We start from the raw sequence: 532,490 nt of genomic DNA on the forward strand, positions 1-532,490 counted from the left end.
CCGCTGAGAGGTCTAACAGGACCAGAACAGAGGAGCAACCCCTGTCCCGAGCCCTCCAGAGATCATCAACCAACGCGACCAATGCCGTTTCCGTGCTGTGCCCAGACCTGAAACCTGAGTGGAACGGATCTAGATAAGATGTTTCCTCCAGGAATTGTGGAAACTGTCGTGTGACCACACTCTCAACAACCTTCGCCATAAAGCGAAGGTTGGAGACAGGACGATAGTTGGCCAATATTGCCGGATCCGGGGACGGCTTCTTGAGGAGAGGCCTCACCACCGCCTCTTTCAAGGCAGCAGGGAAGTAACCCTCACTCAAAGAAGCGTTGATAACACCCTGGAGCCAGCCTCGTGTAACCTCCCGGGAAGCCAGTACCAACCAGGAGGGATATGGGTCCAATAAACATGTGGCCGTACTAAGTCTCCCCAAAATCCTGTCCACATCATCGGGAGTCACAGCATCAAACTCCTCCCAGATAACATTCTCAAGACTATTCCTCGTCACCCTGCCCTGATCTACCCAGTCAGAGTCCAAATCCCCCCGGATCTGAGCGATTTTGTCATACATGTATTGTCCGAAATCCTCCGCCCTGCCTTCCAGGGGATCCTCCCGCACTCCCGGATGGAGCAGGGAGCGGGTCACCCTAAACAGGGCGGCCGGATGATTCCCTGATGACGCAATAGAGGCGGAAAAGTAATTAAACTTTGCCGTCTTTATCGCCACTAGGTAGTCCTTAATATGCGACCTTACCAGTATTCGATCAGATTCAGCGAGACTGGCCCTCCAACCGCTCTCCAGGCGTCTTTTCCGGCGCTTCATTTCCCTCAGCTCCTCAGTAAACCAAGGAGCTGCGCGGGATCGGCACCAGGTCAGAGGCCGCAAAGGCACGACTCGGTCCAAGGCCCCACCAGCCGCCTGATCCCAGGCAGCTACCAGGTCCTCGGCCGAGTCATGTGCTAGATCCTCAGGAAATGGCCCAAGCTCCATCTGGAACCTCTCAGGATCCATCAAGCGCCTGGGGCAGACCCATCTTATTGGCTCCGCCTCCCTGTGGTGGGGTGTAGCGGTTCGAATGTCCAGGCGAAGGAGCGAGTGATCTGACCATGACAAGGGTTCCATGTCTATATCCCCTATAATAAGATCACTCAACCACTGGCCAGAGACAAAAATCAAGTCCAGAGTGTGTCCCCCCCTGTGGGTGGGGCCATGAACTAGCTGGGTCAGGTCCATGGCCATCATGGAAACCATGAACTCCCGAGCCATCTCAGACGTTTCACCGATGGACGGCAAGTTGAAATCACCCATGACCATAAGCCTGGGTGTATCAACTGCCACCATGGCTATCATGTCGAGGAGCTCGGGCAGGGCCGTTGCTGCACGGCAGGGAGTCAGGTACGCAAGCAACAAGCCCATCTGAACCCCATGACCCCATCTCACAAAGAGGGACTCACATCCGGCAATCTGTGGCACAGTGGTCTCCCTCGGACCAAGACCTTCATTAATAATAACCGCCACCCCCCGCCCCTCCCCTGGGCCCTCGGCTGATGGAATGCTCTGAAGCCTGGTGGGCACATCTCAACCAGAGGGACCCCTCCCTCCGGGCCCAACCAGGTCTCCGTAATACACTTCACCTGTTTGGTTTATCTTCTGGCAGTTCCAGTAGTCAGAAGAAGCCTCCACACATACAAATGCCTTACCAGGGGTGTAATTAGTATCTGAAAAGCATTGCAACAAGTTTTAATGAGCCAATGGAATTCGGTCAGCAAATGAGCTGTGGGAAGCCACCATCACCCTCCTAGAAGAATAAAATATTTTGAGGAATATTAAAAAGGTAGAATATTATATTTCCCTAATGAGAAATGGAGAAACATGGTTTTTAGAGAAAGGGAGCAGAATCACTCTTAATAGCTCCCTCCCCCAGCAGATATTTTGTGCCCATTAAGAAAGACTGGGCCAGCCTATCTACAAAACAAAAGACCGTCAGCTCCAGGATGATGGGATTATCCTTCAGGACAATGCCATTAAACCACAATAGGAATTGCCCAACACCCTTTCAGAACATAAGCCCTTCACCTAAGAAGAACATCACCCTCAGAAACTTCAACCAAAGTTAGCTCAGACAAACACCTAGGATTCGTACTTTGCCTATAGAGCCATCTATGACCCCTACGTAACCTCTACATGGCCCCGTGGGAGTCTGACAACAGCCAATAGAATACACATTCTTTCAGAGGAACAGGAAGCTCAAGTGCAAAGCCCAAGAGAAGGTATAAAAAAAACACCCTCTCTCAACTCCATGTGGTCAGATGGCCAGAACCCATGTGGTTCTGTTCATCATTAAACCTTCTTTCCAATCACCCTCCATGTTTCCAGTGTCTTTCCCCCAGCTTGGAACTGAACCAGATGGATATTTCTCCTGACAGGGGAAATAATAAACTCATGAAATCCAAATGCTTTTGTTTTGTTACTTTAACATTTGGATGGAGGTTGATTAATGTCCTTCTAAACATAAATGTCACACATTCATAACAGAATTGACTGCTTTGGAACCAACAACATAAGTATAGTACATGTGTACTGTCTATTGTTTGCATCAGGCAAAGATAAAAAGCAGGAAGAAAGTAATTTGAGGAAAGGCATTACTTTCTTAAGTAATTTTCAACTAAAGCAACATTTTGAGATTAATTTAGAGGATTTTGTTTGAATAGAACTTCTTGAAACCTTAAACAATAATGGCATGATTTCCGAGAAAAAGTGCTAAAACTTTAACTGAGAAAATTTAGTAATGTGTATCCGGGATGTGTGAATCTGATGAAATATGTCCTTTTCACCCAGTGATTAAAGAGACATACTTAAAACTTTGCATCTTCTGTAATTATCATCACAATTTGTTCATATTCCTCAAAAATAGAATTAAAAAAAGCCTAAAAAGCTCACCTCTCTGCTAGAGAATGTTTCTTTTTTTAAAAAAAGTTTCTTAGTGCTCTTCCCTTTTCTACATTAAAATAGAAATTCATAATCTAACAATTCACAAGTATTACTCCTGTCATTCATATGAAGAAAAGGGGAGATGGATTTTTAAAAATGTTCCAAGGAATTCTGTTTGCATATCAGAAAAATTAATCTCTATACAAAAATGTGAGAGCCTGTAATTCAGAAAGCGAAGAATTAGGACAGCTCAGCAGAGAATAATTTTCTACCCAGTTAATTTAATTGCATAAATCATTCCTTTGTTAGCAATAAAGAGATATAATTAAAATGAGATTGCTTCTCTTTCCTATTCTCTGGAAACTAAAGAAATTGATCATGGGGCACACATTCCTAGATATCACTCTGCAATTACATGTACATTTTTAGAATGGTTACTTTATTTTGTGTTTATGTTACAGAGAACTGTAATTAGTTGTAGAACTTCGGTATGATCTTAAACAAACAATTTATTAAATGCCCAGGAATACAAAGCTTGCAAATAGACCTATATATCCTTTGGACAGGCAATGCTGTGATTTTAAGGAGCAAGACAGAAAGTTTCACTGGTAGGTGTCATAAAATCCCGGATCTGCACACTTTCCGCCGTGCTCTTAAGACCCACCTATTCCAGCAAGCCGGCCTGGCCTAATTTTCTCCCCTTTCTTTTAAATTTTTAAACTGAAATTTTAATTTGTTTTAAATTATTGGGATTTTTAATTGTCTTGGGTTAAATTATTTAATTTGGTTTTAAATTGTTTCTAACTTTTGTATTTCTGTATTTTATTCTGTGCCTCTTCACTGCCCTGAGTCCTTCGGGAGTAGGGCGGTATACAAATTTAATAAAACATAAAACATAAAACATAAGAAATGTAAGATAACCCATAATGGTTACAGAAATGTAGTCTAGAGTAGGGGTCCCCAACTAGGCCGGGCAAGCAGTGGGCGAACATGCATATGCAGCTCCACTTGAACAAGTGTCAAGTGTTCATGCTCACACGTGAAGCTCTATTTGCACAAGCAGTGGGTGCTTGAGCGCGTGAATGAAGCTCTATTTGCACAAACTATGGGTACGCACACCCCACTATTTGTGCAAATAGAGCTGCATGTTTTTTTACATGTGCCCACTGCTCACATGGAACCATTCCCTCTCCCACCCACCCCCAGCCAGGCTGTCAAGCTGAAAAGGTTGGGGACCGCTGGTCTAAGATGTATGGACAGTAAATTAGAAAAAACTTGGTTTTCTGGTTTTGTGTAGGGTAACAAAGCTACTATAGGCCCAAAGGTGAAAAAAGATTGAGATACCAACAATGGAGTGGAGTGATACCAACAATGGATTGTGAAGATGGCCGAATTTGTAGAAATAGCAAAAGCGATAAAACAGCAAAACTGTTTGATAAAAGAATAAGTATTTTCATTAAAGACTGGAAAAGTACAATGGACTTTTTGCTAAAAATGGGGAAACCAACCTTAGCACCAAACCAAGCCCAACACCACCCACCTGGCTTAAAAGAGAAGACCCTGAAATGGACCAGTGGAGACTAAAGACTCTCTTCAGTGCCTCAGAAGACAGTTGGAAAGACTATGGGGGGAAGGGCAGAAACTCATTGTAAGGTTTTCTTTCTTGCCTCATTTATATTGTAATCAGCTAAATGAATTCATGGAGGGATGGCATTTGGGAGTGGTTAGCACAGCAAGTCTTCAGACTTCTGTCTGGAGGGAGGGAGAATTATCAAGAATGTTTGTACTACTTGTCTTGTAGGAGTAATTGCATACCCACACCATTCAGAACCACACTAAGGCTATCCCCTTCACCTGTCTCCACATAAAGCTTCCTTCCCCTAGGCTCACTCTGTGGCACTAAGACCCATGCAGTCATACCTCCCTGCCAATTCCATGGGGGAGGGGGCAAGCCCCCTCAGGCAAATCCCTCACTGAAGAGGTAACAGAAAAGAGATTTCCAAACCCCAAGCCCTGATTAGGACTCACAAATAATGCTGCCAAGTTACTCAGTAAGGCAGAATATGTTGCACTGGTGGTCTCATTAGTAGGAGTCCCAAGGCTCATTGTGTGCAATTTCAAAAATATTAATAGCCTGGCTTGCACACTGGTTAACCTCAATTTGACCTCACAAACCCTGGATGTACTAAACTAAGAGCTAAGGCAGGTTCAGGAAGGAACCCTTGGAAATGGGCAGCATTTGATTATCTACTAAGGCACAATCATGGCTGCAAAGAATTTTGGGACATGTGCTTGCTTCAACCTGACTGAAAGCTCACAGAAAGTGACATCAAACAGCTAAAAAGAATTGGCACAGAAAATTGGATACTGTAAATTTCTTTTCTAGCTGCTAGACCTTCATGGGTTGAAAGCTCTCCTTTTGGGGGCCACTGCCTTGCCCCAATAGCCTACAAAATCACCTCCCATCTCAACAGACTGTTAGCCTCTGCCTCTATATTGCTTGCTTGCTTCGGCTGCCATTGTAACGGGGGGAGGAGGGAGCTGTTTCGGTATTTGGGAAGTAGGAAGCGAGTTGGTGGAGATGTCGTAAAAGGGAGTGAATTGGAGAAAGTTTTCCTCAGCGCTTTCTCTGTAGCTGGAAGACGTGCTGATAACCAGTCAAGGTCAACCGTCTTGGCATACCAGAAGAATGGAGCAATCTGAAGCTGCGCCCCACATGACACCTTGGGGGGATGTGGATTGGATAATCCTGACTGGACCCTTGGGGGGAGAGTTTTGGGGATGCTTTCTATATGTGATTTTCGCGCCTATTGCCTCAGACCTTGCTTTTCTTTGGTTGCATTCAGTTCATACTCAGTAAAAGTACCTTTCTCTATGAAAATGCCATTTGTGTGGAAAATGTCTACCCACTACTCCTCATGAAAGACATGCTAGCCCACCTGGCCAAGGGGAAGATTTTTACTAAACTAGACTTACGGGAGGTTTATTACAGAGTCCGGATTAAGGAAGGTGACGAATGAAAAACTGCTTTCAATTGCCCATTGTTTCCAGTTTAGGATGCTCCCTTTTGGATTACAAGGGACACAGACATCCAAGTAAGGATGCCAGCCAAATATCCCTCATGATGTGCCAGGTATACAGGAAGTACAGAGGCCATTCTGATAGTGTGTAGGTTGGGCAATATATGTAAATATATACACTAGTGGCCAAAATTGTGGAAACCTTTTGGGAAAAGTGTATTTTCTAAACTAGCTAATAATGCCACTTTTTTTTGGAGTAGTACCATATAATTATATATCAATGGAAAGATAATTTAATCAAGAATGTAATGCAATAACTTTTATGAAGAATTTGCTATTAGAATAGCAGTTATAGTATAAAGAAGAAAAGTGAAACACATAGAAAAAATGAGATACATAAAAATTATCACCATAGAAAAAATGAGACATACAAAAAAATATCATGTCAGTTAATGCTTAGTTGGGTAACCTTTAGCATGAATTATGGCCTTACAATGTCTTCCCATGGAGTGAACCAAGTCTTTTAGTTCTGCAACTGTTATAATGTGAAACCAAGATTGAATGATTGCTTCTATTAATTGGGTTTTATTGCTGGGTCGCTTCTGACCAACAAGTTTCTTTAGTCAGCTCCATAGATTTTCAATTGGGTTAAGGTCTGGGCTTCCCAGGCCATTCCAGCACTGGAATATGATCATATTGAAACTCCAAAAAAAGATGGTATTATTAGCCATCAAACCTCAAAAATACATTTTTCCCAAAAGGTTTCCATAATTTTTGGCCACTACTGTATAGCCCAAATGGAGGGAATTGTGGAAACCCCTTCTCCTAGAAGAATGAAATATGTTGGAGAATATTAAAAGAGGCAGAATATTATATCAAAGGAGAAATGGAGAAACATGATCTTAGAGGCAAAAAGCAGTCCCTGCATAGTAAAACAGCCTCCAGCAAAATCTTTAGAGATGGTGATTTTATGCCCATTAAGGAAGACTGGGCCAGCCTATTCACAAACAAAACACCTTTACCACCAAGTGATGGGATTAAGGACAGGACATGATTTTAACACCATTCATTGAGAAAAGTGGAAACAATACTGATCCATTAAGAAAGGCAGGCTAGAGGCAATAGATAACAGGATAAAATCATTTACACATGGCTGACAAGATTAGGACCAAGGAAGCTGATAATTAAGACCCATTATGAGCCTTTGCGAAACAAGTAAGACAGTGGTGGGATTCAAATTTTTTTACTACCAGTTCTGTGGACATGACTTGGTGAGTGTGGCTTGGTGATCATGTGACTGGGTGGGCATGGCTTGGTGGTCATATGACTGGGTGGGCGTGGCCAACTCCACATTACTCACGTCAAGGGGCATCTTGCCTCACCCCGCTTGCCTGGCCTCCTGAGCTCTTCTGGTCTTTGTCTATTAATTTGTCTACTACTACAGTGTCCTGTTGATTATCTAATGCCTGCCTGTTGTTATGGATCTGGAACTCCCACAGATGCTTAGCTCTATTATTCTCCATGATCTTCTGTGGAAACTCCTTTTTCCTGGGATTATGCAGCTGCCTTTCTTCCCCAGAAAAAGCCCTATTTTGTTTAAAGAATTGCAGACAAATGCATCCTTGTCCACCATAGCAAAGCACAGTCCTACGCTTATAATTTTTCTGCTTTTTCAGACAGGTGGACGCACTTCTAAACAAAACACTGGCTGCAGATAGCTCTCTTTTTCACATTGCAGGAAAGTTCAGAAATGGCTCAGTGAGTTAACAACTGACTGGCTGATTTTGGGTCAGTCATTCCCGCTCTCAGCCCAGCCTACCTCACAGGACTGTGGTGGGGAAAATAGGAGGAGGAGGAGGGATATTTGGAATGTTTGCTGCTTTGAATTACTTATAAAAATAATGATGGAATATAAATAAAGAAATAAATGATTTTTCTGGAGGATGGTGTTTTGCTCTGTGGCAAGTCAGCCATTTTTTAAAAAAATTAAACACATTTTGAAGAATATATAAATACAGATGGAGTAGATAAATTGCCAAGCAACTAATGAGGTATGTACAGGCCTACATTGGCCCTCTGGGTGGTACAAATGAGGACTGCAGGCCTCAGATCTATATGCTCAGATAGAGCATATAGATTAGTCATTAAATCACCATTCTCTGTCTTCTTTTTTAATACTGCAAATCCACCCTTCTTAAAGGACCCTTTTTGAAAATTCAGAGAGCCTATCAAAATAGTCAACATGAACAGTTTGTAAGAAAGGTTATCATATGAGCTTATTTAAATAATTGAAAAATACAGTACAAAGTAACTGTGTGGAAACAGGATCCAATATTTTTATTTTCATAAAGCATTGTCGCCAAAAATAGTTGTTTTCAATTCTAAGGTACTTCTAACATACTACCATTAATACCTTTTGCTCTCAGTCACAAGTGAATACTTCCAAAAGTTTCCAAGAGCTTAATTCCTACACTTAAAATGTATAGTGTCACTAGGAGTTGGCATATAATCCATTCCAACATCACAAATGTGCAGGGCTTTCTCCTCAAAAGTCCCTCATATTATTTTCTAATCTATTAAAAAAATTAATCTTCCCTTCCCCCTCACCATTCCCCCCTCCCTTTCCCACCTACCCTAGGGCCAAAACCCAGGTGACCACCCTACTTGCCAGGCTGTTGTAAGAGTTTGCCAGGCCGGTAGCCCCTGCGGAGGAGGCAGTTGAAGTGGCGTCCTAGGGCCAGCAACAGCTCTTCAGATCCAGCAACGCCCTGTGATACTTGCTGATGGTTTCCTGGCACTTCTTCTCCTTGTAGCACTTAGTTCCTTAGCTTTTGAAATCCAGCACTCTCGGATCAGCTGGTTGGGCTCAGCAGCTGGAGAAGCGGCACTAGATTTCAAAAGCCAAGGAGCTCCACGACAAGGAGAAGTGCCGGGAAGCCATTCCCAGCACTTCTGGGAGGAGAGCATTCAAGAGCCTGGGAGGAGAGCATTCAGCTGACATTCAGAGGCAAGCAGGAAACTGCGGGAAATGGGGGGGAGGGGCAGCAGCCTGCCTCCCAGACAGCATGTGCAAGTGGGAACTGGGAGGAAATGGTAGGGGCCAGAAGTCTGCCTCCTGGAGAACGCAGGCAAGTGGGAAACGGTGGGAAATGGTGGAAACCAGTGGCCTGCCTCCCGGACAGCGTGGGCAAGTGGGAAACAGTGGGAAATGGCAGGGGCCAGTGGCTTGCCTCCTGGACAGTGTGGCAAGCAGGAAATGGCGCGGGCCAGCAGCCTGCCTCCCGGACAGCACAGTACTGCCCCCCCCCAGGCTCCAGCTTGCCTGCCTTGCTTTTCCACTGTGGCTGCATCCAACACAGCACTGGGAAGCTGCATGGCTGTGCTTAGCTGGGAGAACAAATTCCCCAAGGATTTCTTTGCCTACCTGATTTCCAGCTCCGTTGCATTTCTCAGGAATTTCAGGCAAAGAAAACTTTGTGAGACCAAAAAAAAATTCACTCAATCAATTCCAACTTTGTGAAAACTTTTTCTTTCACAAGAAGTTGGAATTGATTGATTGAACTTTTCTTTTAGGCCCACAAACTTTTGTACAGCTTCCCAGCCAGGAGGGAGAGCGTTCTCCCAGCCAACATGGCCATGCAGCTTCCCAGCCAGGGGGGTCGAAGAATGAAATACTTTGAGAAATATTAAAAAAGGCAGGATATTATATTTTCCCAAAGGGACAAATGGAGAAACATGCTCTTAAGGGAGACAGAAACCAGCCCCAGTCTCCCTGCCCCCAAGCAGAAACTGTGGAGGCCAGCTTTTAGAAATGCAGATTTGATAATCCATTCAAGACAGAATATTTTGAAACTTTTTGGCAGAATGGTAGGGTTAGAAAGCAGCCCCTCTCCCAAGATTCAACATAGGAGAAAAGTCATTAGCCACAATAGGAATTGCCCAACACCCTTTCAGAACACAAGCCCTTTCATTGCACACCAGAGCAGTCCAAACTTCAAAGTCACAGAAACCTTGGAGCTCAGATAAACAGTAAGCCAGAGGTTGACCAGATTAGCTCAGACAAACACCTAGGATTTGCATTTCCTCTTTTGCCTATTGTTCTGTCCCCATTACATATTAGTCTGTGTGCAGCACAACATGCAGCTAAACCTACCTATCCTCCAATAAAACAGACCATCTGCGTAGATCTGAGTTGAAATAACAGGATATGGTGAAACTGGGGAAAATAGGGAAACATACAATGAGAATCAAATACAAGACGGACAGTATTAAGTTACTGCTGAGCATAACAATTAATAAATACAAGCAATTTAAATTTCACCAATGATGCTCCGTGTGTGGGATGTGGGTTTGTCCTTGAATGACCATGTTCCACAGATTAAGATGGATTCTTCTTTATGCTTCTGCCTTCTCCAAATGCTAAAGAAAATGGAGTCTGACTTCCCAGCATGCACTTGGTTTGAGAGTGTGGACTGATGGGTAAAATGGATTGGGTCAGTTTCAAACAATATACTTGGTATTTTGTTTCTCCAGCCACTAGATGGGGCTAGAGCACAACAACAGTATATAAAGATTGTATATTGGAGCATATTTGTCCCTCTGGCCACTAGATGGGGCTAGAGTATATAAAAGTTATATGCTGGGACATGACACCTATAGAGCCACGCATGACCCCTACATAACCCCATAGGAAAATTGACAACAGCCAATAGAATCTTAAAGGACATGTTCTTGCACAGGAACAAGAAGCTCAAATACAAAGCCCAAAGAAGATATACAAACCCACCCACTCTCAACTTCATTTTGTCAGCTGCCCAGAATCACATGTGGTTGGTGGTTCTGCTTCATCAATAAACCTGTCTTTCCAATCAGCATCCATGTTTCCAGTGTCCTCTTTCCAGCTTGGAACTGAACCAGATGGATATTTCTTCCAACAGTACTAAGTGGAAAATGATATTTTTCTGATTAACAAGCAGAATTTTAAAAGCAAATTTTCCTTCAAAACTGTTTACCTCTCAGGAAAACAAAAAGAAGCACATGCCAAATGCAAGCCAAAAGTAAAGGAGGAATATATTATTTATTCATCTACTTAAATAAGAAGTATCTAAAGCAGGAAAACATCCCTTTGAGCAATTTAGACCATTTCTCCATAGAGAAATGCTCCATAAGCATTTAAAGGTGCCCCCTAAAGGACACTAGTGAAATTGCAGGAATACCTAAATGAATTATCTGTTCGCACTTAACCTTAGAAAACTAAAGTTTGAGCATATAATTTCAGGAAAGCAAACTGGTAACAAGAGAGGAGGACTATCACCATCTCTTGATAGCAACCAAGGTGGTTTTAAAGCACTCCAATGTAATATTACTGGTAATGAATAATCAAAATTAGATTTTGTATTAGAATACTGGAAAGTAGCCAATGCCAACCAATTTTTAAAGAGGGATCCAGAAGGTATGCAACAATTATAGATCAATTAATTCAACATCTGTTCCAGGTAAGACTGACTGAAAACATTACTAAAGATAGCATTATAAATAACTCTTGATGAACCATAAATCAACATGGTTTTATAACAGTAAATTGTGTAATTAACAGTTAAGAGTTTTTTGAGAATGTCAGAAATAATGTAGATTGTTAAACTGTTTATAAAGATTTTCTATTTTTTAAAAAAAATCTTCAAAAATTTCTGCTCAAACTTGATCCCTTATGGAATAGAAAAAGAAAATTTCTGGACTGATGAATAGCTAAAGGAGCAGTTAGGGAGTCTGGGGTTTGATAGGGTGGGGTTTGCAATGAATGGGGGCAGCCAGTAAGTTTGGACATGAAACTGCATTAGGTCCTTTATTTCTCATTTAATTCATAAATTAATATCTTAATTCTGAAATTAAGAGATGAGCAAAGAGAAATAAAATTTGCTAAGATACATAAAAGGGGGCAGTAAAACCTCCATCCTGGGCAATACAGCAACTTGCAAATAGAGTCAGCATAAATTGATAGACATGAGGACAAATTAATATAAGCTTCATATATACATGTGAGACCTGTGTTGACTGACTGGGAAAGAGAATTTGAAAATGATTAACTCAGAGAGATATATTGACAATTAAGAAAAGGGAGTCTATTATACTATAGTTCATTAGACAGGAGAAGTCAAACAAAACTACCTATATTGTATTACCTTACAATAAATAAGTGGGACCCCACTTAGGATACTGTTTTTATTTATTTTTTATTTATTTATTATTTATTAGATTTTTATACCGTCCTTTTCCTACTGGACTCAGGGCGGTGAACAGCCAAGAATAAAAACATCACATGCAAAATTTAAGATTAATTTTAAAAGAATTAAACAAGTTTTGGCTCAATATAAAATTTAAAACACCCCAACTAAAATCAATTTATAATTAAAAATATCTAAAAATATCTAAGGGGGGGGGGTCAAGCCAGCCCAGCTTGATGAAATAAAAAAGTTTTAAGGGCACGGAGAAAAGCACGGAGATCTGGGATCCTACGTATCTCCGGGGGCAGGTTGTTCTAAAGGACAGGTGCTGCCACAGAGAAGGCCCTCCCCCTGGGGGTCGCCAGCCGACATTGCCTGGCCGACGGCACCCTGAGGAGTCCCTCTTTGTGGGAGCGTACTGGCCAGTGGGAGGCTATCGGTGGCAGAAGGTGGTCCCGTAAGTACCCAGGCCCTAAGCCATGGAGCGCTTTAAAGGTGGTAACCAACATGTTGAAGCGCACCTGGAAGACCACCGGGAGCTAATGCAGCTTGCGCAGGAGAGGTGTCACATGGGAGCACCCCATCGCTCCCATAATCCCCCGTGCGGCCGCATTCTGCACCAGTTGGAGCCTCCGGGTACTCCTCAAGGGGAGCCCCATATAGAGAGCATTACAGTAGTCCAGGCGAGAAGTGACGAGTGCCTGAGTGACCGTGCGTAAGGAGTCCCGATCCACAAAGGGACGCAACTGGCAAATCAGGCGAACCTGATAAAAAGCCCTCCTGGCCATGGCCGTCATATGCTCTTCTAAAGACAGCTGTGCATCCAGGAGAACACCCAAGTTGCGAGCCCTCTCCATGGTGGCCAGTAACTCGCCCCCAATAGCCAGCGATGGCACCAGCTGGCTATATCAGGACGCCAGAAGCCACAGCCACTCGGTCTTGGAAGGGTTGAGTTGGAGCCTATTTCTCCCCATCCAGACCCGCACAGCCTCCAGGCACCGGGACATCACTTCAAGGGCATCGTTGGGATGGCCTGGGGTGAAGATATACAGCTGAGTGTCATCAGCGTACTGATGGAACTCCACCCCAAAGCCACGGATGATCTCACCCAGCGGCTTCACATAAATGTTGAACAGAAGGGGCGAGAGGACCGACCCCTGAGGCACCCCACAAACAAGGCGCCTCGGGGTCGATCTCTGCCCCCCTGCCAACACCGACTGCGACCGGTCGGAGAGATAGGAGGAGAACCACCGCAGGACGGTGCCCCCCACTCCCAACCCCTCCAACCGGCGCAGCATGATACCATGGTCGATGGTATCAAAAGCCGCTGAGAGATCTAACAGGACTAGGATAGAGGAACAACCCCTATCCCGAGCCCTCCAGAGATCATCCACCAATGCGACCAATGCCGTTTCCGTGCTGTGCCCAGGCCTGAAGCCAGACTGGAGCAGATCTAGATAGACAGCTTCATCCAGGTACCACGGAAGTTGTCGCACCACCACACTCTCAACAACCTTCACCACAAAGCAAAGGTTGGAGACTGGACGGTAATTAGCCAAAACAGCCGGATCCAAGGAAGGCTTCTTGAGGAGGGGCCTCACCACCGCCTCTTTCAAGGCGGAAGGCAAGACACCCTCACTCAGAGAAGCGTTAATAATCCCCTGGAGCCAGCCTTGCGTAACCTCCCGGGAGGCCAGCACCAACTAGGAGGGACACGGGTCCAATAAGCATGTGGTCGCGTTCAGCCGTCCCAGAATCCTGTCCACGTCCTCGGGAGCCACAGGGTCAAACTCCTCCCAAATGACATTCTCAAGACCTGCCTCCATCATCCCGCCTATACCTACCCAGTCAGAGACCAAGCCTTCCCGAATCTGAGTGATTTTATCGTGCAGATACTACACAAAATCCTCAGCCCAACCCTGCAAGGGATCCTCCCGCGCTCCCAGATGGAGAAGAGAACGGGTCACCCTAAACAGGGCGGCTGGACGGTTATCTGCAGATGCGATAAGAGCGGAAAAATAGTTACATTTTGCCACTTTTATCGCCACTAGGTAGGTCTTAATATGAGACCTCACCAGTGTTTGGTCAGATTCGGAACGGCTGGTCCTCCAACCGCTCTCCAGGCGTCTTTTCTGGCGCTTCATCTCCCTCAGCTCCTCGGAGAACCAAGGAGCCAGGTAAACTTGGTGACGGATCAGAGGCCGCAAAGGCACAACTCGGTCTAAAGTGCCAGCAGCCGCCCTGTCCCAGGTGGCCACCAGCTCTTCAGCAGAGCCATGAGTCAGAGCCTCATGAAATGGCCCAAGCTCCATCTGGAACCTATCAGGATCCATCAGGCACCTGGGGTGGAACCACCTAGTCTGTTCTGCTTTCCTGCGGCAGGGTGTGGCGGTTAGAAAGTCAAGCCTAAGAAGGGAATGATCTGACCATGACAAGGGCTCAGTCACTATCTCCCCTATCTCAAGATCATTCATCCACTGACCAGAGACAAAAATCAAGTCCAGAGTGTGTCCTCCCGTGTGAGTGGGTCCATGAATTAATTGGGTCAGACCCATGGCTGTCATGGAAGCCATGAACTCCCGGGCCACCTCAGATGCTTCGCCGACAGATGGCAAGTTGCCACTTCAAAAAAATGATATTAAACAGTGAGGCCAAGGACAGCGAAGTAAATAGGTTACTGCATCAGCCAGTAAAAAGTTTTGACGCTGTAATTCTGTTGTCAAGGCTGAAGTGAACCTAACTGAAGCCATCTTGGAGGCTTCAGGATTGCCACACAGCAGTGGGAAGGGGGAAATAGTTAGATGGGGTTTTGTAGCCAAAACAACAAAGTTTTCCTGTGGGAACCAAGGACATTCTCACAGGTGGCTGGCCAGAGAAGGAGTAAGTAACCCAGCAACCAGCCAGCACCTGGATTGGACAGTGACTTGGGGGGAAAGGGACCAGTGACTTGGGGGGAAAGGGAAAACTTTCACTTTTAATTAGATGAAAGCCATGGGAAATCTTAGAGTTGTCTCTCACCAATTTGTGCCTATATGATGTATCCAATAAACCAGGGGTTCCCAACCTTTTGGACCTCAGGGACTACCAAGTTCATAATTTTAAATCCTGTGGACCACTAATACGAATCCAGCGCACCGCTTGCTGAAGCGCCTGGACTCCCAGTGACGGGATGGGGTCCTTCAGGCACTCTCCCTCCTCTCCCTCCCCTCTCTCCCACTCTTTCTCTCTCATCTCTCTCTCTCCTCCACTCTGTCTCTCTCTCTCATTCTGATTCTCTCGTTCTGATTCTCTTTCATTCTCTCTCTGATTCTCTTTCATTCTGTCTCTCATTCTCTCGCTCACTCTCTCTGATTCTCTCTGTCTTTCTCTCTCTCTCATTCTTCCTCTTTCATTCTCCCTCTTTCTCTCTTTCATTCTCTGTCTCTTTCTCTTTCTCTCTCTGTCTCATTCTGATTCTCTCTCTCTCATTCTCTCTTTCATTCTCTCTCTGATTCTCTCTCTCTCTGATTCTCTTTCTCTCTCTCATCTCATGGACCAGCCAGTGTCTTGGGGCTGAGAAGAAGTCAAGCATCTCCCTGAGAGACCGAGGTGTGCGAGCACCAACAAGGGCCGAAAGAAGTGCGGGAGCAAAGCACTACTTGAACTTGCACGGCATCAGCATTCCGCCTTAGTATATTTGCGCCAGCTGGTGGCACAAAGCAGCCCTCATCTCCTGCTGCAGGAGCAGTAAAGAGCAGCCGGATTTTGCTTTCCATTGCAGACGCCAGATCGGCCCCCTGCAAGCTCTCATCTCTAAAGGAGCCTGGCTGCGTTGCTTCAATGATCCGGATGCCGCACTACAGCAGAGAGAAGAAGCTGGATTTTGCTCTCCATTGCGGACGCCAGATCGGCCCCCTGCAAACTCTCATCTCTCGAGGAGCGCTCCCTGAAGTGGTGTGGGAAACTTTGGTTGGGCTCCTTGAGAGACGAGAGCTTTCAAGGGGGCCAATCTGGCGTCCGCAATGGAGAGCAAAATCCGGCTGCTCCCTGGACCAGACGCCATTTACCGCTCCGAGTCCCAAGTGGCAGGAAACGAGGGCTGCCTTGCTCTGCAAATATACCAAGGCGGAATCCTGATGCCGCACTACAGCAGAGAGAAGCCAGATTTTGATCTCCATTGCAGACACCAGATCGGCCCTCTGAAAACTCTCATCTCTTGAGGAGCCCACCAAAGTTTCCAACGCAGCTTCAGGGAGCACTCCTCGAGAGACGAGAGCTTGCAGGGGGCCGATCTGGCATCCACAATGGAGAGCAAAATCTGGATTCTTCTCTCTGCTGTAGTGGGGCATCAGGATTACACCTCGGTATATTTGTGGCACAAGGCAGCCCTCGTTTCCTGCCTAAAAACGGCCTGAAAATGGCCCAAAACAGCTGGCTGCAAGAGGAAGAGAAGCCGGGTGAGCCAGACCCAGACGTGTCCCGGGTCCCCTTGTCCCAGAAGCAGCAACTTCACATTCTTCCCCTCTCTGCTAGCCCCCTTCTTCGCATGGGATTGCCCAGAAATGGAGAGGGAGAAGGGGACGGCGTTTCTGTGTGCTCCCATTTCTGTGTGGCACTCACCCCTCAATGCTAGCGACTGCCACTGCCCCCTTCTCCCTCTCCATCTTCGCTGCTGGGCGAGCTACCAGAGGGAAGAGTGAGAGGTTGCTGTTTCTGGGATGAGGGGACCCAGGAAGCATCTGGGTCCAGCTTACCCAGCTCCTCTTCCTCTTGCAGCTAGCTTTGTCAGTCTAGCTTGACACAGTCTCTCTCTCTCTCCCTCTCCCTATCTCTCTCTCTCTCTCTCACTCTCTCTCTCTCTCTCACACACACACAGATTGGATCTTTCTTTCCTCCTGCCCCCCCCACCAAAGACCCTGGTGGATTCCCTCCCCAACCCTGCCTGTCCCATACAGGTACCACCCACACAAGTGATGTAGAGTTGGCCATGCCCACTCAGTCACAGGTCCCACCCAGCCACACCTACCCAGCCAGTCATTAGGGCAGAGAACCGGTTGTTAAAAAATTTGGAGCCCACCACTGACTATAGATAGGGTGAGCACAAAGATGAAAAGAAGGTCTGGGGTGACATGATAACAGTGTTCCAATATTAGAGGGGCTGCCACAAAGAAGAAGGGGTCAACCTATTTTCCAAAGCACCAGAACGCAAGACAAGAAACAATGGATGAAAAATAATCAAGGAGAGAAGCAACTTAGAAGGAGAAATTTCCTGACAATGAGAACAATTAACCAGTGGAACAGCTTCCCTTCAGAAGTTCTGGGTGCTCCATCACTGGAGGCTTTTAAGAAGAGAATTGGCAGCCACTTCTCTGGAATGGTCTAAGCAGGGGATTGGACTAGAAGACCTCCAAGGCCCCTCCAACTCTGTTGTTCTGTTAATGAATAAGAACTGTGTTACAGGTAAGACAAATCAAGAAATTAAGCTAAACAAGGATAAAAGGCTATGGATTTTGGAAAAAGCAGATTAGGACTAAACAAATGGATCATACCAGGTCCAAAAAAGAGTGGCAGAAAAAAGGTTGACTCCCTCACTCTGCCTCAACTAATATATAAAACTTGAGATACTAAAATCAGAGCAGCATTTGTCTAAAGCCAATATGTACAAAGTGGAGGAAGCCTTGTGGTTATTCAAGACACTGCAAAGCCAATTATCCATTGAATCTCCAAATTACATTCTTATCTCTTCAAAGCAATTCAAAGACCCAAATCTGATCGGAGACTTAAAAATGAAGATTCATAAAAGATTCTGTTGAAACCATCTTTGACTATTCACACATCTGAGGCTTTGCACAGCCCTAATTTTTGGAAAGATGCTCTACCAAGACTAGGTGGATTGGCTGAAATTGGATGCCACATCTTCTGCTGCCATTGGGTGTTTTGGACTGCAGAAACCGATGGTTGGATATGTTAGCCAACTGTGACCTTGTCTTCTACACTTTTCCCAGTGTGGTCTGCTACCTTGTACTGGCTCTGCCAACCCTGCCTTGATTCTAAAGTCAAGCAGACTCTAGCAGGCAACAGGAACATAGCCACTTTTCCCCACTCATTATATGTTGCACTTTATGGTTTAAAATCAACTTCTGATTCCATCCCTAGAGAAAATCTCTGGTGCAGTTATTTCATTGATCCACAGAGATTACTTTGCTTAATTTGAATGTTGCACAAAAAAGTTATACAAGCTAAGGAATTTAAATGTGGTAGTGTCTCAGTTCAAGAGGTAAAATAGGGTTGCATTCTGGCCCTCTTCAATATTTTTGAGATTTGATGGCACTTTAACTAAAAAAGAATTTAAGCTCTTAAATTTAACAAAAACATAGCTGGGTTCTTCTATGCTGAAGTAGCCATTCCCTCTTAAATTAAATTAAAGAATAAAACTTGCCATTTATTAAACCTTATTTTTTATCTTGGTATTTTGTTAGAGACATATATACTATAAATGAATATCATATTGCAGTTGCAAGAGAACAGAAGTAGTATTGTTGTTTGGATTGCTGTTGAGCTACATGGACATAACCTTGAATTGCTTCATGACTTCCTGTGAAATGGCAAATAGGTTTATTAAAATATGCTAAGGGAATCATGCTACAATATTTAAGCACAGTGAACTGATATAAGAACTTGTCTGATGACCTTTTGTGAGAAATATGTCCACATAAATTGGTTATCAGTCTGATCAGACCAGGATAACATTAAACTATATTAAGGATCTTTTATTATACCTCCACTGAACAACGACCATGTTGTTGTGCTTAGAGTATTTAAAGAGAATCCAAACTGGAGTATGTCCTTTTCTAATAGGAGCTTCCAAAATAAAGAGAATTTATCTTCAAAAATCAAAAATGCTAACCTCTACACAAACAAATATAACATTGACTATTTTTTCCTTCCCATCTGAGGGCTTGCTATTTAGTTCTGCCTCATTGTTGAGAATAACATTTGAGATCTTGAGGGATCTGGAAAAAAAGTGATCTCGGAACCCTATTTTACAGTCCAAACTTGACTCCATATACTTTGACTAAGAAAAACTTTGTTGCTGCAGGTATAAACTGAATATTTGTGTGCTGACAAAAGGAAGCGATGGCAGCTGCACTCTTTGAGGTATTTTGCATTGCTTGATCCTGAAGACAGAGGATAATACCAAGATACTTGTTAAGAGAATGTATGGACTGCAGATGTATCTGACCAACCACCTGAAAACTCTACTGAGTTAGTGAAATGATAGTGGCATCACCTGTGTCGAAGCGTGAATCAGCTTCGTTTCTCCCCTTGGGAAAGCTGTAATTAATTAGAGGTGACTGGATCTTGTCTTCCATGGTGTATACCCTCAAAGAAAGAAAACTCGAAGTATATCTAAGAAACATTTTATTATAAAAGTAAAACAAAAGTAGCTAACTACATCGTTATTGGCAGTCTTATCACACAGACGGACAAAGGAAGTAAGGAAGTTAGAAAAGAAAGAATGTAGACATGCGCAGTAGTCCAATGTCTCACAAGACCAGCCTTATCTCAGCTACAGATAAGTTCCCTGGCAAGGTTACCGTAAGTCTTAGAATGGGAGCTCAGCTGGCAAACACTTAACGCAGTGACAACCTGCTCTAACTGAGATGCCTTAGAACAGGGTTCCCCAACCTTGGCAACTTTAAGACTTGTGGACTTCAACTCCCAAAGCTTTGCTGGCTGAGGAATTCTGAGAGTTGAAGTCCACAAGTCTTAAAGTTGCTAAGGTTGGAGACCACTGCCTTAGAAATCATCATTGGAAGGTGATAATTGGACCTCTCTAAATGTGAACTAATCAAGTTTATGTAATAATTAAATAGCAGTGGCATTAAAATGTAATCCTGCCCAACATCTCATCTATGGTTAGCTTTCCATCCCTCACTTAGTACAGATATATCAAACTCAAGGCCCGCGGGTCAGATCTGGCCACTCTGGAGACAGTGAGCGGACGGACCCCACCGCCTTGGCTCTGGCCTACACCAGTCCGGCTGGGGGCTCCACCTGGGCACACACATAGGAGTTGATGAACACATGGGGGCTGGCATCGTTGGTGAAAGGGAAGCACTCAGAACACAGCCAGCCTGCAGGGATGAAGAGAGGGTGCACATGGCTTTCTCACGCGGGAGGCGGGGCAGGGACCATCCCAGTGAAAGGGAAGCACTCACAGGCTGTGGGGCCAGCAGGGCAAGACAGTCACTGGGGACACCAATAGTAGAGCCCCAGCTGCCTTGCTGCTGGCCCTGCAGCCCCTGGGCTTGGAGGGAGGGAAGAAGGAAGGAAGATGGGATTGAGAAGGGAGGCAGGGAAGGAGGGAGGGAGGAAAGGAGATGGGAATGAGGAGGGAGGCAGGGAGAAAAGGAAGGCTGCCAGACATTTGAGGTGGCGACGAGTTTGTGGGGCACCAAATTGTCCCCATGTCGAGTTAGCCGGTGTGACTTGTTCCATTCCAACCCAGCTGTCCCGAGTCAGCCACGGTCAGTGAGCAGAATAGAGCCAGCCATGCCCATCTAGTCAGACTTGCCATAGTTTTACATGCAACTGGCCCTTTTAAGACAACCATAATGCTGATGCAGCCCTCAATGAAATTGAGTTTGACACCCCTGCTTTAGTACACCAAGAACTTAGATCTTATACAAAAAAATGATTCTATAATGCAGAAATTGATTTTTATTTTTAATTTTTAAAAGCTGTTTAAAACATTTATTTTGCATAGCAAAACAAGTTTAACAAATTTGTGCTCAACATTGGGATGGTTTTATATTTCTGTAAAGTTTTAGATTTTTCTTGTGTTTAAGAAAAAATGTATTTTTTTTCTCTGCATAATGCTTAGTTTGACTCTTTGATTTGGAAATCTTGCACAAAATGTAGTTCACAGACCATTTTGGGATAAAGTGAATAGAAAATGCCTATCCTCCAGCCTTCTAATTTTGGCTTTCAAGTCATTTGTTTTTTAAACGTTAGAACATTAAGCCCACATTGCTACCAATTCAATAATTTGGTACATGTCCTAATATACAATTTTTTTTTTGGTTTGATTTATATGCCGCCCTTTTCCGGAGACTCAGGGCGGCTTACAATGCGTTAAGCAATAGCCTTCATACTTTTGTATATTTATAGTCAGCTTATTGCCCCCCCTCCCCCGTCCTCATTTTACCTACCTTAGAGAGCCTGGTGAGATTTGAACTTGCAGTAATTGCAGGCAGATGATGTTAATAACAGTGCTTTAGTCTGCTGCACCACCAGGGCAAAAACTTGTCTAGTTTTTGGAAGCTTTTTCTTATGACTCCCTTTTCAGCTAATAAGAACACTTGTGGTACAGATAGTCCTTGTTTAGCAACTTCCTTGGACATCAATCATTCAGTTACAACAGTGATTAAAAAATAATTTTCCACATTTATAACCTTTGCAGGGACTGACATATTTTTGCCATTAGTCAGTAGTCATTGTCCTGTGCCTGACCCATTTTTTATTATCCCCCCCACCCCCCAAGCAGCAGAAAAATTACTTAAGCAAGCTCTCTTGAGCTTTTTTCTGCAGCAGGGTGCTCCCCACAAAATGTGCTAACCACAAGTTAACAAGCTCACTTTCTGAGTTTATTTAATCAGAATCCATTTGCAAGCTTGCAGCTGCTGCAAGAAATTGACCAGACCCTAATCAGTTTCACACTAAAGGTTTTTTTAAAGCTCTTAAACTTCTGCAGAAGAATATGCTAGGCCAGTGATGGCTAACCTTTTCCGGACCGAGTCCCAAAGTGCACCCAAACCCCCAAAATGCAATGTATGCATGCCCCCCCCATGCAGCCCCACCGCATGCCTCCCACATGTGCGGCAGAGACCCGACGACCAGTTGGCCGGCGGGAGGCACATGTGCAACAGAGCTGAACTCTTGCATGCCCAGAGGGCGCTGTGTGGCACCTGTGGCATGCATGCCATAGGTTTGCCATCACAGTGTTAGGCAAAAAGGTGGCACCACATTTCTTTTGATATGTATTTGTCATTTGTGTTCCTTATTCTTATAATTCCTTCCTCTCCAATGAACGTAAATAAACATTTCTCTTCTTGCTAATTATCTTATGTTGAGGTGAGCATTGCAAAGGGTGGGGGAAAAGCAGTATAAAATTTGCCTTTTTCCTGGCTTCCTCATGAGTTGAATTCTATGTAATCTTCCATTTGTTCACCCATCTGTTTGGGTCTTATCTTTCTGATACTTTGAAGGAAAGACGCAGTCACCATTTTTCACTAGCAACCACTTCATCTAATAGCCAAGTTGCTGGTCCCAATTGTGGTCACTAAATGAGGATTACCTGTTTAGCCCTAGTTGCTTTTTTCTGGAAGCAAAGTTTTGGTAACTGTGATAAATATTGGAGATCAGGAAACTTGAGATTATTCCTAAAAGAGGAATTTGTTATCTTTGTTATGTAACAAAGATTCCTGAAGAATCTGCAAATTCAGAAGCCCTATCCCACACAAATCCTTTGAGCAAGCACATCACTCAGTTCTATCAGAATTTACTGAGATCCTAGGGAGAAATTGGCCACAAACTTTCATTTAGGAATCTATGGACAAGTTATATGTTGTTTTTATAGCAATTCTTATGTCTTTTCAGGTCTCTGTTCAAAGTTGGTTGAGTTGTCACAGGGCAGATTTATCTTTGTCCTGACTGGCCAAAATTAATTATATAGTCAACATTAAAAGTAAATATTTGATAGTGCAACAGTGTCACCTAGTGGGAAAATATAGGATTTCTTTTTTTAGCAAATATACCAGTACATACCAGAAAAGATGAGTGAAAAATATTATAAATATCTACAATAGCTGGCCGACACTGCAAAAAATGTGGTAATGTATTACAAATAATTCATACAAGTGAAGCATTTCTCATTTTTCATATCATTAGGCGAATCTGATCACTTCTGAATATAATTACATAATTATTACAAAATAGTTGGATTAAATCCAATTTTTCATAAGGGTATCATTCAGATCTGGATTTAACTGATAAAGGTCAATGCTATGGAAACATATCACAGGGCTGCTGTGAAGACAAATAGAAAAGAGCACTATGTACCCTACCTTGAGTTCTTTAATGCAAGATAGAATATAAAACTGACATAAACAGCTAATAACATAATCAAGTGTTTTGGATATACAGTACAGTGGAGATTCTCATTTAAAACTTTTAATGCATTTGATGCTAGATCGAAAATCAGTCTTTAAATTTAAATCTGGAACTGAGTCTTGAAAGTGCTATAAAACCAGTTTTACAATCCCATGGTTTCAAATTCTTTCCCAACTCAGAAAGTGCTATGAGAAAGGAGGGCAGACAGCAGATATGTGTCCTGGAGAAGTTGCCTTCCTACTGAAGCACCCTATCCTTCCAGGAAAGAGTAAAGGCCTGGCTATCTGGAGAACTACTGATGTATGATTGTCTTCTTACATTGCAGCCGTATTGTTCAGCTGTAAATTATCTAATCTAAAAATCACAAAGCAGGAGTCCCCACTTCAAGTAGGGTTTCAGTGATATTACTTACTTGAATAAAGGCAATTGTCTATGTATGCAATCACAAAAACATTTGAAAACAGTTATTGTTTTATCTATTACAGTACTTCATTAAAATGAGTAAAACAATTACTTTTTATGGACTTTTATTGAACATAAATCTATTAAAATGCTGAATTTGGGGTTGCTAATTAATATTAAGCTAAAGATTCCTTTAGATAAAATTAACCATTTTTATTAAAAAAAATATGCATGTTATAATCTTTATAAAGATATCACCATTAATGCATCAGAAAGAGATTATCAAATTTTTATTATGTAGAAAAATGAAACATGTAGGTTAGTGAATCTTAACTTTTATTTTTTAGCAGATTTCTAAATCACCAAATGTAAGCCCTCAATCAGAAACATGATGCCAGTGGGCACGTTGGCTCATGCAAGTCATTCAGAGGATTTTCATAGGACCCCAAATTTCAAGATTAAAAATTCCTAGCAGAGCATGGTGTGCTCACTCACTCTGCAAAAATCTTGTAGGGTTTAGTAATCTCCAGAGATTTGGCTGTTAAAATAATTGGTGCTACAGGAATTATCTACAATAGTATGCATAAGATCTCGAAATTCAAAGAATTCAATGGCCAATATTTGTTGCTGAAAATTCAAGTGATTTTTTTTTACAATGTGATTAAAAAGAACCATTCTAACAGAGAAAATGTTGGGTTAGGGTTTATAAACTTTTAAATTCACAAATCTTTATTATATGACTAAAGAAAATATGACTATTCGTAAGGTACTATTATTATCCAATGAAAGCAAATTGCATCTCTCAATTCTATTCATTTAAGAAAAAATTAACATAATGGAAAACAGAAAATAAGTCATTTGACACTTCAACAGAAATTTGTAAACTCTACAGTTCTTGCAATTAACAGGCTACTCCATATTTTTAGCTCAAGAAAATGATGTAAAATAATTAGAATTACAACATCAAAAAAGTCCAGTTAATTGAGCAATTTTGTCTTCTCTTGATGATATGTAGCTGTTCACTGTCCTGGCCAGATTTTCATGATATTTCTCCAAGCCAATCCTCAAGCTGAGGTAGATCTCCTTAAAGAGGTAGAAGATCAGCAGACATTATTTTTTATAAGAGACATGAGATCTACACACACACAAACCCTTAAGTGATGTATGTACTGGACCATGGCCTGTACTATCTCTATGATTGGCTTCTGGCAAGAGATGGGTTGCAATTCACAAAGACTGGAAAGAATGTTTTCAGAAAACGACCGGCTCAACTTATCAGGAGGGCTTTAAACTAAAATTGAGGGGGGAGTGTTACCAATCTTTAGGATCTCCAGGACCTAATTCCAAGCAAAAAACCATAGAAAGCAAGTCAAATAATGAAGAAAGGAAGGATAGGAAGGAAGACAAACACAAACAGCAAACAGGAAGCATAGGAAGCATTCCCAGTCAGACATAAAGATCTCAAGTGCCTATATACAAATGCACAAAGTCTGGGTAACAAACAGGGTGAACTTGAACTATTAAAATACGAAGGTAGATATGATATAGTTGGAATAACAGAAACTTGGTGGGGCGAAACCCATGACTAGAATATACTGATAGGATACAAACTGTTCAAGAAAACCTCAGACCCCATAAAAGAGGAGATAGAGTTGCACTGTATGTAAAGGACTACTATATTGCTACAGAAATGCATGAAACCAAAGACGAAAACCTCCTAGAATACATATGGGTCAATATAAAAGAAAAAAAGAATGACATGGCCATAGGTGTATACTATAGGCAACCCAATCAAGCAGAAAAAATAGATGTCCTTTTTGCTAACCAACTAACAAATATATGTAGGAAACACACTACAATAATAATGGAGGACTTCAATTACCCTGACATCAATTGGAAAACTAATTCTGCACCAAGTGAGAAATCAACTAAGTTCCTAACCAACCTAGCTGACAACTTTGTTGTCCAAAAGGTGGAGGAAGGAACTAGAGGGACAGCCATACTGGACTTAATTCTTAGAAACAGAGAAGATAGAGGGAAACCACAGTCATTTATGAAGATATTGAAGAGTGCTGGGGCTAAGATGGAACTTTGTGATATCCCACTGCTTACTTCCCTCCATGTAGATGTAGACGCATTAAGGACTACTCGTTGAGTACGGTTTGTCAGACAGTTACAAGTCTGTCTGGTGGTGATGCTATTTATCCCACTTTTTTCTATCTTATGAAGTAGTAGGTTGTAGTCTACTTTGTCGAATGCCTTGTTGTAGTCTAAGTATATTGTGTCCACAGTATTTCGCTGGTTTATTAATTTAGTCACTATGTTGAAGAATGAAATAAGATTGGTTTGGCATGATCTGTTTTTAACAGGCTTACTGCTACCCTGTTTTCCCAAAAATAAGACCGGATCTTATTTTCTTTTAGGCTTGAAAATAAGCAGTTGCATTTATTTTCGGGGAGGTCTTATTTTTTTGATGTGCAGGAGGCGGTGAGTATGGTCACCTCATGGCTGCTGGGCCTCTTAACCGCAGCCCGCATATCAGCAGATCCAGTGGGGGACGGGAGTTCTGTCACTCTGGGTGCCTGGAGATGTTTCTGGCACACTCTTGCCAGTCCTCACCTTGCCCACGACACCAGGCAACCTTGCAGCCAAGGGATCCTCTCTTCCGCAGCTCACCTTGTGGCTGTGGAGCAAGCAGTGAGCACAGTTTGCGCTCCGTCAGGCCTGGAGCTTGGGTGTTGCTCAGGCTGCTGCCACAATGGGGAAGAAAGCCATGTGGCTTGTTGGAATTGGCTCCCTCCCCCCCTCTACCCGGCTGCTGCTGGAGAAAAGGACGAAAAGGCAGGCAAGTGCGTGCTTACGATACAAGCAAAGCACAGCCTGTCCCTTTCAAGCAATCAAATGTTTGTGTGTGTGTGAGAGAGAATGAGAGCGAGAAAGAGAAACAGAGGAGGGGAGTAACAAGAATTGCAGGCAATGCTGTTTGAAAGGGTTTCCTCTCTGCCATTTCTCGTTCTTTCTTTCCTTCTCGCTGTCTCTCTCACACAGATACCTGGCCTCTGCATGGGCAAACCCCGCCCGGCCAACGTGAGAAATGAGGGAGAGCACCTCCTCTCCCATGTGACGCCAGCTGAGCTCAAGCCCACCCACCCCGATCCTCAGCACTTTGTGCACATTCAGCCGGCCCGGCTACTCCCCAAATCCCTACTGAGCAAACACACGAGGCGGGCGACACAAGGATTGGCACTGGGCCATGAGTCTCAGTTTGAGCAACCCGCCAACCTGGGACTGGGGGGAGAGGGACCAGCGCTGGAATTCGAAGCAATGGTGAGCTCTGTCTGTGCAGCCATGAAGCGGGATCAGTGTGGCCGGCTTTTGCCCATAGCATTGCCAGCCAGAATCAGGTCAGAGCCTCTGCCACCCGAGACCAGCAGACCAGATTCAGTGAGCCAGACGCACTGCTGCAGCCCGGGAGGAAAAGAGGGAGAGGAGCAGGGGTGAAATGCTCCCGGTTCGGACCAGATTGCCCGATCCGGTAACGATGGAGGCGGGAGGTTCGGTGAACCAGTAGCAAAAATCCCTGGCCCTCCCATGCCCAGCTGAGCCGCGCGATCATCAATGCCTTTTTTAAATTATTTTTTAAAACATTTTTTCTACAACCTCTTCGGCTGAAGAGTTTGTAGAAAAAATGGTTTTAAAGTAAAAAGAAAAAAGAAAAAAGTTGGCCAGGCTCACCCAGTCACATTACCTCACCACCACCAAGCCACGCCCACAGAACCAGTAGTAACAAATTTTAGATTTCACCACTGGAGAGGAGGCACTGCGAGAGACCATTTCTCACGTTCTTACACTCCCGGGTGGCAGCAGTGCGTTCAGCTCACCAAATCTGACCTGCTGATCTCAGCTGGCGAGGGGGAGAGAGAGATGAATGAGTGACTGAGTGTGTGCCTGTCAGTTGGCTTCCAGAGCCAGAGAGGGTAGAGATGGGAAGCAGCTAGGCTGCTGTTGCCTTTCATTGAGGCGCGAGATGGGGCTCCTCTTGCCATCTCTTCTCCCCCCCCCCCGTCACCGGGCATGACAGGACTTCCTGCCCCTCACTTAGCCACCTGCCCCCTTTATCAAGGGGGGTGGCAGGTGGGGAGGTGTGGGGTGGGGTAGAAGGAGTATTCCCAACTCCTGGACTGACTGGTTTCTTCCCAGTAATTCTTTCTCTGCCTTTCGGTGTTGGCTGTAAAAAACTAGGATTTTCTGGGCAGAAAAGTTTGCCCCACCCACCCAGGTGCCCTCGCTTCCTCCAAGCCTTTGTTTGCCTACCGGTATTTGATTTCCAGCTCCGTCGCGTTTCTCGCCATTGTGTGCAGGGAAACAAGTTTGTGGGACTACCGTAAAAAAAGTTCAATCAATCAATTCTAATTTCTCATGAGATTTTTTTTACGGTAGTCCCACAAACTTTTCTCCCTGCACACAACAGCGAGAAATGCGATGGAGCTAGCCACCCTTCAATATATGGGGTGGGTGGCTAAGTGAGGGGCAGAATGCCAGCTGTGCCTGTATGACGAAGCTTGCAGCGGTGCTGCTGTTTGTGCATGCAATGGCACAACAAGTCTTGCAGAGTCTTGCTCCAAGGAGGCAGCAGCGCGACAAGTCTCACAAAGACTCATTTCTGGTGGAGTTTGGGGGAAGAGAAAGAAAGACTTCTGCAGCTTCTGGCTGCATGCAAGGAAAGCAGCAGAAGCAGCAGAAGCCTTTCTTTCTCTCCTCCAAACTTCGCCAGAAACGAGTCTTTTGTCAGATTTGTCGTGCAACTGCCACCTCTTGGAGAAGGACACTGCAAGGCTTGTTGCACCATTGCACGCACAAACAGCAGCACCGTCGCCAGGTTCAACATACCAGCACAACGATAAAGACTCATTTTTGGCGGAGTTTGGGGGGGAGAAAGAAAGACTTCTACTGCTTCTGGTACTTTTGTTGCGTGCAGCTAAAGTTCACAAGGCAGGAAGGTGAAATGCCAAACTCAACCCATACTCACACCTTGTGTATGGGCTGCCCCCAAGTGGGGTGGAGGTAGGGAGGCCATCGGAGCCCCACACGGCCCCCGCCTGCTTCAGCTTCGCCTTCACCAGGGTGGCGGGCACTAGAAGGGCGCTGTCCTGAAGCCTCGCCACTTGGTTTGGGGCAGATGGTGGCTGGCAGGTCCAGGTGCGGTGGGTAGGCAGGCGGGTGGAGCAGAGAAGAGAAACGGCGCAGAGGAAACCCTTTCAAACCATGATCGCCGCCTGCTCCATAGCCACAAGGTAAGCTGTGGAACAGATGTCCTTCGGCTGCAAGGTTGCCTGGTGCCGTTGGTAGGGCTGGGGCTAGCAAGAGTGCGCTGGAAATATCTCCAGGACTTGGAGAGGCAGAACTCCCAGCCGTCACTGGATCAGCTGATCCACGGATCGCGGTTAAGGGACTGAACAGCTATGAGATGACCAGGGAAGGGAAGGGCTGCCTCCTGTGCTGGCCACCCCCTTTACTAGAGCTTATTTTTGGAGTAAGGCATATATTACTCCCACCCCCAAAAAATTGAGATAGGCCTTACTTTTTGAATAGGTTCTATTTTTGGGGAAACCCTGTAGTTATCACTTTACTCGTTTCTAGATGTTGGCAGATCTGTTTTTTTATTATCTTTTCCAGTATCTTCACAGGTATTGATGTTAGGATGATTGGCCTGTAGTTTCCTGGATGGTTTTTTTCCCCCTTTTTTGAAGATTGGAACCACATCAGCTGTTTTCCAATCCTCTGGTAGTTCCCCGGTGCTCCAGGATTTTTGAAAGATGTGGCACAGTGATTCTGAGATGACATCTGCCAGTTCCTTTAGAACTCTGGGATGTAATCCATCAGGTCCCAGTGATTTATATTCATCAAGGTCAGACTGATGTTCTCTTACCATTTTCTTGCTTATTTTAATTTTAATTTGTAGTCTGTCATTTACAGTAATGTTTTTGGTAGGTTGGGCTATAGTTTCGTTTTGTGTGAAGACCAATGCAAAGAATGAGTTAAGCAGCTCTACTTTCTCTCTGTTACCTGTTACTTCCTTCTCTCTTGAGTGGACTGACTGTTTTCTTGATATTTTTCTTGTTATTTCTATGTTGGAAGAAACTTTTTTTTATTATCTTTAACTTATGTTGCAAGTCTTTGTTCATTCTGAACCTAGAACCTCTTGGAATCTTAGTGGACAACCAGTTAAATATGAGCCAGAAGTGTGCGGCTGCAACCAAAAAAGCCAATGCAATCCTAAACTGCATTAACAGAGGGATACAATCAAGATCAAGTGAGGTACTAATACCACTCTATAAAGCCTTAGTAAGACCACACCTAGAATACTGCATCCAGTTTTGGTCACCACACTATGCATGGCTAGTCTAATGAAGAGAAGGATCAGGGGAGACATGATAGCAGTGTTCCAATATTTGAGAGGCTGCCACAGACAGGAAGGGTTCAAGCTATTTTCCAAGGCACCTGAAGGCCAGACAAGGAATAATGGATGGAACCTGATCAAGGAGAGATTCAGCCTAGAAATAAAGATAAATTTTCTGACAGTGAGAACAATCAACCAATGGAACAGCTTGCCTTCAGAAGTTGTGGGAGCTTCGACTTCTGGTTTGGCATCGCGGCGAGAGAGTTGGGGAAATAGCGGGCTCTGATGAGCGCCGCGAAAACCCCGGCTGCCAAACCGCCGCTGATGGGTCTTTGGACCGGAACCGTCCTGCAGAGACGGGGAAGAAAGAGGGGCACCTTGGACGACCAAGAGGAACAGGCAAGTTCCTCGGAGGTCAGAGGGAACCCTCTGTGAGTCGGCAGCGGGGGGCAGCAGCCATGGTGGCTGCCACGAAACTGGGACAACCTGATTAAGAGATGTGCAGGAGGAAAGTGGAGTGAAACGGAGCTCTTTGAAGCTGGGTGAGTGACAACCAACCCAGGCTTGTAACAACGCTTAGAGCAATACTTTTAACTATAAAACCCCTAGCCTTAAATAGCGGCTGAACAACAAAGGGGCTATGGAAAGTTTAAAATGTAACTTTAGAGAGGCAAAGACCCAATAAACAACTAACTCTTGAACAGAACTAATGGGATTAAATATCGAGACATGGTGAAAAGACTGGATATTTTAAAATTTGAACTGGATCTTAAAAAAGAAGATGATTTGATATTCTTAAAATCAAATTGAAACAACATTGCATGACTAATGGAAAATGTGGATTGTAGAGGGACACCTTCTGGCTTAAAAAGGAACATTGCAATTTGTCTTTGTTATGGAAAATTCTGAACTTTACAGATAACAGCCTTGGGATTTTGTGGAGGTTTTTTTTTCTTGTCTGCAGGCAGTTTGATTTTGGTGAAAAGAAAAGGAAATTACAATGGAACTCCTATACTTGGAACAATAATTATTTAAAAAACTGGCGCAGGAATAAAAGAAGTATCTAGCACAGGCTCAAGAGAAGGGAACTTGTTGCATTATATCTGGAATAAAAATAAGGAAAAGATTTAATATGACACATGGAGGACAAAATTTGAAGACTTTGAAAATGGAAGGAAATATATGCTAGTAGGCGAGAAAATGAAGAAATAAGGAATATACGGCTGGAAGATTAAAACAATGTGTTTAAAAATGAGACAATGTATAGGTGGATAGTAATAATAAAAAGCAGGTTTTTATAGACAAATATGGATGAATAAGAATATGAGAAAAATATGATATAGATATATAAAATTGAAATATTGATGGAAATTAGAACATAAGAGAAATTAAGCATGTTAAAAGAGATTTATAAATATATACAAAGATATGTTTTAAGTAAGAACCATGTCTACATGTTAAACTGTCCAAAAAAAAGGATATTTTTTTTAATTATTTTTTTTTTTAAGAACCGCTTAGAGCTTTATTTTGTAAAATTCACTTAGGGGGAGGAGTTCCATCCTCTTGGAGAACAGCTTTTGTTTCACTGATCCCGAAGGAAGATCAAAACTGTACCAAACCTGAAAATTTTAGGCCAATATCACTTTTGAACACTGACTATAAAGTTTTTGCCAAGATATTAGCGAATAGACTAATGCCAGTTATGCAACAAACAATTCATAATGATCAATCAGGTTTTATAAAAGGGAGGCAAATGAAATATAATGTTAGACAAATTGTAAACTTATTGGAATATTTGGAAAAAAACATTTTGGAGAGTATTTTATATAATCAATTAGAGCAATATATCAAGAACAAACAGCAGAAATAATAATTAACGGAGGCTTAACAGATGTTTTTAAAATTGAGAAAGGTACAAGGCAGGGCTGTCCTTTGTCTCCTTTGTTGTTTATTTTAACTTTAGAAGTTTTGTTGAATAAGATACGTGACTCTGATAAAATAAAAGGAATTGTAATTAGACAGCAGGATTATAGATTAAGAGCGTTTGCAGACGACCTGGTTGTTACTTTATCTCAACCTATAGAAGCGGCTCCACATATGTGATGGCTAGAGGGAAAAAAACTTTAAATTCTTGCCGCGGGGCTTCAAAGAGCTAGCTGCAAAGAGGTAAATTCCTGGAGCAAATTTTTTTCCCCCTAGCTATGCTGAAAAAGCGAAATTGAAAATAAAGAAGGGTCTTTGCTGCAACGTGACAAAATGAGGCAGAGAGATTTCTTTTTCTTTTTCCTCACCAAAAAAGGTAGGTGCAAAACTGCAAACAATGGGAAATTTAGGGCAAAAGAGAAGGTTCAAGATTTTAAAACACAAAAGAAAAAAAGCTCTATTTAACTAGGGAATTGTAATAATTGAGATACTATTAATTGTATATTGTGTTGAAAGTAGAAATGGTTAAGTTGTGGTTTGGAGGAATATATGGGGGAAATTTGTTGGTTTATTATTATTGGTAAATATAATTAATTGATTTGTAAGAAATTGGATTGCATGGAAATAATTGGAATATTCATGTTCATATTAATATACAAAAAAGATAGTTATATAACTAATTGATTTATATTAAAATGTTGAATTTGTATTAAACAACTGTATTACATAATTACATAATTAACCAATGTGAGGATGGATATAAAAATAGATGACATTGGGAAGGGGTATAATATAGAATAGAAGGGAAAAATTGAATTTGATTAAGATTAGAGATGAGGATGAAGGGTAATATTGGTTTTTTTAAAAAATAGATGAGGAATAAATATGGTAAAAAGGAAATATAGAAATTGTAAATTTAATTGAAATGACTAAACACTGTGTTGGAAGAAATATCCTTCTGGGTTCTGCTCCAAGTGGGGAAAAAGATACTGGAAACATGGAGACTGCTTGGAAAGATGGTTTAATGGTGGACAGGATCACATGGCTTGAGTTCCTGAACAGAAAAGGGGCAGATACAGTAAATCCTCGGGTTTTTATGCTCTCTCTGGCTCTGCATTTCTTGGGGCCCCGAAAGAGTATCCTGATTGGTTGTCAGACTCCCAGGGGGTGGGGGTCTTAGCTAGCCTTGCTGGCTGATGGTCACATGTGCTTCCCAGGTCACGTGTGGTGAGTTTCGGTTGCTAGATGGGGCCCATTGTGTTAGTTTCTGTTGCTATTGTGTTGCAAATGTCCTTTGACAAAGGATTGACTTTCTGCCTCTGGCCCATTAACAAAGGGTGGGCGGCAGGAAGGTGGGAGCTGCTTTGTCTGTAAAATATCCTTCTCCATTTCTCATCCAGGGAAATATAATATTCTGCCTTTTTAATATTTCCCAAAATATTTCATTCTTCTAGGAAAGGGGTGGGTGCTAACCTCCTACAACTGTTTAAATTTGTGAACCGGCCAAATACTCTGTTCGAAGAAAATACATTGTATGTTTGCATGTGTGTTTCTAATTATTGCTATTTATTCATATTTGTTCTCTTTTATTCTTTAAAGTTTAACAATTCATTCTTTATCTTAATATCTTTATATTTGTTTGGGGTTGGCTTTCTTCCCTTTCATCTTTTTTATTGTACAGCAATCTTTCTCCTCAAACCTACCACCTCTGTCTTTTCTTTCCTTCTTACTTTCTCTCCCCCCCTTCTTCTCCCTACTTCCTCTTTCTTTCTCCTTCTCCTCTCTTCCTCCCTCTCTTACCCTCATTCCTACTCTAATTTCCCTTCCCTTCCTACATCCCTCTCTATTGCTGTATCCTTTTATGCATATGGACTACTCAGAGGGCTGAAAAAGTTATTTTTGACTGGTCCTCGCACTTTTGACCAGTCCTCGAATTTACGACTGTCCTCACATTTTACGTTTTTTGCCCTATCTTATCACCACGTTGAAGAGAAGCAGTTGTGAAATGAGTGACATGGTTGTTAAGAATAAAGAACAGTTACTTATTAAAAATCCAACAGATGAAAGAATATGTAGTGCTATAAAACTTTTGAAAGACCAATTTCAAATGCTTATGGCGGAACAAGTTGCAACAAATTTACAATATGCGAAGCATAACACATTTTGTAACGCTAATAAACCGGGCAGATGGCTGGCTTACACATTGAGGAAAAAACAAAGTATACGGACTATTGATAGTATTGATATTGGAGGGAAAGAAATCTTTCAACAAAAATTAATTAAAGAAGCTTTTGTGGATTATTATACTAAATTATATGCTAAAGAGGAGGTGCAGAATGGACTTATAGAAAAATATTTAAACGATAAAAGAGTTACAAAAATTACTGATCAACAAAAGGAAAGAATGAATTATCCTATAACAGAGGAGGAGATAATAGTAGCAATTAAACAGTTAAAAACAGCCAAAGCTCCTGGCACGGATGGCTTGACTGCAGTGTATTATAAAACTTTGCAAGCTGAAATGGTGGAACAATTTAGAGATTTATTTTGCAATATTCAGCAAGGGGGTAAAATACCCCCATCATGGACAACAGCTTACATATCTTTGATACCAAAAGAACAAACCGGTCCTAAAAAACCAGAGAACTATAGACCAATATCTCTTTTGAATACAGATTATAAAATTTTTGCGAAAGTACTAGCCAACAGGTTGATGCCAGTAATTCAGAAGGTGATTCATGATGATCAAGCGGAATTTATCGAGGGCAGATATATGAAGGACAATGTAAGGCAAGTAATAGATTTATTGGAATATCTTGAGAAGAATAAACAGATCCCTGCAGTGCTGGTCTTCTTGGATGCAGAGAAGGCCTTTGACAGAGTGGATTGGAATTTTCTATTAAAGACTTTGAAAAAGATGGACTTTGGGGATCAATTTATACAGGCGATTTCGGCAATTTATCAAGAGCAAAAGGCACAGATCATTATTAATGGAAGTCTGACAACAGAGTTTAAAATTGAAAAAGGAACAAGACAGGGATGTCCGTTGTCCCCACTTTTATTTATTTTAACACTAGAAGTCTTGCTAAATACAATACGGGACTCTAATATCTTGAGAGGTATAAAGATTAGGCAAGAGGATTACAGAATAAAGGCATTTGCAGATGATCTGGTTGTTACCCTATCACAACCAATGGAATCAATAATCTTGATGAAGGACATTATACAAGACTATGGTAAAGTTTCAGGTTTTAGATTGAATCCAAAAAAGACTAAAATGATAGCTAAAAACATGACACAAGATCGTAAACATGAGCTTGAAAGGAGGGCAGGTTTTGAGACTGTACCTAAGGTAAAATATCTAGGAGTTCAGGTTGCAGAATCAAATATGAAATTGTTTCAAAATAACTATGAGGTGTTGTGGCGAGAGGTGCAGAAAGATATGGAGACTTGGAAAAAACTGCAGCTGTCTCTACTTGGAAGAATAGCAGCAGTTAAGATGAACATTTTGCCAAGATTTCTTTTCCTGTTTCAAATGATTCCGGTGCTTAAAAGTGATAAACAATTGAAAGTTTGGCAATCTGGAGTGAATAAGTTTGTCTGGAACGAGAAGAAGCCGAGAGTGAAATTGAAAATTATGCAAGATGTTCCAGAAAGAGGAGGTCTTAAACTTCCAAACCTACAGCTATATTATGATGCAGCAGCTTTAACTTTAACAAGTGATTGGTTTGGAAGGAAAAAGACTGGAATATTGAATGCAGAAAGTTTTGATCTTGAATTTGGATGGCATGCTTACTTATTTTACGACGACAAAGTAGATAAAGTATTTAAAAGTCATATACTTAGAGATTCTTTGATGAGAGTTTGGAAGAAGCACTGACTCAAATGGGATTATAAAATACCGCTATGGTTGGATCTTGGTCATACTTTGTGGAATACAAATATAATGTCACTCGGGGGGTTTTTATATAAAGAGGTTCTTTTTACAGATGCGGGCAGATGGCAGCTGAAGACATTGCAGACACTGTTGGACGAAGGGATTAATTTAACTTGGCTACAATATAATCAATTACAATTGAGATGGAAAGAGGACCAAAAAACTGGTATTATGTTGCATGAGGAAGAATTGGTTAGACATATAAGAGAGAAAGGTCCAATGCATATCAAAAGGCTTTATAATGTTTTGCTAGAAAGAGATTCAGAAACCGAATTAGTTAAAGACTGTATGATTAAGTGGGCACAGAATTTTGAAGAACCAGTGATGCTGGAAACATGGGAAAAAATTTGGGTTCAGAATGTTAAATTTACACAGTCGCAGAATTTGAGGGAAAATTTCTACAAAATGTTTTATAGATGGCATTTAGATCCCAAAAAGTTGTCATTTATGTACCCTAATGTTCAGCCAAAATGTTGGAGATGTGAATGTTTGGATGCTACGTATTATCATGTTTGGTGGACCTGTAGGAAAGTTAAGGCTTTTTGGATAAAAATTTGGTGGGTCATGCAGAATGTTTTGAAGAAAAAAATACAATTTTCTCCACAACTGTTTTTATTGGGTATAGTTAAGGGTTTTACATTCGGTGAAACAAAATTGATATTGTATATGATAACAGCAGCAAGATTGTTGATAGGTAAATACTGGAAGAATGAAGCTTTGCCCACTATCGAGGAATGGACTTTGAAGATGGCCAGTTTTGCAGAGATGGCGAAGATTTCAGCATATTTAAAAGATTGTTCACAAGAGACTTATGAATGGGAATGGAAAAAGTGGATAGAATATGTTCAGAACAAATATCAAACTAGAAAGTATCAAATAGCTTTTATTTGAAAATAATGTATTGGAAATTTTTTAATGTAATGAGGTAAAGAGAAAAATTATACAGGGGAGGGAGGGGTTCAAGTTTATATATAAGTGTGATATTAGGGTTCTTTATGAGTATGAGTATATTATAGGGAAGTCTGGGGGAAAGGGAGGGTTAGGGAGGGTGGGAAGTTTGGGGGGGGTGGGGGAGAAAAGGGGTGAAAATGTAATTGTAAAACTTTTGCAATAAAAAAAAAAAAGTGCGAGGACCTGTCAGAAATGACTTTTTTCAGCCCTCTGAGTAGTCCCTATACACAATAGCCATGGCCACCCGGTCACATGACCAGCTAGCCACGCCCACCCAGTCACATGACCTCCAAGCCACACCCACAAAATAAGCCACCCCCACAGAACTGGTAGTAAAAAATTTAGAACCCACCCCTGGTTGGGGGTCACCACAAATGAGGAACTGTATTAAAGGGTCGCGGCATTAGGAAGGTTGAGAACCACTGTATTAAAAGAAGAAGGGATAATTTATACTTGGTTTCAGTATAAACCAAGCTAGATGGAGGGAAGATCAAAAAATTGGTGTCATGCAAAATGAGGAAAACCTGGTAAAACAGATTAGAGATCAAAGTCAGATGCATATTAAAAGGTTGTATAACGCTTTATTGGAAATAGATTCAGAAACGGAATTGGTTAAGGATTGTATGATAAAATGGGCACAAAACTTTCAAGAACCAGTGATGATGGAAACATGGGAAAAGATTTGGTTAGAAATATTAAATTTACGCAAGCACAAAATTTGAGAGAGAATTTTTATAACATGTTTTATAGATGGCACTTAGATCCTAAAAAATTATCATGTATGTACTCTAATTTGCAAGCTAAATGTTGGAGATGTGAATGTGATGATGCAACCTATTATCATATATGGTGGACTTGTAAGAAAATCAAGGCATTTTGGATAAAAATTTGGTGGGTGATGCAGAACATTCTGAAAAAAAGGTTGAAATTTACTCCTCAATTGTTTCTATTGGGTATAACGACAGATTGTACAGTATTAGAGACTAAACTGATCTTGAACTTAATATCAGTAGCTAGGCTGTTGGTAGCGCAATACTGGAAGAAGGACTCTTTGCCTACTATTGAAGAGTGGACACTGAAAGTAACTAATTTAGCAGAAATGGTGAAAATTTCAGCGTATTTGAAGGACTATACACAAGAAAGATACGTATCGGAATGGAGAAGATGGATTGATTATATTCAAAATAAGTATCAGACAAGAAAATATCAAATAGCTTATGAATGAATGTTAAGTATTAGAAGTATTATGTTATCTATAGTGGAGTTAAGGTTTCGGGGGGGATTTAGTAGTCTAAGGATAGATAGGTTAATTTAGCTTATGATTGTTAACTGAAATACCTTGTATTTTGCTCTGGGAAGTCTGGGGGGGAGGGTGGGATGCGGGGAGGGAAAAGGGTGGGGGGAATATTGGGGGGGAAATCTTTTTTTCTGTAAAACTTTTCAATAATAAAAAAAAAGATAATGACAAATTTGATTAATTGAAATAAACAGTGTATAGATGGATGGAAACAATCAAAAGAGGACCATGCTGGGATTAATAGTAAAATTAACTATGATTATGCTGCGTTTAACAGCCAAAAAATGAAAATGAGTATGCTGTGTTTAACAGCCAAAAAACAAAAATGATTATGCTGGGTAGGACAGCAAAACAAAGAGGATTTTGCTGGGACTAACAGTAAAAATGAAATGGCTATGATGGGTGTAACAACAAAGAGAAAGATAATGATGCTGGGTTTAACAGTAAAAATAAAATGACTGCTGGGATTAACAGCCAAAAAATAAAAATTATTATGCTGGGTAGGACAGCTAAAATAAGGAGGAGTATGTTCAGATTAACAGTAAAAATGAAATGAATAAATTGGGTTTAATAACAGATGATAACGCTGGGTTCAACAGTAAAAATAAAATTATGCTGGAAATTATGTTTATGTTGGGAATAGTAAAAATGAAATGATTGTGTTAGGATTAATAGCAAAGTAATGAAGATGATTATATTGGGAGCAATAGTTAAAATATTTTTTAAATGCTTACAATAACTGTAATGATTTATATTGTTAAAATATATCCATCTAAGCAAAAAGAAAGAAAAATGGAATGATATTTGGTTAGGATTTAAGATTTAAGTAATGGGTTTTTGGGACAATGGCATAGTTAAATTGATAGAATTTTGGGAAATAACTGAGTAAAATATTAAGTTGTGTTAATTGAAAAATAAGATTTGTTAATGATTTGTATTAATTTGTGACCAGATCAATGCTTCGTTTTGGAAAAGATGTGTTTTTTGTTTTTGTTTTAAAAAAAAAAAAAACTTTTTTCAAAAAAAAAAAAGAAATTGTGGGAGCTTCATCACTGGAGGTTTTTGAAGAAGAGATTGGAGTGCCATTTGTCAGAAATGGTGTAGGGTCTCCTGCTTGAGCCAGGGGTTGGACTAGATGACCTACAAGATCCCTTCCAACACATCTAATCTAATCTAATCTAATCTAATCTAATCTAATCTAATCTAATCTATTTGTCATTATTAAATACAAGGAACAGACATTTGCTAAACCTATGAAACCTCTTTTATTGTTTTAAAAAATATTTGGGATGAAAGTGTTCAGAATCTCTTCTCATCCATATAACTTCTCAAGGTGAACCCTACTCAAGGTACATTTTGGCTGAGGGTTGCCAAGGAGTTTTAAGTGGCAAAATGGGTTTGTTAAGCAATTGCAGGTCATACTCCACATACTTGCTCCCTTCAAACTTTCCTAGCTACATAAAAAATGCAAAAAGAACTGTGCCTATTTATTTTATCTGTACCTCCAGGAATGCTAGTGCCACATGAAGTCTTGTGCAACACTTTTTCTATCTTTGTTCTAGAGCCATTTAAGGACTGGCTGTAGATGGATTATGAAACCTTAAAAACACCAACCATTACTATGCGGCATATCATTCTGGAGTTGATCTGTAAATGGAAAATTGTACTGTAGTTGCTCATTTCTAATAACACTGCTAACAATTTGACCAAAAATATTTTCCATTTCCATTTAAACATTTCCCACCTGAAATTATATACTTATAACCAGAATATCAGTTTCACCATAGAATTGGCTCAGAATATTTAACCATGTATATATACATATACACATATAGTATATGATAGGAATATATACATACTCTGTAGTATCAGAATTCAATAGTGCTGACTTTCTGGATAAGTTGTTGAATGATTTTTTTTATTGCTGTGCTGTTTGAATCACATTTGGGTATTATGCTATGTTAAGTGCTCAGAAAACGAATGCCCGGATAAGGCTGGCCAATGTTATTCAGATGATAGCTGGCCACTTGGAAGGATCAGCACGCTGTCTCAATGTCTGCAGGGAGCAAAGCCAAGGAATATACAGCCCTATACATAAAAGCTTTCGTGCTACAGATGACATTAGCAGGCTGGATAACATCATGCCTGAAGGAACTTTAACAAAAGCCACATCAGCAGGAATGTCTGCTGTACTCACTCACCTTCTCTTTCACCTTCTCTTTCCCAACATTGTCACTGAGCTGTTGAATGGCACCTTTGAGTTGCATTATTTCTGTGTCTGTTGCTGTCAGTTTTTCACAGACAGCTCCTCTCTTCTCTTGAAATTTATTGCAACATCTAGAAAATATTTTTACTATTTAGAAGCATCATCCACAAATCAAGATTTAATTAATCTTTTTATGCAGAAAAAAGTGGATCATATCATAAAAATTAAAAAGCTGGGATGTTATGGTTTGTTGCTTAATGGTTGAAGGCATTCCTACTAAGTTCCATTCCTTCTATGTAATTTGGGATAGGGATTTGGGAAACATCAACCAGCCCTAATTCTCAAAAGCAGACAGGACTGGAAAATGGTGCAGTTTCTTCTACTTCACTCTGTATAGTGGGGTGAAGAAAAAAAGAGAATGCCACCAAACATTTCTGCATAACAAATCCATCTTACTGATCAACTCCTTGAAGTATCAGGATAGCTTTTTAATCTCTTAGGAATGTTATCTGAATACAGCACTACCTTGTTGTAAATATTGTCATGTGTCTCTATTGATGACAAAACTGTCTAGGATCAAGCATAATTTCCCATTTTGCTTACATTCCTTTGGGATCCAAATCTCAATTTCCCAACAGACCTTGAAGTGATGGATAATGAGAAAAATGACAGTGAAATTATGGAAGATACAGGAATGGCAAAGTTTTTACTAAAGTTGTTGTCATGAAGTTATTCCACTGTTACTTTTCTCAGGGAGCTAAACGAGAGAAAAGCAGCATGAAGTTCAAACTAGAGTGAAAGTTTTGTCTTCAAGAATATACCTATTTACCAGAAAGCAATATATTTTAGTGTGTTTTCTTCAAATTGCTAATTTTGCATTGCATCAAAGGTGCTGGTAGAATAAGCAGAATTAAACAATGATCTAAATTCCAGTATTCATACTCAGTTATCGCCTGTTTCTGCAGCTCAGTATTCTCATATATCTTTTTAAGTTTGATTTCAACAGCAGCAAATTTTTCACGTTTAACTGAGACTAATCTCTTCAATGACATTTCTTCCGTCTTAGCATTCTTGAATCCACTTTTGCTATTCTCAATCTGGTCCTCTAACGTTCTGATCTGAAAAACAAGTGTTTTAAAATGCAAGTAGCAGACATGTCATTAATTAGCGAAAATACTATTTCAAATGCTATAGAGCTAAATAAATGCAACCTCTGAGTAATCCACATTTAGTAAGCAAATTTATTTTGAAAAAATGCTTTTGAAAGAGGTGTAATATTTACATAATATTCTTGCAAAGAAAAAACAATTAGAGTATATATAGATATTCCTTATTGTTTCCCCAAGGTTACAAAGACTGCTTTTCGAATGTTTGTTAGAGTTGTTCTATTATGGGTTCTTAAAGAAATATGCTATTCTGCTCATAATAGATTGGTAAATGAGCTATTTATGCAATATGAAAATTCATGCATTGTGGAATAGTATCTATTACCTTGCTAAGAGTTTTGATGAGTTGCTGCTAGTAAAACTGGGGGTCTCAGGCAAAATCTTACTCTGCTGCAATGTATCTTAAATATGATTTTGTCTTCCAATCCATTTCCCGCAGTAAATTTTTTTTTCAGTTCAGATTTAATATAAATTGAGAACAAAGGGACTAGGTAATGGGTTTCCTTTACTTCCCTCTAATTTGAAGAGGAACTTGGTAAACTTCAGCAAAGAATATGTATTTCTCCGTGTGTGTGTGTATGTTCGTGTACATGCTTACTTTGAAACAAGGAAGCAAAAAATGTCCTGTTTCCTTTATAAGCTCTCTGCTAACGCTGTGCTGAATCCACAATTTCAGACTATATTCTATTAAGAATGAGTACCTTAAAATATTTTATCAACAAGTTCGATAGATATTATATTTGAATAGCACAAACCTGGGCCAATATATTTGAAAGCTTATCCATATTTGTTCCTTGTGTTTGCATTTTTTTCCCGTAAAATTGGACCTCCTGTTGACACGATGGAAACATTTCTACCAAGTCTCTGTAAGATTCATACTTCTCAATTACTTCTTGCTTTATAATAAAAGAAATCAGAATTGAGGAGATTGGTACGGATGGAGCTGCAACATTCATAATATACCTATTGCCATATGAAACCGTCTAATCGGTCTTGTGTTCCAAATCCAAACTACTTAGGTAAAGGTAAAGGTTCCCCTCGCACATATCTGCTAGTCATTCCTGACTCTAGGGGGCGGTGCTCATCTCCGTTTCAAAGCTGAAGAGCCAGCGCTGTCCGAAGAAGTCTCCGTGGTCATGTGGCCAGCCAAAAGTGCACGGAACACTGTTACCTTCCCACCAAAGGTGGTCTCTGTTTTTCTACTTGCATCTTTTACGTGCTTTTGAACTGCTAGGTTGGCAGAAGCTGGGACAAGTAACGGGAGCTCACCCCATTACGTGGCACTAGGGATTTGAACCACTGAACTGCCGACCTTTTGATCAACAAGCTCAGTGTCTTAGCCACTGAGCCACCACATCCCTCCAAACTACTATAACTGTCAGCAATTCCTTTCTTCAATCTTTTATTTTGTCATTTAATGTTTTCTACCATGTTACAGGTTATCTTATTTTTGATATAATAAATTTTCAGATACCAAATAACATTTCACATATCAATCATTGATACTTTATAATCCTTTTTTTCAATTTGGTCAAGATAAATATCAAGGAAAAATACCAAAACATTTTTTGAGTTTTTCTCTACAGAGGTTCATTAACATTTCTGTGCTGCACAAGATATACGTCTGCCTCCAGGACAGGCCATTATTTTTCTCCATGATATAACAACTTTCTTCTCAGTTAGTGCCTTTGTTTTTCCCAGAGATACCTATCACTGGCATCCCACCTTCTAGTTCTAGCCTTGATTTTTATAGCTAGGACTCTCGACCCATTTTCCACTTTAACTGGAATTGGCTACACCCTGGCCTCAAGGAAAGATTTCACTTATTCTGTATTTCTCCCAGATCTTGTGTGCAAATTCTTCAGTCTGAGCATTATATTTGTCTTAGTTGTTTGACTTATAAATTTTGTTATTAAATCAGCTGCAAATTTGCTGCTGATCAAAAGTGGGCAAACTAGTTGGCACTATATTAGGCTCTACTGGTGCCTATCAGGGTGAAACTAACAATTGATGAAGGCAAGGACCTAAGTGTATTTCTGAACTAAAAGAAATATCTATATACCTGTCTATATTTTTACTTTTAGTCAGGACATAAGAGATCTTGGCAACAGAGAGCAGACTGCTGTGTAATCCCTGTGGCATTACTGCTGCAAACCTGTCTTTACAACAGTTCCTTCGATGAGTTTATCTGAGCTGGAAATAAATTGGTTCAAATGATGAAGAGTTAAATACTTTGGGAACCATGGTTTGGGAACAATACTAATCCTGAAGTACAACTGAGTAGCTGTGAGGACATGCATTTAAATATTTCTGTAGACACAGAAAAGCTAGAACCAAGTTGAGACAGTTGTCAAATTTTGCACTAATGATATCTTTTCACTGGCTTTCGTTATTACAAATATGTAAGATACAATCAACTGAATTAATTTTGAAAAATGCATATTCTTATAAATTTAACTTAATTTTAGGAATCCATAGAAGCTAAAGCTATGGGAGGCAAATCTGACAAATATTGATTTTATTATCAATTGTAATTACTATGATAAATTATAAAAGAAAACAAAAATTCCCTTAATATTAAGATTCACCTTGTCTTTTTTAATCTTCTGCTGTGTCTGTTTCATTCGTTCCCTGCAATTAGTGAGTTTCTCTGGAGATTCTGTAATCCTGGACTTCAGTTGCTCTTGTTCTTGTTTCAGATAACAAATTGCCATTTTCAGATCATTCTGTTTATTGAGAATACAATTTTTTAATCCTAATACTTTCAGAAGTTTAGAATCATTTGATTATAAAATAAATCTTAAGTAGCTAAATTTTCAGTGTTTGTGTATACATTTTGGAGAGAAGGAATAAGAGCCCAACGCATAGTCATTGCAGAATAATCAATAATAAATTGAAGGACTGTTAATTTCCCCATAGGAAAAAAAGCATGCATAAAATAGATAGCAAGGTATTCTTAAATATAAAGTTCTCTATTTGACCAGATTTAAGATTGCATTTTCATTGCATTGCACTCTTTTATACTTAAGTATTTTGTCAATATTTTCTCTATAAATTTAGAAGCTGAAGAGTGTTGTGGCCACAATCAATTACACTTATTTATCCTTTTACACTGAATTGCTGCAGTTTCTTGTACCTTTTTGTTAAGGGACGTGGAGATTGCAGCACACATTCTCAAATGCATAAAAGATTCTATAGAGGTTGGCCTCCAAGCTTAAATGCATTAACTATGTTTGTGCTCTTGTGCAGTTTATTGAACATAAGTGCTTATAGAGGTTGGATGACCATGTATTACAGATGCTAGTAGTGAATTTGAACAAAGAAGTGGATTAGGTAACCTGTAAGGTCAGTTGCAATATTCTATGTTGATGCTGTCAATGGTACATTTTGTCTGTAATTGTTTGATGTGCTTGCCACAGGTTTTCTTTCTTCAAGGGTTAAAGGAAGATTTGTTGTTTGATGAAAGAGAATGAGTTTGATTCTGTTCATAATTACTTTTTTTCTGTTATGTATACTAAAGAGTAATTATGATAAATTTAATTTACATTTTGGATTAATGGGATTCCTAGGGTCAGTTAGTCAGTGTGATAGAATGCAAATAGCTTTTTTTGGCAGTCACCCAGCATCAGGCTGCTAAAAAGGAAAAGAAAGCAACCCATTTCTTTCAATACTGGGATAGATGTTGAGAGAACATGATTCCTTTCCAGTGATCATTACATGGCACCAAAGAGTCAGGATATTTTGTTATGTCTTTGCTGTTATCTAGTGATCCCTGAGAATTTTGCAGCTTCAAAATTCTGCTGTTGCAATATCTAGGACTTCCAAAACTGTTCTGGATTCTGGACTGACAAAACATGCATATGGTGGGACAAGAACTCAGTCTCCAGGTTTCCAGTACCTTAACCACTGCACCAAACTGGTGTAGCATGGAACAGGCAGTAATGGAAACTGCTCTATTCAAAAACCAGTAAGTTCAGAATAAATGTAAAGTGGGAGCATTTGCAACAGTAGTCTCCTGGGAAGCAGGAGAAGAATGAAATTGTTACCATCAAGGTCAGGACAAACGTGCTGACCCTACCCCTCCCTGTCATTTCGTCATATACAGAGGATACGTGAAGCTAAGCATATTTATCTAGTAATAAGAGCCACTAAAGTTAGCTCAGAGTAAGGACATGTAATTTAATTTAATTTAATTTAATCAATATTAAGCTTTTTTGTTCTTGCCCTACACTTCTTTGTTAATATACTATGGGGGAGGGGAATGAAATGCATTTTGGTAACTAACTTACAAGACAGGGAAACCAGGCAGCATTCAGAATAACCTTGTTTCTTATTCATCTTCATGATGGGAAGAAAATATCATTTTATATTCAGAGCCAACTTCCTTTCTGATAAATACCATACTGGGTTTTTATTAAAAATTGTAGGCCAAATCTAAATGATACTGGTGGGCTTCATGAATTACTACCATTTTTAATGCAATGTAACTTGTGTTGAAAGAGTACTCTATTTCCCTATCTGGTCTGGAGCTATAGAACATGCTATTCATGATTCACAGCAATACTATAATATAGTATATATAACATCCCACATTTCTATCACAAAGAGATGCCTACATTAGAACAAATCAGATCTACCAAATTAACCTGCGACGTAAATGAAGATGACAGATTTTCCCCCAATTTTAAAAGTTATTTTCTATGAGCATTGTATTGCAGGTGTTTTTCTTGTGTTTGGTCTAGGATTGTAAATAGATTTAAATTGATTGATGGCAGATAAAATAGAACAAAAAAGGATAGATGGAAAGAAAAATTGATCTATCTCTGTCCATACAGCATTTCTGAACTGTGCATTATGCAGAGGGAGGGGTTATTTGCCAAAAGATTAAATTTCAATTCAAAGGGGGTAGTTTGTATCAAAGAAGGAGGTACATGTCAGCAAATTCTTAAACCTAATGTATATCTTCCCAAGAGTGCAAAACAACTGCATGTTCTTGATAAAAGACTAGGCTGTTCCAAAAAGTTGCAAGCTGGTATTACATGGACACCTTTACATGCTTTCAACTCTCCTTTTGCCTTTGAATCCAAACTGCTGGTTTCTGATGTATGAATCAAAGAGCTGATGTGGTTCCAATCTTCAAAAATTGAGGAAACGTGTTTTGCTTGATGCACAATGCAAATACATTGTGCCTTGAAGCTTACCTGAACCATTCTAGAGAGGACAATGTCACTTAACCAAAATGGGTGGAAACGGTTTTGATAAAGAAAACCAAAGGTGACTTAAGAGACAAATAGGGCAATGCTGGTATAACATATCTGTTTTTCCTCTCCTTCCCACCCTAAAATACCTGTTACGACAGAATCTGAAACCCAACAAAAAATGCATTTTTAAAATTTATTTAAAAATAAAACCTTGATCTGGGCAGGGGATGCCTGAACTCATACAGAAAGACTTGCATATCTCTAATGGGGAAAAAAATCTCACTTCAAAAGTGATATAAAATTTCACAGACTTGAGCACTGGGCCCTAGCTAACAAGATGCAGTTCAGTGGAGGGAAAAGTTAAGGTCCTGCACCCAGGGAGGAAAAAAAATCAAATGCACACTTATCAAAATGGGCTGTATCTGGCTCAACAGTAGTAACTATGAGAGGGATTTAGGTGTCCTTGTGGACCAACACTTAATTATGAGTCAGCAGCAACCAAAAAAGCCAATGCAGTCCTGGGCTGCATCAATAGAGGGGTAGCATCAAGATCACAAAAAGTGATAGTACCACTCTGTACTGCATTAGTGAAGCCACACTTGGAATACTGCGTCCAGTCCTGGTCTTCATGAAACAAAAAATATGCTGAGACTTTAGAAAGAATGCAGAGAACAGCAACACAGATGATAAAGGCTTTGGTGGCTAAACTGTATGATGAATGGTTAAGGGAATAAGATATGTCTAGTTTATTGAAGAGAAGGATTAGGGATGACATGATAGCTGTCTTCCAGTGCTTGAAGGGCTGTCACAAAAAAGAGGGGTTGACTTATTCTCCAAATCACCGAAGGACAGGACAAGAAGCAATGGATGTAAGATCATTAAAGAGAGATCCAAACTGGAACTAAGGAGAAATTTCTCAACAGTGAGAACAATTAACCGATGGAACAATTTGCCTCCCACAATTTTGGGCACACCATCACTAGAGGTCTTCAAGAAAAGATTGGAGAACCATTTATCTGGTATGATATAAGATCTCTTGCCATGGGCAGGGGGTTGAACTAGAAGACCTCCAAGGTCCCTTCCAGCCCTATGATTCTAAAATAAAGCATCTTTGAAATATTTTTCAAAGAATCTCACATTATACAGTATGTAAACTATTATAGTTAAGCATATGCTCTTATCAGTTTTTGAAATTAGATTCTTAAATTTACTAGTCTTTGTTTGAATGCTACTTACTAAATTTTGATTTTTTTCTGCAATTTCCATTCTTTTTTGATGGATCATTTCTTGCAAAACATTCTACAAAAAAAATTGCACGACAATTAAGAACATTTATTTGCAATGCTTATAATTTGTCCCAACCCCAGAAGATTTTAAGTGACAAATAGCAATACTCAAAATAAAAATATTGAATTATACAATCCAAACATTAAACATAAAGGATAAATATTCCCACTGAGGATCTAGGGGCCAAAAGGTTGGTAAAACAATATAGGCTTGGCTTGCTTACAGAATATTAACAAGGTATGATGTTGGAAGACAGAGTTTCAGAAAATGTGGCTGCCATGGGCATTGGAAATCTAGATGACTCAAATGAATGGATAGTTTCAACCTTGCCAAAGTGTTTGTTTTATGTTTTGTTTTATTAAATTTATATACCGCCCTACTCCCAAAGGACTCAGGGCGGTGAACAGGCACAAAATAAAATTCATAAATACAAAAGTTAGAAACATAATTAAAACCAAATTAAATAATTTAGCCCAAGACAATTAAAAATCCCAATAATTGTTGTGTAATATGTCATGATGCTACACCATATACAGCTTTAAAGATGACCATTACATTAAATGAGGCCTAGATGCTTACTGGAAACCAATCCACAATTTTAGTATAGTTTTTATTCTTCATTGTCAAGGCTGTTCCAATCTTGCCACCATATTTTCCATGTGATATCCAAAGGCAGCCCCAACCCAAAAGCACATTGCAGGAGCCCCATCAGGTTGTGACCAGGACATGAGTTACTGTGGCCATGGCACCCTAGTACAGGTAAAGCAGTAAACGATTCACAGACAAAAGCTGGAAGAAAGCTCTTCTGACCATGGCTTCCACCTGGTGCCTGAGCAGGAGCTGAGAATCCAGGACCAAGCCAGGACCACCTCTTCAACGCATGTATGTGTTTCTCAATTTACATGGCTGCCTATCTAAGGTTTATGATTCTGGGTGGCTAAAAATAATTAGAGATAACTACTGGAACCAATAGTATAGATTCAATGTTTACTGACACCCATAGGCTATATCAGGGTAGGATTTAATGTGTGCTTGTTTCTTCCCATCCAAGATTTCCATGGCATCTTGGCTTGAATCTGGTAATACATAGCTAAGTATCAACAGTATACTAATAACACTTCACCTGAACTAACAGATAATTTCTCCCAATAGTTTAATATGAGATATACATATCCTTATCAATGGATATGTGAATCAATGGATCCTGCAGTGGTGTTCCCATGCACTTGAAGACTCCCTCACAATAATCATATGGACAATCCACTGAAATAAGAGATAAACCTCACTCCCAACTCCTGAATGTGAACTAGAATTATACTATGCTTAATGTTATCAAAAGCTGCTAATAGCTCTACCAAGATCAAGAGACTCCCCACATCTAGCTCTCATGAAGGTCATCTACCAGAGGAGATAATGCATTTGTCCCATTAATGAACAACTGAAAAGGATCTAGATATTTTCATATGTTTAAGGAGAGCCTATTTTTCATTTCACCTTAGAGTACGTTCAATTTTAATAATGCATATTTTCTTCCTGTCAGATCCCTAAAAGTGATACTGCCATTCAAGTGGAGGAAAGGGGAGACTTGGATTCGATTTACTAGCATGGCCTGTGTCATCAGATATTTTACAACCTATATCCTGGGGCCAAGGAAGCCTGAGATTCCCTTTACCTGCAGGAATTTTTATGATAGCCATGTGGGTTGTCTCACTTTAAAGGGTAGTGGTAGGAATGCATGTTGGTTCGGGTTCTCAAAGGAAATAGTATAAAGAAAACATCTTCACACTTGTGTATTGGCTGAAATCTGCATTCTGACTTAAAGGGAGGGGTCCCTACTACTTTAATCCTACTGCTTTGCCTAAGGGCATTCAGATTGTGCTTTAGCTGGATGGTTTTCACTTCTGCTTAATAAAAGAATCCTTTTGAACAACTACGTTTCAAGAGTTCGTACTTTCTTAGGATGGAAGGAGAGGTGATCCTTACAGAAAGCACAATCTGCAAAATGGTCAACCCAGAGAAGCAATCTTCGCTCTCCTTGGAAGGAGAGGCGATCCTTACACTTCCATATTCTGAAGCATTTCTAGTAAGATTAAGATCAGGTTTCACATATCTCTATTAGCTGTATGGTTTATAAAGTAACCTATATGTGAATCCAGCTAACTATAGGTTATTCAACAAACCAAAGTAAGAATCTTATTTTACAATGAGACATGAGCCCAGCTACTATAAGCATATGAGCCATACAAAGGAGAATAGCTGATCCAATCCAGCTCCTCAGAAGTAGTTTATAATAGCTTTACTAGGAAATAGGGAAGAAATTACCTCAGTGTTATTTATTGTTATTCACTGTAAGTCAGACATCTCTGGTACAAAGTATAATTATAAGAATGGGAACATACAATTACAATGTAGATGTTTTCTAAATCCTTAATCATTGATGTGATATTCTAAAAATGAAGCAGGTCACAGTAGAGGTGGTCATGACGGTAATGGAGCCTGCCCATCATGGTCATAAAATGGGTCAGTCATATGACCAACAAGATTTACCAATTTTTTTGCAGCAGTCATTAAGCAAACCAATGGTTCACTAGGGGCACAGTTTTGTTGAAAACTGGAAGTAAATGCCAGGCTTTGGTAATTGTAAAATGCAATCACATGACCACAAAATGTTGCAAATGGCTATAAATGCAGTCAGGGAGAGGGGTTGCAACCATCCGTAACTTCAAATCTGGGTCCAAAGTAGCCCGATAGGTCCATCCTCACTTCCAATAGTCATTAAGCAACTTGTCACTAATCAGGGTCTACCTGTATATAGGTAAAGGTAAAGGTTCCCCTTGCACATACGTGCTAGTCATTCCCGACTCTCATCTCCATTTCTAAGCGGAAGAGCCAGTGCTATCTGATGACAATTCTGTGGCATTGTGGCTGGCATGATTAAATGCCGAAGGCACACGGAACGCTGTTACGTTTCTCACCAAGTTGGTCCCTATTTTTCTATTTGCATTGTTATGTGCTTTTGAACTGATAGGTTGGCTAGTTAAGAGGATGTGGTGGCTCAGTGGCTAAGATGCTGAGCTTGTTGATCAGAAAGATTGGCAGTTTGGCGGTTCGCATCCCTAGCACCGCATAATGAAGTGAGCTCCCATTACTTGCCCCAGCTTCTGCCAACCTAGCAGTTCGAAAGCAGGTAAAAAATGCAAGTAGAAAAATAGAGACTACCTTTGGTGGGAAATTAACAGCGTTCTGTGCGCCTTTGGCGTTTAGTCATGCCAGCCGCATGACCATGGAGACATCTTCAGACAGCGCTGGCTCTTCGGCTTTGAAACGGAGATGAGCACCGCCACCTAGAGTCGGGAACGACTAGCACATATGTGCAAGGGGAACCTTTATCTTTACCTGTATATATTTTACTACAAGTTCTCTTCAGCTGTTATATAATGGACAGCTACACAGCATAGTTTGTGGATATCACATGAACTGTAGTAAGAACACATACTGTTTTCTGCCGATATTCTTGGTTGAGTTTATGCTGTAGTTCTTGAATTTCTTGAGACAGCTCCTTGAACTCTACTTCTTGGTCTGCAGGAACAATACTGAGTATATAGAAATAGTGCTCAGTTTAGAGAAAAATGAATTTGACATATAAATTTAACATACAGAAGGTACATATTGTTTCACTTATTTAAAAAGCTGCTTATTTTTGAGGAAGCTACTTGGCAATCTTACATTCTGCAATAATATATTTAATGTAAAATTTTAGATATGTACATAAAACATCCTTCAATAGATATTTGCTTAGACAATTTCAATTTAATACATAACATTAAAAAATCTTAATGTGGAGAGGATGAAATTTAAAGATCTTGCATGAAAATAGCAGGGGAGGTTAACCAATATGATAGGCACAAAGAAACACATTGCCCCTTATCAACCCAAGCCACACCTAGGCAGGGAACTCAATAGTTATTTGCACCTAAAATGGTGACTGTAGCTCCAGAAACTTGGCCCAAGAAAAACACAATCTCATTCCTTTTTTAACTGAAATCAAATCCCTGTAATTTTGAGGCTGTATTACAGAAACTGAACCAATTTGGTTCCAATAAGTCATTGTGAGAATGTGTCCTTCCAAAAACATTTCAACCATGCTTTCCATTGGGACCCCCCCATCCCACCCCCGGCCCCTCTCTCTCTCATATACACACAAATAAGGAGCTCTTCTTTTTTCCCTATCCACTAAGAGGTATGAGCAGAACAGCAGAGGTACGCGTAATGGAAAAACCAGAGAAGAAATCTTACTTTCTCTTATTTAAGAAATAAATTTGAGAAAACATAGAAATAAATCACAGTTTCCTTCCTTTAACCATGTCCCAACCCATCCTGTCATGGAGATAACCACCACCCATTGCCACAGCAGCCTATCGCTGCCTCAGCACGCCCCATTTTTGGCCTCCACGTGCCCCATTTTTGGCCTGTTCCAGGTGGCAGGGATAGGCAGCAGCGACAATCCCCGCCAACTGGAACGGACGAAAAATGGGGCATGCAGAGGCTGAAAATGTGAAGCGCAGATAGGCGGCAGCAGTGATGGGTGGCGAGTGGCGATCCCCGCAGCCTGGAACAGCTGATAGGCGGTATTCTGGGAGGCAGATCCAACCGCCAATCAGCTGCTTGTGCTAAATCAGGCTGTGTTGAAGCTGATCAAGCAGTTTGCTGCAAGGAGGCAAATTGCTGGGAGGCAGAGGCTGAAAGGTTGGGGCCAGCAGGTAGGCGGGGCTTCAGCAATATTAGTTGTATAAGACACACAGACATTTCCACACACTTTTTTTGGGGTGGGAGCGCATCTTATACACCGAAAAATACAGTACTTCAAAAGAACTCATTAGCAGCACCTATTTTTCAACAGTCTTAAGGACTGAACATCCAGTCAATTTACAACACTCCCTGTAACATGCTATGGCAAATCTTTGATTCAAATGCCATTAACAACAGAATCCATGTGAAAAGCATGTAAGCAGAATTCAGACATGCATTCTTCAAAATATTACAAATTCTATACCAGATATAAAGTACTTCAGTCTTATGAACTAATTCTTAATAATTTTAATACTTATTCAGTAGTTATCTTACTCCATCTTTTCCAGCTTCAGTGTTGCATCCTGGATTGCCACCTGAAGTTGTTGCTCTTTCTCCATTGCTGTTTTCTTTGAAAAAGAACTTATATTACATGCAATTCAACATATAGAAAAATTGCAACTGACTATAAAAAGTGAAATTATACTGGTCAGAGTATACCCTTATTTAATACATTTATGCCTATTTACTGCCTACAAATCAGGCTATAAAAGCTCCAGGTTTTGTCTCAGTTTGAACTGACAATATTGGCTAGAGATACATGAAAGCAAGATATATGTCTCCATGATTAATTAAACTAGAGGGGAATGGGAAAGAAATGTCACTTTCTCAATAGTAGCAGATCACATCTCAAAAATCTTTTCTTGTTCTTCAGCAGGTCAGAATATTAGCAGTTGAATGTTCTTTAAACCTGAGGATAGGTGGACTTTCAGCAAAGTGATTCAACTTTTAAAGAATATTTGTGGCACAGGATTGAAATGAGGGGTCCTTGTTCTTTGAGCTTGGTTGTTTTCTTGCAGACATTTTTTTATCCAAACTAGGTAACATCATCTGTGCCAGCAGGGAGTGGGTTTGCTCTCATTTTATATTCTAGTGGCTTGCCCTGTCAGTATTGTTGGGAGTGGTCTTGGTGATTCTTTTCTTGGGCTGTTTACTGTTAGCTTGTTTGGCAGTTCCTGGAGTTGGGGTATTGCTTATTTCTTGATTGTTAGTCTAATGTTAATCTTGGTGATCTTTACTCCTCTAGGTGTTGATTCCTGGTGATGAGATGTTTTGGTCTTTTTGTTTCCTTTTTCTCATTGATTATCTCTTTTGAATGGTATATGGATAATTCCTCTAAAAAGTGGATCATTGCTTGCATACCTGACGCCTAGATAATTAATCAACAAGTGGTTATTCTAGTTATCCAATTTTTCAGTCTTAAGAAAAAACATAACTGTGGTATTACAGGCAAGATGAGACAGCAGCAGTTTTGCAATGTAACTTTTACTGCTGAGAGAAAAAGGAATGGATCCAGATTTTACTTGGCCTTTTTTCTTGCAGATTTATGTATCCTTTCATCAAAAAGCTACATAAGGCTCTTTTACTCTCTTATTTGTCTGGAAGGTTGAAGAACAAATAAAACGATAGCTCAAGATCATCAAATAAGTTTAATATTATTTAGAATTTGACAAATTCTAAAGTTTGGCTTTTTGTTGAACTGGCTGAATTTGTAAAAAGGCCAACTAGTATACATTGATTCTTTTTAAAAAAATATTATTGAAGTTTTTAGTTAACATAATAAAAATAAATAGAAATTTCACTAGAAGGAAAAAGTAATTTCATGGGCATTTTAGACAGTGGTAGCTAAGCTGTTTACTAAAGTGGTACAAAAAAAACATAACGAGTAACAGATTAACAGCTAGAAAGATAAAAATGTGAAATTAACTACACAAAAGATGCAAGAAGCTAAAGAACCTTTCCGTAATACACTACACTCAATTTGTCAGAATTATCATTTCTGAAGATCTAACAAGGAAAAAAAGTAAAAATTAATCTTACATGTACATTCTGGATTTCCAAGTAGACTTCACGCCGTGAATCACAGAAGTATAGAAAATTAAAAATACCACTCAAAAACCGAGCTGTCCTGTTTGCTTCTACCAAAAAAAAAAAAAAAAAAAAAAAAAAAATTAAAGACACCTATGGTTTAATAATTTTTTCAAAGAATTATAAAATTTAAACTCCTATCTCTTTGAGAACAAACCAACCAGGAAGAGATGACATATGGCATCTAAGGAATCCCTGAAAATGTTGAGTGTTTATTGAACTGTAAACAGAAATGCACCTTAAATGACTTCAGATGAGTTTTATTGGGAGCTGATTACATCTAAATGTAAGTCTTGTGTATATGAACAAAGGGAAGTACTGCATAATGCTGACACTCTTCTTTGGTATTCATAATGAAACATATAATTGAACTTGCAACCTTTACATTTAAAAATCCAATTCAGATTTCCATTTTTATATTTAATTTAGTACCTTAATACTTTTTAAAGAGGAAGATGGCTTGAATGGCTCTTATACAATTAAGAATCTAATTCATTATCAAACAACTGCAAAATCTCATTCTATTTATTTTGGAATTCATTTCTAAAAACAATAGTTCCCAGCTCTGAAATTGAACATGAGTGAGGCTAGGATTCTGAAAGTTTTATACAAATTTAATATTTGTTCTGATATTTTATACAAATTAGAAGCAGTTTGTCAACTCTTTCACAGTGACTAGCAATCCAATATATATCAGCAGTAACAAAAATCAAATGAACTGCTCTCAAATGTGGAAGTAAATGCTTTATTACATGAGTAAAACTGAGCACAGCTGTCATTAATTTAAAGATACAGCCTGCAAAGCTTTTCCATAGCCATATATGATTTGATTAGGGGAAATGAGGTCAGAAATTTACAGCTTTGATTTTAGATACTGATTAGACTTGAAATCATTCAAATTCCCATGTTGCATTCATTCATTATTAAACCATTACAATTTCTAAAAATGAGAAGCTCTTTCTTTCATACCATTATTAAATATGATTGAGAAATCAGACAACATAGATATAAGCAAATTGCAAGAACTTGGATTGGTTTCCAACTAGATTATGTAAAACTGTTTCCTTATCAATATACCCTTATACTAGATCCAATTCAAGAACGGCATCTACAAATTCTGTAGATTCTGGACAGTTAGAATAATGGAAATAGGGTGTTGGTCCTACCTGATACACCTGTTTTCGGTAGGGGACGAGGTACTCCAGGCATGGGTATCACTCTTGTCTTCTAGCTCTACAGACTGAGGTTAAATTGAAGAGACATCCTCTCCTGACACTCCCAGTTTCAACGAAGTCCTCATGGGGCTTTCAAATGCATCACGTGTAACAACACCCAAAGGAATCCCGGACCAGACCCACTTAGGGCAGGGCTGGAGTATCTCATCCCCTACCGAAAACGGGTGTATCAGATAGGACTAACGCCCTATCTTCTGGATAGGGGACTCGATACTCCAGGCATGGGACATACCAAAGCTGGCTGTCCAGATAGAGGGTATCTATCTGGTCCTGTTCACTGGTCGTCCTCAGAACATGATGAAGGACCCGTCTGCCAAAGGCGGCCTCTGCCAAGGTGAAGGAGTCTAGCCAATAGTGCCGGATAAATGGTGAAGGTGATGCCCAAGTAGCCGCTCTACAGATCTCTTCCACTGAAGCCTGCATCGCCTAGGCTGCCATTGTAGCAGCACTCCGGGTAGAGTGCGCTGTAATTGCCCCTGGCCTCGATAAGTTCCGAGTGTCATAAGCTCTGGTGATGGTCACCCAGAGCCACCTGCCGATCGTTGATGCTGATACCTCTACCCATTGTTGTCAGTGAAAACGACACAAAGAGTGCCTCCGTTTTACAGAAGGCCCTCATCCTCTTAATATAGATCCGCAAGGCTCTCCGGACATCCAGGGAGTGCCATTCCCTTTCTCTGGGGCAATACGGGTTGGGGCAGAGGTTCAGTAAGATCAACTCCTGGGCCTGGTGAAACCAGGAGTTGATCTTGAGTACAAAAGCAGGGTCCAGCCACAACACTGCTCGATCCGTGCGAAACATACATAAATCCACCCTCACGGAGAGCGCAGCCAGCTCCGATATTTTCTTGGCCGATGTTATGGCCACTAGAAAAATCACTTTGTATGTGAGAAAGGTTAGGTGGTTAGTCCTGAGCGGCTCGAAAGGAGCCTTGGTAAGCGCCTGCAACACTTTAGTGAGATCCCAAGTGGGGTAACGGTGAACTACAATAGGTTTTAAATTAGTGGCTCCCCACAGAAATCTCCTCACCTCCGGGCACCATATCACCGGCTCCTGCGCCCCACATGACAGGACAGAAGCCAAAGTTGCTACTTGCCTGCGAAGAGTAGCCGGGGCCAATCCTCTGTCCAGTCCGTCTTGAAGAAAATCTAACAGCTGTGGGACCAACACCTTAGTGGCCTCAATGGTCCGGTTGGTACACCACTGACTAAATCTATGCCAAGTGGCATTATAAATTTGCGCCGTGGATGGCCTCTTGGCTGCCTGAATTGTCTGTATGACCCCTGCCAAAAGTTCCACTCCGTCAGAAGTCTCTGCTCAACCGCTACATGGTCAGATGTAACCATTCTGGGTCAGGATGGTAGATGGGCCCCTGGCTGAGAGATTCTGTCAGGCGGAATTCTCCATAGGTCGGTGATCAATAGACCAGATCCGCGAACCATGGGCATCTGGGCCAATGAGGGGCTATCAGGATCAATCCGCCTTCTCTTGTAGAATCTGACTGATCACCTGTGGTATCAACGCCATAGATAGAAATGTGTATAGTAGTCCTTGGGACCAAGGGCAATGAAGGGCATTGACTCCCTCCAACCCCTGTGCTGGAAACCGGGAGAAGAATCGAGGCAGTTGGCTGTTTGCCGGAGATACAAAAAGGTCCATGATCGGATGATCGAAGCAAGCCCCGATCTCCTTGAACAATGCCGGCTGCAGGCGCCACTCAGTATGGTCTATGGTGGCCCTGATCGCCAATCTACCTGCACATTGTCTGAGCCCGAAATGTGCTCCGCCTTGATGGATACTAGGTTCTTCTCCACCCAGCGACAGAGGAGCCTCGCTTCTTCCATCAGTAGTCTGGAGTGTGTGCTGCCCTGTCTATTCACATGTGCCTTGGCAGCAACGTTGTCGGTAAGAAGCACATAGTGGCCCGCCAAATACGTCTTGAATGTCCTGAGAGCCAATCAAGCTGCCCTCAATTCTAACAACTGATGCTCTGTCATGACTCTGTCCTTGACCATGTAACTTGGGCCACTAGGTATTGACAATGGGCCCCTCAGCCCTCCAGACTGGCGTCCGTGATGACTATCTGACAGTCCTGGACCTTGAAATAGCATCCCTTTGTCAAGCGGTTGGAAACCCACCAGAGGAGGGATGTTAATACCGCTGCCAGAACCTGAATTCTGGCTGGAGACGTGCTCCGGCCCAACCTCTGAAATGGTAGTAGGAACCACTGCAGAGGGCGTGCGTGTAACCTTGCCCATGGAACTATGTTTATGAAGAAATAATCTTGCCTAGTAAGGTTGCCAGTAAGGCAAGTGGCACCACCTTGGTCGAGCGGACCTGTGTTACCAAACTCCTGATGCTCTCTAGCCTCTGTGGTGACAGAAATACCTGACAGCTCATTGTATCTATTATCGCCCCTAGATGTAACAGGCGATTCATCTGTGTGAGATGGCTCTTCCGCACATTGATGGAGAAGCCATGGGCCTGCAGACAACGCACTGTGATGCTTAAGTCTCTTTCTGACTCTGCATGAGACATCGACTGGACCAGAATGTTATCCAGGTAACTCTGTACCCGGACTGGTCTGGACCTGAACGAGGCCCCCAATGCTGCTAGACATTTTGTAAATACTCTGGGCACTGATGCTAACCCGAATGGTAATGCTCGGTACTGGAGATGTTTGCCGCTGTAGCAAAATCTCAGGTACTGCCTGTGACCCTGGATTGTGACATGTAAGTACGCCTCTGTGAGGTCGATGGAGGTCAAGAAGTCTCCCCTCTGGACATTCTCTAAGATTGATTGAAGAGAATGCATCTTGAACCTCTGATACCTCAGGTATTTGTTGAGCTCCTTCAAATTGAGAATCGGTCGCGACCCTCCCGAGGTCTTCTTGATTACAAATAACATGGAATAATACCTGTGTGCCTGCTGTTCGTCTGGGACGGTGTCCACTGCTTTTATTTCCAGCAAATGCTGAATGGCAGTCTCCATGATCCTTCTTTTGGCCGCTTCCCTTGATACAGGACAACGGATAAAATTCTATGGAGAATTCTATGGAGAGACCGGATGTTATGGTCTCACTGACCCACGTGTCTGTAGTTGTCTGCTCCCGCTGGCCCGCAAAAAGACCTAGTCGGCCACCAATGGGAGCTGTGTCCCTGGAGTCAGTGATGGCAGCGAAAGGAGCAATTGCTCCCCCCGTGAAATGGCCGCTTGTATTGGGAGTGTGGTCTGGCCCTGTCTGCGAACCCTTGTCCTGTTTGGTAGTACTGTCCTGTCTGGTAGTACTGTCCCTGGCCAAATCCCCTCTGTGACCGTTGAAAGCCTGACACCCCCCCCCATAGGGACAAAAACAAGGTCTCCAAAAAAGGTGTCGAGGAACGGTTATCAATTCTCCGTAAGAGAGTCGGCAAAACTTTTCTGTTGTCCCTGGCCTCTATCAAAATTGGATTCAAGGACATGCCAAACAATCTAGATCCCTTGAAAGGGGCAGACACCAGTCTCCATTTCCGCTTGGTGTTTGCCTGCCAGTGCTTGAGCCAACATAAGCGCCTGGTCATAACTGTGGAGGCAATGGCCCTTGCCCCAAACTTTGCTGAATTTAACGTGGCATCTGCTGTGAATTCAGCCACTGCCACTACTTTATTAAAATCCTGATGTGTTCTAACATCAGTGGCCCTTTCCTGCATTTGCTTTAGCCAAAGCAAGGATGCCCTTGTAAAGAATGATGTGGTTGTAGCTGCTTTAATCCCCCAGGCAGCAGCCTGGTGGGCTTTACAAAGTGCTAACTCTATCTTTCTTTCATCCGGTTTCAACACTTCCTCTGCCTCTCCTAGCGCCACTGATGGGGATGCTAAGGCAATCACCGGTTCATCCAGCTCCGGGACTTGAAGGAGGTTGGTGAGATCAGGTGTCATGTTGTAAAACTTCCTGTCATAAGAGGGAAAATATGGACATGTCCCTGGATAATTCCACTGTCTTTGGATCATATCCAAAAATAATTGGGGTGCCAGAATAGCCTCCGTCTCTGTGGTAGGTTTGGAAAAAAGCAACTCCGCAGGATCCTGTTCTACCAGTGCCCCTTCTGGTGAGGTGTTTGTGCTCAACATTGTTGAGTTCTTCGCCTTGAAGAGCAGGGCCTTGAACAAGTGAGGCCTGAATAACCCCTTGAAGATGGGTTGGTCAGGTATCAGGCCTTCCTCCTCTGACAATTCTTGTTCTAACTGTCCCTCTTCAATAGATAGGGAGTCATTGGTCCCTGAAGCAAGAACTTTGCGGGGACACTGGCACCCTTGGTTCCAAAAATTGATGGAATTTGCCTGTAATCGGGGCCTCTGCCCTGCCCAATGAATGCCTGTTGTGGCGGATGCCAGTCTCAAAGCCTCGTTGCATCGCCTCTGAGATCCATTTCTGTAACACTGACAGCATCAGCAGCTCAACTCTGCTGCCACCATCAGCATGAAAGAGTCCACTGTAGAAGGTCTAATCCCCCTGCTAGACTCTCCTCCCAGAGGTAATGGTGACAATGACATCGAAGGCCTGAAATCAGTAGAAGGACCTGGTTCAGCCAACAGCTCTAATGTTCACAGTCTCCATCTGTTGGGCAGGGTCAGATATTCCTCTAGTTTCTATTGTCCTCTGAGGACTAATATGTTTGGTTTCTCCGTTGCCTTAAGCCCCTTCTCTACTTGTTTCTCTAGGGCTTTCTGCAGCCATTTTTGGGCTCTCTCCTGGGCTTTAGAGGGCTTCTTGATGGCTACTGCCTTTTTGCTCCCCGTCCTAGACTTACATGATGTCTTAAGCTGCGCCTAGCTGCCCTGTGGTGGTAAGAGCCCTCACCCATCTCCATGGGTTCATCAAATGAAGCCTCAGACACCATGTTAATTTCAGTCAAGTCTCAGCCCAAAATTACAATCTCCAGATAATCACCTGAAATGTCTGGTTATCTCACCAATCCAACGAAGCTGCAAAGACTATGGTTCCACACAATGTCCTCTTGTGCTCACGGTAACCGGAATGACAGGCCGAAGAATGCTCCCTGCACTTATTGCAGGCAGATGCGATGTTGGCTTTGAAGAAAGGCACACAGGCTGCAGCCGCAGTGATCCAGCCCCGGGTCTGGTCAAAAATACCAAGTCTGGCCAGTCAAATTCGCCCGATACCCAAGCTACTCACTAAGGGCCAGCATAAAAGAATTTAAAAGCCTTAAGAGCGGTTTCGGGCCACTGACCCTTCACGCTCCGCTCTAAAATGGTGCGCAATGTTCAGGAGGCAACCTCCTATGGAGCCAATAGTAGCGCAGCTGTTCCTTCTTTTCACCTCACAGGCCTAAGCGGGATCGGACCAATGGCCCATCAGGCTGCCTTCCGAGGACTTCGACCTTCCTCAGGGCTGCAAACCAAGCCCCACTGTCAGCTGGTTACTCTGGAGGTCTCTGTGAATCGGCTCTAAGGAGCTCCAAAATGGCCACCACAGCTGTCGCCTCCTCCAACACTTCTTCGCACCCAATTTCTCAGCGGTAAAAGGCCTATGGCACTCAAGCTGCTCCACCCTTGCCACAAGGATCATGGCAGCCTTAAAATGGCAAACTACTATCAGGAGCCCCAAATTTAGCCAGGCAGCCACCGTGCAGCAAGACGCCAAAATGTGGATTAAATCTACAGTGGGCTCAAGTCTCCGCTTCCCACGCTGTCCAGCTGCTTCCAAAATGAAGGCGGGCTGCCCAAAATGGCGGCCGCTGCTCAGCAGCTCCAAACTCACCACAGTCAGGTTACCACGGCTCCCAAGCGCAAAGAAAGAAAAAACAAAAATTACAGCAGGCTCGAGCCTCGGGCTCTTCACGCTGTCCAGCCAAATATCAGCAATGTAGCTGACCAATTTCCTCCAAGTAATCCAATCTCTAACAGAGAGAAACTCCCAAGCAGTCTGAATGAGCTCAAGACTGAGTTGAAACTGGGAGCATCAGGAGAGGGCGTCCCTTCAGTTTAAACTCAGTCGGTAGAGCTAGAAGACAAGAGTGATATCCATGCCTGGATTATTGAGTCCCCTATCTGGAAAACAACTAGTTAAAAAGTTTTTTTCACACAAATTTAGATTCATATTCCAGTCTGTTCTGGCTGGAGTTACAGTCCCCTGAAAAAACAAGTCTGCAGATTTCCTTGCTCTTGACTGGCATTACTAGGTGGCAGCTGTGATGAAGAGTAGAGTTGCAGATAGTGCCACAATAACTTATGCTTGGGCCATGGTCATATTCCCTCTAGACTACTGCAACGTATTAGGTCAGGCATATCAAACACAATACCCACAAGCCAAATCTGGCCCGCGGGACCATCCTGGAAAATGTAAGGGGCCGGCCTTCATCGCTTCAGCCCGGTCTACCCAGTGCAAAGAGGAAACATCATGCCAGCGTGACTTTGGCCGATTCTACCCAATGCGAACAGAAAACATAGGGCCAGCATGGCTTCGGCCCGGTTTACCCAATGCAAAGAGGAAACATCAGACCAGCATGGCTTTGGCCCAGTCTACCCAATGCAAAGAGGAAATATCAGGCTAGTGTGGCTTTGGCCGATTCTACCCAATGCAAAGAGAAAACATCGGGCCAGCGTTGCTTCAGCCCGGTCTACCCAATGCGAAGAGGTATCATGCCAGCAGTTTGGGGAGTGGTATCAAGCTGGCCACGCCCACCCAGTTGGCCACATCCAGTAAGTGGCATCAAGCTGGCCACACCCACCCAGTCGGCCACGCCTGCCCAGCCCCTCAAAGTCAACCACAGCCCTGATGCGGTCCTCAATGAAATTGAGTTTGACACTCCTGTGTTAGGTAAAGAACTACATTTTGAAAAGTGTCCAGAAGCTGCAACTGATGCAAAATATAGGAGTTAGGTTGCAATTTGGTAGAGATGTCTGAGAAAATATGTGGTTTAGGTTGAAATATATGTTCCTAAATTTACTTCCTGGGAACAATTTAAAACATTGTTTCTTTCATAGATTCCAAATCTGTTCAGACATTAAGATATAAAAAAGAAATTCTGGTGGTTTTTGTTTTTCTGCAGGCTACAGAATGTATTTCCTTCCAATCTAAATTATGAAAATTGATAAAGATATCTATTTTATTTTTCTATATTTATTTATTTGTATACTGCCTTTATTATGCTTACAAACAACTCAAAGCAACGAACATACATAATACTTCTTTCACCTCATATTTTCCCCAACCCTGTGAGGTAGGTTGGGCTAAGAGAAAGTGACTGGTCTAAAGTCATCCAAGCTGGCTTTTATGGCTAAGGCAGAACTGAACTCAAGATCTCCTTCTTTCTAGCCTGGTGCCTTAACTACTATATCTCCCTGTAATGATCAGTAATTTTATTATTAATATTTCAGTATACATGCTTCACTTTTTTATGTGAAACAACATGTTCATTTGAATTGAAAAATATCCTACAAATAAATTCCCTATCATAAAGTTTATGAAGTCATATGGGTCAGTATTTCTTCTTAATTATTTCAAAGATTAAATGGGTAGAACTGAAGGAGAAAATACAAATGTAGTAAAATAAAATAAATTTGGAACTATTTCTTCTTACTGAAGCATAACTACTTCTTCCACATAATTGGCGTTCCTATTATAGGAGAAGGTACAGTCCTGTAAGTCAGACAGATCATGCAGTCATGCCTGCAGTTTGGCAGCGTGCTAACCTGATAAATTTCCATATGATTATACTAACCATTATTCTTGAGAAAATACTGAAATGTAAACTTAATTATAAAAAAGATAAAATAAAATCTAGTGAACCAATTTAGGGAAATAAAAATATATGACCATTTGAGCTATGAAGCATATACAATCCGGAGAAAAAAATTAATGCTTACTTGGATGTATAATGTCTGCAATCTGGAAGTCATTGACACGACAGATGGGGAAAAATCGCTCCCTGTCAAAGTTTTTACATATTCTTTAATTAGATTACTTATAATATTTACTTCACCAGTATAATTCATAATGTAATTGTTTCTTTGGTATTATATTACATAGGAAGGTAATAAAGGAAACAACTATAACCTGAGTCTTAAATGTTACAGAATAGTGCTGCAGGGGAAACTATTGTGTTTCTCCGAAAATAAGACTTGGTCTTATATATATATATATTTTTTTGCCACAAAAAAGGCACTAGGTCTTATTTTCAGAGAATGTCTTCCACTGACGCAGCGGCGACACTGACAGCCCCACCTAAGGAGCCAGCTGCTGGCCCACTTGTTCTGCGGCTGCTTGTTGCCACTTGCGCGCATCGCCCCCGGCCTCCATTTCAGTGTCAGACACCTTTCCTGAAGGCCTCATATAGCGAAACAGAGGCCGGGGCAACGCGCGGAAGCAGTGACAAGCAGCCACAGAAGTGGGCTGGCAAGGCAGGTGTCAGGATGTGCAAGGCCTGGCTGCAACTGTCCAAAGGTAAGTAGTAGGGCAGCTTCACCCCCCCACCCTAGCTTAATTTTTACTGTGTGCCTTTCTCCACGCCATGCACCCTGGAGTGGGTAGGGTTTTAACTAGGCCTTTTTTGGGGGGCAGAGCTTATATTGGGCGCACGTGTAAAAAATCAAGCTAGGGCTTATTTTCAGGAAAGGTCTTATTTTCAGGAAAACACAGTATTTTAATATTCCCTTTGCATTAGATTATTTAGCTTCATTTTTTAAAAAACTTAAAGCATAAACAGTCTAGAACTCTAGGAGAAATATGTTAATTTCATTGTAATACTGCATGACAGCTTACATGTCAAAATTATAGATTTTTTTAAAAAGTGTTAATACTTATATTTATTGAAGTCTTCTATCAATTCTCAGGTGTTTGCTTGGCAAAACTACCTTTCTAAAGCAGTACAGCACCAAAAAAATGAATCCTTTGATCAGCAAGTTCTATTAGCATACACAATTACATAATAGAAAGGCAATGCTGCACTTCAGAAGAGTTAAAGCAATCACATAATTCCAGAAATATTCATTTGGTTTAAGGAGTACCAGGGAAATGTTGCATGCTCTGAAGCACATTTTTACTTTAAAACCTAAAGCCCTAAAATATCATAATTTCACTGAACACAATATGAATTCTAGATAATTACAGAAAATTTATTACCCCAAGAAAAGAACCATCTATTCTAGTAACTATTTTAACTACACAACAACACATCCCCACATTCAAATTCATACAAACAAAACTAAGCCATAAAAAAAAAATCAAATACAAAACATGATTTCAGGATACTTACATATTAACAAATAGATTTCCTATGGGTAAAAAGCCTTCAAAAATCTGAGGATATGCTGTTTCAAATGTCACTGGCATCTAATTGGAGATAATCAATAAGGAGTAACTAATGAAATATGTATTTTTTTTCATTCAGTTCCTCTGATAATATAAAATTCATTTATAGCAAGATATCCATTTATAGAGGGGTATCAAAGTCCACATTTTCACATGACTCTGTACACCTACAATAAGCCTTAGGACTATACAGTGTTTCATTCCAGAACACTGTAATCTTACAATAATCAACTGCCATAGCTAATGATATAATCCATCTACAGAAAACATAGAACTAGAGTGCGATAATTATTCAATTTCTAGTAAATTATGACACAAATCTTCACCTAGTCAAGAGGAATTAAAAATGTCACCACATTGTCTAGATTCTTCATTTATATTTTAACTACATCTATAGATTAATTAGATATCCCTATCATTAACTGGTGAACATTCAAAGCATAGAATAAATTTAATTTAATTTAAAATAAACATTTTAAAATAAAATCTTTAAGACAAAATATTATATATAGAAACAGCATATTCTCAAAGGAACCAAACTTTGGAAAAGATTCTAGAAAAATTCTGGGAAGTTGCTACTAGTCAGGGTATATACCTGGTACCATTATACATTTACTACCACCTGTATAATATCAATCACTAATGACTCATGCAATTTATTTGCTTTCAGTTTAGTACAGGGAACCACATTTATTTTGGAAAACTAAGCCAGGCAAAACTTGTAGTTCCCTGCTTCCAAATACAATATATATATTTTATTTGCTGTCCATCTTGTGACTTAGGAGACTCTGAACTCTGTGTTTCCCCGAAAATAAGACCCGGTCTTATATATTTTTTTTTGCCACCAAAAAAGGCACCAGGTCTTATTTTCGGGGAATGTCTTCCACTGATTCACCTTGCAGCTCCGGCACGGACAGTCCCGCACAACAGGAGCCCACTGCCAGCTCACTTCTTCTGTGGCCGCTTGTCGCCGCTTGTGCATGTCGCCCCCACCCTCCGTTTCGATGTCAGATGCTTTCAAGGCCTCTGCAGCCAAGAAACGGGCTTCGGATTGATGCATGTGTCACCCCCACCCTCGTTTCACCATCACCATCCAGAGCTCTGTTATCGGCTACAGAGGCCTTTCCCGAAGGTACACAGTACGAAGGAACACAGTACTATAGGGTTAACATCATTATGAAGAGGATCATTGCTTGCCCTCTCACCTCTTTGGAAGAGCTTTATAGCTCCCACTGCCTTAAGAAAGTTCAAAACATTCTTAAAGATCCATCTCATTTTAGGCACCCTTTTTTTTTTGAACTATTTCCATCTGGCAGACGGTACAGGATAATAAAAACAAGGACAAATAGGCTGAAAAACAGCTTATATCCCAGAGCAGTAACCATATTGAATTCTACTGTATAGTGCAATATTAATGCAATATCAAGGGGTTTTCAATTCAATTGTATAGAATGTGAAGGATGTGTGTTTGTTTAATTTTTTTATGTATAATGTACACTGAAGGTGGCATTTAATTTTGTTGTACGAGGTGCAATGACAATAAAGTAAACTATAAACTATATGAAGCATAGATGCTCAAATTAATATGTTTTGCCCATCTCCACTGATTGGCAGATAAGCAGCTATTAATTTATTACAACAAACAAGAATCATGGTAGCAAACTTAAAGACCAAAGACTTAGTGTAATATCTGTCTTAAGACAATAATACATACAATAAATCTGTTAGTCTTTAAAGGCAAAGTAAAACAATATAGGGAATTACTAAGGCTCCATCTCATTCTACTTTCAATGCATTTTCCCCATGACTTAATATATTCTTACCGTGTAAAAATGTTCCACACGGATTCCATACACACTTTGTAAAACTCTCATGAAAATCATACGCAATATTTCAGGCTAAAAAGAGAAGTGCAATTTAACAAAATGAACAAACAATGCATGAATTTTATTTTACTTAGAACTTATTTAATTGCTTAACACTACCAGAGTGAGAATTCTGAAAAGTTCAAGATAAGTTCAAGGCGAGAACTTAAAATATGTTAATATATATTAACAGTGCATTTTGACATCATTCCTGGTTACAAAATTAACCCTGTGGGCAAATAAAAATATTACTAAATCTTCTTCAAGCCTAATTGTGCAGCTGTTGAAAAAAATACTTGAACTTTTACAGCAAATGTAAATATAAAATTCCACAAAAGTAATTTTAACAGACTGGAATATGCTTTCACTTAAGAGGTTGAAAATTACTTTACAACATGTCTATCAAGTCAAGATACGTATACCTTATTTTTCAGAGTATAAGACACACTTTTTTCCCTCCTAAAAGAGGCTGAAAATTTGGGTGCGTCTTATACTCCGAATGTACCATATTTTTTGGAGTATAAGATGCACCGGAGTATAAGACACACCTTAGTTTTTGGGGAGGGAAATAAGAAAAAAGCTGATTGGTGGGTGGATCGGCCTCCCGGAATACCTCCAATCAGCTGTTTCCAGAGGTGAATTTTAGCAACAGATTCCTTGGTTGTGAGCTCTGTGCCTTGCATTTTTGTCTGCCTCTGAAACTTCTAAAACTGTTTCAGAAAAAACTTTTTTTTCTGCCTCTGAAAGGCTCCAAAACAGAGCTTCAGAAAAAAAGGCTTTTTTTGTGAAGCTTCTTTCAGAGGCTTTTTTTGTGAAGCTTCTTTCAAAGGCTTTTATTCTGAAGAACTATCTGTACTCTGTTCAATCTCCTTTCTTTGGTATTGGTATGTAGATTAACCTCTTCTGATCTGTTGGTTATTGTGTCATTCTCCAGATTTGTTAACATAATTTGGTTAGAATCTTTACTGATTCTTCTTTTGTTGCTTGGTGTATTATTTTAGATAAAAGCCTTTCTGAGGCTTTTTTTCTGACACTTCTGAGGCTTCTTTCAGCCTCTGAAATCTCCGTTTGCGAGGCTGAGCGGGGCTACATTCGGAGTATAAAACACACCCAGATTTTCACCCTCTTTTTGGGTGGAAAAAGGTGTGTCTTATACTCCCAAAAATATGGTAGCTTTTTCTAAGCTTTTTTTCAGCTCTAAGGAGGCGCTAGCAAGTGAAGCGATCTATCTCCGAATCTCAGCTGTGCTTTAGCTTTTTCAGTGAAGCAATTCTCCCTGCTCCCTCCAACTCTCAGCTGTGAAGCTTTTTTTCAGCCCTAACGAGTCACTAGCGAGTGAAGAGATCTCCATGGTTTGCCTGCTTTTCTCAGTGCTTCTCTCTCCAAAGATCAGTTGTGCTTTAGAAGCTGTTTTTTATCCCCAAGCAGACTAAGGACGCTAGCCAGATGAATACCTGGTAGGCAGATTTTTTCTCCCCTATTTTCCTCCCCAAAAACTAAGCTGTGTCTTATACTACAGTGCGTCTTATATTCTGAAAAATACAGTAGCTCTGAAAAGACCCAGGTTCGAAGACATCCCTCAATATTGCAAACTCAATAGGTGACTTTAAGGCCAGGCACTCTTAGTCCAACCTACTTCATAGGATTGTTGTGAGAAATGCCATTTTAACACCAAGGAAGAAATGAGAATTCTGGTAACACTGAACGTTCTAAGGTTCAACTGTTCAGGATAAAAAGGATATATTCTAAATAACTGGTGATTGAGTAATTGCTTTCTATAATTAGAAATTAATTAGTAGAAATTAATTATTTTTAATATTCCTCCTACAGGCAGGTTCCAGGGAGCAGGCTCATTGGGCAAAAGAACAGGAAGAGCAAAAAGATGTTTGCCAATGAAGTCTGGTAAAGGAATAGAAATGAACAAGAAAAAACATTAAAGTTTTGACCATTTGAGCCAATGAAGAAAAGTAAGATCATTGGGGATGAATCTAGTCATTGTCACCCTTGTGATTCTTGGAAGGAAAAATCGATGACTCGTTAACAGCACTTCATTAATGAAGGATGAAGATTTACTACATCAAAAAAGGAGGTGGTACCAAAAAAGTGGAGAGGAAGCAATTGGCTATAAGTAGACAAAAAAAGAGCAAACACGGTAGATGGAACTGATAGTCAAACGCGAGAGATATAGAATTCTGTACCAAAAACTGAGGAAGTTTTCAAGCCTTTGTGGCAAAAACAGGTTTTGACTGTCCACAAGAAAAGACACTGCAAAAAAAATGAGATAAAACAGTAGATTCACAAAGAGCAGAGGGAATGACAAAGATAACATTGGATCCAGTAAACTAAACCTCCCTTTTCATCTCATATAATAACTCATATTGAGTTTAATGTCTGGTGGCTAGACTGCTAACTGATGAATAATGCTGTTCTCTGGCACTGTCCTCCACTGCAGGGAGCCAGGATCTATTAGACTGGTCCACCCCAGGCAACTGATGCACACCATTGGGCTTCAGAAGGAGCTTGGGGTTGTCTCAGAGCATATGCTGCTCAATCTATCTGAGGCCCAGGGGTCCATCTAGAATGAGAGGGTTGCAGAATATCTTGATTGGAGCACACCCAAATGGCCTCCCTTAACTCAGGGATCCTAGAAATTTTCCTGATTTATAGACTAGTTGAGGGAGATGAAACAGGTGAAGAGAAGCTTGAAATGCTGGAGATGATGCACTACAAATTTAGTTAGAGCCTCTATTAAGGGCTATGTTGTGGTGATAATGCAGAAATTATTTAACTCAATGGATGTCAAAAGAAATGTCATTTTTCCTTGTGACCAAAAGGCTTCTGATTCTTTAAATCCACTGACAGCTACCCCTTTTGATTGATCCATCTGAAAATAAAGGGAAATATATGGCATATGGGAAGAAGCAGGAACTGAAAGTCTTAATGGAGGGAAATATGATTTAATAATCACTGAAATTTGGTGAGATAAAATGCAAGACTAGCATGCAAGGACTGAAGGGTATAACAAATAGGCCACACATAAAAGAGCAGTGGTGCTATATGTGAAATATATGCACACATGTTTAAAGATCCAGGAATCTTGGATTCAATGGTTCAATCAAGAGCATTTGGATAAGAAAGAGAAATAAAAATGCTATTATTAGGGGTGGCGGGGTGAATTATAGAATACTAAACCAAGTTGATTTGTTAATAGATACAGATCATTCCCTCCTAAATTAGATTGCACAACATTCTTGAAGAGACATGATTAATGAGACTTCATTAATATCTGTTAACGTATCTGTTGAATCTCAAAAATTTCAGTAGTCTTTCTAGTGTTTTGTTTTTCCAGAAGATTGAAGAAACAAGACCATAAGTTTTAGCCAACAGGGCTAGTGTTTTTCTCTCATCCTACACAGCAAAAAAAAAAAAACTTCCCAAAAAAACTTGCCAATAAAACTTCAGGGATTAGTCCAGGAAGTTGCCAGGAGTCAAAAACTGACTTGAAAACACTCAAAAAACTTAAAGCCTACATGCAACGCATATACTATAGCTTTGAACTCCAATTCCACTAAATATAAAAACTCTTACCTTTACATTTGGAAATAAATCACTTTTTGAAAAAAATTTAGCCTCATTTCCACTTAATAAACAGTTGCGAATGTGTACCACAATGTCATTGTCACTGTATCTTGGAAAAGTACAATTATCCATCCTGCAAAAAATACAAATATTATGTAAATGGAAAAATAGCATAAACAAATTCTTCATGTAGCAACACTTGGCCAATCTTGCCTGAAAGACAAAAGGGACAAGTACAAAAAATGGAAAGCGGGACAGATAACTAAGGCAGAGTATCAGCAGATAGCCAGAATCTGCAAAGAAGTAAGGAAAGCATAGGTTCAGAATGAACAAAGACTTGCAAGAAAAGTCAAAGATAATTTTTAAAAAAGTTTCTTTCAACATATAAATAACAAGAAAGTCAAGGAAACAGTCAGTCCACTTAAGAGAAGATGGCAAGGAAGTAACAGGGAGCAGAGAGAAAGTAGAACTGCTTAAGCTCTTCTTTGCTTCAGTCTTCACACAAAACTATAGCCCAACCTACCAAAAACCTAACCATAAAAGACAGATTAGAAATAAAAATTAAAATAAGCAAGAAAATGGTTAAACACATATCGAATCTTGACAAATATAAATCACCGAGACCTGATGGATTACATCCGAGAGTTCTGAAGAAGCTGGCAGATGTTATCTCAGAACCATTGTATCCTATCTTTCAAAAATCCTGGAACACTGGGGAATTACCTGAAGATTGGAAAACAGCTGATGTGGTTCTCATCTTAAAAAAAAAAAAAAAAGACCCAGGAAACTATTGACCAATTAGTCTAACATCAATACCTGGGAAAATACTGGAAACAATAATCAAAAAACAAATCTGCAAACATCTAGAAACAAAGTTATAACTAAAAGTCAGCATGGGTTTGCTAAAAACCGATCATGCCAAACTAATCTTATTTCATTGTTTGACAAAGTGACTAATTTAGTAGATCAGCAAAATGTTGTGGACATACAATAGTATATTTAGACTTCAGCAAGGTGTTTGACAAAGTAGACCACAACCTACTTCTTGGAAAGCTAGAAAAATGTGGTATAGACAGCATCACCACCAGATGGATTTGTAACTAGCTAACAAACCATACTCAGTGAGTAGTCCTTAATGGTACTACATCTACAAGGAGAAAAGTAAGCAGTGGGATATCACAAAGTTTGGTCTTAGCCCCAGCACTCTTCAATATCTTCATAAATGACTTAGATGAGGGAATAGAAGGGGAACTCATCAAATTTGCAGATGATACTAAGCTGGCAGAAATAGCCAACACCCCAGAAGACAAGCTCAGAATCCAAAAAGATTTTGACAGACTTGAACAACAGGCCCTATACAACAAAATGAAATTTAATATGGAGAAAAGCAAAGTGTTACTCTTAGACAGGAAAAACAAAGGCATAAACACAGATTAAGTTAAACCTGGCTCAAAAACAGTAACTGTGAGAGGGACCTTGGAATCCTAGTGGACAATCATTTAAATATGAGCCAGTAGTGTGCAGCAGCAGCAGCCAAAAAGCTAATACAATCCTTGGTTGTATAAACAGAGGCACAGAATCAAAATCATGTGAAATATTACTGGTAGTTCCGCTTTATAAATCCTTAGTAAGGCCACACCTGGAATACTGCATCAAGTTTTGGTCACATTACAACAAAGATGTTGAGACTTTGGAAAAAGTGCAAAGAAGAGCAATATTTAAACGCCCGGAGACTAAATCATAAGTAAATAACAACAGTTACGGGGTAGGGTTATCGAAAGAAAATGTATATTTTGAGTTTACATAAAAGAGCTACTTCTTTACCTTCCATTATCCACCAAATGACCCCCTCGCAACATCTCTTAGAAGCCCTACTGCCTCTCCCGATGCCAAACGCTACCACCCCCACCCCACCCCACCCCTCCCACCACCCAAGATTCAGGAATTCTTCTAATCCCCCACCCCGCAAGCCGGGCGCTCCCAAGCAAGTTTAAGAAAATGCAGCCATCGTCTTCAAGGCATTTGAAGACGATGGAGCCCATTCGAAGCCCGAAAGCTGTTCTCTACCCTTTTCGCAAGTCACGGAAGCCTGGCCCTGCCGGAGTTGCTCTTACATGGAGGCAGCGGTCTCTTCCTGCCCCAGAGATAGCTACGCTCATGAAAACGCAGACGACGGTCGAGCGGAGGGAGGAAACTTTCAATAATCTCCCGCTACCATCGCAAACGGAATACGCCGTTCAAATTTGGCGGGAGCTCCACCCCCTCCTGTACGTAGCATTGCGTCACGGCGAAAAGGCTGGTGTATCTTTTGTCTTGGCTTTCGGCCGTTTCGTTGGTCTGACGAAGACTTCGTATTACTGGGGAATGTGGAGGGAGCTGAAAATCTCCTGTCTGCTTTTTTCTTCTTCTTAATATATACAGACTGCTTTTCTTGAAGAGCGGAGCAAGGCTAATATAGACGACTTCCACCCAGCTATATAAAGCAAGAAGGAAATCGGCATAATAACTTCCTAAAGGCAATTGCTGAGCTTTAAAAATGGAGAGCTGGAAATCTGTAATACGTCCCTCCTGCACACACACCCCTAAGTCCTCGTGTCTTCACATCCCATGCTGCTTCCTGCTTAGTTAGCAGCTTGATGGATCCCAGTGCCACCACTTCATCTGCCTCTACTCGCGTCTTCCACTTCCCCCTGCCGTTTGAAAGAGCTGACGCTCAATGTGTTGCCTTTCTGGAGATTAAAAAGGTATAAATAAAAACGAACATACTTTTAAAAAATATTAGCCCCTTTTTCTTATATTGTACAGGCAGATCACCAGACCTTTCAGCCTATTTTTTCCTCCTTGGAGGATAGATCAGTCTTGTCAGAGATTTAAAAAAAAACCCTAAAGTTTATTAGGCAAGAAAGACAAAAGAAGCTGGAAAAAAACTTACACTTTAAATATCCAAAATGCAAAACTGGAAGAGGCCACAGGATGGTGCTAATCTACAAATAAGAGAACTCTGCCCCAGTCTCTAATAATAAATAGTTTCAAATACATTAATATATGATTTCCATAAAGAAAAAAAAAATTCTGGAATAGAACCCGAAGTAGGAATTCAGCATCCAGTTTCATACATTATAAAAGGAAATTGCAGTAGAACCTTGAACATTCACGAATATCACATAGGTTCATGTCTAGACTTAGTAAAATAATATTAAAATTCCCATTAAACAGTTATTCTCTTTGTCTCAATTAATTTGACATGCCTGATTCCAGGCAAATTCAAAATTTAAGTTTCAAATTCCAGTTTCCAATTTAGCCCAATGCTTGCAGCTCTAGTTCCCAGTTTCTTCCTCTCTTTCCTGCTCCAATTCTATTTTTATTTAAAAGGATTCTAAAATGTCCTTTCATGAATAAAGAGGAAAGTTGCTCATGTTATCTGCCATGATCTCAGGACATCCCACATTTTGAGTAAGGATGGATTTCTGGATAAGGCTGACAGACTGCAATATTGTGAATGCAGGCTGATATTAACAATACTGTCCTTAAAAGCAAGAGAATCAATGGGGACTTGGGATCACCCTATAACATTCAGGAATGCCTGCATGACAAATGCTGAGATTTTATTCTTAACACATTATAAAGAACATGCAAATAGGACAACATATGCACAAGAGAAACATGATCAAAACTTTTAGTAACTATTAGATGTATGTGTGACACCCGACACCCCCATAGATGAGTATGAGACATCTTGATACTGCTTTTCAACCTAATCAATGCTCTACCTGTGAGATCAGGAACACAATACAATCCAACAATAATAAACCACCTGGTATGGGTAGTCCTCAAGGTATTTCCCTAAAGGAGCGTGTCCACTGGGGTCGCAAATCAAAACTGTTGTAAAACGAATCAGACTCATTTTTTTATATTTCCAATTGTGCTTGTTAAGCAAATCAGACAGGTTGTTAAGTAAACAAAGATTGGGTTTACGGTTTCTTTTGTACCATTAAATTACCTCTGCAATTATTAAGTAAGCAAAGAGGCCCAAGAGTTTGCAGCGATCCCCAGCTGGAGTTAATGTAGGTAAATGCGGGTCCAGCTGGATGATCAGTGAAGGGCCCTCTTTATTCATAGTATTGTAGGAAAGGAAATGTGCTTGTTTAAGGGAAGCCAATTATCCAGTTGAAAGGCAGAGAATTCCTTTGAAATAGAAACATTCACAAGAGGGGCCCCTCAGTTGTCAGAGATAGAGATATTTGTTTGAAGGTTAAAACAGATCAAAGGATGACCACATGTAATATCAACAAGAGATAATTTGAATCTATGCTTCAGTAATTTACAAGAAGAATTATGACTGTTGGCAAAGAAAATGTAAAACTTAATAATTAGGAAATGTCAATTAAATATAACAAATGTATATGATCATATGAATTGCTGAGTTAACAGAATCCTTTGTTTGAAACTGTATAAAACTGGAATCTCATATTCATTACTTTGCTCAGATCTTGAGGTAGCAATACCTATCTGAACCTTATTGCAATAATAAACTGACTCTGTCTGCCCCAAGGGATGTCTCTTAATTCCTTCCTTCCATAACAATTTTGGCACCCGGCAGTTGGAACTTTGAGAGGCAGAGACTTTTTCTACCTAGGCGTGCTGTCCTGGCGAGAAACGACCCTTTCCCAGCGAGGATTCACCAGCCGGCATTCCAGACTCCATTGAAGTCAACAGAATTCTTCGCTGGGGGATTGCCGTATGCTCGCTGGAGACGCAGCTCAGCCAAGGACCCACAAGGGGGTAGACCAGACTCAGCAATCTCCGTGGATGGCCAGAGACAACGCATGCCAGGCGAGTATACATTTAAATGGGGAAAAGAAAGGGCCTGTCTATTTTTGAGACAGAGAGGGGATCTGATCAATCTCCTAGGAGAAAAAAGTGGCACCTCTTAATTCTCCAAGTTAGGCTGTGTGGGATTGGTTAAATCAGCGCATTTCCTGACGATGACTGTGAGTTCCAGCACCCCAGGTCGCTGGTAGTGTTGTTAGAAATATGGGTGGGAAAAACAGCGTCCAGCGGACGCCGTTACAATGTATGTTAGCCCACTTTCAATCTGCCTTAGAAATATGGCGGTCCTCAGTGTGATCTTGATGAAACAGTTTTGTGTTTGGCCAGCATTGGGCGTAATGTGGCCAGAAGAAGGAACGTTAGATCCCATAATAATCTCAAAGGTGCACAGGATCATCACACAAGAGGGTCGTTGGGAACAGTTCCCATACATAGATCAGTGGCAGATCATTTAAAAGGCAAAACCCAAGTGGCTTAAAAAGTGTCAGTTGGAATGTGTGAGAGTATGTATGATGAAAGAACAAACTAAAAACACCAAACAAAAGGTTAAAACTAAGGTTTTTAGTCAGGAAGATGAGGAAGAAATAAACCGACCTCCTCCCTATTCTGGTAAGAGAAAAGAACTAATTGCAGTGTTATAAATTGACATTCTTAAAAAGCCAGAGAACTCTGAAAGAACTAAGAATAAAGAAGAAATTGTTTACTGTTCTTCCCACCCGGGGTTTAGCAGGCAGTAAAAAGGTAAAGCCTGTCTAAATGGGAAGACGCAGATAATTTGACTTGATCAATTTGGTGTGATTTCTGTTAAAAAAAAATATGATAGTATGTAAAATTGAATGGAATTGAATTGATTGTGATATGTGTGGCTGGCCAGCAAAGTGAGTAGACTTGTGCTTGAGGCTGTGGGAGATGTTTGAGATGATTGTGGTGGTTGGTTTGCATGAAGTGGGATTTTTTGTATGTGAAATTGGTTTATACAAGAAGTCTGATTGCAGTACAAATGTGAATGCCTGTGTGTTGATAATGTGAGAAATTAGAGGAATGCAGAGGGTTGTGTTGTTGAAAGGATGCTGAGAGGCGAAAGGAGATGAGAATTCTATGTAGTTTAAACATTTTTTCTCCCTGTATTTCCTTTCCCCCCCTTCCTTTGGAAGAGAGAAGCAGGAAAAGGGTGGGCTGCGGGCAGCATTTTTCTCTGCTGAATGAACATGAGAAAGGCGGGGTAAAGGGTGATATCTGATACCTGCCTTTGCAGTTTCACTGTTTTTGGCTCGGAATGCAGTTTATTTATTTGTTTGTTTGTTTGCTTGTTTGTTTGTTAGCAGCACAAGTTGCTGCCCTTTTAGGAATTGTTACAGAGATGAGTTAGAAATTACAATATGTAGTAAGAAAGAGTCAGTGGCATTCTTGTCTAAAATGTTAGATTCTGCCTGTTAAGGATTTCCAGTTTGTGTTCAAGCAGTGGCAGCTATGGCAGTGTTAATGAAGGAAAGCAGAGAGTTGACTTTTGAAGGAGCCCTAGTGCCCCTCCTCAAGTGAGGGTGATCTTGATTGAGAGTATGCTTGTTTTTGTTTGAATCCAGCTCAGTTTACAGGGAGATTTAGAAGGACGATCAGATATTGGTGCTGAGAAGGGGTTAATTTGTTTATAGATGGGAAGAGAAAGTGGTAGCAGATAAGAGAAGACATTTAGGTAAGTTGGTTTGCACAGGCTTGTGAAATCAAGCTTTGAATTTCTTTGAAGCTTGAGGCACTACTTGGAAGCCAGGATGACAGCGGTAGGAGAATTGATAAGAAGAAGGAGTTAGAGAAGGGAGAAGGTATGTGATGTGTTTTTGGTAGGTTATGGATGTTGTATAACCTTTGGACGGGGAAGGAAGAAAAGAATGTGGAAGTGGGAAGAAGTAGTGATATGGGCAGAGAAGAAAGCGTTAAAGATTACCCGATCCAAAGAAGAGAAGTGGTGTTTTTGGTTGACAGAGATCAGATTAAGTGAACAAAGCATTTGAATACACTTAATTAGTGAAGGGAGTGTTGGAAGATTTGAGAAGCTCAATATTGAAAGAGCAGGGAAATTCCCCTAAAGAAAATAAGCAGAAACTCAGGCAGAGTTTCAGCCCCCACCTTTACCAATGAGCCATTTAGAAGCTGAGACGGCCACCTTATTTTCCTGGAAACAATAAACTGATTCTAGGAGTTTTGAATTCAGGAGGGGAAAGCTCTGCCTTTCAACAATCCTTAAAGGGAAGGGCTTCTTTTTTTGCGACAGGAGTAGTAAAAAAAATCACTCCTGATAGAAAGGAGGGGTGGCGTCTCCACCTCTATCTATAAACAAGCAAGAATTAAGATAATTCTATGCAAAATTAATTTAATCTGGACCTTGGAGTTTGAAATGGGAGGGACATGAAAGAGGAAGCCTTAAAAATTTGAAACGAGCTTTAACCAAGGCTCTTGTATTAAGTTTACCAAATTTGGAAAGGCCGTTCAATCTCTTTGTAAACACAGAAAATTGAATTGCACAAGGGGTGTTGGCTCAGAAAGTAGGAAATTGACCTTTGGGGGAGCCCTTATCGTAAGCACCCCACATCAAGTCAGTCCAGATTCTAAACGAAAATGAAACAATTTTAATGCAGCAGACAGACTTGCTTTTAACTACAGATCACAATTTGAATCAAGCACAGTTCTTAGCCAACACCGGATCAATGGATCAGTTTGGATTAGAACATTATGGTGCTGAAGTAATTGGTTTACATACAAAAATAAGATCTGATTTGGAGGGACATCCCCCGGAGACAGAAGAAGCAATTCGTAACACACTAATAAATCCTGGAAACAGGGGGTTTGCCTCGAAATTAGTCTGCTCAAACCTTTGAATTGTATTCATTAAATTAAGCTCTATGGACAGGGAGCCTGGATAGCTCAGTAGACAAATGCATTGTAATTTAACACCAGCTGTTTGCAATTACTGTAAATTCGAATCTCACCAGGCTCAAGGTTGACTCAGCCTTCCATCCTTTCTAAGGTAGGTAAATTGAGGACCCAGTTTGTGGGGGCAATAAGCTGACTTTATGAAGGCTATTGCTTAATGCATTGTAACCCTTAGTCTCTGGAGATCATTTGGCAAAATATGGGTGGAGTCATTGGGGAATTCAAGCTATTGTAATGAACTTTTTAAAAAGCTATGGTTGTATTGGGATATATCCTTTAGTAAAATCAATTATAAACAAATGTTTGATTTGTAAAAAGGTGAATGAACATGCTGTCAGAAAAAAACAGATGGGTAGGAGGTACCACCAGCTTTAAGACCATTTCAATGTATTCATGTGGATTTTACAGACTTACCAAAAGTGGGGAGTGTAAAATATTTATTAGTCATAGTGGACCACCTCTGTGACTACCCCATCTTGGTTATCAGGGATGTTAAGCTCGTTCTTGTATAGTTCTTCTGTGTAATTTTGCCACCTCTTCTTAATCTCTTCTGCCTCTATTAGGTCCCTGCCATTTTGGTCTTTTATCATGCCATCTTTGCATGAAATGTTCCCTTCATATCTCTAGTCCGTCCTATTCTATTGCTTTCTTCTATTTCTTCCACTGCTCATTTAAGAAGGTATTCTTATCTCTAATAGCTATTCTCTGGAATTCTGCATTCAACTGGGTGTATCTTTCTTTTTCTTCCCTGCCTTTCACTTCCCTTATTTCCTCAGCTATTTGCAAAGCTTCCTCAATCAACCATTTTGCTTTCTTGCCTTTCTTTTTCTTTGGGTTTAGTTGCTACCTCTTATACAATGTTGCGAACCTTCATCCATAGTTCTTCAGGCACTCTGTCTATCAGATCTAATTCCTTAAATCTATTTGCACTTCTACTGTATATTCATCAGGATATGATTTCATACCTGAGTGGCCTAGTGATTTTCCCTACTTTCTTCAATTTAAACCTAAATTTTGCAATGAGAAGCTCATGATCCGAGCCATAGTCAGCTCCTGGGCTTGTTTTTACTGACTGTATAGAGCTTCTCCATCTTTGGCTGCAGAGCACATAGTCAATCTGACTTCTGTGTTGACCATCTGGTTGTTGTGACCGAGGCCCACGTAGTGATTACCAAACACAATTCAGTCCTGAACTAACTTATTTTATTAAACAGCTGAGAATCAATTCATTCTCAGCTTAGTCCAAAACAAATTCTTCATAACCAGTCCTACAGCCTTATCACCAACCTTTGATGTCTTTGGCAACCTGCCAAATGCTTTTCTTGGTAAAAACCCCACAAAGTTCAAGAGACCCTGACAAGAAGCACTGCAATCAACGTTGCTTTTCTATAAAGAACCCAACGGCTCGTTGCTGCTCTTTTAAACCTTATGGGAGTGGCCAATCATCTTCTGGCCTTACTCCTGAATTATCCTTTTTGCTTCAGCTGCTGTTTCCTTCTGGCAGCTCTTTGCATACCTGCACTAGGACCAGGCTCCTCCTGTTCCTCTGCCTCTCTGCTGTCTGCCTCTGGAGGCTCCGGAGTCCGTGCATCACTCCCGATGGCCCTGGCCCCATCTCTGCCTCTGATGCACAGCCCTCGTCCGGGCCTTCTCCTGACTCCAGGACTGGCCCATTGTCCTCTCCAGCCTCCTCACTGTCCGACTCCGCTGCCAGGTCCGCAGGCTGCTGGTGAACCACAACACTGGTGATGTCCATGTGTAGAGTCGTCTCTTGGGTTGTTGGAAAAGAGTGTTTGCTATGACCATCGTATTCTCTTAACAAAATTCTACCAGCCTGTGCCCTGCCTCATTTTGTACTCCAAGACCAATCTTGCCTGTTATTCCAGTTATTTTTTTGCTTCCCACTTTAGCATTCCAATCCCCCATGATGATAAGGACATCATTTTTTGGTGTTAATTCTAGAATGTATTGTAAGTCTTCATAGAACTGGTCAGTTTGATCCTCTTCAGCACCAGTGGTTGGGGCATAGACTTGGACTACTGTGATGTTGAAAGATTTGCCTTGGATTTGAACTGAGATCATTCTGTCATTTTGTGTTTTGTATCCCAGTACTTGTCAGATCCATGTATCTGCCATTCTTCGGTGGAAGAAGGGGGTGTCAAGTTTCCGAAAGATGCCCTAATTAATTCATGAGCCATGATCCAAACTTCAAAGGAAATATAGTGATTTATTAGGAGCACATTCCGGCAATACTCAGATGCAGTCAGGACTGACCCCACGTAGATTTACGTTCCCCTATGACCCTGTCTCTCCCCTCCTCCCTGGCCATGTCATAAATCACATTCTCCAATTAACCACTTTGGCTGGCTGTGAAACCTAACACCCTCCTTCTGATTGCGATCAGAAAAATGTATGGAATTCACTTCAGTTCTCCCTCCCTCCTGCTCATGGCAACTTGAAAGCTTTGCAAGTTGACATTCGGCTCCCTTCACTTTGAGTACAGATGTAGAGTTTAGGGATGTGACCCCCCCCCAGGCTTGTTTGGATTTTCTGCATGAAATTTGGCTATAAGGCGATCAGCCTGGATGTTTCGACTCTTTACCCAAGATGCCTCTGATACGGGGTAACCCTTCCACTTGATTAAATATTGGAGTTGCCTCCTGTGCCACCTCGAATTGAGGATTTGCTGCACCTCATAATGGGTCTGTCCCCCTATGACCACGGGGTCTGGGGGCTCATGGGGTAGTGGCCTCAGGGTCGATCCGACCATGGGTTTTAAGAGGCTACTATGGAATACCGGGTGTATCTTCCCTAGCAATCAGGGCAACTTCAATTGCACTGTGACTCGGTTGATTATCTTTACTATGGGGAATGGTCCTATAAATTTTGGTCCCAATTTCTTGCTAGGAAGTTTTAACCTCAAATATTTTGTGGAGAGGTAAACTTTCTCCCCCAATTGAAAAGGCCTTTGGGGAGCTCGATGTTTGTCTGCCTGTTTCTTATAGGTTTGTGCTGCCTTAGCTAGCGCTTTCTTGACATTCTCCCAGATTGCTTTCAGTGTCGCCATCCAATCGGTCAAGCTGACTGAGGAGGGAGGCTCTCTTGGGTACTTAGGCATTGGGACAAAGTCCATGCCACTCACTATCTTAAACGGGGTTAGCCCTGTGCTACTGTGAACAGCATTATTATATGCAACCTCAGCGAAAGACAGGAGGTCCACCCAATTGGACTGCTGATAGTTCATATAGCACCTCAGGTACTGCTCTACCATGGCATTCAGTCTCTCCGCCCCCCCCCCCCCATTGATGCTCGGGTGAAACGCTGAGCTGAGGCCTTGGGATGACCCTATGGACCGTAGGAATTCTCTCCAGAATTTTGCTGTGAACTGGACACCTCGATCGGAGATGATTCTTCTGAGTACTCCATGCAGGCGGTAGATGTGTTTCAGGAACAATTTGGACAACTGGCGGGCTGAGGGTAGCCCGCTGCAGGGTATGAAATGTGCCTGTTTGGAGAATAAGTTTATTACAGTCCAGATCACTGTGTTTCCACCACTCCTTGGTAGTTCTACTATAAAGTCCATTGCAATCTCCTCCCATGGCCTTGTCGGTTCAGCTACTGGCTGCAGCAGCCCGGGAGGTCTTCCCAGTCATTTTTTCATTGTGGCACAGATGGTACAACTTTTCACATAACTGTTTACGTCTTTTCTCATGTGGGGCCACCAAAACTGTCTTCGTACTAAGTGCAGAGTCTTTAGGAAGCCAAAATGTCCCGCTGGTTTAATATCGTGGCTTCTCTTGAGGATCAGGGTGCGTAGAGTCTCTGGGACATAGAGTTTTGTTCCCTTCCATGCTAGGTCATCCCTTTTTGTAAAGAGATGTTGGTTGTCTCAGAACCAGGGGTCCGCCGATGTTTCAGTTTTGAGTCTTGTCATTAAGTCACTTGCAGGTTAGCCTTGCTGGTCATGACGTTGCTGTCTGGTGATTACTTGACCTACTCCTTGGGCAGAGGGGATGATGGCATTCACTACCTGCTCCCGCTCACTGTTGTATTGAGGCATTTGGGAGAGGGCATCGGCCAGAAAGTTTTTCCCCCCTGGGATGTGTTTCAATTCAAAGTTGAAACGATTGAAGTATTGGGCCCACCAGACTTGCCTGGGCGACAACTTCCGTGGGGTCCTGAGGGCCTCCAGATTCTTATGGTCAGTCCAAACTTTGAACAGTTTCTGGCCTCCTTCTAGCAGGTGTTGCCAGGTCAACAGTGCCCATCTCACTGCGAACGCTTCCTTTTCCCATGCCACCCATCGTCTTTCTGTGTCAGTGAGTTTGCGGGATGTGTAGGCACAAGGATGTATATTCCCTTGGCTGTTCTTTTGGAGTAGCACGGCCCCCATTGCCACATCACTGGCATCTGCTTGGATGATGAAGGGTTGTTCGGGGTCAGGATGCTTTAAGACTGGTTCTTTTGCAAACATTTCTTTTAGTGTTTCGAATGCTTGTTGGCAGGTCAGGTCCCACTGTAGAGGTTGTCCTGGGCGGGGTTTTGTTGCTGGACTCCCTGTTTTTAGGAGGTCCGTCAGAGATTTAGCAATTCTTGCAAAAGAGGGAATGAATTGTCTGTAGAAGTTCGCGAACCCCAGGAAGCTTTGCAGTTGTCTGCGGGTGCAAGGGGGTTGCCAGTTTAGGACTGATTGTACTTTGGCTGGGTCCATTTCTATCTCCTTGTTTGACACTCGGTAACCTAAGTAGTCTAGCCGTGACTGGTGGAACTCGCATTTTGATAGTTTGACATATAGGTTCGCCCCCAGCAGTTTTTCCAGCACTTGGCAGACGAGGGGTATGTGTTCGTCTATGGTTTCCATGTAAATGAGGATGTCATCTAGATAGACAAGGACCCCCTTATAGAGGTGCTCATGCAGAACCTCATTTATCAATTGCATGATAAATTGCATGGGGCTCCCTGCAGTCCAAATGGCATCACTTTAAATTGGAAACTCTCTAGGGGGCAGTTGAATGCTGTTTTCCACTCATCTCCTTCCCTGATGCGTATCCGGTAGTAGGCTTCACGGAGGTCTAGTTTGGTGAAAACTTTCCCTTTGGCCAGGTGGGCTAGCATGTCTTTCATAAGGGGAAGGGGATATAAGTTGTGTACGCAGACAGTGTTGATACTCTAAAATCAACCACCAGGCGCATAGAGCCGTCTTTCTTCTCTTTGAAGAGGACCGGTGCCGCTACCCGTGGTTTGGCTGGCTCAATGAAACCCCTTTGTAGGTTCTTGTCTATGTAGTTCCGCATTTCTTGCATTTCACGGGGCGTCATGGCATACAATTTGGGTTTAGGTAGTTTCGCCCCAGGGATGATTTCGATGGCGCAATCTGCCTCGTGGTGGGGAGGCAGGATGTTGCACTCGGCCTCGCTGAATACTTCTGCAAGGTCCTGATATTCCTTTGGGATCTGTTCGGTCTCTGGGGTTTTGTCGGATGTGGCTGCCAGTTGTTCTGGTGTGCTCTTTTGGAGGGTTCCCTGCATGGGCGGTATTTCTGCTTGCTGGTGCGGGAGGGGTTGGGGCCCCTTTGCTATTCTCAGTCTGCGGGTACCCCCTTGCCACCAGATGGTCGGTCCCCACTTGTCTAACCACGAGAGTCCCAGTATGACTGGATCTGTCATTTTGGGGGCTATTACGAATCGAATTACTTCCCAGTGATGCGCTAGCTCTAGCCTCACTGGTTCAGTCAGGTGAGTGGCATAGGCTCCCCCCATTAGGGACCCATCAACCTGTTCGAACCGGATTGGGTGGGTCAGTCTTTTTGCTCTGATCCCCAGTTTCAGGACTGTGGTTAGGTTGATCAAGCATCTAGTGCAGCCTGAGTCTATCAGGGCTTGGGTCCCTGTTTTTGGGGCTGTGAGGCATATTGGGAAAACGAAAGAGTGGACTGGTTCCCTCACCATTGGGTCGTTTTCACCCTCGTCCTCGCTATCATAGAATTCTGGCAACTGGTCATCGTTGCCTGGTGTTCCCCTCCCTTCGGGTGGGTGGGAAGGGACCTCTTCAGCCCGGAGGGCCCTCCGGGACCTGTTGGTGGCTCGTTTGGGGCCTTGTTCCAGCTGTGCCCTGGGTGGTGGCTCTGGCCTAGGCCTTGGGGCTGGGGTTGTGCACACAGATACCATGTGGCCCTTCCCCTCACATCTGTAGCACTTCAGCAGGCTTCGAGGGAGGGCTGGTTTCAGGTCGGGTTGCTCCCTGTCTTTCGTGTCTGGTTGCTCTCTCATGTTGTTGGCGCGCAATCCACTGTCGACTTTTATTGCTACTCGGAACCACTCAGAGAGCTGGTTTCAGATGTCCAAGTAAGCGGTTACCTGGGCAATTTGATTGTCCAGGCTTGTTCTGAAAAAGTGCACTAGCAACCGCTCTGGCAAAGGGGGTAGCCTCCCAACAACTCTCCTAAATTCGTGGATGTGCTCTTTAATGGGGCGGCCCCTCTGCTTTAGATAGCTGAGCTCATCCTCTGCATACAGGTCTTCCTCTGCCTCCTCAAATCTGGCCTCTAGCAGTCGTAGGAAGTCATCTACATCTTGCAGTTGGGGGGCTCTCCTCTTGTGGAGGGCTGCTAGCCATTCCCTTGCTTCCCCCTCTAGCCCCTCTGTGATGGTATTCACCATAGCTCTGGGGGATGGGTAGAGGTGTCCATAACATTCTAGGTGGATCATAGCTGAGTCAAGGAATAGAGCTAGCTGGTCTGAGTCCCCATCAAACTTTCCTCTGAACTGGGGCAGTTCACTCAGCACTGCTCCTCTCTCCTCCTGTTGGCCTCTGTATGCTTGCATTTGATGTAACTGGCCTTCTTCCTCAGTTCTAGTTTGGAGGGAGAGAGGGGTTTGTCTGTCCTGGGCAGCCTGCCTGCTGCGTGGGAAAGACACTGGTTGTGGCTTCTTTCTGATGGGTGGAGAAGGGGGGCTGTGCTCCTGTCTGCTTCTCCTCACTTCAAGGGGATCCACTGCTCCTCCCCTCTCCTTTGGCCTGCATGATGGTCCCTCATCGGGAAGGGTGGCTTGGTCAAATTCCTTCCTTGGCTGCTTTCTGGAACTCCCCAGGGGCTTTGGAAGCCTGGCTTGTTTCCAATCCATCCTCTATTCCACTCTTTCCAGCTTGCTCAGGGGCTTCCCTTTTCAGGGCATTGGGGTGGGGAAACTTGACTTCAGCTGCCTTAGAGATTAACTCCCCCCAATACTCATCTTTTCTTGCTTCCGTCGCTGAAGCAGGCATCTCGGCTTTGATGTCCGAGGGAGGCTGCATTCCGGCTGCAATTAGGCTCTCTCCAGATAGCTCATCCCCGGCCATGGTTGCCTGATTTTCCCTCCCAGCACCCGAGACATCAGGGAGCTGTTGGCGAGTCCAGGATTCAGGAAACCTGGTAATCTTTACAGATTTTTAAAAGCTGTCCTGACTGTCTGTCAAGTTTCCAAAAGATGCCCTAATTAATTCATGAGCCACAATCCAAACTTCAAAGGAAATATAGTGATTTATTAGCAGTACCATTCCGGCAATACTCGGATGCAGTCAGGACTGACCCCATGTAGATTTACGTTCCCCTATGACCCTGTCTCTCCCCTCCCCCCTGGCCATTTCATAAATCACATTCTCCAATTAACCACTTTGGCTGGCTGTGAAACCTAACACCCTCCTTCTGATTGCGATCAGAAAAATGTATGGAATTCACTTCAGTTCTCCCTCCCTCCTGCTCATGGCAACTAGAAAGCTTTGCAAGTTGACAGGGGGTGGGATTTGGATTTGTCACATTCAGTTCTCTTTCCTATGTATCCTATTTCTTGCCTGGTCTTTTTGTATAACATTTAACCTGATTTATAACCATTGCCTGGCGCCTAAAATGCCTGGAGAATTCTCATCTCTTGGGGAATGAGAGGGGAGGGGGGCCAAGTGGATTGTAACACCGGAAGATGGCCCTGAGAAACTCTCCTTATCTGTTTCTCAGAGAGGCCGGTACAATAACATCTTCACACCTGCAGATTGGTGGGCATCCACATCAGACAGTGGAGAGGGGATCCTAATTTCCTTTATCCTGGATTGTGTGCCCTGAGGGACCTCAGAGCCTGCTTTGAATTGTGACTTGCTTTCATCCCTTTTCAATAAAAGGTTCTTTTTTGAAATGCAAAGTTTTCAAGAGTCTATACTTTCTTGAAGGGAGCAAGAGGCTGGTCCTTACATAAATCAGGCTCTGCAAAAGTAGTCAACCCAGAGAGGAATTTTTTTCCTCTTAATTTCTACTGTACCAAGGGGACCCTGCAACAATGTCCAAACAAAGCAGTGAGCAAGGGGAAGCCGAGTGCTGGGGAGAAACCTTGACAACTACCCAGCCAGACACCGGCTCCATATGTCCCATCAAGGATGATCGGCATAGGAAAGAGAGACAGCTGGGATGGAAGACCTAGGGGGTGACCCCTTACCTGCAATAGCCATAAGCCTGGGTGGAAAATGGAGCTGGAGACCATCTCCAATCAGGAAGAGCTGATCAAGGGACCACTGGCGGATGATCGATTGGAGCGGCACATCAACTGTCTCGTGATGGAAGCCCTGGAAAATCTCAATGTTCGAGGCAAACCAGGTCACCAATGAAGGAGAGCAGGTGGACCAGCAGCAAAGAAGCTTGAGCTATCACCCCTGACCCAGCCGCAGCTGACCAAGCAGCCAACCTCCTGCCATTTCACCCCAGGCAATTTTCCACAGCCAACCCAGGGGGCCACAGCTAGAAAGGAAGGCCCCACTTTGGGGGTAAAATTCGACGGAGACCCCCAAAAGTTGGGTTTTTTCCTGCCCCAAGTCCTCACCTACATGCAAGAGTACAGGTGGAATTTCACAACCCAGGGGGCACGAATGCAAGTCGTTAGCCTAGCCCTAGAAGGGGCAGCTGCCAGGTGGATGGTGAGCCTCCACAATGCTAATGCTCCAGAGCTATGAAACTTCGATCGATTCATGACAGCCTTGCGCCACTGCTTCGAAGACCCCCTCACTAATCTCAAAGCTTGCAACTGCATTAGAGTCATAAAGCAAGGCTGCCATCCTGTAGCTGAATACACTGAGGAATTCTGTGACCTGGCCAGCCGAGGCAACTAGCCAGAAGATATCCTAGTCTGCTGGTTCAAAGATAGACAACGACCTGTACATCTCCTGCCTGGCCCGCAGCATCCCTAACCACCTGCATGAATGGTACCTGGTGGCAAAGGAGGCAGATATCGACATGACCCGAAACCATTACCGCACTGGCAGGACTTGGAGAAGATCCCCACCCCAGGGGAAGCAAGAACCATTCAAACCCCAAACCACCGTGGCACCGAGGCCATCAGGTTGCTTTAAGTGTGGGAAGGAAGGGTACCGTGCAGCAGAGTACCATTCGAAAAACCCCACCAGAAAGCCTGATTGCCCATCAGGGGGGAAGCCTTCAAAAGCCAACCCCCAAGGAAAAGAAACTGCACTGAGAAGCCCAGAGGCCGTGGAGTTCCGTTCCCCTCCAAAATCAGAGGAAGGAATTCCGACACCCTGAGATGGCCTGAGCCAGTCTGAAAGTGATCCAGAGGATGACCCACTGGGAAGTGACCCAATCAAGCCACTCACCTAAGACTTTTTATCTCCAGACAAGGGAAAGGGGAGTAAGTAGCAGCATTGCTGGATTCGGGGCATACCTGATGCCTGATCAGCCCAACCCTGGTAGGGAGATTGGGAATTCTCCTAAGGAAAATGAAAACCCACATTGCTTTCTGCCAATTAGACAGGACTGTAGTGGGGGGGGGGGAAAGCCAGCTATTTTTTCCACAGAACCATTGCAAATGAAGCTGGGGGATCATAGTAAGACCGTCACATTCATCGTAGCTCCAAAAATGGAATGGCCACTAGTCTTAGGGCTCATGTGGCTACAGAAGTGGAACCCTAAAATAAACTGAAAGAGAGGAACTGTACAATTCCAGGGGCATGTAATCTTCACAAACATCCCAGAGGGAAAAGAGGAAGGAAAAGAAAACAGGGAAACGGCAATGACCGGTCACCCTGCTGAGCCCACTAGTATCCCCAAAGAATACCAGGATTTCGCCGAGGTATTTAGCAAGAAGGCGTCTGATGAACTTCCACCCCATCATGCCATGGATTGTGCCATTGAGGTCCTACCAGGGGCTAAACTTCCAAAACCGAAAATGTACTGCAGAGAACTAGAGAACTCCCCCAGAGAACTAGACAAACTCAGAACGTTTATCAACAAAAACCTAAAAAGGGGTTTCATTGAACCCACCTGACCAAAAATAGCAGCCCCAGTATTATTCTGCGAAAAGAAAGATGGCACCTTATGCTTGTGCGTGGACTACTGGAACCTGGTCAGCATGGAAAATATGTACCCACTCCCCCTTATGAAGGACATGCTGGCACACCTTTGTAAAGGAAAAATCTTTTCAAAGCTAGATTTATGAGAGGCATACTACCACATCAGAATTAGGAAAGCAGATGAGTGGAAGACTGTTTTTAACAACCCACTAAATTGGTGCTACCAATTTAAAGTACTCCCTTTCAGATTGCAGGGAGCCCTGCTGTGTTTATGTAACTAATTAATGAAGTGCTCCATGAACATTTATACAAAGGGGTCCTAGTTTACCTTGATGACATCTTAATTTACATTGAAACAAAAGCAGCACGTAAAACTAGTCTGAGTAGTCCTCACGAAACTCCAAGCCGCCAAACTCTATGCAAAACTCTCTAAATGTGAGTTCCACCAACAAAAAAATTGACTACCTGGGCTATAGAATATCCCACGAGGGAGTAGAAATGGATCCACAAAAGGTAAAAGCAATCATTGATTGGGAGCAACCCCAAAACCGCAAACAACTACAAAGCTTCCTGGGTTTCGCAAACTTCTAACATCAGTTCATTCCACCTTTTGCGAAAATCTCCCTCCCCATTATCAACTTGTTAAAAACAAAAGGGGAGGGGGGAACCTAAACCAAGGCAACCCCTTAACTGGACTATGGAATGCCAAGCAGCATTTGAAAAACTTAAACAGCTATTCTCAGCTGAACCAGTCCTAAAACACTCAGACCCAGAACAACCATTTGTCATCCAAGCAGATGCCAGCAACATGGCAGTAGGAGCAGTCCTACTCTAAAAGAATAAACATGAACAATTGCAACCGTATGAACACCCTTCCAAGAAATTGACAGAAACCGAGCAAAGATGGGTTATATGGGAGAAGGAGGCATATGCCATACAATGGGCCCTCCTCACATGGAAACATTTCCTAGAAAGGACCAAAATCCCCTTCAAAGTCTGGACTGATCATAAAAATTTAGAGGCTTTAAAAAAACCACGTAAACTCTCCCCTAAACAAGTACACTGGGTGCAATATTTTAAACATTTTAATTTTACTCTCAAGTATCTCCCAGGGAGGAAAAAACTTCCTAGCTGATGTCCTATCCAGAAAACCCTAATACAATAGCAAAAAGACTGAAATTATTAAACCTATGCTCCAAGCACCCCAGCTAGCCGCCAAAGTAATCACTTGAGCACAAGCCAAAAAACCCCCCACTTGCTGACAACTAATCGGCTGCCAAATTTAAGGAGGCACTAATTAAGGATGATTGGTTCCAAGCTCACAAAAATATTTGCTTAATTAAAGATGGCTTAGCCTGGGTCGAGAACAAACTTTACATCTTGGCAAGCTGAAGACTGGACCTCATGAAACAATGCCACGACTCCAAGATAGCTGGACATTTTGGATTTGTAAAAACCCTACATCTCATTAATAGACAATTCTGGTGGCCATCCCTTAAAAAAGACATTGAGAGCTACGTTGCTAGCTGCCCCACTTGTGCAGCTGCAAAAGGACAACAAGGAAAATCCCCAAGACTTTTACAAACTGTAGCAGACTCTTCAGTACGCTGGAGAGAGATTTCTATGGATTTTATAGTGGAGCTACCTGAAAGCATGGGAAACATGGTTATTTGGGTTGTGACAGACCTTTTTCCAAAACAGGTCCATTTTATATGTTAGAATATTCATGACTGGGAAGACATGGTAACAAGGTCAGCCAATGAATTGGCATAGCAACTAAATCAGCCAATTGGGAGCTGAGACAGACTGGAGCCAGGGTGTGTCTTAGTCTGCAGCTTCTGATTCTGTATAGAGAAATGAAACTGAAAGCACTCTGTGAACTTGTCTGCTTATCTGAGCTGAAATGAAACTGTTCTCTGCTGTTGGTATTGTGTGTGTGTGTGTGTGTATGTATGTGTGTATACATACTTGTTTATAAAGAAGTTAATGAATCCTGCTGAATCAGTTTATCTGTGTGTGGTTCTGGATTTGATTTTTGCAACAAATTCTGACAGGTTATGGGCCTAGAGCACACAGAAGACTGAAGTGTAATTAATCTGAAGGACTGTCTGTGTTAAAAAGAAACTGCAGGATGGCTGCTGTTAAATTGCCGAAGAGCTCTCTGCCTCATTTGGGACAGAAGAACTATATTATTTGGGCTGCAAAGATGGAATGTTTTCTGAAGGCTAAGGAGCTTTGGGATATTGTTATTAATCCACCACAGGCAACTGCAATTACAGCTGCAGAGCAGATAAAGCATGATAAAGCAATGGTTTATCTCATCCTGAGTTTGGAAGATGAACAGTTTCTCAATGTAGCTGATTTAAAGATTGCAAAAGAGGCCTGGCTGAAATTAAGAAATGTTCATGTGAGTGTGTCAACATGCACTATTGTACAATTATCAAGACAATTATATAGAGCCTGTTTGCAACCAGGTCAATCTGTGGAACAGCATTTTGTACGAATGCAAACATTGTTTGTGGAATTAGAACAGCGTGGATTGCAGTTTCCTGAGTCTTAGAAGGTGTAGTGTTAAACAGTCTGGAAAAAATGTGGGACATTGTTTCTGCAATATTTGAGTGCAAACCACAGCTGGAGTTGAGTTTGGAGGGTTTAAAGGTTTGTTTGACTGCTGAGGAGCAGAAATGCCATCATAGAAAGAGCCATGAGGAGGAATTCCTGAGATGGGAGCCCAAGGAGCAGAGAGGAATGGAAAATTCCATAGACTGGCTAATCTCAGAGACCCTAGCTACAAACAAGATGTCTGCAAAGAGATAAGTAGCATCAGAAGATATCAGATTACAGCCCAGCAACAGAGGTGTTGCTTTGTTTGTGGTGAAACAACACATTTAAAGAAAAAGCTGTTTGCAAAGAAAAAGTTACTTGCAAGACAAGAATTATTTGCAAGGAAAATTGTAAGATGGACAAGTTTCTGTTGCACAAGCTGGCTATTACAATAGCAGAGACAAATGGTTGATTGATAGTGGGGCAAGTCAAACAATTGTTAACAATTCTAAATTGTTTTACAAGTTGGATTCAGCTGCTGGAAATGCAGTAGCCTTGACAAATGGCCAGAAGGCTAAAATCATTGGAAGAGGCAATGTGCAAATTCCATATTTGGAAAAGAGGTTTAATGATGTACTATGTGTGCCTGAAATGGAGCATAATTTGTTGAGTGTCTTTAGTTTAGACAAGCAAGGATTTGAGACCACATTTGTAAATGGGTGGTGTCTCATAAAGAGAAATGGGAATGTATGTGTACAGGGCATAAAGCAGAATAATCTTTATGTGTTGCAGGAACAAAAGGTTCAATGTGCACAAACATTTGGAAATGTGCTACAACACTATTCTTGTGTTCATCTCTTGCACAGGAAGCTTGGCCATGCCAGCTTCAGAATTTTGCAAAAAATGCAAGAGTTTGCAGAAGGGTTAAATTTAAAGGGATGTAAGACATACTTGGACTGTGCAGTATGCAAATCATCAAAGTCCAAAGCATTCCCAGTAAGCAAGTGTAGCACAAGGCAGACAACAAGAGCTCTAAAGCTGGTACATGCAGATTTGATTGGGCCAATGCAAGCCAGTTTGGGAGGAGCAAAGTATGCACTGGTCATTGTAGATGACTACAGCAGGTTTGGGTTCTGCTATTTACTAAAGAGTAAAATAGAGATGCTACAGAAATTTAAGCAATGGGTAAGCTTTGTAGAAAGAAGGTATAAACAACAGGTATGTCAGTTGCAAACTGACAGAGGTTCAGAATTCATGTCAGCAAGTTTTCAACAATGGTTGGGACAGTTAGGTATAAAACACAGACACACAAATCTGTACACAGCTGCTGTGAATCGTGTAGTTGAGAGGTGAAATGGAGTCTTACAAACCATGAAGGACTCACTGCTAGAGGATTCTGGTCTGAGCAGGTCATATTGGGGTGAAGCCATGTTGACTGCTAATTATTTAATTAATAGGCTGTGGAGTTCCTCAATTAATGATACTCCATATGCAGTGCTATATAGGAGAAAACCATCTCTGGCACATTTAAGAGTTTTTGGAAGCAATGCATGGGTGCATATTCCACAAGCAGTTAGAAGAAAGGGACAATAAAAGGCTAGAAAGCTCAGGTTTATGGGCTATGAGCATAAAAAAGCTATCATTTTAGTGATGGGAGGAAAAGAATAGTGATTTCCAGGTCGGCTAGTTTTGCAGAGCAAAATTGGAACAGAATTGATGCAAATTTTGGGAATGATTCACTTAGTGATGGTGATTCACTTAGTGAATGGTAACTCACTTAGTGACAATGTCAGCGTTCAGGGAGAAGAAGCTGAAAAAGATATGAAGCAAGAGAGGGTTGAAACACAGGAGCAGTCAATGCCACACAAGTCAGAGCGATGGAACAAGGGGATTCCACCTGACAGGTATTCTGCTAGTAAAGTTAAAGTGTGTAATGTATGGTATGAGCCAAGAAAACACTGGTTTCACCCCATTCCAAGTAGCCACAGGACAAGAATTCAACCCCATGCCAGAGCTGCCCACTAAAGAACCTGAGATCCCCTCCCTTATGGAGTGGATAAACAACATACAAACCACATGGCCAGGGGTCAGACTACCTCTACAAGATGCTAGAGCAGCTTTTAAAGCTCAAGCAGATAAAAAACACAGTGAACCTAAACCTTTTAAGGTTGCAGACCATGTATATTTATCCAGAAAGTTCCTACAATTATTACAAGCCTCTAAGAAACTGGGACCAAAATTCATTGGCCCATTTCCCATCACCAGAATCATTATTTATTTATTTATTTATTTATTTATTTATTTATTTAATTTGATTTATATGCCGCCCTTCTCCGGAGATTCAGGGCGGCTTACAATGCGCTAAGCAATTAACCCTGTTACAGTAGAATGCTTCCTTCCTAAAACTCTTTGACAGGTTCATCCAGTGTTTCACTGCAGGCTACTCAAACCAGAAATCACTTCAAAGATCAGACCCCCTGTACCCACACCTCCAACCCCCATTATGTTGGAAGGAGAACAACATTTTGAAATTAAAGATACCCTTGACTCACACACTCATCATGGCTCCAGACAATATCTAATAGCATGGAAACACTTACCCCCCTCTCCGAAAACGAATTGGTTGCCAAAAAACATGTAAAAGCTCCCACTCTCTTAAGGAAATTCCACCTGAAATACCCTCACAAACCACCCTAATTCTTAATGTATTATATGTTTATGTCTTTCCAGGTGGATTTTCCACTTTTTCTGAGGAGGGCAATATGCCAGATCCGTGTATCTACCATTCTTCGATGGAAGAAGGGGGAGGATTTGGATTTGTCACATTTAGTTCTCTTTCCCATGTATCCTAAGTATTCTATTTCTTGCCTGGTCTTTTTGAATAACCTTTAACCTGATTTATAACCGTTGTCTGGCGCCTAAAATGCCTGGAGAATTCTCACCTCTTGGGGAATGGGGGGGGGGAAGTGGATTGCAACACAGGAAGATGGCCCTGAGAAACTCTCCTTATCTGTTTCTCAGAGAGGCCAGTACAATAACATCTTCACACCTGCGGATTGGTGGGAATCCACATCGGACAGTGGGGTGGGGTTCCTAATTTCCTTTATCCTGGATTATGTGCCCTGAGGGACCTCAGAGCCTGCTTTGAATTGTGACTTGCTTTCATCCCTTTTCAATAAAAGGTTTCTTTTGAAATACAAAGTTTTCAAGAGTCTATACTTTCTTGAAGAAGGGGAGAGGCTGGTCCTTACAGTACTGCTTTTCTTATTCTTTTATTGACTATGAAGGCTACTCCATTTCTTGGGATTTCCAGTCGGCACCGCAGACTCCATGGACGGTCTTTTAAGACCGCCAGCCCTGTGTCTTCGTAAAAGCCGCTTTGACAGCGCAAACCGGCTGTCTGGCGGCTGAAAAACTCTCGGGAAAAGGAGAGGAGAGCCGGTGGGCGAGAGTAGAGCTCCCCGAAAGCCCTCTGGAACATTTCCAGAGGCTTGGAGGGTGAGAGCTCCCCAGCCAGCCCGCCAAGAAGCTCCGGAGCCAGGACGACTCTGCGAAAGCAGAGTGAGAAGCTGCGATCTGATCCTGCTTTCAAAAGTGAGTTTGACTGATTACAAGCGCAGGCAGAGCGGAAAACAGGAGAACAAGCTTTAAAAGTACAGAGCTTAACTCTGAAGTTACTTTGTTTCAAATTGAATTTCATTGAGCTGGAGGCTGAAGATGGCGTCTTTGTTATGGTTTTGAAAGTGAAAGCCAGAAACGAAAGTGCTTGAGAGCTTTGCACTGGGAGAGTGGATTAGCTGCTTATTAACTGCTGGGAAGTGAGAGTTTGTGGAAAACCAAAGAAAAAACTATCTTGCCTGATAATTGGAAATTGGAGACTATAAATTACAAACACTTTAAAGTTGTTTAAAAGACTTTGTGGCTTTTAAAGATCTCCTTAAAAGAGGGGGGGGGGAGAAATGGCTTCTAGACAAGTGAAACCAGGAGTTGTTAAAGGAGGGGGAGGTTCTCCAGTTGTGTCAGTGGTGACACAGAAAGCACAACTTCCGGCTGATCCACAGACTCAGACTCAGATTCAAGATGCTGCACTTAATGATTTTAAAGAATTTATGAAAGAAGCCATGAATAATCAAGCAACATCAATGAGAGATGCTATGAATAATCAAGCAATAGCAATGAAAGAAGCTATGAATAATCAAGCCACAGCAATGAATAATCTAACACTACTTGTGGAAGGGAAATTAAAGAAAGTTGAGGAGGATATCAGTTCAATCAAGGAGGTGGTTGCAAAAAAACACGATGAAATAAGAGATGATATTGTTTATGCTGTATCAGGATTGTCAAACCTTGTTATCCAGCTTGATGGGAAAGTTGAAGAAATTAATGAAGCCAATTTAAATTTGGAAAGCAAAATGGGTGATGTCATGACCAAAACAGAGAAAGTGGATGATGAATTGGTAATGTTACAATACAGATCCATGGAGTTTGCTTTGAGGTTAAGAGGCCTGAAAGAAAATAGTAAAGAAAACTTAAAAGATATTTGTGCTGATGCTATGGCAGAGATAATTAAAGAAAGACCAGAAGATGTGGCAATTCAAATTGATAAAATTTACAGGGTTAATTCCAGGTTGGCAAAACAAAGACAGCTGCCAAGAGATGTGGTGGTCTATTTCACAACTAGGAGGATCAGAAATGATATTTTACAAGCTTCTTACAAGAATAAAGTTCAGGTGGCTGGGCAAGAGGTGGTGGTTTTGAAAGAGATTCCTCCAAAGATGTTGAGAAGTAGAAAAGACTTTGGCTTCCTGGTAAATGAGCTGAGAAATCAACAAGTGGCATACAGATGGGACGTTCCAATTGGTCTAATAGTGACTTATAATGGAGAAAGATACCGGTTAAACACAGTCTGGAAGGCAAAAGATTTCTATGTAAATGTTTTAAAGGCTGGATACCTACCCTCACCGGGGGGTGGGGAGGAAGAAAACGGAGATGTTACAACAAGAAAAAGATGGAAAACACATACAAACCTATGCTGAAGTTGCAGCTGGAGGAATTATTATGGAAGAAGATTTGGATCTTGGGGGCTTACCCCCAACTTTGGAACCACCTAAGAAGGGAGAGTCGAAAGTACAACGACTGACCCGATCAATTTATAAACTTCAAGAACAACAATAAAAAAGGCAACAATCTCAAGATTTATCTCAAGAAGTTCAAAAAACAGAAGCAGTGGGGGGGAGGGCCTAGGCCGAAAAGTAAGGTGGAGGAGGAGCTTCAGCTGATGCTCACAAGGCTTCAAAAGGCTAAAGATGGCAACTAAATTCCTATCTTGGAATGTCAATGGCCTAAATTCACCACAAAAAAGAAAAAGTATTTCACTACTTGAAACAATTTAACAATGACGTTATTTGCTTGCAAGAAACACATATCAGACTATCAGATCAAAAATATTTGATAAATTCAAGATTAGGTACACATTTTGTGGCATCAGCGCCAGAGAAGAAAATGGACTTGTCATATATGTAAGGAAAGCATTATCAGCTAATTTAATTGAGGCAGATGATCAAGGAAGATATATTGCAATTGAATTATTAACACAGACTGGAAAAATGCTTTTTATTGGAATATATGCCCCTAATCAGCAACAAGACAAGTTTTATAAATTTTTACATACTAAAATAATACAATGGGACTATAAATCTTTTATATTAATGGGTGATTGGAATGGAGTAATAGACACACAGAAAGATAAAAAAAGCTTATCAAAGATCTCAACACGTGCAAAACTACCTAAATCTTTTTTTGATATTATGGAAGATATAGAACTGAGAGATATTTGGAGAGAACGTAATGTGGAGGAAAAAGATTTTACTTTTTTTTCTGATAGACATCAATCCTTCTCCAGGATTGATTTTATACTAACCACAAATGATTTTATTTCCAGGGTGAAGAAGACGAAGATATGTCCAAGAACTTTAACTGATCATAGTCCGGTTTGGGTGGAATTTGAACAGGAGAGGGGAGAAAGGAGGTCTCGGAGGTTAAATGAAAACTTATTTAGATATGAAGAAAATGTGAAAGAGCTTAAAAAACAAATGAAAGAATTCTTTGTTATTAATATGAATAAGGGTACTCCTATGGAAATGGTCTGGGATGCTAGTAAGGCTTATATGAGGGTTATGTTGATACATATGAACAATAAATATAGACTAAAACAACAAAAGAAGCGTAAAGAGATAGAGGAAGAAATAAAAAAGAAAGAACAATTACTTATATCTACTCCAGGAGATAAGAAAGTAAAAGAAACAATAAATATACTACGAGGGCAATTTAATATGTTAATGGCTGATCAGATGGCAACTAGCTTACAATATGCTAAACATAATACATTTTGTAATGCCAATAAACCAGGTAGGTGGTTGGCCTACATGCTGAGGAAAAAACAGAAATCACGAGTCATTGGTAAGATAGAATATAGAGGTAAGGAAGTTTACCAACAGAATATGATTAAAAAGGCTTTTTTGGAATTTTATACAAAGTTATATGCTAGTGACTCAATACAAGGTATAGATATAGATAGATATTTAAAGGAAGGGAATATTTCAGAATTAACGTTGGAACAGAGGGAAGGATTGAATCAACCAATAACTTCTGAGGAGATCATTGCGGCAATTAAGCAGTTAAAAACAGGGAAAGCTCCAGGAACAGATGGATTAACAGCTGCTTATTATAAGAATTTACAGCTTGAAATGGTAGAACCGCTTAGAGCTCTATTTTGTAAAATTCAATTAGGGGGAGGAGTTCCACCCTCTTGGAGAACAGCTTTTGTTTCATTGATTCTGAAGGAAGATCAAAACTGTATGAAACCTGAAAATTTTAGGCCAATTTCACTTTTGAATACTGATTATAAAATTTTTGCTAAGATATTAGCGAATAGATTAATGCCAGTTATGCAACAGGCAATTCATAATGACCAATCAGGTTTTATAAAAGGGAGGCAGATGAAATATAATATTAGACAAATTATTAATTTATTGGAATATTTGGAAAAAAATAACCAGGTCCCTGCAGCGTTCATATTTTTGGATGCAGAGAAAGCATTTGATCGACTGAATTGGCAATTTTTGTTTAAGATAATAGAAAAAATGCACTTTGGGGAGTATTTTATACATTCAATTAGAGCAATATATCAGGAACAAACAGCACAAATAATAGTTAATGGAGGCCTAACAGAAACCTTTAAAATTGAGAAAGGTACAAGGCAGGGTTGTCCCTTGTCGCCATTGTTGTTTATTCTAACTTTATAAGTTTTGTTGAATAAGTTATGGGACTCTGATAAAATAAAAGGAATTGTAATTAGACAGCAGGATTATAGATTAAGAGCGTTTGCAGATGACCTGGTTGTTACTTTATCTCAACCTATAGAGGCGGCTCCCTATATGCTGGACATAATAGCTCAATACGGTAAAGTATCTGGATTTAAAATAAATCTACATAAGACAAAGATGATAACTAAAAATATGTCCATAACTCAAAGAGAAGATTTACGGAGATTAACGGGGTTTGAAATAGTTAACAAAGTTAAGTATCTAGGAGTATATATTGCAGCCTCAAACACGAAATTGTTTAAAAATAATTATGAAGCTCTTTGGCAAAAAGTACAGAAAAAAATGGAAAATTGGAAAAAGTTACAACTATCATTACTGGGAAGGATAGCAGCAATGAAAATGAATGTACTACCTAGGTTTTTATTTTTGTTTCAAATGATACCAGTGCTTAAAAAAGATGGAAATTTGATGGAATGGCAGAAAGGGGTTAATACTTTCATCTGGGGTGGGAAGAAACCAAGAGTGAAACTGAAAAATATACAGGATATACGTGAGAGAGGAGGTCTTAAAATGCCTAATTTAAGATTATATTATGAAGCAGCTGCTTTAATCACAAATCAGTGATTGGTTTAACTTAACTGAAGAAAGAATGTTAAATATAGAAGATTATGATTTGTTATATGGATGGCATGGTTATCTGTTATATGAAAAAAAAGTGGATAAAGTGTTTAAGGGTCATATACTTAGAAATGCGTTGTTGAGGGTTTGGAAAAAGTACCAATATAAACTAAACTATAAGATACCCATATGGGCAAATCCCAGACATGCAATAGAAAATATAAGTATAGAGCAAAAAACAGAGGTGATTACTTATAAAGAGCTTCTTCTTTTGGAAAGGGGTAAGTTGCAACTGAAATCTTTAGATGAATTAAAAGAAGAAGGGATAATTTATACCTGGTTTCAGTATGGTCAGCTTCAAGCTAGATGGAGGGAAGATCAAAAAATTGGTGTTATGCAAAATGAGGAAAATTTGGTGAAACAGATTAGAGATCAAAGTCAGATGCATATTAAAAGGTTGTATAATGCATTATTGGAAATAGATTCAGAAATGGAATTGGTTAAGGATTGTATGATAAAATGGGCACAAAACTTTCAGGAACCAGTGATGATGGAAACATGGGAAAAGATTTTGGTCAGAAATGTTAAATTTACGAAAGCACAAAATTTGAGAGAGAACTTTTATAAAATGTTTTATAGCTGGCACTTAGATCCTAAAAAATTATCATGTATGTACTCTAATTTGCAAGTTAAATGTTGGAGATGTGAATGTAATGATGCAACCTATTATCATATATGGTGGACCTGTAAGAAAATCAAGGCATTTTGGATAAAAATTTGGTGGGTGATGCAGAATATTCTGAAAAGAAGGTTGAAATTTACTCCTCAATTGTTCCTATTGGGTATAACAATGGACTGTACAGTATTAGAGACTAAATTGATTTTGAATCTAATATCAGCAGCTAGGCTGTTGATAGCATAATATTGGAAGAAGGACTCTTTGCCTACTATTGAAGAGTGGATACTGAAAGTAATGAACCTAGCAGAAATGGTGAAAATCTCAGCGTACTTGAAGGACTATACACAAGAAAGATATGTATCGGAATGGAGAAGATGGATTGACTATATTCAAAATAAGTATCAGACAAGAAAATATCAAATAGCTTATGAATGAACGTTAAGTGTTAGAAGTATTTTGTTATATATAGTGGAGTTAAGGTTTCGGGGTGGGGGGAGTTAGTAGTCTAAGGATAAGTAGGTTAATCTAGTTTATGATTGTTAAATGAAACACCTTGTATTTTGCTCTGGGAAGTCTGGGGGGGAGGGTGGGAGGAGGGGAGGGAAAGGATGGGGGGAATATGGGGGGGAAGAAAATTTTTGTTTTTTGTAAAACTTTTCAATTAAAAAAAAAAGAAGGCTACTCCATTTCTTATGAGGGATTCTTGCCTGCAGTAGTATACCTGGTGGTCATCTGAATTAAATTCACCCATTCCTGTCCATTTTAGTTCACTGATTCCTAAAATGTCAATTTTCAGTCTTGTCATCTCTTGTTTGACCACATCCAGCTTGCCTTAATTCATGGATCTTACATTCCAGGTTCCTATCGAGTATAGATCTTTACAGCATCGGACTTTCCTTTCACCACCAGATGTATCCACAGCTGAGTGTCCTTTCGGCTTTGGCCTAGTTTTTTGGTGCTATTAGTACTAGCCCTCTGCTCTTCCCCAATAGCATATTGGACACCTTTTGACCTGAGGGGCTCATCTTCCAGCATCATATCTTTTTCCGTTTTGGTACTGTCCATGGGGTTTTCATGGCAAAGATACTAGAGTGGGTTGCCATTTCCTTCACCAGTGGATCATGTTTTGTCAGAGCTCTCTGCTATGACCTGTCCATCTTGGGTGGCCCTGCATGGCATAGCTCATAGCTTCATTGCGCTGTGCAAGCCCCTTCATCACAACAAGGCAGTGATCCATGAAAGGGAAAGTGCCTTTATTTAGCCAAATTGGTTTTCCAGCTTCATCCCTGAGCAAAGTCCACTCTTTACACAACCTTTTTGCGTTTTTTTTTTCCTTTTTCATGCCCCACTGAAGACAGGAAACTGCCTCTTTTCATCCCAGGCATCAAGCAAGTCTTCTCCCAGGGAGCCTACTCTGACCTTCGAGCTAGAGCATCCCATGTTTCCCTTTCCGATGTAGGGATTCAATTCGGCCCTGCCGAGTCCTGGTGAATCTTGGGCTTCCTAGTGAAACCCTTGCCCCATCTCAGTTTTCAGACCAAAAAGGGTCTGGGAGGACTCTGCTCCCCTCTACAGAGTAATGACCCTTCCTCCGAGGGAATTCCACTCTCAGTTTGCAGACCAAAAAGGTGTCCGAGGGGACTCCACTGCTCCCCATAGTGAAAGGGCACCTCTTTCCCTGGCCATTTTTCTTTTCCCACCTCAGTTTTCGAACTCACTAAAGTCCTGGGAGACCTCTGCTTGCTTCTCAGAGGTAAGACCCCCCCTTTTTTAGGGCTTTGCTCAGTGACTTCCCAGCTAGTTGCCCAGTTTAACTCTCTCATTCACTTTTCCATTCCATTTTCACACACTCCTCTCTTTTCCCTAACAGAAGGTCCTGTGTTCTGGCAAATCCCCCATGCTCTCCAAACTGTTGGTCTTTCTGTGGTTAGGAAATGCACAGAGGGAGCAAGATCCAGCTGTGATTGGGAGAAGGGCCCTCTCACTCATAGGCCTACACACATTTCCCATGCTTTTCTGGGCTTTAAAAATTAAAATTTAGAGGTACTCATCTTCTTTCCAAGCAACCTTTGAGTTCAACACACAAAACCCCTTTAAAACTTTTGTTCCAAATGGCCAAGATCCGGGAAAACTCACCCACAGACTCAATGGGTCTGCTGCCAGCAAGGGAGGCTTCCCAGGTCCATTGGTCAGGTTAGCTTGGAGTCCCATCTTTGGGTGCCAAGTTGTTGGAAGAAATGTCAATCTGGGTTCAATTTCAAGTGGGAAGAAAGACACTGGAAACATGGAGACTGCTTGGAAAGATGGTTTTAATGGTGAACAGGACCACATGGTTTGAGGTCCCGGGCAAAAAAAAAGCATATGGGTGAGAGAGGGAGATAGATTTATACTCCCTCTTGGGCCTTGCCTTGGAGCTTCCTGTCCCTGTTAAGAAATGTATGTATTGGTTGTCAGACTCCCATGGGGCCATGCAGGGATAACTTTGTAAGTTGTCCCAGGCCTGGTTGAATCTTGCTGGGTGATGATGTAATGAAGGGGCTTTGGGAAATCCTATTATAGCTTAATGACTTTGTCCTGGTTTGGATCTTGAGTGAGGGCTAATCCTATCATGTCCTGAAGGCCATGTCTTTTGTGTTGTAGATAAGCTGGCCCAACCTTTGTCTTGTAGATAGGTTGGCACCAAAATATCTGCTGGGGGGACAGGGAGCTGAGGCTCTGAGTTTGTCTTTAGAAACATGTTTCTCCTTTAGGGAAAATATAATATTCTGCCTTTTTAATATTTCCTAGAATCTTTCATTTTCCTAGGAGAGGGGTGGGTGCTAACTTCTTACAGGATTTTCATGATGCAGTTGGCAGGATGAGCCCTTAGTTTTTGTCTTTCTATGAAACAGGAAGATGGTGACATATATCAATAAAAATAACATCATTGTTCAGTATGATGAAGCAAAGAATTGACAATTTGTTTTAAACTTAAACAAGTTTTATTTTTAAGTTCTCCTGTGAAACCATAAAGTTATAAAACCTGGAGTGGGGGGGAGATGAATAAAAAATAGCAATGGCTTTGAAATTGTACATTATTATTTATAACTATTGTTCATTCTTCCTAACAAGCATACCAAATGGACTTAAAGGTCATAAGTCTACTGTAGATTATAGATTTTGCAAGAAATTCATGTTTTTATATTTTTCTGGTTTTATTTAGTTTCATTATTTTTATCTATTTTTTAATGGGAAAAACCTGTTCTTTTGTTCCTCTGTTGTTTATATGAGAGAAATCTTCCCAATGGGGAAGCCAGCAGGAAGTCAGAAGTTGATTCTGGTCCTGCCACTTTTTTTATCTGTCCCTGCTCAGTAGTGCTGGCCCTTCCAGGGTACAGAACACCCACACTACTGCCCACATTTACTAGCACCTGTGCCCAGTTTGCCTGAGATTACCACCACTTAATGACCCACATAGTTCTGGGGTTATGACAACAACCAGGATTGTGAGATTACTTTATGACTACATCGCCTAGCAATGGAAATCCTGGTCCTCATTGCTGTTGTAAGATGAGGATTACCTATAATAGCTTCTAGAGCCATGAGAGCCACTCACTGCCATCATCTTAAGTGCATTTTAGCACATATTTCCACCAATGGTGGACCTGTCAAGAGGCAATGAAATTTTGGAAGAATATTCAGAAATGGCTTAATGAGATGTTGGGGCAGCGTATACAACTGCATCCTGAGGTATTTTTATTAGGGATAAGACCCGAAAATGTAAACAAAATGACATGGTACCTGTTGCTACATATAACAACAGCTGCAAGATTGGCATGGCCCCAAAACTGGAAGATGGATGTCAGCCCACCCGAACAAGTAGTAATTCAGAAAATAATGAACTGTGCAGAATCAGATCGGCTTACTATATTACTGAAAGAACGAGGGGACACAGACTATTATATATCTTGGAGTCAATGGTATAATTGGATGTCAAAGCGAGCTGCAAACTGATGTATATGATAAACATGTCACTTGGTATACATAATAGATTTTTCTTGGCTATCCTATATATGTAATGGGACAATTTTAGTTCCTTCTCGCGCTGTGATATAGACCACTATAGATTTAATGTTTGTTTGATGTATAAGACAAAATAAACAAATATAGAAATTAAGTGCATTTTAGTGGAGTACATCTTAATTTTTCAACAGGAGGGTGTTCATTAATGGTAAGAATTATATTTTGTTTGTTAACTTGGTTGTTCTTGGCTGCAGTAAAGATGAACATGTGCACTGTAACTCAAACGTGAACTGTGCTATCAGTAGTTCCCGCTAATACTCTGAATTTTTCTAAATGTGACACAATGATGGCAAAATAAGGGCAGAATTTGTTCTAAAAGGAATTATTTCCAGTTAATTCTCTTAGATCAGGGGTGTGAAACTCGATTTCATTGAGGGCCGCATCAGGGTTGTGTTTGAACTCGGGGGGTGGGGGTTTTGCTGGCAGAAGCACCATGGGCCACTCCTTCACTGTTTCCAGGGTGGCCCACAGACCAGATCCAGCCCCTGGGCCTTGAGTTTGACACCCTGTCTTAGATTATTCTTTTACTGATTGTCACTATCTGTTTCAAACTGCCAATATTGTTGGTCACTATTTCCTCAACTTTTCTCACTATAGTTGGTCACTATTTCCTCAACTTTTCTCACTATAGTTGTATCTTGGTACTAGGCACTAATTCCATGATGGCGAACCTATGGCATGTGTGTCACAGGTGGCATGCGGAGCCATTTCTGCGAGCATGCAAGACGTTGCCCTAGGTCAGCATGCGCACGCACCAGCCAGCTGATTTTCAGGTCTCTGCTGTACATGCAGAAGATGTGTGCGCATGCCCATGCCACCCCGCCCATCCCAGGAGTCTCCACGCGGCCCATTTTGGATGGCAGGTAAGTACAGGGCTTGCGCAGAGGCTCTGGGAGGGTGAAAAATGGGCCTCCCGGAAGTACCAGAAGTCCGGATAGGGGCTGTTTCCGGCCTCCAGAGGGCCTCTGGAGGGCTGGGGGAGGCCATTTTTGCCCTCCTGGAGGCTCCAGGAAAGCCTCCGGAGCCTCTGGAGCCTGGGGGAAGGTGAAAAACGGGCCTACCGGAAGTCCAGAAATGGGCCGTTTCCTGTCTCCAGAGGTTTCAGGGAGGCCTGCTGGGCCCAAAACAAGGCGCAGGAGTTGTGGAGCACAGGTGGGGCACACACTCATGCACAGGGGGTGGGGCATGTGTGTGGGGCATTGCATTATGGATGTGGGCAGATGTGTGCGCTACGGGCGTGTACGTTTTTGGCACCTGAGGAAAAAAACATTAGCCATCACTGCACTAATTGGTTCTGGGAGGTGTGATGAGTACTAAAAAAACAAGTCCCAAACCATGTGACTTACCATATAACCCTTTATTTCAGCTGGGAAGAACTTTCCATCTGTCCCTTTTCCTATGTCAGTGACCTTCCTAGCATGGCTGACTTCTTGTCTGTTCCCCACAGCTGTCCCCCTCTTCCTATAGCAACACATTGAGTACTAAACAAAGGCCAAGTACTGGAACAACATTTTCATGTCAAAATGCATTGAGTATCGAATCCAATGAGTTTTGAAGGTAACACTGTAACACTCCATATTTCAACACATGTCTTTCCACCACCCCCTGCAAACACAACCCAAAGCTGAATTCATTATAACTGGAAAATTCCCATGGAACGATTTACGCTGTTTGGCAAACACTGAAGAGTTGGGAAAATGGTACAGAAGTGTAGCTTTTTTCCCATCTGGAACATCATTCCCACCTCTACCTCTGAAATCTATCAGAGAATCTTGGCAACAAAGGAAACAGGTACATTATATTAAAATTAGTCTTTTTTTCCATGTCTTTGTTCAGTGTTCTTTCCATTCAGACATAGTTACAGCATCTGTCTGTTTACAAATATTTTATTGCAGAGAAAGTGAAATTTCTAGAGAAGTTCCAAATAATGTTATTTGTACAGGTTATATTTAGGCAGTTTACTTTGCTTCATGCTTAAGAAAATGCATTCTCATCTAGCGAAACTGACTCACATGAATAGAAGGATAACAGAAATATATGATACAGACAGAACTTTATTATCATTGACCAATAAAAATACAATCAATAAAATGATAACACAAAACTGTCCCCTAATAAGAAATATTAACAATCATTTGTGGGTGAAACTTACACATAATGTAGTAAATGTTTGCTGCTTTTAGAGAAATAAAGTCTGTTTATATGTGCAGACTTAATAGGTAAATTATTATAGGCACAAAGATGAAATCGTAATGCCAAAATTCATGTAGGTTGGGATTGGCATTAGGGGAATAGGACTTCTGTGGACTTAAAAATAAGCCCAAATTGCAGCGAACAGAACAAAAAGGCCAACCAACTTAAACCAAAGAGGCACTGAGGCATTGTTGTCTGATTGAGTAACTGGCCTGGTTCTCAAGGGTTTCAAGATCCGTTCATGCTGAGTTAGGATAGCTTTCCTGGCTCCCTCCCATTTTCCTGGTCCTTGCAAGCGATATTGATATGGAGTACACGGCCCAAAGAAAAGCTCCTGGGCCAGCTTAGGATCTGTGATAAACCAAGACCATATATTGGGCTTGACACCAATCAGAGAAGCCAGTTCATCCATATATTCTATGTAGTCCACTTGGATGGTGTGGCGTTGACTTTTCACATACCTGAAAAAGATAAGCAGGAGGAGGAATGATTAACAACTCTAAAATGCCTGGATGGCCTATACTAAAAACAATCACAAAATGCAATCTAAAAATCAAAACAGCAGAAGAACAACCAATGAAGAACAGTACAGCACAGAAAACCCAAGGTCTGGAGAAAGAGCAGGTTTTCAAGGCTCTTTTAAACATGGGAGTGGGGCCAGGTGTATCTTAGGGGAGATATTCCAGAGGACAGGGATTGCAAGCAAGAAGGTACCATATTTTTCAGAGTATAAGATGCACCTTTTTCCCCCCTAAAAGGGGGGAAAAATTTAGGTGCGTCTTATACACCGAATGTAGCCCCGCCCACCCACTGGCCCCCACCCTTTGGCTTCTGCCTCCCAGCAGTTACCTCCTTGCAAGCAAACAGCAAGAAAAAACAGCTCCTTTCAGCTTCAGCACAGCCTAATTAGCACAAGTTGATTGGATCAGCCTCCCGACTCTCAGCTGAGTTGCTCTCAGCTGTTTTGCGCAGGGCTCTGCTGCTTGCTGCAAAGAGGTAAATTGCTGGAGCAGATTTTTTTTTTCCTTGTGCTAATCAAGCTATGCTGAAAACAAAAATGAAAATAAAGCAGGCTGTTTGCTGTTTACTGCAACGAGGCAAAATTGCTCAGAGGCAGAGGCTCCGAAGCTGATTGATATGTCGGCGCCACAGGCACCCATCCTCGAACTCCACCTGGTACGAACGGGGACCCATAACTTCTGTAATATGTGCCGGCACCCATATGGGTTGACCGGGCGTATACTAGATCACCTTGCTCAAAGGTTCTGACCATACTTTCCCAGTCTGTGCGGGTTTCTGTCAAATAATCGAGGTGTATTCTGTCTAAATTTGTTCTCAGCAAGCGACCCATAAGTAATTTGGCTGGGCTCTTTCTGGTGGCTACAAAGGGAGTGATGTGTTGGTTGAACAAATACTTATCAAGTTTCTCCTGATAGTCCCCTAGACCCATTCGAGTCAACGCCTCTTTCATCATTAGCACCATTCGCTTCGCCTGCCCATTACTTTCAGGGTGAAATGGCACGACAAGGGCGTGATGTATTCCTCAGTTTACTAGGAATACCTCAAATGCTGTTGCCGTAAATTGTGGCCCATTGTCTGATACCAACACGTCCAGAAACCCATGTGTCACAAACATTTTGTTTAATACACTAACAACAGTGTCTGTCCTGGTTGACCTCATTATGGCCACCTCCAGCCATTTGGAATACACATCAAGAATAATTAGGAGGGACAACCCCTTTATCAGCCCTGCAAAACTATTCTACCCCCTGTGTACTATACGTTTCTACATGACATTGAACTATTCTACCCCCTATATACTATGCATTTCAACTAAAAGCTATCTGGTACTTCCTAGTTTGATATTTATTCTGCACATAATCTATCCATTTCTTCCACTCCCATGCATAAGTCTCTTGAGTCCGGTCTTTTAAGTATGCTGATATCTTCGCCATTTCTGCAAAACTGGCCACCTTCAAAGTCCATTCTTCAATAGTAGGCAAAACATCCCTTTTCCAATATTGACCAATCAGTAACCTAGCTGCTGTCACCATATATAATATCAATTTTGTCTCACCCCTTGAAAAATCCTTAACTATACCCAATAAGAACAATTGAGAAGAAAATTGGAGTTTTTTCTTCAAAACATTTTGCATAACCCACCAAATTTTTATCCAGAAAGCCTTCACTTCTTTGCAAGTCCACCATATATGATAATATGTAGCATCTAAACAATTACATCTCCAACATTTTGGTTGAACATTAGGATACATACACGACAATTTCTTAGGATCTAAATGCCACCTATAAAACATTTTATAAAAATTTTCCCTCAAATTCTGTGATTGTGTAAATTTAACATTCTGAACCCAAATTTTTTTCCCATGTTTCCATCATAACTGGTTCTGCAAAATTTTGCGCCCATTTTATCATACAATCTTTAACCAATTCATTTTCTGAATCTCTTTCTAACAAAATGTTATAAACCCTCTTAATATGCATTGGGCCTTTCTCTTTTATCTGTCTAACCAATTCTTCTTCATGCAACATTAAACCAGTTTTTTGATCTTCTCTCCATCTCAGTTGAAGTTGATTATACTGTAACCAAGTTAAATTAACCCCTTCTTCCAACAGTGTATTCAATGTCTTTAGTTGCCATCTGCCCCATCATTAAAAAGTACTTCTTTGTATAAACCCCCCCTGAGTGACTTTATATTTATATTTCATATAATGTGACCAAGATCCAACCACAACGGTATTTTATAATCCCATTTGAACCGGTGCTTCTTCCATACTCTCATCAAGGAGTTTCTAAGTATATGGCTATTAAATACTTTATCCACTTTATTTTCATAAAATAAATATGCATGCCAACCAAATTCAAGATCATAACTCTCTATATTCAATATTCCGGTCTTTGTCCTTCCAAACCAATCACTTGCTTGTGTCAACGCTGCTGCTTCATAATACAGTCATAGGTTTGGGAGTTTAAGACCACCCCTTTCACGAACATTTTGCATAATTTTCAGTTTGACTCTTGGCTTTTTCTCATTCCAAACAAATTTATTCACTCCTTTTTGCCATTCCATCAACTGTTTATCACTTTTAAGCACCGGAATCATTTGAAACAAAAATAAAAATCTAGGTAGGACATTCATTTTCACTGCTGCTATTCTTCCAAGTAAGGACAGCTGCAGCTTTTTCCACGTTTCCATATCCTTTTGTACTTTTCGCCACAACACCTCATAATTATTTTGGAACAATTTTATATTTGAATCTGCAACTTGAACTCCTAGATATCTCACCTTTGATACTATTTCAAAGCCTGCCTTCCTTTCAAGTTTCTTCTTTTGATCTTCTGTCATATTTTTAACTATCATTTTGGTTTTTTTCTGATTCAGTCTAAATCCTGATACCATACCATATTCTTCTATAATGTCTTTCATCTGAATTATTGATTCCATCGGCCGTGTTAGGGTAACAACCAGGTCATCTGCAAATGCCCTTGTTCTGTAATCCTCTTGCCTTATAACTATTCCATTCAAAGTGCTCGAGTCCCGTATTGTGTTCAACAAGACTTCTAGAGTTAAGATAAACAACAGCGGGGATAATGGACAACCTTGCCTTGTACCTTTTTCTATACTGAAGTTTGTAGTTAAGCTTCCATTAATAATAATTTATGCTGTTTCTCTTGATAAATTGCTGAAACCGCCTGCACGAACTGATCCCCAAAGTCCATCTTTCTTAAAGTCTTTAATAGAAAGTTCCAATTCACTCGATCAAAGGCCTTCTCCGCATCCAAAAACACCAGCACTGCAGAGATCTGTTTATTCTTCTCAAGATATTCCAATAAATCTATAATTTGCCTCACATTATCCTTCATGTATCTGTCTTCTATAAATCCTGCTTGATCATGATGAATCACCTCTTGAATAACTGGCATTAATCTGTTGGCTAATACTTTTGCAAAAATTTTATAATCTGTATTCAGAAGAGATATTGGTCTAAAATTTTCTGGTTTTGTAGAGCCTGCCTCCTCTTTCGGTATCAAAGAAACAAAAGCTGTTTTCCATGAAGAGGGTATTTTACCCCCTTGTTGTATGCTACAAAATAAGTCTTTAAGATGTTCAGTCATTTCTGCTTGTAAAGTACACTGCAGTTAAACCATCCATTCCTGGAGCTTTAGCTGTTTTCAATTGTTTAATAGCAACAATAATCTCCTCAGCTGTTATTGGTAAGCTCGTTCTTTCCTTTTGATCACTAGAAATTTTCATAACTCTCCTTTCCTCTAGATATTTACAGTTCATTTTGTATATCGTCTTTGGTATATAATTTGGTATAATAGTCTAAGAAGGCTTCTTTGATTAGTCTTTGTTGAAAAACTTCCTTCCCTCCATACTCAATACTGCCAATAGTCCGAGTACTCTGTTGTTTCCTCAGTGTGTAAGCTAGCCACCTGCCTGGTTTATTAGCGTTACAAAATGTATTATGTTTCACAAATTGTAAATTAGTTGCTGCTTGTTCCGCTGTAAGCATTTGAAATTGATCTCTCAAAAGTTTTATAATTCCTTGTAGTTTTTCATCTGTTGGATTTTTTATGAGTAACTGTTCTTTTTTCTTTATCTCTCCTTCCAATTCTAATCTTTTTCTTTGTCGATTTAATTTATGTTTAGAGTTCATATGAATTAGCACCCCCCACATATACGCCTTACTCGCATCCCAGACAATTTCAATAGGGGTACCCTTATTCAAATTCATTTCAAAAAATTCCTTCATTTGTTTTTTAAGTTCATTTACATTCTTTTCATATCTAAACAAGTTTTCATTTACTCTCCACAATCTTCTCTCATTCTTTCCCATTTCTATTTCTATCCATACCGGGCTATGGTCAGTTAAAGTCCTCGGAAATATCTTTGTTTTCTTTATTTTTAAAAGTAAATCAGCCGTAAGTAGAATAAAATCAATCCTAGAGAAGGATCTATGTCTATCTGAGAAAAAAGTAAAGTCCAATTCGTTTGGGTTATGCACTCTCCATATATCTTTCAATTCCAAATCTTCTTTCATATCAAAGAAGATCTGTGGTAGTTTAACACATGATTTTGCCAAACTCTTTTTATCTGTTTTGGGATCTATTACTCCATTCCAATCTCCCATAAGTAAGATAGATCTGTAATTCCATTGTACTATTTTAGAGTACAATATTTTATAAAAATTTTCTTGTTGCTGATTAGGAGCATAGATTCCGATCACCAAAATTGGACCATTATATGTATAAAGTTCAATTGCTATATATCTTCCACAATCATCTGCTTCTATAATTTTAGCTGGCAATCTTTTATTTATGTAAATCACTACACCATTCTTTTTCTCCGAATTTGAGGCTATAAACTGTGCTCCCAATTTAGAATTTATCAAATATTTTCCATCTTGTGTTCTAATATGAGTTTCTTGTAGACAGATAACATCATTATTAAATTGTCTCAGATAATGAAATATTTTCCTCCTTTTCTGTGGTGAGTTCAATCCATTCACATTATAAGATAAAAACTTAATTGTCATTTGTAGTTTCCTGAAGCGTTAAGAGCATTTGCTGAAGTTTCTGTTTGAGACTGGTAGTTTTCGGCTTAGCTCCTCCCTAGCTTTGGATTTTTGAGTTTTGCCATTGACTCCCTTCTTATCTTGTGGTGGCTTAGACCTCTGTTGTTGTTTCTCTATGATTTGTTTATAAGCTGCTCGAGTTATACGCTGTTCTTTAGCTTCATACGACATCAGGTCGAGATCCACTGCCACTTCTCTTGCATTTTTAGATGGTCCACCTATAGCCTCTATAGGGAGATCCAGCAACGGTTCATCTAAAAAGCCCCCTGTTGCTCCCTGAGTTTCCATTGCCTCCACCTCCATCTGTTTCCATTGCTCTTCAAGCTCTTGTTCAAATTGCTTCTCTTTCTCACCCTCCTCTATACGTAATACTGAGGATGTACGTGGAGATGTTGTGCCAGTTTTAAAAACATTGAAGTAAAATTCTTCTGCTTTTTCAACAGTATTTAATCGATATCTCTCTCCTTGATACCTCAATATTATGCCAACTGGAGCATCCCATCTAAATGGAATTTGTTGTTTCTTTAATTCAGTCACCAAAAATCCAAAATCCTTTCTATCTCTTAGCATCTTAGGCGGCAACTCTTTGTAGATCCCAATCTCCCTTCCATCCACTTGAATAGTAGAAACAAAAGACTTTTGTAAGATATCATTTCTTATTCTTCTATCTGTAAAGTAGATCACCACATCTCTAGGCAATTGCCTTTGCCTCGCCACCCAAGAATTCACTCTATAGACCTTGTCAATCCGGTAGTGGAAATTTTGAGTAGTTTGGAGAACCGGTAAATACCACTTCTGCCTGGCCCCACTCCCAATCTATTTGCTGCCTCCTGACTCCCAGCTGATCGGCTAGAAGGAAAAAATCAGGCCTCACTTGACAAAGAAGTGGGGGGGGGGGAAAGACACTGTTGCTTTAAATTGACAAGCCAAGAAGCAGCTGCTGGAAGGAGGTTTTTGCTTGCAGAAGCAAAGTGACATTCAGCAGTTCGTTTCTGGGTCAGCTGAACAACAAACTGGATTAGAGGAGGGCTTCTTATATGGTTCTATGTTTTTGAAGTTTTGGGGTTTGTGCAACATGGGCTTTGTGTTTCTAAAAAGGCTTGGGCAATTTCCATTGTGAAATATCCTGTCTAGAATGAGTTTTCTGCCTGCTTGTAAATGGAACAGAAGTTCCGGCTTCCACTTTCTATTATCTCTAAGCACTGGTAGCTGTTTTCTTCTTACAAAGTTTCCTTTATGCAGCTGGCAGGAATGTGGAATGAGTATCAGGCAGGTACCTTGTTAGCAGCTTGATTTTTCCTTGCTTTTCTTATGAGTAATATTTTATTTGGGGAAATGAAGATGGGGGAGTTTGATTCCTTCCCAGAGCAGGTTAGTGGGGTGGGGAGGGAATGGGGATTTTGAAGTAATCTTCCCCTGGGGAAGGAATGGGGATTTTGCAGTATCCTTCCCCTGTCACACCCGCCACACCACGCCCACCAAGCCGCACCCACAGAACCAGTAGTAAAAATTTTTGAAACCCACCACTGCATAAGTCCATCTTAATATGCTATTCCTGGTATGTGATGTTTTGTATACATACAAAGAAAGAAGCACTCTTGTAATCTTTGATTTTTAGGCTTGCTGTCAAACATCAGCCATAATACTAATGACTGTTTTGAACAATATATAGGTTGTATTACACGAATGGCTATTTTATATGTGAAATTATGACTGAAATATTTCTGCACCTATATTGGTTCACACTGTCAGGAAGTTTCTCCTTAGTTTTAGGTTGCTTCTCTCTTTGTTCAGTTTCCATCCATTGCTTCTAGTTTTGCCTTCTGGTGCTTTGGAAAATACATTGCCCCCCCTTCTTTCTGGCAGCCCCTTAAAAGCCTGTTGCCTATCACACCCTTGGGCAAAGCATGTGAGCCATTTCCTTCTTTCAGTGGTCCATGAAAGTGCTTCTGTAGTATGTAGATAATAAAGCTGAAAAAGGGTGAACAACATACGTCGCTGGACACACACACACCCCGAAATGGCTCCCGGCTGTCAGCAGCGGCGGCGACATTTGGACCGGCGGCTGTGGATGAAACGACGGCCGCTGGGGCGGTGCTGGGTGGAACGGCGCTACCCTGGCTGTTTCCAGACTGACTTTAGACTTTTTAACCAGGGTCGGTTATCAACTGCGGAGGGGAGGAAGGGAAGAATGCAGTCTGACCGGTTGCTGACCCCTGAAGACCAGGGACCTAAGGGGGACTAGAAGACCTTATGGAGACTGGGGGCTTGGCAAAGTTGGGTGACTGGCCTGACCCCCTGGTCTGTATCCATTTTCCCCTTTCCTGCCGTGGCCTGGTTATGGGCGTGGTTGGGGTTGTGGCCATTTGAACTGGACCTTATCTGCACCGGCATTGGACTGCATTTGGACTTATTGGACCCCTGATCTGACTATAATTGACCCCCGGTTTCCGGCTATATCATCAACCCCAGTACATTTATAATGCCTTGCTGTGAGGAGAGGTTTAAGCCTGGGTGCGGTCACCGAGGGAGTCACCTTGCTGCTATTGCCACCGAATAAGACCTGTCGATACCAGTTGCTGTGAGAGGGTGGCTTGGTCATTGCTTTTCAGGGCATCGGCCTGAGACTCCTCTCCACTGCCGTGAGAGGACAGTGGAGCCCCGGTTCTGATCCGCGCCGAAATGGTGGACTGTCTCTCCCGGACCTTTTAAATTCACCATCATTGAATCCTTAGCCTTACTCTATCTTCCCCAGGTGGACTTTTAGGGATGTATTCACCGGCTGAGCTCTTTGCCTTGCGAGACTCCCCCCTCTCGCAAGCCTGGCCTTCTACGTTATCGAAGGCCTACCTCGATGAAGGGTTTTGGAACCCAGAGAGGTGGCATGTCACAAAAAGGGGGTTGAGGGTTTTTTTATATAAAGTTTTAGCTAATTTCTTAAGGGGTTCCAGGGGTGGGGAAGGTTGGATTAGAAGTAGGGCCATGGGTATGGGGGATAACCCACTAAGGGGAGGGCCGGGTATGGCTGTGGAGCACAGCATGGAGGGTGGGGGACCCAGGGTCGAGGGGGGGGGGGTTTAAAGCTCATCCAGATAAAGTTTTTACTATCAGTACTGTGGGTGGGAGGGGTAGATATGGCGGGAGTAGAGGGCCATATCATGTTAGGGGAGCGCGCGCCCGCTGTCTTCGAGAGGTGGCGCGCTCCGGCCCCCAAAGCTCCACTCGTTCTCCAGGTTGCGCAGATCCTCAGGGCCCTGACCTTCGGCTGATGTTGTGCAATGCCAGGTCTGTAGTAAATAAAGCCCCCCTCATTTGTGATCTTGTTCAGGAGGGGGGAGCGGACCTGGCAGGTACTACGGAAACCTGGTTGGGCCAAGAGGGGAGAGTCCCTCTCGTTGAAATGTGCCCACCAGGTTTCTGCACATTCCATCGGCCGAGGTTGCAGGGTAGGGGTGGGGGGGGGGTAGCTGTTATCATTAAAGACGGTCTGAGACCGAGGGAGGCCACTGTTCCTCAGACGGCCGGCTGTGAATCCCTCCTTGTGAAATGGGATCACGGGGTTCAGATGGGTTTGCCGATCACGTACCTGGCTCCCTGCCACATGGCAGCAGCCCTGCCCGAGCTACTCAACGTCATCGCCACAGTGGCGGATGAGACCCCTAGGCTTATGGTCATGGGGGATTTCAACCTGTCATCCGTGGGTGAGACGTCTGAGATGGCTCGGGAGTTCATGGCTTCCATGACAGCCATGGACCTGACCCAGTTAATTCATGGCCCTACCCACACGGGGGGAAACACGCTGGATCTGGTTTTTGTCTCTGGACAGTGGTTGAGTGATCTTGAGATAGGGGATATAGTTACCGAGCCTTTGTCATGGTCAGATCACTCTCTCCTTCATCTTGACCTTCGAACCGCTGCACCCCACCGCAGGGAGGCGGAGCCGGTAAGATGGTTCCGCCCCAGGCGCCTGATGGAACCTGACAGGTTCCAGATGGAGCTTGGGCCATTTCCTGAGGCTCTGGCACACGTCTCAGCTGGTGACCTAGTGGCCGCCTGGGATAGGGCGGCCGCTGGAGCTCTGGATCGGGTCATGCCTTTGCGGCCTCTGACCCGGCGCCGATCTCATTTGGCTCCTTGGTTCACTGAGGAGCTGAGGGAGTTGAAGCACCGGAAAAGACGCCTAGAGAGTAGTTGGAGGGCTAGTCTTTCAGAATCGGACCGGACACTGGTAAGATCTCATATTAGGAATTACCTAGTGGCGATAAAAGCAGCGAAATGTAGCTATTTTGCTGCTCTTATTGCGTCATCAGATAACTGCCCGGCCGCCCTCTTTAGGGTGACCCACTCCCTGCTCCACCAGGAAGCGTGGGAGGACCCCTTGGAGGGTAGAGCCGAGGATTTTGTTCAGTATCTGTATGACAAAATCACTCAGATCCGGGAAGATTTGGACTCTGACTGGGTAGTCTCAGGGGAAGGGACTGGGGCAGGTCTTGAGAATGTTATCTGGGATGAGTTTGATCCTGTGACCCCTGAGGACGTGGACAGGATTCTGGGCAGACTGAACGCGACCACTTATTTATTGGACCCGTGCCCCTCCTGGTTAGTTCTGGCTTCCCGGGAGGTGATGCGAGGCTGGCTCCAGGGGATTATAAATGCTTCGTTGGGTGAGGGTGACTTCCCCGCTGCCTTGAAAGAGGCGGTGGTGAGGCCTCTCCTCAAGAAGCCTTCCCTGGACTCAGCAGTGTTGGCTAATTATCGTCCGGTCTCCAACCTTCATTTTGTGGCAAAGATGGTTGAGAGTGTGGTTGCGTGACAGCTCCCCCAGTACCTGGAGGAAACAACGTATCTGGATCCGTTCCAGTCGGGCTTCAGGCCTGGGTACAGCACGGAAACGGCATTGGTCGCGTTGGTTGATGATCTCTGGAGGGCTCGGGACAGGGGTTGCTCCTCTGTCTTGGTCCTATTAGATCTCTCAGCGGCTTTTGATACCATCGACCATGGTATCATGCTGCACCGGTTGGAAGAGTTAGGGGTGGGAGGCACTGTACTACGGTGGTTCTCCTCCTTTCTCTCCGACCGGTTGCAGTCTGTATTGGCAGGGGGGTAGAGGTCGACCCCGAGGCCCCTCATATATGGGGTGCCACAAGGGTCGGTCCTCTCGCCCCTTTTGTTCAACATTTATGTAAAGCCGCTGGGCGAGATCATCCGTGGTTTTGGGGTGAAGTACCACCAGTACGCTGATGATACTCAGCTGTACATCTCCACCCTGGACCACCCCAATGATGCCCTTGAAGTGATGTCCCGGTGTCTGGAGGCCGTGCGGATCTGGATGGGGAGGAATAGGCTCAGGCTCAACCCATCCAAGACCGAGTGGCTGTGGTTTCCGACGTCCCGATATAGTCAGCTGGTGCCATCGCTGACTATTAGGGGAGAATCACTGGCCCCCACGGAGAGGGCTCACAACTTGGGCGTCCTCCTGGATTCACGGCTGTCTTTAGAAGAGCACTTGACGGCCGTGACCGGGAGGATTTTTCATCAGGTTCGCCTGATTTGCCAGTTGCGTCCCTTTCTGGATCGGGACTCCCTACACACAGTCACTCATGCCCTCGTCACTTCCCACCTGGACTATTGTAATGCTCTCTACATGGGGCTCCCCTTGAGGAGCACCCGGAGGCTCTAACTGGTGCAGAGTGTGGCCGTGCGGGTGGTTATGGGAGCAACATGGAGCTCCTGTGTGACACCTCTCCTGCGTGAGCTGCACTGGCTCCCGGTGGTCTTCCGGGTGCGCTTCAAGGTTTTGGTTACCACCTTTAGAGCGCTCCATGGCTTAGGACCTGGTTATTTACGGGACCGCCTACTACCACAAACAGCTTCCCACCGGCCGGTATGCTCTCATAGAGAGGGGCTCCTCCGGGTGCCGTCAGCCAAGCAGTGTCGACTGGCGGCCCCCAGGGGGAGGGCCTTCTCTGTGGGGGCACCCACTATCTGGAACAAGCTCCCCCCGGAGATACGGAGGATCCCGGATCTGTGCACTTTCCGCCGTGCTCTTAAGACCCACCTATTCCAGCAATCCGGCCTGGCCTAATTTTCTCCCCTTTCTTTTAAATTTTTAAATTGAAATTTTAATTTGTTTTAAATTATTGGGATTTTTAATTGTCTTGGGCTAAATTATTTAATTTGGTTTTAAATTGTTTCTAACTTTTGTATTTCTGTATTTTATTCTGTGCCTGTTCACCGCCCTGAGTCCTTCGGGAGTAGGGCGGTATACAAATTTAATAAAACATAAACATAAAACATACGTTGAGGCTGGGTGTGACAAGGAATGGCTGGGAGCAGAGGGGCCAGGCGAGCCATCCCTTGACGTGAGTGACATTGAGTTGGCCACGCCTACCCAGTCACATGACCATCAAGCCACGCTCACTGTCACATGACCATCAAAATAAGCCACGCCCACAGAACCAGTAGTAAAAAATATTAGAATCCACCCGATACATACATACATACATATATATATACACACACATAGTATGTGTGTGTGTAGCGTATAAGTGTGTGTGTGTATATGTATATATATATATGTGTATATATATATATATATGTGTGTGTGTGTGTGTGTGTGTGTGTATATGTATGTATGTGTATATATATATATATATGTATATATATATATATATATATATATATATATATATATATATATATATGTATATATATATATATATATATATATATATATATATATATATATATATAAAAGAATATATATATTCTTTTGAGAGCAGGTAACAGAGTTTCATTTCTAATGTGTAGCAATGCATTCACAGAAAAAAGTGACAATAAAGGTTATCTTATCATATTAACCCAAATGCATTCAAAAAAGGCTTTCATTTTCGTTTTTGTGCATTTCTGTAGTGGTGTAGTGACTTCTTGCATATAATGTAACTCTACCTCCTCTTTTGTTAGGTCTGTTTCTTTTAAACAATTTATATTTTTCTAACAAGCCCAATCATGGGCTTCATCCCACAAGTCTTGGTAATGGCAACAATATCGGACTGCCCTCATGTACTAGGACTTCAAGTTCACTCTGTTTGTTCCTCATACTTTGGACATTAGTGTATAGACATCTGCGTTCTCAGAGATCCATTACAAAGAGAATGGACATGGAAAAAAATACTGGATTTCATCTAGGAATATATCTATCACTGAGCCGCAACTGCTCAGTGAGTATCAACTGACTGTTCTGAAATATAGTAAAGATTTAGTTTCTACCTCTTATGAATGTCTCTAAAAAGCTTTAGCATTGGGAAGCCTAACAGTGTCACCTGCTTAGAAAAGTCTGCAAATACATTATAGGACAGAAGATCACCTATCCAAGTTACATGTTTACCAATTATTATGCTTAAAATAAGTATTAGAATACTGAAATGCATTTCAACAATTGAAATACATACCTTTTTGCCATGGAAAACTTCTTAACAATAATATCAGATATCATCTCACTTGTTGATGGCAGCTCAGCAAGCCCTAAAAAAGTGAGGTAAAGATTAAGAGACAATACTTTAATAGAACTAAAGGAAGGAAAGTTTCTAAAGACAGGGAAATGAAAACAAAGAATTTCTGAAAACACGTTCATTCAGCTAAATTAAAACATTCTATCAAGAATGGATGGAATTATCTTTTCCTCTGTGATGTTCTATGCATAATTAAGATTGGCTGGTCAAATGGGAAGATTTCTGAAGATAGTCCATATAAGGAGGTTTCTCCAACGGCAGCTCTCATTAGATAAATATTTTAATGCCAGAAAATAAATGCCCAGTACTATCAGGGTATCCATTTCTAAGCATGGTTTGTAATTTTCTTTCTGAAAGTATAGCTGGTTTCAGTTGATGTGTTGTTCAGACTGTTATGATAATTCAGTTGGCATAATTGTTTATCATTTGGCATGTTGTGTAAACTCAAACAATTGGATTATTTCAATACAGTTCAGTTAACCATGATAAGTAGAGTGTGAACACAGTGCCCAAAATTAGTACATTAATATCCAGACAAACTTTGAAACAGTTTACCCTTAAAGACACGTGTGGCCCAGCGAGCTTGCAGTTCTGCAATGGGCATGATGGCACCCAGTGGCTGCACAAGACCAATGATTGCTAGTGTGGGTTTCTCCAGATGAGGTGAGAAGACAAACTTATATAAGGAGATCTGATTTTCAACAACTCTCATGAAGTTCCCAAGGAAAGGAAATGAGAAACTGTATCCTGTAGCAAAGATAACACAATCTATATCCTCTTCCTTGGAACCATCTTCAAAGATGGCAGCAGTATCAGTAAACTCAGTGATGTTTGATTTTATGACAATTTTCCCTGAAATAATGCAATTTGGGAGATCATCATTGATAGTTGGATGCTGGCTGTTAAGTCTGTAGGAGGAAAAACAAAATGTTGATAGTGATGCAAAGGAGCTACAGTAATATCAATAGAAACTTTGCCAAAAGCAAAATTAGAAAGGGTGATCAGAGAAAGTACAACTAGCTAATTTTTCATAGCACAACTTAGCAGAACTATTACAGGGAGACCCTATATTGTTCATAGGACAAGTCTGCCTATATAGGATTTACTCGTGGTTTGTTATTGGGTCAGCTGAATATTTCATTGACCTCTGCCATCTCATTCTCTTAACTCTTAAGTTATCTGGGAAATATATTCTGTCACTGAAGAAGTGAGCAGGGCAAGTCTTATTCAGAGGAATAATTTATTTTGCAATTTTATTTAAGAGGAGAGAGAGAAAGAGGAAAAAGCTGGAAGGGAACATACGAAGGGTCACAGACTAAAATAAAATACAAAGGTCATAAAAAGGCAATGTACTGCCATATAGAAAGATATGCTAGAATATTTAGGACTTTGGTGCAATGTCTGGAGAGTGGATGAGATTTCACCCACTATATAAGTGTGCAGCCACTCAATAAATTAAATAGCTAGCACTGTTCTCAGAATAGCCTGGGAGAGATTATATGTTACTTTACATGCTGTCCTGGGCAATTATCAAAAGATTCTGTGCCATTGATAAATTTTTCATATTATCATTAAGATGGGATATCATGGCACCATGGTGACAAGGGTTTGAAATGCTTTAATTGTTTTATTGATTTGGAGTGAGTCATGTAGGATTATTGTATAAAACAGGTGGCTATTTCAATCTTAAATAAATATTTTAAAAATCCACTTGTATAAAGTCGTAGTCCTGGAATCAGTGAGTGCTAAAATGAACACGACTGTTATTAAAACAATCACTTTAAAGCTTCTAGGACTGGTACTCTGAAAATCCAATTTTTCAATCAGAAAATGAGATTTAAAATAATTACTAGATATTTTAGTAGCTGTGAATTAAATTCTAGATAAAGAAAAAGCAATGTTTTGGCTTCAAAGACCACATAGATTACCTATTGATGTCTTGAAAGCCAGAGAGACATAGCCTCAGTCATATATTATCCACCCTCCCCATTCCAATCTTTTTAAGATTTCTGTTCCTCCAGTAACATTATTTCTAATTGCTGACTTTCCACGGCACCTTCTTGGTGCTTCAGATAATTGCAAGGGATGAGAAAGCTGTATCTGAAGTTCTGCTTCAGACTCTGGATTCCCAAAAGATGGGTTTTTATCAGAGATGTTATCCAAATATTAGGATCCAGTTATTTCAGGGCAAACAAGAGCTCACGACTCCTAGACTTTCAGAGGTTTGCAGTCCAGTCCAGAATTGTAGGTAGCTGAGGGCCTGATGATTTGGATTAGACAAACTGAAAGGAGCACTTGTCAGCCCTACAAGGTAAGCCAGACCAAAAAACAATTGCATTGTATAGGCCTAAACATACTTCCCCTCCTCCCCCTTTACATTTTTTCTTCATTCAATCATGTCTACTCCATGGAGCCTGCCTGAACAAGTTTCTGCGGGAGAAGAAAGTGACTGATCCTAGGTTACCCAGCTACATTTAGTCTAAGGTAGACTAGAATTTACAGACTCCCAGTTTCTAGCCTGATGCCTTAACCACTACACCAAACCCCGTCTTTTATACATTAGAGCGGGTGCCAACAACCCGCGGCTCTGGAGCAGCATGCGGCTCTTTCGGCCCTCTGCTGCGGCTCCCTGTCCCATCACTGGCTGGCCCCGCCCCTCGCCTTCCCCTCCCAGACACTCCTCACCTGGCCTTGGAAATCTGAGATACAGAGAGAGGGGGGAGAGAGGGAGAGAGAGAGAGAGAGACATACATACATACATACATACATACATACATACATACATACATACATATATATATATATATATATATATATATAGAGAGAGAGAGAGAGAGAGAGAGAGAGAGAGAGAGAGAGAGAACCAGAGAGGGGGGGAGGGAGAGATAGAGAGAGAGTGGGAGAGGGAACATAGAGAGGAGGAGATAGAGAGACATAGATACACACACAGAGAAAGATATATACAGAGAGAGGGAGGAGAGGGGGGAGAGGGAGAGATACAGAGAGGGGGAGAGACAGAGAGGGAGAGAGAGAGACATAGAGAGTGTCAAGTTTCCGAAAGATGCCCTAATTAATTCATGAGCCATGATCCAAACTTCAAAGGAAATATAGTGATTTATTAGGAGCACCATTCCGGCAATACTCAGATGCAGTCAGGACTGACCCCACGTAGATTTACGTTCCCCTATGACCCTGTCTCTCCCCTCCCCCCTGGCCATGTCATAAATCACATTCTCCAATTAACCACTTTGGCTGGCTGTGAAACCTAACACCCTCCTTCTGATTGCGATCAGAAAAATATATGGAATTCACTTCAGTTCTCCCTCCCTCCTGCTCATGGCAATTTGAAAGCTTTGCAAGTTGACAGAGAGATACAGAGAGAGTGCAGGAGAGAGGGAGAGAGAGACATAGATACAGAGAGAGAGAGATATACAGAAAGAGGGGGAGAGAGAGACACAGAGAGAGATACAGAGAGAGGGGGGAGAGAAAGAGAGAAAAGGGTTTTGTGGTTTCCAGTGTTTTTTAACAACCAGTTCTCTGCCCTAATGACCAGCTGGGTAGGCGTGATTACGGGGTCATGTGACTGAGTGGGAATGAGTGATGTGGAATTGGCCATGCCCACTCAGGTTTTGTGGCTCCTGGTGTTTTTTTTTTTCTCTGTGGGAAATGGGTCCAAATGGCTCTTTGAGTGTTTAACTTTGCAGACCCCTGCATTAGAGGAAATATCTGTCTGATATATTTTTGTAACTTTCCCCCCTAGTCTGGGCTTAAGCAATATTTCTTTACTCTTTACACCACCACAGAGAACGTGGGTTATTGAGGGTTCATGAAAGCATTCAGCAAATAGGCCCCTTAATGAATTATATTTTCTCAAGGGAGAGCTGAAACATCTAAGAAGCCAGCTTGTCCTCATCCATTCTCTGCCCATAACTGCTGAGCATCATACCCAGTTGGAGGTTCCTGGCCTCAGAAAAAGCTAACCTCAGAGTTGGTAAGGAAGAAAGAAAACTGATTCCCAGCTCTAAAGTATCCTGTGTAAACAGAAGAGGTAGTTAGTATCCAATAAGTTATGATAGATATTGTAGCCATCCCACTTAATTAGCGGTAAATAATGGACTGGTCAGTATTTAGTTGACATCAACGTACAGCATTTTTAGCTGTCTGCTGGAAGAAATGTGAGATACATTTTTTTTTTTAATTAAGAAGGCAAAGTAGCATATTATTATAGAATACCTGTGTTTAGGTTTCAAGCCATAATGAGAATGATCAAATCTGTTATTTAATTTGTACTGTACCAACTGATCAATCGTGGACAGGGGAAGACATTGTTTCAGGAATAAATGAGCTCGAGTACTTAATATAATGTCAAGTGGATAGCCTTTATCACCAATGCGACCTAATATCCATGCTCCTTGGCGAGTGCTGAGGTAAACCTGGACAACATAGAGAAAGACAGTATCTTAAACTAACAAATCCACTAATATTTTTTTTTACTAGTATTCTTTTTGCCATTATTAAAGTATCTGTTAGATGCCAATGTGAACAGACAGAGATGGAAAATTAAAGTAAACCTGTAAATTATCTCATTATTCTTTTATCCTGGATAAATTGTGTAGAAAAGATTTCCAATACTTTTCCTGTATTATTTTAAGTTTTACAATATCTAATCAAGAATATAAAGATGATCTAATTGAAAATAATGCAAATTTGGGTTACTTTTACTGCTTTCCTGTCTCTTTGCTAGTTATGTCTGATGATTGCCACATCAGCTACACATTAAACACTGAAGAAAACATGTGCATTTATATTTCCTGCTTTTTCCCTTAACGTTGTCTTGGTAGATTTTCCAGCCAATCAACTATTCTAATTTACATCACATACACCAAAAGTCCACATCAAATTTTTCTTCCACTAAACCAAAATGGGGAAGGGGAGGGGAGGAGTTTAAGGAAGAAGCAGAGAGGGAAAGAGGCCATTCCAAACCTAGGATATCTGATGGGAACTGGGTGTATTTTCAGTACCGGAATGGGACAATTTGCCATGACCAACTTGCCATGGTCAACTCACCGCTGCCAATTCACCGTGGCTAACTCGCCATGGCCAGCTTGCCATGGCCAACTTGGCATGGGACACATCGCTGCAGACAATTCATCATGGAACAACTCACAGGACAGTTCAATAGTTTTATATTACTTAAAATAATTTAAAAAATATTTTAATATTTGTCATTCATATTTCATTTTGTCCATCCTTTTGTATCTTTTCTTTAATGGTTCTATTTCACCATTTCTTCAATATTATGTAAATGTCAGATCTGTTATCTTCACCTTCTATGCTTTGCTGGCATTCTGCCATAAAATGCCAAGAGGGAGGAGGAGACATCCTTGATAGAAACCAGAAATGCCAAGCTAGAATAAACCAACCACCAAGGATACCTGGCCTGGGAAAAGAAGGCAAAACTGCATTGAGTGGTGCCAAACAACCAAGCGGTCCCCAAAACATCTAAATGGCCTGCTATTGGACACTGATGGACTGGTCAAAGTGGGGAGGGCCATGGAAAGGGAAAAGTGTAACTTTTGTGTGGGAATATTCAGATCTAGCCTTATTATCACTGCAATCATTTAATGTTAGTAAAAGAACCTATCACTTCAACCAAATGGAGTTGAGGGTCTTTCTTTCCTAAAGATCTGAATTGGGGTGCCTGATATTAGGTTATTTCTGAATATTCCTGTGCAAAGGTTTGTCCCACAGCATATTGTCCTGGGCACGTTGGCCATGGTGAATTGTCCTATGGCAAGTTGGCCATGGCAAGTTAGCCATGAGCCATGGCAAATTATCCATGGTGAGTTGGCTGTTGTGAGTACAGATGGAAATTGGATGGAGAAAGCTCCCTAGAAATGACAGACAAAAGAGTGCTTTGGCACAACTGAATTTATTTTTGAGGAGATGCTGAGAGTATGAAGCTCTTGGAAAAAGAGGCAGTGTCTAAAATGGGAGACGTTCTGAATGCAGCAACCATAGGTAACAACTCTATGTAGCCTGAAACAATGAAATTTAAGACATAAATGGTATTATTATAACAACACTCAGCATAGGTAAATAGCTGGGTCCATCTTTTTGCTGGGGGATTACACATTTAAAAAGTATTATTGTATGATGGCTTTTGTCTCTTCATTTCATCATTCAGTTGTGGATAATATGTCAAGGGCAGCTTCACATCAAATAGAGCTTTTCACAACTGTGCCATGAATTGTGGCCCTGTATCAGAAACAAGATGGTTGGGCAAGGTTTTACAGAAAACCTGCTTAATAAAAAAAGAGCTCTTTAAGGGGTGATGGGAAGATCATAACTTTCATGTTCTGGCTTCAGTGTGTGTGTGTGGGGGAGGATAAACACGGTTGGTAACAAGATGCAGGTAGGATGTGGGTGATTGCGGGCAAGGCTTGCAGAGATGCTAGGGAGGGAACATGGTAGGCAGGGCCGGATTTAGATGAAAAGAGGCCCTAGGCTATTCCACTTATGAGGCCCTTTCACCAGTGGTGGGATTCAATTTTTTTAACAACAGGTTCTGTGGGCGTGGCTTAGTTGGGGGTGTGGCTTGGCAATCATGTGACTGGGTGGGCTGGCTAGCTGGTCACGTGACTGTGTAGGCGTGGGTAGCTCGTCATGTGACCAGGTGGGCGTGGCTATGTGCATAGGGACTACTCAGAGGGCTGAAAAAAGTCATTTCTGACTGGGCCTCGCACTTTTGACTGGTCCTCACACTTATGACCATCCTCACATTTATGCCCGTGCAGCTTTCTTAACAACCATGTCACTCATTTCACAACTGCTTCTCTTCACCATGGTGACAAGATAGGGCAAAAACGTAAAATGTGAGGACAGTCGTAAGTTCGAGGACTGGTCAAAAGTGCGAGGACCAGTCAAAAATAACTTTTTCAGCCCTCCGAGTAGTCCATATGCACAAAAGGACTACCCAGAGGGCTGAAAAAAGTGATTTCTGACAGGTCCTCGCACTTTTGACCGGTCTTCGCACTTATGACTGGTCATCATTTATGCCCATTGTACCATTCTTAACAACCATGTCACTCATTTCACAACTGCTTCTCTTCACCATGGTGACAAGATAGGGCAAAAACGTAAAATGTGAGGACAGTCGTAAGTTCGAGGACTGGTCAAAAGTGCGAGGACCAGTCAGAAATAACTTTTTCAGCCCTCTGAATAGTCCATATGCATAAAAGGATACAGCAATAGAGAGGGATGAAGGAAGGGAAGGGAAATTAGAGTAGGAGTGAGGGTAAGAGAGGTAGGAAGAGAGGAGGAGAAGGAGAAAGGAAGAGGAAGTAGGGAGGAGAAGAAGAGGGGGAGGAAGAGAAAGTAAGAAGGAAAGAAAAGAGAGAGGTGGTAGGTTTGAGGAGAAAGATTGCTGTACAATAAAAAAGATGAAAGGGAAGAAAGCCAACCCCAAACAAATATAAAGATATTAAGATAAAGAATGAATTGTTAAACTTTAAAGAATAAAAGAGAACAAATATGAATAAATAACAATAATTAGAAACACACATACAAATATACAATGTATTTTCTTTGAACAGAGTATTTGGCTAGTTCACAAATTTAAACAGCGTTTAGTCATTTCAATTAAATTTACAATTTCTATATTTCCTTTTTGCCATATTTATTCCTCATCTATTTTTGTAAAAAACTAATATTACCCTTCATCCTCATCTCTAATCTTAATCAAATTCAATTTTTCCCTTCTATTCTATATTATACCCCTTCCCATTGTCATCTATTTTTATATCCATCCTCACATTGGTTAATTATGTAATATTAGTTGTTTAATACAAATTCAACATTTTAATATAAATCAATTAGTTATATAACTATCTTTTTTGTATATTAATCAATATGAACATGAATATTCCAATTATTTCCATGCAATCCAATTTCTTACAAATCAATTAATTATATTTACCAATAATAATAAACCAAATAATTTCCCCCATATATTCCTCCAAACCACAACTTAACCATTTCTGCTTTCAACACAATATACAATTAATAGTATCTCAATTATTACAATTCCCTAGTTAAATAGAGCTTTTTTTCTTTTGTGTTTTAAAATCTCCTCTTTTTCCCTAAATTTCCTGTTGTTTGCACCTACCTTTTTTGGTGAGGAAAAAGAAATCTGCCTGCCTAATTTTCCAACCTGCAAAGCCAACAGCCTGCTTTACTTTCTCTTTCGTTTTTCAGTATAGCTAGGGGGGGGGAAATCAGCACTCTTTGCAAGCAAGGAGCAGATCCCTGAGCAAAACAGCTGAGACAAATCAGCTGGGGGTCGGGAGCCGATCTAAGCAAGGGCTAATTAGCCTATGCTGAAGCTCCGGGGGCCAATAAAATTACAAAAAAACCACCGAACCCTTTGTTAAATTGCTGGCTCCCCCGCCCCTTGCCCACCACTATTTATTGGCAATAAATAGTGGTGCGGAGGGGCGGGGCAAGCCAGCAATTTAACAAAGGGTTCGGCTGCACCACTGGCTCTAGGGCGGCCCTTTGAAGCCCCGCGGCAAGAATTTAAACAGCTTTTTTTCCTCTAGCCATCGGAGGCAGCAATAGATGGGCAGTGGGTGGGTTAAGCGAATGGCCGGCAATCCAACAGAGCAGAGAGTGAGGGTGAGTGAAGGCATGGAAGCTGCTTTCTCCATCCTGCTCTCTTGCGTCCGGCAGCCCACGTGGATCCCAGGCAGCGGAACTCAGGCTAGGGAAGGGGTGGGCAATTGTGGCTCTTTTACAACCTGCGGCCTTCAACTCCCAGAATTCCTGAGACAGCCAAGCTGTCTCAGGAATTCTGGAAGTTGAAGTCCACAGGTTGTAAAAGAGCCACAATTGCCCACCCCTGGCTACGGTAGGCTGGCGCCGCGCGGGTGGGAGGCGAGGGGCGGACGAGCCAGCAATTCGGCTCAACCCCCTAGAACCCCCAGAATCCCACCACTGTGTAGGCCCCTCTTGATCTTGGGGCCCTAGGCTGAAGCCTAGTTAGCCTATAGGAAAATCCGGCCCTGATGGTAGGAGTTTAGTAACAGATGCAAAAATGAGTAAGCAAGTACAAGCAGTTGGAGTGGTGCATTTTCAGTGAGGCTTGTAAAGGCATCAAGAAGCCAAGGCTAGGCAGACAGGAGAGATGACAACAGATGTATTGGGAAGTAGAACAAAGGGCATGTGTATGTGCCATAGTTTACTGGAGGCTAAGAGAAGACAATTCAGTCAGTCTGTCATCAGAAAACACACAACACCTTCAAAAATGCCAAGGAAAGATCCAAAAACTTGGTCAAGAACATACTATGGTTAAAAAATGAATCAGCAATCTGGTGCAAGAATAAACAAAGTACAAAACTTCCAGCAACAGAAGGCAGTCCCTTTATGGCTTAAATCTTCTCCTCATCCAGCATGCACAAATGAAGCTTTCCTTGCTCAGTAGTTGCCAATAACAAATAATAAGGTGCATGCAGAGTCAGGGGCTTGCCACTTACTATGACAAGGTGCTTAGCAGGGTATAGGATTCTTAGGCAGGAAAGTGGATCTTCCCCACTCCTTGGCCAAAAAAAATGAATTGGACCTGGCTGAGGAGTGATAGCGCATTAGTGTTTGATTCCGTGTCTGCTGAATCTGCACTGCATCGAGCCTGACCGTGAGGCCATGAAATAACAGGAAACAGCTACCAGAGAGAAAAGTTCAACTACCACTGGAATGGCACATAGTAAAATTTCTTCATTCTCAAGAAAAGACAGGTAGAAGGCAAAGGAAAAACAAAGGTAGATCATCTACTGTATCTGAACCTTTATATAGGTGTCATTTGGTTCATATGGCTTGATCACTTAGAAAAGTACTTTCCTTTCTATCTCCAGGGTCAGCCAGGTGCTTGGGAACAAACTTTTCCAGGTTAGAAATTAGAGGATCATAAAGCAAGAAATACTCTGGCTGATAAAGGATAATTTTTTAAATTATTCACTGCATTTTGGAAATGTATACGACTGCAGATCTTCTTGCGCTGTGAGATTCCCCCCTCTCACAGATGTGGCCCTCCTCACTATCAAGGGCCCACCTCAAGGACGGGTTTTGGGACCCAGAGAGGTGGCATGTGAAAACTAGGGGATTGAGGGGTTTTCTATTGAAATTTTTAGTCAAATTTTTAAGGGGTCCCAGGGAGGGAGAGGGTCAGATTGGAATTTGGGCTGTGGGTATGGAGGATAACCCACAAGGGGGAGGGTCGGGTCTGGCAGTGAAACGCGGTGTGGGGGGTGGGGGACCCGGGGTTGAGGGGGGGGTTAGAGCTTGTCCGGATAGTTTTTTGAACATCAGTACTGTAGGTGGGAGGGGTAGATATGGCGGGAGCAGGGGGCCATATCATGTTAGGGGAGTGCGCACTCGCTGCCTACGAGCGGTGGAGTGCTCCGGCCCCCAAGGCTCTACTCGCTCCTCAGGTTGCATAGACCCTCAGGACCCAGGCCTTCGGCTGATGCTGTGCAATGCCAGGTCCGTAGTAAATAAAGCCCCCCTCATTTGTGATCTTGTTCAGGAGGTGGGTGCAGACCTGGCAGGTGTTACGGAGACCTGGTTGGGCCAGGAGGGGGAGGGTTCCCCTCGTTGAAATGTGCCCGCCAGGTTTCCAAGCATTCCATCAGCCGAGGTCACAGGTGAGGGGTGGGGGTGGGGATAGCGGTTATCATTAAAGAAGGTCTGAGACCGAGGGAGGCCACTGTTCCTCAGACGGCCGGCTGTGAATCCCTTTTTGTGAAATGGGGTCATGGGGTTCAGATGGGTTTGCTGATCACGTACCTGGCTCCCTGCCACGTGGCAACAGCCCTGCCTGAGCTACTCAACGTCATCGCTGCGGTGGCGGTTGATACCCCTAGATTTATGGTCATGGGGGATTTCAACCTGCCATCCATGGTGGACGTCTGAGATGGCTCGGGAGTTCATGGCTTCCATGACAGCTATGGACTTGACCCAATTAATTCATGGCCCTACCCACACAGGGGGAAACATACTGGATCTGTTTTTTGTCTCTGGACAGTGGTTGAGGGATCTTGAGATAGGGGATATAGTTAGCAAACCCTTGTCATGGTCAGATCACTCTCTCCTTTGTCTTGACCTTTGAACCGCTGCACCCCGCCTCAAGGAGGCAGAGCCGGTAAGATGGTTCCGCCCCAGGCACCTGATGGAACCTGACAGATTCCAGATGGAGCTTGGGCCATTTCCTGAGGCTCTGGCACACGCCTCGACTGGAGACCTGGTGGCCGCCTGGGATAGGGCGGCTGCTGGAGCTCTGGATCGGGTTGTGCCTTTGCGGCCTCTGACCCGGCGCCGATCTCAATTGGCTCCTTGGTTTACCGAGGAGCTCACGGAGTTGAAGCACCGGAAAAGACGCCTAGAGAGTAGTTGGAGGGCCAGTCTTTCTGAATCTGACCGGACACTAGTAAGATCCCACATTAGGAATTACCTAGTGGCGATAAAAACAGCAAAATGTAGCTATTTTGCTGCTCTTATTGCATCATCAGATAATCGCCCGGCCGCCCTCTTTAGGGTGATCCGCTCCCTGCTCCATCAGGAAACGCGGGAGGACCCCTTGGAGGGTAGAGCCTAGGATTTTGTTCAGTATCTGTATAACAAAATCACTCAAATTTGGGAAGATTTGGACTCCGACTGGGTAGTCTCAGGGGGAGAGACAGGGGCAGGTCTTGAGAATGTTATCTGGGATGAGTTTGATCCTGTGACCCCTGAGGAGGTGGACAGCATTCTAGGCAGACTGAACGCGACCACTTGTTTATTGGACCCGTGCCCCTCCTGGTTAGTACTGGCTTCCCGGGAAGTGACACGAGGCTGGCTCCAGGGGATTATAAATGCTTCGTTGGGTGAGGGTGACTTTCCCGCCGCCTTGACAATGCCCCTGAAGTGATGTCCCGGTGTCTGGAGGCCGTGCAGATCTGGATGGGGAGGAATAGGCTCAGGCTCAACCCATCCAAGACCAAGTGGCTGTGGTTTCCGATGTCCCGATATAGTCAGCTGGTGCCATCACTGACTATTGGGGGTGAATCGCTGGCCCCCACGGAAAGGGCTCGCAACTTGGGCATCCTCCTGGATTCACGGCTGTCTTTAGAAGAGCACTTGACGGCCGTGACCGGGAGGATTTTTCATCAGGTTTGTCTGATCCGCCAGTTGCGTCCCTTTCTGGATCGGGACTCGTTACGCACGGTCACTCATGCCCTTGTCACTTCCCGCCTGGACTAATGCAATGCTCTCTACATGGGGCTCCCCTTGAGGAGCACTCAGAGGCTCCAACTAGCGCAGAGTGCGGCCGCGCGGTGGTAATGGGAGCAACATGGCGTTCCCATGTAACATGCCTCCTGAGCGAGCTGCACTGGCTCCCGGTGGCCTTCCAGGTGCGCTTCAAGGTTTTGGTTACCACCTTTAAAGCGCTCCATGGCTCAGGACCTGGGTACTTGCAGGACCACCTACTACCACCAATAGCCTCCCACCGGCCGGTACGCTCCCATAGAGAGGGGCTCCTCCGGGTGCCATCGGCCAAACAATGCCGACTGGCGGCCCCCAGGGGGAGAGCCTTCTCTGTGGGGGCACCTACTATCTGGAACAAGCTCCCCCCAGATTGCGCACCTTCCGCCGCGCTCTAAAGACCTTATTATTTCACCAGGCGGGCCTGGCCTAATTTTCTCCCTCTTTTATAAAAGATTTTTAATTTTTAAATATCTTTTAGTATTTTATATATTCAAATTTTAAAATTGGTTTTAAATAGTTTGGGGTTTTAATTTGTCTGGGCCAAAACTATTTAATTTGATTTTAATTCTACTTTTAAATTTTGTATGTATGTGTTTTATTGTTTGGCTGTGCACTGCCCTGAGTCCTTCGGGAGTAGGGCGGTATAGAAATCAAATCAAATCAAATCAAATCAAATCAAATCAAATCAAATCAAATCAAATCAAATCAAATCAATAAATAAATAAATAAATAAATAAATAAATAAATAAATAAATAAATAAAATTTGATCTGAGAAAATAAGAATGTTTAAACAAGAACAGAATTGTGTCCAATTGAGCTGTTACAGTACTGTTTGAGCTTATGAAAAATTTTTAGTGTTCCAAAGTCTCGTGGTCAGTCTGGACTTCAAAATGATGTTCCAGACCTAGGGAATATAAACTATAGAGCCACTGTGGGTCTAGGGACTGACAGGCATGGTTAATTATTTTTTTAAAAAATTAATATTATTAAAGTTTCAATAGTAGTTTCTTCAACATATACATTTTATCTAATACAAAGCTACTGAGAGAAATTACCTGACAGTAAGAACAATTAATAAATGTAATAGCTTAATTCCTGGAGTTGTGGATGCTCCACTGCTGGAGATCTATAAGAAAAGATTGGAGAGGTGTGGCCAATGTCGCAGTGGAAAGTCGGGATCTTTAAGACCTTTTGAAGATCTGTCGATATCTCTGCAGTCCGGGGGTCTGAAGTGGCCTAAGTCATCCTGAAGGGATGATAAACAAGGGGAGCACGGACTGGTCAGCATAGGGGGATCACAAACTCCCTGGCTGAACCAGAAGATGCTGCTCAAACCGGACTGCTGAGAAAGTGGCCTTAGAAGTCGCTAGGAAGCTGTGGCGGCAGTAATGAAAGAAGATGACAAGAACGCAACGTGAGACATTGAGATGAGAGAGACTCTGATTTTTACAAAAGACTTTTCCCTTTGAATCCAACTGGAATTAAATAAGAATAGACGGGCTGAGAGTGAGGAGTGAGAGCGGGTGTGTATCCGCTTTCACATCCAGTAATCTGGTGGCAAAGAAGAGACAAAAGCCTCTTTTTTTCTTTCTTTCGTATATTTTTCTTTGTGACTGAGAAAAGAAAAGTAATTTCTTAAAAATAAGAAATTGGGACTAAATGAATTAATGATTGAATCCCATTTCTATTGAAATGGTGGAATGATGATAACTGAGAAAACGAAACTTTGAAGATTGGTTTTTTTTTAAAAAACCTACTGTGTTCTTAAAAGATAAAAAGAAACTGAAGATTGCTTTAAAAAGTTTGTTGTGTTCTTGAAAGCTAGTCTGCAGTGCCATCAAGTGGCAGAAGGGAAATGATTTTGACTTGGAATAAACGCTGACTATAGTTGACCTTGACATTTCGGTAGACTGATAAAGAAAGCAGATGTACAAGAGAGAAGACTGGATTTTGAACTTTCCTTTTGGCTTTTAATAATTTATTATTATTATTCATATAATAATATGATTGCTGATGATTGCTTTGAAGTTCCGTATTTTGATTTTTGCTGATGGATGAAAGGAACTCTATTTTGTGTTTTGTGTCTTTTATTTTTACTTATTTTTTTAGAGACCTTTTTTTTAAATGCCTTTTTTTTAAAAAAACTAGATTGACAAGAAATTGGATTAAGATTGGAAGAATCAGAAGAAAATTTTTCCTTTTTGGTTGTTTGTATTTGTATTTTTATCTTTTACTTTTGGCAGTTGAATTTCTCTCTCTTTTTTTTTTTCTCTCTGTTGGGGTATTTGGAAATTTGATTTTTGAGGGAGGTGGTTGATTGGAATTTTTGTTTTTTAATTTTTGTATCTTATATATTATTATTATTATTATTATTATTATTATTATTATTATTATTATTATTATTATTATTATTTTTACCTAATCCAACGATTGGGGAGGATTAGGCACCTGGATTATAAATATGAAGAAATTTATATCACATGCACACCCAACAGCAAGTTCCCTCATCGACAGAAACACAGAAAACTTCGGAGATGATGGAATTAAGAAAGTTTATACAGTCGCTTCATGATGACTTAAAACAGGAAGTAAAAGAAATGAAAGCCATGGTTGGGAAAAATAAAGAGAGAATCCAGAAAGTAGAAGAAAAAGTGGAAATGACAGAAAAGAAAGTTGAGAAATTAGAAGAAAAATTGGCACCAACTGAAAAGTCAATTATCCTGTTGGAGATGGAACATTCTGCGTTTTACTTAAGATTCCAAAATATAGAGGAAGAAAAAGGAAAAAAAATTACCTGAGATGATTGCTGAGATACTATCAAAAATTTTGGAACAATCCAAGGAAAAGATCTTAAATGAGATTGATGAAGTCTTCAGAGTATACACAAGATATGCAATGAGGAACCGAGAGAAGTACATGTAAGATTACGAAGAAGGCAGTGAAAACAGAGATATTACAAGCAGCAAGAAATACAGCACCGAAACACAAAGATAAAGAAATTGCGGTATTAAGAAAAATACCTAGAAGAGTTAGAGAATTTGAGGAGAGAATATCAGTTTTTAATGAAGTTCCTAATATTCAAAGGAGTGAATTTTAGATGGTTAATACCGGAAGGAATTTTAGTGACATGGCAAGAACAAAGACATAGACTTGACTCCATTTAAAAAGCAAAATTATTTTATCAACAATTTTGTGGACCATTAGAAGAAAACTTGGGAGCAATAGGAGAGACAAAGCAAAAAGAGAAAGAGAAAGATGAAAAAGTAGAGGAAGGAAGAGCCCTAAAAGAAGGAGCGCAATCCAAAGATCCAATGGAACAAAGAGAGACAATGGCGATGAAGTCAAAATCTAGTAACAAGTAAAACATGGAAGAAGAAATTAAAGCAATATCTTTAAATGTAAATGGATTGAATGCAGCGATAAAAAGAAACAGAACTTTATCTAAATTAAATAGCTTGAAGATGGACATTATATGCCTACAAGAAGTACATATTAGAAAACAACATTTACAATTATTACAATATACAAAGTTAGGAGTTCTATTTACATCATTGATACATATTAAAGAAAAATTAGAACCTAAATTACTTTTTGAGGATGAAGAAGGCAGGATTCTGATGGTGGAAATAAATATGAACTTTAAACAAATACTTTTGATAGCAATATATGCACCAAATGAAAAACAAGAATTTTATCAGAGACTACACAGAAAAATTTTAGAATTGGATTATGAATATGTATGTATAATGGGTGATTTTAATACTCTAACAAATGTGGATCTGGACTATAAAACAATGAAGACAAATAAAAAATCCAGAAGAATATTGCCGAAATCTTTTTTTACAATGATAGAAGAGTTGAGTATTCAAGATATTGGGAGACAAAAACACCTGAAAGAAAACCAATATACCTTTTATTCAAATAGACATTTATCGTGGTCAAGGATAGACATGATATGGATATCAACAGAACTTATAGATAATATACAAGAAGTAAATATTGGTTCAAATATTTGGGCGGACCATAGCCCAATGACAATAATATGGAAAGGGAAGAAGAAAAAGACAAGATGGACTTTGAATGCAACAATATTAAATGAAAAGGACTTTCAGCAATTTATGGAAAAAGAATTAGACTTTTTCTTTAAAATAAATAAGAAAGAAGATACATCATTTCAGAACGTATGGGATATGATGAAAGCCTATATTAGAAGTTTGGCAATAACGTATTTGGGAAGAAAGAATAAAAAGAAAAGGCAAAAACAGATAAGATTGGAAGAGGAGTATAAGAACCTAGAGAAAGAATTCCAAAAAGATATCCAAAACAAAAAAATTAAGAAGCTTATGAAACTGAAAAAACATGAAATAAATTTAAATGAATAGGAATCATTAGCAAACAAATTAAGAGCATCTGAACAGATTTTTTTTTGAAAATGCAAACAAACCAGGAAGGTGGTTAGCATATAAATTAAAAAAAGAGAAGGAGAAGAAAATAATAAAATATTTACAAGATGAAGAGGGGAAATTACATTATAGAAATGAAGAAAAGAAGATCGTAATTCAAAAATACTATGGAAAGTATTCCCAAGAAAAGATCTCAGAGGAAGAGATAATAAAATATTTGGAAAAATCAGATTTACCTAAAATACCAGAACAATATAAGGGAATGTTAGAAGATAGAATAACAATGATGACATTAACAGAAGCGATAAAAGGACAAAAAAATGGGAAAGCACCAGGACCAGATGGGTTACCAGCTGACCTATATATAACACTACAAGAAGGGATGAGTAATGTAATGTTGGAACTATTTAATTAATTAATAATGAAGGCAAAAATGCCAGACTCTTGGAGGGAGGCTTATGTAACACTTATACAGACCTACAATTAATACAGGAAACAGACCTACAATTAATAAAAAACTATAGACCGATTTCGTTGCTAAATGTGGATTATAAGATTTTTGCCTCAATAATGGCAAATATATTAAAAAAAAACTGTTAAATGAATTTATTCATATGGACCAAAATGGATTTTTACCTAAAAGGCAAATTAGAGACAATATGAGGATAATTTTGAATACTTTGGAATATTATGAGACACATTCAGAAAAACAAATGGCAGTGATGTTTCTAGATGCCCCAAAAAGCTTTTGACAATGTGAACTGGCAATTTATGATAGAACAACTGCAGAGAATGGACTTTGGGGATAGATTTATAAACACCATAAAAACTATTTATGATAGACTGCTAAGATAATGATGAATGGAGAAATGACAGAAAATATTAGTATTATGAAGGGCACTAGACAAAGATGTCCTCCATCACCATTACTGTTTATTCTGACCTTAGAAGTTTTAATTAGAAATATTAGGCGAAATGAAGAGATAAAAGGGATGGAAATCAAAAAAGAAGAGTATAAACTGCAAGCTTTTGCGGATTACTTAGTATTCATCTTAGGGGAACCACAAACAACAGGTCCCAAATTACTAGAACAAATAGAGAATTATGGAAAGGTGTCTGGTCTAAAAATAAATAAAGATAAAACAAAAATTCTGGTGAAAAATATTACAGAAAAACACAAAAGAGAGATAGAAGAGAATCTAGATATACAAGTGGTGAAAAAAGTTAAATACCTAGGAGTATATCTAACTTCAAGATCTGTAATGATAAAAGAGGATAATTATTATAGATTAAAACAACAAATTGAGAAAGTTGGAGAAGTGGAAGAACCTTCAATTGTCACTAATGGGAAGGATTGCAATAATAAAGATGAATATATTACCAAGATTATTATTTATATTTCAGACAGTACTGATAAAAATTGAAAATACTTATTTTCAACAGCTTAATAAGATAATAAGGAAATTTATATGGCAAGGGAAAAAAGCAAGAATAAGCATAAAAATGCTTCAGGACGAGACTACGTGGAGGATTTGGGTTACCTAACTGGGAATTGTATTAACAGGCAGCAGCATTGACTTGGTTGAAAGAATGGATTGAATTAAGAAATACAAGATTATTAACACTGGAAGGTCATGATCTACAATTGGGATGGCATGCATTTTTATGGTATGGTAGAAATAAGATACATACATACTTTCATAGACATTATATAAGGAATGCATTGCTATTGGTATGGGAGAAGGTCAGAGATAAATATTATCTGAAAATACCATTATGGTTATCAACAATGGAAGTTTTGATACATGCAAATGTTTTTAATGTTGGAAATATTGTTAGATATAAGGATTTATTAACAGATAAGGGGGATTTGAAAGGGAAACGAGAGCTGGAAGAACAGGGGATTGAGATGGATTGGTATATGTACATGCAGATACAAACAAGATATGAAAAAGATGCTAAATTATATGGTTTTCACTTAGAAAAAACAGAGTTGGATGGGATACTCATGGGAACAATGGATAAATTAATTAAAAAGATCTATAATTTTTTACTAGGCATTGAACTGGAGGAGGAGCAGATAAAGGAAACAATGATAGCCTGAGCAAAGAATTTTGGACATTCAATAGATGAGATAAATGGCAACACCTATGGGAAAGGAATTATAAATTAACAATGTCCACTGCATATAAGGAAAATCAATATAAAATGTTTTATAGATGGCATATGCCCCCTGAGAAACTGGCAAAAATATTTAAAGATAAGTCAGCTAAATGTTGGAAATGTCACCAGTTACCAGGTTCTTATTACCATATGTGGTGGACATGTCCAGAAAAAAAAAATTAGGAATACAATTAAGATATGGCTGGAAGAAATGATACAACAACGTATTGATTTAAAACCAGAACTGTTCCTACCAGAAAAAAAATACCAAAGAAAATATTTATTTGATTATACATGTAATAACGGCTGCAAGGATTGTTTATGCACAACACTGGAAAGCAGAGAGAATACCTTTGGAAGGAGAAGTAATTAAAAAAAACTTAGATTGTGCAGAAATGAATAGATTGATGATTAAAGAAAGAGAAGATTCAGAATACTTTAAGATATGGAATCAATTTTACTATTGGTTAGAAAAGAGATATAAATAAGTAAAATAATAGTTATATATAAAAATGCCATAATCAGAATATTTTGTTAGTGATGAATTGTAACTGATTAGATGAGAACGAAGACAGAAGAAATAACAAAAAGAAGAATGACTGGAGACAACACCGAGATGTCACATGGAAGGAATGACTGATGTATTAAATGTTTGTTTGTTTAAAAAAATAAAAAACTTTAAAAAAAAAGAAAAGAAAAGATTGGACAGCCATTTCTCTGGGATGTAATAAGGTCTCCTGCCTTATTTAGGGGGTTGGACTAGAAGACTTCCAAGGTCCCTTACAATGCTATGATTCTATGATTCTGAATGTCCTCTTCCCTTCAAGAATGATATTTTATTGATGCTTTGAAGGCAAGATCCTAGTAGGGCATTTATCCATGATGTGGCCAGATGCTCCATAGTACAATCATAGGCTTTATGTACATTGGGGCAATTTTTCTCAAGCACTGTCGTCTTGTGCTAATTTTCAGTGGCACCAGTTTTACCTAGTAAGTCTCAAAAATGAGAAAGAAATGAAATAGAATAATTCAGGGGTGAAATTAAAAAATTCCCCCTACCGGTTCTGTGGGTGTGGCTTATTGGGGAGAGGTCATGTGACTGGGTGGGCGTGGCCAATTCAACATCACTCACATCGAGGGGCTCTTCATCGGCCTCTCCCCTCCCAGCCACCCCTTGTCACAAATGGCAGGAAAATGGGGAGGGGAATATTCCTGCCTACCATCCTTCCCTCAGTCTGTGCTGAGATTGAGGAATGAATGACAGGCAGGAAAATCCCCTTCTCCATTTTCCTGCCTTTCACAAAAACGGCTCCATTCCAGCTGCTCCCCCCGGCCCCTCCCTCCTGGGGACTACCTTAAAGGGACAGGCTGCAGCAGCTCCATTCTTAATGGAGGGAGAAAAGTTAGCATTCTCTCTGCTGCATTTAACATTGAATTCTGTGGCAGAGAGAATGTAACTATTCTCCCTCCGTTCAGAATGGAGCTGCTGCTCCCTTTATGTCCCCTCTCAGCCCCCTCCCTCCTGGGGACTACCTTAAAGGGACAGGCTGCACCAGCTCCATTCTGAATGGAGGGAGAAAAGCAGAGGTGAAATGCTCCCGGTTCGGACCGGCTCGGGCGAGTAGGTAGCGATGGTGGCGGGCAGTTCGGAGAACCGGTAGCAAAAATCCCTTCCCCCCCCCCCAGCCTCCAGCTTGTTTACCTTCGCACGCCTGCCTTGCTTCGCTTGCTGTAATCCCTGTAATCCATTGCATCAGCAAGCAACTGAATCTCCCCTGCCTGCAATCAAGCTCATCGGTGAGCAGCTCTTTCTGTCTGTCTGCCTGCCTGTAAGTTTTTTCCCCCTTTGGGAGCTTTAAAAAAAATAGTTAATTGGGGTTTTTTTTAGTTGTTCTTTTTTTAGACCTAGCTATTTAAAGTTTAGGAAGTTTTAAATTTAGCTGCTTTTATATAAAAATAAAAATAAAATAAAATAATATTTGTGCAGCTTTCTGAGATTTTGTGTGTTTCTGTAGTGTTTCACTCTAACTACACAAACACACAAAATCTCACAAAGCTGTATGTGGCATTTTGTATATGTAAAGTGTGAAAGTTGGTTTTTTGGACTTTTTGTGGCTGTGTGAGGTTCCTGCTTGTTGCAGGGCCATTTTGCCCCTGCTTTTACATTGTGGGTGAGCCAGTTGTGTTGTGTTGTGTTGTGTTGTGTGTGTGTGTGTGTAAAGTGTGAAAGTTGGTTTTTTGGGCTTTTTGTGGCTGTGTGAGGTTCCTGCTTGTTGCAGGGGCCATTTTGGGTCTAGCACAGCTGCTTTTACATTGTGGGTGAGCCAGTTGTGTTATGTTGTGTTTTGTAGGTTAAAAAAGGGCAAAGAAGTGACATCGACTTGGCCACACCCATCTGACCAACAAGCCATGCCCACCCAGTCACCTGACCACCAAGTCCTGCCCACTAATTAAGCCACGCCCACAGAACCGGTAGCGAAAATTTTTAGATTTCACCCCTGGAGAAAAATTAGCATTCTCTCTGCTGCATTTAACATTGAATTTGTCAGCACTTCAAGCTGCCTTTACTCTAGTGCTGACATAAGAAGGAGAATCGGAGGCGTCTGGAAAGGGACGTTTGACTTTTCACCTACTTATTTTCCCTGGAGATAATATCCCCTAGGAGATGGGGTGGGAGGGTGGAAATTCCTTTGAGCTGGAGCAGTAATTAGGGGTAGAGTGACTTGGAAGATGGCCAATGAGTGCAGGGGAGTGGGGAACGGAAAGGGAGGATTTGGGGTCTGAAGTCAGTGTTGGCTGGGATGGAGTCGGAGTTAGAATGTCATGCTTAATAAATGGAAGTTTTTCTTCAAAGACTTTGTTTGAAATGCAATTTATTTGAGACGACCTCGAAACCTGACAGAATTCTGTGGAATATCAAGTGGCTGGAAGAGATGAGTGGCGACCGGCCGGGCATGGGTGGGGACAAGGAGGGGTAAATACTACCGGTTCAGCGAACTGATGCCCATAATCCCTAGCGGTTCGTTCGAACTGGTCCAAACCTGTAGGATTTCACCCGTGGAATAATGGCATTTTTCTGCTTATAGACTCATGCAATAATAGTCTCTATTAGCAAACCTAGATTAATGCCTGGAATGTGTTGATGAATTTTTGTATCTTTTGTACACTGTCTGATAGTTCCTCTTAAAACTGGCCAATTAATTCTTTTTCATTGCAGCCCGCATGCTGAGCTGAAAGTCAGCAGCATACTTCTGCACCAAAGGCTTATTTTGTCATAGGCAATAGTTTCACAGTTGCCAGTCAATGGAACATTGCAATTAAGCTGGGTATATTATAAAATTAACACAACTGTAAGATTGTAAGGAAGATGGGAAAGTAGACATAAAGCATCAAGAGACAGCAGGCAAGTCAGTGGACAAGAGGAACCTGGCAGTATTGGCTAATTATCGTCCAGTCTCCAACCTTCACTTTGTGGCAAAGGTTGTTGAGAACGTGGTTGCGCGACAGCTTCCCCAGTACCTGGATGAAACGACGTATCTAGATCCATTCCAGTCAGGCTTCAGGCCTGGGTACAGCACGGAAACGGCATTGGTCGCATTGGTGGATGATCTCTGGAGGGCTCGGGACAGGGGGTGCTCCTCTGTCCTGGTCCTGTTAGATCTCTCAGCGGCTTTTGATACCATCGACCATGGTACATGCTGCACCGGTTGGAAGAGTTGGGGGTGGGAGGCACCGTACTACGGTGGTTCTCCTCCTTTCTCTCCAACCGGTCACAGTCTGTGTTGACAGGGGGGCAGAGGTCGACCCCGAGGCCCCTTATATGTGGGGTGCCACAAGGATCGGTCCTCTCGCCCCTTTTGTTCAACATTTATGTAAAGACGCTGGGCGAGATCATCCGTGGTTTTGGGGTGGAGTACCACCAGTACGCTGACGACACCCAGCTGTACATCTCCACCCTGGACCACCCCAACGATGCCCTTGAAGTGATGTCCCGGTGTCTGGAGGCCGTACGGATCTGGATGGGGAGAAACAGGCTCAGACTCAACCCATCCAAGACCGAGTGGCTGTGGTTTCCGACGTCCCGATATAGTCAGCTGGTGCCATCGCTGACTATTGGGGGCGAATCATTGGCCCCCACGGAGAGGGCTCGCAACTTGGGTGTCCTCCTGGATTCACGGCTGTCTTTAGAAGAGCACTTGACGGCTGTGACCGGGAGGATTTTTCATCAGGTTCGCCTGATTTGCCAGTTGCGTCCCTTTCTAGATCGGGACTCCCTACACACGGTCACTCATGCCCTCGTCACCTCCCGTCTGGACTATTGTAATGCTCTCTACATGGGGCTCCCCTTGAGGAGCACTCGGAGGCTCCAACTGGCGCAGAGTGCGGCCGTGCGGGTGGTAATGGGAGCGACGTGGTGCTCCCATGTAACACCTCTCCTGCGCGAGCTGCACTGGCTCCCGGTGGTCTTCCGAGTGCGCTTCAAGGTCTTGGTTATCACCTTTAGAGCGCTCCATGGTTTAGGACCTGGTTATTTGCGGGACCGCCTGCTACGACCAATAGCCTCCCACCGACCAGTACGCTCCCATAGAGAGGGGCTCCTCCGAGTGCTGTCGGCCAAACAATGTCGACTGGCGGCCCCCAGGGGGAGAGCCTTCTCTGTGGGGGCACCTATTGTCTGGAACGAGCTCCCCCCGGAGATACGGAGGATCCCGGATCTGCGTACCTTCCATCACGCGCTCAAAACATTCTTATTTCATCAAGCTGGCCTGACCTAAGTTTTTCCCCTTTTTAAATGGAAATTTTAAATTTGATTTTAAATTATTGGGGTTTTAAATTTTCAGCCAAATTATTTAATTCATTTTACTTTATTTTAAATTTTGTATTCACATGTTTTATTCTATGGCTGTTCACCGCCCTGAGTCCTTCGGGAGTAGGACGGTATACAAATTGAAATAATAAATAAATAAAATAAATAAGAGGGAGCTTGCCGCAGCTGTACCATAGACAATCCTTTAGCCAAGTAATCCTTTGTTTCAAAACAGCTGTTCCACCACCTTTATCACATTCTACTCAATATCCTATGGATATTTTCAAAATGACTTCTTGCATGTAAAAGGTTTGATATCATCAGACATTTGAGGTATGAGATTTCACAAGGTCAGTGGACATTCACAATTTTCAGAATACTTTCCTAATTCCTTGCCCTTCATTAATATAAAACAAGACAAGTAGTTCCAACCTGTTGCGCTGTGTGGCTTATCTCCACTGCAAGGTCCACTCCTGAGTTCCCAATACCAATCACAATGACTCTTTTTCCTGTAAATGCATCAGGACTCTTGTAATCACGACTGTGTAAGTAGCGACCCTTGAAAGTGGTAATTCCTGTAAACCAAGAGTAAAATTGTTCAAATTGATGTTGTGTGCCTGTTTTCACACTGGACTTATGTGGCATTTTTCTATTAGGGTTGTATACTAGGTTAGGAGCACCAATCAATCAGTGAAAAGCTTGCCCCATTCTTCTTTTCCCCCCATATCAGTGGGCGTGTATGCCTTTTAAAGGTAAAACACAACCTCTGAGCTTTTTGTGCTAGGAATTCCATGTCATTGCTGTCTTTGCTGTTTTACTGGGGATGAGCAGGAGGTAATTCTTTAATTCTAATTGAATGTAAGAATTGCCTCTCCTTCCAACTTAAGAAAGTACGAACTCTTGAAACGTAGTTGTTCAAAAGGATTCTTTTATTAAGCAGAAGTGAAAGCCATCAGCTAAAGCACAATCTGAATACCCTTAGGCAAAGCAGTAGGCTTAAAGTGGTAGAGACCCCTCCCTTTAAGTCCAGAGTGCAGATTTTAGCCAATACACAAGTGTGAAGATGTTTTCTTTACTATTTCCTTTGAGAACCCGAACAAACATGCATTCCCACCACTACCCTTTAAAGTGAGACAACCCACATGGCTATCATATAAATTCCTGCAGGTAAAGGGAATCTCAGGCCTCCTTGGCCCCAGGATATAGGTTGTAAAATATCTGATGACACAGGCCATGCTAGTAAATCGAATCCAAGTCTCCCCCTTCCTCCACTTGAATGGCAGTATCACTTTTAGGAATCTGACATTGAAGAAGCTTTCTGATGAGAGAAATCTATAGTATGATTGTGACTTTTTCTTCTCTAAAGGGGAAAACAAAAAAGAGTGCCTTCAGATGAAGTTAGCTATTTGTTTCATGTATGATAATGAATTGATTTGTTACTTATTTATTAATTTATTCAATTTATATGGCTACCATCTCACAAGAAATGGTTCTGTTCTTCACTAAGTAACATCTTAGTACAGGAGGCAGGAAGTGAGGTGTCTAATGAAGAATTATGTTAAGATTTTTATTCTGGGGGGAAAAAATCAATCAATGTGGTTACTTAAGAATCCACACTGATTTAATGGCATATTATAAATCACTTAATTGATTATTTTATGTGAAGTACATTACATCAAATTGGAGGTTTAATTTATTCATTAATTAATTGCTGGTCATTATAATTTCTTTTGGCCACATGGGTGATAACCAGTTCAAAATTCTGGAAAATTTTTGTGAGTAATTTCCAATTTAGTTTGTACCTAGCACACTCTTAGTCAATCTTTAGATCCATAGTATGCACATATGCTATTCAGTATAATGAAAAAGAAAAAGAACAAAAAAGCATGAAGTCCTATAATAGAAGATGATTTTATGTAACAACCATTGTTAATTTTATGAAGTGGGAAAAAGCACAGGTGCAAGTGCTACACAAGCATATTTGTTAGCTAACTAATTTTGGTCTATGTTAGTTACCCACATGGAATTGCACACCAAATTTTCCTAGTTAACTTTTCCTATCTAGTTCCTCCCCAGTTCCTCCCTCTTGATAGTCCTTTATTGTCCCATTATATTCAAATAGATTGTTTTGGTAACTGTTTCTTCAATGATGGGCTGGCTGGTTAGCCATTGTATTCCCTTCCCAGGACTTTGACCATGAGATGGTGTTTCTGGAAGGCACAATGAGTAACTACCCCGTCCCAGCTGGCTCCCTCCTCTCATGTCCATGGCGGCAGACTGGCAGCTAGCAAATTAACTGTTCAGTGTATGATGGCAGTTCTGACACCATTGCTTGGCCCAGCTAGATTACACAACTAAAGTCTGGTTTCTAATCTCTCTTTTCTAGGGAAGGTGATGGAGAGAGTGGTCACATGGCAGCTTTAGAGAACCCTGGATGAGGCAGATTATCTAGACCCTCTTTAGTCAGGGTTCAAACCAGGGATTGAAACTCAGACCACATTGATCATGCATATATACATATCATGACTTCTTGTGGGTGGAGGTAGTGCATCCATCCTGTCTCTTCTTAACTTCTCAGTGGCATTTGATACAATTTATCATGGTATCCTTTTGGGCCAGTTCTAGGAATTAGAGGTGACTGGCATTGTATAGTTCTGGTTCTCCTCCTTTCTTCAGGGTCGGTTCCAGTGAGTGTTGATAGAGAACGAGAGATCCAGCTCACATCCCCTACTTTATGGAACACCTCAGGATTCTGTTCTTTCTTTCCCTTTGGTCATGTATTTGAACCTTGAACTTGCTCGTTGGATTCTGGACTTGAACCTTGGTTTAATTACCATCTGTAGACTTTGGACTGTGCCTGGATTTCAGACTTTGTTTTTGTGGACTTGTGCCTTTTCTCTTGGGCTTATTGAACCGGTGCCTAGGCTGAGCAATATCATGCTCAATAGAAATTTGCATTTGATGCAAGTAGGAACCTGGGGAATAACACTAGAGGCTTGTATAGCCACAATAAAGTCCTTAAATTCCTCGTATGTATGCACATGGGGGACTGGAACAGAAACTACAGATCAATCAGCCTAATATCAATATCCAGGAAGATACTGGAAAAGATCATCAAAAAACAGATCTGCGAACATCTAGAAACAAATAAAGTTATAACTAGAAGTCAGCACAGGTTTGTTAAAACCCAATCATGCCAATTCCGTTCTTCGACAGAGTGACCACATTAGTAAACCAGTGAAATGCTGTTAACATAGTATATTTAGATTTCAGCAAGGCATTGGACAAAGTAGACCACAGCCTACTTCTTGGTAAGCTAGAAAAAAGTGGGCTAGATAGCATCACCATTAGATGGATTTGTAACTGGCTGACAAATCGTACTCAACAAGTAGTCCTTTACGGTACTATGTCTACATAGAGGGAAGTAAGCAATGGGGTACCACAAGGTTCCCTCTTAGGCCCAGTACTCTTCAATATCTTCATAAATTACTTAGATGAGGGAATAGAAGGGGAACTTACCAAATTTGCAGATGATATTAAGATGGCAGGAATAGCTAACACCCTAGAAGATAGGCTCAAGATCCAGATGGATCTTATAAAAATAGTCCTGTTTTTTTTTTTTTATTGTAAAAGTTTTACAATTACATTTTCACCCCATTTTCACCCCCCTAACCCACCCCAAACTCCCCATCCCATCCTCCCTAACCCCCCCTAACCCTCCCCTCCCCCCCGGACTTCCATAGAGTGTACCCCATCATTATCCCCTTTATATAAAAAAAAAAACCTTGAACTTTAAACCCCCCCAACCCCCATATCATTTTTCATCTTCACATAGTTCAAATATTTCTATCTTAATGTAATATAATATTATCAATAAAAAGCTATTTGATACTTCCTAGTTTGATATTTGTTCTGCACATAATCTATCCATTTTTTCCATTCACATTCATAAGTCTCTTGTGAGCGGTCTTTTAAATATGCTGAAATCTTCGCCATCTCAGCGAAACTGGCCATCTTCAAAGTCCATTCCTCGATAGTGGGCAAAGCTTCATTCTTCCAGTATTTACCTATCAACAATCTCGCTGCTGTAATCATATACAAAATCAACTTTGTTTCATCCACTGTAAAACCCTTAGCTATACCCAATAAAAACAATTGTGGAGAAAATTGAATTTTTTTCTTCAAAACATTCTGCATAACCCACCAAATTTTTATCCAAAAAGCCTTAACTTTCTTACAGGTCCACCAAATATGAAAATATGTAGCATCTGTACAATCACACCTCCAACATTTTGGCTGAACATTAGGATACATACACAACAGTTTCTTAGGGTCTAGATGCCATCTATAAAACATTTTGTAAAAATTTTCCCTCAAATTCTGCGACTGTGTAAATTTAACATTCTGGACCCAAATTTTTTCCCATGTTTCCAACTTCACTGGTTCTTCAAAATTTTGTGCCCACTTAATCATACAGTCTTTAACTAATTCAGTTTCTGAATCCCTTTCTAGCAAAACATTATAAAGCCTTTTAATATGCATTGGACCTTTCTCTCTTATATGTCTAACCAATTCTTCCTCATGCAACATAATACCAATTTTTTGGTCCTCTTTCCATCTCAATTGTAATTGATTATATTGTAACCAAGTTAAATTAATCCCTTCGTCCAACAGTGTCTGCAAATTCTTCAGCTGCCATCTGCCCGCATCTGTAAAAAGAACCTCTTTGTATAAAAACCCCCCGAGTGACATTATATTTGTATTCCACAAAGTATGACCAAGATCCAACCATAGCGGTATTTTATAATCCCATTTGAGTCGGTGCTTCTTCCAAACTCTCATCAAGGAGTCTCTAAGTATATGACTTTTAAATATTTTATCAACTTTGTCATCATAAAATAAGTAAGCGTGCCATCCAAATTCAAGATCAAAACTTTCTGCATTCAATATTCCAGCCTTTTTACTTCCAAACCAATCACTTGTTAAAGTTAAAGCTGCTGCATCATAATATAACTGTAGGTTTGGAAGTTTAAGACCTCCTCTTTCTGGAACATCTTGCATAATTTTCAATTTCACTCTCGGCTTCTTCTCGTTCCAGACGAACTTATTCACTCCAAATTGCCAAACTTTCAATTGTTTATCACTTTTAAGCACCGGAATCATTTGAAACAAAAAAAGAAATCTTGGCAAAATATTCATCTTAACTGCTGCTATTCTTCCAAGTAGAGACAGCTGCAGTTTTTTCCAAGTCTCCATATCTTTCTGCACCTCTCGCCACAACACCTCATAATTATTTTGAAACAATTTCATGTTTGATTCTGCAACCTGAACTCCTAGATATTTTACCTTAGGTACAATCTCAAAACCTGCCCTCCTTTCAAGCTCATGTTTGCGATCTTGTGTCATGTTTTTAACTATCATTTTAGTCTTTTTTGGATTCAATCTGAAACCTGAAACTTTACCATAATCTTGTATAATGTCCTTCATCAAGATTATTGATTCCATTGGTTGTGATAGGGTAACAACCAGATCATCTGCAAATGCCTTTATTCTGTAATCCTCTTGCCTAATCTTTATACCTTTCAAGATATTAGAGTCCCGTATTGTATTTAACAAGACTTCTAGTGTTAAGATAAATAAAAGTGGGGACAACGGGCATCCCTGTCTTGTTCCTTTTTCAATTTTAAACTCTGTTGTCAAACTTCCATTAATAATAATCTGTGCCTTTTGCTCTTGATAAATTGCCGAAATCGCCTGTATAAATTGGTCCCCAAAGTCCATCTTTTTCAAAGTCTTTACTAGAAAATTCCAATCCACTCTATCAAAGGCCTTCTCTGCATCCAAAAAAACCAGCACTGCAGGGATCTGTTTATTCTTCTCAAGATATTCCAGTAAATTTATTACTTGCCTTACATTATCCTTCATATATCTGCCCTCGATAAATCCCGCTTGATCATCATGAATCACCTCTTGAATTACTGGCATCAATCTGTTGGCTAATACTTTTGCATAAATTTTATAGTCATTATTTAAAAGAGATATTGGTCTATAATTTTCCGGTTTTTTAGGACCTACATGTTCTTTTAGTATCAAAGTAATATATGCTGATTTCCATGATGGGGGTATTTTACCCCCTTGTTGTATATTGCAAAATAAGTCTCTAAGTTGTTCCACCATTTCTGCTTGTAAAGTTTTATAATACACTGCAGTCAATCCATCTGTTCCAGGAGCTTTAGCTGTTTTCAATTGTTTAATTGCTGCAATTATTTCCTCAACTGTTATAGGATAGTTCATTCTTTCTTTTTGTTGACTAGTAATTTTTGAGACTCTTTTCTCTTCTAGATATTTTTCTATAAGTCCATTCTGTATATCATCTTTGGCATATAATTTAGTATAGTATTCTACAAAGACTTCTTTAATCAATTTTTGTTGAGAAATTTCTTTCCCTCCAATATCAATACTCTCAATAGTCCGTATACTCTGCTTCTTCCTTAAGGTGTAGGCCAACCATCTTCCCGGTTTATTAGCATTACAAAACGTATTATGCTTCGCATATTGTAAATTTGTTGCAGCTTGCTCCGCCAAGAGCATTTGAAATTGATCTTTCAAAAGTTTTATAGCACCAGATATTCTTTCATCTGTTGGGTTTTTAATGAGTAGCTGTTCCTTATTCTTTATTTCTACTTCCAATTCGAGTCTTTTCTTTTGTCGATTCTGTTTATGTTTAGAGTTCATATAAATGAGTACCCCAAAAATAGTCCTGTTGTTGATTGGGAGCATAAATTCCAATCAAAAGAATTTGGCCATTTGCTGTAAACAATTCAATTGCTACAAACCTACCATCTTGGTCTGCTTCTATAACTATTTTTATAAGATGTTACATACTAAAATATTGCAATGGGACTATAGATCTATTTTAATTATGGGAGACTGGAACGGAGTAATTGATTCTAAACTAGATAAAAAGAGTTTGGCAAAGTCTAGAATTAGACTACCACAGACTTTTTTTGATATGAAAGAAGATATGGAACTAAAAGAAGTTTGGAGAATACATAACCCAAAAGAATTGGATTACACTTTCTTTTCTGATAGACATAGATCCTTTTCTAGGATTGATTTTATCCTGTTGTCAAATGATCTACTTGTTAAGACAAAAAGAACAAAGATTTTCCCAAGAACTTTGACTGACCATAGCCCTGTATGGATAGAAATTGAGATGGATAAGGTTGAGAGACGCTCTTGGAGATTAAATGAGAACTTGTTTAGATATGAAAAAAATACAATAGAACTTAAAAAGCATTTGAAAGAATTTTTTGAAACAAATTTGAACAAAGGTACCCCAATTGAAATTGTTTGGGACGCAAGTAAAGCTTATATGAGAGGGGTACTTATCTACATGAACTCTAAACATAGACTGTTCAGACAAAAGAAAAGATCTGAATTGGAAACGGAAATAAAGAACAAAGAACAGTTACTTATTAAAAACCCAACAGATGAAAGAATACGAAGTGCTATAAAACTTTTGAAAGACCAATTTCAAATGCTTATGGCGGAACAAGTTGCAACAAACTTACAATATGCGAAGCATAATACATTTTGCAACGCTAATAAACCGGGCAGATGGTTGGCTTACACATTGAGGAAAAAACAAAGTATACGGACTATTGATAGTATTGATATTGGAGGGAAAGAAATTTTTCAACAAAAATTAATTAAAGAAGCTTTTGTGGACTATTATACCAAACTATATGCCAAAGAGGAGTTGCAGAATGGACTTATAGAAAAATATTTAAATGACAAGAGAGTTACAAAAATTACTGATCAACAAAAGAAAAGAATGAACTACCCTATAACAGAGGAGGAGATAATAGCAGCAATTAAACAGTTAAAAACAGCTAAAGCTCCTGGTACGGATGGATTGACCGCAGTGTATTACAAAACTTTACAAGCTGAAATGGTGGGACAACTTAGAGATTTATTTTGCAATATTCAACAAGGGGGTAAAATACCCCCATCATGGACAACTGCTTATATATCTTTGATACCAAAAGAACAAGTTGGTCCTAAAAAACCAGAGAATTATAGACCAATATCTCTTTTGAATACAGACTATAAAATCTATGCGAAAGTATTAGCCAACAGGTTGATGCCAGTAATCCAAAAGGTGATTCATGAGGACCAAGCGGGATTTATTGAGGGTAGATATATGAAGGACAATGTAAGGCAAGTAATAGATTTATTGGAATATCTTGATAAGAATAAACAGATTCCTGCAGTGCTGGTTTTTTTGGATGCAGAGAAGGCCTTTGATAGAGTGGATTGGAATTTTCTACTAAAGACTTTAAAAAAGATGGACTTTGGGGACCAATTTATACAGGCGATTTCAGCAATTTATCAAGAGCAAAAGGCACAGATTATTATTAATGGAAGTCTGACGACAGAGTTTAAAATTGAAAAAGGAACAAGACAGGGATGTCCGTTGTCCCCACTTTTATTTATTTTAACATTGGAAGTCTTGCTAAATACAATACGGGACTCTAAAATTTTGAAAGGCATAATGATAAGGCAAGAGGATTATAGAATAAAGGCATTTGCAGATGATCTGGTTGTTACCCTATCACAACCAATGGAATCAACAATCCTGATGAAGGACATTATACAAGACTATGGTAGAGTTTCAGGTTTTAGACTGAATTCAAAAAAGACTAAAATGATAGTTAAAAATATGACACAAGATCGTAAATATGAGCTTGAAAGGAGGGCAGGTTTTGAAATTGTACCTAAGGTAAAATATCTTGGAGTTCAGGTTGCAGAATCAAACATGAAATTGTTTCAAAATAATTATGAGGTGTTGTGGCGAGAGGCTCAGAAAGACATGGAGACTTGGAAAAAGCTGCAACTGTCTTTACTTGGAAGAATAGCAGCAGTTAAGATGAACATTTTGCCAAGATTTCTGTTTTTGTTTCAAATGATTCCGGTGCTTAAAAGTGATAAACAACTGAAAGTTTGGCAGTCTGGTGTGAATAAGTTTGTCTGGAACGAGAAGAAGCCGAGAGTGAAATTGAAAATTATGCAAGATGTTCCAGAAAGAGGAGGCCTTAAACTCCCAAACCTACAGTTATATTATGATGCAGCAGCTTTAACTTTAACAAGTGATTGGTTTGGAAGTAAAAAGACTGGAATATTGAATGCAGAAAGTTTTGATCTTGAATTTGGATGGCATGCTTATTTATTTTACGACGATAAAGTAGATAAAGTATTTAAAAGTCATATACTTAGAGACTCTTTGATGAGAGTTTGGAAGAAGCACCGACTCAAATGGGATTACAAAATACCGCTATGGCTGGATCTTGGTCATACTTTGTGGAATACAAATATAATGTCACTCGGGGGGTTTTTATATAAAGAGGTTCTTTTCACAGATGCGGGCAGATGGCAGCTGAAGACATTACAGACACTGTTGGATGAAGGGTTTAATTTAACTTGGTTACAATATAATCAACTACAACTGAGATGGAAAGAGGACCAAAAAACTGGTATTATGTTGCATGAGGAAGAATTGGTTAGACATATAAGAGAGAAAGGTCCAATGCATATTAAAAGGCTTTATAATGTTTTGTTAGAAAGAGATTCAGAAACGGAATTAGTTAAAGATTGTATGATTAAGTGGGCACAGAATTTTGAAGAACCAGTGATGCTGGAAACTTGGGAAAAAATTTGGGTTCAGAATGTTAAATTTACACAGTCGCAAAACCTGAGAGAAAATTTCTATAAAATGTTTTATAGATGGCATTTAGATCCTAAAAAGTTGTCATGTATGTACCCTAATGTTCAGCCAAAATGTTGGAGATGCGAATGTTTGGATGCTACGTATTATCATGTTTGGTGGACCTGTAGGAAAGTTAAGGCTTTTTGGATAAAAATTTGGTGGGTCATGCAGAATGTTTTGAAGAAAAAAATTCAATTCTCTCCACAACTGTTTTTATTGGGTATAGTTAAGGGTTTTACATTGGGTGAAACAAAACTGATATTGTATATGATAACAGCAGCAAGATTGTTGATAGGTAAATACTGGAAGAATGAAGCTTTGCCCACTATCGAGGAATGGACTTTGAAGATGGCTAGTTTTGCAGAGATGGCGAAGATTTCAGCATATTTAAAAGATTGTTCACAAGAGACTTATGAATGGGAATGGAAAAGGTGGATAGAATATGTTCAGAACAAATACCAAACTAGAAAGTATCAAATAGCTTTTATTTGAAAATAATGTATTAGAAATATCTTAATGTAAAGAGACAAAGAGGAAAAATTATACAGGGGGAGGGATGGGTTCAAGCTTATATATCAGTGTTATTAGTTATGAGTACATAATAGGGAAGTCTGGGGGGGGAGGGTTAGGGAGGGTTAGGGAGGATGGGAAGTTTGGGGAGGGGGGGGTGGAAAAAAAAAGGGGTGAAAATGTAATTGTAAAACTTTTGCAATAAAAAAAAAAAAAGATCCAGATGGATCTTGACAGACTTGAACACTGAGCCCCATCTAACAAAATGAAATTCAACATAGAGAAAAGTAAAATCTTAGCCAAGAAAAATCAAAAGTGCACATATAGATTAGGAGAAACCAAACTTAATAGCAGTGACTGTGAGAGAGATCTTGGAGTCTTAATAGACAACCAATTAAATATGAGCCAACAGTGTGCAGCAACAGCCAAAAATGCCAATGCAATCCTAAATTGCATTAACAGAGGATTCAATCAAGATCACATGAGGTACTAATACCACTCTATAAAGCCTTAGTAAGACCACACCTAGAATACTGCATCCAGTTTTCGTCACCACGCTATAAAAAGATATTGAGACTCTAGAAAAATGCAGAGAAGAGCAACAAAAATGATTAGGGGACTGGAGGCTAAAACATATGAAAAACGGTTACAGGAACTGGGCATGGCTAGTTTACTGAAGAGAAGGACCAGAGGTGACATGACAACAGTGTTCCAATATTTGAAAGGCTGTCACAGAGAGGAGGGGGGTCAATCTATTTTCCAAAGCACCTGAAGGCCAGACAAGGAATAAAAGATGGAAACTGATCAAGGAGAGATTCAACCTAGAAATAAGGAGAAATTTTCTGACAGTGAGAGCAACCAAAACAATGGAACAGCTTGCCTTCAGAAGTTGTGGGAGCTTCATCACTGGAAGCTTTTAAGAAGAGACTGGACTGCCATCTATCAGAAATGGTGTAGGGTCTCCTGCTTGGGCAAGAAGTTGGACTAGATGACCTACAAGGTCCCTTCCAACTCTGTTATTCTGGTAAATTCTGTTACTCCAGGCTATTTGAGTAATGCTGTGGATGTCCTATCCCAATGACTGGAGGCTCTTAGGGACTAGATGTGCAAAACAGTTCTGACTTAAGCCTAGCAAGATGGAGTGCCTGTGGGTATTTGGACCTCCCTGGAGACAAGGGTATCCTGGTCTCTTGTCACATTTGGTGCAACTCTATTTGAAAAAGGAATGTCAGTCTCTTAATGATTTCAAATCATACCTGGGAAGGAGTCCAGGGGCAGATATGCACTGGTGTGGTGGCCAGTGCAGACCAAAACTGCATCAAAAACTGATGATTCCTGCTTCCCATCTGACTCTGTGGTAACATCCCATTGGCCGCTGGTAGAGAAGTCTGAGCATTTTGTTACACTGCAGACTTTAGTCTGAAAGCAGAAAGTCAGGAAAAATCAACACATGGTTATTTCTTTGCTCAGAAAAACTTTCTCCCTCTAGAAAGCTGTAGACATAATAGGATTTAGAGATGGGCTTGGGGATTACTTTCCAATAAGAAGGCAACCCTAAATTAAACCTTACGGTTAAATGCTCTTTTTTTTCAGGGGAGTCTGCTAAATAAATAGGTTAAAAGGTTAGCAAGATGGATCTTAACATTTTTGTCCTAAAATCCAAGGAGCGTGGAGTATCATATTTCTGATGGAAACATATCCTGCAGTTTGGAAATGACACAGCACAAAACTCTTTCACCACACCTGAAAAACAGGTCTCTGCATGTATCAGTTCATCTTACATAACTTAATAAGTGAACAAAATATTAAGAAAGATAGTCTCCAATAAATTTCTGGATCTCTTGCATGAGATTTACATGAAGGTGTGGGTGTGCTTTACATGCAAATTTGGTTGGAATTTTCCCTCACCTTGGCTAAGCAAGCAAGCAGGTTACACATGCAAGGGAACCACATATGTTGCTTGTACTCAGCAGCAGTGTGTGATCACCCTAACTTCCTACAATGGCTGGGAGAGAAATCTGAAGACATTTAGAATCAAAACTATGCCTAATCCTAAGTAGGACAAGAATCAGTGGATTAAAAAATTATATGGAAGTGTTTCAGTCTAGACATTAAGCAGAACTTCCTGACTTTATTTATTCAATCAATAAATATTCTACAAATGCATTATTTCTCATTTTAATACAGTAAAATGATAAATATAACCAGTGGTGGGTTGCCCCCGGTTCAGACTGGTTCACAAGAACCGGTAGTAAAACCGACGAGAGGCCCCGCCCACTGCCCCAGATGTCATCATCAGCGATCTGCGCATGCGCGATCCCGTTGTGAACCGGTAGTAAGTAGAACCCACCCCTGAATATAACCCATACAAATAAAAGTTATTTTGGGTTCTTCAATACTTTTTAAATATGGGAAGGAGTTTGAAGAGCAAAACATTTAAGATATGCTTCTCTAGTGGATCCTGAATGGAGCAATGGGTTGGACTAGATGACTTCAATGTTCATTTCCAACTCAATGATTTTATGATGTTTCTCCAACTATACAAATGGAAGGTTTAAAACAGTTCTTAAAACACTAAAATCCCACTCATATTTTAACATTGAATTGTGCTCTCACCAAGCATGCTAATTATAGGTAGTTCTCAACTTATGATCACAATTGGGATCAGAATTTCCATTGTTAGCAAGGCAGCTGTTAAGTAAATTATACCTGATTTTATGACTTTTTTTTGCCATGGTTGTTAAATGAATCATGCAGTTGTTATGAGAATCTGGTTTCCCCCTTGACGTAGCCTGTTGGAAGCCAGCTATGAAAGTCACAAATGATGACTTTAGAATACTGCCTGGATTTTGATAATGAGAATGCTGTGACGATCGTACATCACTTTTTTCAGTGCCATTGTAACTTTGAACAGTCACTAAATCAATGGTTATAAATCAAAGACTACCTGTACTAGGATGTAATCTGATTTAAGGTGTTGACAGAATAAGGATAAGCATAACTGTCTAAAACATAGGTATGTTTCACATAACCAATTTGTTAAACTCTTTTGGTGTAACTTGCTAGATACAGGAATTTTAGTCATCAGGGACAGATTGTTGCTCTCAAAAGGAAATGGGTATAGTTAACCTGAAAATTAGGCAAACTCACCAAATCTAGAATATAAGCGTAGAAAGTGTCCTTAGAGACCATCTAGTTCAACTCCTGACCAGGCTACAGCATCGCTAATTTAAACACTGCCAGTAAAGAAGAGTCCATCAGCTCCCAAGGCTATTTCTTTGTTGAACACATGTTGCCATTAGAAAATTTTTCCTGATGTCCAACTAAAATCTGCTTCTTTGCCATTTACAGTATACTTATTGTATCTTGTTTTCTGGTGCAGCTCTGAACAATTTTACTCTGTTTTCTACACAACATCTTTCAGATATTGGAAAAGAGCTACCATGTCTACTCAATCATGTCTAGGTGAAACATATCTAACACCTTCAATCATTCCTCATAGGGTTTTTTTCTTTCAGGACTGTTATCATTTTTACTTCAGTTGTCAATATCCTTCCTTCAATGCAATGCCCAAGAAACATACTTGTGCAGTCTGGCCAAAGTAAAATAGGCAGCCAAATGATTTCTTTAATCAAGACACAATGCTTTGTTAATACACCTGTAGTTTGACGCTATCAGAAAAGTAGATACGGTTTGGCATGATTTACTCTCCTGCCCAGCAATGCATTTTTTAAAAAATGCTCATAAATAATCTCTTCCAGAGTTTTGCCCAGTGTCAACACCAAATTGACTAGTGCTCACCTAGATCCTGGATTTCCCATGTTGAAGTTGAAAGAACATGTGTGCCTCTCCGATGCTCCAGAAAAAAGGGTCATATTCGTCTTACCTTGAAATGAATATATTTCAGAAGGTCAAAGTGTTTGGCATACATCCGGAAATAGTCCATTATCTTTGAGTTGTGCATGTAGTTGGGAAAATCATCTGGGATGGGGAAGTCACTGAAGCACATCATCTCTTTGGAGGTGTTGATGATCACAGATTTGTAAATACTAGCCCGGTCTTCCTCAGGATTCTCCTGCAACAAATAAAAATTTAGTTTTTATTTGTTTTTATTATATATATTATTTGAAATGCATTCCTGTTTCTCCAGTCTCTGGAAATTCAATTAAGACTTTATTGCTCATTTCCTGTGTCTGAGATGATTCTAACGGTTTAGGTTCCACAAATAAAAGTACTAGATTTCAATATAAATATATGAGCACAGAAAGAGGCATATATGTAGCTCTATGCCTAAATTCACAGTGCCCTATGTATCTGAGCCCTTTTATGCTCAGAAATCATCTGCCTATTCTGTAAACTGTAATCCATAGTGGTTTTCATGGAAAGCTGTAACTTTTTACAAAATTAGCTGCACAAAATCTATGATGCATCTTTTCCTTCTTTTCCTTCTGACTTATACATATTTCTATGATCTTCAGGATGCTTTTTGAGGCAAAACTATATTCTTTCTATTTCTAACTATGATAAATGTAGACCAAGTGGCTACATGAAACAGTGCTGAAGGTTGAGAGAATTGACAACAATCCCTTGGAAGTAAAGCTTCAAGGTTATGGAGCATTTGCACTTACCTTGAACCTCCAGAGTCCCCCAATATCATCACTACTTTCAAAGCACACAGGCTCCAGACCTTCTTCCAAGCAGCATTTGATGTTACAGAGTCCACTGGAACCAGCTCCAATAATTGCCACTCTTTTCTTCTCCATCTCCTGTTTTCCACAAGCAGATGTGTTAGGACCAGTTTATTCCTTTCTATGTATTTTATAGTAATAATACTTGGAAAAATAATCCAATATATTTGGAAATAAGAGGGAAAGGATAATTAATCCAATCAATAGTTGCCATTTCCTATCACTTTTTTAGATGGCTGCCAACCATCTGCATACCTCTCAGCCCTTGTCCTACCTAGACTCCCAATTCCTCCAATGGTTTCAGGATGATTAGCACTTCCTTAAAATAAATTAAATCATGCTGAGGCCTCCTACAAGCACCTTGACACTCTCCATCGTGGTTGAAGATCATGAAGGTTTTCTATCAAGCTGTCCCCTCCACATGATCTTGTTGCTGTTATTGTTGTTAGTTGTGAAGTCATGTCTGACCCATCGCAACCCCATGGACAACGTTCCTCCAGGCCTTCCTGTCCTCTACCATCCTCTGGAGTCTATTTAAGTTCACACCGACTGCTTCAGTGACTCCACCCAGCCACCTCATTCTCTGTCATCCCTTTCTTCTTTTGCCCTCAATCTTTCCCAGCATTAGGCTCTTCTCCAGTGAATCCTTCCTTCTCAAGCCCATGGACAACGTTCCTCCAGGCCTTCCTATCCTCTACCATCCTCTGGAGTCTATTTAAGCTCACACCGACTGTCCATTTAAGAAGGACTGGGCCAGCCTATCTACAAAACAAAAGACCTTCAGCTCCAGGGTGATGGGATTAAGACATGACCCTCCAGGACATAATAGGATTATCTAACAGCAGAGCTCACCACAATGCAAACTCACATTGCATCACCCTCCAGGCTTCAAACAAAGTTCTCAGACAAGCTACGGGGTTAGCTATGACCCCTATAACAGACAATAGAATACATGTTCTTGCACAGGAACAGGAAGATCAAGGGCAAGGACCAAGAGAAGGTATAAATAACCCTCATTCTCAACTACATGAGGTCAGCTGCCCAGAACCACCCATGTGCTTCTGCTTCATCAATAAATGGACCTCTTTCCAATCAGCCTCCAGCCTCCATTTTGTCTCCAGTACCTTTTTCCTGGCTTGGAACTGAACCAGATGGATATTTCCTTCAACAATTTGGCACCCCAGATGGGACTCCAAGCTAACCTGACCAATGGACCTGGCCCGGGTAAGCCTCCCTTGCCGGCACGGATCCATTGAGTCTGTGGGTGGATTTTTCCTGGACCTTGGCCATTTGGAACAGGGTAGCAAAGAGAGTTTTGACTGTTGAGCTCAAAAGCTGCTTGGAAAGAAGGTGAGTACCTCTAAATTTTAACTTCAAAGCCCAGAAAAGCATGGGAAATGTGTGTATGCCTTTATGTGTGAGTGAGAAAGCCGGGAACCCAATCACAGTTGGATCTTGCTCCCTCTGTGCCTTTAACAGAGTCTGGAGAGAATTGGGGGATTTGTCAGAGCACAGGACCTTCTGTAGAGAAAAGGGAGAGAGTGTATGAAAATAGAATGGAAAAGCGAATGAGAGAATTGAACTTGGGCAACCAGGTGGGAAGTCACTGAGCAAAGCCCTGTGTTAGGAGGGGCCTGTACCTTCTGAAGCAAGCAGAGGTTCTCCTGGACTCTCCTGAGTCTGAAAACTGAGAGGCAGGAAAAGCTGGTAACAGGAGGTATCTGTACTCACTGTGGGGAGCAGTGGAGTCCTCCCAGACCCATTTTTGGTCTGAAAACTGCTAGGCAGAAGAATCCCTACAGGAGGTGTTCATACTCTGATAGGGAACCAGAGTCCTCCCGGACCCTTTTTGGTGCGAAAACTGCTGGCGGGGCGGGAGTCTCATTAGGAGGCTCAGTTTGCCGGGACCTGGCAGAGCCTAATGAATCCCTACATCAGAAAGGGAAACATGGCTTACTCCCACTTTCTTCCTCTCTCTTTTCCAAGGTTGAGAATGTGGAAGAGATAGCAACTTTGGGAGCTCGCATGTTAACAATTACGAGTTTAACCCTTTCCTCACAAGAAAACTCTGACGGGAAAGATTTGAAAGGAGGCTAGATGTGCCTTCATCTTGAATAGCATCAGTGGTATGGTCGGCTGTTTGAAAGACAGAAGAATTCACTTCCAATTTGGGGCCTCAGGAAGCCACTCCGCAGCATGGAGATCAATCTGCCCCCAGTGACAGTGAAGAAGCTGGCTTAGGGAATTTAGTATAGCACTCTTGGTAATCCAGCGTCCATGATTAATTCTGTTCATATGGATTCTAAGCGCAACCTGATGTGTTTGTAGTGAGCGATGTGATTGCTGTAATTGTAGGGGAGATGCTTTACTGTCTTCCAATGAAACTTCACTATTAATACCTCTATTAATACCTCCTCCTCTTGATGCCTTATCTGGAGAAGGACTGTTTTTCCGAGTGGGCTGCCACTTTTTGGCAGGCTCTTTAACTGTTTCCCTGGGTCTTTGCTCTTTTTTCTCTTCTTTATCCTGAGTTTGGGATTTATCCAAGTCTGCTGTATGGACTTTAGTGGGGGTGCCTGTAGCCTGATGTTGTGTTTGCAGAAAAACAGCTGTATCTTTTTTCAGTGTCTCTACATCATGTTGGATGGTTATTAGTTGCTCAAATATTGAAACCACTGTTTGTGCTGTAAGAAGACATTGCTTTGCCATAAACTCTGTTGTATTCTCCCATGGTAAACTCTCCACACACTGGATTAGTTTGTTGTTAAACTTTTTAGACTTTATCTTGGTCTCCATACAGGCTGTAGCTGGATTCGTTGTTTCTGAAAACAGCTGCCTGTCATTTTTCTCCCCTCCCCCCAGATCAGGAAAGTCTAGTATCTGCTGTTTTGTCAAAACTCTTTGCCAGTCCCCTTCTAACCTCTCCAGATTGTTGGAAATAGAGGGGGACATATTTTTACTTACAAATCTCTTGTCAGCAAAGTGCTCATCAATTTTTGGTTGTTTTGCATTTTTCATTGGTGGGAGGGCTCCCGGGCTGGTGCCATGGCGCTTCTTTCTTTTCCCCATGCCTTATTAGTCCTCATCAGCCAAAACTTTGTCTGTATTATGGTCTATGCTGTTATCGTCTCCGAAAAATATTATTTAAATAAAAAGGCTCCATTGGGTATATTAAAAATTGATAAAATAAAATAAAACCAAGAGGAGCTGCTGCAAACATGCTCCAGCAGCAGCAGCAGCCCCGCCCCACAGGGTAAAAATGATCCTCTGTGAATAACAAATACACAAGAAAGCATATGCTGTATTATGGTTTCTTGTGTTCTAAAAAACAGTAACTCAGGAGAACTTGGGTAAAGGAAACTTTCAAAAGTCTAGTGACAAATGCATTATCATTTAAAGAATATTTATGAATTCCTCAAATATAGCTGTAAATTATATATTAATGCATTTATATTCAATTACCTCTTCAGGAAGCAGTAGCACGTAGCTGTCGTTGGCTAATCAAAAAGCAGATCCTTAGAATTCCAGGACCAGTGCTTAGAATGGAACATAACACACACACACACACACACACACACACACACACACACACACACACACACCCCTAGGGGAAGACAATGGCAAATATCACCATCTTTTGATAATGCTTCCAAGGTAGCCTTCAGGATTGAGCTTTGCCTTTGTATTTCCTTTTTTTAAAACAATTGAATAAGTTGAACAGTTGAATAAGAATTAAACAATTCTTATTCAACTCTTGTGCATGACTGTGCCCATTTACATATCATCACACTAATGTTCTCCTATACTCTATATAATTTTACTAAATCTACTATCTGTTATTTCCCCCTTTTTCTATTTTTGATCCAATTGTACCATTTCTCCCATATTACATAATAATTCAAATCCATCAGTCCTTTCAATTCAAGTGTCATTTTGTCCATCTCAGCGCAATCCAATACTTTTCTAATTATTAAATTTTCAGAGTGTATATTTGAGCTTCTCCAACATTGCACAAATGCCAGTCTTGCCGCCATTGCCATATGTAGAATAATATATGTTGCTGTTTTTTCATATTTCCTTTTCATTATTCCTAGAAGAAACAGTTCTGGTATATATTCTCTCTGGAAGCCTGTTACTTCCTGTATCCAACTATGTATTTTCATCCAATATTTTTTTGTTTCGGAGCATAACCACAATGTATGAAAGAAGGTACCTTGTTTTTGTTCATATTTCCAACAATTGGGGTTTAAATTTGGATATATTTTTGCCAATCTAGAAGGTGCCAAATACCAATGGTAAAACATTTTATATTGATTTTCTTTGTATTTTGCCAATCTGGTTACTTTATAATTTTTGTTCCAAATTATTTCCCAATCCTCTAATTTGATATTATGCCCAATATTTTTAGCCCACGCTATCATAGCTCCTTTTACTATGTCTTCAGCTCTGTCAAATTCTAATAAATAATTATAAATTTTGGTTATTAATTTTTCATCTGGGCCAATCAATATTTTATCTAATTGTTTTGGTAGAATTTCAATGCCATATTCATCTTTATCTTTTATATATCTTGATTTAATTGTAAGTAAGGCCACCAATCTATATTTATTCCCTGTTCTTCTAATTCTTGCCTATTTTTTAGATTCCCTTGGTTATCTAGAATTTCGCTGCATTTTGCCATTTTACTTAGGTTCAGAGTGTTAGGATGGATCGTTTCCATTGTCGAAATCCAATTAGGGATTTTCATATAATGTTTTTTCTTAATTTCTTGCCATGTTTGCACTAGAGCTTCTCGTATTTTATGTTGAAAAAAATATGAATGAGATTTGTTCTCTCTGTCCCATAGGAAGGCATGTCATCCTTTTTTTAAATCATGTCCTTCCAATGTAAGTAATCTTTTATTTCTCAAATTTATCCATTCTTTAATCCAAACTAGAGATCCTGCCTGATAATAAAGTCACCAATCTGGGAGCCCTAAGCCACCTCTGCTTCTACTGTCCTGAAGGTCTGATAGTTTTATTCTTGCTTTTTTCTTTGCCCATATAAATTTTGTTATAATTTGATTCAGTTCTATAAAAAATTTCTTATCTAATTTTATGGGAATGGTTTGGAAAAAGTATAGCAGTTTTGGAAGAATATTCATTTTAATCATTGCAATCCGACCCAGTATGGATAAATTTAATGCCCCCCATCTTTCCAAATCAATTTTAATTTGTTGCTTTACATAGTTGTCTTCTTTGATTGAAGAACACGTCGCTGTCAGCCAAATTCCTAGATATTTAATTTTTCTCACATTCTGTAATCCCAATTTTTCTTCTAATTCTCTTTCCTGTTGTGTTGTTACATTTTCCTCCTAGGAGGAACATCTCTGGTTTAAAATATATCTTTTGGAGTATAACCACCCTTTAATTTTATACCAAAATTTCCTCACCTTAGGGCACATCCACTACATGTGGTAGTATGTCCCTAGTTTGTGACCACATCTCCAACATTGGGGTGATAAATTGGGGTACATTTTTGCCAGTCTCACTGGTGCTAAATGCCACCTATAAAACATTTTATAGCTGTTTTCTTTGTATAATACTGCCATGGTCAATTTATAATTTTTCTCCCACAATGTTTCCCATTTATCCAATTCTATGGTATGTCCGAAATTCCTAGCCCAACTTATCATCGTTTCCTTTACTGTTTCTTCTTCCAATTTGTATCCTAATAGGTAATTATAGATATTTGTAATCATTTTTCTTCCCGATCCTAATATTAATTTATCTAATTCCGATTGTTTCCTGTTTATACCAAATTGTTCCTTATCTTTTTAAAATCTAGTTTTGATTTGTAAATATGGCCACCATTCCAAATTTATTCCTTGTTTTTTCAAATCTTGTATTGATTTTAATTCTCCTTTTGTGTCTAATAAACCTGCGTATCTCACCATTTTATCTAGGTCTGTGGCATTTGGATGTACCACTGCTTCCATTATAGACAACCAAACTGGGACTTTCATATAATGATTCTTTTTAATCTTTTCCCATACTTTCAGTAGTGTATCCCTTACCTTATGATGTTGAAAATAAGTGTGTGATTTATTTTTCCCATCCCATAAAAAGCCATGTCAACTGAGTTGAAGGTCATGGCCTTCTATCATTAATATCCACTTATTTCTAAGTTGTATGCAATCTTTGAGCCATATTAGGGATGCCGCTTGATAGTAAAGTTCCTATTCTGGTAAACCGAAATCTCCTTTTTTCCTACTATCTTGCTTGCAATAATTTGAATTTAATGTGCGGTTTTCCATATGAATTTCAATGTCAATTTGTTTAGTTGTTCAAAAAAATTTTTTCCCTAAAGTTATTGGTATTGTTTGAAATAAATATAGTAACTTGGGCAATATGTTCATTTTTATTGTTGAAATTCTGCCAATTAATGATATTGGTAATTTAATCCAGTTATCCAAATCTTTTCGTATTTGTAATAGGAGTTAATCGTAATTGTCCCTCTTTATGGTAGTACACTTTTCTGATAGCCAAATTCCCAAATATTTAATTTTCTTTGTTCTCGAGATTCTCAGTTCCTCCTCTAGTTGTTCATTTTGTCTGTTGTTTAAATTCTTAGTCAATATTTTAGTTTTATCTTTATTCATTTTAAATCCTGCTACTGTGCCAAACTGGTTTATGTCTTGTAGTAAAATAGGTCCAGATTCTAAAGGTTTCTCAATAATAAATGCCAGATCATCTGCGAATGCTTGGACCTTATACTCTTGTGTTTTAATTTTTAATCCCTTTATTTCCGAATTATCTCTAATTTGGGACATTAATGTCTCCACAGACAAAATGAACAACAGAGGCGACAGCGGGAAGCCCTGTCTTACTCCTTTAATTATTTCAAAACTTTCTGTTTGTTCCCCAGTGATTATTATCTGTATAGTGTATATGGCTCTAATTGTATCTATAAATTTTTCTCCAAAATTAATTCTTATTAATTGGTTTATCATAAAGTCCCAGTTTAAGTTGTCAAAAGCTTTTTGTGCCTCCAAGAAAACCACACCTACCTGTTTTTCGGGGTGAGCTTCATAATATTCTAATGCATTGATGATAATTCTTATATTGTTTTTTATATGTCTGTTGGGTAGGAATCCATTTTGGTCCGAATGTATAATTTTGTTCAGTATATTTTTAATTCTATCCGCTATTATGGCCATAAATATTTTATAGTCAGCATTTAGCAATGAGACAGAAGATAATTCTGTATCTTCTGTTGTTCACTATTGTTTTTGGGGATGAGAGTTATTAATGATTCCCTCCAGGATTCTGGTATCCTGGCCTTTTTGAGTACTTCATTAAATGTTTCTAATAGCAGTTGTTCTAACCACTCTTGAAATGTTTTATAAAATTCAGTGGGAATTCCATCTGGGCCTGGAGTCTTATTATTTTTTTGCTTTTGAATTGCTCTTCAAAAAAGGAATCTTCCCAGAATACCAGATATAACAAAAGAAATATTAAACGAGGAAATAATGAAACTGGAGATACAAAGAGCAATTTCTCCATTTATTATTATGTTTGCTTTTTGAGACGAATAAATTGCTTCAATCATTTGTTCAAATTTGTTGCCAAATTTCATTTCTCTAATTTGATTAATCATATATTTCCAATTTAAATTATCAAATGCTTTCTGCACATCCAGAAAAACAAGGGCAATTTGTTTCTCTGGATGTGCCTTGTAATACTCTAATATGTTCAATACTATTCTTGTGTTATCTCTAATTTGTCTAGAAGGGAGAAACTATTTTGGTTAGAGTGAATAATCTCATTCAGTATTCCTTTCATCCTTTCTGCTATGATAGCCATAAAGATCTTATAATCTGCATTCAGTGAAATTGGCCTGTAATTTTGAATTTGATTTGGATCGGTACCTTCTTTCATAATCACTGTGATATATGCTTCTCTCCATGAAACAGGCATTTTTGCTTCCAACAGGACCTCGTTATACAGTTCTAGAAGAATAGGTTCTAATAGTTCCCCCATGCTTTTGTAAAATTTTCCTGGTAGACCATCTGGTCCCGGGGTCTTGTTGGTTTTTTGTCTTTGGATCGCTTCTTTTAACTCTGTCAGTGTTATTTCCCTATTTAGCAGCATTCTCTTTTCTTCCTCTAAGATGGGCATCTTTTTCTCTTTTAAATAGTCATTTATTTTTTCTATCTCAGTTTCCTCCTGGTTATATAAATTGTATATGCTTTTATTGTGTCCCATAGATTCTACAAAGAAGTGGGTTGTTTATTATTTACTTTGATAAATAGCGTCAGTTCCTGGTTAATCTTTTATATGTATTCCTTCTCTTGTAGTATCTGTGGGTTTAAAGTCCATCTTCTGATTTTCTTTTTTTGACCTTTCCATATTATTCTCAAGGGGTTATGATCTGCCCAAATGTTTGGTAGAATCTCTACATTTTCTACTTCTTTAAAAGAAGAATCCTTTTTTGTATCTATTATCCCTTTGTAGTCCCCCTACTATACATATATTTTTATATCCTATTTCAATAATTTTTCCATGTATTTTTTTTGTAAAATTCCCTCTGATTTTTATTGTGAGCATATATATTAATTAATAACATTTTAACGTCCCCTATTATTAATCCCAATAATAATACTCTTCCCTTCGGATCTTCATTTATTACACTTGTTTTTATTTCTTTTCTAACATATACCACAACCCGTCTTTTTTCTTTGCCAGTGCTGCATATAAATTCCCCAACTTACTATATTCCAAATATTTCTGGTCCTGTTTTTTAATATGCACCTCTTGGAGGCATATGATATCTACCTTCTGTTTCATTAATTTCGTAAGTATTTGTTTCCTTTTTATCTGGTCATTCAATCCATTTATATTTATTGACAGTAATTTAGTTTCTTTCTCTATTTTCTTAATTATCTGCTGGTCTCTGGTTTTTGTTTGTTCTTGTAATTCTTTATGGTCTGGTACTAGTACCCCTTTCTTCATTTTGATTCCCCTTCTTTACCTTGGCTCCTTCTTCCACACCTTCGTACCCAGATTCTTGTCTCTATTCTTCTAAACTGGGTGCTTCCAATCTCTCTTTACTGCTCGAAACTTCCTCCATCCCCATCAGTTGGTCATATAATTCTTGGGCTTTATCTAGATCAGTGGTTCTCAACCTTCCTAATGCCGCGACCCTTTAATACAGTTCCTCCTGTTGTGGTGACCCCCAACCATAAAATTATTCCTAAAACCATTGAAAATATGTGTTTTCCGATGGTCTTAGGCGACCCCTGTGAAAGGGTCATTCGACCCCCAAAGGGGTCCCGACCCACAGGTTGAGAACCACTGATCTAGATCATTGATTTAAATTCGTTTGCCCTGCCAGGTTACTGACATTTCTTCTGGAATGATCCACCGAAATAGTATTTTCCTTCTGTTCAGTAAAGATGCTAAGAACCAGTAATCCTTCCTTTGTTCTCGAATCCACCTTGGGATTTGCTTCAATGTTATAATCTCTCTTTCATGGTACATCATCAGTTCATCTCTTGTGATTCTATAGATAATATCTCAAACATTCTTGTGTGCAAACCTGATGTGTATTTCCCTGGGTAGGAGGTGGCGCTTTACATAAAAAGAACTCTGTACATTTTGTCCATCTCGTTTATAATCTCTTTTTTATCTCTCTGGAAGGGCTTCCACAATCAGTCCCACCATTACCTCTCCTAGATCATCTTCTTTCATTTCTGCCACGTTTTGAAACCTCAGATAAAAAGAGGTTCAATCCATTTCAAGATGAATTAACAAGCTTTCCAAATCTTTATTTGCCGCCATCATTTTTTGGTCTATCTGCTCTAAGTTTTTTTCCAGTTGTTCAGTTTTTATTTCCACGGACCTAATTTTTCACTTATTTCTTTATATCGCCTCTTGAATTGAATCCACTTTGTTGTCTAAGTTACGCATGTCAGATTTCAATTCTCCATGTTTTTTTGTCATCTCCTGTATCATTACGAGAGTAGACTGCATCATTTGAGAGATGAAATTGGAGCTTGATTTTTCTGTGGGCAGCATTCCTTCTATTGTTCTCTGGGTTGATGGAGAAGCCATGGCCACTGTTGGTTTTGATGCTGCCTTTTTCCCTGTTCTCAATAAAAGCAATAAGCCAGAAAACTATCGTCCCATTGTTCTGTTAAGTGTCTGTTATAAACTATTTGAAAGATTGATAATTAACAGAATCGGACAGAAAATTAACGAACAAATACCGATTGAACAGGCTGGGTTTAGATCTTATCGGAGCTGTGTTGATCAGGTACTTAGTCTTACAAGCCATATTGAAAGCAGCTATCAGAATAAATTGAAAACATCTGTTGTATTTGTGGATCTCACAGCAGCATACGACACAGTATGGAGGGAGGGCCTATTAAAGAAATTCCTCCATGCTGTCCCCTGTAGGACTATGGGCTGCCTAATAAATAACATGCTTTCAGCAAGGACTTTTCAAGTCATCATGGGTGACAAAATCAGTAAGCAAAGACACCTGAATAACGGACTCCCTCAGGGCTCCGTGCTGGCTCCATCTCTATTTAATCTATACATTTCTGATATACCACCCACGATATCAAAAAAGTTCTCTTATGCTGATGACCTGGCATTAGCATATAGCCACAAGGACATCAAAGCTACAGAAGGCGTACTTACAGCCGACCTTACAACTTTGAGCACATACTTCCACCAATGGAGGTTAATCCCAAGCGTAAGTAAAACAGTTACATCATGTTTTCACCTCAACAACAAATTGGCAAAAAGAGAACTCAATGTATACCTAAATAACAAACTGCTCCCATACGAGGCAACACCAAAATACCTAGGGGTCACCTTAGACAGGACCCTGTCCTTTAAGAAACATATCCAGAATATGGCTGCCAAGGTTAACAGCAGAAATAACATCCTACAAAAGCTTTGCAGAACAACTTGGGGAGCATCAGCCCCAACTCTCCAATGTGCAGCCCTCGGGCTTTGCTACTCTGCAGCGGAATACTGTGCACCTGTATGGATAAACAGCTCACATACAGGACTTATTGATGTTCAACTTAACCATACGATGAGGCTAATTACTGGGTGCATAAAATCTACACCTAGTTACTGGTTACCAGTTCTTAGTCACATACTCCCCCCGCACTTACGACGACAAGAAGCTCTCATTCGGGAGTATAGTAAGATCCTGTTAAATTTCTCTCTACCCATACATGGATACATTCCTGATCTCTTAAGATGCCAATTAAAGTCAAGAAATCCACCAATCTTGACAGCGCGTAAGTTGATGGCCGATCATCAGAACACCACACAAAAGTGGATGGAGGCGTGGAATAGCTGTTCCCCCCAAGATGTCTCTGAGCATATCAGTCCTAGTAGTATACCTCCAGATTTAGCCTACCCCGACACATATGGGTGACATATAATAGAATTAGAACAACTCATGGGGTGTATGCTGACTCCCTATATAAATGGGGAAAGACCTTCAGCACAATGTGATTGCGGGGCCCCTCGACAGACTATCCAGCACATAGTGAAGGAATGCCCTAACAGAAGGTATCCAGGAGATTCTAGGGACTTCCTCTGCATAACAACGGCAGCTACTGACTGGATCTCCAAACTTGACATTAAACTTTGAAATGTTATTTCTGTTTTCCTTTTAGGTTTTCTTACTGCTTTTTTATTGTTTTAATTGTTTTTAACCTGTAAAAATGAAGTGTTTTAATACTGTGTGTGACCAACCATACACTAAATAAATAAATAAATCCCTGTTCTCAGTGTTGTGGTAGTGATACTTGTCATTTCTTTTAAAATTTTACTTTGTTCTCCTGAAATTTTATAAATCTTTTCCCAGATCCAAAATCCACTGTTTTTATCACTAATAATATTTTCTTTTATCTCTCCAAGTTGATTTTCCTATAATTATTTTTTTTTCTATGTCTAATGTTAGTTTGACCACTTATATATTACTTTTAACTTTCTCAGTATCTTTTCTCTTTACCTATCAATATTGTAGTGTATGATTCTTTCACGTTTTATTTATTTTATTTATCAATTCCTATTATCATTAGGTACCTACCCAAAAACTTATAAAAGTTTATAACTATAAATCAATTATAAGAGCATACAATACAATATGGTGTAATTATAAATCATTCCAAATAGATCTTCTATGATTACCAGTTGAGTTGATTTAGTTGGTTAAATTAACTTAAATATCTCTAATTTCTAATAAATATTAATTATAAATAATTCTATGTTAAATATAATACCTTCAACACAATCTAACTAACCTTAAATTACTATCTATGTCAATATTTCATTGTATATTTATAAATACGGCTTTACCACAATGATTACAGGGACAATATCATAACATCACTATTCAGAAAATATCCTATTGCCAGAATGTTGATCACAGATTATAATGTAACAGTATAACAATCTATTTGCTATTTCACTTGAAACATGCCCTCTATTTTAACTTTTTTAGTTCTTCCAAGTTTCCTCATGCTCTATTATATCTGGATTTCTCAAATTTTACAGTTTTTTTTCTCCTTTCTTCTCCTTGCCGCCCTCTCACCATCTTCTCACTGTCCCTTTCAAACGACTTTAACTTTGTATTAGCTATTTGAGTCCAGGTTGTTTCCGATGCTCCGCTTTCACTTTTTCGTTATATATCCCCGTTTTCCTCCACCAAGCACCGTTCTCAGTTTGTTTATTCACAACTCCGTCTAATCTTCTGCTCCTCTCCAGACTTCTTTCCTTGTCTCTCATGCTTTTCCTAGTCACCCAATCTCCTTTTGCCTTTGGCTTGCTCTCACTCTCCCCTTTACAGTCAGCTTTCGGTCTTCCTTTCTATTTCTCTCGATTCCTCTCTCGGCAGTTACTTAATCACGGCTCGTCTCTTTAAATTGCTGCTAGTTTCCTGCCAGAGCTCTCTCATCTTTTGCCAGATATTTTGTTTTTACTCACTTTGACAGTTCCAACCGCTACGCATATGGGAGTTTCTCGCCAGTAAAAATGGGCAGTCTGCTATTAAGTTTCCTCTTCCAATTCTATTGTGCACTGTCACAGCCTCGGATCCGCCATGTCAAAATGAGATGACAGGGCACATTTGTGCCTGGTTAAAGAGGGTTTCCCTCATTCCAGCAAGTGGTTGCACACCATCTTGCTGACCCCCTGGCTTCCCCTCTGCTTCGTGTAGCTCTCCAAGCCTTCAACATGCCTTCAAAGGGTCCCCAAGCACAAAATAAAGAGAGTCAACAACGGACCTCATTTTTCCCCCTCTGTGCTGCCCTGACAGCATCACTGGAAGTCCCTGCCTTTGTATTTCCAACTGAAGATCAATTTCCTAATTCAATTTACAACACCATAGTACTCAAGACTGCCAGAATATCCAATAGACTCCCAAACAGCACTTGCTAAATCTTTACAGGACTGATGAATTTAGCGTTCATTCAAAAATTTACCACTGGGGAAAGACACCAGACAGTAAAAGTTTGTCATCCCTCACCTCATCCCTAAAGAACCTAATGAAATAATGAATAATAAAATAGTTCTGCTATTTACTAAAGGGTAAAATAGAGATGCTACAGAAATTTAAGCAATGGGTAAGTTTCATAGAAAGGAGATATCAACAACAGGTATGTCAGCTGCAAATTGACAGAGGTTCAGAATTCATATCAGCAAATGTTCTGATTTCTATTGCTGAGCACATTGTAAGCCACCCTGAGTCTTCGGAGAAGGGCGGCATATAAATCAAATTAAAAAATAAATAAATAAATAAATAAAAATAAAAATAAAAATTTCAACAGTGATTGGGACAGTTAGGAATAAAACACAGATGCACAAATCCATACACAGCAGCTGAGAATGGCATGGTTGAGAGATGGAATGGCATGTTGCAGATGATACTCACTGTTGGAGGATTCTGGTCTAAGCAGTCATATTACTGACTGCTAATTATTTAATTAATAGGCTGTGGAGTATCTATTAATGATACTCCATATGCAGTGTTATATGGGAGAAAGCCATCTCTGGTACATTTAAGGGTGTTTGGAAGCACTGCATGGGTGTATATTCCAAAAGCTATTAGAAGAAAGGGACAACCAAAGGCTAGAAAACTAAGGTTTACAGGCTATGAACCTGGCTCAAAGGGCTATCGCTTTAGCGATGGAAGCAGCAGAATAGTGATTTCCAGATCTGCTAGCTTTGCAGAGCAACATTGGAACAGAATTAATGCCAATTTTTGGAATGATCCACTTAGTGACAGTGATCCACTTAGTGACAGTAACTCAGTGTTACTTAGTGATAGTGTCAGCATTCAGGGAGGAGAAACTGAAAAAGAACAAATAAAGGAGTCAGAAGATGACTCAGGTATGAAGCAAGAGAGGGGTAACAAGGAAGAGCAGTCAATGCCACGCAGGTCAGAGCAATGGAACAAGGGGATTCCACCTGACAGGTATTCTGCTAATAAAGTTAAAGTGTGTAATGTATGGTATGAGCCAAGGAACTATAAGGAAATATTGGCATTACCTAAAATTGAACAAGTAAAGTGGAAAGAAGCCATGGACAAGGAAAAGAAATCCATCGTGAACATAGAGTGTTCACACCTATGACTTTGCCACAGGGTTGCAAAGCCATAGGGTGCAAATCGAAGTACAAACCAACAATGAGGTCCTGACCAGACATAGCTTGTGCAGTAAGCATTCTAAGTCGCTTTACTGCTGCACCAACCCAATTGCGTTGGATGGGTATAAAAAGGAATTCTTAAGTATTTGAAGAGAACTGTGAATGTGGGTCTTCAAATACAGGTCTGGGAAGAATATTAAATTATTCAATTTTATTTCTATTCCAGTTATGAAGGGAGGAGTGTCAGAGTATGAATATTCATAGACTGGAATAGGCATAGCAACAAATCAGCCAATGGGGACTGTTTGGATAGACATGGTAACAGGTCAGCCAATGGGGACTGTTTGGAAACTGAAACATAGTATTTGTTTGTATGGGACCATAAGAGACAGTTTGGAGTCTGGGCATGTCTTACACTTGCTGAACTGTATATAAGAGTCGGTTTCGCCTCTGTAATGGGTGCCTCTCTACAATATATTAGCCTCTGTATCTCTCTACTCTGTAATGACTTGCTTCTATGAGTATTGCTTCTGTGTTCCTGATTTTGTATGCTGATTTCTGCTATATGGTATTGTATATAAAGAAGTTTCTTATATGTAAATTGAATTCTGCTGAATTGTCTGATTGTGTGTGCTGCAACAAATTCTGATAATCCAGCTCTTTTTTCTCATCTGTTTTGTCCCCATTTTGTTATAACTTGGTTATCTGTTTAATAACTATAGTACTGATGTTTTCCCTCCCTCAAACTTTGCCTGCAAACTATCTACCCATTCCCACTCCACCTCTCCATCTCTTATCTTCCAACAATGCCTTTCCTGGGAGGATCACCCACAAAGGGGGAAGGGGACCCTGTTCTCATGTCTTTCAGCCCTGCACAGATAACCCTGCAACCTGTGGAAGCAGATCACACTGATCCAGATGCTGCGTCCAGAGGAGACCATCCATTTGAGCCAGGGAATTGGGTTTGGGTCCAGCCATTCACTAGAAAGTCATTGCAGCAACCAGAATGAAGCAGAAGCTCTTACCACCAAGCCAAGCCTAATACCACCCAGCAGACATGAAAGAAAGGACCATGATGGACTAAAAGACTCTTTTCAATCCCAAGAAGACAGCTGGAAAGAATATGGGAGAGGGTGGAAATTCATTGTAAGCTTCTCTTTCTTGTCTCATTTATGTTGTAATCACTTAGATTCATGAAGGGATTGGATTTGGGAGTGGTTGGCACAGCAAGTTCTGAACATCTTGGTGGAAGGAAAATTTGTCCAGCATGTTTGTATTGCCTGTCTTGGAAAAGTAGCTACATACAGACACCCACACACGCACCCACACACCCCACTCAGAATCAGAGTGAGGCTATTCACTTCACCTATGTCCACACAAAGCTTCTCCTAGGTTGGTTTTTGCTCTGTGGCACTAAGGCCCAAGAAATCATATCTGCCTGCCAATTCCATGGGGGAAAGGACATGCCCCTCAGGCAATTCCCTCATAGAAGAGGTAACAGAAAAGAGATCTCCAAACCCCAAGCCCTGATTGTGATTCACAAATGATGTGACACCTCTCCTGCGTGAGCTGCACTGGCTCCCGGTGGTCTTCCGGGTGCGCTTCAAGGTTTTGGTTACCACCTTTAGAGCACTCCATGGCTTAGGACCCGGCTACTTACGGGACCGCCTACTACCACAAACAGCCTCCCACCGGCCAGTACGCTCTCATAGAGAGGGGCTCTTCCAGGTGCCGTCAGCCAAACAATGTCGACTGGCGGCCCCTAGGGGGAGGGCCTTCTCTGTGGGGGCACCTACTATCTGGAACGAGCTCCCCCCGGAGATACGGAGGATCCTGGATCTGTGCACTTTCCGCCGTGCTTTGAAGACACTCCTATTCCAGCAGGCCGGCCTGGCCTAATTTTTTCCCCTTCTTCTAAATTTTTAAACTCAAATTTTAATTCGTTTTAAATTATTGGGGGTTTTAAATTGTCTCAGGCAAAAATTATTTAATTGGGTTTTAATCATGTCTTAACTTTTGTATTTATGTGTTTTATTTCGTGCCTGTTCACCGCCCTGAGTCCTTCGGGAGTAGGGCGGTATACAAATTTAATAAAATGAAAATGAAAAATGAAAATGAATGTTGCTCAGTTGCCCAGTAAGGCTGAGTATGTTGCACTGGTGGTCTTATTAGAAGTCCCAGGGCAAATTGTGTGCAATTTTAAACTACTGATGGCTTGGATTGCACAATGGCTAACCTCAATTTGGCCTCAAAAATCCTGGATGCACTAAACTAAGAGCTAAGGCAGGTTCAGGAACCAACCCTTGGAAATTGGCAGCCAGTAGTTATTTAAGATAAAACCCATGGCTATGAAGAATTTTGGGACTTGTGCTTGCTTCAAACCTGACTGGAAGGTCACAAAAAGTGACATCAAACATCTGAAAATTATTGGCATAGAAAATTGGATACTGTAAATTTCTTTCCAGAACTTTTCCTCTGGCTGCTAGACCTTCATTGGTTGAAAGTTCTCCTCTTGGGAACCAAGAGATACTTTTCTGCTGCCTCCAGCAATGCCTTCCCCTTTGCATCAGAAAAATTAAAAGCACCCATTAAGTCTCCATGATCAGATCAATTCCTAATCTTGGGCCAGAAAAAGTGTGCAACCCACACTTTTATACCCCCCCCCAAAGGGGGGGGTTGATGGAAGCCACCTCTCCCAGAAGAATGAAATATTTTGGGAAATATTAAAAAAGGCAGGATAAAATATTTCCCCTAAAAGAGGGAAATTTTTCTAAAGACAGAAACCAGTTCCCTGCCCCCAGCAGATATTTGGTGCCCATTAAGAAGGACTGGGCCAGCCTAACTACAAAACAAAAGACCTTCAGCTGCAGGGTGATGGGATTAAAACATGACCCTCCAGGACATAATAGGATTATCTAACAGCAGAGCTCACCATATTGCAAACTCACATTGCATCACTCTCCAGGCTTCAACCAAACTTCTCAGACAAGCTACAGGGTTAGCTATGACCCCTACAACAGACAATAGAATTAATCACTGAAAAGCTGCCAGATTGTATCTGTATTTCCAGAAAATAATTAATTTCTTTTTCTTCAGAATCATCATGTTGGGCAAGTAAGCTTTACTTTTTTCACTTCTTATGAAAAGTATCAATATTTTATGGAAATGCATCAGGTTTCACTTCAATCAAGTGGGCAAAAAGTTTTTTGAAAGGGGTTTTAACATATAATTTATGCCACATAGTTTAGCTTCTTTCTCTTCTAGTAATTTTCAATGACTGAAAGGGTGACAAACAATACACCTGTTCGCACATGTGAAAGAGAAGAGCAGCAATTTCCTCAGGAGCAAGTTTGAAGGATCCTTTGGTCTTGGATAGGATTATCAAAATGAAAAAAAGGGAAGAGAAAAGCAATGCAGGCGTTGTTCTGAACTAAAGATAAAGCTTTTTGCCTTTTTTACTTTCTAAACCGAAAGAAATAATGGAAGAGGAGAAGGGAGGACTAACTGAGCAACCTTGCTAACAAATATTTCCACAAAGCTTCCTTTAAAATTGCTAGTTTAGCTTCTCTTCAAAAAAATCAGAAAAAAATAAGCAGCCTTGCCTCATCATCCCAAGATGGTCTCTCAAACTTTACTCTTTGTCAGCCATATTTGCTATTATTAATTAACACAAAAGAAACCTGAACTCTTTTGCTGTTTCTCTTTCATTCAAATTTATTTTGTAACCTTAGTTTAGACCAAAAAAGAAGCTTTAAGAAACAGATTGTGCTACCTGAATAAGCCTAATCCTTTAGACTGAAGGAAACAAGGACCTGAAAGACCAGTCTTTCTATTTTTCAGTCTTAACTAGCCTATTTGCACATTTTTCCAGCCCCCACTGCCACAACACACAGCAAACATATGGGAACAGGTTCATATCAACAAATTGCAACAAACCTGGAAAAGCTGCAGATGAACAGTCAACAGCAGGGGAAATGAATGTATGTATTCTCTTATTCACTTCTTGCAGTCTCTCAAAAAGTCTCTCAACTAGAGAAAGAATTTTCCCAAAGATATCATTAAGCAATTACTCCTCCCATTTTGGCAGAGGCAGGATCTGATTAGATTTTGTTGTGTTGACATTGTCAGGTATCCTTGACAAGCTATATATATATGAAGAAATAGTTGATTAATGATTATCCTTTGCATACCTGGAATGTGAATCAAAATTCTTGTTTTGAAATTCTGTAACCTCTGGAATGTGGGAAAGCTGTAAGAGCAGCACAGCAGTCCAACAGGATGTTTAAGTCGGTTGTTCAACATGGCTGCTGTTGGGAATTTAGCTGCAAAAAGTTGATACTTACATACTAGACTAATTTATGAAATACATGTATGAAATATTCATACATACATGTTAGACTAATTTATGAAATACATTATTTAATAAATATACCTCCGACAGCTGACTGTATGTTGTGCTCTCAGAAATAAACCTTACCTCTGGTTCAAGCACCTGCCTGTGCATTTTATCCCCAGCTTGGAAATGAGGCAAGATTTCTTTCTTAAGAGTATTTTGAGTTAAATCCATAAAAACAAATGCTACAGGCTTAGAGATATTAAAGTCCTTCCTGGTTTTCTTCTTATTGGAGTTCTGATATACAACAATAGACGTAGTTCTCCACTTACAACCAGGGATGGTTTCTAAAACTTTTTACTACCGGTTCTGTGGGCTTGGCTTATTTTGTGGGCATGGTTTGATGGTCATGTGACAAGCAATTCTTTAGGATTTAGCAGAGGTACTGGTCTATCAGGCTTTTAACTGCTTGCAGAGCCATACCGGTCTACCCATTTGTTTTTGGAGCATACCGGTCTACCCATTTGTTTTTGGAGTGTTCCGGTCTAACTATTTCTTTTGGAGCGCGCTGGTCTACCACCACACTGCCTTTTACCGCTGATCAGCTGTAGGGCAGCCCTTTGAAGTGCTGCGGCAAGAGTTTAAACAGTTTTCTGCTGCTCTGCCACCACCGAGAGCATCGGAAACCGCTTTCAGGCAGCTTGGCTTCAATTGCCAATCTACCACCACCGAGCTGTTTACAAGGAGTGGATCGGTTCTAGCCGATCAGTTGGGAGGCTTCTTGGTGTCTCAATTTAAAACTAAGGTGTCTTGGTTTTTTTTTTTCTTCTTTGTCAAGTGAGCCCTGATTTTTTCCTTCTAGCCAATCAGCTGGAACTCGGGAGGCAGCGAATAGATTGGGGGCCGGGCCAGGCAGAGATAGTATTTACCAGTTCTCCGAACTACTCAAAATTTCCACTACCGGTTCACAAGAACCGGGGAGAACCGATAGCAACCCACCACTGCTTACAACCATTCATTCAACAACCATTCAAAATTACTATTATGCTTGAATGAAGGGATGAATAGCAATAGCACTTAGAGCAGACTTATATACTACTTTACATTGCTTTACAGCCCTCTCTAAGCAGTTTACAGAGTCAGCATATTGCCCGCAACAATCTGGGTCCTCATTTTACCAACCTCGGAAGGATGGAAAGCAGAGTCAGCCTTGAGTCTGGTGAGATTTTGTAGGAATCTGCAGTCTGCATATGTGCAGGAATTTTCCTATCTTGGATGACAAACCTCAGATAAGGAAGGTTACTTGCACGTAAGCACCAGGAAATGACATTAGAAGATAAAGACCCTAACTCTGTAAACAAGAGGAACAGGAGGAGAGGAAGTGGGATGTGGTGTTAGATTTTAATTATAGCTAAATATTAGAAGTGCTTAAGCAAGCAGTAATGATTAACCTATAATTTAAGTTACCTGGAAGATTCTGTGAGCCAATGATATGCTGCCAAGTACGTTGTAACTTGAAAGTAACAAACTATATAATGTCACTATGTAAGGCAATAAAGTTACCACATATATTCTCAACCTTTGTGTGTGTGGTCACTCAACAAGTGGCACTTGAACAGGGACCCCTGCTTCATCCGGCAAGGATTTGGTGCACTGTCAACCCGTGTGGTATCTTCAACCTTTTAAAGGTTTCTGTAAGTACTCGTGGTTTCTTCAACCTTTTAAAGGTTTCTGTAAGTAATGGGGTCTACGTTTTCTGAGGAACAAAGGAAGCATGCTGAAGAATTAATCTATTTACTTAAGAAAAATCACACTGATGTATCACAATGCAGTCTCTTACAGCTGGTCCAGGAGATTGCGAATCAGTGTTTATGGTATCCTGAAAAGGGGTCTTTGAGATTATCTGATTGGGAAAAAATTGGGAAAGTTTTACATACTGAGCCAAGAGCTAAGGTAGAGATTTTGCATGTATGGCATTTATGTAGATATGCAGTGGAAAAATTTGGAAATACTGAACTGTCTCTTTTAACTTCTCTACCTCCATGTTACTCCAATGCTATTGTCTGTCCTTCTTCCTCCCCGGACTATCTGACTCTGCCTCCTTCAGCTCCTACTGACACAGGTCAGATTACTAAACCTTCTGACTCTGCTGTTCTATCCTCTTTTCAAAAAAAATGGTAGAATCCTGTAAACAGGATTCCTCCATGCCTGGGGCAGAACTTGCTGAATTATTGTCTGTATGTCCTGTACAATATCATCAGGGCCAGGGCTGTTACAGAATATGGCATCAGTGGTAATTTTACTAGAGGCTTGGTAGAAGGGATAAAAAATGGATATATTATGATTCCTGAGGATTGGAAGCAAGTAAACCTGGACATATTGACTTCAATGCAATATGTTGTTTGGGAAAGTGAATTTATGAGACATGCTCAGGCTGCTGCTCTGGGGAGTGGAGGAGCATACACGGTGGAACAACTCTTTGGCTCAGGTCAATTTGCTACAATTCCTGCCCAAACTGGGCTTCCCCCGGCCATCTTAACTATTGTTTCTGAATGTGCATTTCGTGCCTTTTTAAAGGTACCTCAGGCTGGGGAACCACGAGCAAATTTTTCTAATATTAGACAGGGGGCTAGTGAGCCCTATGCTAATTTTGTAGAGAGATTGTCTAAAGCTATTTGTCAACAATTTGACCATCAGGAAGCTGCAGGGGAACTTCTTCGGCAATTAGCTATTGAAAATGCCAATGCTGATTGTAAGCGAGCCTTGCAGCCCTTAAAAGCTACCAATCATTATACTTTGGCTGACATGCTGTGGGTTTGCCAGGATATTGGTTCTCAAACGTATAAAATGCACCTTTTAGCTGCTGCTATACAAAAAGGGCAACATTCTACTGGCAATTGCTTTAAATGTGGTAAACCTGGGCATTTTCAAAAGGACTGTTGCTCGATTCCTGCAGCCTCTCAAAATCGCCCTTCTAAAAAATGCCCAATTTGTAAAAAAGGATTTCATTGGGCTAATCAGTGCCGTTTTCGGTCGGGAAACTTGCCAATGGGTGTGGCACCCACCCAGAGTCAAAAGAGTGCCTTTCCCATAGTAATGTCTCCTCCCTCAGCCTTTCCTCCGCAGTCCCAGCCACAGCAGGTAGGGCTGGGCTCGATTTAATAACTCAGGAGTCTGTGGAATTTAAATTTCCCTTGGAGGTTAAATTGATTCCTTCTCAATTTAAAGGCCCTCTTCCCTCAGGTTTAGTGGGTCTTATCTTGCCTCGATCTTCAGCTCATAAAAAGGGATGCTTTGTAGTCCCTGGTGTTATTGATTCTGATTACACTGAAACTCTTTTTATTCAGGCTTGGGTGAATCTTACATACTTTTGCTCCCCTATCAAGTCCCATGTCCTGGCACAGGGGCACATGGGGATGCTGGTTTTGGTTCTACCTCTCCTTCTGTGGCTTTACTTCAGTCTGTTACTTCCTTTTGTCCTTTGTTAACTCTCTATTTGAATAAGCAACCTTTTCAAGGGTTGTTTGATACTGGAGCTGATGTTACTGTTATTTCATCTTTACAGTGGCCTGTACAATGGCCTAAGAAGTCAGTTTCTTCTTTATGGGGTGTAGGTAGGTCCATGGCAGCCTGGCAGAGTGTGTGCAATATTCAATTCTCCACAGCAGCTGGTAAGTCCTTTGCCCTGCAACCTTATATTTTGGATATTCATACTAATATTTGGGGTCGTGATTTACTTACTTTTTTAAATGTTCAATTGATTTTGGATGATGGCTCTTCCCCTTAAGTGGCTCTCTACTGCCCCCGTGTGGGTGGAGCAATGGCCTCTTTCGGTGGAAAAATTATCTGCTTTACAGCAACTAGTTCAGGAACCATTAGCTGCTGGTCATATTGAACCCTCTACTAGCCCCTGGAATACTCCTGTTTTTGTTATTAAAAAGAAAAGTGGGAAATGGAGATTATTGCACGATTTGCGGAATATCAATAAGTGTAGTCAGCCAATGGGTCCTTTGCAATGTGGTCTTCCTAATCCTAATTTAATTCCTAATTTTTATCAATTGTTGGTTGTTGATTTAAAAGATTGTTTCTTTACTATTCCGCTTCAGCCACAGGATAAATGTTACTCCCATATAACACCTCTCCTGCGTGAGCTGCACTGGTTACCAGTGGTTCTCCGGGTCCGCTTCAAGGTGCTGGTTCTCACCTATAAATCCCTACATGATTTAGGTCCGGGGTATTTGCAGGACCTTCTCCTGCCTGCCTCTCACCATCCTGTTCGCTCACATAGGGCTGCTCTCCTCAGGGTTCCAACGGCGAGCCAATGTCATCTGGCGGCGCCCAGGGGTAGGGCGTTCTCTGTGGGTGCTCCCACCCTCTAGAATGAGTTGCCTACTGAGCTCCGGATGGCTCCTGATCTCCGCTCCTTCCATTGGGACCTGAAGACTTGGCTGTTCAAGCAAATAGGCGGACTCTGATTCTGGGTTTTATTATTTATTATTTATTAGTTAATTTGGTTTAAAATGGGATTTTGTTGTACATGTTTTTAACTTGTGTTCGCCGCCCTGAATCCTTCTGGAGAAGGGTGGCATATAAATACATGAAATAAATAAATAAATAAATAAATAAATAAATAAATAAAGAAAGAAAGAAAGAAAGAAAGAAAGAAAGAAAGAAAGAAAGAAAGAAAGAAAGAAAGAAAGAAAAAGATTTGCTTTTACTGTTCCTGTTTTTAATAATAGCATGCCAACCAAACGATATCATTGGTGTGTTTTACCACAGGGTATGCTTAATTCTCCTACTTTGTGCCAGTATTTTGTGGACAATGCACTTCAGCCATTTTGTGAGAAATTTCCATTTTATTTGGTTTATCATTACATGGATGGTATCTTAATAGCTGCTCCTAATTTGATTCTATAGCCCTTCTGCAGGAATTAAAAACTATTGTTGCACAGAAGGGGTTGTTTATTGCAGATGACAAAGTTCAGAAAACTGAACCTTACCTATACTTGGGTCATAGATTACTGAAAGCTTCTTCCATTCCAGTATTGCCCGACTTAAAGGTACAAAAGTCTTATACTTTAGTTCAATGGCAAAAGTTGCTAGGCATTATTAACTGGGCTAGGCCTTTCTTCTGCATAACAACTGGTGATATGTTACCTCTATTCCAACCATTAAGGAGCACAATCCCCTGGTGATACAGTTCATTTGATGAATGATCAAAAAAGGTGCTTACAGCTCATTTTGGACAAAGTTACAATATGTTGACTGAATTGAGTCAATAGAAGCAGGACTGCGCTTAGCTATTCTTCCTACTTCTCCATTGCCTACTGGGTGTTTATATATCATTAAGAGCACATTAAGAATAGCTATTTATGAGTGGTGAATAGTGGAGTGCTACTCCACCTAGAAATATTTATCCTTACCAGTCTGCTTTAGAAGAATTGATTATAAAAGGCCGAAAGCGTGCTTTGCAACTAATTGGACAAGATTTGATAGGCATTGCCTTCACCCGTACAAAGATTTTATTTATTTATTTATTTATTAGATTTTTATACTGCCCCCTCTCCCGAAGGACTCGGGGCGGTGAACAGCCAAAGTTAAAAACATACAATATAAACAATTAAAATACGTTTAAAACAGAATTAAATCTAAAATGGCTCCCCAATTTAAAATGCCTTACCCATACCCCTATAAAAAGACGAATTTAAAATTTAAAAATTTAAAATTTCCACATTTAAAAAGGGGGAAGATTTAGGCCAGGCCAGCTTGATAAAATAGAAAGGTCTTAAGCGCGCGGCGGAAGGTGCGCAGATCCGGGATCCTACGTATCTCCGGGGGGAGCTCGTTCCAAATCGTAGGTGCCCCCACAGAGAAGGCTCTCCCCCTAGGGGCCGACAGCCGACATTGTTTGGCCGACGGCACCCGGAGGAGCCCCTCTCTATGGGAGCGTACTGGCCGGTGGGAGGCTATTGGTGGTAGCAGGCGGTCCCGTAAATAACCAGGTCCTAAGCCATGGAGCGCTTTGAAGGTGATAACCAGAACCTTGAAGCGCACTCGGAAGACCACCGGGAGCCAGTGCAGCTCGCGCTGGATTGAGCATGATCATCTTATGATGATATCTGAAAGTTATCAGATTGCCTTCTCCAATTATCTCAGAGAAGTTTTATATTCATTACCAAAAGATCCTAGAATTATGGTAACTACTACTTTAAACCTCTCTTTTTCTAATATTTTTGTACGTACACCTTTTATTGATGCTCTGACAATTTTTACAGATGGTTCACCAAAAAGAGGGGTGGTGGTCTGGCACGCTGACTCCCAATGGCATTCTAAATTCACATCACCTCAGACTTCTACTCAGCGGGCTGAATTAGCTGCTGTGATATTAGCCTTACAACTTCTCCCAATGCAACCCATTAATCTTGTAGTTGACACACAATATGTTTATTTAGCTATGCAATCTTTGCCATTTTCGTATTGTGCATTGTCATTAGATATAAATTTGCTAGCTTTGTTTTTGTCTCTTAAGCATCATTTGGAGAATCGACAATATCCCTTATATGTGGAGCATATTCGCAGTCATACTCCTTTTAACAATGCCCTTACTGAAGGTAACTGCATTGCAGATGAATCCCTTAAAGAAATTGCTTCTTTATTTTCTGATCAGGTGACAAGTCATTCATATTTTCATCAGAATGCAAAATCTTTGGCAAAACAGTTTCATATTCCTTTGGCACAGGCTCAGGATATTGTACAAGCATGTCCCTCCTGCCAACAGTCAGCCGTTCCCCAGTGGGGTCAACCCTAGGGGTACCTCTGCCAATCAAATTTGGCAAATGGATGTAACACAATTCTCCCCTTTCAAGCCATATGATAAATTGCATGTTATCATTGATACTCATTCTCATTTTCTTTGGGTTACTGCATCCCATCACAAGTGGGCTCAGGATGTCACCACTCATTGTTTAGCCACTATTTCAATCATGGGCCGCCCTGTTCAAATTAAAACTGACAATGGTCCTGCATATATGAGTAAATACTTTAGTCTTTTCTGTCAGCAATGGGAAATAACCTTAGTCCATGGCATCCCCTATAATTCTCAAGGACAAGCTATTGTGGAACATGCCCATCGAACCTTTAAGTCCTTTTTGGAGAGACAGCTGCAGCATGAGTCTGGTCCATACCATTTGCGAAAGATTCAACATTTACTATCTGTTGCTTTGTTTACTTGGAATTATTTAACTCTTGTAGATTCCTTTTCAGATGTTCCTGTTAATGTTCATTTTCGTGCAATAGAACCACTGACAAGACCACTAGTAAAGTATCGCCTTGCTCCTAATCCTGAGTGGCAGGGACCTGCTTGTCTAATTACTTGGGGATGTGGTTACGTGGCGGTTGAACTCCCCCAGACTCGCCAACCTTTGTGGATCCCTGGTCTGCACATTCGACCCTATCATGGCTTGGCATCAGGGTCTGCACAACCCAATTTCCAACTTCAAACTGACTCTCAAAACGGAGGTCCGTCTTCCAAAATATCAACGACCCTCGCCAATCACATGGGGGCAAGTGAAGACCACAACATACCAAGCTCAACAACAGTTGGCTCATGCTGACCTATCTCAGACTCCTGAAAATCTAGTTGCTGCTGTTTTTGCTATTATTACAGCTAATTCTGTCACAATTCTTTTTTGTATTCTCGTCTTCTTTTGGTTCTGTTACTGTTTTAAATGACACTCAGCCTATACAATTTAATCCTAATCTCTGGGTTCGTCATGCTCAATATATGTTTTTGGTTCACGGTACTAATGTCACCCTGTATTATGAGCCTCCTATGGCTTTTGGTCAAGTTGCTTTCATACCTGATTTAATATCTTCATCTTCCTTTATTGTTTCCCAATTGCAAACCATTCATTATTCTTGGTTGTTTTCTAAGCCACCAACGCAACTTAATTCTGTTTGTTGGCGTTATCTTTGTACTAATCAATATACTAGAGGCTTATGTTTTTGCTGTTATGCTCGCCATACTTGGCTTAACAATTGGAATGATTATGCTAAGGCTCAACGCATTTTATCGAAAGTAGGGAATTATAATTATTGTACTGACTATTATTGGCTCTGGGGAACCTTTAATTCTTCTTTGTATGGGCCTAATATTGTGCCTGAAATGTATCCTGATAATTTTCCTATTTTTAACGCTTCTGATATGACTGATACTGGATCCATTTGTGCTGGCTGGCAACTAAAGGACCCTAATATGTGGTTCTTTTTTGACAAATATGCAACCAACGTACACCCTCAGAACTATCAGTGTGCTGCTATTGGCTACTTTTCCCTACCTGTACAAATTGGCATTTCTTCATCTTCTTCACGACAACAACGTTCTCCATTAGGTCCTACATGTAATGATGAAGTTATCATTGATACACAACTGTCCTCTCTAAATACCTTTGGCCGTGCTGTGGCTGGAGCTATTACTGGAGTGATCACCTTAGGGGCTTACCCTGGAATAATAGCTCAAGAAAATAGACATTCTATCCTGGGCTTAACATGTCGCTTGGAGAAATCAATTAATGCCACTGCTGCATGATCTCCAACATGAAATTGAGGACCTGAATCAGGATGTGCTCCAGTAACGTTTTGCTATTGACTATTTGTTAGCACGACAAGGTGGTTTTTGTAAACTTGTTGGCCGTCGTGGATGTGCTGTTCATTTTCACTCTTTGAACAAAACCATTGAAGATGAACTTGCTAAACTCCAATCATATTTTCAGAATAATGTTCATGCTATTTCCTCTCCTTTTGACTGGTTGACCAATTGGCTTCCTGATTGGTCCTGGCTTAAGCAGTTGTTTTTTTATGGTGTGATTATTATTGTCATGTTAGTTGCTTGCTGTTGTTTCATTCAGTGTATTCCCTCATTAATTGCTATGTTTTGTCCTGCTGCTCTCTCTCTGCTTCCTCACCAAATGCGATATATACAAAAATCTTTGTTCCCTCAAAATCAAATAAAAAGAGAGGACATGTAGGAATCTGCAGTCTGCATATGTGCAGGAATTTTCTATCTTGGATGGCAAACCTCAGATAAGGAAGGTTACTTGCACGTAAGCACCAGGAAATGACATTAGAAGATAAAGACCCTAACTCTGTAAACAAGAGGAACAAGAGGAGAAGAAGTGGGATGTGTGTTAGATTTTAATTATAGCTAATTATTAGAAGTGCTTAAGCAAGCAGTAATGGATTAACCTATGATTTAAGTTACCTGGAAGATTCTGTGAGCCAATGATATGCTGCCAAGTACGCTGTAACTTGAAAGTAACAAACTATATAATGTCACTATGTAAGGCAATAAAGTTACCACATATAATCTTAACTTTTGTGTGTGTGGTCAGTCAACAAGATTTGAAATGCCAAATCCAACTGCTGCAACATCCCTGTAGTCACATGATCAAAATTTGCTTAGCAACTATCCTTATAAGTATAGAAGTGCTGCAATTCCCAGGCACACAGACCATGGGCTGGGAGGTGTCAAGCAGCTATGCCTAGCACCACCCATTCCCAAGAAGCCTTGCCTACTCCCTTCCTCCTGCTGCTGGAAGGCCTCCACTGATTAGGCGCCCTGGCAGGTGAAAACCCCTAACCCCTAACACATTAAAAGACCTTGGCCAGCTACTTCTCCACCATCACACTTGTGAACCCCACCACCACCACCATTGTGCCAGTTAATGAGTTTCAAATGAGTTAATTTTCAGATAATAGTTTAAATTAGAGAGAAATTAAATCATTTCTGTCTTTTCAACACAAGGTTTGAACACAGAAAATGTTAATTATATAACCTAAAAGTAATTGTTTTTAGGAACCATCCACAAAGCAAACTACTTGTTTTACAGTTGCCTTTTCAATAGATGTTTCAAGCCACATTTTGATTTTGTTTTATAAAATCAGAACTTAATATACTAATTCTGTATCTTTCTGAATGGAATTCCTTACCACAGAATCATTTTAAAAAACTGCAGTTTTCATAGACGTGATTCAAAACAGGGTTTGTGCCAACCCCTTAGTGATATCAACAAAAAGGGCCACCAATTTATACCATTTATACCACATGGAGCTAAATAAATGAAATTCAACTCTTTTACATTAAAAGTTTCTTCCATATTATAAAAACCAGATTGTTCCTTAGTTAGTCCATCTAGGAATGTGTTAGGAATTTGTGTTTAGCCACCAGATAATTCCTAATTTTTGGCAAGCCTCAGGATCTCAGAGATGGAGCATTGTTCTTGATTAGTACAATCCCCAAGATTCTATAAAAGTGAGAACATATCCTCAAAAATAAAAGGGCATATAAATATCCAAGCAGGAAGATAACTATAGTTCTTTGAAGTCAACCTAGAACCTAAAAAAAGGGACTTATGACCATTTTTCATACTTATGACCTTTCCAGCATCCCCATGAACATGTGATCAAAATTCAGATGTTTGGCAATTGGTTCATATTTATGACTGTTGCTGTGCAAATTCAATGGGAAAGCTAGATTCACTTAACAACTGGATTATTAATTTATCAACTGCAGTGATTCACTTAACAACTGAGGCAAGAAAGATCATAAAATGGAGCAAAATTCACTTAATAGAAATCTCATGTAATAGAAATTTTGGGCTCAATTGTGGTCGTAATTTGAGGACTACCTGTATCTTTTTCAGATATATATTACACAATTTAGCTAGGCCCAGTGACACAGGGACCTCCTGCCTCCTGTATTTATTTTATTTATAAATGTTTATATGTGGTATTTTCCCTTGTATGCGCTATTCATTTCTGTTCCTAAATGCACTTTATTTATATCTCAAGATTTGGCTGTAGAGATTTAATAAGGTATTTTCTCATAAAACTTCCCCATATGCAAATTACGCAGTTGCCTTATATTTCAAGATTGGCAACTATTTTATATCTTTTATTTATGTAATTTTGGAAGGAAAATACAAAGCAACGTTCTTTCTAGTTTTCCTAGACTTATTCTGAAAGCAGAACTCCTTTGTAGAATGGCTATGAATTTTCCAAACCTGCTGGCAACCATAACTATGTTTTTGAAATAGTTCAATTACTGCAAAAGCACCATGCAAAATAGGATATAAAAATAAAGATGCAAGAAGATATAATGTAATAAAATCATTGTAAAAATTAGCACTCAATAGTGCACCCTACCCCTTCATTTTTTTTCTAATTATTAACTACCGGAACTACAAAGATGTTTATACTTTGCTTTAAAATTTTACAATGGTTGCTTATATATATTTAATGTCGTTTTTTCAGGTTCATTTAAGGACCAACAAGTTTGCACTAGGGACTTATTGTGGAATGCGAATAAGTACAATTTTTGTAATTATTGTCCAAACATTTCAAAATACACTATCATTTAAAAGTCTTAAGAGTTAATCATTGTTGAATTTGAGAGTTGCTTTGGAAGAATATGTAACCTGAAAGACGGGCTATAATTCTAACAAAGAATAAAGCACTGAAAGATAAAAGGGTTTTTTAATAAGAAATTTTAAAAGTTGAACATACATATCAAATGCTACACTCTGGATTTAACACAGGAAAAGGTGGAGTTTGTACAAGAAAACAAATAAACCAAAATTTGTTTCAGACGAGATTTCCTGCAATCAGTTCACTATTATTCTTCTACGCTACTTTCTGGGAATGGATTGCTTATATCCAGTTCTGGCACTTTCAGCAGGTACATGTTTTTATGGAAAGCTCCCATCTCTTGGGCTGTCATGTTTACATTCCATACAGGGAAATCTGGAACTGCCTTTAACCAAAAGTCTTCCATGGGTTTTTTTCCAGTGAACCACCACTCCTAGGAAATGTGAAAAGTTGGACAATTGATCAGAAGGTGAGTAGAGGAAGCAAATAATTATATTTGTCTACATTGTTATTAGACAAAATAAGAATGGAAGGTTTTATGGTATTAAGGCAGGACGTAAAGTGAAATTTGGTTATAAGAGTGAAATAATACGGGGTCAGCGTGGAGGATCTCTGAAGGACCCCTGTGACTTGAGAAAGTTGCAGAGTTCAAAAAGTTCAACCGCAGAATTAACACACTTTCTACAGTTAGAGAGTTTAAGAAGTCAAACGCAGAGGTGCTATGTTAAAATGCAGAACTAACCCACATGGAGCTTCCTGTTCAGGCAATAATGGGAGGAGGGAGAGAGCCTAACACGTAGGAGGTTTATTTCACATTTCCTGTTTTTTGTTCTATAAAGATACGTGTCTTAAAGAAGGACTTTTGTTCAGAATATAAAACAGAATGCATGTCTGAACCTTTTGGCCAAAATAAAAAAGTTATTTCTGATCTCGAAACTCATCTCCGTTGATTTTCTGCAACATTTATGGTGACTGCCGGGAGATTTCGCTGTGGGCAGAAAAGACCAGCCGGTGCCCGGGCGAGGCCATCCTGCCCAACCTTCAAGGCGCCTCTGAGAGTTTTTTTCTCTGGAAGGAAGGAGATGGCCCCTCTGGGTACTCGATGGCTCCAACCGACCCAAGAACCAAAAACAAGATCAAAATAAGCTAATAGATAAATGCTGGCGGAGAAAGAAGAAAAAAAAAAAGAAGAAGAAGCCTGCAGACAAGTATAGTAAACCTACTCCTTGAAGAGTAGAAGAGGGAGCCTGATCAGCTCCCTGGGTCCGGGAAAATGTCTCTTCCTAACGGAATTGGCGTATCCTAATGAGACTCTAGAATTGTGTGGGTGGTTAAGCCATTGCAGTTCCCATTGATAACTGTGGAACGTCCTGCATCTTGGGTCAATGGCAGTGTCACCCATAGAAAATGGGTGGCAAATAGTAGTGAAACAGAACCCTGACTGACTTCACAAATGCCAAGTAGAAGTCATGCTAGTCTGTGTGGCTCGAGTGAGAGGAAATCCCAAATGTCAGGTCAGAAAGAGTCACCCTGAAAAGAAACCTATCTTAAAGACTGCAATCTATGAAGAAGAGAGACCATCCTGAAATGCCAGCTTGTGCAGCATTGCAAATACCAAGGGGACTGAGCCCCAGATACTCCAAAGCAGAAGCACTTCAGTGCATAGCTTACATCAATAGCCTCCACTCACTATGTGCCCATGCAAGTGAAAAAAAGAAAAGAAAATTTGTTGTTCCTTTTTTCCTATGAAAATCCCAAAAGCAAAACCCCAGGATTTTAGGAAATTGTGAAGCTGTGAAGTGTAGAAGGTGTCTGTAGTCTGTGTTGGGGGCAGCAGGTCCTCCCAGATTTCCGTTTATAAGAGGGGTCTGAGAATCAGTGGCAGAACTGATGTTGTGTAGCCCGGCTGAACCAAAGTATAAAACCCCACATAGAAAGGGGAAACATAGGAAGTTGCAGCTCATGTGTGGTAGATACCCCTTCAGCCTAAAGAAGAGAGAGGAAACAGATGTAGGAAAGGGGCCTTGCTGACGGATGACACAGGAAAACCAATTTGGCAAAATAAAGGTCCTTAAAAGAAAAGTGGGGTTCAAACTTGCTCATGAGAGCCCTGGCTAAGTGCAATGATATGTGAACAAAGGTCTCTATACATTTGGAACTTTAAAATTAAGCCAACACCTGCTGGGAGATCCAAGCTAGAAAGAGCTAGACAGAGCATCACCAGGGCAGAGACAATCCAGTGCTTGAGGAGATGGAACAATGGATGAAACCTTGAGTAAAAAGTGAGAAGTTCACTAAAACAATTAGAAAGAATCCCAAACTGCAAATAGATCTGACTAGTCCTTAAAAGAAAAATAATTAGAAGTTGAGAAGCCCCACCATACAGTAAGATGATTCAGATGTTGGGGCTGACCAAAAAAGATTTATGCTGTTATGTGTGGTAGGAGAAAAGAACTACTGCAGTGTTATAAAGATTCTGATAAATTACCATTCTTAAAAAGAGCCAGAGAACTCTGAAAGAACTAAGAAAAGAGAAGAAAATTGTTATTGTTCTTCCCACCTGGGGTTTAGCAGGTAATAAGAAAGAAAAGCCTGTCTAAATGGGAAGACTCAGATAATTGAATTGATTAATTTGATATGATTTCTGTAAAAAAATTAAGTGTTAAGATCTGTGCATTCCCTAATTCAACTAAAATTTAAGGCGGGAATGTCACTGCGTTTTTGTATTTACCAGATGAACTCATATTTTTGGACTGTCAAGACTTTCCGTAGCTTGCCAAGTCCTTATCTCTGATCTACTACGCATGTCCACATTCCTTCACTTTCCTTCCTAACTTTCTTTGTTCTCCTGCCAGGAGAGGTCCGGCCGCAGAGAGGTGGCCGGGATCTTTGCCAAAATGTAATTATTTAGATAGTGAGATGTTTTATTTTCTTTATAACAAATAAATGAGTTTTTCTTAGAAAAAATATCTTCGGGGTTTATTTTCTTGCAAAAGTATGCTTCAAGGGAAAAGTCTCGATCCACGTCTTTAAATCAAGGTGCGATTACCCAAAAGCAGAATGGGATTAATTAGCACTCTGACACCTGATAGCAGAGGATGGTTGATTTATGGCTTTTTCCTTGCTTGTTATTTTTGATGATAAACGCATAGGCAATTAGTTTTTAGTTACTGAGGTAAGTTAATTATTTTTGCAAATATGCCGAAAAAGAAGTAAAGCTAATACAGAATGCATTTTGCCGAAGATATCTCTGCTCTCTCTAATGAAGAAGCGAAAAGAATCTTATGAAGGCTTCAGGAGGAAGATAACGGAAGAGCTGCTTTTGAAGGTACTGTGCTGCGACCGAGGTCAGTGACGCCCCCTTCCAATTATGCATGCTCTCAAACAGTCTCCTCAGAAGCTTTTGTTTTTGAAACGCTTTGTGCAAGGCCAGAGTTTTCAAAAACGGCAAAGCATTTTTCCTCCCATGCAGAGAGAGAAATAATTCATTATTCTCCTCGCAGCTCCGATCTCTCCCTTCGTGAGCTAGCTATAAAAAGCTATAGTGATCTAATCAAAATTTTTGAACAGGAGCTATCCCAGGCAAAAATGGCTTTATCTATGCTTGAGCAAGATAAGAGAGAGTCTCGTGTTTTTAAAATCTCTGAAAACGCCATTTTGCCTTCTCCTTTGGAGCCAAAGACACACCCCCTGGTGGATTTTGTGTCAGGCAAATCAGAACAGAGAGCTGTGCACATGTCACATTTGTCACATGATCATTCCTATTCTCAAATTACAAATGCCACGTTGCAGAAAAATTACCTGAGCTGCCTAAAACTAAAGTTGCAGCACCATCTGCTGGCGAAAGTAATTCACTAGAGAAAGCTGAAATGCATTGCATCTTGAGAGAGCAATTACAATTGTTACAGAAGACTTTATCAGAGATGTCCTTAACTCACTCAGATATTCAGTCTGCAACAGGGTGGATAAAAATCAATGATTTTTTTAAAAAAATCAAAAAAATCAGATTTTTTTTATTTTAAGGATTTTTTTTATTTAAATCGGATTTTTTTGATTTTTATCAAATTTATTTTAATAAAAAACTTTTGGGGTAAAAATCTATCGTAAAATAGTTTTCTATTTAAGATACATAAATAATTTAGCTTATTCAGCATGGAATGGAGCTTAGTTATGTAGCATGAGGCTGTATATTCTGCAACACTGGGACTATCGGTGAGTCAACAGTGGGTCAAAGGAATAGCAGAGATAACAGTTGCTCTTTAAAAATTATGATTTAAATCGAGTTGATTTAAATCAAGCCTTTTTACTAGTGATTTAAATCATGATTTAAATTGTGATTTAAATCAACTCAATTTAAATCAAATCCACCCTGGTCTGCAATGCCACAAGTGTCTCCACAGGCTCAATTTTCAGCACCCCCTGGTGGTGCTGTTGTGCTTTTAGATGGAACACAACAATGCTTAATGCAGCAAAGGCAAATGACTGCGTCCCCAGCAGGTCATGTTAATATTGCAGCTCAAATGCAACAGCCTCAACCACAAATGCATGCACAAATGCCTCCAGTGGCACAACCAGGACCATTTGGTCCACAACAAGCACAGCAAATACCACAGCATACCAAATGCATGTTCCTCACCAGGCATTTTCTGTTGCTCCACTAACTGGTGAGTCAAAATTAAAAATGTCAGGACAGAATTATAAGGGCTGGGTCAGTGAGATTGGATTGTTACTTTGCAGAGAAGGTACTCACTGTATGGTTTTTAATCCTCCTGCTCAGCCATGGACTCCTGAAATAAGAGACTTAGAGACTAAAGCTTGCACAACATTATTGATGTCCATGGATACTGAACTGCAGGTTACCTTTCCGCCTGATGCAACAGCCCAACAAATTTGGGTCCAAATGGAAAATTGCTACAGGCCTGTTTCAATTGAATCTTCATGTTTGCTCATGTCTGAGTTCCATGGTTCGAGATTTAAACCTGGTGAACAAATTGGAGGACATTTGACCAAACTGAAAGGAATCAGAAGAGAATTGAGAGAAAGAGGCTATAATATTGATGATATTCAAATGATCAGCATTATTATTAACTCATTGAATTATGAATGGAAAGATGCCATTAGAAAGATTATCTAGTGCCTATTGCTCAACGCACAGTGGACAATGTATGCAGACTTTTAATTGAAGAAGAAGCACTCATGTTAGCCACTCCACATTTGAGAGGACCACCCGCATCAAGAGCTCCAGCTAGGTGCCCCTTCCGAGGAAGGATCTACGCTCCAAGGATGCCAAGATGCAACATCTGTAATTGTGTGGGATATGCCACCCGGGATTGTCCCCAACGAGTTCCAGCTCCCATCTCGTACCAGCCCAGAGGAACAGACTCCAGAGGCAGAGGCGGAGGACAAGGTCGTTGTGGTCCCAGGCATGATTCGCAAACTCCACTCGCCACATTGGCTTTAACCAATGATCCACAATCTCAACCAGAGTACAACAGACGACTCCTGTGGACTTTGGACAGTGGTGCAGCGTTGTATGTTACTTACAGAAAGAAACTTTTCACAAAGATTCACGAGCCTGAACCTGAATTACGTGAACTTTATTCTTTTTCAAATCATCCTTGTCAGGTCAAAGGAAAAGGAACTGTTTATGTTGAAGAGCTCGATGCATTCATTCCTGATGTTTATTATATACCAACAGCAACTAGTAATTTGCTTAGTCAGAGTCACTTGTCTAGAGCATTAAAGTTCCAGGTTCACCACCTTGAAAAAGCAAGTTACACAGTTAAAGATGGAGATATTGTTGCTGAAACCATGTTAATTGGTGGTGTTTGTTACTTAAAGCCAAAGCCTAAATCGCAAACACAGGCAAGTATACAAACTCCAAAAGAGGAGAGCACAGGCCCAGAGAGAGATGCTCCAGTGAGAGATCCTGTTGCTACTCCAAAGGCTCCTAAAGCCAACAAAATGAAAATAAGGAAACAGGTTGCTCAGAGCAAGCCTGAGGTTCCTCATAAAACTGTTAATGTTGAGAATTCACTAACTGGTAAACCTTTGCATTCCAGGTGTATCCATAAATGGCATAGAAGATTGGGGCATGCCAGTTTCCGTGTTCTTAGGAAGATGCCGGAGTTCGCAAAAGGTTTGGATCTAAAGGGGTGTAAGGTGTTTTTGGATTGTGCTGTCTGCAAAAAGGCCAAAGCAGCAGCCATTCCCAAATGCGCTACACGCCTGTCAACACGCATTTTTGATTTGGTTCACACTGACATAGTTGGTCCTTTTCCACCAACACTTGGTGGTAGAAAATATATATTTTTTTAAAAAAAATTGATTTATATGCCGCCCTTCTCCGGAGACTCAGGGCGGCTTACAATGCGTTAAGCAATAGCCTTCATACTTTTGCATATTTATACAAAGTCAGCTTATTGCCCCCACAAACTGGGTCCTTAATTTACCCATCTTAGAAAGGATGAAAGGCTGAGTCGATCTTGAGCCTGGTGAGAATTGAACTCGCAGTAATTGCAGGCAGCTGGATGTTAAATGCTGCCTTAGGAGGCATTAGCCTCCTACGCCACTCAGGCTCCTATATTTTCTAACAATTGTTGATAATTACTCTAGATATGGATATGGATATCCTATGAAAGAAAAATCTGAGACTTTTCAGATCTTTAAAGACTTTGCTGCTCTTGTTTCTACCCAACACCAAGTTCGCATCGCCAGAATTCAGAGTGATCGTGGTGCTGAATTCATGTCTCAGCATTTCCAGGACTGGATGCGTAAGAATGGAATTCTTCATCAGACATTGGCTCCTTACACACCGGCTCACAACGGGGTCACAGAGAGACGACAAGGGGTCCTGCAAACCATGATGCGTTGTCTCCTAGAAGACACTAACCTTAGTATGCCATACTGGGGTGAAGCTATCAAATATGCAAATTACATTGTCAACCGTACTTGGAGCAGTGTAATAAATCAGTCTCCTTTCTTCATGTTGTATGGGTACAAGCCCGACCTCAAAAACATCCATATTTTTGGTTCATATGCTATGGTGAACATTCCCTTAGCTCAAAGAAGAAAAGGAGGTCCAGCAGCAAAGAGACTGAGATTTATGGGTATTGATGATAACTCAAAATGGAGCAAATTTATTGACTCTAAACATGTAATTGTGATTTCCCAATCTGCTAATTTTGAGGAAGATGTTGACTGGTCCAAGATTCATTCCAATGATCCTGGAGTTTATTTTCCTAGAGATGATACTGCTGATGCTGCGCAGATTGATAATCAAGATTCCACTGGTTCTTCTCAACCTGATGTTCCGTCTTCGCAAGCCGCGGATGCTGACACTAGCAACGAATGTGAGGACGAGGACGAAGCAGAAGACTGGACTGTTGTTCCGAGACTTCCAAGAGGGCCACAAAGGGAATCCCTCCACAACGATATTCTTGGCAACTGACAAAAGCACCCTTGCCTTTGATTTGCAATGTTACACTTCCACCTGATAATTTCACGCAAATCAAACATCTTTCTGATTCAGAGCAAGACAAATGGTATGAGGCAATGCAGGTTGAAATGGACAGTCTAAAGAAACTTAAAGTGTTTACACCTGCAAAACCTCCAGCAAATAAAAAGGTCATTGGCACTCGATGGGTCTACAGAATCAAAAAGAAGCCAAATGGTGAGTCACTGTACAAGGCCAGACTTGTAGCTCAGGGTTTCGCTCAACGTTATCCTGAGGCCTACACAAATACCTACTCACCGACAGTCAGAACTGAGAGTGTAAAAATTGCTTTAGCAACTGCAACTATTCTTGGTTTAGAAGTTTTCCAGTTCGATGTTGACACGGCTTATCTACATGCAGACTTAGATGAAGAGATCTATGTGAGAGGTCCTCCAGGGTTCCGACAGCAAGAAGGGGATACCTGGTTTCTAAACAAGAGTCTTTATGGTCTGAAACAGTCTGGTTTAATGTGGTACTTATGTCTTACTGACAAACTAAATTCAATGGGCTTTATTAAGTCCGAAACTGATGAGTGCGTGTTCACAAAAAGATCTAACAATGCATATGAGATAATTCTTGTTTATGTTGATGATATTGTTTATATTGGTCCAAATAAGCAAATGAGTGAAATTTTTGCCAAAGCTTTGCAGAGATACTTCACATTGAAATCATTGGGTCACATTAGCACTTATTTAGGTGTTCAGATTGACAAAACACAGAAGGGGTTTAGTCTTTCACAAGAGGATAAAATTGAATAAATTTTGCATCATTGCAACATGAAGGATGCTAACACAACAAAGACACCCATGCAAACAGATTTTCACAACTTGACACATGAAGCAAGTCCTGAGTTCGAGGATCAAACACTTTATCATTCAGTTATTGGGTCACTATTGTACATTAGTAGTTGGACCAGACCTGACATTGCACTTAGTGTTGATCTCTTGTCTCGACATGTAGGTAAGGCAAAACAGTTTCATTGGTCATATGTTAAGAAATTATTGAAATACCTAAAGCACACTAAACATATGAAATTATTGTTAGAACCAATACATACTGATTATGCAGAATTATGTTGTTATGCAGATTCTGATTGGGCGAGTGATAAGAAATCACGTAAAAGTACTTCAGGTTATATGATGTTCTTAAATGGATGTCCTGTTTATTGGCAAGTGTGTAAACAGAATTTTGTTTCTTGTTCATCTACTGAAGCTGAATATGCTTGTGTTTCAGATGCATGTAATTCTCTAACATGGTTTGATGCTTTGGTCACAGATATCTGGACACGTCCAATCCGACTGATCACAGTGATGGAAGACAATGAATCGGTGGTTTATATTTCTGAATCACATTTCACAGGTTCTAGGTCCAGACACACTGACATCCGTTATCAAAACATAAAACAATTAGTGAAAAAAGGTTTTGTTAAATTGCAGTATGTATCTACACATGATCAGATTGCAGACATGCTCAACAAACCGCTTCCAGCAGCTCAACATGAGTATCTGTGTAAGAAGATGTGCCTTATTTGATGATGTACCTGATATTCGCTCAACTGGCAAAAGAAGGGGTTGTCACTGCGTTTTTGTATTTACCAGAAGAACTCATATTTTTGGACTGTCAGACTTTCCGTAGCTTGCCAAGTCCTTATCTCTGATCCACTACGCATGTCCGCATTCCTTCACTTTCCTTCCTAACTTTCTTTGTTCTCCTGCCAGGAGAGGTCCAGTCGCAGAGAGGTGGCCGGATCTTTGCCAAAATGTAATTATTTAGATAGTGAGATGTTTTATTTTCTTTATAACAAATAAATGAGTTTTTCTTAGAAAAAATATCTTCAGAGTTTATTTTCTTGCAAAAGTATGCTTCAAGGGAAAAGTCTCGATCCACGTCTTTAAATCAAGGTGCGATTACCCAAAAGCAGAATGGGATTAATTAGCACTCTGGCAAGGAATGACTAGTGTGTATGTCTAAAGTTTTGTGTACCTTCAAAGTAACTGCAACTGCCTGATCTCTAGAGATATGAATTTAAATTGTTAAAAAAGAATTGGAGGTATTGAAAGGAAGAAAAATATCTCATCCAGTTTGGTTTGGCCACCCAGACAGGATGAAGAACAAAATTCAACTTTCCTTCTTCTCTATGTTTCAAGATAAACTCGAGTTTATAAGTAAAAGTTATAAGTAAAAGTTTATAAGTAAAAGTTCATAAGTAAAAATTTATAAGTAAAAGTTTTAAGTTCACTAGCTACAATACTGATGTGTAGTTGCTATCCTTCAAACTCCCTTTCTTCTACTTCTGCAATGCCTTTCCTCACCCACAAAGGAGGGGGACCTCATTCTCATGTCTTTTAGCCCTGCAAGGTTGACTTAGATCTGTAAAAGCAGAACTAGAGAGATTGAGGAATCAACTTTTATTCAGTCATGAAGAATTATCAAAAGTGAAAGATGATTTACAAATAGGACACAAAATAAATATTGAAAATCTTAAAGATAATATGATTATGCAAGCTAAATAGCAATTAGATGATTTGCAAAATGAAATGAACAAGAAAAATTAGAAGCTATGCAATTTGAAAATGATAGCTTAATTAAAAGTAATAATAATAATAATAAAATCAGAATCAACCTACATTAGAAATAGCAAGACTAAAAGATTTACCTACAGTAATTACTATCTCTGAAGAAATGATGCTTCTGGTAAATAACCTCAAGGAAGAGATAGAAATTCTTAGACAAATTAATAGCTGAAAAATGAAAAACTTGTACAACAAGACATCAGACAAACAGAAGAGAAAACAAAAAACTCCTTTCACGTGCTGAAATAAATTTTAATCATAATTACCAAGAACTCCAAGAAAATTATACTTCTCTTTTAAAAAGTAAAAATTGGATTAGAAGAAAGCAAGGGCAAGAATAAAACTAAACTCCAGACTAGCCTCAGAACACTGTGCTTGTATTGTTCTTGCCTACCTTCCTATAAACAATAAACTAATTTTGCTCTCAAGCAAGAAAAAAGGAAGCTCTACCTTCCAACAATCCTCAAAGGGAAAGGCTTCTTTTTTCCTTCCAACAAGTCATTATAAAGACCCACAATCCTACCTGGCAGAACTTGGAACAATTGATGACCACACACCTTAATGGTGAAGAAAGAGAGAGATTAAGTAGTGCCATTGGTAAGATTTAAAACCCACAGATGGGAGAAACCTCCAGGCTATAATAGACTAACAGTGCCAAGAAGGAACCCTCCCTTTCTTCTCTTGGAGCATTGCTGGACATTCTGTTTGAGTGAAAATGCATCTCTTCTCTGTGCACAACTTATAAAAAAAGACTTTGTTTGCATCTAATTGAGACCTTTGCTTAGCCACAAAAGTGACAAAACTTGCTTTCCTTCTCCTTGTATCCTAAATTCCTTTTGAATTAATTGAGTGAAAGTATTCTGCTCAGCAGTAGAGGGACAGAAAGAGGAAAGACAGTTCTTGTGTCGGCTAAGAAGATTGCCCTGCCATAAAGGGGCCCAGGGCAGCATGTTTGAATCATCTTTGCAAGGTTTGTGCGTATGTTGTTTTAGACAAGTTGCTTCTCAGCCTAGTGAGCTCAATCTGCATTTGAAGAAAAACTGCAAAGGTGTTCTGTAAAGAAGGGAAGCCATAGGCCTGGCTGCAGTAGATGAGAGGCCTGAAGACTGAAGGAGATCAGGGTTCAGTCAAGCCCTCCCCTGAATCCTTGGTCCGAATGAAAATAGGAGGAATAATGTAGCCTTCTTAGTAGACGCAGGGGCATCTAAATCTGTAATTACAAAGCTGCTGGCTCCCTTTTCTAATGATGTAATAAATATCCAAGGGGTTAATGGCTTCATAAATGTCGCCCCATGCTGAAAAACCCTGAAATGTTCCTTAGATGGAAGGAATATAGATATGCCTGTGTGTCCAGTTTCCCTCCTGGTCGTGGTGGTGAGAAATATGGCTCAAGAGGGTCAAATCCCCATACCTGGCAGGAGTTTGAAGTACCAAAGTTGAAGATAACCCACCAGGATATGCTGCACCCCATGCTGAAATCTCTAGCAGTGCCTGTTCGTCTTAAGCAGAAAAGCTATTCACGCCACATCACAAAGGCAATACAAAGAGACAGTCAGAAACTGTTTCCTTTGAATGGGAAGACCCAGTAACAGGTCGGAAAAGGCAGTATGCTTGGACCAGGCTTCCCCAAGGATTTAAAAATTCACCTACCTGTTTGGCGAAGCCTTAGCCTCAGATCTAGAAGATTTCCAGCCTTACGAAGATGGAGATGTACTATTCCAATATGTAAATGATGTATTAATAACTGGGCAAACGAAGGAAACGTGTTGGGACAATACCAACCAACTGCTTCATCTGTTAATGAACAAGGGATATCGTGCCTCAAGGCAGAAAGCCCAGTTGGTGAAGCCCCAGGTTAAATACCTAGGTTACATTGTAAGCTAAATGATCCCTAAAAGTGATACTGCCATTCAAGTGGAGGAAGGGGGGACTTGGATTCGATTTACTAGCATGGCCTGTGTCATCAGATATTTTACAACCTATATCCTGGCGCCAAGGAAGCCTGAGATTCCCTTTACCTGCAGGAATTTATAAGATAGCCATGTGGGTTGTCTCACTTTAAAGGGTAGTGGTGGGAATGCATGTTTGTTCAGGTTCTCAAAGGAAATAGTAAAGAAAACATCTTCACACTTGTGTACTGGCTGAAATCTGCATTCTGACTTAAAGGGAGGGGTCTCTACCACTTTAATCCTACTGCTTTGCCTAAGGGCGTTCAGATTGTGCTTTAGCTGGATGGTTTTCACTTCTGCTTAATAAAAGAATCCTTTTGAACAACTACGTTTCAAGAGTTCGTACTTTCTTAAGTTGGAAGGAGAGGCGATTCTTACAGAGATCAATTGGACATGAATGGAAAGAAGCAGTTTGTCGAATTGTAGAACCAACCAATAGAAAAGAGTTACGGGGATTCTTGGGAGAAGCAAGCTATTGTAGAATATGGATTCCAAACTTTGCTTTGCTGGCTAAATCACTTTATGAAGTTATAAAGGGGGGAGAAAAAGCACCCTTTGTCTGGGATCTGGAGCAAAAATGGGCATTTGAAACCTTAAAATCAAAACTATTATAGGCCCCTGTCATGGGACTCCCTAACTTAGAGAAGCCTTTTATACAAAGAACAATACTGCCCTCGGAGTCCTAACACAACAAAGAGAAAGTTGGCAACAGCCGATCGCTTATCTATCAAAGCAGCTTGACGGTGTAGCAAAGGGCTGGCCACATTGCTTAAAAATATTAGCCGCTATTGCTCTTTTAATAAAGGAAGCTAATAAATTAACTTTTGGGCAGCCAACTACCATTTACACCAGCCATGCGATTCAAGGAGTTTTAGAGACAAAGGGCCATTTATGGCTGACAAACCCCAGAAATTACAAGCATCAAACTCTCCTCACTCAGAAATCACGAGTGATCCTGAAACAAACAAATGCTTTAACCCAGCTACTCTTTGCAAGCATCAGGTCCTGAAACTGAAACAACGTATGCAGGTCAACACAACAATCAGAGTGGAGCAGACCTTCCCAAGCCTGACTGACCAGCCTTACCAGGACTATAAGAGAAAAGGTGACAAAGGTATGCCTTGAAAATCACCTTAAGTGAGTAAATGCATTACCACTATTACTTTGATCTGTGTGATGTTCTCCACATAAAGGAATTAGATTATCTCCTTTTGAAATACTTGAAAATCATATAGGAGACCTAAGCCAGATAGGAACTAAGTGGGTGAATCAGATGGTGGGAGAATTAAATAGCAAATACAAGAAATCCAACAATATTGTGTGTCCCTTAGCCCACCATTTTTGACCACCTCTAGTTATAACATTCAAATAGTAGTAAGAAATAAATGGGAAAACATGATTGTAAAAATGAAATGAATAATAATTGGAGTAATTGTCTTTGTATTTTGAAATCTAGACAATGATAAGTTTTCCTTTTTAATCTTTTTCTAGAAATATGAATAAGTATAAACTGTGACAATTGAAATACTTTAATGGTATATGGTGGTGAAAGTAAAAAGGATTAAGCTGTAACTTGGATACCAGCTAGAAAAATTCTAAATTTAATTAGAGAAATTGTAACGATTGAAATATTCTAAAATTTATATTGTGATAAAAGTAGAAATTATTAAATTGTGATTGGAGGATTGTATGGGTAAAACACTGGAAAGGAAAAAGTTTAATGCCTAGGTGGAAGGGCCCATATACTGTGGTCATGTGTTCCCATTTGCAGTAAAAATGTTGGAATCCAAGTCTTAGATTCACTGGACTCGAGTTAAGTCCATAGTTTAGGAATATCGGGAGGCAGACCAGGACCAGGCCTGACCCCTAGTAGTATGCTTGAAGAAGCGCCCCCTATAAGTGTCCTACTGGCAATGGGCAGGCAACATACGGGGCAGAAGAGGCCTTACTGGTGTCACACTGGAATCTGACCCTTTACGTACGGCTGAAGATTTGGAATGGGAAGTCAAACATATATAGCCATAGGTACACTATCTCTTATTTTAATAAGCGTACTTGCTGTTAGTGTGATCAGTTTGATTTGCTGTATATAGTATTCTGGAATCACCTCTTCCTCAAAAAGACAGGTGCTGAATCCAAAATCATTGACTGTGACAGAGAGCAGTACGAAACTCCTGTAGATATTTATGTTGAAGAAGTCAGGGAGTGGGGTCTCTGTGGGGCTGCTCTAGCTCTAGGAATGTGGATATTGTATTAATAAATAAGGGGTGGTTCTGTGGGATACCTAAAACTAATATTGCCTTTTCCCAAGTCACATAGAACCCTAACCTTCTTCCTGATGTGGTGATTTTGTAGATTAAGGGAATTGTGATTGGATAGGTTCTGTGTAGAGGACAATTATGAGTTTTCTGTGGCTTTGGCTATTATTGGCAAAGGGCCTAATGAGTAATAACACACTGAATAGTAGTTCCCAATGTTGTGAGAATGCCCGAGTGACCCCCCTTGCTCTTAAGGAAGAATCTGGGGAACTTGAAAACCCCAAAGTACAAGGCAAGAACAGGTCACAAGGTGTGAACTCTTTGGACCAGGTCCACTCCCGCCAACGACATATCATCAATAGGTGGGGTTGGTACCCTGTGTAAGGATCGCCTCTCCTTCCAACTTAAGAAAGTACGAACTCTTGAAACGTAGTTGTTCAAAAGGATTCTTTTATTAAGCAGAAGTGAAAACCATCCAGTTAAAGCACAATCTGAATGCCCTTAGGCAAAGCAGTAGGATTAAAGTGGTAGAGACCCCTCCCTTTAGGTCAGAATGCGGATTTCAGCCAATACACAAGTGTGAAGATGTTTTCTTTACTATTTCCTTTGAGAACCTGAACACACATGCATTCCCACCACTTCCCTTTAAAGTGAGACAACCCACATGGCTATCATATAAATTCCTGCAGGTAAAGGGAATCTCAGGCTTCCTTGGCGCCAGGATATAGGTTGCAAAATATCTGATGACACAGGCCATCCAAGTCCCCCCTTCCTTCACTTGAATGGCAGTATCACTTTTAGGGATCTGACATGCTACCCTCCTTAGAAAACAAAAGGGTCCACCTGTAAAAAAAAACCAAAAACAAATATACACAAGATTTCAAGATTTCATGATAGTAGATCAACAAGGTTTGTTAGGGTATTGGGAGTGAAATTTTCTCAGTAAGATTGGAGCCCTAACGTGGTGTTTAGCGACCCATTCATTGTGTGCTGATGGTAAATGTTTCCAAGCAACTAAGTATTGGACTTTCCCTCTGTGGATCCTAGAATCAAGGATTTCCTTGATTTCAAAGTGTTGTTCACCTTCAATCATGATGGGAACAGATGGTGTAGATGCAGGTGGTCTGAGGGATGAGGTTACTTCTCGTTTGAGTAAACTGATATGGAATACTGGGTGGATCTGCCTGAGTGTCTTTGGAAGAAGTAGTTCAACTGCTACTGGATTTATGATTCTAGTGATGGGGAAAGGTCCAACGAACTTTGACCCTAGTTTCTTTGATGGTTGTAATGATTTCAAGAATTTTGTAGATAAGTATACTCTGTCTCCAATATGAAAAGGTTTGGGTTCCATCCTTTTCTTGTCAGCTTGAATCTTAAAAGCTTCTCTAGCTTCCTGTAAGGCTAATCTAACCACTGGCCATGTGTTTCGCAAATTATCCATCCACTCCTTAAGTGAGGGGATGGTGGGTTCTTCTGTGGGTAGTTCACGCATGGGGCTGAAATCCTGGCCTGTTGCTACTCTAAAAGGGGTAAAACCAGTGCTTGAATGTACAGCATTATTAAACGCAACTTCAGCAAAAGGCAAAAGTTCGGTCCAGTTATCCTGTTGAAAATTAATGAAACATCTTAAATATTGTTCTAGTACCGAGTTCAAAATTTCAGAATTGCCATTAGTACACGGATGAAAAGAGGTGCTCAACCCCTGGCCAGTACCAAGTAAGCCCAAAAACGCCCTCCAAAAGTTGGAGGTGAATTGAGCCCCTCTGTCGGATATGATCCTTTGTGGAGCACCATGAAGTTGATAAATGTGTATTAGGAATAATTTGGCTAAACTTTTAGCAGTTGGGATCTTTTGGCAGGGTATAAAATGTGCCTGTTTTGAAAATAGGTCTGTCACAACCCAAATAACAGTATTTCCCTCACTGTTTGGCAATTCCACGATGAAATCCATAGCAATCTCTCTCCAAGGCGCTGCAGGTTCAGCTACCTTCTGCAATAGACCTGGGGATTTCCCCTGGCGTCTTTTTGCTGCTGCACAAATGGGGCAGCTAGCTACATAGCTTTCTATGCCCTTTTTTAGTGATGGCCACCAAAATTGTCTTTTAATCAGGTGTAAAGTTTTCACAAACCCAAAATGTCCAGCTAATTTGGAGTCATGACACCGTACCATTAAGCATAGTCTTTGGCTTGCAGGGACATACAACTTCCCCCCCACCCAAGCCAAGTCTTCTTTCATCAGACAGCTGGATTTGTTGTTCAAAAACCATTCATCAGTGGCCAATGCTTGTTTAAAATTTTGGGTGATGTCATTGTCTGTCACTGTTTCTTGTTTTTCCTGGGATCTGGTGACTACTTTAGCGGCTAGTTGACTGTTTTGTACTATAGGTTTGATTACGTCTGACCTTGCACGAATGTATTGCGGTTTTTTGGATAGCGCATCCGCCAGAAAGTTTTCCCCCCCCGGGAGGTATTTTAGAGTAAAATCAAACCGTTTAAAGTACTGAGCCCATCGTACTTGTTTTGGGTAGAGTTTCCTTGGGGTCTTTAGGGCTTCTAGATTTTTATGATCAGTCCAGACTTCAAAAGGGGTCTTACTGCCTTCTAGGAAGTGCCGCCAGGTTAACAATGCCCAACGAACTGCATATGCCTCTTTCTCCCAAATAGCCCACCTTTGCTCAGTCTCATTCAACTTTTTGGATGTGTAAGCGCAGGGTTGTAGTTGGTCTTGCTCATTCTTCTGAAGCAGGACCGCTCCTATTGCCACATCGCTGGCATCTGCTTGTATGACAAATGGTTTCTCCATGTCCGGGTGTTTTAGAATTGGTTCTGCTGAGAACAGCCGTTTAAGTTTTTCAAATGCTGCCTGGCATTCCATAGTCCAGTTCAATGGTTGCTTTGGTTTAGGGTTGTCCTCCCCCTTTGTTTTTAAGAGCTTGGTGATGGGGAGAGCAATCTGAGCGAATGCAGGGATAAACTGGCGGTAAAAGTTAGCAAACCCCAGGAAGCTCTGTAACTGTTTACGTGTGTGTGGAGGGTCCCAATCAAGTACAGCCTGCACTTTTAGAGGATCCATCTCAACCCCCTGGTATGAAATGCGGTATCCCAAATAGTCAATTTTCTCTTGATGGAATTCACATTTGGAAAGTTTGGCATAAAGTTTGGCAGCACGGAGTTTGTTTAAAACTGCCCTGACTAGTTTTACATGTTCTGCTTTGGTCTCGGTATAGATTAAAATGTCGTCCAAATAGACCAGAACCCCCTTATATAAATGCTGATGCAGCACTTCATTTATTAACTGCATAAACACTGCAGGGGCTCCTTGTAACCCAAAGGGGAGCACCTTGAATTGGTAGCAGCCGAGGGGGGTGTTAAATGCCGTTTTCCACTCATCCCCTTCCTTAATTTTGACACGGTAGTAAGCCTCCCTTAAGTCCAGCTTTGAAAAAATTTTCCCTTTAGCGAGGTGTGCTAACATATCTTTCATAAGGGGGAGAGGATACACGTTCTGCACACTGATAGTATTAATGTTCCAGTAGTCAACGCATAAGCGTTTTGAACCATCTTTTTTCTCTCTAAACAACACTGGGGCTGCAATTTTTGGTCGGGCTGGCTCGATGAAACCCCTTGCTAGGTTTTTCTCAATGAATGTTCTCAGCTCTTCCAACTCCCTCGGTGACATGCTGTACATCTTGGGTTTAGGGAGTTTCGCGCCGGGTAAGATTTCTATTGCACAGTCAGTGGCACGGTGGGGGGGGAGCTCATCTGAGGCTTTTTCGCTAAAAACCTCAGCTAAATCCTTGTATTCTATGGGTATGCCCTCAGTTGGTGTGGCATGACCAGGCATGGCTGTTTCTCGATTCTCTGCCCCCTCAAGTCCTTTATGTGGATACTCAGCAAAAGTCACCTTCCTCTGAAATTTTATGATGCCTTGTTTCCAATTGATTTGTGGGTTCCATCTTTTTAGCCACGCAAGGCCCAGAACCAATGGCCATTCCATGCCAGGTGCCACTATAAAGGTAAGCCTTTCCTTGTGGCTTCCAATGCCTATATGTAGAGGCACGGTGGCCAGAGAAGCTGGCTCCCCTCCTGCTATTGACCCATCTAGTTGGCAGAAAGCAATGGGGGTTTTCAGCTTTCTTACGTTAATCCCTAACTTCCCTACTAAGGTTGGGCTGATCAAACAACGGGTGCACCCCGAATCCACTAGGGTGGGGATACTTATCTCCCTGTCCTGGTTTGGGATAAATAGTCTTAAGGGGAGGGTAAGCGGTTTAATTGGTTTGCTTACCAGTGGCTCATCATCTGGATCGCTTCCGAAAGAGTGTGGTTCCTCCTGTTCAGATGCCAGGGTTTCTTCCCCAAAGAGGGGAGAGGATGGGACTTCTATGGTCTCCCTGCTCCTCAGGGCAGTCTCCTTCCCACGCCGACCTGGTTTTCCAGGACCCTCCCCCGGTGGGTGGTTCCGGGCGGGTGTTTGCGAACGACACTCTGCAGCTCGGTGCCCTTCTTTTCCACACTTGAAACAGGCTGAAGATCTCGGGGAGAATGCGGTTTGTGGTTTGTGGGGCACCTGCTTCCATTGGGGTGAGGATTTCTTCCATGCTCGCCCCGCTCGATACTGGTTTCTGGCCATATCGATCTCAGCTTCTTCGGCGGTGACATACCATTCATGTAGGTCATTCGGTGCCCCTCGGGCCACGCAGGCATTGTATAGATCATCACTCAGTCCATCCTTGAAACAGCTCACCAAAATATCTTCCGGCCAGTGCACACGACACGCGAGGTCCCGGAATTCTTCAGTATACTCTGCTACTGGCTGTCGCCCCTGCCTCACCACCTTAATGCGGTCACGTGCTTTGCGATCTGCCAGTGGGTCCTCGAACCGACGTCGCAGGGCCATCATGAAATGGTCGAAATTCCGCAGTTCTGGTGCGTTGGCATTATGTAGGGTCACCATCCATCTGGCTGCGGCACCCTCTAGGGCTAGGGTCACAACTCGCACTCGGGAGCCTTGGGTTTGGAAATCACGCCCATACTCTTGCATGTAGGTGAGCACATGTGCCACAAAGAATCCTAATTGTTGCGGATTCCCATCAAACTTCACCCCAAGAGGGGGAGTTTCTCTTTCCAGCTGAGGAGCCCGGGGTTGGTTGGGAATGGGCGCCCGTGTGCGTGCTGCCTGGGGGGGAGGGTTTGCTGGGTCTTCTCCCGTAGCTGCTGCACCATCTGCTCGATAGGCGGCCTCCAGGAGGGGGGTGCCTCCCCTGGCATCATCCATGACTGCTGCCCTTTCAGTGCTCTTTGGTTGTTGTCCTGGCTCCCTTCGGATGTTAAGATTTTTCAAAGTCTCCATCACCAATTGGGTTATATGCCTCTTCAGATAGTCCTCCCTCAGGGGTGCTTCGGTCAGCCCCCCCTGGTCAGTAAGGGCTTCTAGTTCCAGTTTCCACCTCGGTTTTCGGTTGCCATGGTTGAGGGTGACTCCTCTGGTTCTCTCATCCCAGCCATCTTTCTTCCCAATGCCAATTGACCAGCGGGGCTTTTCAGGATTCTCCAGGGTTACCTCATCCTCTCCGATGGGTCGCACGAGGCAGGCATCCGACTGGGTGGCGGTTGCTGTCTCTCCCCAGCAATCGGTTTCTCCCAGCTCTCTGCTTTGTTCAGACATGGTTTGCAAGGTCCCCTCAGTAGAGCAAAGATTGCTTCTCTGGGTTGACCGTTTTGCAGATTGTGCTTTCTGTAAGGATCGCCTCTCCTTCCAACTTAAGAAAGTACGAACTCTTGAAACGTAGTTGTTCAAAAGGATTCTTTTATTAAGCAGAAGTGAAAACCATCCAGTTAAAGCACAATCTGAATGCCCTTAGGCAAAGCAGTAGGATTAAAGTGGTAGAGACCCCTCCCTTTAGGTCAGAATGCGGATTTCAGCCAATACACAAGTGTGAAGATGTTTTCTTTACTATTTCCTTTGAGAACCCGAACACACATGCATTCCCACCACTTCCCTTTAAAGTGAGACAACCCACATGGCTATCATATAAATTCCTGCAGGTAAAGGGAATCTCAGGCTTCCTTGGCGCCAGGATATAGGTTGTAAAATATCTGATGACACAGGCCATCCAAGTCCCCCCTTCCTTCACTTGAATGGCAGTATCACTTTTAGGGATCTGACACCCTGGACCTAAGCCAACCCCAAGACCTAAAGACAAGCGTCTGACAACCCCAGAACAGAGTGGGGTAGAACAAAGGGAGAATGGGCCCCTGTAACAATTGAGAAAAGGGAACTACATGTTAAGAATACTGGAATTGAGTTAAAGCCTAGTTAATCAGTCTGACCCTATCCTAAACCAAAAATGCTGGTTCTGTTTGTCTGCTGGTCCTTCATCTTATAATGCTGTTCCAGATGAGCCAGATCTTTCGGTCAGGACCAGGGCCACAATAGTCCTTGAAAAAGATATTAGATGGAGAACCAAAGTAGCAGTAGCCAAATTGCAAGGAGACTTTTATAATGCATTCAAAAGGCTGGGGATGAACCGTTCCCCATTGTTGGTCTTATAGCTGTTAGTGTGGAAATCCTAGGGTCACCCTCCTTGTGTGTAAAGTGACATCAGGAACCAGATATTCCTGTAGGATCCCTGATAGGAGATCAATGTCCATCAGAAATACACTTGACCCTAGAATGACACTTAAGGATGTAAACCTAACTAGTGGCATTTCTCCTTATGCCCACTATTATTTCAACAGAAGGTCACTTCTCAATACCACCACATGTCTCCATTAGATCCAACACAGGCTTATGTGTCCTACTTCCCTTTGGAAATGCAAGCTAACGTTATCTTTTTGAAGGCACTATTTTCAGAGATAAGCAAAAGTACCCTACACTAGAAGTCCCATTGCAGCCTCTGACAGGCATGCTAGTGGCAGGGACTTTAGGGGTCTGGACTAATGAGAAAAACCAATGAGTCCATGCATTTTCCATGAATATAGGTGTGTGTGTGTGTGTGTAGGGAAAAATGGAGTTTTCTTCATATGTGGAAAAATGTGTAATTGTGTTTACCTACAAACTGGACTGGAACATGTACATTTCCCCCAAAATAGGTGTTATCAGTGGAAAGCACACTATCTCTGTTTCCCTTATAGGGCATGTTCAAAAAGGGTGCCACTCTTGGTCCTACTATTAGCAATCCTGAAGACTGCCGTTGGAACAGGTGTAGGTGGAATGGCACACTTCATAACACAGTTCAAGCAATTGTCAGAGGAGTTCCAAGAAAGCCTGAACCAAATTGCAGGGACCTTGGTTAAGGCCCAAGAAGATGGTTTGTGTGTATTCTTGAGAGAAGACTGTTGTTTTACATGAATAAGTCAGGAGTGGTCAGAGAAATTGCCAAGGACCGGGCATTCAAAATGGGTCAGAAATTACAAACAACAAAAATGTGTTTCTCTTAGTTATCTAGGCCTGGCTGGATTAGACAGATGTTATTCCTGTTGTGAGAGGCCTGGCCTTTATTCCTTGTTCAGACAACTAGCTATGAGAGCAGTGAAAGAAATAAGAGTTGAAAAAAATGAGTTGATTTGATGGAAAGCCTTATAGACTGTAAAATGGACCCTGATCTCTTTGATGAAAATGAAGTTCTGATGCAGGAACATATGTACAACTCTCAACTGGGTAATTAGAGAAAGTGCTTCAGAGAATAAGATTTGAAAATCATATGTGTTACTTGTCTTTCCTTTGCATTACTATGTATCTTATCCTGAATTGATTATGTTATGTCAAATGTTATATGCTTACATTGTTGAATTAAGCTCTGTAATAGGCAAGACTCAATTGTAAACAAGTAAAATAGAGTCTTAAAGGGGGGGGATAAGGCAGGACGTAAAGTGAAATTTGATTATAAGAGTGAAATAATAAGGGGTCAGCGTAGAGGATCTCTGAAGGACCCCTGTGACTTGAGAAATTTGCAGAGTTCAAAAAGTTCAACCGCAGAATTAACACACTTTCTACAGTTGGAGAGTTCAAGAAGTCAAACGCAGAGGTGCTATGTTAAAATGCAGAACTAACCCACATGGAGCTTCCTGTTCAGGCAATAATGGGAGGAGAGAGAGAGCCTAACACGTAGGAGGTTTATTTCACATTTCCTGTTTTTTGTTCTATAAAGATAGGTGTCTTAAAGAAGGACTTTTGTTCAGAATGTAAAACAGAATGCATGTCTGAACCTTTTGGCCAAAATAAAAAAGCTATTTCTGATCTCGAAATTCATCTCCGTTGTTTTTCTGCAACAGTATGATATAGTATTTCATTTCCAGAGAGGAATCAATAATTAATTTATCTTCCAAAATGCTATGTACTGCACCTTATTCTAGGATATAGTCTTCCTTTTCTCCACACTAAGCGTTTCCCTCCCTCAGCTCCATTATCATGAGGTCCCTGCTCTGCATAGGAGTCAGGTGACATCATTTTTTCAAAATGCTGCCGAAATTCAGCCAGCTGCCAGTAGGTGGCTCTAGGATTCACAGGAGTATAGAGAGATGCCTTACAAAAAATATGAAACTTCACCTGCTCAATTATTGTTCACAATAATTGACAGCCAGTCAATGGATTTTAAACTTATTCTATGGGACAACCTATTCTCCAAAATACCTGCGAGCACGACAAGAAGTAACAGATGGAAACTTATCAATGAGAAAGAGAGATCCACTCAGAACTAAGGAAAATTTTCCTGGCAGTGAAAACAATCAGTGGAATGGCTTACCTTCAGAAGCTGTGGTTGCTCCAGCACTGGAGATTTTTAAGAAGAGATTGGACAACCATTTGCCTGCAATTGTATAGGTTCTCCTGCTTGAGCAGGGAGTTGGACTCGAAAACTCCCTGGGAGTTTTCCGTGGGGCAGAGAGGAAAGCCGATTGAGGGCAAAGCAACCACCGGCAGAGAAGGAAAAGGCGAGCCGGTGAGAAGAAAGAGAAGAGCAGGGAGGAGGAGGGGGAGGGCTGTGAAGACGGGAAGAGATGAGAGGTGAGTTTGCCGTGGGCCATCTGGGCGGTCTTGTTGCTGGGAGAAGCAGCGCAAACAGGAGCCACGTGGCTGAGGAGCAAGGAGCAGCGGCAGCGCAGCAGAGGCAGAGCCGACAGCGAAAGGCGGCACAACGAAGCAGATCCTGAGAGGAGCATGGACAGCAACGGGAGAGCATCGATACAAGCGGAAGCTGTTGGTGTTGGTGGAGCATTTCAGCACAGCGGATCAATGGTCCGGTGACTGAGAACAGCAACAGAACAATGTAGGAGACCAACAAGCAAGGGGGGAGTGGGGGACACTGAGAAAAGCAGGGAGAGCTGAATATCCGGTAGTGGCAGGAGAAAAACAAGTAGGAAGGGAGGATAAAAAAACAACACAGGACACAAGGCAAAACAAAAGGCAAGTAGACAGTAGCAAGTACAGAACATATAAAGGCAGAGAAGTAAGAGATAAATCAAGCCCACAAGAAAGCAGGAAGGGAAAGGATCACAAGAAGGAAGGGACAATCAAAGAACATTCCAGTACAGGCTAAGAACGATCCTCACACCTAAGCCCACTCAACACTAAAAAATGTTTAAATTGGACTGTAGGAAGTTAGCACCCACCCCTCTCCTGGAAGAGTGAAATAGTTTAGGAAATATGAAAAAGGCAGAATATTATATTTCCCTGGGAGAAGCATGTTCCCTGGGAGAAGCAGCTCCCACCTTCCTGCCCCCCACCCTTTGTTAATGGGACAGAGGCAGAAACCCAATCCTTTGTCAAAGGACATTTGCAACACAATAGCAACAGAAACTAACACAATGGGACCCATCTAGCCGAGGCTCACCACATGGCACCTGGGAAGATTGCATCAGCCAGCAAGGCCCCCACCCCCTGGGAGTCTGACAACCAATCAGGATACTCTTTCGGGGGCCCCAAGAAATGCAGAGCCAGAGAGAGCATAAAAACCCGAAGATTTACTGTATCAGCCCTTTTCTGTTCAGGAACTCAAGCCATGTGATCCTGTCCACCATTAAACCATCTTTCCAAGCAGTCTCCATGTTTCCAGTGTCTGTTTCCCCACTTGGAGCAGAACCCAGAAGGATGTTTCTTCCAACAGGACAATCTAAATGATCTGCTACCCTTAAAATTTTAAACTAGACAATTTGAACTATAGAACTTTAAATCCTTAAACTAGGCATTCTTTAAATGTTAGAACCTTAAACTTCAGCTAGACTTGAGTCCCCCAAATTTTAAATTGTAAATGATCTGTTAGAACATCTGTATCCCAAATTGGTCATTTTTCCCTTTAAAAAATCTGTGGTAAATTTTATTCGTGGCCTTTTCCCTTGCCATATAAATTTAGATGTTATTTTATTCAGCTTTTCAAAAAACGGTTTATCTATTTTAATTGGGGTGACCTGAAACAAATATAAAAATTTAGGTAATATAGTCATTTTGATGGCCGAAATTCTTCCTAGGAATGAAATGTGTAAATTTTCCCATTTTTCTAAGTCTTTCTTTGTTTGTTCTAGTAATTTATCATAATTGTTTTCTTTAATTGCTGATGTTCTTGTAGATAAACAGATTCCTAGATATTTTATTTTTTTTGTTGTTTGAATTTGTATATTATCTGTCAAATCTTTTGTTTGGATTTCCGTAAGGTTTTTAACAATTAGCTTTGATTTACTTTTATTGATTTTTAGTCCAGCCACTTCTCCAAATTCTTCTATTTTTTGGAACAAATTAGGTATAGATTCCATAGGATTTTCTGTCAAAAACACTAAGTCATCAGCAAAGGCTTGAACTTTGTATTCTTCTCTATTGATCCTTAAACCTTCAATTCCTTGGTCCTCTCTAATTTTTTTCAACAGGATTTCCAATGATAGAATATATAGTAAGGGGGAAAGTGGACAGCCTTGTCTGACTCCTTTTGTTATATTAAATTTGTCTGTTATGTCATCATTCATAATTATCCTTGCTGATTGCTTGGTATAGATTTCTGCTATAATTTTCCCAAATTTTCCCCAATTTGCATATTTTGTAGTTGTTCAATCATAAATTTCCAATTTTGGTTATCGAAGGCCTTTTGGGCGTCAAGAAAAACCAACGCTACCTGCTTCTCCGGGTGTGATTCATAATATTCTAAAGCATTAAGTATTATTCTCATGTTGTTCTTTATTTGGCGTCCTGGCAGAAATCCATTTTGGTCTGGGTGTATATATGTATTTAATACTAATTTAATCCTTTCTGCCAAGATTGCTGCAAATATTTTGTAGTTGGCATTCAATAATGAAATAGGTCTATAGTTTTGTATTAACTGGAGATCTGTGTCTTCTTTTGGAATGATTGTTATTATGGCTTCTGTCCATGAATTTGGTATTTTGGCTTTCTCCATAGCTTCATTATATAATCGCAACATATTCTCTCCCAATACTTCTTGCATTGTTTTATATATTTCTACCGGTAGCCCGTCGGGTTCCGGTGTTTTATTGTTTTTTTGCTTTTTCAGTACTTCATCTAGTTCTACTTTGGTTATTGGCCTATTGAGAGTGATTCTTTGTTCTTCTGTGATTTTTGGCATTCCTGATTTCCCTATGTACTGTTTTATTTTGTCTTCCTCTATTTTCCCCTGATTATATAGGTTCGCATAAAATTTCTTAATAATTTCTTTTTTGGCCTCTTTACTATGTTGAATTTCTCCTTTATCATCTTTCAATTGGTATATCATTCTTTTTTTCTGTTCTTTTTTCAGTTTATAGGCTAGCCATCTGCCCGTTTTATTTGCGTATTCGAAATAGTTTTGTTTCGCCATTTTTATTTTTTGGACTAGTTCTATTTGGTTTATCAAATTCAATTTATGCTTAATCATTTCCCATTCTTCTCTTATTGTTTTGTTCTGGGGCTTTTCCTGGAGTTTTTGTTCTATTTGTTTTAGGTCTTTCTCTAAATTATCTAATTGTTTTTTCTTCTCTTTATTCTTTTTCCTCATATATGCTATTACTAGACCCCTTATATATGCTTTTAAAGTATCCCAGGTGTTTTGTAAAGAGGTTTCCTCTATTTTATTTATCTGGAAGAATATTTTTACTTCCTTTTCTAACATCAAATTAAATTCTTTTTCTTTACATAATCTTAGGTTCATTGTCCATCTCTTACGTCTTCTTTCCCCTTTCCAATTTATAAATAGTGGATTGTGGTCTGCCCATTGGTTTGTGCCTATCTCAATTTTTTCTACTTCTATTTTGATATTTGGGGTCATCCATGCCATGTCCAGTCTTGACCAGGAGTTATGCGGATGGGAGTAAAAGGTGTATTGGGCCTCTTCTTCATGTGTTTCCCTCCATACGTCTGCCAAGTTTAGTTCTTCAGCCATACTAAAGAATTCTTTTGGAAGTATTTCTTTTTTCTTTTGTTTTTTCCCCCCAGTTTTGTAGTCTTTCTTTGCATTTACTATTGCATTATAATCCCCTATTACATAAATATCATCATATTCTAATTCTGCTAGTTTTATATGTAGGTCTTTAAAAAAAACCTGTAGTTTTTGGTTAGGTGCATAAATCCCTACAATTAACATTTTCCTCTTTCCTATTTCTAATTCAACCATCACCACTCTACCTTGCTCATCGGTATAGACTAGTTTAGATTGTATTTTATCTTTTACGTAAATCACTACTCCTTTTTTCTTTTTTTGGGCCAGAGATAAATATAGTTTTCCTAATTTGGGGTTTTCTAGGATTTTTTGATAATCTTTTTGAATGTGTACTTCTTGCACACATATCACATCTGCTTCTAATTTTCGTAATTTTGTGAAAATTTGATTCCTTTTCTTTGGGGCATTTAAGCCATTAATGTTTACCGAAAAGAGTTTGATCTGTTCATCCATTGCCTATTGTATCTGTCTAGAGGAACCTCTAATCACTCTGAAACTCGACCTACAAAATGAGAAATCCCAAACCTTGCAAAAAGAATATGCCCAAATTGAACATAATAATGAGCAAACAACTTCTAAAAGAGTTGACTCCTTAGAGAAAAAAGACAGGTGGAAACATGTCACTCAAAGAAAAAAACACAAACCTAGTACAAAACCCCTGTCCAAACCAAAGCTCTGAAGCAGCCCCACTGGTGCTAAGCAATCAATATCATGGACTCTCACTAGAAGAAAACATGCAGACACATAGAAAAGAAGTACCATCAAATGCCCCTAAAAAAGTAGCATCATCAAATGCTTTTCTGATAGATAGAAAAAACCCTAAACCTCCCTAGGAAAAAAAAAAGGCAAGGGTTGGTGATAGGAGATTCAATTCTCAGGGGAATAGAACCTGCCATCTGAAGACCAGTCAATCCAGAGAAGTATGTTGTCTCCCTGGAGCTAAAATCAAAGATGTGGCTGAGAACCTAACCAAAACAATAAAACCAAAAGACTACTACCCCTTTCTACTACTATTATGTACAGACGAATGACACACACAAAAAAACTTGAAAACAATATTGAATGATTATGAGCAGCTAGGCAAGAAAGTCAAGGACTTAGGTGCACAAGAATTTTTTTTTTTCATTTGTACTGCCAACGAAAGGACAACATCCAGCAAGAGAACAAATTACTCTAGAAGTGAACCACTGGCTAAAGGGTTGGTGTCGCCAAAAAAGCTTAGGATTCCTGGACCATGATCTGTACTACCTCCAAGATGGACTTTTGGCAAGGGATGCACCTCACACAGACTGGGAAGAATGTTTTCGGAAAATGAGTGGCTCAATTTATCAGGACTTTAAACTAAAATTGAGGGGGGAGGTGACCAGTCTTTAGGATCTCCAGGACCTAATTCCAAGCAAAAACCCATAGAAAGCAAGGCAAATAATGAAGTAAGGAGAGATGGGAAGGAAGACAAACTCAAATACCAAATAGGAGACATTGGACGCATACCCAGAGTCAGGCATAAAGATCTCAAGTGCCTATATACAAATGCACAAGGTCTGGGAAACAAACAGGGTGAACTTGAACTATTAATACACGAAGATAGATATGAAATAGTAAGAATAACAGAAACTTGGTGGGATGAAACCCATGACTGGAACATACTGATAGAAGAATACAAACTCTTCCAAAAAAAAAAAAACCCAAATACAAATCACCAGGACCTTATGAATTACATCCCAGAGTTCTAAAGGAACTGGCAAATGTCATCTCAGAACCATTGCACCACATCTTTCAAAATCCTGGAACATCGAGGAACTACCAGAGGACTGGAAAAAAGCTGATGTGGTTCCCATCTTCAAAAAAGGGGGGAAAAAAACAGACTTGGAAAACTACAGACCAATCAGCCTAACATCAATACCTGGGAAGATACCGGTAAAGATAATAAAAAAAACAGATCTGCCAACACCTAGAAATGAGAAAAGTAATAACTAGCAGTCAGCACAGATTTGTTAAAAACAGATCATGCCAAACCAATCTTATTTCATTCTTCAACATAGTGACTAAATTAATAGACCAGCGAAATACTGTGGACATAATATACTTAGACTTCAGCAAGGCATTCGACAAAGTAGACCACAACCTACTTCTTCATAAGCTACAAAAAGTGGGATAGTTTCACCACCAGATGGATTCACAACTGGCTGATAAACCGTACTCAACGAGTAGTCCTTAATGGGTCTAAGTCTACATGGAGAGAAGTAAGCAGTGGCTTGCCATAAAGTTCCATCTTAGGCCCAGTACTCTTCAATATCTTCATAAATAGATGAGGGAATAGAAGGGGAACTCACCACATTTTCAGATGATATTAAGCTGGCAGGAATAGCTAACACCCTAGAAGATAGGCTCAAGATCCAGATGGATCTTGACAGATTTGAATACTGGGCCCTATCTAACAAAATGAAATTCAGTGTAGAAAAAAGTAAAGTCCTACACTTAGGTAAGAAAAACCAAAAGCACACATATAAACTGGGGGAAACCAGGCTTAATAGCAGTGACTGTGAGAGGGATCTTGGAGTCTTAGTGGACAACCAGCTAAATATGAGCCAGCAGTGTGCAGCGGCAGCCAAAAAAGCCAATGCAATCCTAAATTGCATTAACAGAGGGATATAATCAAGTGAGGTACTAATACCACTCTATAAAGCCCTGGTAAGACCACACTTAGAGTACTCCATCCAGTTTTGGTCATCAACTATAAAAAAGATGTTGACTCTAGAAAAAATGCAGGGGAAAGCAACCAGGATGATTAGGGGACTGGAGACTAAAACATACAGTATGAAGAACAGTTACAGGAACTGGGCATGGCTAGTCTAGTGAAGAAAAGGACCAGGGGAGACATGATAGCAATGTTCCAATATTTGAGGGGCTGCCACAGAGAGGAGGGGGTCAAGCTATTTTCCAAAGCACTTGAAGGCCGCACCAGGAATAATGGATGGAAACTGACCAAGGAGAGATTCAACCTAGAAATGAGGAGGAACTTTCTGACAGTGAGAACAATCAACCAATGGAACAGCTTGCCTTCAGAAGTTGTGGGAGCTTCATCACTTGAGACTTTCAAGAAAAGATTGGACTGCCATTTGTCAGAAATGATGTAGGGTCTCCTGCTTGAGCAAGGGGGTTGTACTAGATGACCTATAAGGTCCTTTCCAACTCTGTTAATCTGTTAAAACCTCCAAGGTCTCTTCCAACCCTGCTATTCTATTATATCTACTTTGCTGTACATAGTTGAAATATAATCTAATTGTCAATCAAGTTTTTAAATAGGACTAATTTCCTCTTTTTAAAAAATGAATTATCTATGTCTATTCACATACACAAATATATGTAAAAATAAGACTAGATCCTTAAATTTAATATTCTGAAAGATTGTAAATGATAGGTTTATATAAAAATGTTCTATTGATCTCTGATTTGTAATCAGTTTTAAAGAAATACCTTGCTAATCTCTAGCCAGGATCTCTCCAAACGATTCCCATAGATATCACTACTGTAGAATCCCTTCTCAAGAAAGCTTTGGCTGAGTTCATCATTTCCAAGCATCAGCTGGACATAGGCCTTCAGGTGGTAAACCCTGGAATAGTACACTGGGCTTATAGAACACTGATTCATTATCTGATCCAAATTCTATTAAAAACAATGAATAGTCATGTGAGAGTGTTGGGTATGTAACCAGAGGCATAAAGATAATTTCTGAAGAAAAAATCATAAGGAGAAACAAAATAATTACTGTCTTAATATATACCCTCCCCTGAAAATAAGCTTCCCCCATCTGTCTCTCTCTCTCACACACACACAGGTCCCTCGCCCTCCTCAACCCTCCCAAGGCAGCCACATCCCTGTGAACTCCTGTGCCCCCGCCCCTTCTGCCGCCCACGGCACCGACTGTAGATCTCGAGCGCCTGCTATTGCACTATGGGGGCGGCCCACCCGCTCTCCTCTGTGCCCAGGTGCCACGTCCACATAGCTTGTGTTATTGAGCGCCCGCCACAGCAGCCCCAGCGCAGGCATTGCCGTCTCGAGGCTTCCTTGGCAGGGCGACCACTGGCGGCAGAGAGGCCTCCATGCATGGCAGACAGTCACGGAGGACTACAACAGCAGACCTGGCAAGTCCCGCAGCTGGGCGCGGGTCTCTTGGCAGGGATGGCTGAGGCACTGCAGGTGTTGCTGCTGCCTGCGGAGGCCCAAAGGCCCCCTATGGCCAAGCTTAGCCGTGGGTAAGGAGCATTGGCCATGGCTGGGCTGGCCGAGCTGTGTCTGTCAGGGCTGCCCTCGGCGTGGCTGCCTGGTGTCTCGCTGCCGGGCACCTGGAAAGAGTAAGTGGGTCCTGCAGGAGGAAGGGAGGGTGGACAAGACTCCCACAAGGCTCCCTTTCCCAGGAAGAGTCTGGCCTGGTCACCATCCAGTCTGGTGACTCCTGAGGTGGAGGGGCTTCCCGGGCTCACCGGCAGGCACTCCAGTTGGTCAGCACTCAGGGGGACCGTGGGGCAACTGGAGCAGAGAGGAACATGGGGGAAGGGGAGGCCTCCGACAACTGTCACCATATAGTGGGAAGCACACTCCTAGAACAGCGGCTGCACTGGCTGGGGTTTGGAAGCTGCAGAGGTAGAGTTTGGGGGAGAGAAAGAAAGACTTCTGCTGCTTCTGCTTTTGGCTGCATGCAAGGAAAGCAGCGGAAGCAGCAGAAGTCTTTCTTTCTCTCCCCCAAACTCTGCCTCTGCGGCTTCTAAACCCCAGCCAGGGCAGCCGCCGCTCTGGGAGTGTGCTTCCCACTCTATGGTGACAGCTGGAGCTGGAGCTGGACCCTGCAGGGAGAGTTGGCCCAGGCCGTGGCTTCTGTGCAGGTGCTGGTGGTGGGCACTGGCGGCATTGGCTACGAGCTCCTCAAGGATCTGGTGCTCATTGTCTTCGCCCACATCGACGTGGTGAGACCTGGGAGGCATGCGAGTGGGGGGTGGGGACAGGCACTCACACGGCTTGGTGCCTTCAGCCCACTCGCGTTCTACACACACACCCCGCGGGAGGGGAGGGGCTTGATGGCAGCGTGCGAAGGGAGCCTCTCCTTGCTGGACTCCCGGCTGTGAGTGCGCAGGCCACCCTGGGCCTCCTGTACCCCCGAAATAATAAGACCTCCCGATAATAAGGCCAAGCCCTTATTTTGGGGTTCAAAACAAAATAAGACCCTGTCTTATTTTTGGGAAAACATGGTAGAAAACACAATATTGATATATACTCTTATCTAATCCAACATCCACTTTGGAAGAAGACCTGTCTAGATGTTTAGTGCTGAAAATGCTTTAAATTAGGGTTGGTAGAGTGAGTTTCTGGTCAATAAAGTGGACAATAAGGAGGACAAATTCTCCAAAGTACCTGAGAGCCTGACAAGAAATAATGAATGGAAGATTATTAAAGAGAAATCCAAGCTAGAATTAAGAAGAAACTTCCTGATAGTGAGAACAATTAATCAGTGAAACTGCTTGCCTGCAGAAGTTGTGGTGGACATGGAAATTACTGGAGGATTTAAATACAGGATTGGACAACAATTTGTCCAGAATAGTATAGGGTTTCTTGATTGAGCGGGGGGTTGGACTAGAAGATCTCCACAGTCTCTTGCAATTCTGTTATTCTATGACTCTTTCAAAAGAATTAAACCAATGCAAATCAGGCATTACTCAAGGACACATTTCTGCAGAAGCTAGGTGCCTGACCCTCCTGCAGCCCAAGCCAAAATAGCCATAGATGGCAGCACTCAGCAACATGAGTAGAGATGATTGTGCCTCTTGCAGTCTGAAGCAGACAATGAAGTCACCCATGCAAAGGTCAGAGCCTGTATTAGGATTTACCTTGTGACAATAAGGGCAGTGAAGCATACTTACTTCTCTACCCTACTGTATTGGCAGATAGCTGCCTAGTAACTCTGTTTCAGGTGACCAGGTCCCTTTTGCATAAGGAGGAGCCGGGAAAGCCCTTGCAGGGCCACTGTAAGGAATATATTCAGCAAGGAATATATATGTCAGATAAAATTCCTTGGCCTTGCTTGAAGTTGGACTCTGGCTGGACAGATTCTTTGGAAGTTATTGAGACATATCTAGCCTTGTTATCTCAGGAGAGGCAAATTCAGATCCACAAATTACAGAGATTGCAAATCAGCACTTACTGGACTTCATTTTGATTTGTTGTGAAACATCCCAAGGTTGATGGTTTTATTACTTGTACAGGTTTCAGTTTTATTGTTTTTATGATCTGCTGAGGAATTGTGGTTTTAGATGGGCAAATAACAATAATAAATAATTGGGCAGATCTGGCCCTTGATCAAATCATAATCATATTGTCAAGGAAGTGTCCTAGATCATGCCCACAGGAAAAAAAAATGTGTTGGGAAAGGGCAAAATACTATTTTGAAAAGTGGAATACCAGATATAAGCTGCCTTCGTTTGGGGCTGGGGACCAGATATAGACAATATAATGAGGATATTATTTAAGAATGATTTGCAGAGCATCATTGTGTCAGGGTTAAAGGAAACCCTGAGTTGTTATGTGATCTTGGAATGAAAATGCACCATTTATGTCTCTCCAAAGATTTGTGAACTACATTAGCTAGCATTCTTCATCACTGGCCATGGTAACTGAGGCTGTTGAATGCTGGAATACAGAACATGTGTAAAACCATGCATTGGAAGTCTCATTTAACTTGCACAACACTTTAAACTGTTGTTTGACTGATCATAATTTACTCAAAAAATCACAGCAATGATAGAGTTAATGATGGCTGTGAATTATGAAGTTATACTTCAGATGTAGAAAACTAAGTCATAAAAATTATAGTTGCATAAATATCTCTCTGATAAATTGAGAGATAAAAAGGGCAAATATTTTTTAAAAGGAAAGACAGACACATCACTGAATTGAAAAATAAGAAAAAAGTCAAGGAAACAATCATTCCACTAATGGAAAAAGAAGACAAGAAGGTAATGGATAAGAAGAAGAAAGTGGAACTACTTAAAAATTCATTTTTTTGTGCAAAGAATATTTTATACAAAAGGAAAAAACAGACCAACCAATCAAAAGACAGAATAAGAATGCAAATCAAGAAAGGCAAGAAAATGGTAAGAGAACACCTATCCACAGTAGACAAATTCAAATCACCAGGCCAAGTTAGATTGTATACCAGGGTTCTAAAGGAGCTGGCAGACGTGATCTCAGAACCACTGAACTAAATCTTTCAAAGCTCCTGGAGCACGGGGGAATCACCAGCAGACTGGAGTTGTTCTGGTTCCAATCTTCAAAAATAGAAAAATGAATCCAAGAAACTACAGACTATCTGGCTGCACTTGGGAAAATGCTGGAAAAGGAATCAAGCAATGGATCTACAAACATCTAGAAACAAGCAAAGCTATTACTAAAAATCAACATGGGTTTGTTAAAAGATCATGATATTGCATTCTTTGACAAAGTGACTAAATTAATGGAAATAGGAAATACTCTGGACATTATTTACTTAAACTTCAGTAAGGCATTTGACCAAGTAGACCACAGCCTACTTCTTGATAAGATAGAAAAATGTGGGATAGACATCACTACCAAATGGATTTGCAATTGGGTGACAAACCACTCTCAACATATAATCCTCCATGGTACTACATCTAAATGGAGGGAAGCATGAAGTGGGGTACTTCAATGTTCTCTCTTAGGCCCAGTACCTTAAATGATGTTTAGATGCACAGAATGCATAAGGAAAAAAGAATGACATTGCCATAAGTGTATACTACAGGCCACGTAACAGAGCAGAAGAAATAGATAAATGTTTCACTAATCAGTTAACCAATGTATGTAGAAAACACACCGCAATAGTAATGGGAGACTTTAACTATACTGACATCAACTGGGAGACAAACTCTGCATCAAGTGGGAGATTGAACAAATTCCTGACCTAGCTGACAACTTCATCACCCAAAAGGTAGAAGAGGCAACTAGAGGGATAGCTGTACTGGATCTTATTCTTACCAAGAGAGAAGATGTGATAGAAGGAATTAAAGTTGCAGGAATTTTAGGGGAGATGACCATGTCATATTAGAATTTAGTATAAAACAGACACAAGCAACAGAACATAATAAAACCAATGGCTTAGATGTTAAAGAACTGATTTTTACAAACTCAGAGAGAACTTGGGAAGGATTCAATGAATGAAAATCTTAAAGGGGAAATCAACTCAAGAAGCTTGAGAAACTGCAAAATATGATTATAAAAGCCCAGTATAGCACAATATCACTGAAAAAGAAAAAGAAGAAATTCAAGAAAAAGCCAGGATGGTTGCACAAAGAGCTCTCAGATCAACTGAGAGAGAGGATCAGTACAAAAAAAATGGAAAGAGGGACAGAATATCAACATGGCAGAATACCAACAAATAGCCTGAACCTGCAAAGATGAAGTTAGGAAAGCTAAGCTTTGAATGAAGTAAGACTTGCAACGTATGTCAAAAACAATAAAAAAAAGTTTCTTTCAACACAGAAAAAACAAGAAAAAAATTCAAAGAAATAATTGGTCCACTAATGGAAGAAGATGGCAAAAAAGTAACAGGCAATAGAGAGAAAGCAGAATGACTTAATTCATACTTTGCATCTGTCTTCATACAAAAAGAAAACACAACTCAACTTACTAAAAACAGAACTGTAAATGACAGGAATGCAAATGAAAATATGCAAAAATAAGGTAAGAGAACACTTGTCTGCTCTAGATGGATTCAAATCATCGTGTCCCGATAGACTACATCCCAAGTTCTGATGAAACTAGCAGACATGATTTCAGAACGATTGAAATATATCTTTCAAAGTTCTTGGAGCACCAAGGAACTATCAGAGAACTGGGAAAGAGCTGATGTGGTTCCCATCTTCAAAAAAGGTAAAAAAAAAAAACAGATCCAGGAAATTACAGACCAATCATCTTGAAAGATCTTGGAAAAGATAATCAAGCAACAAATCTGTGAACACCTAGAAGCAAACAAAATTATAACAAGTAGCCAACATGGTTTGTCAAAACCAGATCATGCCAAACAAATTTTATTGCATTCCTCAACAAAGTGAATTAGTAAGTAAATTAGTGGATCAGCAAAATGCTCTGGATATGGTGTACTTAGTTTTCTGTAAAGCATTTGATGAAATAGATAACCACCTACTTAGCAAGCTAGAAAAATGTGGGTTAGATAGCATCACCACCAGATGGATTCATACTAGCTGGCAAATCATACTCAACCTGTAGTCCTCAATGGAACTACGTCCACGTGAAGAGAAGTAAGTAATGGGGTACCCCAAGGTTCCGTTTTAGGCCTAGTATTCTTCAATATCTTCATAAATGATCTAGACGAGGAAATAGAAGGGGAACTCATCAAATTTGCAGATGACACTAAACTGGCAGGAATAGCCAACACCCCAGAAGACAAGTTCAAGATCCAAAAATGATCTTGGCAGACTTGAACATTGGGCCCTATCTAACAAAATGAAATTAAACATAAATAAAAGTAAGGTTTTACAGTTAGGCAAGAAAACCCAACTTTATAGCTACAGGCTAGGTGAAACTTGGCTTAATGCCAGTAACTGTGAGAGAGATCTTGAAGTCGTAGTGGACAATCACTTACATAAGTCAACAGTGTGCGGCGGCAGCCAAAAAAGCCAATGCAATCTTAGGCTGCATTAATAGAGGGGTAGGACCAAGATTATGTGAAGTTCTAGAAATGATTTACAAATCCTTAGCAAAACCACACTTAAAAGACTGCATCCACTTCTGATTACCACAATATAAAAAATATGTTTGATGAATTGCATTTTGTTGGATAAGAGTGGGTTCAGATGATAGGCTCAAGATCCAGAAGGACATGAACACACCCTTATCTGACAAAATGCAATTCAGTGATGGGAAAAGTAAAGCCTTACACTTAGGCAAGACAAAACAAATGCATGTTCATGGCTCAGTAGCAGTAATTGTGAGAGGGACTTAGGTGAACTAGTGGACAACCACATAAGTATGAGCCAGCGTTGCCAAAAAAAACCAACCCCAAAACAATGCAGTCCTAAGATGTATCAACAGAGGGATAGTATCAAGATCACATGAAATATTAGTACAGCTTTATACTGCACTGATAAGACCATACTTGGAATACTGCATCCAGGTCTGGTCACTATGATAGAGAAAAGATGTTGAGATTCTAAAAAGAATGCAGAGAAGAGGAAGAATTAGGAGGAGCACCCGGAGGCTCCAACTGGCGCAGAGCTCGGCTGCGCAGGTGGTTATGGGAGCGACGTGGCGCTCCCATGTAACACCTCTCCTGCGCGAGATGCACTGGCTCCCGGTGGTCTTCTGAGTGCACTTCAAGGTTTTGGTTACCACCTTTCGAGCGCTCCATGGCTTAGGGCCTGGTTATTTACGCAAACGGCCTCCCACTGGCCGGTACGCTCTCACAGAGAGGGACTCCTCCGTGTGCTGTCGGCCAAACAATGTTGCCTGGCGGCCCCCAGGGGGAGAGCCTTCTCTGTGGGGGCATCTACTATCTGGAACGAGCTCCCCCCAGAGATACGGAGGATCCCGGATCTACGCACCTTCCGCCGCGCTCTCAAGACCTTTTTATTTCACCAGGCTGGTCTGGCCTAACGTCTTCCATTCTCTTTTTAATGTAAATTTTAATTTGTTCTTAATTGGGGTTTTAAATTTGTCTTGGGCTAAATTGATTTAATTCGATTTTACTTCTGCTCTTAAATTTTTGTATTCTATGTGTTTTATCTTGTGCCTGTTCACCGCCCTGAGTCCTTCGGGAGTAGGGCGGTATATAAATCAAATAAAATGTAAAAAATGAAATGAAATGAGTCTGGAGGATAATGAATGGTTAGGGAAATAGGTAAGTCTTGTCTAGCAAAAAGGATTAGGGGTGACATGATAGGTATCTTTCCATACTTGCGAAAGTATCACATAGAAGAAGAGGTCAAGGTATTCTCCAAAGTACCTAGGGACAGGACAAGGAGTAATGGATAGAAGATTATTAAAGAGAGATCCAAGCTAGAATTAAAAAGAAATTTCCTGAGAGTGAGAAAAATTAAACCTCGAGAACTTCTGGGTGCTCCATTACTGGAGATTTTCAAGAAGAGAATGACAATCATTTGTCAAGAATGAGTAGGAGGTTGGACTAGAAGACCTCTAAAGTCCATTCCAACTCTGCTATTCTTATGTTCTAAAATGAAATAGAAGATACAGACAGCAAGGAGAAGTTTATTATTATTTTCAGGAAATAAATCAAAACCCTTGTCCCCTATTCACCTTAGAATTACCTTTGAACTATAAAGTCTTTATTCCAGCAGATGTCCAATAGGAAGAGCTTTCCCAATCTTTTGATTCAGATATACCTGAATTTTTTTAGATATTATCATAATTTGGATTCTAGCACTATAGAAATAGGAGAGCCAAGTAAATAAATTAGCAGGATCACAAACCATTCCAATTCCTTCCTTAGATTGTAGAACTATTGTTGCCATAAAGGCTAAAATAGCTTATATGGTAAGGATCATAATAGATATATATTAAAATCCAATTTTGTGGGTTTTAGAAGCAGCATTAGAAATATTTTTTTAGTTATCATAAGCCAAACTTCTTGTTGCTGTTAAAATAATAATGCTTATCATTTAATATCTGCTAAAGTAAAACAAAAAAGATTTTAGATGAAATTATAAACTGATTATGAAAATATCAGAGGACTGATTTGACAGTCCACTGTTTGTGCTTGCAAGAAATTGCTAAATAAGTAAATAAATTTCTGCATACCCATCTCTGAATTCCTCACCTTTGTTATCCTGTTATGCATCTCACGGACTTTGTCAGGCCTCTCTTCTATATATTTTCTTAACAACAGAATCTCACACTCTACCAACTTACAGAATCCATGGTTAGAACAGAGTGAAGCACATGTTCTCCTCACCAACCGCCTTGCTTTTTCAAATGGTATTATGAATTTATCCCATTGCTGAAGTCTGGCAAACCTAAATGATAAACTCACACGTTAGGTAGAAGGAGAGTCAACCCTTTCCTAATGAGGTATATAGAAACATGAGTTTTCAGAATGAAAGGACATCAAGGCCAAAAATATATATCTTTATACTCTCCACTCCTTTCATAGTTTAGAAATGTACTTATTTTCTCAAAAAACAAACTAATGTTGCAAAAAGAGAAATGGATGATGGAAGTTGATAGGAATATGGTTTATAAGATTCAGAGTTAGAATTATACTATACATTGGTAACATTAGTCCCTGGAAATCCATTACAGGGTTTTTTTGTCATACAGTACAAAAAGTTCTAGCTGACCCAATTATTCATTTAATTAAATTAAGTTAAACAATTTACTATCAGATGACAAGAATTAATTAATTTGGTATGCAACAGTGTCTAGTAGATTGGAAGTGTGTAATTAATTCTTTGGCTCCTCGTGACTTAACCACAAGAAATAAGTGGGGTATAGGCAGAGAATTAATTTCCTTTCTATATCAACCCTTTACGACTCTTTCACAGAAAATCCCATTTCTGTTATAGTTTAAAATATGTTTCAATAATCATTAGTCAGGTCAGAGGAAGATTCAGATACATATATCCATAGAGAACAGTGCAGCCTCCAACAGTAACACTGAGTTCCAGTAAGCCATGGATCAACTATAAATTTCTATCTTACAACATAAAAAGGAAGAACTATCATGTCATATAATAGCATTACAAAAAATTAAAGTTACCAAATTGCCAGAGAAGAATACAAACTCAACATGATGTTGTTCTGAGACATGAGGATGCAGTTTGTTTCATTAGCGAGAATAAAATCCTGGCAGTACTTAAATGGCTTAAAACAAAATCCTGGGGGGAAGGGGGAAAAAAGTATCATTAAGCATGTATCGCTGGGTATGATTCCAGTCAAAGCTGAATATCTACAAATGTTCAATAGCACATAGAAGATAACATATATCAATATTATTAACAGTTGCATCATTTGAAGAAAAATTCAGTGGAACAACTATATTGTTCATGGAATCTAGTAATACTGTATGCATAGCAAATATCAGCAGATCTGCAATGCCTATTTGGCAATAGCTTAATATCTCTGGGCATACAGAGGTATAACAACAAGAGTAGGCCAGACATGAAAAGTCAAAGATCAAAAAAGAGAAAGAGATAAAAATGCCATGTTTTGTGAAAAAAAAAAATTATTAATGAGGCCTGACAAGTTTTCAAGATTTGCTCTTGAAAAATATCTGTCAAAATATTTGGATCTGATTAATAAAGCTTTTCTTCTCTGATATGTGGATCTTTTTGTCTTGCTTTCTGCTCCTGGATCAAGTCATGCCACGGGGTGAAAATACTGCAAGAGACTCTAATTTGCCTTGAGTGTCAAAAGAGAGAAGTTCTGCAAGGATGACTGTTAGTATCTCATACTAGTGTCTTTTTATTTTCAAAATATTTCTGATGGTAATCATGTTGGCTAATTTGTTAATGTTAAAATGAACTTTTTTGACCTTTCTATATTTGCACAAAGTCCTTAATATTAAAATAATATATAACCTTACTATTAAAGTTACATATTCAGGTGATACCTAACCTGAAATTATATTTCCTAAGCTTATCCTGTGTCTAAGAAGTAAAGCTTTCTTCAAGTCAATCTCAACTCCTGGTATATATGGATTATATGGACATGACCAAGACTTGGTCACATTACTGACTATTGGGTGGAACTGGTTAGCAGGTGGCTGTGAAGGCTAACAAATTACAATTTGGGTTCCTTAACAGATTTTTTTTCTGATTATATGTTAATGTTAACATTGATAGTGATCTACCTTCTAGGGTTATGTGGAATATTTAATAACGAAAATTACATTTAAATTTAGTGATGGTATAAGTGATTATGTAGACTTTAAAATTTTTTAGAACTCTGAACAAGAGAGTTCAGAAATTAGAGCAGATTGATAGAGCACAAAGACAGCCCCCCAAGTAGTAATTGTTAGGGTTTCGTGAAGCAGCCCACTTCATGGAATCTCCTGGGTTCTGATCCTAGAACAATCTGTTTTGGAGCACAACCTCAATTCTACATTCTCTCTTTAAGTAAGCCCACTGAAATCAGTACTGTTTAATTCTGAGTAAATATCTATAGCCATCATTCTGCGAGATAAGACTGGTCTTTTCACAGATTATTTCTTTTCAGATTTAAAAATGCTCTTCTATTGTTTGTCTTTTAATTATTGTACAGATACACCCACTGCCTTGACAACATTTTGTTGAAAGGTAGATATAATTGTTTTTAATTTGTTTTTCTTAATTGAAACATGCATTTTAGATACTGTTTAAAGGACTCTGGATTTACCAGCATAAAGTATAATGTTCAGACACCCCGAAATGAAGAGTGACTGTCCAATAATATTGTCATCTCGAAAGGTGAGATCTTCTAGGCAACTCAACACTTGCACAGAATCTTGATATCTAAGAAGAAGCAGGAGGAAACATTTCTATGCAGCTGCAAGAAGCTGGTTCCCAAAAGGGTTGTCTTGGTTTGTTGTGAAAACTTGGTAACTATGTGTGTGCCTGAGGATGACAGTAGTGTAAGCATTATATATAAACATGGACCCTCTTAACAACTTATTGTTGTTATTGGTAGGGTTTGTGCTGGGAATCAAACCAAAACACATGATATGGATGACTATATATATTTGGCAACTAAATAAATATAATATATTGGCCAAATTGTTCATTCACATATAGGTTTATTTTTCTCTATATGTATGTAATATAAGTATGTAAAAACATTCTCTTATGTATGACTTACATATGTAGTTTACATTATAGACATATTTGCATGGGTATTGAAATATTTCATGTACATTATCCACAATTTAAGCAACGTAAGAAATGTATTTCATCTTGAAGACTTATTTGGCTTGGATTAGTATGTTGGTGTTATATACCAGGAAGGGATAGCAGTAAAGCCCAAAGTGGGCAAAGCACATCCATGTAGTATGTGTGTTGTTTGCAATGCCTGGAATCACACTAAAAACACATCAAGAGTGAATACTCCTTCACTATAATGAAACATAAAACAGCTCCTATTGATGTCAGTGAAAACTATTTTGAAGTTTCACTGCAGAGTGGGAAAATTTTTTGAAAAAAGGTTGCCAAAATAGAGGCTCTCTCCTAATTTTTCCACTATGTTAAAATACTTTGATACCTGTTAAGAATTAAACCCTTGCTTTTCTTGATCTAGTGACAACCATGATTCTTTTCCTAGTTACTGAAGCTTGGAAAAAAGAAGGAGATGACTCCACCACCAGATGGATTCTCAATTGACTGACCAACCACACTCAGCAGGTAATCTTCAATGAAACTACATTGACATGGGATGAAATATGAAGTGGGGTATCTTAAGATTCTGTCTTAGGTCCAGTACTCTTCAACATCTTCATACATGATCTAGAATGATGGGATAGAAGGGGAACTCATAAAATTTGCAGATGACACGAAGCTGGAAGGAATTGCCAGAGGTGTCAAACTCAAGGTCCATTGGCCACATCTGGCCTGTGGGGTGCATAATTCTGGCCCACGGGCAGCCATGGAAATGGCGAAGGACTGACCCGTGGTGCCTCTGCCAGCGAAAATGGAGCTTGGGAGGGCTGCGCATGGTCCTCCCAGGCTCTGTTTTTGGCCTGGATGGCCTCCTGCAGCCCTCTATCAGTGAAAATGGAGCCCATGGGGGCCAAGGGGTTCAGGAGGTCATCTAAGCCAAAATCAGGGCTGGCAGAGGGCTTCAGGAGGCCATCCAGGCTGAAAATGGGGCCTAGGGCCCCTGGGTTCCGTTTTGCTGGTAGCGGGCTAGCAAAACAAACTGAAAGCAAAATAAAACAAAAGGAGAAATATTTCCCCTTTTCCATTTGAGCATCCAAGAAGGGACAGGAAAGGAGAAAGGGAAAGAAGAAAGAAAAAGAAAAAGAAGGAAAGATGAGAAAAGAGCAAGGAAGGAAAAAGAAGGATAGAGGGAAAGGAAGAAGAAAGGAGAATAAAGAGGGAAGGAGAAGGGAGGGAGGGAGGGAAGTCCTGCCTTAGCACTTGGCCACCAGTAGATGGCAAGGCTCCTTTGGAGAACAAGGGTTTGGCGCTCTCCCTGGAGCGCCTTCCTCTACTGGAGACAATTAATCCCCCCAGCCCCAGCCGGGCCGCCACTGGTGCCCCTGAGACTAGTTATGTCGAGCTAGCAACATCCACCCTGATGCGGCCCTCAATGAAATTGAGTTTGACACCCATTTTAGAAGATAGGCTCAAGACCCAGAACAATCTTGGTTTGAACACTGGGCCCTATCCAATAAGATGCAGTTCAGTGGTGAGAAAAGTAAGGTCCTGTGCTTAGGCAAGAAAAATCAAATGTGAGGGAGGAGCTGACATTGGAGCGGAACGGACGAGTCTTCCATAAGCTCTATGGAAGTTCGCCGAATTCCTTATGCCAGAGGATCCAAACGGATCTAAGCCATCCTGAAGAGATGGTGAAGAGAAAAATGCCCTGTTGTTCACAAGGAGTTCGCTAACCTCCTTGTTTGGACCAGGGAAAGCTCTCAATTCGGCAAAGAGAAAAAGATGGACATTGTGCCGTTCAAGGCTGTGGCAGCTCCAAAGAAGAGAATGAAGAAAGACTGAAAATAGAGAAAGAACAGTGTGTTGGCTGGGTGAGAAATTTTAATATTTTAGCTTCTGTCAGAAATGCCCCTTTCTAAAAAGACTGACTAACAGTGGGGCTGAAAAAGGAGGGGGTGGCTCTGTCAAACCTCTACCCCCTAAATCAGTGGTGCATAAGCTCAGAGCAGAAAGAGATCCGAAATAAGGAGTGTTGATTGTTTTGATTAATTGGACATTAAAATGTTAAAAGGAGGAAAACGGATTGGTCATCTAAGGATTTTATAAACTTTATTTTATAAACTTTATTTTATAAACTTTAGTTGGCTCCGGAATCGTAAAGGAAAAAAAAAAAAAAGGGGGGGGGGGGGAGACTACCAGACAAAGCAAGCCAAGGGAAAGGAATAGAAGAAAAACAGTGCAACAGTGACATCTCCTGGCCAAAGTAAAACTCAGAGGGAAAGTGAAAGAAAGTGGAAAAACGAAACTTGATTATGACATTGGATAGCATAAACAGTGCTGTAAGACTTTTTTAAAGACTTAGATAAGCTGTCTGCATCTGGGACTTGTTTACTGAGGAAAACACAGTGGAAAGTGGAAAGAGTATAAGCTGTAAGCACTGCAGTTTTTTGATAGGACACAGATGTACAAATGAGTATTTGGAACTGGAGAATAATAGAGACTGTTAAAAGATAAAAAAAGAACTTTATACCTCAATTTTTAACATCTTCTCCCTGGAGATTCATAAAAAATGACTGGAATAGTAAAGGAATTGGATTTACTTTTTCAAATAGCAATGGACAGGATGGAAAGAGGATTTAAAGAGGCTATGGAAAAAATAGAAAACTCCATACAAGGACTAATTAAGCGAAGATCAAATTCTGTTGGAAAATGAGGAAACAATAGAGGAAAGGAAGGAACCAACAAAAAGAAGAAGAATGAGGAAGAAGAAAAAGAGGAGATAATAACGAAAATAATAGCGATGGATGAAGAAAACTTGGGGAGAAATATATTGAGAGGGTTGGATGATATCTTGGAAAGGAAGAAAGGGGCAGGGATAGGAAGCTTTGAAACCAGGCAGTTGAAGAGGGTGGAGAGGGGAGCAATAGTTAGATCAAATATTCAGGAAATAGATATAGAATCAGAGATGTAAGGGAGGAATATGGGAGGCAGGCCAAAAAAAAGCATAGCAAATAAAACACTGAGGCAGGCAATAGACAATGGTTAGATGTTCTTTTTCTATTCTTTAGCGGTGTTTGGTTTTGCTTTCCTCCCCTCCCTTTTCTATTTAAAGCATAGCAACAATAAGGCTGAAGCAGGCAAGAAATGATGAAGGGATGATTTCCCTTTCCCTGGTGTTACTTTGAGCGGTTTTTCTCTCCCATCTCCCCGTCTTTTTATTTTATTTAGTTTTCTTTTTTCTTATGCTTTTTGTTGTTCTTTGAAATGGGATAAACTTGATTTTATAGAGGTCTGATGGTTAGATAAGAAAGATAGAAGTTAGAAAGGAAGAGAAATTAAAAGAGGGAATCCTAATGAGGAGAATTGTTAAAGAGGAGGATGTTAAGTATCATTGTGATTATATTACTATGTTATTGTACTACTGCTATTATTGTGATGAATGCTATAACAAAAATGAATATTATGACTGATGAAAACTTACTGTACTCAGACCAAACACTGTTTGATGAAAACTGGATTGAATATAAATAAAATTAATAAAACATGGAAAAAAGAGAAAAGAAAAATCAAATGTGTAGGTATAGAATAAGCAGTCCCTGGCTTAACAATAGTAACTGTGACAGGGATTTAGGTGCTCTAGTGGAGCACCACTTAATTATGAGCCAGCAATGTGCTGCAACTGCCAGGATGCATCAACAGAGTGATAGTGTTAAGACATGAGAAGTAATACACCATACTTGGAACATTGCATCTAGTTCTGGTCACCATGATACAAAAAAAGAGATCCTGGAAAGTGTGTAGAGAAGAGCAACAAACATGATAAAAGGTCTGGAGGCTAAATTATGTAATGGTTGAGAAAGCTCTATGTCTATCTTATCGAAGAAAAGGATCAGGACAGAGCTAACTATATTCCAGTACTTGAAGTGCTGTCACAAAGAAGAGGGGATTAATTTATTCTGTAAGGCATCATAGGGCAGAGCAAGAAATAATGGTGGAAGCTTGTTAAAGAGAGGTTCTACATAGAAGAAAGAACAAATTTTTTGACAGTGAGAGCAATTAATCAATGGAATAGCTTGCCTTCTGGAGTTCCAGGTGTTCCATCACTGGAGGTTTACAAAAAGAGATGGGAAAACCATTTGACTGGGATGTATAAAGCTCCTGCCATGAAAAAATGCTTTTAAAAGTAAAAAAAAAAAAAAAGTCTCTGATGATTGCGCAACTCAGCTGTGATCGTCAGAGCCTTTTAAAAGCATTTTTTACAATCTCTTTGGCTAAAGAGATTGTAGAAAAAATGCTTTTAAAAGTAAAAAAAAAATTGGCCACGCCCACCCAGTCACATTACACTCCCCCCTCCACCAAGCCACCCCCACAGAACCGGTAGTAACAAATTTTACATTTTACATTCAACCTATTCTTCAAAGCACCTGAAGGCAAGACAAGAAGTAACAGAAGGAAGTTTATCAAAGAGTGGTCCTACCAAGAATTAAGGAGAAATTTCCTGTTAATCAGTCAACTGGCTTGCCTCCAGAAGTTGTGGGTGCTCCATCACAGGAAGTATTTAAAGAGAGATTAGGACAGCCATTTCTCCAGAATGGATATAGGGTTTCCTGCAGAGGGTTAGACTAAAAGACCTTCAAGGTCCCTTCAGCTCAATTATCCTATATTCTGTAAATAGACTGCTACTTCTACTATGTCAGTCAAGTAAAAACTATGTCTTGTTGCTTGTTAAGTTATTTATAAATTACTTTTCAGAAACCCTATCATTTATTGGGAGATTATCAGTGGGAGATGGGCAAAATGCTGCCCTTACTTGGGACCAAAGCAGACAAAATTTCAAGGCCACATCAGAAGTATGTATTTGGGTTTTTTAAAATTAGGATGGACCAATGATTGTATTATTTCATTCACATGGGTTTAACCTTGATTTCTCATTGCATGAGTATCTTTTGGGCAATTGTGACTTTGGTGACTTTGAGGTGCAAAAGGCCTTGTGCACCTTTCCCACAAAACAAATCTCAATTTTGGATTTGCAGCAAGAATTATGAAGGAGAAAAGAGGGGGGGGCACATATGGTTATCTAACCAGGTCCTGCTCTAGAATTAGAAAAAGGATACTAATGCTTGAGCAGGGGGTTGGACTAGAAGATCTCTGAGATCCATTCCAACTCTGTTATTCTGTTAATATAATATTTACAGAATTCACTAGACTACAGACTCACAAACTGAATTTAAATTTATCAACTTATATGGATCCAATCTATATGGTTAATTTCTGTTTCCAGAAGTCATAGCATAGTGCTGCAAGAAATCTTGGAGGTCTTCTAGTCCAAGCCCCTGCTTAAGGAAAGAGACCTTATATTATCCTGGTCAAATGGTTGTCCAATCTTTTCTGAAAACATCCAGTGATGAGAGCACAAACAACTCTGGATAGCAAGATATTCCATTGATTAATTGTTCTCACTGTCAGGAACATTTCTCAGAAAAACAGACAAATGGTTGTCCAATCTCTTCTTTAAAATCTCCCACAACTTCTTGAAGCAAATTGTTCCATTGATTAATTATTCTCACTGTCACAAAGTTTCTCCTTAGTTCTAGGTTGATTTTCTCCTTGATTAGTTTCCATGCATTGCTTCTTGTTCTGCCTTCAGGTTCTTTGGAGAACAGGTTGACACCCTCTTCCTTGTGGCAGCCCCTTAAATATTGGAACATTGTTATGTCACTCCTAGTCTCCTTAGTTCTAGACTGGCTCTCTCTTTAACAAGCTTCTGTCCATTGCTTCTTTTTTTGTATTGTGATTCTTTTTTTGTATTATGCTGATTAGAACTGAATGCTGTATTCCAAGTGCAGACTCACCAGCGCAGTATAAAGTGTTTCTTAACGTAATCTTGATACTATCCCTCTGTTGATGCAATCTTGGACTACCTTGGCTTTATTTAATTCAGTTTAGATCCAATTATCATTAAAACCAAAACCAGCGGGCAAGCTCATGCATGAAGCTCCCTTGCTGAAGCGGCGACCAGTGCACTCATGTATGAAGCTCCCTTTGTGGGAGTAGTAGGTGCACACACCCGCCACTTGCACAAATGGAGCGTGCACACTTGCGTACACCCACCTACCACTCACAGGGAACTATCCCCTCTCCCCTCGCCAGGCTGCCAAGCCAAAAAAGGTTGGGGACCACTGGATTAGATGACCTCCAAGTTCCCATCCAACTCTGTTATTCTGAAAGCCACATTTTTTGTAAAAAAAATAAATAAACATACAACCAAGTACCTGGTGCTAAGATAAAGAGCTTTGAAAATATCATGGAGCACAGTAGCATCAAGGTTAGGCCTCTTCAGCTGCTCATATAACTCGTGTGCACGATAACCTAAAAAAAAAAAAAGCAGTCCAAAAATATCTGCCTACCTTTTGAGCCCAAGAGTTGCTGCATTAGAAACTGTCAAGCTAACTTACCCAGTTGGATGGCTAAAGGCATGTTCCCCAAACAAAGCTTCATGTAAGCCAATGATGATGCTAGTTTAGCAATTGTCAGTAACCCTCCTCCAACAACTTGAAGATGAGAACTACGTTTGATGGCCATTAACTCATACTTCATCCATTCATGTTGGCAACCCATCATTTGATAGCAGAGGGAGAAATCCATATAGGAAGAGATTATCTATGACATTACAAATAAAGGCACAAATGATTTTGGTGCCTATTAAAAACATTTTAGTAGAAAGAATCTAGTATTGGTTTAGTCAGAAACTTGCAGGACCTATCTTGATCTTTCCTCAAACTTTTTCAATTTGAAGACCAAAATTGGTAATAATAGTTCAGGAAGATCTTTGATACTAAAAATGAGAATATCTGGACTTTTCAGTGTTTTTTTGTTTCTGTAAATTCTAGTATCTTGTTAATTTGTCTTAAATGGTTGAATTTTCAAGAAAACTTAAAAACCCCACTGTCCCCACAGGAACCCACTTACAGTATGAGATTGTATTAATGGTCTTAATGTCCTTTGTCTTATATAATACATTCAGATGATAGAGCAAACAAAGCATTGAACATTAGGGAATATAACCATGGCACCTTCTTCCAATATATATTTGGATGATATCAACATTACTGCCTTTTTACTAAAGTTGTGAAGTGAGAGTTTAATTCTATTGTGGCTGCTTCTTCCTATATTTCTTTTTCTTATTTTTCTTTATACTATGTTTCTTTTTATTTAAAATTTTATTTAAAAAATAAGCTAAGACTTTTTAACTTAAGTAATAAATATATGGCAGTAAATTAATGTTAGAATGTAAGATAATGAGAAAACCAAGCATTAATTAATAGTGCAGTAACTTCATTCACAGCAAACCAGTGAAGTTACTATATGTATTTGAATTTAAACTGCTTATTTCCATTACTTACAGTAGTTTAGATAGTACCCAAGTCCTGTTTCAGTATTAAAGTCATTAATGTTCACAAGAATCCTTGCACTTGACCTCTGCATTAAAGGTATGATTTTTAATTATCATCATTGTGAATACATCAAATTGGACAGAGTACCCAAAGAACAATTAATCAAACCATGAGAGTGCTAATCCAAACAAAATTACCTACAGCATGAATTGTCAGGTATCATTTGATACCAGTTTTCTCTCTAGTATAGAGAAGGAACAAGACAAGAATGGGGATAGTCTGCAAGGACAGAAAAGAAAGCTATCTACGTATACCTGAGATTCATCTTGAGACTCTTCTGCACAGTTCACCTGCATGAGGGCTGCCAAACGGGTGAACGTTTTCCTACTTCTGGCTACATCCAGATTGAAGAGCTGCCACAGCAGGGAAAGGCAGTGACCTTGCTGGAACAGAACTGCTAGTCTCTTCTCCCTGCTGTAAAAGGAAGAGCAACAATTTACATGGCACGAAAAACATCAGATCTACACAAGCACCCCCAACTTACTGGCTGTGAGAAAACTAAAAGACCCTAAGATCCTCCTATAACTACACACAGTGAAAGCTGGCTTGGGAAAGATGCGTATCAGTCAAGTCATTTGTTCAAACCATTCCTCTGTAATGCCTATAGTGCAGGATTGCATGGCTTTCCCTTTGCTTTTCCCATGGCAACATCTGATGCATAAGCAGGGTAATGTACCATGTAAATTTGACAACAAGAATTGGGGCGTTATTGATTTCCTGAAGTGTTCCATATAATATTGGTTGATTTTTTTTTATATGATGTAGATTATAATGAATTGGAAGCTGTACTAATTCTAAGCAGACTAAGACAGAATGATTATACATCTAACAGAATAATAGAGTTGGAAGAGACCTTGGATATCTTCTAGTCCAACTTCCTGATTAAGCAGGGACCTAAACTATTTCAGACAAATGGATGTCCAATCTCATCTTTAAAAGCTCCAGCTTCTTGTCCTATCTTCAAGTGGTTTGGAGAATAGATTGAACACAGATTCATTACCTGATTATCTTTTGCAGGATCTTCTTAGAGTGTATTGTATAAAGTGTATTGATGTCAGACTGATAGGATTGTAGTTTCCTAGATCAATCCCCCCCTCTTTTTTTTGAAGAAACTATGTCAGCTCTTTCCAGTCTTCTGATGGTTCCCCTGTGCTCCAGGATCTTTGAAAGATATAGCTCAGGTGTCAGCCTCCGCCTTTTACTGCTTTGGCTGCCATGGTAGCGGGGGGAGGGGGAGCTAGCATGGGGGTGGAAGTGTGCTGGAGGAGAAGAAATGAAAGTGAATCTTAAGCTATAGTGCTGCATCTTTGAAGCTGCTATTGGATCAACGGTCGTGGCATTCCTGATTGATGACACTGCCAGACGTATGCTTCCACCTGACCCCTGGGAGACCTTTGGATTGGCTGATTTACGTTGGACAGTGGGAGGGGATGCTTTCTATCTGTAATTTTCGCGCTTTTGCCTCAGATTCTGCTTTTCCTTGGTTGCAATCACTTCAATTTTCAATAAAAGTACCTTTCTCTATAAACAATGGAATTGGGGTCATTCTTTCTTGAATTTTGAAGGAAGCATACCTGACATTAAGCAGAATCTCAGTTTCCCAGCCATCCCGGATAACTACCGAGGAAGCTGAAACCAAAAGATGTCTGATCAAGAGAGTGATCAAGATCAGATGGGGGCATCTGGCTCTACGATGACTTTACTTCAACCGGAGGGAGAAGCCACGGAGTGGATGGAAAAATTACAGTTGAGAGAAGAGCCAGAGGAAGCCAGATGGTCGAGGGGAGTAGGGAGGTTGCCGGACCTGGAGAGGACCCCCCAAGGAATAATCAGCTCCAGACCCCAAAAGGGAGAGGCTGTATGGATGCAAGAGCAAAAGGAGCGCCTCATGATTGCTCAGGCTAGGCAACTTCTCAGCGATGCCGAAGAAAGCCGTAAAAGCCATGAATCGTATGTATTCCCTGTGGGGAAGGGAGGAGACTACCCCAGGGTGGATCCAGAGGAGGCTGCTTGTGGGGGAGAGAAAGAAGAAGCTGGGGAGGGAACATCTCAGGCTTCTGGGACCCAAGCAAGGGAATCAGCAGTCCAGGGGGCCCCAGCATTGCAGGCTCCATCTCGGAGACAAAAGAACCCCAAAATTCCCTCCCTAACCGACAAGTATGGAGGAAATCCGAAGACCTTGGGGCTTTTCCTGACCCAAGTGTGGAACTACATGCAGGACTAGGGGGAGGACTACTTATCGGATGCGGCACGAGTGAGATGCATCACGAATGCCCTAGAGGGGATGGCAGCTGAATGGATGGTGGTCCTCCACAATAAGAACTCCCCCTTGCTGAGAAATTACAACCTATTCATGGGGGCTCTTAGAAGGCAGTTGAGGACCACCTAGCTGAATGGAAGGCTAGACTCCAAATGAAGGGCATCCAGCAGGGCCGGAGATCGGTGTCAGAATACACCCAAAAGTTTCGCAAGCTGGCACCTTTCATGACAGGGTGGTCAGAAGTGGCCCTACTGGAGAGCTATAAAGGTGGATTGAATGAAGACGTCTACAAAGACTGTAGAGCATGGGGGCCCCCCGAAGATCTGCAGAGCTGGTACATAGTAGCGGAGGACAGGGAGATTGATCTGACCCGAAGCCAACTCCGTGGGGGCCGCCCAAGTGATCCGTCATCCTCCCACTACCGCAAAGGGACACCAAAGACGGCCGCAGGGAAAGCAGAATTCAAACCCAAGCCGAAGCCCTTCACGTGCTTCAAATGTGGAAAGGAAGGTCACCGGGCCGCAGAATGTTTCTCCAAGCCAGTGCCAAAACCTACTGGTTCAGGGGCAAAGAAGGCTGACAAAGCGCCCGCAAAAGCCCACAAAACTGCTCTAAAAGGGGAAGTCATTAAGTTCGCTCCCCGAAACCAGGGTGAGTTGGGAACTCTGACCACCGCGGACGACAGCAGGATGGACTCCGATTCCGACTCCAATGACCTGGTGAGTCACACTGGGGGCCCCATGCTCATTCCCGTAGAAATAAGGATGCCGTCCACAGGGGCACATGCGCAGATGTTAGCCCTATTAGACTCTGCATGCACTAGGTGCATAATCAGCCCGAAAGTGGTGGAGAAGATGGGCTTGAGGCTAAAAACGTTAAAAAGGCCCATTGCTTTCTGTCAGCTAGATGGATCTAGCAGGAGGGGGCCCAGCCAGTTTTGTGACCAAACCCATTGAGATGCAATTGGGGGGTCACTTAGAGACTCTCAGCTTTATTGTGGCCCCTGGCATGGAGCGACCCCTCATACTTGGACTGCCCTGGCTCCGTAGATGGAACCCGCATGTTAACTGGAAGACGGGGGTTTTGCGCATTCACGCTAGAAAATCAGGACTAGAGAGGGAAGAACCCCCCTAGAGGACAGAGTGGAAAACGAAGTGGCGGAGATGGCAATAGACCACATTGAGGGGGAGGAGAAGATTCCAAAGGAGTATGGGATCTCTGGGAGGTTTTCAATGAAAAGGCCTCAGATGTGCTGCCCCCCCACAGAGCCACGGACTGTACCATTGAAATACTCTCCGAGGTAAAGCTCCCTAAACCAAAAATCTACCCCATGACCCCTCGAGAACTGGGGGAATTACGAAAGTTCGTTGACAAAAACCTAGAACGGAGTTTTATCCAACCAGCCAGGCCAAGGGTGGCAGCACTGGTACTGTTCCAGAAAAAGAAAGATGGCTCCTTTTGTTTGGTAGTTGATTATAGGAACCTGAACGCCATTTGCATGGAAAATGTCTACCCCCTGCCGCTCATGAAAGACATGCTAGCCCACCTAGGCAAGGGGAAAATCTTCACCAAACTTGATTTATGAGAGGCATACTACAGAGTGCGAATCAAGGGAGGGGATGAATGGAAACAGCATTTAACTGTCCACTGGGATATTTCCAGTTTCGAGTGCTCCCTTTTGGACTACAAGGAGCCCCTGCTGTGTTCATGCAATTGATCAACGAAGTGCTGCATGAGCACCTGTATAAGGGGGTGCTGGTCTATTTGGATGACATTCTTATCTACTCTGAGAACATGGACGACCATGTGAAATTGGTGAGGACTGTCCTGAAAAAACTCAGGGCTGCTGAACTGTATGCCAAGCTCTCCAAGTGCGAATTCCACCAAAGCAAAATTGACTATCTTGGATATCGCATATTGCATGAGGGAATAGAGATGGATCCTGGAAAATTCCGGGCAGTGTTGGAATGGCCGCACCACATACCCGCAAACAACTACAGAGCTTCCTGGGATTTGCTAACTTCTATAGACAGTTCATCCCCTTGTTCGCTAAAATCGCGCTACCGATAACAAATCTTCTGAAAACAAAAGGTGAAGTAAAACCGAAGCCCTCCCGGGCCCTTGAATGGACTATGGACTGTCAGGTGGCATTCGAAAAGCTGAAATGGTTGTTTGCTGCTGAACCAGTCCTTAAACATCCGGACATGGAAGAGCCTTTTGTTGTACAAGCTGACACTAGCGACGTAGCAGGAGGAGCAGTACTTCTGCAAAAGAATGCAGAAGGGAAATTACAGCCCTGTGCCTATACCTCCCGTAAATTGTCGGTGACCGAAAGGAGATGGGCCATATGGAAGAAGGAAGCCTTTTCAGTACACTGGGCAGTGTTAACATGGAGACAATTTCTTGAAGGAGCTAAGCACCCTTTTGAAGTGTGGACTGACCATAAAAACCTGGAGGCTTTGAAAACACCGCGTAAGGTGTCACCAAAGCAAGTTCGCTGGGCTCAGCACTTCAAACGCTTTGATTTCACTCTACGCTACCTTCCTGGTGGGAAGAACTTCATGGCGGATGCACTTTCCAGATTGCCTCAATACAACAGTACTAAGGAGGAAGTGGTTCGCCCGATCATCCCTTCGACCCAACTAGCGGCACCAGTGACTACCAGAGAGCAGGCGAGAGACGATCCAGCCCTATCGGGCGATTTGCTTCAGAAACTACAAGAAGCTCTGAAAACTGACGAGTGGTTTCAAACCCACTCAAATGAATGTATACTTGTATGTTTCTGCCAGTTTGAGAGCATCAGTGTTGCAGCACGCTCATGACGCCAAGGTGGTGGGACACTTTGGATTCGTCAAAACCCTACATCTTGTTAAAAGACAATTCTGGTGGCCCGCACTCAAAAAGGACATAGAGGCATATGTAGCCAGCTGCCCAGTGTGTGCCTCAGCTAAGAGACCTCCGGGGAAGGCATCTGGTCTACTTCAGAGTGTAGCCAGGCCGAATGCCCTTTGGAAAGAGATATCCATGGATTTTATTGTAGACCTGCTGGATAGTGGGGGGAGCACAGTTATATGGGAAGTAACTGATTTGTTTTCCAAACAAGTGCATTTCATCCCATCTCCTAAGATCCCTTCAGCTAAAACACTTGCAAAAATGTTTATTCAACATGTGTATAGGTTACATGGTGCTCCGAAATGTATAATCTCGGACGGGTGTGCAATTTACCTCCAAAGAGTTCCTGATGTTGATAGGCTCCGCCCAGGGGTTAAGCTCCGCCCACCATCCCCAGACAAATGGGGCTTGTGAGAGAACCAATTCTGTGTTAGAACAGTATCTGAGATGTTATATAAATTATCAGCAAGATAACTGGGTGGACTTATTGCCATTTGTGGAGGTTGCATATAATAACTCCATACATAGCAGCAGAGGCTTCACTCTGTTCAAGGTGGCTTCTGGCCAAGAGTTTGTGCCAATTCCAGAGCTACCTCAAGATAACCCACAGAACCCCTCTTTGATTGATTGGATCGAACAATAACGAAACACTTGGTGCCCGGCACATTCTTATAGAGTGGGTGACATGGTTTACCTCTCCACCAAATATTTACAAACTTTCCAAAAATCAAAAAAGCTTGGACCCAAATATGTGGGACCTTTCCCTATTACTCGAGTCATTAATCCAGTCACAGTTGAATTGGAATTGCCAAAAAATTTGTGCTGAATCCATCCCGTGTTTCATGTCAGCTTACTGAAACCGGAACATTCATCCCCTTTATGTCTGGACCAAGAACCTCCTCCTGTCCTCATTCTGATTGAAGGAGAGCAACATTTTGAGGTTAAGGAGATCTTGGATAGAGAGATTATCAAGAGATATAGAATTTTTAAGACCCTTTCTGGATGAATATACAGCTAAAACACATGAACTAATTCAGACAATGGGAACAAAGCTTGAATCCAAGCTCAATATTCTTTCAATGGAACTCCAGGAGGAAATCCAACATTTGACTGGAGATATCAAACAGGTGATGGATAGAGAGGATCTTATGGAGCACAAATTGGAGAAGACAAATGTTTTATATGAAGCTGACCTGGAGGAGAGAACAATTTTGGAATCTCAGATTAAAGAATTTCAATTAAGATTTCGAGCAATTCCTCAACAGTCAGGAGAAGATATCAGATGATCTGGTTATATTCCTACAAGACCCAAAAAATAACAGAACATTTGACAAGGACATTAAATGAATTTGGGGCTTTAGCAGGTTTTAAAATAAATTAACAGAAAACAACAACATTGATTAAGAACATGTCATCTCAGGACTGTGGTATATTGATTAAAAAAATCAGGTTTTAAGGTTCAGAAAAAGATGAAATATTTGTGGATTAGGTTGACAAATACAAATATAAAACTATTTCAAAATAATTATGTGCCTCTTTGAAATGATATTAAAAAGGACTTACAACGATGGGACAAATTACATTTATCACTATTGGGTAGAATTTCTGTGATTAAGATGAATGTCTTACCAAAGATGCTCTTCTTGTTTCAGACATTACCAATACTTGCAACTATTGTTTCAAAGTAATTCCATCTAAACAATGGCAGAGGGATATTTCCAAGTTCATATGGCAAGGGAAAAAAACCAAGAATTAGATATAAGGTATTGCAAGATGCTAAGGAAAGAGGGGGGTTGGGTTTACCAGATTTGAAATTGTATTTTGATGCATGTTGTCTGGTCTGGCTAAAAGAGTGGTGAACATCCAGAACAAGAGGCTACTTGATATAGAAGGTCATGAATTAAGGTTTGGAGGGGACGGTTATTTATGGTATGATAAAGTTAAAGTTAATGTTGATTTCAACAATCACTTTGTTTTAATAAAAACTAATAGAAAGGATTTTATTAATTATTTTTATTAAAACTAATAGAAAGGATGCAATTTGGAGAACATTTTACACAATCTATTAAGGCAATATATCAAAAACAAACAGCACAAATAATAATCAATGGTGGTTTAACAGATAATTTTAATATAGAAAAAGGAACAAGGCAAGGCTGTCCCTTGTCTCTGTTATTGTTTATTTTGACGCTGGAAATTTTATTAAATAAAATACGTGGGACTGATATAATAAAGGGAATTAGAATTAGACGGCATGAATATAAGCTATGAGCATTTGCGGATGACCTGGTGGTTACCTTAGCCCAATCGGTACAATCGATTACAGCCTTGATGGATATAATCTCCTCATATGGACAAGTATCTGGTTTTAAAATAAATACAGCTAAAACAAAGATAATAGCTAAAAACATGGACAGAAGCCAGAAAGAAGAGATAGAAAGGTTAACAGGATTTGAAATAGTTAAGAAGGTTAAATATTTAGGGGTTTATATTATGACTGCAAATACGAAATTATATCAACATAATTATGAACCGTTATGGCAAAAAATACAGAAAGAGATGGAAAATTGGAAGAAATTGCAACTGTCTTTGCTGGGTAGGATAGCCGCTGTAAAAATGAATATCTTACCAAGATTTTTATTTCTTTTTCAAATGATACCTATACTTACAAAAGATGAAAATTTGAAGGAATGGCAGAAGGGCATAAACAAGTTTGTGTGGGCAGGGAAGAAACCACGAGTTAATCAAAAGATAATGCAAGACACCCGAGAAAGAGGTGGTCTTAAAATGCCCAATTTAAGACTGTATTATGAAGCTGCTACCCTCTCAGCAATTACAGATTGGATAAATTTAACGGAGGAAGAGATACTGAATATTGAAGGATATGGTCTGGTCTACGGCTGGCATGCTTATCTATTGTATGACAAGAAAGTAGATAAGACTTTTAAAAGTCACATATTAAGAAATGCTCTACTGCGTGTCTGGAAAAAGTATAAATATAAACTAAAGGATAAGTTACCAATATGGACAGTACCCAGACACGCGATAGAGAATATAAATTTGGAGCAAAAGCAAGGTAAATTTACATATAAGGAACTCCTTTATAAGGAAGGAGTCAGATTACAATTAAAATCTATGGAGCAATTAAGAGAAGAAGGAATTATTAAGACTTGGTTTCAGTATGGTCAGCTGCAGGCCAGATGGAGAGAGGATCAAAAAACTGGTATTTTGCAGCAAGATGAGAATTTGATAAAGCAAATAAGAGATAAAGGTCAAATGCATATTAAAAGGTTGTATAATGTATTAGTGGAAATAGATTCGGAAACAGAGCTAGTCAAGGATTGTATGATAAAATGGGCACAAAACATAGGTGAACCAATAATGTTGGATACGTTATTGGAAAAGATATGGGTTAGAAATGTAAGATTCACACAAGCTCAAAACTTAAGAGAGAATTTTTACAAAATGTTTTATAGATGGCATTTAGACCCAAAAAAACTAGCCTGCATGTATCCAAATTTACAACCCAAGTGTTGGCGATGTGAGTGTGAAGATGCTACATATTTTCATATATGGTGGACATGTAAAAAAATTAAGGCTTTTTGGATAAAAATATGGTGGATTATTCAATATATTTTAAGGAAAAAAATTAAATTTACACCACAGTTTTTTTTGTTGGGAATAGTCACGGATTGTACTGTAATAGGGACTAAGTTGGTTTTGAATTTAATAACAGCTGCCAGGTTACTGGTGGCACAGTACTGGAAGAAGGAAGATCCACCTACCATTGAGGAATAGACATTAAAAGTTGTGCATCTGGCAGAGATGGCAAAAATTTCATCATATCTTAAAGATCATTCAAATGAAAGATACATATCAGAATGGAGAAGATGGATTGACTATATACAAAAAAAGTATCCAAACAAGAAGATTTATATAGCTTATGAATGAAATATTTTTAAGTAGTTTATGTTTATAGTTTTTGAGTTATAAGGAGTTAAAGATTTAGGGAGAATATGAATGCAATAATTTGTTAGCATATTTTAGGTTTATGTTTGTGAATGCTATACCCTGTGCCTGTTCTGGGAAGTCTAGGGAGGGGGGTGGGGGGGAAGGAGGGGAGGGGGAAAGGGTGGGGGGAGAAAATGTTTGTATTTCTTATAAAACTTTTCAATTAAAAAAAACAATCACTTTGTTAGATGTGCCAAACTAAGAGTTTGGAATAAATATAAAACAATGTTTTCCATGAAGTTGCCTTTTTGGGTATGCCCCCAGGAAGCTTTTTTTAAGAAAAGAAATGGTGGCAAAAGCGGATTGATGACTTATGGTAAAATAATATATTTCAATTCTGATGACCTCAAGTTGAGGAAAGAGTTAGAATTAGAAGGCCATGTTTGCCATTGGTTCATATACCAACAACTGAAAGAAAGATTTAAACTAGATAAAAAGATTTATAGGTTTGACTTTGTTAAAAATGAATTGGAAATCTTATTCTGTGATAGGAATAAACATATTATTGCTAAGGTTTATAAAATGTTATTAAAACTGAATTTGTAAAACATTGTATGATTCAGTGGGCAAGGAACTTTGGCCATAATATGATGCTTGAACAACGGGAGAATATGTGGACAAAAGGTTTAAAATTCACACTAAACTATAATTTAAAAGAAAAATTTTATAAGGTGATGTATCATTGGTATTTTACATCAGACAAGTTATCCAGAATATATAAAGGTATTTCAAATGAATGTTGGAAATGTAAATGTAAAGAAGGGAACTTTTATCATTTGTAGTGGACATGTGATAAAGCAAAGAAATATTGGAGTAGGATTCATATTCTAATACAGAAAATTCTTAAAGTGAAGATAAAGATGAAACCAGAAACTTTTCTTTTCTTAATGGAAAAAGACATGGGGGGGAAATTGGAACTCTGATCTTATATATGTTGATGGCAGCAAGACTACTGTATGCACAAAAATGGAAGGACATTTCGATTTGCACTATGGATGAATGGAGTTGATGGAGTTAGCAGAGATGGCTAAATTGACCATTTTGATCAAACAAAGAATATGAGTACTTTTGTTTCTACTTGGAAATTGCTTCTGGACTTTGTGCTTGAGGTGGGAAAAAATGAAACTTTGATTTTGGGTTTTACTGATTAGATTGATTTGTCATTATAGAAATGGCTAATTTATACTATTATGGAACAGTAAAAAGTTGAGGTTCAACCTTAATGCCTTATTCTACTGCAACAGAGGGAGTCAGAAGTCAATGTGTTTTTTCTTTTCCCCCTCTTTTCCACACTTCTCTCTTCCCCTTCCCCTCCCCTATTTTTCCTACTATTTGCTTTTGTATTTTTGTATTTTATATTATAAACTGATAAAAAAAACAGATCTGCAAACATCTAGAAACAAATACAGTTATAACTAGAAGTCAGCATTGTTAAAGTCAGATTGTTAAAAACATCATGCCAAACCAATCTTATTTCATTCTTCAACATAGTGACTAAATTAGTAGACCAGTGAAATGTTATGGACATAGTATATTTAGACTTCAGCAAGGCATTCGACAAAATAAACCGCAACCTACTTCTTGGTAAACTAGAAAAAAGTGGGCTAGATAGCATCACCACCAGATGGATTTGTAACTGGTTAACAAACCATACTCAACAAGAAGTTCTTTATGGTACTATGTCTACATCAAGGGAAGTAAGCAGTGGGGTACCACAAGGTTCCATCTTGGGCCCAATACTCTTTAATATTTTCATAAATGACTTAGATGAGGGAATAGAAGGGGAACTTACCAAATTTGCAGATAATACTAAGCTGGCAGGAATAGCCAACACCCTAGATGATAGGGTCAAGATCCAGATGGATCTCAACAGACTTGAACACTGGGCCCTATCTAACAAAATGAAATTCAATGTAGAGAAAAGTAAAGTCTTACACTTAGGCAAGAAAAAACAAAAATACATGTACAGTTTAGGTGAAACCTGGCTTAATAGCAGTAACTGTGAGAGGGATTTTTGAGTCCTAGTGGACAATCAACTGAATATGAGTCAGTAGTGTGCTGCAGCTGCCAAAAAAGCCAATGCAGTCCTAGGCTGCATTAACAGAGGACTGAATCAGGATCACATGAGGTACAGTACTAGCACCGCTTTATAAAGCCTTTGTAAGGCCACACCTAGAATACTGCATCCAGTTTGGATCACCACACTATAAAAAAGATGTTGAGATTCTCGAAAAAATAAGAGAAGAGCAACAAAGATGATTACGGGCCTGGAGGCTAAAACATCTGACAAACGGTTGTAAGAACTAGGCATGGCTAGTGAAGAAAAGGATCAGGGGTGACACGTCAGTGTTCCAATATTTGAGGGCTGTCATAGAGAGGATGGGGACAATCTATTTTCCAAAGCACCTGAAGGCCAGACAAGGAACAATGGTTGGAAACTGATCGAGGAGAGATTCAACCTAGAAATAAGGAGAATTTTTTTGACAGTAAGAACAATCAACCAGTGCAACTGCTTGCCTTTAGAAGTTCATCACTGGAGGCTTTCAAGAAGAGACTGGACAGTTACTTGTCAGAAATGGTATAGGGTCTCCTGCTTAAACAGGGGGTTGGACTAGGTGACCTACAAGGTCCCTTCTCCTGTGTCTTTTGCATATTTTAATGATTATTTTTATTTTTATTAATTATTGCTTTAGATATTTATTGTTTGATTATAGGAATTAGGTATGGCTAGTGAAAAAAGGACTAGGAGAGACATGATAGTATGGTACCAATATTTAAGGGGTTCCTACAAAGACGAGGGGGTCAACCTATTTTCCAAAGCACAGAAGGCAAGACAAGAAGCAATGGATGGAAACTAATCAAGGAGACAAGCAACCTAGAACTAAAGAAAAATTTCCTGACAACGAGAACAATCAACCAATGAAGCAGTTTGCCTTCAGAAGTTGTGAGTGCTCCATCACTGGAGCTTTTTAAGAAGAGATTGGACAGCCATTTTGTCCAAAATGGTATAGGGTCTCCTGCTTAAGAGGGGGTTGGACTAGAAGACCAAGGTCCCTTCCAACTCTGTTCTGTTCTGTTCTGGTCTAAAATGCTTCCTTCTCCCACTGCAGCCCATACACACTCAGTCTTTATAAACAGTTTGCAAGTATCCTTACCCACTGGATATTTGCCATAAAGTTTGTTTGTTCTGATGAGACAAATGTTTGGAAGTTTCCACCATAAACATGCAAAAGGCTCCTACAACAGTTATTGGGAAGCTTTTCTTCAGTAAGCTCAAAGCCTTCTTTATCAGTTTTTTTGCAGAAGTAATTTGACCCATATTGTAACAGACCTACAGACATGCAGATAGAATAAAAGAAATTGATAATTTTTTTTGTATATCTCCTTTATGATGCCTAAAAATGTGTCATAAAATCATGTTCTTGCAGCATGGCTAAATATACTTAAAACACAAGAATATATATTTAAAGCAGCCAAGAAGAAATAATGAGGCTTCTTCTGTACTAAGCACTTTTATGAAATTATTTTTGTATCCTTATATAATGTAGCAGAAGAAGACACAGCACTTTGTAGGGTATTCTACTTGCCTCTTATCTATCTCCTCTGTTTTCATGGTTGCTCCAGAGATGGGTTAGGGAGCAGAGGAAGGGAGATAAAGGATATGGCAGAATTATATCAAAGAAGCATTGTAAAAAACCAGCAAGATCAAGAGGTGTGTCATACCTTACAAATCAATCAATGAATTGTGAAAAGCTTCTGAGGCCATTTCTTTAATAAATCTAAATGTAGGGAGAGGCTGATCATTAAAAGTGGCAATGGAAGAATTTCTGTTACAGCAAATCAAGCACTGCGACATGAAGGAAGACCATATCATAAAATGACAACTGATGTAATACTGTACATTTGACTGAGCAGCTGTAGAGAATGGGATATTCTAGTGGGCTTTACTATATTCAGAGAAGTGGTAAGTATGCAAATGGCTACAGCAGACACAATCGTCTTACCTCTCCCTTCAGGCTGTACAAAATGGACACCTCAAATTGGTTAATGAGTTTATGCTTGTATTCCGAAGATCTCAAGAGGCTCTCTGCTGTATTCAGATATGTAAAGGCCTCAAATAAGAATAACAGAACAGAAAGAATTCATTTCTGCATTTTATATGGTGATCCCCAATTACCAACAATTCTCTCACCATAGGTTATAAATTCTCAAGGACAAATATTCAGATACCATAGAGGGGGTGAATCCAGGGTGCAGACATAGCATCTATTCACCATATAGAATCTGTTCACCATATAGAAAAAGATAATCTGGTAAACCAGTTCAGTTTTTTTATAGGGGGGAAGTAATTTGGGTCTTTGTTATTTTGGCAAGGCACAACAACTTGCCAGGTTTAACAGTATTTTGGTTAGCTATACCTACTCAGACAGAAAAGAGAGAACAAGCTTACTTTAAATATAAAAGTGATGAACTAAAATATGCTGATTTGCAAAGTGGCATGTTCTCCCAGCACTAAAATTTAGTATTATGATCAGTAGTGGGACTCAGCTGGTTCGCACCAGTTTGGGAGAACCGGTAGCTAACTTTCTGAGCAGTTTGGCGAACCGGCTGTTGGAAGAAATCTCCTTCCAACAGCCTTTTGTTTTTCGCACCTTATTATTTATTTATTAGTTCAATTTATATGCCACCCTTCTCCGGAGACTCAGGGCGGCTTACAATGCATTTAGAAAACCATTATAAAAACATTTAAAAATTAAAACATTAAAACCCATTCACACCATTCATGGCCGGATTTCACAAGATCACAACAGCGAGATAATGGCCCCAGACCTGCCAGAAAAGCCAGGTCTTTACCACTTTTCGGAAGGCCAATAGGGTGGGGATGGTCCGGACCTCAGGAGGTAACTGGTTCCAGAGAGCTGGGGCAGCCACAGAGAAGGCCCTCCCCTGCGGGCCCGCCAGCCGGCATTGTTTAGCTGACGGGACCCGGAGGAGACCAACTCTGTGGGATCTTACCAGTCGCTAGGAGCTATGTGGTAGAAGGCGGTCTCAAAGATAACCTGGCCCTGAGCCATATAGGGCTTTAAAGGTAATAACCAACACCTTGAATTGTGCTCGGAGACCAATAGGGAGCCAGTGCAGCTCATGGAGAATTGGTGTAATGTGTAATCTAGGTACACCCACGATAGCTCGCGCAGCTGCATTCTGGACCAACTGTAGTCTCCGAACACTTTTCAAGGGTAGCCCCATGTAGAGCGTGCTGCAATAATCTAACCGTGAGGTGACAAGGGCATGAATGACAGTGAGGAGAGCCTCCTGATCCAAGTAGGTTCGCAATTGGTCTACCAGGCGAACCTTTTTAAAGGTCCCCCTAGCCACAGCTGTCAGATGTTGCTCTAATCTTAGCTGTGAGTCTAGGAGGACACCCAAATTGCGAGCCCGTTCTGAGGGGGACAATTTCTCCCCCCCCCCGAACCAAGGATGGACAATCAACATAGTCTTTAGGAGGCAATACCCACAGCCACTCGGTCTTGTCTGGGTTAAGTCTGAGCCTGTTGACTCCCATCCAGACCCTCACAGCCTCCAGGCACCAGCACATCACATCCACTGCATCACTGAATTGATGCGGGGTAGAGATATACAGCTGGGTATCATCAGCGTATTGCTGATATCTCACCCCGTATCGTCAGATGATCTCACCCAGCGGCTTCATGTAAATGTTAAATAGGAGGGGAGAGAGGACCGAGCCCTGAGGCACCCTGCAAATGAGGGGCCTAGGGGTCGAACTCTGTCCTCTTATCAACACCGACTGTGACTGACCAGAGAGATAGGAGGAGAACCACCGTAATACGGTGCCTCCCACTCCCAACTCCCTTAGTCGTCCCAGAAGGATACCATGGTCAATGGTATTGAAAGCCGCTGAGAGGTCAAGTAGCACCAAGATGGAGGAATGACCCCCATCTCGGGCTCGCCAGACCAAAGTAGTTTCCGTGCTGTAGCCAGGCCTGAAGCCAGACTGAAAAGGGTCCAGATAATCCATTTCATCCAATGACCGCAGGAGCTGAAGTGCCACCACTTTCTCTACAACCTTTCCCACAAAGGGTAGGTTGGAGATTGGATGAAAGTTCTTTAATTCTGCTGGAGGTTTATCCTGTCAGAAAGGCAGGAAGGAGGCATTTTGGTGTGGTTCTGTGTGTTGTTTCTAGCCTAATCCTGTTTATCTTTATTGCCCTTCTTAAGTGTTTTCTGAAACTGTCTCTGTGGGTAAGCCTTGTTACATTGTAACAGCTGTTAATGGTTCTTGGCAGTACACCCAGACTTTCTATAGCCTGAACAGCTTCTCTGGAGTTTTTTTCCCCTTTGCTGGTACTTTTATTCCAGGGCTTGACTTTCTTAAAGGGGAAGGATTGTTTTAAGCCTTTTACACTGCTTTAGTGGTTCCTGGCACTGTCCTTTTGGGGTGTACTTCCAACATGGTTGAATCCCCTCCCAGCCACTCCTTGCCTCCTCCATCCCTAATCAGGCAACTCAGCTTGGATCGTCAGAGGCATTTAAGAGAAAAAAAGCCTCTGCCGATCAGGCAACTCAGCTGGGATCATTAGAGGCTTTTAAAAGCATTTTTTCTACAACCTCTGAAAAGGTTAAAAGCCTTTGACAATCCCAGCTGAGCCGCGCAATCATCAGAGGCTTTTTTTTTTTTACTTTTAAAAACATTTTTTTGGCCGAAGAGGTTGTAGAAAAAATGCTTTTTTTAAAAGCCTCTGATGATTGTGCGGCTCAGCTGGGATATCTTTGGGATATCTTGTGAGGTAAATGAGACCAGCCAGCATCTTTAAGTAGTGCAAATGGATCTAAGGATTGCTTCTCCTGGGTGGGAAAGGTAGCTTTGTCAGTTCACTGAGCACAGGAGTCTCTTCTCTATGGGGATTCTTCAGTCATTCAAGCCATGGTTGTCCCAAAGCTGCTTTTTTCAAGAGGCAACTGGACTTTCTTGGTTTCTAGAAAGTCCAGTTGCCTCTTGAAAAAGCACCTTTGGGACAGGAGTCTCTTGCATTGCTTTGGAGTGGCCAAGGCACATGATTGCTCACTGACAGTAAGATTAAAAAAAAAAGGAGGTAGCAGTGTAGAGCCTCCCTGCAATTAGTTTTAGTTTTTTCTCATGATAGTAGGCTTAGTAACATGGCACCAGGGTTGAAGTTTATTTAAATATCTGTGGCATGTACTAATTTTATTGTGATCCTGACAAGCTTGGGAGGGCAGAGACTTGAACTTGGGTCCCCTATATACTTTTTAATTTGTCTCTTTAGCTCAGCATTTTGTAGCCCAAGTATGCCCACCCACTTTCTGAAGAACTTAAATGACCACTCTGCTAAAGGGTTTCACTTTATGAGCAAGAGTTGGCTGCTGATAGTTATCGTTGCATTTTAACTATTTTAATTCCTCAAAAAGAGCCTTGGTAGTACAGTGGTCTAAAGCACCCTGTTATTAACACAGCTGCCTGCAATTACTGCAGGTTCGAATCTTATCAGGCTCAAGGTTGACTCAGCCTTCCATCCTTTCTAAGGTAGGTTAAATGAGGACCCAGTTTGTGGGGGCAATAAGCTGACTTTGTATAAATATACAAAAGTATGAAGGCTATTGCTTAATGCATTGTAAGCTGCCCTGAGTCTCCGGAGAAGGGCGGCATATAAATCAAATAAAAAAAAAAATGCTCTGGCACCCTGCCTGATTTGTAACTCTGGGTTGCAGGTATTGCTGATGAAAATGAAAGTATTTGGACAGAATAGTTTCCATGATGGCTGTGACTTCAGTGTGTAGTTCCCCATTTCTAATCTAATGATTGGTATTTAGGGCAGCTTTTTGCAAGCAAACAAGCTTTTTGTATTTGTTCAGATTTGAAGGGTATTATAACTGCTTTTCAGCTACATGGAAAAGATTACTTTAATCTGTAAATAAGTTATTTATATTCATAGAGAGCCAGTTGGGTATAGTCAGGGGTGGGATTCACCCGGTTCGCACAGGTTCGGGTGAACTGGATATTAATTTCAATCTGGTTCGCCAAACTGGTTGTTCCAAGGACTGGCTGACCCCACCCACCTCACCCCGCCCCTCCCAGGAGTCTCCACATGGCCCATTTTGGATGCCAGGTAAGTGCAGGGCGCGTGTGGAGTCTCTGAGAGGGCAAAAAATGGGCCTACCAAAAAAAGCTGCCCTAAATACCAGAAGTCTGGAAACGGTGCCCAGGGGAGGCCGTTTTCACCCCCCCAGAGGCTCGAGGAAAGCCTCCGGAGCCTGGGGAGAGTGAAAAATGGGCCTACCGGAAGTGCCAGAAGTCTGGAAACAGGCCCATTTCTGGCCTCTGGAGGACGCGTGAAGTGAACCAGTTGTTACAACTGGTGAATCCCACAATTAGGTATAGTGATTGAAGACATCAGATCCCGTTTTAGGCACAATTTGGGTGATCTTGGCTCAGTCATTTCTCCCAGCCTTAGGAAGGAAACAATGAAGAATTGCTTCTGAAAATCATTGCCAAGAAAACTGCCCAGACTAATTCAGGCAATTGCCAGGAGTCAAGACTGACTGGAAGGCATGCACTCAAGCACACATAGGATGTTTATCTTTTCTTTTTAATTAAGTGATTTTGCTTATCTGTTGCAAAATTAGTCTCCTGCCAAAAGAGCAAGGGATAAATCCTCCAGCCACTTGCCCCAGTATGGTATGGTAGGAAGTAGTGTTACAGAAAATGGCCAGGAGGTATCACTATCAATACTGTTTTACTTTCTGCTCTTTGGCCTTTTTATCACTGGAAGGACAGCATAAGTTGCGAAAGCCATATTTCTCTAGCATATTGAAATTATGGAGTGGATCCCAGGAGAGTGTCCTCTGGCAGACAGATGTGGACAATAGGTACAATCAAGCTACTACTGCAATGCAAAAGCTGGGACCTGGGGATGAGGGGGTGAACTTACAGAGAGGAAATTTGAGGTTTCCACATTTCCACTGGATAAATGCATCTGGAAATGCCTTCACAAAAATGTAGACATCTTTAAGATACCTAAATCTAGAATATCCTTCGCTGTAGGAGTAATGAAGGAGTGAGAAAAGAATGGGTTATTCTACTTACCATGTAGTTGTGGGAGAGGTTGACATAAGCAGATGCAGATTCCAACAGGTAATAAAAAGCCCGACTATAATCCCCTAGAGCCAAGTAGTGCTGAGATAACGGCACAGAAACAGACTCCACAATTTCTTTGCATTCACAGTCCTGTGAGCCGGGGGTCTCGGTCCTTTTCTTGCTCATAAAAGTAAGCAAGATTATTTCATCCATTCTTTTTAAAAATTCCAATTCTGAATTTTCAGCCCTACCAAAAAGAAAGAAGGAATTTCCATAAACTCCCATCTCTAACACACCTCACCCACACAGAAACCGAAAGATACTGAAGCCTAACAATCTTCAAAATTTTTAATTACTATATAATACCAGGTCACGTGTAATAATAAAAACAATGAACTCAGGAAGAGCCAAACTGAAACCCCTACAATGAAGGTTGGTGGGTCACCTGGAACCGACACACATTTCAAAACTAAATTCATGTGAGGCAGCAATCCTGCTAATAAATTCATATATCTGCCATTAAAGTCTAAAAGAAAGTCTTTTTTTTCCTTTTAGAACAATACTTGTACATAAACTCAGTTTGTTTCCTGGATGCCCCCCCCCCCAAAAAAAAAAGGAAAGAAAAGAGGACAGCTGAAAAAAGTGTTAAGGCTATCAGTCTGTGAAGTAGCACAATGTGTGCCAGCATAAATTTGGTCTGTCCCCACAGCCTTCCCCATTAAAACGAAAAATCAGTGGATTCATGAGAACTGAATGTGGGTCAGGCAGGGCAGTTTTTACATATGTGTAGCAGTTTCTTGTAAGACCTCCACTCCCATACAGTGCCCACAAAGTATGAGTCAGGTATTACATAAGCAGATGATAATTCCTGTGGCCCAAACTATGGGGAAAAAAACTGGTGATCAGAAGGGAAAGGTCAAAAGCAGCCAGGAAGAGTAGGGCAGATCCTAGCCTCTGTTTTGTTTTTATAGCAAAGCATCACAAGTCATGCATTTAAGAAAGAAACTTGTCCAAATAAGAAGGAAAGACACCACATTCACACTGGATCAGAGAAATACAAAGTTATATGACAATAGCTATGTGCTGGATGAGAAGAAGGCTGTATCATGAAGTCATGCTATAGAATACCTAATAAGGCATCTTCTACCTGCACTCAGAATATGTCCAAAGAAAAGAAGGGTGCAACAGAAATTGGGGTGCCACACGTTTTACAGAGGTATATAGAGAAAAGGTTGCCTACAAGCATCTAAAAAAGAGTTAGTGGACCTATACTATTATTGCTCTTAGTATTTGTCTGGCTTAGTTGCAAGGTCCACCTGTATTGCACTAGCCTAGTTTACACACTGAAACTATTAATGCATTGATGTAACAAAGGGATTTTTTTAATCAACTGGCTTTTTTGAACAAAATATTTGAACAAAAATTAAGTGACTGGTCCAAAGTCACTCAGCTGGCTTCCATACCTAATGGAGGATTAAAATCTGGCTGTCAGTTTTGGAAGACTGCTTTTGCTTCTTAACTGCCACATATTTTAGCTGGGGAAGTTGGGAAGGGGTTGTTGTTGGAGCAGTAGAAAGTTAGTCATAACAACATTCCGTATTCAAGGACTTTTGCCTGCATCTGATGAAGACTGCCTGAAGATTGTATCCAGTTGAGTGTGAAGAGTTGATTGAACAATGTGATGAACTTGAGGGTGTGGGGCAGGGCTGTGAACTGTCAGCTGAGTATGGAAAACCTGGAAGCTTTCAGATTTGGGTTTTCCCAGATGTACCAACATGACATCTCTAATAAATTGGAACTTTGAAGAGTTTTATTTCGTTGGGGGTGTTCCTTGGAACCCTGACATTGGCTTTCCCCTTCTTGTCCTCCATCGTATCTTTTACACTATATTAACTGTTAAGAGGGATATATTTGCATAAAATTTACATATGCTGTTTATGTATATAGAAGAAATTGCTAAATATTAATTCCCTAGCAACTTATTTAAAACATTTAAATCCCAGATCTTACAAATAAGAAATATGTAAGAGAGAAGTTTCTCCTCTCTCTCTTCCATTATTACTACAATGATATGAGGTCACCTCTGCTGCTCCTAGATCTATTTTATTTAAAACTATGGTGAATTATTGCCTGTTTTCCCCAAAAGATTGCCTTTAAAAAGAAGGAAACTATGGCCAGGTAGTCAAAATATCCTTAACCCTTTCAGATTTTCTCACCGGTATTCTTGACCACCATGTAGCCTGAGTTAAAAATAACTATTCTGGAAACAAAATACCCACCTACTTTCTCCTAGAAGTGCCTAAAATCCCATGAGCCCTTATGCCAGAAGAATATTTAGCAAGGATTCATGACATCAGTAGTTGTTTCCCTTGGCCAGGCAGACAGCAATACCACAGGGATGTCTTGGTCTCTCCTAGCACTTAGTGCTTAGTCACTTCCCGTATTGACTACTGCAATGCTCTCTACTTGGGGCTGCCCTTGAAGACCACTTGGAGGCTTCAGCTGGTACAGAATGCGGCCGCGCGGGTTATGATGGGAGGGTCCTAATACTCCCATGTTACACCTCTCCTGCGTGATTTGCATTTGTTGCCGGTTGCCCTCAGGTGAGATTCAAGGTGCTGGTGATTACCTATAAAGACCTTCATGGCCCCCACGGAGAGGGCTCGCAACTTGGGCGTCCTCCTGGATTCACGGCTGTCTTTAGAAGAGCACTTGACGGCCGTGACCGGGAGGATTTTTTATCAGGTCCGCCTGATTCGCCAGTTGCGTCCCTTTCTGGATCGGGACTCGTTACGCACGGTCACTCATGCCCTCGTCACCTCCCGCCTGGACTATTGTAATGCTCTCTACATGGGGCTCCCCTTGAGGAGCACCCGGAGGCTCCAACTGGCGCAGAGTGCGGCCGCGCGGGTGGTAATGGGAGCGACATGGCGCTCCCATGTAACACCTCTCCTGCGCGAGCTGCACTGGCTCCCGGTGGTCTTCCGGGTGCGCTTCAAGGTTCTGGTTACCACCTTTAAAGCGCTCCATGGCTTAGGGCCTGGTTATTTACGGGACCGCCTACTACTACCAATAGCCTCCCACCGGCCAGTACGCTCTCATAGAGAGGGACTCCTCCGGGTGCCGTCAGCCAAACAGTGTCGACTGGCGGCCCCTAGGGGGAGAGCCTTCTCTGTGGGGGCACCTACCATCTGGAATGAGCTCCCCCCGGAGATACGGAGGATCCCGGATCTGCGCTCCTTCCGCCGTGCTGTGAAGACCTTTTTATTCCATCAAGCGGGCTTGGCCTGATCTCTTCCCTTTTTAAAATATGTAAATTTTAATCTGTTTTTAAATTATTGGGGTATTTTAATTTGTCTGGGCCAAAAAGTTTAATTTGATTTTATCGGGTTTTTAAATTTTGTGTATTTATGTATTTTATTGTTGGCTGTTCACCGCCCTGAGTCCTTCGGGAGTAGGGCGGTATACAAATAAAATAAAATAAAATAAAATAAAATAAATGGCTTAGGCCCAGGATATCTGTTGGACCATCTGCAACCAGCAACAGCTCCCCATCGCCCGGTGCGTTCTCACAGGGAGGGCCTATTCAGGGTGCCGTCGGCTAGACAATGTTGGCTGGCGACCCCCAGAAGTAGAGCTTTCTCTGTGGGGGCTCCCACCCTTTGGAATCAACTTCCGCTGGGGCTCCGGTTGGCCCCTGACCTTCACACCTTCCGCCGTGAATTAAAAACATGGCTGTTCAAATTGCCCAGCCTGGACTGATGGGGTTTGGATTATTTTAATATGTTTAATATGTGTTTAATATGTATTTTAACATGTTTTATCTGGTTTGATTTTAATTGTTGTGAGTCGCCCTGATTCCTATGGAGATAGGGCGGCATACAAATCAAAATAATAATAATAATAATAATAATAATAATAATAATAATAATAATAATAAATGAGCTGTGCTATAAGGTTTGTGGAGCAGTGGTGGGTTGCCCCTGGTTCGCACCGGTTCTATAGAACTGGTAGTAAAACCGGCGGGAGGCTCCGCCCACCGACCCAATGTCATCAAAACGCTTCTGCGCTTGCGCAGAAGAGCATGTGTGCGCGGCCCCGCCGCGAACCTGTAGTATAGGTAAGTAGAACCCACCCCTGCTGTGGAGCATATTAATTATCTCCTGAAGCTTGGAGAAGTATATAGGCATTTATATTATCAATACAGTGTGTTTTGATTCAGTTAGAATGACTGTGGTAATTCTCACTACTAACTTACACTAGTATCTTCTAGAATTATCGAACCATTGCTGGTTAGATAACTGTTAAAATAATAGTAATGCAGAAAAGCTTTGTGCTATTGTGCTATTTCAAATAATTAATTTCAGTGATTGCTGGGTAATCCTACAAAGACTTTTTAAATCACTACAGTATTTGGGAAATTACCTATATCCAGTCTAGTAAGATCTGGCTGGGTGGGTGAAATATATTATGAGAAGAGCCACTATAAATTTATCAAATTTTCCTCCTCATAGTTGCAGATAGGAAAAGACAGAGTCCTGGGGGACATCACAGGGTGAGTTGCCATCAGAAAGGAATGATAAACAACATGGAACTATCATTTTAGGGCACCTTTTATTTTCAATATATCTAATTCTGCTTTATCTTCCATTTTTGGAGAAAAATAATTAGTCCAATATAAAACTTCTTGGATAAATTTCCAAGAAGAAATTTATCTTGGAAAACTATCCTTAAATAATTGGGTGTGAAATTAGTAAGAGTTTTTGTTACTAAATAATTCTATTCATATAAAATAGTTCCTTGGAGGATTAACAAAGTGCCACATAATCTCATTCCCAATATACCAGACAGTCAGGAACATAAAATTTACTCCCTTCACACCTAAAGGACTCTTGCAAGATGAAGGTTGACCGCAGGGTATCTCCTGTATGAGAACAAGTTGAAGAAAGGTAAATGCCTCATCCTAGAATACTGTAATATATGCTGTGGTTTCTTTTGAAATAATGAAGTGCATAATATTCATAGATTCAAATGAAGGATTTAGAGAATGGGGTTGAATGTTTGAATGGGGATTGTATTGCATTAATCTTTATTGGACAGAAACTAAAATAAATACAAAGATAATACATTATCTTTGTATCCAATTTGTAAGCTTTTTCATATGAGAACCTAACTCTTCCATATCTATAAAATGGAAATTCCCACATAGGTATCTAAAAGGTGTACTTTCAAATACTTAACAATCCCAGTGCAAATTGATACAGCAGTCAGCGCTATTAATATACAGGTGGTCCTTGAATTACAAACATAATAGAACCTGGCCATTATGATTGGAGGTCAGGAGGACATTAAGTACATCACATTGAGTGAGCTCCATTCTTGGCTCTTGCCAATGCATTCATTAAACAAATGAGTGGGTTGTTAAGGGCACTTGGTGTGCCTCAGATAGGGAAAACCATGCAGGCCCTGGTACAGGAACAATATCATCTGTCTCTGGCCTCCAAAGGCCTCCCCCCCAGTGAGATATCCCATATTCTGTTTCCCACCCCTTGGAGTCCCCACAGTTGCTTGTCCTCCTCCACACCCACCCCCTACACCCACCCCACTGTCACTAATCTCTCACCTCTTGAAGATCTCCAGAGCTCAGGATGTCAGGTAGGAAAGAGGACAGGCCACTCCATTGATGGGACACATGGCGGAAAAGCAGCAATCTTTTTCTGAGACCCCGAAGAACTGTTTTTCTTTCATCGCTAGATGCTAACCTTCACTCCCCCAGCAAAGGCAAATGGTGAAGCAGAGAAATCTTCCTTCCCTTCCTTCCTGTTTGCTTTCAGTCCCTGGCTAATGGTGGGGGAATGGAAGGCATGTAGGCAGTGACTAATCTATTCCCTTCCTAGGGCCTTATCTCCTTCTCCCAGTGAATGCACGCAGCCAGCAAAACTCTTCCCTTCCTGTACACTGTCCCTTTCTCCCAGCAAATGTTGTATGCATTTGGGGAGGATGTTGGGGAACTAGATAGGGAGGACGTATTGCAGCATTTCTCTGGTCAGTCATAAGTCTGAATGACCGCAGGGGTGCTGCAACATACGTAACTTCGGGACTGGGTCATAAGTACTTTTGCGGGGAGAGGGGGGGGGTTGTTGTCATAACTTTCAACAATTGCTAAGTGGCCTGTTGTAACTCGAGGGCTATCTGTAATCTTGTTTAACTCAATCAGATTAGAGCTGGAAGGGATCTTGAAGGTCTTCTAGTCCAACCCCCTGCTAAAGCAGGAGACACTATGGCTATGTTATCCATGGTAATTGACATGAATAGAGTTCCCAATAGAGCTCTGTGTTTTAAAAAATCACATCATCAATCCTTACATACATTATTCATATACCGCTATATTGGAAATAATCATATATGATATGGTTCTCTCTGTGTGAAAAGATCTATCAAGAAATGGCAAAATAAGATGACAGATGGGGAAAACATCCTTCATTTCTTTGAGTTTTGCTAAGCAAAAATAAGTGGGATACAGTAGATAGAGAATATCCCATAGAGATAAATGCCCAATCAAACTTGGCCAATAAATAATATTCCTGTGCCTATAGTGTTCTATGAATATGTTTCCCTATCGAAAATACAAAATTTTTAGGAGGCAAATATTTATTGCAAGCTCTCATCACCTTAACAAATGTTTTTAACAGATTAACAGTTGGAAAGTAGGTCTTCTAGTCCAACTCCCCTCCCAAGCAGGAGATCCTACACCACTTCTGACAAATGGCAGTCCAATCTCTTCTAGAAGGCCTCCAGTGATGAAGCTACCACAACTTCCGAAGGCAAGCTGTTCCATTGGCTGATTGTTCTACTGTCAGAAAATTTCTCCTGATTTCTAGGTTGAATCTTTCCTTGTTCAGTTTCCATCCTTTATTCCTTGTCTGGCCTTCAGATGCCTTGGAAAATAGTTTGATCACTTCACCTCTGTGAAGGTCCCTCAAATATTGGAACACTGCTATCATGTATCCCCTGGTCCTTCTCTTCATTAGACTAGCCATGCCCAGTTCCTGTAACCGTTCTTCATATGTTTTAGCCAGGAGTGAAATTTACTTACCTTCCTTACCGGTTCGGAAGTGCTCGCTATGCTTGCTCGCGCGTGTGTCACATACGCACACAGACTCTCTGTACATGTGCAAACCTTCTGTGCATGCACAGAGGGTAAAAAACACATTACTTCCTGGCTGAAACCAGGAAATAATGACACCCGGGTGGAGCCTTGCACCACCATCACTACTGGTTCTCTGAACCACCTGCCACAATCGCTACCGGATTGCCCGATCTGGTCCGAACGGGAGCATTTCACCCCTGGTTTTAGCCTCCAGTCCTCTTATCATCTTGGTTGCTCTTCTCTGCACTTTTTCTAGAGTCTCAACATATTTTTTATAGTGTGGTGACCAAAACTGGATGCAGTATTCTAGGTGTGGTCTTACTAAGGCTTTATAGGGTGGTATTAGTACCTCACTTGATCCTAATTGTGTCCCTTTGTTAATGCAATTTCAGATTGCATTGGCTTCTTTGGCTGCTGCCACACACTGCTTGCTCATATTTAACCAGTTGTGCACTAAGACTCCAAGATCTCTCTCACAGTTACTGCTATTAATCCTGGTTTCACCTAGTTCCGTGATGGCGAACCTATGGCACGCGTGCCAGAGGTAGCACCCAGAGACCTCTCTGTGGGCACATGCGCCTTCACCAGCTGCTCTTCTGGTTTCCAGTGTGCACATGTGCACTGGCCAGCTGGTCTTTGCGGGCTTTGGAGTGCTGGAAAATGGCCTGAAAACAGCCCAAAAAACGCCCAAAAAACAGGTCATTTTCCAGGCCATTTTCTGGGCCATTTTTTTGGCTGTTTTTCGGGCTGTTTTCTGGCTGCTTTTTGGCCATTTTCAGGCCATTTGGGGGGCATTTTTGGACTATTTTCAGGCCATTTTGGGGTGTTTTTTGGCCATTTTCTGGCCATTTTTTGGGAGTTTTCCAGGCTATTTTCTGGCTGTTTTGAGGGCATTTTCTGGGCTGTTTTTTAGCCATTTTGGGGCTATTTTGGGGGTGTTTTCCAGGCTGTTTCCAGGCCAATTTTGGGGAATTTTCTGGCTGGTTTTTGGCCATCTTCAAGCTGTTTTTTGGGCCTAAAATGGCCTGAAAACTGGCCTGAAAACAGCATGAAAATGGCCCGAAAAATGGCCAAAAACGGCCAAAAAACAGGAATGCATGTGCCAGCCAGCTGGTCTTTGGGTTTCTGGTGCTCCGGCACACACAAAGACCAGCTGGCCAACGTGCATGCACATGCCAGAAACCCGAAGACCAGCTGGCCTGTGCATGGATGCACACTGGCCAGCTGGCCTTTGGGTTTCTGTTGCTCCGACGCATGCACATGCATGCACATGTATGTGCATTCCGGTTTGGGCACTCGGTGCTGAAAAGGTTCGCCAGCACTGACCTAGTCTATATGTGTACTTTTGGTTTTTCTTGCCTAAGTGTAGGACTTTACTTTTCTCTACATTGAATTTCATTTTGTTAGATAGGGCCCAATGTTCAAGTCTGTTCAAGTTCTGTGGTTTTTTATACAGTACTGCTTCTTTCTTGGAAATACCTAAAAATTAATTTACAGCCCAAATGAACTGGTAGAAGAGATCCAATTTTAAACTGGAAGTAGATGACAAGTGCAGTGTCGTTTACCCTAAAGGCCCTTGGGAGATCTGAAATGGCAAAATCATGAACTTTCCAATAAATATCCACCTGTAAGCAAAAGAAAGGAACCCTGTTGGACCGCTGTGGCCCAATTGCATCATCTCTCAAAGCCAGTAACCTAGGTCTGTGATCAGTTCAGTTTTGTCTAAAACAATGAAACTATATCCTATCATCTCTATTAACATATTATTCAAAAACAATCATTTTTTTCTTTCCCTCTTCTAAACAGAAATATTTTAGGTGAGGAAATTGGGGTTAGAGATGTCACCTGGAATGTTGTATGAGAGAGGACGGATCTTTCCCTTTCTGGTTTTTAGGTGGATGCATCGTTTTGACAATTATCCACAACCTCACTATTTTTAATATTACTTATCATGCTTAAAAGATTTACCTGTAGTAAGCTGCCGTGTTTTAATTCTACTATCCTTCCATTCTATTAGTGTGTCTGAAGGAAAAAATAACACATGAAAAGATATCTTAACCCTTTGATCTAATTTCATCATTCAGGAGAGAATAACTCTGTTCTTGTACAGAAGTATAAATAAAATCACTTTACCACCACTTGATTCCATCAGAGCAGCAACACTCGGATGTCTAGCACTGAAGAAAAAAGAATAATCTGCTTTTTCTGTAAAGGAAACAAATACAATTCTAGAATAAATCCATAGGAAACTAATTCTTGATCCATAATCCATGAAAATCAAGTGTTAAACTATCATCAGCCAACAGCATATAAAAAGAACTACTGAACAACTGAAGCAAAAAGGATGGTAAAATTGGGATGATTCACTTAAAGACCACATCACTTAGCAATGGAAGTTTCCATCCCAGTTGTATTCATAAGTCAAGGACTACCTTGACTTACTTTTGAAAAACAAAAATACTAAAATGTGTACCCTAAAACAGTACCTGGCATCAGTCCTGCAAGAGCTTCCAGAAAAACTCTCTTTTTACAGAAAGTGTTTAAGTTGGGGCCAGTCAAACTTTCCATGGAAAACCACTCAAAGGAGTACCCCAATTACAGAAAAATAATGCCTCTGGGGGGTATATCTCTCAGCATGACTGAAGTGGTTGGGGCAATTCCAGTCTAGTGGTTAACCTCATGCCAAGCCATTAAGGGCTTTAAAGGTTAAAATCAGAACTTTAAATTACATTTGGAAGCTAATAGGAAGCCAAAGCAAGGTCCATAAAACAGATGTAATGTGTACCCACTGACAAACACTAATGAGCACTCAAACTGCTGCATTTTATACCAAGTGCAGCTTCCAGATGATCTTAGAAGTCCACTGATGTAAAACATTGGTATATCAGATGTTAAAAAATCAGGTCAAATGAAGATTATTTTAGCAATAACACTTGGTGGTCTAACTTTATTTCTTAATTCAGTAACTTTAACAAATTATGAAAATGTTTTAGATGTCTTTTTACTTGTAGAGTACTCTGTGATATGCTGGTTAGCAAGCTAGTTAACTGGTGGTGGTGATATGATAATTACATTAATATTGTACATCACTGTCTCAAAATCAAATTTAAAAGATATGCACAAATATTTCCTGTTTAAACTGGAGAAACATATCAAGTGGGTGCTACAAGAATCAGGCTTGTTTTCCCTATTTTTCCATGTTTTATTAATGACATGGAGAAAGATGGCAGGTAATTCATACCTAGTGCATGCTAATAACTATCAGACAATGGAGTCAGTTATTCAAAGAATTGTAGGACTCCATCTGATCTATTCACACACAGTCTAGGTAACTGTCTGGGATGCTTTAATGTGGGTTTCTGAACTGAAAAGAGAAATAGACTCAAAAGCCTAAGGGGCCCTACCAGCATTATGATTCTATAGTTAATACATTTTCATTGCCTGTCATCCAAGTGATAGACAAACAGACTTTATTAATTATATATTGGAAAAATATTCCAGGCACTTTACCAATAAAATAATTGGCTGAATTATACCAATTGCTGCTATTCTTCAACCCAACAGGACTGTATCTTTAAAAATCATATATTCACCCCACCCTTTTTTTTAAGCATCCTCTCTGCATTTTCAGATTGGAGATTCCAGGAGCTTCAGACTATGCTTGAAGGAACAATTCATGCAAGCCAGAAGCATCACAGGATTTGCTTACCAAGTAACTGCTGATAAAGAGGTTTGAATAGAAACAAAGTCTTCTTGCTATTGCTCCTTACTATTAACATGCAAGTAAATCCCCTTACTTATAAATGGCAACTTCCTTACTCATTTCAGATCCACTCAACATTCCATTAATCCCTTATGATACCTATTCTCCTGATTATATAGCTTCCTCCCATTCACCCGGTGGTGAAATTCAAAAATTTTCCCTACCGGTTCTGTGGTCATGGCTTGATAGGCATGGCTTGGTGGTCATATGACTGGGTGGGTGTGGCTTGGTGGTCATATGACTGGGTGGGCATGGCTTGGTGATCATGTGACCGAGAAAACCAACTATCACACTTTACACAAAAATAACACAAAAGCTATACAACTGACTCACACACAATGCAAAAGCAGCTGGACTTCACACAAAATGGCCCTTGCAACAAGTGGGAACCTCACAGAATCACAGAGAGCTCAAAAACAAACTATCACACTTTACACAAAAATACCAGTTCGGGCAATAGGTAGCAAAAAAATGTTTTTAAAAGTTTTCTAAAAAGTTCCAACCATTGCATGGCACAGCTGCTTGGCACAGCTGATTGTCGGAACCTTTTAAAACTTTTTTAAAGCATTTTTTTACTACCTATTGCCTGAACCGGTAGTAAACAAATGCTAAAAAAAAAAAGTAAAAAAAAAAGTTCAGATGATCAGCTGTGCCGTGCGATCATGGGAACTTCTTTTTTAACTTTTTAAAGCATTTTTTTTAACTACTGGTTGCAGCCAATCAGTAGCATTTTCACTACCGATTTGGGCGAACCGCCCTGAACTAGTACCATTTCACCCCTGCATTCACCCTCTTTGCTAGTATAGAGACAGAAAAAGTCCAAGCAGCAGAAATATTGTATTCTCATAAATCATGGATTCCCATATTAAGTGTAGACAGCTGCAGATTTATGATTTAATTGAAAAGGCTATGAGCCTGCAGATTGGCCCTTGGAGGACACAGGAGCCATTCATGCTCCTGAAAAGAGCTCTAATTTCAACAACACTGTTCAATATTAAATCAACTTTCTCACAGCAAAGGAGCTGAAAATCCTGCTTCTAGATACAGTGGAAAGTTTTATCAGTACTTATTACTTCTGGTTATTCTGATTCAAATTCTGAGCTGGAGCTCATCTATCCAGCCCTCAGGAATACCACCATCTCTGGATGGAGAGTCAGAAAGCAAGGAGACAGAGTAGTACTCTGTCACACAGAAGCATATGGCACAGGCAGAGCTACCTGCTGCTTGAACGGAATGGGACGGCTCACAGCGGCCAGGTGGGCATGGCTGGGTGGTTGAGCTGAGTTGCCATGACCAGGTAGGTGTGGATGGGTGCATGAAGCTAGCTTGACACAGCTGGCTCAATGCCGCTTACTTGATGTGGTTCCAGGTGAGTGTGGCTGGGTAGATGCAGCTGGCACTGACTTGGGTTGGCATGGAACAAGTCATACCAACTAACTTGACGTGGGGACAACTCATGCCCCACAACCTTGTCTCCCCAAACTGCCAGCAGCCAAGTATGTGTGTGCATACACACACACACACACACACACACACACACACACACACACACACCATTCCGAGTTTGGGGACTTTTATCTTCTTCTTGCTCTCCAGAGATCTGTCAACGCAGAACTTTAACTCTGCACCTCCACGTGCATCTTCCTCCTCCTCCTCCTCCTCCTCCTCCTCCTCCTCCTCCTCCTCCTCCTCCTCCTCCTCCTCCTCCTCCTCCTCCTCCTCCTTTGCCTGTTCAGCCTCCCCCCCCATCCCAGATCTCCCCTTCTACCCCCTCCTTTTCTCCAGAGATCTGTCAAGGCAGAAGTTGGACTCAGAGGAAACTGTTTCCTGCAAACTTTCTGTCATGCCCTCGTTGGAGCCTGAATTTGTGGAGGAAGACGAGCTGGAACCTGAGCCGACAGAGATTGAGGGGGTGGCTTTGTTGGCTTTGGAGGAAAATGAAGGGAAGGGCCAGTCAGACCAGGGCCTTTCAGGATTAGAACAGCTTGTAGACAGGGAGGAACAGGGGCAGGATGAACATGAGAGACAGAGCTTAGGTGAGGAGTAAGGAGTAAGGACTACCCCCTCCTGATCCAAGAGCACGGAGAATGGAGAGAAGGTGGGAACAGCACAGACTGAGCAGGCTACTTGGGAGAATAGTGCCCCGCCCATCTTCACAAGGCAAATCTGGGGAATGAGACTTAAGGAGAAGCTGTGGGGAGGGGTATTTGTCAGGAACAAATGCTGTTATTGAAGTGTTTAAGTGCCGACGTTTGAACTTTCCAAGAGTCCTTGCATTCTTTTTGGCTTTCTGGACTAATTAACTGGATCCTTTACTTTCTGAACTCCTTGATTTGCCCTGCTGGATTTATTGCTGTGCAGCCTTAGTTATACAGAGCTGGGTTGGACTATTTGCAGCCAGAGGCTGCTTGAGGTGTGTGTCGGGATTTGCCATCACTTTGCTCTGGGACTTGCCAGAAATGTGGGAACATTTGGGGAAATTCGGACCATAAAGGGGCAGTTTGAACTGCCAGCTGTCTGTGTTATCTCTGTGCCGTGCCCCAGGTCATCACACTTTCTCCTGCACACTTTCATGCACAGCACTGTCATCCTCCACCTCCTGCTTTGCTGGGAGGGACAGGGAAATGCCAATGCTCAGATGTCTGGGATTTGGAGAAGAATGTATCCTTTGGCATACTGCATGCGCATGTGCACACACACACACACCATTCCAAGCTTGGAGACTTTTATCCACGTCTGAGCTGCCAAGCTGCCAATCATGCCTGTGGTTAGGGAGAAGGACCTCTCCTTCTGTGGATAAAAGTCCCCAAACTCGGGATGGTGTGTGTGTTTGTTTGTGTGTGTATGTGTGTATGCATGCACGCATGCCCTTGGATGCAGGCAGTTTGGGGAGATGAGGATCTTGTGGGGCATCAAGTTGTCCCCATGTTGAGTTAGCCTGTATGACTTGTTCCATGCCAACCCAGCCAATACGAGTCAGTGGGGACGAGGCAGCTGCACCTACCCAACCACACTTACCCAACCACATCCACCTGGTCATACCAAGTCAGCCGCACTGAAGGAGTAATGTCGAGCTGGCTGCCCACGCAGCCAGGCCATCTAGCTGTGGTGATCCAGCTGTGACCACCCATTCACTACCACCCAGTCATGATCACCTGGCCACTGTGAGTCATCATAGACCCGGGTTGAAACCAGGGCTCATCAATTTTAGCGCTACTTGGTTGAGGTTAGAAATTCCTCTTTTTAAGGTTCCACAAATCTTTATGACAGCTCAACTTGGTGTGTGTTAGCTTCACTTTTAATCATCCTGTAACTGGCTTTGGCTATATCTACTACTTGCTATGAAGCATGACTTGAAAAAAAATAGTGCCTTGCCCTATGAATTGATCCTATTAGTAACAATGGTGTTCCCTTTGGACTCATACTGAATGTATGATTAAGGCTACAGTATAGTGTTCTTTCAAAGGATAATTTTACTTTTACCTCTCTTTCGGAAAAGTCCTTTCTTATGAGATAATGAAAATGCACCTTTCCTCTCTTGATTCTCGGCACCTGCCAAATAGATAGAGATATGAAGACTGCTTAGTTTGAGATCTCACACATAAGCAGCAGGGTTTAAAAAATATTGCTAGTTTATTACCCCCTTATGGACTTTTTGCTGAAACAAGAAAAACATGAACTTTGATGATAAAAAAGACTATGTAAAGAAGAAAATCAAGTTGTAATTTTATAGTGAGGACATAAAATATAAATATACTTGTAACTGCTGTTGATAAGCTTGGAAGCCACTTCTTTATAATCTTTCCTCTCCTTTTCCTTTTTTCCCCCTGTGCACTTTCTTTGCACTTTTTCAGTTATTACTTACTTCATTTTCCTTATTTTTTCCTTTTAAAATTTGCATTATTTTTATTTGTTTAAAAATTTATTTAATAAAAATTATATATGCAGAGATAATTTAGCAAGCCTTAGAGGACAGCTCTGATGAGATAATTGTCTATTCCCAATACATGGGCACAGATACACACTCACAAATGGAAAATACTTCTGCAGTTAAACGCTGTAAATTGAAAAGGCAAGGCAGAGTTGTAAGACGTATTTCTTAGTCTCGGGTCTGCCCACTGCTGGACTGGGTTCTCCATTGTAAATAAACAATGATGTCTATCCTATTCAAATAGGGGGAAATATAACTTTGGTATAAAACACATTAAGCAGAGAGGACTGAACCAAACCACTTGGAATCGTATCTTTTCAGCTTTGTGGTTCTGCAAATCCATTTCTGGATTCATTTGTTATTTACTTATGTCGACATCTTCCTATGTATTGTTCTTGTACTGATATTTGAGCTTTCTACAAAAGTGACTATACTTTTGTATAGTCCTCTGCTAACCTGTGAGAGTCTACTTTGGCAGTTTTCAAGGAAAGTATTTAGACTGAGAGTTGAGGTTGCTTTACCAGCACCATCAAATTAATACCTACCTTCCTGGTGGGATGCTTCCAATTTTTTTAGGGTTTCAGAAACAAGGATCACAGCAGCCTCGTTCAACACATCCTCTTTGATATTTTTAATTTTATATTCCTGTGAATAGAATTTTTGAAGCATGCCATCTACTGCATACCGATGATAAGGAATGAAATCACCTTCCCCACAACACTTGCATCGGTGAGCTAGCCACTTCAGGTAGCTGGCACATTTGAAATGCAAGGCTTTTTTCTGATTCTTAAGCCACAATTCATAAGCTGCTTCTTGCAACAATGGTGTGCAAAACTCCATGATTTTGCAATGCATCACAGCCTCTTCTAGTTTGAGCCTATTGGAAATAACCGATCCAAGATCTGAAAAATAAGGTAGTATTTGCACCATCAAAGAATGAAATCATCCCGTATAAATCTATTGTTGTATAGGAATAGCTAATGTTCTATTTCTGATTAGATTTAAGAATATGACTACAGCAGCTAATTTTCTCGTGATACTTATTCCCGTTATGTTAGTGAACACAATCTGAACATGGTGAGTGGGTACTAATATGATTTACATGTCAAGGATTTATATGAAGACAGACATATCATAAAATATTACTTGATTTTACTTGACTACTGGGTGTTCCCCTTGTTCCTATAAAAAGCAAAGTTAAGTACCAACTTGTTTAAGATTTCAACACCAATTTAACATGAAACTGATGCATAGAATGCAATAGTGTTGTTCAATCATTTCCATGTCCTTTGAGCAAACTGGTGTTTCAGAGATTTCTAGTTTTTCAATAACCAACTTACCTGATTCTTGCCTAAGTGATTTCAGTTCATTATTGCTGATGCTGAACTCTTTAGATAACATGCGCTGGGTTATATTCACTTCTTTTCTTTCACTACAACACTTAAAGATACGGGATTCCACCAGTGCTGCCAGAGTCTGGTACATCTTCCTTTTTGTCCATTCTGGGAGGATATAAAGCAGCATCTCTGTAGTGAACATCACACCAATGACAGCTGCACATTTCACCACCATCTGCTCTGAAGGATTCATATTGTCCAGTGCAGCCAGAGCAATTCCTAACGACAAAGAAAGTCAAATTGTGAAAAAAGTGGTACAGTGTCTGAACTCGTCACAGTTTCCAAATTTTATGTCTAAATCTGCAAAAGCCACATTTAGGAATAGTAAGATTACATCACATAGATTAAAAGACAATTGCAGAGATACACTATTTAGAACTGGAAGAAAGAGAATGTTAATAAAAATATAGGACGCTACCCTTTGTTACAAGGAAATTCCTAGAACAGGCTATCTAGGAGGGAGGGGTAATCTAATACTGCCTGCCTGCCTGCCCACCCATCCATCCATCCATCCATCCATCCAAGGCATAACTAGGTGATGAAAGAACTGCCCCTTTTTACATGTGTTGATTTCATATGACCATAAAAGGGTGAAGTCATAATGCCATTTTGACTTTTGTACTTTTTATAGTTTTTGCACCCCTTCCTCACAAAAGAATCCAAAACGGATTCTTCTTCTCTGTGATAACCCCTTAAGTACTAGAATATTGCTATCATAATCACCCCTAGCTCTTCTCTTTGTAGACTAGACATACCTTTTGTTGTTGTTAGTTGCGAAGTCATGTCCGACTTATCGTGATCCCATGGACAACATTCCTCCAGGCTTTCCAGGACTTTCGGTTTGGTGTCACGGCAAGACAGTCGTGGAATTAGCAGGCTCCGATGAGCTCCGCAAAAACCCGGCTGCCGAACTGCTGCCGATGGGTTTGTGGACCAGAACCGTCCTATAGGGACGGGGAAGAAAGAGAGGCACCTCGGACGACCAAGAGGAGCAGGCAAGTTCCTCGAATGTCAGAGGGAACTCTCTGTGACTCAGCAACGGGGGATGGCAGCCATGGCAGCTGCCACGAAGCTAGGACAACCGAACTAAGTATAGAGCTGGAGACAGAAGAGGAATGGAACAGAGTTTTTTGAAGCCGGGTGAGTGATAGCCAACCCAGGCGTGAAATAACAAGAGAAACATCTTTTAATTATAAGACCCCTAATGATAAATAGCGGCTAAGGAGCGTGGGGGCAAAGAAGATTTTGAAATATAGTTTTAAAGAGACGAATACCCGATAGAAAATAGATTTTTAAACAAACTATTTGGAAACCTTAAACAATTTGAGAATGGTCAAAGGATTGGAAAGAAATAAAGAGATCCCTTTTTTTCCCTTCTCTCTTTTTAAATTTCAAAAATAAATAAATAAAGAGAATGGATAATAAGCTTTAAAAAAGAAGTGATGTACAAATAAAAGGGGAAAAAAGAGGGGGAAAAAAGAAGTGGGAAGAGTTATTTAAATTTGGACTGGACTTTAAATATGATTTGGTACTTTTAAACCTAAAAGAAAAAGAGAAGCTAAATAAGACTGTTATGTAATTTAAACAAAATGGATACTTTTTAAACAACCAGAAATTGTGGATTGCAGAGAGACAGCATCTGGAGTAAAAAGGAATCTTGCAATTTGGTTTTTGTTTTGGAAAATTGTGGACATTACAGATAACATCTGTGAGAACTTGTGGGGGAGGATTTTCTTGTCTACAAGCGATTTGACTTTTGGAGAGAAAAAAATAAAAAATAAAAAGAAGGGAACATAAAGGAACTCTTATAATTGGAATAATATTAACTTAAAAGGAAAAATGGCGCAGGAATTAGAGAAGGAACAAATTGATCTAGACTTGGACAATGGAAATAAGAGAAATAATTATAATGTTGCACAGAGGACAAAAATTTGAGGATATAGAAGTTGAAATGGAGTATATACAAATGGACATGAAAATGATGATGGAAGAATAAGACATAGAGATGGAGAATAAAGAAGATAAAGACAATGTGATTAAATATGAATAAGTAACTGAACATGTGAATAGTAATAATAAAAAGGAGGTTTCTAGAGATTATATTGAGATTAACAATAACACAATGATGATTACACTGGGATTAACAGTGAATGATAAAAGAATAAAAGGTTGGAAAATATTAAGGAAAATAAAAAAGTCCAGGACTTGGATTTATAAAACTATATTGAAATTAATAAATGTGAGAAGAAATATGTTACAGATACTTAGAAATGAAATATGGATTGAAGTTAAAATATATGAGAAATAGACTATGTTAAAAGAAAATATATTAATGGATATGATGAAGCAAATTTTATTAAGATGTTGGATGAGGGCCAGTCGTTCCGAATCCGATCGAACACTAATTAGGTCTCACATTAAGACCTATTTAGTGGCGATAAAACCGGCAAAGTGTGATTACTTTTCCGCTCTTATTGCATTGGCAGATAATCGCCCAGCCGCCTTGTTTAGAGTGACCCACTCCCTCCTACATCAGGGAGCGCGGGAGGACCCCTTGCAAGGGCAGGCTGAGGATTTTGCACAGTATCTGCACGATAAAATCGCTCAGATTCGGGAAGGCCTGAATTCTGACTGGATAGATTCCGGCGGGGTGGCTGAGGCGGGTCTTGAGAATGTTATCTGGGACGAGTTCGATCCTGTGACTCCTGAGGACGTGGACAGGATTCTGGGGAGGTTAAACGCAACCACATGTTTACTGGAACCGTGTCCCTCCTGGCTGGTACTGGCTACCCGGATTATAAATGCTTCTCTGGGGGAGGGTTTCCTGCCGCCTGCCTTGAAAGAGGCGGTGGTGAGGCCCCTCCTTAAGAAGCCTTCTCTGGACCCAGCTGTTATGGCTAACTACCGTCCTGTCTCCAACTTTCGCTTTATTGTGAAGGTTGTTGAGAGTGTGGTTGCGCAACAGCTCCCGCAGTACCTGGATGAAACCATCTATCTAGACCCGTGCCAGTCCAGCTTCAGGCCTGAGTACAGCATGGAAATGGCATTGGTCGCGTTGGTTGATGATCTCTGGAGGGCTCGGGACAGGGGTTGCTCCTCTGTTCTGGTCCTATTAGATCTCTCAGCGGCTTTTGATACCATCGACCATGGTATCATGCTGCACCGGCTGGAGGGATTGGGGGTGGGAGGCACTGTATTGCGGTGGTTCTCCTATCTCTCCGACCGGTTGCAGTCTGTGTTGGCAGGGGGCAGAGGTCGACCTCGAGGCGCCTTGTTTGTGGGATGCCACAAGGGTCGGTCCTCTCGCCACTCTTGTTCAACATTTATGTGAAGCCGCTGGGTGAGATCATCCGTGGATTTGGGGTGCGGTGCCATCTGTACGCTGATGACACTCAGCTGTACATCTCCACCCCAAACCACCCCAACGATGCCCTTGAAGTGATGTCCCAGTGTCTGGAGGCCGTGCGGGTCTGGATGGGGAGGAACAGGCTTCAACTCAACCCTTCCAAGACCAAGTGGCTGTGGGTGCCGGCATCCCGATATAGCCAGCTGGTGCCATCGCTGGCTATTGGGGGCAAGTCATTGACCCCCACAGAGGGGGTTCGCAACTTGGGCGTCCTCCTGGACACACGGCTGTCTTTAGAAGAGCACATGATGGCTGTGGCCAGGGGGGCTTTTTATCAGGTTTGCCTGATACACCAGTTGCGCCCCTTTCTGAGTCGGGATTCCTTATGCACAATCACTCATGCTCTCGTCACTTCTCGCCTGGACTACTGCAACGCTCTCTACATGGGGCTCCCCTTGAGGAGGACCCGGAGGCTCCAACTGGTCTAGAATGCAGCCGCGCGGGTGATTACAGGAGCGACATGGCGCTCCCATATAACACTTCTCCTGCGCGAGCTGCACTGGATCCCGGTGGTCTTCCGGGTGCGCTTCAAGGTATTGGTTCTCACCTTTAAAGCACTCCATGGTTTAGGGCCAGGGTATTTATGAGACTGCCTTCTGCTACCGATAACCTCCCACCGGCCAATACTCTCTCACAGAGAGGGCCTCCTCAGGGTGCCGTCAGTCAAGCAATGTCGGCTGGCAGCCCCCAGGGGGAGAGCCTTCTCTGTGGGAGCACCCGCCCTCTGGAACGAGCTACCTCCCAGAATACTGCTGATCCCGGATCTCCGCACTTTCCATAAGGCCCTGAAGACGTTTTTATTTCAGCAAGCCGGCCTGGCCTGAATAGGTTTTATGGGTTAGTTTTTAATTGTATAGCTTGGGGTTTTAAATTGGGAGGCTGATTAATTTAATTTATTTTTAGTTATCTTAACTTTTATACTGTATGTTATTTTAATTTTTGGCTGTTCACTGCCCTGAGTCCCTTCGGGGAGAAGGGCGGGATATAAATTCAATAAATTAAATAAATAAATAAATAAATAAATAATAATAATAATATTTGAGGAAATTGATAGCTATAATAATTGGGATACTGTTTAAATATTTATAGAGATTACACTGGGATTAACAGTGAAAAAAATAAAGATGATTACACTGGGATTAACAGTAGCATAAAGATGATTACACTGGGATTAACAGTGGAATGATAAAAGAAAAGGTTGAATTAGATTATGTAAAAAGAAAATATATCAATGGATATAATGTATCAATTTTTATTAAGATGTTGGATGGTATTATTTGAGAAAATTGATAGCTATAATAATTGGGATATTGTTTAAATACATATAACAATTGTAATAATTTGAACATTTTTCATTTAAGCAAAAAAAGAAAATTGAAATAATATATGATTATGATTTACAAACAAAAATTACTTAATTGATGTTTATATAAATGGTATGGTTAAATAGATAGAATTTAGGGAAATAATTGGGAAACTATTAAATAGCATTATTTGAATTAAGAACTATGTTTAAATGTTAAATTGCTATATTTTTAAGATTAGTGATAAGATTTAAATTTGATAAAGTAATAATGGAATAAAGATTTAATGAGCATTACATGAAGTAATAAATAAATGTAAGGAAGTTTTAGAAATGGAAATAATTTTGGAATATAAACATGTTTGAACTGTATTGTTAATAGTGAGGATTTAGGGTAAGAATTGTGAAATGTATTATGAGGTATTAATTGAATTAAGATTTAAGGTGGGTTAATAGAAGGGTAATTATATTGATTAAGTAAACATGAGTAAACTTTTTCTAAGATGGTATTAGTTGAAATATGTGATTTAAGATTAAGAAATAAGTGTTATGGCAAAATAGAATATATAAAATTTTGTTAAAGATGACAAAAAATTGAACAAATTGATGACTGGATCAAAGCTCTGTTCTGAAAAGATGTAATTTGTATGTTGGAAAAAAATAATAAAAAAAACTTTTTGAAAAAAAAACATTCCTTCAGGCTTTCCTGTCCTCTACCATCTTCTGGAGTCCATTTAAACTCACACCTACTGCTTCAGTGACTCCATCCAGCAACCTCATTCTCTGTCGTCCCCTTCTTCTTTTGCCCTCTATCTTTCCCAGCATTAGGCTCTTTTCCACATATCTAGTCCCCTCAATTGTCCATCAGATGGTTTAGTTTTCAGACCCTTATCATTTTTGTTCCTCTTTTCTCTAGGGTTTCAACATCTTTTTGTATCATGGTGACTAGAATTGGATGCGAAATTCTAAGTGTGGTGACACCAGTAGAGTTATAAAGTGATCTTGAAACTATCCCTCTGTTGATGCAACCTAGGGCTGCCTCTTTTGGCAATTGCGGGACTCTGCTGGCTCATACTTAAGTGATGTAGAACACTTAGATCCCTCTCACAGTTATTGCTGTTGAGCCAGATACCACCTATTTCATAATTGCATTTGTTTTTTCTTGCCTAAGTACAGGGCCTTACTTTTCTCACCACCAAATTGCATTTTGTTTGTTAGGACCCTTCCTCTTTAACATCTATAAGAAACCCTGATGAAGAAATCTGCAGCTTGGGATGCAGTATCATCATTATGCTGATGGTGCCCAATTATATCTTTCTATATTTCTTTAAGGGAGATGGGCAGTTCAGAAATGCAATAAATAATAATAAATTTCATCCTTAAACCAGCCAAGTAAGCATGTTGAGATCCTGTTCCAGTGCCAGGAAGCTATGTAAATCTGGATGAGGACAACAAGTGGCTGTGGCTATTAAGATCCCTTTGGCCCAGGGATTTTCCATATATAGTCATGGGCTGGATAGCACTTCTCCTTCTTGAGGTAACAGCTGTAGCCAAGGGGGCCTGTGTACAGCTCCCTCTGATGTGTCAGTTGTGCTCTTCCTGGAGTGGGAAGCCCTTCAGACATGATGTGACATGACTTGATTACTACAATGCTTTGGGGTGAGATTAAAGGTGCTGTTTATCAACTAACACTAACCCTATATGCCACAGGGACAGATTTTGAGGGATTATCTATTTCCCATGGTTTATGCCTGGTTGGTATATGCTGACAGAATTGGCGCACTCCATGTTCCTTCATACAGTGCCATCTATAAATACTAAGACAGCATGACTTTTCTGTCATGGCATCTGTCATCTGGAATGAGATCTGCCCTGAAATCTTCAATTGGCTGTAAGGACTTGAACACCTGAGTGTTCTCCCAGGCCTTGAGTAAAGATGGATGAAACCTTTTGTTGGATTGAATTTTGTCTCTGTTTTTGCATAGGATCATCAGATTTCATCTTTTTTGATCTGTATTTTGATTTTTTGTATTTATTATATTGTGAGTTACTTAGAGTCAGTTTGGAATTAGGCAGTGCCTACAATAAAATAAATAAAACACAATTTCAAATGTTGGAAACTCACCATGGCCTTTGGTAAAATAGTGCTATCTGAAGTTTTGTGTTCAGAATATTTTAGATTTTGCACCACCTTATATATGCTCTTAGAGCAGCTGTTTTGTCACTCTGCCTGGTGATAACAGAGTGATAACATTCCGTACCTTTTAATGTTGGAGGGAGACTGATGGTGGTAAGCTTCACATTTTGCCCGACTGTGCAAATATATAATTCAGTCTCTTCGTCTAACATTTTGGATGCATGAGTCTTGAGAACAGTAGTGGCTTATAGAGGAGAATCATAAATGTTTTAGTATTAGTATTAATATTATTTTCTTCCAAGAAAACATTTAGATGGTTATTATTTAAAAAAGTTGCAACAGTTAAGATCACTATTTTAATATTATCATTTAACATTATAATTTAAATAGCTGCCAGTAATAGCAGGAGGTAGATTCCTATTTGCTACTGAGAAATATATGCAAGATTAAAGCCAGCATGGTCTTTACTATGCTAGCTTTAATCTACTAATCATTACTATATGTCCCTGACCAAAACTCAAATCAAACCAAAGTTGTAAAATGTTTGCCAATTTTGAATGTGTTTTCCTAATATTTAAGCATCACATGGTATTACTGCAAAGTTTAACATGCCCCAGTTTATATCAATAAAACAAACTGAATGTTTATCATACACTATACAAGCAGGGGATGTACCAAAGGTGCTTTTCAAAAGGCAACTGGACTTTCTTATTTTTTCCTTGAAGTTGTTTCGATTCTTATCCAAAAAGCTTCTTCAGAAGAACTGGATCTATTCCATATTTTATTATCTTACCAAGAAGATAATAAAAGGTTGTGGTCTACTTTGTCAAATGCCTTACTGAAATCCAAGTGTACTATGTCCACAGAATTTCACTGATACACTAATTTAGTCAAGAATACAATAAGGGTTTGACAAACTCATGTTTGCTTCTAGTAATATCTTTGCTTGTTTCTAGGCATTTGCAGCTCCTTGCTTGATTATCTTTTCCAGGATTTTCCCAGGTATTGATGTCAGGCTGATTGGTCTGTAGTTTCCAATACGAAAGAAATTATTATGTCTACACAGCCTCAGTGATTTCAACAAAGCTAATCCATGTCACTTTGCAAAAAGCTTACTTAGTATCATATTGGTATGTGAATCTTGGATAGGATTAACCAACCAAGAGCCCATAGTATGCATTTCCCATAACATGTAAGACCACACTACAGAAAGTTGAATGTGGATTCCTGATTTATAGAAGCACAATATGGTGGAATGGTTAAATAGGTTTATTAAGCTTACAGCATCTATATGTCTTATATACTTTCCATTCTGGAAAACTAAAAAATTAGACTAAACATTTTTAGTACACCTTTTCCAACGATGTGACTGCATGTATGTTGCAATTGGTGGGGAAAGAAGGAAAGAAGGATATGAACTATGAACCTCACTGATAAAAGTTCTAATTAGGATATCAGGAACAAGACACAATGAGATGCCTTCTGGTATCTTGGTGACTATTAACATTCATCTGTGTAACAGAAGAGTGATAATTATGATTTATTGCATGACTAGCTGCTCTCTTGCTGAATATTTCAGAACTGTGATACTGTTGCCATCAGATATTCTGATGCATCCTTAATAGTACCACATCATTCATAAACTGAGAATTGCTATGAAGCTATACTATATTGATAGTCAATGATCAGTAGCTTACTAAAAAGGCTATCCCATTCATCCTCTTTCTCTTCATCTTCGTCCAGCACATGGAATTGAAGCACATTGTTTAAGTGGAGGTTTCGGAGAAGTTCTTCACAGTAAAATGGGTTTCCATGACTCCTTTGTATTAAAAATCTGCAAGTAACATGGAAAGGGAGGGACGGAGAAAAAGAAAGAGAGGGGGGCAGGTAGGCAGGCAAACAGAAGGAGAAGAATGATCATAGGTGAATGTCAGGTTTAAGGCATAGTGTAATGCCTAGTGCTGCATTGCAATAGTGCTTCCAACTTCCATTTCAGCAGCAGGCAAGTTGTAAACATAATAAATTCCAGGCTTCCCTGGTCTTCTGAAACTTTAATAGTTGTATATGAGGCTATCTAGAATCGGTTGTAATATTGCAACTACATGTTCACAGCTACAGACCCCAGAGATGAAAACAGGCACTGTAGAGTTTGCTCTCATTAATTGACATAGTGTAGAACTTCTTAAACAAGCTGCAATGGCATGATTTGCAAATCTCTCTAATTTCCAAGATGAAAGAAACCGTGTTAGTCTTTGCATTATATGTGACCCAAAAATAGTTGTGCTTTACTAGCAATGGCCTGAGTTACTCTTTCTGAAGTATTTTATAGATGGTCTTATTAAATATTTAAATTATAAAATGTTATAAACAAAGTTAGATAGACTGCTTACGGATACCGATTCCTAAAGAAAAGAATCTCATTGTTATCAGAATTGTTACTATGCCTGTGGCTGCTGGTGCCTAATCTGCCAAGTATCCTAACAGTAGAACAATTCCTCAACTGATACAAATACTTAATTGAGGAAACTCACATTTCAACTTCTGTACACACACTTACCAAAATTCTCCCTTTCCTAAGAATAAAAGCTACTAAATAGATCATGGCATGAAGATAACAGCAAAGCTGATAATTATGAATGGTGGTAGAAAATGGTAATCTCTCTCTCTCAGGATAAACTTTCCACAAGTGAGTGTATAACTGATAACTGCTGTCAGAAAGATTATAGGCTTTGGCCCAAGGAGAGAAGAATAGAGAAATTTGCCAGTTGAGCAAGAAAGTCTCTTCAACTTAGAAGAAGTCAGGTAGTTCCTTTGAAATAAAAGTTTCAGACTTGTTGATTTAAATGAGAACACTTCGTATCTCCTCTGATTGTCTTTGCCTTCAATTTAATAGGAACAGCTAAAAGATTGCCTGGGCGGCCATCTTCTACTTACGTTTCAAGCTCCCTGGCGATACTGACCACTCCAAGATCTTGACAGGCTTTCTGAATAATTACTGAAGGACTTAATTCCCTTAGCTGAATAAAAGTTGTGCTTGGACTATTCAGGATTTGGGCTGCACTGGAACAAAGTATTCGTCCCTTGTGATTGATAGGAGACAAAGCCATAACAACAAAGATCGGAACACTCTTAAGTAAGTTATCCAGGAAATCCCAAGAGGCTTTATCAATAAACTGAGCTTCATCAATTGCAAAAATGAGGACTTCCTTTTCTGCTGCCTAAAAAAAACAATAACACATACTGTGCACAGTAAGATGGTGCTATAACCAGAATTGTTCTCATCACAGCTTTTAAAAATTTTACTTACTGCTATTAAATGCTTCTACTAATGCTAAACTACACTCTAAGAATTTGCCATTCTTTGTTAGAAGTCTATTGCCAAGATTGTTTCCATGCCTTAACTAAAACTGGTGATATTGCCAGAGGTTAATAGAAAGAACTGGACCCCTACTACAGATCTCAGTTGACCATTAGTATTTTTCTGGATCTCATCTACAAAATGGATCTACTTGCATTCAGTGAAGTACATAAAATAAGAACAGATTGTTGTGAAAAGGATAAACTCACTATGTTTATTAGGATTTAGTACTAATTAACATTCATTCAGCAAATGTTCGAAGTTACGATGGCACTGAAAAAATAGACTTATGTTTAGTCCTCAAATTTACAACTATTGTCATGCCCCCAAGGTCACATAATTAAAATTTGGGCCTGCATTTACAGCTACCCACACACACACTGCTGCCCCCAGCTGACCTCTCTTCCTGCCCTTCTTCTTGACATGATCATTCTTGTGGCAATAGGAATGTTAGGGTCATTGTACTGCAATGGCATGCCATACTGCAGCACTTCTCACTACATTGAGGCTGGGGCCTCATGCTGCAATGCTGGGGCACCATAGCACATGGCAATAGCAGCTGTGGCTTCATGTCACAGTGCACTAATGCGGCTTTACACCATGGTAAGGTGACAGGGCGGCTTGCCTGGCATGGGACTTGAGGTGTCACTCTTCAGTGATAATAGGCACTGAAGAAGACACTTGTGAGTGGTGATAGGCTGAGAGAGCTAAAGGTCTGGAGCTTCTACGTCAGCTTCTATGTCATAACCACCACTGCCAAAGAGGCCCACTGTGCAGAATGGCCAAAGGGGCAGAGATAGGGGAGTTGAAGAAGAGGCAGTCCCTTCACTTGGGGAAAAAAAAGGCTCAAGAGTGTGAGTGACCAAGGTAGGAATGGCTTGGATCAGGAAAGATCTTTGCCTAAAATCTACAGTACATGGACTTCACTTCACAATGGCAATAAAGACTGCTAGAACTGTCATTGCTAAGGAGGCAGACTCATGGTGTCTTGCTTAAGGATGCATCACTTAGCAATGGAGTAGCTGGTCTCAATTGTGACAATTAAGCAAGGATTGTACTGAGAGGCTAATTATGCCTTTATCTTTTATAGACCATGTTATGCACAGGGAAAATATTTACTTACATTAATTAGAATTTTTAAAAGCATCGTTTCAATCTCTTTATTCTTTCTGTCATTGTCCATTTGAGAAACCACTTCTGATGTAGGAAACTAACCAGAAAAAGAAACAAATCTCATAATTATTTGATTAATAATATTTATGCCAGTAGTACTTTCTTATAATTAGGTAACCTTGAAATCATTTAAACAGATTGTAAATTGTTTCATACTTAAACATTCTGAGCATATCTAAATCTGTGCAGCTTTATCAAGTGATCTGTACAACCATATTACCATTCTCTAGTACTGTATCTATACCTGCCTTTCAATGCAAAGCATTCATAAGAGAAATGATCTTCCATTCTTCCATTTTTACCTTAACATGAAAAAGATTGTTGAAAAGGCATAGATATTGTTCTTCTATAACTCCACGCAACTTGCTCAGAAGGATATACTGCCTTGCATCATAGGTTTTACAGACATCCACCCCCAGGAACATTGCCATCAGTGTCCGGACAGCAAAGAAGTTTTGCCATGCATTTATCTTTGTCAGCTCCATTGCCACAACCCTGCTCAATTACATGGACAAATGCAAATCTTGACTTGAAAGTAATCAGGAGCAGATTATTATTTCAATTTGTGCGGCTAAAATATAGAAATCATAACAGTATTGAATTTTGGTTCATTGATTGCAATGGAGTGATTATATTGAAGAAGTTTTTCCTACATCATTAAATAATAAAGAGTCTTCAGACATCTAGTAATATCAGGAAGAGCTTCCAGCTCATGCCTCTCATCTGAATATCAAGGACTTGCCTCTCCTTGATTGATAGAACATTTGTGGGGTCAATGAAACATTTCCTTAGCTCTCTGCAATAATTTTGATTCATGCAAGATATTAATAAAGAACCCAGATTAGTATAACAATTCCTTCCAATTAGGTATCTGCCTATGTATCCCATTTAAAGTTTACTTTAAGGCCTTATTATATTGGCACAATGGCTCTGCAGTTAAGACACTGGATTTGTCAGATAGAAAGCTAAAAGCCCGGGTTTGAGACCCAAGTGCCGTGAGCCAGGGGTGAGAGCTTGTGAATCTTATAGACAGGTCAGGAAGCCACAGTACAGACAGAAACGTGGCTAGACAGACTGGTTCCTGATCACCAAAGGAGATGAGATGAGATTAGATATTCTTATTTATTCAGCATATATCATGTGACTGCTTAGTGACAACAATCCTGGCAGTTCCAGTTGCAGTCATTAATCAAATCCCAGGCAGTTATTAGGGAGGGACAGATCCCAATCCAAGTCATTCCTGCTTTGATCTCTCACAACCTTGAACCTTGATAAGGTAAAAGACTACCTCCCCTTCAACTGCCCCCCCCCCCCATTTCTGCCCACTTGGCTACCCTGCACTCTACTACCACTGCCAGCCCTTCTGCCCTTCGCTTCGCAGCAGCAGCACGAAGAAGATAGCAAAGGTCAGTGTGGGTGGCAGGGCCAGTGGAGCACAGGACCAGTGGAGTACAGAGTGGCAGGGCCAGTGGAATACAGGGCAGCAAGGCCACAGAGATAATGCAAGTCTGAAAGTGCAAGTCTGCACTTTCAGTGCGGGGTGTGGGGGGGAAGTTGAAGCATCCCTGTGATTGTAATTGTGAGTGGACTGCCAAATGCCCAAATTTTGATCATGTCATCATGGGGGCACTGCAATGGCCATAATTTTGAGGACCAGACATAATTACTATTTGTTCAACACCACCATAACTTTGAATGACCACCAAACAAATGGTCATTAAACAAGGACTGACTATGTGTGTATCTGTGTGTGTATATACATATATTGTACACACACCCACACACATATTATATATATATATATAAAAAGAAGTGATAGACATCATGATCTCCGGAACGTTTAAAAGTTTAAAACTTTTATTTTAAAACTTGTGCTAAGCTTTCGTCGGCCCCTACCGACTTTGTCAGAGTATAAAATCACCCAGATTTGGATGCATATGGAGGAGCTTGGTCATGAGTTCAACTTCCAAGAGACCGAAGTCATTGCCTACGATGAAACAAAAGGAGGGCGCCTCTTGAAAGAAGCCTGGTTCTCTAACAGCAACTCCCTCAATAGACATATTGACATACCACCGGCATACCAGGCTTTACGGCACCAGGAAAGACTTAAGGAGGACCGATCACTAAGACTGAATGGAGATCGGGGACAAATCTCCTCCTCTAGGCATAGAGATTGGCCCAATGAAGGTGTGACAAACCCTGGCAGAGGGCAAGAGAGTAGGTTAGGGAAACAGCAGAATGAGGGAGATGGGGGGGGTAAGGAAGAACAATGCAGACCCATCACAAGATCATGGGTAAAACAAATGGGTTTAGAGGAGGCAACGTGTGCGCCTAAAAGGGAAAGGCATAACAATGAGGGAGAGGGAGCCGGGAGTAATACCTTCAAAGCAATGCCTGATAACCCTGCGTTACCCCCCAGGGAGAGAAAGAGGCAACACACAAAGGGGCAGGAGGCAGGGGAAAGTGCATCGTCATCTGTCAGCATGACTAAGGCAGAAAATAAGATAATTACAGAGGGAAGGCAAGGGTGTGGGCCTGTTACACGCGCAATGACCAAATTGATCAGCATTGCATAAAAGCAAGCAGCTCTTCAATGGTGATTTTATACTCTGACAAAGTCGGTAGGGGCTGACGAAAGCTTAGCACAAGTTTTAAAATAAAATTTTTAAACTTTTAAATGTTCCGGAGATCGTGAGGTCTATCGCTTCTTCTATAACTATACCTGGAACTCGCATCTTTAGGACAATTCTTAATATATACATACATACATATATACATATACATATACATATATACATATACATATACATATACATATACATATACATATACATATACATATACATATATATATATATACATACACACACACACACACACACACACACACACACACACACACACACATATACGTCTTCTTAAGTTTTTGCGGGTGTGTGTATGTAAAAAGTTAAAATCTTGGGTGTTTTCCCACGTCATTATAAGTTTGTTAGTTAAAATGTTTAAAACACACACACACACACACACACACATATTACATATTCGTTTGGAAGAAGATGATGTGGATTTAAAACTGGAGGAAGAAATACCAATAACCTACATTATGCTGATGACAGCAAAATGAAAAATAAATTATTTCCAATGGTGAGAAAAAGTGGGACTAAAATTAAATATAAAGAAAGCAAAACTAATAACAGGTACAGTAACCCCTCTTTGAATTGCTAATGAAGATACAGAACTGAAAGATAACTTTACGCCTTTTGAAGACTATCAATTCTAAAGGAACCAGAAATCAAATATGCTACAGATACTAACACTTGGTAGGGTAGCAATGAAAGATTTAGAAAACATACTCAAATACCATGTTGTGTCAATTAGTGTTTTTGTTGTTGTTGTTGCTGCTGTTGTTGTTGTTATACTCTATGGAAACAAAAGTTGGACTGAAGAAGCAGGATTTAAAAAATATTTTTGCTTTTCTATCTGATAAGCCCTTTACTAAAGCTGTGAAGAAAAGACCCATGAATAAACAATTTATCACAGAAATACCATCAACCTCTAGTGATCTCCTTTAAGGCCCTTTGAGTCCTAGAATCATTAACACTTGTCATTGCTCAAGACTGCAGACCCAAAACAATAGACTTGTAATGCTCAGAACAGAGCCAGGACCAGAGAAAAATGAAAAGATTGGAGAGAAGAAGGTGAATTTTTGAAAATATGTAATCAAGCGATGTAAAAAGCACCAACTTTTGCCCAGGAGCCTGTCCTATATAGGCAATTTCAGTTACTAGTTGGCTTTTTCCATATCCCATGAGACCTTCATATATTATAACATGGCTTAATTTAGTTTCTTTAAATTTTTCCAGTAAGTTTTCAAAGATGTCAGTCTCCTTCTTGCGACCTGGAAGAAAATAATAAAGGAAAACAAAGAATTATGTTGTATACTAAAACAGGCATTCACAAAATAAGTTAGCTTTTGAATGACAAATTATATCAAATAATTACTACTGCATTGTTGGAATATTCATCATGGTTACTAAGCAGAAGAAATGTGCATCTCTCTGTGTTTATCTCTCTATGTACACATCAGAGGTGGTATTCAGTCGGTTCAGATTGGTTCAGGTGAACCGGTAGGGGAAATTTGGCCTGGGTTGCCGAACCAGTAGTGACCTCTGGCTGGCCCCGCTCACCGCCCAGTTGTCCAGTTGCCGCTCACTCGCTATACCCTCCCACTCACCGCTGGCTCTCCCAGCCTGCCCATTCGACGCTCGACGCTCACCCTGCCCATCCCAGTCCTATATACGTTGCTTTCGGTTCGCCATGCAGCCCAGCTACTCACCTCACCAGTCGCCTCGCCTCACCTGCTCTGCTCAGCTCACCACCAAAGGTAAGCAATGCATGCTGCCCACTTGCCCTTCGCCTTGGATCAGGGGCTGGGGCCCAGGGACGTGCCATTCCCTGAGGCCCCAGAGCTGCCGCCCACCTCGGCTGGGTCAGGGAATGCGCCATTCCCTGGCTCTGGCCTTTTTCCACAGCCACCGCCCGCTCGCTGCCTGCCTCAGCCAGATTGGGGAATGCGCCATTTCCAGGCTCTGGCCTTGCCCCAGAGCCTCTGCCCACTCGCTGCCCACTCTCCCTTAAGCACAATGCGTCACCCCATTTCCCCTCCTTCAGAAGCCCCAGCCCTTAATCTCCCCACTTCCTCCCCCGACTTTCATTTTCCCGCAGCCATGACCTTACCTTCCTCCCATGGCTGGCTGCCAGGGAAGGCAAGCCAGGGCTGAGCTGTCACCGCCAGCCCGTATCTCACCCTCCTTCCAGCCGCAACAAAAAAAGACCTGGCGGATGCAGGCTTCTTGCAGTGAAAATTACTGACCTCTGGCTCTGCTCCGCTTCTTGAATGCTCTGCCATCACCTTCTTCTATCACTGGCTGTGCAGATGCACCCTATTGCCAGCTGCGCTGCTCAGCTCGGACTTGCCCGGGCAAGTCCGTCTGGCACAGTGACCGCAGGCAATAGGGTGCACCTGCGTGGCCAGCACATAGAAGAGGGCGGCGGCAGCACATTCTAGAAGCGAAGTAGAACCGGAGGTCGGTAATTTTCACTGCAAGAAGCCTGCAGCAGCTGCGTCTTTTTTTTGTTGTGGCTGGACTCCAGCTGCACCGAAAAAAAGACAGGGCAGCTGCAGGCATCTCATGACAAGGGGAGCGAGATGCGGGCTGTTGGGGAGGCCAACGGCGATGGCTCAGCCTGGCTTGCCTTCCCTGGGAGCCAGCCATGGAAGGAAGGTAAGGTCGTGGCCACGGGATGATGAAAGTGGTAGTTATGGGGGAGGAAGCAGGACTAGGGACAGAGAAGGAGGGGAAACGGGAAGACGAGTGTGACTGGCGAAGGGAGAGCGGATGGCATGCCAGATTAGGCCAGGCCTTTGACAGATTAGGCCAGGTCTGGGAAGAAAATAGGTAGAAAGAATAGCTGTAAGTTCAATTTTTTTTCCCTACCGGGTTCTGTGGGCGTGGCTTGGCCAGGGAGGTGTCATGTGACTGAGTGGCCATGGCTGTGAGTGACGTCAAGTTGGACATGCCCATTCAGTCACATGACCCCCATCACCAAGCCACACCCACAGAACCAGTAGAAAAAAAATTGAATCCCATCATTGGTACACATCAGTAGTGGGTTCCTCTTACCTTTGCTACTGGTTCGGAACCGGGAGCGCACTCGCATGCAGCACTTCTGCGTATGCACAGAACATCCGTATGCACAGAGCATCCGATGTCTGGGCGGGTGGACGGAGCCTCCTGCCACCACCACTACCGGTTCACCCAAACCAGGGCGAACTGGTAGAAACCCACCACTGGTAGACATGCATGCAAAACAATCACAAGCCTATATTTAGATAATATTGTGACCTCTTCTGAGGTTCTTTGGAGAAACCTTTCAGCAATTTCCTTCCAGACATGTTCTTCTTTCATAGATATTCCACAACAAACCCTGCCTATTCAAAGGGAAAAATCAGCAATGGTTGAAGGTTGGGCAGCAAACAAAAGAGGGTCCCCTGTCTTGGAGGTCTTCTAGTTCAACCCTCTGCCCAATGCAAGAGACCTTAATCCATCCCAGACAAATGATTGTCCAATCTTCGCTTGAAAATCTCCAGCAATGGTGATTCCACAACTCCAGGAGGCAAGCTGTTCCATTGATTAATTGTTCTCCTTGTCAGGAAATTTCTTACTTCTTGGTTGAATCTCTCTTTAATGAGCTTCCACTTATTACTTCACCTCTTGCCTTCAAGTGCTTTAAAGAATAAGTGTATACTCTCTTCTGTGTGACAGCCTTTCAAGTACTGGAAGACAGCTATCATGTCACTCAAATTCTTCTCTTTATAAGGCTGGACATACCTACTTCCCTTAACAGTTCATCATACAATTTAGCCTCCAGACCTCTAATCATCTTAACTGCTCTTCTCTGCACTATTTCTAGGGCCTCAACATCTTTTTTGTGTTGTGGTGACCAGAACTGGATGTAGTATTTTAAGTGAGGCCTCATAATGCAGTATAAAGTGGTAGTATCACTTCTTGTGATCTTGATGCTCTAGTGGGGGCAATGGCCCCAGTGCTTATTGACACACAAATGCCAAACCAAAAAAAAACTTCAAAAGCATCTAGGGAATTTGCACATTGACAATATTTCCATCTTTCAATTAAAATAGGCCATGCTGCTTGGATGTTTGATTGATTGATCTCATCTTCTGCAACAGTTTAAACTCAATTTATGTACTACAAATAAAAGAACCATTCTCCAACAGCGACCACAGCATGATTGACTCTTGTCTCAACTTAGGCCCTCACAAAAATCATCATAATGATGGGATTCCCAGTTATAACTTTAAAAAAGACAACTACAATCTCATAAACAATGAACTCTCATCTCTTGATTGGCAAATTGTATTCACTGGCTATAATACTGCTGACAACCATTACATTTTCTTGCGCGAAGTCAAAAGAATCATTAAACTTAACGTACCACTAATATACCCCAAAACCAGAAAAAATAAACTACCAATAACAATAAGGAAATTACAATCCAGAAAAAAATCTCTTTGGAGAAAAAAAAAAACTAACTACTTAACTAACTTCAAAAACCGCTACAAAAACTTATGCCAACAAATAAAGACTGACTGCACCAATTATCACATCAAGCAAGAGGAAAACCTTCTATGCACAAAATCCACCCATGCCTTCTATAATTTTGTAAACAACAAACTTAAAGACTTGACATCCATTCCACCCCTAAAAGGACCAAACGACGAAGACTGTATTGATGAAACCGTTAAAAGCCAATCTCTTTAACACATTCTTTGGCTCAGTCTTTGTAAACAGCAACAACACATACCCAATATTTCTCAGTCGTAATACAGACAATTACAATGATTACGGTGATCTTATACATATTAATGTATAATGCTAATTATACATTATACATATACATATGTTTATACATATAATGTATAATATTAATGTAAATTCCAGATGGAGGAGGGAGTAATGCTCCCTCCTCCATCTGGAAGCGTGGGATGATCCCTTGCAGGGTCGAGCTGAGGACTTTGTGCAGTATCTGTATGACAAGATCGCTCAGATTCGGGAAGGCCTGGCCTCTGACTGGGTAAGTCCGGATGGGATGACTGAGGCAGGTCTTGAGAGTGTTATCTGGGAGGAGTTTGATCCTGTTGCTCCCGAGGACGTGGACAGGATCCTGGGACAGCTGAACGCGACCACATGTTTATTGGACCCGTGTCCCTCCTGGTTGGTACTGGCTTCCCAGGAGGTTACACGAGGCTGGCTCCAGGAGATTGTCTGAGAAGCGGTGGTGAGGCCCCTCCTCAAGAAGCCCTCCCTGGATCCGGCTATTTTGGCTAACTATCGTCCAGTCTCCAACCTTCGCTTCGTTGCGAAGGTTGTTAAGAGTGTGGTAGCGCGGCAGCTTCCCCAGTACCTGGATGAAGCTGTCTATCTGGACCCGCTCCAGTCCGGTTTCCGGCCTGGGTACAGCACGGAAACAGCATTGGTCGCGTTGGTGGATGATCTCTGGAGGGCTCGGGATAGGGGTTGTTCCTCTATCCTGGTCCTGTTAGACCTCTCAGCGGCTTTTGATACCATCGACCATGGTATCATGTTGCACCGGTTGAAGGGGCTGGGGGTGGGGGGCACCGTCCTGCGGTGGTTCTCCTCCTACCTCTCTGACCGGTCGCAATCCGTGTTGACAGGGGGGCAGCGGTCGACCCCGAGGCGCCTTGTTTGTGGGGTGCCACAAGGGTCGGTCCTCTCGCCCCTTCTGTTCAACATTTATGTAAAGCCGCTGGGTGAGATCATCCGTGGCTTTGGGGTGGAGTTCCATCAGTATGCTGACGACACTCAGCTGTACATCTCCACCCCAGGCCACCCCAACGATGCCCTTGAAGTAATGTCCCAGTGCCTGGAGGCCGTGCGGGTCTGGATGGGGAGAAACAGGCTCCGACTCAACCCTTCCAAGACCGAGTGGCTGTGGCTTCCGGCATCCCGATATAGCCAGCTGGTGCCATCGCTGGCTATTGGGGGTGAATTACTGGCCCCCACGGAGAGGGCTCGCAACTTAGGCATCCTCCTGGATGCACGGCTGTCTTTAGAAGAGCATATGACGGCCATGGCCAGGGGGGCTTTTTATCAGGTTCGCCTGATACGCCAGTTGCGTCCCTTTCTGGATCGGGACACCCTACGCACGGTCACTCAAGCACTCGTCACTTCCCGCCTGGACTACTGCAATGCTGTCTACATGGGGCTCCCCTTGGGGTGCACCCGGAGGCTGCAGTTGGTCCAGAACGCGGCCGCGCGGGGGATTATGGGAGCGACGGGGCGCTCACATATAACACCTCTCCTGCGCGAGCTGCACTGGCTTCCTGTGGTCTTCCGGGTGCGCTTCAAGGTGTTGGTGACCACCTTTAAAGTGCTCCATGGCTTAGGGCCGGGGTATTTGTGAGACCACCTTCTGCCGCCGATAGCCTCCCACCGACCGGTTCGCTCACACAGAGAGGGCCTCCTCAGGGTGCCATCGGCCAGGCAGTGCCGGCTGGCGACCCAGGGGGAGAGCCTTCTCTGTGGCAGCACCTACCCTCTGGAATGACCTGCCCCCTGAGATACGCACGATATCAGACCTCCGGACTTTTCGTCGGGCCCTGAAGACACACTTGTTCCATCTAGCTGGGCTGCCTTGATCCCATCCTCTTAGTTTTTTAATCAAAATTCGGTTTTAATTGGGTTGTTTTAAATTCGGGCCAAAATTATTTAATTGTTTTTTAAAATGTTTTTAAATTTTATATGCTATGTTTTATCCTGGCTGTACACCGCCCTGAGTCCCGCAGGAGAAGGGCGGTATAGAAATATAATAAAATAAATAAAATAAAATAAAATAATTTTACAGAAGACAATGTTGAAAAGGCACTATATAATCTAAAACCATCTCTATTTATTGGACCTGATCGACTATGTGCATACTTCTTTAAAAAGCTTTTCACTGCAATCGCAGAACCTCTAAGCATAATTTTTAAAAAATCTTACTTCAAAAAGGGAGACCCTAGCCTAGTTGAAAATTACAGACCAATCTCTTTATGTTGAGTCATCTGTAAAGTCATGGAATGAATCATTAACCAATCTATTACCCTCGACCTAGAGACAACATCCTACTCTCCAACAAACAATTTGGTTTCAGAAAAAAATTATCCTGTAATCTACAACTACTACATTGCAAAAACATATGGACTATACATCTTGATCAGGGTAAAGCAATAGATGCAATTACATAGACTTCTGTAAAGCTTTTGATTCAGTGGTACACGACAAATTACTTCTAAAACTAAAATCCTATGGCTTTTCTGGACTCCTACATGAATGGATAGCTGCCTTCCTGTCAAACAGACAACAAACGGTCAAAATAGGAAGCCCTCTATCAAATCCTGTACCTGTTAATAGTGGTGTTCCCCAAGGCAGTGTTTTAGGTCCAACACTCCTTATACTTTACATAAATGATCTTTGTGATCATATTAAAAGCAACTGTGTTCTCTTCATTGATGATATTAAACTATTCAACACCACCAACAATGCAACTACCCTTCAAAAAGACCTTGACTATGTGTCAGATTGGTCTAACAAGTGGCAACTTCAAATCTCAACCAACAAATGCTCTGTCTTGTACATTGGCAAAAAAAATCAAAACATAAAATACAAATTAGATGGACATGACCTTGTAGATGATTCTCACTCTGTCAAGGACCTTGGAGTACTCATTTCTAAAGATTTATGTGCCAAAGCTCACTGTAACAACATTGCCAAAAGGCATTAAGAGTTATTAACCTAATCTTGCGTAGCTTCTTCTCTGATAATATTGTACTAGAGCATACAAAACATTTGCTAGTCCAATTCTCGAATACAGCTCATCGGTCTGGAACCAGCACTGCATATTGGACATAAATACAATTGAGGGAATCCAGAGATATTTTATGAAAAGAGTCCTCCATTCCTCTACCCGCAATAAAATACTTTATACCACCAGATTTGAAATTTTGGGCTTAGACAACTTAGAACTATGCCAACTTCAGTCTGACCTAAGTGTAGTACACAAAATTATCTGCCACAATGTCCTACCTGTCAATGACTACTTCAGCTTCAACCACAATACATGAGCAAATAATAGATACAAACTCAAGGTAAACTGCTCCAAACTCGATTGCAGAAAATATTACTTCACTAACAGAGTGGTCAATGCCTGGAATGCACTACCTGACTCTGTGGTTTCTTCCTCAAACCCCCAAAACTTTAACCTTAAACTGTCTACTGTTGACCTCACCCCACTCCTAAGAGGTCTGTAAGGGGCGTGTATAAGTTTGCACCAGCTTGCCTACCATCCCTGACCTCTTTTCATGTATTCAAATTATGTTTATCCTTTTACCTGTTATCTTATATATTCTTGACAAATAAATAAATAAAATAAAATAAATAATAAATAAATAAATCTGCACATATACTATGATACATTTCAACATCCTAGATCCATGATGGCGAACCTATGCACGCATGCCACAAGTGGCATGCAGCACCCTCTCTGTAGGCACACGAGCTGTCACCCCAGTTCAGTTTTGCCATGCATGTGCCCACACCTCCCACCAGCCAGCTGGTCATCGACTCTCTGCTGCAGTGTGTGTGGGGCATGCGTGGGGGGCACGCACACATGTGGGGGGGCCACGTGCCCATGCATAGAGGTGGGGCACGGAAGCCATGCATGCATTGCATTTTGGGGGTTGGGTGCGCGCGTGCATTCTCATGCATGCGCGCACACTTTGGGCACTCAGTCTAGAAAAGGTAGACATCACTGTCCTAGGTTATTGTGAAGAACTTGATGCATATGAAGGCCAACACCAGCTAAAAGAACTGACATTGTGATTTCACATTGTTGTATATATAAATAAGAAAAATACTATAAATAATAATTTATATTAATTAAATATATAAAATAATAAATGAGACCATAAAATAGAGAAAATAATAAAAAATGAACAAGCTAAATTGTTTTGGGACGTTAGAATTCAAACAGACAGGCACCTGCTTGCATAACATACCAGATGATAAGAGAGACAACAAAAAAAGTCTGGATAGTGGACGTAGCAGAACCTGGAGACAGCAGAATAGAAGAATAGAAGAATTGGAGATGATAACAAAATACAAAGATCTACAAATAGAAATAGAACTGTGGCAAAAAGAAAGCAAAGAGAGTATCAATAGGAATAGGTGCCTTGGCTAACAATTCAAGGACTACTTGAACACCATCAACATTAACAAACTCACCATCAGTCAATTGCAAACAACTTACTCAGAACAGCTTACATCCTGCAATGATACCTCTAACACCATAAAACATCAACAATTGCCTATCCTAGGTCCTTGGGAAGGTCTCGATTTGTGGATAAAAATGCCAAATCTAGTCTGGCTGACTATGAAATGAACCATAATAATAATTACTGTGCACCACGTGTCCATGCATAATATTTTTAAAAATCTTCACTGTTTATTGTTTTTTCTGTTTTTACTTATAGTTTTATGATGTTTGATGTGTTCTGTCTACATAGAATCATACTTTGTGAGATAGGTGGCTATATAAATTTTGTTAATTAAATAAATGTGTATGAAAAGCAAATAAACAAATACATGCAACTGTTAATTTCTTGGCAATACTTTTAAAAATGCCATAGTTTTGCCCACTCTCCAGTGAATGTAACAGCTCTGATTTCTAAGTAGACATCTATAGAATTATACAGTAATAAGTATCTGAAGGTATGCATGGAAGGATCATTGAAACTTCAGCACAAATATTCATTGCTATACAGAGCTATGCAGATTAAACTGAATAGAAAGATTAGACAGACATCTCAAAAACCAATAGCAAGTTTATTCTAGCATCCCAATAATTAATTGTTTTCATAGTGTAGATCAGTTCACATACCTAGTAAAGGATAAATTTCAGATCTCTCCTTGGTTAAATATGCTTTGTAAATCATTCTATTTTTAAAAAATGAGAGTGGAGAGAAGGGGAGAGAGAGAAGAAAATGAAATTTATGCTAACATTTCCCGAATTGCTTTGGAGGAATTACTAATAGTATATCACATTTGTCTTTTTAAGGAAAGAGCCTAAATAATTTAATGTTTAATAATTATTGTATTCCAGACCAATTGCAGCTTCCATATTGGGCAGTCCCAACAAGGGGTGTTTAATACAGAAATGATTATGAGCAAAGATTTCCAATCCAGGAAATACTATAATTGGTGCACAAGCTGGATGCCTACAACTGGTAAGAAACTTTGTACTTGAAATATCCCTGGATTGATCTTTTAACTCCCGTCTTATCTGTGCATGACTTGGATTGTTTTTGGACTTTGCTTTACTTTTTTTGAAAAGTAAAAGACTACAACAACTCTGTGTGTTTGTATGTTAACTGTGATTGTTCACAATCACTCCCAGTCGCTTTTCATGCATTTACTCAAAGGGTACTCTGCTCAATAACCCACAACATCGGTTATGATCCAAGAATATCCTTAACAAGTATCATCTTCCTACTGATGATATCTGATTCTATGACAATACTTCATTTTCCCCAGTTTCATGTAATTGTTAAATTGGGACTAGAGGAGTGTTAATCCCTCTGGTGTCCACGATGGCGATTCCTAGGTCTTGATCTCTTATCCTCTAGAACTCTTTAACTAGAACCATGCAATTAACAAGGAGAACCCCTGCAGAACTCTGCCCTCCACTCTCAGTCTTTGCTGATGGTCCAGAAGGATTTAATGATCAATATCAATAACAATTGAGCAATTAATCACTTATCCTATTCCGTTCCTGCCACAGAAGTGTTCCGCATATGTTTTGTTTGTACCTGGGCTTTGAACTCTGGCTGAAAAAGTACATAAAATCCATTTCCCCTGAATTCTCTGCAAGTGCAATCCTCTTAATGCTCCCCTCTCTGAAATGGGAAGGGAAGGCTAGAAGCAGTCTAGTAATTATTTAAAACTGCCAGGTTGAGCAATGGCGTCTTGAGGAAGAAGGGTTACACCACCAACTTTTTCAAGATGAACCACACCCTTTTCCAAGGAAGCATCCCATCACACTGTCCTTGTCAGTGTGATCTACAGATCTACATACTTACAGTTTTAAAAAAAGATGCATTATTTGCCTCATGTGTAATATCTAAACTATTTCTTTTGTTTAACATACAGTATATCCAACTAGACATGAGCAAAGTTTTCTTGTGCCTGAGAGAAGAAACAGTGAAAACACAATGCCTTTGATGTAACTTGTTTTCCCAGAACTGCTCCCAGAAAAGCAGATATAAGAAAGGATACATTTTCTTCCTGTAGATATAACAAGAAGGTGTGAGAACTCATCCTCCAGCAGTAGAGGACTTAGCAAAACAAACAACCTGCTTTGCTGAAAAGGGATGTTTCCTGAACCTATTCTGCATTCAAAGGTTTAGGCAGCTGGAGCAAACTTTTTCTTGTGCAGCTACCCACAAGACAAAATTGTACTTACGCTTTTTCTGTAATACCAAGAAATTGATAGACTGTTCCAGGGTTCACAACACCTTTCATCTCAACTAATGGGAGCTCTTCAAAGAAGTAGTGGGGCAGTTTAGATTTGGAATAAGTGAGGGCATCACAGCTTACTAATCCTGGATAAAACATCATCAGCCGTGCAGCAAGGTTAACTTTTCGTCCAATCACTAACATGGAAAGAAAAAGAGAAAAACTTGCCATTGTACATTTCTCCTCAACTAGTATTGCAAACAAGATGAGGTCTAGGACTGAGTCACTTAAAACAATTGACTAAAGTAACTTTATTGTAGAATATACTTTTGCTAAAGCAGAAGATGGAACAGAACTTCTTTCACCAATAGAAATGTTAGATTCATTGTTACAGACTCCTGGAAAGAGAAACTCCAATTCCCTATGTGATATTTCTCCCTTCCCAAAAGTCCTCCAAATTTGGGATTAAAAAAGAAAATCTGTAGATTGATTTAGCTTTCATAGCACTACGGTATTAAATTCCCAACTATGCATAGCAAAAGAGCCTCTTTAGGAAGAAGTCTTTGCAGGACCCAATGAATAAACAAAAGCAAAGGAATCCAAAATTGCTGACTGATACCTGACTTCTATTTGATATTAGTGGCAGAATCTTTTTTCCAAAACCAAAACCAGCATTATCAGTAAATTGGGAAGTCGTCATTCTGAGCCTCAATGGTTCTTCAAATTTTGATAGGCATCAGGACTAACCTTCTGGGCAATGGCATCCTTGGTTACACACTTTTCTATCCACAAGATCGAAATAGCCCCTGCCGCTTTGAGATGTTTTATAATAACAACTATTATTTTTGGAGTTTGTTATAAAATGGGCCACTGTATAAATGTTTTAAACAACAGAATAACAGAATTGGAAGGGACCTTGGAGGTCTTCTAGTCCAAAGCCCAGCTCAAGCAGTAGACTCTATACCAGGGGTCCTCAAACTTTTTAAACAGGGGGCCGATTCACAGTCCCTCAGACTGTTGGGGGGCCGAACTGGCTGGGTGGGGGTGGCTAGGTGGTCATGTGATTGGGTCGGTGTGGCCAATTTAACTGTCCATTTTATGCCTTTCTCCTTCCTAAGCTGTACTTGCTCAAGCCAAGGAATCTATTTACTTAATAAGATCTACCCCCCAAAGGGAAAAAGAGCACAAACTTTCTTGCCATTTGCTTAATTTCATTACAACAGCAGCTTCAGGCTCCTTAAAATAGGCCATTGAAAAAGGAATAAAACAAACAGGATTTCCTTCAAAATAACTCCTGATCATGTTTCAGATGACCACACAATAAACCAGACTGAGAACTGCAGCAATTAAGACTGCAACTAAAACCCACAAGATGGGCATTGAGAGACATTGGAAGCGGGCAGAAGGTGAGAATCAACACAAACACCCCCCCCCAAGCATCCAATGGTGAATTAAGGAGGGATAATGGTCCCTCAGACTGTTGGAGGCCGGACTATGGACCCATGTGGTTCCTTCCCCTTTGGTTCCAGCCAAAGCCTTTGGGGCTCTTTGCAAGCAGCAGCAGCAAGACCTGTGAGTGCCTGTCAACAGGGGAGGCGGCCAGGGAAGGGATAGGAGACCAGACTACTTTTTTTTAATTATTTGGGATTACAAGGTTAAAGGTCTTTTAAGCCTGAAGGAGAATTCAAACTGATTTGTTTTTTGCCACACTTATGCCTGTGTATCCACACACATGAAAGCTACCAAAATTGTTCAGCAACCAATTTGGTGGATGTATTTTATATATGGCAAAATCAAAGCAGTGGGTGAATTCTCCTTCAGGCATTATACTGCGGTTGCATTTGAATTAGTTTTAGCCAACTTCAGCTGATTTTGACAAAGCTAGGAGACATGGAGACATATCCCCCACCCACCCACTTTTAAAGTGCTACTTTACAAGCAGCCCCTCCCCTACTCAAACACCGCCCCTGGTTCATATGGCTGTGAAAAAGGCTTTTAATTTAAGGCAGCACTTCTGCAAGTTCAGAGAAGGCAAGCACCCACATCCCCCATTCAAACTGTGAAAAAGATCCCGTTTAAATTGTTTTCAGGCTTTTAATTTAAGACAGTACTTTTTTAAGCTTTTCAAGCTGCACCAGTGATATCACCCCTCACTGGCCCTCCCCCACACCCTTTGGCCTTACCTTCGGCAGCAGATGTGTGATCAGAAGTGCAACTCAATCAGTGAAAGAAGTGTGGCTGGAATGGATGCTTGCTGGAAGATAAGGCCGAAAGTAAGGGGGTGGGGCTTAATCCCACCACTCCGCGGGCCGGATGCTTTGCATTGGCGGGCCGTATCTGGCCCATGGGCCATAGTTTGAGGATCCCTGCTCTATACCATTCCAGACAGTTGCTGCCAGTCTCATCTTAAAAGCCTCCAGTGATGGAGTACCCACAATGTCTGAAGGCAAGCCATTCCACTGGTTAATTGTTCTTACTCTTAGGAAATTTCTACTTAATTCCAGGTTGCTTCTCTCCTTGATTAGTTTCCATCCATTGTTTCTTGTCCTGCCCTTTGATGCTTTGGAAAACAATTTGACCTATTTAATAAATAGGTCAATATATTTTATTTTTAATATCACACACACACACATACATATAACTTTATTACTATCTATTTCCAGTACTTTATTTGATTGCTAACATTTATATTCATTATAACTGCACCTGTATATTCATGCCTCACACGATGACCAACGACTCCACAGAAAACTGGCCCACCAGTGACCCCAATAGAAACAATCCTACAACACAAAATGGAACAAAAGGAACTGAATGTGCAAAGAGAGCACAAGCATACCTTGAAAATGATGTGCTGCACTGGACCTCTAAGCTTCTTTAGATTTCCTGGGACAATGACTTACCTGCAATTAGCTATCCAACATAGAATCTATAAAGAATTCTGCTTAAAATCCCAGAATCTTCATTTGGTACCATCCCCAACACTGTCCCTCATTTTCTTTTTCAATTCCTCAAAGCCATGCCTATAGTGCATGCACTACCCATTGAGCATGCTCAGCTATTCTTGAGCTACTTTACAATTTTCTCTGATTGTGTGTGATTGTTAACTAAGATTTTCTGTAATTTTACAAATCTTTGGTTGCCTCAGTAAAGATTTCTATAACCTTCCTGCCAGGTAATGCAGTTTTAGTTACATAAGCAATGTACTTACAGTCTGCACACAGAAGTATAAAAAGTAGGAGAGAGGCATCTATTTTCTCATGCAGAAAACTTAATGGATGTTTCTTAAAAATAAATGGATAAGATGTAACCTTAACACCTTATCTTTCTGACAGATACCCAGACCATCTTTCTCCTTCATACTATACCCTTAATACAGGAAGGAGGGCATATTCTTGGAAAAATGATGTTGATGATGCCAGTGGATGAATTGTCTATTTTCTTAAAATGGGAAATTTTAGTTTTAAATGAAAAGTTGCCTTGTTTTTTTGTACATATAGACCATAACCACAACATGAACAAATCCCAACAACTTTTTTCTATAATGTCTTTACAATGTTTCTTCATCCTCAACTCATACCTGATGCAGTCAATAGCTAAGTAGTCCTAGCATAGCTCCTCTAGGGCTAGATGGTTTTCACTCTTTTTAAGAAGCAACTAACCATAGAAATTTGGATGCTAGTTCAGTCTGAAACAATTCACTGACCATTGATTGATGCAGAAAGAGGAGCCCTAGTGAGTACCTGTGGCAGGATAGGTATTTCCAATAGGAGTAGCAAATTCTACAATGATATAATTTGTCTCAAGGAATGGTAGATTGGACATCAGACATAAGGAAGAGCCCTCATATAGGATTAAAATACTTTTAGCAAATATGTAGTGTATCTATAAAGACAGTATCAAAGCCTTCAAAAAAATAGACCAAATCTCATTTGAAGAATAAAGCAGTACAATTTTTAAATCCTCCTGTCACTTGGGGCATTTTTACACAATTTCTGGCTCAGGCCCTCAAACTGTTTGTAGCAGTCAGTTGCTTCACTGCCAACATTCTTCCTCCATGGTATTTTCGACATGGCACTTTGTTGCAGGAAGGAGGGAAAAAATATCCAGGAAGGGAGGAAGGATGAGGCAGGTGTCTATCCTACAACTCTAGAGAATACACTTCACAGTGCTATTCTGGAGTAGGGATTAAACCTGTAATTAACTGACTCAATTTCTCAAGTTAGGCCTATCCACATAGTGTGGATGTAGGACACAGAATGGATCATAGAAACACTGCTTATGTGTAGAAGGGGCTTTAGATTGCTGTTTGTCCCAATAATTTTCCCTGAAACTTAAACCCAAGTCTTAGCGGATATAGCTCTTCATGATGCTACAAATACAGAATTAGAACTAGGATGCAAACATGGCATTTCTTGATATAGAAAGCTGGGGCTTGAGCACTACATGCGATCAGATATATGTTAGTGACATCCCACTCTCATTTACTTACTTTACTTTCATAAGTGCTGTGGAACAGAAAGCATGAATTTTATGGGCACTATCAAGAGCATTTGTGCTTTCATCTGCTTGTTTATCGCCAGGAAGACCAAAGATGCAAAGAAAAGTGCAGCCCTTTTTGGGAAGGAGAAAATAGTACATCAGAGAAGGCTGTTTCAAAGACTAGGTAAGTACAATTCATAAAATATATTTACTTATTTAGTGTTGCATGCTTCTTTCTCAGATCAAGGTACACTATCCTATAGTAATCTAAGTAAAATTATAATATCGCACTGTAAATTAATTATTTAATTATTAATTAAATTAATTGTCATTGATTAATGATAGCTGCTTGCAAATCCCAGGATTTCAGATTCAAATAACAGATAGAATTGAAGAAACATCTGGTAAAAAGAAGGGTGGAGGTATCTGCTTTTATATTAACAACCGATGGTGTAAAAATGTCACTACACTAAAGAAATTTTGTGATGTGGACTTAGAGACTCTATTCATCACTTGCATATCCTATTATTCCCCCTCCTTGAGAGTTTTCTTCATTCAACCTAGTTGGGGTGTACCTACCACCCCAAGCTTGCCTAAATAAGGCATTGCAAACCTTAACTGACCAAATCCTGTGGGCTGAACAGAGATATCCAGACTCCCTACTCGTTGTATTAGGAATTTTTAACAGTGCTAACCTAAGCTAGGAGCTGCCAAGATACATTCAGCATGTCAACTGTTTCACCAGAGGCAAGCATATTTTAGACCACTGCTATTCAACATACCAAGAACGGCTGTGGAACATTCTGATCACTGTATGATTCACCTTGTACCTGTTTATAGATAAAGACTTAAAATCATAAAACCAATAGCTAAAACAGTGAAGTCTTGGAGCGAAGAGGCAAAGTTAAAGCTACAGGCTTGCCTCAATTGCATAGACTGGAATGTTTTTGAATTTGCCTCAGCAGACTTGGATGAACTCACTGATACTGTGACATTATATGTTAGCTTTTGTGAGGAGTCATGTGTGTGCCGACCAAAACCTTACACATCTACAATAATAATAAACCTTGGTTCACAGCTAAGCTCAAACATCTATGCCATGGCAAAGAGGAAGCCTACAGGAAATGAGATAGAATGCTGTACAATCAGGCCAGAAATGTATTACAAGGGAGGTCAGGGCAGCAAAGAGAAGCTACTCTGAAAAGCTGAGGAATCAGCTCTCCACAAATGAACCAGCTAATGTATGGAAAAATCTGAAAAATATCACTAGCTATAGCAGACCACCCTCCTTTGCAGAAGACAATCGGCAACTGGAAAATGAACTGAATGTGTTCTACTGTTTGAGAGGAGAACACTGTCAACTACCGCTATTCTCTTCATCTCAGATACATTAACTACAGCCAAGTCTCCTACACCTGACTCCATCCCTCTGGGCTCCCCACCTCAGGTGATCACAGAAAAAAATGTGCAAGGTCTATATCACAGACAAAAAGGTAGAAAATCACCAAGGCCAGACAGAGTAACTCCCTCTTGCTCGAAAGTCTGTGCTGATCAACTGGCCCCCATCTTCACCTGCATCTTTAATAAAGATGTGTTATGTTCCTTCTTGCTTCAAATGATCTACTATCATTCTAGTGCCCAAGAAACTCTCCATCAAGAAGTTGAATGACTACAGATTGGTGGCTCTGAAATCTGTAGTTATGAAAACCTTCGAAAGGTTAGTGTTGGCCCACCGGAAAGCCATCACAGATCTGCTGCTAGTCTTTTTGAAATTCGTCTACCATACAAATAGATCAGCAGATGATGCTGTCAATAGGCACTGCACTACATCTTACAACATCTAAAGAACTATGTAAAGGTTCTTTTTGTAGACTTCAGCTCAGCATTCAACACAATCATTCCTGAAATCATCCTGCCTAAACTGACTCAGATAGTTGTGCCTGACCACACTTGTAGATGCATTATAAGCTTTCTAATGAATAGGAAGCAGCAGGTGAAGTTAGGGAAAATCATACTGAATACCCATTCAATTAGCACAGGGCCATTACACTTCTCTCTATATACCAATGACTGCATCTTGAAAGATCCCTCTGTTAAAGTATTGAAGTTTGCAGATGACACAACAGCCATTGGTCTCATTTGAAATGCCGATGAGTCTGCATATAGACAGGAGGTAGATCAACTGTCCCTGTGGTGCAGCCAGAACAATCTAGAGCTGAATATACTTAAAACTGTAGAAATAACAGTAGATTTTAGAAGAAGCTCTCCTATTCTACCACCTCTTACAATATTAGACAACACAGTACTAACAATAGAGAGCTTCAAGTTTCTAGGTTCTATTATCTCCAAGGACTTGAAATGGACACCTAACATTAGAATCATCATTAAAAAGGCACAACACAGAATGTTGTGCATCAGCTCAGAAAGTTCAGATTGCCCAAGAATCTGCTGATACAGTTCTACAGATGAATTACTGAATCTGTCATTTATAACTCAATAACTCTCTGGTTTGGGAGAGCAACCAAACAGGAAAAGTACAGACTTCAACAGCTAGTTAGGACTGCAGAAAAAACAATCACTTACAAAAAATATTTTTATTAAGTTATAAAATATTATAAAATACAAAAGCAAATAAAAGGACAATAAGGGGAAAGGGACAAGGGAAAAGAAAAGTGAGGTAAGGTGGGGAAAGAAAAAGAAACATTGATTTCCGATTCTCTCTGTTACAGTAGAAAAGGGCACTATCAAAAACAATCACAACCAGCCTGTCTCCCATTGAGGATCTGTATATTGTACAAACCAGAAAGAGGACTGAGAAAATATCTATAGACTCCTCACAGTTTGGACATAATCTATTTCAACTTCTCCCCTCAGGATGTTGCTATAGAGCATTGCATGCCAAAACAACTAGGCACAAAGATTTTTCCCCTGTACCATCACTCTGCTGAACATTTAATTCCCACAACACTGTCTCATTTCTCATCTCATCTTTCCTACTATCTTCTCCTATTGGTATCTTATGATTTATCAATTGTTGTTTGTAACTTATGATTAATGATTGTAACAATGATTTATGATCTATTACTTGCTGTTTGTATGTACATTGTGAGCTTAGGTACTGGAGAAAAACTCCTTGTGTGTCACATTTGGCCATAAAGAATTCTGTTCTATTCTGTTCCATTCCACTCTTCTCCACTTCACTCCACTCTCCACTCCACTCCACTCCCCACTCCACTCTACTCTATTTAATACATGTATTGAAAAACATAATAAAAGAAACACAGTTGAACAATAGAAACCAAGAATAGCAACTAATGAAATGGAAGTATTACTATGTGCATATGCTTTCCATATTACCAGTTAGTTTTATTGAAAATTCATTGTTTTTCTCTGTTGATACATGATAGAACCTATTGATACAATACCTGTATAGGAGACTCACTTTGTCAAACATGAAGACTTTATTAATGTTACCACTAAGGGGCAATATTGTTCCAGTGATCATAGCAGTGGCATCTTGGATAGCCTTACACACATGGTGTGTATTGGCATTTTCTTCAAACTGCATATTCACAAAAACAATGGTAACAGGACGTAGCTCTGACAAATACTCTAGTGGCTGGTTATCATCTATCTAGAAAATAGTAAAAGAGCATTAACTTTTTATAGGCACTTGTGGAGAATAAGACTATATTCAAGTATCCTACCCTAAAGTGAAAGTTAGGTTCTTTTAAAAAGTGGGTTTCAAAGTGAACATTTTATCACCAGATTATCATAATTTTTCTTACAACTATTTTCTATACGAGTTAATGAAAAAAATAAAGTTGTAATTTTAAAGACCAAGGAAAAATATTTTATCATAAAAAGCAAAAGAGAAATCATATAAGGTACCATTCTCTCATTTATCCATAGTTTCATGTGATTTTTAGTTCTAGGTTTTAGATTAGAATACCATTAGTCCAGTGATGGGATTCAATTTTTTTTACTACCGGTTCTGTGGGTGTGGCTTGCTTGGTGGGCGTGGCTTGGTGGCCATATGACTGGGTAGGCATAGCTTGGTGGTCATGTGATGGTGGGCGTAGCTGGGTGATTATGTGACTGGGTGGGGCGTGGTTTGGCCATGTGACTGGGTGGGTGTGGCTTGGTCATGTGACTGGATGGGTGTGGCCAACTTGACATCACTCACATCAAGGGGCACCTTGCCTGGCCGCTCCTCACCTAAAAGAGATACAATTTCCCTATCTATTTATTTACTACTACTCAACATCCAAAATATACTATTTAATCCTATGTATATATGCCATACGTGTACATACATATTACATATTATAGAGTGTGTATAGGTACACAAAAAGATACATCTACTATATATACTGTATGTGTATGTACACACACACACAGACACACACACACACACACAGCTCTTTTAAAACTATACACATTCATCCTCACTTGTGTGCATTTGGAAAAACACACCCAGAGTCCACTTTCTGCCACACATTTAACTATAACCTCTGTACATTAGAACATTACACATGCCTTCAGATGTTCTTCCCTAGTGCCAGGATTCAGTAAAATGTGGTGAAACTCACTTAACAATGCTCTTGCTTAGCAACCAAAATTTTGGGCTCAATTGTAGTCATAAGTCAAGGACTATCTTTGCCTTCCTCTGCATGGCAACCTTGTTCTAGTAAACTCCTTCTCCTTTCTGGCAATTTTCCTCTCTGTTAGAGGAACCAAAATAATCCAGACAATATACCGTAAGGTTTCCTGCTGGAGCAGGGGGTTGGACTAGATGATATCTGAGATCACTTCCAGCCCTAGGTTGATGTGCTGTTTCAAAGTGTCTTCTGAAGCCACATCTAGTGCCAGGGTTTGTGGTCCTTCCTTCCTCTCCTTTTTTTTCGTCTCTCTCCCTCCCTCCCTCCCTCCATCCATCCATCCATCCATCCATCCATCCATCCATCCATCCATCCATCTATCTATCTATCTATCTATCTATCTATCTATCTATCTATCCATCTATCCATCCTACTATTTATCATTCACTTTCCCCTCCCTCCCTCCCTCCTTCCCTCACGAGCAGATTGCGTGAGGAGGGAGAGGGAGAAGGGGGCAGTGGCAGCTGCTAGTATTAAGGGCAGAATGCCACACAGGGGAGAAGGTGGCAGCATTTCTGTGTGCTGCTGCTCCTGCTAGTTCCACAGACAATGCTAGCCACTGCCGCTGTCCACTTCTCCCTCTCCATCTCCCTCCCAGGTGCTGGGCAATCTCTACAGCTGCAAAGCGGCTCTCAAAGAGCCGGCGGCTGGTTGCAGGCCGCTGAAAACTACCAGAGGTCGTGGAAAAGCTGCTGCCATCGTCACCATGTTCTTTGCGCATGCGCATCCCATTGGACTTGCAAGGCAATAGGATGCATGTGTGCGAAGAGCATGGAGGCAATGAACATGGTGGGCAGGATAAGCCAGCAGTGACTGGGAGACCGGTTTGGGGGTGTGGCCAGCCAGCCATTGCTACCGGTTTAGCGACCTTGGCAAAATTTCCACCAACAGTTTGTGCGAACCGGTATGAACTGGCTGAATACAACCTCTGCATTAATCTTTAATGATACCAAAATTTTAATTGTACCAAACTCCTTGTGATTTTTCAGCAAAAGCTATTCTGAAGATTATTATTCAACATCCTATTAATTAATGAGAGCAACCATTTTTTTCCATGAATACATTTTTATGTATTTAATCAACACTCAGGAATTTACTTCAGTTTGATACTACAAATTTGTAAAAAAAAAAAATCAAATAAATCTAAGTGTTGTATGTACTATATATTTGTATTAATCTCAGCTTTAATATAATCAAATATTAATTATGCTCAAAACCCAACATAATTACATTTAATAAATGTTCTTCTATTGGTGTTTTACAATGTTGATATATCTGAACATAGAAAAATGAATATATCATCATCTAATGTTCTAGATGGCTTAAATCAGATGTGTCAAACTTTTTGGCTTGCCTAAGCCACAATGAGTGAAGAATTGTCTTTGGCCACATATAAAATATATACTATATGCAGTGGTGGGATTCAAATAATTTAACAACTGGTTCTCTGCCCTAATGACTGGCTGGGTGGGCGTGGCCATGGTGGGCATGGCCAGAGGGTGTGACAGGCAGCACTCATCCTCCTGCACCCCCCTGGGAGCAAAATGCCCCCCCCATGTTCCATTTTGGGCCTAGGCCTCCCTACAGCCTCCTGGGAGTGAAAACGGGCCACGGGGGGCATGCTACACCCTCTGCACCCAGTTTTGGATCTAGGAGGCCTCCCTGCAGCCTCCTGGGAGCGAAAACAGACCAAGGGGGGAGCGCTGCACCCCCCCACACCATTTTGGGCCTAGGCCTCCCTGCAGCCTCCTAGGAGTGAAAATGGGTCGCAGGGGGCATGCCACACACCCATGTGCTCCATTTTGGGCCTAGGAGGCCTCTCTTCAGCCTGGGAGCAAAAATGGACCATGGGGGGGCACTCCACACACACCCGTATTGGACCTAGAAGGCCTCCCTTCAGCCTGGGAGCAAAAGACGGACCATGGGGGGCACTCCACACACACCCATATTGGGCCTAGGAGGCCTCCCTTCAGCCTCCTGGGAGCACAGGGGAGCACTTCACCCTCCTTTCTCCTATTTTGGACCTAGGAGGCCTCCCTGCATTTACCTGGGAGTCAAAATGGGGTGCATGGGGACTCGTGGAAGGGTCGGGGTGGGGAGGGGAGGGGTCAGGCAGCAATTTAACTACCGGTTCACCCGAACCATCCTGAACAGGCTGAATCCCACCAACTATATGCATATAATAATGTTAAAAGTTTACAATCTTGTGGGGCCACATTACTAGCACTCCAAGGCAACATGCAACCTGTGGTCATGGGTTAGACATGTCTGGCTTAGATACTGATTGATTTAGTTTAAATCAAATTTGATGTTTTTTTTTTATTGAAAAGTTTCATAAGAAATACAAACAATTTTCTCCCCCCCCACCCTTTCCCCCTCCCCACATAATAGAAAGTGTACATTTTCTTATACATGATAAATCCTACTTATACATGTTTCCCTTAAAGAAAGCAGTAAAATAAGACATTTTTTTTTTAAAATTTGATTTATATGCCGCCCTTCTCCGGAGACTCAGGGCGGCTTACAGTGCGTTAAGCAATAATTTTAATTACATTCGGAGTTGCTCTTTTTCTTTCTTCCCTCATTCCACAACAAACCTTCTTCTTCTCCTCCTTTCTTTCCCTTCCCTCCCTCCTCTTCTTTCCTACTTTCTCCTTCCTCCTCTCCTACCTCATCCTACTTCCTTTTCCTTTCCCCCACTTCTCTCTTCTTTTCCCCCTTCTCACCTTCACTCCTACTCCTATCCCCTTCCCTTCCTCCTCTCCTTTCTTCCATTCCTCTCCCTCCCTCTCCTCTTCCTATCCTCTCCTCCTCTCTCCTTTCTAACTTCTTTGCTGTGAAATATTCTCCTCCTTTAGTATCTGAGCAACTCCTGTATTCTAATCATAGATACTTTCTTCTGTTAAAACATTTCTCTATTCATCACTTTTTTCCCACCCCAACTCTTATCCCACCCTTCCCACCCACCCCTGACTTCCCAGAGTAAAAGCAGGGTATAGCATCTAACAAACATATGCTAAAATAAACTAACTAATTATAAAGTTCAAAACTCCCACACGTTCTTTAACTCCCCTTGCTCCAATTCATCAACCTCCCTTTTATAAATCCTCAAGACCAATTAAATTAAATTCATTCTTCCTAATTATAAAAAAAACTTTTTCTTAATGTATAATCCAATACTTTAGCAATATTACAAACAGTAAAAATCATAAGTAAATTTCATTTCCATACCCTCGAACATCATTCTTTTTGAACATTACTCCCTAATAAAATTCTGAATTTAACATTAATCTTCTTTCCTTCAAAAAATGGGGCATCTTGAAATCTTACACATTTTATCTCATATATCTGTTAAAATAATATAATCTTATGTTAAACATTTTAAAAATCTCTTAATACCATTAAAACACTTATTTGCCAAATATAGATTTCAAAATCTACAGGAGGATATCTTTCAAGTTTTCAATTAACCATTTTAATACCTCTAACTTTTTAGAAAGCAGCCCTTTTACTATCCAAAACTAATTATCATTTTGTAATAGAATTCTAAATTTAACATTAATCCTCTTTGCTTCAAAATGTTGGGCATCTTGAAAGCTTACACATTTTATCTCATATATCTTTTAAAATAAAATAATCTTATGTTAAACATTTTAAAAATCTCTTAATACCATTAAAACACTTATTTGCCAAATATAGATTTCAAAATCTACAGGAGGATATCTTTCAAGTTTTCAATTAACCATTTTAATACCTCTAACTTTTTAGAAAGCAGCCCTTTTACTATCCAAAACTAATTATCATTTTGTAATAGAATTCTAAATTTAACATTAATCCTCTTTGCTTCAAAATGTTGGGCATCTTGAAAGCTTACACATTTTATCTCATATATCTTTTAAAATAAAATAATCTTATGTTAAACATTTTAAAAATCTCTTAATACCATTAAAACACATATTTGCCAAATGCAGATTTCAAAATCTACTGGAAGATATCTTCAAATTTTCAATTCCTAAAGTAGCCTTTAATACCAATGTAATTAAACTTTTCAATTTATTACTAGAATCTTCCTTCCCCAAAGAGAAAAAAAAAAGCAAGTACGTAATCTTCTATTCTTCTCTTCTTTCTATATTTTTCCCAGTCCTTTTTTTTTATTAATTCTTTCAATATTCCCCCCAATTTTATTTTTGAAAATTTTAAGATGTTGATTTGAGGTTGATGTTTCTGAAATACTCGCTCTCTTCTTGAAATCACTTTTTCTAATTTAAAATCTCCATTTCGACTCTTCTTGCTTGTATGATCCTTCAGTCCATTCCTTTGTCCATATAGCCAAAATTTGTTACTATAAAGTTTGTCAGCTTGCAATAAAGAGTCTATTTGTTGCTTTTCTATCACTTGAATGGAAGCGTCTACCCAGTCCTTTGTTTCAGCTGTGCAAGCCTGCCTTTCAGTCCTAACAGCCTCTTGATCTTCCAAGGGCAAACTCCTCTGAAAAATTTCCTGCTGCTCATCCAACAACTCCTTATGATTTTCCAAGCTGTTTTTTGAAAAAGCTCTTTCAATTGTATCCAAAAGAGCAGAGTTAAAAGATTCTAGAAGTTCTTGAAAAGCTTTAACAGTCACAGCTTGAGAATTTGCTGATTCACCAGCCCTGATGTCAGCCATATTTCAGCCACTTTGTATTTATCCAGCTATTAGGTCGACAATTCCAACTATTTTCCACACAGTATAAGAGCAAAATTTTAGTTAAAGTCAATACCAAATTCTTTTCCTCAGTACCAAATTCTTTTCTTAGGCGCTTCCACTTTAAAACTTTCTCTTAAGGTGTAATCCAGTAGCTGTATCAATGTTGCAAACGTTAACAAGCGTAACAAGCACTTTCCCTAGTAGCTTCCTCCTCCCGCCTTCAGGCGCCATTTTCTGCATTTTAAAACGGAGTTAAAGTGTTACTTGCAATTTCTTCTCTTTTTTCTCCTGGTTTGCTCTGTCTGCAATCAAGGTAAAGATGTTAAAAGTCCCCTCATTTATTTTCAGCAGATTTTGGTCGCGGCTTCTAGCTCCGCTTTAGCGGAATCGTCCCTGGTCCGGAGCAGCTTGACAGGCTTCAATAGGGAGCCCACACCCTTCGCGCCCCAGGATTTCTCCTAGCGCACTTGGGGGGGGGCTCTACCTCTGCCTGTCGGCTCTTCTCTCTCCCCTTTGCCCGGGAAGAGGGTTCCAACCCTCCAGACAGCTGTTTTTCGGCCGTTCTGGGGCTTTTACGGAATCAAGGATCAGGCGCTCATAAAAGAGCGTCTTCGAGGCTCGCGGAGCCAAACCGGAAGATGTTTTAAATCAAATTTGCAGGTAAACACTTTATTGAGGTCACAGACATAAATTAAAGAAAAATGTAACACAGTTAATTATATTGCAAAGGGAAATGTTAACTAAAATATTTTTCTAAAACTGTATCAACCATTTGATACTGAATTAGATTACTATATCCTGTAATTTTCAAAAACAGCATTAAAATACTAGCTGTTCTAACTCTCTGCTTAGCTTAATTTTTAATAGAAAGAGAAGGGCGAGGGGGAAAACAGATTCAAATCAAAATGAAATCCTTCCTTATTTATATATTTCTTGGTCACTTGCCAGTTTGATATCCTAATGAAGGTGCTGGCCTAGACTCCAGAGACTATGAGCTCAAATCCCATCGGCATGGAAGCTACCGGGTAACTTTAAGTCAGTCTTTCTCTCCCAGCCCAACCCACCTCAAAGGGCAGTTGTTGTGTTAAAACTAAGATGCAGGGATATTAAGTATATTCACCAGCTTCAGATGGATGGATGGATGGACTGACGAACAGACAGATGGACAGACAGACAGACAGACACATAGATACATGCATATATACATACGTACGTACATGCTGTGCCTACAGATGGGATAAAATAATCATTGTAATAATAGTACTATTGATCATTGACCAAATGTAGATACAACTCAGAAACAATATTACAGGCAGGAAAAGGGAGTGGGATGCAGGTAAGTCAGGGGTGAAATTCAGCAGGTTCTGACAGGTTCTGGAGAACTGGTAGCAGAAATTTTGAGCAGTTCGGAGAACTGGTAGCGGAAATTTTGAGTACTTCAGAGAACTGGGAAATACCACTTCTGGCTGGCCCCAGAGTGGGGTGGGAATGGAGATTTTGCAATATCCTTCCCCCAGGAGTGGGGAGGAAATGGGGATTTTGCAGCCCACCGCCCTCCAAGCAATGCCCACAGAACTGGTAGTAAAAAAATTTGGATTTTTATTTATTTATTTATTTGATTTGATTTGTATGCCGCCCTATCTCCATAGGACTCAGGGCAGCTCACAACAATTAAAATCAAACCAGATAAAAACATATTAAAATACAAATTAAATGTATGTTAAAACTCATTAAAATAATCAAACCCCATCAATCCAGGCTTTAAACAGCCATGTCTTTAGTTCGCAGCGGAAAGTGTGAAGGTCAGGGGCCAACTGGAGCCCCAGGGGGACTTGATTCCAAAGGGTGGGCGTGCCCACAGAGAAAGCTCTACCTCTGGGTGCCACTAGCCAACATTGTCTGGTCGACGGCACCCTGAGTAGGCCCTCCCTGTGAGAATGCACCGGGCGATGGGAAGCTGTTGCTGGCAGCAGATGGTCCGCCAAATATCCTGGGCCTAAGCCATGTAGGGCTTTATAGGTCATCACCAGCACCTTGAATCTCACCCGGAGGGCAACCAGCAACCAATGCAAGTCGCGCAGGAGAGGTGTAACATGGGAGTATCGGGACCCTCCCATCACAACCCGCGCAGCCGCATTCTGTACCAGCTGAAGCCTCCGAGTGGTCTTCAAGGGCAGCCCCAAGTAGACAGCATTGCAGTAGTCAATACAGGAGGTGACTAGCGCATGAGTAACTGTGCGTAGAGCATCTCGGTCCAAATAGGGGCGCAACTGGCGCACCAGGCGAACCTGGGCAAATGCCCCCCTGGTCACGACTGTTATATGATCTTCTAAACTCAACCGTGAGTCCAGGAGAACACCCAAGTTGCGTGCCCTGTCTACAGGGGACAAAACTTCACCCCCTATAGCCAAAGATGGAACCTCTCTATCAGACCGAGATGCCGGTACCTACAGCCACTCAGTCTTGGCAGGGTTGAGCCGAAGCCTGTTCCTCCCCATCCAGACCCGCACCACTTCCAGGCACCAGGACATCATGTTGAGGGCATCCCTGGGCTGATTCGGGGTGGATATAAAATGCTGGGTATCATCAGCATACTGATGATACCTCACCCTGAAACCACAGATTTTACCACTGAGGTAAGTATGCAATTTTCACAAAAGAAAAAAGGAAGAAGAGGGAAAGCAGGTAGGAACTGCAATTCCAGGTTCTATTTAAAGGACAAGGCAATAGAAACTTCAAGAAGTGCTTCCAAGTGAACTAAGTACAGGTAATGTTTGACTTACAACAGTTTGTTTAGTGACCAAAGTTACAATGGCACTGAAAATGTGACTTATGGCTGTTTTTCACAGTTGTAACCTTTCCAGCATCCCCATGATCATGTGATCAAAATTCAGATGATTGGCAACTAGTTCATATTTATGACTGTTGCAGTGTTCCAAGGTCATGTGATCACCTTTTATGGCTTTCTGACAAGCAAAATCAATAGGGAAGCCAGATTCACTTAACAACTGGGTTATTAACTTAACAACTGCAGCGGTTCACTTAACAACTGTGGCAAGACCTTGTAAAATGGGGCAAAACCCACTTAGCAAATTTCTCACTTAACAACATAAATTTTGGGCTCAATTGTGGTCATAAGTCAAGGACTACTTGTACCATGCTATGCTGCTGAATGACAGCCTAGTAAAGTATTAAAATACTAATTCATTAAAATGTTTACTTAAATAAAATGTGGCAATAAAATACAGATGCATATAATACAGATGCAATATACTAAAATAATAACATTCCATTATAGAGTACTTTGAGTATAATTGATGATACTTAATACCTAATATAATAATAATGACTTGAACTATTAAGTTTTTACCAGCCCTAGACTGTGAATTGAATTGAAGATTAAAATTAAACAACAACAACAACAACAACAACAATAATAATAATAATATAAGGAAAAACAGCTGGACAGCACTTGAAAAACATTGAAGGAAAATGTGATGACAACTTTACATGGGCATGGTTTAAGATGGGAACCATCAAGAAAGAAACGGAAGGTTTAATACTCGCTGCTCAAGAACAAGCACTACAAACTAATGCCATGAAAGCAAAGATACAAAAATCCACTGACAATTCAAACTGTCGACTTTGCAAATACAAAGTTGAAACTGTTTCACATTTAACATGTGAATGCAGCAAAATCGCACAAACTGATTACAAAGCTAGGCACGACCGAGTTGCTAAATTAGTCCACTGGTCATTATGTAAAAAATACAACTTTCCTGTATCCAAAAAGTCATGGGAACATAAAGTGGAAAAAGTTATAGAAAATGAGAAGGTGAAGATCTTGTGGGACTTTCAAATACAGATGGATCGTCACTTGGAACACAACATGCCAGATATCACAGTTGTCGAAAACCGAAACATACAATTTATTGACATTGCGGTACCTGGAGATGCCAGAGTCGAAGAAAAAGAACTGGAAAAATTATGAAATATCGCAACATGGCCATCGAAATTACACAGCTATGGATGAAACATATAACTGTGATACCCAAATGCCCACTGTGGTACCCATCGGGGCACTTGGTACCATGTCCAAGAATTTTATAACATACATCAGCAAATTGCAGCTTCCTGCAATAACACCAGTGGAACTACAAAAAAATGCGCTACTTGGAACATCATACATCTTTTTTTTTCATATTTTTTTTATTTTATCTTATACATCCAATAAACATTAAATCTATAGCGGTCTACATCACAACGCGAGAAGGAAATAAACTTGTCCCATTACATATATAGGATAACCTACAAAAGTCTATTACATATACCAATTGACATGCTTATCCAATACCTCTATTTATAGCTTGATTTGACATCCAATTATACCATTGACTCCAAGATATATAGTAATCTGTGTCCCCCCGTCCTTTCAGTATCATAGTAAGCCGATCTGATTCCGCACAATTCATTATTTTCTGAATTACTACTTGTTCGGGTGGGCTAATATCCTGTTGACCGGATTAATTTCATATTCTTAGTCCAGATTTCGTTCCACCTCTCAGGCTCTATTGAATAACCTAGATTCTTCTCCCAGGCATGAACCGAAGTCTTTGCACCTTCCTCACCTACCTCCATTGCCATAAAGAATTTATAGCACCTTTTCATCCACTCCCAATAATATTCTATCTAGAATCTGCACCTCTTGGCTAATCCCAAATTTCTGTCTATCTCTCATATACTTACTGCTAATTTGCATGTACGTCCACCAGTCTAGGTTCACTCCTTGTTCCTGAAGTAACAATTTTGTTTTTAACTTCCCATTCGTATCTAATATTTCTTTGTAAGTCAATTTTTTCTCTGGATTATACAGACTTGAATAGATCACAGTTTCCACAGGTGAAACCCAGAGTGGTACCTTATTATAATATGTTTTCCTAATTTCCATTCAATTCTCAATCAGATCTCCTCGCATGTGATGTTTCGTAAAATATGCTGGGGGTTTGCCTCTCTCCCACCATAGGTGGGCATGCCACGCCTGTTGGAGATCATGACCTTCGATTGCTAACAGACGTCTCCTTTGTAGTGTAATCCACTCACGGATCCAAACCAAAACCGCCGAATTATAGTAATACTTCTAATTTGGGATTCCCAACCCGCCTTGTTCTTTCAGTTTCTGCATCGTTTTCAACTTAATTCAAGGCTTCTTGCCCTGCCAAATAAATCTATTTGTAGCCCTGTCCAAGTTCCTAAAAAAGGTCTTATCTAGTCTAACTGGGGCCGTTTGAAAGAGAAATACCATTCTGGGCACTACGTGGGTCTTAATTAAGGGTATCCGTCTCATTAATGACAATTGTATCTTGTCCCATTTCTCCAAATCTTTGTCTAATTGCTTAATTTTAGATAGTTATCTGCCTTTATTGAGGAGCATCTATCAGACAGCCAAATAAGAGCCTTGGTAGTACAGTGGTCTAAAGCACCGTTATTAAGACCAGCTGCCTGCAATTACTGCAGGTTCGAATCTCGCCAGGCTCAAGGTTGACTCAGCCTTCCATCCTTTCTAAGGTAGGTAAATTGAGGACCCAGTTGTGGGGGCAATAAGCTGACTTTGTATAAATATACAAAAGGATGAAGGCTATTGCTTAGCACATCGTAAGCCGCCCTGAGTCTCCGGAGAAGGGCAGCATATAAATCAAATTTAAAAAAAAACAAACCCTAAATATTTAACTTTACAAACTACCTGGAGGCCCAAAGTGTTTTGTAGTTCTAATTTTTGTATTTCCGTCATCTTTTTAACTATGATATTTGTTTTTTTCCTATTTATTTGTAATCCAGCTACTTCACCAAATTTCTGTATTATATCAATAAGTCGCCCTCCAGAGGTTAATTGCTCTTCCAGAACAAAGATCAGGTCGTCCGCAAACGCCTGGACCTTGTATTCTTGTTCTCTGATCTTCAATCCTCTTATGCTCATCTCTTGTCTTATTGACCTAAGTAAAGGTTCTAGTGTGAATATAAACAGCAATGGGGAGAGTGGGCAGCCTTGTCTCATTCCCTTCGCTATCGTCACCTCCTCCGACTCTTCTCCATTGACCAAAATCTTGACCTTCTGCTGACTATAAATTGTCTGGATTGCATTCATGAAATGGTCGCCAGCCTCCATATATTTCAATTGTGATATAAGATAATTCCAATTGACCCTATCGAAGGCTTTCTGGGTGTCCAAAAAGAGGAACGCCGCCTGCTTCTCAGGGTAAGCCTCATAATATTCCAGGGCATCCATTATGATCTGTACATTATCTTTCAACTGTCTGGCCGGTAGAAAACCATTTTGATCTATATGGATGAATTCACTAAAGTATCTCTTAAATCTAGCTGCCATTTCAGCTGCAAAAATTTTATAGTCGGCGTTTAAAAGTGAGATGGGCCTATAGTTATGTATCAGAGTGTGGTCCCCCCCTTCCTTCGGTATTAAAGAAATATAGGCCTCTAGCCATGATTTGGGAGCCTTAGACTCCATCAATACTGTTAGAAAAGTTTTTAGTTTAGGTTGTAAAGGTCAATAAGATCTTGGAATGTCCCAGCAGCTACAATTAAGCCAGATTTCTTTTATCAAGAAAAACTTTGTTTATTTAAAATCAATAAACTATTTACATTTTAAATCACAGAACATTGTATCTTGGTCTTTATTTATTTCTGAGGTAAATGTGCCTAGAGCATAATCCTTACTTTTAGCTTCTTTGCAGATAGCAGTCTAGGTGTGCTTTACATTTTTTAAGGTCTAAACCCTCAGTAAATAGGGGCATCTTGTCAATTACCTGGAAACTGAAGTGCCCTAGCTTTCTTTGTAATATATGAACACACTTACTATGAAGTGGCTTTCCCTTAGAGGGTGCTTTGTCACTGACCTTTTTGTTACCTTGAGATGTTTGAGATTCAATAACATTTTGGGTAGTCATTTCATCTATCTGCGCTCTGGCTTCCTTCTGCCCGTTGCTCCACTGCTCTAGAGCCTTGGGCTTAACAAGTGGGATTAGGTATGGCAAATCATTAACCAGTTTTAAACTAGCAACAATAACATTTTGTTTTGTCACATAACCACCAGTTTCCTTGAGTTTAATATTAATACCATTTTCCCTGCATAACTTTGTGCTACTCAGCAAGTTATTGGTTATCTGTGGTACAAACAGTACTCCTTCAGTATCGCCAATCCCTTCAATATAAACTGTTCCCACTCCTTTAACAAGTACATTGGCACCTGTGGCAACTTTTACATTAGATATTTTATTCTGGAGGCTTTTGAAGAGGTTTCTATTGGAAGCTATGTGCTTACTTGCCCCAGAATCAATCATCCAATAATTATCTAAATTATTGTTAATCTCTTCATTATTCAAATAAGGGATAATATTAACTTGGTCGGCTCTACCACTATCTTTATGGTTATTTCCCTTGTGATAGCTTTTGATTCTTGCTGCGGTGGTGGGCAGTATGCCTCAGGATCGCGTGGGCCACCCACATCAGGTTGGATAGCCAGGGTTGCAGCCTCAGCCGTATTTTTAAAAGTTTTTACTATGGCGCTGCAAGCGGTGACCAGGGAGTTTATGGCTTCATGTAAACTAGTTTGCCCCGGGTTGTTTGGCTGGGTGGTTGTGTTGGTTGCCCCTGCAGCATGCATGGGATAGTCAGGGTTGGCAGTCCCACTGCTGTTGGTGGCAGCTTGTAATTAGTTGCTCCCATTAGCTGTTTTTTATTAATGGGGTTTGTATTAGTTGTTAGGCCTTTGGCTTGTTGGTGGCTCATGGGTGTCGCCATTTTGGATCCTGTGACAACAGGAAGTGGTGAAGCCGCCATTTTGTTTTTCTGCTGAGCCGATGCAGGTTCTGTCAGAAAATTTAAAGGGGCAGGTTCTGACAGAAAAAAATTTGCCACCTTTTCTCTGGCATAATGGCTCACAGGAATCTCTGAGGTAATTGAGGCATTTGTTTTTATTGCCTTCAACATATCTCTTGATTTTTGGAGGTCAGATAGCCTCTTTGTTATGAGGAGATTAGTGAGGGATTCATTTAAGTCATTTTCCTCAGTTAAAGCCTTTAGGATACTGTATCTGGACTTTGCTGCTTCTTTTGAGGTCAGGAGTTGCTTCAAGCAGAAGATCATAAGGGTCTTCTTCTGCTGTTACTTTGCCAGTATTTTTCTCATAGTGAGAGGAAAAGTCAATTAGGGGCCTTTCAGGACTTGTGGCTACTGACCTGTATCCTGCAATTCGCCCACTGGCTCCTTTTTTAGCATATTCTTTAGCTTCTTCATCAAAGCTGTCAAAATCATCTGTTCTGCTGGTCGCGTTTGTTTCGCAGTTTTCTTGATGCTGGCTAGCCATCTGAATCCTCCGGGTTCTGGTTAATACCGGGGATTCATGGGTCCAAATAATTTTCTTTTTAGTGACCCCTTTTATTTTAGATGACATATGTGAGCTTGCTAAAGATCATTAGACCACAACCATCCTCTTGCTATCAATTTGTTAGAAAAGTTTTTAGTTTAGGTTGTAGAGGTCAATAAGATCTTGGAATGTCCCAGCAGCTACAATTAAGCCAGATTTCTTTTATCAAGAAAAACTTTGTTTATTTAAAATCAATAAACTATTTACATTTTAAATCACAGAACATTGTATCTTGGTCTTTATTTATTTCTGAGGTAAATGTGCCTAGAGCATAATCCTTTCTCCTGTGTGTCTCCTATGTGCCTTCCATGTGTCTCCCCTGTGTCTCCCCTGTGTGTGTGGTAAAGGGGGTCATATTTATAGGGTGGCTAAGCCACTCCCCCTTCAGTCCCTTAGACAAAATGGAGGGAAAGTATAAACAAAGAAACATCCTTCCAGTATAGACAGTGTGGTTCAGTGGCACTGTTTCAGATAATTATCTGACAAATACCATATTAAAAATTTCTTTCATATATTTTATATATAGATCTGTAAAGGTTTTATAAATCTCTGCAGGCAAGCCATCAGTACCAGGGGTTTTACCGGCCTTCTGCCTCTTGATCACAATCTCTATCTCTCCTTCAGTAATCTCCTTATTTATCAGGTCCTTGACTGAATCTGGAAATCTGGGAAGATCCAAATGTTCCAAGTATACCTTAATTTTCTCATCCGGCACTTGCTCACTAGCATAAAGTTGTGAAAAGAACTGTGCAATCCCTTTTTTCCGTTCATTATCTACCCATATGACTCCTGTCTTGTCCTGTAATTGATCTATCCACCTACTTTCCCTTTCCTTCTTTAGTTCATAAGTAAGCCACCGGCCCGCCCTATTAGCATGTTCAAAGTGGTGCTGTCTGGCCATTCTAAGATTATGTGCTATTTCCTCCTGGTCTCCAAATCCCTGTCAATTACTGCATTAAAATTGCCTAGTATAGCTATATGGTCATATTGCAAATCGATAAGTTTTTGATACACCTTTTGATAGAAATCAGACTGTCCATTATTTGGGGCATATATTCCCACCAAGAGGACCTGTAATCGGCCTATACATATCTCCAACATTAGAGTCCTTCCCTCATCATCCATATAAATTAATTTAGGTTCCAGGCAATTCTGAACATGAAAGGCCACACCTCTTTGTTTCTCGTCAGCTAACGAAGCATACAGCTTACCAAGTTCAGGACATTGCAAAACACATTCACATTGTTTTTTAATATGCACTTCCTGGAGACATATAACATCCATTTTCAGTTTTAGTAAATTCTTGAAAACCTGCTTTCTCTTCACCTGTGCATTCAAACCATTTATATTTAATGAGAACAAACATATTTCCTCCCCCATCTTTACTTATCTGCATTCTTTGCTCTAGTTGTCTGTCTGGTTACCCGTTGGTTGCTCTCCTCTTCTCTTTCCCTTACTCCTACCGCTCCTTTCTCCTCCTGCCCTCCTTCCTGACCCTTACTATCTACCACATCTTCACTTTCCCTTCCTCCTTCCCTTTCCCAAGTTGTAAATTCACTTTCAAGAAACTCATCAGCTTCCTGCGGGGTTTCAAGACGTACTCTCTTCCCCTGCCACGTCACCAAGAGCCCATCTGAAAGTAGCCACTTATATCTCACATCGTATTTTTGTAGTTGTGTTGTCAACGCTTGGTAGTTTCATCTTCGGTCTCGCACCTTATTCAGCACCTGTCTCAAAACGGTGACCTGTTTACCAGCGTATTTTATCACCTGGTCCTTCAATCTCTGGTATACTTCCTCCCGTAATGATCTCTTACTAAATTTTACGTGGACTTCCCTCGGGAGATTCTGTCTCCTTGTAAATGATGTAAAAACCCGGAAACATTAATCAATACCACTGTGGACCATTTGCGTGTCTTTCTGCAGCATCCCTGCCACCATCTCAACCATCTTATCTTCCAAGTTTTCTTCCGGCTCCTCCCTAATATTTTATAATCTCAGGATGTGGGCAGACTTCTCCATCTCAAGCAGAACTATATCATCTTCAAGCTGCTTATTGACCAGTAGCTGTCGCATCTCGCACCTCTCTATTACCGCCTCAACCTTCTCCACCTTTGTAGCTACCTCCTGGATCTGGCCCTCGTGCTTTTCCATTGTCACACACACATCATTCAATCTCTCAGAGATTTGTTTCACTTCCCCTCGCATGCCTCCCATCTCCTGTTTCAATTCAGCCAGGTCCTTCGCTGTGGCCTCCTGGTTTTTTGTCATAGTTTCCTGTATAGCATATAATAAATTCTGAATTCCTTGAAGCGTAGAAGTCTTCTCGGTCACAGCTACCGCCTCTAGAGATTTATGTGGAGTAGGAGGAGTCATAATTGGGGCCATAGATGCTGTTGATATCGGGAGCTTCTTTCCGGTCTTAGTTGAGGAGCTAGACATTTCTGTTAAACAGAGGAACCTCCTCCAAAGTAACATATAACTAAGATGAACCCAAAGGTACTAGTTATTGCTCTACCCTATCCCAATAATTAATCAGTATTCTAGTTTGTTAGCGAGTTACTTTGCTATTTAGTCAATTATCTACCTTACTTCCTATCTCCCCTTCAGTACTCTCAAATGATTAATAGTAATTACTCAGTTTAATTTACTAATCAATTAATCTACTTAATATTAAATCAGTTAATTATCTAATCATTGCTCTAGAATTAATCAATACTCTAATCAAATCAATTAGCCCACTTTATACTAATTCTCACCAATAAATTTAACTCTTAATTTTCCAAAACAAATATACTCCAACTAATTTCAATCAGTCCATTAATAAGATGATCTAAGAATAGTATTACAGTTCTCCTGTCGTGCAAGTATCAAGTATGATTCTCCATAGCAATCACATTAAAATGTCTTAGTCACCACTGAGTCCACCTCCAAGTCAGGGGAAAAGTTGATAGGAGTAGCTCTTCCAGCACTTACCAGCTAATTGTCAAATCGCTTTTAAAAAGCACAGCAGTAATAAAGTAGGGGGTAGAGTCTACAAAAGTTCCAACTACAACCAAAATTAAGAGGAAACAGTGCCCATCCGACCTGACAGGCCACTCGGCACCTGATCCCTCCGATCTTCCAATATCGCCTCCAAGTTACTCATGAAACCAATCTGCCGCTTCCAACCCAAAATCAGCCTTGCGCTCCCCCCCCCGAATCTTTAGCATTAATCCTGAGGGGACAGTCCGTTCCTCTCTCACAATCCAATCTATTTATTTCACCACCAGTGCCACTTCCACTCCATTCCCCCAAACAAAAGAATATGGGGAAATTGCAGGAGTGAAAATAAAGAAAAGACAAAAATTTTAGTTAAAAATCTCACAGATACACAAAAAAGAGTGTTGATGGAAAGAATTGATATATAGATAGTTAAAAAAGTGAAGTACCTAGGAATACAATTAACAGCAAAATGTGTAACAATTAAAGAGGACAATTATATGAAACTGATGCGAAAAATTAAACTAGATTTGGAAAGATCTAAAATTTTCATTAACAGGAAGAATAACTATTATAAAAATGAATATTTTACCAAGACTATTATATTTATTCCAAACAATTCAAATAAAATTGGGGAAAAATATTTTGAAGAACTAAATAAAATAATATTAAAATACGTTTGGCTAGGGAAAAAAGCAAGAATAGGTTTGAAAATGCTGATGTTGTCAGTTGTGAAGTCGTGTCCGACACATTGCAACCCCATGGACAACTTTCCTCCAGGACTTCCTATCCTCTACCCTCAGAGACCATTTAAGCTCACACCAACTGCTTCAGTGACTCCATCCAGCCACCTCATTGCCCTCAATCGTTCCCAACATTAGGCTCTTCTCCAGTGAGTCCTTCCTTCTCATTAAGTGGCCAACGAATTTCAGTTTCATCTTCAGGATCTAGCCTTCTAAAGAGCAGTCAGGGTTGATTTCCTCTAGGACTGATTGGTTTGATTGCCTTCTTGTCCAAGGGACTTGCATAGTGGTGGTTTCTACTGGTTCACCCTGGTTCAGGCGAACCTATAGTGGCGATGGTGGGAGGCTCCGCCCACCTGCCCAGATGTCATCACGGATAGTCTGTGCATGCGCAGAAGGTTCTGTGCATGCGCAGAAGAGCCACAGGTTCACTTTGCTCACTCGCACAAGCACGCTCCTGATTCCAAACCGGTAGCGAAGGTAAGTGGAACCCACTACTGGACTCACAGGAGTCTTCTCCAGCACCATAGTTCAAAGGCCTCAATTCTTTGATGCTCAGCCTTTCTTATGGTTCTACTTTTACAACAATACATTGCAACTGCGAAAACCATAGCCTTGACTATACACACTTTTGTTGGCAGGGTGATGTCTCTGCTTTTTAGTATGCTGTCTAGATTTGCCATAGCTTTTCCCCCCAGGAGCAAGCGTCTTTTAATTTCTTGTCTCCAGTCCCCATCTGCGGTGATCTTGGAGCCCAGGAAAATAAAATCTGTTACTATCTCCATTTCTTCCCCATCTATTTGCCAGGAATTGAGAGGGCCAAATGCTATGATCTTAGTTTTCTTAATGTTGAGTTTCAAGCCAACTTTTGCACTCTCCTCCTTCACCCGCATCAGAAGTCTCTTTAGTTCCTCTTTACTTTCTGCCATTAGAGTGGTATCATCTGCATATCTGAGGCCATTTGTATTTCTCCCAGCAATCTTAATTCCAACTTGTGATTCATCTAGCCCCGCCTTTCTCATGATGTGCTCTGCATATAAATTAAATAGGCAGGGTTGAAAATGTTGCAAGACTCCAAAAGAGAGGGGGCTTTGGGCTGCCAGATTGGGAATTGTGCTACCAAGCCTTGGTACTTACATGAGTAAAAGAATGGATCAATTTGAGGCATACAAGACTATTAACTTTAGAAGGACTTTTTCAACTAGGTTGGCATGCTTTTTTATGGTATGGGAAGAATAAGATACACAGTTACTTTCAAAGACATTATGATAGAAATGCACTTTTATCAGTATGGCTTAAAATTAAAGAACACTACTTGAAAATACCAGTCTGGCGGCTTTCCACAATGGACACATTGATACATCCTAATATTAATATGGAAAAAATTGTAAGATATAAAGATATTTTGAATGAAAAGGGGGAATTAAAAACCAAGCAGGAACTTCGTAGTCAAGGGATGGACACTGCATGGTGGCTACAAATGCAGATACAATCTTAATATGAGAAAGATGCTAAAATGTATGGTTTCAATAAATAGTTAACAGAATTGGACCAGATATTAACTGGAACGGATGAAAAACTGATAAAGAAAATATATTGTTACTTATTAGGTATTAAATTTGAAAGTGAGCAGGTAAAGGAGACAATGATTGTTTGGGCTATAATTTTTGGATATGCAATAGAACTAGGCAAATGGCAGAAATTGTGGGATAGAAATATTAAATTGACTATGTCAGCTGCATATAAAGAAAATTTGTGACTTCCAGTGGTGACGTCAGAGCGGACTGGGTGAGGGTGCGATTTATAGCTCCTGAAAGCCCAATTAATTCCTGAAAAGGAGCCCCATAAGGGCATTTCCAAACCCGGAGGGTTCGGAATACTAAAGGGGAAGGCTTTAAGCTCTGGACGTAGTGGTGGGATTCAAATAATTTAACAACCGGTTCTCTGCCATAATGATTTCTTCCAACAACCAGTTCACCAAACTGTTCAGAAAGTTAACAACCGGTTCTGCTGAAGTGATGTGAACTGGCTGAATCCCACCACCGTCCGGACAAGATGCTAGCATCCAGGAGAACAAAAGCCAGACCCCTTAAATCTGACAGGAAAAAATCTGTCTTTAAGGCAGATCGAGAGCGATGGCGTCCGCATAGTGATGAAGCAAAAAGTGGATTCAGCATTGGTGGTCGCGAAGGATCAGAGGAAAAAAAAAGAAAAGTTAGATTTTCAATAAGCAGTCACAAGCAAGAGAGTCGCAGAGGGTAAAGAGAGCGGCGATTGGGAAGGAGAGCGCTTAACGGGAGACGATCGAATGAAGACAACAGTATAACAGAAGTAGCGGAAGAAGTAATCAACAAAGAAGATACAAAGTAACAAACTGAAATATTTGGACTCAAGTTAAGGATTTATTGCAAGGGAGGGGAAAAAAGGAGCAAATTCATCACAAGAAGGAAGCGACTGTGAAGGTATATATAAACTTTGGAATTAAAAGTCAAAGGAGTTTCCTTCCTTTAATTGGTGGACTTTGTGGACCTGGAGGACTGAGGAGGAGGTAATTTGGAAAAAGATTTATAGATAGATGCACAGACAATGGTGGATTTATAAATATTAAGACGAAAGTAGAGTGTAAGACTGGGAGGACATAGAGACTGTGTTCTGAAATTGAAAGTGACTAAACTCGAACTTGGTGATAGAAATAATCTGATGCAATAAGGAGTGGAAAGAAGAAAATCAAAAAAGAACTCAAAAAAGGAAAAGTCTGGTTGGAATTTAATATACTGATAGAAATTGTAATTTGAGGGGGGGGATTGTTTTGTTGATAACGGAGAGGTTATAGAATATACTGTTAAGAAAAATTCAAGGTTTAAGAACTGTTTGGATTGGTGTTGAAAGAATTAAAGGGGAAGATATATTTTGAATACTTGATATTTTATAATAATTACAGTGAAAATATTTGAAAAAGATTATAAGACTTAATTAATTTGATTTTGGGGAGCCGGAAAAAAGGGGGGAGAGGGGACAAATGTTAAAGAGTAACTGAATGGTAAAACTTGATTTGAGTGGTGGTAAATAAATTAAAGGGATTGATATATAAGTACTAGTGGTAAAAGGTAAACATAGAATATTGATATAAAAAATTATAGTTATAATCTGAGAACAAAGTACATATATATAGAGAGAGGTATACATAGATATATACATATAAATTCAATTGAGATATATATCCTGAATACTACCAGTAGTCCAAAGTGAAAAAGAGTGATAATACTTAAATTAAGTTTGTAAGAAATTAAACAATTAAATTAAAAAGTAGTAGACATAGAAGAATGTTCTAAATTAAATCAAACATTATACTTTTATGATACTGTGGAAGAACTTTACCAGAAATTTAGCAATGTCAACAACAGCAATGAAAACCGGAAAAAAACCTATTTCTAATCCAACATCCATGGCTTCTCCTACAACTCAATGGTCAATCGAAAATATGTTAGGTAAGGAAAAAGACAAAACAGAGCCAACGATGAATAATACGTAAAATATGCTTCAAATGATCCAAGAGACATTGATGAAGTCACAAGAAAAAATGGCAGATAATCAAGAAGAGGCTAGAAAACACCATCAAGAAATCAAAAATGAGACAGGAGAAGTAAAGGAAGATTTTAAAAATCTGAAGGAAAAGATGGAAAATATACAAAAAACAATTGCAGAAAATGAGCAAAAAGTTAAAAAAATAGAAACCAAAGTAGACCAATTAGACCTCAAGCTAGAAATGGCGGAGCAGAAGGTATTACAATCAAATAAAACTGTCGGACTCAATCATCTTTTTGGAAATGGAGAAAGCCTCATATTTCCTGCATTTCCAGAATGTTGTGGAGGAGAAAGAGGAAGATCTGGGGGGAAAAATGGTCGAAATAATAGCAGAATTAACACAGAGAGATAAATCAGAAATAAAAGATACCATAGATGAAATTTATCAAGTACATAATAATTACATAAGAAGACACCGCTTAGCATGGGAAGTGCATATCAGATTTATAAAAAAAACAATAAGAGATGAAAACTATAAAGAATCAAGAGAAGAGACTGTAACATACAAAGGGAAAGAGATCATAATTCTAAAACAAATTCCACGCAGAATTCAAGAGCAAAGGCAACAGTATCACTTCTTAACATCACACCTTATAAAATACAAAGAATTGGATGGATTATCCCCGAAGGTATTCTCATGGCAGGATAAGAAATTTAAAGTGGATTCGATAGAAAAAGCTCAAGAATTCTATAAAAATTACTTGGAAGAAGAACAAGAAAACAAAGACGAATCAGAAAGTAAAAGTCAAGAGGAGGATCAACAAGAGGAGATAGAAAGAGAGAAAGAGCTAAGGAAAACTCAAGAAAAAGAACGAGAAGAAAGAGAAGGAGCAAGAGGAAAAGTAAAAAGGGAGACAAGAATCACCAAGAAACAAATATAGTAGGAGATGGAAGAAACAATATCTTTATTCTCCGTGAATATCAATGGTCTAAATGCACAAAAAAAGAGAACACAAATATTTACAAAATTAAAAAAATTAGATATAGATGTGATTTGCTTGCAAGAGGTTCATATAAAAAAGGATTCCAAAAATTACTAGAAAACAAGAAATTAGGAAGATTACATGTATCATTATCACAACAGAAAAAAAGAGGAATTGCAGTGTATGTAAAGGAAAGAATAAATTCAGAATTAGTTTATGCAGATGATGAGGGTAGAATTTTGATGATAAAATTAGATATGGAATATAAACAAATTTTATTAGTAGTGGTATATGCCTCAAATAAAAACCAACAAGAATATTTCAAAAAATTGCACAATAGAATAATAGAACAAGAAATAGAAAACGTATGCATAATAGGAAACTACAATGCAGTGGTGAAATCTAAAATTTGTTACTACCAGTTCTGTGGGTGTGGCTTGGTGGGAGAGGGTAATGTGATGGGGTGGGCGTGGCCATTTTTTTTTTTACTTTTAAAACCATTTTTTCTACAACCTCTTCGGCGAAGAGGTTGTAAAAAAAATGCTTTCAAAAGGCTCTGACGATCCCAGCTGAGTTGCCTGATCGGCAGAGACATTTTTTTCTTTTAAATGCCTCTGACGATCAGGCAACTCAGCTTGGATCGTCAGAGGCATTTAAAAGAAAAAAAGGGTTTTTTTCTTTTAAAAGCCTTTGAGGATCCCAGCTGAGCCGCGCCATCATCAGAGCCTTTTTTTTTAACTTTTAAAAGCATTTTTTCGACCATAGAGGTTGTAGAAAAAATGCTTTTAAAAGTGAAAAAAAGCCTCTGATGATTGTGCGGCTCAGCTGGACATTAAAAGCGTATATTAGAGGGGTGACGATTGCATATATGGCAAAGAAAAGAAAAGAGGTCCCAGCAAAATAAACTACAGGAAGAGCTTAAAAAATTAGAAGAAGATCTACAGAAAGATCCCCAAAATAAAAAAGTAAAAGCAGAAAGGAGAATAATCAAACACAAACTAAATTTGATAACCCAAGAAGAAGTGGCATTGAAAATAAAGATGGCAAAACAAAATTATTTTGAGCACGCAAACAAGATGAGCAGGTGGTTAGCTTATAAGTTAAAAAAGGAAAAGGATAAAAGAATGATACATTTGAAAGATGAGGAAGGGAAAATCCAATATAAAAGAGAAGATAAGAAACAAATGATACATACTTTTTTCTCCAAATTATACACACAGGAAGAAACGATAGAGGCAGAAATTAAAAACTATCTAGAGGAAACAAATGTACAGTATGTAAATTTACGGAGGAACAGAAAGAAGTACTAAACAGACCAATCTCTGAAACAGAATTTGGAATTGCAATAAAAAGGCAAAAAAGATAATAAAACACCAGGACCAGATGGAATACTAGTTGAGCTATACAGGAATATACAAAAACAGATAGAAGGATTAATGCTGGAAATATTCAATGAAGCACTACAGCAAACAAACATACCCAAAACATGGACAGAAGCACTAATCACACTTATATACAAGGAAGATTCAGACCAGCAATTAGTACAAAACTACAGGCCTATCTCTTTATTGAATTCTGATTATAAAATATACATGTCAATAATTGCTGAAAGGTTAAAAACAATCTTAGGTAAACATATACATTCAGATCAAAATGGTTTTTTGCCAGGTCGACAAATTAAAAACAACAAATGCACCATAATTGATATATTAGAGTTTTATGAAGTGCACCCAGAGAAACAAGTTTCACTGGTTTTCCTTGATGCCCAAAAAGCCTTTGATAATTTGAATTGGAGATTTATGATACAACAAATAAAAAAAATGGAATTCGGGTCAAAATTTGAAAAAATGATTGAAAAAATATATTCAAAACAAACTGCAAGGGTAATTATTAATCAAGATATGATAGATAGATTTGAGATAACAAAAGGTGTGAGACAAGGATGCCCACTTTCTCCACTTCTCTTTATACTATCATTGGAGCCACTCTTAAAAAAAATTAGGGAAGATCGAGAGATAAAAGGATTGAAGATAAAAAATGAAGAGTTTAAATTGCAAGCTTTTGCAGATGATATGGTTTTCATAATTGAGGAACCTCTAAAATCAGGCCCCAAATTGATAAAAAAAATAGAAGAATTTGGCGTAGTGGCAGGTTTAAAAATAAATAGAAATAAATCTAAATTGCTAACAAAAAACCTTACAAAAAAACAAGAGATAGAATTAGAAAATAGTATGAATATTCAGATAACAAAAAAAATAAAATATCTAGGGATTTGGCTAACAGTAAGAGGTTCCTCAATCAAAAAGGACAATTATGATAAATTAATACTGCAAATTGGAAAAATCAACAAATTTCATGGATGGGAAGAGTGGCGGCAATAAAAATGAACATCCTGCCCAAAATTTTGTTCCTCTTCCAGGTTATATGATAAGAATAGAAAAAAGCTTTTTTGATTTATTAAACAGATTGACTCAAAATTTATATGGCAAGGGAGAAAGCCTAGAATTAGATTAAAAACTTTACAAGATACTAGGGACAGAGGAGGAGTAGCCCTTCCGGATTGGGAAATTTATTACCAAGCAGCATGCCTAACATGGTTAAAGGAATGGATGGAGTTGAGAAATAAAAGAATGTTAACAATAGAAGGTCACGATTTACAGATAGGATGGCATGCATTCCTATGGGGTGAAAACATAAAACCCATGGATATTTTAGAAGACATATAATTAGAAACTCATTATTATTAATTTGGAATAAAATCAAAAAGCAACATTATATAAGAATACCATTTTGGATTTCTCCCAATGAAACATTAATGCATCCAAATTTAATAGACTGGACCAAAATAATTAGATACAGGAATATATTAAACGAGCCTTGGTGGCGCAGCAGACTAAAGCACTATTAAGTAACACCAGCTGTCTGCAATTACTGCAAGTTCAAATCTCACCAGGCTCAAGATTGACTCAACCTTCCATCCTTTCGAGGTAGGTAAAATGAGGACCCGGTTTGTGGGGGCAATAAGCTGACTTTGTATAAAAAAGAACACTGCTTGGGGGGGGGCAAAGCCCTACCAAGCAGGTATATACAAAAGTATAAAGGCTATTGCTTAACGCATTGTAAGCCGCCCTGAGTCTCCAGAAAAGGGCAGCATATAAATCAAACCAATAAAAATAAATCGAACCAATAGATTTGGAAAAATTAAAAATAAAGCAAGAATTGGAACAGGGCTTGAATAGGGAAGTTGAATGGTGGATGTATTTACAAATAAGATCAAAATATATAGAAGATATAAAGACAGATCAGGTACAATTGGAGCAAAATGAATTGGATAAAATTGTGCATGGGAGGGAACAAAAACTAATTAATAAAATATATAAATTTCTATTATGGTATAAAATGGAAGAGGAAATAATGAAGGATACTATGATTAAATAGGCAAGGAATTTCAATCACGCAGTAGAATTAGAGAAGTGGGAAAAGATGTGGAGAATAAATATGAAATTGACAATATCAACGGCATACAAGGAAAACCAGATGAAAATGTTTCATAGATGGCATCTTCCACCAGCTAGAATAGCAAAGATGTTCCCTAGTAATTCACTGAAATGCTGGAAATGTAAGAGTAACTATGGAACATACTATCATCTCTTGTGGACTTGCCCAGTGGCAAAGAAATTCTGGGCCAAAGTTAAGTGGCTGGAGGAAATAACACAGAATTCAATAAAGGGAGAACCAGAGCAATTCTTACTAGGGATTCCCACAGAAAACTACACAAAGGAAATACAATATTTAACATTACACATACTGACAGCAGCCCGCATAGTCTATGCGCAAAATTGAAAGAAGGAAAATTCACCATCAGAAGATTTAATTTTAGAATGCACAGAGATGGACAAACTAACAAAAGAACTCAAGGAGAAAGATGATACAGAATATTACAAAGTGTGATGTAGATGATATGAATGGTTGGAGAATAGGAAAAATGAGAAAGAGGAATAAAGGAGAGAAGGAAAAAAACGTTAAAGATCAAGGTACAATGTAGACGAAATAAAGGAAGATGATAACAATGTAAAGTAAGATAAAGTTAAAATATGTGTAAATATGTGTAAATAGTAAGAAAGGATCACTTTGAAGGAGCTGTAAAAAAAGTGATATGTATATAAATGTATGTTTGTGTCTTGTTTTAATGTGTTCATAATAAAAAAAAATTAAAAAAAGAAAAAAATGTATAAAATGTTCTATAGATGGCAATTTGCACCAACAAGACTGGCAAAAATGTATAATGTATAAGGATAGATCTGTTAAATGCAATCTTAGTATCTGGTTCATATTATTATATGTGGTGGACATGTCCAAAAGCCAAAAAATACCAGACAAAAATTCATACTTGGTTGAAAAAAAATAAAACAGCATATAGACATGAAACCAGAAATATTTTTATTGGGCATTCTGCCTGAAAAATATGACAAAGGGACTATATACTTGATTTTACATGTATTAACTGCAGCTAGAATTGTATATGCTCAACAATGGAAGTGTGGCGAGATCCCGACAGCTGAGAGTGTAATTAAGAAAACATTACAATGTGCAGAAATGGATAGACTAACGCTTACTTTAAGGACAAAGAAGAAATTGAATACTTTTTGACATGGGACTTTTACTAATGGTCAGATAATAAAAACGAGTTAGAAATGCAGGGACATAAAAAGGATAAATGTTAAAATGGAAATTTGTTAAAATAGATAAGCTAAATATTATTGTCATCAATGTTATTGTGATGAATGTTATTGTAAGCATTTTGATTGTTGTTAGTTGTGAAGTCGTGTCCGGCCCATTCTTCTTTTGTCCTCAATCTTTCCCAGCATTAGGCTCTTCTCCAGTGAGTCCTTCTTTCTCATTCGGTGGGCAAAGTATTTCAGTTTCATCTTCAGGACCTGGCCTTCTAAAGAGCAGTCAGGGTTGATCTCCTCTAGGATTGACAGGTTTAATCGCCTTGCAATCCAAGGGACTCGCAGGAGTCTTCTCCAGCACCATAGTTCAAAGGCCTTAATTCTTTGGCGCTCAGCCTTTCTAATGGTCCAACTTTCACAGCCATACATTGCAACTGCAAAAACCATAGCCTTGACTATATGCACTTTTGTTGGCAGGGTGATGTCTCTGCTTTTTAGTATGCTATCTAGATTTGCCATAGCTTTCCCCCCCAGGAGCAAGCGTCTTTTAATTTCTTGGCTGTAGTCCCCATCTGCAGTGATCTTGGAGCCCAGGAAAATAAAATCTGTCACTACCTCCATTTCTTCCCCATCTATTTGCCAGGAATTGAGAGGGCCAGATGCCATGATCTTAGTTTTCTTAATGTTGAGTTTCAAGCTAACTTTTGTATTCTCCTTCTTCACCCGCATCAAGAGTCTCTTTAGTTCCTCTTCACTTTCTGCCATTAAAGTAGTATCATCTGCATATCTGAGGTTCCTGATATTTCTCCTGGCAATCTTAATTCCAACTTTTGATTCATCTAGCTCCACCTTTCTCATGATGTGCTCTGCATATAAGTTAAATAGGCAGGGTGACACTATGCAACCTTGCCGGATTCCTTTCCCAATTTTGAGCCAATCAGTGGTTCCATGTCCAGTTCTCATTGTTGCTTTTTGACCCACATATAGGTTTCTCAAGAGACAAATAAGATAGTCTGGTGCTCCCATCTCTTTAAGAACTTGCCACAGTTTGTTGTGATCCACACAATCAAAGGCTTTAGCATAGTCAATGAAGCAGAAGTAGATGTTTTTTTGGAACTCTCTAGCTTTCTCCGTGATCCAGCGTATGTTGGCAATTTAATCTCTAGTTCCTCTGCCTCTTTGAAATCCTGCCTGTACTTCTGGTAGTTCTTGATCCACATACTGCTGGAGTCTAGCTTGTAGGATTTTAAGCATAACTTTATTAGCATGTGAAATGAGTGCAATGGTGCCATAGTTAGAACATTCTTTGGCATTGCTTTTCTTTGGAATTGGAATGTAAACTGACCTTTTCCAATCCTGTGGCCACTGTTGAGTTTTCCAAATTTGCTGGCAAATTGAGTGTAGCACTCTTACTGCATCATCTTTTAAGATTTTGAATAGCTCAGCTGGAATACTGTCTCCTCCACCTTTGTTGTTGCTCAGATTTCCTAAGGCCCATTTGACTTCACATTCTAGGATGTCTGGCTCGAGGTCAGTGACCACCCCATCGTGGTTATAAGGGATGTTAAGCTCATTCTTGTATAGTTCTTCTGTGTAATTTTGCCACCTCTTCTTGATCTTTTCTGCCTCTGTTAGGTCCCTGCCATTTTGGTCTTTTATCATGCCCATCTTTGCATGAAACATTCCCTTCATATCTCTAGTCCTTTCTATTCTATTGTTTTCTTCTATTTCTTTCCATTGTTCAAATAATAATAATAATAATAATAATAATAATAATAATAATAATAATAATAATAATAATAATAATAATAATAATAATAATAATATTTCTATACCGCCCTTCTCCCGAAGGACTCAGGGCGGTGTACAGCCTATTAAAAGCACAAGACAAAGATCAATTAAAATAATTTAAAATTATTAAATAATTCGGCTCAATTTAAAACCCCAGAAATTTAAAACACCCAATTTAAAATTATTGTGTTGATAGCCCGGCCTGGCGGAACAACAGGGTCTTGAGTGCACAGCGAAATACCCGGAGGTCGGAGATCTTACGCATTTCTGGGGGCAGTTCATTCCACAGGGCTGGGGCTCCCACAGAGAAGGCCCTCCCCGTGGGTGTCACCAGCCCACATAACTTGGCCGATGGCACCCTGAGGAGACCCACTCTGTGGGAGCGAACTGGCCGGTGGGAGGCTATTGGTGGCAGAAGACGGTCTCGAAGGTACCCGGGTCCTATGCCATGGAGCACTTTAAAGGTGGGGACCAACACCTTGAATCGCACCCGGAAGACCACTGGGAGCCAGTGCAGCTCGCGCAGGAGGGATGTCACGTGGGCACAACGAGTTGTGCCCATAACCACCCACGCGGCCGCATTTTGGACCAGTTGGAGCCTCTGAGTACTCTTCAAGGGGAGCTCCATGTAGAGAGCATTACAATAGTCCAGCTGGAGGGTGACAAGGGCGTGAGTGACCATGCGCAAGGCATCCCAGTCTAGAAAGGACTGCAACTGGCGAATCAGGCGAACCTGATAAAAGGCCCCCCTCGCGACAGCCATCATATCCTCTTCTAAAGACAGCCGTGCGTCTAGGAGGACACCCAGATTGCGAGCCCTCTCTGTGGGGGGCAAAGATTCACCCCCAATAGTCAGCGATGGCACCTGCTGACTATATTGGGATGCTGGAAGCCACAGCCACTCGATCTTGGAAGGGTTGAGTCTGAGCCTGTTCCTCTCCATCCAGACCTGCACGACCTCCAGGAAGCGAGACATCACATCAAGGGCATCGTTGGGGTGGTCTGGGGTGGAGATGTACAGCTGAGTATCATCAGCATACAGATGACACTTCACCCCAAAATCACGGATGATCTCACCCAGCGGCTTCACATAAATGTTGAACAGAAGGGGCGAGAGGACCGACCCTTGCGGCACTCCCCATGCGAGGCACCTCAAGGTCGACCTCTGCCCCCCTGCCAACACAAACTGTGAGCAGTCGGAGAGGAAGGAGGAGAACTCCTGCAGAATGGTGCCTCCTATTCCTAACCCCCTCAACCGCTGCAGCATGATACCATGGTCGATGGTATCAAAAGCCGCTGAGAGATCTAATAGGACTAGGACAGAGGAGCAACCCCTGTCCCGAGCCCTCCAGAGATCATCCACCAACGCGACCAATGCCGTTTCTGTGCTGTACCCCTGCCTGAAGCCCGACTGGTACGGGTCGAGATAGATAGCTTCATCCAGGTGCCAGGGAAGCTGTCGTGCCACCATGCTCTCAACAACCTTCGCCACAAAACGAAGGTTGGAGACCGGACGGTAGTTGGCTAATTCAGCCGGGTCCAGGGAGGGCTTCTTGAGGAGGGGCCTCACTACCGCCTCTTTCAAGGTGGCAGGAAAGGCACCCTCACTCAGAGACGCACTTATAATTCCCTGGAGCCAGCCTCGTGTAACCTCCCGGGAGGCCAGTACCAACCAGGAGGGACACAGGTCCAATAAACACGTGGGGGCACTAATCTTACCCAGTACCCTGTCCACATCCTCGGGAGCCACAGAATCAAACTCCTCCCAGATAACATTCTCAAGACCTACCCTCGTCTCCTCCCCTGGACTCATCCAATCGGAGTCCAAGCCATCCCGAATCCGAGCGACTTTATCATGCAGGAATTGCACAAAATCCTCAGCATGACCCTGCAAGGGATCTTCCTGCACTCCCCCCCGAAGAAGGGAGTGGGTCACCCTGAACAGGGCAGCTGGGCGGTTCTCTGCAGATGCGATAAGAGCGGAAAAATGGTTAGATTTTGCCGCTTTTATCACCACTAGGTAGGTCATGATATAAGACCTCACCTGTGTCCGGTCGGAATCAGATTGACTAGCCCTCCAAATGCTCTCTAGGCGTCTTTTCCGATGCTTCATCTCTCTCAGCTCCTCAGAGAACCAAGGAGCCAATTGAGATCGGCATCAGGTCAGAGGCCGCAATGGCACAACGTGGTCCAAAGCTCTGGCGGCCACACTCTCCCAGGCGGCCATCAGCTCTTCAGTCGAGTCGTGTGCCAGAGTCTCAGGAAATGGCCCAAGCTCCGTCAGGAACCTTTCGGGGTCCATCAGGCGCCTGGGACGGAACCATCTGGTCGGTTCCATCTCCCTGCGGCGGGGGAAAGCGGTAGGAAAGTCCAAGTGGAGGAGCAAATTATCTGTCCATGACAAGGGTTTGATATCTAGGTCCCCTCTACCAAGTTCATTCAACCACTGACCAGAGACAAAAATCAAGTCCAGAGTGTGTCCCCCTATGTGAGTGGGGCCTTGAACTAACTGGGTCAGGTCCATGGCCGTCATGGAAGCCATGAACTCCCGAGCCACCTCAGACGCCTCACCTGCAGATGGAAGGTTGAAATCCCCCATGACAATAAGTCTGGGGGTATCAACCGCCACCCCGGCAATGACGTCGAGTAGCTCGGGCAGGGTCGCTGCCACATGGCAGGGAGCCAGGTACGTAGTCAGAAAACCCATCTGCACCCCACGGCCCCACTTCACAAAAAGGGACTCACATCCGGCTATCTGAGGAACTGTGGTCTCCCTCGGACAAAGACTTTCCCTAATAATCACCGCTACTCCTCCACCCCTCCCCTGGGCCCTTGGCTGATGAAATACATGGAAACCTGGTGGGCACATTTTAACGAGGGGGACCCCCCCTCTTGGCCCTACCAGGTCTCTGTAATACCTGCCAGGTCCGCACCCCCCCTCCAAAATAAGATCACAAATGAGGGGGGCTTTATTAACAACCGACCTGGCATTACACAACATCAGCCGCGGACCCTGGGCCTGAGATTCTGCACAACCCAGGACACGAGTCGCACATTGGGGGCCGGAGTGTGTAATTGCTCGTAAACAGTGTGTGCGCACCCCTGACACATGATATGGCCCCCTGCGCCCGTCATACCTGCCCCTCCCACTCATTATTTCAATTACACTGCCCTTCCTGTCACCCCCCTGCTCCCCGGTTAAATTTCCTTTTACAACCCCTCTGCTGCAGTCAATCGACCCATCACCCCACTCAGTCGCTATCTGGACCCCCAAGGTCCACTTTTACAACCCCCTCCCTTTCTCCTGGGTCCCCTTAAAATTTTCATTAAAAATTTAGCTAAAAAACCCCTCAACCCCCTCTTCACTGCATGCCATCTCTTGGGGTTCCAAAAAGAAGGTATTCTTATCTCTTCTAGCTATTCTCCGGAATTCTGCATTCAACTGGGTGTATCTTTCTCTTTCTCCCTTGCCTTTCACGTCCCTTATTTCCTCAGCTATTTGCAAAACTTCCTCAGTCAACCATTTTGCTTTCTTGCCTTTCTTTTTCTTTGGTTTTAGTTGCTACCTCTTGTACAATGTTACGAACCTCCATCCATAGTTCTTCAGGCACTCTGTCTATCAGATCTAATTCCTTAAATCTATTTGTCACCTCTACTGTATATTCATCAGGGATATGATTGTTCATACCTGAGTGGCCTAGTGCTATTCCCTACTTTCTTCAATTTAAGCCTAAATTTTGCAACAAGAAGCTCATGATGTGAGCCACAGTCAGCTCCTGGTCTTGTTTTTACTGACTGTATAGAACTTCTCTATCTTTGGCTGCAGAGCACATAGGCAATCTGATTTCTGTATTGACCATCTGGTGATGTCCATGTGTAGAGTCATCTCTTGGGTTGTTGGAAAAGAGTGTTTGCTATGATCATTGTATTATCTTGACAGAATTCTATCAGCCTGTGCCCTGCTTTATTTTGTACTCCAAGGCCAAACTTGCCTGTTATTCCAGTTATCTTTTGGCTTCCTACTTTAACATTCCAATCACCCATGATGATAAGGTCATCATTTTTTGGTGTGAATTCTATAAGGTGCTGTAGGGCTTCATAGAACTGGTCACTTTCATCCTCTTCAGCACCAGTGGTTGGAGCATAGACTTGGACTACTGTGATATTGAATGGTTTGCCTTGGATTCGAACTGAGATCATTCTGTCATTTTGGGGATTGTATTCCAGTATTGCTTTTCCTATTCTTTTATTGACTATGAAGGCTACTCCATTTCTTCTGAGGGATTCTTGCCCGCAGTAGTATACCTACTGGTCATCTGAATTAAATTCACCCATTCCTGTCCATTTTAGTTTGCTGATTCCTAAGATGTCGATGTTCAGTCTTGTCATCTCTTGTTTGACCATGTCCAGCTTGCCTTGATTCATGGATCTTACATTCCAGGTTCCTATGGAGAATAGATCTTTACAGCATCGGATTTTCCTTTCACTACCAGATGCATCCACAGCTGAGCGTCATTTCCGCATTGGCCCAGTTGCTTCACTCTTTCTGGTGCTACTAGTACTAGCCCTCTGCTCTTCCCCAGTAGGTTCCCCATATTGGACCTGAGGGGCTCATCTTCCAGCATCATATCTTTTTGCCTTTTGGTACTGTCCATGGGGTTTTCATGGCAAAGATACTGGAGTGGGTTGTCATTTCCTTCTCCAGTAGATCACGTTTTGTCAGAGCTCTCTGCTACGACCTATCCATCTTGGGTGGCCCTGCATGGCATAGCTCATAGCTTCAATGAGCTACGTAAGTCCCTTCGCCGTGACAAGGCAGTAATCCATGAAGGAGGCATTTTGATTATGATTGCCTAAAAACAACTGTACCCAGACAACACACTGTTTGATTGAAATGGAATGTTTACATGTTATTCAAATAAAGTAAATAAAATATTTTTTTAAAAAAAAGAATCCAGACACTCAGGCACATGGCCACATAACACTCCAAACTTAACAGTTGTTGATAAGAAAGACAAAAAAAAGTCTGGATAGTGGATATGGCAGTGCCTGGAGATAGCAGAATAGAAGAGAAAGAACTGGAGAAGATAACAAAATACAAAGCCCTACAAACAGAAATAGAACAACTATGGCAAAGGCAAGCAAGGATAGTACCAATAGTAATAGGCACTTGGCTGCAATCCCAAAACAACTGGAGCACCACTTCAACACTATAGGCATTGACAAATTTGCCACCAGTCAATTGCAAAAGGCAGCTTTACTTGGAACTGCTTCCATCCTGCGACAATATCTGTAACAATGTCAGACATCTAGATTTGCCTATCCCAGGACTCGATAGGTAGACAAAAATGCCAAACCCAGACTGAACATTTGTCTGACTGTGCGATGATTAATAATAATAATAATAATATTTAGAATTATATAACAGGAGGAGAGAAAAAGAGAAGGGAAGAAAATAAAACGGTCCAAGGATTTTAAGTTATTAAGTTGAGCCTGAAGTTAATGGCTGCAGTGACAAATTTAGCTACTGTGTGGATGATATTATGATATGCGCCTGAAAGAAGGTAGTGGGTATAGAAATGGTCTGTTTTCAGCTTCTGCAGTAAAAGAGGAGTTATAATGTTTTGAAGGTCCCTGCAGATTATAATTATGGTCCCACCTTCCAGTAATAGCAGGGAATTTCTAATATACAGTAGGTTAGAGGTCATTTTTTTAATAATTTAGGAATTAAAAATTCCCATTCCTTAAGATCAGTCGCCTAGTATACAGGATTTTACCACTTCCATCCCTCCATCCCTCCATTTCAAGCATTTATATGGGTGCCTAACTCAACCAACATGATTCTGGGTTGCATACAACAAATATAGCTTGCTGTACAAAGTCACCTATTTATTGCACTCATTTCCTTTAAACTGTGCTAAAACCAACTTATCCAAAATTCAGGTTTTGCTGTCAAACGTCCTGCATTGCTGTGTCTTGGACTTTTTCTATATATTTTGTTTCTCCTTTGGATTATCAGATGATAATTTACAGCTCTTCATCAGTTGATAGTTTGCAGCTCTCAATCCCTGCCTGCCTTTTTTTGAGGAGTACTATCAATCCTCAAAGAATAGAAGGAAAAGGATTTTTTCAAAGGCTGTTTTCTTCCAGATAGCTGCAATGGAAACTGTGTTTATCTGTGGCTGGTGGCAGATTTACAGCCAGCTAATTTGCTTCCTGGCAGACACCATGCAAGCACAGAGAGTTTGAAATAGTGGGTAAAATACTAGGCTAGAAACTGTGAAACTATGTGTTCTAGTCCTACCTTAAGGATGAAAGTGGGATTGACTGACTGACCAGCCACTCTCTTATAGCACAACCTACCTCACAGCACAATTGTGGGGAAAATAGGAGCAGGGGGTATTATATGTTTGCCGCCTTGAATTATTTATAATAAAAGTGAAATAATAAATAAATAAAATAATAAATAGCACAGTACAAGAGTTGTCTCTAAGTAGGAACTGAAGAAGCTTCTTGGATGAGAAGTGAAACATCTTCAAGGAAAAGCAAAATCTAGTTGCCTTTTGAAAAGCACCTCTGGCCAGATGCAAGGAAATACTGGTCAAGGATAAGAAAATGGTTAAAGGAAATTACTAAACAACAAATAGATCTAATACCAGAACTATTCTTATTAGGTATATTAAGGGGAAATTATAATAAAAAAACTCAGTATATATTACACATAATAACAGCAGCTAGAATCATCTACGCACAATACTGGAAAAACAATAGTACTCACTCTGATGAAATGGCGATTAAAAAATTGTTAGAATGTGCGGAGATGGACAGGCTAACAATGGAAATAAAAGAAAGAGATGAAACGGAATACTATTTGATTTGGGACATATGGTATAACTGGTTAGAGAAAAGAAGTAAAGAATAAGAATGTAAAAGTAAATTAAGATGTAACAATAAAGGGTAATATATATAAGTATGTAATTGCAATATTGATGCATTGTATAGAATAGATATGCACACAAAAGGAAAGGAAGAATAACGAAAATAATTTGTATGTACTTAGGAGATATACTGATACCGGAGCGCTGTAAAGATAGAAATTGTGATATAAAATGAAGAAAACTGTTTAATAAAAACTATTTTTTAAAAAATGAAAAGCACCTTTGGGACAACCATGATCCGGATGACTGAGAATCTCTATAGACAATGGTCTCTAACATGTAAAAATAAATGAATTCCACTTTAGCATGCACACCCCCAGTTAATCCCTATATCCAGATCAGACCAAGCACAAATGCCACTCAGTTCAGCCAGCAAAAATATAGCTTAATGCTTATTTATTAAATTTCCGCAAATATAAAAAATAAAATGGAATAGAAAGCAGGAAAAAACAAGGAGAAAAATAACAACAAGTGAGATCTGGTCAACAACAGGCAAGACATCCTGACATCAACTGGAAAACAAACTCTGCAACAAATGGGGGATCGAACAGGTTCCTGACATGCCCACTGGCAACTTTGTACCCAAAAGTAAGAAGAAGAAACCAGAGGTCAATTATTCTGGGCTTAATTCTGACTAATAGGGATGAAATGGTTGAGGGGGGGTGTTGAATATGCAAGTAGGAGTGAATTTTACATCAGCCTTCACTCATTGGAAGGGGTATTGAATATGCAAGTAGGAGTGAGTCTTACATCAGCCTTCACTCATTGGTTAACTTTCCCGCTGGCGGGAAAATGAACAAGTGTCAGTGGCTGACAGGCTGGACAGCTCCTAGTAAAAGAAGCTGCAGCCTCGGGCAGTTCTCGGTTCGTAGTTAGTTTGTTGTTGTTTCCTGTTGCCTGCAATAAACAGTTGTTTTATTTCACTACAATCATCCTGCCTCTCTTTTCGTGTCTGGACTTAACACTGGCGATGAAGGTGGGATACTGAGATAGATCAAAGGACAGATCAACCTCGTGGCATCCATGGCCATCTTCGCAGAAACCTCAGGACTGCATCGGCCATTACACGATGACCACACACGCGCCACCAGCACATTTCAACCCCACCACCGAAGAATGGTCTTCATACATGGGCAGATTTTGGATGTTCATGGAATGCAAGAATCTACAAGATTTGTCAGATCCCAAGAAAAGGCCCTTTTTTTGAGCTACTGCGGACCACGAATCTACAAGATGGCGAAGTCCCTGGCAGCACCCACAGATGTTGAAACCATCAAATGGCAAATGCTGCAGGACATCCTCAAGGACCACTACGTGCCATCAACCTCCCCACTAGCCTGGTGACATGGGTTTTTACCGCAGAGACCAACAGTTGGGTTAAAAATAAATGATTTTGTTGCAAATTTGCAAGAGCTCACAGCAGAATGTGAATTTATAAATCTGGAGGAAATGATGCGCAATAGACTTGTCCTGGGACTGAGGGACCTTAACTTATAAAAAAGATTGCTGGCCAGGAGAAACATCCCCTTCAAAGAAGTCCTCAAAGAAGCCCGAGCAGCCAAGATATCAGATAAATTCACCACCTCCATTCGGAAGGCAAGCAGTGTCCATTCCTCAAGGCGGTTCCACAGGCAGAAGTGGGAGTGACAGAAATTTTGCCTGCTCAGACTGCCGACGCCGAGTCGAATGTCAGGGTGCACCCATAGAAGGCCCGCCTACTTATGTGATTATGTCTCGTAACACATTTTGATTGAATAATTCTCATCCAGAAGGGAGAGGTGTTGAATATGCAAGTAGGAGTGAGTCTTACATCAGCTTTCACTCATTGGGAGGGATATTGACTATGCAAGTAGGAGTGAGTCTTAAATCAGCCTTCACTCATTGGCTCATTTTCCCGCCAGCAGGAAAATGAACAAGCGGCAGTGACTGACAGGCTGGACAGCTCCCAGTAAAAGGAGCTGCAGCCTTCGGCAGTTCTCAGTTCGTAGTTAGTTTGTTGTTGCTCCCTGTTGCCTGCAATAAACAGTTGTTCACTACGATCATCCTGCCTCTCTTTTCATGTCCAGACTTAACAGGATGGAAGTTGGAGGAAGTAGGCTGCTGTTGTGGCCCCGCCCTCTGAGCCTGTCCCATCGGAGGAAGAAAGCTCCGAGCATGAGGAAGAGGAGTCAGCCAGGCCTCCCTCTCCAGGCCCCTCCCCTCTGGCATTGTCTCAAGTGCCGGTCGAGGGAGAGGAGACAGCTGATTCCAGTCAAAGTGATAATGAGACATCATTCCTGGACGCACGCCTCCGAAGGCGTGATAAACGTTTGCAGCAGCTTAGGAGGTGTGCTAGGGATTAGCACTGAGTCACTGGACCACACCCCAGAGACCACACCCCAGAGACTATATAATAGAGAGGGGTGGTCAAGGATCTTTTGTGACGAACAAAGCAAAACCTTGGAGTCACTAAAGCCTCGTCCGGAACTGCTGGGAGGAATATTATTTCTGTTTGGACTTTCTTGAACGTTCGTATTTTATCTGTCTGTTTGTGCAAATAAAGACCCTTGGCAGACGGTGTGTCTATCGCTGCCAAGTCGGAGATAAGAACTGGGTGCGTTCCAAAGAGTTTCCTTAACCCTCGGCTGGCTGTGTGTGTGTGTGTGGGGACGGGGACAGATCATCTTGTTCGTCACCCCATACTCCATCGTTAACCCACGATGGACCAACAGCTGCAGCAGCAGTTGCAGCAGATACTGCAGGCCAATCAGCTTCTGCAACAGCAAGTAGCACAGCTAACTGCCCAACTTGCTTTGGGAAATGCTCCTGCAGCTCCACCTCCTCCCCCTCCCCGTCCGAGATGCCCAGTGAACGTGCCAGATAGGTTTTCTGGGCAGCAGGAGATGTTTCCGGCCTTCTTGGGACAATGCCAACTGTTTATGGCGATGAGGCCGGATGATTTTCCGGATGACCGGGCTCGGGTGGCATTTGTTATCAGCTCCCTCTCTGGCACTGCCGCCCGATGGGCCACGCCCCTGTTGTTGCAAGATAGCCCCTTGCTCCTGGACTTTCAGGGCTTTTTACAACACCTGCGCACCATGTTTGAGGACCCCCTCCGGGTGCAGACGGCAGCGAGGCGCATCAAGGACCTCCGCCAAGGCAAGCGCCCCCTGCAGGACTATATTGCAGAGTTCCGACTGCTAGGCCAGGATTCGGCTTGGAATGAGGTGGCGCTGATGGACGCTTTCCAGGACGGCCTTTCCGACGAGATGCAGGACGAGCTGGTTCGTGTGGAGGCGCCACCGACCCTCGACGCGCTGGTGACCCAATGCCTGCGCATCGACGCCCGCCTGCAACGACGACGGCCCCGTCGGGCTCTTCCGGAAGCACCGACAGCGTCGGCACCCCCGCGTTTCGCACCGACAGCGCTCCGGACCGCACAGCGTTTTGTGGCGACGGCTGAGGAGCCCATGGAGCTCGGAGCAGCCAGACCTCAACTGACGGCCCAGGAGCGGATGCGGAGACATCAAGGGGGGTTGTGCCTCTATTGCGGCGAGGCGGGACATTTTGCCGCCTCGTGTCCCCGGAAGCGGAGTGGACCGCTCAAGCCTGTTCCGGAGTCTCGACGCGACCAGCCGGGAAACGGGCCAGGCCTGGCCTAGGGGAAACTCTGGGTCAGGCACGTGACCATGCCCCGCCGGAGTCGGCGGCTGTGGACTGTGAGCCCCCTCGGCACCTGATTTTGAACACCCGGGTGTTGTTGGCTAACCGGTCGGAGGGGCTCCAGGCGCACGCGCTGGTGGACTCGGGGGCCACCACGAACTTTATGGACCAGGCCTTTGTGGCCCATTACAAAGTCCCCTTGGTTCCAGTGGACCCTCCGTTGAGGGTCGAAACTATAGATGGGCGGGAACTCGTGGCGGGACCCATCAAAACCGCTACCCAGCCCTTGCGCCTCACCATTGGAAACCACGAGGAGGCGATCCAGTTTTACGTAACGGCGGATCTGCATTTTCCCTTGGTCCTGGGGATGGCCTGGCTTCGGGCGCACGACCCTCAGGTGGCGTGGTCGAGAAACGCCATCTCGTTCCCGAGCCTGCAGTGTGTCGACCACCTTCGCAACACCTGCGCCGGCCAGGACGTCTCTGCCCCAAACGCCTCCTTGCCTCCGGAGCTGACGCCCTTCACCGACGTGTTCAGCGAGAAGGAGGCGGACCGCTTGCCCCCGCACCGACCCTACGACTGTGCGGTGGACCTAATGCCCAATGCACCCCTGCCCTCGGGACGCCTGTACTCCATGTCGGAGCCCGAGCTGGCCGCCTTACGGGACTTTCTGGAAAAGAACCTGGCCCGTGGGTTCATCCGGCCTTCGACCTCCCCGCTCTCGGCCCCGGTCCTCTTCGTTAAAAAGAAGACGGGGGACTTGCGCCTGTGCTGCGACTACCGGCGCTTGAACGCCATCACAGTGCGAAATCGCTACCCCCTGCCGCTGATCCCAAAGCTTATGGAGAGGTTGCGGGAGGCCTCGATCTTCACTAAGCTCGATCTCCGAGGGGCCTACAACCTGGTGCGCGTGAGAGAGGGGGACGAGTGGAAGACGGCGTTCGGCACTCGGTACGGACACTTCGAGTATACCGTCATGCCGTTCGGATTGACCAACGCCCCCGCGGTCTTCCAGCACTTGATGAACGATGTGTTCCGGGACATGCTGGATCGGTTCGTGGTGATCTACTTGGATGACATTTTGATCTATTCCCGGACCCCGGAAAGTCACCTCCAGCATGTCCGCCAGGTCCTGCAACGCCTGCGGGAGCACCAGCTCTATGCGAAGTTGGAGAAATGCTACTTCTTCCAGACTTCCATAGAGTTCCTCGGGCACATCATCACCCCCGAGGGCATCGCGATGGACCCGCGCAAGGTGGAGGCCTTGCGCAGTTGGGAACCCCCGCGTCGGGTGAAGGACGTCCAGCGTCTGTTGGGATTCGCCAACTACTATCGGACCTTCATCCCGGGCTTCGCCACCCTGACCTTGCCGTTGACCCAGCTCCTTCGGAAGAAGGTCCCGTTCCAGTGGGGGCCCCCACAGCAGCAGGCCTTCGAGGTCCTCAAGCAGGCCTTCCTCACGGAGCCAGTCCTGAGGCACCCCAATCCACACCGTCCGTTCGTGGTGGAAACGGACGCGTCCAACGTGGCGATTGGGGCGGTGCTACTACAGGCTCCGGTGGATGGCGGCACTCTTTTTCCCTGCGCATACTACTCCCGGAAACTCAACCCTTCCGAGCGCAACTACACCATCTGGGAAAAGGAGTTGCTGGCCATCAAGGCCGCGTTCGAGGCTTGGCGACATCACCTCGAGGGGGCCCGACACCAGGTGGAGGTGCGGACGGACCATCGGAACCTGGAGCACCTCACCACGGCCAGGAAGTTGAACCAGCGGCAGATCCGGTGGTCGTTGTTTTTCGCCCGGTTCAACTTCCACGTCACATACATTCCGAGCAACCTCAACCAGAGGGCGGACGCGCTATCCCGTAAGCCGGAATACTTTTGCCCCAAGGACTCCCTTCCCCCCCGGACGGTGCTGCCAGCAGACTCCTTGGCCGCGGTCCAGGAACCGGTGGACCTGCGGGCTCAGGTGCTGGAAGCGCAGCGACAGGATGACTGGTCGCAGCAGCGGAGAGCGGACGTCGGTCCCGCGTCCCCATGGACCGTGGAGGAGGGCTTACTCAGACACCGGGGTCGGCTGTACGTGCCCACGAGTCCGCTCCGAGCCCTCGTCATGAACCAGTGCCATGACAACCCCGCGGCGGGGCACTTCGGCTTCTTTAAGACTTTGAACTTGGTGACGCGGACTTTTTGGTGGCCTCGGGTACGGCACGACGTGCACGCCTACGTGACGTCCTGTGTGACGTGCCGACAGGCCAAAGCCACATCCGGTCCCCCTCCCGGACTCCTCCAGCCGCTGCCGACACCGGAGAGACCGTGGGGAGCCATCTCCATGGACTTCCTGACAGACCTGCCCCTGTCCGCTACGTACACGACCGTCCTCGTGGTGGTGGATGCGCTCACGAAGATGGCACATTTCATCCCGTGCCGCGGCCTGCCCTCGGCCCGCACCACGGCTCGCTTGTTCCTGCAACATATCTTCCGCCTCCACGGCCTGCCGGACCGGGTGGTTTCGGACCGCGGGGCCCAGTTCACGGCCCGCTTCTGGAAAAGCCTGATGGCTGCGCTGGAGGTGCAGGTGTGCCTGTCGTCGTCACATCATCCGGAGACTGACGGGGGCACGGAGAAGGTCATCGGCATACTGGAGCAGTACCTCCGCTGTTTTGTCAACCAGCAGCAGGACAACTGGGCCGAGTACCTTCCCCTGGCGGAGTTCGCTTTTAATAACTCCCAACACACCTCCACCCAGATGACCCCGTTCCATGCCAATGTCGGATACCATCCACGGCTTTTCCCGTTGACCATCATGGATTCCCCTGTTCCCGAGACCCGGGACTTCCTCTCAGAACTGCAGGCGGTGCAGCAACTGGTGCGGCGGCAGCTGATCCGGGCGAAAGAGGATTATAAACGGTTCGCCGATCGCGCCCGCCGGGCGACACCACCGCTGGAAGTAGGAGATCGGGTGTGGTTGTCCACGAAACACCTCCCCACGGACCGGCCGGTACGGAAACTAGCCCAACGCTTTATCGGTCCCTTCCCTATCGAGGCGGTCATCAATCCGGTGGCCTACCGGTTGACTCTACCCCGCTCCATGCGGCTCCACCCTGTTTTTCATCAGTCCCTCCTGGTCCCTGAGGCCCCCGCGAGCCATCTCCGCCGCCCGCCGACGCCTGCCCCCCCTGCCGCAGCCGACGAGGACGACGCCTCGACGTACGAGGTGGACAGTATCCGGGACTCCCGTTGGCTGAAGGGGCGCTTCCAATACCTCATCGCCTGGAAGGGGTACGGGCCCGAGGATTTCACCTGGGTGGACGCGTCTGCCGTTCAGGCCCCTGACCTGGTGCGGGCTTTCCACGAACAGTTCCCGTCCCGACCCCATCCCGACCGTCAGACCCGGGGGAAGGGCCCTGCGGTGGGGGATAGTGTTGTGGCCCCGCCCTCTGAGCCTGTCCCATCGGAGGAAGAAAGCTCCGAGCATGAGGAAGAGGAGTCAGCCAGGCCTCCCTCTCCAGGCCCCTCCCCTCTGGCATTGTCTCAAGTGCCGGTCGAGGGAGAGGAGACAGCTGATTCCAGTCAAAGTGATAATGAGACATCATTCCTGGACGCACGCCTCCGAAGGCGTGATAAACGTTTGCAGCAGCTTAGGAGGTGTGCTAGGGATTAGCACTGAGTCACTGGACCACACCCCAGAGACCACACCCCAGAGACTATATAATAGAGAGGGGTGGTCAAGGATCTTTTGTGACGAACAAAGCAAAACCTTGGAGTCACTAAAGCCTCGTCCGGAACTGCTGGGAGGAATATTATTTCTGTTTGGACTTTCTTGAACGTTCGTATTTTATCTGTCTCTTTGTGCAAATAAAGACCCTTGGCAGACGGTGTGTCTATCGCTGCCAAGTCGGAGATAAGAACTGGGTGCGTTCCAAAGAGTTTCCTTAACCCTCGGCTGGCTGTGTGTGTGTGTGTGTGGGGACGGGGACAGATCAGGCTGCATCAACAGAGAGATAGCATCAATATCATGAGAATTGATAGTACTGCCACACTTGGAATACTGCCTTGAGGGGAAGTAAAGTGCCTTTCAAAGTATGGACTGACCATAAGAATCTGGAGGCACTTAGGACCCCTCAGAAGCTCTCACCGAAGCAAGTCTAGTGGGCGCAGTTCTTTAACCAATTTAACTTTGTTGAAGTACATCCCGGGGAGGGAGGGGAATAATTTCTTAGCTGTTGCTCTGTCCCACATGCCACAGTACAATAGCAGTCGGGAGGAGGTAGTAAATGCCATTATTCCCCTGACACAGAAGGTGGCACAAGTGACTATGAGGCAGCAGGCCAGGAGGAAGCCATCAGACATGGGGCCTGAGCTAACTCGGCACCTAAAGAGGGAGCTGCAGTTAGATCTGTGGTTCAAAGACTATTGAGGGGGGAGCTGATGTCGAGAGAGGGGCTAGCCTGGAAAGGGGACAAGTTGTATGTCCCTAAAACCCTGTGGGTGCAAGTCCTACAGCAGAGCCACAATGCCAAGCAAGCTGGCCACTTTGGGTTCCTAAAGATCCTGCACTTAGTGAAGCACCAATTCTGGTGGCCAGGGATGAAAAAGGACATAGAAAGCTATGTAAAAATTTGTGCCGTGTGTGCAACCACGAAGAAAAGGCCAGGGAAGAGCGCAGAGTTGTTGCAGCAAGTGGCAGATCCAATTTGACCTTGGGAAGAAATAGCAATGGACTTTATAATCAAGCTCCCTGAAAGCAGAGGGAACACGGTCATCAGGATGGTGATAGACCTGTTTTCCAAGCAGGCTCACTTCGTAACCTGCTCAAGCCTCCTGTCTGCCCAGAAACTGGCCAGATTGTTTCTGCAGCACATATGTAGGCTGCATGGAGTGCCAAAGAGGATCATCTCAGATTCGGGGGGCAGGGTTTCCAGTTCATGGCAAAATTTTGGAGGGAGTTTGTGAAAATGATAGGGTCCTCCCAAGGGCTTAGTTCTGTGTTTCATCCAAGCAGAAATGGGGCTGTGGAACGACCTAATGCAATATTTGAGGTGCTAGCAGTGGTGAAATCCAATTATTTTTACTACCGGTTCTGTGGGCGTGGGCGTGGTGTGGCTTGGTGGGCATGGCTTGGTGGGCGTGGCAGGGGAAGGATACTGCAAAATCTTCATTCCCACCCTACTCCAGGTGAAGGATACTGCAAAATCTCCATTCCCACCCCACTCTGGGACTAGCCAGAGGTGGTATTTGCCGGTTCCCCGAACTACTCAAAATTTCCACTACCAGTTTTCCAAACTGCTCAAAATTTCCACTACCGATTCTCCAAACTGCTCAAAATTTCTGCTACTAGTTCTCCAGAACCTGTCAGAACCTTCTGGATTTCACCCCTGGATGCTAGGTCAACTATCAGCAGTCTAATTAGGCAGACCTTCTGCCCTTTGCTGAGATTGTCTATAATAATGCAGTTTATGGTAGCATGGGGCTCACCCCGTTCAAGATAGCCACAGTCATAGAATTTGTCCCCATGCTACTCACCACGATACAAAAAAGATGCTGAGGCCCTAGAAAGAGTACAGAGAGCAACAAAGCTAATGAAGAGAAGAACATGACAGCTATCAGTATATGAGGGGCTGCCACAGAGAGGTGGGGGTTGACTTATTCTGCAAAGCACATGAGGACAAGAAACAATGAGTTTAAAGAGAGATCTTTAAAGAGAGATCCAATCTGAAACTAAGGAGAAATTTCCTAGCAGTAAGAACAATTAAACAATGGAACAACTTGCTTCCTGGCTTGTGTTTGCTCCATTGCTGGAGGTGTTCAAGAAAATATTGGCCAGCTATTTATGTAGGATAGAATAACAACTCCTGTCTTGGGCAGGAGTTTGCATTAGAAGACTTCAAAGGTCCCTTCCAGCCCTATGATTCTATGAACTTTTAAGAGATAAAAGGAGCTACCAGCATCAATCTACATTATCTGAATCTCTATCACATAACCTGAAAGTTATTGGAAACATGTTGGGTACTTCACTTGAATAGTCCCAAAGAAGTGGCCTTTCATTATTCCAGTTTTAACTGTTTTATGTACATAATCATAATTGAATAGAGATGGAAAGTGGAAGAGCAGGTGATCCTTCTTCTAATGCTTCTACACTAGGAAACAATTGGGTGGAGAGGGACTGTTGTATCTAACATAAACAGACAGTAATTTTTTAAGGCCATTCACTATGTTTATGAATTCCATGAGAAGCCTTCTATTCCCCGAATCAGATTCTACTCTAGCAAAAGCCTTTTTTGGCATTCTGGAAAATGCCAAATAAAGGGGGCGTTTCCATGGCTGTGGCTTAGAAGACATTGTCTTCGTCTCTCTGCGGCATATGGAAAATTGAAAGTGGATGAAAATAAAAATAAACAGCATTTTTAAAGTCCGATAACAACTAAATGCGTTATTGAAGAGTTCCTGTTTTGGCTGGATTAAGATTGATGTGGTAAGCCACCCTGAACTGCTTTTAATTGAGGCTTTTTTTAAAAGTGCTTTCCCTTCGGGGAATAAAAGTGAGCAGAGGGGGTGATGAAACGGCGAAACGATGATTTAAAGAGGTCTGAAAAACAATAAATTTGAACTTAATTGTGAGCTGGATCCGCAAAAAACGCCCGCAGGGCGAAGGGCAGCAAATTAAGTTTTATGGCTATGTTTGAATAAGATAAAAATAAGATATATGAGAGCTGCCTGAATGTTGGAGTTGATATAAACGTGGAGAACAGGAACCTTTTTTTTTTGGAATAGCCGAATATTTAAATGGCTTGTTTGTGGGATCGTCCAAAAATTTGAAAGCAATTATCACCTTTTTTGAAGACGCTGTGAAAATTGTGGACTAAAAGTTAAAAGTTTTAAAGTAATCTAAAGTACATTTGCTGTTTTTACAGTGGGCAATATGGCGCTGAGGAGTGTAACTGATCTTGATTAACGTGACTACAGGAATTTCACTGTTTGTATTTTACACTGCCTCTGGTGCAAGAAGCAATTGCAAGCAAGCCTTCAATAATTTGGACTTTCAACTTTTTTTGAATTTGGGACTCTTTAATGCTTTATTTGTCGTCTCTGGCTCCTTAAAGTGAAAGTAAAATAAACCAAGTCCTTCTGAAAAGACCCTTCTGAGTATCTGTGGTACAGAACTGATGATTAAAGATTTTCCTCTTCAACAATTCAACATTTTAAATACAAGTTGATGACCCATTGATTTTGAACTGTGAATAAGGTTATAGAAATATTTGGTCAAAAATTATAGGAGTTATTAAGATGGATCCTTCTAAAGATGAATCGGTGCGATCTAAGGTCAAACAGATTTCTCAAGCTAGTATTGACTCAGCTCAAATTGTGTTGGCATTAAACGAATTAAGTGATAAAATTGAAATAATGGATACAGAATTTCAAAAAATACATTTAAAAATGGATGAAGAAAAGAAGGAAAGATCCAATCAGCTGGAACAAATTGTTCAAGAAATTAATGTTAATTTTGCTAAATACACAGCAGAAGTAACAGTGATAAAAGATAATGTAGATCAACTACAAGTGCAAACAAAAAAAATTGATAAGCAAATGACTGAAATCTTTTTTAAAAATGATAAACAGGATAGAAGAATATGTATCCTGGAAGAAGAAGTTAGGAAGTCCAATATTGTTATAAGAGGCATAGTGGAAGAAAAAGTGGACAATGTTAAACAACGTGTTTTGAAATGGCTTAATGAACTTGGATTGGATAAAAATTTTACAACTACAGATTTGATAAGTGTCTATCGAATTGGATTTAGAAGACAGCGTGAAATAATAAGAAATGTTTTGGTGAGATTTGCAAGTGTTAATGATAAATTACAAGTAATGGCAAAAATTAGAGAAAATGGTGATGCTGTGCTGAAGCTTGAGGGAAAACAGGTCCAAGTCTTTCAAGATATCTCAAGAGAGGAAAGATCGTGGAGATATTATCTGAAGCCAATTACTAAAATATTAAGAGATAGATGTATTAAGTATAATTGGAGACCACCACAGCAAATGAAATTTTTCTATAAAAATAGAATACATATATTTACAATAGAAACGGATGTGGTTCAATACCTCCATGAGCTTGGCTTTTTGGAAAAAGAGGAAGAACAAAGTGAATTAAGATCACAATTACTCAAAATGGGTGGAAATGAAGTATATACATCAACACCAGAGGAAGAAGGAGGGGCGGTCGGAGGTTCAGGTCCAAAACCAAAGAGGAAAAGAAAACCAACGAAAGATATTTCTCCATCCTTGGCAGAGGTACAGAAGAAAAGTCGAGATGTTACTGGTGAAGGAGTGGAAAGGATGATTACATTGGACTCTGAACATAAAAGGGAAGATGAGCCCGAGTGCGGGGATGAAGAACTTGTAGTTGTTCAATTGAAACCAGAATTATGCCAATGAAGAAACGACCCAGCTGATGGATGGGGTCCCCTCTCCCCCACTCTTGGAAACGAGGTGTGTCTTAATGAAGATGGTGGGAGATGAAGATTTTATGTGGTTGTGTGTTATGTTAGTTTTTGTTTTATGTTGTTTGCATGTTTTACATTATTATTATTATTTTTTTATTATTATTATTTTTATGTTATGTGTTGTCTATATATATTTGTTTGGGTTTTGAGTCACGGAAAGAAAAAAGAGGGAATAGTTAAAATTAAAAATATTAATGGGGGTAATTAAGGTAATGACTTGGAATGTTAAAGGTACTGGGAATCAGATTAAGAGAAGACATTTAGAATTTAAGATTAAAAGAGATTCTCCTGACATACTTTTTATGCAAGAAACTCATCAGAAATCTGAGGATATAAACAGGATGTATTTAAAAGGGATGCAGGTTTATGAAAAAGCTTTTGGGTCCTCAAAATCTAGAGGTGTTGCAACATTAATATCAAATAGAGTCCAATTTGAAAAAAACAAAGTAATAGATATTGATGGACGATATTTGATAATAACAGGATGTATTAACGAGGAAAAAATAACATTAGTTAATTTATATGTACCAAATGTGAATCAAAAAGATTTTTTGAATAAGATTACTGATTTTTTGCAAATTGAAAGGGTAGGGAAGGTAATTATTGCTGGCGATTTTAATTTAATTAGAAACCAGATGGATAGTACCAATCCTACCCGCTATGGTGGAATAAGAAAAATGGGGATACTTGATAATTGGATGTTGCAAAATGGTGTAGTAGATGTTTGGAGAGAGATTAAAGGTAATGAAAGAATGTATACTTTTTACTCAAAGGTATTTAACTCATATTCAAGAATTGACTATATTTTTGTATCCAAGACTTTGATGGATAATGTGGATAATATGGATGTTGGAATATTTAAAGACTCTGACCACGCAGAATTGTTACTAGAATTAGATATGTTTTTGGAGAAAAAAGAAAATTGTTGGAGATATGATGAAAAATTGTATAAAAACGAGGAAGATAAGAATCGTATTCTTAAGAAATGGGAAAAAAATTGGGATTGGAATGATAATGGGGAAGTCAATTATGGAACAGTTTGGGACACAATGAAAGCAATTTTTAGAGGAGAAAGTATTAAATTATCAAGTAGGAAGTATAAGAATTATAAAGTAAAAATAGAGGAAAAGAAGAAATTGATAAAAGAACTGGAAAATAGATTTCTATTGACTAAGGATAGGAAATTATGGGAGGAACTTAAAAAATTGAAAAATAAACAAATAGCGGAAGATACAGAAATAGTTAAAAAAATTTAAGCTATTTAAAAAGAGAATTTTTTGAATATGGTAATAAAAATTCAAAATTATTAGCAAGAATGGCGAAAGATAAAAAAGAAAAAAGAGAAATAGGTGTCCTAATAGATGAAAAAGGTAAGAGATGTTATAAAAAATTAGAGAAATGTGAAATTGTTAAAAAGTTTTTTCAAGAATTATATCTTAAAAAAGAAATTGTAAATTGTAAATTAAAAAATTTCTTAGAAAAATATGGTCAGAAGAAAATTGATAATAAATATAAAGAAAAAATGGAAAAGGATATTACCTCTGAGGAAATTAAAGATGTGATTCAGAAGCTAAAACTTGGAAAATCTCCAGGTGAGGATGGGTTACCAGCAGAATTTTATAAAGAGTTTAAATAAATTTTGATCCCAAAACTACAGAAATTGTACAATAAGATATTACATGGAGGTGATATTCCCATGTCCTGGAATAGAACAATTATATCCTTAATCCCGAAACCAGGTAAAGATTTAGAAAAGATTGAATCCTATCGGCCCATTTCCTTGATTAACCAAGATGCTAAGATATTTACTGCAATTGTAGCAAATAGATTGAATAATTTTATAGATAAATATATAAACCATAATCAAGTAGGTTTTGTTAAAGGGCGTTATATGTGTGATTTAGTTAGAAGAGTATTAAATGTTATTGATATCGCTGAGAATAATGGATAAGATAGGTATTATTGCCTTGGATATTTTTAAAGCCTTTGATTTTATACAATGGGATACTATAAAAGAAATGATTTCTGCATTAGGATTTGGTAATAAATTTATTCATATTATTTCCAAATTGTACCAGAGGGGTATGGCAAGAGTGAAGGTAAATGGTATATTTACACAAGATATAAATTTGGAAGCAGGGACGAGACAGGGTTGTCCCATCTCCGACCCTATTTTTATTAGCAATGGAAATTTTAACAACTTTGATTGAAGAGGATTCAGAATTAATAGGCTATAAAGGCATCAACGTTAATTTATGTGCAGATGACACTCTTGTCATTTTAAATAATATTACAAATGATATAAAAAGAGTTCAAATACATTTGGAAGAATTTGAAGATATGAATGGTTTGAAAGTAAATTGGGCAAAATCAGAATTATTAATGGAAATTGATAGGGAAAATAAATTAGAAAAATTACAAAATCAATTTGGAATTAGGATAAAGGATAATTTAAGATATTTAGGTATTATACTTTCACTTAAAATTAAAAATTTAAAGAAACTAAATTATGACATAGTAATAAAAGAAATTGAAGAGAAAATTGGGAAATATAAAAAACTAAAGTTATCTTGGTTTGGTAGAGTAGTTTTATGTAAAATGATGTTACTTCCTAAATTTAACTTTTTATTCGAGATGCTTTTAACCGATTTTTTTAACCGAGAAGAACATTGAAGTATATAAAAAAAAATTAGATAAATTATGTAACGGGGATAAAAAACCAAGATTGATTAAGAAAATGTGGTATCAGAACCAAAAACAAGGTGGTTTAGGAATTCCAAAATTATTAAACTATTATAGAGCATTTAATATAAAAACAGTAGTAAAAATTTTAAAAGAAGATGTTAAACTTTGGGGTAGTTTGGAAATGAAGGAAATAAAGAAGTTTGGTTACAAATGGTTTTTGGAAAATTTTAAAGGTAAGGTTAAAATTTGTAATTATTAGTTAAATAGTTTGACTAAAAATTGGGACAGAGTAGCAAAAAAATTAATACCAGACGTATTGTATTTAGGTAAACTGAAAGAGAATTGCCCAATGAAATTAAATAGTAATAGAGAGAGGATCATAATAGAAGAGAAAGTGGAAACAATTAGTGAATGGTTGAAATTTATAGAAAATGAAATGAGGAAAGAGGAAATTTATGGAAAATTAAACATTAATTGGTTTGAAAGAATTCAAATGAATAAATGGAATAGGAAATGTAAAGAAAGGAATGATGAGAGTAGAAAGGAAACGGAATTTGAAATTTTGACATCTCGAATAATAAAAGATGAAATTGGGCCAAAGGGATTAGTTAGTAAAATTTATAAAATTATTAATTTTGATAATAATTCACAAAGGGTAATGAAAGAGAATTGGGCAAAAGAACTGGGTATTGAAATTTCTGATCAAAATTGGAATATGAACTGGGTTAGTAGAATAATGAGGACATTATCAATAAGGATTAAAGAACATAACTATAAAGTTATTTGGAAGTGGTATTTGACCCCAATAAGACTTTTTCAAATGGATAATAAAGTGGATAAAATGTGTTGGAGATGTAAAGTAGAACTCGGGACATATGCTCATATGTGGTGTAAATGTAATGGGGTTGAACTTTTTTGGTCTAGGATAGGAAATGAAATATTTGAAATGATTAAGAAGAGGGTCAAATTGAAATTGGAAACCATATTATTATTGATATTGAATGAAACAACATTAACAACTGGAGAAAGAGAATTGGTGAGGATTTTGGTTATAATGGGGAGAATTATAATTGCTAGATATTGGAAATTAAATGTTGACTTAAAATTAGAAGAATGGTATAATGAAACATGGAAATTTGCATTAAATGATAAATTGACTTGTGATATTAAAATTAGAAGTGGTATATATAAAGAAAATGTTTTTTGGAACACTTGGCAACCATTTGTGGACTTTGCACTTGGGAGATTGGATGAATCGGCACCAGTACCTTATCAAAGAGATTTCTGGAAGAATTGAAGACTTCAATTTCCTAAAATTTCCTTTCCGTTTGTATAGCACGCTGGGGGGGGAAAAAAATTCTTTCTTTATTATTGATTTTTGTATTGAATTTTTTTTTCTTTCTGTTATTCTTTAACAATAAAAATATAATAAAAAATTAAAAAAAAAGAAAAAAAGAAAATGCCAAATAAATACGTAATGGACAAACTCAGTTTCAACACTTCCAGAAATATTGATGAAGAAGGTTTTCAAGGAAATTGTAAACATGGAATCTTTATCTCCCATCCTCATGTTCTTTTTCAGAACATCCAGGGAAAATTGTCAACTTCTCATAATAAGGAAACATTCAATTTAAAAAAAAAAATCATGGAGAATAATAATAGCATTCCTATAGCACCGTGATGGCGACCCTATGGCATGCATGCGAGAGGTAGCATGCAGCGCCCTCTCTGTGGGCACATGAGCCATCACCCCAGCTCAGTTCTGCCGCGCATGCACGTGTGCCTCCCGGCTAGTCAACTGGTCTTCAGGTCTCTGCTGCGCATGTGGGGAGGTGCACATGCATGTGGGGGGTGCATGTGCATGTGCAGGGGGATGGGGATGGGGCACATGCGGGGGACTGTGCGGGGGTGGGGCGCATGCATGGGGTCATGTGTGCATTGCATTTTGGAGGTTCAGGCACACGGGTGTGCATTTGCACGCATGCGCGCACACTTTGTGCACTCGACCCGAAAAAGGTTAGCGATCACTGCTATAGCAGCATTTCCTCTATAGAAAATGTTACATTAATTATACTCATATGAAACCACTGCTAACTAAGCATTTATTGAAGTACCTTCTTTAGGACATTCTTCATCACATATTTTCGCAAACGTTTTTCAAGTTCTTCATCTGGACCCAACACAGAGGCTATTCTCAAAATCTCTGGCAAGGAAAGGTGAGAAAAAAGCTGAGACTATGAGACACAATGTTGATGAAACACAACATTGGTATATTTATGTATTGTTGAATTTGTGCACTCTATGCTTTTCTGCTAATGTTCAGAGGGGCAGGGATGTGATTCTGGCATCATATGTGAATGTGTGAGTGTGTGAATGTGTGTGTGTGTTTGTGTAAATTGTGGTAGTGCCATCATTTTCTGACTATTTTTTATTTGAAAAGAGTTGTGAATCCTCTCATATTTTCAATTTAATATAGAAGTCTTGACTATATAACAACCATAGCAGTTCTGAAATGTGGGCAGCTAGTACAGTCCACTTTTCACTGCCCCTTCTATATATTCAAAACACAAGTAAAAGAAGTTCCTGGTTATTTTTATAGCTGGTTAGTTGTAGTTGGGAAATGGAAGCAGCATTCTACTGCCAATCTTGTGTTGTTAGTTATATATATTTGTTCTTGATATAAATAAATCCTGTTATATTTTAATGGGCAAAGCAAGCTATAATCTCTGATAAATTTTAGAATGAAACTTTCCTACATCATTGTAAGACTGAAGACTGAGATGTTATTTCAATTAGGTTAGACAATCAAATGCAATGGAATAATAATAATAAATGAGCTGAGAAAAAACTCCAAACCTCAATGTTCCTAAAGAACTCACCAAAACTGTCACAAATGTGATTCTGATTCAGATAGTCTGTACATCTCTCAAAGAATTCATCAGTATCGAAGTCAGGGACATTTCGAATGTATTTAACCTGGAAATATATAATGTTTTGTCAACTATCTATAGTCAATGTCAATCATTTTTCTAACATGAGATACCAAGAATATGTTGTTATGTAAATTATAGTAGCAATTTAATCAGCCTCTTAAACACAGGGATGATTTTTGATACATATTTTTATTAGTGTGGTGAAATGTAGTCCAGATTCCCAGGAGGGTGGGACTGCACTGCATTCTAGAGGACTAAGAGACAGTGAAGTTTAGATAGTTTGGTTGGGAGGAAGAGAGCCATATCAGCTGCTTCTTCAAATGGAATGCTTCTTTAAAGGAAGGTGTACTTGTGTGATACAGTAAATCTCAAAAGGGATACATAATCCTACACCAAGACACAAACAAGATAACTATCAGTAGAAGTGTAATTGTTGATGAAACTTTAGTGTGTTCAAAGTTTCACGAAGTAACACAAACATAGCCTCCCCCCAGTGGTGGGCTGCAAACGGTTTAACAACCGGTTCTGTGAGTGCATGCCTAACACGCTTGCACGCAGAGTTCAAAATACAGCAAAGTGAATATTGATGATAGGAGATTCAATTTTTAGGGGAATTCATAGCTCCCATTTTTCTTTTTGCAAAGAAATGTACCACAAGATGATCCTCTATTTTCTTTGTGGTTTAATTTGTCTAGGGGAGGGAGGTATATAGTCTCCTTGGAGCAAAAATCAAAGGTGAACTGAGTATCTAACTAAAATAATCAATCTCATAGATTACTACCCCTTTTTCCTCCTACACATGTGGACCAATGACACAACAATGAATCTGAAAACAATAACAAGAGATTATGAACAGATAGGGAAGAAAGTTAAAGAATTAGGAGCACAAGTGGTGTTTTCATCTATACTCTCAACAAAACGCCAACATCCAATGAGGGCGCAAAGGATTTTAGAAATGAACCACTGGCTTAAAAACTGATGTTGTCAAAAGAATTTTGGCTTCCTAGACCATGGTCTGCATTATCTAGATGAAGAGCTACTGGCAAGAGGTAGACTGCACCTCAGAAGAACTGAGGGGGGCGGCAGCCATGGCGGCGGCCATGAAGCTGCGACAAACTGGGAAAAGAATTGTGCAGGAGGAAAGAAGAAAGAATGAGGTACTTTGAAGCCGGGTGAGTGACACCAATCTTGGCAGGAAGCAACACTTGAGTATGGACTTTTATCAATAAGACTCCCAGCTTTAAATAGTAGCTGTAGATTTGTGGGGCATGAAGATCTGACAAAGTAATAAAAGGAGACAAAGACCCATTAAGAAATTTGCCTTGGTACAGACTTGGTAGAATTGATTATTAATATACTAGAAAATTGGGTTTTTCTTTAAATTGGAATTGATTTGATCCTTGGAAAAAGCAAAAAGCAAAAAGCGATAACTATGGATTTTAACATCTTTAAAAGTTAAAAGAAGAGAGACAAATGGATGGTTACATAATGGATACAAAATGGAGATTGCTGTGATTAAGCGAAAGTGTGGATTGTAGAGACTCGCCTTTTGCTTGAAAAAGAAATATTCTGACTTGCTACTTGGTTTGGATTATTTTGAAAATAATTATGGACTTTTGGATCTTGGAGATTCCTATTCTGTCTATGGGTGATTTGATAAAGAAAGAAGAAATATAATGGAACTATTAAAATTGAAACTAACTGGCGTAGGAACAAAAGATGTGGCGCAGGAACAAAAGGGAAGCTGATGGATTTTATATGGAACAGATGTTACAAAAGAATGAAAGTGACTTATAAAGTTTCAAACATGGAAATATGGATTTTGAAATGGAATGCTTATGGACAGATAGCGAAATGAAGAAATAAAATAGATAAAATTAAAATGTAATGTTTAAATGTTCAAATGTTTAAATGACTATTAAATATAAATAGGAGGTGCTTATAGAATAATAAAGATGGAGAATAAAATAAGGTAATTAAAATAGAAAATTGATGTAAAGGTGGTTAAAAATGAGGTCTTTATAAAAATACAAGAATATATACTAATATGAGATAAACCTAAGAGAACGTATTAGATTATGAGAGAATAAGAAGAGAATATGCCTGATATAATATGTTTTAATTTTAAATTGTAAACAAAGTTGAGAATGGTAAATATGATTAAATTTGAATGGTTAATGTATTATTGGATGATAAAACAAGATATACAATTGTGATTGAACTTAATGTATGCTAGAAATGATTAATATTAAGAAATATGTTGGAAGAGTATGTTAGGAAAAAGTTAAATAACAACATATTTGTTATTTAACAAATATTATTGTAACAATATATATTCTTTTCAAATATATTGAAAAGAAAACAGTTAAAATAAGATATGCTGGATATCAGCCAAATAAGAGTTGGAGAGGTGGAGGAGAATATGCTGGAAATCAGCCAAAACAAAATATGCTGGAAATCAGCCAAACAATAGTTGGAGGTATGGAGGAGAATATGCTGGAAATCAGCCAAAAAATAGGTGGAGATACAGAGGAGATTATACTGGAATTCAGCTAAAATAAAATGTTCTGGAAGACAGCCAAACAAATAGTTGGAGATATAGAGGAGAATATGTTGGAAAATACCTAAAATAAAACGGAGTGAAAAAGAATATGCTGGAAGACAACTAAAATGAAGTGAAATGAGTTTGAGATGAATCTGTGTAAATTGAAATGTGTATTAGATGACAAATTTAAAAAAAATTAAGTGTAATTGTTAAAGTTTAAGACTTAAAGATTTGATGAAATGGGTCTAGAGATCAAGGAATATAGATAAAATTTTGATTTATAAGTTGAAATAAAAAGAGAGTTGTACGTATTTGGGAACTAAGATTTGTGGTGATAAAATAATAAGGTAAACACTTAGATCAAGGTGTTAGAATATTTTTTTAAATTTGTGTTTTTGATTTTTATGTTTAAAAGATGTAAGGGAGGGAATTAAGCTAGATAGAATTTTGATTGATAATTTGATATAAAAAATGAGTAGAGTTTATTTGGAAATTAAGTTTTTGGTGATACAATAGACTGGTTTAGAATAAGATGTTAGAATTTGTGTTAAAAATTTGAACAAGAATTTGTTTTGATTTTTAATTTTAAAAGACGTAACGGGGAAATTGGGAATAGAACTTGTTAAAGGAATGTAAGCGATTGTACCTATCAATGACCAGATCAAGATTTCGTTCTTAAAAGATATATTTTATGTTTATGTTTGGAAAAAAAATTAAAAAATATTTTTAAAAAAAGATTACAAAGTTGGGGTTACAATGTTCCTGAGAGTGCCTACTTATTTTGGGTTTGCTAGTCGGACTGTTGACACCAATCACACAAAGAGGAAGGGAGTAAAGAGAAAAAAGAAATAAAAAAGAAAAACATAATGAAGTAGAGAGTGAGGGAAAGTATGGAAATCCCAGTTACAAAGTAGGACATATAAGAAATATATCCAAGGCCCATAAAGGAGTCTGTATGCTAATGCTCAAAGTTTAGGGAACAAACAGGGTGAACTTGGAAGTATTAGTACATGAAGGTGGATATGATATAGTTGCCATTATTGAAACTTGGTGAGATGAAACTCATGACTGAATGTACTGATGGAAGGATACAAACTATACAAAAGAAACAGACCTAACAAAAGAGGTGGAATTGCATTATATAGAAAAGATCACTACATGTCTAAAGATATACAGAAAACCAAGGATGAAAACCTCCTAGAATCCATATGGTTCAATATAAAGAGGGGGGGGATGACATTGCTATAGGTGTATACTACAGGTGACTGAACCAAGCAGAAGAAATAGATGAACTCTTTGCTAATCAATTAACAAATGCATGTAGAAAACATGCCACAGTAGTAATGGGAGACTTTAACTACCCTGATATCAACTGGGAGACAAACTCTGCAGCAAGTGGGAGATCGAACAGATTCATAACCAACTTAGCTGACAACTTTGTCATCCAAAAGGTAAAATAAGGAACTAAAGGAAAAACTGCACTGAACCTAATTCTTAGTAATAGAGAAGAAGTGATAGAGGGAATTGAAGTTGCTGGAACCATGGGCGAGAGTGACCACGTCATACTGGAATTCAATAGAATATAATCCAACCAGTGTATTAAAGTTTAAAAGAGCTGATTTTTCCAAACTCAGAAAGAGCCTAAGCAAAATTTCATGGATAAAAATCCTAAAGAGGAAAACAACTTAAGAAGCATGGGAAACACTGAAAAATATAATCATAAAAGCACAGGCCAACACAACATCACTAAAAAAAAGAAAAACAAGAAATCCAAGAAGAAATTAGCATGGTTGCACAACGATCTCTCTGCTAAACTGAAAGACAAAAAGGATAAGTATAAAAAATGGAAAGAGGGACATATAACTAAGTCAGATATCAGCAGATAGCCCAGAGCTGCAAAGATGAAGTCAGGAAAGCAAAGGCTCAGAATGAACAAAGATCTGTAACAAAAGTCAAAGATAATAAAAAATGTTTCTTTCCACATATAAATAACAAGAAAAAAGTCAAGAAACAGTTGGTCCACTAAAGAGAGAAGATGGCAAGGAAGTAACAGGCAACAGAGAGAAAGCAGAACTGCTTAACTCATTCTTTGCATTGGTCTTCATGCAAAAACAAACTATAGCCCAACTTACCAAAAACATAACTGTAAAAGACAGACTAAAAATTAAAATTAAAATAAGCAAGAAAATGGTAAGAGAACACCTGTCTGATTTTGATTAATATAAATCACCAGGACCTAATGGATTACATCCCAGGATTCTGAAGGAGCTGACAGATGTTATCTCAGAACCATTGTATCTTTAAAAGATCTTGGTGCACGGGGAACTACCAGAGGATTGGAAAAGAGCTGATGTGGTTCCCATCTTCCAAAAAAAAAAGGGGGGGGGGAACAGACCCAGGAAATGACAGTCTAATCAGCCTAACATCAATATCTAGGAAGATCCTGGAAAAGATAATGAAAAAAACAGATCTGTGAACATCTAGAAACAAATAAAGTTATAACTAGTAGCCATCATGGGTTTGTTAAAAACAGATTATGCCAAACCAATCTTATTTCATTCTTTGACAAAATGACTAAATTAGTAGACAAGTGAAATGCTGTGGACATAGTATATTTATGTGAGGGATCTCACGAAGAACGATGGTTCATTGAGGGCGCTTCCAAGAAAAGGTCAGCATGCAAGGATGCAATCAAATTAAGTCTTTATTTAGAAGTAAAAATAGAGTAAAATAAGTTTCCAGGCATGGAGGCATCCATGCCTGGATTGAGCCCATGGGTCAGTCCCATAGGAGAGTAGAACAAGAGCAGGGAAAAAGGGCAAAAGCAGGGAGCAGCCCCTGTGCAGGGGTTCTTATAGGGGCCCCGACCCCTCCCTTACCCATGTGTGTGAGGGGGCTGGAGGACCATTAACTCTCCCCAATGGGGCTGCAGGGGCTGGAGCCCCTTGACCCACCAGTGGGATCAAAGGTGCCTCTTTGCCCCCATCTGGTGGCCTTTGAGAGACTGCCATGGTGGCACAAAACACCTAACAATTCCCCTTCTTGCCAGCCAATGACAGGTGATGGTGAATATGTCTGAGAAAGTCTTTGGGATGACCACGACGCTGTTGATGGATGCGACATGCCCAATGTCAATTCTCTTTGGTGGGACCCCCTTGTTGGACCGCTTTGACCTTCTGACCTCCTGCCACTCACCACCCTTTTCCTCTGCGGGTTCTTCGCCGACTGGCTGTTCACGACCAGGATGTGGAGGCCCTCGGTCCCAGGCGTTGGGCATCATGGGCCTCTGGAGCATCGCTGGAGGCGAAGAGTCAGGTGAAGATGGCGTGTCTTCCCCCTCAGGGCTGGACGGCTCATCCTCCTCATCTGGACCAGGTATGCTGACCTCTTCATCCCGTTCCTCGCTCTCGTCGGTGGCAGGTCTGTGGTTGTCTCAGGCGGTGTCATGGTTGGTGCAGCTTTGCTGGGCCGGTTAATGTATGGGCCCAGATCATTTGAGTGGATCTGGGTCCAATTGGAGTCCTCTTCAAAGGAGGCAGATTGGGAGGTCACAGTCCTGCCCCCTTCTCCCAGGAATTGGTAGGCCTTGGAGCCAGGGGCATAGTCCAAGAACCTCAGTCTCTGGGAGACGGATCTCCCCTTCTTCCGCAGCTGCTTAGGGATGTGCACCCAAGCGTAGGAGCCAAACACACGCAAGTGTCCCAAACTTGGCTTCCTACCGTGGACCAAAAAATATGGGGTCTGGTTCACAATGCTGCTCCAGGTGCGGTTCAGGGTGTAGTTGGCATAGTGTACCGCCTCCGCCCAGTACGATTCCGCAACCCCAGCATCCGCAATCAGGCTGCGCACCATAGTCTGTAGAATGCCATTTTGTTTTTCTACAATGCCGGTCTGCGCAGGAGAAAAAGGTGCTGTACGAAAATGGTGTATGCCCTTGTGCCTTATCCAGTCCTGGAATTTTCGGGACATGAACTCGGCCCCACGGTCACTCTGCAGCTGCACAATCTTTGTCTTGTACTGAGTTTCCATGTAGTTGTACAATGATTTTATGGCATCAAAGGCTTCAGACTTTTCTGTGAGGGTATACACATGGCCATACCTTGAGAAATCATCAACTGCAGTGAGGAAATATTGCCTCTTTCCTAGGGACAGTGTAAATGGCCCAACCAAATCAACATGTATTAATTGATATGGGTATTGAGTTTCACACAGTGACACCTTAGGTATTGGGGCGGCCTTCCTCTTTGCTCTCTTACAGATGGCACAGTCCAGAAACACCTCACAATCCTGGAGATGAATCCCCTCAGCGAATTCCCCCATCTTTTTAACCACTGGGAAGCTCACATGGCCTAACCTCCGAAGTAAGAGGTGGGCACATTTAGTATGGAGTGGCTTTCCCACTGACACCCCCTTAGCTCTGGTTGCCTTGGGTGGTGCTGGCACCTTAGGCCCTTCTTTGGGCTTACCTGCCTTAGGTGCCTGCTGAGGCTCGGGTTTCTTGCCTGCATTGGCCTTGGGAGGCCATGGTGCTGGTTGAGACGGCGTGGGTGCAATTGCCTCAGTCTTGTGCATCTTTGACAGCCTGGGAGATGGCTGTGGAGCCTTTCTCTCTCTCTGCGCGCAGGCCCCTTCTGGGGTGGCACCCTGTGAGCTGTCTCCTGTGGCTGGGTACTCAGGGGAGAAATATGGCAAACCATTTATAATGGTAACATTCCCAATGACCCTTTTGTCTCGAGTGACATGACCTCCCCCTTTGTGAAACAATACCTCCACCCTGCCATCATCACATAGCTTGGTTATGCTTAACAGGTTATAGGCTATAGAGGGAGCATGTAATACATCTTTGACATTGCCCAGCCCTGGTACAGAGACAGTGCCCTCCCCAACAACCAAAGCATTGTTACCATTTGAAACCTTAATGGAGGAGTTAATTCTCCTTAACCTCTTAAAGCCTTGCTTTAATGTGAGATGAAGCCCCAGAGTCCAGTAACCAGAGGCCAGTAGGGCCATTAGCCTTTGTGGCAGGGGTGAGGTAACTAGTATACACAAAATTGCCCTTAGCACCATCTTTCCCCCCGCCAGGCCCCCTTCTCTGCCCCCTGCCCCTTCCTTGATTGGAACCATGCTTAGGTCCTTGCTGGTAATGGGGGCAGTCCTTCTTCAGATGGTCCTTAGAGCCACAGATGAAACACTTGAGTAGAGCGTTAACCTGCTCTGAACTCTGGTGCCTTCTGTTGATGAGTTGTGGCCCTGGTGTACTCTCCCACATTTCTACACCTCCTGTCTTCCTCATTGAGCCTCCCTGTGAGGTAGGACAGAGTCATGGCTTCCTTTCTGGTTCCCTCTAGTGAGACAATAAAATTGCCCCAACTTTTGTCCAGGGATGCCAGAATGACAGCAATCATGTTGGCCTCAGTCACGGGGTAGTCCCTGAGCACCAGCTCTGCCCTGAGTGCCTTCAACTTTCCCAGGTGCTCAGCCATGCTAGCCCCAAATTTTAGCTTGGTGTTATAGAACTCCGTTGTGAGTCTTGTGGTGGAGCCCAAGCTATCACTATTAAATAAGCTATATAACAACCCCCAAATTTCACCAGCTGTGAGCCCATCTGGAATGCTAGGGTACAATTTAGCATTCAGTAAGCTCAGTAGAGTGGTATAGGCTCTCCTGTGGTACCACTCTTCTTGAGGTCCCCAAGGGAAAGGTGGGGGGTCTAAAACCATTTCTAGGGTCCCCTCTTTTAAGAGACATACCTGTATCTCTTTATTCCATATGTTAAAATTTTCCCCTCCCAGATGTAGCTTCTGAAAGTTATTTGGGAGAATAGACACAGCTGGGGCAGAAAATGCTGATATATTCTGCTGTCCTTGGTATCTCTGCTTTGGTTCCATTGAAGTAAATGGGAGAGGGATCCCTCTGCTGGCTGGTGTAGGTATTTTTCTCTGATTATTTTTCTCCTTTTCAGATGGGGCCAACTGAGCATGCTCAGAACTCATTCCAGCCCAGGAGCCGACAGGAGCGGACCTCTCCCCCTGTGCTTCAGGGCCAGGCCCTGAAATGGGGATTTTGCAGTAACCTTCCCCTGCCATGCCCACCGAGCCACACCCATCAAGCCATACAACACCCATTAAGCCACACCCACAGAACTGGTAGTAAAAAATTTTGAAACCCACCACTGTTCAGAAGACAAGCTCAGGATCCAAAAACACCTCGACAGACCTGCACAATGGGTCCTATCCAACAAAATAAAATTTAATGTGGAGAAAAGCACCTGGGCAGGAAAAACCAAAGGTGCAAGTACAGATTAGGCAAAACCTGTCTTAAAAACAGTAACTGTGAGAGAACCTTGAAGTCCTAGTGGACGATCACTTAAGCATGAGTCAGCAGTGTGAGGCGGCAGCCAAAAAAGCTAATAAAATCCTTGGTTGTATAAACAGAGGCATAGAATTAAAATCATGTGAAGTATTAGTACCTCTTTATAAAGCCTTAGTAAGACCACATGTGGAACACTGGATCCAGTTTTGGTCACCACATTATAAAATGTGGTTGAGACTTTGGAAAAAGTGCACAGAAAAGCAACTAAAATGATTAAAGGCCTGGAGACTAAAACATACGAAGAACGGTTGCAGGATTTGGGTTTGGCTAGTCTCGAGAAAAGAAGGACTAAGGGGTCATGAGAGGAGTATTCCAGTGTTTGAGAGGCTGCCACAGAGGGGGTCAAATTATTCTCCAAAGTACCACAGGGCAGGACAAGAAACAATGGATGGAAACTGATAAAGGAGAGAAGCAACCTGGAATTAAGGAGAAACCCCTAACAGTGAGGACAATTAATCAGTGGAACAGCTTGCCTTCAGAAGTTGTGGGTGCTTCACCATTGGAGGTTTTTAAGTAGAGACTGGACATTGACTTGTCTGAAATGGTATAGGATCTCCTGCTTGAGTAGGGGACTGGACTAGAAGACCTTCAAGATCCCCTCCAGCTCTATTCTGATTGAAAATTTTTAATGTCAGAGCATACATAAAACAAGGCATTTGTTTTATGATAAAAGTTTCTGCTACATTTCAAGGTATTTTTAATCTCTTGTCATAGTTTATAATTATTTTGATATATTTCTTTATTGTTTCTTGTCAAGTGCAAGCCAAGATATTTGCTGGGGAGCTATCAGACAGCCAGATTCCTTCTTGGGTTAGAAATCTTATAGTTATTTTTGTTACTGAACATTAATTTTGTATGCAGAATTTTCTCCATATTTATGGATTTTGTTCATATTCATTTGGATAAACACAAATATTATGTTCCCTTATAAAAAAGTTTTATTGACTTTTGTGGTTCTGTAATACTGTGTTTCCCGGAAAATAAGACCTGGTTACGAGGAAGCAACTGCAGAGTTTCCTTGGTTCGCTAACTTTTATAGACAATTCATTCCAATATTTGCTCATATTGCGTTGCCACTTACCAATCTTTTACAGACTCGGGGGACTGGGAACCCAAGGCCGGGTCAGTGACTAGAATGGTCTTCAGAGTATCAGAGGGCTTTTGAGGAATTGAAAGCCCAGTTTGCCAGGGCCCCTATACTCCGGCATCCTGACCAGCAGAGACCGTTTATAGTACAAGCGGATGCGAGCGATGTAGCCATAGGGGCTGTATTGTTGCAAGCCACTGATCAAGGCCATTTACACCCGTGTGCATATACCTCTAAGAAATTCACCCCTACGGAATGGGGTTGGGCTATATGGGAAAAGGAGGCCTTCACTGTCCGTTGGGCGCTCCTTAGCTGGCGACACATATTGGAGGGAGCGCGTGAGGTCTGGACAGACCACAGGAATCTGATAGCCTTACAAACCCCCAGGAAGCTTTTACCCAAACAGGTACGGTGGGCACAATATTTTCAATGGTTCAATTTCGTGTTAAAGTACGTGCCAGCGGGGAAGAATTTCTTGGCCGATGCCCTTTCCCGTATGCCGCAGTTTCATAGTAAAGGGGATGAAGTCGTGCAGGCTATGATACCTGACAGTGAGCCAGGAGGGAGGGTGGCGATCGGTACAGATGGACAAGCAGGATGGGAGGAGTCATTACGGAGGGGTTTGATTGACGATGAGTGGATACAACATAACAAACAGCTACTCACTCACAGGCACGGATTAGCATGGAAAGGAGACAAATTGTACATCCCGAGAGGTCTGTGGCAGGCTGTTCTACAAAGATGTCATGACAGCAAAGCTGCCGGACACTTTGGGTTTCTCAAGACCCTACACTTCACACGGCGCCAATTCTGGTGGCCACATATGCGAGTTGATATAGAAGCATATATAAACAGTTGTTCTACCTGTGCAAAATCCAAACCAAGAACAGGGAAAACCCTTGGTCTTTTACAATCGGTAGCCACCCCTAGTAGACCATGGGACGAAATCACCATGGATTTCGTAGTGAAACTCCCGGAGAGTAATGGGAACACAGTCATATGGACTGTCATAGATCTGTTTTCCAAACAGGCCCATTTTATCCCATGCAGTGGCTTACCATCGACCCGGAAATTAGCCAAACTTTTCGTCCAACACATTTATCATTTGCACGGGGTACACCGTCGTATCATATCGGATAGGGGGGTGCAATTTACAGCCCGATTCTGGAGGAACTTTATACATGCCATTGGCTTGACCCAGGGGTTCAGTTCAGCATTCCACCCTAGCACAAATAGTGCAGCTGAACGAGCAAATGCTATGGTGGAACGCTATCTACGTTGTTACATCTCCTATCAACAGACCAACTGGTCATCTCTGTTACCCTTCACTGAAGTGGCCTATAACAATATGATACATAGTAGCACAGGGTGTACTCCATTTCAGGTAGTAATGGGACGGGAGTTTGTGGCTATACCAGAACTGGAGAATTTACCAGATGCCTCTTTGATGCCGCAGGAATGGGCTGATAAGATCCGGATACTGTGGCCGCAGGTTAAGGAGGCATTAGATAAAGCAGCAATTGAGTACAAAACTCAAGCAGACAAGAAGAGAGCACAATTAGAGCCGTTACGAGTGGGGGATTTAGTATACCTCTCTACTAAATATATTAAGTTGAGGGTACCGAACCGAAAACTGTTGGTCACTTCCCTGTGACCAAAATCATTAACCCTGTCACTGTGGCTCTGAAACTCCCTCCACTACTGGGGAAAATCCATCCTGTTTTCCACAGTAGTCTTCTCAAACCCGTGACTGCAGTTCAGGACAGTCCAAACCGTCCCGGACCAGTTACGGAAGATCACTATGAAATTGGCGAAATATTGGACTCCAAGATGAGCAGGGGGAGACTTCGATACCTTGTTCGGTGGAAGGAGTATCCCTATGAAGAAGCCTCATGGGTACCTGCAAATGACGTTACCGCTAAGCGGCTGCTTAGACAGTTTCATAGGAAGCATCCTCTGAAACCATAACCTGTTGCTAACATCTCCGCTTTCTATGTTGCAGAGGGACCCCTGGTGAAGGGGGAGCTGCCTGTCGAGCCCACTCTCCTGCTCGACAACGATGACTTGAATGCGATGGAACATAACGGGTGCACATAAGTTCACACACACGGGGGTGATGGTTGCACTGGGTGGTAGGCGGTCATGTGCGGGGTATTGGGTGTGTCGGACCTAGGGGATTGAAGTCGACGGACGCTGGCTGGGTCAACATTGGAACGCCAAGCCATGACCGCATGTACAGCTGAGGAGCAGCCGGTTCTGGGAGGGGAATACTGCCACTCTGCCACCTGCTGATCCACCGATGGAATGCCGAGCAGCCTCCCCAGTTGAAACGCAGCCACTACGCAATGGGTGGTGCCGGGCAATACCTTACAGCTGTTCGGCGGGCGTGCCGGTGGGTGTGCCGGTTGGGTGGGCGGGTCAATATAAGTGCTACAAATCACCCGCTTGTAGCGCCTAATTCATATTGTTTACGATTGCAGCGTTTACCCATAGCCAGCAATTATTAAACCAGCATTCACTAACTAGGTGTCTTTTGGTGGTTTCTGCATTTTACTGTGTTTTGCCTGGGAGACCTGAGACTGGTCTTATTTTCTTTTGGGCCCCAAAATAAGCACTAGGGCCAGAGGTGGGATTCAAATAATTTAACAACCAGTTCTCTGTCCTAATGACTGGCTGGGTAGTCAGCCAGTGACTGGATGGGCATGACCATCAACTCAACGTCACTCACATTTAATTAAATACACTATTTAATCCTATGTATATATGCCATATGTGCCCAGTACATTTTGACACTGTTGATCTCCTCTCCCTAGAATGATTTTTTAAAAAATAAATACTGTAGCAGTAAATTTAAACATTACAGATTGTGTATATCCAGTACATATCCAGAGTGGCATCTGTGCAGTGGGGTCAAGAGTATCAAAATAGTGGATGCCATCAGGGATATCAAAGTCCTGTGAGTTCTTAGGAATATATGATATAAGTGACACATTCAAAAGGACATGTTTTGGTTGCTCAGTTAAGTATGACATTTTATTTTATTGACTCCCTCCATGGTCACCCCTGTAACATGGGATGATAATGCTATAGTAACTTTTATGGGAAGTTTTTAACAGGATTTTTTTCCAGGTGATAGGGACACTTATGATCATGTTATTCCAAGGGAGCAGCTGACTTAGTCAACCATGTCAAGTGACTATCCACAGTGTGATGAAACTATCACCTATTATTCTACATTTATTTATTATGTATTCTATTACTGTTTTAAATCTGCTAGAAGTACAACCATAAATAGTATAAAAACAGTATAACAAGAAGTTAGAAAATTGTACAAATGCAGGAAAACAAAAGTTTTATAATTTAAATCACATTTCCACCTTCAGAATATCAGGTATTTTTGACTAAAGATCACCATATTTGAAAGTCACTGAGTCAAGCATTATACAAATGTAATATAATATTTTAATAAAATATATCTTAAATGCTGTGGTTACTTTAAGTGATAAAGATGACTCCCCTAATTTTTGAGCCATTTTATTCATATTCACATTTCCTCTCACAATGTCTTGGAATAAGATTAATTTTAATATTATTTATTATTCCTCTACTTGCTGTAGCTTTATTCGCTTTTCAAACAATTGTATCCCAATGCTTGTTACATTTGTGGAAACACCAACATATGCACATACACACAGATACATAAATAGTCAGAGCATTAGTTTTAAGTGTGAAAACCAAGCTTTTAAAGGATAATAGCAATAAGATTTATATACCACTTCATGGTGCTTTTACAGCCCTCTCTAAGCGATTTACAGAGTCAGCATATTGCCCCAACAATCTGGGTCCTCATCAGAGGTGGGTTTCAGCAGGTTCTGACCAGTTCTGGAGAACCGGTAGCAGAAATTTTGAGTAGTTTGGAGAACCAGTAGTAAAAATTCTGACTGGCCCCCCCCCCTATCTATTCTCTGCCTCCCAAGTCCCAGCTGATCGGGAAGAAATGGTGATTTTGCAGTAACCTTCCCCTGGATTGGAGAGGGAATGGAGATTTTACAGTATCCTTCCCCTGGAGTAGGGTGGGAATGAAGATTTTACAGTATTCCTCCCCTGCCACGCCCACCAAGCCATGCCATGCCCACCAAGCCACGCCCACAGAACTAGTAGTAAACGTTTTTTAACCCACCACTGGTCCTCATGTTGTACAACATAAGCCAAGACTTATATCTGAGTTGAAATACACAGGATCTCATAGCAGTAATTTCAAGAGCAAAAAATCCCGGGCTGAACAGTTTATCTATAACTGAAAAGGAGCTTCTAAAAGTGATGGCAAGGCAGGAAAAAGGGCCTTTTCAGTTATGGTGCTCCTGCCCTACAGAATAACTGTACCGCTTTTATAATCCTTTGAGAGCAAGTTCTTTTTATTTTCTCAAGATTTTTGTTTTTTTAGCATTTTTATAACTTTTACTGGTATTTCTATTTTCTATTGTCTTGTTTATTATATTTTTATTGCCATTATTATAGCTTCTACTGATTTTTGCAGTTGTGCTCTTTAAAAATGTTGCTTTAATACCATGCAAACTTTATGCAGAGCAGGGTAGTAAAGAATAAATCAGTTGTGTAATTAGTTTTATTTGTATGTCATTTGGATAGCTAGCTAGCTAGATAGACAGACAGACAAGAGAGAGAGGGAGGGAGGGAGGGAGAGAGGGAGAGGGGGAGAGGGAGGGGAGAGCGAGGGAGGAAGGGGAGAGAGAAAGAGAGAGAGAGAGAGAGAAACACAGAGACACAGAGAGGCATAGGCAACTCTGGTCGGGGCAGCAGTTCAGCTTTCCTGACTGGCCATGACCCCTGATCCCTACCTGCCCTTCCCTTCCTCCTGTGGCTGGTGGCAGAGAGGAAGGTGAGCCAGGGCTAAGCCACTGCCGCTCGGCCCCCTCCCCAGCCCATATCTTGCCCCCCGCCTGGACTCTCTGCAGCTGCTGGGCCTTGCCTGATGCAGTTGCCAGTGGGTAGGGGCAGCCAGGGACTGCAAGGCTGTGCTGCCCACATCACCCTCTGCCAGATGGCCCTCCCCCCCACCCGCCAGCCTGCACCCTTCATTCAAGTGTGGCAGGCGAGGCCCAGCAGCCAGGGCTTCTGGGCCAGTCCAGCTCAGGAGCGCAGAGGGAGATGCTAGGGATGCCAAGACCAAATACCCCTCCATGCCAGCCACCCATCTGATTGCCCCCAGTAGACGAAATCTCCCCTGGATGGGCATTTTACCCCAGCCAGGGGTGGGTGCTGTGCCAGTGGATGCCAGCCCCGGCTCCAATACCACCATCTGCCCCTTCTCCATGGTTCAGAGCTACTTTTGATGGAAGCCCAGAGAAGCTGGCATACTTCCTGGACCGGATCTGGTCCCACCTTGACTGCTATGGGGATCAATACCAAATGGATCAGGAGATAATCTCAGTGATTGCGGACAATATGATGGAAGGAGAAGCAGCTGAATGGATAGCCCAACTGCACAATGAAGGAGCCCCAGAACTAGAGGCACCAATGAATTTGTGCAGCTGCTATGGACCCAATTCGAGGATATGGCACAGAGAGAAGAAGCCGAGGCTGAGATCAAGGACCTGAAGCAGAGGGGCTGACTTGCAAAGTAGTTTGTCTGGGAATTATGAAGAGTGGTGGAAAATTAAGAGACTGGCCAGAATGTCTCTTCTTCCACCAATTCAAAGAGGCTCTGGATCAGGACCTCAGGCAAGCTTGTGCCTTCAGAGTAGTCTTGGATCACATATAGGATTGGTACTGGATGGCAGTGGCCATGGACCTCGAAATCCACCCACACCAGAAACCTACTCCTGAAAAAAACCCTAAGCAACCCCTGGAGTGTCCCCAGAAAACAGATCAGAGAGCTGAAGCCAATCCTCACAGCCATGATAAAGTGCTTAGATGTGGCCAGCAAGGCCACTGGGCATCAGAGTGCTTGGCACTGGCCCCCGGCCCTCAATCCTGGACTCCAGTGGGTTCTAAAGTGAAGAAAACTCCATGGAGACCGCTGGACAAAGGAAAACATGCCCGGCAAGCTGTTGAGGTTCCTCCCCAACCTTCAAAAAGGGGAGAAACTCCAGCTCCAGAACCCTTTCCAGGCACCACCAGCAACAGCAGTGAACAGGATCCAATGGTAAGTGAAGCTATCCTCTCCTTTTCCATAAAGTTCTGCATAGTAGTACCCAGAACAGGGGCCCAAGAGGCCATAGAAGCCATTATAGACACCGGATGTACCAGGTGCCGAATTAGACTCCCTACCATCCAGAAGCTAGGGATAGACACAAAACCCCTGGGGCACCCCATATGCTTTGAGCAAGTTGATGGGACACTAATAGGTGGAGCCCCAACCACTTTAGTCACTGAGTTCATGAGATTGGAGATGGGATGCAACTGGGAACTTATACGCTTCATAGTATCCTCGAAGATGACTGAGTCGCTCATCCTAGGCCTCGCTTGGCTGGACAAATGGGGTCCAGCCATCATGTGGGAAGACAGCTACCGAAAACTAAAATTAGGCATTGGCCCACTGCCTCCGCTCCTTCAGGTCGAAGCTCAACCACTTCAGCCCCCAAGCATCCCTGGTCAGGGGGAGGGGACCGCAACCCCTGCGGATGGCCTGCCAGGCTGCCCCCAGGTGTCCAAATAATACAGGGACCTGGCAGATGCATTCAGCGAGCACAAATGTAACATCCTCCCCCCCCCCACCGCCCCACCAACGGTGCAATAGAAATTGTGCCAAGAACTAAGCTGTCAAAACCCAAGATGTATTCCATGACCCCTAAAGAGATGGGTGAATTAAGAAAGTACATCAATGCCAATTTGGTGAGGGGCTTCATCCAACCCGCCAAATCTAAAGTGGTGGCCCCAGTGCTATTCAAAGAAAAGAAGGATGGGGGGATGAGGCTCTGTGTGGATTTCTGTGGAATTAACACTGTGTGCATGGAGAACATCTACCCCAGGGATCTTCAAACTATGGCCCGCGGGCCAGATATGGCCCGCCAATGCAAAGCATCCGGCCCACGGAGTGGTGGGATTAAGACCCGCCCCCTTACCCTCGGCTTTACCTTCCAGTGAGCATCCTCTCCAGCCACACTTCTTTCACCGGTTGAGCTGCACTTCTGATCACACAGCTGCTGCTGAAGGTAAGGTCGAAGGGTGTGGAGGAGGACCAGTGAGGGGTGATATCGCTGGTGCAGCTTGAAAAGCTTAAAAAAGTACTGCCTTGAGTTAAAAGCCTTTGAAAGCAATTTAAACAGGATCTTTTTCACAGTTGGAATGGGGGATTTCATGCTTGCCTTCTCCTAGCTTGGAAAATTGCTGCTTTAAATTAAAAGCCTTTGAAAGCAATTTAAATGGGATCTTTTTCACAGTTGGAATGGGGGATTTGGGTGCTTGCCTTCTCCGAACTTGCAGAAGTGCTGCCTTAAATTAAAAGCCTTTTTCACAGCCATGTGAACCAGGGGCAGTGTTTGAGTAGGGGAGGGGCTGCTTGTAAAGTAGCACTTTTAAACTGGGTGGGTGGGGGATATGTCACCATGTCTCCTAGCTTTTTCAAAATCAGCTGAAGTTGGCTAACACTAATTCAAAAGCAACTGCATTATAATGCCTGAAGGAGAATTCACCCACTGCTTTGATTTTGCCATATATAAAGTACATCCACCAAATTGGTTGCTAAACAATTTTGGTAGCTTTCATGTCTGTGGATACACAGGCACAAGTGTGGCAAAAAACAAATCAGTTTGAATTCTCCTTCAGGTTTAAAAGACCTTTAACCTTGTAATCCCAAATAATTAAAAAAAAGTAATCTGGTCTCCTATCCCTTCCCTGGCTACCTCCCCTGTTGGCAGACACTCACAGGTCCTGCTTTGGCTACTTGCAAAGAGCCCCAAAGGCTTTGGCTAGAACCAAAGGGGAAGGAACTAGGTGGGCCCATAGAGAGGAGAAGGGAGGGGAGGGGTGTTCACTGACAGCTTCTCTCAGCCTATCATTAATTCTGTTTGAATGTGCAACTTCAAGGCAAAGGGAAGCTCATCTGTGATATGCTTTCAGATGTGAAGGCATTTGAAGTAAAATTGGGCCTCCTCATTAAACAAATGAAGGAGGAAAACTTCTGCCATCTCCCTACTACTCAAAAGCTGTTGGCTGAAAAACCAACACTTGCATTCCCAAACAAAAAGTGTGTGAATTCATTGGAAATGTTGCAAATGGAGTTTCAAATTAGATTTAAAGAGCTTTGTGCACATGAACAGGACATACAGCTTTTCCGGAATCCATTTTCTGTTGAGATCGAAATTGTTGATCCAATTTACCAAATGGAACTGGCTGAACTACAGAATTGTGACTCTCTCTCTGAAAGACACATTCAAGTCAAGCAGCCTTACTGATTTCTATGCATCTCTCCCCTCTGAGACATATCTTCATCTCAGGAACCATGCACTCAAAATGGTAACCATCTTTGGCAGCACCTATATCTGTGAACAGACTTTTTCCCAAATTAAACAACTGAAATCTCCAACCAGATCCAGACTTACTGATGAACACTTGCATCACTTGTTACGACTGGCAGTGACAAATATGGAACCGGACATTGACTTTCCCATCAGCCAAAAGCAGGCCCACACTTCCCATTGAATTAATATATTTTTGTTGGTTAAAATTATTCTTCATTTTAAATATTGTATTATTTAACTTTTTTTGCACTACAAATAAAGATATGTGCAGTGTTCATAGAAGTTTGTTCATGTTTGTTTCAAACTATAGTCCGGCCTCCAACAGTCTTAGGGACCATTATCCCTCCTTAATTCACCATTGGATGCTTGGAGGGAGGGTTGTGTTGATTCTCACCTTCTGCCTGCTTCCAATGTCTCTCAATGCCCATCTTGTGGGTTTTAGTTGCAGTCTTAATTGCTGCAGTTCTCAGTCTGGTTTATTGTGTGGTCATCTGAAACATGATCAGGAGTTATTTTGAAGGAAATCCTGTTTCTTTTATTCCTTTTTCAATGGCCTATTTTAAGGCCTGAAGGCCTGAAGCTGCTGTTGTAATGAAGTTAGGCAAGTGGCAAGAAAATTTGTGCTCTTTTTCCCTTTGGGGGGTGGTGGATCTTATTAAGTAAATAGATTCCTTGGCTTGAGCAAATACAGCTTAGGAAGGAGAAAGGCATAAAATGGCAGTTAAATTGGCCACACCCACCCAATCACATGACCACCTAGCCACCCCCACCCAGCCAGTTCGGCCCCCCAACAGACTGAGGGACTGTGAATCGGCCCCCTGTTTAAAAAGTTTGAGGACCCCTGATCTACCCTCTCTCCCTAATGAAAGACATGCTAAGTCACCTAGTGAAGGGCAAAGGGTTCACCAAGCTAGACCTGAGAGAAGCATATTACATTACTGGGTGCAGATTAAGGAGGGAGATGAATGGAAGATCGCCTTTAACTGCCCATTAAGCAGTTTCCAGCTTAAGGTCTTGCCAAGAAGCCTCTGCCTTATTCATGCAGCTAATCAATGAGGTGCTGCATGAGCACCTATACAAAGGTGTCCTTGTTTACTTGGCTGATATTCTCACATTCAGTGAGATGCTAGAAGAACATATTAAGGCAGTACAACAGGTTCTGAAAAAACTCTTGGCTGCTAAGTTCTATGCAAAGCTGTCCAAATGCGAGTTCCATAAGACCTTCCTGGACTACCTGGGCTACCGGGTGTCAAATGAGGGAGTCAAAATGGACCCAGGAAAAGTAAAAGCAGTACTGGACTAGCAATCCCCACACACCCACAAGCAACTCCAAAGCTTCCTGGGATTTACAAACTTTTACAAACAGTTCATTTCAGCTTTTGCTGAAGTAGTCCTACTCCTGACAGAGCTGCTGAAAACAGGAGGGGGTGCTCCCAAACCATGGCCAAACCAACCACTGACCTGGTAGCTGATCTGCCAAAGAGCACTCGCAAAAACTAAAGAAACTCTTCACAGAAGAACCCATTCTTCAGTACCCCAACCAAGAAAGGCAGTTCGTCATCCAAGCTGATGCCAGCGACGTGGCTATAGCAGCAGTGCTCTTGCAAAAGAACCCCCAGGGCCAGCTCCTACCCTGCACCTACATATCCAAAAAGCTCACTGACACTGAAAGGCAGTGGGCAATATGGGAAAAGGAAGCCTACACAGTCAGGTGGGCCCTCCTCTCCTGGTGGCACTTCCTGGAGGGGAGTAGAGTGCCCTTTGAGGTCTGGGCTGACCATAAGAACCTTGAGGCCCTAAAGAACCCCCAAAATTCTCCCCCAAGCAAATCTGCTGGGCACAGTATTTTAAGTGGTTTGACTTCAAGCTAAAATACATCCCAGGGGGAAAGTACCTGCTCGTGGATGCCTTGTCAAGAAAGCCAGAGTTTAATAGTCAGTGAGAGGAAGTTGTGCACGTGATCATTCCCCCCTCCTAACAGGTGGCTCAAGTCATCACAAGAGGTCAAGAAAGATGTCGGGATGACCCCAGAGGGGATCAAATGATAACGGCCCTGAAGTCTGCACTCCCAGCTGACCAATGGTTTGGAGATAACCAGGACACCCTGACTCTAAGGGATGGGTTGGCTTGGAAAGGATCCAAGCTGTATGTTCCTGCCAGCTTGAGGCTTCTGATCCTACAGTGCAGCCACAACTTCCAGTTGGCCAGCCACTTCGGATTCCTAAAGACCCTCCACTTAGCCAGGAGGCAGGTGACCGAAGATGAAAGCAGATGCAGAAGATTATGTTAAGAGCTGCACTACCTGTGCGACCATGAAGATGAGACCAAGGAAACCCCCTGAGCTTCTCCAACAAGTGGCCGACCCTTGCTGGCCCTGGGAGAAAATTGCCATGGACTTTATAGTCGAACTCCCAGAGAGTGGAGGGAATATGGTCATTTGGACCATGATTGACTTATTCTTGAAGCAAGTCCACTTCACTGCCAGCTCGGGATTACCCTCTGGCAGAAAATTGGCCAGGATTTTTATAAGCAAATATACCGGCTGCACAAAGTGCCCTGCAGGGTCATCTCTGACCGAGGGGTTGAATTCATCACTATGTTCTGGAGGGAGTTCCTGAAGTCCATAGGATTGACCCAGGGTCTTAATTCGCCTTTCCATCTGAGTACTAACAGAGCTGCGGAACACACAAACATCATGGTGGAGCAGTACATGAGATGCTATGTGGACTATCAAAAGGATAACTGGGCAAATTTGCTGCCTTTCGCGGAGGTGGTTTACAATAATGCAGTGCACATGAGAGCTGCCATGAGAGCTGCCATCATCAATGACCTTGGCAGAATGGATGGAATCGCTAAAGCTGGGTTGGGAGAATATGAAGCAAGCACTAGCTAAGGCGGCAAAGGCATACAAGAAGCAGGCAGATAGGCGCCGATCTCTCCAGCCCCCCCTCTAGGTGGGAGATCGTGTATACCTGTCAACCAAATACCTTAAGCTAAAATTGCCTAGCAAGAAACTAGGACCTACATTCTTAGGGCCATTCTCAATAGTGAAAATAATTAACCCAGTGACTGTACAACTTAGCCTCCCACGCCTGTTTGGGAAAGTACATCCAGTTTTCCATAGCAGTTTACTGAAACCTGCAGTTAGTTCACAGCTAAGACCACGGGACCAGCCAAGACCTAAGCTGATGGTAGTGGAGGGGGAGACCCACTATGAGGTTAAAAAGATATTGGACTCCAGGGTAAATAGGGGTCGCTTGCAATATTTAGTCCACTGGAAGGGATAACCTTTGTCTGAAGCTACATGGGTCAAGAGTTGGGATGTGAAGGCAGTTAGATTAGTAAAACAGTTCCATGAGAAATTACCTAACAAGCTTAAGGGGCCCCCTGGGGGTGGGAACAGCATTACTAACCCCCATCGCTTCTCTCATTTCAGGATGTCCTCATCAGCTGAGGGGGGGACAGCATGTCAGCCCTGGAGCTATCTTAATTGGAGTCTTCAGGGCTGCCACATCAGTGGATGGGTAAGCTGTGAGAATAGGAGAGGGGTGGAGACAGTGTGGGGTGTGTAGTCATAACAACATTTTTTCCCTTGGGAGTCAAGTAAGTTTAGCCTGCACCTGCGGAGACGTGACTAGAAGTCAACTATAGTTGGGACAGTGACCTGATTGGACCATGTGATGCACATGTGGATGGAGGGAAAGGAACTCTGACTTTACTTTGGGTGGGGAAAACCCAGGGCTTTCAGATTTGGGTTTTCCAGATGTGCCAATATGACATCTCTAAAAAATTCAAGCTTTGAGAAAAATGCCTGCCTTGGAGTTTTGATTCTTTGGGGGGTGTTACTTGGAACCCTGAAATTTATTCTGTTGAGCGGATTTTGAGGCCTGTTACCACTTTCGACTTTTTTTTCTGACAGTATTTCTAACATGATAAAAGATAAAGCAAAGAATAGAAAGCCATGTCTTGTTCTTTGACTAATCTGAAAATCTGCAGTTTGCTCAATTGGCCATAATCTTTGATATATACTTTTAACCCAAGCTTGAAATTCTTTCCTGATATTTATTTTTGTTCTATTCATTCTGCCAATATGAATTACCATTGCAAATTATCAAAGGCTTTTTTGCATCTAAGAAGGTTAGTGAAGATTTCTTATTTCTATTTATATGTTTGGTTGCATTATGAATGTAATTTTGTCTTTTATGTTTTTCTTTGGGATTAAACCAGTTTGGTCAGTGTATATAAGAAATAAACATGCTACCTCAATCTATCAGCTATAAATATATATACATTCAACAAGGAAAGTGATGTTTATAATTGCAGCTTCTCTTACTACTTTCAGATTGCAAGATTCTGTTACTATAACCTCATAATAAAGGTAGTATTGGTACCCATGGTTTGTCCTTCTTGCCTTGTTTACCTGAAAGGGCTGTCTTCAGTCTTGCAAATTTCTAAGTATTTCTCTCCTCTTTAACTTTTACTTTCAGGAAACTCGGGAAGATCCCTCTCTGTTTCTGCGGGTCAAGTTACATGATGGATGTTGAGGCCATGACTCTTCTTCTCTCTGTCTCCCAAGGTCATTCCTATATACCATTACATCATACCCCTTCTTTTCTTTATTGGCTCCCAGAGGTCAGAGGCTTGACTCCTTCTGGGCACATAAAGCTGGTGTGTTCTTTGAAGACTCAACTGCTCCCCACTACAGCTTTGATAAATGGTGTTCATTGAAGAAAAGTCTTTATTTAAGCCTTTGCATTTTTCTCTCAGCTGCCCTGTGTAACAGACAATTTAGTGCCGCTTTTGGGCAGGAGACCCAATTTCTTTTGCTGAATCTTCTAATGAAGATAAATGATATTTTTCAGAAGCAGCCCCAGGACTATCCATTACATTGTGGCTTTCATGGCTAAGCAGTTCTTTTACGAGGCTTTGAGAGCTATGCCAGTCACTCAAGCTCACCCTTTCCTTGTTAGTGTTGTTTTCTGAACATGTATTTTCATCGACTGAGCAGGGTTTGGCTTTGCTATTTTCTATTGCTACGATAGATCTGGATTTCTTCATAGTATGGGGCAAGGAAGAATAATGTTTTTCAAATTCATTGCAAATATCATTTCCTTTTACAGTATTATCTCTGTCCTTTGAAGTGAGGGTTTGATCTGAGTTATTTGAAAAGTTTGGCCTACTGTTATCCTGGTAATTTTGTTGGCTCGTAGGCTGCAGGGGCAAATTCTTACTTTCTAGCTGGCAGTCAGACAAGTTTTGATCTCCTTGTTGTGCTTTATGATCATTATTTGTCATACATTTTGGAAATAGTTCTTTATCAGGCAGTTTTTCTCCGTCCTGAATTCCATCAGAAAATCTGCTTCCAAAATCTTCTTTATTCTTCCAACCGAGAGACATTTTGTCTACAGCTGCAGGTTCAACACTTGATTGTTGGTTTTTGATTGATGGCTCGGTGTTACATGATGCCTGAGTTACAGGAGAGTGAAACGGTAGAGTATTTTCCAACACTTTCTGTTTAGAGAAACATTTTTGGCTGGCAAAGGGAGGAAGATCTTTTACAGATGCTGTTAATTCTATTTCTGTCTCTTTTGACCTACACAAGCCTTCTGGCATGGCAGAAATCTCATCTTCTTTAGTTTCCTGGTGGCCGAGTGCACCGACTTCTTTAGTAGGGTAGGTGATATTGGAGCAAAGAGTAGAAGAGTTTTCATTCTTAGAAGTTTGTGTTGCAACTTTTGTTTGCAGAGCTCGAGCTCTGCAACCTTTGTTTGCAGAGCTCGAGAACATGCTATCTTTAGGTGATGAGGGTTTCTGGTTTTGGTCTAAAGGTAAAGTAAGCCTACGGCCAACAAGGGATACCTCTCCCATCGAAAGTGGAATGTTGCCTGTGTTAGGAACTGGGCTTTCAGAAGCTTCAGCCATATCTATTTTGTTTGCAGCCATCATAGTCATTTCATTAACTTTCCTTTGCAATTGTCTTTTCTGTTCCTTGTGTTCCGATATCCCATTTTCACCAGATTGAATGCTATTTTCTGAATCTTTTATTTTTTCCCCTGGGACATTTTTGTCAGAAAGCTGAATGGTATATTTGGTATTTGTTGCCCAACTGCAAGGATGATTAATTTCAACAGCAACATGAAATTTAGGTATAGGGACAGTTGTACAAACCAAAAGTTGTGGCTTATTGCTGTTGATATTTGTTGCTACTCTCAAATTATCCCTTAGTATTTTAGTTTCTGCTTTGCAAATAGCTTTTTTCTGCAGAGGCTTTATGTCCTTTTTTGTCTTTTGTCTCCCCCTTGCGTGGGGGGCAGCTATTCTCACATCAATAGCTGAACAAACATTACTGGTTTGCTCAAACTTTTCTTTCATTTTGGAGAAGACTGAGTTTTTATTGATTATTTTGGGTAGGTTCTTTTTCAGATCCAGCTGCTTCTCCTTAGTTTCTTTTTCCTCAGCAGCTATAAATTTCTTCAGAACATTTTTTACAGTATTCTTCCCACATAAGCTAATCCATTTGGTTCTTTCTTGACTTATTATTGTCTTTGGATTTTCTTCACCAGTTATTGAATTCCTGTCAAACTTGCTTATGATGGAATTTAGCCCATTTTTAGGGGGAGAATACTTTTCTTTAATAATCAACTTGCCCACCTCTCTTGGCTTCTTTCGGAAGGGTTCACGATGGCTGTTCATGAACCTTGACTGCAGAAGTTGAAATTTTGTAGGGCGAATGCCATTGTTTGTGCTTTGGCGTTCAGGCTTTGAGCTCATTTTTTTTCCTAAGCTTTCTAACCAATTGGTTAACATGGTTGTAAGAAGACTTTTGTTTGAAGAATTAGAATACTGGCAGCTGCGGATTTAGGAAGTGCTTTAACCTGAGAGGATCTGTTACTATATAAAATAATGAACTCAGTGTGAAAGCCAGAGTGATATCAATGGCAGTAGACTATTGCTTGGAACTGGGTGGGTGGGAAAATACACAGTGGTTTCAGCTTTCTAGTATCATAAAAATATTAGTTGGTTAATTCATCAAATAGTAAAATAGTACGTGAATGAGATTCATCTAACAGAATAAAACAGGATTCAGTTTTTATACCTCTTCATATATAAGCAGAAGCAGGACAACAATTGTTTTGGGATGAAATCCTGATGAGGTAAAGGACAAAGGAAATGATTGATTCCAATAACACAGGATTTCATCCTTAATACCACATAACAAGAACATGGCCAGTTCATATAACACATGTCTGATTCCAAGAAGCAATATGAGCTGGTGCTCATATTAATTCTGCCATCCAGATTATTGTAAACCCAGGCAACTATTTATTCCTTGCTCAGTAATAGTCACATAATGACAAAAATACTTCTAGCATTTATGTCCTGCAAACAGGACCAGGGCCAGATTTGGGGGAGAAAGGCACAAACTGTTTTAACCACATTTGCTGTAATCTCAATTTCTCATAATCTGAAATTTAGATGGCTTCTAAAAAAATCACAACTTTATTCGGATGGCTATGCCTTCCACCCCCTAAATATTCTTCCTCTTTCTGAAAATTAAAATGGCAGAATCAAGTACACAGTGTTCACTTTGGACAACGCTGAACATACTGTAGGAACATTAGACTGAAACAATATTCTCATCATCACAGGCTCCTTTTATATAAACCTTCACTCCATTAAACAAAGACAACAGAGCAGAAAAAATATATGTTTGTTCATTGACCATCACTGAATGAAATAAGCAATTCAAAGCCAGTATTTGGTCAAATTATTAAATCTTCCCAAAGGCAAGTTTTCCTCCTACTCCTTACCTCTCCCCCCGCCACACACATGCACAACATTACACCTGTGACAACACTTTTATTATTAAAAGCAATGGTCTGGTTCCTCTCCATGATAGATACATGACAGAGGAAGGTATTACTTTGAGGATTGTAACTCACATTTACTGAGTCTGATCTCAGCATCAGAAGCCTGTCCCTAGGTTCTTTCCATTATGGAAACATGAGGTCAAGATGATTAAACTTCTTGATGAACGTATCTTTTACTTTATGTACACTGAGAGCACATGCACCAAGAAAAAATCCTTGTGTGACCAATCACACTTGGCCAATAAAAATTCTATTCTATTCTATTCCAAACATTTCAGATGCTTTTAAACTTTGCTGCTTAACAAATGGGAACCTGTTATGACAAAAACTGCCCTCATTTCAGTTGCACCTAGGATTGTGAAACATTTACAGTATATACATATCAGAGTTGAAATCTACTTACATTCCCTACTGATTTGGAAGTGCACGTGCACCATTGTCACATCTAATTTTTGACCCTCTGGGATTTGACTTCCGGTTGGCGAGCTGCAGCGACATGGTGCTGAGTGTGTGACTGTCACCCCTCAACACCGTTTGTCACCGCGTTTTGGGGATCCCTTCGGGGGCGCGGGTCCTAGAGAGCCCCGCGGACAATAGAGAGAACCGGGTGAGCGAGAAAGTGAAGCGCACACACTTCTCGCTAAACCGGGCGGCTCTGTCAAGCCAACGCGCGTGAAGTCAGCCTTTCAATGGCTGACCCGAAGCTGTGGTAGCTGACAACCAGACGGGAAGCAAGGAAGATCGGAGGCTGCAGTGTCGAGATTGAACCGTGTCCTCCCTGCCTACGTGAGAGTGAACATCAGGAAGGGGCCGGCGGAGTCGGGCGAGAAGGGCTTAAACAGAAAAGAGCGGCGACGGAGAGTGGAGAATAGATTGAAAGACCACGGAGCTCGACAAGCCGGCGTAGAGAACAAGAAATTGAGGTCGCTGAATTACCTGCGCAAGAAGAGGATCGGTGGGCATAGGGAGTAAGGAAGCTAAAAGAATTCGGAAGAACTTCTTTTTTTCTCTATTTGCTGGTTAAAGCAGAAAGATGAACTAAGCTGGAGATTGGACTCTATCTAATTGTGCCAGAGAACAGGAAGTGCAGCCATTGAAGAAGTCTGACAGAGCAAACTGAAAAGGACAGGCACGGAGACGATCTAGCTTCGAGGCTTACCATAGAGTTTTGACAGTGGCAAAGTAAACGTGAGAAGAAGACAGGACTGGATGAGACTGGCGGCTGAGTGAGAAAGAAAAAATATCACCCCTTTGCTTTTGGGAAAATATTGCTTGCCCCCAACTAAAAACTTGGAGATTTCCCCCTCTTTTTCCCTCTTTCTTTGGAAAATTTTTTTTTAATATTTTGATTCTCTGCATATTATTATTGTTATCAACAAGAAGCGTAGATCTTTATATTAATTAATTGCTTATATACAAGATATATTCTTATAAAGTTTATTAGATCTACATCTATTTATTCAACCATTTAATTGTATTTAATTATATCTATTTACATTTATATTTATCTGTACAAATAATATTTCCATATATTGATATATTGCTATATTAGAATTACAATTCCTACATATATTAACTTATTGGTAATCAGAAGTATAGAAATTTGAATTAATACTTTTTTTAAGCAGTAATTTAGATATAAGAATTGTAGTTATAGAACATAGATTTACTTAGGAGTTAACGTTATTGTGATTAGAATTACCAGGTCTTGCTTACTTAATACACTAATTAATTACTATTATAATTACATAACTATAAGTCATAAATCAACTCTTGTTATTTATTTAAGACACTGATTGCAAGTAATATAGATTGATGAATTGATATTGATTGTTAAGTCTATTTAAGATAGTGATTGGAAGTGATACATGTGACACAAGTGATAAATAGACATTGATTTTGGACATTGATTGGAAAAAAAAAAATCTCCCCCCTATACTTTGAGGAAGTATAAAAAAAAAGGTGACAGCCAGTGTATGAAAATTTGGAGAAATATCGAGAAAATAATTAGAGAACAAAAAATAATTCTGAAAGAAATGACGAGCATGTCATCAACGATCCTGAAAACAGGGAAGAAGACCCCCTCAAATCCCACCATATCCATGACCTCCCCGGCTACCCAAAAATCAACGGAAGGATCACAAAAAACGGACAAGGCCATAGCAACACCAACATTACTAACAGTACAGTCAACACTGACATTAATCCAAGAAACGATGATGGCCATGCAGGAAAAGATGTCCAATAACCATACCGAACTAAAAACAGATATCCACCAACTGGACCAGAAGATGAATGAGATTCAAGTCTCAATCTCGAACAACGAGCAAAGGAGCCAGAAGGCGGAGCAAAAAATAGAACAAAATGAGAAGAAATTGGACATGGTAGATCAGACGTTGACGATGCAAAATAAGGAATTAGAAGATTCATTAACACAATTAGAGATGGACAGGGCGTCGTTCTACTTGCGCTTTCAAAATGTGGAAGAAGATAAAGATGAGGATTTGGGAGAGAAGATGGCAGAACTAATTGCAGAAGTACTCCAACAAGACAAACACGAGATTATTAGAGAACTGGACGACGTCTATAGAGTCCAAACAAACTATGCGAGGAGGAATAGGCTCCCCAGAGAAGTCCACATTAGATTCGCAAGAAAAAAAGTAAAAGACATCTTATACAGCATGGCGAGGGATGGACAAATAACATACAGAGGAAAAGAAGTGATAATACTAAAACAGATCCCGAGAAGAGTGAGGGAGGTGAGAAAAGGATACAGATTTTTGGCTGTGCAATTGAATAAAAGAAATATATTATTCAGATGGCTCCTGCCAGAGGGGATGCTAATCACCTGGCAGGGGAGAAAAATAAAAATAGACAGCTTGAGCACAGCACAAGACTTTCTCGACCAGTTAAGAGGTGCAGAAGAAGAACAAAGTAGTAAGGAGGAAATAGAGGCGATAAATCTAGGAGAGGAAGAAACCGCGGAGGAGAAGAAGACCGAAGAAGAAGCCAAGGAGAAAAAAACAAGACCAGTAAGAGCCGTAAGACTAAATAAGAACTAAAACCGAGCAAGGAAAATAGGAATGAAGGATTTGAAATTAATCTCAGTAAATGTCAATGGTTTAAACGATAGTAAAAAAAGGAAATTAACACTTACAAAGCTAGCAAAACAAAATATGGATATAATTTGCTTACAGGAGGTCCATATAAAAAAGGATGAGGGCAAATGTTTGGAGTATAAAAAATATGGTAAACTATTTACTTCATTAGCAGAAAAAAGAAAGAGAGGGGTAGCAATTTATGTTAAAAAAGGAATTGAAGCAGAATTGAAATATAACGATACAAAGGGCAGAATACTTATGGTTGAAGTTACGATAGAAAACTCTAAAATGTTATTAGTGGGCATTTATGCTCCAAATAAAAAACAAGGAGAATTTTTTCAAAAGTTACGTGAACAATTAGGGAATATGGAACATAATGAAATTTGCATGATAGGTGATTTCAATGGAATTGTAGATCCAGATAATGACCATAAAAGTAATAAAATGAATAAAAATAAAAAAGTGACTTTACCAAAAACCTTTTTCGATTTGGTGGAGGAAATGAATTTAATCGATATATGGCGAACTCTGCACCCAAGCGAAAGACAATTTACATTCTATTCCAACTCGCAACAGTCATGGTCGAGATTAGATATGGCTTGGGTTACCAGGACGTTGGGGTTAGAAATAGAGATGGCAGAAATTAGCCCAAACATCTGGGCAGACCATAACCCCCTGGAAATAAAATGGAGAAATGTAAAGAGAAAGAAACAACAGAGATGGAGGTTCAATACAAAACTATTATGTGACAAAGAGTGCGTAGAAAAACTGAAAGGAGAAATAAAGACTTTTTTGGGAGAAAATGAGAACCAAGGGACACCCCGTGAAATAATATGGGACACAATGAAGGCTTATTTGAGGGGGGTAATAATATCCTACACCGCATATAAAAACAAACTAAAAAGAAAATCCAGGGAAGATCTTATCAAACAGCTAGATGAAGCAGAAAGGAAACTCCAGAAAATGCCTGAAGATACTGTGGCAAAAGAAAATTGGTTGGTGTGGAGACATAAATTAAATATTCTAGATCAAGAAGAGCTAGCCCAAAAAATAAAAAGAACAAAACAGCACTATTTTGAGAACGCAAATAAATTGGGCAGGTGGCTGGCCTATAAATTAAAAAAGGAAAATGAAAAAGGGACAATCCAGATATTAGAAGACGCTGACGGAAATCTCTTAAACAAAGAAGAAGATAAACTAGAAAGAGCGAGAGAGTACTATGAATCCCTATACAAAGAAGAGGAGACCTCGGAGGAAAAAATAGATCAATATTTGGCAAAGGCGGAGCTCCCGCAAATAACGGAGGAAGAGAAGGAGATGTTAAATACTAAGATAACAACTGAAGAGTTTAAAAAAGCCCTCTCCAAACTCAAGAACAATAAATCACCTGGCCCAGACGGATTCCCAGGAGAAATATATAAAAAATTGGAAGAAATTCTACAACCCAAATTAATGGAAATTTTCAATGAGGTTTTGACAGGCTCAAAAATTCCTGACTCGTGGAGGGAAGCCCATGTTACACTACTGCCGAAAGAAGGTGCCGACCCAAAAAAAATTCAAAATTATAGACCGATCTCACTTCTAAACACTGATTACAAACTATTTATGTGTATAATGGCAGAAAGAACCAAAAAAATATTAAATAATTGGATTCATAAAGATCAAAATGGATTCCTCCCGGGACGACAAATTAGGGACAATTTGAGAATTGTATTAGATACTCTAGAATACTACGAAGAACATCCAGAAAAGCAGCTGGCCTTAATTTTTTTGGATGCCCAAAAGGCATTCGATAATCTAAACTGGAATTTTATGACCAAGCAAATTAAAATAATGGGATTCGGGCAAAACTTCGAAAAAATGATTAAAACTATCTATGAAAATCAGAGGGCGAGCATTTTAGTAAATGGTGACAGGACAAGAATTTTTCAAATTAAGAAAGGTGTAAGGCAAGGCTGCCCTTTGTCACCGCTATTATTTATTTTGGCTCTGGAAGTTTTGCTACGAAACATTAGAAACAACGAGGAAATCAAAGGCCTAAAAATTAGAAAAGAGATTTATAAAACGCAAGCCTTTGCGGATGACGTGGCGTTAATATTAGAAGATCCATTAATATCTGGACAAAAAGTACTAGAGGAATTGGATAAATATGGAGAGGTGGCAGGCTTTAAACAGAACAAATCTAAAACCAAAATACTTACTAAGAATGTAACTGAGATGCAGAAGAAAGAGATAGAAGAAACCTTGGGCTTACAAGTTGTTCCAAAAATAAAATACTTAGGAATTTGGCTAACCAAAAGGTGCTCATCTCTAAAAGAAGATAATTATACTCCATTAATTAATAAATTAAAACAAGATCTGGATAGATGGAAAAAGATCAAATTATCACTTATTGGCAAAATTGCGGCAATTAAGATGAGCATCCTCCCCAAGATCCTATTTTTATATCAAAATTTACCAGTAATTTTAAAGAAAAATTTCTTTTCAGAATTAAATAAGACCGTTAGGGAATTTATTTGGGAGGGAAAAAAATCAAGGATCTCACTCAAAATTCTACAAGAAAAAAGGAATGTGGGAGGATTTGGACTCCCAAATTGGGAAATGTATTACAGAGCAGCAAAGCTGATATGGATAAAGGATTGGATCACCTTGGAGAATAAGAGAATCTTAGTGATAGAAGGGTGCTTCGGGGCATGTCACCCTACAGAAAGGGTGGCATGCATATCTATGGGACAAAGACAATAAAAAGAAAACCTACTTCCACAGGCATAAAATTAGAGACTCCCTAATACAAACGTGGGTGGGAATTAGGCAGAGATATTATTCAAAAGTCCCAAACTGGCTTTCCACGGCAGAGGCAATGATTTACCCCAACAGGTGGGGAATGGAGAAATTGTGCAGATACAAAGATATTATCGATGGAGGGGGAAATATTAAATCAAATGAAGCCCTGAGAGATCAAGGTATAATCTTAGATTGGTGGACTTATCTGCAAATAAAATCAAGATACCAGAAAGATAAAGAAGAGTATGGCTTAGAATTAGGATATAAGGGACTAGACAAAATTTTGATGGGACCAGGGAAAAAAGCGTTGGCCAAGCTGTATAACTATTTATTAGAGGAAGACAGAGACGAGGATATAATCAGAAATCAATTGAGAGCATGGGAGAGAAATATTGGACACAGTTTGAACTTTAATGAATGGGAAGAAGCCTGGAATAAAAATTATAAATTAACTAGAGCAGCCACATATAAGGAAAATCACTACAAAATGCTTCATAGGTGGCATTTGGCACCTGCAAGACTAGCAAAGATGTTCCCCAATGCGCAGCCACATTGTTGGAAATGTGGCCATGGTCATGGCACCTTCTTTCATACATGGTGGACATGCCCCGAAGCAAAAAAGTACTGGAGTAAAATTTGGAGATGGTTGAAAGACATACTTAAAGAAGACATTGATCTGAGCCCAGAAATATTTCTCCTGGGAATGGTAAAGAAAGGGTACGGAAAGGAAAAGGTCCACCTCCTAATACATATAACTACAGCTGCCAGACTAGCATACGCTCAATACTGGAAAAAGAAAGACCTACCACCAGATGACCTTATAATTAACAAAATATTAGAGTGTGCAGAGATAAGTAAATTAACTCACGAGATAAATGATGATGAAAATTCTGACTATGATACTGTGTGGGGAAGATGGTATAAATGGATAGATGATAGAATTAAGGAAGAAATAAAAGGTGCAGAAATCAATTAGAAATGTATAGTATAAATGACACCAGACACTTATTCATGTATATATGTATAAACACTGCGAATCCGATGTTAAACAGAATTGTTATTATATTTTATTTGTGTAAAAAAAAAATCAATAAAAATTGTATTAAAAAAAAATCATAGCGAGTAGATCAAGATATATATCAATGGTTATTTTTTGTATTTGTGGATAAATGAAAAATAAATGTTAGTGATGATATTAGAAATAGTTTGGGGACATAAATGTACTTGTACTTTTTATTCAGATGATGGCCTGGTGCTGCCTGAGAGCCCAAATGATTTGCAGTGAAAGTTACATAGGCTGTATGATAAAGCAAGGATTCTGAAAATTGATATATTAAAGTGCATAGCAGTTGCGTTTGACAGGTAAAATAGTGAATGATTGCAAACTATATATACATTTAAAAATGAGCGAATTGATTAATTTATGTATGTTAAAATTACTAAATGTGGAAAAATGATAGAAAAAGTTTAATATGTGGAAATGCTGGCAAAAAGGTAGTGGGCATTTTTCTGTTGTGAGGAATGGATGTTTGTTAAAAGCAAACATTATTACAAAAATAATACAGAGATTATTTGTAGATGGATCTCATTCTAACCCTTTATGTGAAAACTATCATGTCACTTTTAGTGTTTAAAATCAACCACATTCCTTTATAAACAAACAATATCACAGAAAGCAAAATTGGACTCTTACCCGAGAAGGTACCAACCTTGACAGCTCGTTCATTTTTAATTTTTTCTACCTCAATTAAATTCCGATCACAGAGCTCCCAGCAGTTGGGCGACAGGATAATTTCACTTGCTTTGGCTAAGTTTTGGGCCAACCGTACTTCTTCCACTGCTCGACCAGTTACCACAAAATGTTGCCGTCTGTTATCACCAATGACAACTTTTGAGATGTGACCTGCAGAGAGTCCTGAGAAAAGATTCAACTTCTTTATCAGAGATCATACTACAGCATACTGAAATAAAATGGGGGTGGGAGAGTTGAAAATGAAATAATTCCACAATCTATATATATCCAGAAATTCTTTAATTATTAATGAAATTTTATCTCTGCTGATAAAAGATAATGGGTTTTTGGACTAATCTTTGTGCCATTTCTAAAATTATAGTTCCATTATTTTTTTTACTTCTGATCCTAAGTGTTGATGAAAGGGAATATTAATTTAATAGAGGTTACTTATTGGCTACAGCCATCTTTGCAGTTTTTCTTTTACTTCTGTTTCTCTCAGTACAGATGAAATTAACATACATATTGTTTTATAGCTTTTCTATAAAAAATAGGCTCCAAATTTGTTCTAGACTCAGGGGTGGTACCTATCTTCACTCGTAGCTCAAGTCCCACTTCAGTATCACGAACACCATATTCTTGTTGGATGCTGAAACTACACTTCAGTGCCAGAGTAATAATTTCATTTAAATGGCAACGCTCTACCTTCCAGAGTGCCAACAGTGCATCACCTGGAAATAAGAAAACAAATCATTGAGCTTGTTCCATTTTCAAGAATGTATTTTCAATAGTTTTACAGAATTATAAAAAGGAACCTACTTGTATGACTATTTATTCATGCAATAACATAATGATCTATAACAGGGATGGGTTCTATTTACCTTTACTACCCATTCGCAATGGGATTATATTAACTTTTATTATTGCATTTGCATTATTTTTATCTTTCAATGTGTTATTTAAATGAGGAAATCTGATTAGGAAATCTCATTATTTAATTTGATTTATATCTGTGTTTTCAAACTTGGCAATTTTAAGATGTGTCAACTTGTTAGCTGGGGAATTCTGGGAGTTGAAATCTACACATCTTAAAGTTGCCAAGTTTGAAAAACATTGATTTACTGTATATCAATAACCAAAGTCATTGTTTAATAAAATAATTGCCATTACTTGAAGCACCTCTATTCTTTACTCTTTTTTTAATAAAAAAAAGTGGTACCTTTAGTTGGGAATCCAAGATAATTCGGGCCACAGAAATGCAGTGGAAAGATGCAGAGACCCTTACAAATTATAAAGATGATTCTTGCAATTTCATAAGCATTTTTTAAAATATTGGCTTTTGTGAAAATAGGATATTCTCTTATATAATTCAGGCCAATTCTTCACTTGTAATTTATACTCTCTCTCAGCTATTGCCTTACTATTACTATGTATCAGTACAACTGATTGGATGATACTAGAAATCATAATGAAGAAACAGTCTAAGATCGCTTCCGGTGAAGATGTGCCAACTGAATTCACACCCAGGGAGGGATCTCTGAAGGGTTTTTCCCTGGGCTGTAGCTCTTCAACTACTAATGGAAAGAACTGGCATTCTGTCAGTTTATATGACTCTCCTAGTTTAGGGAGAGTCTTAGAATTCCTAAAGTATTGTAGAAAGTTAGCACCTACCCCCCAGAAAAAAGAAATATTTTGGGAAATATTAAAAAGGCAGAATATATTTCCCTAAAGGAGAAATGCTCTTAAAGACAGAAAGCAGGCTCAGTCTTTCTTAATAGCCACCAAGCAGAAACTGAGGAGGCCATCTTTTAGAAATGCAGGTTTGGTAATCCATTCAAGACAGGATATTTTGAAACTCCTTGTAGCAAAGCTAACAAAGGCAAAATGATAGGATTAGAAAGCAGCCCCTCACCCAAGATCCAACACTGGACAAAAGCCATTAGCCACAATAGGAATTGCCCAACACCCTTTCAGACAACAAGCCTTTTCCCTGCATGACCCCAGAGCAATCCAAATTTCAAAGTCACAGAAACCTGGGAGCTCAGATAAACAATAATCCAGATGTTGACCAGATTAGCTCAGACAAACACCTAGGATTTGCATTTCCTTTTTTTTTTTTTTTGGTTATAGAGCCAGCTATGACCCCTACATAACCCCTACATGACCCCCATAGGAATCTGACAACAGCCAATAGATATTAAAGGACATGTTCTTGCACTGGAACAGGAAGCTCAAATACAAAGCCCAAAGAAGATAAAACCCACCCACTCTCAACTCCATTTTGTCAGCTGCCCAGAATCATATGTGGTCAATAAACCTTTCTTTCCAATCAACCTCCTTGCTTCCAGTGTCTTTCTCCCAACTTGAAACCGAACCATTACTACTGTAATGCTCTCTACATGGGGCTCCCCTTGAGGAGCACCCAGAGGCTCCAACTGGTGCAGAGTGCGGCCGCGCGGGTGGTTATGGGAGCAACATGGTGCTCCCGTGTGACACCTCTCCTGCGCGAGCTGCACTGGCTTCCGGTGGTGTTCCAGGTGCACTTCAAGGTTTTGGTCACCACCTTTAGAGCGCTCCATGGCTTAGGACCTGATTATTTACGGGACCGCCTACTACCACAAGCAGCCTCCCACCAGCCAGTACGCTCTCATAGAGAGGGGCTCCTCCGGGTGCCGTCAGCTAAACAATGTCGACTGGTGGCCCCCAGGGGGAGGGCCTTCTCTGTGGGGGCACCCACTATCTGGAACGAGCTCCTTCCAGAGATACAGAGGATCCCGGATCTGCGCACTTTCCGCCGTGGTCTTAAGACTCTCCTATTCCAGCAAGCTGGCCTGGCCTAATTTTCTCCCCTGTTTTAAAATTCTTTTAAATCGAAATTTTAATCTGTTTTAAATTATTGGGATTTTTAATTGTCTCAGGCTAAATTATTTAATCTGGTTTTAATTATGTTTTTTAACTTTTGTATCTATGTATTTTATTTTGTGCCTATTCACTGCCCTGAGTCCTTCGGGAGTAGTGCGGTATATAAATCTAATAAAACAAACGAAACAATAAAACAAACCAGATGGATTTTCCTTCCAACAGTATGCAAAATGTTATTGAAAATTTATTTGAGAGTATTTGCGTTAAGAGAAAGTTAATGATGTATTAGTTCAAAGAAAAATTTAGAGTTTTAAAAAGGATGTATACAAAAGAATTATTCTATGAGGATAGTTTGGAGGGAGGGACATAAATTTAATCCTGAATTTCAAAGCATGTGTGTTAAGTTAAAAGAAAAAGATGTATTAAAAAGTTTTGATTTTAGAAATGTGTTTAAAGAAAAGTTTAGCATTTTAAAAAGGATGAAAAAAAGTATTTTTCCCTGTAAAGTCAAAGAAGTGAACCTTGTTAATATAAATGGTGATAGTTTACAAAGATTTATTAGGTGCAAATAGAAATACATATTATTTCCACAGCAAGGAAGATAAAGCAGAAATGGTTAAATTGAGTATTTTATTCAAAGAGGAGAATATATTTAAGTAAATTTTTCATTTGGATATCCTTCTGGATTTTGTGCTTGTGATTGAAAAAAACTGAAACTTTGACTTTGGTTTTGTCGATTAGAAAGATTTGTTGTTATGGAAATGGCTAGTTATATAATAATGCGTAAAAGCAAACAGTTGAGACTGGAGTGTTTTTACCTTGTACTGTGCTAAAAAGAGATTAAACAGATTAAAAGAGTTGAAAGGGACCTTATATGTCATGTAATCCAACCCCCCATTCAAGCAGGAGACCCTACACCATTTCTGACAATGCATTTCTTCCTTTTTTCCTCCTTTGTACATTTCCCCCCCCTTTTTACATTTCTATTTTTCTTTCTATTTTATATATAAATAAAACAATAAAAGCTGATAAACAAGGGGGGGAGTCTAAAATAAATTATAGTGGACTGATATCACAAATAATTTCATTTATCTAAGACAGAATCTATATTCTTGAGTTTTAAACAGACGGAGGCATATTAAATCAGATACTGTTCAACCTGTTCAGAAAAATCTTGATTGTATAGATTCAAGGCAGCCATTTACCAACATTGCAGCAACCTATCCTCCTATTTCTAATAATCAGCTTGGTATAATTACCAATTATCAACATGTCAAAAATATTATAGGTAGTCCTTAGATAAAGATAAGTGGGATCAGAATTTCTGTCGCTATATGGTGGGTTTGTAAAGCATGACATCATATGATCCTAGCCATGATGACCTTGGCAGCGCTTTTAGCAAAGGCAATTCCAGCACTTGCCGCTGCTGTTTCTAAATAGAATTGTGGGTCATTAAGAAAGAACCTCCTTGCCATTTCCTGCCACATTCTAATAAAGTGGAGAAGCCAACAGGAAGTTGTAAGTCCCAGGCAGCTTGCAAACAGGCTAGCAGGCAGATAAGTGCTTGTTGCCATGTGCGGGATGGTGCACAAGGGATTGGTGCAGCACAGTATGAGAGCAGCCAGGGTTGGGATAGGAGGGTGCTGCTATCTGCTGCAGGATATAGGAGAGTGTGCAAGGGGTCGGCATAGTGAAATAATGGCAGAGCAAGCAGTGGTAGCTTCAGAGAGAGTGTGAGATAAGCACAATCTAGGGGGAAACATTCAAATGGGAAAAGGCCAGAGGTGGGATTCAAATAATTTAACCACTGGTTATCTGCCCTAATGACCAGCTGGATAGGTGTGATTGGATGGTCATGTGACTGAGTGGGCATGGCCAACTCGATGGCAGTTACATCGTGGGGTGCCTTGCCTTACCCGCCCACTTGCCTGGCCTCCTGGATGCCTAAGCTCTTCTAGTCTTTGTCCATTAATTTGTCTACTACTACAGCATCTGGTTGACTATCTAATGTCTGCCTGTCCATCTGGATCCAGAACTCCCACAGATTCTTAGCTGTATTATTTTTCACGACCTTCTGTGGAAACTCCTTGATGGTTGGCTGGGGAATTCTGGGAATTAAAGTCCACATATCTTTCAGCTGAGAGACACTGATCTACACCTTGGGTTCTATCTAGTGTGGTAAATCCCTGCTTCTATGGATCTGGTGCTTAGTGCCTGTTCTTGTGCTGCTATGATCACTGATCAGTGCTACCTTTTACACACACACACACACACACACACACACACACACACAGAGAGAGAGAGAGAGAGAGAGAGAGAGAGAGAGCGAGAGAGAGAGAGCACTTCAGTTGTGTGTGTGTGTGTGTGTGTGTGTGTGTGTGTGTGTGTATTAATTTTACCATTGCCCACAGAGTATATGGACACATATTTCCCCCAGGGACAAATTCTAGAAGGGCAACTGTGTTACCCTGCTATTGCAACTAGGAAAACAACAGACTCTTGCAACACGTTAAAGACAAAGCAACTGATTGTATTCTGCTGCTTCTGGAGATCACAAGCACAATCAGCATTTCCTGCGGATTCATTAGAAGATGGGAAGATTGGTAGCACTTGCTACCAAGAGTAATACTTCACAAATCTGATGAACTGGTGCTAATTCATAATAGTTTATGCCGGAAGAAATCTGCCGCAAGAATTACTTTTTTCACCTTTTGATCCTTTTCCCTTTAGGTAAACTGGATTTGCAAGAGCCTTGAGGACAAGGAAACCAGCCATTTACTTTAAAGTCTCATCCATAGCCACAGCTATTTATTATGCCCTAGTTATTTAGCAATGTAGAAAGGTGCACTGCAACAGATGTGCTTTTCAGCTGTTAGCACACGCACAGACACACATACACCCCAGACCAATGACAGAAACAACCTACAAAGTATGCCTACGAGAATGCCAATTCATCCTAAATAAATATGGTCTTTATTTGCTTCTCTGTCTGGAAGGAATCTTTCAAAACACATCTGGGATGCTTTGCGTCTCCAGACTCCATGGCAGCAGGTGGCAAATTGCTGCACCCAATTTCAGGAAAACACAGGTTTCCAAGCCCATTGCAGAAAGGCAGAGGTTGGGGCAAGGGGGAGGGAAGGAGGGAAAATGACATCTGTCATTGTCCTCATCCCTATTTCGTGAATTGATCTGGCTAGCAAACTTGCAAACAACTGCGACGAGAAGAAGTATCCCCGATCTCTCTCCACCCCCAAAGCCCTAGCCTTTGCCCTCAGCCTCCAAGATGAACTTCAGTTGCAGAGCTTAGTCAGAACGCTCTGGGCCAGAGAGAGAGAGAGAGAGAAGCAAAGCACCTGCCTTTTGCTTCCCTTTCCTTCTCAGCCCTCTCCTCACCATTCTCTCTCCCCTTCCCACCCAGCCCAGCACCAAAACCCCCAAAAGTGACTGCCCAACCTGCCAGGCTGTTGTAACAGTCGATTTCAATACTGTGCAGCAACTGCCTTTTCTCATCCAAGAGCTTGCCCAGGCCAGTAGCCCTCACAGAGGAGGCAGTTGAAGCAGCATCCTCAGAGTCTTTCTGGGCCAGGAACGGCCCCTTCAGCTCCAGAAGCACCCTGTGATAGTTGCTTCCCAGGTTTGCTTCCCATGGCTTCCCAGTGAGGTAAAGAGCAAATAAAGAATAATGTAGATAAAAGAAATAATGTGAATAAAATAGGAATCATACAGAGTCAGATATATGGGCTCTGGGGGACCCTCTCTATTCACATTATTATAAAGGGAAGACGTGCTTAGATACATGAACTCTGAGAGACTCTATCTATTCACATTATTATAAGAGAGGAAAGTGCTTGTTGGAAATTACATTAACAAACAGTTAAACCCTTTTAAGTGGTAATATATCTTCTGATACCTAGATGTCACAGAAAGGACTGCTATATGGAAAAACATCTGAGTGACCTGACTGTGAATGACACAAAGACCTATATGTTACAAAGAGTTACTTAATCTAATGAACTTACCTAAGGACAGTAGTAACTCTCCCATTAGCAACTCTGAGCACTTAAGAAAAGTTGTGTGGCTAAGATAATTTTATAAACTAAAGATTAATGCTTTAAGTAATTAGATGAACTTATTAACAAGTATATGTAACCATAGAAGGAAAATCGGATGTATGATCTCATGATTAACCATATATGGAAAATGTATGATCTCACTGAATCCTTTGTCTTAGAAATGTATAAAAACCATTGTATCAGAGTTCTTTCTTTGTTCAAAGCTTCAGGTACAAATCTGGCTCTGAACCTTGCGCAATAAACTGTCTCTGACTGGCCTGGGAATGTTTTTTAGTCCTTCCATTCCACTACACCAGCACCACTTCTCCTTGTAGCATTGAACTCCTTGGCTTTTGAAATCCAGTGCTCTTTGGATCAGCTGCTCAGGCTTGGCAGCCAGAGAAGTGGTGGTGAGGCCTCACTGCTACAAGGAGAAGTGTCAGGAAGCAAGAGGCTTGGGAGGGGAGGAGGGGAGACACATTCAGCCAGTTTGCCAAACTGCACAAAGTGTTAGCTATCAGTTCCCATGAACCAGTGCAAACCGGATGAATACCACCACTGGAAAAGGCTGCTTACACAAGAACACATGGCTCTCTATTCATCTAAAACTTGGTTTTCTCAAATTATGCAATTTTGCTTGGCAAGTCTTTTTAATTCACCTAAGAAATAAAAAGGAAACATTAACTGCTGTTTTAAAACATTCACAGACTGAGAGATTTAAAAAACCACACATAGCATCTAACATCCAAAACATCTTCTACCTATTAATCAGCAAATTTTATCCTATTCCACCAATGTTTATCGGAATCCTTTATTACATGTGATAGATCAATAAAAACAACCTCAAAATTGGAAAGATGTGATACAATGCAGAAAAAAATTGGAATTTAAATTTGAAATGAAACCACAACTATTCTTATTAGAAATAATCTCATAAAAAATAAACAAGAAATATTATAATTTAATAATAAATATACTTACCACAAGAAGAATATTTTGCTCATTAATGTAAGAAAGACACAATTCTGATAATATCTGATTAGACTTAAACCTGGAGAATATGTAGTAATGGCAAAACTAGCAGTATACAGTACATACACAATAGAATTTTAAATAAATTTAACCAAAAATAGTTCCCATACATAAAATATATCATGCACCACAGTAAATGTACCTAGCTATAGTTTGGTTTTTAAGGAGGCCTAATCCTTACATATATTGCAAATTAGCAGATATGTAAAAAAGGGAAGTCAGAAATTTAAAAGCTTTTTTTTCATTGTTTTATTTTTTTGGCCTTTTTTCTTTCTTTTTTTTTTTTTTTTTTTTTTTTTTTTTTTTTTTTAATTTGATTTATATGCCGCCCTTCTCCGGAGACTCAGGGCGGCTTACAGTGCGTTAAGCAATAGCCTTCATACTTTTGTATATTTATACAAAGTCAGCTTATTGCCCCCACAAACTGGGTCCTCATTTAACCTACCTTAGAAAGGATGGAAGGCTGAGTCAACCTTGAGCCTTGGAGAGATTCGAACCAGCAGTAAATTGCAGGCAGCTGTGTTAATAACAGGGTGCTTTAAACCACTGTAGTACCAAGGCTCTTTTTAATATTTTACATTTGTTAAACATCTATTTTTTCTTTCTGTTAACGTGTAAACACACACAAATGCATACCAAGAGATGTACCTAATAATAATAATACAATGGACATTTCAAAATCAAATAATTTAGCCTAAGAACAAATCTTTTATTATACTGCATAATCAATATCCTGATATACAGTATGTTCTTAATTTCTAAAGCTATACTAAACTTTGAATCAAAAAGCCAAATAATCCTAATGCTCATAGCACCAATATCCTAAACTATAATTAATAATGATAGAATGTCCACCTTTTTTCCTGTGTATTATACAGGAAAATATTTATTAAATAAATAACATTGTATTGAAATAAGATGTAAACTAACACAATAAAAGAAACAAATATTTTTGATGTGTAAAAATAAAATCACTCCCTTTTATTTTTCACAGTTCATACCTGCAAATTTCAAGACATCACCTCCAAACACCAGTACTTCTACACATGAAAGAAAAAGGAAGAAATTTACAATATTTCATTGCATGGTAGAGAAAATTCCATGGGGAAATTGGCTCTTCTAATAAATTGCTTTTAGAGAAAATGCTAATCATTGGTTTGTTTTTTCCCACACAAGAACAACCACTGACTTGCCACACCACCTGCTGCACTTCATATTCCCATCATGTTCATCCTCAAGTGGGCATAAAACTACCTATGTGGGCAGAAACATTTGAAATGTAGCATATATTCATTATGGCACTTATGCTAAGTGCCATTTTATGATTCAGTTTATAATTTTAACTTAATTATTGGTAGGTTATTTTATGGCTAAAATGAAAGATTTATTTCAGAACCACAATATTAAAAAAAAAATTCTTTAAAACTGAAAGGCTCCTTTCTGTTGATGGGTGGTGTTTATAGCTGTCATTCCATGTTTCAATGGAGCTTATTCAATTGAACTCAGAGGGACTTCTTTCTGAATGGAAACAATAGCACACCATTCATCATTTTCAAAAGTTCACATAATTAATATCATGATAAAGGACAATAACACTGTTAATATATTTCTGTTTAAAAAGGTGAAAATGACTTCCAACATTGTGATTAATATTTAGATACTGCTGCATTACAATGATGTGGTAATTCAATTTCAATCAAATGCTCAATCTGTCATAAAAACTAAAAGAATAATTATGAAATAAATCGGACCTCTGAGGTCTGAAAAAATATGAAAGAGCCACAAAAGACTATAGGATGGCACAGATCTGTCAGATGTCAGTGCTGGCTAGGTATAATGGGAGTCATTTTACTACTGTATTATGCAAGACTCAATGTTAAGACTTGGGGATTATGGTTTTTCTAAACAGAATGGGACCTTTAAACTCTGACCCTTCCCTATACTCGCTTCACTTCCAGCTAACCACTGTCACCAAATCACAGCTAACTTTCCTCCTCCACTACTCCACTGCTGGCAATTCTCCACCGCCAATGGCCCCCTGCTTAGTCCAGAAAAACCTGCACATTCCAAAAGGCACACTTTCCACTTTGCTCAAATGCTGAGAGCACTCTGCTTCCCTGTGAAAAAGGGGTGCTCCCGCAAATGGATTTGCAAGTGAGAAAAGCGGAAAGAGTGCCTCTGGGAATAGGAAGAGTGTCTCTGCAAATATGAAGAACACTCCCAGGCTTTGGGAAATTTGGGAAGAAAAGAGTGCCTCTGGACATGTGAAAAGTGCACATAGGACTAACAGCACTGAATAGCAGAGGAAAAGTTGCAGCTTGAGAGTCTTTCCTCCAAAATTGGAGGGCCCCTGTTTGGCCAATGCTGTCCAGAAGCCTGGGGTGGTGGGTGGGTGGGTTACTGATCCCAACCTCCTTTCCCATCAAGACTGGGTGGGGATGATTGGAACAAGTTAGCAATTACCCCCAGAAAGAGTACTGGGATGGGAGACCACCAGGCAGCCCCAGAATTGTATGCCTGGCAGGGAAGTGAGGTAGGCCTGCATGTGAGAGTGGCTATGTTCCCCAGTTTTAATTCACCATATTCCCTTCAGTGGACACTTTTTACAAACACCCCCAAACAACATATCTGGATGGGAGACCACCAGGCGATCCCAGAATTCTGCCTAGTCATTCATCAACGTTATTATAATTTGTATGGAATTGTTCCATACAAATGGTATTTTATTGTTATTTAAAGGAGAATGCACTCCTTAAAAAAAAAAAAAGGTCCCAGCTCTCCCTTTGCTTTCCCCCTCCCCCATCCCTACTGCCAGCCAGTCTCAAGACTATTGCTGTCAGGCCTCCTTCCCCTGCCATTCTAGAGCTTCTTTCCACCTCCTGCCCAGAGGGAGGCAGCAACTGGACTGACTTTGGGCCAACACAGCTTTTTATGGGCTAAGCAGGAAAGAAAGTGTTATGTATGTATCTATTTTGTGCGGGAAATTCAAATGCACCATTGCTTGTGATTGGTCAACGGTTATTTCTGAACTGTATATAAAGAGGGCTGTTGCCTGTGTTTCTTTGCTGAAGTCTCACCCTGAATTAAAGAGCTGTTGTCACTAGCTTGCTTGTGCCTCTCGTTATTCCCGCGCTACAACATTGGCGACGAAGGTGGGATTGAGGCCACAAGAAGCAAATCAAAAAGAGCTTTGAGTTTCAGCCAGGGTGACAAGCGGACTACGGAGACATACTGCGATGTCTGCCTACGTCCCGCCAAAACCCTTTGACCCGACCCGAGAGAAGTGGGGGTTGTATTTGACCAGGTTCGAGTGTTCCCTGGAAGCAAGTGAGATGCAAGGGCTCTCAGCGAACCGAAAAAGAGCGCTCTTCCTGAGCCACTGCGGGCCAAACTTTTTCGAGATGGCCGAATCTCTCTGCGAACCAACTCCAGTTCAGATGGTCCCCTGGGACGTCCTGCAAGCAAACCTGAGAGCCCACTATGCTCCCATTCCTTCGAAGTTTGTACAACGCTACGAGCTCCGGCAACGAGTACAGAGAGAAGGAGAACCGGTCAGTGCATATGTGGCTGCCCTTCGAAAAACCACAACGCATTGCAACTACCAGGATCTAGACGACGCACTCCTCGAACAGTTGATTTGTGGCATAAGAAAAACTAGGTTACAGAGGCGCCTACTTGCGAAGCCAGATTTGACATTAGCCGGTGCGCTAGATGAAGTAAGAGCACACGAAGCGTCCACTAAGGCTTCCGAAGCGCTACAATGTCCACAGTCGGGCAAAGACGGCCCAAAGTCAACGCCGGTTCATCGAGAGGAGGCGCGGACCAGTACGGAGGAAGAGTCAGACGAGGACGTCTTCCACACTGACAAAAAGAAGGGCGAGCAAAGTCCTTGCTGAGAAAAGTGCTCGAGTTGCGGTGGAGCTCACGAGAGACAGTCCTGCAAATACCAAGACGCCATTTGCAGGCGTTGTGAAAATGTGGGGATGAGGTTGAGGGTTGTCCCCGAACCATGAACCAGCTCACAAGCAAAGACACTAGGACTGAAATAAAACTAGCAGAGGAGACTTGTATAAAAATATACTTTACTTCAAAACGTTTAAAAAACACTTTGTCTTTAAAAAGGCACATTAACAACTAAGTCTTATCTTGATTAAATGAAGCCAGGCCATCTCCCTAAATTCCTCTCCACAATACCGAAACAGACCATAAGAAAAAACTAACATGACATTAAGCAGCTTTGGTGTCAATACATCATCGAGGTGGTAGAAGGGCAGCAGCGTAGGCTTCACAGCTAAAAGTCACCTGTGGAAAACAGTTCAATCAGCAAACGTGGCTTGAAGTTCCTGGGAGGGAAACTGTCCAGCTCTCCCTCCGATCGTGACTCCAACAGCAGCAACAGTTCAGATGTTGGCTTGCGTGCTTCAACTCAGCAAAAGGCAAGCTGAAATTGGAGATTTCAAAAGGCTCCCAGCTATCTCAACTCACAGTTGCAGCTAGCTCCGTGGGAGTATCTTTACACAGCTCTTCGGCTCCTTTTCTGCTGCTATCTCTGCTGCAGCCGTCAGGACTCCTTAGCTGAGTTCTCCTCCCTTCTGCAGCTTTGCTCTGGGTTCTGCGTCCAGGTGCTTCAGCACTGGCTCTGCATCTAGGCCTAAACAGCGTCTAGGCCCAAATAGCAAGCAGAAAGGTCCGTGCTTATATGGGGAGTTAACCTGCAATTAACTAGGGCGGGGAAGGCTTGCAGTTAATTGCAAACAGGAGATGGCTTGATTGGGTCCATACTGTTTATGACTGATCAAGTAGCTACAGCAATTCTGAAAACACTTGTGACAATCCCCTTCTCTGTGGCTATTTGATTTGATAACGAACATACATACATCATTGAATACATATGCACATCAACGGTCAGTACATTTTACATAGCCATCAATATTTTACCCAGGAGATAATGGTGTTGTTCACGGGGCTGCGGTTTAGTAAATACATCCGCCACCTGTTCCCTTGTTTCACAATAGATGGTTTTAATGAAACCTGTTCTCACCAATTGCCTTACATGTTTATTCTTAATGTCAATATGGCGCGATCTCTGACCTACAGCATTGGCTTCCGATATGTTAACAGCAGCCATGTTGTCCTCATAGATATTTATAGGATACATGGGCTCCCTCCATAAGCTCACCAAAAGATCATCAAACCAAACTAGGTTATTGGAAGCTTTGGACAAACTCACATACTCAGCTTCTGCTGTGGAAGTTGCAATTAGCTTCTGCTTTCCAGAGTACCAATACACAGGGCTACCATTCAGATATACAATGTATCCCGAGGTACTTTTTCTAGATCTAACATCCCCTGCCCAATTGGCATCCGAATAACAACTCAACCTTAGTTCTCCGATTATTTCTGGCTCCAACAACAATGAGTAATTCACAGTACCCTTTAAGTATCTTAGGACTCTTTTGATCCCATTCCAATGGTACTGTGTGGGATGTTCCGAATGTCTAGACAACACGTTTATGGTTAAACTGATATCCGGCCTTGTCCAATTCACAATGTACAACAGTGACCCAATCACAGATTTGTAAAGGGTCTTATTCTCAAACTCCGTATACATGTTTTTAAGGAAATCTGTTGCCATAGGGGTATCACATGGTTTTGTCTCTACCATGTTGCACTTCTTAATTGATTCCAAGATCTTATCTTGCTGAGAGAGTCGAAACCCCTTCTCGGTTTTTACAAATTGCACCCCTAGGAATTTGTTGATACGGCCTAATGATTTTAGCGCAAAACTTTTGCTTAGGCCATCTGAGAACTTCTTGTAACTGTCCTCAGACTTACTAATGTACAAGACGTCATCTACATACAACAGAATTGTTTCCGTAATGTCCTGATGGTCTTTAACAAAAACACATTCATCAGCCGATGATGGTAAAAAGCCCATCTGTTAGGCTTTTAGTGAGACACTCGTACCATCGCTTGCCAGATTGTTTTAAGCCATATAGGCTCTTGTTTAACAACCAAACATCGTCTTCCCAATGGCTTACTCCCTGAGGAATTCTCACATACAATTCTTTATCTAATTGGGCGTGCAAATACGCAGTCTGTATATCAAACTGATATATATTTTCACCTCGCATGGTAGCGATGGTGAGAGCTGTTCTCATGCTCTTAGGGCGCACCGTGGGCGAGAAGGTATCCTCGTAATCGTCAGGGAATCTCTGCAAGAATCCCTGTGCTACTAATCTCGCCTTATAAACAAAACCTCCATTTTCAATAGGCTTCTTCTTAAAAAGCCATCTGGTGCCGATCACCCTCTTATCCTTGGGCAATCTCGTTGGCATGAATACGTCTAGCTTTTTCAGGCTATCTAACTCTGATCCATAGCGGCAAGCCATTTTTGTTGTTCATAATTGGGTAAGGCCAGCACATCCTCATATTTCTGAGGTGTGGCCGAAACCTGATTGACTGAGGTAATGAAATCATCATACCTCCTAGGTTTGTTACCTCTGGTAGATCTAACTGGTCTGTCTCTAGGCGCATCATTCGCATCAGAATCATCTGATGGGTCATCTTCCTCGTGATCTTTGCAGTGCGTCTCTGAAGCTGGGTGCCTATCCTTCCCGGCCACCCCCATCTTACGCTTTAATATCCCTTTCAAGGGTACATGGGATGCATGCTTCCCAGAACTAGATGTATCCCTATCATCAGGTAGGTTCTCTGATACATCCTCTGTCTGTTTACCAAAACTACGGGAAGGGTTCTGAGTGAGAATCTCATTAGCATGGATCTTACTCCAATTAGCCCCTTCATGAAAGGTAGCAGACCTCGATATAACCAGCTTCCCATTCGGGTACGCAAACCTAAATGCCTTGGAGCCCTGCTCATAACCGACGAATCTCAGCTTAACCGAGATTCGATCTCCTTTCCTCCTGTGCTCCTTTGGGACATGAACATCAGCCATCACCCCGAAAACGTGGAAGTGTGCCAAACTAGGCTTATGGCCGTATAGCACCTCGTATGGGGTCTTCTGCACCACACTAGACCACACTCGATTTAAGGTGTAATTTGCGTATCTGACAGCCTCCACCCAGTACGCGAAGTTTAGTTCGGCATCCTCAAGGGCGCACCGCATCATCATCTGCAATACTCCATTGTGTCGTTCTACGACGCCATTCTGAAACGCGGAGTAAGGCGCGGTGTGTAAATGGATTATGCCCTTACTCCTCAACCAGCTAGAAAACTGACTTGAATTAAATTCAGTCCCTCTGTCAGTTAAGATCTTCTTAACCCTGACTTTATGCTGGTTCTCGACTAAGCTACAGAACTCTTTGAACTTAGCCAATGTTTCCTTTTTAGACGTTAAGGGAAAGACGAACCCAAATCTACTGTGGTCGTCAACTACGGTAAGGAAGTACCGTCTCTTGCCAATGGAAGGTGCGAATGGACCTACCAAATCCATATGGACAAGCTGGAACGCGTATTCGGAGTACCGCTGAGACCTCTTGGGCGCAGATTTTACTTTCAGTTTTGCACTCCTGCAAATTGAACAATCTAGAAACGTGTTACAATCATTGATCTTGGTTCCCTTTGAGTGTTCGGTTACCTTTTTCACTATAGGAAAACTCACATGACCTAACTTGCGATGCATCAGATGAGCACATTCATTGTGCAATGGTTCACCTATAGAAACTGTATTGGCATTCTCAGGTTCCTTATCATTTGACTTTAAATTAAAACTTACAAACCTTTTATTTTTAATATTAACTTTACAATCATTATTACAAGACTTCCTCTGTTGAAAGTCTTGATGCTCACTACCCAATTCTAGCTGGGATCCATTATTACTACCAGATGAGATAGTATAATTGATAGCACTAAATGCCTCAGCATTCACATTGGGGGAATAGTAAGCCAAACCACCTATCTTCAACACCTCCCCAATCACACATTTGTTATTTGTAATTACAGCTGTTCCTTCTGAAAACAGAATCTCTATTCTGGGATTCTCACATACCCTCATTAAGCTTAGCAAATTATGGTCTATCTCAGGTACATACAATGCTTCATTAATTTCTCCTATCCTAGAAATATAAACATCTCCAATGCCAACAACATTCACCTTTTTACCGTTTGCAACTTTGACCATGGATTTATGCCTTCTCATGTTAACAAACAGCCTTTGGTCACTCACAACATGGTTACTAGCCCCACTATCCATTAACCATAGTTGCTCACGCTGTTCCCTCGTAAGTTCCGACTCAGTGGTTTCTACTATGCCTACAGAACCATCATTAAACCTAAGATTGTTCCCTTTGTTGCCTCTATTTGGCCATTTACCCCTTCTCTGGTTAGGAACATCTCCACTTGGTTTTCTGCCTGGAGGGAATTACCTCTTTTTGCACTTACTAGCAGAAGGTGTCCTTGGACATGCCCTGGCATTCACATTTTGTGGGCAATCCCTTTTGTAATGTTCTCTTGAACCACAGTTGAAGCATTCTCCGATAGTATATGCTCTATCTGAACTATCGGGCCTTCTTAAGGGTTTTTCTTTCTTGTGGAAAGATGCCCTACATTTTCGCAAGTTATCTTCTGCTATTAATTTACCAGATAGCACTTCTAGAGATAAATTGTTGTAATTGACATTATCCAATTGTGATATAAAATTATCCCAGCTAGAATCAAGGGAATTGATTATAACGGTAATGAGGGTTTGTTCAGACACTGTTTCCCGGCTCAACATCAAATCCTCCCTTAACCTGTTTAACTCACATAAGTGTTCATTAATATCTACTCCCACCTTCAACCTTGCAGAATAAAACTCCCTGTAAATTCTGTTTGTGGCATGGGAGCTTTTAAAATAAAATAACTTATGCAGTTTTACCCAGATTTCCGTTACAGTCAGCTTATAAGGTATACTGGGATATAAGGCAGGATCAATGGACATCAATAGGATACAAAAGGCCTTATGATGTAAAAGATCAACTTCCAAGGACCATGGTCTAGGTGGGGGTTTTAACAACAACGATAAAACATTCTCTTTCATTAAGATGACTTGAATACTCTTAACCCATTCCGTAAAATTTCTTCCACCCACACTTAAACTTTTAAAATTAGGAGGAAGAACCTGTACATTGGTAAACATAGAAACAGACATTGATTGATGTTCAGGGTGTGGTCCGTCCTGGAACGGGCAATAAGGCATTGGAATGGAAACACACAGCACAGTGTCTTCCATCTGGCATTCTGACAATTGTTCCTCCCCAATGGGAGGGATTAAAACCTCATGTTGTGTGGATGCAAAGCTTGTTCTGGTTTGGTTACAAGAGTTCGAGGGTCCCCTCTGGTGCTCATCTCTAGGAAGTTTCGGACGCGCTCCTAGGTTCCTATCTCCAGTTAAGGCAGCCTCTGGAATCGCCCTGGATGTCAGTGTTGTCACGGATGGGTATGTCCCACTCGTGGCGTGCGCTGAATTGATTGCGGACATCAGGGGTGCATTGGTACGTGCAGCTACTATTCGTTGAGCCGATGGCACCTGCAAATCATTGCCTAAAATGGTTGCTAGTGTTTCTATTGCATTTGCAACCTTACACTCAACATAAGAGTCTCTTGAGTTTTTAGCTAGAGTCATTGACGTCATCAAGGGAGCTAGAATTTTTATGGCCTGATCTATAATGGTTTCAACAGCAGGTGGCGCTGTATCAACTTGGCCATGCTGGTCTAACGAAGAAGCAGGGACATTCAAATCAGGCAGTCTGTTATCCCCCATTCTCCACTTATAGTCCAAAATAGGGGTTTTAGAAAAAGATTGAAAGTCTCTTACCGGTCCGGTGTTTTCTAAGACTTCGATCTTCTTTCTCTTAGCTGTCATCATGGCTGGATTCTTCAATGATTTGCTAAAATCAGCGATCGGGTTCTCACTTGTGATTGGCAAGCCTAAAACTTGAAGGATTGCCTTCCTGAGTTCATCATCCACCTCTAAGTTTGTTTTCGAGGCCTGAAGTGGCGTTCTTCTAGTCTCTACTTCTTTAGGTGATGGTGGTTTACTCACTGCCTTAGGCATTTCAAAAAATAAGGCTTCTGCTCCAAAACCTGCAGCTCCACTACACTCTTGGTCAATTAGAGTTTGGGGTTTTTCAGCCAAAACAGTTTTGGCCTGAGTCCCAGACAGTCCACTTTGTGACTCCATGCTTTTCACTGCAGCCCCAGTCAACATCTGTTTTTCCTGCTTTAATTCAATTGCAGACATTTCAGTCTAGCGTATCGCCACATGAGTGTAGGTTCGCTAAACCATCCTCTGCTACCAATTGTGGGGATGGGGTTGAGGGTTGTCCCCGAACCGTGAACCAGCTCACAAGCAAACACACTAGGACTGAAATAAAACTAGCAGAGGAGTCTTGTATAAAAATATACTTTACTTCAAAACGTTTAAAAAACACTTTGTCTTTAAAAAGGCACATTAACAACTAAGTCTTATCTTGATTAAATGAAGCCAGGCCATCTCCCTAAATTCCTCTCCACAATACCGAAACAGACCATAAGAAAAAACTAACATGACATTAAGCAGCTTCGGTGTCAATACATCATCGAGGTGGTAGAAGGGCAGCAGCGTAGGCTTCACAGCTAAAAGTCACCTGTGGAAAACAGTTCAATCAGCAAACGTGGCTTGAAGCTCCTGGGAGGGAAACTGTCCAGCTCTCCCTCCGATCGTGACTCCAACAGCAGCAACAGTTCAGATGTTGGCTTGCGTGCTTCAACTCAGCAAAAGGCAAGCTGAAATTGGAGATTTCAAAAGGCTCCCAGCTATCTCAACTCACAGTTGCAGCTAGCTCCGTGGGAGTATCTTTACACAGCTCTTCGGCTCCTTTTCTGCTGCTATCTCTGCTGCAGCTGTCAGGACTGCTTAGCTGAGTTCTCCTCCCTTCTGCAGCTCTGCTCTGGGCTCTGCGTCCAGGTGCTTCAGCACTGGCTCTGCATCTAGGCCTAAACAGCGTCTAGGCCCAAATAGCAAGCAGAAAGGTCCATGCTTATATGGGGAGTTAACCTGCAATTAACTAGGGCGGGGAAGGCTTGCAGTTAATTGCAAACAGGAGATGGCTTGATTGGGTCCATACTGTTTGTGACTGATCAAGTAGCTACAGCAATTCTGAAAACACTCGTGACAGAAAAGAAAGGCCATTTGGCTAAAGTCTGTAGAGCTCAATTTCCTCAAAATAACAAGTCACGTGACCATCACGACCAACCAGAACCAACACGTTCAAATCAGCCAACCAGAGATGGTGGTGCGAGAAAACGGCACGAGAATCAAAAGCGAGAGACCTACAGCACGAGAATCGGCCAAGCCAGCACGTCTGTAGAGGAAAAGGTCTACGAGAGTAGAAATTGAAGGGAGACCATGCGACATGGAAATCGACACCGGGTCTGCCCTGTCAATCATGTCCTGGGCAACGCTTAAAGCACTTCTACCGAAGTTCCAGAGGAACTAGCTTTCACGGCAACGAGTTCGCCTCCTCGACTACCAAGGAAACCGAGTTCCTGTGGAAGGCATGGGCACGTTCCGGCTCACCTACGGTGAGTTCCAGAAAGAGCTTCCCCTGACCATCATCAGCAAGTCGCTGCCAAGCCTCCTGGGCCTAGCTTGGTTTCGAGCCCGCGGCATGGGCTTCACGCGTGTCCACAGCCTCAGCAGACCGTCTCTAAAGGACATCCTCCTGCACGAGTTCCAGGACGTTTTTGAGGAGACGCTAGGCAAGTACATGGGGACCCCTATTTCTTTTAATCTAGACCCTAACGTAGCCCAAATTAGGTTAAAGGCAAGATGAGTACCATTTGCCCTTAAACCAAAAATAGACGCAGAACTTGACAAACTGATCAAACAAGGGGTGCTAGTCCCTGTAGATCACGCCAAGTGGGAAACCCCATTAGTCATGCCAGTCAAATCAGACAGTTCAATCAGAATCTGCGTTGATTATAAATGCACGATCAATAAGGCGCTCCAACAGAGCGTGTACCCAGTTCCAATCGTCCACCATTTGCTTCATTCCCTGGGCCCTGGCAAGATTTTCGCAAAGTTAGACCTTGCGCAGGCGTACCAGCAGCTGCCGGTAGATGATGCTACGGCAGAATCGCAAACTATAGTAATGCACAGAGGTGCGTTCAAATGCACTACATTGCAGTTTGGGGTTAGCATTGCACCAGGGTTCTTCGAAAGTACTATGGAGCGCCTACTACAAGGACTCCCAGGGGTTGTACCCTATTTTGACGATGTCCTCATTAGCGGCCAAAATGAGGCTCAGCTTGGAGAAAGAGTTAGACTGGTGCTCACCAGATTTAGAGAAGCAGGACTTAAGCTCAAAAAGTCCAAATGCAAAATTGCGGTACCCTCCTTAGAATTCTTGGGCTACCGAATTGACGGCACGGGCATTCACCCCACAGAAAGCAAAGTAAGGGCCATCCAAAATGCACCCACACTGAAGTCGAAGGCCGAATTGCAGGCCTTTCTAGGACTCTTGAACTTTTATACCATGTTCCTCAAAGACAAGGCCACTATTGCAGAACCATTACACAGACTGCTAGGGAAAAATGTTCCTTGGGTTTGGGGCAAGTCTGAAGCGGCCACGTTTAAGGCTGTCAAAAAACTTTTGTCGGAGGACAGTTTTCTTATCAAATACAACTCGGAATTGCCGCTTGTGCTTGTCTGCGATGCGTCCCCCTTTGGAGTGGGCGCCGTGTTGAGCCATAGACTACCGAATGGGTTAGAGGCGCCCATTGCATATTACTCTCACACTCTGTCCAGTGCAGAACGAAATTACAGCCAGCTGGACAGGGAGGCCTTAGCAGCTGTGGCGGGGGTCAAAAAATTTCACGAATATTTATTTGGCTGGACTTTTGAACTTATTATGGACCATCAGCCATTGTTGGGACTTTTGGCTGGAGACAAACCAACCCTGGCCGCTCTACCCCCCCCCCCCAGATGACCAGGTGGTCTATTTTCCTGGCTGCTTATTCGTATAGACTAATCCACTGACTGGGCCGGACTCTAGGCCATGCTGACGCCCTCAGCCGATGCCCCTTGCCTAATCTATTGGAAAACCCAACTCCGGAAGCCCCTGTATTGTTGATCGATGTTGTATCCCTGGGGCCCCTCTTGTCTGGTGAGGTGGCAAGGGCATCTGCCAAAGACACTGTTTTACGAACTGTTATGGGCTGGGTCATGAGGGGTTGGCCAACTAAGGTGGACAGTGGGGATTTTCAAATGTTTTTTGACAAGAAAAATGAGTTGTCTATGCTGGGGGGCTGTTTATTGTGGGGCAATAGGGTGGTTATTCCCTCACGGTTAAGGTATCGGGTGTTGGAATTGCTACATGAAGGGCACCCTGGTATAGTCAGAATGAAGAGTCTGGTTCAGAGTTATGTGTGGTGGCCACAACTTGACCAAGACATCACTGAGTGGGTGGGGAAATGCAGGCCCTGCCAGGAGTCCCGCCCAGATCCCCCTGTAGCTCCCGTTAGAGAGTGGGAAAAGCCTAAGGGACCATGGGGGAGGATTCATATTGATTTTGCAGGGCCCTTCCATGGCCAGAATTTTCTTATAATTGTCGACGCTTTTTCCAAATGGCTGGAAATAGCTTTAATGCCATCAACCACTTCCGAGGCTGTAATTAATGTCCTCAGGAAACTATTCGCAACCCATGGTTTGCCAGACACCCTGGTTTCTGATAACGGGCCCCAATTCACGGCAACTCAATTTGAAAGCTACCTGGCTGAGTTAGGAATACGACACACATTATCTGCCCCGTTCCATCCGGCTTCGAATGGCCTTGTAGAGAGATTCATACAAACGACCAAAGAAGCCCTTTCCCGACTCGATACGGGGGACTGGCAAGCCAGGATAGACCAGTTCTTAGCGGTACAGCATACAACCCCATGCACTGCCACAGGGCGCAGTCCAGCAGAACTTTTAATGGGTCGGAAACTTAGGTGCACACTCCATCGCTTACATCCGAACTATTCCCAAGACAATTTCAAGGGGGAAGAGGGAGGATTAAGACAATTCCAAATCGGGACCCCAGAAATTATACTAGCAGTCCACTATGGATAGGGGGAATTATTGTTAGAATCACTGGCCCGAAATCATATACAATGGACGTAGGGCAGGGTAAAATCTGGAGAAGGCATATCGATCAATTACGTAAACATTTGAATTGTGAAGCTTGTGAAAGCCCCGATATTGTTAAACCTAACTTCCATAGTTTCCCCGAAACAGCTATCTCAAGCCTGAGTAAACCGGATTACTTATTGGGTAAGCCTGAGTTCCAGCGCCACCCCAATGAGTTGACACTCCCAGCCGGGGATGGCCACACCTCTGGAGAAATCCAGGAGGTTCCATTGGCAGAGCCAGGAGAGACAGGAGGTCCCTCTGACCGGCTCGATGCTTCACCAACAACTGAACTGTGCAGGTCAACCAGAGTGAAGTCACGCCTTGGTCACCTGCGTGATTTTGTGTGTAAATATGTAAATAGATAGGATAAGTGCCTTCTGGGAATGGAGGAGTGTTATGTATGTATCTATTTTGTGCAGGAAATTCAAATGCACCATTGCTTGTGATTGGTTAATGGTTATTTCTGAACTGTATATAAAGAGGGCTGTTGCCTGTGTTTCTTTGCTGAAGTCTCACCCTGAATTAAAGAGTTGTTGTCACTAGCTTGCTTGTGCCTCTCGTTATTCCCGCGCTACAACAGAAAGGCTCATTTCAAGCCCTCTTCGTATACAATATTAAAGGAAGAGGCTTCAGCCCCCCCACCTCCTTCCCTTCCTGCCTTCACGGACCATGCAAACTGGCACCTCCTGCCTGCCTCCCCACCCCCTGGCTCTGCTGCAAAGCCTCCTGTGTCCTCCCCACCACCAGATGAAGTTTTGGCTTTTCAAAAGTTCTCACCCTCTAGTCTTTGTTACCCCAATACCTTAGCTGGACATTTTTTAACATAGTCAAACTCAAGTGGCTTGTCTCTTTGAAAAGTGCTTTGCCAAAGCTAGCCAGATAATAAGGATACAATAGATAAGCTAGTACTATCTCATGTAAACATATAATAACCCACCCAGAGTCACTTCAAAGCAAGATGGACATCAAACAAACTTAAAGATAATAATAAATAAAAATTATTAGGCAAGAAATTTAAACAATGGTGCTGCACAAATAGAAGGATGAATAATTGCAGTAGAATATTATACAAGTTTTCAGAAACTGATGTAGGAAGAGGTCTGCCCAAGGAGAGTGTTTTACATTAGTTGGAATAGCAATAGCAATAGCAATAGCACTTAGACTTATATACCACTTCACAGTGCTTTACAGCCCTAAGTGGTTTATAGAGTCAACATATTGCCACCAACGATCTGGGTCCTCATTTTACTGAGCTTGGAAGGATGGAAGGCTGAGTTAACCTTGAACTGGTGAGACCTGAACTGCTGGCACCTGGTGATCAGTAGAAGTAGCCTGCAGTACTGCATTCTAACCACTGCACTACCGCGGCTCTCCCTCAGACTTTTCCAACTAATCCCGCTTTTGATAAGGATAGTCTTTCAACGACCAAAGGGATGTGAGATTTTATTCTCTATTTGCATTTCTTTGACGAATATTGCTATGTCTTTTTTCATTGCCTTGTCTATGGATATTGCCATATTGCCATATTATCCTTGTCTATGGATATTGCCATATTGATATAGACATATTGCTAATGTCTATGGATATTAGACTTTCAAAAGAAAATTTTAGCTTGAAGAAGAGAAACAAACAGCTATAAGTTTCAACTGATAAAGGAAAATCTCCATAGAATCTCTCATTGACAGCAGTTGACACACAGAGCATTATTTCCTCCACTGCACATTTCTATATCCTCAAAGTAAGTCCTTTTTTTGCCCAAGAAAAGAGAAATAATAGTTAAATAGATGCACTTGTTGAAAAATCAGTAATTCCCTTGAGGTTTACTGTATGTTTATATGGATATTTTTAAACTTTGCTTTATTTTCAAGAAGAACACAAAGGTTTGCACTATTTTTTTTCTCATTTAGTATTTTAAGTTTCCATTTTAAAAAACCCTTCCCTCGGTGGCATACTGATTTCCTTTGCTTACCTGAAATGTCCATAAAGAGCAGAACACCATCAAAGCTTTCAATAAAAGGCATTTCCTGAGCAAAATCTCCATACACAATGATATCAGGGACATGAGCAGCTAATTTACCAAGGGTGGTTTATAGAGTCAACATATTGCCACCAACAATCTGGGTCCTCATTTTACTGAGCTTGGAAGGATGGAAGGCTGAGTTAACCTTGAACTGGTGAGACCTGAACTGCTGGCACCTGGTGATCAGTAGAAGTAGCCTGCAGTACTGCATTCTAACCACTGCACTACCGCGGCTCTCCCTCAGACTTTTCCAACTAATCCCGCTTTTGATAAGGATAGTCTTTCAACGACCAAAGGGATGTGAGATTTTATTCTCTATTTGCATTTCTTTGACGAATATTGCTATGTCTTTTTTCATTGCCTTGTCTATGGATATTGCCAGCCTTATACTTTATAGTTTCTTTGCAGTGCTTTGCTTAATTAATCCTTTATTATATATTTTTACTTCATTAGTGGATTCATAGTGAATCTACTGCCCACTTTTTAATGTGGCAAAACACACAGTTGGCCTAATAAATATTCACTGGCATTACTAATTGGACACATTCCTCCAATGACAAGACACTGCAATATGATTTGTGAGAGTATTTGGCATCTCTGAAGCTGAAGCTCTATAACAAAGAAGTAACATCCGTGGATCTGTTTTATACCCATGTTCTCTATGCACATCTTTCTTCTCTTTTCTTACTTTTCTAATAAGTAAAGACCTGTTTTCAAGCAAAGATAGTTTGGAAATACTTTGTTTATAATGGGTATTCTTCAAAGTCAGATCATACATAGTTCTAAACTCACCTTCAACAATGTCACCCACGTAGTGATTAAGGGTCTGTGTTAATTCATCAGCACCACGATCCAAGCTGGTGTTCATACTAAACTTTTCTGTCAGAGCTGTGAAACCTTGAAAATCATAAGCAACTGCTATCAGTATAAAAATTTGAGACTGTGGATTAGGGATAAAAGAAGGGCAGGCAGGAGTTGACTCATTAGACTTTCAAAAGAAAATTTTAGCTTGAAGAAGAGAAACAAACAGCTATAAGTTTCAACTGATAAAGGAAAATCTCCATAGAATCTCTCATTGACAGCAGTTGACACACAGAGCATTATTTCCTCCACTGCACATTTTTATATCCTCAAAGTAAGTCCTTTTTTTGCCCAAGAAAAGAGAAATAATAGTTAAATAGATGCACTTGTTGAAAAATCAGTAATTCCCTTGAGGTTTACTGTATGTTTATATGGATATTTTTAAACTTTGCTTTATTTTCAAGAAGAACACAAAGGTTTGCACTATTTTTTTTCTCATTTAGTATTTTAAGTTTCCATTTTAAAAAACCCTTCCCTCGGTGGCATACTGATTTCCTTTGCTTACCTGAAATGTCCATAAAGAGCAGAACACCATCAAAGCTTTCAATAAAAGGCATTTCCTGAGCAAAATCTCCATACACAATGATATCAGGGACATGAGCAGCTAATTTACCAAGGGTTGAAATCTCAATTTGTTCATTTTTATTAGTCATTCTTATTTCTGATTTGGAACACAGCTTGGACACCTATTCACTGCTATATAGGCATTAAATCTCCTGTTGTGATGCCCCAGTACTGTGAAGACTTATTTATCTTAGATAACACCTCCATTGTTAGGTTTTGTGTCACAATGAACTGACAGCAGTTTCTCCTCCAATTACAGTAGATGGATTATACTTCACCTAACAACTGTTGCTAGGCTGAAGCATATTCTTTTCAACAGTGAATTCTCTTAGTTACAGATTAAGCTGTCACTTAATCAGCAATGTGCAGCAGTGAGCCAGCAGTGTATGGCAGCAGCCAAAAAGGGCCTGGTGGCTCAGCAGACTAAAAGCATTGTGATTAACACCAGCTGTCTGCAATTACTGTAAGTTCAAATCTCACCAGGCTCAAGGTTGACTCAGCCTTCCATCCTTTCTAAGGTAGGTAAAATGAGGACCCAGTTTGGGGGCTGGCTGACTTTGTATAAATATACAAAAGTATGAAGGCTATTGCTTAATGCATTATAAGCCGCCCTGAGTCTCCGGAGAAGGGCGGCATATAAATCAAATTTTTTAAAAAAGAAGCTAATACAGTCCTTGGTTGCATAAACAGAAGAATAGAATCAAAATCACATAAAGTTCTTTATAAAAAGCCTTTATAAAACCTTAGTAAGACCTCACCAGAAATACTGCATCCAGTTTTGGTCATCACATTACAAAGAAGATGTTGAGACTTTGGAAAAAGTGCAGAGAAGAGCGACTAAGATGATTAAAGATCTAGAGACTAAAATATATAAAGAACGGTTGCAGGATTTGGGTATCCCTAATGTTTTTTGGCCCATTTTTAGGCCATTTTCCAGCACTCCAGAACCTGCAAAGACCAGCTGGTCGGTGCGCATGTGCGTGCCAGAAACCAGAAGAGCAGCTGGCAATGGCACGTGTGCCCACAGAGAGGGCTCTGTATGTCACCTCTGGCACATGTGCCATAGGTTCGCCCTCACAGTCCTAGGTGTTTGTCTGAGTGGTGCTAGTTTCTGCCTCCCTAAAGATTTTTTCCCATTTCTCCTTTAGGGGAAATATTCTATCCTGTCTTTTTAATATTCTCCAAAATATTTCATTCATTCTCTAGGAGGGTGTTTGGGTACTGACTTTCTACAACCCTTCCTTCAAACTGCATATTTCTCAGGGTGCCTGCTTTGGGATGCTGGTACAAATAGGATCCAGCTGTTTTGGCCCTTATCACCTGTCATCCCCCACTCCCAATTTTCTATCACATACACACACAGCTTTATTGCTCTTTTGTCCTTCCCTCCCCCTTCTTCATTTGATGGCAGGATGCCTGTGAGGCCCCAGGCCGGCCTGGTAGAGCTGACAATTAGGTCCCAAGTATATTGGCTCTTTCCCTATCAGCAAGATCATCAACCCAGAAATGGTTCTACTGGACCTATCCAAAACTCTTAGATGTATTCACCCAGTTTTTCACTGTAGCCTGTTGAAACTGGCAATCACTTCTCCCCTATGCCCTGCAACAAAACTCCACCTACTCCCATCCTGATTGAAGGCAAACAGCACTTTAAAGTTAAAGAGATTTTACATTCTCATAGACTCAGGGAGAAAACCCAATACTTAATTACATAGAAAGACTTTCCCCCTTTGGAAACAGAATGGGTGGACGCTCAGCATATCCAAGCCCCAAAACTCCATAACAAGTATCCAGATAAACTTCATTGAAAACTAATTATTCTGTTTTCTCTCCCTCCCCCATCCCGCAGGACTATTTTCTCTGTTAAGGGAAATGTCAAGCCTGCCATCTTCACCTTCTTTGCTTCGCTGGCATCCTGCCCTAAAGGGAGGAAGAAGGAATTTGGGGAAGTAAAGCTTGGGCATGGGAAAGGGAAAGGGAAGACAAATGGAGGGGGGAGAGAAGATGACAAGAACCAGAGATTTCAAACCTGAATAAGCCAGACACCAAAGATACATGGCCTGGGAACAGAATGCAAAACTACATCGAGAGGTGCCAAGCATCAAAGCAGTTCCCAAAACATAAAAAAGAATACTATTGGACACTGTTGAACTGGTCAAGAGGGGAGGGCCATAGAAAGAGGAAAAAGTGTAACCTTTGTGTGAGAATACTCAGGTCTAGCTTTACTTTCGCGACAACCATATAACTTTAGTAAAACAACATCATTTCAACCAAATGGAGTCAAGGGTCTTGACTAAAGGTCTTGTCTAACTTGGAGTAGGTCTGAAACAAGCAAAGCAAATGTAGAATTCATTTACACAACAAACAAAAATAGCCTTGTATCTTTTACACATAAGGATAGACTGTTGTAAATCAGAGGTCCAGGCTTTTGCTCCGTTTCAAGATGTCTCCAAGATGTGTCTAAGATGTCTCTTCTGACTTCGTAGAGAGCTTTATTTTATACAGTTTTACACAAGCAGACAAAAGGTAGCACAGTAACAGTATTCTGATTGGATAGAAGTTATTCACCCCCCCTCTCAAGTTGCCATCTTCTCTAGGTTGTATATTAGATCATCCACATCTGAGCCAATAATGAGGTAATGAAGTAAGCAGGAAAGACCCACAGAGCACAAACCGGCAGTGTGCTGCTACAGCCTGGCACTGAGACCTTTGACCTACTGACCTACATTCCACTCTGTTTTGTTTTATTTGTCAGGCCATCCTCTATGAGGGGCCAGAAAAGGGGTTATTATCAGGAGAGGAATATCCCTGCAGCTTCTTTATACAAGGCATAAACCTGACCCTGAGGCAGTGTGAGAGGTGGTTTTGGGCAAAATGCAGAAATACATATGTTACAAAAAGAGGGAAGACACTGAACAAAACAGCACCCACCAATTAAAATAGTACAAATGATGACTGAATAACGTAGGATGTTTCCCAATAAGCCTGTCGGTAACCAAGACCGACTTGGTTAGGCTTTCCCACCAAAGCCTTCCCAAAGGCTTTCCCACCAAGATCCTAAAGTATCAATTTTTACATCAGAGGCCAAATTATGTAAAATGTAACGTTGATGCTGAATGTTCTGTGACCCATCTGAAATGTTAAAGCAACAAAGTCCTTCAAAACTTTGACAACCCAAATGCTGGCATAGAAGCAAATAATCAATAGCAGCGCGATTTTGAAGAATAGCTTTTCTAAAAGCTTGCAGCTCATGATTGATTGCTGAAATTGCTGAAGAAGTGGCATTAATGGATTTTGCTAGATTACACGCAATAGCATTAAGATTCCGATGAGCACGTGAAGCAAGTGCTGGTATACCCACTATAGATATAGACAATGATCTGTATTCTGCTTTACTAAGTAATTCTATTTCAGAGTTACAAGTGTCATCTAGGGTGACCTCACACTGGATACGGCTCGAGTGAAGTTGTTGTTTAGAAAACAAAACAGGAACCAACCAGCTAAGACAACACTGCACTTCACTAATATTAGCAGTAATATAATTAAAGGTTTCTTGGCCACATGTAAAAAACTACCCTTGCGGTAGCCAAACATGAGCAAAATTAAAGGAAGTCTCTTCAAAAGCTGTACAGTTTAAAACAGGTGAACTAATGCGAAGACTGTGAGGATTTTTGCTTGAAGAAGTACAATTAACCATTTTTACACATGTTACATTTTCAGGGACTGATACAAATCAATTTGCGTTAGGGGGTGAATGATATACAGCTTCCCCCCAACAAGCTATAGTCTTCCAATCAAAGTTCCCTTTGAACAAATACTCACTCAAATTAGTAAAGTTTTGAATTACTACAGCAGGGATACATACAGGGATTATGATTGAACATGTAGAAAGCAAAATTTCCATATCACACACTTCAGACAAACAAAAGGCATCCATTTTTTGTGATGTTTGAAAGCTGCACCCATAAGTCTTGTTTCATGTGTTGTTCGAGCGAATGTTTAGGTGGGATGACAGCTGCTGATGCCAAAGTACAGTAACAATCAAGCACAAACAAATTATGGTTACAGAATTGGCAGTTAAAACCGCAAAAATGGCAGTGCACAAATTATCGGGTGTTTGTTCCACTTGTTGCTGCTGCAGCACTGCCTGCGCTTTGGTGGTCAAATTCTTCACATCTCCCCATGTCACTGGATGACTGGCATGATGGGATCGGGTTGGTTGCCACGCTGTCTGTAGAGTCACCTTTGCCATCTCTGGGATAGGGTACAGGGGTGGTGCCATGACATCCTTGGCTGAACGAACACAACGTGCTGGTACCCACAAAGGTCCTGTAGATGTAAACACAGCAGCCTAGCCCACCCCCAAGTAATTAAAGGAATTGGTCCTAACCATGTTTTGTCTGGTAATGCTCTATAACAGTGATGGCTAACCTTTTTGCCGTCGCGTGCCCAAAGCAGAGGGAGTGCGGGGTGTTGTGTGCATGTGTGCCCATACTCATAATTCAATGTGTCCCACCCCCACGCATGTGCGCGTGCCCCCCCCCGAACCCCCGCTTTTGGCATGCACGGTGGGCCCGGTAAGTCTGTTTTTTGCCCTCCCCAGGCTCCCAGAGGCTTTCTTGGAGCCTGGGAAGGGCGAAAACAGCCTTCCCCACCCACCCCTACCCACCCCCCTGGAGGTCCTCCAGAGGCCAGAAACGGCCCACTTGCTGACTTCCAGTGGGCCCGGAAGGCTCAAAAATCAGATGCACGCACCGGAGCTGAGCTAGGCAACACTCGCGTGCCTACCGATATGGCTCTGCGTGCCACCTGTGGCACGCGTGCCATAGGTTTGCCATCACGGCTCTATAATATACCACAGAGGAGGAGGCAAACTTGTTTTTTGTTGAAAATGCCTCTGATAAGCGGTCGAATTAAAAATTGAAAAATTCAATTGATTCAAAGTAAATAAAACTTTTGTAACCTGTTGTGTTACCCATGAAAAATTTGGGACCCGAGTGCCCTCCTCTTTTATTTGTTTGTGAAGGCAGTCCTTAAAGGACCTATTAGCACGTTCCACAATAGCTTAACCTGTGGAATTATAGGGAAGACCATGAGTAACAACAATATTTCAGGTTGTACAAAATTGCTAAAAAGCCTGGGAAGAATAGGCAGACCCATTATCTGTTTTTAAAGAAGAAGGCTTGCCCAGAGCTGTAATGGCTGAAAAAAGATGAGAAATAACATGATTAGCTGTTTCCCCTCGTTGAGGGGTAGCCAAATTGCTCCAGAATAGGTATCAATAGATAAATGAATATATTTCCAAGGAGCTAAAGAAGAAACGTGGGTAACATCCATTTGCCATAATTGATTAGAGGTAAAACCATGGGGATTAACTCCCGTGTCTCCTGAAGGGGATGCCCCAGAACATTGGGGACAGGATGAAACTATTTGCTTAGCTTGCTCTAGTGGAATGTGGCAAGCTTGTGCCAGCCCTCTGGCATTTTAATGGAAAAAAGAATGGCTAAAAAATGGATCTGTAAATAAAGTAAGTAAAACATGAACAGCAGCATCAGCATGACTGTTGCCTTCAGAAAGAGGCCCAGGAAGGGATGAATGACTGCGTATGTGAGAGACAAAATACAAATGCGTCCGGTCTTGTAGTAGTTGCTGTAAAGTGAGAAATAAAGCCATAAGGTTGGAGTCAATCCTGGGTGTAATATAAGCACCTGGAAGATTAAAAATAAGTTGACACACATACTGAGAGTCAGAGATCAGATTAAAAGGTTGTTGAGAAAAAGTGTGGAAAGCTAAGATAGCTGCAGACAATTCTGAGCGCTGAGGTGAAGACTGTACTGTAGTATAAGATATTTTTCAGATATCGTAATGAGAATCCTTGTAAGCAATAGCTCCTCTTGTTCGTCCTCCATCAGAAAAAACTGTAAGAGCTTGCGGTAGTGGAGAAGAAGAAAGTAATGAGCGAATAGGAAAGGAGAAAGTCGTTAAACACGCAAACCTAGGATCTTTAGGCAGATGATATGAAATACAGCCTACATAGTCAGTTAGAGCACACTGAAGAGATAAATTATTCTGAAAATAAAAGTGAAAGTCAGATTTGAGATAGAAAGAACAATATTTATTAAATCAGTTCCATTTCTTCGACAGGCTCAAGTACGCACCAAGGTTATAATTTCAGCCATGGCTTGAATAAAGGGTAAAACATTTTTAGATGGTAATGAGACAAATAAAGCCATTCAATACAATATACTTTTTGCTGTTCTAAAGCAGCCAATACTCCTGTGGGCCGTTTACTAGTAGGAAATATTAACAAAGATAACTGACAATCTCTATGAGGGATTCAATCCACAAACTGAATACTCAAGATGTTATTAATTTTCTCAACTGTAGCAAATACTACAGATGGAACTATAATTAAATCTCCTGGCTTTTTTCCTTTAGTCAATAACTCAAATAATGGACTAAGTAAATGTGTAGGTAAAGAAAAATATGGGCGGACCCAATTAATAGTACCCAGCAATTGTTGCAAATTTACCAAGGAAATAACTTTGGGTAACTTTAAACAAGGAAAAGCTGGAGCAGAAAAAGTCTGCAACAGTTTATGTCCTAAGAAGTGTGCAGCTGTATTTTTTCCGGGGCAATTTACAATCCATTTACACATAAATCATTTTGTATTTCAAAAAGCCAATTAGGTTGTATTTTTTGCGCTCCAATTAAAATGTCATCCATACCATGATATACTAGGTTTTTGATCCCTGATGAAAGAGAGGGCGAGATGTTACAGACATGCCCCCCCCCTTGGATTTTTACACTCTCTTTTAAAATAACCAGGTTTTCCAAATCGTAACACTTTCCTTGAGGTTTGCTGCCTGGTGATAAAGCAATTGCTAACAAATTAGTTTTATAAGAAGATGTTCCTATATCCTGACACACTTTAATCATATCTGCCAAATCAAGATCTTTTCCCAGCCCAACAATTGCTCTTCGGCATTCAGAAGTGGCGTTGTCTTTTGCCATTTGCCTCATGTTAGAGAAGGCTTGTTGACGTTTGCCAGAAATAGGCACTTTCTGAAGGCTTGATAAGCACATTCAGAAGAAACTTGCAAAGTTGCAGCCAGTAGACAAACAGAAAGCATATCAGCAATTTCTTCTATATTCCACCCCCTTTTTCTAACTGTTTCTTTAAATTCTGCCTAATGGGGGTGTAACTAGCTCCTTCAGAAGGAACTGATGGTTCAATTAAAGATGGTTTTGAGGTGACAATTTTAACTTTATAATCAGGTGGAGGGCTTGTAGTTAATTGTTGCCCTTCCAAAGCATCAGAGCCATACTTTTCTATTCCTTGATGACATTAATACCATTGATGTAATATTTGCACTGAAGCCTTAGGTTCAAGATGTAAAGCTTGCCCTATCTTTATTATATCTCTCAAACAAGGTGTCCCCTGTTCCGGATAAAAGGGACAATGTTTCCCTGTCTCAACTATCAGTTTCCTTTTGTCAGTCTGCACATCGTCATGCCAGACTTGTGCAATAGGAATCTAAGTTCCCGCACATGCGTTTACTGATATTGAGACAGATTGCAGCCCATCACTTACCACTAGGGATCCCGAAGGATGAAAGGTGCACCAGGGGTCTATTCCAGATGATGATAAGGATGTTAAGGATGCTGCTCCCCAAGGAGGATGTCCCTACTTTCGGGCACCAGATGTTGTAAATCAGAGGTCCAGGCTTTTGCTCTGTTTCAAGATGTCTCCAAGATGTCTCTAAGATGTCCCTCCTGACTTTGTAGAGAGCTTTATTTTTATACAGTTTTACACAAGCAGACAAAAGGTAGCACAGTAACAGTATTCTAATTGGATAGAAGTTATTCACCCCCCTCTCAAGTTGCCATCTTCTCTAGGTAATATATTAGATCATCCACATCCAAGCCAATAATGAGGTAATGAAGTAAGCAGGAAAGACCCACAGAGCACAAACTGGCAATGTGCTGCTACAGCCTGGCACTGAGACCTTTGACTACTGACCTACATAGACAAATGTTAGAAATAAATCACATATACCCCACAGGTGAAATTCAGCCAGTTCGCCCAAACCGTTAGTAAATTGCTTAGGCAGTTCGGAGAACCAGTTAAAAGTAAAGTGCAAGAGAGGTATTTTTTCTCTCTCTCTCTCCTTTCAGTTAATAGCTCTACTTAACAGTTGCAGCTGGAATGCAGCCGATACATGCTGAATCAAGTCAATAAACAACGGAAACTGATAGGATTAGGGCAGGGAAACCCAGGGGTGAAATGCTCCCGGTTTGGATTGGCTCGGGCGAGTAGGTAGCGATGGTGGCGGGCAGTTCGGAAAACCGGTAGCAAAAATCCCTGCCCCCACCCCCCATGCCCAGCTGAGCCACGCGATCATCAGAGCCTTTTTTTTCCTTTTAAATGGCTCTGATGAGCCAAGCTCTGATGATCTCAGCTGAGTTGCCTGCTAATCGGTAGCAAAAATCCCTCCCCCTCCCACCCTCATCTTGCTTACCTTAGCTGATGGTCACAACGCCTTGCTGTAATCCCTGCAATCCATTGCATCAGCAAGCAACTAAATCTCCCTGCCTGCAATCAAGCAGGCAGGGATTTGTGGACTTCAACTCCCAGAATTCCTCAGTCAGCAAAGCAAAGCTGGCTGAGGAATTCTGAGAGTTGAAGTCTACAAGTCTTAAAGTTGCCAAGGTTGGAGACCCCTGTTCTATTGGGTAAGTTTTTTTCCCCTTTGGGAGCTTTAAAAAAATAGTTAATTGGGTTTTTTTTTAGTTGTTCTTTTTTTAGACCTAGCCATTTAAAGTTTAGGAAGTTTTAAATTTAGCTGCTTTTATATAAAAATAAAAATAAATTAAAATAAAATAATATTTGTGCAGCTTTCTGAGATTTAGTGTGTTTCTGTAGTGTCTCACTCTAACTACACAAACACACAAAATCTCACAAAGCTGTATGTGGAATTTTGTGTGTGTAAAGTGTGAAAGTTGGTTTTTTGGGCTTTTTGTGGCTGTGTGAGGTTCCTGCTTCTTGTAAGAGCCATTTTGGATCTAGCACAGCTGCTTTTACATTGCGGGTGAGCCAGTTGTGTTGTGTTGTGTTGTGTGTGTGTAAAGTGTGAAAGTTGTTTTTTGGGGGGCTTTTTGTGGCTGTGTGAGGTTCCTGCTTGTTGCAGGGGCCATTTTGGGTCTAGCACAGCTGCTTTTATATTGTGGGTGAGCCAGTTGTGTTATGTTGTGTTTTGTAGGTTAAAAAAGGGCAAAGAAGTGACATTGACTTGGCCACGCCCACCTGACCAACAAGCCACACTCTCCCAGTCACCTGACCACCAAGCCCCGTCCACTAATTAAGCCATGCCCACAGAACCGGTAGCAAAAAATTTTAGATTTCACACCTGGGGAAACCCATCTATCACCCATCTAGGGAATGGGTTTAACAAAAGGATTAACAAGAGGTTCAGGAAGAAGGACACGATTACAGACATTTTCATTATAAAGAGTATTAAGTAACGCTTCTGTGATGAGCTGATACTCCCTGGAGTTTCCCAAGACCTTTTATCGCTGCTGCAGTGTTAGTTACTTCTTGTTTCTTCCTGGGGGAAAAGATACAGGAGGGGACAATGATGCAGCTTGGTCAAACAGGCTGTGACTTTAATGCATGTGTGGTCCAGAAGCAGCTATATTGCTTCTGTTGTGAATCCCCCAATTTAGAATATAGAGAACATAGAATACTAGAGTTGGAAGGGTTAATGGCTTTTGGCAGCACAATTAGCTACTCTTAGTTTCCCTCTCAGCTGCTGTGTTTGCTTGGGGTTGACTTTTTTTAAAAAGGGGAATGGCTGTTTTAAGTTTTCTGCATTGTTTTAGTGGTTCCTGGCATTGACCTTTTGGGGTATACTTCCCTCACTCTTTTTGAAAGCCTCTTTCAAAAGGGAACAAAAACGCAGGGGTATTTTAGAAGACATTTTATTCAAGAGGCCTTGCTATTAAACTGGGAGAGGATCAAGAGACAACATTATTTAAAAATTCCAGTCTGGTTATCAACTATTGAAGCATTCTCATATTCAATAACATTTAGGAAGGAACAAATTGTTAGATATAATGAATTATTGAATGAAAAGGGTGAATTTAAATCTATGCAAGAATTAGAAGAACAAGTTATAAAGATGAATTGGTTTTCTTATTTCCAAATACAATCTAGATACGATAAAGATTTTAAGACAGAAAGTTTTTATAATAATTTGACTAATTTAGATAAAATTTTAACAGGTACTGATGAAAACGTAATTTAAAAACTATTTGGATATTTATTAGAGGTTAAGTTGGAACAAGAACAAGTTAATGAAACTATGATTGCTTGGGGGAAAAATTTTGGACATGGAATTGACTTAGAGAAATGGCAAAAATTGTGGTCGCAAAATTATAAAATGACAATGTCAACTGCATATAAAGAAAATTTGTATAAGATGTTTTACAGGTGGCATTGATAAGTAAGTTTTCCAAGGATCTTGCCCAATAATCACAGACACGATAGGCTTTGAGTTCAATGTATTTATTTACTCCATTTCTTTCTATTCAGGTACTCATTTGGAACTAGTCCTGGACTTCTGCGCACAGCCTTATATATGGAGGAGGTGGAGTCAAGGTAAGGAGGGGTTATGGGAAGGGCTAAGTGAGGGAGGAGGGATCAGTGGGTCAGTCTATGCAATGGTGTATACACAGTTAGGCATTTACTCGTAACAGGCATCTACCCCCGACGAGAATAGCCAGAATGTTCAAGAATAAATCCGAAAAATGTTGGAAATGTCATCAGATATCGGGTTCATATTACCATCCATTGTTTCTTGTTGTGCCTTTTGGTGCTTTGGAAAATAGATTGACTCCCTCATTTTTGTAGGAGCACCTCAAATTTTCTGAAAGAATAATTAATCAGTGGAACAACTTGCCTCCAGAAGTTGTAAATGCTCCAACACTGGAAGTTTTTAAGAAGAGATTGGATAATCATTTGTCTGAAGTGGTGTAGGGTTTCCTGCCTAAGCAGGGGGTTGGATTAGAAGACCTCAAAGGTCCTTTCCAACTCTGTTATTCTATTCTGTTCTGTTCTGTTCTGTTCTATTCTAAATATTGGAACAGTGCTATTTTATTGTGAGTTGGACTAAGGAGAAATTTCCTAAGGGTGAGATCAATCAAGTTGACCATGCCCATCCAGTCACATGACCCATTTCCCACAGAAAACACTGGGAGCCACAAAACCTGGGCAGGTGTGGCTGGGGGAGTGTCATGTGACTGGGTGGGAGTAACATTGAGTTGGCCACACCCACCCACCCAGTCATATGACCACCAAGACACACCCACTCAGTCACATGCCCACCAAGCCATGCCCACCAAGCCATGATCACAGAACCAGTAAGGAAAAATTTTGGATTTCACCACTGATATACCCCATAAGTATTCAATATTATATTTGCCATAGAAATTTGGATTTTGAAAAATGAACATATACGTTACACCTGAAAGAGGAGTGCTGAGAATTTCTCCTTGTCAGAGTATCTGGTTATGGAGAGGAATGGCTCAGGGTGTCCTCTTCTTTAGCCTGAATATCCTAGTGGTCCTTGCACACAGAAAGTGTGCTTGAACTTCACCTGCAGGGAAGACATGGAGGAAAATGAACAGTTTTCTTTAGCTCCAGAGATAAATGCAGAAATTAAAAAGTTACTAGGCTCAGAAAAAAAATAGAGATATTGGGAGACGATGGCACATGATTTCTCTATCATGGCCAATGTTTTTCCTGCACAAAGGACAACCCACTTTCTTTATCCACAAAGAGGGCAACAAACTGGAGAGGGAGGAAGAGACTGGCATGTTCTCTCTGACTGTAGGCTTTGGATTCAAAGTTTTGTTGTGGGGAAAGATGTCCTTACACATCACATTGCACCCTAGGATGTCCAGTAGAAAAGATTATATCACCCCTTGGGATTTCAAATAAAAATTCTTATGTCAGTTGTTACATCAATACTTGCTGCTTGCTTTCTTTAGTTATAATTTCAGTCAAAATAGTGAAAAATGGAACAATTAGTATTACAATATTATATTAAATTTGTTGCAAAAATTCACTTATTGCTATAACTACGACACCTGGAGTGATGTACATTGAACTGGAGGAAAACAAACAGGTATATTTAAGTAGGAGTTATTGCTGATTCCATCTAGACCTAGAATTGTTCTGGCTCAGCTACATCTTCATGGTATCCGAACCAGAACATCTAGATTCAGTCTCAGTTTTGTTCCATATAGCATCAACCTTGTGAACTCTCAAGCTTCCTCTTTCCACTATGTATTCAAAATGGACAGTGATCAATACATATTGATCACTCACACACACACACACACACACACATGTACATGTGTGTTTGTGTGTGTGTATTTGTTGTTGTTAGTTGCGAAGTTGTGTCCGATCCATCATGACCCCATGGACAACGTTCCTCCAGGCCTTCCTGTCCTATACCATCCCCCGAAGTTCATTTAAGCTCACACCTAATACTTCAGTGACTCCATCCAGCCACCTCATTCTCTGTTGTCCCCTTCTTCTTTTGCCCTCAATCTTTCCCAGCATTAGGCTCTTCTCCAGTGAGTCCTTCCTTCTCATTAGATGGCCAAAGTTTTTGAGAGAGAGAGAGAGAGGGAGGGAGAGAAAGAGTGTATACATACATACATACACATACACACACACATACATACACACATTTTCTATATATATATATATAGAAAAACACACACAAAACCTACGAAAAGTAAAATAGATATTGTACCTTTACAGGGAGGATACATGAGATGTGGGTGTGGCTTACTGATGATGGCTAACGAGCCAGAAATAGATCTATATAAGTCTCTCACTAAGCAGCATAGGGCAGCATAGGGCCTGCTGGCTGCCAGAAAGAAAAAAGCTCAGAATCGAGTGGATGTGACTCCACTGAGCTAGGGCTGTAGAAAAATCTTGGTTACGTAGGAGAAACCTGGCTAAAAGAAAAACACACACAAAACCTACGAAAAGTAATATATATATATATATTTGTTTATGTAAGTTTTCACGGGTATGTATGTGTGTATAGTTAATATTTCGGGTTTCTTCCCGTGTAATTGTGGATATATCCCTAAAAGGGTAGAAGCGACGTTTCGGCAGAATCCCATCTGCCATCATCAGGCTTATGCCAGTAGTCATTTTGCACTAACTGACGTTGGAATTTCAAATCTGGTGCTGGTATTCTGGGATGGCTCCACCTTTTCATTCTGATTGGTTGGGAGTCCCAGTATGTGTTTATTGGCTTGGCTTCGGGTGTATGGTCGATTTTTCTCCACTAGGTGGCAGGGCTTAATCTTTGTGGCTGGTTTGAATATGATTTGGTTGGGATTTTTTTGTGCAATGTTTGGTCCATGTTCCACATATGGTGTCAAGATTCGTCTATCTATGAGAGCAGGTTTCCAAATAGTAGGCAGACGTGAAGTGTCATCCCGTTTATTCATGCAATATGGTCTTTTTTCCATTTCTATTGCTTCTCTGATTATCCTGCCATTGAGATGTTCTATTTTTGCAACTGTTTTTGTTTTATTAAAACTAATGTTGTGTCCTGTTGTATTTATATGTTGAACTAATGATGATGTGTGTTCTTGCTTTTGTATTGAGTTTTTGTGTTCCTCGATGCGCACACTCATTCTTCTGTTGGTCTGTCCAATGTATGTTGATGGGCAGGAAGCACATGGGATTTCATATATGCCTTGATCTTCTAATTCTATTTTGTCTTTGGGGTTTCTCAGAATGGACGATATCTTTCTATCTGTGCAAAATATGGTTTTGATGTTGTGTTTTTGTAGTACTTTGCTAATTTTATCTGTTGTTCCCCTTATATAGGGCAAGATGGCTTTCCCATTGTTTTGTTCCTCTTGTTGTTTTTTATTCTGTCTTGGTGTTGTATGTTTGATCATATTGATGACTTTATTTCTACAGAACCCATTTGATGTCAGTACATTAGTTAGTGTATATAATTCAGTTTGTAAATGTGCTTCATCAGCCAGACGTTTAGTTCTTGTGGTTAATGTTTTGGCAACAGAGTTTATTTGTGCTGGATGGTGGTATGATTTGGCGCTGAGATAGCGGTTCGTATGTGTCTTCTTTTGATAGATGGTATGTCCTAAGGTGCCATCAGATTTTTTATAAATTAATACATCGAGGAAAGGTAACTGGTTTTCTGATTCTATCTCCATGGTGAACTTTATTTTGGGATGGAGGCTGTTCAAATGTACTAAGAAGTTTTCCAATTTATCTCTTCCATGTGGCCAGATCACAAAGGTGTCATCAATGTATCTGAGCCATAATTTTGGTTTGTTAACAGTTTTTTCTAAGGCATTGGATTCGAATTCTTCCATGAAAAGATTAGCGATGACTGGTGATAATGGTGATCCCATTGGTGCACCTTCTACTTGTTTATATCTCTGTCCTCTGTGTATGAAATATGTGTTGGATAAACAATGTTCTGTTAAGTTTGTGATATGTTTTGGTAGTTGATATTTGTTTTTAATTGATGACAAGGCTTCTTTGACAGGTATTTGTGTGAATAGTGATACAACATCAAAGCTTACAAGAAGGTCACTTTCTTTTATGTGTTGCTTTTTTATTATTTGTATGAAATGGTATGAGTTCTGTACATATGAAGCAGCAGATTCTGCGTAAGGTTGAAGATGTTTTGCTAAATATCTGGCTAGATTTTGTAAAGGTGAGCCTATGGAACTTACTATGGGTCTGAGAGGTATTCCATCTTTGTGTATTTTTGGGAGGCCATACAGTTTTGGGCATTTTGATGATTTTTCTCTGGGGATAATTTTTTGTTGGATTTCTTTACTTATAGTACTTGATTTTATCTTTATCTTCGTGGTTTTTTCTAGATATGTTGTTGGGTCTGTGTTTATGGGTTTATATGTGGCGTCTTGAAGTAAGTCAGACAGTTTCTTTTCATAGTCCACTGTGTTCATTACTACTGTTGCATTGCCTTTATCTGCTGGTAATATCATTATGCTATTATCATTTTTTAAAACTTGCAGTGCTTTTTGTTCTTCTTTTGATAAGTTGCTTTTAGGTGGTTTACTAGTACATAGAATGTTGGTGACGTCATGTCTGACTTTATCAGCATCGTCAGCACTGAGTTTCTTTAGGCTGGTTTCAACTTCGCATATGATGGTTTCTATTGGAATTTTATTGGGTGCCACTGCAAAATTAAAGCCCTTTGCTAAGACATTTGTTTCTGCTGTTGTTAATTTTCTATCGGAAGCATTGTATACTACTTGTTTTAAGTGATGTTGTGTTGTGGTTGGAGGTTTTTTATGTTCTAATTTCTTAAGTTTCTTTGAATGTCTGTAAATCACACCAAATCACACCACCATCCAGCACAAATAAACTCTGTTGCCAAAACATTAACCACAAGAACTAAACGTCTGGCTGATGAAGCACATTTACAAACTGAATTATATACACTAACTAATGTACTGACATCAAATGGGTTCTGTAGAAATAAAGTCATCAATATGATCAAACATACAACACCAAGACAGAATAAAAAACAACAAGAGGAACAAAACAATGGGAAAGCCATCTTGCCCTATATAAGGGGAACAACAGATAAAATTAGCAAAGTACTACAAAAACACAACATCAAAACCATATTTTGCACAGATAGAAAGATATCGTCCATTCTGAGAAACCCCAAAGACAAAATAGAATTAGAAGTTCAAGGCATATATGAAATCCCATGTGCTTCCTGCCCATCAACATACATTGGACAGACCAACAGAAGAATGAGTGTGCGCATCGAGGAACACAAAAACTCAATACAAAAGCAAGAACACACATCATCATTAGTTCAACATATAAATACAACAGGACACAACATTAATTTTAATAAAACAAAAACAGTTGCAAAAATAGAACATCTCAATGGCAGGATAATCAGAGAAGCAATAGAAATGGAAAAAAGACCATATTGCATGAATAAACGGGATGACACTTCACGTCTGCCTACTATTTGGAAACCTGCTCTCATAGATAGACGAATCTTGACACCATATGTGGAACATGGACCAAACATTGCACAAAAAAATCCCAACCAAATCATATTCAAACCAGCCACAAAGATTAAGCCCTGCCACCTAGTGGAGAAAAACCGACCATACACCCGAAGCCAAGCCAATAAACACATACTGGGACTCCCAACCAATCAGAATGAAAAGGTGGAGCCATCCCAGAATACCAGCACCAGATTTGAAATTCCAACGTCAGTTAGTGCAAAATGACTACTGGCATAAGCCTGATGATGGCAGATGGGATTCGCTTCTACCCTTTTAGGGTAGATGTCGCTTCTACCCTTTTAGGGATATATCCACAATTACACGGGAAGAAACCCGAAATATTAACTACACACACACACACACACACACACACACACACACACACACACACACACACACATATATATATATATATATATATATATATATATATATATATGTATGTTTATAGCATGTGTATATGTGTGTTATGTATGTGTATGGGCATTTACTTTCTTTTGAGAGCAGGCAACAAATTCATTTTTAATGTGTGCCAGCGTGCCCACATTAAAAAATAACAATAAAGTTTACCTTATCTATCTTTTGTTTTTCTATATGAATCTTGGTCATATATGTAAATGCATATATATGAATAAACCATCGTGCAGTGTATATATTTTACATGTTAAGCAATGAAATTGTGTAAATATTATTATGCTTTGTAATAATATAATTATTGATAATTATATATATAATTGTAACAATAATATAATTATTGTTACAAAAATATGAAAGACTGGAATATGCATAAATGATAAAAAAAATGAATATTTATTAAGACAGTTGACATAGGCAGGTCTGCTTGTACATCACCATCATGATTCCAGAGTATGGGCTAAAGAGGTGATGTCATAAAGGTGACAGTAACAACTAAGATGACTTGGAGCTCTTCTAGCAGGAACTGGTAAACTAATATTCTCCTCTGCATCTGAAATTTCAAAAAGGCAAGTCCCCTTCTGATGAAGCTAAAGGAGAGAAAACTACAAGATGGGGTATTTCATTCCGATCTCTTGTCATAGTTCCCCACTTTTGTGGACAATTCTTGCACTTGGAATGAAATGGATAGAAGAGGCCCTGAGTTGCCCCACAGAATGTACTTGTAATAAGTTGCAAGTGAACTGCACAGGAAAAAAATTGCAAAACTTTCCAACCACAATTCCTCTGACTACTAAAAAACTAATTCTGGCACAGAACAATCTCACCAATTTACCACTATTAACCATGAGTTATCTCAATGAACTGGTCCACCTTGATTGCAGCCACAATCTGATAACAATGGACTTGGATTTCAGCTTTCCAGGGTTAATCAAACTGACATATTTGGATCTCAGTTTCAACAGGCTCTCCCACATAACATCCTTCACTTTTTCACAACTGAGTGAGCTGCTGCTCTTAAATCTCTCTGGCAATCCATTGATGGTGGAGATTATGGCGCAAGCCTTTGAAAAGAACAGTCTTCTGAGATATATAGATTTGAGTAATTGTGGCTTGTCTTACCTCAGTGCTGAAATGTTCCAAAAACTGTACAGACTTCGTATTTTGGGAATAAAGGATAACCCCTGGAATTGTGACTGCAAATTCCTGATGTTCTCCAACTGGCTAACAAATACTGATATTAAATCCCCAGGTGAGATTGGACTTCATGTTGAATACCTCTTTTATTCCCTGAGTTAATTAGGAATGTGGATTCTTCAATTAGCAGTCAACTCCACAGACCTAATTACACTCCAATGAGTCCCCCTGTATTTCTGCCTTAGACAACTTTCACAAATCCTCAGATTAGTCATCAACTGTAATGTGTACAGCACATTCCATTTGTATGGCCAGCCATTTCAATTACAGGTTGCTAGCAATTTATTAAAAATGAGATAAAAAGCAAAATTACAAAATCATAAATGACATATATAGCAGCTGAAGAAAAATCAACAGCAAGAATAAACATTGCTAATTGAAATATATTTCCCTACATTTACTATTAATTTGCCACAATCCTTCAGTTGGAGGGAAATAATCAATTCAAAATAACTGCAGAGTCAGAACATCAATACCATCCCTGAACTCAGTTGAAATTTAGCATTGTGGGTCCACAGTGATATCAAATAATGCCTATACCAGTGACGGCTAACCTTTTTGGCACCGAGTGCCAAAACGGGAGCACGTGCAAACCTTTTTGGCACCGAGTGCTGAAGTGGGAGCAAGTGTATGCACACTGGAAACCAGAAAAGCAGATGAACCTCCAGTTTCTGGCACATATATGTGTGCCAATCACCTGCTCTTCTGGTTTCTGGCCCACGTGTGCAAAGACTAACTGCCCGCTGCACATGCACCAGCTCCACCTGGCCTTTCAGGGGTCCTTGTGCCTCCCTGCCCGCCCCCCTGCTGCCCCCCCTTCCCCCTGTCGGGGTGGCAGGCATCCCCACCAATGACCCGGTTCCACAGCTCTGGACAGGGAGAGAAAGTTAGGTAGGGAATGCCACCTCCCTCTGCTGGCAAGCTGGAGCCCCTTCCTGGCTTTGGAGGTAAGGGGTGTCAGCATTCCTGGGGCTCGGGTTAGGGGGGCAGAAGATGGGAGAGCTTCACCCCAACTCTGGCCGGGATGAAGCGCCCCCCCCAGCCCACCACTGAGAACAAGCTAGCGCAGTCCCCCCCCCTAGTTGCTTCCTGCCAGTGCACCTCTTACCCAGTGGTGGGATTCAAATAATTTAACAACCGGTTCTCTGCCCTAATGATTTCTTCCAACAACCAGTTCACCAAACTGTTCAGAAAGTTGACAACCGGTTCTCCCAAAGTAGTGCGAACTGGCTGAATCCCACCACTGCTCTTACCCCTTGGTGGCATCTCCATGCTGCGCTCTCCTCCAGCCCTCCTGGGGCAGCTTGCCTCCCCGACTGCAGTTCCTTCTCCTTTTCCTCCTCCAGCATCCCAGCTGGAAGTGGCAGCATGAGAACTGCCACCGCCCCCTTGCAGTGGCAGGAGCAGCAGGCTGGGCAGCTGTAGAGTTACCAGTAACTGTTTAAAATTCATACTAGTTCTCATTTTATGTTTCCTTTTTGCAGATTTTGAGAATACCACTTGCAATAAACCAGAAAAAATGCAGGGTCTTTCTCTCATCAAGGCAAAATTGGAGCTCCGTTACCTGTGCCTTCTGCACTTACAACTAGAAGATTTCATATACATCTGTCTATTAACCTTCTGTGTTTTCTTTGGAGGAACTCTAGTGGCATGGCTGGTTGGGTTTGGCACAGTGATGTATTACCATCCTGTAGTGAGACTATATGATGAACCAGAGGATGAAGAGTACAGAATGATTTAACTAATTGCTTTGGAGGTCTTCCAAGTGTCAATACCTAATGCAGATGCACCAACATTTTAGTCCCTTTGTTTTATTACAAAATTTGTTAGTTGCAGTTTTAACTCATTTAAAGGGAGAGTTTTCATTTTATTTCATTATGAATAAAAATACAGCCTTGAGGTAGGGGATAGGATGATCAAAAGAGAGGATTATGTATCAGAGAAAGAGAATTTCTAATGTGTTGGGGTGTGGATGTGTCTTCCAACAATGAAATATTTCTAAGAAAATATAGAAGTAACAGAATAGAGGACAAGCAAGAAAACCTCGTCCTTTTTATGTGATTGGCTATAAAAAGTTTGTTTCTGAACAAAGACTTTGGTAGGAATAAACAAAAGCCTCGCTCATGAAAATTGCACAATGGAAATCAGATAGATTTTTTTCCAGTACTAGTACTAAGAGAAGTTGAAAACAATTGCCTCCTCTCCTTTTTTAAAGCATTTTGAGTTTCAGTCCGAGTCCATTTCAACTGAAAAAAAATTACTGTAATGGAAACGTACTAGTTGACATAGCATACAGCAAAATAAATGCTACAGAGCATTTCTCAGAGTATAAAAAGTCCTAGTCTTGGTAAAAGCTATTCTCTTCTAGAGTCTGTGGGGTAGCTTTGGAGCAGCAGTTCTGTACTATCTATATTGCTTTGGGTCATACTGGAGTAGCTATTATGGTTCCTCATTCATGGGGGAAGCAAAAGAGAATATGTTGTGTCTTGGCCTCAATGGTGGGAGGATGTGTGTATGGAAATTCTGTGCAGCAGGCAGCCATGTTATAAATGCAGCATATGGAAGTCCTAGGGAACAATCACACACTGAGGAAAGGTGCAAGCAGAGTGAGCAGATGCGGCATAAAAACAGGAGTGGACTTAGGAGAAAAAAGCAGATATGTGCATGACAGGTGGCTGAGGAAGAGTAAAGCCATATCAAATATAATAATACAAAAATACACAATGTCATGAGAACTCAAAGGAAAAAGTCAGAGACTTGGTCAAAAATGTAGGAGTAAGGGAAAAGTCCAGTTGACATCACAGCGGTCTCAGACACACATTCACTGTGCTGACTTCTCCCTGTTTGTGGGCTCCAAGGGAGCCAAAGCCACCCTGTAGGGGTGATGAAGCAAAGAGGGGCACCCTGTGAGGTTGTGGAGAGTTGCAGCTTTCCTGTCTGACCCTAGGTTTCTTTTCCCTCTCAGCCATGGCAAGAAGAAAATGCAGCTAAAGATGGCTACCACAAAGCTGGGATAACCAATGAACATCTAAGACTGGTGCTGGAGTGAAGTAGGTGCACAGTGACTGGAACTGGGGGAGAGGATTTCCTTTTGCTTTAAATTCAACCCCAAGGAACAATTTAGAACTATTTTCTCAGAATTATCTGTAAAAGTGGTGTCTAAGCATTCTGAGAAACTACCAGATCGGAAATGAGGGACGTACGATAGAAAAATAATAAATTTTGAAATATACAGAAAATTGGACTCTTAAATTGAGAAGACGTGGTACTGGGAAGGCAATTTAAAATGCTGGAATCATTTACTTATAAAACTTATTCTGCTTTTATAATTGTTCTATGACTAAAAGAATGCTTGATTAGTGGCAATACTGAAAATTAAGATGAGAGTGCCACCTGCTGACAAAAGGAAAAATTACAAGCCTGGGAATATCTACATGAAGGACAGTTAAAGTATCTATTGGATTACTTTTAACTACCCTATGACTACTGGAGGCCCAAATATGAAAATAAGGAAGTTTTCTTAACTAAGGGACCCCTGAATGTTATGCTAGAAGATTGAACCTGTAAAGGGGATGTAAAGAGGCTTTGGATAACTTTTGGGATTATCTAAATGGAACTGACTGTTTATCTATGGGATAAAAAGAACTGGGACTACTAGTTTACTCCCTGAAGGGCAATTGAAGGACTGAATAAATAGTTCTTGGATTGTTGGACAAAAGTTGAATTTTTAAAACATAAAACAAGATGTTTTATGAGGCAGAAATGGGTGGAATTTTGAAGGAGATGGCATTACTCTTTCAAAACACAAAAAACGCCATGGAGAAAGGATTTAAGGAGATTAGGGAAAAAATGTTAAATACCATATGAGGGATGATGAATAAAGAACAAGACGCCCAGGAAAGGAAGGAGTTAGTAGAAGAAATAAAGAAAGAAGAAGACAAAGAGAAGACAACAATGGAAATAACAGTGATTGATGAATTAAACCAGGGGGGAAATGTATTAAAAGAGTTGGAAGATACATTTGAAAGGGAGATAGGGGCCTGGGCAGAAATTTGGGGAACTAGGCAGTGGAAGAGGGTAGGAGTGGGAGAAATACCTACATCAGTGTTGGCGAATCTTTTTGTCCTTGCATGCCAAAAGCACGTGTGCGTGCATGCGACAGCACATGTGTGCCGGCACCCATAATGCAATGTGCACCCACCTGAGCATGTGCACATGACCCCCATGCTCCCCTGCACATGCGTGCATCCCTGCACATGTGCCCCCAGCACATGCGCCCACCCCTGCACCCTGTTTTGGGCCTGGAAAGCCTCCTGCACCAAACTATGCCGGCCCCAAGCCTGTGCCAGGGAGGGGGGGAAGCCTCAGCCCGTTGCTCCTGCTGCCACTGGGCAAGCAGCAGTGCGAGAATCACTGGGGCAAGGGGCATGCTTCCCTCCCTCCCCACCCAAGTGGCTTCTTCCGCAGCCCCAAGCCTCCCTGGGGAGGGAGGGAAGCCTCAGCCCACTGCTCCTGCCACCGCCAGGGAAGCAGCAGTGCAAGAATTGGTGGGCAAGGGGGTATGCTTCCCTCTCTCCCCACCTGAGTGGGCTTCTTCAGTGGCCCCAAGCCTCTGCTGGGGAGGGATGGAAGCCTCAGACCACTGCACCTGCTGCCACTGGGGAAGCAGCAGTGTGAGAATCGCCAGGGTGAGGGGGCACGCTTCTCTCCCTCCCTGCCTGAGCTGGCTTCTTCCACAGCCCAAGCCTCCGCCAGGGAGGGAGGGAAGCCCCGGTCCACATGTCCTTGCTTTCACCACCCCTCACCCCTGGCAGTGGCAGGAGCAGCTGGCAGGGCAGAGGGTGGTGGCAGGCCATTCACGCCACCTAAGAGGCAGCGGCGGCTCCTCCTTCTGCCAGCCTCATGCTCTGGGCAATGTCCAGACAGCCATGCCTGGCTTCCCCCTGCAGCAGCCCACATGGATCCTGGGCAGGTCAGCTTCATGCGCTGAAAACCCGGAAGAGGAATGGGCAACACCACACATGCCAGGCGACATGGCTCTGCATGCCACTTCCAGCACGCATGCCATAAATTTGCCATCATAGACCTAGATTGAATAGCCAAGAAGCAGATTCTGACAGAGATAAAGATCCAAGAGAGGAATTTTGGAGGCAAGTTTTTAAAAGAGCATAGCAATTAAAGTATTGAAGTGAGCAAGAGACAATGTGTAAGGATCGCCTCTCCTTCCAACTTAAGAAAGTACGAACTCTTGAAACGTAGTTGTTCAAAAGGATTCTTTTATTAAGCAGAAGTGAAAACCATCCAGCTAAAGCACAATCTGAATGCCCTTAGGCAAAGCAGTAGGATTAAAGTGGTAGAGACCCCTCCCTTTAGGTCAGAATGCAGATTTCAGCCAATACACAAGTGTGAAGATGTTTTCTTTACTATTTCCTTTGAGAACCCGAACAAACATGCATTCCCACCACTTCCCTTTAAAGTGAGACAACCCACATGGCTATCATATAAATTCCTGCAGGTAAAGGGAATCTCAGGCTTCCTTGGCGCCAGGATATAGGTTGTAAAATATCTGATGACACAGGCCATGCTAGTAAATCGAATCCAAGTCCCCCCTTCCTTCACTTGAATGGCAGTATCACTTTTAATGATTTTTCTTTTCTGTTGTTGTTTTGATTTCCTTTTCCTTTTCTCTCTCTTTATTTTCTTTTTTTTAGGTAGGTGACATGACTAGAAGTTAGGTAGGATAGAAAGAAAATGTTTTTTTAGTAAAAGGTGATATGATTAAAAGTTAGAATAAGTGATAGAAATAAGTGGGGAAAGTTAGTGTATACACTTCTATATAATAAAACAAAAGTAACAAGAGAAAACATGGAATAATTGAATAATGACAGATTGCAATTTATTATAATTGTGTATCATTATTAGAAATATATACTGTAAATTGATTGGATATAATAATTAGGATTAATTTTACTAGTTTTATTTGTATTAGAATGTATGACACCCAGGTGCCACACTGTTCACCCATTGATTTGATATGTTTGTAAAAAAGAAAAAACTTAAAAAAGAAGGGGAAAAAAAAGAATGTAGGAGTCAGGGACATAAAGTAAGAAAGCATATATCTTTCCAACAGCAGAGGGGGATCCTGTGGAATTTAAATCCTCTCTCCACTGAGCACGCACAGCTGAAGCTTTTCTTGCTCAGTGGTTAACAATATGGAGGCATCAAGCTTGCTTGAAGAGTCAGAATTTAGTCCATGTTTCTCAACTTTGGTACCTTTAAAATGAATGAATTCTGCGAATTGACATCTACCCATTTTATGCCTGCCAAAATTGAGAAACACTCAATTTAGTCACTTAGGTTAGGTTAGGTTAGTCACTTAGTCATAAAGCACTGACTTTGACAGAGCATAGGGCCTGCAGGCTTGGAGGAAATCTCCCAAATAGGAATGAGAACTTACTCTGTAGTCTAAGCAGGGCCGGATTTAGATTGAAAGAGGCCCTAGGCTATTCCACTTATGAGGCCCTTTCACCAGTGGTGGGATTCAATTTTTTAACAACAGGTTCTGTGGGCGTGGCTTAGTTGGAGGTGTGGCTTGGCAATCATGTGACTGGGTGGGTGTGGCTAGCTGGTCACGTGACTGTGTAGACGTGGGTAGCTCGTCATGTGACCGGGTGGGCGTGGCTATGTGCATAGACTTTTTTTTTTATTGCAAAAGTTTTACAATTACATTTTCACCCCTTTTTCCCCCCCACCCCCCCAAACTTCCCAACCTCCCTAACCCTCCCTAACCCTCCCCTCCCCCCAGACTTCCCTATAATATACGCATAACTCGTAAAAAAAAAACCCTTAATATGACACTTATGTATAAACTTGAACCCCTCCCTCCCCTGTATGATTTTTCTTTTTACCTCATTACATTAAAGTATTTCTAAAACATTATTTTCAAGTAAAGGCTATTTGATACTTTCTAGTTTGATATTTGTTCTGAACATATTCTATCCATCTTTTCCATTCCCATTCATAAGTCTCTTGTGAACAATCTTTTAAGTATGCTGAAATCTTCGCCATCTCTGCAAAACTGGCCATCTTCAAAGTCCATTCCTCAATAGTGGGCAAAGCTTCATTTTTCCAGTATTTACCTATCAACAATCTTGCTGCTGTTATCATATACAGTATCAGTTTTGTTTCACCCGATGTAAAACCCTTAACTATACCCAATAAAAACAATTGTGGAGAGAATTGAATTTTTTTCTTCAACACATTCTGCATGACCCACCAAATTTTTATCCAAAAAGCCTTAACTTTCCTACAGGTCCACCAAACATGATAATACGTAGCATCCAAACATTCACATCTCCAACATTTTGGCTGAACATTAGGGTACATACATGACAACTTTTTGGGATCTAAATGCCATCTATAAAACATTTTATAGAAATTTTCCCTCAGGTTCTGCGACTGTGTAAATTTAACATTCTGAACCCAAATTTTTTCCCATGTTTCCAACATCACTGGTTCTTCAAAATTTTGTGCCCACTTAATCATACAATCTTTAACTAATTCAGTTTCTGAATCCCTTTCTAGCAAAACATTATAAAGCCTTTTGATATGCATTGGACCTTTCTCTTTTATATGTCTAACCAATTCTTCCTCATGCAACATAATACCAGTTTTTTGGTCCTCTTTCCATCGCAATTGCAATTGATTATATTGTAACCAAGTTAAATTAATCCCTTCATCCAACAGTGTCTGCAATGTCTTCAGCTGCCATCTGCCCGCATCTGTAAAAAGAACCTCTTTGTATAAAAACCCCCCGAGTGACATTATATTTGTATTCCACAAAGTATGACCAAGATCCAGCCATAGCGGTATTTTATAATCCCATTTGAGTCGGTGCTTCTTCCAAACTCTCATCAAAGAGTGTCTAAGTATATGACTTTTAAATACTTTATCAACTTTGTCATCATAAAATAAGTAAGCATGCCATCCAAATTCAAGATCAAAACTTTCTGCATTCAATATTCCAGCCTTTTTACTTCCAAACCAATCACTTGTTAAAGTTAAAGCTGCTGCATCATAATATAGCTGTAGGTTTGGAAGTTTAAGACCTCCTCTTTCTGGAACATCTTGCATAATTTTCTTTTTTTTTTATTGCAAAAGTTTTACAATTACATTTTCACCCCTTTTTCCCCCCCCCGCCTGCCCCCCCAAACTTCCCGACCTCCCTAACCCTCCCTAACCCTCCCCTCCCCCCAGACTTCCCTATAATATATTCATACTCATAAAAAACCCTTAATATAACACTTATATGTAAACTTGAACCCCTCCCTCCCCTGTGTAATTTTTCTCTTTACCTCATTACATTAAAATATTTCCACTACATTACATTATTTTCAAATAAAAGCTATTTGATACTTTCTAGTTTGATATTTGTTCTGAACATATTCTATCCACCTTTTCCATTCCCACTCATAAGTCTCTTGTGAACAGTCTTTTAAATATGCTGAAATCTTCGCCATCTCTGCAAAACTGGCCATCTTCAAAGTCCATTCCTCAATAGTGGGCAAAGCTTCATTCTTCCAATATTTACCTATCAACAATCTTGCTGCTGTTATCATATACAATATCAATTTTGTTTCACCCAATGTAAAACCCTTAACTATACCCAATAAAAACAATAAATTCACTCTGTAAATTTTATCTATTTTGTGAAAAACCACATCAGGATTAACTTGTAGAATCTTGGCCAGGGCCTCAGAACAAACCTGTCTCAAATCCTGTCTTTCCTCTTCTCAAATTCCTCGAAGCCGTATGGCAAACTCCATTGCCCTGAATTGTACCATGACAATCTCATTTTCAACTCTTTGCATTTTATTGTCAACATCAGCAATTTTATAATCATTGTCTTTCATCTTAACATTAACTTCTGATTTAAGTTCTTCAACTTTAGAATCAACTTTCACAATAAATTCTGCCAGGCCAGACGCCACTTCTGATATTTTTTTGGTCACCTTGTTTTGATTCTGTTTCACCATATCTTTAACTTCATTAATTTCCTGCATAAATTCCTGATGTGATTTTTGAAGTTTATCATCTATCTCCTGTTGAGATTTTTGAAATTTATCATCCAAAGTTTTAGAAATAAATTCTTTTAAATCTCCCACATTAAAATCTTTTTTCTGAGTCTGTATCTGTTGTACTGGGGGAGGCTGTGCTTTATGTGTGGGAGATCCACCTCCTGTTGCCTTCGCTTCCTGCTTCTTTGAGGCCATCCTGCCACGTAGGCTAGTTTTATTAAAAAGGGAAGTTCTTCTTCCTCTCCCACCTCCACAAAGACTTCTGAAAAAGTCCCCCAGATTTGATCAAATAAGAACCAAAGTAAAGCAAAGTCCAGTATTGAAAAAGGAGAAATTTCTCTCTTATTTCTCTTGTTGCAAGCGAAGCAACTTCGTAGTAGTTTAGAAACTTTGTAACAAAGCAAGATGAGTTCAGCAATCCACACTCGCCAGCTCGTTAGCTCTAAGGCTAAGCGGCATGTTTTTACAGTTCACTTTCACTCATCCACATTTTTTCACTCAGATTAGAAAGCCAAGAAAACTCTAATACTTGCGCTTCCGAGTTTCAGGGTTCAAGTAACAGTATGCTGCTCATTAAAGCTGGTTCCTTTTCTTTCAATTTAAGGTTTCCTGTAGCCGGCTTGTTCTGCAGAAGCAGACTTGTCCCACGCCGCCCGGAGTTCCAGCAGGTTGAATGGGAGCCGCTCCTGTTCCCTCCCCAGAAACTATTCCCTGGGGGGGTTGCAGGGGCTCAACCTGTGCCCTGCGATCTCTCTTCAAAAATCCTAGAGATTTTTGAAGTTTTCGAGCCGCTTCTTAGTCGCGAAGCGGCTCTACAAGCGGCGGGGCTGGCGGAGCTTCAAAAGGCACTGCCGCCACCGAAGACAAGGAAACCGGAAGTCGTGCATAGACTTTTTTCAGAGGGCTGAAAAAAGTCATTTCTGACTGGGACTCGCACTTTTGACCGGTCCTCACACTTATGACCATCCTCACATTTATGCCCGTGCAGCTTTCTTAACAACCATGTCACTCATTTCACAACTGCTTTTCTTCACCATGGTGACAAGATAGGGCAAAAACATAAAATGTGAGGACAGTCGTAAGTTCGAGGACTGGTCAAAAGTGCGAGGACCAGTCAAAAATAACTTTTTCAGCCCTCTGAGTAGTCCATATGCACAAAAGGACTATCCAGAGGGCTGAAAAAAGTCATTTCTGACTGGGCCTCGCACTTTTGACCGGTCCTCACACTTATGACCATCCTCACATTTATGCCCGTGCAGCTTTCTTAACAACCATGTCACTCATTTCACAATTGCTTCTCTTCACCATGGTGACAAGATAGGGCAAAAATGTAAAATGTGAGGACAGTCGTAAGTTCGAGGACTGATCAAAAGTGCGAGGACCAGTCAGAAATAACTTTTTCAGCCCTCTGAGTAGTCCATATGCATAAAAGGATACAGCAATAGAGAGGGATGAAGGAAGGGAAGGGAAATTAGAGTAGGAGAGAGAGGGAGGAAGAGAGGAGGAGAAGGAGAAAGGAAGAGGAAGTAGGGAGGAGAAGAAGAGGGGGAGGAAGAGAAAGTAAGAAGGAAAGAAAAGAGAGGTGGTAGGTTTGAGGAGAAAGATTGCTGTACAATAAAAAAGATGAAAGGGAAGAAAGCCAACCCCAAACAAATGTAAAGATATTAAGATAAAGAATGAATTGTTAAACTTTAAAGAATAAAAGAGAACAAATATGAATAAATAACAATAATTAGAAACACACATACAAACATACAATGTATTTTCTTTGAACAGAGTATTTGGCCGGTTCAAAAATTTAAACAGTGTTTAGTCATTTCAATTAAATTTACAATTTCTATATTTCCTTTTTGCCATATTTATTCCTCATCTATTTTTGTAAAAAAAACCAATATTACCCTCATCCTCATCTCTAATCTTAATCAAATTCAATTTTTCCCTTCTATTCTATATTATACCCCTTCCCATTGTCATCTATTTTTATATCCATCCTCACATTGGTTAATTATGTAATATTACAGTTGTTTAATATAAATTCAACATTTTAATATAAATCAATTAGTTATATAACTACCTTTTTTGTATATTAATCAATATGAACATGAATATTCCAATTATTTCCATGCAATCCAATTTCTTACAAATCAATTAATTATATTTACCAATAATAATAAACCAAATAATTTCCCCCATATATTCCTCCAAACCACAACTTAACCATTTCTGCTTTCAACACAATATACAATTAATAGTATCTGAATTATTACAATTCCCTAGTTAAATAGAGCTTTTTTTCTTTTGTGTTTTAAAATCTCCTCTTTTTCCCTAAATTTCCTGTTGTTTGCACCTACCTTTTTTGGTGAGGAAAAAGAAATCTGCCTGCCTAATTTTCCAACGTGCAAAGCCAACAGCCTGCTTTACTTTCTCTTTCGTTTTTCAGTATAGCTAGGGGGGAAAAAATCAGCACTCTTTGCAAGCAAGGAGCAGATCCGTGAGCAAAACAGCTGAGAGCAAATCAGCTGGGGGTCGGGAGCCGATCTAAGCAAGGGCTAATTAGCCTATGCTAAGGCTCCGGGGGCCAATAAAATTACAAAAAAAACACCGAACCCTTTGTTAAATTGCTGGCTCCCCCGCCCGTTGCCCACCACTATTTATTGGCAATAAATAGTGGTGCGGAGGGGTGGGGCAAGCCAGCAATTTAACAAAGGGTTTGGCTGCAGCACTGGCTATAGGGCGGCCCTTTGAAGCCCCGCAGCAAGAATTTGAAGTTTTTTTTTCCTCTAGCCATCGGAGGCAGCAATAGATGGGGAGTGGACGGGGTAAGCGAACGGCCGACGATCCAACAGAGCAGAGAGTGAGGGTGAGTGAAGGCTGGAAGCTGCTTTCTCCATCCTGCTCTCTTGCGGCTGGAGCCGGTGGGGAACCACATGGCAGCCCACATGGATCCCAGGCAGCGGAACTCAGGCTAGGGAAGGGGTGGGCAATTGTGGCTCTTTTACAACCTGTGGCCTTCAACTCCCAGAATTCCTGAGACAGCCAAGCTGTCTCAGGAATTCTGGAAGTTGAAGTCCACAGGTTGTAAAAGAGCCACAATTGCCCACCCCTGGCTACGGTAGGCTGGCGCCGCGCGGGTGGGAGGCGAGGGGCAGGCGAGCCAGCAATTTAACAAAGGGCTCGGCCGAAGCCCCTAGAACCCCCAGAATCCCACCACTGTGTAGGCCCCTCTTGATCTTGAGGCCCTAGGCTGAAGCCTAGTTAGCCTATAGGAAAATCCGGCCCTGAGTCTAAGCATGCTTCCTCTAAGACAGCTACCACATGTGGTGCAAAATAAAACAACTGTAATTCATTCTATATCTTTACTACCTGCCTGAAGCCATGAAAGACTGGACCGCTTCGGAGGTGGTGGATGTCATCAGCTCTAATTCTACCCACTTAGAGAAGGCATCTACCACAATCAGGAAAGTGCAACCTCTGAAAGGGCCAGTGAGATCCAGATGGATTCGTGACCAAGTGCCCCTGAGGGTCTCCCAGTTGCAGGGAAGGGAAGCGGGCGCTCCTGGTCTGGACAGCTGGCACTTCTGATAACTGGCAACCCACTCAGTGATGTCCCAGTCAATCTTAGGCCACCAAAGGTAACTCCGGTTTAGACCTTTCATCTGGACGATGCCCGGATGACTTTCGTGCAATGACTGCATTACTGCTGGCTACAGCTTGGGGGGGGACCACCACCCTATTTCCCCACAGTAAACACCCCAGTTGACTGACAATTCATGCTGGCGGACCTTGTAAGACACAAATGGTGCCGCCACCTGTCCTAACGGCCACTCCCTGCCCACCCAATCCAGGACCTGAGATAGTACCAGATCACGGAGGGAATGAGCCGCTATGTCAGCAACAGTCAAGGGGCTGTTAAGCTCGTCGACCAGCAGGACTGACAGAGCTGGTGCTGGATCAACACAGACATTGGCAAGGGACAGCGGCTTAGTGTGTCTGCGTGTGCGATCAGTTTTCTGGGGCAGTAGACCAGGGTGTAATTATAGGCAGCCAAGAACACAGCCCAACAGGACATTCAGGGGGAAAGAACCTGGGGGGTCTGATGGTGCCCGGCCAGAAGCCCGAGGAGTGGCTTATGGTCGGTCACCAACTCAAACTGCCGGCCATAGACATATTCATGAAAGCGTTTGATGGAGGCAACTGCAGCCAAAGCTTCTCTATCGAGCTGGCTGTACTTTCGTTCTGCTGAGGACAAGGTCCTCGAGTAAAACGCAATAGGAGCTTCCAAACCATTCAGGAACCTATGGCTTAAAATGGCCCCTATGCCATAAGGTGAAGCATCGGCTGTCAATGTAAGGGGCAGGGTCGAGCTATATTGCACAAGGACAGCCGATGATGTGAGTAAATCTTTTACCGCCTGGAAGGAACGGGCATGGATGCAGTCCCATGACCACGGCGAGTCTTTGCTCAGCAGCTAGTGGAGAAGCTCGGCCACGGTGGCTCTCTGTGGCAAAAATACATTATAAAAATTCAAAAGTCGCAAAAACAATTGAAGTTCTGAGCGACAGGTAGGGGCCGAGGCTTGGTTGATGGCAGCCACCTTCGAAGGGGTAGGATGGATCCCCTTGGCGTCAACCAAATAGCCTAGAAATTCAATTTGAGGAACGCCAATCATACACTTGTTCTTTTTTAATTTAAGGCCAGATTTCCGAAAATGGAGAAGGACTGCCCTAACTCGATCGATGAGCTCACTCCGGCAAGAAGCGGAGATGAGCACATCATCGAAATAGGGCACGACGCCAGGCAGACCGTGAAGCAGATGCTCCATCAGGTTTTGGAAAAGCCCAGGAGCGACACTAATGCCAAACTGCAGGTGCCGGCACTTAAACGCTCCCTGGTGGGTCACGATGGTCTGAGCCTCCACGGAAACATCATCCACCGGGAGCTGCTGGTACGCTTGGGCTAAATCCAATTTAGCAAAAATGGAGCCAGGCCCTAGGGAGTGGAGTAAGTGCTGGACAACCGGAACTGGGTAAGGGTTAGCTTGCAACGCCTTATTTAGCGTTCATTTAAAATCCGCACAGATTCTTATAGAACCATCCGGCTTAATAGGTATCACTATTGGGGTTTCCCACCAGGAGTGATCTGTAGGTTCCAAAACACCCTGGACAATAAACTTGTCCAGCTCTGCGTCAACCTTAGGACAAAGGGCGAGAGGAACCCTGCGCGGTTTGAGGTGAATAGGGGCCACCCCAGGATCGAGGTTCAGTGATATGGGGGAGCCAATATATTTACCCAATGACTCCTCGAAAACAGCAGCAAATTCGGTGGACAGGGCAGAAAATTCGTCCACAGACGTGGAGTGGATCCCCAAAATTCCCAACCCCAGGGAGCGGAACCAAGCCAAGCCAAGAAAGCTCGCAAGGGACCCATCGACCACAATTAGAGGAAGACGCCCTGCAAAACTATCTTTCTCCACCAGGAAATGGCCATGCCCAAAGATAGGAATGTAATTCCCCTGGTAGTCACGCAGCTTGACTGGACAGGGGCGAACCTGGCTCTTCTGCAGGGTGGGTATCAGGCGCTTCAACCCCTTCCAGGACACAATGGACTTGGATGATCCAGTGTCCACTTCCATCAGGCAGGCAACCCCTTCGATTTTGACAGTCATCCATAGCTTAATCTCTCCGGAGCTAGCAGGGCAGGTGGTTACTTCTGCTACCCGGTGGCCACGAAAAATGGCAAAACACTCTTCATTGGCAGGACACCGTGGCTTGGGGAAGGAGGCAGTTTTGGCAAAAGAATGGCAAACCCGAGCGATGTGGCCCTGTTTGCCACAACGGTGACAAGTGGCAGATCTAAAACGACAGGAAACCCTTGAGTGATTTTCCCCACAGCTGAGGCAAGGGGCAGGAATCTTTTTCTTTGCCCCCGGCCCAGAATTTCGGGGTTTGGAGGCTTTGAGATGGCTGATCTCTGCTTCCTCATCGGAGGCCTCATCTGAGGTGACTCTTGCAAATGTACAGTTGCGGCAGCTTGGGCAGCGGAGGAATGGAATTTCCGAATATCTGCGGTGGATTTATCAGACATCTCCACTGCCTGGGCTTCTTCAAGGGCAGAGGGTAGATCTAAGTTTTTCTTAGCTAGCAGCCACCTCTGCGGCCTAATGTCTCTGACCCCGCATACCAACTGCTCCACTAAAGCGTCTTCAAGGTCTCTATATTCGCAATCCAGTGCAGCGGTTCTGAGGCGAGCCACGTAGCGGTTTATTGATTCCCCCTCCTCCTGGAGCACTTGCCTTAAATTAAAACGGCATGCTATGCGGGACAGGGCAGGAGAATAGTGGTTTGTTACTTTCTCCCGCAGTACCTCCCAGGAAACCGTATGCACAGGCTGAGGAGCTATTAATGCCCTAGCAGTTGCAAATACCTCAGGACCGCAGGAATTTAAGAAATGTGCCCTTTTCTGGCTGCTTGACAGGTCAGTGAAGTCATTCGCTTCTAAATAACATTCAAATCTCGCTTCATACGCGTCCCAGGTTTCAGCCGCCGCATCGAATGGGGCAAAGGTCAGCGGAGTCATTAGTAAAGCTGATACTTCTGTATGCCCCAAAGTAGTGGAGCCTTTCAGTCGTAGCTGCACGGTCCGTGTGCCAATCCTCGACCCTCGTTGCCAGTGTTAAGTAGTGAGGGCGGCAATAACGAGGCAACACGGAACATCTAACTCTATTTATTTAACATGACAATTATCCGCTCGAACTAACAGAACAGCGTGGCTGAGGGTGACAGCGTTTTTATACTCAGCTGTCAAATCCAATAACCAATCCGCAAGCATGAAAACTCCCACGCTTGCGGCAAATCCGTACCGGCCAATCAGGATGCGGCGCTTGTGTCATCAGGCAGTGCGCCGAACACAACAAAAGTGAAATGGTAGAAATACTTGACCAATTTCCCTTTTAGCTCAGGTGACAGAAAGTACTGTAAAAGAGTTGTTGGGGGTTTCTTCACCATTCCTCAAAAGTCATGCCCATCAGATACCATAATTGCACTTACCTTCAAAGTGGTGGTGGGAGGGAAGGAGCTAGAAAATCCCTCCAATTGGTGATCTGTTACCAGTGGTGGGATTCAATTTTTTTAACAACCGGTTTTGTGGGAGTGGCTTAGTTGGGGGTGTGGCTTGGTGGTCATGTGACTGGGCGGGCGTGGCTATGTGCATAGGGACTACTCAGAGGGCTGAAAAAGTCATTTCTGACTGGTCCTTGCACTTATGACCATCCTCACATTTATGCCCATTGCGGCATTCTTAACAACCGTGTCAGTCATTTCACCACTACTTCTCTTCACCACGGTGACAAGATAGGGCATAAAACGTAAAATGTGAGGACAGTCGTAAGTTCAAGGACTGGTCAAAAGTGTGAGGACCGTCAAAAATAACTTTTTCAGCCTTCTGACCAGTCCATATGCACATAGAAACTATTCAGAGGGCTGAAAAAAGTCATTTCTGACTGGTCTTCACATTTTTGACCGGTCCTTGCACTTATGACCTTCCTCAAATTTATGCCCATTGCGGCATTCTTAACAACTGTGTCAGTCATTTCACCACTACTTGTCTTCACCACGGTGACAAGATTGGGTGCAAAACATAAAATGTGAGGACAGTCGTAAGTTGGAGGACTGGTCAAAAGTGTGAGGACCAGTCAAAAATAACTTTTTCAGCCCTCTGAGTAGTCCATATGCACAAAAGGACTACCCAGAGGGCTGAAAAAAGTGATTTCTGACAGGTCTACACACTTTTGACCGGTCCTCACCCTTATGACTGGTCATCATTTATGCCCATTGTAGCATTCTTAACAACCGTGTCACTCATTTCACAACTGCTTCTCTTCACCATGGTGACAAGATAGGGCAAAAAACGTAAAATGTGAGGACAGTCGTAAGTTCGAGGAGTGGTCAAAAGTGCGAGGACCCATCAAAAATAACTTTTTCAGCCCTCTGAGTAATCCATATGCACAAAAGGATACAGCAATAGAGAGGGACGAAGGAAGGAGAAGAGAGATGGAAGAAAGAAGGAGAGAGAGGGAAGAAAGAGAAGGGAGGAAGGAAGGGAAGGGAAATTAGAGTAGGAGTGAGGGTAAGAGAGGGAGGAAGAGAGGAGGAGAAGGAGAAAGGAAGAGGAAGTAGGGAGGAGGAGAAGCGGGGGGGGGTAAGAAAGTAAGAAGGAAAGAAAAGAAAAGAGAGAGGTGGTAGGTTTGAGGAGAAAGATTGCTGTACAGTAAAAAAGATGAAATGGAAGAAAGCCAACCCCAAACAAATATAAAGATATTAAGATAAAGAATGAATTGTTAAACTTTAAAAAATAAAAGAGAACAAATATGAATAAATAACAATAATTAGAAGCACACATACAAACATACAATGTATTTTCTTTGAACAGAGTATTTGGCCGGTTCAAAAATTTAAACAGTGTTTAGTCATTTCAATTAAATTTACAATTTCTATATTTCCTTTTTGCCATATTTATTCCTCATCTATTTTTGTAAAAAAAACCAATATTACCCTTCATCCTCATCTCTAATCTTAATCAAATTCAATTTTTCCCTTCTATTCTATATTATACCCCTTCCCATTGTCATCTATTTTTATATCCATCCTCACATTGGTTAATTATGTAATATTACAGTTGTTTAATATAAATTCAACATTTTAATATAAATCAATTAGTTATATAACTATCTTTTTTGTATATTAATCAATATGAACATGAATATTCCAATTATTTCCATGCAATCCAATTTCTTACAAATCAATTAATTATATTTACCAATAATAATAAACCAAATAATTTCCCCCATATATTCCTCCAAACCACAACTTAACCATTTCTGCTTTCAACACAATATACAATTAATAGTATTTCAATTATTACAATTCCCTAGTTAAATAGAGCTTTTTTTCTTTTGTGTTTTAAAATCTTGAACTCTTCTCTTTTTCCCTAAATTTCCCATTGTTTGTTTTTGGTGAGGAAAAAGAAAAGAAATCTGCCTGCCTGATTTTCCAACATTGCAGCAACACCAAAGCCAACAGCCTGCTTTACTTTCAGTTTTGTTTTTCAGCATAGCTAGGGGGGAAAAAATCTGCTCCAGCACTCTTTGCAAGCAAGCAGCAGAGCCCGGAGCAAAACAGCTGAGAGCAAATCAGCTGAGAGTTGGGAGGCCGATCTAATCAACGGGCCAATAAAATTACAAAAAAACACTGAACCGTTTTTTAAATTGCTGGCTCGCCCACTCCTCGCCCACCACTATTTATTGGCAATAAATAGTGGTGCGGAGGGGCAGGGCAAGGGGCGGGGCAAGCCAGCAATTTAACAAACGGTTCTGCCGAACCACCTAGAACCGGCAGAATCCCACCACTGTCTGTTACCATATTAATGTAAATGAAACAGGCTCTGATAGATGACCACTGGATAACTTTCTATTCACTCTATTCTAAAAAGCAATGCATCCGGTTGGAAAAAGTACAAACTCAGCCAAAATCTTTTTGGTACCTCTAGGAGGCCTCTAAGTTGTAAGAAGAAAGGAACATTCTAATGACATACAGCTTAAAGGTCGGTTAGGTCAAGGGGATCCACATGAGTTAAAAGTTGTCTATCATCAGAAGATGATTTGAATCTATGCTTCAGTAATTTGCTAAAAGAATTATGAATGTTGGCAGAGAATAAAATGAAACAGTAATTAGGAAATGTCAATTAAAAATGACAAATGTATATGACCATATGAATTGCTGAGTTAACAGAATCCTTTGTTTGAAAATGTATAAAGACTGAGGTCTCCATTTTATACTTGGTTCAGACTTTTTTGGTAATGATACCGGTCTGATCGCAATAAATAAATAAATAAACTGATTCTGTCTGCCCTGAAGGGATGTTTCTTTAATTCCTTCTTCCATAACAATTTTGGCACCCGGCAGAAGGGACTTTGAGAAACAGAGATTTTTTCTTCCTAGGCGAACTGCCCCAGCGAGAGCGACCTTTCCCACCAAGGATTCGACAGCCGGCACCAAGACTCCTTTGAAGTCAACAGAATCCTTCGTTGAGAGATTGCCGTATGCTCGCTGGCGAAGCAGCTTAAGCCAAGGACCCACAAGGGGGGCAGACAAGACCCAGTAACTCCACGGACGGCCGAGGAAGTGACGCTTGCCAGGCAAGTATTCATTTAAACGGGGAATAGAAAGGTCCTGGTCATTTTTGGAACAGAAGAGGAGATTTGATCAATCTCCTGAGAGGGGAAAATGGCATTTTTCAACCCTCTAGATTGTGTTAATAAGTGGCCAGCCTTAGGCGTAAGGTGGCCAGAAAGGGGAAAAAGAGACCCCCTTAGTTAATCAAGTATCAGGCAGAGTTTGCTAGGGTCTGTTTGATGAAATCTAAAGGAGAGAGGAGAAAGAAAATCTTTGTGCCAAAGATTTTTAACCAGGCTGAAAGAAGAAATTGTTTATTGTTCTTCCCACCTGGGGTTTAGCAGGTAATAAAAACATAAAACCTGTCTAAATGGGAAGACTCCGATGATTTGAATTGATCAACTTGATGTGATTTCTGTTTAACAATATTTTGTTGATGTGCATCTATAATGATAGTGTGTAGAATTGAATGTGATTGAATTAATTATGATATGTTTGGCTGGCCAGCAAATTGAATAGGCTTGGACTTGAAGCTGTGGAAAACGGGCAGTGGTTCGGGCCCAAAATCACCATTGTGATTAAAACTGTTGCCTGAGTTTTCCGCTGCTTTGAGAGTAAGCTAGTTCATTGAAATAATTTTAATGACTGGTTTGTATGGAGGACGCATTAAATGAATTTTTTTTATGTGAAAGTAGGTTATACAAAAGGTCTGATACAAATGTGAATGCCTGTGTGTTGATAAGGTGAGAAATTAGAGAAATGCAGAACGTGTTGCTTTGTTGGAAGAATGCTGAATGGAGAAGGGAAGTGAGGCTTGGTTGCGTGCTGTAAAACATTTTTTCCCTCTCCCCCACCCCTCCCAGGGAGGAGAGAAACAGGAAAAGGGAAGCTTTTTGTTCCTTTTAAACATTTTTCTCCTTTCTCTCACCCCCCACCCCTCCTCCTCTTTCTGCGACGCCTGTCTGAGAAAGGAGGGGGAAATGGGTAACGATGAATTTTCTTTTCTGCTCTGAATACTATTTTGCTTTTTGCTTTTTCTCTGGAAATTTTTGAGGTTTAAAACGCTTAATTAAGCCTATACCCAAGACCCTGTTGTTCCGCCAAGCTGGGTTTGCAACATAATTTTAAATTGGATGTTTTAAATTTCTGGGGTTTTAAATTGAGCCGAATCCATTTAATATTTTTAATTATTTTAAATTGGTGTTTGTCTTGTTTTTTTTAAAATAGGCTGTACACCGCCCTGAGTCCTTCGGGAGAAGGGTGGTATAGAAATAAAATTATTTTTATTCTTATTCTTATTCTATATCAAAGAAATGATTTTGGAAGATTTTTTTGAATCTGACTTGCATTTTCCTGGAGGCAGAGAATTACATTTTGCAGCAAAAGATGCTGCCCTTTTGGGAATGGTTACAGAGATGAATTAGAAAGTACAATATGTAGTGTTGAAAGATATGAGAAACTTTATATTAAAAGAGCAGGGAAATTCCCTAAAGTAAACAAGCAGCAACTCAGGCAGAGTTTCGGCCCCCACCTTTGTCAATGGGCCATTAAGAAGCTGAAGCCACCTTATTTTTCACAACAAAGGAAGAAAATTACAAGGGCCCACAACATCCAAACAGATGTGGGACACAGGAAAGAAAAACAAACACCCAAAAAGGAAAATACATCAAGCCAAAGTAATTTAAACACATGAGGAAAAAGAGATATTCACTAAAACACAGAAATAGCAAACTGAATAATTATAGGAAATGAACAACTACAAAGGGCTAGGAAAAACAGAGAGTGGACTGTAAACCAATTTCTTATTTGCCAGATCCAGGATGGAAGAACCTAATCACAAACAAAAACAGGATTTAAACACCATAAAACAATCACACACACAAATCAAAGAATTCACACTCCAACTCAAAAGACTTTAACGGATCACATAGAAAATCAGAAGATGTTTTAGGATAAATTAAAAAAAAAGAGAAAGGGTTGTTCTTACAATTAAGACAGGCTAGCCTAGGAACGCTGTGCTTCTATACACAATAGACTGATAAGTAAGTTTTCCAAGGATCTTGCCCAATAATCACAGACACGATAGGCTTTGAGTTCAATGTATTTATTTACTCCATTTCTTTCTATTCAGGTACTCATTTGGAACTAGTCCTGGACTTCTGCGCACAGCCTTATATATGGAGGAAGTGGAGTCAAGGTAAGGAGGGGTTATGGGAAGGGCTAAGTGAGGGAGGAGGGATCAGTGGGTCAGTCTATGCAATGGTGTATACACAGTTAGGCATTTACTCGTAACAAATCCCCCTCTAAATGCCTAACATTCGGGGTTGATTCTGTGCCCGGCATGGTCACCCCTAGTTTTGATGTGAGATATGTGTGTTGCTTGTTTGGTAATGGTTTCGTTAGAATGTCCGCGACTTGCTCAGAGGTTTCACAATGTACGGCCCTAATAAAACCTACATTTGATAACTGCCTGACATGCTTATGCTTGATGTCGATATGTCTGGATCTCTGACCCACTGCTTCTGCGTTGGAGATGTCTATGGCTGCTTTATTGTCCTCGTGGATAGTTATAGGATAAGCCAGTTCGGTCCATATTTCAGAGAGCAGGTCATCGAACCACACTAAATTGTTAGCTGCCTTTGATAGGCAGATGTACTCTGCTTCTGCCGTGGATGTGGCAACCAGGTTCTGTTTGCCAGTATACCAGTGTACCGGGCAGTTATTGATGAGGAACACATAACCTGATGTGCTTTTCCTGCTCTTGGTATCACCTGCCCAGTCAGCGTCCGCATAGCAGGTCAGCGCCGGTTCTTTGGATTTGGATGGTTCCAGGCATAGGTACGCGTCTATGCTATGTTTCAGGTACCTGATTACTCGCTTCACCCCTTCCCAGTGGTATGCCTTGGGTTCACTGACATGTCTGGATAATAAATTAACAGCTAAGCTGATATCGGGCCTTGTCCAATTGGCAATATACAGGAGGGATCCAATGACAGATCTATACAAGGTGTTGTCCTTAAATGACTCCCCCTCTTCGTGCATATGTTTCAAGAAGTCTGTTTGCCTGGGGGTTTCGCATGGCTTAGCGTCCCTCATGTTGCATCTATGTATAAGTTCTAATATTTTCTCCTTTTGAGAAACCTTGAACCCGTTCTCTGTTTTCTCGATTTGTACTCCTAGATACTTATTGACTTTCCCTAGGGTCTTGAGTGTGAATTGTTTCCCCAGTTCTCTGGTGAATTTATCGCAATTTTGCTTGTGCTGCCCCATGTACAGGATGTCGTCTACGTAAACGAGTGCGTATTCGATCGATGTGCCCTCCCTCTTGGCGAAGAGGCAGAGGTCTGCTGATGTGGCGGTAAAACCCATGTCCCTGAGTGTTTTGGCTAGGTATTCATACCATCTTTTCCCGGACTGTCTTAAACCGTACAAACTTTTGTTTAGTAGCCAAGTGACTCCCTCTTTCGCGCCTTTCCCTGGGGGTGCCCTGACATATATTTCTTTGTCTAACTTCGCATGGAGGTATGCGGTTTGAACGTCAAATTGGTAGACTTCTAGGCCTAAGATAGATGCAACTACTAGGGCGCTTTTGACACTTTCTGCCCTAACTGTGGGTGAGTAGGTATCCGTGTAGTCGTCTGGATACCTTTGGGCGAACCCCTGAGCTACGAGTCTAGCCTTGTAGAGGGCCTTGTTGTCTTCGAGTTCCTTGATTTTGAAAACCCACTTCATGCCTATGAGTGTCTTATTGACTGGGACTTTAGAGGGGGTGTACACGTTCAGTTCGCGCAGGCTAGCCATCTCCCTTTCCATAGCTTGCTCCCACTTATCTCTCTCTACCTGCGGCAGACTAATGATTTCTTCGTATGAGTTGGGTGTTGTTCTATTTGGGTGAATGGACATGACATAATCTTTAAACCTCTTGGGCATTTTGTTTCTGTTGGGTCTGATAGGTCTCATGGGTCTTGTGTCGGTGTCGTGCATGTATTTGGCCTCCTTCTCTGTGACCGTGTCTACCTTGATGATGGGGTGGTCTTCCTTCCACCCCTTGGTGGCTACCTCATGGTGTCTTGGTCTTTGTCTGTCTTGTGTATTTGCTTCTAATGTGATGGGTTTGCTTTTGTCCCTTGATTCGTTTGTGTCTTCCTGTCTGATGAGTGTCTCGTTGAGGTGTATCTTAGACCAGTTGGCATTCTCGTGGAACACCGCTGTTCTGGATACGATGAACCTATTGTCCCTGTCAATGAATCTATAGCCTTTTGTGCCTGGTTCATACCCCATGAACCTTAATCTCCTGGAGATCTTGTCTCCTTTTCGCCTCAGTTGCCTGGGGATGTGCACATCCGCCGTGACTCCAAATATGTGCAGGTGCGCAATCTTTGGTTTTCGGTCGTACATCACCTCATAAGGTGTTTTCCCTATTATGCTAGACCAGAGTCTGTTCAGCGTATAATTTGAGTAGTTGAGAGCTTCCGCCCAGAATGGCTGTCCTAACCCCGCATCCTCTAGGGCGCATCTCATCATTGTTTGTAGGACTCCATTCCTCTTCTCTGCGACTCCATTTTGGAACACGGAAAAGGGAGAAGTCTTGTAGTGTATTATCCCGTGCATCTTTGACCAGTTCGAGAATTCCCTCGATAAGAACTCAGACCCCCTATCTGTCATTATTTGCCTTATCTTTGTGTTGTGTTGCGTTTCCACTCTCTTATAAAACTCTTTAAATTTTTGGAATACCTCGTCTTTATGATTAATGGTATACACAAAGCCATAGCGGCTGTAGTCGTCTACTATTGTCAGAAAATATCTCCTTTTGTATTTTATAGAGGGCTTCATGGGGCCCACAATGTCCATATGTACCAGGCGGAAGATAGAATTGGTAGTACGGGTGGCTTTTCTAGGTCTGGATTTGGTTTTTAACTTAGATGATTTACATATAGAACACTCTAAGTAGTTTTTGCAGTTTTTTATTTTCAAATCACTGGTACATTCTGTCATTTTTTGGATGACTGGGAAGCTGGCATGGCCCAATTTTCTGTGTAGCAAATGGGCGCAGTCATCGTGAATGGGTTTGCCTATTAGCAATTTCCCTCTGTGTGTCGTGTTGCCTTCGGTGGGGTCGTCTTCCCTGCCCCCCTCTGCCTCAACATGTGTGTTGACTCTATTCTCAGTGTTTTCTAGTTGGGCGATAACTTGGGTCTGGTTATTCTTTTTAGGGTGGAGGTATGTTAGCCCTCCATTAATGACTATTTTGCCGATGCTTTCCCTGTCTCTGGTCAGGTAGGCTTCTCTCTCTTTGAAGGTGGTCTCTATGCCCATGTCCTTGCTCAGTTTAAGCGGTGCTAAAATGTTGTGGGGTATTTCGGGTATGAGTAATACCCCCTCTACTTTGCCTATTCCGCTTATGAACGTGTTTCCTCTCCCTGTCACTAGGACCCTGTTTTGATTGGCCATCTTAATGTGGTAGTTTTCCTCTGTGAATGAGGTCAGTATCTTTATGTCATGAGTTGTGTGGTTGGTGGCTCCCGAGTCGATGAGCCATACTTCTCCTTCTCTGGTTTGTGAGTGTGTGTGTGTGTGTTCTTCCCGATCCCATACATGGACCCTGGTTGGCTCTCCCTAGAGCTGTCCCTACTTTCCCTTCTGTTCCTTGGGTCGGGGGAGTCTCTGTGCCTGTATCTGTTGTCTGATGGGGATCTATCGGGGAGCCCCGGCTTCCTGCCTTCCCTTTCCCTTTGGTAGGTGTGGTTCCTTCCCCTTGAGTTTCTTGGGCAATCCCGTTTGTAGTGATTCTTTGAGCCACAAGTGAAGCATTCTGGGTAGTCTAGGTTCCTGGTTTGGAACTCAACTTTCTTAGTTGGCCTGCTGTCCCTGCAGCTGATGGAGCGGTCCCTCCTTAAGCTATCTTCTGCTATTATCCTATTTGTCAGTGACTCGAGTGTGAGGTGGCCTAAGCCTATGCTATCCAGCTGCATTATAAAATTGTCCCAGCTGGAGTCCAGGGAGTTGATGACTATGCTCTTCATGCTCTCTTCGGATATATCCTCCCCCCTTTGTATCAGTTCAGTTCTTGTGGCATTCAGGTTCAGTATATGTTCACCCATGGGAGTCCCTGCTTTATGCCTGGCAGAGTGGAATTCCCTGGATATCCTTGCTGTGGTGGCAGCGCTTTTACTATAGAACAGATTAAATATTCTCTGCTGTATCTCAGACACAGTCAGATAATGGCTTAGGCTGGGGTATACACCTGGTGGGATACTTGCTATAATTAAATAGTAAGCCCTGTGATGCAAGCAATCTGTTTCTAAAGTCCAAGGTTTTGTGGGGGGGTCATCAACTAAAAAAATCTTTTAAAAATAAAACCTGGAGTTGGTGATTCCACTGCATAAGGTTCGATCCATCTAATTTAAGAGTGGGAAAATTAGCTGGTAAATTCCCTGAATTGTGTGATGAATTACTCACAGTCTGTTGCTGCCCATGGTGTCTCAGGTAAGGGAACTCACAATATGGCTTGGGTATGCAGTTTGCAGCTCTGTACGGACTTGGATTTATGTTCTCTCCTTCTCTTCTTGCTGGAGCCGACTGAGCACGTGCGAGGCCCATTTCGCTACTGTAGCCGATGGGGGAGTAGCTGGCTGTTGCTGCTCTTAGGCCTCGGCCTAGGCCTCCAGTTGGGGGGTCCCATCTCACTCCTGGGGTGTCCGGCTTCATCTCTGGAGGTAGGCATCCATCGCTGGGCGTCCGGATCCATGCAGGGGGCTGGAGAGAGGCGAGGAGGCGAGGCGGTCGTAAGTCAAGGACTTCTGGGGTTCTGAGGCGTGGCGGCTGCGGTGGGTCCCGATCCTTGATTGCTGGTCCCTGGGCACGTGAGTAGGCTGGGCGGAGGCTGCATGGGGGTTGAGTAGCAGGTGTGGCCTCTTCCCCTCGGGCCTCTTATGCTTGGTGCTGCGGGTGCTGGGTTCGAGTCCTGCCATCTGCATGATTCAAGCATAGTTGGTGCCCTGTGGTTGTCTTCGTGGGGGTTGGTCATCGTGTGGAGTATCTGGGGGTGTGTGCTATCATCGATGGCCCCCCGTAGCCCCCTCGGTTCGCGGCAGTGTCTCTGGGGTGCGTGGCTGGCGTGAAGGGGTTGCGTGCAGGGCCTATCATGGCTGCTGGGGCCTCGGGTGTCTTTCTGGCTTCGAGCTCGGGAGGTGAGCTCCAGATGCCTTGGTGTGTCCCTTCTGGGGTGCCTTTGGCTGTTCCCCCATTTGTCCTGGGGTTTCTTTCATTTCCCGCCATTGCATTTGAATCCTGGCTCCCTATTGGTCGGTGGCCATCCCAAGATGGCCGCCGGGAGCATGGTGTGAAACTGGAACCGTTTGGGTCTTGGGCCTCTGCCAGGGGGTATCTCTGTGTCACGAGTGTTTCCAGGATTGCTGTGGCTATCTGCCTACTCACAAACAGTATGGTTTTAATCAAGCCATCTGCTGTTGGCAATTACCTGCAAGCCTTCCCCGCCCTAGTTAATTGCAGGTTAACTCCCTATATAAGCAAGGACCTTTTGCTTGCTACCTGGGCCTAGTCTAATCTAGGCCTAAATGCACAGCTCCTGCAGGAAGCTTGTTGCAACGCCGCAGATGGGAGAAGAATGCAGATAAGGACTCCAGACGCCGCTACAGAGAGACTCCCACGGATGCTTGCCTTTTGCTGTTTTGTAGCACGCAAGCTATCATCGGGACTGCTGTTGCTGGACCTTCTTCCTCCCACAAGCTTCAAGCAATGTTTGCTGTTTGAACTGTTTTTACTTCAGGTGACTTTCAGCTGTGAAGCTCATGCTGCTCCCACCATGATGGCCTTGATGATGTATCGACGCCGAAGCTGCTTACCTTCATGCTAGCTTTATTCTTTTGTGAACTGTTTCGGTATTGTGGAGAGGGATCTAGGGAGATAGCCTTGTTTCACATACCCAGATAAGACTTTGTTTTTAATGTGTTTTCTTAAAGACATAGTGCTTTTTAAATGTTTTAAAGTAAATTATATTTTTACACAAGATGCCTCTGTCAGAATCATTTCAGTCTCAGTGTGTTTACTCATGAGCTGGTTCACGGTCCGGGGTACCCCTCAACCCCATTTCGTCACAGTTGGTAGCAGAGGATGGTTTAACGAACTTACGCTCATGTGGTAACGCGCTAGACTGGAATGTCTGCAGTTGAATAGATGTTGACTAGGGCAGCAGCAGCAGCACAAAGTATGAAGTCACAAACTGGACTGTCTGGGGCTCAGGCCAAAAATGTTTTGGCTGAAAAACCCCAAACTCTAATTGACTTAGAGAATAGTGGAGCTATAAGTTTTGGAGCAGAGGCCTCAACTCCTGAAGGGCCTAAGATAGTGAATAAACCATCATCACCAAAAGAAGTAGAGACTGGAAGAACGCCACTTCAGGTCTTGAAAACAAATACAGAGGTGGATGATGAGTTTAGGAAGGCAATCCTTCAGTTTTTAGGTTTGCCCACAGTAAGTCAGAACCCGACTGCTGATTCTAGTGAATTATTAAAGAATTCAGCCGTGAAAGGAAAGAAGATCGAAGTCCTACAAAACACCGGATCGGTAAGAGACTTTCAATCTTTTCCTAAAACCCCCACCTCAGACCATAAGTGGGTAATGGGGGATAACAGACTGCCTGATTCAAATGTTCCTGCTTCTTTGTTAAACCAGCATGGCCAAGTTGACATTGCGCCACCTGCTGTTGAAGCCATCATAGATCAGGCTATAAAGACTTTAGCTCCCTTGATGACATCAGTGACTTCTGCTAAAAATTTAAGAGACTCTCATGTTGAGCGTAAGGTTGCAAGTGTGATAGAGACTTTGGCAACCATTTTAGGCGATGGTTTGCAGGCACCATCGGCTCAACAAATAGGAGCTGTGCATCCCAAAGCCCCCCTGATGTCTGCGACTAATTCAGCGCACGCCACGAGTGGGATATATCCATCCGTGACGACATCGACATCCAGGACGGTTCCGGAGGCTACCTCAACTGAAGATAGGAATTTGGGAGCGCGTCCAAAAATTCCTAGAGATGTGCACCAGAGAGGACCCTTGAGTTTTTGTGATCAAGCCAGGATGAGTTTTGCATCCGCACAACGTGAAGTTTTAATCCCTCCCATTGGGGAGGAACGATCGTCAGAATGCCAGATGGAAGACACTGTGCTGTGTGCTTCCATTCCAATGCCTTATTGCCCGTTCCAGGACGGACCACATTTTGAACATCAATTAATGTCTATTTCCATGTTTAATAATGTACAGGTCCTTCCTCCTAATTTTAAAAGTTTAAGTGTGGGTGGAGGAAATTTTAAGGAATGGGTTAAAAGTATTCAAGTAATTTTAATGAAAGAAAATGTTTTATCGTTGCTGTTAAAACCCCCACCTAGACCATGGTCCTTAGAAGTTGATATTTTACACCATAAGGCCTTTTGTATTTTATTGATGTCCATTAACCCTGCACTATATCCCAGTATACCTAGTAACCTGACCGTAACAGAAGTTTGGGTGAAACTACATAAGCTATTTTGTTCAAAAAGCTCCCATGTTACAAACAGAGTTTATAGGGAGTTCTATTCCGCAAGGTTGAAGGCGGGAGTAGATATTAATGAACACTTATGTGAGTTAAACAGGTTAAGGCAGGAATTGATGTTGAGGGGGGAAACAGTGTCTGAACAAACCCTCATTACTGTTATACTCAATTCCCTTGACCCTAGCTGGGATAATTTTATATCGCAACTGGATAATGTTAGTTGTAATAACTTATCTTTAGAAGTGTTATCTGGCAGACTGATTGCTGAAGATAACTTGCGAAAATGCAGGGCGGCTTTTCACAAAAAGGAAAAACCTTTAAGAAGGCCCGATAGTTCAGATAGAGCATATACTATCGGAGAATGCTTCAATTGTGGTTCAAGAGAACATTATAGAAGGGATTGCCCACAAAATGTGAATGCTAGGGCATGTTCAAAGGCACCTTCTGATAATAAATGTAAAAGGAGGTCATTGCCTCCTGGTAGAAAGCCAAGTATAGATGTTCCTAACCACAGAAGGGGTAAAAAGCCAAATAGAGGCAACAAAGGGAACAATCCCAGGCTTAATGATAGCTCTGTAGGTATAGTGGAAACTACTGAGTCAGAGCTTACAAGGGAACAGCGAGAGCAACTATGGTTAATGGACAGTGGAGCCAGTAACCATGTTGTCAGTGACCGAAGGTTGTTTGCTAATATGAGAAGGCATCAATCCATGGTCAAAGTTGCAAACGGTAAAAAGGTGAATGTTGTTGGCATTGGAGATGTTTATATCCCTGGGATAGGGGAGATTCATGGAGCATTGTATGTACCAGAGATAGATCATAATCTGCTAAGCCTGATGAGGATATGTGAGAACCCTAGAGTGGAGATTCTGTTCTCAGGAGGAACAGCTGTGATCAAAAACAACAAATGTGTGATTGGGGAGGTTTTGAAGATAGGTGGCTTGCCTTATTATTCCCCCAATACGAATGCTGAGTCCTGCAGTGATAGCAATTATGCTATCTCATTTGGTAGTAACAATGAATTACAGTTAGAACTAGGTGATGAGGATCAAGACTTTCACCAGAGGAAGCCTTGTAAAGACAAATGTAAAGTTAATAAAAAGTTTTTAAATTTTAACTTAGAGTCAGATAGTAGGAAACCTGAAAATGCTAATGCAATTGCTACAGGTGAGCCGTTGCACAATGAATGTGCTCACTTGATGCATCGTAGATTAGGTCACGTGAGTTTTCCTATAGTAAAGAAGGTAACCGAACACTCAAGGGGAACCAAGATCAATGACTGTAACACATTCCTAGACTGTTCAATTTGTAGGAGTGCAAAGTTGAAGGCGAAATCTGCGCCCGAGAAGTCTCAGAGGTACTCTGAACACCCGTTTCAGCTCGTCCACATGGATTTGGTGGGTCCATTTGCACCTTCCGTGGGTAAGAGACGGTACTTTCTTACCATAGTAGACGACCATAGCAGATTTGGATTCGTTTTTCCCCTAATGTCCAAGAGTGAAACGTTGACTAAGTTTAAGGAATTTTGTAACTTAGTCCAGAACCAGCACCAGGTCAGAGTTAAGAAGATCTTAACTGACAGGGGGACTGAATTTAATTCCAGGCAGTTCTCCAGCTGGTTGAGGAGTAAGGGCGTAGTCCACTTACGCACCGCGCCTTACTCTAAGTTTCAAAATGGCGTTGCAGAACAGCGCAGCGATGTATTACAAACTATGATGCGGTGCGCCCTAGAGGATTCCGGACTAGACTTCGCGTACTGGGTAGAAGCAGTTAGATACGCGAATTACACCTTGAACCGAGTGTGGTCTAGTGTAGTGCAGAAGACCCCATACGAGGTGCTATACGGCCATAAGCCTAGCTTGGCACACCTCCACGTTTTCGGGGTGATGGCCGATGTTCATGTCCCGAAGGAGCTCAGGAGAAAGGGAGACCCAACCTCTGTTAAACTGAGATTTGTTGGTTATGAGCAGGGCTCCAAGGCATTTAGGTTTGCCTACCCTAACGGGAAATTAATGATATCAAGGTCTGCCACTTTTCACGAAGGGGCCAACTGGAGTAAGATCCATGCCAATGAGATTCTTACTCGGAACCCTTCCCGTAGTCGTCATAGGCAATCGGAGGATGTATCAGAAAACCTACCCGAGGATAGGGATACATCTGGTTCTGGGAAGCGTGCATCCCAGGCACCCTTGAAAGGGGTATTGAAGCACAAGATGGGGGTAGCCAGGAAGGATAGGCGCCCAGCTTCTGAGACGCATAGTGATAGTCACGAGGTAGATGACTCATCGGACGACTCTGATGTAAGTGACTCCCCTAAAGGCAGACCAGTTAGGGTTACCAGGGGCAATAAGCCTAAGAGGTACGACGACTTTGTTACCTCAGTCGACCAGGTTTTGGCCACCCCTCAGAGATATGAGGATATGTTAGCCTTACCTGACCATGAATGACAGAAGTGGCTGGCCGCCATGGATACAGAATTAGACAGCCTGAGAAGGCTCGATGTATTCATGCCAACAAGATTGCCCAAGGACAAGAGGGTGATCGGCACCAGGTGGCTTTTCAAGCAAAAGCCCATTGAAGGTGGGGGCTTTATCTATAAGGCGAGACTAGTGGCGCAGGGATTTTCGCAGAGATTCCCTGACGATTATGAGGACACCTTCTCGCCCACGGTGCGCCCTGAGAGCGTGAGAACAGCTCTCACCATCGCTACCATGCGAGGCGAACATGTATATCAGTTCGATATTCAGACCGCGTACCTGCACGCCCAGTTAGACAAAGAGCTGTACGTGAGGATTCCTCAGGGAGTAAGCCATCGGGAAGACGATGTGTGGTTGTTGAACAAGAGCCTATATGGCTTAAAACAATCTGGTAAGCGATGGTACGAGTGTCTCACAAAAAGCCTGAGAGAGATGGGCTTTTTACCATCATCGGCTGACGAGTGTGTTTTTGTCAAGGAAGATCAGGGCATTAGGGAAATAGTACTGTTGTACGTTGATGACATACTATATATTTGTAGATCAGAGAACAGGCTTAAGAAGTTCTCTGAGGACCTAAGTAAGAGTTTCGCCTTAAAACCATTAGGTCACATTAGCAAATTTTTAGGGGTGCAATTCGTAAAAACCGAGAAGGGGTTTCGGCTCTCTCAGGAAGATAAGATTCAGGAATTGCTTAAAAAGTGTAGCATGGTAGAGGCGAAGCCATGCGATACCCCTATGGCAACAGACTTCCTTAAGAATATGTACACTGAGAATACGGAGTTTGAGGATAAGACCCTTTACAAGTCCGTGATTGGGTCATTGTTGTACATTGCAAATTGGACTAGACCGGACATCAGTCTAAGTGTAAATGTGTTATCTAGACATTCTGAACATCCCACACAGTACCATTGGAGCGGAATCAAACGACTCCTGAGATATTTAAAAGGTACTGTGAACTACTCATTGTTATTGGAACCAGAAGCAACTAGAGAATTAAGATTGAGTTGTTTTTCGGATGCCGATTGGGCAGGGGATGTTAGATCTAGAAAAAGTACCTCGGGGTACATTGTATACCTAAATAGTAGCCCCGTGTATTGGTACTCTGGGAAGCAGAAGTTAATTGCAACTTCCACAGCGGAAGCTGAGTATGTAAGTTTGTCCAAAGCTTCCAAAAACCTAGTTTGGTTTGACGATCTTCTGGTAAGCTTATGGAGGCAGCCCATGCAACCTATAAAAGTCTATGAGGATAACATGGCTGCCATTAACATATCGGAAGCCGATGCTGTAGGCCAGAGATCGCGCCATATTGATATACAAAACAAACATGTGAGGCAATTGGTGAAAACAGGTTTCATTAAGACTGTGTATTGTGAAACCAAGGAACAGGTAGCGGACGTGTTTACCAAACCGCTGCCCCGTGACCAACACCTCTATCTTCTGGGAAAAATGTTGATGGCTATGTGAATGTACTTACCATTGATGTATATATGTACCCAATGTAGAATGTATGTTTGTTAACCAGTCAAATAGCCGCAGAGAAGGGGATTGTCACGAGTGTTTCCAGGATTGCTGTGGCTATCTGCCTACTCACAAACAGTATGGTTTTAATCAAGCCATCTGCTGTTGGCAATTACCTGCAAGCCTTCCCCGCCCTAGTTAATTGCAGGTTAACTCCCTATATAAGCAAGGACCTTTTGCTTGCTACCTGGGCCTAGTCTAATCTAGGCCTAAATGCACAGCTCCTGCAGGAAGCTTGTTGCAACGCCGCAGATGGGAGAAGAATGCAGATAAGGACTCCAGACGCCGCTACAGAGAGACTCCCACGGATGCTTGCCTTTTGCTGTTTTGTAGCACGCAAGCTATCATCGGGACTGCTGTTGCTGGACCTTCTTCCTCCCACAAGCTTCAAGCAATGTTTGCTGTTTGAACTGTTTTTACTTCAGGTGACTTTCAGCTGTGAAGCTCGTGCTGCTCCCACCATGATGGCCTTGATGATGTATCGACGCCGAAGCTGCTTACCTTCATGCTAGCTTTATTCTTTTGTGAACTGTTTCGGTATTGTGGAGAGGGATCTAGGGAGATAGCCTTGTTTCACATACCCAGATAAGACTTTGTTTTTAATGTGTTTTCTTAAAGACATAGTGCTTTTTAAATGTTTTAAAGTAAATTATATTTTTACACAAGACGCCTCTGTCAGAATCATTTCAGTCTCAGTGTGTTTACTCATGAGCTGGTTCACGGTCCGGGGTACCCCTCAACCCCATTTCGTCACACTCTGTCTTACCGGTCTGGCAGCCTCGTGGTCTTGCTCCTGGGGGCTCATCGCTGCTCCCTGGTCATCTAGAAGGTCCCGGAGCTTCGCGATGAATTCATCCTTGCTTATGGAGGCTTCTATCATTTTCTGTATGATGTCCTTTAGTTCATCTCTCTCGGGTGATCTGTCTCTGGCGTGCCTGGCTGCACTTTCTTTTGGCCTCACGCTTCTGTTTGTTTGGTCCAGTTCCTCCATCTCTGCCATCAGCCTGGTGGTGGACCTTGTGTTCATCCTTCCTTCCATTTCCGATTTTGGTTCTGTTTATTGGGCATAACCGTCCTCTGCTGCCATTTTGATAAGTAAGTTTTTCAAGGATCTTGCCCAATAATCACAGACACGATAGGCTTTGAGTTCAATGTATTTATTTACTCCATTTCTTTCTATTCAGGTACTCATTTGGAACTAGTCCTGGACTTCTGCGCACAGCCTTATATATGGAGGAGGTGGAGTCAAGGTAAGGAGGGTTATGGGAAGGGCTAAGTGAGGGAGGAGGGATCAGTGGGTCAGTCTATGCAATGTTGTATACACAGTTAGGCATTTACTCGTAACATAGACTGATTCTGCTCTCAAGCAGCTGTCCTCCAATCCTTTCGAAGTATTCCCCAGCCGGGAGTTTTGCATTCAAGAAGGGAAGGCCCTGCCTTCCAACAATCCTTAAAGGGAAAGACTTCTTTTTCCTCCAAACAGTAGTACGAGAGGAAGTTTTAGTAGATGCCAGAAACTTGCCTTTAAGTTGGTCTGCACAGACTTGGGCTGACTTGGAAGTGAGAATGGCAGTGGTAAGAGGTATAGAATGTTTAATGTTATAAGGAGAAGTTATGTGATTTGTTGATTGGAAGGTTATGGATGTTGTGGGTGGCATAGAGAAGGAAGAAAGAAAGAAAGTTGCTAAGGAAAGAAAGCAGATGGAGATGTTGGCTTTGGCACTTGGAGGGGTCATTTTGAGACCCAATCAATGTGCAGTTTGTAAAGAAGTTGGTCATTGGAAGAGGGAGTGTCCCCGTAGAAGTATGGAAACCCGAGATGGATCCTACGGGCACGGATCTCAAATGGTGAGAGGAAGTCAGAGAGGTGTTTTTCGAGGACGGAACATGAGAGTAAATATGAGAGGAGTTTTCAGAGGAAGACTACGCAGACTCTGGATTGATGAGTAGGCTGATTTTACCAAACCCCTGTATGCAAAATTAGTTGAATTTGAACCTTGGAGTTGAAATGGGAGGGACATGAAAGAGGAAGCCTTGAAAATTTGAAACAAGCTTTGAACAAGGCTCCTGTATTAAGTTTACCAAATTTGGAAAAGCCATTCAATCTCTTTGTAATCATAGAAAATTGAATTGCACAAGGGGTGTTGGCTCAGAAAGTAGGAAATTGACCTTTGGGGGGGGCTTATTGTAAGCACCCCACATCAAGTCAGAACCATCCATCAGCGGTGGTTACCTGATTCAAGATTTTAAACAAAAATGAAACAATTTTAATGCAGCAGACAAACTTGCTTTTAACTACAGATCACAATTTGAATTAAGCACAGTTCTTAGCCAACACCGGATCAATGGATCAGTTTGGATGAGAACATTATGATGTTGAAATAATTGGTTTACATACAAAAATAAGACCTGATTTGGAGGGACACCCACTGGAGACAAATTGCCTCGAAATTAGTCTGCTCAAACCTTTGAATTGTATTCATTAAATTAAGCTCTATGGACAGGGAGCCTGGATAGCTCAGTAGATAAATGCATTGTAATTTAACACCAGCTGTCTGCAATTACTGTAAATTTGAATCTCACCAGGCTCAAGGTTGACTCAGCCTTCCATCCTTTCTAAGGTAGGTGAATTGAGGACCCAGTTTGTGGGGGGCAATAAGCTGACTTTATGACGGCTATTGCTTAATGCATTGTAACACTTAGTCTCTGGAGATCATTTGGCAAAAAATGGGTGGAGTCATTGGGGAATTCAAGCTATTGTAGATGAACTTTTAAACTAAGCTATGGTTGTATTGGGATATATCCTTTAGTAACATCAATTATAAACAAATGCTTGGTTTGTAAAAAGGTGAATGAACATGCTGTCAGAAAACAACAGATGGGTAAGAGGTACCACCAGCTTTAAGACCATTTCAATGTATTCATGTGGATTTTACAGAATTACCAAAAGTGGGGAGTGTAAAATATTTATTAGTCATAGTGAACCACCTCACAGGGCGGGTTGCAGCTTTTCTCTGCAGTAATGCTACAGCAACAGTGGTGTCAAGAGTTTTACCCAACCTAGACAGATTATCATCATATGAACTGTTGTTTGGAGTAGTTTTCACTACAGGAAGCATATGCATTAATTCCCTGGAAACCAGAGACAAAGTATTGAAACAATATGTGTATAAATTGTCCAGATATTTTGAAGTTTTTTAGGAAACACGGACTATTAGCCCAAACACCACCTTTGAAGTTTCCAGTCCACAAATTCCACCACGATGATTGTATGTTGATCCGGAGCTGGACGGAAGTTAAACCCCAAGTGAACGGGCCCGTGCCAGCCCCAAAGGAGTGAAAAGTGGAATCTCACCAAGGACATCCATTGAAGTTGATGATCCAAAGGAGCCAAGGGACTGGTAGGCAGCAACCAGTGGGAATAGCATTCTTCATCATCTGGACTATTTTTGTATTTTTTTCTTTCTTAGGATTGAGTGGTTGCCTATGCTGTTTCCCAACTGAAGAGGACTACAACTGCTCAGATTCCTTTGCACACTTTCCCAGATGTATTGGTTTTGTAATTGTGCTTTTAAGATGTTAGGAGGACGATCCTGGATCCACTGGATGAGACTGATACCAGGTAACAAAAAAAAACAAAAACTGACAGGCCATTGGCGCGGAAGTTCAAGAAGAATACACCCTGCTGAGTCCTACCGGCAACAAACTCTCAATGCACGGTGGTGATCATCAGCCTTGCTGAACCACCCCGGAAGCTGGTTCCCAACGCACGGCCGAAGCTTGGAACGGAGGAAGACAACATTCCATGACTGTAGCTTATAATGTAAAATCCATTAACTGTAATAGAATCCAGTGTCCACTACTTAAAGACACTCATGCTAGAGGGAGATTGGGTGTGGGGACTCTGGGCAACACCTATTTTAGCCCTTCTGTTGGTATTGTTTTAATATGATTGATATTGCCCTACCCCAAGTTACGCATATCCCTCACCCTCTTCTTGACGTCATGAATTTGTAAACTATGGGTCTTGTGCTCTTAAGGCCTTGTGGGTGTTCAAGAAATTCCCCTTGTCCCTGTAGAAGGATTTAAAAATGTCAAGAATTCCAGGGGACCTAGCAGCATCTGAACACTGAATCGGGACACTTTCGGTCAAGTACACTCCTGCCAAAAACGCATTGTCTATGCATGGGGTCGTTACTTTAGGCCTAAGTCAACTCCATCACCTAGGATTGCACTATTGACATTCCCAGCTGAGGGGGGAATAGATAAAGAAAATGAGCCTCTGCAACAGTTACATAAAGGAAACTATATATCAAGGATTTTGGAATTAAGTCAAGATCTTGTTAATCAGTATAACCCTACCCTAGGACAGAAATGCTGGTTATGTCTATCTGCTGACCTTGCATCTTATCATGCTATTCCTGTCAAACCACAACTCTGGGTTAGAACAAAGGCTACAATACTCCTTGAAAGGGATAGTAGAGATAAAATACCCATCTCACCAATACAAGCAGATTTTTATGAAGCATTCAAAAGATTGGGAAAAAGTCGCCTTCCTATCACAGGCCCAATTGCTACAGGTGTAGACCTCATAGGAACACCTTCTTTATGTGTGTCAGCCTCAGCTTTTGCCTGCTTCAGCTGCCATAAGAAACGGGGGAGGGATTAGTATAGGACGAAGGGTGGGGAGATGCAAGATTTGTTTTTTTCCTTGTAGGATGTGTCTTCATGAGAAACGAAAGTGATTCTTCAAAGGGGACAGCTGACCAACTGCCCTACATTCCTGATGAATGACGCTGCCAGACGTGATGCCACCTGACCTTTGGAAGACCTTTGGATTGGCTGATGATATATGGACAAGGGGGGGGAGAGATGCTTAGTAGATGCATTTCGCGCATTTTGCTCACTTCCAGCTTTACCTGGGTTGCTAATCATTTCATATTCAGTAAAAGTACCAAATTCTTCAAAATGCTTGAGGTTGGAGTTTTCTTTCCTGGATACTGAAGGAAGCATACCTGACATTAAGCTGGAAGACACAACCAGTCATCCCGGACAAAAACCGAGGGGACTGAAAATCCAAAATATGTCAGATCGGGGAGTGATGGAGAAGAGAAGATGGGGGCAGCCAGTTCAACTGCCCTCCAGTCGGAAAAGGAGACTGCAGAATGGTTGGAAAAACTCCGTTTGGAGACAGAAGAGGCTAGATGGTCAAAGGGAGTGGGGAGACTGCCGGACTGGGGAGAGGAACCCCGGGGAGTGACAATTTCCAGACCCTGGAAAAAGGAGGCAGTGTGGATGCAAGAACAGAAGGAACGTCTCATGATAGACCAAGCCTTGCAACTTATCCGTGATGTAGAGGAAAGCAGAAGAAACCGTGAGTCTTTTGGGGTTCCTGGGGAGAAGGAGAGAGAAAGCCCCAGGGGGGAGCCAGGAGAAACAGCCTGTGGGGGAGAGGAAGAGTTTGAGGAGGGAGCATCCCAGACTTCGGCAGCTCGAGGGAGAGATGCAGCCGGCCAGAGAACCCCAGCCTTGCAGCCCCCCCCCCCCCCGCAGACGTAAAAAGCCAAAAATCCCCCCCTTCCTGGGAAGTTTGATGGGAATCCTAAAGCCTTGGGATTTTTCCTGACCCAAGTGTGGAACCACATGCAGGACTGGGGGGAGGACTATGAAACAGAGGCGGCAAAAGTCAGAAGTGTCGCGAATGCCCTAGAGGGAGTAGCTGCTGAGTGGATGGTGGTTCTCCACAATAACAACTCCCCCTTGCTGAGAAATTACAACCAGTTCATGAGGGCCCTTAGAAGGCGTTTTGAAGACCATTTAGCTGAACGAAAGGCGAGACTCAGAATGAAGAGCATTCAGCAGGGCCGGAGGCTGGTGGCAGAGTATATCCAAGAGTTTCGTGAACTGGCACCCTATATGACAGGCTGGTCAGAAATGGCTCTTTTGGAGAGTTTCAAAGATGGATTGAATGAAGAGATATATCGAGACTGCAGGAGCATGGGGGTCCCCGATGATTTGGATAGATGGTACATAGTAGCTGAGGATGTGGAGATCGAGCTGAAATGGAGCGAACTCCGAGGAAGGCGGATGGGGGACCAGTCATCCTCTTTCTACCATAAGGGGGCGCCCAAGATGACTGGCGGGAAGACCGAATCCAAACCCAAGTCAAAGCCCTTCACCTGTTTCAAATGTGGGAAGGAGGGTCACCGGGCTCTGATAGATGACCACTGGATAACTTTCTATTCACTCTATTCTAAAAAGCAATGCATCCAATTGGAAAAAGTACAAACTCAGCCAAAATCCTTTTGGTACCTCTAGGAGGCCTCTAAGTTGTCAGAAGAAAGGAACATTCTAATGACATACATCTTAAAGGTTGGTTAGGTCAAGGGGATCCACATGAGTTAAAAGTTGTCTATCATCAGAAGATGATTTGAATCCTTCTCTAGCATTGATTTTATTTTATTCACAGTTGACTTGCTTTTAAAAACAAAGAAAACAAAGATATTTCCGAGGACTTTATCTGACCACAGCCCAGTATGGATAGAAATAGAAATGGGAAAGAAAGAGAGAAGATCTTGGAGAATAAATGAAAATTTATTTAGATATTTAAAAAATGTAAATGAACTTAAAAAACAAATGAAGGAATTTTTTGAAATGAACTTGAATAAGGGTACCCCTATTGAAATTGTTTGGGATGCGAGCAAGGCTTATATGCGGGGGGTATTGATTTATATGAACTCTAAACATAAATCAAATCGACAAAGAAAAAGCTTAGAATTGGAAGGGGAGATAAAGAAAAAAGAGCAGTTACTTATAAAAAATCCAACAGATGAAAAATTACAAGGAGTTATAAAACTTTTGAAAGATCAATTCCATATGCTCACAGCGGAACAAACAGCAACTAATTTACAATTTGCGAAACACAATACATTTTGTAATGCCAATAAACCGGGCAGGTGGTTGGCTTACACATTGAGGAAACAGCAGAGTACTCGGACTATTGGGAGTATTGAGTATAAAGGGAAGGAAGTATTTCAACAAAGACTAATTAAAGAAGCCTTTCTAGATTATTATACCAAACTATATGCTAAAGATGATATACAGAATGAACTTATAAATAAATACCTAGAAGAAAAGAGAGTTATAAAAATTTCTAATGATCAAAAGGAAAGAACGAGTTTACCAATAACAGCTGAGGAGATTACTGCTGCTATTAAACAACTGAAAACAGCTAAAGCTCCAGGTTTAACTGCGGTGTACTATAAAACTTTACAAGCAGAAATGATTGAACATCTTAAAGACTTATTTTGTAGCATACAACAAGGGGGAAAAATACCCCCTTCATGGAAAGCAGCTTTTGTTTCTTTGATACCGAAAGAGGAGGCAGGCTCTACAAAACCGGAAAATTTTAGACCAATATCTCTCCTGAATACGGATTATAAAATCTTTGCGAAAGTATTAGCCAACAGGTTAATGCCAGTTATTCAAGAGGTGATTCATCATGATCAAGCAGGATTTATAGAAGGCAGATACATGAAGGATAATGTGAGGCAAATTATAGATTTATTGGAATATCTTGAGAAGAATAAACGGATCTCTGCAGTGCTGGTGTTTTTGGATGCGGAGAAGGCCTTTGATAGAGTGAATTGGAATTTTCTATTAAAGACTTTAAAAAAGATGGATTTTGTGGATCAATTTCTACAGGTGGTTTCAGCAATTTATCAAGAACAAACAGCACAAATTATTATTAATGGAAGTTTAACTACAAACTTTAGTATAGAAAAAGGCACAAGACAAGGTTGTCCGTTATCCCCGTTGTTGTTTATTCTAACCTTAGAAGTCTTGTTGAATACAATATGGGACTTGAACACTTTGAAGGGAATACTGATAAGGCAAGAGGATTACAGAACAAGGGCATTTGCAGATGATCTGGTTGTTACCCTAACGCAGCCGATGGAATCAATAATTCAGATGAAAGACATTATAGAAGAATATGGTATGGTATCAGGATTTAGACTGAATCAGAAAAAAACCAAGATGATAGTTAAAAATATGACAGTTGATCAAAAGAAGGAACTGGAAAGGAAGGCAGGCTTTGAAATAGTATCAAAAGTGAGATATCTAGGAGTTCAAGTTGCAGATTCAAATATAAAACTGTTTCAAAATAACTATGAGGTGTTGTGGCGTAAGGTACAAAAGGATATGGAAACCTGGAAAAAACTGCAGCTGTCTTTACTTGGAAGAATAGCAGCAGTTAAAATGAATGTTCTACCTAGATTTTTATTTTTGTTCCAAATGATTCCGGTGCTTAAAAGTGATAAATATTTGACTGAATGGCAAAAAGGAGTGAATAAGTTTGTTTGGAATGAGAAAAAGCCAAGAGTTAAACTGAAAATTATGCAAGATGTTCGTGAAAGGGGTGGTCTTAAACTTCCAAACCTGAGATTATATTATGAAGCTGCAGCGTTTACACAAGCAAGTGATTGGTTTGGAAGGACAAAGACTGGAATATTGAATATAGAAAGCCACGATCTTGAATTTGGTTGGCATGCATACTTATTTTATGAAAACAAGGTGGACAAAGTATTTAATAGCCATATACTTAGAAGCTCCTAGATGAGAGTATGGAAGAAGCACCAATTCAAATGGGATTACACAATACCGTTGTGGTTGGATCTTGGTCACATTATACAGAATATAAATATAAAGTCACTCGGGGGGGGGGTTTATATAAAGAAGTACTTTTTAATGATGGGGGCAGATGGCAACTAAAGACATTGAACACACTGTTGGAAGAAGGGATTAATTTAACTTGGTTACAGTATAATCAACTTCAATTGAGATGGAGAGAAGATCAAAAAACCGGTTTAATGTTGCATGAAGAAGAATTGGTTAGACAGATAAAAGAGAAAGGCCCAATGCATATTAAGAGGATTTATAATGTTTTGTTAGAAAGAGATTCAGAAAATGAATTGGTTAAAGATTGTATGATAAAATGGGTGCAAAATTTTGGAGAACCAGTTATGATGGAAACATGGGAAAAAATATGGGTTCAGAATGTTAAGTTTACACAGTCGCAGAATTTAAGGGAAAATTTTTATAAAATGTTTTATAGGTGGCATTTAGATCCTAAGAAATTGTCATGTATGTATCCTAATGTTCAACCGAAATGTTGGAGATGTGATTGTTTAGATGCTACATATTATCATATATGGTGGACATGCAAGAAAGCCAAGGCTTTTTGGATAAAAATTTGGTGGGTTATGCAAAATGTTTTAAAGAAAAAAATTCAATTTTCTCCTCATTTGTTTTTACTGGGTATAGTTAAGGGTTTTTCAGTGGGTGAAACAAAATTGATATTGTATATGGTGACAGCAGCCAGGTTACTGATTGGTCAATATTGGAAAAGGGTTGATATGCCTACAATTCAAGAATGGACTTTGAAGATGGCCAGTTTTGCAGAAATGGCGAAGATATCAGCATACTTAAAAGACCAGACTCAAGAGACTTATGCATGGGAGTGGAAGAATTGGATAGATTATGTGCAGAATAAATACCAAACTAGGAAGTACCAGATAGCTTTTAGCTAAATGTTGTGTAGAAATGTATAGTATATGGGGGCAAAATAGTTTATTGTTATGTAGAAATTATAGTCCACAGGGAGGAGAATAGAAGGATGATAAAGTATGATATAATACAATGTGGATGGATTTCACCTTGGGGAAGTCATGGGGAGGGAGGGTTTGGGGGGGGTTAGGGAGGGATTGGGGAGGGAAATGGGGGAAAATTGATGTTTGTAAAACTTTTTCAATAAAAAAAAAAGAAGATGATTTGAATCTGTGCTTCAGTAATTGGCTAAAAGAATTATGAATGTTGGCATAAAATAAAATGAAACAGTAATTAGGAAATGTCAATTAAAAATGACAAATGTATATGACCATATGAATTGCTGAGTTAACAGAATCCTTTGTTTGAAAATGTATAAAGACTGAGGTCTCCATTTTATACTTGGTTCAGACTTTTTTGGTAATGATACCGGTCTGATCCTTTATTGCAATAAATAAATAAATAAACTGATTCTGTCTGCCCTGAAGGGATGTTTCTTTAATTCCTTCTTCCATAACAATTTAGCCCAGACAAAACATATGGGCAACTCTGTGGCTAAAGTGAAAGGAGGGGTTGAAATCCAGAAAGGGATTTCTTAAATCTGGTTTAAAGAGCAAAATAGCAGAAAAGTCCTTAATCATGTAATGATTGTGCATTAACACCCTTTTGATCAGCCTTGGTGAAACAATGGTTCAGGCAATCAGTCTCTGATATAGTGATGGATCTAACCCAATAACTCACAAGACCGAGTAATATCTTCTAGGAATTCTTTTATTGCAGGCAGGGCCGGATTTAGATGAAAAGAGGCCCTAGGCTATTCCACTTATGAGGCCCTTTCACCAGTGGTGGGATTCAATTTTTTTAACAACAGGTTCTGTGGGCATGGCTTATTTGGGGGTGTGGCTTGGCAATCATGTGACTGGGTGGGCATGGCTAGCTGGTCACGTGACTGTAGGCGTGGGTAGCTCGTCATGTGACCGGGTGGGCGTGGCTATGTGCATAGACTTTTTTCAGAGGGCTGAAAAAAGTCATTTCTGACTGGGCCTCACACTTTTGACCGGTCCTCACACTTATGACCATCCTCACATTTATGCCCATGCACCTTTCTTAACAACCATGTCACTCATTTCACAACTGCTTCTCTTCACCATGGTGACAAGATAGGTCAAAAACGTAAAATGTGAGGACAGTCGTAAGTTCGAGGACTGGTCAAAAGTGCAAGGACCAGTCAAAAATAACCTTTTCAGCCCTCTGAGTAGTCCATATGCACAAAAGGACTACCCAGAGGGCTGAAAAAAGTGATTTCTGACTGGGCCTCGCACTTTTGACCGGTCCTCACACTTATGACCATCCTCACATTTATGCCTGTGCAGCTTTCTTAACAACCATGTCACTCATTTCACAACTGCTTCTCTTCACCATGGTGACAAGATAGGGCAAAAACGTAAAATGTGAGGACAGTCGTAAGTTCGAGGACTGGTCAAAAGTGCGAGGACCAGTCAGAAATAACTTTTTCAGCCCTCTGAGTAGTCCATATGCATAAAAGGATACAGCAATAGAGAGGGATGAAGGAAGGGAAGGGAAATTAGAGTAGGAGGGAGGGTAAGAGAGGGAGGAAGAGAGGAAGAGAAGGAGAAAGGAAGAGGAAGTAGGGAGGAGAAGAAGGGGGGGGAAGAGAAAGTAAGAAGGAAAGAAAAGACAGAGGTGGTAGGTTTGAGGAGAAAGATTGCTGTACAATAAAAAAGATGAAAGGGAAGAAAGCCAACCCCAAACAAATATAAAGATATTAAGATAAAGAATGAATTGTTAAACTTTAAAGAATAAAAGAGAACAAATATGAATAAATAACAATAATTAGAAACACACATACAAACATACAATGTATTTTCTTTGAACAGAGTATTTGGCCGGTTCAAAAATTTAAACAGTGTTTAGTCATTTCAATTAAATTTACAATTTCTATATTTCCTTTTTGCCATATTTATTCCTCATCTATTTTTGTAAAAAAAACCAATATTACCCTTCATCCTCATCTCTAATCTTAATCAAATTCAATTTTTCCCTTCTATTCTATATTATACCCCTTCTCATTGTCATCTATTTTTATATCCATCCTCACATTGGTTAATTATGTAATACTACAGTTGTTTAATATAAATTCAATATTTTAATATAAATCAATTAGTTATATAACTATCTTTTTTGTATATTAATCAATATGAATATGAATATTCCAATTATTTCCATGCAATCCAATTTCTTACAAATCAATTAATTATATTTACCAATAATAATAAACCAAATAATTTCCCCCATATATTCCTCCAAACCACAACTTAACCATTTCTGCTTTCAGAAATATACAATTAATAGTATCTCAATTATTACAATTCCCTAGTTAAATAGAGCTTTTTTTTCTTTTGTGTTTTGAAATCTCCTCTTTTTCCCTAAATTTTCCGTTGTTTGCACCTACCTTTTTTGGTGAGGAAAAAGAAATCTGCCTGCCTAATTTTCCAACGTGCAAAGTTGTGTATTATAAGCTGCCAATAATTTTAACATACCAATATAACTTTCACACATAACCTTTCAAATAACATTTAAAGTTTCCATTCCAGTGCCATCAAATTTGCTTTATGTGAAATAGATAACAGTTGTTAGCAAAGATTCAAATGTGATACTGATTAGACAGGTATAAAAAAAATCCCAGTAAGATATTATGAAGAGTGCCAGCTTGTAAACTGTTAGAATGTTTTTTAAAAAGCAGCAGCATAAGAATATCTTTCAGAAGTCCACTCCTACATTTTTATGCACGTGCACAAAATTCTCTGATCAACGTAAAACTAATTAGTATAAAATGGAGGGACTATTTTAATGCAAATAAAGTTTGAATAAAAGGGCTATGTTTTGTTTTTTTAAAAAAGTACAGCATCTGGATTAAGAAAGAAAGTTTTGTGAGTGAGAGCCCTTTGCTTTTTTACTGAAGGAAGATAGGGACAGAAAAATTATACTATATTATAGTTGGGAAGAGAAAAATAATGTTCAGAGTTTTATTGCTATGGGTTTTTTGATAAAACACATATATCATATATGCAAGATCTGTTTTAGATAGAGAAGCTAATAAGCATGTTTGTCTGCCAGAATAAAATTGAAAATAATTCTGAGGTTCAGGGTTGTTATCTGCTTGATGAATCCTTTTTGCAGTGATGTATTCCTACTCTGCAGCATATTTAAAACTAATGTAAAATTATTATTTTTTAAAATAAAGACTGCAAAAACTTGTAACTGATCTATTTCCACAATTGCTGTAATTCTTTCCTTCCTCCACCTCTTAGCTGCTGATTCTAACAGGTCTGTCAAGTGGAAAGATTTCTCAGCTCCTCATCTCCTAATACAACTACAGAAGTATATACAATATGAAGCACACAAAATGAGTGATTATAGGGATCAGCAATTTATTTTACTTCTCTTTTGCATGGAGTGGAAAGGTGAATAGAATTCATGTTTTTAATATGTGGGGAATGAGCATATGTAAATTATGCTCCTTCACATAAGGGATACCTGCCCTCAGACTTTGGTCCTTCTTAGAATTTACCTGATTTCTCTGGAAACAGAAAGTTGGCATATAATTAAGCTACTTGTACACATACTATATGCCTTTCACTGTATGCAAACTGTGCCAAGAACCTATGAACTTACCTGGAGCTGACATAAAGGTGTCAACTGGCAGGCAACATGACATGGAGATCGTCTAACAGCAAGTAGTGTTTTGCACTTTTAAGAAAAGAAGCTCTCTCCTTGTTCAATCATTTGCCAGGGCTCTTGATGAGCAGAGAGCATCAGGAAGAACAACCAGCCACAGCTCCACTTGGGATAAGTCTTGAAAATCCATGGCTCCTGGCCCAGATCTTCATGGAAACTATCAGGATCCAAAGAAGAAAGAGCAATGCCACATCATGCCTCTTTCTCTTAGCTCCAAGAATGTATGGATGGTGGTGCTCCTGAGTAGAATCAGCTGGACAGTAGGAATCATAAACTGTCCCAAAGAATGTACATGCCAATACCTAACTGTCAATTGCACAGGGAAACTGCTGGAAAAGTTCCCAATTACAATTCCACTGGATACCAGGCAGCTGGTTCTGGCTCAAAACAAACTTAGCTATTTGTCCTCACTAGAGTTGCATTTTCTCAGTGACTTGGTCTACCTAGATTGCAGCAGCAACACTTTAGGCAAGGATCTGGATTTCACTTTTGTCAGCATGATCAAGCTTATCTACTTAGACCTCAGCTTTAACAACCTCACACAGGTAACGTTTGGCACCTTTTCACAGCTCAGCAGTCTGGTGGTACTAAAACTCTCAGACAATCCCAGCCTGATGGAGATTGAGAAGGACTCTTTTGCTAACAATACCTGGTTGAGGCATCTAGATGTGAGCCGCTGCAGCTTGATGTTCATTGATACAAGTACGATCAGGGACTTGTCTAATCTGAGAAGCCTGGGTTTAGGTGAGAATCCCTGGTTCTGCAATTGCTCCTTCATGGAACTATATAGCTGGTTAAAGGAGAGTGGCATAACTATACTAGGTGAGTTTGAAAAACTGGGATTATTATGGATGTATTCTGTTCTCAAACTAGAGGACTATTGTATAATCAGCAATTTTGCACTGAACTAGTGCTGTTTCTTCTTAGCTCATAAAAATGAGGAATGTAAACTGACACATTTTACGCCTGTGTAGTTGAAATGAAACTAAAAACTTCTACATTAAATAACAGACTAACAGGATAAAAGAGTTGGAAGAGACCTTGGAGATCTTCTAGTCCAACTCCCTGCTCAAGCAGGAGACCAGTCTTAAAAACCTCCAATGATATGTATGATTCTTGCATTAAAAACAAAGGGATATCTTTTATTTAGAATTTTGCTATGTTGTTGTTGTCTTCTTTGTAATTAAGTTTGGCAAAACATCATGTAACTCACAAAATATTTCAGCTTACACATGCGGTTTTATACTATTTGGCTTCTTCCATCAGTATTGTTCAATAGTCAATTCCTATTCTTCATGCAACTCAGAAAGGCAAATAGGATTGAAAAACTAAATAATGTATTGGCTAAGAGAGTTCCACTTCTCACTGATGTCATACAATTCAACTATACTGTTGCTGTCCACTCTGTGTCAAAGAGCAACACTGTGTGTGTGAAATAAACACATCATTTTTCTGGTTTATATGAGGGTGACAGTTAAATTTTAATGCTTAGTGTAAGCATTAAAGTAAGTAAGTAAGTTGATTCAGGACTAAGAGCTCCTTTTTCTTTCCCCTAATTGAAATAAGACATATCTTATTCCATGCTAGCTAATAGCACAAGATAACACTGATAATTTAGTGGCTTCAGTTGACTGCCATCTGTGTGGTCTATTCATGCCATTCTCCAAAAGTAAGATAAGGGTGTATGATATTCTGGGATTTAATACATTTAAGGATGAGTGTTAAAAAACCTTGTAGTGATGTTAGAACCTGGCTAAACAGATAAAGCCTACAAAAAGGAAAGAAAACATATATATATGAGATTTGCCACATCTGAACCAAACAACAAAAACATGATAGCAAAGAGATGCAGAACATGTTAAATTTTTGCTATTTTCTAGTGATCACAAGTCAAGGTAAGACAACCCTATTTAACATTTGTGTGAAGCTACGAAGAGTTTGGATCTGAAAATTCATGTTTTAAAGTCTAAAATAGCTCTGTTTAACAATAAAAATAGATTGCAGGTTATATATAACCAGTGAAAAATTAAAGCAAGTAGGTTTATTTGTGTGCCTTCATAAAATGCTTACTAAATAGATATTTGTAATTGTTGATAATGTATGCATGTTTCATGTTACATACATACATATAATACATGTATGTTAAAAAATTAATGTTTGTCGAAAGAAGTGAAACTGTGCATAATTATGCCTATTTTGTTCTCTGTGACTAAAAGTTGAGTAAATCAGAACAAACTTAAAAAGTAAGTTGAATGTAGTAGGATTGCTTTATAAAGAGTGTATGGTGAAATAAAAAAGGTCAAGAAAGAAATAGGTGATGCATGAATGAATGTAAAAGTGAGTAGTCAATTTGAAAAAGTACACTGAGATGGTTTGATCACATAGAAAGAATGAATGTTTGAATTCTGAAACAAACACATAGGAAGAGGAAATGGTTTGAGAGGAAGGCACTGATTATTAGGATAGAGTTGATGACATCCTGAAAAACAGAGATGAGTTTTTAAAAACAAAAAATAATATTTCCATTGGTCTGTGGCAGTGATGGGTTGCTACCAGTTCGCCTCGGTTTGGGTGAACCAGTAGCAGCGGCGGGAGGCTCCACCCACCCACCCGGACATCATCAAATACGATCTGCGCATGCGAAGTGAGCACGCGTGCAAGAGCAAACCGATAGCAAAGTGAAACCCACCCCTGGTCTGTGGATATGGTACAAGTTAGTTTGCAAGAACAGAAAGGTATGAAGTGAAAATATTGGTGAAACTAGATTTAGCTATGTACTAATAAAGGAGAATATTTGGAGGTCAGGGTTGATACAAGGGGTCCTTGGTGCTCTCTGAGCTTGCTTGTTTTCTTGCAGACATTTCATAACCCAAACTAGGTAACATCATCAGTGCTAGAAAGGAGGGCCATTTGCTGTCAGTTTATATTCTGCTGGCTTGCCTGTTGGTGGGGGTAGTCTTAGAGATTTTTTGGTTGGGCTGTTTGCTGTTGGCTTCTTTGGCAGTTTCTTGATTGGGGTATTGCTTATTTGATTGTTGGTCTGATGTTAACTTGGAGTTAATCTATGCTGATCTGGGTGCTGATTGCTGGTGGAGAGGTGCTTGGGGTTTTGGACTTGACTTGATCTAGGATGGTCACATTTTCCTAATGTGACCATCCTAGACCAAACTAAGTCCAAAAATGCCAGAGAATTTCTAGAAGCCTGGTACTCTGAAAAATCAGCCATCAATAGACACATAAACAGTAACAACATCTATATGCAAAGGAGATTATCACCCAGCCCAAAAAGGAACAAAAAGACCCAAGCACTTCTCCACCATCAATCAGCACTCAAATCAGCCTAGAATAGATTAACTCCAAGGTTAATGTAAGACCAACAATCAAGTAAACAATACCTCTATCCAGTAGTGGGATTCAATTTTTTAACAATCGGTTCTGTGGGCGTGGCTTATTTGGGGGCATGGCTTGGTGGTCATGTGACCAGGTGGGTGTGGCTATGTGCATAGGGACTACTCTGAGGGCTGAAAAAAGTGATTTCTGACCGTCCTGGCACTTTTGACTGGTCCTCACACTTATGACCATCCTCACATTTATGCCCGTTGTAGCATTCTTAACAACCGTGTCACTCATTTCTCAACTGCTTCTCTTCACCATGGTGACAAGATAGGGTGGAAAATGTAAAATGTGAGGACAGTCATAAATGCAAGGCCAGTCAAAAGTGCGAGGACCAGTCAAAAATATGCACATAGGGACTACCCAGAGGGCTGAAAAAAGTGATTTCCTTGCACTTTTGACCGGTTCTCGTACTTATGATCGTTCATGATTTATGCCCGTTGCAGCATTCTTAACAACCATGTCATTCATTTCACAATTGCGGTGCTTCATGTGACCAGGTGGGCATGGCCAGGTGGTCATGTGGCATCACTTCTTTGCCCTAATGACAGTTTGCTGCAATGGTCATATATGTGAAAAACAGTCATAAGTCACTTTTTTCAGTGCCATTGTAAGTCAAGGATTACCTGTACAAAAATACAAAAAGCTTCTTTGCTTGCAAAAAGCTGCCCTAAATACCAATCATTAGATTAGAAATACCTGCAAACTGGAGTTACAAATCAGGCAGGGTGGCAGAGCACCTTGAGGAATTAAAATAGTTAAAATTCAGTGATAACTATCAGCAGCCAACTCCTGCTCATAAAGTGAAACCCTTTAGCAGAGAGGTCATTTAAGCTCTCCAGACTGAAGCAAAGGAGCAAACAGAGTATCTGTTGCTTGTTAAACCAATTACCAGAACAAATAGACACAGGAACTAGTCAGATTTCCAAGGCTGCTTCTTTTCAGGAACAGAGATTAACATTTTTCCTTCCAAACAAAGCTGAATAGGGAAAATTATCTCATCACTAAACACAGGATTAAACATCACCAAGCACAGAATTAAACTTCACCAAAAACCAGTTTTAGACCAAAAGTCAGAAAGGGTATGTAAACTCACATTTGAATGTCAATCTTTCTAGCTAGCCAATAAGCCTTGCTGAAAGTCACTCATCTTGGTTTCTTGTCATTAAAAGCTTCTGCTTCGTTATTCAATTATTTCTTCAAAGTGTTGATCATTGCACCCTGGCTGGAAGAACACCAACAGGGGAGTATTTCTTCCCAACAGCAGTGTAAAAAGCCTAAAACAACACTTCCCCTTTAAGAAAGTCAAGCAAAAACAAAAAAACCCGAAAAAACCTCCAAGAAGCTCTGGAAGTGACAGTAAGTCTAGGCGTACTGCCAAGAATGTAATAAGGGTTAATGGAGAGGCAGTTTCTGTAAGCAGGGCAATAAAGATTAGGCTAGGAAACAACATCAGAAAGTTGTAATTCCTTCAAGATTAACCCTGTAAAGTGGAAAAAAACAAAAGGAGATTTCTTCTAACAACCGGTTAGGACCCGGTTTGTGGCGGCAATAAGCTGACTTTGTATAAAAAAGAACACTGCTTAGGGGGGCCCAAAAAAGCCCTACTAAGCAGGTATATACAAAAGTATGAAGGCTATTGCTTAATGTATTGTAAACCACCCTGAGTCTCCGGAGAAGGGCGGCATATAAATCAAACTAATAATAAATAAATAAATAAACAACCGTTTCTCCGAATTGCTTAACTACTTAACAATCGGTTCTACCGAACCGGTGCAAACCAATAGAATCCCACCACTGCCTCTATCACAAAATTGCCAAGGAAGTTGGCAGCACAACTAACAATGACAGGCAAGCCCTCAGAATATAAACTGACAGCAAACAGCACTCCTTATTAGCACTGATATTGTTACCCAGTTTGGATAATGAAACATCTGCAACAAAACAATATTTTCCTTTTCTTTTCTTTGACTTCATGCCCATAATAAATGTTGTTTCCTATATCTCCCTCTTCTATTGTATTTGCATAATGTTGCTTTCCCTAAAAAAAATAGTCATTTGATAGTCATTTATGGTATATTCAGAGGTGGGATTGAAAAATTTAACAACCAATTTGCTGCCCGGTTGCTGAGTGGGCATGGCCCATAGTTTGGGGGGGAGCGTTTTTGCCCTCCTAGGCTCCGGAGGCTTTTCTCAAGCCTCCAGGAGGGCAAAAACGGCCTCCCGAAGGCTATAGAGGCCCTCTGGAGGCTGGAAACGGGCCCATTTCCAGATTTCTGGTATTTTCGATAGCCCCATTTTTTCCCCTCCTGAGGCTTTTCTCGAGCTCCCAGAAGGGCGAAAACCGCCTCTACTGGGCTCTGGAGGCCCTCCAGAGGCCGGAAACGGGCCTGTTTCCGGACTTCTGGTAAGCCTGTTTTTTATCTTCCCAGAGCCTCCGCACAGTCCCTGCACTTACCTCACATCCAAAACGGGCCAAGTGGAGACTCCTGGGAGGGGTGGGCAGGGTCAGCCAGGCTTAGTAACTACCAGTTCGGCAAACCAGATTAAAATTAACATCTGGTCCGCCCTTGGAAGGGACCTTGTAGGTCATTTAGTCCAGGCCACTGACGGGGCACAACACTACCCAAGCAGGAGACCCTACACCATTTCTGACAAATGGCAGTCCAATCTCTTTTTGAAAGTCTCAAGTGATGAAGCTCTCACAACTTCTGAAGTCAAGCTGTTCCATTGGTTGATTGTTCTCACTATCAGAAAATTTCTCCTTATTTCTAGGTTGAATCTCTCCTTGATTAGTTTCCATCCATTATTCCTTGTCTGACCTTAAGGTGCCTTGGAAAATAGCTTGACCCTCTCCTCTCTGTGGCAGCCCCTCAAATTGGAACACTGCTATCATCTTCCCCCCTGGTCCTTCTCTTCACTAGACTAGCCATGCCCAGTTCCTGTAACCGTTCTTCATATGTTTTAGTGTCCAGTCCCCTAATCATTCTGGTTGTTTTTCTCTGAATTTTTTCTAGAGTCTCAACATCTTTTTTATATGTTTTTGTTAAGTGTATTAAAGCATGTGAGTGTATTGAAGCCTGCTAACCAGGAACCAACTCCCTTTGCTCTAATTGTTTTAGATGATCAAAAATAAACATGCATGAGGAACTAAGTTTCACTCCTCTTTCCATGCTTCTAGGATAGAGCCAAAGGCAGATGAATTGTTTTCTGCCACTTCACTGAGGGAATGCAATAACCATAATAGTAGACAACATCTATAGATCTAAGATGTAATTCTCTGCATTTCCAATTAAAAGATAGGAAAGTATGGGAGAGATCCTTTGTCTTGGACAATTGCTAATCAGAGTAGCCCACGTGACAATGGATAAATTGTGCTAAACTTATTTCTAGAAACGTGTGTGTTGGATGAGAATCAAAAGTGTGTATATAGGAAATATAAGTCACTCTTACTTCATCTGCTTCTGCTGATTATACCTTCCTAACCCATCCCAAAATTCATTGGATTCCATTATAGTATAACCTGCAGAGGTCCTGAGAAGCAAAGTCCAAAGCATTTCAAACATTTTGAAATTTATAAAAAATATGAGAGCTAAACTAAATGTGATGTTCAATCTATTACTCTCAGAAGAGATTTCAGACTTATGAAATACAATCTGGGCATGTGAGGTTAGCCCTTTCCCTAGTGTTATTTCCACAATGGAGTGCACAATAGTTGCTATACAAGAACAAAGTTCAATTCAACCAGTGGTGAAATGTTACTACCGGTTCTGTGGGCATGGCTTGGTGGGGTGGGTAATGTGACTGGGTGGGCATGGCTAACCTTTTTTTTTTTTTTACTTTTAAAAGCATTTTTTTCTACAACCTCTTCAGCCGAAGAGGTTGTTAAAAAAATGCTTTTAAAAGGCTCTGACGATCCCAGCTGAGTTGCCTAATCGTCAGAAGTTTTTGTTTTCTTTTAAAAGCATTTTTTTGGCTTTTGAAAGAAAAGAAAGCCTTTGATGATCAGGCAACTCAGCTGGGATGTCAGAGCCTTTTAAAAGCATTTTTTCTACAACCTCTTTGGCCGAAGAGGTTGTAGGAAAAAATGCTTTTAAAAGGCTCTGACGATCCCAGCTGAGCCGCACGATCATCAGGGGCTTTTTTTTTTTTTTACTTTTAAAAGCATTTTTTCGGCGGAAGAAAAAATGCTTTTAAAAGTAAAATAAAAAGCCTCTGATGATTGTGTGGCTCAGCTAGGCATGGAGGGTGGGCAGGGATTTTTGCTATTGGTTCTCCAAACCACCTGCTGTCATCGCTACCAGATTGGGCGATCCAGTCCGAACCGGGAGCATTCCACCCCTGAATACAACTTTAAAATTTCAAACTAATTCAGAACAAATTATGGTTAGTAGTTTATTGACCTGTAGAAAATAAAAGGCTGTGCATACTTGCAAAATACTTTGGACTTTGTGTGAGCGTGCCTTTCTTCTTACTGATTAACAGCCAATTGCTGATAAACATAGCAATTGCTTTACATGTGATGGTGTATTTGTGCAGCTTTATATTTGCAGTACTCTAAAATGGAACCATGATAGATGACTCTGTTTTTCTTACTGCATCCTGAAGTCAGGTTTATTTAAAGTGCAGGATTAGAGATTGTGAGTTCTAGTGTTCCCTTTGGTGTGAAAGCTATCTGAATATTTTTGGCCCACTCACTCTTTCTCAGCCCAAGCTATCTCAAAGAGTTGTTGCTATGGCAGCATTTAATTTAATTTAATTTATTAGATTTTGAGATTACCTAATTCCAGAAGACCCCGAGGATCTTACAATATTTGAAATACATAATTTAAAGCACGGCTGCCTAGATAAAATACCATCAATAACATTCAGATAAAGATTCAGCAGGAATGCCACACACACTCTAATGCCAGGCCTCGGAACAGAGCTATGTCTTAAGAAACTTCTGGAATACTTGGAGAGTTGGACCCATATGTATCTGAAGAGTTGTTCTTCCAGAGGGCAGAGGTTGTGACAGAGAAGGCACATTTCCTGGTACCACAAAGTCACAATATTTAATGGATGGGACCAAGAGCATACCCGCTCTGCCTGAGTGTACTGAATGAGCATAAACAATTGGAGACAGGCAATTCCTCAAATAACCAGGCCCTATGTCATGAAAGGCTTTGTAGATGATGAGTAGGACTTTAATTGCACCAAGAAGCCAATTAATAACCAAGCTTGCACAGCAGCAATAACACATGGGCAAGTAGCAAGGCTCAGCCATTACTTTCCATATCCCTGAATTTTGAACCAGTTGTACCTTCCAGGTGGTTTTCAAGGGCAGCCCCATGTACCATATATTGTAAGGAGAATTGGCATGAGTAACTGTCTGAAGGATCTCCTGATTAAGGAAAAGGTGCAACTAATGCACAAAATGAATGTGTGCAAAGGCCCTCCCGAATACAGCTGCTCCCTGCTGTTTGAACAGTAGCTGTGTGTCCAAGAGGATCCCACATTGCACATCTACCTATCTTGAATGGAAAGTACAACCCCATTCAAGACTAATAGTAAAACCATCCCTGACCTCAAGGACCCCATATATATCTAAGCAGTCCAGGGCTGAGATGTACAACTGGGTATGATCAACATACTGATAATACTAGACTTTGAACTGATGAATTACTTCACCCAGTAATTTCACATTGAGTTTCAAAAGGAATGGCAGAGCAAAACGGAGGCTAATACATTTATTGATAAAAATTCTGAATGACAGCACAAAATTTGAAAATTAGTTGCTAGGCATATAAAAGATGAAGGTTCCAGGCATTTTTTGCTTGTAGCTCCCAGAATGGTATCCATCTTGAGCATGTGCCCCTCTGCCCCCATGTATGGATTTTACATGAGATTTCTCTATTATTATTTTTTTACAAAGAGTGCATCCTGTGTGGCATTTTCAGTTATATTGACCACCAGGAGGCATGATGTGATCAGTTAACTCTGAATGGTACTCTTCAAATCCAAATATATTATTCTATGGAGCTCAAACCCTCTAGTGGAAAATGAACTCATGGATCTTCCCACTTTAAATAACTAATTACAGTGCATTCTGAGAGCTTCTAGGTATCCCTTCCTGCAAGTACTAAGTATCATCCTTTGTTGGTATGATTTCTAGCATAAATCAAGGCCTGTTGTCATTCCTGTGTTTTCTCTGCAGACCCAGCCAATGTCACCTGCTACAGCCCTGTTTTTATGCATGGCTTGAAAATGCTGGAAGAGATGCAAGAAGAACTCTACTACAAGTGCTACATCCATTTCAGCAACCAAGACTACCTCTTTTTGGGGTTAGTTGGCTTTGGTATATTTTCTGCTGGCACTGTGTTGGCCTGGCTGATGGGAGTATGTGCAGTGATATATGAGTACTTAACTGCCAGAGGAGAAGATGATAAGGAGGAAGTGGAAATAGAGAATTAGAATGACTTGTCTCTATGCATAACCAATGGAGCCCCATGTATGTTTATTGTAAGTATCTCCCAGGCCATTCACTAAGCTTGCAGTAATTATAAAGCAAACAGTGGGACTTCCTTCTCAGTAGAAAAGCATAAACAGATTATACTGAGGCTGTAATTGTTAGTAAAACTCTACTGAAGTAGATCTCATTCAAGAGTGAAGGGTTTTTTATTTCAATTTACATATTTTATTCTACTGTAGAAGATGGTTAAGAATAAAAGTCAAAACAATTAAAAATAAATATCACACTTTCATATAGAACCCCTTAAATTGTATTTCACATACATATCACAGTTATAAACCAATAATTATCATCATTTCAATGCTATAATGATGGAAAATCCATCTCGAGAAAAGGGGGGGGAGAAAACTACACTTTTATCTAAGCATTTTCATATTTATAGTTCTGCTTCCAAAAAGCCCCCAGCGTATAAATTTTATCTGGTCTAAAAATTACACTATGGAATAAATGTCTGTTTGAAAGATTCTTGGGCATCAGAGAAACACAGGCTTAAAAATAACAGGATTGCCAATTTTTCCCACTATGGGAAAAAATACTGCCTAGAGCAGCAGTGCTCGTCAAAGGACTGGAGCTAGCTTGAATAAAAAGAATTGCTTTTATGTTTTTAAGTGCATTTCTTAAAAACTTAAACATTTAATAATATTCCACAGTGAAAAAAACATGCATGAGTAACAATAAAGCATTGTATTATTTACCAGCACTGAAAATTATTACAGTGAATCCCTAAAATTGGCTCAACTCTCCTTAGGCATTCATTATTGCAACTTTTAAAAATGTATTCTTGAGAAAGATTTTTAAAAAAAGGCTGAACATCAAGTACATTTCATCTTCTAAAGAGGGATACTATATCCCCCCGATTCGAAAGCATGGGAGACACTGTTCCATTCTTCAGGGAGTTCAACATAAATGAATAGTGGCTTGGCCAGGCAAGTCCCTTCTTTTCTCCAGAGATGGTAGCCAGCACCAAAATGGAACATTTGAATCAAATTATTGATCACTTATAGGAAACAGAATCTTCAAAGGAGAACACAAAGTCCTCGCTCCCTAGATCAGGGTGTCAAACTCACGTCATCACAGCTGCGTCACGTGACATATTGGGACTTTTCCCCCCTTTGCTAAACAGGGCATGGGCATGGCCAGCGCATGACACATCTGGCCCACGGGCCAGGAGTTTGACAGCCCTGCCCTAGGTCAAGAGGATTCCACATAATAAGGTTTGGTTACATATGAAAGGCAAGTATTCTCAAAGGAGAGGGTTGAAAACAAATAAAAAAATAGAGTCTACCTGCAGAGTAAACAAAGTATCTTGGTCAAGATTAAGCAGGACATCAGCAATAGCACAGAATACTCACCCATGTCCCGTTAATTCACAAACAACACTCTGCTCTCAAGACACCGAGAAGACATCAGTCAGAGTTGGAAATGAGCAGATCATGGTTCTGGCAAGGGCCTTACTCACTTGGCACATAGCCTGAAGTATCACAAGATTTCTGACTAGCAGAAGTACATTAACTTTTCTTCTATACTGTAGTAATATAGACCACTGTTAAAAGTAGCTCACCCCCATCAATATTCCTTTTGCCACTGGCATTCAGTGGGGAAATGTGGGGGTGGAGGAGGTCAGCTTGACCATTAGCTTTTCCCTCATCTTTCTTGCTTGCTGTTGAACAGGACTTTTATTTGAATCCCCCATTGACCCACTCATCAGTTAGTGTGCCAAGCACAGAACTCTCTGGGGCTCATTTCAAGCCCTACGCCACATGACTCAGTTCTTCCTAAATTTCTATAGGCCACATGACTCAGTTCTTCCTAAATTTCTATAGGCATGCTTCAGAGTCTGGGAAGATGAACAAAGCTATTGTCATGGAAATATCTCATCTGATTAGATAACAGATTCCGGAAGCGGCCCAGAGAAGCGCGGAGGTCGGGACTTGGTTGGTGAAGCAGGCGCTGTGTGGGAGGTGTAAGGCAAGGTGCTGCCACCTGAAAACACTGTTGCCGCAATCTCCACCGCCTGGAAGTGCCCGAAAATGCAATGTTCTTTTTTTGCCTCCACATGCCCATTTTTGGAATCGGGGAGGAAAGTGTTTTTGGCCGGCAGCGCCAGCAGGAGCCACCCACCGCCTGAAATACGATGCTCTTTTTTTCCCTCTGCACGCCCCATTTTTGGAATCAGGGAGGAAAGTGTTTTTGGGTGGCAGCTCATGGGACGTAAGGTGCAGGGGGATTGCCAGGAAGCCCGGCACCGTGTTTATGAGATGGCAGTGTCCTCTTCTGCCCTCATGAAAATCATCCCCCACCCTACCCCACCCACTCCAGTTAAATGTGCATAGGGTGATAGGGTTTGTTTTAAACGGATAAGAAGATCTGTGCTACTCGTTGTCAAAATCCGAGTGGAAGTGAGGATGCCGCTGATCCTGATGCTGGTAGGCAGAGGCAGAATTTGTTTTTCTTGCTTTCCCTCCCCAAAAAGTAAGGTGCATCTTATAGTCCGGTGCGTCTTATAGTCCGAAAAATATGGTAGTGGACCAGGAAAACACTGTGGATGTACTGTAGTATATTTAAACTTCAGTAAAGCATTGACAAAGTAGACCACCACCACATTTTGGTAAGATAGGACAATGTGGGTTAGACAGTACCACTACAAGATGGATTCACAGTTAGCTGACAAACTGCACTCAGAGTATAGTCCTGAATGGAACTATATCTACATGCAGGGAAGCATACAATGGGGTACTTCAGGAGCTCTTCATAAATTATAAACATCTTCATAAATTATCTAGATAAGACGATAGAAAGAATGCTTATCAAATTTGCAGACAAAATCAAATTGGGGGGAATTGCTAACACTTTGAAGGATAGACTCAAGATTCAGAAGGATCTTAACAGATTTGAGCATTGGGCCCTAGCTAACAAGATGCAGTTCAGTGGTGAGACAAATAAGATCCTGCACTTTGGCAGGAAAAAACCAAATGCACAGGTATAGAATAGGCAGTACTTGGCTCAATAATAGTAACTGTGAGAGGGGTCTAGGTGTCCTAGTGGAGTATTGCTTAAATATGAATGCTGCCAAAAAAGCCAATGCAGTCCTAGGCTTCATCAACAGAGGGATGGCATCAAAATCACAAGAAATGATAGTATCATTTTATACTATACTAGTGATGCCACGCTTGGAATACTGCATCTAATTTTCGTTATCGTGATACAAAAAAGAAAGAATGTAGAGAAGAGCAACTAATATAGTAAGGAGTCTACTGGATAAATCATATGAGGATCAGTTAAGGCAGGGGTGTCCAAACTTTTTGCAAGGAGGGCCAGATTTGGTGAGGTGAAAATGTGTGGAGGCCGACCATTCAGCCTGACATTCTTTCAACCATTAACATTAAATGCAAATGAACTATTTTAAGACTAAACAAATAACCACACTGATGTGAAGGGTGATACTGAGATCTTGACTGCATTATATAGGCCAGGTCTGGCTCAAAAACAGTGGTTTTGATGCGCAAGATGTCATGCAGTTAAAAGTCAATTAGGCTCGTCCTCACACAGTTCTTGTTAATATTCATAACCGAGAATGTCTTCTCGCACAAGTATGTCGAATCAAACAAGCTCAGCATTTTCTTAGCAAAAGTTCGAATCTCTTGGAACCTGTCTTTATCCAGCTGGCGGTAAAAGTTGACAAGAGGGAGCTGTTGGTGCCAACTGCGACACTCGGCATCACACTGCAGCTCAATGAGCTCCAGCTGCAGGTGGTCTGGAGCATCATCAGGGTCCACAGAGAAAGGAGAGGAAAAAAGCGTGATCTCCTTTTCAATAGCTGCAAAATCCCGAAAGCACTATTGAAACTCCTCAGCCAGAGATGAGATGTCTGCTTCATAACTCCTTATTTGCACACTCATATTGTTCTGTGGAAAACTGGTCATTATTTCCTGCAGCAATGGGAAATGTGTGGTATTGGGCTGCAGGTGCCTTTGGAAAAGTAGCAGCTTGGTCCCAAAGGCTTTGATATGTGAATACAGTTGGTTTACCACTGCATTTTGCCCCTGAAGGCTTGTGTTCAGCACATTTAGATGTTGTGTTATGTCAACTAAAAATCAAAAATCAGCCAGACAGACAGGAACAGATAGTTCTGATATCGGTTGTCCCTTTTTTGCCAAGAATTATCTGATTTCCTCCCTAAGAGAGTAGAAGTGCTGCAATGCAGACTCCCGACTGAGCCATCTTACCTCGTTGTGATACACAACATCTCTGTATTCAGTCTGGATGTTGAGTAGAAACTGTTGAAACTGGCTGTGGCACAGGGCTTTGGAGCGAATATAATTAACAGCCTTCATCACCAGTTTATGCCTCAGGTTCCTCAGGTTCCATCTGAAGGCCAGGAGGAACAGCCTGGGATGTGCCAGGAGGAAGGCATATCGGAGCACCAATTGATAGGGAGCGAGGATGATGAATCCTGGCTTGATCCCAGGCAGCATCAGAGGGAGAAGTGTGCACAGCAACGGAAGAGGCATGGGAGGGCCAGAGATTGAGCTGAGTCACAGAGCCACGCCCCACCAGGAATAAAAGTGGGTGGGATTGCTCTTCAGGCTTTGTAACGGATAAAGTCAAACCCTGAAAGTCACATCGTGATCTCTGAAATTCGGCTTGGATATATTTTGGACTGAACATTGACTAAACTCTTGACTCGTGGATAATTTGTTGCTCCTGGAACGGACTGAAGATAAATCCTCTTCTGCTTTATGGGAGTGAAAACGGTCTTGGCAGGCATTCGGCAGTTTGCTGTCAAAACCTTGGTCTGCCAAGAATTCTAATCTGTTTACCTAATAAAATATTGGCAGGCGTGCTTGGTATTACGTTTGCCTGCGTGAGGAAGGGGGACAGAACATTTATATTATTGTCTACTCCTCTCAAAAAAATCAATAACTGAGCGGTGTGAGATGCATCTGTGCTTCTGAAACTCCACTCCTTTTGCCTCTGTCTCTTAATATCAGATGAAATGTCTTCAATTCACCGTACCAGTGTTACAAGCCAGGCAAACATTGGCAAACTCTTGCTTCTTCTCAGGACAAATTTTCTCCACCATTTTCATCACACAGTCTTTAACAAATTCACCCTCAGTAAAAGGTTTGCAGTGCTTGGCAATCAGTGTTGCCACCTCGTAGCTTACCATTGTGGCATTTTCATTTGACTCATGAGCTCTTGTGAAAAAGCGCTGCTGTGCTGTTAAAGCAGCTTCCAGTTCCTTCCATTTTTCACCACGTTCGTTCCCAGTTAGCTTGTTGTAGTTAGCATGTTTCGTCGGTAGTGCCTCTTGATATTGAATTCCTTGAAAACAGCCATAGTTTCTTGGCAAATCTGGCAGACACCGTTGTTTCGTATTTCAGTGAAAAAAATACTCCAATTTCCACTTGTCCTAGAAGCGGTGGCCCTCGCTGTCAATTTTCCTTTTTGTAGTTACAGTCGCCATTTTAGAAATGGGCACACAAGCTCACAAGGGTCATGCGGCGAGAGTGCTGACTCAGGTCTACTGCCATCTTCTGGTGAAAAATATGGCTGAGATGCTCTATAGAGCAGGGTGGCTGTGGAGTAGGAGGCAGCAGGGGACAGCTGCGGGAACCGCTGTGTGGTGAAGGGAAAAACGCCAGCCGTCAAGGATGAGTGACAGACTGAGCCGGCGGGAAGAAGAGGCTGTGGGCCACTTGAAATTTGAACACGGGCTGCAATTGCCCCTGGGCCGGACTTTGGACATGCCTGGGTTAAGGGAACTAGGTATATGTAGCCTAACAAAGAAAAGAATTAGGGGTGACATGATAACTATCTTTCAGTATATGATGGGCTGCCACAAAGAGGTAGGGTTGACTTATTTTCCAAAGCACTTGAGCGCAGGACATGAAGCAGTAGATTGAAGCTCTTCAGAAGGAGCTCTAACCTGAAACTAAAAAGTTCCTAATAGTGAGAATTAACCAACGGAACAGCTTGCCTCACAGAGTTGTGGGTGCACTGTCACTGGAAATTTTCAAGAAAGGATTGGACAACTATTTGTCTGGGATGGTTTAGGGACTCCTGCCTTTGGGCAGGGGGTTGAACTAGAAGACCTGCAAGGTTCCTTCCAGCCCTATGATTCTATGAACATTCTGAGTCCTGGTTTCCTACAATATTCCAACAATCCTGATAGGAATCTTGCATCCTCTTGGGCCAATGGGGCGGGGGGGGGGAGGGGGAACTCCTGCTTTAGAGAATGAATGGCAGGGTAATCAGACCAGCAGCCTACCTGCTAGAAGGAGAAATAAGCAATTATCATGGATTACATTTCATTACCCTGCTATACCAACTAAGCAACAATTAGAGCACTAACAGGGCTACAACTACAACCAGACTGGGTTGAAGGGAAGACTATCTGGGAATCTGAACTACTCAGGTGTACCAGGGAATTTATCTACATGCATTAAATAAATTGAACTTTTAAGTGTTTGGATTTCAGTGTAAAAGCTCTTATCCCTCTGGATTGTACCGATTTGTATAGTTTTTTTTAAAGAATAACTCAAAATATCAACTTATATGTGAATTTATATTTTTAATTTATTTGTGCAACATTGTGACTCACCTTCCACTATTATCTGCACATGAACACACCTACATGTATATCCGGCACTGTGGAACTCTGCCCCTTTAATAACAGAATACAGTAATGGAGATATTGTTAAATGCAAGATGGACTTAATCGCTACATATCCCAAATAAGTGAAAGAACAGCCCGTAAAAAAGATTAAATCAAAACAGGCCGGGGGATAATTCTGCCTTTATAGTGCCCCAACTGGAATATAATAGCCTATCATCCTGGAAACTGCAAAATTCTAGAGAAGTTAAATTGGAGTATTGCAAACAAAGTATTATGAGAACTTGTTTCTCCTCCATTCATTTTAACAGTTTGCAAGACTGAAAAGCCACCAACACTAAGGCAATCATGTCTACAGCGTTTGAGCTGCAGAAATCCGGACGTCAGAATGACAGCAGAGCACCCATAGAGGATCAAGAAAGAACGAACATTAGAGCCAGAGGAAGATCTCGCGGCGCCCACAGGAACCTCTTTCTGCTCTGGGCGGAGCTAATTCAGGTTCTCCCTGGCGCGGGCAGGTGCTGGACTTCCTGCTAACAGGAGGAGGGTGATTCGGCTGAGCGGCTGCTGTAGGGTCTTACTGCCTTGGCCCTTTGATTGCCGAATCAGCTCTCAGAGAAGGGTGAGCGCCTGCCCGCTTGCAAGAAAAGAGCCTTTTCGAAGGCCGCTGGTGGGGGATTTGATCGCTAATCGTCGTAAGCACGTTTTCTTTGCCAGTCCTTCCCCGGGGAAAAATTGCTCCTTACCACACCTGTGAGACTGAGGCGGTTGAACTCTTGAATCGTCACCGGAATCGTCCCTGCAGACTTTAGCTCTGACTGCTCTTTACAAAGCCTTCTGCGGGAGGTCTGGAAGCGCTTTCATATTGTTCCCGACTAGTCAAACGTATTTTAAAGTACTATTTGGTGAGAGTGCAGACAGGCTGTTTCTCACAAATTATACCGCGCCATTGCTTATTTCTGTCCTAAAGGAGTACATTGTTTGGGGCCAAATTCTTCCTCTCTGGGCTCTGCTTTGAACTTTCTCGCTGCAAGGAAATTTCTGTTTAGTTGGGGATAGGTTGAATGTGCTGTAGATGTTTAGGGCTTGTAGCTATATATGGCGTCCTGAGCCTTCTCATTATGGGGGAAAGTATCTTTCTTTTAAACGAAATATAGTGAAACTAGAATATTATGCAGCACACAATTGTTTCCTTCAAGCAAGTAGCTCCAAACTTGTATAATATTTCAGGAACTCCCAGCAAAAGAGAAAAAAAAATAGGCCTAAAGTTCTATACTAGTCAGGCTTCACAGTTCTGGGTTTGGTGTGATATGGAAGCGCAGAAGACAGCCGAAAGCAAGACCATGATAGTATTTAAAGTTTAAACTAGGAGAACAAGAAAAAGCTGAACTGTTTTGCTTGAAAGATTGCATACAGAGAGAAAGCAACTTGCTATGTTTTTCTTTTTATCTGTTTTTCTGTACCCAGATTTTGAATTGAATTTGTATTTCGTATTTGAATACAACTTAAATTAAAACTTGTTTAGTTACTAGGATATTGAGAAGAAGACAAAGAAGGCATAGGAAACAGCTGCCTGCAATGTTCTTTATTTTTTGTATCCTGCCTTTATTTTATAAATAACTCAAGGGGTTGAATTTACCTAATATTCTTTCCTCCTTTTATTTTTCCCACAACAACCTTGTGAGATGGGTTGGGCTGAGACAGAGTAATTGATTCAAAGTCATCCAGCCCACTTTCGTGCGTAAGGTGGAACTTGAACTCATCACCTACCGGTTTAATCTACCTTTGCCAATATTTCAGATACAAGGATTTACATTGCTTGTTTTACTGAATTTATTCATAGTGGTTATGGTTACTGCTACTAGGGCTTGGTGAGATTTGTAAGAGAGTAAGCTTGAGGAAAATTCAATTCAAAACTCAATACCAAGAGCCTTGGTAGTACAGTGGTCTAAAGCACCCTGTTATTAAGATCAGCTTCCTGCAATTACTGCAGGTTCGAATCTCGCCAGGCTCAAGATTGACTCAGCCTTCCATCCTTTCTAAGACAGGTAAATTGAGGACCCAGTTGTGGGGGCAATAAGCTGACTTTGTATAAATATACAAAAGGATGAAGGCTATTGCTTAGCGCATTGTAAGCCGCCCTGAGTCTCCGGAGAAGGGTGGCATATAAATCAAATTAAAAAAAAAATTGTCCCAAATATATCTTTGCTCACATAATGTAAAAATGCAACTTCATTTACAGCGAGGATGCAGCTTTAAGTACTGTATCAGCATATACTAGAACTTACATTGGTTTTATGTAAAGACCTGAAAATTATGAAAGACAGAGGAATTAGGACAATAGTTTGGAATTATGACTGAATCCTGCAATTTGGAGATATTTTGCAATTGTCTGTCTTCATTTTTTAGCTCATGAAGGACTTGTACATTGCCATCTTACCTTTATTGGAATATTGGAATACTCTTTATTGGCCAAGAGGACACACAGGAATTTGTCTCCTGTGCATAAACATTTAGAATGATTACAAAGTTAGCATTTTTTTTAGTAATCACTCGGGGACATTTAACCAGCATAGGCTTTGCTTAGGCAATTATTTTAAAAGGAATATTATCTTGTTTTCTAGAAAAATGTTGTTTATTTTCTAAGGCATTTGCTATTTCAATCCCCTGCTATTCTGTAGTTCATAATTCTAGCTAGATTGTCAGGAGAAACAAATAATATCAGAACACCAAATGCAAAAGAAGAAAGCTTTGGGTAAAAATCTCTAAATAATCTCCAGGAAACCAGTTATATGAGGACCCAGTTTGTGGGGGCAATAACCTCTATAAAATATACAAAAGTATGAAGGCTATTGCTTAATGCCTTGTAAGCCGCCCTGAGTCTCCGGAGAAGGACAGCATATAAATAAAAAATAAAAAAAAAATTCTTTCTGACTTGAGTCTTAAATTATGCTAAACTGTGGTTTGTAGAATAATTTGTGTTCCCTGTGACTTTACATTGATGTCTCTTCGTGCTCATTTACTTTCAGCACAATCTAAACATATTTTGTTTAAAACAAGACTCACGGAATTCCTTGGAATTTATTCTGATATAGGTACCTGAATGTCCAGCAGATGATATCAATTTGGTTGGCTCTAGCATCAGGGGTGTCATACTGGCGGCCCATGGGCCGGATGCATCACGCATAGGCCATGCCCACCCTGAAGGGGGAAAATGTCATGAAATGTCATGTGACGACAACGTGACCGTGAGTTTGACACCCGAGCACTAGCTAATAGTTAGAAAGGAGATCCCCAGGAAAACCCAAACTTGAGAAAACCAAAGATTGAGAAAACCCATCCTGGGTGAAAGTTACACTATTATCCTACCCTGTTTTCCCAAAAATAAGTCATCCCCTTTTCAGGCTTTTGAGCGCATATGCTAAAATAAGCCTCCCCCCTGAAAATAAGCCCTCCCTGAAAATATTTAAACGCAGAACTGGAAATCAGGTAAGATGGCAAGAGTAGCCCCATCTTGCTCCACGTGCCCCAAAATAATAAGACCTCCCCAAAAATAAGGCCAACCACTTATTTCGGGGTTCAAAAAAATATAAGACAGGGTCTTATTTTCGGGGAAACACGGTATTGGATTTTTCTTTTCAAAATTAGTGGCATTAATCAAAAGAACAAAGAACTCTCAGCTTCCCGGTGATGAAATTGGTATGTTTTCAATCTACCAAAGTTCTTAAAAGATTTAACATACTGGTATGTTTTCTCCTGTAGGATGTATAATGAAGTTACACAGAAGAGATGTGAATATTACCGCAAAGCTGCCTAATTTGTTTCTGTTTTCTTGTGGTGCCTTTAAAACTTTCTCTAGGAAGGTTTAAGTTATTTCAGGATGGGGAAAAGTTGGTTGTTGGATTTGACACTGATGGGCCAAGAACAAGCTTCACAAGTCCTAATCTGTAGAAATCAGCCTCTATTTTGATCTCCTCACTTTCTTTACTCTTATTTTTTTTAATGTCCTCTTGGGGGAAGAATATAATTATTACTTGTTAATATCAGATGATATAATCTTACCTACTATATATTGGAATGAACACACACTAATTTACTGCTTTTAACTTTCTTCATAGGGCCAAAATGGTGGCTTTCTCAAAAGAATATGGCTATGTGATTCTCACTGGTACTGCCAGTTTTGTCTTGATAACACACCTTGCAGTAAATGTGGCGAATGCACGCAAGAAATATCATGTGGAGGTAAGCATGGGTGATTTTCCCAGAATCCCCCTACTTAGCTATTTCTCGAGGCAGAAACTCTAGCATTTCCTGAAAGGAAATGTGTGTATGTAGAATTATGTAAAATACTGTGCTTCACCTTTCAGGAAACTATTTTAAAAAATAATTAAAATATTGTATAATAATAAAAAATAAACAGATAAAACAAGTAACCAGTTTAAAAACTTTCATAGCCCATGGGGAAGGAATTCAGAACCATTAAAAGGCCCAGTGAGAATCTATCAACCTGATTTATACAGGGGGCCTTAGCCCTCTAAGGTGACTTTAAGGGCACAAATTTTGCTCCAACAAATTGGATCCATACTACTTACAATTTTAAAAGATAAAGTGAATAAAGATTTGGGCTGCAGAAATGGGTAGAGTCAGTAAGTGGCAATGAAGAGACAAGGCATTTCTCAAGGCATTACAACCACATTTGGGGCTGCAATTTCCATTGCTTAGCAAAGTACCGGTAGTTAAAACATGATAGCATGAGACTATAACTTAGCAACAGCAATCCTACAGTGCCAGCTGCCCTGATTTATGGATCACTAAGTAGCAAGTGGATTGTGTCCCACATAAGCCCTGGAAGGCCCAGTGCAAGCTGCATGCAAGTTGGGAGGTGCTGATGTACATCATGAGATCAAGGAGTCAAGAGAAAGAATATGTTGCAGCTCAAGGGCTACGTGGCATGCCATGGCTCTGGGACTGCAAGAAACTCCTAAGCTGCAACACAACGCAAAGTCTTAACTCCAGTCTCATGAGGAAACTGCTATGTATGATCTGGGGAAGAAAGCCTCTGGCATCTAGGAGCTACCTCATGAAGGGGCATGATAGCAGTGTGCGGTATCTTAAGCAGCTGCCTCAAAGAAGAAAGGGGGTGGTGGTGGTCAAGATATTCTCCAAAGCACCTGAAGGCAGGACAAAAAGCAATGGATAGAAACTAATCATGCAGAGAACCATCCTAGCACTAGGGAGGAACTTCCTGACAGTTATGGCAATCAGTCAATGGAATGGCTTCCTTTTAGAAGTTAATGGTTTCACCATCACTGGAGTTTTTAAAGAAGAAATTGAACAGCCATTTGTCTGAAATACTATAGGGTCTCCTGCTTGAGCAGGGGTTGGATTAGAAAATCTCCAAGATCTCTTCCAACTGTATTCCATATCTTGTATTTAGGCTGGGCATGCATGCTTTGTCAGCAGTGGGGGAAGCAAAGCTCAACTAGAGTGTCAGAGGTCACAAAGTTCAGGCTGCCAGAAGGGTATATAGATGGGGGAGTTAAAGCACCTCTGCAGTTATAAGTGCAGGCAGGCTGGCAGTCAAATATACGAATCTTGAGCACATGACTGTGGGATGCTGCAACTTTGGGGGTTGTTCGTAAGTCTCTTCATTCAACGCCATTGTAACTTTGGTCACTGAACAAATCTGAAATCAAGGAATACCTGTATCCAAACCCCAACTCTTCAGTAGTCCTTGTTGAATGATCACTTGTTCAATGACTGAAGTTACGACGATGCTGAATATGGGAGACTTGTAGTTGCAGCTATTGCTGCATCCCTGGGTCACATTGCAATTTGAGCATTTAGCCACCAGCTCATAATAATAACTCTTGCAGGGTCCTGCAGTCACATAATCACGATTTGCAACATTCCCTGCCAACTTCTGACAAAGTCAAACACAAATGGCAATTTGGTGATGTCATATTTTAAACTTGTTTAGCAATGGAGTTGCTTATCCTAATTATCCTAATTATGTGAGGATTACCTGTAAACAAATAATAAAGAGCCTTGGTAGTACAGTGGTTTAAAGCACCCTGTTATTAACACAGCTGCCTGCAATTACTGCAGGTTCGAATCTTACCAGGCTCAAGGTTGACTCAGCCTTCCATCCTTTCTAAGGTAGGTTAAATGAGGACCCAGTTTGTGGGGGCAATAAGATGACTTTGTATAAATATACAAAACTATGAAGGCTATTGCTTAACGCATTGTAAGCCGCCCTGAGTCTCCGGAGAAGGGCGGCATATAAATCAAATTAAAATAAAAATAAAAATAATGAAAATGAGAGTTGCTGTTAGCTAAAATAAGGTAATTGTAAAATTTGTATCAGTGAAAAGGAGGTGCTTGAAATTGAAAGGTCAGGATTCCACTACAGAGAAAACATCCTGATGGTGGAAGCTACATTAAATAGCAAGGTTCCCATGAGCAGCATTTCCTCTGTATGTGATCTAGTTTACATCTTGTCATATTTAACTTATCTTCTATACTATGGGAATTATGCCTAATACACAGGCAGCTGTGTATTCTGCCCTTAGCAAATCATACCTGGACTGCCAAATTCACATTTGTTACTCAATCATGAAGGAACTGTACCAGGTTTGAAACACCTTCAGCAGTTCTGTTTTTAGACCAAAGATTGAATGTTTTCATTTCTGTGCCCCAGGATGATGCACACATTCTTACAGATGGCTCATGCCATGGATGGTAGAAGTCTTCCCTACTTGCAGTCTCCCCTCCCCTTTCTTGGAAATCTTGGGGCGAGAGGGCGGGTGGAATAAAAGTGAGAATACCTTTTACCCAAGAATCTACTCTTGATACTGCAGTTGAGAAGAGAGCTAGCGGGTATATCTACTCCACTTTCAATGCACTAGCTAAGAAACCTAACTAACAACAAGCAGGATTGGGAAATATTTGACCAGTAGACATGATTTTTAGTAGTCAAGTGGAAGAAGAAGAACTGCTACCTATATTCTTTCAGTTTTCATGTCTCCTCAGATCTAGGTGAAAGTGTTCTTTTGTTTCTAAGCTTTTCCACCATCTCCAAGTAAATGCTGAAGTATGTATCTGTTGCAAAATTTCCATGTCTCCTCTAGCCACCCAACTCACACACGGTAACTCTGGGCAGCATACAACAGTTAACAATTCACAGTTTAAAATCCACTATTTTAAAAAAAAACTCCAAATCTTCACCCCATTTTGTATAACATATTTGATAACTGGATAGAAGAGAAAATTTCAGTTTCTCTTCAGGTAAAACTTTCCTGTTCTGGGCTAAGTATGTGAATGGTTGTTGATCAAATCCAGGCAATTATGTCTGAAACTGATACTTAGGATGTACCATATTTTTCGGAGTATAAGAGACACCTTTTCCCCCCTAAAAAGGGGTGAAAATTTAGGTGTGTCTTATATACCGAATGTATGCCCACCCACTGGCCCCCACCCTTTGGCCTATGCCTCGCAGCAATTACCTCCTTGCAAGCAAACAGCAAGAAAAAACAGTTCCTTTCAGCTTCAGCATAGACTAATTAGCACAAATTGATTAGATCGGCCTCCCGACTCTCAGCTGATTGGCTCTCAGCTGTTTTGTGCAGGCCTTTGCTGCTTGCTTCAAGGAAGAAAATTGCTGGAGCAGATTTTTTTTCCCTTGTGCTAATCAAGCTATGCTGAAAACAAAACAAAGTAAAGCAGGCTGTTTGCTATTTGGTGTAACGAGGCAAAATTAGGCAGAGGTAGAGGAAGATTACTTTTTCTTCTTTTTCCTCACCAAAAAAGGTAGGTGCAAACAATGGGAAATTTAGGGCGAGGAGAGTTCAAGATTTTAAACATAAAAGAAAAAAGAGAAAGAAAAAGGCAAAAATAAAAATGGGAAGGGAGAAAAAGAAATGAAAGAGAAAAATGTTATACATATTTAGAATTGAAATATGAATAGTAAGAAATAAATGGGAAATCATGATTGTAAAAATGAAATGAATAATAATGGGAATATTTGTCTTTGTATTTTTGAAATCAAGACAATAAGTTTTTATTTTTTTATTTTTATTTTTAGAAATATGAGTAAGTATAAACTAACAATTGAAATATCTTTAATGCAGTGGTGGGATTCAAATTTTTTAACAACCAAGCGTGGTTTGGTGGGTGTGGCTGGGTGGTCATGTGATTGGGTGGGCGTGGCCAGGTGGTCATGTGATTGGGTGGGCATGGCCAACTCGACATCACTCATGTCAAGGGGTGCTTTGCCCAGCCCCTCCCCTCTCAGCTACTCCTTGTCACCCCCGGCCTCAACGTATCTATAGTTCTGTAAAATGTTGCTCACTTTTTTCGACTTTATTATCTGCATCTACATACTATAGATGCACTTTCATGGATCACTGAAAAGAGGAAATGGCTGAGACTTCCTGTTTGCTGCTGGCCGCCGCCAGACGTTCCTTTGGGATCGTCAGCTTCCACTGCCTGTCAGAGCCGCCTTCACAACGGAACGGCGGCTCGAAAAAACTCCGTTCCCATGAGGAAACGGAGATAGAGCCGGCAGGGGTGGGTAGAACTCTCTGCAGAGTCCCAAAAGTTTTTCTTTTACTTTTGGGATGGAGCGGATGAGATGCCCCATATCCCCAGCCGCTGCTCCGGGCTTTGGGAGACCTCTGCTAATGCAGAGCCAGGCATCAAAAGCAAGCCTGCGAATTTGACAGATTACTCAAAGAAAATGTGAGCTGGACCTGTAATACTGAAGCGCAAGTATTTTACTTATCTTTTAAAAATTACTTAAGAGAATAGAGGAAGAGAAAGAGGAAAAAAGTTTCTTTTTAAAATGGCGTCTGCCGCGGCTGGAGAAGAGTTTGAGAGGGAAAGTTCTTCCGTTTTTTATTATTACAATGTAGCGGAATAAATACCACTGGCTACATTTGTAGACAAAACTCCGCTCCTGTTTTTGTTTTTCTCTTTTTCCCCTGGAGGCATTGTTGCTGGCTGGAAGTCTTTTGTCTTGTTTTTTTTTTTTTTTTCTTCTAACAAAGCCTGCTTAGGCGGAAACATGGCACTGAGGCTTGTGAAGTCAGACAAACAAATAGGTGGGGGGGATTCCCCCACTAAGAATTTAAAGGAACAAGTTTTAACTCTTCAGTCCCAGAAACCTGATTTTAATATAATAGAATTTCTCTTAGAGGAGATTGAAAGAAGGGATGAGATTGTGAATCAGCAACTTGAAAAATTTAAGCAGGAAACTAAGGAATTGGTGAAATCCAAGTTTGACTTTTTGCAGCAAAAAATTTTAAAAGTGTCAGAATTCATGATTCGGTTGGATACAAATACTAATTTACTAGAGTCAAAAATGGATGAAATTCAAGATAAATTGGACAATAGAATTCAAAAAATTGAAAATGATTTGTTAAATATTCAGGATTATAGTTCAGAAGAAAAATTTAAAATGGATGCTGACCAAAAGTCTGGTAATGTAGAAAATCTGCAACAGAGGATTGAAAAAGAGGTTCTAAAGATACAATATAATTTCACAGAATATGCAATAAGACTTAGAGGTTTGCAGGAAAATAACAGAGATGACTTAAGGAAAATATCTTCTGAATTTCTAGCTGGGATTTTAAAGATTCAACCTGAGGAAGTGTTTTGTAGGATTGACAGAGCTTATCGAATAAACTCCTGGACTGCCAAGCAAAGGCAATTGCCTAGAGATGTGGTAATCTATTTTTCAGATAAAGAAATTAGGAATAAAATTGTGCAAAATTCCTTCAATTCTAATTTGCAATTGTATGGAAGAAAGATTTGGATTTACAAGGAACTCCCACCTAAGATATTAATGGAAAGGAAGAAATTTGGCTTTCTGGTGTCTGAGTTAAAAAGGAGAAATATTCAATTCCGGTGGGACGTCCCAGTTGGTATTATATTGAGATATCAAGGAGAAAGATACCAGTTAAATACTGTTGAAAGAGCGGAAGAATTTTATCAAAATAGGTTGAAAATGAATTTAACGTCTTCAGATATAATACAGGATAAGCAGAAGGAGCTGGAACTAAAGACAGAGACTGTACCAGATAAATTGCCTTTGGATTTATCGGATACCCCAGCTGGATTATCTACAAATTTGAGAGAAGTGCCATCTGATTTTAATGTGATGACTTATCAAGGCAAGGACAAGCATGGAAACCAATTAGAGGATATACAAGGGATAAAAAAGAAATGCGAGACACAAAAAATTAGGATGGAAGTCAAACCCACAAAAAGAAAACAAAAAAAGAAATAGGTTGTACAAAAATAGAAATTTTTAACCCAAGCAACAGTGAAGCCAGTGATTTTAAAATATGAATGATTATGTGAAAACATAGAGGAGGCGACATATTGGTCAATATCATCCTGAGGATAGTGGCAGATCTCTGCATTGCCGTAATTTTGGGACATGGAAAGAGCCTCAAATTGATGGTTTTGAATTATCTACTTTGAAACTTCTTTTTGTGTTGATAAATATATTATAATTATCTTGAATTATAAGGCAAGAGAATCACATTGGGACATGCAGAAGATCGGGTTGTTACCCAATACGATGATGGAAATTAATAATCCTGATGAAACCCACAATTATTATTATATGGAATATAATTATAATGTCACTCGGGTGGTTGTTTTTACTTTTATATATATAAGAAGATGTTTACTACTGATGGGGGCAGATATGATTGGAGATCTTGAATAAACTGTTGCATCAGCAAGCTATGTTACCCTATTATGGATGTTGGTTTTAACAATCCAGTGGAAAGACTTCAAGAAGATATTATATGGACTATAAATGTAAAGTTATTGTCTTTTCTTTTTTTATTTAGATATAATGGAATATATATATATATATATTTTTAAGTAGTGTGGGCAGTGAATTAAAGATATCAAGAATTGTTGTGTATGGTAAATTTGTAAGACAGTGGGTGAATAAGCTAGCTACAGACTGATTAGTTTAAGAAAAGGGATTTTTAAGTGATACATTTAGGGGAGTGGAGGAAATGGATAGAGTGGAATAAATGTTAAATTAGATTTTATGGGGAGCCCGCTTTGAAATGTTATTAAAGTAGGACTTATTGTATAGTTTTAAAGTGGAAGGTGGTTTTGAATTGTTGCAATAATGTATAGATATAAAACACTATTATGCTAAATTAGAAGTTATTTTATAATAGTTATAGTATAATGTGTTTGTTTTTTTTTTGTTTTTTTTCTCTTCTTTTCTGAAATGTATGGATAAAGGGGGATTTATAATACTTTTAGTAAGTAAAGGTCAGTATTTTGAGGAGGGAGTAAGTAATCTGTTATGAATTAGGGTTTTTTTTTGTTACGAAGAAGTCACAGGGGGGGAAGGGTGGGGAGGGGGGGTTAGGGAGGGGGGGAGGGGGGGGAAAAAGGGGGAAAAATTTGTATTTGAAAACCTTTTCAATAAAAAAAAAAAAAAAAAAGAGGAAATGGCTCACATGCTTTGCCCAAGAGTGTGATAGGCAACAGGCTTTTAAGGGGCTGCCAGAAAGAAGGGGGGGCAATGTATTTTCCAAAGTAGCAGAAGGCAAAACAAGAAGCAATGGATGGAAACTGAACAAAGAGAGAAGCAACCTAAAACTAAGGAGAAATTTCCTGACAGTGAGAACAATTAACCAATGGAACTGCTTGTCTTCAGAAGTTCTGGACGCTCCAACGCTGGAGGTTTTCAAGAAGAGACTGGACAGCCATTTCTCTGAAATGGTATAGGGTCCCCTCCAAGGTCCCTTCTAAGTATTATTCTGACACCTTTCCCAGGCCCTCCACTCAGATTTGGCATCCTCAGTTTTCCTGCCTGAACAGGAGGTTGGACTAGAACAGAGGTCTTCAAACTTGGCAGCTTTAAGACTTGTGGACTTCAACTCCCAGAATTCTTCAGCCAGCATAGCTGGCTGGAGAATTCTGGGAGTTGAAGTCCACAAGTCTTAAAGCTGCCAAGTTTGGGGGCCCCTGGACTAGAAGACCTCCAAAGTCCCTTTAAACTCTGTTATTTTGTTATTCCTAAGCTAAATAGCTAAGACAAGTGGTTCTCCCCACTTTGGGGAGATTGTGTGCAAAGCGCGTGCACGAAGTGAATCAGTGGTAATACCATTAGAACCCACTACTGTCTAAGACACTCATTGGGACCCTATCTCTTTTAGCATTTTTCTTGACACTTCTCCAAAATGCACCCTCAAGAAGCCACATCTCTCTCCCTCTCTCTCTCTCTCTCTCACACACACACACACAGAGGTTTCATTGGATATCTCTCTCCCACCCTCCTCTCTCTCTCTGCTTTAGGCTTAGAAAATTCCCCCGCTGCCTTCCCCAAACACCTCTCCCCATTGCAAATGCAGCGTGCCGTTCAGGTGGGTAATGCCTGGAATGCAATAAAGCCCACCAGTTCACGTCCTGCTGGCAGGCTAATGAGTTGAGAAGAGAGGCGGGGGAGCTGATCAGAGCCCTCCGAAAGAAGGGGGCTGAGGGAAAGTGGATGTGCTACAGATGCTGTGGATGCCCTCGCTCGCCCTTTGCCTGGCTTCCCTCCTCCCGCAGTCTCCTCAATGCTCACTCGTGTTCTCCCTCCCCACTCTAGCTTGATTGCAGGCGGAGCCACATTGCCTTTTGCAAGCCTGCTGTTGGAGAAGCTGGGTGCCGGTGAGAGCTGGCTTTTTGCCTAGCTTTGTCCAGCTGTCAGGGACATGGCTTCCTCCCCAGATCCCTGTCCGTTCCCTCCCCCCCCCGACAGCCGGAGAAAGCTAAGCAAAAAGCCAGCCCTCATCAACACCCAGCTTCACCGACAGCAGGCTTGGAAAGGGCAATGTGAGCTGCTACCTGCGTCAACCTAGACTGGGGAGGGAGAGAGCGCGAGCGAGTCAGAGGCCCTTCCCGCCAGCCTTTGCCCAAAGCTCCACACCGCACCAGGAAACTGAAGTTTGCATTTCTTCCCCACTCCGACCCACATGTACCTTGGCAACGGGACTGTTTCTCTCCACCCCCTTTTTCAGCTGCTGGATTGGAGGGACGAACCTAGCTTTGCTGCCCATTGCAGCTAGGAATCTCAAAGCCCAAAATGAGCGTTTGTGCTACAACCAGCCCCTAGATCGGCCTCCTGCAAACTCTGTCTTTCGAGGAACCCGGCCGAACTTTTGCACGCCATGTGCTGAGGCGGAGGGAGGGGCTGGAGCTAATAGGTAGCCAAACTAAGTGCCCAAAGGACCCCATCCCGTGATCAGGAGTCCTGTTGCCTCAGCGAGTGAAACTTTGGCCGGGCTCCTCGGAAGACCACGGAGTTTGCAGGCTGCCTGCCTAGCTAGTGCCCAGATTGGCTGAAACAGAAACATTCATTCTCGGCTTTATTTGAGATTCCTAGCTGCGATGGATAGCAAAGTTAGGACTGACCCCGGCCAGCTTTCTTGTTTAGGGAAATGCTGATTGGGAGGGCCGCGCGGCAAGAGAAAAGGCATTACATATCAGCCTCATCCGAGGCGAGTGGCTGGGAGGGGCAAGGGGCGTGGCTGGGCGTGGTTAGCTACCGGTTCGGGCGAACTGGTGCAAACCAGCTGAATCCCACCACTGCTTTAATGGTATATGGTGGTGAAAGTAAAAAGGATTAAATTATAGCTTGGATAACAGCTAGAAATTTTTAAATTTAATTAGGGAAATTGTAATGATTGAAATATTTTTAATTATATGTTGTGATGAAAGTAGAAATGATTAAGTTGTGATTTGGAGGATTATATGGGCAAAACTATGTGGGTTATTTATTTATTTATTTATTGGTTCGATTTATATGCTGCCCTTTTCCGGAGACTCAGGGTGGCTTACAATGCGTTAAGCAATAGCCTTCATACTTTTGTATACCCAAGCGGTGTTCTTTTTTATACAAAGTCAGCTTATTGCCCCCACAATCCGGGTCCTCCTTTTTACCTACCTCGAAAGGATGCAAGGCTGAGTCAACCTTGAAGAGGTTGGGAGAGTTTAAGATGTGAAAATGAGTAACATAAGAGGGGACAATTATTTGGTTTATTATTATTGGTAAATATAATTAATTGATTTGTAAGAAATTGGATTGCATGGAAATAATTGGAATATTCATGTTCATATTGATTAATATACAAAAAAGATAGTTATATAACATTGATTTATATTAAAATGTTGAATTTGTATTAAACAATTGTAATATTACATAATTAACCAATGTGAGGATGGATATAAAAATAGATGACAATGGGAAGGGGTATAATATAGAATAGAAGGGAAAAAATGAATTTGATTAAGATTAGAGATGATGAAGGGTAATATTATTTTTTTAAAAAAAAATAGATGAGGAATAAATATGGAAAAAAGGAAATATAGAAATTGTAAATTTAATTGAAATGACTAAACACTGTTTAAATTTGTGAACCAGCCAAATACTCTGTTCAAAGAAAATACATTGTATGTTTGTATGTGTGTTTGTCTAAAAAAAAAAAAAAAACTTAAAAAAAAACCCACCAAAAAAGGTAGGTGCTCTTATACTCCAAAAAATACGGTAATTCTCTCTGGTTTCAACTGGAGATGTGCTCTTAAAATGAATCCATTAGCTGTTTTTGTAAAATCAGGAAAGCTGGACAGGATTGGAATGCTTCCAGTGAGGTTATAGTTTGAAATGTTTTGTATACCTCAGGTTTCAGGTCTTGTTTTAATACAGAAACTGAAATGTAGCGGAACAGTGACAGTGGATACAGTATATGGCTCTGTTACTTTTCTTGGACCTCTCTGCCACTTTCAGTACCATGAGCTAATGTATCCCTTGGCTTGAGTTAGAAGCAGAGGTTTTGCTTATATTTAGATGTCAATTCTGAAATGTGATGATTCTGAAATATTTCTGCCCTAGGATAGGTATAATACACATTTTTTGCTTTGTTTTATATAGCATTTAAGTACTAAAAAGCTTAAAAATAATCTAGTTATCCAGATTTATGATAGCTGCATAAACAACTGACCCTTCCTCTCTTTTTTTTCTCATTTTATATTAATCAATATGACCTAGTGTTTTCTGAGAGCCAATAGCTTAGTCTGGACAAGCGAGACAAATTATTGGGAGGTTTATTTTTTCTTGTGGGGGAAAGGTCATCTTGTTCTGATCAGGATTTCACTTCTCAAGAATTAGGTTTATCACTTGGAATACTCTTGTATTTATCATTATCACTAGAAAGTCAAATTACTGTACCATGTATGATAACTCTATGTTGCAGCAATTCTACTAATCACTTTTTGGGGATTTACTGAAATGTATTACCTGCCTAGCAAGCTATCACTACCTAGTTCGCTGGGACGGTACTCAAGTAAAGGTCAATGCTGATTAGAAATTGGATCAGCATGAAATACTAGGACTGTAGGCTAGCCCGGGGTCACCTCACATCTGGATTGTTGCAATACACCAGGGGTGAAATGCTCCCGGTTCGGACAGGCTTGGGCGAGTAGGTAGCGATGGTGGCGGGCAGTTTGGAGAACCGGTAGCAAAAATCCCTGCCCCCGCCCCCCATGCCCAGCTGAGCCCCGCGATCATCAGAGACTTTTTTTACTTTTAAATGGCTCTGACCAGCCAAGCTCTGACATCCCAGCTGAGTTGCCTGATAATCAGGCAACTCAGCTTGGATCGCCAGAGCCATGTAAAAGAAAAAAAAGTTTCTTTTTTTTCCCCACCCCCCCCAGCCTCCAGCTTGCTTACCTTAGCTGCTGATCGCATGACGATCGCAATCCATGCATCAGCAAGCAACTGAATCTCTCTGCCTGCAATCAAGCTCATTGGTGAGCAGCTCTTTCTGTCTGCCTGCCTTCCTGCCTAGACTTGTGGACTTCAACTCCCAGCAAAGCTGGCTGAGGAATTCTGGGAGTTGAAGTCCACAAGTCTTAAAGTTGCCAATTTTGGAGACCCCTGTTCTATTGGGTAAGTTTTTTTCCCCTTTGGGACCTTTAAAAAAATAGTTAATTGGGTTTTTTTTTAAGTTGTTCTTTTTTTAGACCTAGCCATTTAAAGTTTAGAAAGTTTTAAATTTAGCTGCTTTTATATAAAAATAAAAATAAATTAAAATAAAATAATATTTGTGCAGCTTTCTGAGATTTAGTGTGTTTCTGTAGTGTCTCACTCTAACTACACAAACACACAAAATCTCACAAAGCTGTATGTGGAATTTTGTGTGTGTAAAGTGTGAAAGTTGGTTTTTTGGGCTTTTTGTGGCTGTGAGGTTCCTGCTTGTTGCAGGGGCCATTTTGAGTCTAGCACAGCTGCTTTTACATTGTGGGTGAGCCAGTTGTATTGTGTTGTGTTTTGTAGGTTAAAAAAGGGCAAAGAAGTGACATTGACTTGGCCACACCCACCCAGTCACCTTACCACCAAGTCCCTCCCCCTAATTAATCCACACCCACAGAACCGGTAGCAAAAAATTTTAGATTTCCCCCCGCAATACACTCTATATGGGGCTGCCCTTGAAGACCACATGAAAGCTACAGCTAGTTCAAAATGTAACAGGGCCTGGATGTGAGAGACTGATTACCTCCCAATTCGTTCTGCCCACTCAGTAAATTTCAGTAGAGGGGATGTGTTACAGGTCCCTCCATTAGACATTGTCATCTTGTGAGACTAAAGAAGCATGCCTTCTCTCCCCCTCCCCAGAACAACATCCCCCCCAAAATAAAGACCGCACCCTCTCTCCAAGGATGCTGGGAAGTTTTGAAAATCTGGTTTTGGTCTCCATACAGGGTTAATGTTTATTAAAAGCTCCTGTTTTGTTTTGATTTTGTTGCTTATTAGATCATTTTAGTCTGGCTGTCATTCTGATTTAATGTTTTTATTATGATTTTTCTAGTTTTGTATGCCACCCAGAGTCCATTGGAGTAGAGCAGCCAATAAATGTAAACAAATAGTGGTTGAGAAATCAAAAACATCATGGGGGAAGCAGTGACAAACCTGTGTGTGCATGCACATGTGCACACATACACGTCACAGAAATTGAATTTGAATAATATTCATGTAATCAAATTTTGAAGAAAAGTTGGAGAAAAAACAAAGGATATTTAATATCAGCATTCAGATTTGTAAAAATGTGCCGTGGGAAAGTTGGGAAGAAAGTATTTTCCATTGCAACAGAAGTTAGAACCAGAAATAATGATTGTGAGTGCAGCTATTTAGGTTTTATACAAGGAAAAACTTCCTGGGGGCAAGATCTGTGCAAAAGTAGAAGGTTAATCAATGGAGGTTGTGAGTTATCCATTTCTGGAAGTTTCTAAGAGAATGTTGATCTGCCCCCTCTTATGGATACAGTTGGTTGGTTTCCAGCACATTATAGAATAACATGATATTTTTGATTGCTTTCAACTTCACAATTCTATGGTCTGTGATATTTTTATGCTTCTCATATATCTAATTTTTACTTTCATAACAAAAGTGGGCAAAAGCATGGTAATGCAGTTATTTTACTTTATTAAAATATTCTATTTATAAATGCTATTTTTATTAATCATTCTTTGCTGTATTAATGTATTTTTTAAATTTTAATTTGTCTATATGCTTGCCAATTTAACTGTCCACTGTATGAGTAAGAAAAAAAGGCAGCTTCTTTCAGGAGATGTCAACAAATATACTGTAAGGTTTGGAATAATGTATATATTATTTAGCTATACAGTATATATATAAAATCATATATGTATGTAATTTTTCCCTCAATAGTATCCAACCATGTACAGTATAGACCCTGAAAGTGGGCATATCTTTAACTGTATCCAGAGGGCACACCAGAACACGTAAGTAGTCTCTATTGGATTGTGCTCGTTCCCGGTTTCTTTCAGATTTGGTGCCTAGAAGACATCTGAATTTCACTATACATTAGAGAGGAATTGTGGAAATCTATATTGGTTACTTTGATGCAGCACTCATGATATGCCTTTTCTCCTAAGGACATAAATGGGGCAGGCTGTCATGTTGCTTGCTCTGTCTTTGGACATCATGAAATGCTACTATTGATCATTTGGATGTAATTCTAGACAGCTGCAGAGCATCTGCTTGAGAAGACAGTGATCAAGAATATATTGTGCAAAAAAAGCAGAGCAAAATTATAAATTGTAAGATGAATCTACTTGTGTTTACTATTATGATAGCAGGCAAGCTAAAGATACCGGGATAGCAGAATATTCTGTTTTCTTGTTGTGGATATGTTAGGTTCTATATAATGTTCAATTGGACATAAATGACTAAAACCCATTAATGAAGTATACTTTAAAATCTGTGTGTTTTTAGCTTGGAAACATATCCTTCCTTCCTGTTCTTTCTTGGAATCAGTGGGATCTATTACCCGGTAAGAACAATATTTAGGTCTGGATATGATTAGCAACTTCTTCAATGGAAATTGGTGTACCTTTTTAACCCAATAATGCTTCTTAAGGCAATATAGTAAAACCAGAGGCAGATGAATTAATGTTGTATGTTCAAACCCATCCATCTTTTAGTTTTAGCTGATAATTTGCAGTTGTATAGTATTTTATTCTTTTTAATGTTTTATTCCTAATGGATACATGTTATTGTATTTTTTATTCTTTAACATCGTAAGCCGCCCAGAGTCACCAATTTAATTTAATAAATAAATAACTTTCATACAGTAATCGGCATCTGGCATCAGTGTAAAATATTGCATCCTGATTTGCAAATTGTTTTTTTTAAAATTAGCACTTACATTGCAAAAAAATAAGAAAAAAACTTCTTTTTTTATATAATTTTATTTATAGTTTTTTCTTTTACATCCGTAAGTGCTTAGTGAACAATATATTGCTGGGTCGATATACTTTATACACAATACTAATGATAATAAAACTAGTTAAATATACATAATCATAATCTTTCAACTTCTAACATTTGTGTATACATTGTAATTATAATATATTCTATTATATAACAGTATACATAATACTATTTTCCCAATTTCTACTTTCTACCTCTTTTTTCTAACTCTTAATAAAATAGCCACCATATTAAGAAGTATTCTATATCTATCCATCATCTCTTGCCCTTTTTAGAATTTCAACTCTTATTGACTTTTTGGTAAATCTTTCATATTTCTCCCTTGGGATCTTGTATCTCCTTACATCACACTTATTAAATACTTATAAGTATTTCATCTGCCTCAACACCTATCTCTTGCTGTTGGATTTCTAGAACAACCATCCGTAATTCTTTCATCACTTTTGGGAGATCTTTCTCTTTATTCTCTTCTATATTTTCAGCTCTTAAAGAGTAATCGCTTCCATATCTTTATCTGCCTGTATCATTTTTTGATTTATCTCCTCTATTCTTTCCTCAGCTCCTTCTGATTTCTCTATTTTCTGAGTTTTTTGTTCATCTTTTATTGTCATTTACTGTGGGTTTTCTAGTCTCACATCTGTATCCTGCATCAGTTCCATCATCTTCCTATGATTCCTTGTCATATCTTCCTGAATACATTGAAACATCAATATTATTTCTTTATGAACTGTATTTGTTTTCCCCTGTTGAAACATTTTATAATAATTTAATAGGCTGAAAGTTACTCAATATTCCACCAAGATTCCAATATCCCAGTTGCCCAGAAACACCAAAAACGCCAGTATTAGTAACGTTTACTCAGACCCGATACTGTTCCTCAAAATCCGTACAAAATGTATAGTCCTTAAAATTTTCCAATTTGCACCCTCAAAATTATCCAAATTTAAAATATTGTTTAATTTTTCTTCTTTCTTCTTTCACCTTGTAGAGTGTTCTATCAGAGAGTATTAATAATCCAGATTGGCCCACCAGATTTCCCAAAATCTCTTTAATCCACAAAATCAAGTGTTCAGTTTCAAGGATGTTTCTTGTTAATTATAGTCCACCTTGCCTTAAAAATCTTCAAGAGGCTCACTCAATATTTCCAAGCAGCCAAAATGGCAGTAGATATGGAACCAAAATAAAGAGGTCTTCCAGGTGTTGTTTGCCTTTCACTATTTCTCCTCCTTGTTTTTCTTCTGTTATCAATCAATCCTCACTTACCAAGGTCTTTTCCCACCGTGTACAAGTATAATATCTTCTTTCACCAGTAGGTGGTGTCAGAATATTCATGATTGGGAAGACATGGTAATCAGGTCAGCCAATGAATAGGCATAGCAACTAAGTCAGCCAATTAGGAGCTGAGACAGACTGGAGCCTTAGTGTCTTAGTCTGCAGCTTCTGATTCTGTGCAGGGAAAAGAGAAACTGAAAGCAGTGTGTGTTAAGCTCTGAGCTGTGAAGCTGTGTGTGAACTTGCCTGCTGATCTGAGCTGAAATGAAACTGAATCTGCTGTTGGTATTGTAAACTTACTTCATGTATTATTATGCATATAAAGAAGTTAATGAATCCAGCTGAATCAGTTATCTGTGTGTGCTTCTGGATTTGATTTTTGCAAGAAACTCTGACAGGTGGCACCCCTGCTCTAAGTCCCAGCATTAAACAAAGCAAAGATAGAACAGCTGATTGTCAAAAAGATTGAGGAGAGGAAAAAAAAATCCTTTTTACTTATATGATTTCTTCCAGTAATCAGACAGTATTATCCACAAATTAAGTCAGTTTTCACACTATTACAAGTTCCAGTCCGGGATTTCTATATTTTAAAGCTTCATTAAAAGTTTGTTTCACTTTTGGGTCTATAATCTTTCTGTGTTAAATCACCACTTAGCATTTTGGAGAGGTTTTTTTAAAAGAACTCTTTTATTTGGGTTTAAATCTCTAATAATAGAAGTTGAAAGTTGTCTCACCCAGTTTCAATCCTCTGTCCACAAACCGCTTCAGCTCATAATCTTCTTGTCCCGGTTGTCATAGCTTCGGTCTTGCCAAAATGGCCATCGTCTCTGCTGCCGATCAGGAGGATTTTTTTGGATCAAGCGGGGAAATTGCTGTTTCCTCGTGATCTACAAAGCGTCCATCCTTTCTTCACCACCCCTCCAGGGTGGCTTTGACCCTGTCAAAGGCTGACCCAGGCTTTGATCCTGGCAAGCAGGTATCAGCTGGATTTTGTGGAGCTCTGCGGAGCTCCGCTATCCCATATCCATCCTGCTGCGATGCCAACCAGTGAAGCCCGAAATACAGAAACTCCTTATTGATAGCTTGAAGGATGTTCAATTAGTCATAATTAGACCAAAGTTATTGGTTTAAGAAACTGGAAGATTGTCTATGAAATAAATATTTTTGGATTGATATTGATGACAACTATTGCCAACATATCTTAGGAACATGAATCAGACCACAAAAAGTTGATCTTTTTAACCAGTTGAATATGCTCTGCCACAATCAACATAAATTCACGCTATTAAAGAAGCTCACAATGTAAATTGATAAGGAGAAAGTTGGAAAGAAAGGTAAAAGTTATACAGAGTAAAAGAGAGCAAGTTTAATTGGACTGATCATGTCACTTCATAGTTTTTGCACTTGCCCGATACAGGATGTTAAAAGGAATCTGGAGCAAATGAAATAGTGGAGTAAGCTTTATGTTTTCTACCTGTCATTATTTACTTTCTTAGGTATTATAACCACATCTTTCCAGAATGATTCTCCCACAGTATAAATCCTAATTGTACTGACAAACTGTCCGTTTAATATCCATTTAATTTTAAACATCCTTTCATGTGCAATTATTCTTCATAGCATGTTGCTACAGGACTTGGTATAGCATGGATAATTGGAAGAATACTCTATGCTTATGGCTATTACACAGGAGGTGAGTCCTTGTATTGAGAATTACAAATATGTCATTTCTTGCAAAGCTGTTTTCAACTGGTGGTGTTTATAAACTCCTGCTTCACTTGACATCCATATACTGTTTTACAAAATCTGGGTTATGTCAAGATTAGTCTGAATTCATAATTTAAGTTTATTTTTAGACGATATAGCTCAGGGTTGTCAAACTGGATTTCTTCGAGGGCCAGATCAGCATTGTAGTTCTCCTCTGCGGGCCGGCAGGGGGAGGGGGCGGGGCGGATGCCTCCTGCAGCACCCTGCCAGCCAAAACGGGGTGCGGGGAGTTTGTGCATGGCCCCCATGCACCTCATTTTCACCCTCCATGGCCTCCTGCAGCATTTTGCTGACCGAAAACGAGCCACGTGGCCTGTTTTCGGACCATTTGGGGGCCCATTTTTGGGCTGTTTTGGGCCTGTTTTTGGGCCAGCAGAGTGCTGCAGGAAGACATGGAGGGTGAAAACGAGGCGGGGCGCATACCACCTGTTTTAGCTGCCAGAGGCACTGCTGGCTGGTCCTTTGATATTTCCAGTTGGGCCATGGGGGCTGGATTTAAGCACCCCACGGGCCGGATCTGGCCCGCGGGCCTTGAGTTTGACACCCCTAATATAGCTGGTCCTATATTTTCCCCAGAAAATGGAAAGAAATAGGGAAAAACGTACCTAGAATCAGGGTGGATTTGATTTAAATCAAACTAATTTAAATCATGATTTAAATCACTAGTCAGTAAGGCTTGATTTAAATCATAGTTTTCTACATAAAGACCAATTCTTGCTGGTATAACTAATATGCAAGTAGATGAAGATTTTTAGAATAACAACTTTTCATATTAGTTTTTTTATCCCCAGTTTAATAGGTTAATCATTCATATTTGGACAACTTTTCTGTTGTACTTAGGAAGGAAAAAAATAATCATTACCTTAATAATAACAATTTAAATAGATTTATTCGACTGAAACAATAACATTACAGCATATGTTATTTGCTTAAACAAACATCCATGTTTGTTAACTAATTTGGCTAAACAAAAAATATATATTTTAAGAAACTTAGACTGTCAGCCCAGCCTACACATGAAAAACTTAAATACTGTCCTCTGTAGCTCACTCGTCATCTTTATCTTCTTCTTTGTTCATAATCTGGAAAAGAAAAACAAGCTTTCCTGCTTTATCGGGTCCCAAACGATTTCTCAATTTAGAATGAATGAGTCCAAAGGAAGAGAATATTCTTTCAACGCCTGCAGAAGAAGCTACTGCTGTTAAAAGTGAAATCATTACTTGAAGAGTCTCTAAATCCAAGTGCTTAAGTGACTTCCACCAGTTCACTGGTGTGACTTTCTTTAAAATATCTTCAGCAAACATATATTTCTTGAATGGTTCCCCCTTAGCTTTGAAGTTTATTATAGTTGGCATTACAGATGGATGATTGCTGGATACCCATGTCATAGCTAACTCCTCTTCCTCAGCACTTAAGTTTTGACCCTGATACTGGATATTGACAATATTTGCCAAAAAATGAGCTGGAGGCAGTACTTGTCCCATTCGTTTTTTTAATGCTTGTAATTTAATTCTGTCCATGTGTAGTTCTGTTTTTAAGTGTTCACTCAGTTCCTTCCAAATTTCAACAGCATCAGCAATAAAACAGCTATTTTTCTGTATTTTGTTTAAAGCTTCAGAGATGGGTTTCAGGATGCTCAGCATATGTTCAACATTTCTCTTAAGCCCAATGTTGAGGATTTTGGCTGTGACAGTGCCATCTATTTTATCTCGATTTTCTTCACAAACTGTCATCAGAATAGGCCAGTTCTTGATATACTGCTCAAAACAGTCCACCACAGAGTTCCATCTAACATCTTGTGGGAGCGTTAGCTTGGTTCCACCCATCTTTTTCAGAGCTGCTGCAGCAAAATGATCGTTACGGAAGTATTTAGCAATTTCAACAACATTAGTCTTTATTTCTGGAACACTTAAGTCTTTGTCTAAGGTGCAGCAAATGAGCACTGCAACCATATGTTATTAGCTTTGTATTCCCTTCCTGCTCTTCTAAATTTCTTCTCATCTTGGATACATTTGCAGCATTGTCTGTGACCAAACTGCGTACTAGACATTTGAATTTTTGTTCACATGTTGTTATAGCTTTTACTGCCACTTCTTGTAAGTATTCTGCTGTGTGTGCATTTCCTGACGTATTAATTGTTTGTGCAAGGAAGACTTTCCCTTCTTCTGTTGTTATACAAGCACAATAGGATCATTGTGGACATTACTCCACCCATCAATACTTAGGTTAACAATTCTACCCTCCAGAGCTGTTGCACATTGCTCCATTTCTCTGTCATACACTTTATCCAGCAGTTTCCCTGCAACATCTGCCCTGCTGGGTGGACTGTATCCTCGTCTCAGTGACTGAACCATATTAATAAAATATGGGTTCTCAGTCAGACGGAAAGAAGAGTTCGTTGCATAAACAAACTGGGCAATTTTTTCATCAATTAACTCTTTTTCTAATCTGCTAGTTTTTATCACAAACTTATCTTTGGTGGTTCCAGGAGGGAAGGGTTTTTTCTTTCTTTTAGGTGATAGTGATATGTGGCTGTGGGTGTCTGATGATGATGATGCTAATGAAGCACTATCCTGGATGGATAACTCTGAAAGTGTAGAACAGGAGGATGGTGATCTTGAAGGTGGATAGTTTCCAGAATCCATGAATTCCCCTAAACAAAAAAGTCAATGCTGTTATTTTATTGTTTATACAATTTCTGCTTATTGTACACAGCACTGCCCCAAAAGGAATATTTGCTTTTCTTCATAACTGTACCAAATGACTAACATGCAGTAATAATAAGAAATATAATTTTGCTCAAACATGACAGTTCAAGGCAGTCTTTAGAAATATGATTCAATAAAAATGTTTACTAACCTGAAGATCCTGTCTGTTCAAATGTGTTTCTTTGGTCATCTTCATCACAGCACTTCTCATGATGTTGCCTCATTCGGGCCACCAGGCCTTGCATTTCTTTGTTGCAGTGTTTGCAGTTTGCACGCATGCCTGCCTTACCGATAGGTAAAGGAACTTCATTAAAATATTGCCAAACTGGATTTACGGCCTGTTGCCATTATAGGTTTTTTCCTCCAAGGAAAGAATGTGATAAACCTCAGGTCATACACACAAAAAGATCCACAGACTTGTCTATCTGTGGCTGTGCAGTATTGTGCTCAGAAAGTTTCACTTTCATTTTGTACTGCTTGTCTGCTTGCCCCTTTCTCCTCACACTTAGTTTCATTTTCTTCTTGTGCAGATCTATTCCACTCCAATCAGAAAAATATTGTTTCTATTCTATTCACTGAACTTCTTGAAACTTAGCACTGAAGGGATTGATTCTGTATTTATAGGTTTGTAGAACAATAGGATTAAGGTCTTTTTCTCAACTCTGTTCATGTTATAACATTTTTGCTGTGAAGAAGAGGCATGTGATCTCTGCTGAGTCAAATTCAGTTTTGAGAACTGCAAAAGTAAACCAAGCATCTGTGATAATATCTTGTAGGCAGAGAAACTGCCCAATAATCTTACAAAAACCTCTGGAAGAGCATGACATTGTGAATGGATGAATGGAATTTATTTACCAAAAAAATTAAATATATACAGCCTTATTCTACATAATTAAAAAACTAATCTTTATTTCATGATGGAATAACCTTTGGATGGTAATATATTTTCCTCAAAAAGCATTTTATTTAAAAAAATCTGATTTAAATAAAAAAAATCTGATTTTTTTTTATTTTTTTAAAAAAAATCATTGATTTTTATCCACCCTACCTGGAATTAATTTACCTAGACCATTAGGACTTTATTTATTGGTTAAATGAGGCTAAATTCACATATTGTGTCAAAGCATTTTTTAAAAAATTTTTAAATGTTATTGTTAAAACCAACATCACCAGATTTAGAACGACTGGATCATGAATCTTGCTAAGGCATGTATTTTAATCTGGCTGTGTGCATTATGATTCCAGGGTGATTCTAGGTTGTTCTTTGTTTATTCAGCAAATTTTGCTTTAAAATCTGGCTTGCACTATATAATGGATCTATATAGACTGTATTATTCCTAGAAAACATTCAAGTCAAAAATAAGATCTTGGGTTTATCTATCCATAGTGCTATGTGATAGTGAATTTGCACATTATATTAAACTATAGACTAGTGTAATATTATTAGTGAATGAAGTTCATGTGTTAGTATTTCCTTGTTGTGACCAAGGCTTCCTGAGTCATTAAAACACACGAGTAGTCCCAAAAATCTTCTTTTATTGCAACAGCTGTGAATTACATTCATTCACAGCTGAGTCCCAATTAGTTGCAAAAAGTCCTTAGGGAGAAGTCCTTTGGGATAATCACCAACCTTTATCTCCCTTGACATGCTGCCAAAGACCTATTTGGCAAAGCCACACGGAGTCCAGAATCAAACAGAGATGCCGACTGGGAACAGAATTAACAACTTTGCTTTCCTGCAAAGAGCCCACGTGCCTTTGCTCTTCTTTTAAGCCTTATGGGAAGGGGCCAATCATCTCCAGGCCTTACTCCCAAGTCATCCCTTTTGTTTTAACTGTTCGTGCCTTTTGGCAGCTCTACGCATGCGCGCACTAGGAACAGGCTCCTCCTGTTCCTCTGCCTCTCTGATGTCTGACTCTGGAGGCTCCGTAGTCCACGCATAACTCCCAGATGGCCCTGGCCCCATCTCTGCCTCTGATGCAGAGCCCTCATCCGAGCCTTCCCAGACTCCAGGACTGGCCCATGTTCCTCCCAGTCTCCTCACTGTCCGACTCCACTGCCAGCTCTGCAGGCTGCTGGCAGACCACAACATCCCTAGGGAATAGAATGAAAATCATGATTAGAGAAACAGAGAAGAGGAAAACTTGAATGTATATATCTGAATGTCTAGTTGCCTAGCTTTTTCTTGTACTCAGCCAGCTATCAAAAATGTAGAAGTGACCATCCTACTAGGGCTAGTGTTTGGGGAAATAATACTTCATGAGTTAAAAATGCTATGCAGATACTAAGTCCTTTATTTAAAATTGGAAAGCATGTGCCATGAGTGGAAAGCATGTAGGAATTGCAAGTTAGTAAGAGAGTCACATAACAAAAATGACACATAGAAGATTGCCCAAGATAGTCTGTAATATCATATAAATAAGTAATGACCTTATTTCTGTGAAGGGCGCTCTTTTGTATATGAAAATGACAATTTCCTTGAAGCATCTAGAAAAACTTATTGGATGAAAAAAAAGCATTTCAACAAATTTATTTTGCACATTAGTTACTAATGTTGCTATTTGTATTACGCCATATGAATATTCTGTCTTATTTTATAGATCCTAGTAAGCGAAATCGTGGAGTCCTCGGTTCCATTGCACATCTGTGTTTGGCAGGGACAACTGTTTACTCCGCTTTCCAGCACCTTGGCTGGATCTGCAGAGCCTAGGCAGCATCCATTCTGGTGACTTCCTGAGATGTCTTTAAACATTTCTCTCATGTAATTTTTATTATTGCTTTGTAAAAAAAATAAAAAATAAAAACAAAAATGAATCACCTCTAGTTCCAATGTCCCCTTCTTGTTAAAAGTCAGCAGCGTGCCAGTTTTTTTTCCTCCTAACTCCAGATAGTTCTATGGCATTTAGTATGTCCCTCATTTTGTAATTGTAGGCATTGCCTGGTAAGGATTATAAATATCATAGAATATATCTTTATATTTATGTATATGTATGTATTTTGTCTGTTTGGATGTTGTTGATTCAACTTATACTTTAAGATCTATTTGTATAAGTATATATAAGTATGTGAATATATAAAGGTTATATACAATTATTGTTTAAATATATAAGATACATAAATTGATGTAATTATTTTAATAATAACCCATGATTTGACCCTTTAAGACCAATTTATATTAGTTCATAAATAAAAAGGAATAAATATAAATATAGGCTATATAGATATATTGATTTGAAAGTCCAGAAGTTCTATTCTAAACACTTACGTGTAAAACAGTTGTTTCATCCTTTACAATAAATTCTATTTCTTGTATTACTTATAATGCATATATATACAGTTGCAAGAAACAGTATGTGAACCCCTTGGGATTACGTGGAGTTTTGCATGAATTGGTCATAAAATGTGCTCTGAACTTCATCTAAGTCACAACAATAGAAAAACACAGTCTGCTTAAAATAATACTACACAAACATTAGATGTTGCCATGGTTTAATTGAACATAACATGTAAACATTCCCAGTGCAGGGAGGAAAAAGTATGTGAGCCCCTAGCCTAATGACTTCTCCAAGAGCTAATTGGAGCCAGGAGTGAGCCAACCTTGACTCCAATCAGTGTGATGATATTGGATGTGTTGCTGACAGCTGTCCTGCCCTTTAAAAACACACACCTGTTTTGGGTTTACTGGTTTCAAGAAGCACTGTCTGATGTGAACCATGCCTCGTAGAAAAGAGCTCTCAGAAAACCTACAATCAAGAATTGCTGACTTGCATGAAGCTGGAAAGTATACAAAAGTATCTCCAAAAGCCTTGATGTTCATGTGTCCACGGTAGGACAAACTGTCTACAAATGGAGAAAGTTTAGCACTGTTGCTACTCTCCCTAGGCGTGGTCTAGACACCTCTATAGACACTATATGGAATATAAATATAAAGTCACTCGGGTGGTTGTTGTGGTTTTTTTTTTTTTCCTTTTTGCAATATGAAGATATTTGTTACTGATGGGGGCAGATGGTAATTGAAGATACTGAAAATACTGTTGGAATTAGGATGCGATGTTACCCTAACATGGGCGATGGAGTTTATCATCCAGTTGAAAGACATTACAGAAGATATTATATGGATTACAAGTCTAAAGTTTTTTTCTTTTAGGATTTTATTTACATAAGGGAATATTTTTCTAGTGGAGTGGGTAGAAGAATAAAGATATTAAGAACAATTATGGTAGTTTTGTAGGAAAGTGGGTGGAGATAGGTTAGGTTATTGATTGTTTAGTTTAAAGAAAAGGGATATTATGTTTAGATGTGAATATAGGTAAAAGATTTGAGTTAAGAGACATAATGATGGGGGGGAAGGAAATGGGTAGCTGAACTGAATAAATGTTAAATTAGGATTTATTGTATAGTCTTATAGTGGAAGTATGTTTTGAAATGTTATATCGTATGGGGGTAGTAAAAGGGTAGATCATGAGCGGAAATCGTTAAATTAGGAGATATAATATTATGTTAAATTAGGAGTTATTAGATAATGTTATAATAGAATGTCACTTTGAAATGTATATTATAGTATAGTATAAGGGGGACATGATAATTTTATTAGAAAGAAAGGGTCAGCATATGGAGATGGAGTAAGTGGATGGTAAAGTATGATATAATCTGTTATGAATTTGGGTTTTATTATGAAGAAGTCAAAGGGGAAGGGGAGGGTGAGGGGGGTTAGGGAGGAGGAGGGGGGGAAAGGGGGAAAAATTTGTATTTGAAAAACTTTTTCAATTAAAAAAAAAAAAGAATTGCTGACTTGCATGAAGCTGGAAAGTATACAAAAGTATCTCCAAAAGCCTTGATGTTCATGTGTCCACGGTAAGACAAACTGTCTACAAATGGAGAAAGTTTAGCACTGTTGCTACTCTCCCTAGGCGTGGTCGTCCTGTAAAAATGATTGCAAGAGCACAGCGCAGAATGCTTCATGAGGTAAAGAAGAATCCTAGAGTGTCAGCTAAAGACCTACAGAAATCTCTGGCACATGCTAACATTTTTGTTGACACATCTACAATAAGGAAAACATTAAACAAGAATGGAGTACATGGGAGGACACCACGGAGGAAGCCATTGCTGTCCAAAAAAAATATATTGCAGCACGTTTGAAGTTTGCAAAAGAGCACCTGGATGTTCCACAGCACTACTGGCAAAATATACTGTGGACAGATGAAACCAAAATTGAGTTGTTTGGGAAGAACATACAACACTATGTGTGGAGAAAAAAAGGCACAGCACACCAACATCAAAACCTCATCCCCACTGTAAAACATGGTGAAGGGAGCATCATGGTTTGGGGCTGCTTTGCTGCCTCAGGGCCTGGACGGATTGTTGTCATTGATGGGAAAATAAATTCCAGAGTTTATCAAGACATTTTGCAGGAAAACGTACGACCATCTGTCCGCCAACTGAAGCTCCGCAGAAGATGGGTGATGCAACAGGACAATGACCCAAAGCATACAAGTAATTCAACAAAAAAAAAAATGGCTTCAACAGCACAGAATACGCCTTCTGGAGTGGCCCAGTCAGAGTCCTGACCTCAACCCGATTTAAATGCTGTGGCGTGACCTTAAGAGAGCGATTCACACCAGACATCCCAAGAATATTGCTACACTAAAACAGTTTTGTGAAGAGGAGTGGTCCAAAATTACTCCAGATCGTTGTGCAGGTCTGATTTGCAACTACAGGAAACGTTTGGTTGAGGTTATTGCTGCCAAAGGAGGGTCAACCAGTTATTAAGTCCAAAGGTTCACATACTTTTTCCTCCCTGCACTGTGAATGTTTACATGTTACGTTCAATTAAACCATGGCAACATCTAATGTTTGTGTAGTATTATTTTAAGCAGACTGTGTTTTTCTATTGTTGTGACTTAGATGAAGTTCAGAACACATTTTATGACCAATTCATGCAAAACTCCATGTAATCTCAAGGGGTTCACATACTTTTTCTTGCAACTGTATGTCACCTATATGTGTTGGGGTAGGTTAAATCCTGGAGGTATACCTGGAGGTATTAGGATTAATATGCTCAAGAGATATCTTGGAGGGAATAGCTACTCCACGCTTCCATCCACTTTTGTGTGGTGTTCTGATGATCGGCCATCAACTTAAGCGCTGTCAAGAGTGGTGGGTTTCTTGACTTTAATCGGCATCTTAAGAGATCAGGAATATATCCATGAATGGGTAGAGAGGAATTTAACAGGATCTTACTATACTCCCGAATGAGAGCTTCTTGTCGTCGTAAGTGCGGGGGAAGTATGTGACTAAGAACTGGTACCAGTAACTAGGTATAGATTTTATGCACCCAGTAATTAGCCTCATCGTATGGTTACAAGGACCAAACAACAAATAGATATGAAACCAGAATTATTTTTATTATGAATATTTACAGGGAATTATGATGAAAAAATACAATATTTAATTTTACATATCACAACAGCAGCGAGAATAATGTACGCACAAAATTGGAAGAATAACAATGTACCATCAGAGGAAAATGTATAAGGAAGATGGAGATGAATAGACACACAAAAGAAATAAAAGATAAAGAAGAAACAGAATACTACATGGTATGGAATAAATGGTATAGATGGTTAGAGGATAGATGTAAAGGTTAAGGAAAGACTAAATGAGGAAGATATAGGAGTTAGTAACTAACATGTATATATGAAAATGATACAAAATGTATGATTGTAATTTAATATACTAATACCGTGATGGCGAACCTATGGCACGCGTGCCAGAGGTGACATGCAGAGCCATATCTGTGGGTACACGAGCGTTGCCCTAGCTCAGCTCCGGCACGCGCAGCTGATTTTTGGATCTTCTGGGCCCACCGGAAGCTGGGAAACAGTCTGTTTCTGGCTTCTGGAGGGCCTCCGGGCAGGTGGGGAAAGCTGTTTTCACCTTCCCCAGGCTCTTAGAAAGGCTCTGGAGCCTGGAGAGGGTGAAAAACGGGCCTTGCAGTCCCACCAGAAGTCAGGAAACGGGCTGTTTCCCGCCTCCAGAGGGCCTCTGGGTGGGTGGGAAAGGCCGTTTGTACCCTCCCCAGGCTCCAAGAAAGCCTCTGGAGCCTGGGGAGGGCGAAAAACGGGCCTACCAGGCCCACTGTGCCATTGTGTGCCAAAAGGGGGGGAGCATGGCGGTTGCGTGTGCAGAGTACATTGAATTATGGGTGTGGACACATGCATGCGCAACCCCCCCCCACTTTTGGCAAGCTACTGCAAAAAGGTGAGCCACCACTGTACTAATATATCAATATGTATAAAAAGTAATGAAATCACATGTATAATTAAAGGTAAATTAAAGGGGGGAAAATGAACACACAATAGAAGTATACCAATGTGGAAATGTTGTAAAGAAGAAAAAAATCTTTTTTAAAAAATTTTTTTAAAAAATTTTTTTAATAAAAATTATTGGAAAAAAAATGCTGTGGACCAGTGGTGGAATTCAAATAAATTAACTGTTTGTCTGCCCTAATGATCGGCTGAGTGGGCATGGCCAGGGTGGGCGTGGCCAGGGTGTTTGACAGGCAGCACTCAGCCTCCTGCACCCCCGAGAGCACAAATGGGCTGCAGGGGTGGGGGGGCACCTAGTAGGCCTCCCTGCAGCCTCCTGGGAGCAAAAACGGGCTGTGAAGGGCCCGTTTTCTACCTCCCCGGGCTCCGGAGGCTCTCTGGAGGCTGGAAATAGGCCCATACGCCCTCTATGAGCCTCTGGGAGGCCCATTCTCCACCTCCCCAGGCTCCACGCATCCCCTGCACTTACCTGGGATCCAAAACAGGCTGTGTGGAGACTCCTGGGAGGGGTGGGGCGGGGCCAGCTGGTTGTCGGAACTACCGGTTCACTGAACCAGATGTTATTAACATCTGGTTTGCCAGAACTGGTCTGAACCAGCTGAATCCCACTTCTGCTGTGGACATAGTATATAGTATATTTAGACTTCAGCAAGGCATTTGACAAAGTAGACCACAACCTACTTCTTGATAAGCTAGAAAAATATGGGATAGACAGCATCACCACCACATGGATTTGTAACTGGCTGACAACGAGTAGTCCTTAATGGTACTGGCTTGTATCACAGAGACCTGGCTGGGACCGGAGGGAGGGGTTCCTCTCTCGGATTTATGCCCGCTGGGTTTCCATGTGCTACATCAGCCGCGACTCCACGGAAGGGGTGGTGGGGTGGTGGTGGTTATTAGGGAAAGTCTAAGTCCTAGGGAGGTCACTGTCCCTCAGATAGGCGGATGTGAGTCCCTTTTGTTGAAATGGAACCCTGGAGTTCAGTCGAGTCTGTTGATTACGTACCTGTCTCCCAGCTGCGTATCTTCAGCTCTGCCCACACTGCTAGAAGTCATTGCTGAACTGACGGTCGAGCTCCCCAACCTAATTGTTGTGGGAGATTTTAATTTCCCGTAGGCCGGTGAGACATCTGAGCTGGTCCGGGAGTTCATGTCCTCCATGACGGCCATGGACCTGACTCATTGTACAGGGTCCAACTCACAATGGTGGACACACCCTCGACCTGATTTTTGTCTCTGGGCAGTGGATAAATACTCGGGGTAGGGGAATCCTCACTATTTTTCCCCTATCATGGACCGACCATTCCCTCCTTAAACTGGACTTTCCATCCGCCAACCCCCATCGCTGGGAGGCGGAACCGACTAAATGGTTCCGCCCCAGGTGCCTGATGACTGAGAGGTTCTGGATGGAGCTTGGGACTTTTCCCACATACCTATCCCACGATTTGAGAGACGGCCCTGGTGGAAGCCTGGGAACAGGCAGCCGCCGGGCCACTGGATCAAATCGCCCCTTTGC

General features: G+C 40.9%; 9 protein-coding genes, 3 long non-coding RNA genes and 1 pseudogene across 39 annotated transcripts; 7 read left to right on the forward strand and 6 right to left on the reverse strand.

Annotated features, from left to right (window-relative positions):
• Positions 1 to 8,261: 8,261 nt before the first annotated feature.
• NUF2 (NUF2 component of NDC80 kinetochore complex) lies at positions 8,262 to 73,644 on the reverse strand. Of its 5 annotated transcripts, XM_087891150.1 has the most exons (15): positions 72,918 to 73,476; positions 70,813 to 70,936; positions 67,183 to 67,257; positions 65,304 to 65,380; positions 63,916 to 63,977; positions 54,764 to 54,861; positions 53,219 to 53,292; positions 51,591 to 51,687; positions 48,044 to 48,106; positions 44,195 to 44,332; positions 42,362 to 42,502; positions 41,383 to 41,558; positions 40,436 to 40,571; positions 10,736 to 10,888; positions 8,262 to 10,421 (listed from the first exon to the last, which is right to left on the reverse strand). In XM_087891150.1, coding segments are annotated over exons 1-14 (1,404 nt in total). In that variant the 5' UTR covers positions 72,920 to 73,476; the 3' UTR covers positions 8,262 to 10,421; positions 10,736 to 10,747. The 5 variants fall into 5 exon arrangements, with proteins under 5 accessions (XP_087747276.1, XP_060546159.1, XP_060546158.1 ...); XM_060690176.2 differs by having other exon boundaries at positions 8,262 to 10,888; XM_060690175.2 differs by lacking the exon at positions 8,262 to 10,421 and having other exon boundaries at positions 10,439 to 10,888; positions 72,871 to 73,059.
• LOC148114755 (uncharacterized) lies at positions 56,948 to 60,926 on the reverse strand. The gene is made up of 2 exons (XM_087888835.1): positions 60,837 to 60,926; positions 56,948 to 60,465 (listed from the first exon to the last, which is right to left on the reverse strand). The coding sequence occupies exons 1-2, from the start codon at positions 60,924 to 60,926 to the stop codon at positions 59,212 to 59,214; spliced, it is 1,344 nt and encodes a 447-aa protein (XP_087744961.1). The 3' UTR covers positions 56,948 to 59,211.
• A 32,504-nt stretch (positions 73,645 to 106,148) lies between the features above and the next one.
• Positions 106,149 to 211,812, reverse strand: LOC117661076 (flavin-containing monooxygenase 5-like). 6 transcript variants are annotated; one of them, XM_060690179.2, is made up of 9 exons: positions 211,486 to 211,812; positions 157,993 to 158,130; positions 157,251 to 157,439; positions 154,621 to 154,783; positions 143,518 to 143,660; positions 123,648 to 123,847; positions 119,970 to 120,322; positions 119,355 to 119,427; positions 106,149 to 106,766 (listed from the first exon to the last, which is right to left on the reverse strand). In XM_060690179.2, the coding sequence occupies exons 2-9, from the start codon at positions 158,125 to 158,127 to the stop codon at positions 106,421 to 106,423; spliced, it is 1,602 nt and encodes a 533-aa protein (XP_060546162.1). In that variant the 5' UTR covers positions 158,128 to 158,130; positions 211,486 to 211,812; the 3' UTR covers positions 106,149 to 106,420. The 6 variants fall into 6 exon arrangements, with proteins under 6 accessions (XP_060546162.1, XP_087747281.1, XP_060546161.1 ...); XM_087891155.1 differs by lacking the exon at positions 211,486 to 211,812 and adding an exon at positions 207,027 to 210,276; XM_060690178.2 differs by lacking the exon at positions 211,486 to 211,812 and adding an exon at positions 200,182 to 200,535.
• LOC148114756 (uncharacterized) lies at positions 183,521 to 186,212 on the forward strand (annotated as a pseudogene). The gene has a single exon (XR_015733516.1). The product of XR_015733516.1 is annotated as an uncharacterized LOC148114756 (transcript).
• Positions 188,553 to 284,764, reverse strand: LOC117661240 (adenylate cyclase type 10). 3 transcript variants are annotated; one of them, XM_087891152.1, is made up of 22 exons: positions 283,698 to 284,764; positions 283,346 to 283,432; positions 281,799 to 282,082; positions 280,562 to 280,698; positions 278,989 to 279,108; positions 271,962 to 272,237; positions 271,167 to 271,523; positions 270,174 to 270,242; positions 265,061 to 265,132; positions 264,896 to 264,949; positions 260,659 to 260,701; positions 255,787 to 256,024; positions 250,667 to 250,774; positions 249,818 to 249,993; positions 237,754 to 237,913; positions 236,501 to 236,705; positions 236,318 to 236,414; positions 229,573 to 229,688; positions 227,957 to 228,074; positions 227,018 to 227,213; positions 226,509 to 226,623; positions 188,553 to 188,896 (listed from the first exon to the last, which is right to left on the reverse strand). In XM_087891152.1, the coding sequence occupies exons 1-21, from the start codon at positions 283,878 to 283,880 to the stop codon at positions 226,618 to 226,620; spliced, it is 3,102 nt and encodes a 1,033-aa protein (XP_087747278.1). In that variant the 5' UTR covers positions 283,881 to 284,764; the 3' UTR covers positions 188,553 to 188,896; positions 226,509 to 226,617. The 3 variants fall into 3 exon arrangements, with proteins under 3 accessions (XP_087747278.1, XP_087747280.1, XP_087747279.1); XM_087891154.1 differs by lacking the exons at positions 226,509 to 226,623; positions 229,573 to 229,688 and adding an exon at positions 218,635 to 218,823; XM_087891153.1 differs by lacking the exons at positions 226,509 to 226,623; positions 229,573 to 229,688.
• On the forward strand, positions 188,614 to 195,159 carry LOC117661243 (uncharacterized). Its single transcript, XR_015733517.1, has 4 exons — positions 188,614 to 188,773; positions 188,884 to 188,932; positions 191,708 to 191,810; positions 193,241 to 195,159. It is a non-coding gene; the product is annotated as an uncharacterized LOC117661243 (long non-coding RNA).
• LOC148114757 (uncharacterized) lies at positions 201,397 to 369,005 on the forward strand. 9 transcript variants are annotated; one of them, XM_087891168.1, is made up of 9 exons: positions 201,481 to 201,594; positions 228,556 to 228,635; positions 229,546 to 229,643; positions 230,491 to 230,570; positions 266,559 to 266,657; positions 296,137 to 296,260; positions 302,076 to 302,154; positions 364,744 to 365,069; positions 367,657 to 369,005. In XM_087891168.1, the coding sequence occupies exons 8-9, from the start codon at positions 364,757 to 364,759 to the stop codon at positions 367,668 to 367,670; spliced, it is 327 nt and encodes a 108-aa protein (XP_087747294.1). In that variant the 5' UTR covers positions 201,481 to 201,594; positions 228,556 to 228,635; positions 229,546 to 229,643; positions 230,491 to 230,570; positions 266,559 to 266,657; positions 296,137 to 296,260; positions 302,076 to 302,154; positions 364,744 to 364,756; the 3' UTR covers positions 367,671 to 369,005. The 9 variants fall into 9 exon arrangements, with proteins under 9 accessions (XP_087747289.1, XP_087747295.1, XP_087747290.1 ...); XM_087891162.1 differs by lacking the exon at positions 367,657 to 369,005 and adding an exon at positions 365,953 to 366,095; XM_087891163.1 differs by lacking the exons at positions 228,556 to 228,635; positions 229,546 to 229,643; positions 367,657 to 369,005 and adding an exon at positions 365,953 to 366,095 and having other exon boundaries at positions 201,397 to 201,594; positions 302,072 to 302,154.
• ADCY10 (adenylate cyclase 10) lies at positions 286,861 to 418,943 on the reverse strand. Of its 3 annotated transcripts, XM_087891159.1 has the most exons (13): positions 418,609 to 418,943; positions 418,035 to 418,139; positions 402,069 to 402,107; positions 393,709 to 393,852; positions 393,099 to 393,304; positions 359,096 to 359,192; positions 358,331 to 358,419; positions 305,413 to 305,604; positions 301,981 to 302,102; positions 300,195 to 300,271; positions 297,496 to 297,685; positions 295,915 to 295,970; positions 286,861 to 287,293 (listed from the first exon to the last, which is right to left on the reverse strand). In XM_087891159.1, exons 1-13 carry the CDS (start codon positions 418,754 to 418,756, stop codon positions 287,007 to 287,009), a joined length of 1,752 nt encoding a protein of 583 aa, XP_087747285.1. In that variant the 5' UTR covers positions 418,757 to 418,943; the 3' UTR covers positions 286,861 to 287,006. The 3 variants fall into 3 exon arrangements, with proteins under 3 accessions (XP_087747285.1, XP_087747286.1, XP_087747287.1); XM_087891160.1 differs by lacking the exon at positions 402,069 to 402,107; XM_087891161.1 differs by lacking the exon at positions 295,915 to 295,970.
• LOC148114759 (uncharacterized) lies at positions 378,163 to 386,278 on the reverse strand. The gene has a single exon (XM_087891158.1). It carries the CDS (start codon positions 384,438 to 384,440, stop codon positions 382,422 to 382,424), a length of 2,019 nt encoding a protein of 672 aa, XP_087747284.1. The 5' UTR covers positions 384,441 to 386,278; the 3' UTR covers positions 378,163 to 382,421.
• A 16,722-nt stretch (positions 418,944 to 435,665) lies between the features above and the next one.
• Positions 435,666 to 438,541, forward strand: LOC117661285 (uncharacterized). Its single transcript, XR_015733518.1, has 2 exons — positions 435,666 to 436,461; positions 437,891 to 438,541. It is a non-coding gene; the product is annotated as an uncharacterized LOC117661285 (long non-coding RNA).
• Positions 438,542 to 457,782: 19,241 nt separating this feature from the next.
• Positions 457,783 to 492,593, forward strand: LOC117661077 (uncharacterized). Its single transcript, XR_015733519.1, has 3 exons — positions 457,783 to 457,849; positions 470,382 to 470,447; positions 492,152 to 492,593. It is a non-coding gene; the product is annotated as an uncharacterized LOC117661077 (long non-coding RNA).
• LRRC52 (leucine rich repeat containing 52) lies at positions 482,691 to 491,428 on the forward strand. Its single transcript, XM_087888836.1, has 2 exons — positions 482,691 to 483,384; positions 491,265 to 491,428. Exons 1-2 carry the CDS (start codon positions 482,691 to 482,693, stop codon positions 491,426 to 491,428), a joined length of 858 nt encoding a protein of 285 aa, XP_087744962.1.
• A 6,952-nt stretch (positions 492,594 to 499,545) lies between the features above and the next one.
• On the forward strand, positions 499,546 to 526,462 carry MGST3 (microsomal glutathione S-transferase 3). Of its 6 annotated transcripts, none has more exons than XM_034409888.3 (6): positions 499,546 to 499,704; positions 503,201 to 503,324; positions 516,832 to 516,905; positions 517,399 to 517,456; positions 520,789 to 520,861; positions 526,244 to 526,462. In XM_034409888.3, the coding sequence occupies exons 2-6, from the start codon at positions 503,208 to 503,210 to the stop codon at positions 526,351 to 526,353; spliced, it is 432 nt and encodes a 143-aa protein (XP_034265779.1). In that variant the 5' UTR covers positions 499,546 to 499,704; positions 503,201 to 503,207; the 3' UTR covers positions 526,354 to 526,462. The 6 variants fall into 6 exon arrangements, with proteins under 6 accessions (XP_034265779.1, XP_034265783.1, XP_034265780.1 ...); XM_034409889.3 differs by having other exon boundaries at positions 499,578 to 499,777; XM_034409891.2 differs by having other exon boundaries at positions 499,603 to 499,928.
• The last annotated feature ends 6,028 nt before the right edge of the window (positions 526,463 to 532,490 follow it).

Source organism: Pantherophis guttatus, chromosome 3 (assembly GCF_059756535.1).
Source record: "Pantherophis guttatus breed Tessera chromosome 3, ASM5975653v1, whole genome shotgun sequence".
Lineage (NCBI taxonomy): Eukaryota > Metazoa > Chordata > Lepidosauria > Squamata > Colubridae > Pantherophis > Pantherophis guttatus.

Coding starts and splice junctions, on each gene's coding strand:
- LOC148114757 (XM_087891163.1), top strand. CDS start 364,757: ATGGTGAATATGTCTGAGAAAGTCTTTGGGATGACCACGACGCTGTTG. Junction 365,070..365,952: donor ATCCTCCTCATCTGGACCAG/GTATGCTGACCT, acceptor GCTCTCTTACAG/ATGGCACAGTCCAGAAACAC.
- LOC117661240 (XM_087891152.1), bottom strand. CDS start 283,880: ATGGAGCTGACAAAGATAAATGCATGGCAAAACTTCTTTGCTGTCCGG. Junction 272,238..278,988: donor TCTCCCTCCAACATTAAAAG/GTACGGAATGTT, acceptor CTTTGTCGTTAG/GAATTGCTCTGGCTGCACTG. Junction 236,415..236,500: donor GCCTTTAGCCATCCAACTGG/GTAAGTTAGCTT, acceptor TTTTTTTTTTAG/GTTATCGTGCACACGAGTTA.
- ADCY10 (XM_087891159.1), bottom strand. CDS start 418,756: ATGACTAATAAAAATGAACAAATTGAGATTTCAACCCTTGGTAAATTA. Junction 393,853..402,068: donor TGATGTCTTGAAATTTGCAG/GTATGAACTGTG, acceptor TCTTATTTCCAG/GTGATGCACTGTTGGCACTC. Junction 300,272..301,980: donor ACAGCACTTATGAAAGTAAA/GTAAGTAAATGA, acceptor TTTGTGTTGTAG/GATTGTTTCTATTGGGGTCA.
- LOC148114755 (XM_087888835.1), bottom strand. CDS start 60,926: ATGGTGTCTGAGGCTTCATTTGATGAACCCATGGAGATGGGTGAGGGC. Junction 60,466..60,836: donor GGCGCAGCTTAAGACATCAT/GTAAGTCTAGGA, acceptor TGATGCTGTCAG/TGTTACAGAAATGGATCTCA.
- MGST3 (XM_034409888.3), top strand. CDS start 503,208: ATGGTGGCTTTCTCAAAAGAATATGGCTATGTGATTCTCACTGGTACT. Junction 503,325..516,831: donor GCAAGAAATATCATGTGGAG/GTAAGCATGGGT, acceptor TTCCCTCAATAG/TATCCAACCATGTACAGTAT. Junction 517,457..520,788: donor TCAGTGGGATCTATTACCCG/GTAAGAACAATA, acceptor TATTCTTCATAG/CATGTTGCTACAGGACTTGG.
- LOC148114759 (XM_087891158.1), bottom strand. CDS start 384,440: ATGTTAACCAATTGGTTAGAAAGCTTAGGAAAAAAAATGAGCTCAAAG.
- LRRC52 (XM_087888836.1), top strand. CDS start 482,691: ATGGCTCCTGGCCCAGATCTTCATGGAAACTATCAGGATCCAAAGAAG. Junction 483,385..491,264: donor GAGTGGCATAACTATACTAG/GTGAGTTTGAAA, acceptor TGTACCTTCCAG/GTGGTTTTCAAGGGCAGCCC.
- NUF2 (XM_060690175.2), bottom strand. CDS start 72,962: ATGAGCGTAGCTATCTCTGGGGCAGGAAGAGACCGCTGCCTCCATGTA. Junction 65,381..67,182: donor GTGTGGAACATTTTTACACG/GTAAGAATATAT, acceptor ATCTCCAATTAG/ATGCCAGTGACATTTGAAAC. Junction 44,333..48,043: donor CAGAAAAAAATCAAAATTTA/GTAAGTAGCATT, acceptor CTCAATAAACAG/AATGATCTGAAAATGGCAAT.
- LOC117661076 (XM_087891155.1), bottom strand. CDS start 208,406: ATGTCTGAACAAAGCAGAGAGCTGGGAGAAACCGATTGCTGGGGAGAG. Junction 143,661..154,620: donor GCCCCTGGACTCCTTCCCAG/GTATGATTTGAA, acceptor CTTGGTTTACAG/GAATTACCACTTTCAAGGGT. Junction 119,428..119,969: donor GGCCACACGTGTCTTTAAGG/GTAAACTGTTTC, acceptor TCACTTTTTTAG/GGCTTGCTGAGCTGCCATCA.